General features: G+C 41.3%; 9 protein-coding genes and 2 long non-coding RNA genes across 27 annotated transcripts; 7 read left to right on the top strand and 4 right to left on the bottom strand.

The window, feature by feature from the left end:
* Positions 1–26,281: 26,281 nt before the first annotated feature.
* Positions 26,282–29,343, bottom strand: LOC117547084. 2 transcript variants are annotated; one of them, XR_004569117.1, is made up of 7 exons: positions 28,625–29,343; positions 28,249–28,278; positions 28,042–28,176; positions 27,782–27,939; positions 27,611–27,690; positions 26,879–27,035; positions 26,282–26,777 (listed from the first exon to the last, which is right to left on the bottom strand). It is a non-coding gene; the product is annotated as an uncharacterized LOC117547084 (long non-coding RNA). The 2 variants fall into 2 exon arrangements; XR_004569116.1 differs by having other exon boundaries at positions 28,249–29,343.
* Positions 29,344–54,709: 25,366 nt separating this feature from the next.
* On the top strand, positions 54,710–147,918 carry LOC117547086 (corticotropin-releasing factor receptor 1). Of its 3 annotated transcripts, XM_034217553.1 has the most exons (14): positions 54,710–55,373; positions 63,925–64,012; positions 68,905–68,964; positions 69,303–69,428; positions 115,082–115,167; positions 120,335–120,441; positions 128,516–128,636; positions 129,813–129,966; positions 131,560–131,620; positions 132,369–132,441; positions 137,129–137,214; positions 137,407–137,542; positions 137,762–137,803; positions 144,215–147,918. In XM_034217553.1, exons 1-14 carry the CDS (start codon positions 55,344–55,346, stop codon positions 144,353–144,355), a joined length of 1,311 nt encoding a protein of 436 aa, XP_034073444.1. In that variant the 5' UTR covers positions 54,710–55,343; the 3' UTR covers positions 144,356–147,918. The 3 variants fall into 3 exon arrangements, with proteins under 3 accessions (XP_034073444.1, XP_034073446.1, XP_034073447.1); XM_034217555.1 differs by lacking the exons at positions 54,710–55,373; positions 63,925–64,012; positions 68,905–68,964; positions 69,303–69,428 and adding an exon at positions 109,077–109,115; XM_034217556.1 differs by lacking the exons at positions 54,710–55,373; positions 63,925–64,012; positions 68,905–68,964; positions 69,303–69,428; positions 115,082–115,167 and adding an exon at positions 117,159–117,282.
* A 24,101-nt stretch (positions 147,919–172,019) lies between these two features.
* Positions 172,020–213,193, top strand: LOC117547044 (KAT8 regulatory NSL complex subunit 1-like). 5 transcript variants are annotated; one of them, XM_034217493.1, is made up of 16 exons: positions 172,020–172,048; positions 172,663–172,745; positions 180,619–182,089; positions 196,064–196,205; positions 196,317–196,400; positions 197,645–197,754; positions 198,165–198,300; positions 200,981–201,149; positions 201,590–201,745; positions 202,341–202,532; positions 203,498–203,637; positions 205,672–205,796; positions 205,916–205,973; positions 207,611–207,723; positions 210,814–211,066; positions 211,564–213,193. In XM_034217493.1, the coding sequence occupies exons 3-16, from the start codon at positions 180,687–180,689 to the stop codon at positions 211,765–211,767; spliced, it is 3,285 nt and encodes a 1,094-aa protein (XP_034073384.1). In that variant the 5' UTR covers positions 172,020–172,048; positions 172,663–172,745; positions 180,619–180,686; the 3' UTR covers positions 211,768–213,193. The 5 variants fall into 5 exon arrangements, with proteins under 5 accessions (XP_034073384.1, XP_034073387.1, XP_034073383.1 ...); XM_034217496.1 differs by lacking the exons at positions 172,020–172,048; positions 172,663–172,745 and adding an exon at positions 175,367–175,860 and having other exon boundaries at positions 202,350–202,532; XM_034217492.1 differs by lacking the exons at positions 172,020–172,048; positions 172,663–172,745 and adding an exon at positions 175,367–175,860.
* Positions 213,194–213,436: 243 nt separating this feature from the next.
* Positions 213,437–274,213, bottom strand: LOC117547045 (microtubule-associated protein tau-like). Of its 7 annotated transcripts, XM_034217499.1 has the most exons (17): positions 274,070–274,211; positions 251,625–251,662; positions 250,816–250,962; positions 235,827–235,959; positions 232,945–233,016; positions 231,866–231,955; positions 229,908–229,943; positions 227,751–227,785; positions 226,539–226,679; positions 226,231–226,285; positions 226,084–226,122; positions 225,646–225,887; positions 222,986–223,078; positions 219,448–219,529; positions 218,526–218,632; positions 217,472–217,613; positions 215,553–215,734 (listed from the first exon to the last, which is right to left on the bottom strand). In XM_034217499.1, the coding sequence occupies exons 4-17, from the start codon at positions 235,939–235,941 to the stop codon at positions 215,730–215,732; spliced, it is 1,254 nt and encodes a 417-aa protein (XP_034073390.1). In that variant the 5' UTR covers positions 235,942–235,959; positions 250,816–250,962; positions 251,625–251,662; positions 274,070–274,211; the 3' UTR covers positions 215,553–215,729. The 7 variants fall into 7 exon arrangements, with proteins under 7 accessions (XP_034073388.1, XP_034073395.1, XP_034073392.1 ...); XM_034217497.1 differs by lacking the exon at positions 217,472–217,613 and having other exon boundaries at positions 213,437–215,734; positions 274,070–274,209; XM_034217504.1 differs by lacking the exons at positions 217,472–217,613; positions 251,625–251,662; positions 274,070–274,211 and adding exons at positions 220,960–221,070; positions 223,623–223,715 and having other exon boundaries at positions 213,437–215,734; positions 250,816–250,824.
* On the top strand, positions 268,842–289,672 carry ghrhr2 (growth hormone releasing hormone receptor 2). The gene is made up of 11 exons (XM_034217530.1): positions 268,842–268,895; positions 269,153–269,267; positions 269,354–269,461; positions 269,819–269,928; positions 278,204–278,357; positions 278,436–278,496; positions 278,574–278,640; positions 287,172–287,263; positions 288,958–289,087; positions 289,400–289,441; positions 289,539–289,672. Exons 1-11 carry the CDS (start codon positions 268,842–268,844, stop codon positions 289,629–289,631), a joined length of 1,026 nt encoding a protein of 341 aa, XP_034073421.1. The 3' UTR covers positions 289,632–289,672.
* A 12,190-nt stretch (positions 289,673–301,862) lies between these two features.
* On the top strand, positions 301,863–310,196 carry LOC117547048 (S-adenosylmethionine synthase-like). Its single transcript, XM_034217506.1, has 9 exons — positions 301,863–302,132; positions 304,594–304,671; positions 305,044–305,166; positions 305,313–305,425; positions 306,360–306,503; positions 307,941–308,155; positions 308,500–308,686; positions 308,979–309,112; positions 309,565–310,196. Exons 1-9 carry the CDS (start codon positions 302,039–302,041, stop codon positions 309,665–309,667), a joined length of 1,191 nt encoding a protein of 396 aa, XP_034073397.1. The 5' UTR covers positions 301,863–302,038; the 3' UTR covers positions 309,668–310,196.
* Positions 310,197–312,626: 2,430 nt separating this feature from the next.
* LOC117547047 (transmembrane protein 150A-like) lies at positions 312,627–355,481 on the bottom strand. Its single transcript, XM_034217505.1, has 8 exons — positions 354,785–355,481; positions 352,728–352,801; positions 345,173–345,220; positions 342,724–342,810; positions 332,126–332,193; positions 320,833–320,960; positions 315,128–315,305; positions 312,627–313,879 (listed from the first exon to the last, which is right to left on the bottom strand). The coding sequence occupies exons 2-8, from the start codon at positions 352,790–352,792 to the stop codon at positions 313,626–313,628; spliced, it is 828 nt and encodes a 275-aa protein (XP_034073396.1). The 5' UTR covers positions 352,793–352,801; positions 354,785–355,481; the 3' UTR covers positions 312,627–313,625.
* Positions 355,482–357,443: 1,962 nt separating this feature from the next.
* Positions 357,444–375,057, bottom strand: LOC117547057 (elongation of very long chain fatty acids protein 6-like). 2 transcript variants are annotated; one of them, XR_004569113.1, is made up of 5 exons: positions 374,739–375,057; positions 369,967–370,098; positions 364,458–364,609; positions 363,269–363,758; positions 357,444–358,477 (listed from the first exon to the last, which is right to left on the bottom strand). XR_004569113.1 is itself a non-coding variant. In XM_034217521.1 (4 exons), exons 1-4 carry the CDS (start codon positions 374,828–374,830, stop codon positions 363,328–363,330), a joined length of 807 nt encoding a protein of 268 aa, XP_034073412.1. In that variant the 5' UTR covers positions 374,831–375,057; the 3' UTR covers positions 360,269–363,327. The 2 variants fall into 2 exon arrangements, 1 of the variants encoding a protein (XP_034073412.1); XM_034217521.1 differs by lacking the exon at positions 357,444–358,477 and having other exon boundaries at positions 360,269–363,758.
* Positions 375,058–397,296: 22,239 nt separating this feature from the next.
* LOC117547054 lies at positions 397,297–398,221 on the top strand. Its single transcript, XR_004569112.1, has 3 exons — positions 397,297–397,352; positions 397,715–397,812; positions 398,094–398,221. It is a non-coding gene; the product is annotated as an uncharacterized LOC117547054 (long non-coding RNA).
* A 24,106-nt stretch (positions 398,222–422,327) lies between these two features.
* Positions 422,328–454,848, top strand: LOC117547065 (the record flags this gene model as incomplete). The annotated part of the gene is given in 5 exon segments (XM_034217529.1): positions 422,328–422,450; positions 450,168–452,622; positions 453,425–453,542; positions 454,426–454,625; positions 454,627–454,848. Coding segments are annotated over 4 exon segments (2,346 nt in total), but the record flags the coding sequence as incomplete, so codon positions are not given.
* Positions 454,849–454,932: 84 nt separating this feature from the next.
* Positions 454,933–528,108, top strand: LOC117547049 (PH and SEC7 domain-containing protein 1-like). Of its 3 annotated transcripts, XM_034217507.1 has the most exons (14): positions 454,933–455,063; positions 455,895–456,362; positions 467,723–467,917; positions 470,006–470,086; positions 470,998–471,110; positions 476,237–476,295; positions 477,893–477,982; positions 497,628–497,671; positions 513,703–513,896; positions 517,011–517,081; positions 517,949–518,106; positions 519,885–520,029; positions 522,747–522,890; positions 523,815–528,108. In XM_034217507.1, the coding sequence occupies exons 1-14, from the start codon at positions 454,966–454,968 to the stop codon at positions 524,103–524,105; spliced, it is 2,151 nt and encodes a 716-aa protein (XP_034073398.1). In that variant the 5' UTR covers positions 454,933–454,965; the 3' UTR covers positions 524,106–528,108. The 3 variants fall into 3 exon arrangements, with proteins under 3 accessions (XP_034073398.1, XP_034073400.1, XP_034073399.1); XM_034217509.1 differs by lacking the exons at positions 454,933–455,063; positions 455,895–456,362 and adding an exon at positions 458,207–458,270; XM_034217508.1 differs by lacking the exons at positions 454,933–455,063; positions 455,895–456,362 and adding an exon at positions 465,125–465,499.
* The last annotated feature ends 722 nt before the right edge of the window (positions 528,109–528,830 follow it).

Here is a 528,830-nt window from a genome sequence, read left to right as displayed (position 1 = left end):
CGATAGTAAAAGTGCTTATGCTATATTTGATCAATCAATCAATGATATTTGATGAGGGATCAAATTATTTTTAGCCATAAGTTCTTAATAAAATTGGTACTGTTGGACTCAGTACATGTTAGACTACTACCATACAATCAAGTACTTTTACTGTGTACTTTTTGAGTAATACTCTGTCAAACTCCCCTCCAGAGTACAATAATGCATGTTTTCTGCCCTCTTTGATGAGAGATACAATCATTTTTTGCAATGAGTTCTTAATAAAATCGGTTATGCTGAATTCTGTACTACTTGGACCACGACTACAATCAAGCACTTTTACTGTGTACTTTTAAAGTAATACTTGTTTAAACTCCTGTCCTGAGTACACAAAAGAATGTATTCTGCTATCTTTGATGAGAGATCAAATGATTTTTTGCAATAAGTTCTTAGTGAAATTGGTACTGTTGGATTCAGTACTACTTGGATTAGTAGCACAAGTACAATCAAGTATTTTTACTGTGTACTTTTTGAGTAATCCTTTGTCAAACTCCACCCGAGTACAATAATGCATGTTTTCTGCCATCTTTGATGAGAGATAAAAGGATTTTGTGCAATAAGTTCTTAATGAAATTGGTACTGTTGGATTCAGTACTACTTGGACTACTACTAAAAGTACAATCAAGTACTTTTACTGTGTACTTTTTGAGTAATCCCCTGTCAAACTCCCCTCCAGAGTACAATAATGCATGTTTTCTGCCATCTTTGATGAGAGATAAAATGATTTTGTGCAATAAGTTCTTAATGAAATTGGTACTGTTGGATTCAGTACTACTTGGACTACTACTAAAAGTACAATCAAGTACTTTACTGTGTACTTTTTGAGTAATCCCCTGTCAAACTCCCCTCCAGAGTACAATAATGCATGTTTTCTGCCATCTTTGATGAGAGATGAAATTATTTTGTGCAATAAGTTCTTAATGAAATTGGTACTGTTGGATTCAGTACTACTTGGACTACTACTAAAAGTACAATCAAGTACTTTTTACTGTGTACTTTTTGAGTAATCCCCTGTCAAACTCCCCTCCAGAGTACAATAATGCATGTTTTCTGCCATCTTTGATGAGAGATAAAATGATTTTGTGCAATAAGTTCTTAATGAAATTGATACTGTTGGATTCAGTACTACTTGGACTAGTAGCACAAGTACAGTCAAGTACTTTTACTGTGTACTTTTTGAGTAATCCTTTGTCAAACTCCACCCCTGAGTACAATAATGCATGTTTTCTGCCATCTTTGATGAGAGATAAAAGGATTTTGTGCAATAAGTTCTTAATGAAATTGGTACTGTTGGATTTAGTACTACTTGGACTACTACTAAAAGTACAATCATGCTTTGCCTGTCCAGATACGATGCTGTAGTACATGGAGAGAAGTTCCTGGAGGCTGACTCCACAGAAATTATAGGCCATGGACTCCATGAGGACTGTAGAGCCATCACAGATCAGCATGACAGGTCTTTTTTTGGCTCCCCTTCCATAGAGTCTTATTACATCAGTCAGAAATGACCCAAGGAAAAAGGATATGGAGGCTATTGTGTGGTCGTTTGTGATGTAGGTGGCCACAGGGACAGGGGAGGATCCTTTGAACGGATTTCGGACCACCATCTCATACACATAAAAAGGTGAGGTTTTCCCTATTGCCTTTTTAACAATGCTCCCTGTCGCATCCACATATACAATGTCTTCCCTGCACCTGTCATGGAAGAGGTCAATTGTTTTGTTGGACCATAGCATGACTCCTTTGGGGTGTGCTATAATTTTTTTAATGACTGCTTCCTCAGTCTCAAGCTCTTCCTCCATAATTTTTCTGAGGCTGATCATTTCATTGCTGTGTTTTCTCAGCTTCTTTCTTGCCTGCCAGGACAATGTTTTCATCACACCAGTTGATGGTACCTGGTCTCTGTTTCCAGAAGCCAACACAGTGTCATCCAGTTTATTGAGCTTATCAAGGTACACACTTCTGGGAAGTTTGCTGGTGAGGGCATTAGCAAGTGCATCCCTTTCATCTGCACGCACAGGCCGATGTTTGAGTTCTTCACAGTTGTGCCATGCTTTTTCACCTCTGAAGGTCACAACTGCCTTAAGGGATGACTCATCCTCAATGTCAACTTCGACCTCCACAGGACAGTCATCAAATCGACAGTAGCCAACACATGAAAAAAGTGACCCTTTCCTTTTTGACCCAACTGTTCGCACACTGTGAGATTTGAAGACAAAGCAACAGTGTGGGTGGACACTCCGGATGCCAGTGGCCATGACTGAAGTCCAGTTTAAAGATTTGAATCGACGCTTATGTTGTCTCATCCTCAGTTTCTTCCAGTCACTTTTAGTGACAAAAAAAAATGAAGGATTTGAAGGCAATTTAAATGAGTGTAAGAGTTGCCCATCTTTTGAGTGTGATGAGGAGTCATATGTCCCTGATGAATTACACTGTAAAACACAATGAAAACATATTAGCGAAAGTGACCAAAGTTGGAATGACTCTTTACTGATGTGAATCAATATATCTGAAATTGTTTATTTGGGAATAACTATAATTTCACTCCACACAGTAGTGTGCATGTTTCATAACACACTAACACTAACTACGTGCTAATATGCGATATTTACCTCTGAAACGTCTTCTGGTTCACTCGTCTCTGTGAATGCCTGTCTAACCGACGATGGGGTAGCAGGCACTGTGCGGTCAATGTCAGTGGAACTGTGGTCACTGTCTGTCGATGGGCTGGCAGGTGCTGCGGTCACCATCTGTGTCTTGTGTCTCATCTGCACATGACAAGGAGCAAATGAAATCCAAAGATGTAATTATTAATCAAATAATATAAAATATTATAGCACATCCAAATTAAAGTTGTTCACACAGGCAGACTGATGATGAAGATAAAAGCAAAGCAGAAATAAAAATCAATATTAGTGCAATATTTATAAAAAATGTACCTTTTTATGATGATTATAGGCATGATGAAGCCGTGTCCTATTGGTCTTGGAATCGGATATTCCAAGCTCCTGACACACCTCGCCCCAGAAAGTGTCTTTCTCGTCACCTTCATCGTTGTCTTTTGTTTTGGTTGTGGCTCGAAGCTTGTCAGTGACAGCCAAAAGGACTTCTTTTGTTATTGTTATTTTTCTTGTCTGAAATTGAAATGTCAAAGTTCCGTCATTTCTTTGTAAAAAAATATGACATTTGAGAAATCATTGAATTTTTTAATGCAATTACAATTGTGTGACAAATAAGAAACACTTGCCTTCCCAAACGTTGAGAAAACCAAGACTCTGAAAAGACATAACAAGTTCAAATCAATTATTTATAGTTAGACTTTTCACTCAGTTTAGACTTTTTTAATTAATTAGCTTGATTCCCTGACTTCTGATTTGTTGCCTATGCTATGTCGATTTGCACTGAAAGGACAGAGGGATATATTCATAGGTGTCATTTAAGCTGGGGATGCTGGGTACATGTCCCCAGCACTTTTTAAAATGTTGTCCATACATTTTATAAAAGTATAACTTTATAACCTGTAATAAACAAGAACACTGTTTTTTTCTTATTTAAAAATAATAATAATACATGTACATCTTGAGAAAACAGTTTGTCCGTTGACAATTTCTATGGGGATTCTTAAATTTGGACATGTTCATACAATTTTAAAAGATAATGTATCACCCAGTCCCCCAGCAGGGTTTTTGTTTACAAACGTGTCATCTGTTAAACAACATGTGAGTTCAGTGTGTCGGGTGCCGCAGGAAGTAGGGGTGCTGGAGGAGCTGAATGGTGTACATTTGAAAAACTGAGCGACCACCTAAATAAAAATGATTAAACTACATATAATAGTTATGATTTGACTTAAAATAAAGTCAAATCAGAACTATAAACAATTAATATAAACATTTGTGTTTTATTTTCGAACACAATTATGTATATAACTACTTTTCTGTTGAAATACAAATATACGTACCCTCGACGAGCTTCCATTACAGATGAGGTCCATGGAAGCACTAATTGACAGGTATAGAGAACCGCAGTGACGCGTGGTAAAACCCGGAAGTAAACTTCTTCCGGTTCCTTCGTGAAAAACCAATGCAAATTCTCCATAGGATTTTGGAAAATAGCTCGAAATAAGGTCTGTGGTTGACACACATTTAAGAGAGGGATCACGTTTTGTTCAGCCGGATAATCTCCACATGTCTACCCTACTTTTATCATTTTTGAATCATAAATCTAGTCGCCAAAAGCGAAATGCTAACGTTATGCTATAAACGAACTACAAGCCAGTACAGCAGCAGGGTCGCACGACTTCAACGTCACGCCAACTTAAGATCGTTTCAACTGACTTGCACTGAAACTTCACTTTGAACACTTTAAATATATTAACATTTTAAACGGTATACCCCGGTTATCTAGGCCCTTTTTGTTTTATGTATACATGTCACACTGTGGGAAACGATATTTCGATATTTCTGGATGTATAACACATGTATAATTTTTGCAACCATGTCTCCTAAAAATTACGTTCCCACAGAACTAAACTGCATTCTCAATTACGTTTAGCTAGAAACGTATTTTCTCCCACGTTACGTTCCTTATGAACGTATCTTAAATACGTTTATTTTCTACATATCTTTGCCTTTTATTGTCTTGCTTATAATAATGATAATAGTCATTTATAAATATCATTTTAGAGCACACCTTTGAAATCGACAATCGGGCTCGATATATGGTTACATTAAAATCAGTAGGCGAGGCTGTAATTTCGCCAGCTGTTAATCTCATGAGCGAGGCAGAAAATAATAGTTTTAACATGACAAAAAGCTGCTGTGTCATTTATTGCACCTCAAACATTAAAACAAATCCAGAGTTACGTGTTTCTGTGCTTCCTCGAAGAAGAAAGGACAGTAACAGAAGATCTCTGTGGCTTCAGGCTTGATCGCTGTTCAAATGACAGCGTTGGTTTCCCCAAAAGTGGGCGGGGCTGTAAAGTGACGTAGATTTTACTATCATCTATTATTCAAAACCATTCTATTTATTCTAACGTAAATTGCATGCCAGTCTTTTATCTTTTTATTTATTTGTTTTTATTTTAAATCGTATAATGTCGGACTTTTTTTGTCGTCTGTGAGGAAAATAAATGGGGCTTAGAGCCTCAAAATACTGAAATCTGTATTTTTTTAATCTTTTCCTTCTAATTTGTTATTCTTTTCTAAATAACACACTGTTATTTACTTAACAATAACACACAATTATCCTTGTTTTTATTTATTCGTTTAATTCTATAATCTTGGGCATTTTAGCATGCTTTTTAGCCGTAAATAAAGTCACCAGAAACAGACGGGACATTTCGAGATTTAGGATGGCCAAAGATACTACACTACCCATAATCCCCAGCTATCGTTTGGGACTACAGTCCCGTTGACAAACCCTGTGATGTTGGAGTGGCAGTGCGCCAAGGTTACGCCGAGCGTCAAGCTCTTTGAAATGGAACGAAACCACGGCAGACTATTCAAAACTGGACTCGAACGCCCCCCGAGAAATACACATGCTGGCTATTGTGTTTCGCAACATGTTCTCTATGGCACGTATCTACTGGGAATTGTAGTTTTAAAAGACGTTTTTCCAAAAATTAGAAGTTGCCAGTATTAAACTGTGTACAGCCCTGGAGGTTTAGGCGATAGGAAACACATTGGTGTGTACACATTTAAAACATGTAATTACTAAATGGGTGAAAATCGCTTGTATCCATAATGTGCAGCATTAATATATACCCACATGACAGCTCATTGTTACTTTGTAATTCTCCACTACAAATCAGAGGTTAACCTGGTATTTTTACTCCACTACATTTAGTTTAGTTACTTTGCAGATTCTGATTAATGATGTGAAATATAAACAACCCTTAAAGCAGACTTTAGTTACACCTGAGTGAAATTCAGGGAAGGTGATTGTCAAGTGCCAACAATCAGGAGAGATATTTGATAGTTGGTGCTTGAGAAGACGAAACATTTATCTGCAGATCTCTATAAAGTATTCATTACTCGTTATTCTCTACTAATAGTTAATTAAAAACTGTATAATGGCTCTTTTGCACATCCCTTTCAAGATTTCAAGATGTTCTAAGGTGTATTGATCATATACACAACTTGGGTCGCAGGTTCCTCAACAGCGCATTACAAGACTCAAAAAGTACACAGTAAAAGTACTTGATTGTAGTTTTGGTAGTAGTCCAAGTAGTACTGAATCCAACAGTACCAATTACATTAAGAACTTATTGCACAAAATCATTTTATCTCTCATCAAAGATGGCAGAAAACATGCATTATTGTACTCAGGGGTGGAGTTTGACAAAGGATTACTCAAAAAGTACACAGTAAAAATACTTGATTGTAGTTTTGGTAGTAGTCCAAGTAGTACTGAATCCAAAAGTACCAATTACATTAAGAACTTATTGCACAAAATCATTTTATCTCTCATCAAAGAGGGCAGAAAACATGCATTATTGAACTCTGGAGGGGAGTTTGACAGGGGATTACTCAAAAAGTACATAGTAAAAGTACTTGATTGTACTTGTGCTACTAGTCCAAGTAGTACTGAGTTCAACAGTATCAATTTCACTAAGAACTTATTTTTTAAAATCCTTTTATCTCTCATCAAAGAGGGCAGAAAACATGCATTATTGTACTCTGGAGGGGAGTTTGACAGAGTATTACTCAAAAAGTACAAAGTAAAAATACTTGATTGTAGTTTTGGTAGTAGTCCAAGTAGTACTGAATCCAACAGTACCAATTACATTAAGAACTTATTGCACAAAATCATTTTATCTCTCATCAAAGATGGCAGAAAACATGCATTATTGTACTCAGGGGTGGATTTTGACAAAGGATTACTCAAAAAGTACACAGTAAAAATACTTGATTGTAGTTTTGGTAGTAGTCCAAGTAGTACTGAATCCAACAGTACCAATTACATTAAGAACTTATTGCACAAAATCATTTTATCTCTCATCAAAGATGGCAGAAAACATGCATTATTGTACTCAGGGGTGGAGTTTGACAAAGGATTACTCAAAAAGTACACAGTAAAAGTACTTGATTGTACTTTTGGTAGTAGTCCAAGTAGTACTGAATCCAACAGTTCCAATTACATTAAGAACTTATTGCACAAAATCATTTTATCTCTCATCAAAGATGGCAGAAAACATGCATTATTGTACTCAGGGGTGGAGTTTGACAAAGGATTACTCAAATAGTACACAGTAAAAGTACTTGATTGTATTTGTGGTAGTAGTCTAACATGTAATGAGTCCAACAGTACCAATTTTATTAAGAACTTATGGCTAAAAATAATTTGATCCCTCATCAAAGATGGCAGAAAACATGCATTATTGTACTCAGGCGTGGAGTTTGACAAAGGATTACTCAAAAAGTACACAGTAAAAGTACTTGATTGTACTTTTGGTAGTAGTCCAAATAGTACTGAATCCAACAGTACCAATTACATTAAGAACTTATTGCACAAAATCATTTTATCTCTCATCAAAGATGGCAGAAAACATGCATTATTGTACTCAGGGGTGGAGTTTGACAAAGGATTACTCAAAAAGTACACAGTAAAAATACTTGATTGTAGTTTTGGTAGTAGTCCAAGTAGTACTGAATCCAACAGTACCAATTACATTAAGAACTTATTGCACAAAATCATTTTATCTCTCATCAAAGATGGCAGAAAACATGCATTATTGTACTCAGGGGTGGAGTTTGACAAAGGATTACTCAAAAAGTACACAGTAAAAATACTTGATTGTAGTTTTGGTAGTAGTCCAAGTAGTACTGAATCCAACAGTATCAATTACATTAAGAACTTATTGCACAAAATCATTTTATCTGTCATCAAAGATGGCAGAAAACATGCATTATTGTACTCAGGGGTGGAATTTGACAAAGGATTACTCAAAAAGTACACAGTAAAAATACTTGATTGTAGTGTTGGTAGTAGTCCAAGTAGTACTGAATCCAACAGTACCAATTACATTAAGAACTTATTGCACAAAATCATTTTATCTCTCATCAAAGAGGGCAGAAAACATGCATTATTGTACTCTGGAGGGGAGTTTGACAGGGGATTACTCAAAAAGTACACAGTAAAAGTACTTGATTGTACTTGTGCTACTAGTCCAAGTAGTACTGAGTTCAACAGTATCAATTTCACTAAGAACTTATTTTTAAAAATCCTTTTATCTCTCATCAAAGAGGGCAGAAAACATGCATTATTGTACTCTGGAGGGGAGTTTGACAGGGGATTACTCAAAAGTACACAGTAAAAGTACTTGATTGTACTTGTGGTAGTAGTGTAACAAGTACTGAGTCCAACAGTATCACTTTTATTAAGGATGCATCGATAAAAATCATTTTATCTCATCAAATATAGCAGAAGTTGCATGATTTTGTTCTCAGGAGGGGAATTTGAGAGTATGACCCAGAAAAAAGACAGTAAAAGTACTTCATTTTATTGTTGGTAGCAGTCAAACTAGGACTGAGTCAAACAGTGTTAGTTTTTTTAAGAACTCATGGTAAAAATAATTTGTATCGCATGAAGCAGAAAAAACATGCATTATTTTTACTCTTGCGTCAGTGCCGCTTCTCAGCGATTACCGTAAAGGCGCTATAAATCGCGCACTCAGAAATGAAGAACTGCTCATTTGACCAAGCAAATTTGAGAGACGGCTGAGTTGACCGCAGTCCAGGCGCTCCACTGCGGCTGGGTTAAATGCAGAGGACACATTTAGTTTTAATGTATGCGAGTACTGAGACAATAAATAAATATAAATCGTAATAGTATGCTCTTTCTGCGCTTCTGCTTAACAGCGTGTTGTCAGGTGTCTCGGATTCGGAGCGTGTTATGAAACCTTTTTGAAAAAAAGTTTTTATTAAAAAAAAAAAAAATCTCTCCGCACCGAATATTCACTGCTGATTACTACCGAATATCCGGAGCCCGAAAAATGATATTCGGGACAGCCCTACAACACACACACCTACGCACTGTACAACACACACCTACACACTGTACCACACACCAGAGTCCTGCACGGGTCTGATTTTCAAGACCCGCTCCCGCCCCGCACCCGCGACATGCAATACCGAACCCGCCCCACTACCCGCACATATTGCCAATTAGTTCCGCAACCCGACCCGACCCGTCGGCACAAGATCCGCAACCCGACCCGAACCCGCATATATGAGCAGTGAAAACGTGCAATTATTAACACACGCAGTTTCATATTTGTCTCAGAAAGCGTGGGATGTTGGTTATTTTCTCCATCTAGGATGATACCAGAAGCCTCCCAGACGTTGGATTTCACTCTTGAGGAAGTGTTATTGAAAATGCTGTATTCTCCGCTGGAGAGCTTCACCTCAGCCATTTCGAATGTGGCGCGCACAGCAGCAGATTGATGCGCTGCAGAGGTTATGATTATGCGCGGTCCCGCGGGGGAGAGGTCTGAGGATTTTAAACATTAAACTAAATTATTGTTATTTTAATATATTTATTATGCAATACCCGCGACCCGACCCGCATCATCTTTGTTTTACCCAGAACCGAACCCGGAAAAAAGCGTTTGGAAAAATACCACCCGCGAATCACCTTTTTTGCGGGGTACCCGACCCGATGCAGGACTCTGCCACACACACCTACAGCTCCTAAAGCATAATCAGGCTTCAGCCATTGTGTATTTTATTATGTGAAGCACTAAATGGTCTTAGAAAAATGTTGACTCTTTGTTTGTAGTTATCTACTCAACTAAAGCAAATAAAGAGAGTAGGTCTGTTATACTGAGTGATATATATTATACACACTGCTCTGCTTTCTGCACGGACCTCACAACTGTTCTCTCTGGAAACATCGCGACGCGATGAAAGCAGTTTCTAAAATAATATCCAGGGGATGCATGCAGAGCTGTCATTGGCTGAGATAAGTCCGGCCGTGCGTCACGCCTCTACCGTTCCCGGAAATGCATCCGCGGAGGAGCCGTGGAGGAACCATCAGTGTATCCTCGGTTATAGCTCCTCCAGAGAGCCGCCTCAATGCTCGATCCTCGGTGTGCATTTAGAGAAATTAGATGTCCTTCAAAATGGCACGCTGAAATTAATTTCCGGGTCACTACCGGAGGATCGAGGAGTCGAGGAGGGGACATTTGAGTATTGAGAAGCCTCTACTGCTTCTATGGAATAGGAAGTCCAGGGTTGAAGCTCCATTCGAAGCTTCAGTGTCAAACTGCCATCACTAGTAACAATCCCAAAATGTAATTTCAAAAATTGCTAAATGATGATAAGTATGTGTCCCAAACCCCAATTTACTGCTCACTTGAGTAAACCACTGAGCCTCCATTATAGAGAGCAATGAGCGAGTGATTTGGGACTCAGCTAGTTTGTTTTTCTAGGATACAAACAGGCGGTGAGGCAGGAAGAGACAGACAGCAGATGGATGAACGGATGGATATTGATCGGCACAGATAGAAAGAGTAATTGACAGATGATAGATGGATGAAAAAATGGCACAGATCTGTTTGAAAAGGTTCAAGGAGACTGACCTGCTGCACCTTGTCGTCCATTGGTTGGGGGCTTCATTACCGTAATGGATGAATGTAGGACATAAACACTCTTTGGGTGTCCTGATAAATTAATGCCAGAGCCACTTCAATTCCCGTGGGCACATTTGTCATTTTGTGAGTGTGCATATTCTTCTGTTTATGTATTTGTCCACAGATAAAGATAAAGATGAAATGCCAAAATACAGAGAAATACAAGGTGATTGACACAAGTTCATTGTAAATATTGTATTTTCCTTTTTTGCCTGTACCTTAATTTGTATACAATATATGTTGTATCTATTATCTTATTATAGATATTATAAATATTTGTGGTTATTGTAAATGTTTTGATCTTACTTGTATTTAAATGTGTAGATTATGTTTGCATTTTTAATACTGCTGCATACTGTATGTGAACATTTACAGTATTTGCACCTTTATAAATGAATGTATTTACACTTTATTTGTTAATTAATGTAGTTTCTTCATATTCATTTTATTGGTGTTTTTCATTTTCTTTTTATAGTTAATTTGATCTCATTGATATCTGGATTAATTTTTTTATTTACTTATTTATTTAAAAAAATGTCTTCACTGGTACTTTTGTTGAATTCATCCAATTACATCTACTGTTATTAATATTTGTATATGTACGGTATTAATTGGATTTAATTTATACATTTTAAGTGGCTATTTGAATTTTATATTTATCAGATTTGTTCTTCCTTTTTTTGTTGATTCTTGTGTGTACTCCTGCTGTGTTACCCCGCTCCAATCTAATTTCTCTTCTGTTATATGGACAGCTCTGGACAGTTACACAATGACAGCGTTTCCGACAAACAGATTGCAATTTCATCTATGTTGTTATCATCTTACACAACGCTCCCCTACATCCTCATAAATGTCAGGAGTGTGAAGTGATGATGTCAGTCAAATTGATAAAACCAAATGTTCTTTTCCCCCGAAATATGATTGTCAGGAAGTAATCCACTAACGTCACGGAAATGAAATGCTTTACTGAAAAACCACTACACTTTTTTTTGTGTGTGATCAGATAACAATAATCCTGGGCCCTTCACAGTGCAGCGCGTAAATGTCATGGCTGCTTTGCATGTTGATGAGGAATTCAAACAAAGCTACTTATCGCTGTGGAACAAAAGCAGGATGGCTTGGTAAATGTACCTACTTGTGTGTTTCGAAGGTTAGCGGTGGTTAGCACAAGCGCCATGTTAGTCTAGCGACTTTATTAGCATGCAAAGAGTTCTTTCATGTTGTGAAGGTGCTACTACATCCACCCGTGTCATAAAATCAATACACCATTTTCCGAGGGCTTCACCAATAACTCATATTGGCTTTGTCACAAACCCGGTTCAAGGTCTGACTCTTAAAATTGTTTACCAGGTGAAATATCTGTGCGATAGGAGAGGATATGTAGTGGTTAGGAAACATGCACATCATAAATATACACTATGCCGTTCCCCCTTGGTACCTAAGCAGAACCAGTGTTCCTTGTTCTCTGCTGTCTTTGTTTCTCCCTAACATATCCGTCCTGATTACGCCTGCAGATTATTCTGCAGAGACGAGTGTGTTTTAGGCCGCTTTGTGTTTGTTATTGTTGGGAGGGCTCTTCAAGTGCTGCAATGAATCCGCCGGTAAGACACAGAGCACAGATGTGGCGAAAACTCAAAACAAGAATCAGCACGAGGACGCACTCCTCACACACACACACACACACACACACACACACACAAACAACACACGCTGACTCCTTTATTATGGAGCTGATGCATTTTTCTAGGTCACCATCCCACTTGAGAGACTTGACAAGTTTTTCCTATCTCACAAAGTGTTTGAAGTTTGCTACAGTGATTAGATGAATGCATTTATGATAATACAACTTTTCCAAGCTGACAATTTTAAACAGTTAACTCGACCGTAGTTGACCTCAAAACACCCAACAACTTGACGGTAGTTGACCTTAAACCAGTGGTTCTCAAACTTTTTCTGTCATTCCCCACTTTGAACAGGTGGGGCTTGAAAAGCCCCACCTGTTCCTCATCGCTCCAATAAAATGGTAGGCCAAGCTTACAATTGTCAAATGTATCGTTCTATAACGGGGGTCTCCAACCTTTTTTAGGATGAGAGCTACTTTCAAAAAATAAAACAAGTCGTGAGCTACTTTTACTCCTCTTTTTTTTCTTTTTTTTGCAGTTTATATATTTAGCACATTTTAACATTATGATATGCTGACCTTTAACCTTTGTGTGCTCTTTGGGTCTGTGGGACCCGTTTGCAGTGTTTACTAAAAGAAAATGTATGATTTTGTTTTAAATGTTGAAGTGAAATGCATCAATCTGGTGCACTTTGAGCACAAAATGAATGTATGGATACATCTCTCAACACAAAGGGAGCTGTATACGTTTCAATAATCCAAACATCTTTAGAATATGATCACAACCAATAACAAATCATTTAAACTTGTTTATTCTTATCTTATGTTACCTAGTTAGCATTCTTTCTTTTTATTTATGCATATTTTACTAATCACTCCCCTTTTAAACAGTGTACTGTCCTATAGTACACATTGGAATGATTTATTACTTTATTTTGTACAACTATATTAAATAGATAAAGGTGTGCTCTCTCTAGCTCTCTCGCTCGCTCACAGAGGCTGTGTGCTCCTCTGTGGCGATGATGGCTTGCGTTAAAAGATAATAAACATAGGCCTATTTGTAAAGTGGGGGGACACAAACGTGATTTCGAAAAGTGTCACGGTTAAACTCCTTACGAAGTGGTGAGGTGCCGCTCCACATTGCTTTTCTTCCCAACTGTAACGCTGTTGTGTGTGAGTGTGAGAGCGATTTTTACATAATCTGTAAATTATTTTGGTTTCAGTTGTGTCTGTGTGAGCAGGCTCGGATTGGCCATCGGGAGATTCGGGACTTTTCCCGGTGGGCCGCTGCCATTGGTGGGCTGCTGCCTTCGGTGGGCCGCTGGCTCTGGCATAGGTGGGCCGTGGACTTTCACAGCGCTGCTGCGCCGGTACAGCATCTGCCGCCGCATCCGCCACCGCAAACACCTGCCGTTGCGAGGCTCTGGCAGGTCCGGCGCAGCGGTGCTGTGAAAGTCCACCGCCGTTGCGAGTCTCCGGCTGTAACAACAATCCACTACCGCCCGCGAGGACCCAGGTTCGATTCCGGCCTGAGGTCCAAAACATTTAAAAAAAATAATTAAAAAAAATAATCTCCCTGTTCATCGCGTCCATTCGCGACCCACCTATCACATCTCTGCGCCCCACCAGTGGGGCGTGCCCCACACTTTGAGAAACGCTGCCTTAAACACACCAAAAATATTCAAATGCCACTTACTAGCTTCTTCTGGAACTTTTAACTTTAACAAACATTAGCATGTTTTGTTTTTTTAATCATGGAAATATAGACATTCAAACTTCCCAACGTTCTTAGTATCTCGAGGGTTCTTGTTATTGATTTTAGGAATAGTATTTGGTCCACTTATTTTCTTTCTGCAGCTCTACCATATCAAACTGTTTTAATCATCAGATTAAAGAGACTTTGGCTTAAAAGTTGATATCTCGTAGGTCATTGACCTTACAAACAGCCGTTGACAAATCTTTAAGGTCAACTTCAGTCTGGAATTCTCATATTTCTTGATTTTGTGCCTCCTTGTGTCCTCCCTCCTTCAGCATGTGACACAGAACTGTATCTTGTTTAAGATGATCAAAGGTGCGCTCAAACTGCCTTACCATCACCGCTTGTTTAGTCCATTTTTTAATTGCAAAAAAGCCACTTGCGATGTTCTTAACGACATTTCACTTTAAAATGACTTGATTTTTTATCGACACCCACTTCCACTGCTATAATCTTTACATGAGGTTGAGGGATAAAAACAGCAGATTTTAAATTATAATATCAATAAGACTAATCTCTTGTAACCTTATGTTGTCATATAGATAGACGGAAGTGTGTTGCGTCTCATGCAATCATAAACATAATATAGTAAAAGTACATTTAATAATAAAGAAAGTAGGCCTTTCTTATCTGTGCACCCTTGTCACATGTCGTGTTGTGACTTGAATTTAAAGTAAATATATAAATTGTCATGAACAGTGTTATGCTGATGTGACAGAGATCGTAAAAATTTAGCGATAACCAAACAATGACACTGCAGTTGTGCCATGTGTCATACTTAATTGATTTGTTTTTTAAATTACTGCTCCGAGGCAAGAATGTCTCATTTTGTTAAATGCCTATTGCTTTCATTCCTCTCTCCTTAAATCTCTTTCTCCCCCTGCTCCGCTCGGTTCTCACATTGGCGATACTAAAATAATATGGGATTAGTTTTGTATCATAAAGATAAAGCAACACTTTCTTAGAATAAAGCAAAACTATGAGTTTAAAAGAAGAAAGAGTCAAGCAAAATAAAATACATTTCAAAAATAAAACTATAAGTTGCAAACAAATCATTTGTGTAATCATGTAAACTATAAGTCTTTTTTCTTTGTTTTAACATGTCTTTTTGTTTGCAGTTCTCTTTGCTTCTTTCTCAATGATCAGACTTTTGCTCTCGCTGCAGCTCTTCTCTTTTGCGCTCCCTCATTTTTTGTTTTCGATTTTGACACAAACGTCCCAGGTGGGCGGGACTTTCGGGGGTGTGTCCCCATTGGCTACTCAGTTTTTGAGTGACAGCCCACTACACCACAGATCATACAGTGCAACTCATGCAGCAAACTCCGGAGTCCACTCGGCCACGTTAGTGTCGGTGTCTCCTGAGGAGTTTTCATGAACATATCGGACTTATTTTATGGATTGCAGTGCATTATACTTGTGTTGTGTAGTTTATACTTTATTCCAACTTTAAATATTTTAATACCTGAAGTTCACACACTGCTGCTTTAAAATAATTTCCCAATTTGGGATTGATAAAGTGTCTGTCTGTCTATTTATTTATTTTTTACGCTATCAAAATAAATCTATTATTATCAATATAAACTGTATACTATTATTTTTTCAAAGACATGTTACATTTCAAAAGCATATATTGCTATGTTTAGGAGAAACAACTAAAGACTGCTTTAATTGAACAAATTCTACAATATAAAAGTGGTAGATTTGCTTTATTAAACAGAGCAGACCTAGGCTGCATACCAACACAATTAGGAACATGCTCACATCTTACTATGTTGGTCTGAAGAGCTGAAGCATTCATACACAATGGATACAAACTGTGTTGTCTCATTCTATATCCTGTGAGAAAATGATATACATTTAGCATTACAAATTCAACATACTATTCCTAGCCTGAGGAAGATCTGAATAATCAACAGATTTGAATGGAATCTCTAACATTTTCATGTAGAATAAAGACAAAAGAGTGATTATACAAATTACATTCATTGAAATTTGAACCAGAAGATGAAGTCTAAAAGAATGTTTTAAATAAAAGGACATAAAACAAAAAGGTGGATAATAATAAAATCTATTAAATGTATATGTAAAGACATTTGGTCAAATGAAATGACACTGAGCCAGTGATAACAGCAACTATCAGATCAGCACGGGGTCCGTTACGCTTACTAATGACGTCACACATTGGCTGTACGGCAAGCCAAGAGGACATTTTACACAGTCAAATTCCGCAAAGAATATAAAAAAATAACAATCGACAGTTAATGTATGTTAGTGGAACAGTGTCAGGAAAGTGAAGTGTTAATTAAGTAATGTTATTGAAGAACTGAAATGCATAAAATTGAAAGTTAATATGTAGCATATCCCTCCGAAATATGGTCGTAGAATAATATGGTAATGGTAATATGGTAGAATAATATAAGAAATATGGTCGTTTAGAATTGATTGAACTCCAGACTCAACGTAAGAGCTTGTGCCTCTTCAGGGGGTGCTAACATTTAAACATAAACTTTATTCTTTACTTTCTCCGTCTTTATATGTAGAAGATATCAGATACCGTCATGTTGTTTCCATAGCAACAACTACAACTTCCTGTCAACAGCGTAAACTCTCACAGACAGTACACACGTTCATCCTCTGAACGTGTGTACTACTGTCTGTTCAAAAAATTGCAAGAACCCAGAACACAGACAAAAAGATAACCCCCTTCACATCTCACCTATTGTAAATGTTACGGGTCCCCGATGTGACCACAGTAGCAGTGATGATAACGGTATTAAGCAGGTGAAACAGGAGCTGTTGACAGGAAGTTGTTGTTGCTATGGAAACAACATGACGGTATCTGATATCTAAAGACGGAGAAAGTAAAGAATACAGTTTATGTTTAAATGTTAGCACCCCCCGAAGAGGCACAAGCTCTTACGTTGAGTCTGGAGTTTCAATACATTCTAAATCATCAGTAAAGTCACCATATTTCGGAGGGATATGCTACATATTAACTTTAAATGTTATGCATTTCAGTTCTTCAATAACATTACTTAATTAACACTTCAGTTTCCTGATACAGTTCCACTAACATACAGTACATTCACTGTCGATTGTTATTTTTTAATATTCTTTGCGGAATTTGGCCGTGTAAAATGTCCTCTTGGGTGGCCGTACTGCCGATGTGTGACGTCATTAGTAAGCGTAACGGACCCCGTGCTAATCTGGTAGGCCGTGCAGATATGGTACTGACACCGGTGTCTGAACGCTCACTCACTGCTAGCTATGTAGCTAACTGTTAGGCTACTTAGCTTGCATTGTTATAGATCTAAAGGTAGCAAAAGCTAACTTTCATAGCACAGCTTTACTTCTCACTTAACACAATAAAGAAACAGACCGTATAGTACAGTACAAACAATGCACATGATCAATACTTACATATATTTTCACTTGTAGTATTATAATAATACTAGCTGTAGCTGGTTCTTCTGGAGGTGTTCTGTCCACGCTCAGCTACCGAACCGCAGCTGCCTGCACTGTACAATCGCTGGAGGACTGGGCTGTGACTCAAAAACTGAGTAGCCAATGGGGACGCACCCCTGAAAGTTCCGCCCACCTGGGAGGTTTGTGTCAGTAGGCTTGTTTGAGACAAGCGAGACCTGCGCAGACCTGCGCAATTGCGATCAACGTCTTGCTAGTGCGTTGCATGATGGTTAGTCATTTTGTCCGACTTGCTCTGGAGGCTCGCCTACATGAGACGTTGAAATCTCGGGGGACCAAGACGCCCGCAGACTTGAGAGCGAGGCGAGGCGAGGCGGCGCAGTTCCTCTCCACGGGCTGCGGAAGCGAAATGCTTGATGGGAAACGATTCGCTGGTATCTCGAGCTGAGCGCTCATTGGTGGTTTTTACACCGTGCTGCTGATTAAACTCTCCAATTGGCTCGGCAAAAGTTTGTTGTTGTTTTGTGTCAGTTTTACGTCGCCACTTCCATTCACATTTTTCATCATTGTTCCACAATGTTTATCATCATGAAATTAATATCTATATGTTATACTATAGACTAGACCAGTGGTTCCCAAACGGTGTGCCGCGGCACACTGGTGTGCCGTGAGGCAAGTCCGGGTGTGCCGTGGGATTTTGTGACAACCATACGTTATTATTGCAATATACAACTACACAAAAATAATTATTTTTTTATTTACTATATCAGTACTTTGTAGGTTTATATGTACGTAATCTGCGCGATTTGCGCGTCCACATCTCCACGTGCAGTGCTGCATAAACATGGCTGAGTCAGCGATAACTTTCGATGGGTGGAGGTATGCCCATTATTTTGAGTTCGTCCGAAGAATAGACAGGAATGTGACGGTGAGGTGCAAACTGTGTCCAGGCCAGAAGCTGTTATCCACTGCTGTAAACACCACGTCAAACCTCAACAAACACCTGCAAAGAACACATGCTAAGGTGAAGCTAACGCACACGCTATTTGTTTTTTGTTTATATAATCACGTAGTCTGTTCTTCTTCTCTGTCTTCCGGTTGTTGCCTGTTTTGAATGACAAATACACACTACCGCCGCCTGCTGGTAAGGAAAGTTATTGCCACTCAGGCATGCGCAAGTTCGTACGTGCTCGGCGAGTAAAGTAACGAGTTACTATATGTAGATAGTAACGAAGTATTGTAATATATTACTTTTTTAAAAGTAATATATAATATATTTTTAAAAAATAGTAACGACCCCATCTCTGGAGTTGGCGTTCTCTACTCTGATTTACATGAAGAACAACAGGAGGTCACGGGACTCACGGCTCTCTGTTGAACAGGACTTGCGAGTGGCCCTCTCCTCAGTGCCACCAAGGATTACAAAATTCTGCGCGCCCCGACAGGCACATGTATCTCACTAATTTGTAAATCGGCAAAATATTTACAATAGCACATGTTTCAATGCTGATTGCTGAAATGTTCATTTTGTGACCTGTCTGGTTTAAATGACTGTGTTGCTGCTTTGATGAAACCTAATTTGATAAAGTTTCAAATTAATTTCTGAAATATTTCGTTAATAAATATTTCATGAGTAATATAGTTGTCTTTGTCACATTTTATTTGGCATTAGTAAATAATTATGCACATTTACAGATATTTTACATGATATGAGTGATAACACGTGTTATAAGGGCTATTTTGCACAATAGGTGTGCCTTGAGATTTTTACTTGTCCTTTGGTGTGCCTTGGGCACAAAAAGTTTGGGAACCACTGGACTAGAGTATAGAGTTGCAAATTAAGTTTGCTCTGTCATGGAAATGTAGATGTTCAATGGTTCCATGCTTAAAAGTGATTGACTTTGGAAAAAGACGCTTAACAAAACAATGTCAACTCCAGGTCTACTTTGCTAACTCTTAGGCTTTGATCCATATTACATGACCTTCTTTAAATGTAATGTATTAGTTAACCCTTGTATGGTGTTCGGGTCTGTGGGACCTGTTTTCATTATTTAGCTAAAGAAAAATGATATGATAAATAATTTTTTCACACTCTTACGCCTTGGCTCATTTTCTGTGACAAACATATATCAGAACACATTTTCAATGACCACCCACTGTACACCCCCCCTACACAATTATATTACATACAGGATGTTCCGGTCCACTGGACCCGGGGCTAACAAAGGTGTGGAAATTGTGTGTGTCATTCCCGCACAAGGTTGCAACATTGTTGATGAATTCAAGCACTGAAACCTGTCTGCTCTCATATTCCCGCATTATGTTTGAAGATGATGATGATGATGATGATGATGTGACGACCCCTGCCTCACTATCTCTGGTGGTGGGTATGCGTGTGTGTGGCCCTTTAATGACTCTCCCTCTGTGTGTGCTCACGGGAATTGAGGACACCTGGCGGTTGGAGCTAGCCGGATAAAGGACTGGACCGGATCTCGCTCTCTCTCTCTCTGGCAGGAGGACGCAACGTGAACAGCAGTCACGACCAGCTGACCTTTTGTTTCGCCTGTTTGTGTACTTCAGCAGCAGCCAAATAAACTCTTTTTTTTCTATTCACGCTCTCGTTTCTGTCGCGCGTTTGTTGTGGCTGAGAGCCAAGCCATGACAGCTGGGGGCTCGTCCATTCCGGTAAGGTAAGCTGGTGTTGGGAGTTAGTTCATTATTTGTGCGGAGTTTCCCCTGGTAGGTTATAGCGACGGTTCCCTTGGGATCGTTGGGCAGGGTGTTTAATGTTGTGGTGAAAGTGGCTGAAGCCTCGGCTTGGGGGCATGGCCGTGGTCGCAGTATTGTTGCTAGCTTGCTAGTCGCTTTGCTGGGCCAGCGGTCTCCAGTGCATAAGTACCCGCCGCAAGTAACTACATGAAGACTAGGGAGGAGATTAGTTAGTGGGTGCCGCAGTTAGTGGGGGAACTCCAATCATTTATTTTTTTGCTTTTCGTCTCAGTGTAAGCTCCGGTGTTCTGTGATAGTATGGCAGATGTAGACGCATTTATCAGGGCTCCATCTCAGGAAGCCCTTGACAATTTTTCAATGGAGCAGCTACTCGTAATTGCTGAACATTTCTCGGTTGAAATCGTCGGCGATAAGAGGCTAAAAAGCACTATAAAAGACTCTATTGTGACGGCATTAGGTGAAACGGGAGTGTTTCCGGCAGAGAAAATAGGTGTGTTGTTAAAACCACTGTTTCAGGCTAGTTCACTGTCCTTTGAGCAGCAGAAGGAGATGTTATTGTTGCAGCTGAATCATGACAAAATGAAGCATGAGATGGAGGTTGAAAAGGAAATTGCAGTGGAGCGGATACGGCAGGAGACTGAGAGAGCCAAACTCGATATGGAAGGACAACGTCTTTCTATGGTCAGAGATGGTGCGGCGTTGGGTGAGCGGCATGGTGAACAGGTGCCCAGGTCCCATAATCGGTTCGATGCTAACAACTTGCGCTTGTTACCGCAATTTAATGAAAGTGATCCTGACACTTTTTTTTTGCTTTTTGAACGGGTAGCTAAGGCTAGGGATTGGCTGGATGCAGACTGTGCCCTGATGCTTCAGTGTGTGCTCACAGGAAGAGCACAGTCTGCATATTCCGCGTTATGTCTGGAGGATAGCTCTAGCTATGTTAAAATAAAATTGGCGGTGCTTAGAGCATATGAACTCGTTCCTGAGGCTTATCGACAGCGTTTTAGGTCCTTGGAGAAAAAACAGGGTCAAACATATGTGGAAATGGCGAGGGATTTGTCGGTTCATTTTAAACGTTGGTTAGCTGCTCTGGACATCACTTGTTTTGACAATTTGGGTGAACTCATGATTTTGGAACAGTTCAAAAACATTCTTCCTGACAACATTGCTACTTATATAATAGAACACAGGGTTACTTCGGTGTCCGAAGCTGCGGTGGCAGCGGATGAGTTTGTGTTACTTCATAAGGGCAGGTTCGGAGGGCGCGCTGGAGCTCTACCCGTTTTTGAAGGAAGTAGAAGGGCTGTTGATGTTGGTTCATTGGGGATGGATCCAAAGAAAGTGGCTTGGGAAAAATCTGAGGATACTTGTAACTATTGTCGTGAGAAAGGCCATTGGAAACCAGAATGTCCGGCGCTTAGAGCAAAATCCAAAGGAGGAAGATTTGTGGTTAAACCAGTTGCATTAGCTGTTCCTGGGAAAAGCTGCTGTGTTAACGAGGTGCTTACGGACCACTTATGGGGATCAGAGGTTTTGGCGTCCTATGATCCTTTTATAAGAGAGGGCTTGGTGTCATTGGTAGGTAGCAATGTCAGAGTTCCAATTACAATTTTGAGGGATACCGGTGCATTTGACTCCTTTATCGTTGACTCTGTTCTGCCTTTGTCTGAGGAAAGTGACACTGGTGACACGGTTTGGAGTCGGGGGATGGGATTAACGGTTTTCCCTGTTCCTGTTCATAAGATGTATCTTGACTGTGACCTTGTTAAAGGGGAGGTAGCTATTGGTGTACGCCCAGCTTTTCCAATCAAGGGGATACATTTCATTCTGGGTAACGGTTTGGCAGGTGGTAGAGTCTGGGCTGATGTTCCCTCTGTGTTAGTCACTGGTGGTCTGATTGAGTCAGGATCTGAGAAGTGCTCTACAGTTATGCCAGACGTAACGGCCTCGTGTGTGATCACACGTGCTAGGGCGAAAAGGGATCATGACTTGCTACCAGATGGAAAGTCAACTGACACAGTGGAGGTTCCATCTTTGTCTGACTTTTCGGTATTACTTACACACCATGAGGTGAGAGAGGAGCAACGTCAGGATTCTTCGTTGAAAGACCTTTTGACTGTGTTGCGCCAGTTGCACAGGGGGAAAACACTTCAAGTGGATACATGTTGCATAATGACTTGTTGTTTAGAAGATGGGTTCCTGTGGCTGTTGATGGTGGGGGAACTGAGGTTTTCCAGCTGGTGGTGCCAACTAAGTTTCGTCCTCTGGTCCTGAAAGTCGCACATGATGAGTGTGGACACTTTGGGGTTCGGAAAACATATTTGAACATCCTGAGACACTACTTTTGGCCACGTCTAAAGAGAGAGGTGTCGCAGTATATTAGAACATGTCATGTGTGTCAGCTAACAGGGAAACCAAACCAGAAGATCAAACCAGCACCACTACAGCCGATACAAGTGGTAAGTGAACCGTTTACACATCTCATTGTGGATTGTGTGGGCCCTTTACCGTGTTCAAAGTCTGGTTGCAAATATCTGCTGACTGTGATGTGTCAAACCACTAGGTATCCAGCGGCTTATCCTTTGAGGTCGATTACAACTAAGGCTGTGGTTAAGGCTTTGTCACAGTTTATTTCAATATTTGGTATTCCTAAGGTCGTCCAGAGTGATCAAGGCTCCAATTTTTCATCTCACATGTTTGCTCAGGTGTTGAAGCTTTTGAAGATTAAGAAGAACCAGTCAACAGCTTACCACGCTCAAAGCCAGGGTGCCTTGGAAAGGTTTCACCAGACATTGAAATCCTTGTTGCGTGCTTACTGTACTGAGCTAGATGGAGACTGGGAGGAAGGTCTTCCTTGGTTGATGTTGGCTGCAAGGGAGGCGGTACATGAAGGTACGGGGTTTAGCCCTAATGAGTTGGTTTTCGGACATGCTGTACGGGGTCCCTTGGCAGTGCTGAAAGAGGGTTGTGTTGACACTGAGCCACCACGGAGCTTGGTGGATTATGTGAATGGATTCAGACGTCGTTTGGGTGTTGCTTTGAGTATGGCACGGGAAAAGCTGTCAGTGTCTCAAAGTAACATGAAGAAGTTCTATGACCGTTGTTCGGCACGACAGGAGTTTAATCCAGGTGACCAGGTTCTATCACTTATGCCTATTGTTGGTTCCCCATTTCAGGCTAAGTATTCAGGTCCGTACACTATCATTGAGAAAACTTCTGACCTAAATTATGTTGTGGCAACACCAGAACGAAGGAAGACCAAACGCCTCTGTCATGTAAATCTTCTGAAACCCTACCACAAGCGGGAGGTTAACACAGACACAGAGGTGGAGAAGGATAAAGTGCAGCCGGCTGTGGTGGTGACACATGGTTTGACGCATGAGGGAGATATAGTGCCCGAACCTGATGATAGTTTGCTCTGTGGTCGTTTGAGAAATTCGGAATCGCTAGATAATTTAGACGGGTTGTTGTCTCATTTGACGGCATCAAGACGTGAGGAATTATCAGCATTGGTACACAAATATCTGTGTCTGTTTGGAGACACTCCTTCGCAAACTGACTGGGCTGAGCATGATATTGATGTTGGGGACGCTCAGCCGATTAAGCAACATTTTTATCGCATGCCACCAGTTAAGCGCAGTCGGTTGGATGCAGAGATTAATTACATGGTGGAGAATAAAATTGCTGTCCCATCAGCATCTAGTTGGGCGTCTCCATGTATTTTGGTGCCAAAGCAGGATGGGACACCTAGATTCTGTACTGATCTAAGAAAAGTGAATGCGGTGACAAAATCGGACTCTTTTCCTTTGCCACGGATGGATGACTGTATAGATCAGGTGGGGTCTGCAAAGTATGTTAGCAAATTCGATTTGCTTAAAGGGTATTGGCAGGTCCCCTTGTCTAAGCGGGCACAGGAAATAGCAGCATTTATCACACCATCTGGACTTTATTCATATAAGGTAATGCCGTTTGGGTTAAAAAATGCTCCTGCTACATTCCAACGTTTGATGAATCGCGTGGTGTCGGGTTTAGAGGGCTGTACGGTGTATCTAGACGATTTGGTAATTTGCAGTGATACTTGGACGGCTCATGTTCAGCGCATCGAGAGGTTGTTTGAACGGTTGACAGAGGCACATCTGACTATTAATTTAGCCAAATGTGCCTTTGCAAAGGCCACAGTGACATACCTTGGTCATGTGGTGGGTCAGGGTTGTGTGGCTCCAGTTCTGGCCAAGGTCAGGGCAATATCTGAATACCCACAGCCCACAACCAAAAAGGAACTCCAGAGATTTTTGGGTATGGTGGGTTACTACAGGAGGTTCTATGAACATTTTTCCACTACAGTGTTTCCTCTGACGGAACTTCTTAGGGCTAAGGTAAAATATACTTGGTCGGTCGACTGTCAGAGAGCGTTTGATAGTGTTAAGTCTTTATTGTGCTCCTCTCAGGCGTTAGCGGCTCCATGTTTTGATCGTCCTTTTAGTCTCCAAGTAGATGCAAGCCAGGTGGGAGTCGGTGCGGTTCTGCTCCAGGTTGACAAGGGGGTGGTGGAGAGACCCGTCAGTTTCTTTTCAAAGAAACTTAACAGTTACCAAAGGAATTATTCGGTGATTGAGAAGGAAGCGTTGGCACTCATTTGGGCGTTGCAGCATTTCACTGTATATGTGGGAGCAGGAGGACCAATTTTGGTTTACACAGATCACAATCCCCTGACCTTTTTGCATTCAATGAAGTGTCCCAACCAAAGGCTGACGAGGTGGTCTTTGTTTCTTCAGGCTTACAACCTTGATGTTAGGCACATTAGGGGATCCGACAATGTTATTGCTGACGCGCTGTCACGTGCTCCATGGCACTAAGCAGTTATTAGTTTGACCTTGATGTGTATATATATATGGACTGTCATACTGTGATAAATCTTTCTCGCTCTGCCCATGTTTTTTAAAGTGCTTCTCAGATACTGGTGTTGCTAAAGGTGTGGCAGGGTGCTGAAGGCAAGGATTGCTGTGTGAAGGTGGTGTATTTCATGGGGGTTCTGGGGGAGTGCCATATGTGTGGTTTTGTTTTCCATGACTTTTTCCTTTGGGATGGGGTGGGTGTGTGGTGCCGGTGGCCCTGGGGACACCGACTTTAAGGGGGGGGGTGTGACGACCCCTGCCTCACTATCTCTGGTGGTGGGTATGCGTGTGTGTGGCCCTTTAATGACTCTCCCTCTGTGTGTGCTCACGGGAATTGAGGACACCTGGCGGTTGGAGCTAGCCGGATAAAGGACTGGACCGGATCTCGCTCTCTCTCTCTCTGGCAGGAGGACGCAACGTGAACAGCAGTCACGACCAGCTGACCTTTTGTTTCGCCTGTTTGTGTACTTCAGCAGCAGCCAAATAAACTCTTTTTTTTCTATTCACGCTCTCGTTTCTGTCGCGCGTTTGTTGTGGCTGAGAGCCAAGCCATGACAGCGATGCATGGATTTATAGAGAAACAGCACCGCAGCCGTAGGCTGGACCCCGGGCCGAGCGGTCTACAAACTGAGACGGTCTGGTCTATCGAGGTTTTCTTGTTTACATGACCTGGCGCAGCTCGTGAGTTGGCCTAGCAAGTAACCTGCTAGCAACATGCACAGCTGCAATAAGCTAACAAGCTAATTGAGCCAGAACGTTTCCTTTTTTTGTTTGAACATTTATTGAAGTAATTGATATTTCAGGCTGAGAGGACAATGGCCTGTTAAATATGGTTGATTAAGCTGTGTACTTCTAGCCGACAGATATGTTAGCATTAGTTAGTTAACAGTAAGTAAATATAAGACTAACCTATGTACTCCAGCTAGCCGGCTAACCTACACCCAGGGCTGCCAAGTTTCAGTAACAAGTAGGAGTGAGACTTTCGGGGGAAGATGCGTTTCGATTTTTTTTTTGCCTTTTTTAACGTCGATTTAGAGGAATATCTCAATTTAAATTAACATTAAGACTGTTGTGATGTCTTCACCCCCATGCCAGCTGCCCTCCCTGCACTGTAGGCCTCCTCATGCTTATATAGTGTTAATAATTGACCAGCACAAGTAAAAATGAAAACAATTGTAACAAGAAAAGATTTGACAAATAAAATACATTTATTTATAAAATGTCAATATAAAGAAAACATAGCAGCCTTTTAAGAAATAATAGCAGCCTTTTAAGAACCAATAGCAGCCTTTTCCTTTAGTGCATTTTTTTTTTAAGAGTAACAAAATTAGAACCAGAATAATATATATATATATATCATATATATTATAAATAAATAAAGTGCATGTCTTTGTTTGTGTGTTTTGGTTTACATGACATGTCTCATGTTGTAGGTGTTTGTGGCAGATTTTGATGCCTTGATGACAGAGGGAGGGGGCTCCCATTTGAAACACTGTGGCTCAAGGTTTGCCATCTTCACAGTCATGATGGATGATAGAGTTCCATCAAGAGCCAAACAGTTTTTCGGGTTTTGTTCAGTCCCACCACAGAGAACACTCGTTCAGCATCAGCATTTGAATGTGGAAGTACCAACACCAACTTGGCAATACGAGAGAGCCTCCAAAATCTGCTCATACCGGTCACCTTTGAAAAATGTAGGAAGCCTAATTACTCTCAAATATTTTTGTATAGAATTAAGTTGATTACGTCAATGGGTATTTCAAAGGGTGCAGAATAATTCTTACCTTTTTCTTCATTGATGCCATGTTCCCCCAAAAGCTCTCAATGTCGAACGTGGCTGGGTCTTCGGGCATGGCAATGTCCATGGACTGGTAGTCCAGAAACTCCTCACTCAGTTTGTCACGCTCGTCAGGTCCGTTGTATGGGAGAAGTTCAGGAAACCTAAAAAGAACACAATGTGCACTGATCTGGTAAAGTAATGTAGCTGAAACGGGTTGTTTTTCAGATGTGGTCATTAAACTTTACAATCTATTAAGAAAATGTTAAGAAAATGTGACAAGAGCCAAGAGTCTTTAACCTGCTCTACTTAAGCATATTGAGATAACTTGTGTTATGATTTGGCACTATAGATAAATGTACTTGACTTGATACCCCAACTAACCTGTCGACAAAGTAGTCAAAGTAGTCACTTTAGCAATCATCAACAACCACAATAGCTAACTTGAAAGCACCCCTTTAAGTATCTTCATCACATCAGTGATTGATTGATTGAATACTTTATTAGACAGAAATGCAAACAGCACAAGGTTCAGTCACACATTTGGGCTAAAAGGATAACGTAAAAAAGTCCTGTGGACTTGTTTCCATTGTGGTCCTATGTGTGTGATGAGATGACATTATCAAACTCATAACTTGTCTGCACAAGCAGCCCTCTAACAAACACAAACAGTATTATGTGAGTGAGATCAGTGAGTGGATAGTGCGTGCATCTGCTGATGTGAAACTTGGAGGATTACCTGGCAATTGGTTTGATGGGTCCTTATAGAGGATTTCATGCAATTCCCGGTGCTGCGGGCTTCAGAAACTTCGAGAGAAACTTGCGGATGATGAAAAAAGGAACAAACATAGTACATTATTACTAGCATACTGTATTACTAGCATACTGTATCCCAACCTTCCCAATTTACCTCATCATGTAGAAGGAAGATGGAGGACTTCTCTCTCTGGAGGAGGAGGTTGAAGGTGGAGAAGACTGGCAACGTTGCTTGATAGAAGAGCAGGTACACCTCTGTCATTGGGTTAGAGAATGCTTCCAACAGCCTCCTGAACCTTGGTTGTTTCTCATCTGTGAATAAAAAAACACAGGTTGTGCATACTACATACATTTACTTTTCAGTCTGTTATAATAATCGTTCGTTCATTTGGATCATTGAAATATGATGCCTACCTGATGACTTGAAGTAGCTGGACTGTGGTTCATACTGCTGCAGGGTACGAGTCAAACACCTCTCCAGGCTCAACCATCGAATGGAAACGTGCATAAGTATTTCCAAATACTCGCTTCCATGGAGCTCACAGAATTCTATGACAAGAATGGAACATCTTAATTTCAATTTAATTTAACTCTTCTGAATTTCATTTGGACTGCACATACCTGTCAGGTAACCTTTACGATTGGTGCTTCCTTTAAATCAGTATCCCACATCCACAGTCAGATCCTCTGGATCAAAAGATAGCTGCATGTTACTGTTTGATTGATTGAATATTTTATTAGACAGAAATGCAAACAGCACAGGTACAGTACAGTACTGTAAATTTCCTTAGCTCATAGTAAGCATCCATTAGATCACACAAGCAAATACGTGATGATTTAGCTAACACTGCTATTAGTCACGGTTGTTGTTAAACCCACCGCAGCAACCTGCCACACTGCTCACCAGCAGCCTGTGTAACGTTAAGTCTCACGTAGTCAGACCCACCGTTGACTTCATAAAAATAAAAATATTTGTACAAATAATGTGGTTACCTACCGTTTGACCTCCCGCTTCAGATGAAAATGTCAGTCACGGCATTATTGAGGCGCTGACACAGACGTTTCACGTTTACTTTTCGATTTCTCCGCCATAGAGTTATGTTGTTCTTCATAGGATAGAGACGCAATGACCCGCCCTAAGCTGCCTCTGATTGGTTTGTATACGTGGTGCCTTTCGTTGGGTTGGTTGGATTTAGCCTCGAGGGCTGATGATTGGTTATCACATATCTCGGTCAGCCAATCGGGGGCAGAATAGGGCGGGTTCACCCTGTCCCTGACTCGAACTACAACAAGCCTCAAGCAACAAGTTATGGAAATATATCATTAAATAAAAAAATAATTATAAAGTAGTGAGAGGGGGGGAAAAGCGTGTGAAATGGCAAGTGTGGCGTGAGGCGTGTGAAGAGGTTACATTGCGTGACTCTCACTCTCAAAGGGTGAGACTTGGCAGCTCTGCTACATCTGTTGCTCCCGGTCTGCACGTTTTACGTTGCATAAGGTAAGTGAACATGAAACTATTCAGCAAAACTTTCAATAATAATCTAAGGTATTGAATTTTGGGATATTACTTGTATACAAATCTATAAATGCCTTCAGGTTTCTAAAATATACAATATGTGGTAAATTCAACAGTGGATCCAGCAAAGATTCACATTTTTGCATGATTTTAGTTATTGATTTGTTGCTGTTACTTAATTATACTTTTAATAAATTCAAGTCAAGCTCAGTTACATGTGATGGTAGCTAGTTAATGCTCTTACCTGTGTGCCTCCTCCACAACCAGACTGAGATTCTATTGGCTCTAACGGTCAGAAAGAGATGTCACATGTCAAAATCGAACAAGGGGGGCCAGAGATAAGGAAATCACCCAAATGGACTCAGAAGAGGTTTTTTTTGTGCTAAATCTGTCTTAAAAAGATCAAATATCACTTGTTTTGCATCAATCTTGATACAGGGTACTTATTATATGTTGTACTTTGGATTCCTAAAGCTTTTAGTCTACTAACCCATCATCCGGTTAGGGTTAGTTTTCACTATAAGTTAGGGATGCACGATATTGGTTTTTTGAAACCGATACCGATAACTTCCTGCTTCTCAAGACCGATACCGATACCGATAACCGATAATAATATAATACATATATATATTAAATGTACCTGTAGTTTTTGCACACCTGGTGGTAAAAAAAAGACTAGTAGTGAGCAAATGACATGAGCATTACTACTATGAACAAAACAAAGCCAAGAACAGTTTTGACTCTCGTCAAGCGCCATCATTTCTATGATGAAGTTAGAGATCGTCTTAGCCCTGGGGTCGTCTCTGGCAAACTTCTTGCCTTTTTTAAAAGCCTCGTCGATAGGTAAAAGCCCCGGTGCCTTTGCAGCTGGCTTTGGATTCGCCGCTAGTTTAGCAGCACAGGCGTCTTTGTATGCTTTTAACACACCATCGTAGCGATGGCGATGTTTCAGGTGACTAATCAGGTTGGAAGTATTATAGCTCGTTGCCTTTTTCCCTCCTCGTGGAACTTCTGCATTGCATTTGTTAATACAAATAGCAAGCGAACTATCTAACTCTGAAACTTTGAAATAGTCCCATACTACCGACGACATGTTTGTTTACTGTCCTGGCTTCACGGCCGCACACCATTTACGTCACAGCCAGGCATGAGTTAGGGAGCGCTGGATTTGTGAAAAACTCCCCTCTTCCAAAACCACTAATACCACAGTACTGGCAAAACGGGAGGAGCCGAGTGAAAAACAAGCGCCCCTCATCCCAATCCACCCACACCGCAGTATTTTTTTCTTTTTTTTTTACCCAAAAAATATGTTGTATATTATCGGGACTATTAATACTGTTATCGGGTTTATCGGGATGACGTCATAATTCCTAATATCGGACCGATAATTATCGGGCCGATAATTATCGTGCTACTATAAGTACAAAATATTTTTTGGGCGGACACTATAATTTACAGTTTTTTTACCATGTTCAATCTGAATTTTCTTTAAAATAATCTATATTGATTCTGACTTTTCTACATCCAACTCACAGGTTTATCATTACTTTGAGATAAAAGATTATTAATTTAACCCTTTTAGAAGGGAAGATATGGTCATTTGTTCTGGGAATGTCATTTTCGAGCCTGAGACCTGAAAAACAGGCTTAGGGCTAAACTGGTTAAAGAATACTTTAGGTTAAGGTCTTATTTTGAATAAGGAAAAAGCTTTGGGGGTATAAATATTAAGCCTGACTAATATATTGCTTTCCTGCAATGTTAACTACTGTATGTTTAAGCACTTATTTTAACTTATATTATACATCTGTATTATACTCTTATAAGATGTATGTAGATAGTATAATAAATGTGCAGAATACGACAGTTTAATGGTGGAGGTACACACATATTGATAGATGTCTTGTAATGCACTGTTGAGGAACCTGCGACCAAAGTTGTTCATCTCCGGCCTTGTCAGGTATTGAACAATCAATAAATAAAGAACACAGAATTATTAAATATAAAACACAAAATGTGTGTGATTATACTAAATGATTTACAAATAAACACCACTGCATATTTACAACTGTTACACATGCTGATGTAACGCAAATGTTTCCAACTTGGGATCAATAAAGTATATCTTATCTTAAGATGATCGATGGCTACTGCCATATTTGCAAAATGTGCCTCTGAACCTTGACAAGTGCATGTTTCAGGCTCATCAATTAACAACAGGAGGGGTCACACACATAAGACCAGCTGTTAAATAAAGCTCTTCTGACCTTAGCTGGCATGTGGGTAATGCTACCCATTATGGGCACAAGCAATTTTCACCAATGTATTAATTATATGTTTTACATTTGAGTGTTTCCTATCCCCTAAACCTCCAGGGATGTAAACAGTTTAATACTGGCCACTTCTTATTATGGGAAATACGAAAACGTCTTTTAAAACTACACTCCTAGTAGAAACGGGTCATAGATAGAGAACATGTTGCGAAACACAATAGCCAGCATGTGTAGTTCTGGGGACGGGGTGGGGGAGGGGGGGACGCGGTGGACCCGTTCAAATCCAGTTTTGGACATTCTGCTGTGGTTCCATCCCATTTCAAGTGCTGTTCGACGCTCGGCACACTCTCCAATCACAGAGCTTGAGGACTATCACAGGGTTTGTCAAGCGAAGCGGAGAGAATACTTACTTCCGGGTATAATATTCTGTAAAGCAAATGAGCTGCTCCGACCCTCGGTCCTGACGGACTCCAACTTGTGTTTATTAATTAATCAAACAAATAAATAAACACAAGGATAATTATGTGTTATTGTTGAGTAAATGGAGAATTGCACAGGGGAACATAACGTAGGCTATCTATGCCACAATTTTAGATGCAGATTTTGTTAAACTAATATGTTTGCGCTGTGGACCAACACTATACATTGACGGGGAAGGGGGTAGCAATAAAGATAACACCATTAAACAGTTACACAACATAACAGAAATAATATCGATAGCAGCATCCCTAGCAACCACCTTGGTGACAATGAAAACGTTGTGTAGACACAATTTCCTGAAGTAATCTTCGTAATAACTAGCAAACTAAAGATCATGTGCATCCACTGCACACATAATCTGAAATAACAACTCATATTTCTCGCATCAAATGACATCAAAAGGCATTTTAATGGCCAAACTAACTTTAAAATAGGCATTTTACACCGAGAATAAAACGAAGTTCGGCCATGTTTTTTTTTTTCTGCAGGGAGAAATTTGAAGATCACGTGACATAGACGCCAGTCATTGGAATGAATGGTGAAAAAAAACGTAGGTATTTTACAATTTCAGAGGCGTTTTTGTAGAAATACTAGCCTACCTCCTATGTTGTGGACCAACGTAGTTATTACACGTTTTTTTTTATGAGACTGGGTTGGTATTTCAGTAGTGTGTGTGCAAGGCCAGATGTTTTCAGTAGTGTGTGTGTGAGGTGAGTTTGAATTTTGGCCTACACAGCCCTTCATAGTGCAGTGCTGCCCACATGACGCGTTATAACGGCGCTCATGGGTTTATTAAGGCCGTGTGTACGAGGCGTATCTCGGACAGAGGAATGCCGCGAGCTCTGTAGTTTATTAACCAACAGGTTAAAAACAATGGCTTCTGCAGCGAGCCCTGCTGTCTACTAATCAACAGATTAGTGGCAGCCGGCTTAATTAGTGCGCTCTGAAATGTATTAACCGACAGGTTAAAGCCAGGCTTTAGCAACGAGCCCTGCTGGCTATTAACCGACAGGTTATAGACAGCTGGTTTACACAGGGCGTGAGGCAACCCAAGGTGGGCTTGGACCGAAAGGGCTGCGCAGGGGGCTCCACACGCTGCGTCTCACTCCGACTCTCATCATGAGGCGCGTACACGCTCAGGGGATGGATGGAGGTGTGTGCAGTGATGTCCACATGAGGCGTTATAACGGCGTTCATGGGTTTATTATGACTGTCTGTCTGTAGGAGGTGTATCTTGGACAGAGGAATGCTGCAAGCTCTGCAGGTTATTAACCGAGGTTAAAACCGGCAGGCTTCTGCAGCGAGCCCTGCACTTAATCAACAGATTAGTGCCAGCCGGCTTAATTAGCGAGCTTTGCAGTTAATTAACTGATGGGTTAAAACCAGCAGGCTTCTGCAGCCAGCCCTGGCGCCGTGGCGCTGCGGGCGCTGCCGCTGGGGGCACTAAGCCTGGAATACTGCTCCTTCCCCCGTTCTGGCTTCTCTGTGATGCTGTAATGGTCGTCATGGTGACGAGCCACGCCATTGCCCTCGCCGCCGCTGCCCGTGAGGCGAAAGGGCTGCGAGGAAGCCTCCACACGCTGCGTTTCACTCCAGCTGTCATCATGAGGCGTGTACACGCTCAGGGGATGGATGGAGGTGTGTGCAGTGCTGTCCACATGAGGCGTTATAACGGCGTTCATGGGTTATTATGACCGTGTGTAGGAGGCGTATCTCGGACAGAAGAATGCCGCGAGCTCTGCAGGTTATTAACCGATAGGTTAAAACCAGCAGGCTTCTGCAGGGAGCCCTGCTGTACTTAATCAACAGATTAGTGGCAGCCGGCTTAATTACCGGCTCTGCTTCCTCGGAGGCTCTCGCGGAGCAGACCAGGAGCGGGGGAGCCTCACTCCCCTTTGACTCACCGCCGGGAGACCCTGTCTCTGAGGTGGCGGGGGAGCGGAGACGTGGGACGGAGCCCCTGCAGCCGCCGAAGGGCGAGTCTGACGCCGAGGCGGTTGCTGTGGGCGTCTCTCCGCTTGCAGCCTCCTGTGGCCGGCGTGGCCGCCGCGGCTGCTGCGGGCGTTGGTGCCGCTGTGGGCGCTCAGCAGGCTGGAGCCAGCTGTACATGCTGGCGAATGCCGTCCGCCTGTTCCGCGGCCGTCTTCATGGACTCCACTATGGCGTGGAACTGGGGTCCGAACAGCCCGACCGGGCTGATTGGAGCGTCCAGTAGCACTTTTCTGGCCGTCTCCGTAACAGACGCCTGCTTCAGCCAGAGGTGGCGCTGGATCTGTGTCACCCACGCGGAAATCCTCGCCTGGGAGACAGCGCCGTGCTGGCCGCCTTGCTGAGTTCCTCTGCCTCGGTGGTGGACCGCTCTACCAGTGTCACCACCGAGTTGGAGAGCAGCGCGATGTTATTCGCCACCGCGCTGTGGTGACAGAGAGGGGAAAGCATGTTCGGCCGCCAAGCTGGCACCCTGCTCCGACTCTGTCTCCCCAGTCCGGGGGAGAGGAGGGAGGGGAGAACCGAACGGTGAACCGTGGAGGGAGACGGGGCAGGAGTTGTCGGACTCCTGCCTGGCACTCGGCCCCAGGGACACGAGGCCCCGTCCGCGGGCTAGTAAGCCTGGACGGCCCAATCGTCCTCCTCGGCCACAGCAGCAAGAGCGTCCACTCTCCGCTTCCTGTCGCCCGAGGGGAGACGGGCGCAGTGTGTGCATGCTACCTGCTGGTTTAGAGCCGCGTACGCGTGCTCTGACCCCAGGCAGGATTCGCATACTGCTTTTATTTGTGCTGGTCATAACTCATTATAAACCCAGAGCCACAGGAGGGACAATCTCTCACACAATTGTTACTCATGTTTGAGTAATTGTTACTGTTTATTGAAGTGTCTCTTGTGCTTCAGTAACGGTGTGCTGAAGAAAAGAGGGAGCAGATTGTCAGGCCTCCTTCCTATTTATACCGGAAGGAAGCCCGAGGGTGGGGCCCACCTTGCGAGTAGCATGAAGCTGCAGCGTCGGAGACAGCAGTTACAGGACTGCACTTGTAGAACCGCACACACAGGTCCGACGGAGCACGTCACGGCGGCACGTGACGGAGCACGTTCACATGAACGCCTGAAGCCCCTCAATGCAGTGCGCAATCTAACCCTTCCCTTCCCCCCATCCTAACGCTAACCACTCCCTACCTTTTTACCTAATCCTAATCTTCCTTCCTCCCTCCCAAACCTCAATGTTTCAATGTTGATATGACGTAATTTAAATTAAATACAGGGTTTTAATTTAAAGCAGTTTTATTCTGAAAAACCCGGAAGTTCACACTAACTATTAACTTAACACTTTTATTCTGAAGATTCTTCATTTCCGGTTAGCATTAGCATGTGGCTAACGTTTTGAAAACCGTGAATTGAAGGTGAAATGACATGTGATGTTGTACACTAAACACACTGGGATTAACACTCATTTATTGACGCTGGAATAACATTTTATCAGAATTATTTATATATATATTAATAATATAAGATATAATATGTTACTTTATATATAAAGTCTATGGTAAGTACACAACACAATACGCAAAACAACTAGGGTCGTGTGAGTACGGTCCTGAGAGTACGGTCCTGAGAGTGCGGTCCTGAGAGTGCGGTCCTGAGAGTGCAGCCTCCGACGCTGCAGCTTCATACTATTGCACCTTGCGGGTGGAAGTGGACTACAAGTGTTTCAGTGCTGCCCGGGTGCGCAGGGGATTACCCAATAGCGATAAATTTAGAGGGCGAAGCCATATACGAAATAGAATGGTCATTTCCTTTCAGGCGGGCATGCATAACATGGCATAACACCGGAGCATCGCTGCAGGGAAACTTTGGCTCTGTTCCGAGTTTGTTCTAATCTGTCAAAATTACGGACTGCTTTCAGATTTTTCCGTCATTGTCACCATAAAAAAACATGATTTTCGAAGTTATATCAGGGTTTTGCAGAACTGTTTTATGGACTCTAGTCTGGGCATACAGATTGCTCAGCTGCAGAGATTTTAAAAAAGATGTTTCAAATCATTAACACACATCAATAACACACATAAAAAAGTATGTGAAAAATAAGTGTTGAAACCTGTCATTCAACTAACAGAGCGCATTCAATCTGCTGATGAACACTGAAGTCCCACTTGCATTAGCTGATTGGTGTAGGCTGTTTCATTCATGCTTCACAATCACTTAATCAGCTGTAGCTACCAGCTGACAAGCACCGTGAACTCATAATCATGCAGACATAATAAATTATCATTACACCTGGGTAAAACAGAGTCCATTCTCTTCGGTTCAAAACATAATCTCAGCAAATCCGACGACTTCTCAGTTGCAGTGGGCGACATTATTGTCACAAGTAAGAAGGAAATTACATACCTAGGATCTATTCTTGAGGCAAACCTCTCCTGTGACAAAATGGCATCCAATGTAATAAAAAAAGTCAATCAAAGAACTAGATTCTACCGGATCTCCTCTCTGGTAAACAAGAACACCCTGAAAACTCTGGCAGGAGCACTCATTCAAGGGTACTATGACTATGCTTGCACGTCATGGTACCATAGCACCTCCAAGGCGCTAAAAATAAAACTTCAAACATCGCAAAATAAACTGGTCAGACTACTGCTTGACCTTTCATCTAGAACCCACCTCACCTCTGCCCACTTTGACAACCTAGGATGGCTTAGAGTAGACGACAGAGTACAGCTACTTGCAATGGGCCTGGTCTACAAGATCCACTACACCTCTATGGTACCCATGTACATGTCAAAATTCTTCCCAAAGGTCAAGGAATACCATGATCATAACACCAGAGGGAGCTCCACAAATCATGTGAAACCCAGATTTGGCACAAAAAAGGGGGAATACACGTTTCGCAATTATGCCACATCAAGGTGGAACGCTCTTCCCACAACTGTAAAGGAAAGTAAAACTATACTTACCTTCAAAACCTCTCTTAAAGAGCACCTTCGGGGGAGAGCATTGCAAACTGGCCCCGGTAATGGTACAAATCTCAACCTGTCGTTCAATGGACAGCTTCCCCCCCCCATCTATGTATATACTCGCATTTTAGACTCTGTTACTAACTGTATATCTGTAGACTTGGGAATGTCTTAAATGTCCGGTTAGGATGTATTAGAACGAAATCTAAAATGAAAATTGTAAATAAGCAATCTGTATGTAAAAAACCACCTGTATGTAAATTGTAAATAAGCCATCTGTATGTCAAATATGTCTTATATGTCTTAAATGATATGATGAATTGGAAATGGGGGACCCTGATGTAAACAAGACGAAAGTCTTTCTCTGGTCTGCATCCCCTTAACAATTGTATGTTTTGAGCTGTACTGTACTGTACCCAATATACAAGCTGTTAATAAACTTTTCAATCAATCAATCAACGTAGAGCACGTAGGCCTACATCAAGACCTGACACCTCTCAGTGTTACTCCGCAGCTCCCGCCACCCCCCCAACCTCCTCCTTGTGTGATTTATTTTTTGTATCCCACACAAGATTTATATGTTCCTGCATGTGTGTTTCTTTAAGGGGATTACACTGTGTCGCTTCTCTAAATTCTATGAGAATGAGTTTCGCCTTTTCAAGCCAAACTCATTGTACCATTATAGCTACAAGTATAAACTCCATGCCTTAGGTAGAGATTTGTCTAACTGCGGTGTCCAAGACAAAAATGAACATGGTTTAAAGTATTTAAGGGTAATGTTTCAATGTTGATTTATCCCTGTATACTTTTCTTGATTAATTGACTTGTCTATAAAATGTCAGAAAATAGCAAAAAGAAATGTCCCATCACCAGTTCCCAGACCTTGCCTGTTTGGTTTGAGCAACAGCCCAAAATTCCAGAGTATTCATTAAAATATAAAGCAAAATAAAGCAGAAAAACCGCACATTAAGAAACTGGAATCTGCAAATGTTTTTCTCCCTTTATAAATGACTCAAATTATTAATTATTTTTTTTGTAAAGGTCCCATGTCATGGCCATTTCCACTGATCATAATAATTCCATTGTTGAGGTCTACTAGAATAGATTTATACTGTGCAATTTTCCAAACTCACATTGGTTTCTCATACAGCATCTCTGTAAACTACGTGTATTCACTGCATTTCACTCTCTAGGCTTGTTTGAGACGCGTTGCGGCTCGCCTCGAAAGTAGACAAGAATAGCCGATCGCAGCCGGGGGAGGTCTCAAAAAGCTCGCCTGAAGTCGGACAGCTCCGAGTCGGCTTCTTCTTCTTCTTCACCTTCTCTCAGTTTTTTGGCGGATTGCAAACAACTTTAAGGTGCATACCGCCACCTCCGGAGTCGGCTTGACTCGGTTTGCATTTATAAAGATGCACACGTGTTTTAATCGTTAATGTCAGATATGTACTAAGTAAAATACATTTGTTCCTGCTCACAGATTAGATTCAACTTTATTGTTATTGCACATAATTACAGGTACTGAAGACAACAAAATGCAGTTTAGCTTCTAACCAGGTGCAACAAGCAGTAACGTGAAAGTAATGTACACAATAAACAGAATAAAATATAGAATGAATTGAATGATGAATAAACAGTGAGGGGGTATGAATACCACTAGATATCAGCCTGTGAGCAGTATGAACAGTGTGTATGAATATGCTAAGATATATACAAGTATGAAAACGGTAAGCAAGTGCAAGTATAGTATACAAATATATATATATTAAATTTCATGATGATAAACATTGTGGAACAATGATGAAAAATGTGAATGGAAGGGCGACGTAAAACTGACACAAAAACAACAACAAAACTATCTGTTTTGGTGGTCGTGTCACAATCGTGCATGTATGCACACATTGCACAGGTCATAGGTGCGACTATAAATAGCACTACACACCCTGCTGGTTGATCCGATCCTGCATGACGACGATGTCTTGCTGTATCTCTGGATCTGCAGGCTATTAGCTGTTACGGCTTCTGAGTCCGCTGTGTTTTGCACAGTGAAGTCAGGATTTGGGCGGAATCCTAGAGTCTGTGAAGTTTCCGCTCGATTTTGATTAAGTCCTTATGTTTTCCGGCTCTAAATGAAGTTTTTCCCAGTTAGACTTCTAACAAAATTGTCATGTTGTGCAACAGTCTCCTGCGTGTATAGTTGCATTTCATATACGGATCTTACTGGCAAAACGTTTATTTTGAACATAGCACACAAAAAGAAACAACAATGACAATGATAGAAAATTGCACAGTGAGTCAGGATTTGGCGATCTCTGAATCTGCTGTTGACTCTGCATAATATACCCGCGGGAGCCGGGAGCTGGAGAGGGCTTGCAACTTTTACTGATAATAGGCTTGTTTGAGACAAGCGAGAACCTGCGCACTTGCGATCAACGTCTTGCTAGTGCGTTTTGCATGATGGTTAGTTTTTGTCCGACTTGCTCTGAGGCTCGCCTACATGAGACGTTTTAAATCTCGCGGACAAAGACGCCCGCCAGCCTTGAGAGAGATGCTCGGCGAGGCGGCCGCAGTTCCTCTCCACGGGCTGTGGACGGAAGCGAAAATGCTTTGATGGGGAAACGACTCGCTGGTATCTCCCAGCTGAGCGGCTCATTGGTGGTTTTTACCACGTGCTGCTGATTAACTCTCCATGGCTCGGCAAAAGTGTTGTTGTGTTTGTGTGTCAGTTTTACGTCGCCACTTCCATTCACATTTTTCATCATTGTTCCACAATGTTTATCATCATGAAATTAATATCTATATATTGTATACTATACTTGCACTGCTTACCGTTTTCATACTTTATATATCTTAGCATATTCATACACACTGTTCATACTGCTCACAGGCTGATATCTAGTGTATTCATACCCCTCACTGTTTATTCATCATTCAATTCATTCTATATTTTATTCTGTCTATTGTGTACATTACTTTTCACTTTACTGCTTGTTGCACCTGGTTAGAAGCTAAACTGCATTTTGTTGTCTCAGTACCTATAATCTGTGCAATAACAATAAAGTTGAATCTAATCTTGAGCAGGAACAAATGTATTTACTTAGTACATATCTGACATTAACGATTAAACACACATGTGTGCATTCTTTATAAATGCAAACCGAGTCAAGCCGACTCCGGAGGTGGCAGTATGCACCTTAAAGTTGTTTGCAATCCGCCAAATAACCGAGAGAAGAAGAAGAAGAAGACGAAGCCGACTCCGAGCTGTCCGACTTCAGGCGAGCTTTTTGAGACCTCCCCCGGCTGCGATCGGCTATTCTCGTCTACTTTCGAGGCGAGCCGCAACGCGTCTCAAACAAGCATACTGCCTCGCCGCGTCTCGCTCTCAAGGCTGCGGGCGTCTTTGTCCCGCGAGATTTCAACGTCTCATGTAGGCGAGCCTCCAGAGCAAGTCGGACAAAATGACTAACCATCATGCAACGCACTCGCAAGACGTTGATCGCAACTGCGCAAGTCTCGCTTGTCTCAAACAAGCCTTCTGCCTTTAACGGCTCGTTGTAGCTCCAATAGCTCCAGCCCCCACCCTCCCTGTGAACACAGTGTGCTCTGATTGGTCGGGACGTTGTGAATCGCGCTGAGCTCCGTGAAGGTGTGGTTTCCTTGTTTAGCGATACACATCGAAACACAGCCAAACTCACCCTGAGCACACACAAAGTCACAGCCGAAGTAAAAACAATAAGTGTGGCTTGATATTGAGTAAGAAAAAGGTTGATAAACGCTAATAACGTTATTCTGAGAGTTATTTCCCTCTGCATTATGAACGCGCATCAAACCCACGGGACCGCGCCGCCCGGCACGTTCAAGTTACGTGTTCAGCACTACATGCGTTTGGCTTATCTACCCATGGATGCACAATAAGAACGGACCCATATCGCCTTACTGCCAGCCCACGGAGCTGTAATAATGGATATATTGCACATGTTTGCTGTAATTCATCATTTGTAAAATATTATACTACATGGGCTGTATGATGTAAATATTGTACCGTAAATGTTGTATTAAATAAAGTTAATATTACCGACGTTAGATTAACGTCCCTGTAGCTTATTATTGCACTAAGAAGCTTATTGCACTGTGTATATATATATATATATATATATATATATATATATATATATTATATATTATATATATATTAGGGCTGTCAGTCGATTAAAATATTTAATCGCGATTAATCGCATGATTGTCCATAGTTAATCGCGATTAATTGCAAATTAATCGCACATTTTTTGATCTGTTCTAAATGTACCTTAGAGGAATATTTTTCAAGTTTTTAATACTCCTATCAACATATGAGTGGACAAATATGCTTTATGCTAATGTTTATTATCATTTGAACAATGACAAATATTCTCATGAATATTAAACACAACAACCTGTTGTGTGTGTGTGTGTGTGTGTGTGTGTGTGTTTTTGTGTGTGTGTGTGTGTGTGTGTGTGTGTGTGTGTGTGTGTGTGTTGTGTGTGTGTGTGTGTGTGTGTGTGTGTGTGTGTGATGGATGGATGGATGGAGCTATGTGCAACTCAAGGCATATGCTCGAACGGGAGCTGCTTGGCGCAGTTGTGGCGAAATGTCGCTCCTCTGTTTTCATTTAAACAGCTCCATATCCGTTAGCACAGCTAGCTAGCACCAGATGCTAACAACAACAATGCACGTAAGGTCTCTCTCTCGCTCGCTCGAGCCACACATACACACACCCTCCCGGTCCTCCCAACAGCCAGTCGGTGCCTGCCGGTGAGCGTGGAAGTGTGGTCTGCCACAAGCGGGCGGCAGGAGCGGGGCTGTCAGCACCAGCTTGTAGATGGTATTTTAAACTCGATGCGCTCTGAAACTACGGGGCGACCGAGGACAAAAAATACACATGCGTTAATCGCGTTAAAATAATTAGTGGCGTTAATCTTTTTTTTGCGTTAACGCGTTATTAACGTGTTATTGACAGCCCTAATATATATATAAGGTGCAATAACTCTTTCATGCTAAATGAAGCTCTGTTGGATATCACTAGATCCTGTTACAGCGTAATATAAGTACATAACGATTGATGTGTATATTAGCATAATTACTAGCTAGCCGCTAGCTGCTAACTGCCGCCTCGTAAATATCAAATCCATCATAATAACAATCCATTACCATGCTGTCATGAACGCACGGTGCTGTTACGTGTACGCAAATTGACGTGATTGATGTGAACGAGCATTTTGGTTAAAGTTGCACATGCGCTATGAGCGCACATACGGGTACTTCTCAGGCATGGGGTAATCTGTGACGTTTCACTCTCTCAAAAGTTGGGCCATTTTATCATCATGCGCCAATGAGCAACTCTCATAGAGGCCCCGCCTCCCACGCTGTATCCAGCTCTTATTATACATCCATGCGGGTAACGCATGACCGTATCGCGTCATAGCTCTGGGCGCGGCTACTGGCCATTCCTACGTCACAATACCCAGGAAGTAAACAATGGACAATGACGTATCTTCAACGAGGCGTTTTGGGGAAGTATTTTCTGTGTTAGAGTTGTACTCGCTACAGGGTGTACTTTGAGGGTTTTGACTCTGCACACCGTTTACATGCATAAAAACCTTCATAACACACAAGGGGACGGTAATAACCGGAAAAGCATGACATGGGACCTTTAAATTGTTGAAGATTAAATTATTTGTCAGTGGATTGATCATATTATTGACTTATGGTTTCAGTTATTGTCTCCTTAAATGTGTTAACGCAAAGTGAGAACAGGTCCTTTTTTCCTCCCCTCCCACCCAAGTATATGAGCTCCTCCTGCACGTAGGTTACCCATTTTCCTCCCAGAATGCAGTCATGTGAAGAGAATAGCGACTTTATCTGGACCTTTGCAGGGGTCGAGTGCATGTTCATCACATAAATGTGTGACACCCCGACATGCAGCGAACGCCTGCTTTGTCATCGACCATGCATCTGGAATGACCCTTGGCACTAAAGAAAACAAAACAACACAGAGCCAGCATTCGATGCCATGGAGAGTATATATAGAGTCTCTAGTCCCGGGGATGTGACATGTCTAGATTGAAGATAAATTGTGTATCAGATTAGATGGAGGAGGATGTGGGGGGAGGAGGAGGGAGGGAAACTCCAGCCGCTCCAGGAAAAAGGGATTAGAAAGACTGTCTTACACAAGCCCAGGTGGCCTCTTAGAAAATCCTCATCAATACCAAAACAAATTCCACTACAGCATCCATGACAGGTCGATTAAAATGTACTGTATCTCTGCGCCTGAATGTTAGTCCCACACAGGCAGGGCCGGACTGGGACAATAAGTCAGGCCGGGAATTATACACCCAGCCAGGCCACTACCAGTTTTTTGTGGCATTTTGCTGGATTTATTTGTCAATATTTACAGCGTTGCTGCCCGTAGTGATAGCCCTCTAAATCTACTACCAAAAAATAAACATATGGAGATGGGTTACTATTTAAAAAAAATTGCAAATCTATTTAGGAACCTATGTGAACATATTTTAAGTGGTGGTGGACCTCAAATCCTATAGAGGGGTCCGGGGGCATTCTCCCCCGGTAAGATTTATTTTTAAATGTTGGACTTAAATGCATTAATCTGGTGCATTTTGAGGGGGAAATAAAGAGAGAGACTACACCTATATGAAACAGAACTGTATACATTTAAATAATCATAAAATCATAAGAACATGGCCATAACCAATAACATACCACATCCAATATGAAAAAACATAGAAACTTGTTTATTTATTTGTTTTTGGTTCATTTATAGTCGTGAGTGTGTCTGTGCTCCTGAACCAGCCTCTCCCGTCTCCCTCCTGCTCCTCTTTGAGGCAGCAGCAAAGACTAGTTTTAGCTCTCAACAAGTTTTTAAAGTTTATCTTACATTTTTTCACCTAGTTAACGTTTTTTTATTATTATTCATCTATATTTTACTAATCACTCCCCCCCTCAAATGGAAATATGTGTTTACATGAATGGTGACCAAACCGTGAGACCCACTGAGAACTAAGTTAACTATCTAAACACTCAGCAGAGTCCTTTACCTCACCTGATCTGTAGTTATCAGTCTCTCAGTCTGACAGGAGAGGACTCTCCTCCACCTTGTTGTTGAAACAGCTCCTTATATCAGTTAGCGCAGCTAGCTAGCACCAGATGCTAACAACAACAATAGCCTACACGTAACCGGTGCGCGCGCTTTCTCTCTCTCGCTCGCGCCACACATACACACACCCTCCCGAGCTTGAATGACACACAGAGACCAATCGAGGGCATTAGTGTATGGTCTGTATGAAAGTGGCCATGTCGGCAGGCCACATCATGTACAGCCAGTCACCCTCTGTGAGGCAGAGTCAGACCCACATTTGTGCAGCGTTGCGTTCACAATACATACATAAAAAAAATCCTCAGGCCACATAGCAGGCCAGGCCATCGGGAAACCTCCCGGTGCTCCCGATGGCCAGTCCGGGCCTGCACACAGGTGCGTATAGTTTAGGTACAGACTGTCCTACACTGAGCACACTAATAGGTCCAATCCTTACCACAACACACGGTTTGCCATGGTCTCCGTGTTGCCAGACTTGACACTTCCCGAGATGGCACTCTCAGGGGAGGGCACTGTCACCTTGGATTAAAGCATCTTCTGAATAATGCCTCTTTGCACGTCACTGGGTCTAAAGAAAGCTTTAGCGCAGTGTGCATAAAGCATTTTGCGTACTCAAAGCATCAGTGGTATGGATATTAGACGCCAGCCATCAGTCATCCAGCAGAATATCACGTCTGATAATATGATGTCAAATGTAAATTTAGGGAGGAAATAACGAAGAATGGGAATACCTTGACGATGGAAATCCCCTGATGCTACTAATCACAACTAGGATGGCAATACACAACCTCCAAGAGACCAAGGAGACGTCTTCAAACTCGTTTTAACCAGTTGTGCCCCAAGCCTGTTTTTCAGGCCTCAGGCTCGAAAATGACAGGCCCTCCCATTTGACATTCCTGCCCTCCCCCAATAAACACGTTTTTTTGTTATTTATAAACATTTTTAAAAAGACTTAATTTTTTTAAATGATAAATAAACTGTGAACTTTAATGCTACAATGTATGTGATGTCAGATAGTAATATATATAAGAGTAATACATGAAAAACAGGTATGAAATACTATGTGACAGTAAAACAAGAATGCAGTTTAAAAGGGGAGTGATTTGTAAAATATCCATAAAGAAATAGAAAATCTGTTAACAGTTCTCTTTCATATGGGTGTTGAGAGATGTATCCATAGATGTCTTCATTCTGCTCTCAAAGTGCACCAGAATGATGCTTTTAACTTCAATATTTAAAAAAACTTCTTCCCGAGGGAGCATGCCCCCGGACCCCACTAGAGCAGGTGAGGACCCCCTAGGCCTACATGTTTGAGCACCCTCTATGAAACGTCAAGCTACCCCACAGCACCCTCAAAAGAAAATCTCGGGCCACGGCACATGACGGTTTTGTGTGCCCTCCCATGACAATCATATGCCCTCTGTAGATTTGTTCTGGCGCCGGGTCTGGATGAACTGTTCAAAATGTAAAGATATTCACAGTCAAAGATGCCAAATCTGGAAAAATATGAATACGAGAATATTAGCATTTCACCCGGTACGTGATTTATAATTTGTTTCCCAACCTTTATGGTTCAAATGAATCTTGAAATGAGTGGGCATGAAAATGACAAAAACATATTTGTAGAGACTTGTGTTTCTTTAAATCAGATCAATAGATCAAAGTCCAACAAGAAAGGTCTTGGTCCTAATGATTAACCATAACTTAAATATGTAGTTCCTCTCAGCTCTATTAGGCTCTTTGCTGTCTTTCAACAAATGTACTGTTTCTATTTATTCTTATAGCTCTCGTTATGTAGTTATCACAGATACGCTTTCGAATCAGTCATCATAGAGTGAAGGAAGGGCCGGATGGTAAATTAAATGGACTGTTTTCGGGTGGTTGGGAGTTTTCCATGGCTATCATTGGTTGTAAAAAAGTTAACGTTGACTTTTGTAATTTAAAAAAACAATAGAAAATGTACTTTTTTTAAAGCTAAACCATGAACTTTTTGTCTAAACCTAACAGTTTTTCTTGCATTATGTTGTTTTGGTTTCTTGTAATTTACAACGTTATACTCTCAATTTGAAATCTGTAAACGTAATTGAGAACACATTTAAATGTATCGGAATGTTGTTTTGTTGGAGACAGGGTTGATAAGACGTGATATCAGAGAAAAAGCTCAGATAAACCCTAATAAAATACTGTGACACCAAACAGCTGACAGATAGAGATAGAGTATCCTGTTGCTCAGTATCAGCTTAATGTATAAAAAAAGAATTGTTTGATCAAAGTTCATCACATCAATTTAAAAAGGGATGATATATTAAAGTGCACATCATGCCATTTTAAGGCATATATTATGGATCTCAGATATATACAAATATATAAAAACATGTCTATGATGTGTTTTGCTCAAAAATACAAACAGATCATGCATTTTAGACATCCCTCATATCCCTCTATTCCAGCCCTGTTTAGAGAAACGCAGATTTTGGGTCCTTAGCTTAAAAAGAAAAGAAAAGAGGAGGCGTAAAGTTAGGGTGCGTTCACACCTGCCTTGTATAGTCCGGCGGTTGAATCGAACCCTGGTGCGTTTAGCCGCTTGGTGCGGTTCATTTGGGTCGGTGTGAACACAATCTGAGACCTCTTAAGTGAACTAAACAACCGGACTCTGGTCCGCTAAAATAGGTGGTCTCTGAGCGCTTGCTAGTGAACTCTGGAGCGGTTCATTGTTGGTGTGAACGCAATCCGCACCAAAACATAGGAAGCGTAGTATTTACGTGTCACAAGAACGCGGATATCTTCAAAATCTTTAGCGAAAGACTCTTTCAAGACGTCCGTGGTTGTTTGGTTAAGTAAAAATTCTCCGTCAACTAGGCCTACATAAAAGTAATGAATGAATGTTTATTTATATAGCCCAATATCACAAATGTTACACTTGTCTCAGTGGACTTTACAGTTTGTACAGAATATCAGTATGACAATACGACACCCTCTGTCCTTAGACCCTCACATCGTACAAGGAAAAACTTCCGAAGAAAACCCACAGTTTAAAGGGAAAAATGGGAGAAACCTCAGGGAGAGCAACAGAGGAGGGATCCCTCTCACAGGACGGACAGACGTGCAATAGATGCCGTGTGTAAATTGAAAAGAGAATACATTTGCAACATAGGTAGGTAGTCCAAATGTTTGGAAATGCATGTGTCAGTAAGAACACCTGTCGTCGGTGAAACGCCCCTCCTTACTGCAGAACGTCTCATTATATGTGCTATGATCAGTGGCGTTTCTATATGTACAAAAGTGGTGGGGCACAAAAAACGTGGATGTCTATATAAGCTTCTGCAGTGAGGTTCATGGCTGGCGAGGCACTGGCTCTGACTCTTCAGGTTTACAAATATTATATTTTGACCTAAATCAAAAGCCTCTTTAGTCTGATGCTTCAATTAATTATAAACAGACAGTTCAACAGAAGGATACCCAAAAAAAATTAATTTTATAATTTAAATATTGAATTGTTCTCTCTTAGTAAGATCCCATTTTCAATAAAATGGTGGTCTTACCTTGACTTGAAGATTAAGTCCATTTGCCTATCCTTCTAGACAAATATCTCTATTACTTTTTTGTAAAAGTCCTCCTTATCTTCTTGTAGTTTCAAAAGTCTATCATAAATCTAAATGATGGATTTATGATTCGAAAATGATAAAAGTAGGGTAGACATGTGAATATTATCCGGCTGAACAAAACGTACAGTTATCTCTACGTTTCCCACAGATCTTATTTGGAGCTATTTTCTAAAATCCTATGGAGAAATCTCATTGCTTTTTTGTGGAGGGAAGCCATGCGCAGCTTACTTCCTGGTTTTAGGACGCGTCTCTATCCTCCTCTTCACCTGCTCTTCACACACCACACTTTTCGCGGCACACGTACTTACAGCCAATCAGCTCTGAATTATGTGAGATGACGTATGGTGGGGATGGCAGCTCTATGCCCCTATGGTCATTATTTTTTGCCACACACATTAAATAGGAAAATACTCTGAGCATGCGCAGTGTAGTTTTTACAGTCACCGTTCACTTAGACCAGGGGTGGGGAACCTCCGGCCCCCGGGCCGCATACGGCCCGCGAGACAATTTGATACGGCCCTCGAGGTAATTTATAAACACACGCAAAAAAGAAAACAATTAGAGAAATCTAGACTGCAAAAAAATTAAACAAGCGAGTGCCTGTCTTTCCTGGCCAAGGTCAGGGTCCTTGAACACAACACGAGCCTAACGTGTCATCACGTGGTATATGTCTCGTCTGACAGGGGTGCAGTTCTGACGGAGCACCGGAACGCCGCTCCGGCACTTCAGATAAGGAGCCGTACACATGCTGCAGTTCCTGCGTGTCTGTGTCTTTAGTTGAAAGCCCAGTGGTCTGCTCATCTGTCATACTGATCATACAGTCAATAACTTTGTTGTTATTAGCATCTGGTTAGCTAGCTATGCTAACGAATATAAGAAGCTTTTTCTCCAACCAGTGAGGTAAAGGCACATCTTTATATGATCATTATAGTTATAAAAAAACAAGAGAATAAAGTAAACGGGTATAAAATACTATATGACAGTAAATAACAGTTGTTATTAATAAACAAGAATACAGTTTGAAAGGAGAGTGATTTGTAAAATATCCATAAAGAAAAATAAATCTGCTTCCATTTGTGTTTCATCTGGTGTTGAGATGTTTCCATAGAGCTCCTAATGTTGCTCTCAAAGTGCACCAGATTGATGCTTTTAACTTCAACATTTAAAATAAAATCTTCTCGTGGGAGCTTGCCCCCAGGGGTTAGGTTCCCCCCCCCCCCACTTAAATCATGTCCACATGGATAGGAAACTAAATACTTTTGCACACATCTTGTGTCCATATCTTTCTGTTTTGGTGGTCATGCCACAACCGTGCACGTGCATGCGTGCGCGAGTCATGGTGAGATATCTGGACTAAGAGGAGCGTTTTCTTTGCACAGAATGAAAGAAAGGCAAAATGAATCTGTGATTTTAGTATTTTTAAGCAGAGGTCAATAACTTGTGTACGGCCCTCGGAGGATATTGTAAAAATTGAAATGGCCCTTGAGAGGAAAAAGGTTCCCCACCCCTGACTTAGACAGTGAGAGGGAGGGGCAGGATCGGGTTTTGTCCCACATGGCTCTAAACAGCTCAATAGGCACACACTGTAGACACTAATTAGAAGAACACATACTAGAACAGCAATGTACAGACGAATCAGATGATTAAACATGATCTTAAAATATATTTAATATATATTTTAATTTATTTTTTGCATTTTGTTGTAATCATTATTTTAATACTTTCTGCTGACACTAGGTGTACCTGCCCCTAATGACCAGTCGCCACTGGCTATAATGTTTTTTAACGGACGTTGTCTGATTTATATAATCATATGCGCGGGCCGCTAGTGTCTGTTGATCTCCAGATTAACAGCAGCATGAGAATAACTAGTGATGTTACGTATTGCGCCGAGGCTTCGGAGCGTGTGTCGAGTAATCCCCGAAGCTTTTTGTGAAGCATGTATCGAGGCTTGTATCGTTTTGGGCCAGTGACGTCATCGATGACAAACGAAGCCTCGCTGCCTGTCGATACCACGTGACTGCTTCAGGAAGCGATTCAGATCGGTTGAACCGTTGAACGACAATGCTCATACCCATGGATGTATAATAAGAACCATATTACCCCTCATGTACCCGGGCCCGGTGACACGATGGAATTAAGAGAGCTCAGACCCTCACTTATATAGAGGTCGGAACATGTCATAAGTATAAATAGATACACGCATAAATAAATGTAGGAATAAAAACATGAATAAATACAGGAATAAATATGGTCCAGTGTTTTCAGTGAGATTTAGTGTGTGTGCTGTGGCTCAGCTGGAAAGCAGTTGACTCACGACCGCAGGGTCCCTGGTTCAACAACTGGTCAATACGTCTTTTTTGTTGTTTATAAAAGCTACAGCTAAATGAAATAATGTAGTTAATAAATGTATTCTTTGATATGGTTTAGCCTTTCTCAGGCTACAACATGGTTAAATTTACGAAGGAATGCAAATTCCTCTTTGCAATGTTTACCAGCCTCCTTAGGCTTTTCTATCACAATCATTCAACTGGAATAAAAACAATATTGTTAACATGAAGATATGATTTAATGTTCGTTGTTTAGATGTATTCTAAGGCTTTACTCATTGGGAACTCGGTATGAGATAGAGCACACTGTTGAGATGTCCAATCTGCCTGTTTTACACACTTTGACCAACAGGGGGTTTGTGTTCAAATGAAGCCTCATGAGATGAACCCTTTTGCGAACCAATTGGCTGGAAAGCTTCAAAGCTTCATAAGGCTTCATCTCGCCATCACTAAGAATAACCTGCCGAAAGTGCCGATGCTCCATTGCGGAGGCTCCGGTAGAAATGGCCGGGATTTGCGTTTTTACCCCCTTAATGTCTGACCAATGGTTGAACAGCATTTCCGTGCACATGACTTGTGTTTAAAGTTTATAGTCCGTTTGAGTTTTGCCCGTGTGAACGCAAACCGAACCTTCTGAAAAATGAAACAATGTAACAAACTGTGGTCTGGTGCGCACCAGAGAGCGGACTATTACGTGTGAATGCACCCTTAAATTCTGCTGTGATAAAATGCCATCCTGTTCTAAACCACATCAAGGATTATTTCTGAAACAGTATGGAGCTCAAATGCTTTTTCTCTTGCGGGTTTATCACAAAGTGAGTTCCTTTTTTTATTTCCTGCTTTTTAAACACATGTGCTCTACAGCAGAGGTTCTCAATTGTTTTTCAGCCAAGGACCCCTTACAAGATAGAGAATACACCAAGGACCCCCTCATTCTGATTTGTGATTTTGGGCTATATAAATAAAAATGTACTTGATTTGACTTGTATGTCCCTTGGAATAATCTGACGTAGCCTATTTTTTACACTTCTATAGTCTTAGTTATGTGAAAGAACAACACAAGAGAAATGTATTAGAAAGATATTGGATATGTATTAAAAATATTTGCACCATCTCAACACAGAATACCCATAAAACAATCAATCAATTAGCTGCAAGTAACACTACCTAAAGAAAATATCAAAGGGAAATCAAGAGAAAAGTGATCATTTGAAGTGCATTTCAGAACATACACACACACACACACACACACACACATACACACACACACAGGGGTTAAAGTGGGCCGGAACGATCCAGAACAGTGTTCCGGCACCTTCGATTAATAAGTAAATAAATCTGATTGGCAGTTTCATACATAATAATGTCAAGCGAGTTCACAGGGCTGCCAACTCTCACACAATTGACATTTTTCACACGCTCTCAGCCACAAGTCCGTTTTCTCAAGCAGTGAAAAACAAATTCATAACTGATAATGTCATGGTGCGAAAAGAAGACACTTTTGCACATTGCGCAACAGCAGCACCATGACCATCTGAATAGCGAGAAATATACACAAATGTATTATATTGTAACTTATTCCCATGCATGTTGCTCAAAGTAATCAGTCTCACTTCTGCGTCTCTCCCTCTCCTCTCGCGCCATGTGCACCAGGCAGGAGTGAGAGTGAGTTACCATGGTTACGGGGACGCTCTGTGTCTCTGTCGCTCTGAAACTTCTCGCGATTCCCAATAATACGTTTTTAGTAATATAACATAATTTGACAGTTTTGGTTAACATTATACAGGGTTAATGTTTCTTGATTAAATCCAAAGAGGGCAAGGTGGTGTAGACTAGTGGTTCCCAAACTTTTTGTGCCCAAGGCACACCAAAGGACAAGTAAAAATCTCAAGGCACACCTATTGTGCAAAATAGCCCTTATAACACGTGTTATCACTCATATCATGTAAAATATCTGTAAATGTGCATAATTTACTAATGCCAAATAAAATGATGACTATATTACTCATGAAATATTTATTAATGAAATATTTCAGAAATTAATTTGAAACTTTATCAAATTGGCTTCATCAAAGCAGCAACACACTCATTTAAACCAGACAGGTCACAACATTAAAAATGAGGCAAAGGAGTCTCAGCAGAAATTCAGCACAGAGAACTGTCAATGCAAGGAAGCTGCATTGTCCATGGTCCTGAACTACAAATTATAAATGTAACATTTCAGCAATCAGCATTGAAACATGTGCTATTGTAAATATTTTGCCGACTTACAAATTAGTGAGATACATGTGCCTGTCGGGGCGCGCAGAATTTTGTAATCCTTGGTGGCACTGAGGAGAGGGGCACTCGCAAGTCCTGTTCAACAGAGAGCCGTGACCTCCTGTTGTTCTTCATGTAAATCAGAGTAGAGAACGCCAACTCCAGAGATGGGGTCGTTACTAAAATAATGTAATATATTACATATTACTTTTTTTTTAAAAAGAAGTAATATATTACACTACTTCGTTACTATCTACATAAAGTAACTCGTTACTTTACTCGCCGAGCACGTACGAACTGCAGATGCGTGAGTGGCAATAACTTTCCTTACCAGCAGGCGGCGGTAGTGTGTATTTGTCATTCAAAACAGGCAACAAACTGGAAGACAGAGAAGAAGAACAGACATAAACAATGATATAAACAAACAACAAATAGCGTGTGCGTTAGCTTCACCTTAGCATGTGTTCTTTGCAGGTGTTTGTTGAGGTTTGACGTGGTGTTTCCAGCAGTGGATAACAGCTTCTGGCCTGGACACAGTTTGCACCTCACCGTCACATTCCTGTCTATTCTTCGGACGAACTCAAAATAATGGGCATACCTCCACCCCTCGAAAGTTATCGCTGACTCAGCCATGTTTATGCAGCACTGCACGTGGAGATGTGAACGCGCAAGTCGCGCAGATTGCGTACATATAAAGCTACAAAGTACTGATATAGTAAATTAAAAAATAATTATTTTTGTGTAGTTGTATATTGCAATAATAACGTATGGAACTCCGGTTCAAGCTCCGTGCTAGAGCTTTTTAGGTTCAGAACCAGTTCTTCGGTTTAGCTGTGGCTCTTTTCACACCGCCCAGAGTCCGACTGGTAATGCGTCGTTGCTTCATCGTTTGCGTCATGACGTAACCGTTTGCGTGCCTGCTTCATAAAGCCAAACCGCGCGGATGAAATCAGTTGCATTCATTTCTTATGGCTCTATCTGCAGCTTTTCCGGAGTCATTTATGTGGTTTAGTTATATTCTCTGTACTCGTGTCAATAAAGGTTTTTTTAAAACACAACTGCTTCCGAGGTCGGTCTTATTTCTTAAGGTGGACTGAACCATGAGTGTGGAGTAACGTTGTATCTTTAATTTAAATGAACTGTAACCTTCACCCAGGTATGTAACAGCTGTTCTCAAATGAACACGTGAAGTAAAGTTGATAAAGGTGATCAACGTGAATGCTCAGGTTCCACCTTAACACGCAGACACGTTGCTTCACCATGAGCAGAAACCTTTATATATACAGTCTATGGCAGAAACACTGAAACTCTGAAACTCTGGTTAAGTTTCTCCATCGTTGTACAAACTGGATAAAACGCGGGCTTTTTGTTGTTGTTCAGGAGTTGATCTGTCTCTGCCCCTGCCCCCGCCTCGGCGTCAGCGTGACGTATGTGTATGCGTAAGCGGCGCTCTTTGACTGACGTAACAGTTATTGTTGTTTCCACGGTAACGCGCTTGATTTTTAAATGTATCTATTTGTTAGATTTGAACGTAATCTATGAAATATTTTAGATTTAAAAAAAAAAAGATTATTTGTTGAAAAAAAAAAAAAAATGATATGATAATTTAAATTAATGAATCTGAAAACTTTTCACGGACCCCCTGGCAGAGTGCCACGGACCCCCGGGGGGTCGCGGACCCCACTTTGAGAACCACTGCTCTACAGTACAGATTAGCTCTGAGTGTTAGCGATGCTTGCTAATGTAAACAAAAACGAGATTACGTCCAAAACACGTCAGGCATTGTTTCTGATAGCAACTTTCTGTGGGTCCGCCACCAATTTCACGTCATATCGGCAGCAAATCTGTATCCGCTCGTTGTACACCCGTTTTTTAAAGATTTGGCTGGAAAAGAGAAAGAGTTTTATTTTCTGACGCTACTTGAGTTCCCCGACACACCGGGGACACATATTTATGTATAAAATACATCAAAAAGTGCATTTTGCATGATAGGTCCCCTTTAATGTTATGCTTACAGGTTTTTTTTGCTGCCCCCTAGTGGCCAAACAAATCTAAATGTATTTCTCTTTAAAGAGTCCAAAATGTGAAAATGTATTTTTCATGCCTTTAATGAGTTTATAAACCAGCAGGTCTAAAGTGGGACCACACAGAGCTTCTTAACTGTCATTAACTAAGTGATTGACTGACTGATTGATTTATTGATCGGTTGATTCAGCACTAATCTGAAAGCATTTCATTTCGAAGTCTATTTTTAACAAGCATGTTTGTTGAAATATATATATAAATATATATATGCATTGGATTTTTTATTTAAAATGGCCTCCTCTGGGGAGACATTCTGAACTGTGTTGACCATCAGAACCATTGCCACTGTGTGACCATCTGTCCATCTTGCTCACGGCCAAATCAGTCAACTCTGATCTTGGCACTAATTCAGCTGGAGAACAGGGGTCCCTTTCCTGTGTAAGCCTCTCTTATTTTTCTGTAATGCGCGTGGATCCTTTCCTCTTTCCAAAAATCTATTTACTCCCGTCGTCTAACTTTCACAGCAGTGACGTCTAGATCGCAAAGGGATTATGGATTAGGATGTGCAACCGCGTAGCGACATTGCATAATTAACTCCGGGATGAGGAATTTAGTTATTTCTCAGTCGCGTAGCACACCCCGGTTTAAATGGCACAACGTGGGCGGTGCGTCGACGACATGATCTGGAGCACGGAGCGCAGCCGGCACTCACACACCGGATAGGAAGCGGTGGGACACGATGGCTGTGTAGCCGGCGGAACAGAAAAACGCATGCAAAGGGAGTTTTTGGTCCGGGGCCAGCTGTGAAGGGCACCGTGGTTTCTGTGTGATGGTGCGCTTCTCTCTACAAAGGTGGATTTGGTGACTTAATTTCAAGAGAAACCAAAGGAAAAGAGAGGGAAGCTGCTCACCTGAAGAAGAATCGTCTTAATGGATCATCTGTGCTGCTCATTCACCACGCGTCTCTCTCTGTTGACAGAAGTGACATTTCCCACAGCAGCAGCATCACATTCTCTGCACACATCGTGCTACTTTCACAAGTGATTCAGGGGATAGTGAAGAAACATTGTTTTTTAAAGTGACAAGAAGACATTTAACGTCCCACATGAACATTATGTGAAAAATACAGGATTGGAAATGCGTCGCAAATGCTTCGGTCTGCTTGAGGTAAGTTATTTTTGGCTTTATATCCTAAAACCCTAGTCTGTAGTTTAATTAAAATAGCTTAATAAAAACAACTGGATCTTTATTCTTCGCAGGATTTCAGCAGAGTGTAATCTTGATGCGAAGGGATTTATCAGCATCACATCCAGATGTTAGTTTTGGGATATTTTCTCCATCTCGGAACTATTTAAAAATCATAATACCCATTACATGTGCTGAACTAAAAGCTTTTGGAGCAGGAAGGCTGAGTTTCAGCGTAAACACACAGACATGGAGCTGTATGGGTTTTACAGTGCATGAGAAAAACATCCCAAGTGGCACGATGCCTCCTCTTCATGGGACGCGGGGCTCAAATGCTGATGCTAAAAAACCTGGATTTGGGACACTGGAGATTAGAAGTGTTAGTGCAGCAAGTGCATTGCTCCACTTCCTGTTCTCATGTTTGATCCCTCAAAGCAAAGTCTAATTAACATTGTTAAGTTGTTGAGAAAGGCTTCTCTGACAGTCATTATAGTGTTCTGGACTTGTGGTGCAGATGCTGATGTTGCTATGAATGGCAGCCTGAGGTGAATCACTTAATTCCTCCTACCTCTTGTGTGTGAGGAGCCGCACTAAGAATAGTCAATAATCCTCTGAAGCCTTCTCAGATCCCTCCTGCATTCTATTCGTGTGTGTGTGTCCCCCCCCCCCCCCATTGTTTGTTTATCACCTGTCTGCTGGGATGCTGTCAAAAGGTAAAATGACGATGTCACTGAGGTTCATTGTTTAAGGGCTCTTGTCCCTCAGTATTTCTTAAATACTCAGATGTGTGTGATTTTAAAGATAACAAAAATGCTATTGCCATGCATTTTTTCCATGTAGCAAACACAATGTGAAAAGACACAGAATCAGAAAGCACAATCCTCCCTTTTTGTAAAAAAATATAAACAATTCTTATGATGATAATGAATAAAATAATTAAAATATTGCTTATCTATTACTCTGTAGCCCCAGCGTAGACATGTACTCTGTGCAATTAAATATTTTCTCGAGTGCAAGAGTAATAAATACTTAGACAAAAAGTACTTGTCATGGATCCCGGGGATGAATAAAGTCTTATCTTAACCTCATAGATCAGCAGAAGAACTGTCACATGTGTGCTACAGTAGTCAGTAGAGTAAAATGTAGTGAAGTGGGAGTTTTAGGTAATATGACATAGAAATTCTCATACCTCAAAACAGTGCAGAAGTACTCCTACTTTATGGAAATATTGTACCTTTTATTCCACTATAAGTCAGATGTATTTAGATTTGGAATGATTTCTTTCTTTATTTTCGTGTCGTGCCCAACGCTTTACATGACACCAAAAAAGTGATCAACATTTATTTTCATTACAAAATGACAAGCTGTTTTACTACCCCATCTTGAATTTGATTAAATTAGATATACTTTGCGTATCCTAATTTGGGAAATTGTTTTGTCTCAGCAGCAATTAAAAGAAATAAGATAAAAAAACGATTGATTCCTCTACTGGTTATTTGTCATTTGTTTTGGTCTATGAAATGTCAGAAGATAGTGAAATATGTACACCTTGATTGTTCAAAGTCCAAGGTGGCTTCTTTTAATGTCAGAGAAAAGACAGAAATCTAAATGTTCTGCCATTTTGTATTAAAGTCAACTAATCGATTTAAAGACTTATGGTTGCAGCTCTAGTTCACTACATTTATTAAAAGTGTCTAAGAAAGAATACACAATGTTGAAAATACAGAATAAATTACAATAGTAATAGACCAATCTACAAAAATAAAGACATAGTGTAGGATACTACTTGCAAATATTCTACCTTCTACCCCAAGATTTGCAGGTAAATTCTGCTACAAAAACAATGTAGAAGAAGTTTATCATCTGTCCTCCACTCTCAGAAAACAAACATAAATGGAGGTCATTTCACTTACATATAATTCATCCTCACAGACAGGACAGTACATCAGAAATGTAACCCTATTCTCGATTTCTCCTAGCTCATCTTCATATTCAGATTATTGTCCCAGAGAGATATTTCTTTTCACAGCCAGTGCACAGAAACACAGATGGATGTACACATAGGAGTACAAGGCCAGCATACCAATATAGTACAGTGCATAGCATCTTCATGTATGCATTCATTAAATGATGCCGGCTGTGTCAGCGAGGCAGATTGTTAAAGGCCGCCCATGCAGGAGAAAATAACTCCTTCTGGAGCGCCTCTCCATTTAGAAGTCCTGTATCCCCCACGGATGGGAGTGATGCGAGGTGTTGGGCTTTTTCATTATTGATTCAACTGTCTGTTATATTCTAGTTTGATAGGGTCTATGAAATGTCAGAAAACAGTGAAACTGTCAGGGTGAGTGAAGCAAGCAGGACCCAAATGCAGATTTCACAGAATAGATAATACCTTCATTTCAAGGCTAAACTAGAACAAACAGAACACTACCCCGTGAACACAGTCATAGACATACAATGAACCAACAATGACAGACAGAAAAACCAGAACTTAAATACATACAAGACTAATCACACAAACAAGACACAGGTGAGGAGGGAGGAGAAAACAGGGGCACCAGGTGAACACAATCGGGTAATTAGGTAGGAGGGAAAACAGACAGACAGCAACAGGCAAGACAGGGGGTGAAGACTTTTCAAAATAAAACATGAAACCAAAGACAGTACAAGACAAGACAAAACAACACAGACAGATCGTGACAGAAATATGTCGACTCTGGTTTCTCAAAGTCCAAGGTTTATGTCAGGGTAAAGCCAGAAATGTATCAAATCAGATGTAGTTAGATTTCAATGAGTGATTTCTTCATTTTCTTGTCATGCACACCAGCGCCCTAAGCTTTACAAGACACCAAAAAAGTGATCAAATATTTAATTCAATTATAATATGACTAATCATTCCCCGTCTGAGATAAGTTTAGATATACTTTACTCATCCCAGTTTGGGAAGTGACTGTGTCACAGCTGCAAAAAGTTAACAGGTGCTAATACATGGAATACAAATAAAGAAATATTGATACATCTGCCGGTTATATTCGTTTAATATGGTATCGATTAGTTGTCTTGTCTTTGTTACGGATGTGATGAGAATCATTTGATATTGCGCGTGAGATATGTGACGCTCGAATCAGAGCTCTATGTCTGTTTTAGACTGGGTGGGGAATCTAGATATTCTGCGGACAGTGCGTGAGACGCTAGGTTTGTTTTTGTTGGAGATGGCGAACACAACGGCAACTGGACAGCAGTATCAGTGAAATTAGCCTTTTGTTTAGATACAGCAGGATGTGTTGAATAAAACTTGAGTTTAAATACAGCATATGTGTTAGATTAGACTTCACCTTAGCTAAGGGGGCTCTCGGTTTAGTCTTTCTGGGATTCGATGCGTTGATCGAAATGGAGGTTATTGTCTGTTGTGACATGAATGGAAGAGGTCCAGTGCGTGGTGTCTTAATGATGAGGCCTTTTTTCCATCTACCTGCAGCTGTAGCCAATTATCAGTGCAACGTTCTGCACTTGAGTTGCATCTTTTTTGCATCCAAAACATATGATCAACTTCAAAACATGACTCATCGTTTTATCTCCCTCTTATCGAAGCATTGTCTGACAGTCTGGTGTGAATATTTTAACCTGCTTTCAATGCAAATCCACTTGTTTCAAGATTTTTCCTCCGATCATCCTTTTTATTATTTAAGTGCTGCTTTGTTCTTTGGTGTTTCAAAGCATTGCATTTGTTTTCATGGCCTTTCACAGAGGAACCACTCTTGACACTATGGATATCATAGAAAACAGGTGCAGACATATCCAAACTGCTTCACTGATTTGAAATGAGCTCTGTAAACTGTCAAATAAAGAAAATAATTGACAAAAATAGAATTAAAACCATTACTAAGTAATTAACCGTGCAGGACATCCACAAGGGTAAGTGTCATATTACCAATAATGCATCAACACTTCCACCTGATCATACATTAATCATACAGCAATATATTTTAACTGGCTTGTGTTCTATTACACCCATACACCCAACATATTGAAACCAGGGAACAGGGAGTACTTTATATACATAGATGTGAATGTAGATCTGAAATAATAAGATATCATCTAAATCTACTGATTCTAATTGAATATTATAAAGAAAGGTATACTCCCCTCGGGATGGGCACGTGGATGTCTCCTCCAGAATGAAAAATGTTAAGGAACAGCAATGATAGATATAATATATTTTGATTTTTTTCCAAACAAGTTGATGTTAATTTATTTATAGAAGAAAAAGCATATTGAAGAATAAAGTCATGTCTTGATTGTTGACTTAAAGTAATAATGAGCATGTGGCTCACACACACTGAGACAAATATCTGTGCATCCTCACATCAATACATTTAACTTTCAATGAATCTGCAATTGCTCAAAGCACATTATGCATTGGTTTCTGACCACCATGCATTTACGTAATCCAAGCAAATCTTACACTAACCATGGATCGTGCTTTCTTGACTCTTTTCCAGTATAATCATGAACCGCAGGTTTGGGAAGCTTGCCTGTGGCTGGTTTCACTGCACCAAAAAACCCTGGTCCTTTCATGAAGTTGCAAAAGCCAAAGACCGCGGAATTTAATTTCCACGGCTCAAAGCTAAACTGTTAAACCAGAAAGTAGGGTTTGAGCGGGGAAAGATTTCTCGATTCATGAACAAGAAACCTTTGTATCAAGTAAATATTAAAAGCTTTGGCAATGTGTTAATAGCAATTGAAAGTGTAATCAATTACTAAATACACTTTTAGTCGTTTGAATCTTTCCAAGAAACCACACTTTAATAGTGGCAAAAATCATTGCAAAAATAGTAGGGATGCACGATATTGGTTTTTTGAAACCGATACCGATAACTTCCTGCTTCTCAAGACCGATACCGATAACCGATAATAATATAATATATATATATATTAAATGTACCTGTAGTTTTTGCACACCTGGTGGTAAAAAAAAGACTAGTAGTGAGCAAATGACATGAGCATTACTACTATGAACAAAACAAAGCCAAGAACAGTTTTGACTCTCGTCAAGCGCCATCATTTCTATGATGAAGTTAGAGATCGTTTTAGCTCTGGGGTCGTCTCTGGCAAACTTCTTGCCTTTTTCAAAAGCCTCGTCGATAGGTAAAAGCCCCGGTGCCTTTGCAGCTGGCTTTGGATTCACCGCTAGTTTAGCAGCGCAGGCGTCTTCGTATGCTTTTAACACACCATCGTAGCGATGGCGATGTTTCAGTTAACTAATCAGGTTGGAAGTATTATAGCTCGTTGCCTTTTTCGCTCCTCGTGGAACTTCTGCATTGCATTTGTTAATACTAATAGCAAGCGAACTATCTAACTCTGAAACTTTGAAATAGTCCCATACTACCGGCGACATGTTTGTTTACTGTCCTGGCTTCACGGCCGCACACCATTTACGTCACAGCCAGGCATGAGTTAGGGAGCGCTGGATTTGTGAAAAACTCCCCTCTTCCTAAACCACTAATACCACAGTACTGGCAAAACGGGAGGAGCCGAGTGAAAAACAAGCGCCCCTCATCCCAATCCACCCACACCGCAGTATTTTTTTCTTTTTTTTACCCAAAAAATGTATTGTATATTCGGGGCTATTAATACTGGTATCGGGTTTATCGGGATGACGTCATAATTCCTAATATCGGGCCGATAATTATCGTGCACCACTAAAAAATAGTCTTGCTTGATCTACATAATACGATTACGTTGCATGACCTGCATGTATCTCTTTCACGAAACAAAATATTCAAAGAGGCCCTATTATGCTTTTATGGGTTTACTCTGTCCAGTAGTGTGTTATATAGGTCTTTGTGCATGTAAATGGTCTGCAAAGGCTATATCCCTTTGTTTCCTCTCCAACTACTTTTGCGTTAATCCTATGCGTTTAGCCGTTTTCGTCCTCGTGTGGCCGGGGCCTTAGTTTACTTATGTAACATAGTGACATCACTGTGGAACACTGCCAATTCGATTGGTAAGCGCCCCAACACATTGTACGTGATAGCCTAAAGGGCGGGACATCTCTAATTGGTTGACTAAGCTGCCAGCTAACCAATCAGAGCAGACTTGGCTCTGGTTTCAGACAGAGGGTGAAAAGAGGTGCTGCAGCACAGGCAGTATGAGACAAGTAAAGAGCTTTTTGAACATTAAACCATGGAGACATGTCCCAGTAGAGACACTACATACAAATACGAACCTGAAATTGAGCAAAAAAAGGCCCCTTTGAAAAGTCTTGCTTGATCTAGTAGCAACATGATTCAAAAAGTAATTTCATGATGCATTATTAATGATAATACTTTAGCACATACAGTATATCAAACTATTACTATTTAACTATTTATTATATGGTTACATTTGGCTTTTTCTGTTGACAATACTCCATTTAACCTCATGATAATTTTGAAGCCATGATTTATGTCATTTAAATTCCTTCATCATGGTTTTATTCATTTTTCTATGATGTGCGTGTTCTTCAACCGCAGAAAATACCGCCCGCTGATTGAATAGTAGTTTGTGTGATCCTCGTTTACATCCTGCCTGTCGATCAGCTGCTGAGCTTTAATAACCGCAGCACAGTGTGTCAGTGTGCCCTGATACCTGCGCAGGACTCACTGAGCGTGTAACAGACGCAGCGAGCCATCAGGAGCTCCTCTTTACCTGGGCCAGTGTAGCTTTCTGCTCAATGTGACCAGACCACGCTGCTTGTATTTCACATGTCATGCTGCCGTGGCCATGAGCTATGAATGCCTTTTTCTTTTTTACACTCCAGAGCGACACTTTTAATAACAACACAAAAGACAGAAGCAGCGATCAGGGTTTCCACGCAGTACAATGCACACATTCAAGGGATGTTTTTACTTTTTCCCAGAGCAGTCACGAGAAATCAAGTGAAGGTCAAAGTGTGGATGAAAAATGGATCTGTTGTGCTGTCCTCTAAAATAGAGGTTATTCATCTCTGGTGTGTAAATGTATGATTTGCTTACATTGTTATTGTGCAGGGAACAAGCACAAACACACTGGAGACGCAGCAGATACATGAACCCTCCCCTGTAATGTAGTTTTATAATGATGTACATTATTTAAATGTGTTTCCCTCTCTGCACACACGATAAGTAGGCCGACTGCAACCAAACTGAAATATTTTTTATTCAGCAGAAGAAGGCAAAGTAAGGAACTTCTGAGCCTACGTTTTATTAAATCTTTGTATCTGTAAACATGAAAGAGTGTTGAGATTACACACTACAAAGTCCTCCATATTAGGCGATGAGGGGTTGTTAATGCATGCATCCTCTGCTCAAGGGCACAGAGACCTTCAACTGGATTCAGCCGTCTTCATTGGCTGCACGTGAGGGAATACAAGTATATGCAACTTTTCTGCAGTAAAATGTCTTAAAACAACTATGTTTTATATTTAGATGATTTGTGTGTTTACAGTATCCAAGATGTTTTCCATCAGACCTAGATAAATAGGTAATTTGAGTCAAGATAACGGTACATACTGTATGGTTGCCTCTAATGGCATGTGCATCCCTCTTGTGTATGTGTTAGAGTTTTGGTTTTTATAATTTAACTTTTACATTTTAAGCCACAAGTTACTTTTACATCTAGGATGAATTTTAATTTCAAAATGCTTTATTCTGTGTTTCTTCTAGTTTGTTCACCTTATCCATCGCAAGCAATGCAAGGAACCTCATTGGAGAAAGACATGTATCCCCTTTATTCTGTGTTTTTAAAGTTTTTCATCAATTGGTCTACTTGTTTTGTTAAAAGGAGATTCTTCTGTGGATAATTTGTCTCCCAGTGAATTCAGAGAAACAAGCTGAGCAAACATTCGTTGCCAGTCATGTCCCAGCCTCTCCGGGACACCTGCCTTCTGTCGAGCGGTGTCGGAAAAACGCTGATTTGTTATGTAAAACTGCTTTACTCAGGATTTTTTACCGCTTTTAATCAGTGGGTCCGTTTGTTTTGGAGAGGAGACATCTGCGGATAATTCGGCTCCCGGTAAAAACCTCCTGAACAATGAACACTGGGGATATCTGACTGCGATGATGTCGATGATGGTGAAGAAATCATTCATCCCTTCTGCACTCAAACTTTTAAATTCTTGAAAAGGCTTTTAACTTGATTATTTATTTATTTATTTATTTATTTATTATTGTGATGCTTTGAACTATTTAAAGTGTAAATTGGAATTATCCACATCTGTGCTCCCGGGTGTATCTGTGTGTTTTCTTCTTGTATGTTCCTTCCTGTGTACATGACATAAGCTGCTGCTCATAACCAATTGCCCCTTCCGGGATTAATAAAGTTGTTGATTGATTGAAGACAACAACTCCCATGAACCCACGATTCCTCACGAGACAAACTCCGTCTTTGGTTCTTTTTTAGGCAGCCCTAGCAGTCGAAATGTACATATTGTATGTTTAAGAGGCTATAAAACCTGTATTTGACATGATGTTGTGGATTTTGTGACTCATTGATGTGTGTTGTGTCTCTGCAGGTGTGTGCCATCATGAGCCTGCTGCCTTCAGGCTCTTTGGAGAATCTGACATGTGAAGCCCTGCTCATGCTGTCCGGGAATGTCTCATGTAAGTCGACGTTTACAACGACAGCAACTATAACAAGCTTTTAAAACGGCCGGCAGTTACACCCTGCGTGTTTCAAGTTGCTCTACTTGTACTACTGGTGCTTCAATTGATTTTCAGTCTCTTCAGTTATACGACCACTAAATGCCAACTCTCCTTATGTTTATTGACAACATGTATTTTATATTATTCAGTAGTACAGTATGAGTTGTAACACTGAACCACAGTAAACACCCAGAGAGATATGCAAATCCAGTAATGATCTTCCTGTTTTTATTTGGCTCCTGGTTTCATACTCACAATGTTGGTATTATGCTGTCACATTGCTGTGTCATGACACAGCTAGGTGCCAATCTTCTGTCCTTTTAATGTCTCTGTTAAAGTGAGAAATATCCAACACAGACCACATGTCTGCGTTCATAGCTTTGTTTTCAGTTCAATAACCCCTAAATATTTTGTTTACAATATTAAAAATACAGAAAACCCTCTCATTGGAGAAGCTTCAACCACAGTTTGCCATTTTTGATTTATGAAATGACTCAAAAGATGATTTAAATACCTATCATAGTAGTTGAATAGTTTTTCTTGGAGTCAGTTGTTACAGTTGTAATTAAGTATCATAAGTTGGCACTGAAATAGAATCCGATTCTGCCGCTTGATCAATCAATCAATGTTTATTTATATAGCCCAATATCACAAATGTTACATTTGTCTCAGTGGACTTCACAGTTTGTACAGAATATCAGTATGACAATACGACACCCTCTGTCCTTAGCTTGATAACATCTTCCTTGATCAGGTATTTCCTGATTTAAATAAGGAGACTATCAATCTTTAGGTTCTGTTTCATTTAGACAAAGGTCTTTATTAAACTCTACATTGAGCACATTTTTAGATGAAAGAAAAACAAGCTTCGGTGTCGATTGGCACTGGAATTGAGTGTAAAAAAAGAAAAGTAATAAAACAAAAAAAACGTCCTTCTGGTAAAGGCCAAAATATTTGAAACTTAAAGGGGACCTATCATGCGAAATGGACTCTTGTACATCTTTTATACATGAATATGTGTCCCCGGTGTGTCAGTGAACTCACCAAGTGTCAGAAAATACAACCCTCTCTCTTTTCCTCTATACCCAAATCTCTAAAAAAGGGGGCTGTAACGGATCTGATACAGACTGATCCAGATTTGAATTATTTACTACGTCACAAAAGGGGTGCTCCGCTTAATGGTCAATTCTCCACCTATCAGGGGAATGAGAGGTTGGGCCACGGCCGGCCATTGCCGCTTGAAAGCGCTGGAGATGCTGTAGTACATATGCCAGGCCTGTAAGTGGCGCTGTAGTCTGCCACAAAAGCAGCGAAGAAGACTTCCCTTGCATGGTTGCTATGGTTGCCCTTCTGTTTAGTCTCCGCTGTGGCTCTTTTTCTCCCTCCCCGAGGCAAGCGTTTGCGCCTCCTGCTTTAAAACAAAGGAACAATGACTCTATATAATCATATGTACCCTACCACCTGTCCTCTGGACCCTATCCCTTCAAACCTCCTTCAGACTATCGCTCCTGATATTCTACCGTTTCTCACCCATTTCATCAACACTTCTCTAACTTCTGGTCACTTTCCAAACAGTCTCAAGGAGGCAAGAGTAAACCCTCTCCTAAAGAAACCCACTCTCAACCCGTCTGATGTTATAAACTACAGGCCTGTCTCTCTCCTCCCGTTCCTGTCTAAATCACTTGAACGCGCTGTCTTTAAACAACTCTCCTGTTATCTCAATCAGAACAACCTTCTGGATCCGCACCGTCTGGTTTCAAGGCAGGTCACTCCACAGAAACTGCTCTCATTGCTGTCACGGAGGAACTGCACACTGCCAAAACTGCATCCCTCTCCTCTGTCATCATCCTGTTGGACCTGTCTGCTGCATTCGACACGGTGAATCATCAGATCCTCCTTCGCACTCTCCAAAAACTTGGAGTTTCAGGCTCTGCACTTTCCCTCCTCACCTCATACCTGAAAGACCGTACCTACAGGGTGACTTGGAGAGGGTCTGAGTCCGACCCTTGTCAATTAACTACGGGGGTCCCTCAGGGCTCTGTTCTTGGTCCCCTCCTCTTCTCCTTGTACACAAACTCGCTCGGATCAGTCATTAGCCCGCATGGTTTTTCTTACCACTGCTACGCTGACGACACCCAATTAATTCTGTCCTTTCCCCGCTCAGAGACCCAGGTCGTCGCACGCATCTCTGCTTGTCTAGCTGACATCTCTCAGTGGATGTCTGCTCACCACCTCAAGCTCAACCTTGACAAGACTGAGCTGCTCTTCCTCCCAGGAAAAGATTGTCCAACTCTTGACCTGACAATCAACATCGGCACCTCAGTTGTTTCCCCGACTCAGACTGCAAGGAATCTGGGTGTGACCCTAGATAACAACCTGTCCTTCACTGCAAACATCGCTGCTACAACCCGTTGCTGCAGATACACGCTTTACAACATCAGGAAGATACGTCCCCAGCTGACTCAGAAAGCGACTCAGGTTCTGGTCCAGGCTCTCGTCATCTCACGCCTAGACTACTGCAACTCCCTCCTGGCTGGTCTACCTGCATGTGCCATCCGACCTCTGCAGCTCATCCAGAATGCAGCGGCTCGTCTGGTTTTCAATCTTCCTAAATTCTCCCACACCACTCCGCTCCTCCGCTCCCTTCACTGGCTTCCGGTAACTGCTAGAATCCACTTCAAGACACTGGTACTTGCTTACCGTTCTGCGAATGGATCTGGCCCTTCCTACATCCAGGACATGGTTAAACCGTACACCCCAGCGCGTGCACTACGCTCTGCATCAGCCAAACGACTCGTTGCGCCCTCGCTGCGAGGGGGACCCAAGTTCCCATCGGCGAAAACACGTGGGTTTGCTGTCCTGGCTCCAAGATGGTGGAATGAGCTCCCCATTGACATCAGGACGGCAGATAGCTTGCACATCTTCCGGCGCAAACTGAAAACTCATCTCTTTCGACTCCACTTCGAGCGTTAGAACGATTAACGAAGCACTTTTATACTAATAAAGGACTGGATTACCTAAAGCCAGTTGAGTAGCACTTGAAATGTTTGGCTCTATGAAACCTGATATACTTATATGATTCTGTTTTCTTCAAGGTTGTGTCTTCCTGGTCGAATGTACTTATTGTAAGTCGCTTTGGATAAAAGCATCAGCTAAATGCAATGTAATGTAATGTAATGTAATATGTAAGGGATAATGTGCAGCGACGCGGTCATTATGGGGAAAAGAACACCGACAGGCTGATCAGGAGCCCGACACGAAGCGGAGGGATCTAGATTGGCATGAAGGTGTTATTTGAAGGCTTATTACATGGCCACATTCTCAACAAAGTAACGATATGACTCCCAATATTAATTGAAATGCTTTTATGGATTAAGAAAATGATTTTATTGATTTAAAAAATAGTTGTATTGATTTCAATTGACATGCATCCACTAAGAAAAATAGTCCGTTGTTACTGTTTGAACTAACGTAGCAACGGCAGGAACTGCTTCGATAGTGTTTTTGAGGAGCTTTTTGATTACAGATTTGAAAACATCGTTGCTTGCTTTAACAGTAGCACAATTCATTATGTCAAACCTTGGAAAGTATCTAGATATCCCTGCCCTAACGCCAAAGTAACTGGCAACTGAATATGTGTCGCCGTTTGATGTCTATGTCTGGACCGCTGCGTAAAAAGGAGGGTTTCTGCCCCATTACTTCTCTTCTTACTTCTATAAGAATAAAACACGGTGGACGGAGATCTCTTTTTCTCCCCCTCTTCTCCCCGCTGCAGCCTAGCTGCTGATATCAGAGCACGCTCCCCTCTCCTGCAGGGGGGCGTGGTCAGCTGCAGCTCACAGAATCAGCCCCCTGCAAAAACAGCGCTGGAAAGAGCAAATAGAGCGAAATGAGGCATGGCTAAAATGCAGAATCTGTTTGGTATTTTGAAAAAAAAACTATATTTATAAATTTTATATACTTTATATAGGTATGGCCCTACAATATATTGTTCAAATATAGCATGATATGTCCCCTTTAAGCGTAAGCCAAGAGCTATTTTCTCAGTGACGAAAGCTCCTCCAAAACTATAGAAGATATAATTAAACCATTTTCACAGGCTGAGTCATAGTTATAAGATATAAAACTCCCATTAAGACGGCCAACAAGTCAAATATAAAACTGTGAAAGTATCCTGACTGGGATTATTGAAACGGAATTTTAATGTAATGGCATTTATTACCCAACACTGGTCATAAACGTCTTATTTATTTTGCAAATTCTCCTTTTAAAGCTCATTATTAAAAGAATAACAACTTGATTAATAGAAACATAATTGCTTGGCTTAAATAACAAGCAAAATCACAATCAGTTGGAGAAAAGTAATTCAGTAATAATTAGTCTTTGTCAAAAAAACATAAAACATGTCCTTTTAGGCATTCAAGCAAACCAATGTTGTGGTTTTGCTTGTGGGGGTGTTTCTAAAATCAAAATTTTGCTTTTGATTTATTTCTCACCACAAGCAGGTGTGAAAACATGCCTTTGCAAAATAATGTGAAAGCATGAGACTGAGGCGTCAACTTTGCCCCCAAGAACAATCCTTATTTCTGGATCTTTTTTTATCTAAGTCCTCTTGAGTTATTGCAGAATTAATAGCCTTCCCCCCAGGGGCATGTCTTCATGCATATATGCTGCTACCGCCTTGATATTGCCCAGGGAAAGGTCTGTCACCAGTGTTTACCGTTGCCCTTTAATGCTCACCCTTTTGTAGCTGTTAAGCTGCATCTAATGAGACTTTCATAGCCCTCCTTTCAGTGTGCAAACAGAGATTGAGGTTATTGATGATTCTCTTCTTCCATCTTGGGTTGCAGTCCAGTCGCTGGCCGCCTCCTGGAACCAGACCTTGAGCAACGCCACAAGCCAGTGGAGCGGTGAGTGTGTGAAACTGATTACCTACGCAGTTACTACAGTACAAAGCACAATTGTTGTGTTCTACCCCACGAGGGAAACAAGTTTGATCTGAACTCGTATTATAAGTACTTACATCAAAGAGCTGAACAGGGCTTGAAATAGATTTGGCGACTCTCAGTAGGAGACCACCCTCAGGAGTAATCATTAAAATGTGTGCACACAAACGGCTTAATCAGCTCCAGGATTTATTGCCAAGATCATTGGAGCATTGTTAGGATTTCACCATGGGCTGTATGTAGTCCCGAGCCATCTTAGGAATGCGTGTTTGTGTCTTTACATTTCTGTCCTCACGCTTCAGGCCCGGGGCCCTCCTGTGACACCTCCATCGATGGCATCGGCACCTGCTGGCCCCGAAGCAGCGCGGGCCAGATGGTATCACGACCCTGTCCCGAGTGGTTCTACGGTGTCAGATACAACACCACCAGTAAGTCTTCATTGTCATCTCCTGCCAGAAAAACAGAAAAACAATAGATTTAAAGTCAGATTTACAGTAATTAGACTTCACCACCTTCCCCCCTTTACTCGGCTTCCCCTTGGGCAAATCCTGTTTACACAATTGTTTATACAGAAATTAGCATGAGCATACAAATTAGCAGGAGACACAGAATAAAAACAACATGTGTAAAGTAGGACTGCTGCGGATAATTCACGGTGAAGAGCGAGAAGAAAGAGTGTTGATGCACCGAAGACAAGACAAGCGGTACACCCGCTGTGAGAGATGTGTGTGTCAGGGTCTAATAGAAAGCTGGTATTATGTTACAAAATAAAAGCGTAAACCGCTGCCAACTGAGAAGCTTAAGCCTGTTAAAACGATCGGAACAGGAGAAAAACCTCTTTACTGGTGTTTATTCCTAACGTGAGCAGCACTAACATTCAAAATGACTTGTTGAAACATGATCTGATTCAAATAATACAATTATCGGACACATTTATGCATGCAGTTTGTCTGTAAATATTTAATAAACCTTTTTAGACTGTGAAAGTACAAAGTGTTTCAGATTTTTTTTTTTAGCCATTCTTGCACTAGGGCTCCAGGGATTGCAGTTAGTCCTTTCTCCACTTTCTCCGGACTATACCAACAACAAAATCATGGTTTGTCACGACATTTTATACAGATATTTATAGTCCACAGAGGATGAATCCTACTTTTCAGCTAGTCAAACCATAAGGTCAATATTTGTTGTTTAGAGTGAAATATCTCATTTTTAAATTTGGTAAAAACGTTGTCTTCACTTACCACGAGGTAGGGCGCAGACCTTGTGGTGAAAACAACTAGTTAGTTAAGTTTCTATTGTTACCCCTGCTGAAAAAACCAGCTTGAACCAACTCCAGCCTAATATCTACTGGCTGGTCAGGCTGGCCAGTAGATATTAGGCTGGAGTGGTTGGCTGGTTTAGAGGCGTTTTGGACACTTTAGCTGGCCAGGATGGCTGGTTTAGCCACCAGCTGAACCAGCCATCCTGGCCAGCTAAAGAAAATAGCACACCAGCATAGTATACCTGCATAGCATACTGGTATGTTGGGCTGGTCACCAGCATTATTAAATATACCATGCTGGAAGCTTACCAGGATTCCAGGTGACCAGCATACATTGTTTAAATACTGGTATGATTATTTAAACTAGAGAAAATACATATATTACAAAGATTCATTGAGTCATGTATTCTTGTATCTACCAAAATACATACAGTATAGTGTTCATAACACTATTTCAATTCAATAAATAGCAATAAATAGCTATAAAATACACAGTAACAATACAATAATTATACAAATAACAACCAACCTGCAAATCAACCTATACATAAAAATAAATATATTATCTAAAACGGGTGCATTTGATTTAAAAATAAAAGTAATAAATAGAATTCAATATGTAAATGGTAACAAAAACAGTAACACTATGTATGATAAGAATAAGGCAACAAAGAAAGTGTTTTTATTGTTCATGTCCATAGAGTGGCGAAGTGCCTCCCATTCCGGGGGAGCTCCATGGGACCTTATTTCGAAAAAAAAAATGTATTGAAGTCAATGGAGAGAGAAAGATTAGCTTTCGATCCCGTTTGAATTGTGCCACGAATTATACATATTCAATTTAAAAGATAATTTTGCAAGTCAAAAAAAAAAAAGTGTCATAAAACTGTGAAGTAACACATTTGTTTGTGTGAAACGCTCAATGAACTACATCTCTGGTCTCGCAGAACAACACACGCCACCAAGATGGCCGTCACTACTGTCTTGTCAACAAAACGATTGTCTACCCTCACTATCACCACAATGAAACACGTCCAGAAGAATGTCATGCAAAGCTGCCTGCCTGCCTTCCTTTGATTCTCTCTGAACTGCCTGGTCTTTTTAATGTTTAATGTCAACCATTTGTGCAGATAGCATGAAGTAGAAAAGATCAGCGATCGCCGATGCTAGCGTTAGCATTTCTCCCCCGGGCTTAAATTGTGTATTATAGAATGATCACACCGGTGACAGTACTCTTCAAAGGGTTCACGAAATATGACTACTACTCTTACTGTTTAACATTTTGGGTTACTTAATGTTACTTCATGTTAAGGCTAATAAAAATGACAAGGCTGTAATGCTAACTAACGTGCTAGCTACTAGCTAGGTAGCTAACTTGATCCAGCCACTTCTGGTCCTTTCATCAGACAGGAAGCGAAAGACCGAGCAAGACCCATTGCTGGTATGATAACAACCTGGTACTAAGCACACAGGCATCTTGTTAAAGTTATCTTATCTTAGCCAGGGCCATATAGATAGATTATATCTATATGGCGCTGATCTTGGCTATCTCTTAGTGGAGGAAAACAATTGTGACATCACTTACGCGACTGGGATTTGTAGTCTTTCTAGTTGCGTATTTTTCATAGTCTTATATTTCAACAGTTTTACGACAAACTGTGACTTTTTTGACATGGAAATTATTTTTTAAGATTGACAAACATCATATGTGTAATTCGTCGCACAATTCAAACGGGATCGAAAGATAAGTTTTCTCTCTCCATTGACTCTCTTCATTGACATTATTTTTCCAAAATAAGGTCCCATGGACCGGAAGTAGATGGGCGGGACTTCACCACTCTATAATGTTTCCCGTTGTGTAGCGTCCAGCCTTTCCCAATCTGGCCTGCATTTCTGTCTGTTGAAGCCACTTCTTGAAGCAAACTGAAAATAAATGGACAGATATAAGTACACTAGCTGTAAAAAGAAAACTTGACATCTACGTTAACATTTGGGCTGCTGTGGTGGCCAGAACTTGACCATTAAAGTATGTAAAATACATTACAAATGACAGTTGGTTGGCATAGACGTTACAGTCAACAATTGCTTAAGGTGAATTACAATGGCAAAAACAAATAGCGCTAGTGTACACAGTGCAGCTGTATTATCTGGGAAATAGAAGAATCGGATCAGGATTCATTATTGGCAGACAATCAATATCAAATGAATCGGATCATTATTAGCATCAGTATTTGATCACCTTTGTCGACTTGTCGCAGCCTAAATACAAAGAGAACTCCTACCACTCTTACTTCTAATAAGCCTTGGTAGAACTAGTGTCTGAGTCATAATAGGGTCCAGAACTGACTGAAGACATGTGGAACAGAGTCCCATACAGGCATGGTTCGATGTACAGGAAACTGGAACTTTGAACACGTGTTTTCATCTTTCCTGCCTGAAGATTCACAAGTTCTTGATCAGGTGTTTGATGTGGGCTGGCATGATCCTTCCTGCAGTGATGAATAAAGAAAACAAAGAAGACATTATTAATAATAGTAATGATGGTAACAGCAATAATATTAGTATAACTATTTATATAGCACTTACACAATTGCAAAGTGATTCTCACAACAACAATAAAGAACAGAACAATATCAACAATAAAAAACAAATTATTATAGGAATGTTAAGAGACAAAGAAATTATAAACATTCTGAGAGGCCGACTACAAAAGCTAGACTCAATGGCTCTTGATGACATCAATGAGCAGTCCCAATAGATGCTGTTGTATACAAATAAATAGAATAGGTCCAGATTTCTTCTATTTTGTGTTGGATGATTTGTTTTATTGATTGCTGATGGATGTTAAGATGTGTTTTACAATTATAACAAAAAGATTATTGTAATTGGAATAAAAAAGATTGCAAATCATAGTTTTAATAAAATCACTATGAGTTTATTCAACAGCAGTAAAGCATTAAATTGCTAAATTAACGTACACTGAACTGTAAAACCACTTACCACTATTTAGGAAAGGCTCTGATCAGAAGGGTTGACTAGTAGGACAGCAAAGAGGTCTATGTCATGCCATTGGTAGATGTTACACCTGAAAGTCAAACGGCTCCGTGTGTACGCCCTATACACCATAGCCCCGCCTCTCCCCACCTCTCCCCGTTCCGAGTGTTTCGAGCCAGGTCCCGGTATCTCGCAGGACAGTGCACCCGGCAGGAGCCTCCAGCAGACCCCCCTGCATGGCAGAGTTTTCGTTAGCCGGTAATTACCAGACTATGACCGGTAAAATATGCTGAAGACCGGCAAATCTAAATCTCTCCAGTCAAAATGTCGCTTATTGTTTAGGTGTCCTTTGACACGCAGGCAGTCATATCATTAGCTAGAACTAGCTAGATCTGATCGATATGGACATAAACGCGAGTAAAGTCTAATCCGACAGGAGAGAGAGATCAGAGATCAGCTGCTGCTGACGGAGACACGCAGCTCTGCATGATCACCTGCAGCTCCGAGTGCACACTTGAACACACTTCAAGTTAGATCATCACACTTAGCTATTTTAATTACCTCTCAAACTACCTAAACTAGCTATAAATATGTTTATTTTGACTGTCGGGTCACTCATTACTACATACATTTGACCGGCACTTTTCTAATTTTGTCCGGAAGATTTCAACTTTAACGGACATGTTGACCTAACGGAAACTCTGCCGCACTGTTCCCTCGTCCCATGGAAGAGGCGGAGAGGTGGGTCTTTTTCATCTGCTGGTGGACTACCGGGGAGAACGTCCTGCTCGGGAGCCAGGCTCAGAGTTAGTGGCAGTGGGTGCGGTGCACCTGCCTTTTACAGCAGGAGCACACGCTCGCCTCGGGGAGGGATAAAAAGAGAAACAGAGGCCGCCGAAACAGCCAGAGCCCTGCCTCTCCCCACCTCTGCTGCTCACCCAAATCTACAGCTCCTCTAACACAACCATCAGCAACAAGTGGACATGGAGAACTACATGAACTACATGTTGCTAAATCTACCGCACAGAATAAACAGAAGGGCAACCAGGCAACCATGGCAACCATGCTCGGGAGGTCTTATTCGCTGCTTTTGGTGTATTTCGTGGTGGAAGTACAGCGCCACTTACAGGCCCGGCATATGTACTACAGCCAACCTGGTCTCACCAGAATGCGTGACTCCACCACAACTCCTTAACACCGCATTGCGTGGTGGAGTCACAAACTTTGCTACATTTACGTGTCTGCACCACGCAAACAACGCCAATGTAAAGTGAATGAGGCTCCTTTGTCGTGGTGCACACACGCATTTCTACAACGTCCAGCAGTGAGCTTTTATTCTATAAAACATTTTAAAAATCTACTTTATAGCTCGTAGTAACTCACGGGAGCCTCCTTTTATTGTATTTGTATTCATAATCATTTTAATTTTTCGTCAGAATGTATTATGGTGCATTAGTTACAAATTTTTGTTCTCGAAAAACAGTCCATTGTATGTAATACAACTGTGATTTGTATTAAATTAGTTAGTTTGTAAGGAAGGCCAGAGCTTCAGCTGTGTCAAATAGATTGTTCCCTTTAGTTAACGTTTTTTAAAAGAACATTATATTCCGATTTGATCATGTCCCCTTTATTGTATTACGGAGAGCAATGTGAGCGTCCATTCCCATTGGATAACGCAGGATTTTACACCCGGAATTAAGTATTCTCTTTACTGTCGATTGATTTTACAGTGATATCTGCACTACTCATCAACTCAAAAACACCAGATTATCCTTGTTGATTACACAACATTGATTGGTTTAAATTGTGTACAATGCTTTTGTAATTTTCCCATGGGCGTCGCAGCCATTATATGAGGGTGGGACAAGTCCCCCCCACTTTTGAAATGATTAGTTTAGACCCCCCCACTTTCACCATGTGGAAAGTCCGTGAATCGGTCTATCCACTCGCCACACTTTGTAGAGCGCTGTGTCAGTGCTTCACTATTAAATCCATTCCACTTGCTTATTGAGAGAATGCCCAAATCAATGAAACTCCGTACCATGTTTTCACTGCTACTTTGTACCAAGGCAGATTCTCACATAGCCCGCGCATGTTCAAGGAGTGTTGCCATAGTTGGACAGCTCAGATCTGTTGTATGAAGCGATGCCCGTAGCCGAGTAAGGCACACACACCAAATGTTCAGGAAATGGTTAATACAGCGAAAATTAAAGCTGACGATCTCTTGGTTTGATATGTTTTCTCCTCCAAACAACATGGACATAAGAACATTGTTTTCAAAGAAGAGGAAAGTAAGTCTTCAGCTGGTAGCAGTTAATCAGTTAACAGTGATGGCGGCGGCGGCAAAAGCGTCTCACTTCTGGAGAGGAGTTTCGTCTTTATGTCATGATAGAGAGATACAAATACTGAATAGTTTAGATGAGAAAAGGCATCGAAATGCCAGGTTACTAGTATTTATCATGTAAACAGGGAACATGAATAACCCGATCTCTCTGTGCTCATGTAAACATCATGATGTCCATGTAGAGACGCAGTCAGTGTGTTTTACTGGAGCCTCAGTTCGATAAGAGATTATTTTCTGAGTTCTTTAACTTCGGTACTCTCTCTCAAAATGGTAATGTGCATTATATTTGAATTATACTTATTATCATTCAGAAGCTTTTTGTGTGTGTTTATGTTTTACTGAGTGCTTATAGGCCATTTCCATCCCAGTATTCAGTTAACTATTTATTTTATGTGCACATTACATAGACTAGCTAATATTCTACCTACTGCTTGGGACTTTGAGTCTTCAAAATGTCCAATGTCACAGACTGGGACTTACTTTAGAGTCAGTTGTATTTACATTCAGTATGACTTGTTATGATTCAATGTGAAAGAGTATACTGCTCAATAAATAATGATCACTTCACCACCTCTCTTGACATCTAGGCGCTTGAGAGTGAGTCAGAGGCAGAACACAGGGACAGTGGAGAGAAGTTCGTTGCTGAGGTGAGTGATGAAAGGGAAATAACAGTTTAGAGTAAATTGTGATGTGGACTCTCATCCCAGAATGTTAAGGAAATCAGTGGGGATATTGAACAGGAAACATTTCAGTCAAGGGGCATCATATGACCAATATAGACGGAAGAGCAACATTTATTTGAACATTTAAGTCAATGATACCATTCCTAGGTGAACTTAACATCTGTATGGAGTCAGATCAGTCTCAATATTAATAAATGCTCACAGAAGGATTCACAAATGTATTTTGCGATTTATATATAAATGACTCTCCATAACAATATCTCTCAATGCACTCACAAATATGTATTGTTGTATATAAATGTACCAAATGGGCATTTAAACTGCTTTTTATTAATTCAAAGACGGCTCTGAATTAATAATCAAATATGTTTCCTTTCTTTACGACAGGATGAAATTACAAAATGTACCAATCATTTTCCTCATGCTAGTATAGCCACATAAAAGTATCAAACCACCTGATAAAATACACCAGAATACAGGAAATATATTTTTTTTTTCGTGGGGGGCGACCCACACACCCCCCGTTAAAAATGTCCCCCCCACATTCAGGATGCTTCCTACGCCCATGAATTTTCCCCTTCGATTCGGAGAAACAAATATTTGTTCAGTTTAGGATGGCCGAAGACACTACACTACCCAGAATCCTCAGCTATTGTTCCGCTTTGCCTCAAGCTCTGTGATTGGTTGACCTCCAACTGCATTCCCATATGAAAAAAACGTTTCGTAAAAGATAAAATCATACTTTATTCAGCAGTGCTTGCTTTACTTTTTGAAAGTCATCACATGAATGCATTGTAATAAATGGTTTGGCTGCATTAAATATTACACATCTGTCGTAGTTCTTTATTTATCTACAGAGATATGACCTCAGAATAGACCGGAAACTATTTCAACAATAAAGTTAGTAGTAATAATTTGTTTTGATATTATTGTTTTTTATTAACTACTAGACCGCTGGGTCATGTTAAGACCATCTTTTCTGTGTTGCTGTGGGTTTTTTCCATCGCTTTTGTGTTACAAATATCAAAACAGTAACAGAATATATCCGTCGTAAACCAGAAACAGTATGGAGTCAGATTTGGGTCAATATTCTAGCGCGTAAAACAAGCTACTCACGAGCGGAAAATGTGCTTTTACACGCGCATGAAATGACCCTCACGCGCAGATTAAACCCCCGCGAGCGGCTATGCGCTCGCGAGACAGCCCTCTTGCTCGCTCGCGGGAGTGTCAGCCTCACTCACTCGCGGAGTCTGTCTACGCGCGCGTGAAAAGTTTCTGACACTTTGGGGCGGAGCAACTGGACTTTGATTGACAGCGGCCAGGAAGCCCGGAGTTGCCATGTTTGATAAATGCCTGAACTACCAAGAGCCGAGGAGTGACAGCTGCAAGATCAGTTGGACGAGATTGAATGGTAAAGTTGTCCATAAAAAACTATTATATTCGTAAAGTGTACAGCTTATATATATATATATATATAAATTAATTTGATCAAAGTCCAGTGGCTCCGCCCCAAAGTGCCACAAACTTTTCACGCTCGCGTAGACAGACTCCGCGAGTGAGTGAGGCTGACACTCCCGCGAGCGAGCAAGAGGGCTGTCTCTCTCGCGAGCGAGCACATAGCCGCTCGTGGGGGTTTAATCTGCACGCGAGGGTCATTTTATGCGCGTGTAAAAGCACATTTTCCGCTCGTGAGTAGCTTGTTTTGCGCGCTAGAATATTGACCCAAATCTGACTCCATAAACAGCATCCATCCATCCATCCATCTTCTCCCGCTTATCCGTGGTCGGGTAGCAGTTCCAGCAGAGAGCCCCAAACTTTCTTTTCCCTGGCGACATCAACCAGCTCTGACTGGGGGATCCCAAGGCGCTCCCAGGCCAGCGAAGAGATATAATCCCTCCACCTGGTCCTAGGTCTACCCCTTGGTCTCTTCCCAGCTGGACATGCCTGGAACACCTCCCTAGGGAGGCGCCCAGGTGGCATCCTAACCAGGTGCCCGAACCACCTCAACTGGCTCCTTTCGACGCGAAGGAGGAGCGGCTCAACTCCGAGTCCCTCCCTGATGACCGAACTTCTCACCTTATCCCTAAGGGAGACACCAGCCACCCTGCGGAGAAAACCCATCTCGGCCGCTTGTATCCGCGATCTCGTTCTTTCGGTCATGACCCATTCTTCATGACCATAGGTGAGGGTAGGAACGAAAATGGCCCGGAAGACCGAGAGCTTTGCCTTCTGGCTCAGCTCCCTTTTCGTCACAACGGTGCGGTAAAGCGACTGCAGTACCGCTCCCGCTGCTCCGATTCTCCGGCCCATCTCACGCTCCATTGTTCCATAAACAGCAGTATATTTTATTTTGTTAACACTGTAAACTTGACAGCTTTTTAACCCGCACCTCCTACTGGTTAAAGCACATTATTACACGTTTAGAGTAATTGCAATGCAGGTAGATTGTGTTGCTTTTTAATGACTGTTGACTAAAACAGTCAACAATGACTAAAATGCCTTTTTCTTAATGTCTTTCATTTTTGTGAAGCACTTTTGCATGTGTTATATTTGATGAAAACATTTAAATAATAAGAGTACATACAAAATAGTGGGAAAGTAGAAGGTCAATGATATAAATATAGAATAGAAAATATCAAGAAGATACTGTAAGTGATCTCTACAATAAAGTGGAGTTGAAAGAGATGAGTTTTCAGTCTGAGCCGGAAGGTGTGTAAGCTTTCTGCTGTCCTGATGTCAATGGGGAGCTCATTCCACCATTTTGGAGCCAGGATAGCAAACCCACGTGTTTTTGCTGATGGGAACTTGGGTCCCCCTCGCAGTGAGGGTGCAGCGAGCTGTTTGGCTGATGCAGAGCGGAGTGCACGTGCTGGGGTGTACGGTTTAACCATGTCCTGGATGTAGGATGGGCCAGATCCATTCGCAGCATGGTACGCAAGTACCATTGTCTTGAAGTGGATTCTAGCAGTTACTGGAAGCCAGTGAAGGGAGCGGAGGAGCGGCGTGGTGTGGGAGAATTTAGGAAGGTTGAAGACCAGACAAGCCGCTGCATTCTGGATGAACTGCAGAGGTCGGATGGCACATGCAGGTAGACCAGCCAGGAGGGAGTTGCAGTAGTCTAGGCATGAGATGACAAGAGTCTGGACTAGAACCTGCGTCGCTTTCTGGGTCAGCTGGGGACGTATCCTCCTGATGTTGTAAAGCATGTATCTGCAGCAGCGGGTTGTAGCAGCTATGTTTGCAGTGAAGGACAATTTGTTATCTAGGGTCACACCCAGATTCCTTGCAGTCTGAGTCGGGGAAACAATAGAGGTGCCGATGTTGATTGTTAGGTCAAGAGTGGGACAATCTTTTCCCGGTAAATGTGTTACCAATTTGTGTTATTTGTTGTGCATGACCGGAACCCAATAGCGTAACAGGTTAAAGGTCATGATGGGTATAAATAAAGCCACGCCTCCAATGGGAGAGTCCGTTGAATGAAATGCCACTGTCTCTGATGTTTCGTTATTCCTCCGCTTATTTGGATGCTAAACAGCAATGAAGTTATGCTTACTCTGCTAACAGGTTATGGGCCCAGAGACACCCAAATAAGTATTTCCGGCGTTTGTCCACCGATGGAAAGTCGCAACGTAGCACGTGTGGTGGATTAGCAAGCTAAGCTAATGCCATGAGCAGGTTGGGCGCAGGTTCCAGTAGCCGCTGGTCTCGGCTAGTGTTTGACGGGGATGAAAAGAACTATGAACTGTGGGAGACGAAATTCTTGGGCCATCTTCGCTTACAGGGACTGAAGAATACTATTTTAAGGAGTCCTACGGACATAATTGAGGAAGACGAAGAGGCGGACGATGAAGGGAAAAATGAAGAGGCTTATGCAGAGCTTATCCAATTTCTTGATGACAAAAGTTTGTCCCTTGTAATGAGGGAGGCGGCAGATAATGGTCGGCAGGCATTGAAGATTTTAAGAGATTATTATGCTGGTACAGGTAAACCACGTATTATCAGCCTATATACTGAACTGACATCACTCCTAAAGTCAAGCAGTGAAAGTGTGACGGAGTATATAATACGTGCAGAGACCGCCATCACCGCTTTGAGAAACGCGGAGGAGAAATTAAGTGATGGGCTTCTTGTAGCAATGGTTTTGAAGGGACTGCCAGAATCATTTAAACCATTCGCCATACACATCACGCAAATTGACCAGACAATAAGTTTTGCTGAGTTTAAGACTAAGCTCCGCAGCTATGAGGATACTGAGCGAATGCGCACACCGCCACCAGAGGACAACGTCATGAGGGCGCGGGAGCAGTTGAGAGCGAGACGGCCCTCTGTACCAAGAGCATGGGATAAAGGAACCAAGTGTGCAGACATTGTTTGTTACAGATGCGGCCTGAGTGGACACAAGGCCGGAACGTGCCAACGTAATCTGTGGTGCAGTCATTGTAAAAGCAACACACATCGGGATGCGGCCTGCAGGCGGAAGCAGCGACGGGAGGACGACGCGCTGAAAGCTTCGGATGAAACGACTGACGAGGAGTATGCTTTCCGAGTCAACGACGTGGACAACAAGGTCCAGCCAAGGCACAGCATCACCGAGAGAGAACTGATGGTGGACACAGGGGCAACTTCACATATCGTCACGGATGTAACAAAGTTCAAGAGGTTTGATGATGACTTCCAGGCTGAATCCCACTGTGTGGAATTAGCTGATGGTACCAGGTGCAATGGTGTAGCAGAAGGAAGAGGGGACGCTGTTCTTATTATGGTGGACAGCATGGGGAAAAGACACAAAACAACTCTGAATAAGGCGTTGTACATCCCATCGTACCCCCAAGATATTTTTTCTGTGAAAGCAGCTACAACCAAAGGAGCAACGGTAACCTTCAAGCAGGGCAAAGACGTCCTGCAACACAAAGACGGTACACATTTTCACATTTATGAATTGAACACAGTAAATGATGAATGTGATGACCAATGCAACAGGTGTTATGATTTACAGACATGGCATGAGATCCTAGGACACTGTAATTATGATGATATTCAGAAGTTACAGAATGTTGTTAATGGCATGTCAGTTAAGGGTAAGGTAAACAAACCTCCACATTGTGATGTATGCACTAAAGGGAAGTTTACCCAAACCAGGAACAGGGAGCCTGATGTAAGAGCCAGAGCAGCTCTAGAGTTGGTGCACACAGATATAGCAGGACCAGTAGATCCGCAATCCAGAGAAGGCTTTAAGTATGCTTTATCATTCACAGATGATTACTCCAGTGCAGTGTTTGTGTATTTCCTTAAAAACAAAAGTGACACAGTGCAAGCAACAGAGAGATTTCTGGCCGATACTGACCCATACGGGAAAGTAAAATGTATCAGGTCAGACAATGGCACAGAGTTCACAGGGAAACATTACCAAGCATTACTATGCAGTAATAAGATTAGACATGAAAAGTCAGCACCATATTCCACACATCAAAATGGCACTGCTGAGAGGAATTGGCGCACACTTTTTGACATGGCCAGGTGCATGCTTATAGAAAATGAGATGCCAAAAAGTATGTGGACCTATGCAGTACAGACAGTAGCTGTAGTAAGGAATAGATGCTTTAACAACCGCACAAAACAGACACCTTTATGCTGACAGGTAGACGGCCTAACCTGTCCAGAATGCACAAGTTTGGGTCAGTGTGCTATGCCTATAAGCAAGACAAAAAGAAACTGGACTCAAGGTGTGAAGAGGGAATTTTTGTTGCATATGACAAAAATAGTCCAGCCTACATGGTCTATTTCCCTGACAGTGGAAAAGTGCAAAAATCTAGACTTGTGAAGTTTGTGACCAAGACCAATTCAGAAAGAGAAACACAAACAGAAACCGTCTCTGATGATGACTTTGAGGTACAGAACAAATATGGCAAAATCAAGCGTGATACTAACGTTAGTCCAGTATCTATACCTGTGGTAACAGAGACAGAAGACGACAAGAGTGAGCTTGGGCGTTATCCTTCAAGAGTGAGGAAGAAGCCAGCTTACTTATGTGCCAGTGTATGTGGTAAGGAAAGTGAGGATCAGCTACAGACAAATATTGACTAGGAATAGGGGAAGCTGGAACTTCATCTGAGTCAAAACAATGGGTTATTGCAATGGATGAGGAAATGTAATCACTAAAAGAAAATGACACATTTATCCTGACCAACTTACCTCAGGGTGAGAAAGCAGTGAGGGGTAAATGGGTGTATGATATCAAGACCAATGTTGATGGGTCCGAAAGATACAAGGCACGATATGTAGCCAAGGGATACAGTCAGAAGAGGGGTGAAAACTATGATGAGACATTTTCACCTATCGCTAACATCACCAGTATCAGAGTGTTAAAAGCAGCACAGGAAAATCTGATTTTACACCAAATGGATGTTAAAACTGCTTATCTACATGCACCAATAAACTGTGAGATATACATGGAAGAACCAGAAGGTTTTGAGGTCAAATCCAGTAAAGGTGAAAAGTTGGTGTATAAGCTAGAAAAGTCACTATATGGGTTTAAACAGTCAGGCAGAAATTGGAACAAAATGCTGCATGAGTATCTGAGTGAAAAATAGTTCCTACAGAACCCGGCTGACCATAGTGTTTACACAAAATAAACTGGAAAGTGATAATGATAATATGGGTTAGCTGTTAGCAGTTAGCACACAGAGCTCACAGCTACTCATATCTGTTCAGAAACTGGACAAAAGTTAAACAAGTACAAACCACAGACTGTCTGTGTCATGGGGAATACAGTCACTGGTTTATTTATGTCTGTAGGCCGTTGTTGTGAGTGTGGACGGAGTATATACAATGTTACGTAGCCTGGTCGACCCGATCTTCATTCAGAAAACAAGCATTTTAAAAGGTTTTTCGCCTGCCGTCTTGTCTGCAGAATTGTCAAGCATTAATTCATGGTTTTTACTAACCGGTATCAGTATGTTGTTACTTCGGCATCATTTGGAAACGTGTCTTACAATTTAATCACGGTCAAATATGTTGTAGTTGTAGCTCCCGAGCCAGTGCGTCTTGATTGAATGACGCGAGTAAACACAGCTGGCAGCCGCGGTGAAACTCGAGCGTTTAGAGCGATGCGATAGGAGCGATTAGAGCGAAGCAAATATTCACAGCTGCCGTACCAGGCCGTGATTCAGCCAGTCAGGATACTCTCTTTGGTGCACCTGTAGAAGTTGCAGAGTATCCTGGAGTCCATATTGAACCTCCTCAGCCTGCGGAGGAAGCAGAGTCGCTGTCGTGCTTTTTTGGTGATGGTGGTAGTGTGAAGAGTCCATGTCAGGTCCTCAGTGATGTGGGCACCGAGGAACCTGAAGCTGCTGATTCTCTCCACAGTAGTCCCATTGATGGCGATGGGGGCGTGTCCCTCTCTCTGCTGCTTCCTGTAATCCCCAATCAGCTCCTTGGTTTTGCTGACGTTGAGATGGAGGTTGTTATCCTGGCACCAAGATGTCAGGTTTCCGACCTCCTCTCTGTACGCCGTCTCGTCGCCGTCGGTGATCTGGCCGATGACGGTCGTGTCGTCAGCAAACTTCACGATGGTGTTGGAGCTGTGTGTGGCCACGCAGTCGTGAGTGAACAGGGAGTAGAGGAGAGGGCTGAGCACGCAGCCTTGAGGGGCTCCGGTGTTGAGGATCAGGGTGGAGGATGTGATGTTTCCCACCTGCACTGCCTGGGGTCTGCCCGTCAGGAAGTTCAGGATCCAGTCAGAGAGGGCGCTGTTGAGCCTGAGGTCTCTGAGCTTGATGACCAGCTTGGAGGGCACAATGGTGTTGAAGGCTGAACTGTAATCAATGAACAGCATTCTCACATATGTGTATCTCTGGTCCAGGTGTGAGAGGACAGTGTGGATGGTGAGGGCTATGGCGTCGTCTGTGGACCTGTTTGCTATGGAGGCAAACTGCAGGGGGTCCAGAGAGTCAGGGAGGGAGGAGGTGATGAAGGTTTTGACTAACCGCTCAAAGCACTTCATGATGATGGAGGTGAGGGCTACTGGGCGGTAGTCATTGAGGCTGGTGATTTTTATCTTTTTGGGGATAGGAACGATGATGGAGTGTTTAAAACATGTGGGGACTACAGACTGCAGCAGGGACCTGTTGAAGATGTCTGTGAACACCTCTGCCAGCTGAACTGCACACACCCTGAGAACACGGCCAGGGATCAGGTCCAGGAACCTTTTAAAGGATTTACACACATCTGCCCTGTTTAAAACAAAAGGGCAGGGCTCCTGATCCTTCTCTGCACCCCCAGCCTGGCTGCTCTCAAAGCGAGCAAAACAACTGATCTGGGAGAAATGTGCACGCACATAGATATATATAAAGGCTAGATGGCTCAAGGGGGAGTCGCCAGCGTAGCTCACCGGCGGCCATCTTGCCACAGTCAACAACTACTGCAACAGCTGTTGTAAGGTGAGTGATCTGCACAAAAATACTCTTAACTCGCTGAAATCTTGACTGATTTACAAATGGTTTGGTTTATTATAAACGTTATTATCATGGCTATGATACAGGAGACAACAAGACATGTTAAAAAAAAAAGTTAATGATTATAATTATAAGTAGCCTATGCAATATCATAACTACATATTTGATGTTTATAACCAGGGGTGCACATAACTTTTTTGCCCTGGTTCTCAAAGGAGCACCTGGAGATGTTGCTTGGTGCTCATCCTTAAAATGAAATAAACCGTACCTTTTGAGGGGGTCTTTATTTTCCAGACACACGGCACTGAACACACAGAGGTGAACACACATGCAGAGGTGAACACAAGACAACATTAGCACGACCAGCAATCCTACAAGCTGTCATCACTACCCTCCTGACTGTTCTCCTCACTGTCTTCCTCTCTGTCAGACATGGTAGCTGATGATGTAGGCCTACTACTTTCTCTCTGGTTGAGTCTGCGATTAGCTGCTTGCATCCACAAGTCAACAGCTGGTTTTGGGTAGAAAGTCTCTGTAGCCAATAACAAATGAATGTAACTTATTTGATTTGTGTTGTTCATTCATATCTTATTTTACCTTAACATTTATTTATGCATTTGTTTTTATCTCCAGCTTTAAATTATATTTTTTGGTTACTGTCATATTGAAATGATTTCAAACCTGTTTATCCCAATAATTATAAAGGAGTGCCTTGGAAATATGTGTTTACATAAATTGTGACCAAACCGTTTGAGACCCACTGAGTCAACAAGCGGACTGTTGCTATCTGTATACTATGCCGCCGAAACATAATTTCAGCCAATCAGCGTCGTCAGATCTGATGCTCAAAGGGCGCCCTGTCAGCGCCCTGGCCTGTGTGTCTGTGAGTTGTTTGGACTCGTATCCAAGGTGACGCTACAGTAGTTGTCTGCACGTGGAGACTCCGGTGCTAGTGGATCGCCGGAGCTGTAGATTAACATTTACATGCTTATTGTAGTTGTAAGGGCAATGCCTGTAGCACCATGGAGCAGATGTGTGGGCTGGACCTGTATTTTACAGGAAAGGAGTGAGCAGAGGGTGGAGTTGTCGATTCTTGTTCAGTTTTCATCTTCCTCACCCTCTCAAACTTTGAGTTGCGCGCGCTGCTAAAGAGACGCGCTACCATGGAAACCAAACAATGGTGTAGCTGTATTAAAGTCAGAGTGGAAACAGTCGTGAGTAAATCTGATTTAGTCAGAAATCGGGAGAAATATGACCCCGGGAGGAAACCGGGGAGAGGGCAATGAAATCGGGAGTCTCCCGCGAAAATCGGGAGGGTTGGCAAGTATGACCAGGGTTGGGAGGGTTACTTTGTAAATGTAATCAGTTACTAATTACTGAATGCATGGCTCTGAAAGTAATCCGAATACAGTTACAGTTACGTGTCTTAATAAAGTAACGTATTCAGATTACTTTTGGATTACTTTCTTTTTCCATCACAGATGGGTATGTTTTGGTGTACAGGTGTATGTTTTGTTTTAATGGCTTATCAAGAGCACAACTGAAACATAACATCTGAAACGATGTAACAACATAATACACTTTTTGGGGATGCAGCTTGGGATGTGAGGAGTGAGGGACACGGCTTAGAACGAGCGTGTCGCCTTCTGTCCTGCCAGTGTTGGCAGGACATGAATTAAAATGTCGAACTCGGACTTCATTTTAAGGACATTTCGGCCAGGGGTGTAGAGCTATATTTGTTCAAGCACCGGATTGGCAAAACAGGAGAGTGTGTGCACCAGTCTGCCTTTATCTATGAATTCATGTCCGTGACCCTCACAGTATCTGCTGCCCACAGCTGTTTTATAGAAGGAAAACCTCATTCACTTCATGAAATCTCTGCAGCACCAGGAGGCAGCGGGAGGGTTAACTCAGCCTCTGAAGAAGAAGAGGCTGACGATCGCGCAGTGCCTTTCACGCACCGCCTTCACTGTGTTTACCTTCAGAATTAGAAAGGCTAAAGAGCGACCGCAGGCTGATGTGTTTTAACCACACACACCTCTACACACACACACACGCACACACACCCACAGACACACACACACACAGTTCGTATTTAGTCTCCTGATTTTAAATGGGAATTAAATCATTTGAGTGTTCCCAAAGCACCAGTGTTCTGCAGTTTGTGTGGGCCTACTGTACTGTTGCACAGTTTTGGAAGATTCATAGCTAATCCCCCCCCCCCCTCTAACATCACCAGATAATTTAAGGGGTCAATTCTCAAAAATGTCTTCCGGGGGAGGATCCCCCCGGACCGCCTTAGTATGGTTTGGTCCCTATTTCCATAGCCCCACCAAAAATATTTTCCACCAGCCGCCACTGGTCCTTTACCTCACTGAGCTGTAGTTATCAGCCTCTCAGTCTGACTGGAGAGGACTCTCCCTCCACATTATTGTAGAAACATCTTCTTCTTATATCCGTTAGAGCAGCTAGCACCAGATTCTAATAACAACAGCGCCGGTACCGGTGCACCCTCCCTCTCTCACTCTCTCCCTCGCTCACTTGCATTTTGGCTGTGAGCTGCGGGCGCCAGATAAGCCAACATCCCCCATTTTCATCACTTACAGCGCCCATCGTACAGGGCAAATGAAACGTGTAACCGGGGTGAAAAGGGTGTTACATTTACTTAATTATGAATGTTGTTACATCAAGGTCGAAAATTAGGATGAGCGCCAATGGTCAAAAAAAAAATGTTCCCTCCCAGAACTGCCAGCGACTCCCCAGATCTGGCGCCCTAGGCGAACATCTAGCCAGTGCTACAGGCCGGCCCTGAGTTAATATGCAACTCGCAAATATCTTTCTCTCTCTCTCTCCTCTCTTCTCTCTCCTCTCTTTTCTCTTCTCCCTTATCTCTCTCTCTCTCAATGTTGGTACGCAAATGCGTCTTTTTTCAAATGACCAGGTGCTCTTTTTTTGGCGGAGGTGCGCATGCGCACCAGTTATGTGCAGTCCTGTTTATAACGAACCAAACCATTTGAAAATTGGTTGAAAATGGAGCAATCTACGGTTATTTCAATAGTGCACCATAGACATAATGTTATGAATGAGCGAGCTGCCTGTGGCAAGATGGCCGCCATGTGGCAATGTCGGTCTCCATTGGCCAGCAGCGCGGGTGAGTCATCTAGTGTTTATATATATCTATGTGCACGCAGACACTCCCGCAGCACCCCCTGCTGCTCCTTTGTAGTCTGTCATTGTTCTTAGTTCCACCCACATGTTCTGGGTGTTACAGCCTTTGAAGTCAGATTCCACCTTGTCTTTGTACTGTCTTTTTGCACTACTGATAGCTCTCCGGAGTTCATACCTAGAATTCATGAATCTCCAGCTCTGTGCGCGATAGTGTGCACTTCCAGCTTGGTACGCACCTCGCTGTTTATCCAGGGCTTTTGATTTGAGAATGTTCGGACAGAAACCTTCGGTACCACACCATCGATGCATTTCCCAATGTAGCAGATGACCGTATCCATGTGTGTGTTGATGTCATTGTCCTCAAACAGACTCCAATACGTAGATGCAAAGCATTCCTGCCGAGCTGAATCCGACTCCTCACTCCATCGCTGTACTGTCCTTGTTACCGGTCTGTCCCGTTTAAGTTTCTGCCTGTAAGCAGGCAGCAGTGAGATGTGGTCTGATTTGCCGAAGGGAGGGCGAGGGAGAGCCTTATATCCATGTCGAAAAGGGGAATAAACATGGTCCAGAATGTTTCCCCTGCGCGTCGTGGAGCTGATGTGTTGGAAGTATTTCGGCAGGACCTTCTTCATGTTAGCGGTGTTAAAATCCCCGCACAACGAACGCCGCCTCTGGCCGTGAAGTCTCGGGTTGCGTTCCGATAATCCAAAAATCAGCTCCTAAATTCTAACCCTATCTCCTATTCCTTGACCTCTGAGTGAAATGTCACGGGGTTAAGGGATAGTGGATAGGAGAATTCAAAAGGATTTAGGAGAAGAGACTGCGGTGCTTAGAGAATCCGAATGCACTTTCACTATCCAACGTGTTTATGATGCGCCAGCGGACGTCATGAATGTGCGTCGGCTGCTGTGGGGAAACTATGGAAACTACAGTTTTCTACAGCGGACTACAACATGGATGTATAATAAGAAGGAGGGACTACTGTAAACTCATCTAGAGACTCTGTACCGTGCTCTGATGCTGTTGCTTTATGCTTTATGAACGTGGACAACAGAGAAACATATTCTTCATGACCAAAGTTGGAATTGAAATAAAAAAGGAAAGTGAAACTTATGCTCGTCACCCTCTCCCTCCGGTCCACATTAATACAAATGATCCCAATACGTATGATTGTATGAACTATTAAAAGATCTTAAAATCAATACAAATGTATTTATTATAAACGTTAGTCCTTACCATCTATCACTGTGTATATCACCATTCAAACATCTTTTAAAAGTTGAACAAACCCCACACAGCTCAGTAAACACTGTGAGATGTTGACTTTATTTGATCATTTCAGTAAAAACGAACGTTCATATTTCTCTTTTTGATTATAATACTGATGAACGTTCAAAACAAAGCACTTTGGCAACTTACCACATACGTTTTAAAAAGCTTAATAAGCACCGTAACTTTCATGATATAATTTCTCCCATTATCGTTTGTGTCCGTGAACGGCCGACTGTTGTGTGACGTCAAATGCTGCGGCTGCAATGCATTGTGGGGCAGCATTTTCTCCTCTCCTTTCGGTTAGGGAGGTCCAGTGGTTCCTAAGCTAAAGGAGTTTATAAAGGAAGTTTGAAACCTCCTTTCCTTTCATTTGGAGAATTGGAACGGCACTTATCATGGCTGCCAGTGACGTACTTCCGGGTCATTTCACTCCGTTAGGAAGGTTCCTAAACTAAATGGACTATTGGACTTCAGCCTCGGTCTTGTCGATAATCCCAAACAGTTGATTGAGTGCCGTGTTGTTGTCGGCGAGCGGCGGAATATACACTGCTGTTATCACAACATATGTGAATTGTCTCGGCAGGTGAAAAGCCCGGCATGAGATCATGAGGTGCTCTAGATGAGCGGAATTGTCCGAAGAAATAATCCTCACATCTGTGCACCAGTTGTTATTAGTCATTACACACACACCGCCACCTTTACTTTCCCTCGAGTTAACTGTCCGGTCCTGGCGAAAAATAGTGAATCCGTCAGGAACAATGGCGGAGTCCGGGATAGCGGGGTTGAGCCAAGTCTCAGTGAGAATTAACACGTTACAGTTCTTAATGTCCCGTTGAAAAGCAATCCGACTTCTGAGTTCATCTAGTTTATTTTCAATCGATTGAACATTAGCCAGAAGAATACTCGGAAGAGGGGGTCGGTTTTCTCGTTTCCTCAGTCTGACCAGCAGCCCGGCGTGGGACCCCCGCTTTGTCTTCTTCTTGCGTCTCTCAGGTAGGACGGCAGGAGGCAGCCATGGCGAATCTCCATTGTCTGTCGGTGGGTTATTGTACACAAAGTTTCTGATGTGAAGAAGTTCCTCTCTGCTATATTGTATAGCAGAGTTGGTGCGGTCGGCTTGCATGTTGCGAACCATATTAAAAGCAAACGGCAAAAAGTTAATGTACACAAACAAAATACGAAAAAGGGCAAAGTTGGAGAGGAGCCAAAAGACAATCTTTCACCGGCGCATTATTATATTAGATGATGTAATGTAGCACATTATTATATTAGATGATGTAATCAGTGGCGACTGGTCATTAGGGGCAGGTAGGGCACATTTTAACTATTAAAAATAATGATTACAAAAAAATGCAATAAAATGTATTTTAAGATCATGTTTAATCATCTGATTCGTCTGTACATTGCTGTTTTAGTCTGTGTTCTTCTGATTAGTGTCTACAGTGTGTGCCTATTGAGCTGTTTAGAGCCATGTGGGACAAAACCTGAACACGCCCCTCCCTCTCACTGTCTAAGTGAACGGTGACTGTAAAAACTACACTGCGCATGCTCAGAGTATTGTCCTATTTAGGCCCATTCCCAAACCGCCCCCTACACCCTACCCCTCCGTTCGCGCGTTCACGCGGAGGGTCCACCATATTGAGGGCTGTTCCAAACCAACGAGTGTGGAGCGGTGTGGAGGGGGAGTGGGCTATCAAGCCCTCAAACAGCGAGTCTGCATCTGTGCTGACTTGAGACCGGTCTCTACCTGACCGGTCTCAACACTGTGTGTGTCCGTCAGGAAACAAGCTGTTAACAAGTAGTTCCAGCATACATCCACTGATAAACTGCGATGTTAACAACCTCATGATAACCTCACACTGTTTTAACTTAGGATCATACCTGTGTTTAGTCTAGAAAAAGGTAAATGTGTGCATTTTATTATAAAGTTGTGTATATTTACAGATTGTTGCAAAAACTAAGAAGCTTATAAACATCAGGTTTAAAACGCAATTAAATATGTTTGGAGTTTTATTTGAGTTATTAATTTGATTTTTTTGTCTAAGAGATGCTGATTTGAAACCGTTGTCACATAGCCTACAGTTACGGGATTTCCTGTTTCTGCCGGAGAGAGGGGAGGCCGTCCCAAAGCTTGCCGCTGTATTTACTCCCTCCATCTGACAGGAGGGAGCCTCGTTGAGCTGCAAGTGTCACTCCACGGAGTTCACTCCGTCACGGAGGGGGAGTGTATAGGGGTAGGGTGTGGTTTGGGATTGGGCCTTAATGTGTGTGGCAAACATTAATGACCATAGGGGCACTGAGCTGCCATCCCCACCATACGTCATCTCACATAATTCAGAGCTGATTGGCTGTAAGTACATGTGCCGCGAAAAGTGGTGTGTGAAGAGCAGACGAGAGACGCGTCCTAAAACCAGGAAGTAAGCTGCGCATGGGTTCCCTCCACAAAAAACCAATGAGATTTCTCCATAGGATTTTAGAAAATAGCTCAAAATAAGATCTGTGGGAAACTTACCTGTTAGATAAATGCACGTTTTGTTCAGCCGGATAATATCCACATGTTTACCCTACTTTTATAATTTTCAGATAGACTTTTGAAACTACAAGAAGATAAGGAGGACTTTTACAAAAAAGTAATAGAGATTTTTGTCCAGAAGGATAGGCAAATGGACTTCATCTTCAAGTCAAGGTAAGACCGCAATTGTATTGAAAATGTGATCTTACTAAGAGAGAACAATTCAATATTTAAATGATAAAATTACATTTTTTGGGTATCCTTTTGTTGAACTGTCTGTTTAAAATTAATCGAAGCATCAGACAAAAAAAGCTTTTGAAAATAATATTATATTTTGATTTAGGTCAAAATATAATATTTGTAAACCTGAAGAGTCAGTGCTAGTGCCTCACCAGCCATGAACCTCACTGCAGAAGCTTATATATATAGACATCTATGTTTTTTGTGCCCCACTACTTTTGTACATATAAAAACGACACTGGATGTAATGTTTACTTAATGAGGATTAAACTCCAAATCACTTGCTGTTATATAAATTACTTACTTTAAGGTGTATTTTCAGAATGATTTCATAATGAATCATTATGAAACATTTAGTATTGTTCACCGATGAGGCAGGACAGGCAAAAACGTACTGCACAAAGGACTATCCATGCCAAAGGTATTGAATAACACTGTGACTTCAGAGAGTTCTCTTCAAGGTTTTGTATTCATCACTGAGCTGAAAGCACAAGTTGCTTGTGGTGAGGACACCTAATATGGGCTCAGAACAGTCTCATAATACACACATGCATACAGAAGGATTCACACTTGTATTTCATGATCCGCAAAAGGATCCACACTTGTGTTTTTCAATGCACACACAAATGTGTTCCGTTTCATATACATGTAAATAAAATCCAAATACAGAAAAAAGTTTTACATATATATTTTTGATCCACACATATTTGTTTTCCGTTTAAATCCCCTGAACCTGCAAACACAAACCGCTTTCTGTGCACGGATCGCTGTGCATTCGTGTGTGGGTTTTTTGAGACTCCCCTGATGGTCAGCCGATTCGTACTTGTAATTTTTTCTATCTATAACCAATCAGATGTCTCCTCAATTCTAAGCCAATCACATGAGTGCGCCCCCACGAGGGTAGATTTCTTGCGTTCATGACGTAGCGCTTCATGTACGCATTTTGCGCAGTCCGGAGCTGACAGGTCCATGGAGCCTGCCTGCAGGCGCTAATGTCAAGACACCTCCACTCTCAGTACAGCGCCACTTTCCGAACAGGAAATGCACGCAAATACAAGCCTTTATATTATTAAGGTACAGCGCTACTTCCCGAACCATTGATGAATGCTTGTGTACACAAACACGGCAGGCAAAACCGTTTTAAATGTGTGTTTCCTGTGTGGCGAATACAGCTGCTTTATTTATGTCTGTATGAAGTTGTTGTGAGTGTGGAGGGAGCAGCTACAGGTTAGCTTAGCCTAATCGATCAGTGCACTACGAAGCCAGTGCTAGACAGTGAACTGTCAACGGGGGGAGCCCCGCCGGTCATTATCGGCTCTTAATAGTTTGATCGGTGCTCTCTATAAAGGCCGATCAGGAGAGCTGGATCTGATCGATATGGACATAAAGGCGAGTGAAGTATAACCGGACGCGAGAGAGAGATCAGATCAGCTGCTGAGTCTGATGGAGACAGCAGCTCTGCATAATCACCTGATGCTCCGCCCTCTGTTTAGCGAGCTGACCGGACAGCGCAAAATGCGTACATGAAGCGCTATGTCATGAACGCAAGAAATCATACCCTCGTGGGAGCGCGCTCATGTGATTGGCTTAGAATGAAGGAGACATCTGATTGGCTATAGATAGAAACAATTACTCAAAAAACCCACACACGAATGCACAGCGATCCGTGCACAGAAAGCGGTTTGTGTTTGCAGGTGCAGAGGTTTTAAACGGAAAACAAATATGTGTGGATCAAAAATACATATGTAAAACTTTTTTCTGTATTTGGATTTTATTTACATGTATATGAAACGGAACACATTTGTGTGTGCATTGAAAAACACAAGTGTGGATCCTTTTGCGGATCATGAAATACAAGTGTGAATCCTTCTGTGTGCATGTGTGTATTATGAGACTGTTCTGAGCCCATAACCTAATGTGAAAACAACATAAGGTTGTGTGAGTGTCCCTATTCACAAAAATGCTATACAGCAAACTCTTAACAGCACAAATTGTTCTGATGAAGCTCAGTGAGCAGCCAACGGAGGGGCGCTTACAGAAAAACACATTCTCAATCAGTTTGTTATTATTATTAGTTTTCACTTTTAGCCATTCGAACAGCGTAGCTCCGTGGGTCGTTTATCTCACCGTATGCGGAATGGATTACTAAATGTGATTTAGACTAAATTGACTTTGCATGGGACTAATACATTATCATTAGAGGTGATTCTCTTTTTTTACATGTAAAATCTTAACATTTTAATTTGTAAAGTTATAAAATATATGTAATGGAATATAATATATATATATAATATTTTCCTTTGAAATGTAGTGGAGAAATATAAGGCAGCATACATTGAAATACTTACTATTCTTGGTTTTCTTTTTACTTATTGTTAAAGATTGCAAAACACATTGACAAGCTTCTTAAACATATAAATAAAAATAATTTCGAAATAAATTAAAATAATAATAATAATTTCATAAATAAATACATAAGTAAGGACATAAATAAATATAATATTAATCAACAATAAATAAATAGACATAATAGTCATAATGTTTATACTATACTTATATTATTAAGTATTATTAAGACTTAAGGTCGTGCATATAATGATTAATTGTGTATTCACCCCAAATTACTCGCAACTGCAAGTACCTACCACGTCTGCTTCTCTGCTCATTTTGACACATTCTAGCTACAAAAATGTTTTCAACCAGACGCACATGTTAAATATTATCAATTTTTATAGGAAACATTCCAGTTTGTTTTACAGTTATAAATCAGAGGTTTTGTTGAGGTGTTGAAAGCCTTTGAATTAAAGAATTGCTTGACAGGCCAGAGTCTTCTCCACAAAGAATGTGAGGGCTGAAAAAGCGATGACCAACTCGTTTCCACTCCATTTAATTTCTAACTGATTCACTGCCACCAGGAGAAAAGGTTACCATTAATCCCTGTGTTTCTATTGTACTGAGCTTATCCATTTGAAAGCTTTCTTAATTATTAGATGACACAGCTCCAAAAACTGGAGTTTGGGTGTAACTCTTCATGAATTAAAGTGTTTTTGACGCATCATGCAGACAGAATTATGGAGGAATATCTGCTCTCAAAGCATCTTTCTATCTGAAAGAGCATGACAGCAACTTGTAAGGTTGAGTGCAGCTAGATAGAATCATCTGAAAATATAATACATGTATATCCTGTGTAAAAAGCATCTGTATATATAGAAATGTTTATTGATTGGGATAAACCCCTTGAGATGCACCATCTCGTTTTCAAGGGGGTCCCGCTAAAGACATTTCAGAAACCAATCCATATCTGGGAGGCTGATGTGTATAACTACTGTATATCCTTGGTATTTGTGCCTGCTTCTACTGCTACCACTACTACTAATGCTACATCTCAAAATCAAACTTTTGTGTATGGCACCGTTCATACACAAAAGGTAACACAAAGTGATTCACAAACCCATAAAAACAAAACCCATAAAGAAATACAACAATAAAACACCACATTCATATAAGATCAACTTTTGGAGTTAAACACAAACCAGATGAATCAATAACACAGGACTGAATAAAACAAGAATACTGTAAATAAAGCACAATTAAAAGCTAAATAAAAATAGTATGTTTTGAGTAGTCTCTTAAAAGTATGGACAGGGCCGCCGTTTAGCTCCCATAAACTAGGGCTCAATTATCTGGGGGACCCTGGTTCGAATCCGGCCTGAGACCAAGTGTTATCTCCTCTGTCTCCCCCTTTCAAAACTGTCGCTTAAATAAAGTCACTGGTGACCCAAAATAACTAAAAAGTATGCACATTCTCTGCCGCCCTCAGGTCTTCTGGTAAGCTGTTCCACAGTCATGGGCCGTAATAATAATACAAAATACGCCTCACCATGGGTCTTTGTCTTCGCTTTAGGCATAAGGCCATTGCCAGCAGACCTGAGGGTTCCATAGGTCATAGGTTGAAAGCAATGTGTTGAATGCTAGGACCAAGACCATTAGGAGCTTTAAGAACCAACCAGAGTATTTTCAAATCACTACTACTCCTTTTAATAATAGTCTTGCATAACTTGACCCATGTCCAGAGCACTTTGTCTTAGCTAGCTCCACATATAATCCCTCTGGCATAGTGGAGAAACTCACCTCGGCTCTTTTTATTTGAACCAATCAAAATGATTGTGGGCAGAGCTAAACAGTGCAAATTAGATAGCAGAGATTGCGTAAATGGAGGAGAATGGCTGCCAAAATGTACGCAGCAAATGGCAGGCTTACAGAATAACCATCTGCAGGGAATACTTCAAGAGTAATATGGGTGCAAGTTGGGTAAAGCGCCAACTGCCTCCAGCGAGAAAAAATGTGTGGTTTTATTGGGACTGACTTTTTTAGAAAAAAATAATAATTTTGGATTTATGCATGACATAAACCATCCCGGTTCCTGCTGTTATTTATAGGCTATTTAGTTGTAAACTGGTCTTTCAAATCTGCATGGCTCGCAATGTCAAGTGCCCCGAGTGTGGGAAAACAGAGCATGCACCAAGCCGCATGGGAGAAATGATCCCCCGGGGATTTGTTTCAGAATATTAATCTGAATCTTATTTACACAACAACTAGAACTACAATTATAACACTTGCATACACATTGACATATAGAAAGTTACATGTTTGTTGGATATTCTACATTCTACATATGTGATGAAACAAGTATTTTTCTATTTGAATGATTCTAGGGAATAGAAGAAGAACAAGTTCTATATTTTACTAATGAAAAGAAACAATAAAAAGAAGTCACACAGTTGTTTTATCCCCAGACTAACAAGGTGTCAGTGCTGATCTCAGTAAAGTAAAGGGGACTAGTAGTAGTTGTACTCGTAGTGTTATATACGGACAATACTAAGTGGCTTTAGAGGAAGATAGGGGAGCACGGTGAGAACAGAGTGGGCACTTAAAGGCTGAGTGGATGCTGCTGTCTTCTGATCCAGAGGGAGATTACTGCAGAGTTCAAGTGCCCGAGAGCAAAAGTCAGCTCCCCTTATTATTCCGAGCTGTCGGTACGGAAATAAGCCCGAGATCTGAGATGTATCTCAGCGGCGGATCAATTTCAATGCAAAGAAAAAATCTATGAAAAGATTTCCGAGTGAAAAAGGATCTTAAATTGGATTCTGAAAAGAAGAAGGAGACTGATGTAAATTCCTTGTTTCTGCTCCAGTTACAGATGGCAGGGGTCATAAACTGAACTGAAAACCAGAAATATCAATCTGCTAAGAAACAGACCTAGCCTCATTGAGAACTGCAAAAATAAATGTATGTATGTTAACGCAGGATTTTGGTTTAGGTGAAGCTTATACGCTATTAAATAATGCACTGATAATTTCCTCCATTCATCAATGAATTGTTCTTATTATAAAAATAGAGGAAACAGGGATAAAGCTGACAAAAATACCCAAAGCACAATGTGACTCCTTCACAATGTTTTGTTTTTTCAAACCTCATAATTATAGCAAATGTCACAATTATAAAAAAATATTAAAAAGAATAGAAGTTGAACCATGAAAATGTTAACAGCATATTTTATAAAGTCGCGTATGTTATCAAGGGATTCAATCTGTGAATGCAAACACTAGAAAAAGCTAGCTTTAGGCTACAAATGAAATACATCATTTCATTCAGGAGGGATTTACTCATTTTGATTAAAGAAAATGTTTTGACACAAGATGATAGAAATGTGTATCGTTTTCAGCCACTCCCTCATGATATCACTTATCTTCAGGGGGAGTTGCAGCTGTAGGTAGAAAGGGATGGACCACCCTGGGGTCTAGACACTGGTTGTGATGTTGATGGGGTGGAGAGGAAAGCGATAACGCCTGAAAAGACAGCTGACAGCAGCAGAGAGGAAAATAGATTTAAAGTTTGACAGCAGCACAATGACTGTTGGAGATTGTGGCAGCTGGGGGAGTAAGAGAAACACAATGAATAAACGTAAAGCTTTTTTTTCTGTTTGAACTAACATTGAGCTTCATTTCAGCCCCTAACTGAAAACCCATTCAAGAAACCTATTGACTTTAAAACGAGGGAACCGGAAGTGCAGAAGTGCCTGGTTTTACGACTCAGTCCTGCAGCACTCTATTGTGTCCGAGGATTGAAAGATTCCCTGCCCTGCAGTAGCAGTACTGTGAAGCAGCTCTTCCATGAAGTAGGTGCCAGGCCAGCCTTCTAAAATTAGATTGTGACAAATCCTCGACTTAAAGGGATATTTTGGACGTTTTAAAGCGGGGTTGTGTGAGGTACCTTTATAGTCAATGTTTTACCTAAAGTAGATGCTTTGGACATGCTCCCAGTTGAGAGAAGCAGAGAGGAAAAATGGCATGGAAGAAATGTACTGCTGTGGATAGGGGCAGTAGCAAAACAAATGTCCCCAATAATGATTAATTTAAGTTAATGTTATGTTTAATGAACAAGGTATTATCTCTTGGGAACAAAGATAATAATTTCTGCACACAAAATAATAAATATCACCTTACAGGACTTATGTGGCTCCGTAGGAAACCTTAATTAAATCTCATAAGTGAAAAAACGAATCTTATAGAGGACATATTGCTAATCTTCAGGTTAATATCTGTATTTTGTGCCCCTTCTCTGATGTTTTAATGTTCAAAAAGCTCTTTATTGTTCTCATAATGGCTGTGCTGCAGCACCTCTTTTCACCCTCTGTCTGAAACCAGAGCCCAGTCTGCTCTGATTGGTTAGCTAGCCGGCTCTGTTGGGATTGGTCAACCACTTAGAGATGTCCCGCCCCGTAGCCTATCACAGACAATGTTTTGGTGCACTAGTCAATAGAAGCGGGAGTGTTACATAGTGATGTCACCATGTTACAGAAGTAAACAAAGGACTACAATGGAGGGGAGGGGAGGAGAGAAACTCCCTCTGGAGGGCAGTTTGGGATTGTTGCCTTTGCAGACCATTTACATGCACAACAACATATATAACACACTACAGGAAAGGGAAACCCCAAAAAGCAGAATAGGGCCTCTTTAGTTGGAGCGATCAACATGTGCTCATCATCCAAAGCTCCTCGATATATGTCTTACAGCATGTTGTCAAACATATGCACGGGGGGATGACGTGCGTCCAGGGGGCATTGTCCAGACCGCTCAGCGACTGTTTGGTGACTGGCTCAGCGCTGCACGCCCTCCTCTGGTTTTTGTGACTGCCTGGCATAATGCTCTTTATTGTTGCTCGTCTCTTGCCCCACCCGGAAAGCCCTTTCGCCGTTTGTTCACCAAGCTTGACTTTCCTTTAATGGTCCCCAGAGGGAGGCCGGCAGACTTTCATATGCATGTTTATGCGTGTGTGTGTGTGTGTGTGTGTGTGTTTACGTGGATGCAAATTTCACCGACTGGCTGTGAATTGTCGAATCTTGTGCCAGTCAAAGTGGATAGGGGGAGGGGGGTTAGTGTTATTTAGAGTAGTGCTCACGGTCAGTGTGGTGGCAAAATCCTCACCCTGCCTCACTCTCGTGTGAGCTCATGAGGAATGCAATCCATCGTTTTGTTGAATGAGCTTGAAAGCCACACAGAATTTGATTCATGAGTGGTGGAAAGTACCAATACCAAATTGTAAAAATACTTAGTTTTAATTAAATGTCCTGCTGTCAAAATCTTAAAAGTATTGGCATCAAAATATACTTAAGTACCAAAAGAAAAAGTAGTTATTGTGTGCAATAGCCCATTTCAGAATAAAATATTTCAGAGTCCCTATTATCTCATGAGAGTTCAGGTGAGCATTGGCTTGGATTGGACTCCTTTGTTTACATCCTTGACATAGTGACATCATTTTGTAACGCTCGTGCTTCTATTGACTAGCGCTCCAACACATTGTACGTGATAGGGTAAGGGGCGGGATATTCTGACGCATCCCTTAGCAGTTGACCAATCACAACAGAGCCAGCTAACCGATCAGAGCAGCCTGGGCTCTGGTTTCAGACAGAGGGTGAAAAGAGGTGCTGCAGCACAGGCAGTATGAGAAAAATAAAGAGCTTTTTGAACATTAAAGCATGGAGACATGTCACAGAGTAGAGGCACAAAATACAATAATAAACTTAAAATTCTTATGTGTTTTCTTCAAGTAAAAGTAAAAAAGAATTTGCATCAAAACCAAAGTAGTCATTATGCGTAACAACTAGGGCTGTCAAATTAACGCGTTAATAAAAAAAATTAACGCCACTAATTATTTTAACGCATGTGTATTTTTTTTCCTCGGCCGCCCCGTAGTTTCAGAGCGCATCGAGTTTAAAATACCATCTACAAGCTGATGCTGACATCACTTGCGGTTGCGGCAGACCACACTTCCACGCTCACCGGCAGGCACCGACTGGCCATCGGGAGGACCGGGAGGCGTTTATCGTTTTTCCAACCCAGTTTAGATCCCACTTCTGCATTACGCAAGCATCAACGCGGCGTTACGTCACAGCATCAACCTGGCGTTACATCCCTATGGTTACATCACTGCCTCACGCGGCACACCCGCGAAATCTGAATCTGACAAGCGAAATACCGTCCTTTTAAACGCTGCATAATATACAATATAATAGTGCTTCTTTGTCAATATGACTGACGACCACACTTATGCAGTACTGAGGAATGATAATTCATCATTTAATATTAATTCCTGATGGATATAAGAGGGTACATTAGCAAACATCTGTATATATAGCCTATATTATACAGATATATTTTTTGTTTGTCATGTAACATATTAACATTTTGACATGAATGAAGTACACAGTAATAGTCAAGGTTATATTCAATATTCTGCACTTACACCAGCTGATAAGATATAAAACATTTTAAACGACATTTGAGGATACACATGGCTATTCTGATAAGATATTTAAAACGTCTTTTGTTTGTCCTGAAAACAACATTTGAGGATACACACAGGCTATTTATAGATGATAAAACACCAGTAATACAATCTCAGGACTCATCGATATGGCTTTGATTATAGGATCGTTTACTTTCAGTCAACAAATCCTTTGGAAAGACAAAAACCAACTATTCAATATCCTGCTTTACCGCGACCGCTAAACTGCCGAAGATGAAGTCTATGACGCTATCGCGTAGAGCTACGTCGATCCTTGCGTAATGCGGAAGTGGGCGTGGTTCAATCTAAACTGGGTTGGAAAAACGATAGACGCGACCGGGAGGGTGTGTGTAATGGCCCGTCCACACAGCGGCATGCGTTGAAGCTTCCAACGCTTCTGCCCATTCATTTTGAATGGGGTGACGTCACTTTTAGCCGAACTGCATTTTGGGAAGCGACGTGGAGCGTTGCTGGCGTCAAAAGTTGAGCAATGTTCAACTTTGGACGCCTCGACGGAGGCATCAGCCAATGAAATCCCGTTTATGCAAATCTGCCAGTACAAGCGCTAGCCAATCAAACCGTGTGTATGCTGGGAGAGACTACGCAGGTCATTTCCTCATATTCCAAAAAATGGAGGGAAAATTCATTATAGCGGTAGTGAATCACCCGGTGCTGTATGATCAGTCTCTGTTCATCTACCGGGATACAAACCGGAGGAGCGAGGCATGGAGGGAGGTGGCAGAGACAGTGGGTGAAACTGGTAGGTTTTCGCCTGTTTGGGGATTTTATATCCAGTTTACTTCGTTTTAACATTGCTATTACTTTGTATGTCGGGGGCGGGAGATTCATGTGATTGGTTGTTGGTCGCGTTGCTCGCAAAAAATCCCCAAGCTTCAGATATGCCCACCTCCAAGCGTCAACGCACGCCGCTGTGTGGACGGGCCGTATGTGTGGCACGAGCGAGCGAGAGACCTTACGTGTATTGTTGTTGTTAGCATCTGGTGCTAGCTAGCTGCGCTAACGGATATAAGGAGCTGTTTAAATGAAAACAGAGGAGCGACATTTCGCTGACAACTGCGCCGAGCACTTGACTTTATGCAGGTAGCCAGACAGTGGGACATTGTACGAAAAGTCAGCACACTCAGCACGGATAGTGCGCAACATGATTGCAGCGTCCAGGCAGCTCCCGTTCGAGCATATGCCTTGAGTTGCACATAGCTCCAACGATCACACACACACACACACACACACACACACACACACACACACACACACACACACACACACACACACACACTTTGTATTGTATTATTGTATGAGAGAGGTTCCAGGTTGAATTGAGGCGAATATTTTTAATGTTCAGAGGTTGTTGTGTTTAATATTCATGAGAATATTTGTCATTGTTCAAATGATAATAAACATTTGCATAAAGCATATTTGTCCACTCATATGTTGATAAGAGCATTAAAAACTTGAAAAATATTCCTCTAAGGTACATTTAGAACAGATACAAAATGTGCGATTAATTTGCGATTAATCGCGATTAAATATTTTAATCGACTGACAGCCCTAGTAACAACATATTGAAATACTGAATATTGATGGATTTATGTCTTAATCATAGCGGGTAAAGGTGGAACTAGATTCCTTTGTACGCTGCTGCTGGATATTTTAACCTATAATTATATGTTAATGTTTATTTATTAGTGAATGTTTGTTTTGTATTAGCTATGAATCTGATGTGTGATTTTAATATGAAGTCACATACTGTAAAGTAAAATTACTTATTAATTATAAGCACTTTAAAATGGAACTTGAGTAGATGTTGTTTACTACATTCCACCACTGCTCATGAATGCATGAGGGCGTGTAGACGGGAAACATCAGAGACAGAAAAGACAAAAAAGGAGGATCTAAAAGTGATGTGATGGGCAGGTTTTTCAGTTCTTTCCCAGCAGTAAGTCGGACAAAAAAGTAGATTATTCTCCTCTCTTTAAAGCTGGTTCCAGACACACTGTGCAGGCCTCTGGAAACCTTCGAGGTGTCTCCTGCTGCAGAAGAAAACTGAAGTTAGCCAGAACACACACCCAGCGTGAAAACTGGCAGCGGCCCCCCCTCAGTGTGGACTGCCTGCAATGTCTCAGGAGTTGCTCCAATTTCTACTTTGGTTCATTTAATAAGTTTTTCTTTCAAATGAAAATGAGGTGGCAGAAACTTTCCCAATGTTTTCCAGAGTGCAGGTACTGCTCACCTGAACTCAGATGATTATTGGTGTGGAAGTGTGGGGGTAGATGTGGAAAGTTGCAGTAATATGTCAGGTGTCATAAACGCTCAGCATTTACGAGGTGTTAGTGAAACATTTGCTTGTGGAAGAGACAGAATTCAGCAGGATGTGTTCCCCTTTACCTAGATGGTACAGTATTATTGTAGGCTCACAGTAGGGGAAGAAGTGGAGAAGGAAGTATTGAAGCCCTTAACTTAAGAAAAATACTAATGCCACATGCTATAAAAACATGTATAAGCCAGGATATTAGAACATAACTCATGTCATGTAAGTCAAATCAGAACAATTTACTTAAAGTATTTTTTAAGATGGATTAATCTGCTGATTATTTCATTACATCCACATGAATCCATTGATTGATTAAACACATTGAAATGCTGACACAACTACCCAGAGCCCAAGTTATACCTTTACAATCTTTGTTTTGTCCAACCAAAACTCCAAACCTTAAAAGACGTCCTATCATGCTTTTTGGGGTTTTCCCCTTTCCCCTTTCCTGTATCAGAATCTGAATCTGAAGAAAGTAGGTTAACACATGCCAGGAATTAGACTTTGTATCCCTGCATACAAAGACACAGAAAGAGAAATAGAAGAATTCTATAACAATAGGACTGTTGTGACAGCTATTAAAAAAAACTATTTTAATACTATTATAACAAATTAACAATATTTATATTGTATTTAAAGTGGAGAGCGCTGCACACTGAAATAGTGTGTGGGTTTGTGTGCATGTAAATGGTCTGCAAAGGCTAAAATCCTACAGTTCCCACCAGAGGGAGTTTCTCTCTCTGGTTTCAGACGAAAAGATGCCAATAGAAGCGCCAGTGTTACAAAGTGATGTCACAATGTTACTAAAGTACAAAATAGCCCAATCACGACAGGAAAAGGAAAACCCACAAATATTAATAATCTGTATGTAACTGTAACAGATAAATGTCCCAGAGCAGACGTGTTAAACTGGCATTAAATAAAGTATTCAAGTAATTGTACCTCATATTTGTACTAAAGGACAGTATTTGAGTAAATGTACTCGACTTTGCATATTTCTTTCCATTTTCAATCCTGCTGATGAACCGCACAATGTTTTGTGCTGAGGTTAAATAGTTTGCGTCTTGATTTTGTCCAGGCTTTACTGCAAACACATGGACACTCTATGGACCTTATAGAAAAGAAAATGAACAAGCACTGGCAAGAACATTCAGTGTAAACATATCTAAACTGCTTCACCCCTTTTAAAACAGACCATAAATAGAATTTAAACAAGTATCACATCGTAAAACATGTATTACATCTGCAACAGTACAGAACTTTTAATGTAGCTTTTTACTGCATAAAAAAGTGAACATGTCACGTTACAGCTCAGTCTGTTTTTCTTTACAGTGGTGCATAAAAACCCAAGCACCTAATTTAGTTCGAATAATATCTGTTTTGTTCCCTGCTGGTCCTGGTTTTAATTGCTTTCAGAATAGGAGGAAGATGGTTCTTAGCTGCAGCAATTGATCCGATGTGTCGAGTCGCTAAGTAGGTGTGACTACATTTTGGTCAGCGTATTTGCTTGTTGGGCCCGAAAAGACTGCAGCGTTTCCGCTCCGCTGTGCGATTTCTTTCCACAGAGAGGACCCTCTGAGGACGGACCTTTGTTACTAAGTGGCGCATTTGCAAGGCCGGTATTGTTTGGATATGAAAATAGGATCATTTTAGCTCCAGGGCTATGAGGGGTGCCCCAATTCCATCCGTGTGTACCTAGAGAGCTCCTGTTTCCAGGGGGAGGATCAAGCACCTGGCACAGTTCAGAAGCAACAATGGCTGGTCACTAAGCAGAAATTAAACCTGATATGTTATGTAACCTGCAACATTGAAACCACCAGGGGACGGTTACATTAAGAAATATATTCCGTTACAAATAGTAGTTACCTGTAAAAATGTGTTTAATGTATTTTATTTTAGTGTATTATGTACCTAAGAAAAGATTAAACAATATATTTAGTATTATGTGTCCTCTTCTCTAGATTTTATGTATAGGTAAACCTGCCTTTAATTAAGCATATTCAGGAAGTAGCCTATACACCAACGATGAAACACATGAGCACATACTACAGTTTAAAAAATATATTATTAAACCCATATTACACACATATTAAATCAACAATACACCATTATTACCCCATTAGTGCACCAATATGACACTCATAACATCAATATTACACCCATATTACACCTTAATTCACCATTATTACAAGCAAATAACACCAATATTACACCATTTGTACACCCATTAAACACACACATAAAATCAATATTAAACCTATATCACATCTTTTTTATACCCATAAAAGAACAAAATAAAATCTGATCTATTTATACATAATACAATAAATTAAGCTCAGGCACTATTTTATAAACAAATAAGTTCAACTACTGAATTAAAAAAGGAACAAATGTACCAAAGAAAGTGAAAACCATAAAGCAGATTCCGGCAGTAGGCATATAGATTCACATTTATATTAGCCTACATAACAAGAAGAAATACAATCAGATTATTTTACAAAATATGCTCTATTTAGTAACATTGTAATCCTGCTGGCAATCGCCAATCGTCAGAAATGTTACAGTAATCTCATTATGTCTTTCTTTTATGCAGCTGTAGTTACCTTTGTTTGGTATCCTGATTACGTAATCCAAGTACATGTAATCAGTTACTCGCCAAGCCTGAAAAACCACCTTCTAAGGATGCTCTCTGTCCTCTGCTTTTATAGACTCCTGGCAAATCAAAAGTTTGGTAGCAGAGAGTAAATGAATTCAGGACGTATTTTAGGGACCTTGAGCTCGTCACCAATGCAAATGTTACGATTCTTTCAGAAGCTTATTCCCCTATACCTGCAAGAAGACTGCAGGAGAATGCTAATATCTGCCACTGCAGTCTGAGTGAGGTGTCCTGCAACACTTTCTGGGAATGTTTATGTATGAACATTACCGGGACATGAGCACTTTGAAGTGAGAGAGAAAGAAACCCAAGAAACCTTTAGAAACTGGCGCCCGTCCCAAATAAACCAAACGAGCGCTGAACTCATCTCGTTCATTTAGTGAAAGTCACGTTTTTGTGTCAGCTCAGGTCAATCATTAAAGGAAGGTTATTTGCTTCGTTAAAAACAGAGCTGGAGCCGAGACGCAGTTAGTTTAGATTCAAGACTGGAGGCAGGGGGAAAACATGTTTCTTCAAAGGGAACAACTTACCTGCACCTCTATGGCTCACTAATCATTGTGCTCTAAACCGTGTGTAAACATTCATGTTAAAGGTCCCATGTCATGGCCATTTCTACTGATCAGAATTCCATTGTTGAGGTCTACTAGAATAGATTTACACTGTGCAATTTTCCAAAATGACATTGGTTTATCAAACAGCATCTCTGTATAGCATGTGTATTCACTCTCTGTCCTACACGGCTTGTTGGAGCTCCTGCCCCCCCCCCCCCTCTCCCTGTGAGCCCACTGTGCTCTGATTGGTCAGCTCGCCCACTCTGTTCTGATGAGTCCACCACGTTACAGCGGAACATCAGTGATTACGTGTTACAATGGCGTTTGTTAGCAACCAGAAAATGACACCAGTAATGACAAACAGATGAGAATGCTGCGTGGGGTCTGGGTGCCGTGTTGGCGGGACGTTGCGCGGCTCGCTGCTGTGAGGAGCGGACAGTGTGAGCTGGGTTCATTTCCTGCTTGCTGCGTGGGGTCTGCGAGACAGCGAGACATCGCTAATGGACGTGGGAAGGGCTCCACTAGCACCCGCAACCCCAAACAAAACAAAAACCGCGGCGCACCTATGCGCGCCACAGTGTGTGTGTGTGTGTGTGTGTGTGTGTGTGTGTGTGTGTGTGTGTGTGTGTGTGTGTGTGTGTGTGTGTGTGTGTGTGTGTGTGTGTGTGTGTGTGTGTGTGTGTGTGTGTGTGTGTGTGTGTGTGTGTGTGTGTGTGTGTGTGTGTGTGTCAAAATGTCCCGGAGACACATACTGTAGCAAGAACTGCCACCGAGGAGGTTTTCAGTACAAATATTGATATGTGTCACCGCAATGGCATCCGTCCATGACGCAGTCACGAAACTTTACAGGTGTGTCGAGATGAAAATGTTTCCAGTTGATGGTCAGGTTAAACGAAGCAGCCACAGTGTGTTAATATGTATTGAGCTTCAGAAGGTGTGATTATCCGCTTTGGAGCCAGGCGATCTGCTTTCAATTGTCAAACATTTTGCCTCTCACATGTTATAACCACAAAGGTCACAGGCTTTGCTTGATGACGCAGCTGGAAACAACTAACAGCAAATATAATACTGCCAATATATGTTCTCTGGGCGTTAAATCCACTTTAACGTGCTTCAGCTGTAAAACACCCTCATGCATACTGACAGCAAACACGATCAGAAGAAACGACAGAGACATTCATGACATTTACTCTAAGTCATAAAGTGGCAAAGTATACCGTCTATTTGTATACGGTAGTTCAGCAGTATATCACCATTCTTCTGTCAAAGTGTAAGGTCGATGTGTCGATTTCAATGTAATTAAAGGGCTGTCAAACGATTACAAATTTTAATCAGATTAATCACAGCTTAAAAATTAATTAATCATGATTAATCACCATTCGAACTATGTCCAAAATATGCCATTTCTTTATGTATATTGTTGTGGGAATGGAAAGATAAATGAAAGAAGGCGGATATATCCATTTAACATACAGTATCTATGTTTATTATAAAAAAATGCTGTGTGTCAAAATGAAAGACAGCCCACACACCTATCAGTCATCAAACCGTGGGGTCTTAATTCATTACGTGTTTTTTTTTATCAACGGGGGAGTAGCCTACTTCAGGAAAGTCGACGGGGGGGGCGGCGGCGGCGGCCAGTGGAGTAGGCTTCTTCGTGACCACAGAGTGTGAACGTTGTGATCAGCTGTTTTAGCGCAGTTCTCCAGTGAAGGGGGGGAGTCTCCCTCCGCAGCCGGTTGGCGTAGTTTTGGCACAATTCCGTTGTACAGAGACCGACGTTAAAACCAGTTAAGCCCGAAGGTCCCCCCAGTGGACCCCTCCCACAGTTTTTTTTTTCTCACATGTCTCAGGGCTTCTTAACATTTATGAAACTATTAATGTTTCATACCCTTTTAAAGGTAAGAAACTCCGCTAACTGACAATAAGAACAATTGTTAGCTAAAAAAAACACAAGAGTAATACCAAGCCTTTGAATTAGCATTGAGCGAAAAAATGCTAACTAATGCTAACGCTTTTTTACACACAACACACGGTAGAAATGCCCTTATTGCTATCTTAACTGCACAAACAAGATATACGATTTAAAGCTGAGACTCCACAGATTCCACACATGTAATGTCATCACTGTCCGACCTCGAATTCCTGGAGCTATCAGCCAGAAAAGAGAAAGTAAACAACATCCGGTTCCAAAAATATTACAATAATTGCGTCTTACCTTTTTTGATTTGTGATCAAAAGTTGTGTTCAACGGAATAAAAACGCATCTCAAGATTAATCCAATGTCTTTGTGTCACGTATAATTTTTTACTGATAATCAATCATCATATTTATGGCAATATACTCGGTATAAAGTATTGCCGTCCAGGCTTGCACTATCAGATATGCTTCGTTTGCTTCTCTATTACGTCCGCTATGGTAATGTTTACGTAGATTTGGGAACTGCCCATCGATTCTATTGGTTCTGATGGTTAAGAAAAAGGTGTAAATCACACGAATCGACCAATGGGTTCCAGAGAAATGGTCCTGCGTAAATTATAAAGAATGGCAGACAACTTAAGTACATTACGCAGCCGACTTCATTTATTGTTTACAACGTAACGAAGCAGGAAATGCAGCAGGACCCATAGCGCACGGAGCACAGAGCGGACAGCAGATAACGGAATTGCAGTTTTATTGCTTATAGATTATCAGAACATTTCAAAGGGGACAGCCCCATTGGATATTAATCTATGGATTAACTACATCATCGTTTTTATCGTTTTAATGCTATTGAAGACCAGTTTAGACCAGACAACGAGGAAGGTAAGTCATTGTTAGCCTAGCGCATTAGCGCTAGCGCCATTTGTTTTGATGTACGTTTTTGTTGATAACGTCGCGAGTTTGTATCTTTCAGTGTTGGGCTGTTCAGGTGGGCACCGTTAGATTCTGTGTCTCCTTGCGATCATAAACAATGTGTTGGATGTGCAGCTAGGATAAGTAATAAGAGAGCGAGGAGTGATTTTCGGTGCTGTAATAGGTTAGCATTTTTCGCTCGGGGCTAATTCAGAGGCTAAGAAGTAAGAGTAGGCCTATGTTTTATTTATTTTTTATTTTTATTTTTTCCACAACAGTTGTATTTGGATGGAATGAATACCTATAGTGATAATTCAAAGTAATAAAATGATTTTTACAGTGAAAAAGTTCAAATGGAACCGATGGTTCCCAAATTACCCAGAGGTGAGTCCGCTTAGACTTTATTTTTCTAAATCTCTCTAAAAAGGTCAAATTTCACTTGTTTTGCATCAATCTTGATACAGGGTACTTATTATATGTTATAGTTTGGATTCCTAAAGCTTTTAGTCTACTAACCCATCATGCAAGGGTGGTTTTCACTATAAGTAAAGGTTTTTTTTTAGGTGGACATTAGAATTTACATGTTTTTACTATGTTCCATCTGAATTTACTTTAAAATAAAAACATCTATATTGATTCTGACACTTCTACATCCAACTCACAGATGTAACCTTGCTTTGAGAAAAATAATTATTAATTTACCCCTTTTAGAAGTGAAGATATATCATTTGTTGTGTTAGTCGCATTTTCGAGCCTGAAACCTGAAAAACAGGCTCAGGGCTTAATTGGACAGCAGCCCTGTCTGTGCAGACGGAGACCGACTCTGTCGTACGCAAATGCGCTTTGTGACACAAGTGACGGTACGCATTTTAGATTACGCACATAACCTGCGTACCAGTTATGTGCACCCCTGTACTACAGCAAAAGTATTCTCCGTCGGGACTTCCTGCAACAACACCACGCCGTTATCTTGATTCTGATTGGCCAGAAGACATTATCAAAGATGTTCTATTGAGAAGACGATCACTACGTAACAAAAGTTTTCAAAACCGTTTCTGGTCTTCGGTATTTCCAGACAAGTGGCTACTGAAATCAATCTTACTAACTGCTGTCTGTGCAATTTACTCCGCGCGAATTGGCAGACTTTATTTTGCTTACTTTAACATCATTTTTCATGGTGGGGCTAAGCCATTTCTTGGTATGGGTGTTGCCTACCCCAGCCATACCCTGGCGCTGCCACTGGTGGGATGTATGGGGCGGGCCATTCTGCTGTATGCGTTAAATGCGTTAAATATTTGAACGCAATTAATTAAAAAAATTAATTACCGCCGTTAACGCGATAATTTTGACAGCATTAAATTAAACATGTCGTGCTGCAACTTCGGAAAGTTATTGGAGCCATTTTCACGTTTGATTTATGTTGGGAATATCTATTATTATATATTATGCAAATGTTCAGGATTCATATTTGTATTTTTCTCATACTGCCTGTGCTGCAGCACTTATTTTCACCCTCTGTCTGAAACCAGAGCCCAGTCTGCTCTGATTGGTTAGCTGGCCGGTTCTGTTGTGATTGATCAACCGCTCAGAGATTCCCCGTCCCTTCCTGTACAATGTGTGGGAGCGCGAGCCAATAGAAGCACAAGTGTTACTAGGTGATGTTACTATACTATGGTTGTACAGGAGAGAAACTCCCTTTGGAGGGAACTTTGGTATTTTAGCCTTTGCAGACTATTGACATGCACAACAACCTATATAACACACTACAGGGCAGGGAAAACCCCCAAAAGCATAATGCTTTATATAGACAATACAATTGTGGGGTTGGTTTTCTCACCACATAGTTTTTTCACCTTATTTAACATGGTACACCACATTATTAGGCGCATTCTTTTTGACAACTTATTCTGACCGTCAATTGCCTGATCACAAAAGTAATATTTGGATTAACTTGTTTCCGGGAAAGTCAATTGATTATTGTTTAATTTTTATATATATTTGTTTATCTTATAGGCTTCATAGAAGTTAAAGCCCAATATTAGTTGGAAAACTACTGACAAAGAACATATTGTATATAAGTAGGACTCAACTGTTGCCTAGCCTTATGCATTTATGAAAAGTAAATTAATTTGCTGACTTCAAAGTTATGCTTTAAAGTAACAACTAACAGGGGGCTTCATATAAATGTAGTGAAGCCAAAAATATAATCTGTCTTTCAGTTGAGTAAAAGTAATAAATTACCCATAATTTGCAAGTAAACTGCAGATACTGAGGAAGAATGTACTTATGTGCAGTACTCAAGTCAATATACTTTGTTACCGTCCACCACTGATAGCGAGTTATGCAGGACATCCACCTTATTTTGCTTCAGCTGTAAAACTTGTAAAATAAATTAATCAATTGCTTCTTACTGAACTTATAACATAAAGATGAAGATTTAAATGACTTTCAGTCTTTGGTGCGATATGTTTGACATATATGGTCTATTTCTATGAAGCGGTTTAGCGGCCATAAATCACTGTGTGGTCCAGTGCCAGAAAGAATTTATTACAAGGTCACACCGCTTGATTTGAAGGCGCTACCGTTCACACAACACCTCGACTGTGATGTCTGTTTTTACACAATTCTGTTTGCTTTCTGAAGCCACTCATGCATTGTTGTGTCAATTTGATTTAAATAAAAGCAGCGAATTATGGGAACTCTCTGATTTGTACTAGTACACTAAGATTTTCTCAAGTAAACAAAGCAAAATAGTGGAATGTACTATTGAATCTTCTCCATTAGGAACTAAATACAAATGTTTATTCTTGGATTATAGATGTCCGTGCAGAGAGAAATGTTGACTTTGACATAATTCTCCATGGACAGATTTCAGGCTCTCTAGGATATTGCGTTTGGGGTTAAGGGAATATCACAGACGAGGTAATCTTGATTGGGCATGACAGTCCCCTTCCAGTGTCAACATGCTATTTTTACCCCACTCATTTCACATTATTGCCCTCAGGCAACCCAATCCCATCTCAAAATCTCTCATTATTTAAACATGCAAAAAAAGAAATTAGCCTCCATCGCAGGCCACCTCCACACTGATGTGGTCGCATTTCATATACTCTTTTACGATAGTGCAGAGCTCATCTCTCGAGGACTTTGAAAATGTCCCTCTTGTGTTATAATAAGAAATGAGTTCATCAGTAAACCAGAAGGAAGAATACATATTATTTTGTAATGTGAGTCTTATTACTTTTGAGACTTATTATATGCTATTTTGACTAGAATGAGCTGTTGGTTAAGTATGGAGGGAATACTGTCGTTTTTTGGTCATCAAATATTGTTCCAACAATGGGCGGCAAGAGCTGTAGATTCATGCTTCACCTTTTTGATCTGTAGAAATGATTTATGAGATGATATAATGTTAAAGTCCACGGTGTTGTTGGGAGTTATCTCCATTTTGCTTGCTGGTGGTGAAAGCTGAATGTGTTAAAACGTCATACAACCTTCAAAAGGTTTATCTCATATGACAGTCTGGATATTATTCATACATTTTTCTGAACTTTCAGACATTTTCTACCTTTGCATTAAAACAAATGGCTTATCTGTTCATATTAGTGTGTAATGTAAAGTTTTCTCACTTTTTCATTCACGTTTTATTTTTATCCACTCATTTATGCTGTGAGCTAGAAACTCCATTCAAACTTTTAAACAGTTGACAAATCGTTCTGGGTATTATTCAACTTTCAATTTGTTTTCGTTATTTTGGACATATTCAACTTTCTTCTAAGCTTAATTAGACTCCTATGTTTTATTCTGTGATATAATGACATCACCATGTAACACTTGTGCTTCTATTGGATAGCGCTCCAACACATTGTACGTGATAGGTTAAGGGGCGGGATATCTCTAAGAGGTTGACCAATCACAACAGAGCCGGCCAGCTAACCAATCAGAGCAGACTGGGCTCTGGTTTCAGACAGAGGGTGAAAAGAGGTGCTGCAGCACAGGCAGTATGAGAGAAATAAAGAGCTTTTTGAACATTAGAGCATGGAGACATGTCAGTAGACACTAAATACAAATATGAATCTGAAATGTGAATTTGATGTCCTCTTTAAATAATTTCCGCTTCAAAATGTATAAAATGTTTGCTCTTACAATAAAATAATATCCGATTTCACCAAAACAAATCAAAGCAATTAGCTGAAAAATGATATAACGCGCCCTTAAGCTAAGGGGAACTGCAGAAGCGGGTTGAAATTATATAGTCATATAAACCATATTGATTATAAAAATGCTGTATATAACCGTTTTAACATTGGTGAGTTCTCCTTCCGAAGAGCCTTTAATACTGCTCCTACTACTAGGATGGGTTAAATGCAGAGGCCAAAATTCACTGTGTGTGCTGTGTGCTCTGCATGTGTGACCATTCAATATATAGAATCGGAGGGTTTCATCCCTCCGATTCTATATTCTATATCTATAATAAGCACTAATATGTGGACCGTAATTCAGGGATATGGACCAAGGTTATTAAAGTGTAGACGGTATAGATATTTACTATTCGTCCAAACGTTTGGTTGATGTAACCTGAGAGCAAAAACCTTCCCCCAAAATAGAAGCAAACAAGCACTTCATTTTATTGATGTTATGTCTCATTATTTATGGATGTTGACAGCTTTCCTATTGCCGAGTAAACCAATGTAGCTTTAACCGTGTCGGTGACTGCTCAGCAAACTTCACTTTCTGCACCCAGTTCTTAAATCTGTCACTGGGAAAGGTTTCTAATGACCTGAGTCGCCCCCGTTTTGAGATCAGGGTCAGATCTGTCCATATTATTGAGGGAAAAATGCTTTGTTACGGTAGGAGGGTTTAACTGTCTGACACATTGGTACGTGCTCCTGCTGCTGACGGTCTCGAAAATGACAGAAAGCATTTCCTGGAGAAGTAAAAACAATCCTCCATTTATTTTTTTATATTTCAACTTGTTTACATCAATTTATGGTGAGCACCACAACTTCAATCATTTTTAAATTAATGCAACCTCAAGCTTTCAGGCTGTACCATCCAGCAGCCTCACCTGCAGACATCTGCTGATGTCAAAATAAATATCGAATGTAAAATATGTATCTCCCCTTTCAACTTGAAATTGCCTCACTGCAGTATTTCAACTCCACAGGGTCCCACTTGACGATTCCATTTCCTTCATCTTCAGAAGATAATAAATGTAACATTTGCTAGAGATTACTTTATTTTTGGCTCGAGATTGCAGCCAGAAATGTTTGCTGTGATGGAGCAAGCCGGCCGACCCCCTACTACTTGGGTTCATTACCCAGCAATATGCAGAAATTGTGTTTTTTCTATAGAAAGTAATCACTCTGTCTCCAGTCTGAGTCTTTCTTTTGATTTAACAGATTGAAATTGTGAAAAATATGCCTTCTAATTTCGTCACAGCTTGCAGTAAAATTGTATTTGCTCATTGCATATGAACAGCAGGACTGAAGGAAAACCAGTGTTATGTAAAACAGTAAAAAATGCAGATTGTATGCAGGTCATTTGCATTACAAAAGCGGGGGTCAAAATGTAAGGAAAGATAACTATGCTTTGGCAGAGGGTGGTAGACTGTGTTGACAGAGAACGTGTGAAAACTCACAGCTTGTGAGATACCTCTAATGATATCTCTACCTATTAGTCTCAAAATGAAAGAAAAGGTCACGGTGCCACTAATAATCGTGCAATAATTCACATTCTGTCCATTTCCAGGAATACAACACCAAAACACAAGAAGTATTCACTTAGAAATAAAATCAAACTAATCATGTTTCCCATGAGGGGGAGTGATAATGTCTGTAATACAGTATGTTGATAATGTTTGCACAATATAGACAATTATTATTCAAAATAATTCTATAACCATAGTTTTTTTTCTTCTCTTGCTCTCTGAACAGATAACGTCTACAAGAAATGTCTTGCAAACGGGACATGGGCGCTGAAGGGGAACTATTCCATGTGTAAGGCCATACTTCACGAGGAGGTAAGAGGTCCCAGCGTGTGTTGTTTGTGTGCACGTGTTCTGATTAATGAAGCTTTTCATGCAGCATGAAACATAATCAAAAACCAACAACAAAGGCGAGGTTAGCAGGGGAAGATGAATGCTGCAGGTTTGCTCGGAGCTTATTTATAGTAAATATAGATTCTAGGTTAGGTTCCTCAGAGCCTGCAGCCTTTAACTGACTACAACTACCATGGCGGTACTATGAAATGCCCAAAAGCATCCCCTGCAGGCTTCAGGAGCACAAAGAATGTTTTGCATTTAACAAGCGCTGCAGCTTTAATGTCATCTTGTCGGGTTTTATAAATATATAATCTGCTAATCAACCTGCAGCTATTTCTCTTTTGAAAGCACCCAAACAAAAAACTGCTTCTTTTAGTAAATTCCTCAAAATAAATGGCAGACGGAAATGTGATTTTTCTAAACAGCATTGTCCTCTGGCAATGAGAGCAAGAAAACACAATCGGTTGGCTTTGGTTGAAAGCAACAGCATGCTGCATTTGAGGACCTGCTGTGCTCCAGTTTGTTATCCATTCACAAGGGTTTGCTGCATGCTCTTAGCCTCCACCTGCATGGTGTTTTGTGATGTGCAGATGTGGTGATTAGATTTGTTTTTAATAACCCTAACCCAAAGCCCTCAGACAAAACACGCTAACCCAAATTAGGCTGTGACAAATAGACATTTGAGTTGATGGAAGTGAAATATAAAATGACATGATGGAAAGAAGTGACACAACATGTTTGTTTTGCCTGACCTGACCATCTGCTGAGACTGAGCTGCAGATGCAACAGTTGAGTTTCCATCAACATTGTTACCCTGGTTCAATAGGCTCTGTTGTGTTTTCCTTTCCCCGATTTCAATCCAATTTATATCTCCTTGAGCTGCACTTAAAAGGTTAAGCCGGCAATATGCGATATGCTCATCTCTTATAAACATGATAAGATCCAAACCAGTATCAGTTAGTCCGTAATTCAATACTTTTCTAAATCCTCTTGCCATGTTTGTTACATTGAAAACATAAATCAAAAAAACAAATAGAAATGTAAAAAGTGCTGAGTTGTTTCCTAAAGCAGCTGGCCGCTTAGATTTCTATCAAACGTAACTCAACACAAGTAAATAATGCTTTTAAAAGGGAACATTTTTTGACTAATAATTCACATCTAGTACTGTAGCATTTCCAACAACTGGACGTACAATTATTTAGCTTGACATACAGTCTCTTTTGTCAATGTCTGTCTGGCAGGTCAGAATATTTGTTTTATTTGTCCTTAACCAATTTGTAACACGTCACAAGTCTTCTGAAGTTAAGGTCATTTTAAGTAGACTCAGTAGCTAGCTGTTTTACCGCTTGCTAAATTGTTCACAGCATTCAAATGAAAAGATAGAGATGATTGATAACACTCTGATGTCTGTATGCTAAGTAGCCTAGCCTATAGAACTGCAGCTAGGAAGTGATTAGCTTAGTTTAGCTTAACTAAGCTGTGGACTGTAAGCAGTGCGAAAGTAAATAAAATACCCCTAAAAACACCTCTAAAGCTCACTATTAACACACTGTACCATATGTCACGTGTTTATTCTGTAACTTCAACCTGATTCTATTCTTTATGCTAATGTTTCTAATTGCCTTTTAGCTCACACTCATTTAAACAGATTTGAGAATGATTGATTTTCTCATTTATCTCTTAACACAAAAGCATATAGGCTTTTGTTCCAAAATGTTGATTTCTCTTGTAAGAGTTATTTCTGTATTGTGTCTTGAATAGCATCCTTTTTGACGCTCGATTTTCTCAATCAGGTCCCAAGATGCAGTACGGTTGTTTCAGTTTCAGACATTTAAACATGTTGTGGAACGCGGCTCTTCATTTTGTGTTTTCCAAGAGAGACTCTAGGCCTGATGTCCAATCGATCTGCGGAAGATGGATATGGACAGTCTGACCTTTTTAAATATGTGTTTTTCTTTTTTTTTCGCTGGCGTGATTGACATCAGTAGGAGAACAGGAGGGGAGGCGTTGAGGACGCCTCTCTTTAAAGTTCAGCCTGTATTGAACCGGTCCCGCTGGGAAGAGAAACTCTATGGATCAAAGGCTTAATGGAAAGTTAGTTTGAGGAAAAGGAGAAATACCATCTTTTCCTTTTAGGCCTGTCTCAAGGTTATTTTCTCAAATAGACGATAAGTGTCTTTGTTGTATCTCATGGAAATAGAGGGGTTTAGTTTTGACTCTTGTAGCCCACACACTTTCTCAGAGACCTGAGGCGAGTGGTAGGTTGGGTCTTATATTATCCTGTTGTCATCCACCCCCTCCTCTCTGAGCCCTGCTATCCATTTTAAACCCTCCTGTTGGCTTGATTTATGTCCTGATGTGTTAGCCAGTCTTGCAGTGTCTCTTAAAGGACTGACTCACATTTTCTCTTTTCTGGTCTATATTACAACAGCCTCGCTCATATACAGTATACATTGAATTCATTCAAAGTGTAGTCACTAATCATTGTAATCACCCTCCTGTCATACTACCCTTGAAAGGATCCTTTTATAGCGTGATTCAGCTGTAAGACAAAATCTACATTCCTTGTTTGGTAAAAAAATGCATTATGCTGCAGCAGAGGGACATGTCAGTAGTTTTATTTAGTTTGAACTACTGGGACAATACACAATGTGGATCTCCCAGGACAGGAATACCCACGTGATTTGTCGAATTCCAACTATAGCCTCATTTTAAAAATGTGGACTGTGGATCGCAATGCTATAAACAAGCAACTCTATTTGGTTGGATTGGGTTAGTCAGATTCCTCGGAAATTTCACTCAAATCACATTGTCCACTTCCAAAATAAAACACAACAACTACCCAGAACTCATGTGTGTGGGAAAGAAACTCCCTCTGGTGGGAACTTAGGGATTTTGGCCTTTGCAGCCCATTAACATGCACAATAACCTATAACACGCTACAGGAAAGGGAAAACTCAAAAAGCATAAAAGGACCTCTTTAAGATATATACAGTAACATGTGACAACCTGAAAAGCGATGTACTGTAAAGCTTGAGAATCCAGACCCAGACACTAGACCGAATGGATTTGATTTCCTACTAGAGTTGGTGAGACGTCATGTACTACAGAAACATTTATAAACTGAGGATGTGTAACTTACCAAATACCCTAAAAACTCAATTGATCTAATCCCAAAACATTTATACAAATAAATAATGGTTTGGATTAAATTCATTTTAGGGAGTATCTTATTTTGAAATCCCAAGCCGCTTAGTGTATTCCAGCTCTGACATATTTAAATAACAACTGCCGCCTTAATCTCTTTATGAACACCGACACAGATAAAGACATTTTTGTTTCGTTATTAATTCCATTCCTTACCTCTGGACATCTACAAAACACACTAAAGCACACGGCACTAATAATATATACAGTTTGTTACACCCAAGGGGGGGAGATTTCCTGTTTAGTGTCACAAACTTCAGTACTATTCAGTTTACTTTCATTTAAGATAAGGAATCGCAGCAATTTGTCACACATAAAAGGCTGAAACCATGACATTGAACCAACATCTTAGAAAAAGTGGCTGAATTGTTTTTTCAAATTCACAAATCAACACAATTATAACGTAGCTAATACACACTGTTTGCTAGACAGATTTTTTCACAGTTAATCATATTTTAAAAGTTATTTGTTGGTGAAATCTTGATTTCTAGTGTAACTTAAGCTGTCCGATAAATATAGTGGATTCAAAATGAAACAAATATTCTGAATTGTGTCGAAGTGGATGCATAAACTGTCATGAAATAGGACTTCTAAAATAAAAGACTTCTAAGAATCATTCCTCAGTTCCTTGTATCTTGCCAATCACTTTTTGAAGTTGTTATAGTTACAGCCTCATATGACAAGTGAGAAGTGTATTGAAACAGACTTGAACAAAATCCGTACAAATCCTTTAATTTATTTCGCATTCGGAGAGATTGCAGGATTATTCTGTCGAAAAGCATTAAGCATGACCGCAATATTTCTGTAACCACAACCCAGTGTTTTGCCAAAATCAGTCAAACCCTATCCACAGAGGTGGCAGATGGGAAATATGACTGATTTTGTAACAGTCATGTGATTCTTTTTAAAAGGAATAAATAACCTATTTTCTTGTTTTAGTATGAAGACTTGTTTTTCAATTCCACAAATATCTAAGGTTCAGAGATGGATGTGCAATAATGATATCCAATGGAACAATTAATGATACAGTGTTAATACCAAGCCATTTTTCTACTAAATATCAGTGAAAGGGTGAAAGATGTACAAAATAAAGTGAATGGGAGAATTTGTTGCAGGGTGGGGGGGCAGGGATTAAACATGTCCGAATGTAATCTGGGTGTAGACACTACTAGGTTATGTAAATCCACTTACATCACAGATTACTGTTGGTAGTGTGGGGGAAATCGGATCACAATGGCTATCTGAGTCGCAGGGAGATTTCTTTAGCTCCAATTCCTAGGAAGTTGTGTTCTATGTAAAACCTTCAGAGATAGCAGCAGTGCCAGAAATGTGGATAATGTATGTGAGCGTGTGCTCTTATCTTTTCTAATAGGAAAATCAACAAAGAGATTAAAAAAACGACCATAAAGAGACACAAAACAAGCCCCAAGAGACACAGAGCGACCATAGAGATGTACAAACCAACCATAAAACACGAAAGAAACAACCAAAAAAAGACAAAATAGATATTAAAGAGACGAAAAACAACCACAAAGACTTTTAAGAGATACACAACGACAACAAAGACACAAGTTGAATACACACTTCAGGTGGGGGGTCTCTGAACATGTCAGTCTAGGGGGCAATTTTCTAGCTACTATTTCACATTAGTTTATTTGAGTGGCCTATTTATATAATCTATTACACAATATAGACAGTGAAGTTATTAATAATGTAATGGAAATCGAGCTCGGAGCTTCAAATGTAACACATTTCTAATCCTAAAAGTTTCTAAATCCGCCTGTGTTTAAAACCACAGCAGGGTCCACTCTTTAAGAACAGAAATAGATGAAAAAGTAATTTTCAGTCTTTGAAGTCTCTTCTCTTATCCTGAGAATATTGTTTCTGTAAAACAGAAATACCCCAAAAGACTCAAGCTGTGTTTCTTCTCTCCCCGCAGAAAAAAGGCAAGATGCACTACCAGATAGCTGTGATTATCAACTTCCTGGGTCACTGCATCTCCATGGTGGCTCTGCTGGTTGCCTTCTTCCTCTTCTTGGGTCTGAGGTAAGTGTTGGTCCCACTGCCACCAGTCCGCTGATAATCCTAAAGACATCTTTGATGTGACAGAAACGTCAGTATTCCCGAGATCCCTCATTTTAAAGCGCTTCTCGTTCTTATTGAAAAACCGTTTGGTCATGGGATGAAACCTTCCCTATCTCAATTCCGCAGATGTAAAGGGGTTTAGAGGCCCGCAAGAACTAGGGCACATTTCCCCGGCAAATGGGAATAATAGACCAGGGAGAAAACCAAAACACTCTTGCCTGCTGGGACAATTGGTGGAGGTGGAGTGGGTTTCTCTGACAAACCGAAATAAGCCGAGCGTAAACGACAGAAAAGGTCTTAGCACCCTCCACAGCCGGGGCTGTTATTGATCCCCGAGACACCGCCGGGGGGTGCGAAAAGCATGAAAGGCCACAGAGAGACACAATAAATAGAAGCTCGACAGGACAGCGTTTATGCACAACCCACGTTGCCTGGCTCGGACAGGGAGGGGGAGGGGGGACAAGTGCCAGCCGACTAAAAATGGCATCAAGGTAGTGAGGGAGTTTGGCATTTATTACTCACCTTCTACTCTTTTTAATGAGATTGAGAGCCATTTAAGGGAAGGTTGCCCCTGACAGTGTGATGGAGCGAAGGTTGACACTTCTGCTCAGTGTTGTGGAACTGGAACCAGACAGTGGAAAAGATTACAGCAGAGAGAAGAGATTTTTCGAGGAAAAAAAACAAAACTGAAATTGCAGTTTAAACAGTGAGACAGAATAGAAATCGTACTGTGAGTTACAATTTCAGGGTTTGCTTTTTAACACGATCCTCCTCACAGAAACGTATACGCTCTCCTGGATAATCCTATACATATACTGTAGATCTGTTATTTCCAATTTACTTCAAATTAAATAATGTGGAAATGAACTAGTTTTATATCTGCTCTCAACTGCTTTGAAGTTAAAAAATATATATATCATGGACAACAAATCCCAGTTATATCTAGAATGAAGACTTCCTCATGGCCAGTGGTGCATTCATGTGCTTATCGGATAGTCCCATTTCCAGAGACTTTAATTCATTCATGCGCTTTAAATGTTAATGTGGACACAAAGTGGACACTAAAACAGAATGTATGTTATCACTCAGAGCATTGGAACAACACTGTCATGAGCAGCTTCTCCTGAGTTGATTTTCCAACATGAGGAGATAATCACATAAATGTACCCAGTTTTTTCCGATGCCACATGAATGCAGCACAAATGCTTGCAATTCTATGTGAAACACAGTTTGGCATTTGCCTTGGGATTTGGATCTGCTCTGATAAGTAAAGGATTCTTCTTTGGCCCTTTTACCAAGTTTCATGAAAATCTAGCCAGTGTTTTTTTCGTAATCTTGCCGACAAAAGACAAAACCAAATGGAAAACATTAGCTCTTGGTGGTGATCAAAATTGACAAAAGAATATCATTCCTCAATCTGTTTTTAAAATGAAAGAACTACAGTTTTGTGAAGGAAAGTGCAAAAGCAAAGACACTTTGACACGAAGATTCAGGGATGGAACCACCAACCATGAACATAGTGGAAAAAAACCTTTACCGGTCTACTGATGGCATAAAATACTACGATACGTGTGAGCTGTCTTCATATTTTATTTAATCTCATCCAAAACTGATCCAGAATCTGAAAGTGAATAATTCAAACTCTTTATTTATGTATCACCTAATGGTATTTTAAGCTCTTTGGTTGGATGTTTCCGACAGTGTTCAGTGTGTGTAAGAACAAATCTTTAACACAGAATCCTCAAGGTCAACTGGGTATACTTGGACACTAGTGTCTCTGAGCAGTGGAACTGAAAGTGTTTTTTTCCCAGTAAATAGATCTTTGGAAAGGTTAGATCATCTTCTTCATGAGTTGTGTGGTTGATTATGACTACATCGCTACATTTGTTGCCAACTTCGATGGTAGCTTTGATGAGAAAAAATGTCTTTGTTTTCCCCCATTCATCAACTGCAATATCTTTTATGACCTATTCCTTTTTTCAAACTATTAGTTCATAGAAATACAACATAATTATCTATTTAGCTCTATTGCAGATACACTTAACAGGACGTTTTAGCCACATTTTAAAATGTTGTTCTGCTTGGTCCACCCAAATTTAGAAATGTATGAAATTGTTTCAAGACATATATGGGCACTTTCAAGCCAACATTCAGTCAATTTTACTCGTAATTTGTTGCGGTCCAACCACTGGCGCGTTTTGTTTAGTCTGTTGTGAATGCAGTTATCAAACTCTTCTGCAGAACAAAACAACAGGTCTAAGACAGCTCCTGGGAGGTGGTCTTGGACAATTTTCATGTGAACCCAGTATGGTTCATTTGCAGTGAAAACATAATCGCAAGTAATTATAGGAAGTGAACCAAAATGCAGGATTATGAGCGGCCTGTGTGTTGTTGAGATGGACCAAGTTAAAGACATGAACTATGAGTGGAAGAGGCCCGATGTTTGGTTGAGATGTTTTTGTTTATCAGGTCATTTAGAAGGGCTTTTCTGTTCTTCTACATGTTGTTCTGTTAGTGTTTTTCCGCTCATGTTGATTTCTGTGTTTAAATTTGTTCCCACCAAATTCCTGACTGTGCGTTTTACTACACTTCCCTCAGGAAATACATACTTTTTTCGTGTGTCTGCTTTAATTTGTGCATTGCAAACAAAAACAAAGGTATTAATTTCACCCTAGTTCTGATTGGCTAAACGGACTAGGGCTTTTGAAAGCCTACCTGGCTGTCATCCCTGTCACAAAGAATCTTCTCTATTTTTATTTCCTGCCAACCTCGGAACCCTGAACCTTTCCAACCTTCTTTATTTTCCTTGTATGAGAACCACGTATTTTCACAAGACGAATCCTTTCTAGCCAGAACCCTCTAAAAAAGGCAGCAGAAGCCACATTAATGTTCACGTTGCATAAACGGTATGTTCTTATAGGATGAGAAACAGTAAATTACCATAAACAGGGTCTTTGAACATAAGACTGAACCGACTGCACTGAAGACGTTCGAACCATTTGGTGTGGTGAACAGATGATAGCTTAGCTGAGGGAAAACAAGCTAACGACAGTCAGTGACTACCATTCAGATATTTTCTCGCACAGCTTTTTATTCGATGATTCACCCGGCACAGTTAAAGTGTGTCCATCCAAGCCTCGAAGCGCTCCAACTGTCAGTCACCTAACACTTAATGTGCATGAAAATAAATGAGACTTTTATATTTCACGATGCCCTGGAAGATGGAAACAACTCATCTCTCGGTCTGCAATCAGGCCATAACATAGAGAGGAAATTGATCAAATTGTTGAGGGATCTGATTTAGCGAGCAAGAGGACAAGCTGTTCACCATCCCACATCTCCCACGCCCGCGATGTTAGACCAGGAAGATGAAAGCATTAATAAATTAGACCGCAGGCACCCTCTTTTGGAAATGTAAACAAGGTTTTTGCCAACGGATATTCAAACGCGCACCTCTGACCTGTTATATCGCAGCAGCAGCTAGCGCCACACTCACGCTAACGAAGCCAGTTTAATACGATGGGAGGGGGAGTGCAGAATGAGTCATCTAAAATGTTTCGCAGCCGGAGAAAAAAATACTTTAAGTATTCACAAAGTCCTTCTACTGACATGCTTTCAATACTTCATTTAAGAATACTTTGTTATAGCAGCACAATGACAGGCTAAGAGGTGAGAAAACAAATGAAGAGCTATTTGAACGAAGTCAAATAAAAAAGAAATTGGTGTAACCCAGTGATTCTCAAACTTTCTTCAATAATGTACCCCCTTTGAAAATAAAATTCAACCATGTACCCCCTGATCAGCACAAAAACAATTTGTTAGGGAAGAAATGCCTATATAAAGAGGTACAGTACAGCGCTGCACCATCGGTGTCTGATTTATTAAAACAACAACCTTGTAACTGAGAAACACTTAAATGCTACATTTCAAATGTTTACAATCCATCACTAAATTCATGGCAAACCAATTTTAATATCATGCAATAACACTAAGACGACATTAGCTGCATTGAACTGATCTTTTTAATAAGTTGTACTTACAATATAGTGAGAAACATGGGCTTGTGCTTTACTGAGGATCTTTGTTATTCTCAGTGACAGGAAGGCCACTGCAGTTATTACACTTCGCGTTTTGAAATATGTGTAACTCTGTTAAGTGCTTTGACAAAAAATCCATAAAAAAATGTCATCTGTGGAACTCGTAATACTGTAAAAAGTACAACCAATCCGTTTAGCCGGGCCGGCTAAACGGATTGGAATGCCGCTCTGTCTGTCAGCCTTCCATTTCGTGCACGCACAAATATATCTCGTGCCCTCATTGGGCGTGCCCTCATTGGGCGTGCATTGCAGCAGTACTTCAATGACTCGCCAGCAACAGGCGGCCACTTTCACCAGTCTGCTGACGTCATGTGTGCGTTCATGTGTGTTGGAGGAGGTGCTCTGTAAGGAAGTCTGAAGGAAGGGGCGGATTCTTTTCGGCTGTGTACTTTCAAATTTTAGTGCACTCGAGCCGGTTTCTGAAACTTACCTACCCCACCTTTAATATAAAACCCACACTGCTCAAACTTCGTTACATTTCCTAAAATTGTTTTTTTTTTCTTTTCATTAACATAAAAATACATCTCACGTACCCCCTGCAGTACTCCAACGTACCCCTAGGGGTCCGCGTACCCCAATTTGAGAACCACTGGTGTAACCAATGAATCTGGATTAATGTACGGATTCAATGTTCCAATACCATCAATGCAAAATGAAAACATCATAAAGATACTCTTCTGTTTTATAATACCCATGGCACAGTTGTTCCATTTCTAGCCAAGTGCACCTCCAAGTGCACCTCCAAGTGCACCTCCAAGTGCACCTCAGAGCCCAGTAATGCAGTTTTCCAGTTATAATGATTACTGATTATATTCATAAAGTTGATCTAACGTAACTGATAGTGTGGCAGTTTGATACTCCTCATATCGATCATAGGCCTCTGAATTGAATTTAAAATCATATTGTTGTCCCAAGAATTGGTATGATATGTTATCATAATGAAACTTCTAATTTAAAACTCTGGAAAATATATACTATAAACATTACAATACGTTAGACTATATCGGTAAATTATTCTTAAGCTGTAATGTGGTAACTTAATGTAATTTATAGGTATACAGTATAGCTATACGTTTTAATGACAATAAACAATTGTGCTTTTACATTGTATTATTTATATATATATATATATTTTCAACTTTGTTTATACTATTGTGTCATTCATTTGTAGTATTTCTATAATTTGCATATATGTCTAACATTGTCTATAATTTTTTATATTTTTATTCATATTGTTTTTGAAACTTTAATTCAGACATGATGTCTGCCAGAGATTCACTAGGATTTATTTTTGCACAAACTACTAATATAATCTAAGGAATTTAATGTATTTTTTTATCGTCCTTTATCTGCCTTCTTACTTTTCAGCCCGCAAGTAAAGGGTTCCCTAAGGGATGAATATATTCTCATCTTATCTTATCTCATTTTATGTAACTATAAATAAATAATAATCGGTTAAATTGAAAGAGTACGCAAAATTGTATTGTAATACATAACTATTTATCAGTGAAATGAAAGAGGATAGCAAGATATAGCATACAATCTAATATATAAAGTGGGAATAAAATAAAGCTGTGATTTATTTCTTAAATGTTATTATTACTTTTTTCTTTCTTAATAGAATGATATAAATGATATAATGGTAAAAAGGGGGTTTGATGCACGAATTAACTAACAAATTCCACTAATTAACAGTGCAGCAGGGGATGATTCACACACAGAGTAAAGTATGGATTTTAAATGTTTGTTTTTGATCCATTACAAGGCTGCACAGACAGGAAGAAAAAAAGAAACGTCCTTATTGAACTCTCCTCGGTGTGTGATGAGTCACCCTGTGTGTGGGTTACTCTCTGGGCGCACCGAGCCAATCATCTTGGGCTTGATTAAACACAAATGAAGCCAATTGTCAGCAGGTCATGTCATTACAAACACACCACAAGAGGCACATAACAATGAGGAAGTTATATAAAAATCACCCCCCTGCTCATTCAAATATGCAATCATTAGGATTGAATGTATTTGATGGGAAATAATGTGCCAGAAGTTACCATAAATTAATATTGTTCATAGCGCCAGATCAATACAAATCCATAGCATTGACACATTGTCCTACGCATACTTATTTAAAGTGTAAGGTTATACACTGGGGATGGGATCCACTGGTACTGAAAGACAGGATGAGATAAATTGACAGGTTGTGTTTTCAGACGTAAGACCTGCATTAGTCGGTAATTAATACCCATCAGGCCGAGCTGATTCACTGACAGGATGCCAAAGGGAGTGAGATCACACTGGGTAATGAATCAGTTGTTGAAAGAAAAAATCTTCTTTGATGACAGTCACTGCCATTAGTACTCATTGTCAAAAGGATGCAGATTAGCTGCTTATTTTGGGGGGAAAAACATTGATAATACTTATTTTTGTACCGATTAGGTTGCTTCTGTTTTACTTCTTTGTAATATTGTACTAATTCCAAACTGCACCAGCATTTCTCTGCATGTTGTGGCGTTACGAAGGTCGTTATTTCCTTTAAAAGCTCCATGATTAATACAAATCGGAGTAAAAGGGCACAGTAATGTAGTGTCAATGGAACAATCTTGCTCCTGCGCGGCTGCTCAGTCAGCACAAAGCCAGTGCAAGTGGCACTTATTAATAATTGATGCATGCTTAAAAAACAAGTCATGTGATTCATGGTTGCTGGCTGATGATGCCGTCAGCTGGTGACAACAAGCGTGCTGTCAGTGCTGTGACCGGGGTCATTTTGTTACATCCGTTATGTGTGCTTCTATTTTCGACCTCTAACTCTGAGGCAGATTTTTAATTGTATCCTAAGGTCGATTAATTTGCATAATTTATAAAGACATGTTCAGGGCATGACACAAACAGGAGTACAGTGGAAATGTTACTTTATGTTATGTTAGGGGTAAGGGGACATGTTGAGGCTGCATATCTTCATTATTTCCAAGATTACTTAAAGGGTTATAGCATTTGTTTAATGTCTTGGATTCAAAATCAGTGCAACGTTTTTTTGTATTAACATATTTTCTACCAGTTTGCTCTTTCATGTCTGTAAATATGAAATTACACCCAGCGCCTCTGTCCAAAGTTCAAAAATACATCTACCAACACCTCTAATTAACAGGCCTGTAACAACACAGTATGTGATAAACGTTCTCTTCATTTTGTTATAACACCCACATTTTATAATTATCATCTGCACTTTGTTATAAACAGCTTGAATGCAAAATCAAATGTATTTGCAACAAATGATTACATCTTAATTCTTACATAATGTGGGAGTTGCAATTTTCCCAAAAATATATATAATTATATTACAATAATATTACCAACCAAAATAGAGGCTTTCATCTGTACATGTTAATTTATTAAAGAAAGTGAAGGCATAATTTGACACTTAATGTAGTTTAGGTCAATGAGTCAAGATAATCTAACTAAATGTGTCTTTATAAGCGAGCCAGTATGCATAGAATTCGCATATTTGAAGACATTCAGTTTGGTTGGTTATACCATAAATAATGTATTATTACATTTTCATGCATTACTGCAATATTTAATATTTCAAAATGCAGAGAAATGTATTACATATTGCATGTAGGCTATTTGTTTCAGATGTGTGGGGCTAGCTGTTTCCAACCACATCCAGTCTCTTTATGCTAAGCTAGGCTAATCATCCTCTGGCTCTACCTGCATTTTTGCCACTCAATTTTTATCTTGAACTTTCAGAAAGAAAGCCAGTAGTTGTACTTGCCAAAATGTTGAACAATTTCTTTCACCAGTCAGTTTGGGGTATATTTCATTCCGATGTTAGTGTACTGTCTCGGTTAAGAATACGCTACAAAATAGAAAAATTCCCCAGATTTGGTCTCATTTACATGAATTATTTCATCTGATTTTGTTCTTCTCTGTTTGCCTCGCAGGAGCATCCGCTGCCTGAGAAACATCATCCACTGGAACCTCATCACCGCCTTCATCCTGAGGAACGCCACATGGTTTATCGTCCAAATGACCATGAGTCCCGCAGTGCACGAAAGTAACGTGGTACGTACCACTTCATCTCTAGATCTTTGACAAGAAACAGTTTTCTTTCGGAACTAAAGGAACTCTCTTACTTGGAACAATATTTTGTATCCAAATATATAGTATACAATCTCTGAGCCACTATCTTTTGTGTATTTTGGCAAGCTTTGATGTTGATTGCTATTTTTTGTGTTGCGTTAAAGCATATGGTGAAAGAAGTTCTATAAAAAGATTCCGAAATAAATAAGAGAGCGGTAAAATAACTTGTGATTTTGGATTGGAATGAAATGTTTGCCCGCTATGACTTCCTTTTGGGGTTTTTATTAACCGTTGAGGGTCAATCATTATCAACACAAACACTGCAGTTCATACTGGAGTTAATCCTACATACACCATGCTGCACCATGCACATAATACTATCAAGAGCACCAATTGTGGATTAATCCACCATTGGAAATAGTCCCCAACAAATGTCCTCTGTTTGCAATGTTTGATAAAAACTGCAATGACCTGCTGTTTTATAAACACATATAAAGCCTTTTTGTATGGTTTATATCTGCAGTAGGATTGATGAGTGTCATGGTTACAGAAACTCTTAGGAGTTACACCTTGTTGGTTAAGGGTTAGGGTTGTGACTTTGTGCTAAAAATGATCATCCTTCAATTATTAAGCTGTTCCTCTTTACATAAAATGTTTTTGAATTGTATTATTTTTTGAATATTTTCTTGTTAGTGTCTTCAAGGACGGCCCAGCAACTGAGTTTCAAGAAACAGCTGCTGTATTCATGAACTTCACATAATAATGTGTCTTTATAGTGAGGTTTTGGGTTGCCTTTAACCACCAGAGGAGTTTGAATACTCCTGGTCATTGATTCTTTAAGCCTGTTAACTCAATTGGACGGATCCAAAATCCCCCATATGTGTTCAGTTCACTCAAGTTATCCCCTGTGTGTTTCTGGGAAATAAAACTTGTATTACAAATGACTGGCGGACAAGGAAGTCATAAAGAAGAGCGTGTTTCTTGTATTAAAAACCGTTGAGTCTCAAACAGAGCTTCCATTGACAGATCATTTAGCAACAGTTTCCTGATGATATGATTATAATGTAACCCACAGAACATGTGGTGTGCTATGCAGTGTTTTGCAGTAGGACAAAATTAGAGACTGTAAAATGTTTAACTGAATAATTTGTCTCGTAGATTTGGTGCCGCCTCGTCACAGCCTCCTTCAACTATTTCCACTCCACCAACTTCTTCTGGATGTTTGGCGAAGGCTGCTACCTCCACACCGCCATCGTCCTCACCTACTCCACCGACAAGCTGCGCAAGTGGATGTTCATCTGCATCGGCTGGTGTACGTACAATAAAACTCAAATCCCTACAGCTGAATAAAAAACCTTCAGGGCATTGAATTTGACTAACGATTATTTTCTGGAATAAACGTTCGGTTTATAAAATTACAGAAATAAGTGAACAATTGTCCATCCTTGTTTCTCAAATCCAAGTTGGTATTTAAATGTATTTTTTTGTTATACCAAAGATATTAACTTTAATAAGAAACTAAAAAAATCTGCATTTCTCCTTACTTAAGAGGCTGAAAACAACATTTTCTGCCGTTTTGGCATGAAAATGATTTAATGGATTAATCATTATAGTTGGTAACTAACTGATCAGTAGATTAAACATTGCGGCTTGAAAAAGCTTTAGTTAGCATTGTTTACGTTTTTGGGGAAATACACTTATTTACTTTCTTTCAAATGGAGGATTGATATCACTCACTTGTTAAGTGATATCAATCGTGTTAAGTATAGATCGAGAGCCAGAAACAGTTAGCTTAGCTTAGCATAAAGACTAGTAGCATGGGAGAAAGGCTATCTTTGCTCTTACCAATATCAAAAATACACTTACTAACACCTCAATCTACCATATTTAATGTTCACGAAGATAATTGTTTAAGGGACAAATTGTTTTTTATAAGGGAGTATTTTCCAAGCTAGCTTCTAGTGGTATTGCTAAGCTAAGCTAATTGGCTCCCGGCTGTTAATTAGTATCAATTTGAATAGCGTAGAAAGCGAGTAATTGTATTTCTCAAATGTTAAACTACTTGTTTAACTCCAGTCAGTTTAGATATTTCGCTTTAACAGACCACACTGAGGGTCAGACACACATTAAGCTAACAATGGGAGCAGATTACTTGATGGAGATACCAGGATTTGCTGTGGCAGCTTGGAAACGTCTTGGTGTGGAGTTCACTAACACCCCGTTTCACACTGTCAAACTCAACTATGTGCTGCTGAGTGTATTGTGCCATCTGTATTACATTTCCCCCGGGGCCGTGTGAAGCCTCCGTGTGAAGGAAGATATGGCAGCACATTTCAGGACGGCCATGCAAACATTTATAAGATCAAATTGTATTTGCTTCGCTTAGCTTCAACTCGGGCTTCAAGAGCAGACATTATTATTAAAGCAGATGGGAATAGGCACGAGATTAAATCAAGACAAATTACATTTTTCAAGTAATCTGGGCATGTGGGAGTATATTTGTATAGAGATTTACCATTACACTAATGGCAGTATATTTCTAAGTGGAACATTTCCTGATTTACATGTGACGAGGCATCTGGCACATTCCTCATGGTCAAGGAATGGCTGTTTGTCTGCTCTATTATACTCCCTTAAATCAGTAAATCAGATGATCACTCTGCATTATCGTCAAGCAGAGTCCAGCTACTCATTCATTCACAAAAAGTTCACATGGTGACATGTCTCGGCTTGAATCTGTGGATCACAGCACACCAGGAACAATAGCTTCTGACAGAGCTTGGCAGGCGCTGGTGAAAAAGAGAATCTAGGACTTCTTATTGCAGCGTGAAATCCCTGAAGGCACATTTTGTGATCTGAATAGCAGAGAAAGATGAAAGAATGTGTCCTTTCTTTTCCTTCACAGGTATACCCTTCCCTATAATTGTGGCATGGGCGATTGGGAAGCTGTACTACGACAATGAAAAGTAAGCCCTTTGTTGTGCCTCCTCTTTTCAGAGAAACCAAACCCGCTAATAAAAGGACAAGGGCAAAGTCAAACTGTATTGCATTAAGGAGACTAATGTCTATTATTAACCTGCGGTAATCACATTTTCACTGTACAATATTCTTAATTACATATTATCCCCCTGGCCATTTCCACTTTGAGAGGGAGTGCTTGGCTCTTGATTGATATAAAGTGTCTCTTTTTGCACTTGGTACACAGGTGAAAATGGATTCTGCATTTTATATATATGAATAGAAATATAGAACACCAGCCTTATCCTCTTATCAACTAGAAATGTTTGATTTTTATTTTCAATCTCAAATAAATAATGTTTCTTTTAAAAAAAATCAGTGCAGCAATGTTCTTCTTCTTTCAGGATATTTCTTTCTTTGGTAGAAGAAAGCAAATTCAGTCAGGCATTTGTTGTTCATCATTTGATCCATGATGTTTAAGAGAAAGTTTTAGTAGAATAAGTAAGTTAAGATTACGTTTTTCTATTTCAAATATATACATTTTATATTTTACCTCAAAGAAAGTGCTGTGACGTTCCTCTTGTTTCAAGATATTTATTTATTTCAAAGAAAATGTGTTTTCTCTGACTGGAACATGTATAAACATCCTGAGCAGCTCAACAAAATAAATTAATATTCTAAATACTTTATAAAGAGTGACAATATAATTACACCTGCCTAGAAGTAAGCATTTGTGATTTCTCTGTGTAATTGCAGGTGCTGGTTTGGAAAGCGAGCTGGCGTCTACACGGACTACATCTACCAAGGTCCCATGATCCTTGTCTTAGTGGTAAGAGTCTTTTGTTTTTATCCTGAGGCAGCAGCACTTTACATAACTCGCTGATACAATTAGTCTTTATTATGTCTGGCAGGCATGAAATGTTAAAAACCGCAACACATTCTTCACGTTACAAAATGATGAATGTGAGGTTCTAACTCTTTACCTGTCGAGCGTGACATTTAAATCTCTGCAGCTTGGCACATTATTAGAAATATGGGAATCCTGATGGAAAACGAGAATGATATCCAAAGGTATGTTCATTTTTGTCTGTACTTAGGAATTATCTTGTTATTTCCTTGTCTGAGGGAACATTTTCCAGGCTTTTATTTCATTATTTCATTAGGTGTTGACTATCCCTGCTGTCTCTCTCAGGCTCCCGATTCTGCAGCAACACAAAGACAAACTCTTAAGCAATAGTTCAGATCCTTTGAAGTGGGGTAGTAGAGGTACTTTACCCATATTTAGTGTGTTACATATAGTAGATGGTGTCGACACACCCCCACTCAGGAGAAAAGGCAGAATACCAGCACAGAAGCTGAGAAATGTATTGCTGTGGACATCAGCAAAACGTATACAAGATGCCTAAAAGAAAGGCCCACCAAAAATAAATCAATATCAGTTTAAGTGCAGTGCACGCTATATTTAGAATCTTTTCACCGCTTAACCTTGCTGTCAGTCAACCCTTTCCTACGGGGAACTGAAGCCGCTATCTATCCCTCTTCAGAGCCACCACTCCCCTTTGACAAAAACAGTAATTTTACCTCGCAGAACGCGGGACTTTCTGCTCTACTACTGCCTCCATCGATTAGTTCTTAGGTGTTATTGTGTGACTTTGGTGAATCCGTGCTAACTCTTTAAACAGGACATTAAGCCCCCGCAGGACCTCTCCTTTAAATTCAGAGCAAAGCTGTGTGTTATTGTGACTCTTCCTCACTCTATGTGAAGCAGACACTCAGGCCTCCAGCAGGGCTCATGTTGAACGATCCTGCAGATTTGGCAGATTGTCAGGGGACTCAGCGCGGCAACTTACAAGATTTAGTCATCTCTCGTCTGGACTGCAGTAACTCCCTCCTGGCTGCGCTCCCAAAATCCTGGCCTCGGTCCAGGGCTGGAAAGTACATTTACTCAAGTCCTGTACTCAAGTACATTTATGAGATGCTTGTATTTCTGTGCTTAATTCCGATTATAATCAAAAAGAGGATGTATAAGTCTCCTAGCGGTATATGAAGTAGTTAAAATTAGCTCCACCATTAAATATTAATAAATAAATGCTCATAATCCATTACATTTGACAACTATATTCAATTGAGTTAGATAGATAGATAGATAGATAGATAGATCGAAATACTATATATAGAGTATCTAATAGTACACATTTTATTTATAATATAAAATCCACTATTTTAGACCAAACTACCACAACGAAAGGACTTTTACTTTGTAACAGAGTATCTCCTTTTTTTTAAAACACACATGAGACTGCATAAAATCCATTATGAAATAATAAAATAAAGAATTGAATCATAACAAATGTGACAGGAGAGGTTGAGAAGCCACGGGCTTATACAAAGGTCCTCCCCTCAACCTGAGAAGAAAACAAACGACATAGAAAAAAAGGGAAAATTACAAAAAAAGAAGACTAAGATAACTTAATCGTAATGACAGATGTGTTTGTGTGTGTATCTTGGGTTCGAGTATCTCGCCGACCCTCTGACCGACCTGCTCTTGGCATGTGTGCTGTCGAGGACCCGGTGATGGACAGTTCTGCGAATGAAGTTATTTGGATCAGTGGTTCTGCAGAATAATGCGAAAGCCTGATTCTCTATGGACATCGATTAGCACCTGCGCTAAACCCGTCTGGAATTCTACTTTCTTCCAAAGCCCCCTTCAAACCCGGTGCACACACATTGACTCTGTCTTTGACTTTAACGGGGCACAGATATTTGATGGGAGTTTCTGCACTCGTGGCCCCCGTAAACGCATGAAAAAACTCATTTTGAAACCCAAGAAGCAGTGGCACCACCACATCCAGAACGGGCAATACACTGGTGAAGGGAAATACAAAAAACACATCAACAAATTGAGTGACATCATCAAATAAATGTCATGACAGCCACTTTTAACCCTTTCTAAGGATAACAAGCTCTTGCACTTTGGTGTTTTACATCACATGGTACCTTGTGGTATTGCTTAAAAGTTCAGAGTCCTTGTTCCACCTTCCGTCCCGATCCACATGCACACCCTGACTCTTTGAACCCTACTTCCCCTCGCTGTTGCAGATTGACCGTTTCTCTGCTCAGTTTGATCTATTTTCTCTCTGCCAGGTCTCCAGTGGAGGACTGACCTTCCCATCCCTGCTTGAACAGAACGTTCCCTGATCTTCTCTCACTAGTTGAAAATGGCATCTCACCAAGAGGCTCTTTATGTTTCTGTCTCTCCTGCCTTACTCTCCCCCTAAAGCACACATCTGCCTCCTTCAATATCCCTCTGCTACTTTCACCGAATATTGTCTTGCTTACAATAGCATATTTGCCTCTCAGGCTTTTATCTCTTTTACTGAGCACTTGATCCTCCAGGATCACCTCCAGGACACCAGAATATTTTAGGTAACTGTCAAGTTTCTGCGGTGGTGAACCATCAGTGCCTTTTACCATTGGCGGCAGTTAATGTCAGGCATTAGGTGATGTACTGGGATAAGGTATTAAATAAGTATTTTATTAACATGCTAACATAATGCATGAGGTTATTGAGCTGGTTAAATGGATGCTTCTTGAGAGATTGCCATCCATCTGTTCAGGCCAAGGTCAGGTCATCTGGTCCTGGGTAGTGTTCCTGCAGCTATTTGTCGTTGTTACATAATCCACACCTATTGCGCAAGCTATTGATTTTGTCATTCATCACATTGTGGGGAATATTAATCTCAAGGTGCACTTTAGATAACAGTTACAGGTTTAAGTATCATTAAAGGATAATGCTGGTGTTATTTAATATTTGTCTTCCTAGTCAATCACAAAAAATGAAATCTGACCAACATACACCATCCTGCTGCCATCCACAGTGATGGAGGAAGCTCTGTAATTATAGGTTGATCCACAGGAAAACAATTACCAACTCAATCAATCAATCAATGTTTATTTATATAGCCCAATATCACAAATGTTACATTTGTCTCAGTGGACTTCACAGTTTGTACAGAATATCAGTATGACAATACGACACCCTGTGTCCTTAGACCCTCACATCGTACAAGGAAAAACTTCCGGATAAAACCCACAGTTTAAAGGGAAAAATGGGAGAAACCTCAGGGAGAGCAACAGAGGAGGGATCCCTCTCCCAGGACGGACAGACGTGCAATAGATGCCGTATGTAAATTGAAAAGATAATACATTTGCAACATAGGTAGTCCAAATGTTTGGAAATGCATGTGTGTATAATAGGAAGATGAATCCACGAGGATATCCATCCAGGACCTATGATCCAGGACCACAGCCACGACTCAAGATCCAGGGCTCGCGATGCAGGACAGAGGAGCGCAGGATCATCCATGACTCCGGATCCCGGCGTATATAGACACCAAAAAGAAAGACATTTGGGGAAGCTGGGTTAATCGGAACATGAGAGTACACAGGTATAGACAGAGAGAAGGAAGAAGTAAGATGTCCCCCGACAAACTAAGCCTATATCAGCAAAACTAGGGGCTGAATCTAATCAGCCCTAACTATAAGCTTTATCAAAAAGGAAGGTCTTAAGCGCACTCTTAAAAACGGATAGGGTGTCTGCCGCCCGAACACAAACTGGAAGCTGATTCCACAAATGTGGAGCTTGATAAGAAAAGGCTCTGGCTCCCATTGTACTTTTAGAGACTCTAGGAACAACCAACAACCCTGCATTCTTGGAACGCAATGCCCTAGTAGGACAGTAGGGTATAATGAGTTCTTCTTTTCAACTGTTGGAATAATTTATAAATTGTTAAAGTATTTTTAATTACCTGGGAGTGTGAGGAACTTAAATAAACATTTTTCGCTTTTCTCTGCAATGTACTAATCAATTAATCTAGAAAAAAATTATCCAATTAAAAATGCAATAACAACCATCAATTGTTATTTAATATAGTAATATTATCATGTAAAATAATATATTGCAATCTGATTCCTTTGAAATCATACTTTGGTAAAAAAAAAAATTGTTAACTTTAAATATACTTAACCTTGATTTTGAAATAAATATTGTTGACTTAGTAAACATACAGTTTGACCCTAAATCTGAATTTAAGTACCTCAATCAATTATTTCCTTTTTCTGGCACAAATAGGCTTCCATATTTCTTTCAAAATAAATGAAAGGCCATTAAAGAAAGCAAAGCTGTTTTGTTTTTTTGTAGTTACTGGGAAGGTGTTTTTTAAAACCTGATGATAGTTTAGACCCGTGATGCGTATACGAACGTCATCTGTGTGGTTCACAACACGAGAGTTCCTCAGGGCCTTCCTGTTTTGGAGAGAGTTGAATCCGCAGGTGAGAGACCCTCACTCCGGGCTTTGTTGTCCGTACACTCTGATGAGTTTTGTATCCCACTGCTGCCAGGCAACCCTCCTCCATTGTTTGCTTTAAACAGTGACCTCTGAACAGCCTCTTTCTAGACACTATAAGCCCTTTATATAAGGTCTCAAATTCATCGCTGTGTTTGCTTTTCCCAACAGATCAACTTCATCTTCCTCTTCAACATCGTGAGAATCCTGATGACCAAACTGCGGGCCTCCACCACGTCAGAGACAATCCAATACAGGTACATTTACTGTCATGTGCATTATTCAGGTGAACATGCATGAGACAAAACTTTTGAGCTTCTCCTGAATGTGCACACATAAATAATTCATGTTGTATACTTGGATCTGTCGAGTGTGGTGAAGGGATACAGACGTACAGTGAGTAAAAGTTTTAAAACAGCCTTCCTGTCTGTTTTTTATATCGTCTGCAGGAAAGCTGTGAAGGCTACACTGGTACTTCTTCCTCTCCTGGGACTCACCTATATGCTGTTCTTTGTCAACCCGGGGGAAGATGAGATCTCTCAAATTGTCTTTATATATTTCAACTCTTTTTTGGAGTCCTTCCAGGTACGTGTAGACGTCCTAAATGCTCTCAGGGTCTAATATCATCTGCATGGGTGTATTTTTGTGTAAAAAGTGTTGAACGGATGAATTGTTCATCCTTAGAGATGACTGAATGAGTGTAACGTTTGATAAGCTGCTGTGCATGCGATGGAAACTGGATCAGGGCGTTGATGTTTCGATTGCCCTCCTTTTTATATGATGTTTTGTTTCCTCTCCACACAGGGCTTCTTTGTGTCTGTGTTTTACTGCTTCCTAAACAGCGAGGTAAGCACATTCACATCCGCTTATTGATTTAACATTTAACATTCCCCCTTGCTTCCAACATGTATTTATATTACCCATCTTCAGGCGCTTCCACTCTCCCTTTTGGTGGCTGTTGTTGTTGAGTGATAACGCTGGAAGCATTTTTATTTAGGGCATAATTAAGACTTACCATATGTAAGTGACATCAATTTCTACTCCTTATGACAATGTCAGCCTTAATTTGGTCTCACTGAGAGATCGGGGTGAAGCCCTCTCAAAATAGTGCAGAAATATGAATATGCATGCAGAGATGCATCATTTAATGTGTTATGAAATTATTATTAATATTACCAGTACTTATAGTAGAAGTGATGTAATTACCATGTATGAAAATAGACATCAGATATTTGTTCCAGAGTATACTGGAGCACTATTATTAAAGGCATGTTTTGACACAGAATAAGAACCAGAAATCTGGTTTGTCCCACTGCAGGAACATTTACATTTTTACACAAGGAGACAGTAAATAAAAACACACATTAATTAAATGTAAATGTAAATGCTCTAATCTTCAAAAAGGCCTTTATTTTTCTCATACTGCCAGTGCTGCATCACCTCTTTTCACCCTCTGTCTGAAACCAGAGCCCAGTGGAGGGAACTTTGGGATTTTAGTCTTTGCAGACCATTGACATGAACAAAAACCTATGTAACACACTACAGGAAAGGGAAAAAAGCATAATAGGGCCCCTTTAAATAATCGCAAGGAACAACAGAAGAATTCGCCCCAAAAAGACATAAGGCGACAGAGAAAATAAAGTCTTTGTTTTGTCCTTTTGAAGAGATAATCAACATGGGTTTTCCATGGCAGCAGCTGTTCAATCAATGCACCCAAGTATCTGTATGAAAGGACCTGCTAGATTTGTTCAGTATGGATTACTATGGGGACTATACAAGAGTCAGATTGTTAGCCAAAAACTACTACTACGTGGTTTCCCGTAGATATTGCAAACACTATCAAGTGGTTAGATTGACAATCCAACAGCTGTTGTCACATTTTTACTGGAATATTGCTGAATTTCACCTTTTTTTAATGAACCTTGGCCAATTCAAACTCATTTTGTTTTGATTCAGAAGTCAAAACTGTTCATAAAGGCCTTCATCATTTATAGTATGGGAAGCAGAGTGAGAACATCCATTTTAGAGCCTTTAAAGTTTTAGTTTTTTGAAGTGCAGTTTTGCACCTACAGTAAAAGTGTAAATTACCTTCCACATCGTGCTCTCCAAAGTTACGATCAATACCCTTTTGGCTTTGGCTAGGACCTGCCAGTTGTAAATGAAATAAGCGTAGTTGGTATTGCAAACACCAGGTGTGTATTTATCAGTGTTCCAGTGCAGAGATCACATTCTCTTGAAAAAAAACAACTCCCATAATCAGGAAGTAACTCTGCACTGGCTGAAAAACCGGACGGGGAAATTATGCTGCAAGTGGGAAGGGTTCACCACTATACAATAACAGAGAGAAAAGCAAATGTATAAATAACTCAACATTGGGACACCAAATCTCAACCCTCCTCTCCTCCACCTTATCTGTCCCTCCTCCCATCTTTGCACAATCTCTGCAGATGTTTCCAAGCAATAACAAGCACACAAATGATTATTTAGTTGAACTTTTACACTTCACAAGCAGCAAAATAACAAAAGTGAAGCAGAAGAGGTTGCACGGCAATCCATCCAAGAACTATCGACATATTTGGGAGAAAGACCGACTGACTGAATTTCAAAATAAAGCACCAGGCAGTACTGACGGATCACTCGGTATAAGAAACAATAGCTCTGTTGTTTCAGTTAGTTCATCGTAACTCTTTGTCTCTGTTGCTTAGCTTTCCCTTTCTTGCTACATATTTGAAAAGGTGTTGAAAGCCACTGAAAGCATGTTTTTTCGTACAAAGTTATTTGCTATATTTATAGAACACAGCAGAGAATTAGTTTTGGGCTCCCTTCAACTATGCTCATTAAATATGAATCAGAAGAAAATCATGCAAGTTTAAAAAAAGACAACAAAAAAGGCATATCTGACACATTTTTTACAGAATATAGAAATACAATTTTACATGTATAAAATATATCATAAAGAGGTCCTTCTATACTTGTGGGGGGTTTCCCTCTCCTGTAGTGTGTTATAATGTGTTTGTGCATGTAAATGGTCTGCAAAGGCTCAAATCCCATGTTCCCTCCAGAGGGAGTTTCTCTCCCATACGTAACATGTAAGTTCAGCTGGTGATTTGATTGACAACCAAACAGCTTTTTTCACATCATAATCAATATATTTCTAAATTTCCTGTTTTTCCAATGAAACCTGGCCACTTCAATGTCAGTTTTTTTTTTTTTAAATCTTCCTAAATTAAATAGTGACCTGTAAACCCTGTTGGTTCTAATTGTTCGCTAATGTTTTTCATCAATACATACTATTTTTTTATCGAAAAAAGGCCAAACCGGTTCATGAAAGACCTCATCATGTTATAGTAGAAGCTGACAGAGAAAATCCATTTTTAGAGCCTTTAAAGGTTTTATCTGAAAAAGGACAGCTTTCTACTTAAAAGGGTAAATTAACTTCCACATCGTGCTCTCCCAAGTAGCGATCAATACCCTTTTGGCTTCAGCTAAAACCTGCGTGATGAAGATGAAATAAGCATTAAGATATAGTATCACCTGACCTTTTTGTGTGGTAATGAGGATTATGTCAGATCTTGAGTTTAATCAGGACAGCCTGCTGGTTCGTCTGCGGAATCTTAATCTGGTGATTCAGTCCACTGCAGAATAATCATCACTTTACAAGGTGTTCCTCGAGGAGCGGCACATGGATGTGATATCAGCTGACTGCTGGCCTTTGGTCAACGTCCCACTCTGTGAGAGCCGGCTAGATGATGAATGGATATCTCATCACTGACCAACAAGGAGCTTAACCAGCGTGTGTAGCTTACAGAGGATATTGATTTAGGGTTTTGTTTCAGGCTGAGAATAGCAGAAAAATAAATGAGACAGATGAACAAAGGATAGCCGTGGTCACTTGAGAGAAGGGGAACACATTTCGTTCCATAACATTACATCTTGTTCACAGATGACAGAAGCCAACACAACACTGGTTAACACGCTGATGAAATGAGATGTGAAATATCATGTGTTAGAGTGATTGTGGGGATCAGCTTTTTTTAGATTAAAGCTCTTTTTTGGATAGTGATTACTAAAGGCAGGGATGTAGAAAAGTGGGACACATGGGACGATTGATTTTGGTTTGGACGTGAGAGAGGAGAAGAGGAGGAACCCTTTTTAATCATCATTAAACTGATTTACTGCAAGATGTAGCAATAGATCCTGGTTACAAACTAAATGGAATTGAGTGGAATTGCAGGTGCAAATTTGATTTTAAATAGCAGAGATTGAGAAGTATGGAAGCCCATTCATGCCAAGAAGATATATTAATTTTGGATTTCTTTTTGGTAAAGTATTTGTCTTGATAAAATAAATTCTTATTAGCTTTAGTCCTATTTTAGTCAGTTTAATTTAATTTATATATATTTAGTCAAAAACAACATTTTTATTCCAGTTTATGTCAAAATGTTATCATTTATTCAGCCATCACTAGGCAAAATGTTTTCGTTTGTCAAATGTCCTTTTTTGGGTCATTATTAGATTGTATATATAAAATCTAATAAATCAGTCAAGCCAAAAACAAATATATTTTCATTTGGATTCAAACTTATTTCACGATTTTACCTCATCATGATCAATTGAAAAACCCAGATTGAGTGACTATGCAGCTCTGCTACTCCGAGTCCTCCAGACTGAACTCATTAGTAGTGTGTAGGTCAGCCCCATCCACTCAACCCACATTATTAGAGAATCTGCTCCACCCAACTATGCCATTATCAATCAACATAAACCTGACCTAACCCAAGGAAGTGCAAAATGTATTATTATACATATATTATATAGTAGCTAAAAGAGACAAGAACACAGACGAAGGTAGACTGTGACAGAAATTAAAAGAGATGTTGGGATCGTTTTAATTTTCACAACATTTTAGTCTCATCTTTTTTGTTAGCTTATGAATGTTGACAGAGTCACAGTAAGTGTTTAATGAAATCGTTGCCTTCTTATCATTTTAAGTCATGGAACAAATGGTAAGTGCTAAACCTATTTTGTCATAGTTTACGAAATTAACACTGAAGGAAAGTCTTCCATGGAGACTTTTAAAAGGTTTTGGATTTCCCCCTGTGGATCAATAATGTCTTACTCATATAATATCATCTTACATTTGATTTAGCTGACGCTTTTATCCAAAGCGACTTACAAAGCACCTCTGGGGATCAGTGTCTTCCCCAAGGACACTTCAACATGTTGACCGCTGACTGTAGGGACTGAACCACTGAACCTCCAATTGGTTGACAGTCATTTCCCCCCTGATGCACATCTCCCAATATAATAATGTATACTGATTACATGTTATACTATTAATCTAGATCTGCAAAGTCTTAATAACTAAAGGTTCTAGGAATTCTAACATGAGATGTTAAGTAGCAGAAAATAAAAAGTAAAATACAAGTACCTCAAAATTCCACTTAAGTACAGTACCTGAAATGTACTTTTGTCTGCTGTTTTCATACATATTAAAATATCATTAAATGGCAAAGACAAAGAAATGTAAAGAGGACATATGCTCATTTTCAGGTTCATATTTGTATTTTGTGCCAAAAGAAGTGCAAGTGTTACACAGTGATGTCATTATGCCACAGAGCCCACTCTGCTCTGATTGGTTAAATGGCGGCTTCTGTTGTGATTGGTGAACCGCTAAATTGTCCCGCGTCTTAGCCTGGCACGTACAATGTGTTGGCGTGAGTGTTACATAGTGATGTCATTATGTGCCAGAAGTAACCAAAGGAGTCGAATGGAGGAGTTTCAGGCAGGGGAGATTGTTTGGGAGAGAAACTCCCTCTGGAGAGAACACAAGGATTGTATCCTTTGCAGACCATTTACATGCACTAGATTAGAACATACATGTAAAACTCAAGGCCCGCAGGATAATTTCTAATTACTATTAGATCTGGCACGCCGGTATATTGCACGCACACCTTCACTCAATCCTGAGGATTTCCTCAGCTCAGAGCCTAACCCCAAACATTGATGAACTTGCATCCAAGATGAGATGCCAAGTATCTGGCTTAAACTATTATTTAAAACTGATTATTTAATGTTTAATGATGTTTTTATTGGCAATAATTTAAAGGGGACCTATCATGCAAAATGCACTTTTGTATGTCTTTTATACATGAATATGTGTCCCCGACTCCCCAGTGTGTCAGGGAACTCACCAAGTGTCAGAAAACACAACCCTCTCTCTTTTCCTCCATACCCAAATTCTAAAAACGGGGCTGCAACGGAGCCGATTATTATTTGAATTTTTCTGATGTCAGAAAAGGGGTGCTCCGCCTATAGGGGCAACTCTCCACCTATCAGGAGGAGACAGCCACGGCCATTGCCGTTCGAAAGCGCTGGAGACGCTGTAGTACATATGCCAGGCCTGTAGGTGTCGCTGTAGTCTGCCACAAAAGCAGCGAAGAAGACTTCTCAGATTCAGCCCTTGCAAAAACAGGGCTAAAAAAGAGCAAATAGAGCAAAATGAGGCATGGCTAAAATGCATGATCTGTTTGGTATTTTGAAAAAACAACTTTGCAGACATGTTTTATATAGGTATGGCCCTACAATATAGTATTCAAATATAGCATGATAGGTCCACTTTAAAGGTGGGGTAGGTAAGTTTGAGAAACCGGCTCGAGATACACTTTTTGTTATATTCCATGGAATGCTCTTAACATCCCGATAGCAATGAATATCTTAAGTGCTTTGACAAAAAATCCATAAAAAAATGTCATCTGTGGAAGCCGTAATACTGTAAAAAGTACAACCAATCATTTGAGCCGGCCCGGCTAAAGTAACTGGATGGCCTACCTGCCTGTCAGCCTTCCATCTGTGCACAAACTTATCTCATGCCCTCATTGGTCATGTGCGCGTTTGTGTGTGTAGGAGGAGGAGCTCTATAAGGAAGTGGCAGATTTTCTCCGGTTGTGTATTTTCAAATTCTAGCGATCTCGAGCCGGTTTCTCAAACTTACCTACCCCACCTTTAAGCTTTGTTAGTTCCAGGTTTAATATGTGCAATACGTTCATTTCAATACGTTTTGTAATATACATTGAACCAGTCCGGCCCTCGACTAGTACCGATTTTTTTATTTTGGCCCACTGTGTATTTGAGTTTGAAACCCCTGCACTAGAACCTATATAACACACTACAGGAAAATGAAAGCCCCAAAATGCATAGGTAACACAAAGACCATCAGCTGACCTTTTATGATTCTTCCTGTTTTGTTGTCACCAGGTGCGGTCGGCTGTGAGAAAGCGGTTCCACCGGTGGCAGGAGCAGCACTCCATCCGGGCCCGGATGACCCAGGCCATGTCCATCCCCACCTCCCCTTCACGGGTCAGCTTTCACAGCATTAAGCAGTCCTCGTCGCTATGAGACAGAAGGCCGGCGCCGACCTGGATACAGTTTTTTGAGCTGTCGTCATCATTTTCTGCCACATCACTGGAGTACACTGAACCACTTTGTGAGCTGGGGCAGGGCCACAGAGAGGGACTGCATCAGTCTCCTAAACCTCCGGAGGGACATTACACAGACGTGAAAATAGATGAGGATGGAGAAAAAGGACACTGCAGACTTTAGAGGTTAGTGGATCAAGTGATGCACGTGACCAAGCTGGGTGACTTTGAATCAGGGTGTGAATGTACAGCACTCCATATTCGTTAATGTTTGCCTGCCATAGAAAGTCTCTGTTGTATTCCTGCTTGCATACTTTTATTTATTTGTTTCGCTATCTGTGAAAACTCAGAGCTTTGGCCGCTTGGACTGCACTGAACTGGATTCCAGGCCTGCGGACACTGGACTTAAACTAAGTTATTCAAATGAATTTATTTTCAGTTTTATTTATTTTGTATTCTGTTGTCACAAACAATTGTCTGGTCATGGTGTTTGTTAATTTGGTGTTGTGTTATCTTCCTCTGTTTAGTGCAGTCATGCTACTTTTATAATTTTTCCAGAACGATGAACGCATTCCATCATTTTATACCTGAAGAGTTTTGTTCTAAAATAATACATTGACTATGAAGAAAAATCAGAGGCAGGAAGTAATTAGCCTAGCTTAGCATAAAGACTGGAAGCAGGGGGAATAGTTAGCCTGTCTTACTCTGATGTACAAAAATCATGGTGGATTCTTGACAATTACTCAAGTACTGAATTTCAGGTACTTTTTTATGAGATTATGAAGAGTCTATAAAGTATGATGTTATATTATGTTAAACAGTTTATAATATATTTTATATTTATATATTAAGTACAAATAAATACTTGATTGTTAGAAAATGTATCGGCAAGTATTTTATTTATTGTATTTAAAGGTTTTATGGTTCAATAATGATAATAAACTAAGTTCAACATTAACTTAACCTCCATCAATACAACAGTAATTCTGCATTCGCATTTGCATGAACGCATAAATCATAATAATCTAACGATTTAATAGTATTCCATTCACAGGGGAAATTGTTATACTTGTATTGCTTTAAGTACATGTTCATGATTTAAATAGCGGATTAAAAAAAATGTCACTGTTTTTTTATTATTTCCTATAAGATCAAGAATGGACTTCGAATGATGTTTTTGGAACAAAACTCTTCAGCTGAATAAAGAGACTTATTATTGTTTCCTCTCTACCAGCAAACCAGTGATATACAGCTTATTTGACCAGGAAGAAGTTCATTCTTGTATTCTTGTATCTCATCAAATGACGTTCCGTGGTGTTGGGTTGGGTTGACTTGAAGCATGATGGGAACAAGCTACACAGTATCTCTGTTTACCGATTGATTGTACATATATAAATATAATATAAACAGGGGGTTAAAGACACATATAAACCAAAAAAACACAAACCACACACTGTGAATCATATGGGCACATTTATCCATGTGATCAGCAAGTCACAGTCCACATTCCTACTATACCAGTATGCCTAGCACCTGTGCATTTTTGTCAACTGCTGTTTGTGTCAAATTGTATATGAACATCATCATTTTGCTCTAAAATCAATTTTTGTTTTCCTTTTCAAGTTAAGTGCATGGTATATATTAGGACCATTGTTCATTTTTATAATTGTAGAGCCATTGGATTGGGGTAATGCTAAAATAAAACAATGTAACATTTCTGTTAAATTCTCTGGGAATGAAGATTTTCAAAAACAATAAGAATTTAAATTTGGAAAAATCTGGCTTTTTACCCTGAATATTACATTCCGTTTCCAAGAAAATAGTCAAGCTAAGTTGTTAATTTTTTTATTTCATAGCCCAAAATTGTACACATCTTTCTTTAAGGGATTACCTTTATATTGACGTTTTTGTGTTGTCTTCTTCTGTATTATCGCAATTCTCATGATACCCCCCTCTCAAGGCTCCATAATAAAACATGTTTACCTACAATGGCACTAATACCCAATAGGATTGTGAGCTCTGGTTCTGATGAAGTGTCAACAAATGTTTAAGGTAACAGGAACTCACATGCTGCTGTGATGTGTCTTTTTCTAGTGTTGATCAGCTGAGTAGTGAGTAATTGTATGTACAGTATATGGGGGTAATATAACGCCAAATTACACTACGGATGAAATGTTTTTAATTAAGCTGTCATATTTTCTTTCCATAATGTCTATTTTAATAACAGTATAATGTGGATGCCAAATGTGTTACTTACATTTTAAATTGTTTTTGCTCAGAAAGAAGAAGAATTAACTTTTTCAAACTTATATTTTAATCAATTTCCCGACAGTGTGGCATGATGGGGGAATAATTACATTTTTTTGTCCAAAGTTATCTCATGGGAAGGTGTTTAATTATCACGCTGCTTCAAAGGACATTTTGGTGTCATTTCACGTATTTTAAGCTTTTAGCATGTCATGTAAAGCCCCAGTCCCAGCTCATCTCATATCACCAGTTTGAAACACATTAATGCTGTTAATTCAAAGAAAACTACATGGTTATGTTGAGGCAACCAAACTAATTGTTCAGGTTTAGGAAAAAAAATCATGGTTTGTGTCAAAATGTTTGTATGTTACTTAAATTAAGTTATGCATAAGTAAGTAGTCAACGGTATTAACTCTGATTGATTTGGGGATTTGCATAAGAAATGTCTCCTGAGAAAGTCCTGCAGTTTGACCCGTCCATCCTCTCTATGCAGACTTTCATGCTCTTTGTGTCACTTTACTCGTAAAGAAGTTGCCTCTAAAAAGGCTTCTCCAACAAATGGCACGCGAAAGTCAGAAATGCACAGGAATAACAGGCAAAATCACTCAAGAAATTGACATGTGTTAGAGGACCAATTATCATTACCCAACCACTACGTTTCAAATTGGCTCAAAAGACGCACGTAGAGGTATTTTTCTTTGGGCCCTCTATAGTCCATTGAGTAGTTAGATTGAAAAGGATAAACTGGGGTTTGTGATAAAAGTATCCCCAGAGGATGTTTCCTGATCCAGTTCCAATTGTGTTAACGCTAACCTTTTATTTCTGCTGCAGAGTTTTACAAAGAGCTTGCTTAAGCGGCACAGTTTCTGTTTATTCCAGTTCTTATTGAACTAATGCCCAGAGGGATTCTTTTGCCCTTTCAATTGTCTATCTGGTTCAATCCTCTACAGTTCTCTATCTACAGAGCAAACCTTTCACACAAAATCACAGCTATTTGTAAAGAGAACTTTCTAAAAACATGAAGGTTCAAACACATAGAGCAGTCCTCTCAGACATAACTGGAGACAATCAAGCTTTGGTGGCAGGAGATTACACACTTTTTAACGGTGTTGTGTTTTAAGTAAGAAGTGGAGTTACTATGATGTTAGTGAATTTTACCAAAAAGAACATTTAAAATGTCAGAAATGAGCAGCAGTGGATGTTGGTGACACGGTAAAAAGCATCCGAAGATATTTAATGACGTCTTCATAGTGATGTGGTACATTAAGTGGTAAAAACAGAATTACAATGAAGTTCACATTCTTATTTATTGTTATTTATTTTCATACTGGAAAAGATGTGAAGAGATAATAAACTGTGTCGCGTTTGACTGAATGAAATATTCAACAATGTGAAGTCAAGTTTATTTATATAGCACAAGACACATATACACATTCAGCTAGTGTTATGGGGTACCGCTTTTTTTAACACACTTAAAAGGCTCAGATTCACTGTGGCATTTGTCTCCACGGTCCCCTGAGACAAAAGCAAACAAGGAATGCATCTTGAGCATCGTGTGATCCTTTTAAGCCCTTTGTGTGTGTGTGTGTGTGTGTGTGTGTGTGTGTGTGTGTGTGTGTGGTTGTGTGTGTGTGGTTGTGTGTGTGTGGTTGTGTGTGTGTGTGTGTGTGTGTGTGTGTGTGTGTGTGTGTGTGTGTGTGTGTGTGTGTGGTGTGTGTGGTGTGTGTGTGTGTGTGTGTGTGTGTGTGTGTGTGTGTGTGTGTGTGTGTGTGTGTGTGTGTGTGTGTGTGTGTGTGTGTGTGTGTGTGTGTGTGTAAACACAAGGGTGTCTCAGAGGGTATTTGAGTGCAATTTTGAGTTATTTGCACTTTCAGTATTTCCATTTTCTACTTCACTACAAAGGTAATTAAAGTTAGCTCCACCTCTTTCAGCATAAACTGATGAACGCATTAATGATAATAATAATAATAATAATAGCAATCCAGCGATACTATATTCATTTGTTTGAAAGGGATTATTTTGTATAGTATTTTTACTTTTATTGGTAAGTATACGTTAAAACTTTTGTACTTTTATTTAAAGATCCCAAATTGTTAAAAGATGTTCATGTTTATATAAAGCCGGTCTAAGTGTGATGTAAATACTTGGTATAAGTATATCGAAATATTATACTGTTTTTCATCAATATATTATAGTTCTCAGATATATACAAAGCATGTCTCTGAAGTGTTTGGCTCCAAACACCAAACAGATCATTGCAGCATCCCATAATCCCCTCTGTTTCAGCCCTGTTTCAAAAGTGCTGATTCTCTGTTACTTTAGATGAAAATAAGGAGCCCCTCCCCACGCCCCTCTGAGAGAGATTTGGTTTCAAAGAACACAATGGTGCTCTAGGAGGAGATTCAGGTGATAAGGTGGTGGGGGGGGGGGGGGGTACCTTGGTTGGTTATTGGCTAATGGTTACACAAGCCAAACATTTGTTATGACATCATAAAGTGGCCAAAATCTGATCAGCTCGTTTTCAGACAGGTTTTTATATAAATGGATCAGGGAAAAAAATGGTGAATATTTTTTCCTGAAACTTTCAGAATCTCCAGAGGGGACACATGTTGATGTAAAAAAGACTTGAAAACGTGGATTTTGCATAATAGGTAGGTCCCCTTTAAATTAACAAAGACACCAAATGCAAGCGGCATATTAAAGGTGGGGTAGGTAAGTTTGAGAAACCGGCTCGAGATACACTTTTTGTTATATTCCATGGAATGCTCTTAACATCCCGATAGCAATGAATATCTTAAGTGCTTTGACAAAAAATCCATAAAAAAATGTCATCTGTGGAAGCCGTAGTACTGTAAAAAGTACAACCAATCAGTTTGGCCGACCCGGCTAAACGGATTGGAATGCCGCTCTGTCTGTCAGCCTTCCATCTCGTGCACGCACAAATGTATCTCGTGCCCTCATTGGGCGTGCCGTCATTGGGCGTGCATTGCAGCAGTACTTCAATGACTCGCCAGCAACAGGCGGCCACTTTCACCAGTCTGCTGACGTCATGTGCGCGTTCATGTGTGTTGGAAGAGGTGCTCTGTAAGGAAGTCTGAAGGAAGGGGCGGATTCTTTTCGGCTGTGTACTTTCAAATTGTAGTGCACTCGAGCCGGTTTCTGAAACTTACCTAACCCACCTTTAAGGAACCATGTCTTTTAACAATCCGTCAGGACTTCAATACGACGGAGTATTAGGGCCACACTTAGAAAAAAAAAACAGAGATTTCGAGAATAAAGTCGTAATAATACGAGAATAAAGTGATAGTTACGAGAATAAAGTCGTAACATTACGAGAATAAAGTCGTAACATTACGAGAATAAAGTCATAATTACGAGAATAAAGTCGTAACATTACGAAAATAAAGTCGTAATGTTACGAGAATAAAGTAATAATTACGAGATTAAAGTCGTAGTTTCATAAGTGACTTGAGAAGCGGACTTGGAGGAGATTGTCTCCTTTCTGCAGGAGGAAATGCCTGCTTCTGGCCGACTACATTACATCAGTGGCGTAGCACGTCTGGCCCACCCACAGCCAATCAGCGCTTCATAGCGCAGAGCCGGGAAGCCCAGAAGGAAGTGCCACAAACTGCAGTTCCTCTAGTGGCCGACAGGGGATGGATGCAAAAAGGAGCAATTCCCATAGACCCCCATGTTAAAATGCCCAACTTTACAGCAGAAATAAACATGTTTCTAGCCTGGATCCAATAAAACTTATTCTGGATATAGTTAGATTCCACCTTCATGACAATGGAATAGGGAGTGCATTTTTTTACCGTGAGTTTTTATAGTAAGTAAAGTAACTTTTGCCGTGAGTGAATGAAAGTATTATTTCTTCTTCAGGTCTGCAGTTTAGCATGCACACATTTGCTGAATATGAAAACACTCAGTGTGTGCCCACTGTGCGACTGTCAAGGATAAACAACCTGTGGCCCCCGATATATGTCGTATGTATTATTGCTATACAAACATTACATTGAAGATTAAGTGTCGCCAACTCCGTTTCTAATATGCAAAAAGACAGCAAAATGCGTCTGATTATTTTTAGTATTTTAGATCTTTCCAATCCAGACGAGAGATCTCTCTCCCCCGTCTGTGTGCGAGGGGGCGGGGCAGTTTACACACACGCAGCTGCTACATGCAGCAACACACACACACGGAGATGGCGGAGAGAACGCGCTCCGAGGTGTGGTTAAACTTTACCCGTCTCGATGTGGACAATGCTCGATACCAAAAGTGGAATAAGAGTTTAGCATGTAAGGGCGGTAACACGAGCAATTTGTCAAAACATCTTGCAAAAGTGCTCCACATTCAGACGGAGAAATGCACCGGGTTCGACTGTCTTTCTAGTAGCTCTGTAGCCCCATCCACGAGTAACGTTTCCACGTCAGGTATGTTATGTATGCTAGCAGCAACACACAGAGTTACCTACATTATACAAACATGGGTTAATGATTAGAGGTAACTGAGTTATTTATTTTGTTAAAGTTTCAGCTATTCTGTTTACAATTCTGTCATCAGATTATTTAATACGATTTGTTAAAACATTGTTGTTTCTTTTAATGTGAAATATTATGTATTTAATTTAAATAAAAAGCAATGTTAGTTTTGTTCACAATTTGTTTAGTTAGTTTACCTTTTTTTTCTCTCCAAAAGAACCGATAAAAGTACTGTTAAAGGACCGGATTGATAAGCGCTATCGATAAAAGTAGTAGTTGTGGTGACACGTTATTGGACATAATTCACCTTGCTTATTGTGTTGCCACACGGACCCTTTAGTGGGGAACACCTGTAGCTTTAGCTGCCATTCCTGCTAGCTCATCAGGCAGAGCAGTGCATGTGTTAACCTCTCTGAATGTAATGGATAATAAAGATTGGAACTCCATTCTTAATACACTGCCTCCGACTCTCTTTTCACGGCACTACACTGGTGACCCCGACTTTTCCGAGAAAGTTTCCGGAAAATTAACGAACATGGCTGAGCGCGATGTTTTCATAAAGCTGCCGGAATTCTGGGAGCACGCCGCGGAGGCATGGTTCGCACACGTGGAGGCACATTTCGCCTGCCGACAGGTCCGTGACGGGGACCTAAAATACTACCATGTGGTAGCAGCGCTGGGGAGCTCCGCGTCGTCCAGGTTGGTGGGATTCATCGCAGCCCCCCCACATCATGGCAAATATGAGGCGATTAAGGCCCTTCTCCTTAAGACATTTAGCTTATCTGCTAAGGAGAGGGCCCGCCAGATACTTGACATTCAAGGCCTAGGAGACAGCAAGCCATCCCAGCTAATGGAGAAAATGCTAAATCTGCTAGGGGGGGAAGATCCCCGGATTTTATCCACGGAGATTTTCCTGCGTCACTTGCCTCCCCGGGTACAGACGGCGCTGGCCAACACGCCTGTCACGGAGCCCCGTGCTTTGGCTGAGGAAGCGGATCGTTTTTTCCTGGCTACGCAACAGCCCGGGGCAGAGACGTTAGACGCGACGCTCAGCGGCCCACCGGCAGTCAAGAAAGCGTGGCGGAGGCCGGACACGGCTGTGGCTAGCCGGCGTGGAGACGCCGGAGAGTGCGTTTACCACGCACGTTTCGGGACAAGGGCGAAGAGATGCATCGCTCCGTGCAGATACAAACCCCCGGGAAACGGAGGGGCCGGCGCTCAGTAGTGGCTCTGAGCGTCGGCGGCACGTGCAGGCTCCTCTTCGTCAGCGACAGCGTTTCGGGGAGCTTGTTTCTGTGTGATACGGGCGCTCAACGGAGCGTAGTTCCAGCGTCGAGTGAAGACGTCGCCCGTGGGGGGCACAGACCGCGATTGACGACGGCTAACGGCAGTCCCATTCGCACGTACGGCGTGAGGCCTATGTGTTTGTGCATCGGAGGACAGCGTTTCAGCTGGGATTTTGTGACAGCGGACATTTCTTTTCCCCTCCTCGGAGCGGATTTTTTGTGTGCTCATGGACTCTTAGTGGACGTTAAGAATAGGCGTTTGGTTGATGCCTTAACGTTTTCTTCCCTCGTGTGCACACTTGGCAGCGCAGCGTACGACGGGCTGTCAGGCTCGCTGTCAGGTGCAGACACGTTTCTCAGACTGTTGGCCGAGTTTCCAGACTTGTCGCTACCCACCTTCTCTGCGCTTACCACTAAGCATGGCGTGGAACACCACGTCACTACCGGGGGGCCTCCTGTCTACGCCAGGGCCCGGCGGTTGAACCCTTCTAAGCTGGCTGTAGCGAGGGCGGAGTTCGCAACCATGGAGCGCCTGGGCATTGTCCGCCGATCCGACAGTCCTTGGGCTTCCCCCCTGCACGTTGTTCCCAAATCGAACGGCGGGTTCCGCCCGTGCGGGGATTACCGCCGACTCAACGACGCCACTACGCCTGACCGCTATCCGGTGCCGCACATTCAGGACTTTTCGGCGCATCTGGCCGGTACGGGGGTGTTTTCCAAGGTGGACCTGGTGCGTGGATACCACCAGGTGCCCATGCACCCCCTGGACATTCCCAAGACAGCAGTGATAACGCCTTTTGGACTTTTTGAGTTCCTGCGGATGCCTTTTGGACTCAAGAATGCCGCTCAGACGTTCCAGCGCCTGATGGATTCGGTGCTGCGGGACCTGCCGTTTGTGTTTGTTTACCTCAACGACATACTCGTCGCCGGCGCTTCAGTGCAGGAGCACCTGTCCCACCTCCGAGCCCTTTTCACACGGCTCAACGAACACGGATTAATCATCAATCCTGCAAAGTGCCAGTTCGGGGTGTCGGACATCGATTTCCTGGGGCACCGCGTCACCAAGGGCGGTGCGACACCTCTGCCAGCGAAGGTGGAGGCTGTTGCGGCGTTTCCTCGCCCGCTCACAGCCCGGTCGCTCCGTGAGTTTCTGGGGATGGTGACTTTCTACCACCGTTTCATCGCCCGGGCCGCACACATCATGCGGCCGCTGTATGAAGCGTTGAAAGGCAAGACCCCCGTCCAGGAGATCGACTGGACAGCAGAGGCGGACGGCGCTTTTGCTGAGGTCAAGACCGCGTTGGCTCAGGCGGCTTTGCTGGCACACCCATCATCTACGGCTCCCATCTCCATCACCACGTACGCGTCAGACTACGCGGTCGGTGCAGTGCACGAGCAGTGGGTGGAGGGCGCTTGGCAGCCGCTCGCCTTTTTCAGCCGCCAGCTGACGCCTAGAGAACGCAAATACAGCGCCTTTGACCGGGAGCTCCTCGGACTTTATTTGGCCGTGCGGCACTTCCGTTTCATGCTGGAAGGCCGTGAATTTACGGCGTTTGTCGACCACAAGCCGCTCACCTTCGCCATGTCAAAAGTGGCGGAGCCTTGGTCGGCACGTCAGCAGCGGCAGCTGTCCTACATATCGGAGTTCACTACGGACAATAAGCACGTGGCTGGCAAGTCGAACCTGGTTGCTGATTGCCTCTCCAGGGTCGTCATCGGTGCCGTCCAGTTGGGCCTGGACTATACTCGCATGGCGGCAGACCAGGTCACAGATCCCGGCGTCCAGGCCCTGAAGGTGGAGAGCGCGGGGCTGCGCTTGGAGGACGTGGTGTTCGGCGACGCGGGCATTACTCTCCTGTGTGACGTCTCTACGGGCCTGGCGCGGCCTGTCGTCCCTGCCAGCTGGAGGCGTCCTGTGTTCGAGGCTGTGCACGGCCTGTCACACCCCGGCGTTAAACCTTCGGTGCGTTTGGTAGCGGCGAAGTTCGTTTGGCAAGGACTGAAAAGGGACGTGAGGACTTGGGCCAGGGAGTGCGTGGCTTGTCAACGCGCTAAGGTGCACCGCCACACGAAGGCCCCGTTGGAGCGTTTCCTGGTGCCTGAGAGGAGGTTTGATCACGTCAACATTGACCTGGTTGGTCCGTTGCCTTCCTCTCAGGGGTTTTCCTACCTCCTCACCATGGTGGACAGAACGACCCGTTGGCCGGAGGCGGTTCCGCTCGTTTCGACATCAGCCGCAGACGTTGCCCGGGCCTTCATTGCAACGTGGGTGTGTCGTTTTGGCACCCCGTCAGACATTTCCTCAGACAGGGGCTCTCAGTTCACGTCCGAGCTCTGGAATGCTGTGGCAGGCGGTTTGGGGGTTAAGCTGCACAGAGCTACCGCTTACCACCCTCAGGCTAACGGCCTCTGCGAGCGCTTTCATCGCTCCATGAAGGCGGCCCTCAAGGCCGGCCTTACGGACAGTAACTGGGTCGACAAGCTGCCCTGGGTGATGCTGGGCCTGAGGACCGCACCTAAGGAAGATCTGCAGTGTTCTACAGCGGAGATTGTCTACGGTCAGCCGCTGAGAGTTCCGGGGGATTTCCTCCCAAATGCATCGGCTCCCTGGTCGGCGTCGACCCAGCGGGCTTTCCTGCGTGACGCCGCTGAGGCCTTTGCTCCGATCCCTCCTACTCAGCACGGTACTCAGGTGTCCCAGGTTCCCGCAGAGCTCCGCTCGGCGGAGCACGTGTTCATCCGGCACGATGCGCACAGAGGCCCCCTGCAGCCGCCTTATGATGGGCCTTTCCGGGTCTTGGAGCACGGGGACAAGCACCTGGTGGTCGACCTGGGTGGCAAGGCCGAGCACGTCTCGGTGGACCGGGTGAAGGCTGCTCACCTGGACTTGGACCAGCCTGTGGTGCTGGCTCGACCTCCGCGACGGGGCCGCCCCCCGGCCTCGTCCCCTGTCACGGATTTAAGACCTGTTGTTCCGGTCCCTCCCCTTCCGGGGGCCGCACAGGCGGGAGTCACTTTTCTGACTCCCGTGCTCAGGAGTCGTGGGGGTCGGCATGTCGTTCCTCCCCGCCATGCTGATTTTGTTTATGTGTGAATTCTGGGGGGGCTTGTGTGGTGACACGTTATTGGACATAATTCACCTTGCTTATTGTGTTGCCACACGGACCCTTTAGTGGGGAACACCTGTAGCTTTAGCTGCCATTCCTGCTAGCTCATCAGGCAGAGCAGTGCATGTGTTAACCTCTCTGAATGTAATGGATAATAAAGATTGGAACTCCATTCTTAATACACCGCCTCCGACTCTCTTTTCACGGCACTACATAGTACCGTTAAAACCTTAACGATACCCATCAGACATCAGGATGTCAGTTTTACACACATTCTGAGGCCGCCGTGCCTATGTTTTTGTTTTCACTGCTAATGTATGCTTATGTTCTATTAGTGCATTAAACAATCATTAATGAAGTCTCAGCTCAGACCCCACGCTTAATATGTCTCCCCCTGGCCCACCTACATTTCTCCAGGCCCACCCACACAATAATTCCTGGCTACGCCACATTACATTTAGCTGACGCTTTTCTCCAAAGCGACTTACAATAAGTGCATTCGACCAACAAAATACAAACTTGAAGAAAACAGAATCATATAAGTAGCCTACATCAGGTTTCATAGAGCTAAAACATTTCAAGTGCTACTCAACTGGCTTTAGATAAGCCAGTCCTTTGTTAGTATACGTGCTTTGTTAGCAGTTCTTTGTTAGTTTCTATCGCTCGAAGTGGAGTCGAAAGAGATGAGTTTTCAGTCTGCGCCGGAAGATGTGTAAGCTTTCTGCTGTCCTGATTTCAATGGGGTGCTCATTCCGATTCCACTACAAGGCTATGGTTCGACTCCTTCTGGATCCAAAGCCTTGATTACAAATCTCGTTGTTTCTTGTGAAACAACAAATCCCCTTTGAACAGCTCGTAGATGTAACCAACGCCTTGTAGTCGGCCAGAACCAGCATCATCCTGCAGAAAGGAGACAATCTCCTCCAAGTTCGTTTGGTTCTTTCTTCGAAATAATAGACAGTTTATTGCACAACCTTTTCAAAGTTCTAATTATTATTATATACTTATGATAATCTGATGCTGATGTGCCAAGAGATTAAGTATTTCGTTATTTGAGAAACCTAAACTAAAGCACTGCTTCACAAGATGCTCCGCATTCCTCATTTTATTGCAGGACGCTGCTGTTGTCTCTTTCTCAAGTCACTTATGAAACTACGACTTTAATCTCGTAATTATGACTTTATTCTCGTAACATTACGACTTTATCCTCGTAATATTACGACTTTATTCTCGTAACATTACGACTTTATCCTCGTAATATTACGACTTTATTCTCGTAATATTAGGACTTTATTCTCGAAATCTCTCTCTTTTTTTTCTAAGTGTGGCCCTAATACTCCGTCGTACTATAATAATGTTGGAACATGACGTTTGTTTTTTTAGAGCTAGCTAGTTAGCCAGCTTGTGAGCTACTAGCTAGCTCTGAATAACGAACTGCATGTTTCAAAAGCGCTCCAAGATTACGAACGGATTACAAGTAGGCCTACGTTTATAAAATAGCTAGCTAGCTAGCTAGCTACATTTTCAAAAAAATGTACTCAGGCATAGGCTACTGTTACAGACTATCCAACCCAGTCTCATGGCATTTCGTGTTCACCAACACGATTTTTAATCTATTGATTCGTGTTCACCAACACGATTTTCCCCTTTTTTTCGTGTTGCACAGCACGATTTTAAAAGCAATGTATTTCTACTGATAATGTGTTTCGTGCCTGCAGCACGTCTTTTTCTCCGGTCGGGTCGTGGAAGACCGGAAGCTGTGTGGTTCATAAAAACATGTTCTTACTCAATATCAAGCCACAATTATTGCTTTTATTTTAAATCGTATAATTTCGGACTTTTGTTTCCGTCTGTGAGGAAAATAAATGGGGCTCAGAGCCTCAGAATACTGAAATCTGTATTTTTTAAATCTTTTTTTCCTTCTAATTTGTTATTCTTTTCAAAATAACACACTGTTATTTACTCACCAATAACACACAATTATCCTTGCTTTTATTTATTGGTTTAATTCCATAATCTCGGGCTTTTTTGGCGTCCGTCAGGAACTGAATTTCAAAATAAAAATAACCGGAAACAGACGTAGGCATTTCGAGCGATTACCCAAGATCCTCAGCTATGGTTTAAGCTCGCTTATTGGATGTTTTAGCCGCAATGCATGCTGGGATTTGGTGTTTAAATGATATGAAATCCGGAAAACATTTTAAAATAATACTTAATTCCGAGTGTTCTTGCTTTTCTCTTTGAAAGTCATCACATAACGGCATTGTAATACACGGTTCGGCTGCATTACATATTACAGATCTGCCGTAGTTCTTTATTTATAGAGCCCTGATGAGAAGACCTTTGGAAAAACTGGAAGAAATGCCGCCGAAACTGAATACTTGACGTGGATCATAAATATATCAACAATTAAACATCTTCAATTTCTCTTCACACAATACGTCTCCTTGCAGTATCAACACTAATTCGGCTGACTTTTACATTTGATCTAATTCATAGATAGGTTATATTTACACCATAACGGTGCACAGCTGATATAAAAGGACTTGTAGTTTTTAACGATATTACTGATTTTCTTTGAATATAAGAATGTAAATACTGAGTCTGAAATAGTATAGCAATATGCTGTAAAATGATGTGAAAGCATGAATAAAACTACACATCTTCAGATGTTGTACATACATAAGTGTCCTACACTAAATAATACAAAGTTATTATGGCTGTGTGTACCTTGTGTGCACCGCCTAGTGGTTAAAGCAGGTTATTGAATTATTGTTTTTATGTGTTATATTTGATAAAAATATTATGAAGAGTACATACTTTCATAGGGGGAAAGTAGAAGGTCTGTGATAGAAATATAGAATATAAAAAATCAAGAAGATACTATAAGTGATCTCTACAATAAAACAGTTTAGTGCAGGATGTACAAAGGTATTAATAAAAAAAAACGAAATACATATTGATAGATGTCTTGTAATGCACTGTTGAGGAACCTGTGACCTAAGATTTTCATTCATTGCATAATTACACCGTAGTTGTGTATATGATTATGTCAATAAACCTTTGAAAATCTTGAAAGGGATGTGCAAAATAGCCATAATATACAGTCTTTAATTAACTATTAGTAGAGAATAACGAGTAATGAATATACTTTATTACTCGTTTCCATTCATGTCAATTAAAGATAAATGTTTAGTCTTCTCAAGCACCAACTATCAAATATCTCTCCTGATTGTTGGCACTTGACAATCACCTTACCTGAATTTTACTGTAACTAAAGTCTGATTTAAGGGTTGTTTATATTTCACATCATTAATCAGAATCTGCAAAGTAACTCAAATAAGTGTAGTGGAGTAAAAATACCAGGTTAACCTCTGAATTGTAGTGGAGTCGAATTACAAAGTAACAATGAGCTGTCATTTGGGTATTAATGCTGCGCATTATGGACACAAGCGATTTTCACCCATTTATTAATAATATGTTTTACATTTGATAACACCAATGTGTTTAATACTGGCAACTTCTAATTGTGGGAAAAACGAAAACGTTCAGTTGAGATGTCCCATAGAACATTTTGCGAAACACAATAGCCAGCGTGTAGTTCTGGGGGGGAGTTCGATTCCAGTTTTGGATAGTCTGGCGTGGTTTCGTTCCATTTCAAACAGCTGTTTGACGCTCGTTGTAACCTTGGCGCACTGCCACTCCAACATCCAATCCCAGAGTTTGAAGATTAATCACGGGGACTGTAGTCCTAAACGATAGCTGGGGATTATGGGTAGTGTAGTGTCTTCGGCCATCCTAAACTCAGAAATGTTGACATTCGCAATGATGCTCGAAATGTCCCTTATTTTGAAATTCAGTTCCTGACGGACGCCAAAAAAGCCCGAGATTATGGAATTAAACCAATAAATAAAAGCAAGGATAATTGTGTGTTATTGGTGAGTAAATAACAGTGTGTTATTTTGAAAAGAATAACAAATTAGAAGGAAAAAAAGATTTAAAAAATACAGATTTCAGTATTCTGAGGCTCTGAGCCCCATTTATTTTCCTCACAACAAAAGTCCGAAATTATACGATTTAAAATAAAAGCAATAACTGTGGCTTGATATTGAGTAAGAACATGTTTTTATGAACCACACAGCTTCCGGTCTTCCACGACCCGACCGGAGAAAAAGACGTGCTGCAGGCACGAAACACATTACCAGTAGAAATACATTGCTTTTAAAATCGTGCTGTGCAACACGAAAAAAAGGGGAAAATCGTGTTGGTGAACACGAATCAATAGATTAAAAATCGTGTTGGTGAACACGAAATGCCATGAGACTGGGTTGGAATATCACATATCATAATCATCTGTTACATTGTCATCCTCACTGACTAGCAGAGGCACTTTATTTTGTATTCTACATATCAATATGAAAGTTTTCCTTTAATGGGTTTGAATTAGCCCTTTGGTTAATTCATGTAGAAATAGAACACGATGTTTCTTAACACAACAACGCTTTCATTTTAGCAGAGCGCGCAGATTGAAAATACAAACGCACCCATAAATACCTGTCAGTTACATTTAAAGATTCCAAATCTTTCTAGTTTAGTCCTGTTACGACGTATGTGAATGACAGCTTCTGACACGAAGTAAACATTGACCCAAACTTTCACCAAGCAACCCAAACGGAGCGTTTCAGACAATGCTGTATAGATACTATGAGAAAATGTATACTTTACTGCTTGTAACAACCGTAAATACAAGTATGAATCTGAAAATTAGCATGATTTCACTCCTATGCAAGATTCTGAATAAACCACGTTCAATCGTATATATCATCAATCATATACTGTGGTATTCCTACTTTTACTGAAGTAAAAGAGCTGCGTATTTCTTCCAAAAGTGGACTTTTACTTGTAACCGAGTAAAAATACTACTTTTACATAAATAAAACACGAGTAGCATAATTTTCCATCTCTGGATGATTTGTAGGCAAACATCGCTCACAGAACTTTATTTTTAATCCTGATCTCCGAAAATACCATATGTGTTTGGTTACAATTTGGGTAAATGTTTACAGAATACAAAAGGCATCTGCAACATTTCCATCTGATTGAAAAATGCAGTCATGAATCACACTGAGCCATCATGTGGCTTCGATGAAGATCTGGAGGAAGCCGACATGATGTCAGCCTGCATAGAATATGATGAGTTTATGAACTTTAAAGCTAGAGTAATCTGTAAATGATCAAGTAAACATTCACCATTTCCTCTCGTGAACAAGAGGAAAGCCTCTCCTGCTTTTAATCATAGTTGTTGTGCAAATGCACAACAGTGAGCGGAAGGGAGGGTATGTGAGTTGCAGATATTGACTGTGACAGTATTCATGTTGATTCTCAAAGGATCACAACATACGAACATTAAATTGGATGTGAAATCCCATGCAAACACTTAAAGTGACCAACAAGGTTAGTGGCTGCATGCAGAGCAGCTCGAGGCGGACTGTTACTGCAATCAGCTTTTAGCTCTGGGACTGGAGCTCTGATTCACGTTTAGTCAGCATGACTCAATTCTTATGTCATTAACTTAACAGTCGGAGCTGTTGGAGATGATTTCATAATGACTGTAGGTTTGTCTGGAACAGTACGAGTATTGTGTCAGTGATGCACTCTGTAGTAGAGAGGCTGCATCATGTTCCATTTTCACAACCATTCAACAAAGGAGTTGGAAGAAAATCAATGCATCTTAAGTGGTAGAATTTTCATTTAAAATAGTATGTAAGTACATTTGGTTAACTTACAGTAAGTACTATACTGGGTTTGTGTTTTTGTCATGTTTTAAACCTTTTATAGTATTTTTTGTAAGTTGTCTTTGGGTGTTGTGAAAGACGCCTCCAAATAATGTAATCAATTATTTATGGCCCACAGATAAGAGTATTGCAATATTTATATTTTTGGCAAAATCACAAACTGTGTGTCTGTGGCAAAGAACTTCATTAAAGTTATTCTGAATTGCATGCACACAAAAACTTGAACTATGCACACAATTCAGAAAACTTGAAGGTCATGCATCAACAAGGAGACTCTAGACAGCCAGCTCCATTGTTTTCACTCAAAAGGAATTAATAAATAAACCTGGACTAAATCTTAAGGAGAGCTACTTGAATATGATTTCAAAGTCTTTTTTTAGTTTAAGTAAGAAGTTTAATCGTCTGCTTCGTTTAACTTCTACTCCTTTACATTTCAGAGACAAATACGTTACATTTAATTGATAACTTAAGTTACTTTGAAGATTCAGATAATAAAACTAAATGTACCAAAAGATAAATTATGACGTACTTTTATAGTTGAAGTTAAAACATTTACAAGCTACCAAGCGGCATAGTAATGACTTAAAATGGTGTCTATGTTTACCAGCTGTAAAAGGTAAGTTGATAAAACATTAATGCACCATTATAATCCTTAATTTCATATACAATTCTGAAATAGACCAATCTACATAATGAGTGTTTTTTGGGGAGGGTACTTATAAGTATATTAGGATGGCAATACGTTGGTACTTTCTAAAGAGTATTTGACTATTACTTAATGGACCAAGACAATCTGTATATTTCTTCCACCATTTGTTTCTAGTTTCTTACAGATAAAATAAATGATGAATGTTTAAATATCACACAGTGCTGTAGATGTAACTCTCCTGCATAAAATGTGCTCCACCTCCACCAGCTGTGCAATTCAAATGATGCTTATGTGTGAAAGCATTAGTCACTTTCAATAATATACAATACGGTATAAGGTGAGAGAAGACAAACATGTAAAAATCTCAAAGGAAATGTTTGCGATTGCGCAAAATGAATAAGAAGAAGCAACTAAAAAATACAAAAAGGGTAATAAATATAATGTATTTGAAAATATGTTTAAATATAAAAATAATAAACATACAAGTAATATCGCTCATGTATGGCCTGGGTTCATTCCACCCTGTAAATAATAATGTAAATAATTTAGCTTCTAATACTTTTTTAGTGTAACATGCAATAGAGTATTTTTGACAGGACGATTCATTTCAAACCTTTATTTATGCAGGTGAATCCCATTGAGATCATTGGTCTCTTTTTCAAGGGTGACCTGCAAAACGATATTGCTATCTTCACTTAAAGGATAGGAATTCTCCCACTACCACATCCTGTTCTGCTGTCAAACATTGTTCAAATGCACAGTACTTTATTTTCAATTCCATTCTGCAAAAACATTCAATCTAATGTGAATAAAATGATGCACGACATTTCCATTTGACTGAATGGTGCAGCCATAAATGAAAAAAGGGTATTGGCCATTATTTCTTCAAGGGAAATCTGAGAGAAGCTAATACAGCATATAAACGATCTGACTGTGTTATACAATGAGTGTAATAACAGTAAAGCTAAAGGGCCATCTGTATGTGAGGAGCTTTAATAATGAAAGGCCGTGCTGAGGATGTGGAGGTCTCAAGAGGGAGCTGTCACACTAACTGACTCACAACGGTGCGTTTAAATGCATGAGAGCTCAGGTCATAACATGGTTACTCAAGTAACCTCCCCACATGTAAACAATACAACTCTGTTAGAAATAACTCAGTTAAGCTTGTGCTTCTCCAGTGTGGGTGAGTCTGGCTTTGAAGGATATTAAAGGACTTACTGATGCACGAAAATATATTACCTTCGCCCACTAACAAGCCACATTTCTGGGCTGTGATGTGGTGGGCAGACACAACCGATAGACATTCTTTTTCATTAGTTTTTTAGTTTTAGCGAGAAATCAGTTGTGGAGGAAGTATTCAGACCTCTAAGTACGACAAATATTTATACCACATTTGGCTACAAGTGAAAATCTTGCATTAAAAAGGTTGCTGGAGTATTTCAGTGTAATTTGAAAAATAAACAAAGTGGTTGAAGTAGAAAAAGTTCCCTGTGACTGTTATACAATTGTATACAATTAGATTATACTAACTCATGCCTTAATATCAGGATGATATTGTTTTATTAGTTTGACGTGAAGTTCACGTATTATAATTTATAAGGATTTTCATTATCGATTAATCTGCTGATTATTTTCTACATTAAATGTTTTAATGTTTGTAAGAAATAGTGAAAAAGGATACACAGCAAGTTTGTTTTAATCCAAACCTCAAAGTAAAGGTTATTCAATTATTTCAAAGGAAAAACAGAAGAGTTTGAAAAATGACTGAAGCCTTCAAAAATAGTAATGAATTAGTGTTTGGCTAATCCACTACTAGTTTCAGCTCTATTTATACATGTCGTATATGCATTTTGAGCAAAACTCTTAACTTGTTAAACTGTCAGAAAAGTACTGGTATAGAAAAAAAAGGAAATATGTAATAAAAGAACAAGTGCTCTAAATGTGTATCAAAGTGGGCAGCAGTGACGTGCACTGGTACAGGCTAATGTTGCCAGGGCAACGGCCCGTTTGGCCTTTTTGGCTGACCTGCCCCTCTGGAGAGAACGAGAGTTTATTTTTATTTTTTCTGTTGTGGCCGAATCAACATGATAAGCCCACAATTAGTAGCGTCTCGCTGCGGGAAACACACTTTGTCAGCGCTGTCATCTGCCGGTGCGTTAAGACCACCTCAGTGTCGGATTTTGGAAACTTGATTTTGAGTTGTCTCATGGGCCATGACAGTTAGGGTATAAGGGACAAACCAGGGGACTTTACTTCCTCTTGATGGTTATTTACAAAAAAAGGATCTCATTATTTGACCTTAAGGGATATAGGCCTACACTGTGGCCCTAAAGCAACTGCTCCATTATCTGTATCAAATGCAGACATTGATGCCACCAAATGTCACAATAAAAATAGAAAGTACTACAAATAAACTGGAATTCATTTACATCTTAAATTATGAATATATATACACAAAAAAAGGTTTACAAATATCCAACCTTCAAATTGCTTTTTTAAATCAACACTGCTCTGCACACTTGCTAAAGAACATTTGTGTGGAAATCTCAATTCATTTGTAGGGCTGCGTGAGTATGGCCAAAAAGTATGGGAGTAAATCTCACTGTAAACTATTTAATCATCACCAAATTCTGTGTTATTATGACCGATCATAACTCAGCTTTATGCAGACATATTTAGCATGGTGTACAGGGCCGCTTCTTGGCATAGGCGACATAGGTGGTCGCCTAGGGCGCCAGATCTGGGGGGGGGCGCTGCGCTGGCAGCTCTGGGAGGGAAAAAACATTTTGACTGTTTGCGATCATCCTAATTTTCGGCCTTGATGTAACAGCGTTCATAATTAAGTCAAGGTAACACCCTTTTCACCCCGGGTTACACTTTTCATTTGCCCTGTACAATGGGCGCTGTAAGTGATGAAAGGGGGGGGTGTTGGCTTATCAGGCGTCCGCAGCTCACAGCCAAAGTGGGTGTGGGATCGAGCTAGAGAGATAAATGCAATTTATGTAAACAAATATTTCCAAGGCACTGTTTTATAATGATTGGGGTAAACAGGTTTGAAATCATTTCAATGTATACTATAGGACAGTAAACCAAAAATATTGTTTAAAACTTGAGAGATACAAAAATATGCATAAATAAATGTTAACTAGGTAAAATAAGATATGAATGAACAACAAAAATAAAATAAGTTGCATTTATTTGCTATTGGCTATGGTAGGTTATTGGTTATGTTCACATACTTATTTGATTATTAAAATGTAAACCAATCTTTTTCATATGGGTGTTTTACGGCCCGTCCACACAGCAGCGTGCGTTGAAAGCTTCACCATTCACTTTGAATGGGGTGACGTCACTTTGCTGGCGTGGCTCGCTGCAAAAGTTGAGCAATGTTCAAGTTTTGAAGCCACGGCAGAAGCGTCAGCCAATCGAATCATATGCCAGTACAAGCTCTAGCCAATCAAACCGCTGCTTGTATGTCAGGGGCGGGAGATTCATGTGATTGGTTGTTGGTCGAGTTTCAGACACGCCCACCGGCAAGCTTCAACGCACGCCGCTGTGTGGACGGGCCGTTAGAGTTGTACCCCCTAGATCAGGTCTCTAGAAATGTGTGCTCTAAGTGCACCAGATTGAAGCATTTTACTTTAAATGTTCAAACATTTCTTCCCGGGGGGGCATACCCCCGGACCCCCCTAGAGGATGTGATGTCCTCACCCCAATTAAAACATGTTCATATAATACTGAATACATTTGAAGCCTTTTTGATGTATATGACCAGGGTTGGGAGGGTTACTTTGTAAATGTAATCAGTTACTGATTACTGATTACATGGCTCTGAAAGTAATCCGAATACAGTTACAGTTACGTGTCTTAAAAAAGTAACGTAATCAGATTACTTTTAGATTACTTTTGGATTACTTTCTTTTTCCATCACAGATGGGTATGTTTTGGTGAACAGGAGACACAAAAAGCAAAAGGAATGTGTTTTTACTGTTTTAATGGCTTATCAAGAGCACAACTGAAACACAACATCTGAAACGATGTAACAACATAATTAACTTTTTGGGGATGCAGTTTGGGATGTGAGGAGTGAGGGACACGGCTTAGAACGAGCGTGTCGCCTTCTGTCCTGCCAGTGTTGGCAGGACATGAATTAAAATGTCAAACTCGAACTTCATTTTAAGGACATTACGGCCAGGGGTGTAGAGCTATATTTGTTCAAGCACCGGATTGGCAAAACAGGAGAGTGTGTGCACCAGTCTGCCTTGATCTATGAATTAATGTCCGTGACTCTCACAGTATCTGCTGCCCGCAGCTGTTTTATAGAAGGAACACCTCCTTCACTTCATGAAATCTCTGCAGCACCAGGAGGCAGCGGGAGGGTTAACTCAGCCTCTGAGAAGACGAGCACGCAGTGCCTTTCACACACCGCCTTCACCGTGTTTACCTTCAGAAATAATCATTAGTAAGGCTAAAGAAAGAGCGACCGCAGGCTGATGTGTTTTAACCACACACACGCGATTTAAACGCAGACTTGTGTTCCTCCATGTTTCGTTGTTATTGTTTCACTGAGCGGACCCGCGATTTTTTTTCAAACGCTTTTTTGGTCCATCTGCGGCGGTAATAGGTTTTGTGGGCTGTGATGATTCGGCTGTATACCTTTAGTAATGAATATTAAATGTTGTGAGGAAATCTTTCCACCAATAATTCCAATAAGTAATCCAAAATGTATTCACTTCAGGTTTACGAAAGTAACTGTAATCAGATTACTCGTTTTTCAAATGTAACGCGAGCTGAATACAGTTACTTGATTTTTGTATTCTGATTACGTAACACCGTTACATGTATTCCGTTACAACCCAACCCTGTATATGACCTATGTCAATACGTTTCTGTTTTTGTAGTGCATTGGTCTTTTGTAGAGATTTTTCATTTATTTTTTATATATTCTATTGTGTATTCCTTGGATACTTTTATTTGTTCTACTGAACGATTTTCTGGCAGGGGGGGGGCGCCAGCTAAAATCTCGCCTAGGGCAGCAAATTGGTTAGAACCGGCCCTGATGGTGTAGGAAACGGGCTCCGTGTTACAAGACGGGTCGGGGGTTTGGCGGTACCACTGCAGACTCTCTGCACACACACACACACACCGCTGCAGACTCTCTGCACGAAGGAGCCACTGTGCTGATCGGAGCAGATACACACGTTCACTAAGCGGAAAAACGATATCCTGTCACAGAGATCTGCTATTTTAAATTTTAAAGTCAACACATATCGACCCTAAATAAAGTCTATATTAAGAACGAGAGATGTTTTGACATTATGGCTTAAACAAATGACAAATGAGCGAGGGCGATGACGTCAGAGCATCGTCCTATGTGCCGGGGCTGAGCCCCCGGACAGTTTCAATTTAGTTGATCATTTGGTTTCTTTTACATTAAAAAAAGGTCTTGTGTTTTTTTTCGGGGGGAGGCCCTTTTTCCAGTTTAGAGCAATAGCCCCTCCAGATGTCTGTGCACGTCCCTGGTGGGCAGTATACTTAGTAAACACTCATCCACTGGTGACAAAAGGAAACTGATGTTGACAGCTCATTCCAAATAACAAGGTAATAACCCCCACCCCCCATCCTGGGCTCGTAGGCACATCAATCACTACAAACTCCTGATGTGCAAATATAAATAAAATATATTTTAAATTCTTTACATGGCAAGGAATAACAATGAAATGTAGGACCAGAAAACATTTCAAAATAAAAGGTGGAAAATTAAAACAACATAGGCCTACATCCAAAACCATGACACTTTTTAAGTAGTGCAACTGCTGATAGTCAGTAACATTCACTTTCTGGTTATGAACGAGTGTTTGCACAGTGCTGAACCGGACTGAAAGTCAATATTAGAAGAGGTACATATTATAAGTCAAATAATAACTCAATTTCTCCACACAGTAAGCAAAGTGAGAGCTGCGTTTTATGAGGCTTGTGTGATGTTCAGAGTGAGGTCTCAGTGCCATCTAGTGTTGATTTATTACAACTACATTTAAATGTTTCCTCAGTGTTTTTAGCTTTTGCATTATGAAGCAAAACAAACAAAAATGTACAGGGTGAGGAGGAGGTGTGAAGCCTGGGGAAAAGGTAAGATTTGAACCCTTTAAGGGCGTTGGAAGCTCAAGGAAGCCGGTTCAAGACCCCGAACAGACCCAGTAATGATACCTGGGCGCTGTATTTAAAATATCGGCACACTGCTCCTAATACTACTTACAGGGGTTACATTTACTGAGTGTGCAATGCTGTGATCATGTGTGAACAATACCATTTTGATTTGAATCCTCTTAACACAACCCTCATACAACGGCACATACTGTATGATAAAGTGCTTATACCTCATGGCAAGAAAGTATGGATGTTAAAAAAGGTGCATTTGTAAACTAAGTTTTAAAAAAAAGAGGCATAAATAAGAGGCCACAGGGAGAGAAATATGTGTATAAAAGCCTCAGATGTGGTATATATATAAGCCAGATAATCGGTTGATCATATGTTGTTTCTGTCAATAAATGTACTGGAGAAAAAAGTAAAATATTTATCAGTGAAACACAAGGCATGGGACAAGTTTGAAAAAAGTACCAACCAATTGTGAATTAATATTGTGGATAAACAAATACACTTTAGTAAATAATATATTGTCTATATGGAAGGATTTGCATGGATTCAACAGACAATACATCGGATGAACAGAGAAGAAATCCTCTGCTTCTGCATGTGGCCAAGACCAGGTCATTGATTTCAGGAGGACGTCTCCTCAGCCCCTGTGCATTCTGGGAGAGGATGTGGCTGTTGTGGAGGACTACAAGTACCTGGGAGTGCACTTAGACAATGGGCTGAACTGGAGGATCGACACTGACGCTGTATACAAGAAGGGGATGAGCAGACTCTATTTTCTGAGGAAGCTGAGATCCTTCCACGTGTGCAGCAAGATGCTGGAGATCTTATACCAGTCTGTTGTGGCCAGTGCACTCTTCTTTGCTGCGGTCTGCTGGGGGGGGCAGCATCAGAGCCGGTGACACCAGCAGGATCAATAAACTGATCAGGAAAGCTGGGTCTGTCATCGCCATCAAGCTGGACCCCTTTGAAGCTGTGGTGGAGAGGAGGACACTGAACAGGCTGTTGTCCATCATGGATAACCCCACCCATCCTCTCCACCTGCAGCTGGACAGTCAACGGAGCTCCTTCTCCAACAGACTGCTGCAGCTCCGCTGTCACAAGGACCGATACAGGAACACATTCCTGCCCACTGCAATAACTCTGTACAATAAATCACCTCTGGCTGGAAGAGAACTCTCTGCTCCAGTTTCTCTTGGAATAAAACCACATTGTACATTTTACACATATATAATCTGTTCAATATTTAATATTCATATTCCATATGTCATATATGTATGTGTATATATATATTTGTATATATAATATCTTGTCAAATTCAACATGTATATTTTCTACTTTCTTGTATATCTCTAGTTTTTTTATTGTAAAATGCCTTGTCTTTTATGCTGCTGCAACACAAACATTTCCCAAATTGGGATCAATAAAGTACCATCTTATCTTAATGGTATTTGGAAGTCAACACCATAATTGAAGAGGACTAATGGAAGAGGTCCTGGATCTCCTGACATACGTAGCTCAATTTAAAGGCCATAATTATTAATGTGTCTTTAATCACATATTTGTATTGTCGCGAGAATTGATTGGGGAAAGGAATGTGAAAAATTCTGAACCTAAACGGACCATTTAGACCACATCAATTGATTTTTAGACTGTGTGTCTAATGGGGTTGGAGAAAACCAATTATATATTGGAGCTTGTGGGTAAGAGCCACATATACAACAAACTAGCTTTAGCCTGACCAACCTATTAGAGCAATGGATCCAAAGACATAAGACTGTGAACTTAGGAGTAACCAAACCACAAGACTGCAACTTATTCAGGAAGATGGTCATCTGTTATATTGTACCTATAGTACCTATAAAAAATATGTGTAATGTGTATTTGTAAAGCGCTTTGAGCATCTGGAAAAGCGCTATAATAAATGTAAGGAATTATTATTATTATTATAGTAAACATACTGGATATTTGGGTGGAAACTGAAAGTATGTATAATCTTTAGTGTCTTTTTGTGTGTGATTATTTTGTCATTGTCAAGAGAAAATACAATATTTCCCTTCCCTGAAGTGTAGTTGGGTAGAAGTGTGGTAAAAATTGATAGTTTAAAGTACAAATGACCTCTAAATTATAAGTGCAGTACTCGATTACATGTAGTAAATACACTATATTTAAGACGACCCCACTCATCTTTATTTGATCTATCCTCTTTGTGTCTTAGTTGCTTCAACTCTGGTAAATAAAATGCATCTTTATGTCAAAGGCAAAGAGACAGGTGGTTTGGTTTGTAGCAGCAAAGTATATGTCATGTAATATGATAGACCAACTATGCAGTTTACACAAATAGTAAATGCAAGTATAATAAAATGTAAGATATGAATACAATTTGATGTCAAATTAAATATATTGAACATGTAGAGTAGTCAAGCATTTTATATCTAAATGTCATACTTATATTTTAACTGCTACAGTTTTGTATATCCAAATACAAATATTAATGATGTAACTTATATGTCTATGCCCATTTCTAGAGGCCGCCTAAGATCTAAGAATTTCATTGTTGACTGTTTGCCGTATTTGTTGTTCATAAGTAATAAAGAACCTAACTTGTGTGTGTGTGTGTGTGTGGTGGTTGTTTTGGGTCTTCGATTTATGCACCTCACACATGGAAGTGTATTCAAAAATGATCGCAGGTTAAATACAAATCTATGGACTCATCAACTTTATTGTTTTGATAGAGAATTGGTTTTGCAACCAGGTAACACACAGAGAAATATGACCACATTCTCATACGAAAAACCCAATAAATGACATCAATACATCGAGTAATAACAGGAAATCTAGCCATTGCTAGTAATAACCAAAATCAGCCTAAAAGAGCTAAACTGAAAACTAATTATCAGCTGGGTAATCTAACAACTTGGTTGCCTGAGAAATAAAGTAATTATTCATTATTATAAAGGAATCATTCATCATAATAAAGGAATGATTGGCCTTTGGAAGTCTTAATCTTTGTCCGGAGGGTAGTAGTTTAAATTCTCCAAACAGAAGATGAAGATAACTGTGTAAAAATATCTCAAGCCTAGAGATGATCTTACATAACAAGGGATCTAACAAGCTGACTGTGAAATGATGGATCCATGTTATGATCTAAATTATTCATAAAACGTAGGCTATTAACTGCATTTAGATTTGTAAATGTGAAAAGTGTCAAAATGAAGATGTATAAAACATTAAATGCACTTACTACTCACATTCCACCTCTTGCAAATGCTACACATGTATTCAAACCACCCACAATTGCCTCACTCATCTATATTTGTATCCATCCTCTGTGCCTTGTCTCCTGTCTTATCACTCTTTAAAAAGGTATTGTCTTCTCTTTAAGTCTCATGTCTTATTTTGGGGTAGAGAATTGATAGACTAAAATCATTCAAATATCATCCAACCACCAGCAGCACCAGCAGCACAGTCTGTTTAGCATTTGATGCAAGATATTAAATAAAACAAAACAGATTGAAGTTACTCATTTCCAGCCATCTACCTGATCTGCATGTTGTTTGTTTTGTGCTGTGAAAACCAGTGGTTCATTTGTAAGTAAAGACCAAAAGACAAGAGCAGGAGAAATATTAGATGTTGGAGTTACAATGAGTGAAAACAGACAATGAGCAGCTAGCATGGGAGGTGGTGTAAACAACACTCGTGTTATGGCGCATTTATGTGAGCCATTAGAAAGTAGTGTACAGGTTGCAAATACATTTTTTAAATGAAAACAATATTTTTTGGATATTGAAGTTTCGTGCTATGAACTTTCCGTCCCACATTTCCGCTGTACGGGCATTTGCCCTGATTGACACCCGTGGGGAGCCAATAGGGAGCCACGAATGCGAGCTTTGACCAATAGGAACACAGGGGGGACGGTTGTTATCAAGTCGTAAACGGTTAGTAACAGGACAAGCAGGTAAGTAAGATTCTTGTTATTTTTCTCAAAATTAACGAACGCACCGCTTGTCAGGAAAAAACACTAATTTGGTTAAACTATTAGCTGTTCGATTTGAGCAGGTTGGAATTTTTACTTGCACTTTCATGCCAAACGTGCAATAAAACGGTAGTCATTGAGAAGTCAGTATGGGGATTGGGAAGCAAACAAGCTAGCTAGCTGAGTCTGCTAGCTAAGTTGGCTGTTATTGGCCGTTAGCTCACTACGTCAACATTAGCATGGCTAACATTAGCTTATCATCTAGCGCTGGGAGAAAGTACAGTTAATTCTGTCACTATATCGTTGGCATTGAATTAATTGACACGATAAGCCAGTAAAGAACCCAACTCATAAGTTGCTTTTACATTCCCGATACCAGTGTTAATATTATTCAACATGTAAAACTTTTTCATTATAAATGTGCAATGATAACGTTCCCGTAGGTTAACATTAGCCCGGCTAGCGCTAGCTTGCCAGCTGGACGTAAAAAAAAAAGAACACCCTTCAGAGTCTGTTAATAACTTGGTTTAGTGGGTGTTGCTCTGACCTGAAATACGAATAAACTAATGTTTGTTTATGTATTCTTATTCTTTTAGGAGTCATGTTATTTCCATGTGCGGAAACTGGAGTTATGGCTTCATGGATTATTGAATGGAGCGAACCAACAATGGAGTTAAAGGTATTTCTAAATATATATAATATATATATAATTTTTATTTTTGTATGGGTTCTGACGGAGACCTTCGGATCCTCTCAACCAGTCCTCACATGTGTTCATGGATTTAGTGCGGACAACAACTAGGATGAAATTGTGGATACTATTTCCCGAAATAATTGTCTTTTTTGGTGGGCCTGCCTGTCCTTTCGCCTGGGAAGGAGCACCATATGGCGCATCTTATCAGGACAACCAAGCATCCCTGTGGAAGTATTTCTGACAGCTGGGAAGAGACATAAAACCTGCTGGATGGATCACACATCACAGCAAAGTGTGGGAGACCGCCTCTTATCCCTTGAGGAGGTTTAGGATGCATATTGAGAGGCAGGAAGTGTAAGCAACTTCTTTTAGGCTGTTGACTTTGTGACCTGGAACATAATTTGAGCAGAAAAGGACACATTTAGGATAACTATCCAAGTTATCACATATTTAATTGTGACATTTGTAGTTTTGCTCCTGAGACTTGTATGTAGATATCAATTTGAAATAGTATTCAGAACAGGCGGATATGGACAGTTTCTAATTTACACATAGGATTGGTAATGACTTGCTTATTATTCATGGTTGTCTGATAATACTCAGAGACCATGCAAGACCTGTAGAAAACAAGTGGTATGCAATAATTAGCATTACTTAAGCAAGGATGCAACATAGCACTGAGTACATCTAATGTGGATGATTTCCTTGGAAAAACATCTAGTGCGCAGGAAGTGACAATTATAGTAGTTTATTTAGAGTCATAGAAGATCAACCAGATAAGTGTTAGCAACAGTAAATTGAAAAAGTAGAGATAGGCAAGTAACCACATAAATGGGAAAAAAAGACAAGAAATATCAGTACTGTACACACTTAAACAGCAACAGTTTATATATATATATATACTCTAGATACTGTACAATGTTATTCAATCCAAAATAATATAATATATTATGTTTTAAAAGCTGGGGCTGGTTTTTGAAACAGCTTTTTTGTATGAAGTTCAAGCTTGAAAAAAATTGCACGTCCGCTTGTGTTTAGGCATTATTTAACCTTACCTTCTTTTCAATATTATAAAAGCGGTCTTAAGTAAAAGTGAAAGATACAAAAATAATGCCCAGCCCTATTTAATGCTTGTATGAACAGTTTTTAGATTTTCAGATTTGTATTTTTGTACTATATCTTCTTAGTCCACTACTACACAACCAACAAGCAATAGCCTACAATGACCGTTTACCAACCTATAAAACTAAATCTTAAGTGCTTATGTGATAAATTGCAGACCTTACTTTACTATCAATGCACATGTTCAAATACTAAGACCACAAAATGCAGTTAGGCATCTAACAGGAAGTGCAGTGCAACATGCATGTACAATGCGTTACATATAGAATAGGAATGCAATGTGATCGGCTATATCTTTGCTTTTTAATACCCCTACGTTTTTCAGTAATCATTAAGTATGTCTTTTTCTATTCCGTTTGAGACTGTTAAACATCTGTTAACATAACGCAAACATTTCCCAAATTGGGATCAATAAAGTACATCTTATCTTTATCTTATTTGATCATAACTGAGGCTGCAGCTTGTGGTGGTAGTGTACTTCACTATGAAATATTTGTATATCATTTTTAATCCACTTCAATACAATCAACTAGCTTCACATTACCAATTAAACAACTCTGACACAGACAAAACAAAAACAATCTTAATGGCCATTTTGTTACATTGCATTATAGTTAAATATATGAGATTAAGTATAATATTATTGCATTTTTATATGTTCTAGATAACCGAATAATTGTTTGGGGAAAATAGTGAAAAATGTGCATCCTAGTTTCATAATCCAAAATTATGCTAGAGAGGCTTCAGAATTTCCAGGGATGTTGTATTAAACATTACTTTAATGATTAATCCATAGTGGGGACATGTCTGTTAAAGTTTAGTTTTCAGTGATTTGTGTAGTGTAGGTGTCATGGTTTTGTTTAGTGCAATTTGTACACATTTCCTCTTTCCTGATGTTCTTACCAACTGTCCTATATATGTTGTGTGGTATTATATTTTGGCCTATGGCTGTATTTAACAGTTCTGTGCTGTAGAGCTCCTTCGTGTGGCCACTGGCTGTACATTCAGAGAGGTGTTGGTGTAGTGGTGGGCGATCTAGTTCCTGTTAAAAGTGACATGAGAGCCAGGCAGTCTGGACTGGGTTTAGTTTCCCTATTGTAAATATGTAGGTTTAAGGAAATCTTTAGCTATTTAGAAGAGTAAATAAAACCCTTAATGTATCAATAAATGGTTAATTGTGTGCCATATGTGGATAAAATACAGGTGGTTAAACTGAAAGCATAATGATTTATTTACTAGTGGGAGAAGAGTCGCACATAGCTGTAGTACTATTTGCAGTTTCACCAGCAGCTTTTTATTGTGGCCTTTATGTCTTAAATGCTAAAATGACATTGCACTATGTTTTTGGAAGACAATGCCCTCCTGTGGTATCTTCTTTTGAGCTTTTATGTCGTTTCTTATCTGCCCTTTACTCTAGTGGTGAGTATGAGAAATGTCTCCCGCCTACCAGCAAGCAATACACACACGCATACGCACACACACACAGCCCTCCTATGTTTGTCAGACTCAAATCCGAGGGAGAGTAGCTAGCCGCCATTTTCTAAGCGTCTCTCCCTAAAACGAGAGAAAAGGGCTCGCGACAAAACTGCCATCTGGATTACCTTTCGCTTACTGAGAATCGGATTTTTCGGTAAAATATTGAGGCAAATTCACCTACATATGAAGTAAATTGGAGTGGAAAGGAGTGTTTCACGGCCTTGTCTTTATATTCGCTGAGTGTTAGCGGCGAGGCGAGCTAGCTGGTCGAGCAAGGTGTAGATCGTTGATTCGCCCATTCGCCTGAATCCGGAACGAGATCCGAGCGGCTCTGTGAACTGGGCCTTTTTGGGGCAATCTGGTTGCATTTTTGTTGGATTTATTAATGGCAGTCTGATCGATTCAGGCCGCGTTTTTTGTGGTAGCACCCTTGGTTTTTTTCCACTAAAACTGCAGGGGATTGTTGCCGAAATTCCCTCGGATAGTGCAACCTCGTCACGTGGTAGGTTCCTCCTTTTTCTTTGTTAGCGAGCTAGCTAGACTGGCAGGGTCTACTCCCAACTTCTCAGCTTTTGACATATGTGCATTAACGTTTCATACAAATAGATGTATCTACAGCGAGTGTATCAAAGGAAGGCCGCCGTTGATGTACAACAACAGGCCTGTCTGTATTTATTTCCATAGTCTAATTGCAATGCAAACCATGTCTCCACTCTGCAATAGGTCCTAAAGATAAGTTGTGATCGACAACGAGTGGGGTTGTCTTGTTATTATGACAACATTTGCGATGTTGCAGCAACCAGATATAACCCTGATGTTAGTGCATGTGCTACCATGGCTTGTTTAATGTTACATTGGGCGTTATTGGCTCAAAACTATCAGTAATGTGAGCGTATGTTGTGTAGTCTGTGACTAAAACTGTTTACTTGCCATAACGACTTTTGCGTAACGTTAAAGCCCAGTGGCTTTGGCCGACAAACTAGAACCCGCAGGGATGTGCTAATAAAACATAAGCCTCAGAAATGATCTATAATTTGATGAACGTAGGTTACGTTAACGTTTCACTGCAGTTGGCTTATGGATCCGCACGCTAGCTTTGCGAGGAGGTTGTGTTTCTTGCATCAGCAGCTTTCCCGAGCTAACGTTAGCCAGACGCGAAGCGCATTATTGTGCACGCAGTGGATAAAGTGACATGGGTTTTAATAGCGAGATATTTATCTTTTGGTTCTCGGGAGATCAGGTGGTGATTTTTTGTAATGGCATGGCTCGATGATACAAACACACTGACTGGTCTTATTTTCAGCGGAAGCTATTGTAGACATCAAGATTACCACATAACGTTATTACACTCGTATGCATCTAGAAGCGTGGCGGAACGTTCCATTTTTAAACGTAAAAATATTTTTGTAAACATCAGGAAGACATTTTGGTGATTACGTTATGGTTGGCTAACGTTTGATGTGGGGATTTTTTGTCGCATCTCTAACCTGACACTCTACAGATATACTGGTGTTATGGTGCATGTAAATTGAACCGATTCGTTGACTAATGATATATGATTAATCTCCCGCCTGTAGCATTAACAAGTTCGGTCTGTTTTGAGTGGAATGGGCGGTTTTAGGTAGATGAGATGCATTGCATAATCTGCTTCGGAAATACCAACATGGCGTAGTGCGCGCTGACTAGAAACTGCGGTGAAATACTGAGCCCCCATTCATCTCACCCTGCAGACGATACGCGGGGATGCAGCTCGCTTTTATCTCTTGTTTTATACGAATGGAGGATCTTCCCTTTAAAGTTTGATCTGGATATGCAGCCAGTCTGTGTGAATGATATGTTAAACACTAAACCAATTCACCACCATGATCAGAATATTGTGGTTCTCTTTAAATATACATTTTTTAGAAAAATGTTGCTGACATTTTTGTAAATCAGTAAATAACTTATTCTGAAATTGACACAGGAACCTAGTCAGGATGACATCATGTGGTTTGGACTAATACTGGGGCCTAAATCCACCTACTTACACTGCTTGTGTGCTGCACAGGGCACATGTAGGGCAGTGGGGTTTGGACAATTTGCATTGGCTTTGCCTGTTTCTTCCCTCTCCAGAATTGAATTCCTTAGCTTATTCTTTAAAGAGCAGCCTTGTAAGTAAATGACAATGAAGGCCTGTTCACACGAGCATGGGTGTAGTGGGAATTATTTATTGGCCTTGGAAGAAGTAGCTCAGATGTCTCCTGTTATTCTACCTGTATTGTTAGTATCCCTTTTGCCAAGGTCAGTGCATATCATTAATTGTTTGATATGTATTTAAGTATTTGAAGAATTCTGTAGATTAATCTATAGATTAAGTTTACATCGTACATTTTTACTATTGACATGAATTACTGCTTTTTTAAAGGTCCCATGTCATGCTTTTCCGGTTATTACCCGTCCCCTTGTGTGTTATGAAGGTTTGTCTGCATGTAAACGGTCTGCAAAGTCACAAACCCTCAAAGTACACCCTGTAGCGAGTAAAACTATAACTCAGAAAATACCTGTCTATGCTGCCCCAGAACGCCTCATTGGAGATTTCTCTTTTTCTTCCTGGGTACAGTGATGTGCCCATACCCAAATGGACCAATCCGTGAAGCCGTTGCGTTACGTCCGCGGAGCCGTTGCGTTACGTCCGCGGAGCCGTTGCGTTACGTCCGCGGAGCCGTTACGTCCGCGGAGCCGTTAGGTTAAGTCCGCGGATTGGTCCAAATGGACCAATCCGCGGACTTCCTCACACACACACACTCAATCTTTTCTCAGCTGCAGCTCCGCCGATTTCTCCTCCCTGGGACGGTGGGACGCGGCGAGGCTGTGAGTCGGTGTGTGAGCACACACACAAACTCCCAGCCAGGCTGCGGGTGTGTGTATGTGTTCGGGCTGGGTTCGGGCTGGGTTTCGCTGTGTCTCGCAGACGGCCACTGGGCTCATAGGGAGGGGGGAGCAGGAGCTCCAACAAGTCGTTTAGGACAGAGTGAATACACATACTATACAGAGATGCTGTATGAGAATTTGAGAAACCAATGTGAGTTTGGAAAATTGCACAATTTAAATCTATTTTAGTATAACTCAACAATGGAATTATGATCAGTAGAAATGGCCGTGACATGGGACCTTTAATATATGAAATTGCTGCTCTTTCTTTAAGCACAAATGTTGTATGCGTATTGAACTTGAGGCTAGGCCTGTCACGATAATTAATGTTGTTGGATGATACATTTTCCTGGAAATTATTGCGATAAACGATAATATTGTCGGCACTGTTGTAGGACCATTTTAGACCACTGAGAATAATAATATATAATAGTAATTCAAGTACATATAAAATATATAAATGATATATAATAAATAAAACAAATGAATGAAATTATAATAAATGAATTAAATCACACACAACCAAAACAATAAATTAAATAGACTCAGGCTGGAAAACTGAGCTCTCTCTCTCTCTATCTATCTATCCCAGATGCCTCAACAGGCCATTATCCAAATCTGTTTTTCAAAGTTTTCGAGCAAGGAACACCAACATTCATTTCATTTCAAGCCTTTATTTATCCAGGTGTATCCCTTGAGATCATTGATCTCTTTTTCAAGGGAGACCTGCTCAAGTAGACATGTTTGCATTGTCAGGCAAATGCATCTTTGATTGTAAACTGTCAGGAAGGTGGGGGCTCTCCATCTCCAGCTGCTGTGTTTGCTACCAGCTGGGAAAACAGAATGGGGTGGTTGTGTTTTAGGTGTAGTTTAAAATGCGTGGTATTGCCTGCTTTTGTCGCTACCTTTTTTAAACGAATGCGACACACCGCCCGGCTCATTGAAGTCCGTAGGTTCGCCTCGTTGATTTGGCTTGAATCCAAAATACTGCCACACCGGAGAATCGAGATGTGTAGTTAGGTTTTGTAACCAATTCCATTTAACTTTAAATTCCCCGCAAGTAAGTCACACGTTGTCTCTCGCTTGTCGCTATATTATTAATTTGGCTGCTGCACGTGCACGCGGAGTGTCCTGACCTGGCTGTGTGCCAGCCCCGCCCCTCACAGCGCGCATGGTCAGCGGCCACAGTGCGCCTGGCAGCCACAGCGCGCCTGGCAGCCACAGCGCTCCTAGCAAAAATGCTGGTCACATCCTTATGTAAACGGCAATTTATCGAGCTCAGAAAAGTTATCGAGTCCATTTTTATTAATTGTACGATAAGTCAATTCGATCGATTATCGCGACAGGCCTACTTGAGGCACTGTATTTTGTCCCTTTTCGCCTGTAGGGAGTAGTAAATAATGATATTAAGGAACTTCAACATTATTTTGATAACAAATGGAATTATTTTCTGGGATTTTGTGAGAGCCAAGTGGCAAGGAAGACGAGAATGAATCTGATCATCTCATATGTCTCTCCTCCTCGTCTGTAATGCTTTTTGAGGTTCAGCAGTTGAACCATATTTTTAGCAACACTTCCCACCAGTAGGATGACAAAATGTCAATGAGTCACTGGTTGATTTGATTGGCCCCCTTTTAACTTGATTGGTGGCAAACATTTACTGTAGGTTTGTTTTTAAGTTATGCTTGAGGTTGAAGCTGGTTTTATACATTTTAAAATGCATCATTGTTTTGGGGTGGTGGTTTGGTTTGTCTTTTTCCACTCTAAAGTCTCACAGAACCTGTATTGCAGGTATTTCAGTGTTATATTTCATTATATATATATATATGAACAGCTTGCCTTTTTATGTTGCTTTTTAGTGAACAAAATAATGTCAAATGAAAATATATCCTTATATATTATTTAGATATATTCTTTTGTTTTCATTTATTTAAATCAAAGTATGTTTTTGACTCCACCTCTCCATAGCACTCTCATTATCTATCTAAAATATATTGTTACGGGTATTAAATGAAGCATTCTTCCTTACTTGATGGCCTTCTGAATAATTATATTATGCATTAAGCACTGTTACAAATACATTTTTTGTAGAGTGGCCGGTTCAAGTATTAAATGTACATTTAAAGACAACGTCTGTATATGTTTGTATTCCTCATGTGGTTGTGGGCCCATAACTGTACAAGGCTGTGAATGTTATAATTGTTAATCCACACAACGTCCTTTTATGCCTACTAAGATCAGAATTTGGTGTAGTGTGTAAGGTTTTTATGTGTGCTTGGGATAATGAGACTACTTTGTTTAACGTTATTTCTTGTCTCCCCTCCCCTCTTGTCTTTATTTTGTCATACAGGCTGTCCTCAGGTGGGGCAGTAAGTGGGTGGTGTGGAGCAGGCCGCGGTGCCCGTCCCTCTGCACTGTATGGCTGCGATGGCGCCCGCTCTCACCGACGCCCCAGCCGAAGCTCACCACATCCGCTTCAAACTGGCTGCCCCATCCTCAAGTCTCTCACCAGCCAGTGCAGAGAACAACGGTAACGCCAGCAACATCCTCATCCATAGCAGTGGCCCCGCTAAGTGCAAGGTGGTTTCTGAAGATTGCCCCCTCGACTTTTGTGGCGGCGACCAGGAGCAGCAGCAACAGCAGCCCCAAGTCGATTCTGTGGCCCAGGCCTCGGCCCTGGGAAAGCTCCAGCCGCTGGTGGCTTCTTACCTATGCTCTGATGTGACAACTGTCCCTTCAACTAAGGAGTCAATCACACTGCAAGGAGTCCTCATTAAACAGTCTGTGTTGAAAGGTCACAGAATACTGCCCAGCTCCCTGCTCAACGGCGGAGGAGACTTCCTGTCGAGGAAGAGGCAGCAGATTGAATTATCTGGTGGCCAACTCAAGAGCCTCATGAGTGGCAGCACTAACGGAGGTGGTCAGCCAATGGCACCTGTCAATGGCCTGGCCAAAAAGCTGGCCACCATCACTGGCCCTGGCTGCGTGGTGGCAGTGAACGGTGACAAGCCGCCTGCCACAGACTCTCAGTCCCAGAACCTGCCCTCGGACTCTGAGACCTTGACAGCTACTCTATCGGGTCATATCCAGATGAAAGGAACCCTCAAACAGAAGCATTCCTCTGGGGTTTCTAAAAATACAGACGAAAAAAACTGTGAACCACCCGTGCTCCAGTCTGCTGCCCTTTCCCCTTACACCCTTAACAACCCTAAGCCCACTGAACAAATGAATTTGGAGGAGGCTGATTCACACACGCCTATCGGTCAGCCACAGGGTTCTGATAGGGAGAGACCAGGTAGCAGCCAGCAGGGCTCCCCGTCTTGCACATCTGCGCCACAGCCTCCTCTACCCTGCACGTCTTTCTCTGACAGCCTTGATGCTCATGTTAAGGAGCGTACACTTCTCAACAGCAGCCGGCAATCTGAGATTGAAAATCGGCTGCGTCGCCTGCGCAAACGTCTTCAGGTTGTACAGGCCAAGCAGGTGGAGCGGCACATTCAGCAGCAGCTGGGTGGCTTTTTGGACTCGGCTCTCAACCGGCTTTTGGCCGGTAACCGCAAAGCAGAAACAGCAACCCCTACAGCTACATGGAAGACTGGACGCCACTCTTCGTCAAACAGCAAAGACGGCCTCGGTCGCTTCCTTAAAAGCGGCTCCATGCCCTTGGAACTGGAGAGGCTGTATTTGAGCGGAACGGCTAACCTTCATTCAGCAGAAAGCGCCTTTGACTCAGATGTAACAGAAAGTAGTTCTGGAGGGGACTCTGACCTGGAGGAGGAAGAGCTGACAAGAGTGGACATTGAGCAGCGACATGTCAAAATGTAAGTAAAGGGATCCACACCCACTAAAATAAATAATAAATAAATGATTCTGCATTAACAGAAAATTCATTACTGAGGTGAAGTTGACCTTTTAAAGGCAGCATTTATGTTAGAAATGACAAAAAAACCGTTTTATAGTAGTTACACATCCCCCGTGCACTTTACCTGATTTGCATTCAGATTTCTATGGTGCTTGTAGCCCTTCAACAGTGCTGTGAGAGTCCATATTTTCTGGGCCCTGCAATATGCTACTAAGTCCTAGCAGGTGCTAATGACAATTATAACTGCCTCAGTAGTGGTTGGGTAAAACTCCAGGGAGGGGTAGAGATACCATTCGCTATTCGAGTGAGTGTAGTTGTGTGGGTGGTATCATCTTGTGGAGAATGCACAGGCTGGATTGGGCTCAAAGTAAAAAGCTCTCTCGTCACACAATGTTTCCTCCTGAGTGGGGCAGAGGCTGAAACTGAACGTTCTGTTTAGCTGCAGAGTGAACAAGCGAGCCCCCACAGAGCTGATAATGTTTTGCTTTAAACTGAAACCAAAGAGGAAACTGAAGTTGGGTCGTTTCAACAGAAGGTGTGGTGTTGTGATCTTAGGTTTTCCTCAGCAGGAGCTTGCAAATATATTCCATGGGAAGTTCACATAGTCATTTCTGTGTCATTAGTGCGTGGAAGGGGGAAAATAAAGCAGGAGGGTCAGCAGCGCTAATGGACTTACTGACCTGTGTAGGATCGGGTAGATTATTAACAATGTCTCTGAGAACACTTGATTTTTATGGTCCTTTCATGTGCTGACTTTAGACCTTTGACCTAAATAGCTTCATAACCTTCATAACAGGAAGCTTGTGCGTGTTGCAAGAATGATCCGAAAGTAGAACAACAGCGTGTAATTTATTCATACCGTGTCTGTGTCCCATCGAGGGTCAAAGGAGGTGTTGTAGCCGTTAATAGAAAAAATATATAGCACGTCATGTTCAAGGAGAGTGAACATTGAGGCACTACTATGTGGCTTGAGATTGTAGGAGTGAGAGTGATTATGTCATCATGAATATGAAAGGTCATATAAATAAGGAAGCAAACTGAATTAGTTTGAGCTGTTAAATTCCCTGTCTGCTTGTTGTTACAGATCTTCAATTCTCAAAACCCCACCAATACTTCGATAGATAATGGACAGACCTAGTCAAAAAAGACAAATGTAAGGCATCAAATTCTATCAGGCATATAGTAAAGGCAAATGTTATTGAGATATACTTTGTTTTACCCAAAAACGGCATCTTGTATACAAAACCTTGACTTGAGATACAGTTATTATGCAAATTCATCTTCTGTCTTTTGTTCTTTAGTCATAAAATTACACCTTGAGGCAATAAGTCTTTCTGTTGATAACAACATAGCATGGCTGCATTTTGAATATGGCCAGCTGTAGCATTTTTACCATACAGACTGAATAAGATGTACAAAATATATCAAAGATGAGTATATTTATTATTCAGATCCATTTTAATCAGTCATAAATTATCAAATTAGATTCTTGTATTTTGGCAGTCAGTCAGATCCATTCTTTTTTTTAATTATGGCTTGATTATTTACTTCTTTGTAACTGAATGATCCTCCGTATTATATGTTATGTGCATAGAAATTAGGTTAAATGCTGCATTCGTAATAGGCCATCAGTAATGCTTGTCCCTCTTAGTTGAGTCATTTGTTGTTGAGTCAAATAAGATTTCTTTAGTTGATAAGTACAATTTTTAAAATGCAATTTCATCCTGAATTACTTGTTTCTAAAAATACAAGATTCAGAGCGGTGCTTTTGCGTGATACTTCGTGGAGGAATTCAGTTTTAAATATTTGTTGAGTAAATCAAAACTATTGGATGAGACTCTTTAGTCCACAGCCTTAGCCATCAAAGTGGGACCATTTAGAGTTAGACATAGGATGTATTCCTTTTATTGCACTGCAGCAGACTGTATTGTACATTATCATGGTTGTTATTTTTTCCTTTTACAAAGCAATTATAATTGTGTTTCCATTCTCTCATCTAATCATCTCCCTGCTCTGATGAAAAGCAGCAGTCTCTTGTTGTTTGCTGAGCTCAAGCATGAACCATATTTATTGTAGCCTTTAAACAGCACGTTGAGTACTACCTACATGTAGTCCATACATGAGAAAGCATCTGAAAGATGCTGAGGTGTTATTCAGATGTACCAGCAGGGATAAGGCAGCTACCACAGTAAAATGGTAATGTGACTCCTGCCCAACTCATTACAGTCTTCACTGTGTTTTCCTTCATCTGGACCGAGCTCGCTCTTATGTCCTTAAACAACCAAGGAAAATGTAACACAAAATGCTCAGCTGCAGTTTATCTGTTGTTACAGAAACATGACATATCTTGTTTCCTGCTTTACCGTGAAAGCCAACCGTATGGGTGTTATTGTGAAGCAGCTTCTTGCAACCTTAGTCACTGTTGTTGACGACTGCTTAGTCCTTTGCGCATAAAAAAAAGGTCTCTGTACCTTTTAAAAACATTTTAAGTGCTTTTGCTTTGTCAGTGGATCCAAATGTAATATTACAGGGTGGACTTTTATTACATTTTGGCAACATGAAACCTTCTGACACATGCATGCTTTATTAATAAAGCTGTTAATGTATAAACTGCACCCTTGCAAACACGTTCAATCACTACATGATCTCTTTGTTTCTATCCATACCCTGTGAAAGAACTGAGACAGACCAACTGCACCACAGTATTTCGCTCTGTATGGCTTAATGTTATACAGATGTAGTTACTGCTAACTGTACTACATTAAGTGTTTGTTTACTGCTTTGGTTAAAACACAAACAGGGTTTCTACACATCCTTGAACATTTTGTATGTTTTTTAATTTAAGAGTAAGCTTGAAATTGAATATGCTTTCAACATATTTTCAAAGTAGTTTTATTTACAGAATCACTTGTGCTTACTAGTCACTCATTGCTAGATAATTCCTCTGTTGATCCTTTACTAGCAAGCATTACATAATCATGATCGGCACATACAATCAAAGTTAATAAACAGCCATTTTACACAATACTATTTAGAGTAACTGTTCCAATTAGATTATTTAGAGACTTTTAGAGTCTGCACATTTTTGGCTAGTTTTGTCCAAATGTTTAAAAAGTTATTTAAAGGCAGTATGAAGCCAATGTCCCAGTTGGCCTTAAATCGTTTTATAATAAAACATTACAGGTGTTATGAGTTAAATTAATCAGTTACTATAATCCTTAGACGATGACCTATATAACAGCCCGCTGAAGTAAAAACTGAGACGTTGCCCTCCCTGCAGGAGACAGGCACCCAATGTCATCTTACACTCAGGAAAATAACACTGACCTGAGCACACTTGACATTTTGTACATGTTTTATTAGAGCACAAAAGCTTTTTGGCATGTATTCTTTGCTACACAATACAGCAGATTTATGCAATTTGAGTATAATACATTACGTGTTACTTGTTAGACGCTTTTATCCAAAGCGACTTACTCAATACTGTGGGCAATCCCCACAGGAGCAATTTGGGGTGAAGTGTCTCAGGGACACAACGACATGCTGACTGCAGTGGGGTTTGAACCTGTGCTCCCCTGATCCAAACACCTACGCACTAGTCCACTACGCCACACACCACCCTGGCTCAATAAACCAGGCGTAGAGAGCTCACTTAATTTGCACAGATGTTCTACAAAAAGCCACATTTAAAGGTTTTGTTTTGCTGTCACAGAAGCACCCATCACTTAACAGGTTTGCTAATGTTTGCTAAGCGGTAGCACATGTAAGCCTAATAATTTCTGTGTACACTGAGTGAAAGCTGCCTTGGAAATCTAAATCTGCTCATCTGTTATGCCTTCATAAGCAGACGTCTCATACACATTGTATAATCATTCATATCGCGCAAACAGGTTCTCAGCTCGCAACACAGCATAAGAGATTCTTGCCTTTTTGTGAACACCATAGTCGTCCAGGAAGTAGGGTGTGTGTGTATAACCATAAAGCCACATTTTCCCAGCTAACATTTTGTCTCTGTTACCAATAGAGATGATCCGATCACGTGATCGGGGATCGGAGCCAATCACGTGATTTTCAAAAGATCGGAATCGGGAGAAAAAAAATCGGGGATCAGTATTTTTTTATTTAATGTTACAAAACAAAAATGACCATGTTCACGTCTTAAATTCATCCTGAGGCCTTAGTTTTGGTTTCAAATTACACAACATCATGTATGTGTTGCTTCTTTTGGGCTTGTTTTCAGACCTGGTTGCTTATTTCTCTCAAAGCTGGCAACAGAGTGGGCGCAGTGTCTAATAGTAGCAGTAAGCTAACGAGAGGCTACGGTCAGCTGGTGAATCGGGAGTCGGGACAGAGAAAATGTCAGGAGTTTGGAAGTATTATAAAATTGAAAGCGAAGGCAGTGTAACAGCCAGATGCAATGTTTGCAAGGCGGAGGTTCCGCGTGGTGGAAAGTAGGGATGCTCCGATCGCCAATTTCGGGGCCGGAATCAGTATCGGCCGATGTCGATTCCGATCGAGTGGGCGGGGCCTAAATGGAAGATTTAAACATCACTTTAAATCTTCCATTTAAAGTGATGTTTAAACTCAGTTAATGGGGCTCATTCACTGGAGCTTCTACAAACAACAATCAACTTAATTATTACATTCAAATGATGTACATTATTCAAGTTTACATTCACTTTGGATAATAACACGGGAGAAATGAGCGGAAGCGCTCTCTTTTCCTCTCTCCCTCCCCCTCTCTCCTGACAGCCTGTCAGTATCTCATGCAGCTCACTGATCCAGTAATGAGTGACCCGACAGTGAAGAATACATATATTTATAATAACTAGTTTAGCTTGTTCCATAGATAAAATAGCTAAGTGTGTTAGGTCTAACTCTTGTGTGTTTCGTTCCGCTCACCGGTCCGGCGGGTGGAGCTGCAGGATTTCTGCTTCACACGTTGCATACCGCTATTTTACTGTCTTTTTCGGACACCTTAAAATAATGCCAGACCGGTGAAGCCATTTTGGCGAGCTTGTTTTGCCGCACACAGAGAAAAGTGTCATGTATTTTACGTCATGCGATCGGCTCTCGCGATCGGCATGTTTAGAGAGCACCGATCGATCGGTAGAGAGTGAGTATCGGCCGATCTCGATCGGTGACCGATCGATCGGAGCATCCCTAGTGGAAAGAACAGAGCTACGTTCAACACGACCAATCTAATACGCCACCTGAGAAACAAACACAGACAACAACACGACGAGTACACAGCGGCCACTCAGGTAACGGCACTGAAACAACCGACACTTTCAGAGACTTTTAAAAGGAAAGAGAAACGGCCCCAGAACAGTGAAAAGGCCAAAACAATAACAGCCAAGATAGCTGAATTCATCGCGTTGGATGACCAGCCGCTATCTGTTACCTTTTTTTTCTCTTAATGCTTTGCATTAAGATCGGATCGGGAAAAATCGGTATCGGCAGATTGTCAAAATCAAATGATCGGAATCGGATCGGGAGCAAAACAAGGTGATCGGGACATCCCTAGTTACCAATTCATGGCTTACAGCACTACCACCAGTCAACAATACAGGCAATGTAATGTCTTCTTTAGGCGGCAGCACCTCAATTATTTACCGTCAGCTGAGTCGACAGCAGTGTGGAAAATAACCTATTTGCACAGCTTGTTTGGATGTAGTGTGTTGCTTACATCTAATCCTGTCATCCCTGTCCCTGCTGTAGACGTGGTTTCCCGTATCTTAGAGAGGATTGCGGGGCAAGCCAACATCTGTTGTCGTGCTTATGCTGCAGGGCTCTTCTGCCCTAGCCAGTGTCGGTCTGTGAATGTGACGTCCACAATGGTCCTTTAACAGGGTGTGGGTGCTGCTAGCTTTAAAAATGCTTTTCTACTCACTGCAACATGACAAGGACAGGTGATGCAATAGAGCTACACCTGCATATCATTTGTTTATTTAGGCATGTTACGTGGAGCACGGGTTGTTCTGTGTTAAACAAGTGGGCACAGTTTCTTGTTTCTGAGGCAACAAAACGCTCATCAGGAAATCTCAGAGCTTACATAATCGCTCATAGACAGAACATGGAAAATGTTGTGAGTTTTGTTATCTCTCCTGCAACGTACCAATGTTAGCATGCTTTTTGCCTGTCTGATGATAAAAGGAGACCTGGATGATGATCTTTATGCAGTTCGGCAGTAAAAGTGTCTGTCTGAGACTACAACGTGCCTTTCATGCTTATGGCTCAGCATTACTCTGCAGTCTGAGTAGCTTAGCTATGTTTCCCCTAGTTTCATTCCTGTGTGTGTATATTTATGTATGTATGTGAACGCCTGTATAGGTTTCTGTCCCGTTCCACACATCTGGATGTGTTTTAGCTCGGCCCAAGTTCCTCAACACAAACCCACAGGCGTTACATAACCCCCCTCTTTTATGTAATGACTGCTGCAGCTCTCTAGCTCAATTTGCCCTCACTAGTTTTTCCTGCCCCACACCCTGTTGGCCCGCCTCGATCAGTCCTGGATCCAGAGCTGTTTCTTCCTGTAACAGATTAGTTTAACCTGCTGCCCTGACAGCCATCCCTGCACAAAAGAATAAACCTGAACAATATTGTTGTGCATTTTAAATGTCTGGATCCTTTTCAACCCTTTCAGTTTGCTTTGAAAATCTTTGACTCTGGAGAACGAAGAAGTTATAATGACAGCTGCTGCTTTGATTTCCCTCATTCTTGTTACTAAGTATGATTGATAACTGAACGGCTAGTGAAGCATGCTTGCAAATGGATTTGATTGTTTTGTTCCATATGGAAAAGTAAAACGTGTGTAGGCCTTTTATTATACTTGACCTCTCTTCATCACCATGTTTCTATGGAAGATTATTGTACAAGGAGCTCAGGTTTCCTAATGTGAATATGGATGTGTTAAAGTGGAAATTAGGGACTGATTAGTTGTCACCTAATGCACAGAAAAAAGGGCATAACTACCTTGTGTAATTCAAACTGCCTTAAAGTCAGTAATTTTCCCCCCCACAATTGAAGTTTATATTGAGTGTTGTTATTCACAATACATAAGTTCCCAAAGATCCCCCCAAATTAAGCCAAAATGAGTTTAGATCAGATATGATTGATGGTTGTATTAGGGCTGCTCAATTAATCGTATTTTAATTGCAATTTACGATTATGGCTTGCAACGATTATGCAAACAACGTAAACAAAAATAAAACGATTATTTTTGTATTATTACCTCTTTTTTTTCACCTTTTTTTTTCAGTTGAATTATACTTAAAGTTCAGGGTAATCAACTGTTAAAAACATACTGTTCACATCTCCAATAAATTGATGTTTTCAAAGTAAATGGATAATCGTTTTTAATAAACGTGATATCAATTATTGACCCAAATAATCGAGATTATGATTTTTGCCATAATCGAGCAGCCCTAGCTTGTATCAAAGTGCTGCGTTTTATGAGGTTTGCAAAGAAAGTTTTATAGGGGGCAGTTTAGGGATTGGTTGATGAACAATGTCATCATGTAAAATCCATGGCTGACTGTCATCAACGACTACTGGCGTTAAACAATGCTGACAGGATGATTTGGAGAGCTAGCATGCCACGTTTGGAGACACTTATCCTTGCACGCCTGAGAACATGTTGAACTTTTAAACCTTGTTTTCAATTAATATCAGTTATAATTGTGGTACATTTACAAAACCTTGCTGAAACAACAAAAGTGGGACTGAGGCAAGCAGCACTCCAAAATAAACTGTCAGTATTATATTTGTGTTTATAAAACTGGGCAATATTTGAATACATTACCAATATCAGGGCTCAACGCTAACTTTTAGCTTTTGGTTTCCAAAACTGAAAATACGGTTGCCATTTTTAGTCACCTTATATATTAAATAATTAAGATAGTATACATCAACTTAATAATGAACATGTGACACAAAAGAATGTTCAAATGCTTTACAATAAGTAATTAACACAATTATTTGAAACTTAAGTGGTAGGAAACTTGTCCACCCTCAATTGCTGGTATACTAAATACCAGCAGTGCAGCTGTTGTCATGTTCTTCACAGATCCCTCAAAAATGAATGGAGCAAGTCACTAGTTTCTTGGTCATCCGTTGTCTCCCTTTCAAATGTGGGTTTTCTTGACCTTTGTGCTGACCCCCACCATAGACCCACTGGCCCTTCAGCATTGAAGTCTTGATTGTGGTTCTGTCATTGGCCAGACTAATACATTTCTAATGTTAAATAAATAAATGAAAACCATTCACAGTTAAGAATTAGATATGAATTATTAATGCTGTAAATTACCTTTAATATGTCGAACTATATTTAAAATGTGTTACCTTTTCATAGAAGTGATTATATTTGTATGCCAATATTTTCCTATGGTAAAGTTTCGTTTTGCACTTTTATTTTGGTAGTAATAAGATCAGGACTCTTATTTTGAAGGAACTTTTACCGGAAGTGAATGCACAACGGGGCAGAATGTACATATATATTTCGCCTCCCAAGACTTTACACATGTAAGCTTTGCTTTTCGTTCGGGTTCATCGTGCACTTTATCAGTTGAGTGTGCTCAGATGAAGGCTGACAGGCAGGTCGGCCATCCAGCTACTTTAGCCGGGCCGGCTCAGATGATTGGTCGTGCTTTTTACAGCGCCACGGCTTCCACTGAGGACATTTTTTTTATGGATTTTTTGTCAAAGCACTTCAGATATTCATTGCTATCGGGATGTTAAGAGCATTCCATGGAATATAACAAAAAGTGTATCTCGAGCCGGTTTCTCAAACTTACCGACCCCACCTTTAAGTACAACAAATATTTAACATGTATCTATTTTGGGGTGCACATTCAGCTGTCCTTATTTCTTTATGTTAAAAACTGGTTGCCACTGATTGCAACCAAAGGCCAAGAAGTGGTCTGAATGGTTACCAATGGCAACCGTTACTGTCGAGGCCTGCCAATATTGTGATATGAGAATAGACATTTTATCAGTATTATTAAGTCAAGCAGTAATTGTATTTCCTGAACCAGACTGGTGTGGTAATCGCCCTTACCTACAGAATTGCTAGCCTGCGTGTCTGAGTTGTGGAATCCTTTTGCTTTTATATGACGGTGCCGATGTTAACAGGTTGGAGTAGCCACACAGCATTGATTTGTTCCCGCTGTGTTCTTTTTAGATTTGTGGTCTTCCCTATTTCTTCCAGCGTGTTGTGCTTGGGTCACAACACAAGTAAAAGCCAACAGTAAAAATCTGTTTATAGTTTATAGACATCATACTAGTAACATGACCCGGTCTGATAGGTCTGTGTCTGTAGAATATGTCACAGGCATGAAAAAAACACTTCCTGTTTCTGTTTTAAGATAAAAGCCGGATGCAGGAACTGGCCCCATACATTGAGAACCTTTTTAGTTCAATTGTGGATAATAATTTACAGATGAGCACTCATTTCCTAACCTATATTCTGCCTAACATCAATATAAATGCCGTTCAGAATGACATTAATAACACACTCTTAACAATCTCCATTGAGAAAAATGGGTCACTGTTATTTATTGTGGTCTATGCTTTATATGTACTGCGTGTGTATGCGTTAATCTCATATACTTGTAGATTGATATGACATCACTAAAACAGAACAATCTTATTTTTTGAATGATGATGATGCTGCATGCTTTGGGAGATGTGACCCCTGCAGTAGGGTTGGGTCCCGAAATCCGGTTCCGTGGCCGGGTTGGGAGCAAAACTCGGTTCAGAGTAAGAACAAATAACAATTGTCCGTTACCCGGATTTCTAAGAGTTGTGAGGACAGGAGGACCGCAGCTCTCTCTCTGCTCCGTATCAGCTGATCGCTGCACGGTGCAGCTCAGCGTCTCTCTCTCTCTTTCTACACACAGCAGATCCGCTGCCCGTTTAACAGCCTCACCTTTGTCAAACTTTCTTATGTTCTTTCTCGAACACGTAATGAAGGTTATTAAGCGTTTTAGCTCCTATGTTAATATTGACCATCATTTCCTTTATGAAGTGAAGCAGCCTCCCTGTCTGTGTCCTCGCGCTGTCCTCACATCCCCGGACCCCCAGACTCGAAGGAGCACAGGGATGTCAGTATTGTTTATGAAGCAGGGTATAGAAAGTACATTATTGAAATGAAAATACTATTTATTTACTTTTACAAACAGTGAGCAGCTGCAGCATGTGTGTTGCAGGACATGTGTGGTTGGACTGTCTCACAGGCAGGTTGCAGTGTAACATCAGAGGAGACTCTGTACATTCTCAAACTGCACCACTTAGAACTAACTAAACAATGCAGAGATTATTTTTAATACAATTGTATTCAATAACCCCAACAAAATTAAACAGTATGAATGAAGTGATTTGTAAATAGGAATACAGATATGACTTAATGTTTTCATAAATATATTTTTCTCCCAGTGAAATTGGCATGGGACTTATTTTTACCCTCTCAAAGAACCGGAACCGAGAACCGAAAAGCAGAACCGGAATCGTTAAAATCCAAACGATACCCAACCCTACCCTGTAGTGTGATATCTGTGGAGGCAGTACATTGTGATAAAGCTGTTAAAATAGAGCAGCAAAAAGGGGGTGGCCGTTGGTCACGAGGCAGAGATAGGTAGGTCCTTTAATCATAGGACTTTCACTTTGATTCCATGTTAAATTATGTTTGAGCAAGACACTGAACCCCAAGTTGCTCTGATGTGCCGGCCAGCGCCTTGCATGGCTGCATTGCCTCCATTGGAGTGTAAATGTGTGTGTGTGATCGGGTGAAAGAGACAGAATGTGTAAAGATTGAATTGTGCTATATAACTGTAGTCCATCTACCATAAGCTCAGAGCCCTTGTTTCCAAGTTATACATCTTTCATACAAAAGACTGCATGTTTTCACCCCACTGTGTGCTCATAGTGTTAAGTGATGAAGTGATGAGATAAAAGATAGAGACCATATTAGGTGTACAGCATAATACAAGCATCAAGCAAATAGAAAGTGAATCTCCTTCCACCAGCCACTTGTGTAACCATATGGAGAGGAAGTGCAACCCCCCCCTCCAGTATTAACAAAGGCACACAATGAAGTAGAGGAGAGAAAAGTGTTACAATGGTTGACATAAACGGCGATAGAAATAGTTTCTGTGTTCATCACTTCTTGCACAATATCAAAAGGTCTTTGAAATGGCTTCCCTTAGCCTGAAGGAACCGCATGTGTCTTCCCCAGTGATGGTACTTTTCCACTGGAAAGGTGCATCAGGTGTAAATGAGTCTGCTGCCTCAGTGACCCCCGCTCTCCGGCCTTTTGTGCGCCACGTGTTTGAGCATGGTGTTGGTTATGGTAGGGACGTTATGGCACAGGGGTGCACCACGCAACATACGTGCTGCATCCGGAGAAACACCACAAAGGAGAATGTGCTGACAGACACAAAACAACGGCTGTACAGATTGCCGCCGGTGCTTTTGTGTTTGGGAGTAGAGGGGGAGGAAAATATGTCCTGGGGAGAAGGGGGGATGGAGCTTCTCGTGTAGAGGGGGGGATTTCTCCACGCTGCATACCGACCCATCCTCCTTCGTCACACTAACGATTAAGGTCATTGCTCTTGTAATGGCCCCTGTGTGTTTATGTTTGACTAAAGTACAGTTTTAGCTCTTCCTGCTTCCTTTTCATGATTATCCACACGAGTGGGGCCCAGCTCTTGTCTATTGGACCCTAAGAACTGATTTCATTATTTTCTATTCTTTATTCCTTTGAATGAATTCACTTGGTATATAGAGTCAGCTTTGAATGTGTGGCCAGTCTACTAATCTTAATGTATTTATTTTCTTTATATTACTTTACAAACAGCTGGGTTGCAGGTGAATTTCCAGCTCAGGACCAGTAAAGCTTTATTCATAGAATATCATTATTTATTTGTTGACTGTATTTAGTATTTTTAATCTTAATCCGAATAGTTAAAAGCAGCTGTTATCAAAATGTGTGGTCTAAATATAACAAGAAAATGCTAATGCTGGAATGTCATAGAGCATGAATCTTCTCAAGATCATCCTTCATGTCCCCCTTAGGGCCACATCTCACCTGGCCTTTTGGTAGATCAGCTGTCCACCCCCACATCCTGGCGAATCACGGCATACTAATTAGTGCAGTATATTCTGTGACACTCTTAGTGCCACCACCTCCAGTGTTGTTTTGAGACGAGTCTCCACGGGGACTCCCAGATGCAAATGACTTGCCAGAGCATTGATCTTATGCACCAGCAAAAGGGCGTGTTCAACAGTGTTGCAGTGTTTAGAGAACATTTACCAGTGCATGTTTGTTTATTGTGCAGAACAGGGTTGAGAGTGTAGAATAGCAACAGGAAATGTTATGAGCCGGTAACACTGCAGCTGTATTTGCAGTAGTGTCCTTGCTTATTGCAGTGACCAAGCTTGTTGTGGATAAGTAAAGCAAGAGCCAAGATGTCTTTCATGGCACTGATTGGTGGTTGATATCTGCGTCAAAGCCATTGTGACTCTCCTTCCGCTCAGCTCCACAATAATACAGGATGCTTGCTTGGATTATTGGTTATCCCAGTGTCTGCCGCACTGTTCCCTGACCCAGCCCCACCCCCTCCAGCACCTTGTGGCCTGTAGATTGCACTTTAAAGCCCGTCTGTTCCTCCCCAGGCTGCCAGAGCTTTCCCTGTCCTTGTTGTACTCCTCCCCCGATCTAGGCCGTAGCCCTTTCCCAACTTCCTCCATCCTGTAGTAGATCTGAACATTGAAAACAGAGACTGGTGTGGAGAGGAGAAAGCGCAGAGGAGTGCAAGGTCTATCTTTGTCTGCCATCTGACTCTGTTTTTTCTTCATTGTTCAGCCATGGTCAATGCAGCCTGTATTTTGATGAAACAGCGCCCTCTGTGGTGGCTGCCGCACGGTGCAAGAGCAGACATTTTCCTCTCATGTCTGCCTTTGAAATGCCCATTCTGTGTGTCATACTGGTAAAATGGAGTACTCTGCTCTCAGCTGGCACTCATGGTTTGCCATTAAGCAACTCAGGGCGAGGAAAATCCCAATTTTTATGTTTCTCCCTCGCTTCTGAAGAATCCCTCGTCATGTTGTTTTTTGATTAGGAGGATTTTCCAGGGTGCCTGCAGTTGCCATTGCTGGGAGCTTAGTGTAATGCTGATTCACTGACCTCTGCAGTCTGACTGGGGAAATGCTCTGAGGCTCACTGAATAACATGCTCTCAATGATCTATTTATGACTCATTGATATTTCAATGTATTATGTTGTAGGATGATTCATGACAGAACAGACGTTTACCATACATGCCCTTACTCTACCAACAACCTAGAAATGGAAAATAAATAGATTTTAATGACTGAATTTGAGGCTGCGACTTGGGCTGGGCAGTATTGCCATAATCTTGTATTCTGATATTCATATCTTCATTATATCTCCATTATAATATACTATCTGGTAATTCAATAAAGTAGTCTTTATGATAATCACATGGTTAAGCCAATCTTTCTATACTAGTATGAATGAAATACTTGACAAACAAAAAATAAAGAGTATTTTTCATTCATTGAGAACTGAAGTGCACAATTACATTACATTCATTATAATACTGAATTATCACCCAGCCCAAAATTCAACTAATGGTTCTTGTCATTACAAATTCATTTGATTATTTTTTTCTAAACTTGTCCATCCCATATCCAAGGTGACGTCTTCAAATATCTTGTTTTATCAGACCAACCGTTTATAACACAATGATAGTTCTTCCGCTGTTGTGTTTTTAAGCATTTCAATCAATTTACCAATCTGTTTGTCTCTGCAGCGTTTTTAAGGAGGATAGGCTTTTTGTCGCAAACGTTAATCCAAAATCTCATCTGTTTGCGTTTTATATAATAAGCGCTCACACCCTCTTCTTGTCCCTCAGATGGAAGCGGGCGGAGAGCCGCTACACGGTGGAGAGAGCGGCCATCATCAGCCACTGGAACTGGCTCCAGGCCCACATCTCAGACCTGGAGTATCGCATCCGACAGCAGACCGACATCTACAGACAGATCCGCGCCAGCAAAGTCAGTACAGCTTTCTCTTTTGGCGGCTAATAAATAATAGAATATGCAATGGTTTGTGTGCGGAAAAACACTGTTACTATAAATATGCTCCACATGTACATCCTTCTACAGGGCTCAGTGGAGCTGGGAGGACTTTCCTCCAGTGCAGTACCTGCGGGGGGGACAGAAGTGAAGACAGAGCCTGTAAACACTCCGGTGAGTGTCATGGGGGAACCTTAACAGGAGGTTGTGTTCCTCTACAGCGCTGTGCTAGCCATATTCTCTCTCTGGGGCTACACCAAATGATTAGTCTCTTAGCATACTTGTCATTTAAGATAAATCTGGCTCGAATATGCATTTTCTCTTGTTGATTATTAAGCGTTTTGTTCTACACCCTGGAAAACAGTTTAATCAGGATCTAGTGGGGTTTATTAGGAGTATTCAGGCAAACTACCTTACAAACTTGTCTCTTTTTAAATTGCAACGCCATAGAGAAAACACTGTTAAAGGTAATGTGCAATGAATGATATCTTTCTTGGAACAAAAGTAAAAAAACAAACCTTTTTAAATATTCTTCAAAATGCTGTTTGAATACAATTCAAGTGAACCATTGAAGTGTGAACTGTAATAATGATGCTTGTTGCCACTGAAATGACATTAATCAGTTTTCAATTTGTGAAGGTTCTCAGCAAGTATTTAATTAAACCACCATTCATTCAGCACTTTCCAATTCTAAGCACTGGATGTTTTATTAGAAGTTGAAAGGGGCTGTTTTTTATTTATTTAAAGACACATAATAATCGTTAAAGCATTCAACATGTTTTGGTCAATCAAAGCACCTGCAGGAAATGAAGTGTGAAATGCTCACAGGAAATGATTTCTTTTTGTTTGTCTCTGGCAGGAAATAAAAGGCAGCTTTTGTATAATAAGCACCTTCGACCCTAACGCCATTTAGAGCAAAACAATTGAGAAATGTTGTATTACAGGATGAGCCCGTTTCTCTGGATATGTGAATGCTGTTTATTCAAATGTGTGTTAAGCTACTGCGGGTGTGGCCTCTGATCTTTGTAGACAACTGTTTTGATTAAACATAGTCTGTTTTCACTTTAACCTTCAAGGATGGTCTGTTTTTGCTTACTGTCAAATCATCTGCTTTAACAACAATATGTCATTTGGAAAAATGAGAAACAATCAGGTGTGGAATGTTTTGGAAAAGTTTGATTGAAAGAAGGAATTAGTGTGAATTAGTAGCTCTGGGCCGTTCATGTTGATGACGGTGCAGAAAAGGGTTTGAAGTTGTGTGAGAGCCCTTTTCACAAATCCAGAATAAATCATTCAAGGCTACATGACTGGGATGATTCATTCGTTTCCTTAAATATCCCGGCTGCGCTTAAGTGCTGCTGGTCTGCCTGTGCTGCTGAGGTGTCGTCTCACTGCCTCTGTCTTATCTGTCCTCGCAGGATGTTGGTTCAGAACGGCTGGAGCACACAGGCGCCGCCCACATCCCCAACACAGAGGCCGGCCCGTGGAAAGGTCAAAGCTCGCAGCCCGTTAACGGCGTCCTCAGCAGGTACAGCTGATGATAATACTGAACTCCTTTCTGCTTCAAAGGAAATCTGCTCTCCAAGAAACACTTCTGAGAAATCTCTAATTAAGGATTTTAGGAGTTTCTAATGATGAGATGCTGATGTCTTTTCTTCACATATGGAAGTCAAATGAATGTATTTGACTGGTTGTTGAAAAGAATGAACAAAGATGTTGGAAATGTTATACTATTTTTTTTTACATTTCACAAACAAAACAATTATAAATAAACAAAAACATAAGAAAATATTGGCGTCTGCAATTTAATGAACGTTTATGCTTTAGCATAAATCCATTTTTGTGTTTTTCAAATGTGTGAATGAACTCAGTTGTCACTTCAGATCAAATGTGTAAGATCTTTGGCCTAATTCCCCTCCGTGTGTTGTCTTGGTTCAGGATGGCAGAGAGTGCGGACACCAAGCCGCCGTCAGCCTACGACAGCTCGTGTGTGGCTGCGCGTACACGACCGCTCGTCAGCTGCCGGAGACGGAGGCTCATTCAGCCCAACACGGTGCCCAACCTCAACGGCAAGGTGAGCCCACCGTCTGTTTGTACATGCTTACATACAAGGATTACTAAATGGGATTCATTCGACTCGTATTGCAATCGTGACGTGATTTGCAATATCAGAGGGAATTCATTTTGGAACCATGACTCACTTAATCATTGAAAAACATCATGATGTGATTAAGAGAATATTTACCAAACAAGGAGATTCTAGGCTCGAGACTTAATACCTCATTCAAAATGGTATTTTCAATTACTTTACCAAATATTGCGCTTACTGCAATTGGGTTTTCAACATTGCCATTTTGAACATTTTCAGATCAATTGTGCCTAAAGGCCTGCGTAACATTGGGATAGATTCAGTGCTTGAAGCAAGTTCCTCGCCCTTAGATTGCGCAATGCTTTCACCCTAAAGAAACTGAGGAGATGTGTTTTTATAAATAGGATTGTTACTAAAATTGAAGGGAAGACGTTAAATATTTAGTTTTCTGAGAGGAATGAAGTGGGCTTTTATTCTCGTGCGTTATGCACTCACTGATTAGTTCCTTGGTTTGTAACCCAATAGCTGCGTAAACTAGAGCCGGCTGGCTGACTTGTGAAAAAACTAGGCCAAACAACAAAGAAGGGAAATAACCCTTGTGACGACTCACAAGTTTTAGATGATGAAAAAAGAAACATGGGCCGATTGTTCATAGTTTTCCCCGGAACAAAAAGGTGTCCTGGGGTTCTGTGGGACATTAAGTCAGGAAATGTGTTAATGTACAAATGTCTTGTGTGTGCTGATTGCTTACATCTTCCATTGCTGCAGTAAGAAGTGCAATCACATTGTTCCAGTTATAGTCATTCATAGTTCTAGGACAGGACATCTTAAACTAGTCTGCGTGTTAGTACCAAGTAGAAAACTCAAATTAGAACCATTTCTTGTAAATACAACTACTGTCACCATGACGCTAATGGCTCCTGTAGTGTTTTATATTTTTGGATGCGTTTGTTTATTCAATTTGCCCTCTAAATACCAAAAAGAGTGTTGTTGTTCGAGTGTCCTATTTCTAAATTGACTATTGAACAAGTTAGTTTAAAAGCATAACTCCTACTTAGATGTATATTACAAAAAATGTGGTGCCTTGCTTATCATTGAGGACGATGATGTAAGAGACAACTATGATGAGACCCTACAGCTCGTAGACTACAACCAAATCCCTACTTCTTTTAGGATTTAGAAAAATGTAAGCTAGTCAGCCAGCTACATGTTTTATTAAAAAGTCATTTTGCTGCTCTTCATATCCAAACTGTATATTCCAACAGTGCTCCTAGTTTAGGAACGGTCCAAATTGTGCACTCCAGAGCTTGGAGTGACTATTTATGAAAGAATACTTAAATACGTATCTCACTGAAAAATAAGTACTTAAAAAGATGTGTTTAAGGTACAATGAGTAGGATTTCCTTACAATACATATAATCTCTCAACCATCACTTATGACCGAACAGAAGTGTGTATCGATGTGTGTATCTGCATAGACCAGGGGTGGGGAACCTCCGGCCCCCGGGCCGTATACGGCCCGCGAGACCATTTGGTACGGCCCTCGAGGTAATTTATAAAATCACGCAAAAAAGAAAAAAATGTAAGAAATCTAGACCGTAAAAGAATGAAACAAGCGAGTGCCTGTTTTTCCTGGCCAAGGCCAGGGTCCTTGAACACAACACGAGCCTAACGTGTCATCACGTGGTATATGTCTCGTCTGACAGGGGTGCAGTTCTGACGGAGAGCACCAGAACGTCGCTCCGGCACTTCAAAAATGTCAGAACCCATAAGGAGCCGTACACATGCTGCAGTTTCTGCGTGTCTGTGTCTTTAGTTGAAAGCCCAGTGGTGATCTGTTCATCTGTCATACTGATCATACAGTCAATGTTGTTATTAGCATCTGGTTAGCTAGCTATGCTAACGAATATAAGAAGCTTTTTCTACAACCAGTGAGGTAAAGGCACATCTTTATATGATCATTATAGTTATCAAAAAATAAGAGAATAAAGTAAACTACTATATAAAATGCTATATGACAGTAAAATAAAAATAATACAGTTTAAAAGGGGAGTGATTTGTAAAATATCCATAAAGAAAAAGAAATCTGCTTGCAGTTCTATTTCATCTGGGTGTGGAGCTGTATCCATAGATCTCTTAATGTTGCTCTCAAAGTGCACCAGATTGATGCTTTTAACTTCAACATTTAGTTAGGTTAGGTCCCCCTCCACTTAAATCATGTCCACATGGATAGGAAACTAAATACATTTGCACACATCTTGTGTCCATATCTTTCTGTTTGGGTGGTCATGCCACAACCGTGCACGTGCATGCATGCGCGAGTCATGGTAAGATATCTGGATTAAGAGGTTGCTTTTTCTTTGCACAGCATGAAAGAAAGAAGAAATTAATGGGCTGTGATTTTAGTATTTTTAAGCAGAGGTCAATAATTTGTACGGCCCTCGGAGGATGTTGAAAAAATTGAAATGGCCCTTTAGAGGAAAAAGGTTCCCCACCCCTGGCATAGACCATTGCCAGCTTTCAGTGTTGTGTATTACATTACATTGCATTTAGCTTACAATAAGTGCGACACAAACTGTAAATCTCAAATCCTACTCGTCGTACCTAAAGTTGAATCATGAGTGTTTACAGTTGAGCGTGACATGGTTTGCGACATGGTTTCCAGGCGCAGAAAAGCAGCTGTGTCCAGTGTAGCTGCAGGGTGAACCCCAGCAGCTGTGCGATGTGTGGTGGCTGGCCCACCCCCAGAGAGGACCCTCAGTACGAGCAGCCCACCCTGGAGCGCCTGTCGAGACTGGATCTTGGCGTCCACCCCATCCTCTCCTTCCCTGACGGTCAGTGCCGGGCTCCTCGCCTCGAAAGAGTTTACGCTGTCATTTCCTTCTTTACATCTCGAGGGGAAGACAAACAAGGAGTGGCCGTAGAGAGACTTCTCCTCAGGAAGTGCCTAGAAAAGACTACATTTCCTAAAAAATGCCATATGCCCCCGTATAATTGTTGTATTCTCAGAACTGGATCTTAACTACCAGAAGAAACTCGTCTTCCCTACATCAATCTGAATTTATACAAATCAAAGCGTCCATGTCATTATTAAGGAATTTGCTTTGTTGATAAATAATTGAGACAAAGTTGATTTGCAACCATCACACAATAGTGTATTTGGCATTAGCTCATGCCTGTGGTTAAAATATAAATGTTGCACGCCTTTTGTGAACTGCTAATCCACTGAAAACTCAGTGTATACTTAAATCTCTTCTGTTTACCTGTCCCTCAGACGTGTGTATAGGCCTACGTCTGCAGCAGGTGATGAAGAGCCAGTGGCAGACCAAGTCGCTGGAGAGGAGCAAACCACTGAAGAAGCTCTCCCTCAAACACAAGCTGTCCTCGTCCAAAGAGAAGCACAAGTTCACCAACTCACTCATGGCAGTCAGTAAGTACAAATAATGAAGAGGCCTAAGGTTCTCTCATATCCCTTTTGAAATTAAACGACCTAAATATAAGAGCCAGAATTGTTTAAGATTTAATGATAAAATAATAACAGGATTTTTTATTTCTTAAAGAAACCGACACATATTTAACCACAATAAGAACTTTAGGGATCCTTTAAAAACCCCTAACATCTAACATGTACTTGCTTTAAGAGCCAGACATGTTTTATTTAAATAAAGTGTTGTATTAAAATAAATGATTTAAAAAATCAGTTAAGTAGAAAATATCTATCGCCATAAAATAGAAATTCTCCAAACTCGAATCATTATGATGAAATGTTCTTTCTTCCACAATAACAGTCAATTGCAGCTTGTTTATCTTTTATTCCAGCTGTTTTATTCCCAGTAACAATTTCACAATACCACATGGCAGAGGCAGCTATGTGATTGGCTGCTGCTTTTTTAGCCCAGCTCCAGTAGTAGCAACCTATGTTGTTACAGGTCTGCTGTAGCTTTATTTGCATTTTCTTTTGTAGTATCTCATTAATCTGGGGTCTCAGGTCTGCTCTGTCTAACGATGGTGTGTGCTGTCTGCTGGTGTTGCAGGACTCGGCCACTATAAGAACCGTGCTGAGAAGCTGAGGCCGGTGGACAGCAGTGGGGGGGGCAGCAGCTCACAGGTGTACAAGGCGGAGCGTCTGCAGGGCCTCTCCAGCCCACACTTGGTGCCCTACGACAAGAACTACAGCCGGAAGAGATTAAGAGAGCACTCTCTGGACCGGACCGACAGTGAGTCTCTAACAGATGAACTGTCTAACACTATTATATCAGTGGCACTAATCAATTGAAGTAGGGCTGTACCAAATGACTTTTTTACATCCTAAGCTTCTATTCAGGGTTCGTATGAAGCTCTACTCTCTGACGTCATATTTGATCAGGTTTAAACCCTAAACCAAATTCAAAAGTTGAGTCCTTAATTTTAACAAAGTGATACATCGAATTAAATGAATTTGTCTTTTTTGTAACTTTCTTTAATGAATATGACTCACCGGGTCATTAATAAGTACATCAATGACCTTTCCCAAATAGAAATGCAGTTACATAATGAGACTTTTACAAGTGCTCAAAGCGCTTTACATTACATATTACACATAGGGTGAAGTGCCTTGCCCAAGGACACAACGGCATGTTGTCTGCAGCGGGGGTCCGGCTCCCCTGATCTGATGATCAGCGCACTATCCCACTGAGCCACAGCCCTAAACAATAATTCACCATAATATGTTTAGAGCCAAATTATATTGTTGCTATTGTGGTTAAATAACCATCAGGAGGGCATACATAGCACAAATGAATGACAGGCTGAACGCCAACAAATGCAGCTTGAAGCTGAATATTTTATTTTGTTAATAATTTTGAAGTGATTCCAACCATCTTTTGGCATTTCGATTCGGAATTTAATTCTTTAAATTGTTCATTCTAATAATATCAGTCTAGCTTAAACGTGAACTACAACTGTGTATAATTACCGGCTTTGTACACGATGGAAAGATGTGCCATTAAGAATTAATCTACACATTAGCGTTACAAAAAATGTTTTCGGTACAGCCCTAATCTTCTCTCTTTGAATGTGATATTGATGTTATCTTATTACAGGGAATTGTAGTTGCTTAAGGACACTGAGCACTGATCTAACCTCTCTCTCTCTCTCTCTCTCTCTCTCTGTCTCTCTCTCTCTCTCTCTCTCTGTCCCGCAGCCTCCCCTAAACTCTTCCTGGACTCGAGCAGCCCCTGCCCGACCCTGGCCACCATGCACTCGTCCCTCCACAGCCCCCTCATCCGGCAGCTGTCCACGTCCTCAGAGAACTCCACGCCGCTGGGCGTCCAGAGCACGCCTGTAAGGAACACTTATTTTCCTGTTATCTGATATGAACTGGGACATCATGAAGTTTCAGTCTTTCAGTTTCAAAATGAGCGAAACTATCAGAGCGCCATGACACAGCCTTTTGGGAATTCTCTGCTTGTGAAAATGTGGAGTCTTCAAATGACAGAATATGATCAAGTTAAAGAATGCAGCCTAGTATCATGAACACATTGTCGACATGCAATATTATGAGGAAGTGAGTAAGTTTGCAAAACAAATGAAACTGAAAGTACTGGTGGTTACTGTAGCAGAACAACTGTCAGACACTCAGAGGGTACTGAGAGGTTGACATCCGTTAGAACAGACCTGCCTAGTGACAACAACATGTAGACCTGTCTAACTGAAACAGTAACACTGTAGGGATGGCTGATCTGGACAATAATGTACAGGTTAAGCAAAGTTATTCCCTTTGCTTTTTGTTTCACGTTATATCTACACAGTTGTTTCGGCTCTTAACCTGTTAAGCCCGAAGGTCCCCGCCGGCGGGGACCCTGGGTCTTTTTTTTCACGATACTGTGTCTCAGGGGATCTTAATATTTAAGAACCTATTAATGTGTTATACCAGATTAACGGAAATAATCTCAGCTAACTGCCGATACAAACCATGTTTACCAAAACAAAACACAAGTCTCACAAGAAGCATCTAAATTACCCCTGAGCGAAAAATGCTAACGGACATTGGCACAGAACTCAAGATAAAAGTACCCTTATTACTTATCATAGCTGCACATACAATATATCCGATTAAAGCTGAGACTCCATAGATTATGTAGGTATATAGTATCATCACTGAGTGATCCGGACTCGCGACAGGGGAAGCAAATACAGTCATCACAACACGTACCTTTACGAAGCTTCTAGGGAGATCGTCTCACAAGTAGCCGTCAATCTGATCAAAGTACGTGTTCAATGGCATTAAAATGAGAAAAAACGCGGCTGAATCTGTTAATCCATAGGTTCTTAACGTCCATGTATAAAAAACTGATTGAATTTATAATCCATAATTCCATTTTAATGTAAAAATCGGAGAGTAAATGCTAGCTGCTAATGGTAGCCACCACAGCTAGCTGCTGCTTCCGGTCTCGGCAATGCAGCAGTCTCACACATACACATGACCAAATAAGGACTATGTGGGAGTTCCCCTCGATTCCATTGGCTCTGACTGTCAGAAAGAGATGTCACATGTCAAAATCGAGCAAGGGGGGCCAGAGATATGGAAAATCCACCCAAATGGCCCCAGAAGAGGGTTTTTTTTGCTAAATCTGTCTAAAAAGGTCAAATATCACTTGTTTTGCATCAATCTTGATACAGGGTACTTATTATATGTTGTACTTTGGATTCCTAAAGCTTTTAGTCTACTAACCCATCATCCAAGGTTAGTTTTCACTATAAGTACAAAATATTTTTTGGACGGACACTATAATTTACAGTTTTTTACCATGTTCAATCTGAATTTTCTTTAAAATAAAAAACATCTATATTGAATCTGACTTTTCTACATCCAACTCACAGGTTTATCATTACTTTGAGAAAAAAGGTTATTAATTTAACCCTTTTAGAAGGGAAGATATGGTCATTTGTTCTGGGAATGTCATTTTCGAGCCTGAAACCTGAAAAACAGGCTCGGGGTTTAACATGTTAATTACCGTGTTTCTAATTCTGGACTTTTTAGTTTTTAGAACCTAGGAGTCAATACCGTGTGCCCATATTAAAAGTTACACTATTATGTTTTTGTTGGGGTTTTTCCATTTCCTGTAGTGTGTTATATAGGTTTTAGTGCATGTTATTGGTCTGCAGAGGCTACAATCCCAAAGTTCCCTCCAGAGGGAGTTTCTTCTTTCAACAAAATGTCTGCAAACGGCCTCCTCTTACACTCTTAAAGCTGTAACAGGTGAACCAATTATCTAAAAAGTGAATATTGTCACAGATATCCTGATTTGGCCCTGTGTTCATATAAGTCATATTTGTATTTGTATTCCTCATACTATATGTGCTCCTTTGTTCCAGCAGCAGCCAATCAAGAGGAGGCGAGGTGAAAGCTCTTTTGACATCAACAACATCGTAATCCCCATGTCAGTGGCTGCCACCACCAGGGTGGAGAAGCTGCAGTACAAAGAGATCCTCACCCCCAGGTAACTGCCTGCAGGAGGGCTGACCTGGGGTCTGTTTGCTCTGACACAACCCTTCCTCCTCCAGTGCTTTGTATACTGCTGGTTTCTCTGCACTCACATGTATTCCTCTGTGTGCTCAGGTGGCGATCAGTGGACATCTTCTCTCAGTCCATCACTGAGGAGGAGGATGAACGGGAGGTAAGGGTCCACTGCTGTGTTCCATGTGATGTTTATTTAGCAGATCCTTCATTAGACATCTGTTTACCTGTGCCATATGACTCACCCTTGGAAAACACAGCTCCCACGGGAGGCCATGGGTGCTAGTTTGCACAATCCTCTTTAAATCAATCTAAAAATAAGAGCTAGAGCATTAATTATGTTTAAATCATGAAGCTAAGGCTACTGTCTTTCGCAGCAGTGCTTTTGTTGATTTCATTTTGCTATGTTACATGCAGTTGTGTCAAAAATGTAAAATGGTAATTATTTCAGAGTAAAAAATGGTTTAATACTCATCCATTATTTGTGGCTTTAAATCTGCCAATACCTATTAGCCTATGTTGTACATTCATTTCAGTGATATAAAGTATTTTAAGATACATACAAATAGTAAATGGTAGGTATTTTCTATCCCAGAGATCAAAGGGTTAAAAATCTGCAGATGCTTTCTGAGAAATAATGTTGTGTTCCCTGTTTAATACACAATAGCACATGTGCTTTTACTCAGATACACTGTGTGGCAGAGACCAAACAGTGACACCTGGTGGTCAAAGCAGCTATTAGACCAGGGGTGTCAAACTCAAATACACAGTGGGCCAAAATAAAAAAATGGGTACTAGTAGTAGTAGGAACTGCTACCCCCGCGACCCGACCACGGATAAGCGGGAGAAGATGGATGGATGGGTACTAGTCGAGGACCGGACTGGTTCAATATTTATTGTAAAAACGTATTGAAATGAACTTATTGCACATATTAAACCTGGAACTAACAAAGCTTAAATTATTGCCTATAAAAACAACATTAAACATTAAATAATCAGTTGCATTCATTTCTTATGGCTCTATCTGCAGAGTCATTTCTTATGGCTCTATCTGCAGAGTCATTTCTTATGGCTCTATCTGCAGAGTCATTTCTTATGGCTCTATCTGCAGAGTCATTTCTTATGGCTCTATCTGCAGAGTCATTTCTTATGGCTCTATCTGCAGATTTTCCGGAGTCATTTCTTATGATTACATTTTTCCACAGGCCAACAACAGCTTAAAAAAAAACTATTTCCCTCAAAAAAAAAAAAAAACATGCCCTGTTGCAACAAAGTGTAAAAGGAGACATGTATTAGACCAATAGTTTTCAATAAAAATATGTTTTTCTTGAAAATGTGTAAAAAGTTAAAATACCAATTGGCCTTCCACAATAATCAAAATCTAAAAATGAGCCAAGACAACTAGTCAGGATTGACTTCAATTATTTATCAGTTCCCTCAAAAGATGAACAAAGGTCTGAAATATTTTTTCCATTTTGCTGCGGGGTCTAACCTTCACATTTTAATTAAAATTGAAATTATTGCTAATATTTCCTAGGAATGACTGAGGGAATAAAGTGCTAGTTTTAATTAAAAATAATTACTCATTATCCCTGCTGGTTTTCTTTATTTTATACTTTCACAACATGCCTTCAATTTTGTATCAACAGGACTCTTAAAGTCTTGAATTGAACTCGGTGATCCTTGCAGGAACATGGCAAGGTCAAACCAGAGGGTGTTTACATTATTGATCAGTTATCAAAGTAGTGGTTGGCACATGTCTCTGTCCTGATGGTGTGTTTCTGTGTGTGTCTGCAGGTGGAGGACCTGACGGACGCCGCCTTCACCGTGCACCACCAGCCCCACGAGGACCAGGAGCGATCCCGCTGGACATGGATGGCCCTGGCCCCGGCCAAGAGGAGAGGCAGCAGGTCAGTAACACACACCAGGGTTCCCACGGGTGCTGGAAATCCTTGAAAATGCTTGAAATTGTACGAGGTGTTTTCAAGGTTTGAAAAGTGCTTGAATTTTGGGAATGGTGTTTAAATTTGGGATAAAGTGCTTGAAATTGTGATTTAGATTCAAAGAAAATAAAGAAGTCAGAGCGAGCTTAATTGCTTCGCTTCTACATAAAACAGCTCCGCTGCACCTTCCCGCGCTATGGGCGTGACCTGCAAGTGTTTGTGTTGCGTGTGACCTGGGCATTCTGATGAGAGTGATAGATGACAGTGTGCCAGGAGGTTGCAGTTTCAAACGAGCGTTGGCTAGCAGAAGACAAATACAAGCCATGGCTAAAACGAGGGTCAAGCCCATGAGTAGCCTCCTGCAAAGTTTGCAAAAATAACGATGGGAGAGTCTGCGCTGACGAGCCACATGAAAGGTACGCCGCAGAAGAGCATTTTAGATTAGGCTAACGTTGCATGTTACGTTTGTTTAAGCTAATGTTAGCTAGCTGAATAGCGAACTCGATGAGGGATAATAATAATAATTGCAGGGGACAATCATTTCAGAGGAGCATACCTATGTTAATATGTGCGTTACAGTCGCCATCCTGTGGTGTTCAGAGGATGAAGCACTCATTGTTGTAATTCAACCCAGTCTCACGGCATTTCGTGTTATAGTCACGAAATATAATCTATTGATTCGACACAGAACGATTTTAAAAGCAATGTATTTCTACTGGTAGTATGTTTCGTGCCTAAACCAAATGTAACTTGCTCTCTCGAAATCAGTCACATTGACCCGAAGACACAGTTTCGTTTGTATTACTGGTCTGGGGGAAGCTCGCGAGTGTGTGTGTGTGTGTGTGTTTGTGTATTTTTGCATTTGTGTGTATTGTGTTTGTGTACCGGGGAAATACTCACAAGAAACACCGGCTGTTATGCCTGTACGTCAAGTTACTCCATTCTTCGCTCGTAATTATGCCGAAGCTTCAAAGTTATATTTATCATCTGAATTTGCCGAAACAAGTTTAATATTCTGAAAGCCAAGACTTTGTTTATTTAAAAACAGATGAAAACAAACTGCTCTGAGCTCCATTTCTTTTCCTCACAGATGGCAAAAAAAGCCCGACATTATACGATTTAAAATAAAAACAATAATCGTGGCTTGATATTGAGTAAGAACATGTTTTTATGAACCACACAGCTTCCGGTCTTCCAAGACCCGAACGGACAAAAAGACGCAGGCACGAAACATACTACCAATAGAAATATTTTTTTTTTAAATCGTTGTGTGTGTCACGAAAAAAAGGGGAAAATCGTGTTGGTGAACACGAATCAATAGATTACATTTATTTTGTGACTATATTTGAGTATGTTGTTATAAATTATAAACTGAGGATTTGACCGGGTCACTATGGTTGATACTTTTAGAAACAGGCTTTTATATGAAATTGAAGTATTATACAAGTAAAACTACATTTTGCTTTAACCCCATGTAATTGTAGAATGAACACAGTCTTCCTTTGAAGATGTATAAGTCAGGTGTCTTGAGTGGTCAGCATTACCTACAAATCATTGTACACATTTGTAAATATTATTTTCCACTTGTTACCATTGTGAGTCTATTTTTATGCAGCTCTGCGTGATTTTGTGGCTACAATTCAGGCTAATACGCTACCAGAGGTGGAATAAGTACTCAGATATTGTACTTGAGTAAAAGTACAAGTACTCAGATATTGTACTTGAGTAAAAGTAGAAGTACCAGAGTGTAGGAATACTCTGTTACAGTAAAAGTCCTGCATTCAAAATGTTCCTCAAGTGAAAGTAGAAAAGTATTCTCATCAAAATATAGTGAAAGTAGCGACAGTAAAAGTAGTCATTGTGCAGATTGGTTTATTTCAGAATAATATATATGATATGTTTTATAATGATTGATCATGAAAGTGTTCTCAAAGCTGGTAAAGGTGCAGCTAGTTTGAATGACTTTACTGCAGGGTAGCTGGTGGATTTACTCCAGGTGGAACTAAAGATTTAACACTTGATTAGATTTCACATCATTCATCCAGATCTGTGAAGTAACTGAAGGTATTAAATACATGTAGTGGAATAAAAGTACACCATGTACCTCTGACTTATGTTCACTGCCAACCTAAAAGTACCTCAAAAATAGTAATCAATAATGTATTGAAAAGTTATTTGGCTGATTGTTGTATATCGGCTCAGCCAGGTTAGATGGGAGGCCCAGTCTACGTACAGGTCACTCCTTTTGAAATATTAAACTTAGTTTTCTTTTCTTTAATTGTTCATCCTCGTGTAGAAGGCTATCACGAAACACACATTTGGTTGTTTATAGCATAAAGAACATCTGATTTAATGTGAGGTAGGGAAATAATCATTTGAGTATGTGTATATAAATATGTAATTTACAACAGCTGTAAGATGCTTGAAAAGCTGGAAAATGCACCTTGAAAAGTGCTTGAATTTGACTTTGGAAAAAGTGTAAGAACCCTGACACACACACACACACACACACACACACACACACACACACACACACACACGATAGTCCTGAGCTTCATTCAGGATTTGTTGTATGTTAATGTAACAGAACAAAAAAAACCGACATGTATATAACCACAATAGCTACAAATGTCTCCAACACTATTACAGTGAATGACTGAAGTCGTACAGAAAAGGTCATTTTTAAAAAGGTCATTATCAAAAATGGTGATGACTGTAGAAGGATGGTAGAGTAACTCAGTTTGGGAGTGTACAAAAATAATTGAATGCGATGAATCACTTCCTTGAAACGGAGGATTTGTTCATGGAATCTTCTTATTTTAAGGCGATGATGACAGACAACAGAGGCTTTATTCAAACGCCTCAAAAGAAGCTTCAAAAGTAAAACACAGAATGTACAGCCCTTCTTCAGTGGCTCATCTTCCTGTTGTGAATAATAATACTACTACATGGGAATGTTGTAGCGCTCTCCCTAATGCTCAAAGACGCTTTACATAATATCAGACGGGAAACAATACAAAGAAGACTGAATGTGTGACCTCACCTCTCCCCCCTCAGGTCGTATAAGTCTGTTGACGGGCGCACCACCCCTCTGCTGTGCGGGACCAACCCTCCCACCCCCCAGCCGGCCTCTCCGGACCCCGGCCACTGCCCCATGCTCCACGACTACAGCTACATGCCCTCCCCCATGAGCCCCCCCAGTCCCGACACGGCCTCCAACCCCCACACACCCTGCTCCAGGGACTCCCACCGGCTACTGTCCAGCGAGGACACGCGCTGCTCCACGCCCGACTTCACCTTCGAGGAGAGGGTACGTACCCCCCCCCTCCAGCAGGGGGCAGACATCTGCTTCCTGTTAGAAGCGCTTCAAAATGATCCAATCCCTAAATAGTTAGTTTATAAGGTTTTTACACCAAGAATATTGTTTATCATGTGAGATTCAAGTCACCGGTTCAATTAACATTTTGAAATGATGATAGGACAAAACAAACCTGCAGTGGATTGAAATGAGGGTGTGGTAGTTCTCCATGCTGAACATGAACATGAGATGAATGGACATAAAGGGCTGTTGGATATGGAGAGAATCAGGATATCACGCTATTTCGACCCAATACCATGATATCTATAACGTGCTAACATTGTAAGGTTGACTATTGATGATTTAAAATATTGAAACAATGTGGTTTTAAATCATCAGTTATCTGGCTATAATGACTTAGTAAGTGTAAGCCAGTTCATAATAATAATTGTAGGGAAAAAAAGTATAGATTTGACTCTATGTTTAATGTTCGATGTTGATGTTTCCAGACGGTGGCGCCGTGGGAGCGCCGCGGCTTCCCCATGCCGGCGGACCCCGAGCTGGAGCCAGAGAGCGACATCAGGCCGCGGATCCGCACCATCTCAGGTTGCCGGGCAACAGCCTACGGGCGGCTGGATTCGGACGACATGGAACCGCCCTGCGACGAGGACGGCGGCTCCAAACTCAAGGCGGCCTCCGCCGCCCACCGATGAATGACTGACAGGCTGCGGCCCCGCCCCCTCCCGCCCCACAGCTCCTCTCTGGCATTAACAAGCAGAACCTCAAACCAGAATAAAAGATATTAAATGGGTTCCTGTTGTTTGATATTCAAACATCAGTCTAATACTTTTCACAGTTTTTAGTGAACATTATGGAGATAGAAGCCTTTCCCTACACTTGTTTTTGTCACAGGAAAAAAAAGGATAAATGTAAAAAAAAAAAAGTATAAAACAACACGTTACAAAAAATGTTTTCTGTAGTAGGCTGAACAATGTACATGGGGGCTTAGTGGTGTTTCATATGTCGCGTGTACACTTGTAGCGCACTATGTAGCGGACTCCTCAAAATATGGCCAAAGGGTGTTTTCTATTGACTAGTTTGCTTGTATTTCCCATGTACATTTTTAGTGGAGTGACAAATTACAAAACAAGAAAAAATCCCCTTCTCCTTTCTCCTCCTCATCCAAATAAACAGGTACATTTGAGATGTGGTTCCCCTCTTCTCCCACTAGAGGTCGCCTGAAATCACCAGAGCACTTCTCCAACTGCCAAGTCTAGTTTTGTTGGTTTTTGCTTTTTTTTCTTTGTTTGTTTTTTCATTCCTGACATGTTTTATTTGTACGTGTTCTGTCTGTTCCTGCGTAACAGTAAATCATTCCTTTCTACGGTCTCTTTTTGGAGAGAGTCCGGCTCCTCGTCTCGCCCCGCTGTCTCTGTTCTTTTTTTCTTCTTTTGTTAAAGAGGGTGGTGGCATAGACAGGCCGGGGGTGTCTTTTGAGCACTCGCCCGTACAGAAATAAAGCGCTGCTGCATGCTAAAAGTAAACATGCTCATGTTAGTCTTATCACAGTAAGATGTCCTTAAAGAAACAAGCGGCGGGGGGTGATTGTTCCATCTGCTGGTTTCACTCTTCGTACAGTCGTTGCTGTATTAGAAAAATGTGGCAAAATAAAGAAATAACACAACCCCCCCCCCCTTCCTCTTTTTTCCCTCTTGCAATCATTTCAAATGTAGCAGCTAAAAGCCCCCCCCCACCACCCCGAGCTCAGGTTTTTCAATTTAAGGGAATATTTTTCTGCTGTGTAATAGATTCACTCTGATTAGACTACTCCATTGCCAGATGGGTCATTGTTTTTTGCCACCCCCCCACCACCATCACAACCACACTATTCTTGCCCCCCCCCTTCTCCTCCCCCCACCTTAAGTAACTAATTGCTATGCAAAAAAAAACTATGGTTGTTTTTTCATTTTACACCTCCTTTTAATGCCACAGCCATTCAATCACTGTTTTTTTCTTTTGTAGTTTAAGCAAGATGTCAATGTACCTGTTTGATTGTTGCAGCAGTTAACCTAATCAAAAAGCAGAATTGTTTTTTCTTTTTTGTAAATAGTACCATTAAAACATTTATGTTTAACTTGGCGTTATTGGTCTGGCCTCAAGTCCTTTAAGTGTGACAATTGTCAGAAATCACTCCCACTTTCACTCAGTCACTGTTAATCTTTTAACATTTAATAGTTACAAATGTGTATCATTAGAAACATCTGCTAACGTGCCATCGTGAACACATTTGGGTATATTTACGTTAAACAAATGGCAGACGGTGCACTACGTGAAAAATAGGGAGCGATTTCCGTACTTGTGATATAATCCTCCACAACGACGGTGACTTCGTAGCATTTATTTTCAAATACACATATACAGCAACAAGAATCATCATAAACCAGTTATTGATCAAATGCACAATAACGAGAACAATCACATTTCCACAACTGTACAGCGTCAGAAGCAACCAAACGGAAAAAAGGGTGATGAGTTTTGTTACTGCAGAAAACCGACCCACCGAAGCACATTACCTCTCGTCGTCCTCCTCCTCTCACCCACACATGATGTGGTCTAAAGAACTCAGCATGCAGATAAAGGTGCAAGCACTCTTGAGTCCTATCTTTGCGATCATAGAGATAAAACACCTTTAAATCTATGTCGGCAACATGTTAAATACACACAGTTGGGAGTGTGGACTCTTTATAACCACCTTTTCTTTCTAGATCATGTCTTTCCAGGAAGTGTTCATTAAACAGGAAGTACAAAGAGACCACTTTGTGAAAGGGGGGGCAACAGGCAGACTCCTACATGAGGTGCATGCAAGAAGTTGTTTCACTTGTTTTCATGAATGCGGGTAATAGTGATGAGTCACTGGAGTACCGATCAACATTAGGACGGGTTTGAGCACATGAACGGAGTGTTATATTGTTAAGGATCTCATTACAAATTGAGGAAAACGGCTGGTTGCATCTTTACAAAACACTAAACACTCATTACTCTCTTTGAATCTGTGGATCAAGATAATATTGAGGTGTCATGAGAGCGATTAACTGTAATATTTGCTTTTAAACTTGGGAATTAGCTGAGGAAGCTAAGTATGTTAGTCAGAAGTATTACAGACACATTGCTGCTTCTAATTTCGTGAGATATAGGCCGAGAATTCGGGTGTCCACATACTTTTGGCCGAGTAGCTTTTCTTAGCCGTGATCTCTAGTATTTTATTAGGGAAGCTAAAAGCAACCAGCTAATTTAGTGTCATGTAGAACCGTCCAGAGACAAACATCAACTGCTGTACAGCTTTCCCTCAACTTAACTTGGCCCAGTCAACCTATCTTCATCCATCATCATCATCATCATCATCCACCAACCTGCTAATCATTATGGTTGAGAACAAATGTACACATTTTTTCCACCTTTAAAGTGAGATTATGTAACGTTTAAGAGAGGAGCTAACACAATCTTAAAAGTCAAATTTACAACTAGCGTCTTTACTTTAACACTGTTAGCTTAGCATCATTTTATCAGAAGTTGCGTTGTCTCGCTTTAAGAATAACTTCCAGTAATTGTGATGATTATTCTACCTACCTTAAATGTGCATAATACTGTTATCAATGACTAGCTTCGAGTCTCTATTCCTCTTAATAATTTGGCCATGACAGTTTAAAATGCCTTAAGGTTAATTGATCTTCTTAAGCGCATTTACAATAGAGCAGTAACACAAAATAAAATAACACTGACAGTAGCAGGCACGATACAAATGTTTCTTCATATCAAATACATGTCATATATCCACAGAGAACGATTATAAAACTGTGCCCAACACAAACCAAAGTTTCTACGCTAGCAGTTCTGTTTTTTCTTTTCTTTTTTTTATCCAGGTTACACCCCCGTCATGTCGGGACTACACCAAGCAAAATACAGCACTGAGGTCTGAAAGCATTTTCTCTGCCTTGCACAATTAATTTGCTACTTTTCTTTTTAGCAGTTTTCCTCCGACACCCCTCACCGTACCCTGTTAGCTGCTCCTTCTGCGTTAGCACAACCCGGACCCCAGCAGGAAAGGAAAGGGGACACGTTAGATACAGACCTATCTAGGGCCACAGTCGATGGGACAGGGAACCAAGTGTTAAATGATTACCAGGATATGTATGAAGATCTGTGGATTCACAGGGACAATCTTGCTCTGCTGGGGTGCTTAAACTCTTAAAAGGGAGACTTACAAAAGGTAAAAATAGCAAATGAAGAGACCACAGAGAGAAATTAAACACATACTTGTTAATCATTTTTCTCTCTCTCTACGTAATGCCAGTTTAGTGAAGGATAAACAGTGATGGGTAGCTAAAAAAGTCCTGTGAAAATAACGAGGGAGGCATCACAACTCCTCTACGTGGTCGTGTGGTTGAGTGGAGCCAGGTGGAGGTTTGGGGGGGGGGGGGGTGTTCACAAGCCCTGTTTGGCCAGGGAGGCGGACACCTGGTCGGCCAGTGTGGAGAGCTGCGGGGAGTCGGCAATGTTGAGGCTGCCGGAGGAGGACACGGTGCTGAGGGGGTGGGGGGAGTCCTCCAGGGAGACGATCTCTGCGCCGTGGTCCGTGCGCGCCTTGGCGGACTCACGGAAGCTCAGCTTGTGGCTCTCAATCTGCGGGGGGGGGGGTCAAAGCAGGGGGTCAGACATGCAGCTTGGAGCACCCCCTGCTGGGGAATAACGTGTTGCAGCAGACTTGTAAGACTAATGTAATTACATACACGCCCCCCTTGACAGTGAAACGCCACGCGTGAGGTTTAGATTATTTCCCTGTCTCAATCCAAATAGAACTGTATGAAATAAAAAGGCACATTTGTCTTGTAGTAAATAAAAAGGGCGACCTGGAGCCAATCCTGCAATTTCTCCACAGGTGAAAGAGTTGACATGCTGAAAACCCAACCCCTGCAGGGGGGTCTGGGGGGATTCTCCCCCAGGAGATTTTTTGAAATACTAACATAAAATACACATTCTGGTACTCTCTTGAGAAGAAAACTAAATAAATCTATTACTACACGACATATTTTAAAAAATGAATGCCATTTTAGTTTTGTTACTTTGTTCTGAAAGCTGAACCTGCTGCTCCTCAGAGAGAGAAGAGGAAGAGGCTGTGAATGACTTTACATTGTGGATAAGGGTGGATAGCCCCCATTGTTCTGTGTGTCAAAATGAAAGACAGCCCACACACCTATCAATCATCAAACCGTGGGGTCTTATTTCATTACGTGTTGATTTCTATCAACACGTAATGTTGTATCGATGTATATAGAGATGTACTACAGAAAAAGTATTCTCCGTCGGGACTTCCTGCAACAACACCACGTCGTTATCTTGATTCTGATTGGCCAGAAGACATTATCAAAGATGTTCCATTGACAAGATGGTCACTACGTGACAAAAGTTTTCAAAACCGTTTCTAGTCTCATTTTTCATGAGGGCTAGGGCTAAGGTGGGGCTAAGCCATTTCTTGGTATGGCTGTAGCCTACCATACCCTGGCGCCGCCACTGACCTTCACACAGACACAGCTGTCAGTGCGTTACTATGGAGATCTTCTCCAATGGTTTGGAGGTTTAGCTGTGTTAATAAATGACGCACATGTTGTGTAGTAAAAGATTGACCTACCTTACTTTGAGTTTTTGACAATGTTTGACACCGTTTTTGTTATTTTTCTGAAATGAATAATTTGTCCTTTCTTTTGCATATTTTCGACATACTATACATGTTATTTTTATGATATATATATAATATATATACACATAAACCGTATAATATGTAATAAAATATATATAGGCCTATATTTGATTACATACTATACATTTTTTTTACCTTACTGTACTATCAGTTTTTAACAATGTTTTCGACATATGACCGTTTCTGATATTTTAGACTATGTTGGTTTTCTGATATTTCACATGTACTATACTTTCTTCTTGCACATTTTCAACATACTATGCCATGATGTTTGTTCTTATATTTTTAACAAACTATTAGGATTGTTTTTGTTTTGTATTATATACTATTTAGTTTCGTCTGATATTCCTACTTAGTATACTATGTTGTTGTCAGTGACTTTTGCAAGATACTATGACCTTGTTTTCCCATGTTTTGTCCGAAATGTCCACATATGTCCACTTTGACTACTGTACTCTGATTTGTGTACGAATCTTATGTGACCTGCTACATCATGACTTTCCTCATTTTGTATGGCATAGTAGATTTTCAGTGTTGATGACTCAGTGCTAATTTAGCAGTCAGCTTTTATGGCAGCATATTTCTGGCAGTTCATCACACAGCGCTGTAATGCTCAGCTGTGCACAAGGTTTCAGCCTGACACACAGCTGGTGAGTACTTACGGGAGTCCTCAATCTTTATGAGGGGGTTCGTCAGGATGGGTGCTGAAGGGACAGTCTGAGGTGACTGGGGGGGGGTGACAGCGGGGGAGGGGATTGAGGGGCTGCCTGAGGAACTCCCCTCTGCTTCCTTCCCTTTCTCCCGCTACAGAGGAACCCCACACAGGGAATGATAAGGCATGCGACAAAAATAAATGCGATGGCATCAACAGAAATCAAAACACAACGGAACAAAATGAAGAAACTAAATATAATGATGACAAATCAATAATCTATGATGACAACAACTGGATGCAAAAGATGGAAGCTTGAACAAAACAAGGATAAAAGCAGCAAGCTCAGGGAAGGATGGGGTGAGAGATGGACGACTTACCGGTTTGTTTTGAGCTCTTAAAATGGTTTCTTTTAAACCAAAGTTTTAAAATCTGAAATCATGTGCTGCATTGTGGGTTAGAAAAAGTCTGCTCAGCATTTAAAGCACGACTTAGACTCCTGAAAAGTTTACATTTTGGAGTGCAATCCTCTTTTCTCAACCAACTAATTCAAACAGTTAATTATATTTCCTGCACTTCGATACGTCTACATCAAGTATTACATTTTACATACTGTAAACATTTGAAGACTCCATCTTATATTTTAAACAGCTGTATAGCTATTTTTTATTTAAGTGAAATGTTTTGTATATATTCATTTTTAAATGTACTTTATTTTGAATGTCAAGCCACAAAATAGGAAGGCAAATCCCTCGTATGTGAACACCTATATTTATCAATAAAGCTGATTCCATCTTGCTTTTCATAATAAAGACAATGAGAAATGCTTATTAATTGCTGCATTTCTAATGATATATTTAGTTTCCTGATCTGAAACGAGTTTCTTTTATGATAAATAATGATCACTATAAAGATCACAGTTCTCTCGACTTCTCTTCTTTTAGGATATAGTGCTGCTGAGTTCAGGTGCTGTTGTTAGGTCATTAGCATGCAGATGTGATGAAACTCTCCAGCTGTGCAGGCTAAGACTGAAGAAGATCTAGTTTCAACATGAGTGTGTTTACCCTCCTCTGCCCCCCTCCAGGGACGTGGCCGATGTTTCCCAGAGAGCCGACCTTAGACTGACCTTTGAACTCCACCTTCTCATTTTTGATCTCGATATTCCCACCACCTGATGAACACAGAATGCATAGTACCATAAATAACCACATAAAGACGTATTTATCAACATAAATATAAATATATGAATAAGAGAAAGTTAACGTGAAATCAATTCCTATAAAAGCACAAGACTAGCAGCGGAAGACATCCTAGATATTTTACTGAAGTACAAATACAACAATGTGAAAGTCCTGATAAAAAAAAAGTAAAAGTACAGAATGATTACAAACTAAATGTACTTAAAAATGTCGGTGAAAGTACTTCTGCAGTAAAATGTCCCTGTGGCTGTTATTTTATAATATATTGCCGTATTAGATCAAGTGGTTCCAAACTAGGGGTCGGGCCCCTCCAGAGATAGGTCTCCAGATAGGTCTCAGGGGAAACACTTCTGATATACACATGTGTGTTAATCTGTTGGACCTGTCTCAAATTGTAGCTTTTTTTGCGAAATATTTGATATTTCCCCCTCCCTTTTTGCTGTAGCAACAAATGAATGAAATTGAGATGTGACAAGGAGCCGCAACTAGACACTGACTTTTGTCACAAGATTTAGGCTGGAATCACTGGTTTAATCGTTTATTATTTAATATATATATTTGATGTAAAATCTGGAAGGTAACTATATTAACTTTAGCTGTAGAATTAATGTGGCGGTGAAGTAGAAAGTATAACATTCCCTATGAAATGTGTAGAGTTACATCAAAGCACTACCAAAACCAAGCCTGCTGCATAAAGACTAAGTTTAAAGAAGCTCTAAAAAATAGAAAGTATTTTATTACATAGATTGAAAGATTTTGAAAGAGGATACTACGAACACAAATGTACCTGGCTTATGGTGGAGGTTGGATTTAGATCCACATTTGGCCTGAACGTTGGTCAGATCGACCTTTTTGTGCACAATCTGAACCTGTGAAGGGGAAACACAGAGAGCACAAACAAGTCAATTCAAAGTCAAACAAATATATATGAACCCGGTAACATGCAACTACAGAGGAACTGCTGCTAAAAGCAAACATCATATACGTCAAGACACACAGGGTTAGAGTTTCAGGTCATGTTCTACAGTCTGTGACAGTGTTAATGAAAGAAATGCAGAAAATGATCCAGTTTTAGTTAAGACGTTACGTGTAACGGATCATATTCTGCATTCTTTCACATGCACTGCTCATGATGTAGCCATATTTCTGCGTGTGCATCAGAGTCTCATCCCTCCTGTCATGGCCGATTGTCTGGATCCACAAAGCGCTCAGCCTCTGCTCTGAGGTCATCAGAGCACACCACAGCAGGCACAGAGAGGACAGGGACTCTTTGTTACAACTGCTTCTCCTCTGTGTCACAATTAGTGCGCTTCACCACAAGGGAATTAAGATCACCATCACTTTTCTGTGCTAAACACACATCGGATTGAGGTGGAGAACAACAGAAACACACGGGTTCATGCATGTTCGTCGAGGGGCCGGTTTGGGTTGGTGAAACGTTCTGATCACAGTCAAAGCGACAAGCACAGGTTCAACAGTGATCAGCTTACAGAGGAGCATGAGCATTACATAACGCTGAGAGCTGCCACAGAGCACTCGACCAAAGAACCTCACATTTATCAGAACTAGTTCTGAGATTCAGAGCAGACTCACTACTGGTGATTAAATACATCTATGGTGGAGGAAGTCCAAGTACTAATCCCATACTGTAAAAAAAACATCTCATTAAAGTAAAATAATGTAAGTATCAAACATTTAAATAAGTAAAATTGTAAATTAAATTATAATAAAAATGTAAATTAATATAAGTGTTAAATAAAATGATATTATTACTCATGTACATTGATTTTCACTGTTTTAATTGAGGTGCATTTTTATATAAAACAAATGCCGTAGCCTGACCTTTTTATATTCAATTGTCATTAAAAATAACAATAGATAAAGGTCTCTTTTAAAAGGCTGGAACAATGAAAAAGGAGTTTCAAGTAATTTAATCAGTAATTCAAATATTACATTTTTTATTTCAATTGACAAATCATTTTTTCTTTAATTGTAAAAACTGTTGCATCATATTTGAAAAAACTCTCGTATGTTTTATATGTAAACAACATTGTGTAACTAGAGCTGGTTTATGAATGCAGGAAAGTGTAAAACATAAGTAACTATTGTTACCCCACTGATCTAGGGTCAGGTCCACTCTAATGCTCATGCCTGTGTATTAATGATAACGCTGTTAATAGGAGGAGGTTAGCCGTGTTGGATCATATGGAGGTCAGAGGGAACACACAGGAGGCTTCGTCATGCGGACATCCTCCTCAGTGAAGGAAGGGGGTGGCCCCTGCAGTCTGCCAGGGGCCACCCCCCCCGATCTACTCACATTGCCTCCACCCGCTACATGTTTCATATTATCTTTGGAGCCGCACCGGGACTGCACACTGCTTAAGTCCAGCTTCTTTTCAACAATTTGAACCTGGAAAGTTGATATGAAAGACGGTTATCCTGGAGGAAGAGACAGCGGCAGATCTAGAGAGAGGGGGAACCAGGGCTCAGTGAAGAGGGGGGGTCACTTTAGTGCAGAGGTGACTGTCTTACTGAGCACAGTGTGACTTTACACATCTCATTCAGAGGTCCATCTTCTTTTCATGTGCTTTAAATGGAAATCTTTACCCAAAGTTAGGTGTGATAACAAATGATTAAGAAATCAAAAGATAAACCTTGCAGTGCTTCAAAGGGGCATGTCCAAAAATGTAAAATAATCAAAGAATGCACACAATACTATCATACTGCATTTGGTGTCTTCACGGGCAGGCACATTCATACGCTTTACTGTGCACATGCCGACACGGGTCAATAACATTTATGAAATGGGAATTTCACCCTAAACCAACTGATCCTTGTTACTTAAACCTTCGGACCTATCAGTATATCTCATGTCAAATTGTCGAATTTTTCCCCGAAAACTTCTTATAAGTGCAGAACGTGCCTGAGAATCTTCATATTTTAAGAGTTCCTCGGGATCAAAGTAGTCCGGTGATAGTTGTTACCTGTCCTCAATTTATTTTGTCAAATTACAATTTAAGTGACTAATAATCTCTACTGAGAACCACGAAAAAGGCATTAGAAATGTCTGCCAACAGACAGAATATTTGCAAATCTAATTGTATAAACTGTTGGTTGATTTAATCTATAACTATTCATCATGTATTTTGTAAATATAGCTATTAATATAAATATAATTGTAGGAAAGTAAAAAGTACAATATAAAAATGGATTGTGTACTATAGCACTGCACTTAGGGACATGTACCAGGTGTTCAGGTCTCCTGTAGTCACCACTGCTCATGGCTGTGTACTAATGATACAACTGTTAATAGGGGTTAGCAGTGTTGGATCACATGGAGGTCAGAGGGGACACACATGAGGCTCTGTGCACGCTGAGACCCTCCTCAGCGAAGATGCAGTCTTCCAGCAAGGGTTTTGGGCCCCTGCAATCTGCCAGGGGCCACCCCCCCGATCTACTCACATTGCCTCCACCCGCTACATGTTTCATATTATCTTTGGAGCCGCACCGAGACTGCACACTAATTAAGTCCAGCTTCTTTTCAACAATTTGAACCTGGAAAGTTGATATGAAAGACGGTTATCCTGGAGGAGAGAACAGGTGGAGAGCTGAAAGTCCATCTTCTTTCTCATGTATTTGAAAAATAGAGAGCCCTTTCTTTTTCTTCCTATAGTATTGTAGTGCTTTCAATGCTAACCCAGACTGAGAGCCAGAGTGGAGAGGGGAGAAATGAGAGATGCAAGTTGGCCTTTAAAGGGGCAAAACCAAAACAATCCACGCTGTGCTGATCCTTCTTCACTGGGTGTCTTCATGGGCAAACATGTCCACACATGTTTTTTTTTTGGCATGTGCACGGGTAAAAGATTAAATGTTTTACATTTGAATAAACACTCTATTAGGAGAACCCTTAGTACTTGATTGAGTAAACGTCCTTCAATCAGCTTGAAAACAGTAGAGAAATAGACACTACTTATGACTGCAGAACTTGCATGAGTATTATAACAAGTCATACCACATCACCCAAAACCCCAAATGATTGAAACAATATATGTGATTGCAAATGATTACAATAAAAACTACAAAGTCCCATTTAATTAAAGTTGTATTATCAATGTTTTCTTTTACTTCATCAAAGGGTCAGAACTCAGAAACATCATGTATCTGTTTAGCATATATGTGCTGTACCAAAACTACGCTATGCTTTTCAAAGAGACTGACTTGTTGTATTTTTGAATTGTGAACGTTTCCTCAATGTGTGGTATTATCTATTTCAGCTCAGAAACAAATAAGGAAATGCTTTCCAAGTGAAACCCAGGCTTCCTCACCTTGCCTCCTCCAGGGGTGTGCTTTATGTTGTCCTTAGATCCACAACGAGATGAAACATTAGGTAACTCCAGCTTCTTGTCAAGGATTTGGACCTGCGAAGGTGTGAGAAGAAGAAATACAAGTCCTTAATTCCATTGAGAATAACTGCAGGAGGGGATCAGCCCAACATGGAAGAAATAAGATGTTGAAGAGATGGAGATTAAAGCAGGTTTTTGATCATTTCATTAAAGCTGCCATCCATAACTTAGTATGTCACACATCACATTTACTGCAGAAACTACTGGGGGGATTCTCATATACTAAGTGCATGTTATTAAATAGGGATAGATAAACATCAAAGTAACATGTGAGTCTACAAAATGACCATATTGTTACAGATGCCAACTTTAACACATTAAAGCAGTGGACCTTTGGTTAAATGCACCTTGATCTTTTAATGAACTAATAGTTAAAACACATATTTCAGTGTCTAATTGAGCAGATTCAGAAGATTCAGAAGTCCATCTTCTATTACAAAATGGAGAGCACAAAGAAAAGAGAGAGCACTTCCTTCTTTTACCAAAAGCTGTTTTTTGATGATCATAACTGCAGAGATACTCAAGAGTCAGGTGTTGAGTTCATCCCTCAGTTACTCACATTGCCGCCACCGGGTACATGTTTCATATTGCCTTTGGAGCCACACTTAGACTGGACACTACTAAAATCCAACTTCTGTTCAAGGATTTGTACCTGGAAGAATGAAAATGTCAGCTTTTAGATTTGTGGGTTTGAAACATGTGCTGTGAGAGTAGGACTGAGAGAGCTGTTGACCATGCTGTTAACCGTCGTGTTGCTTTGTGTAACATGTGTAACATGCAGCTGTGTAACATGCAGCTTCAGGTGATACTACTTCAGAGAGAGGCTTCGGAAAATCTTCCTCTCATTCCTTCAGTAAACAATAAGTGACATCCTCTCTTCTGTTTATTTGATCTACCATTTAAATGTCAGTGAGATAAGACTTTTTAACTATTTCATTTTGGTTCCTAAATATACATCACAGAATCCTTTCAATTTTAGCAGATAGATTACATTGATAGATAGATAGAATATTAGACATGTGACCATAGCCTACACTGAAATAGAACAAAGACTTTGCAGTGCTAAAACGGACCACACACACACACACACACACACACACACACACACACACACACACACACACACACACACACACACACACACACACACACACACACACACACACACACACACCCACACACACACACACACACACACACACACACACACACACACACACACACACACACACACACACACACACACACACACACACACACACACACACACACACACACACACACACACACACACACACACACATTCAACAAGTACATTGTGTTGACAGGACATCAAATTGGAGTTTTGATTCCAAACATATTTATCAGAGACTCTGGAAGCAGAAGAATGCTGATTGGCTGATTCAAATCTTAGTGGGTGGAGCCAGATTTTACGCCTTTACGGCCCGTCCACACACAGGCATGAAAAAAATCTTTCAAAGCTTCGCCCATTCACTTGAATGGGGTGACGTAGAAGATTTTTAATCTTCGCCGAACTGCATTGTGGGGAGCGGAGCATGGCTTTGCAAGCATCGTGAGCATCAAAAGTTGAGCAATGTTCAACTTTTGATGCTCCCGATGCTTTCGAAGCTGGCATCAGCCAATCAAATCCCGTTTATGCAAATCCCGCCAGTACAAGCGCTAGCCAATCAAACCGCGTGCAAGCTGGGAGAGCCAGACCGCAGTTCATTTCCTCATATTCCAAACGAGAAATTACGGTAGCAAATCACCCGGTTCTTTACGACCAGAACTATCTACCGGGATACAAACCGGAGGAACCAGGCATGGAGGGAGGTGGCAGAGACAGTGGCTGAAACTGGTAGGTTTTCGCCTGTTTGGGGATTTTATATCCAGTTTACTTCGTTTTAACATTGCTATTGCTTTGTATGTCGGGGGCGGGAGATTCATGTGATTGGTTGTTGGTCGCCTTGGGCGCGTGAAATCGCCAAGCTTCAGACACGCCCAGCATCAAGATTTTTCAAGATTTTTTTCATGCCTGTGTGTGGACGGGCCGTTAGTATTTATAAAGATTTTTTTTTTAAAAACAAGGTATTTTCTTGTTCTACCCCAACAGGTCAGGATGCAAGCCACATCGACCTCACATTTGAATCTTTAACAGTTCAATTGGAATTATTTTTGCCAAATTTGAAGAAATTCCCACCCTGCGTTCCTGACATATCGTGTTTATAGGTATTAGACGTACAACCGGAAAATGTAATTCCTCGGATGTTTTAAAGGAAAATAAATAAATAAATGCATTGTCAATGTTTTAAAAGATGGAATTACACTATAAAAGAATGTTGGACCTCAAACAGTACCTTTACATTTCAGCTTAATATATAGGTATTTCTTTCTTTTATCAAGAAAACTTCAGGAACGAGTCAGTGCACATCTCCCTGGATGTCCTCATGAGGTTTGAACCTTCCAAACAGTTCTACCTTCAAAGCGTTATCTAAACCTCCGATCTGCAGATCACAGTGGAGTCTTAAATCGGCATGCACTATGATGTGCACTCAGTGTAACATCAATGTAAGTTCAGTTACCTTTCCCCCCCCAGGCTGGTGCTTCAGGTTGTCTGTGGAGCCGACCTTGGACCTGACATTCTTCAGGTCGGGCATTGGAGCCGCTGCAGCCAGAGGGACGGGGGGGCGGCTCTTCAGCGAGCCCGGGGATTTGGGCGTAGAACGCACCACCGCCACTTTCTTCACTTTGTTGGCCTCCGCCGCCTTCGCAGAGAGTTGGCTAGAGGGAGATTTAGTGCCGGGGCTGCTATGGCCACTCCCATCTTGAGCAATCAGAGAAGCAATGAGTCAGAGGTTTCGAAAAAGTCCTCAGTAGAGGATGGAAGTGAAAGAATAAATAAAAATATAATCAGACTAGGAGCTCTGGGGACTAAAAGCTGACCAAGTTTGATCCAGGACCGGATCAGACTGTGGCAGTGTGCCTAAGGGACGCTAAAAGTGATTGCTATTGATTTTTACCTTTTTGATTTTTTGGAGTGGGAGGTTTCTTGGCACTAGCTGTATCACAACAAATATAACAAATCAAAAGTAATTCTTAAATCTTACACCTTATAAAATGACAAATGATAATGAAAAGAATACAAATGAGAAGTGCTGGTTCTGTACCTGCTTGAGCTGCTGATTTTACTCCTTGGGTTTGAGACTTTGCAAGACCGGGACCCTGAAAAACAGAGAAGAGACGCTGCTTTAACATCAAGAAAGCTGCTTTTATTCAAGTACAAGTAATCAAAACATGTTTGGAGACAATAATCATAAAAAATGAATGTCAAAATTGGTGTAAAGGATGATTCACTATCAAACAAATGAATGTTAGGGTGCCTTCTCAAACCAGACAAGGATATTGAGCAGCCATCTTTGACCACCTGACCCCCGCTCAGCTCCAAACTCTCAGCAGCATTCAGAGGTGTACTTACTCCGGGCTGCCGGGGCCCCGGGCTGCTGGTTTTAATGGGGATGGAGCTGGGGCCGTTTCCGGAGGGAGAGTTTGTTTTGTTGCCCCCGGTGACTGGGGATGGTCTTTTAGGGGAAGAGGTTGGTTTGATAGCAGTTGGGGTCTTTGTGACGGGGAGGAAAGGAAAAAGGAATAAAATCTAAATCTAAAGTTCTAATGACAATGAACATAAAAGAGGAATGAGTGAACAAATGAAAAATGACAGAAAGGAATGAATGTATTTCACAAACAAAATGGCAAAGGATTGTTCTGGTTTTATGCAACATGGGTCTTATTTTTAACGTCTTCTATCAGTTGTAAACATGGTATAGATCTGGGGGCACGCTCAGTGTACCGACAAATTAAAGTCGGACAGTGAAACAAATGCTCCAAACTATATGATACAAATAAATGCTATTCTTTAATCCAATGCTTCCAACACATTCAAATCACAGTTAAAAACATATATAATACTTTAACAGCTAATTGTTGTAAGCATTTTAAGGTACTTTTGTATTTGGTTTTGGGGACAACAACTTCAGCATAGTTGCAATGAGGCAGCTGAATTAAATACAACAAATATATATACGGTACTCCGCTGGAAATAGCAAACACAAACATTTAATGGTGAACAAACGTTGTTGGTGGAGACCAAAAAGAGGTGAAAACAAACTTGACTGAAAATGTGTGATAATATTGTTCTGTAACTGATGGATGTTTAATCAAAAAGCTAACAAGTGCAATATATTATATTTTAAAGCCAATACCATGTCAGTGGTCCAAATTGGTTTTGGTCAAGTTTTTTGTAGTCATGGTTAAAATAAACTTTGACTGAAATAAACACCAGGGTAGGACTTTTGTAGAAGCATCCATCCTACCCTCTAAGAGCCTTTGTTATTATGATACAGTCTTTTCCAGATTGTAACCCTCGATTTGTGGAACTCTCGCAAGATGGTTGATGTAAGGCATTGACCTTGTGTAGGAAAGGTCGTCAGGCAAGAGTTCTCGCAAGATTTTCTCACCTGGAGATCCATTTACAATCTAACCGAATGATTCTTTCTCCAGTGTTGCCATGTTTCTGAATAAATGGTACAGTAACAGAGAAAAGATGGACAGAGCTGCAAAATATGATCCAATTTGTAAGAAACCAGAATATTCCCCTAAATAAAATAAATGATGATTCTTGGTCACATACCTTATCTGCAGAGCCGTTATCGATCTTTGCTTGAGCTATAGACAGAAGAGAGAGTGGCAGACTTTAGATAACACGTTTATTATCTTTTATGTCTTCCTTATTTCCACCCAGATGAACTAAATTAAGAAAAGTGCGTAAACACATTCAAATTAGGCAGAAAACTAAACCAAATGTTGGTGATATGCAGCATGCATGGTGACACAAAGTGCTTGTGGAAACCAAAAAAGTGGATTTTATTGGGGAACGCATAACCAGCAGAGTGAGCAAAGATGGAGCCATGAAAGAAAAAGTGGGGAGGGAGGACAACAAGCTTCCTCTGGTAAAATAGTTTATGTTCCAATAGAAAAAGTCTTAGGGAGAGTGCAGCATGGCATACGGTAGAAGCTGCGTTGTAAAAGAAAGAAGTGGAAGGAGTTAACTGAGGAGGGCTCTGGTGAGTATGACAGCAAACAGACCTTTGAAGATAGGGACCGGCACCATAGACTTTCTGCCCAGAGAGCTTTGGGGGGGAGTTTGGCGGAGCTCAGCGGTACCAGTGGTCAGAGCCGCACTCATGCTCATTATGTCTGAGTCATTAGAAATGTCAGGCTTTGAATAGCCGGCTCTGTGTAACCATGAGTCACTGCTGCTGTTTTCAATCGCCGTATCGGATGGCATTTTGGTTAAAAAGCTGTCCGTGTCAGAAATGTTCCTGCTGCCATTAAGATCTTCTGAAGGAGAGTCAGAGTGTGACAGACTTTGAGCTTGTTGTGTTTCTGCTGGCATGCTTTCGAACGTTAAAACGGCTTCATCTTTTTCAGAGCTGTCTGTCTCTCCTTGATTGACCAACAACTCTTTGTCCCCAATGGACGTCAGGTCTTCCAAAGCAGCGCTCCGAATCAAAGACATCCCGGGCAGATTGCTGGTTTCACTCAGGCACTCGGAGGCGTCCAGGCTAATCGCCCTTTGAGAGTCCACGGCTGCAGGGCTCGCCATGTCGTCCCGTCTTATCTCCGACCCGTGGCTGAGGTCTTCAGAGGCCCATAAAGACTCACTTAGCCTCTTCCCACACTCCTCCACCGCCTCATTTCCTGGGTCCATGGGGCAGGAAGCTCCCATGGAGTCAATGCCCTCCCTAGTGGCTCCATCGCCCGCAAACACAAAGTCACTGCAGTCTCCAGAAGCAGGCTTTGCTAATTTGTTAGGAAAGGAGATTAATGATGACATTCACAGCACTTGTTTTCCATCTCCCCATTGAAACTAAATATATAATTAAAGATGGGACAGAACTGGACAAATGCCGTCCATGACCAAAAGTCTATTTGGATATTTCCATAAATAGAAGAACAGAGAGCTATAAAAAGGTGAGATGTGATCAATGGTGGAAAAAAAACCTTCACATGAAATTAAAATGAGATGGAAATGGACATGAATGCATCACATCAGGCTGACAGACAACACATGATGCATTCAAGTGAACAGAATGAACAACAGACTACTAACATATTCCTTTCCATAATAATAATTAAATACAACAATTATAGAGCTATATAAAGTGTATGCAGTCTGGATTGTGGCACTGCAACAAATATAGACGTTTACAGTGTAAAATAAGAATTATTATAAAAATAAAATAGTATAAAATAATACAAATGTATAAGTAATAAATTAATACATTAATTTATAAGGAATGTGCATGCATTAAAAATACAATTACATTTGCAAATCATTTATTATGTTTAATCATTTTGCCTTTGACTTATACTTTACATTTTAAATCACAATATTATCTAAAACATGTTGAAGATGCTTTTTGCTATGTGACAGATGTCTTTTTTTAAAGCTTAAATATTTAATTGAATTCATGTTATGTAAAATGTTGCTTTGCTTTTGCGTTTTTATACAAATAATAGATCAGACATATAAAGTCAAATAGTGCAGTTTGAGTAAATTGTACAATTAATTTTGGGAAGTGTAATGATAATGCTTTTACTTGAATAACTACGCATAAAATGCATCTGAAATGACCCTTCTCTATGGTTTATTGTATTAGTAAGTACCAATTAAACCCCGTCAGGTATCACATAAAACAGTCCTGGAGTCCTAACTGTCCATATCCATCAGCTGCAGTCATTAAATACAGCCCAAGTGCGATCAATCAAATACTTAACAGCCTACCTGTTGAAGCTGCTCCTCCTCCTGCTGCTGCTGCTGCTGAACATGATGAGACAAATGGAAACATATATGAGTAATGACTTTCTGTCATTTTAAGTCATCAATACACTCCCTCACTGCAAAGAAATCAATACAAAGCCCACACACAGCATGTCTTCAGTTAATGCAGAAAGCCCAGAGCAAATCAAGGTTACATTTATCATTGAAAAACAAAGAGATGAATATGCAAACAGTGTTTATGTGAGTGTGACGTTGTGCAGCAGAACCGCACCAAAGGCTCCATGTGGTGCTTCAGCTGTTTCTAACATCATTCTGTTGCATCGGTTTAACACAGGACGCTTAAATCTGCCTTGAGGTTTGGCGCATTCCCACCATTCTGAAATAGCCAGCATGTAACCATCTTTTATGTCCGTTTATGATCATGTGTAGTTCTAAAAAGGAGCAAATCATCAACCATTACAGCAAGCATGAAGCCAAGCCAAAGGATCAACCAAAAATACAAAAACAGCACTCTTTTCCATTCATGATGCTGAAAGAAAAAGATAGTAAGCCACATTTAAATCAGTACAGACACAAGAGCAGCTTCGGGTCATACAAATTGAAGAAATTGTTCCACATTTTGGGAAATTCCCAAACTTGCTTAGAGTTAGATGAGAAAATTGATACCACTCTCACTTCTGCATGTTCAACATGAAGCTACAGCAGCGGGTTAGCTTAGCACAATGACTGGAAGCACGGGTAAAAAGCTAGCCTAAATAAAGCTTTCTAATAATAAACCCTGCATGATAGGTTACATTTTAGGTACAGTTTGTTGGTTTGTTTAAAGTACACAGATAAAACAAGATATTTAAAGAATTTACTTTTCGCCATTGACACTTCAGTGTTTTCTGATTCATTGAAAACATATCTTAAAGGTGGGGTAGGTAAGTTTGAGAAACCGGCTCGAGATACACTTTTTGTTATATTCCATGGAATGCTCTTAACATCCCGATAGCAATGAATATCTTAAGTGCTTTGACAAAAAATCCATAAAAAAATGTCATCTGTGGAAGCCGTAATACTGTAAAAAGTACAACCAATCCGTTTAGCCGGGCCGGCTAAACGGATTGGAATGCCGCTCTGTCTGTCAGCCTTCCATCTCGTGCACGCACAAATGTATCTCGTGCCCTCATTGGGCGTGCCCTCATTGGGCGTGCATTGCAGCAGTACTTCAATGACTCGCCAGCAACAGGCGGCCACTTTCACCAGTCTGCTGACGTCATGTGCGCGTTCATGTGTGTTGGAGGAGGTGCTCTGTAAGGAAGTCTGAAGGAAGGGGCGGATTCTTTTCGGCTGTGTACTTTTCTGAAACTTACCTACCCCACCTTTAAGTTGCCAAACAATGTTAGCCAGTGAGCTTTAGTGTCGGAGCAATCATCTGCTCCTTAAAACCCACTGTCTGTGTTTTAACATGCTCTTTTGTTTTATTGTTCTGTCTTTTAAATTGTTTTATTTAAGTATTCCAGTAATGTGTGTTGCATGTTTTAAATTGATTGTATTTACTTGTTTAAAATGAAATGTGTTTTAGGTTGACTTTTAAAATCTGTCCAGGGACTACAGATGAAAAATAGCCTCTTGGCTAACTCTGGCACATTTACAGAAATGTTAATTAATGTGCATTGTCCCTGTTAAATAAATGAATAAATCAAATAAAAGTGGTGCTAGAAGAAGGATTTTGTTACTTTTGGACAGATTTGTGCAAGCAGTTCCCCCGTTTCCTGTCTTCAAGCTAAGCTAGGCTAAGCGACGTTAAGCTAACCGGCTGCTGGCTGTAGCTTCCTTTGTTGAATCATACAGACTCGATAGTGGTATCAATCTTCTCATGCAAGAATGAGAATATATTTCCCAAAATGTCAAACTAGGAAAACAACTAAAAGCGCAAGCGGCTGAAAGAGGCAGGAGCTGAAAGACCGGAGGCGTACCAAGCTGCCCCTCGCCTCCACATGAAGTGCTCTCTGTTTCTGAGAGCTCAGGCCCTGCCGCTTCAACACCGGCCTTCTCTGACGTCTCCACTGCAGGATAAATGGATGTCAGTCAGTCAGAAAAATAGGAATAGCTCATCCCTAAACATCTCTCTAATTTGACTTACTTTCCTCTGGTTTATTAAAGCTAAATTAGCTCTGAAACGACACCTCCTGACCTCATGCTGTGGTATTTATCACGTTCACAGCCAGGAGCTGTTCAACAGATCAAGGAGTATTTCCACCCGATGACCCTGCTTTCCACTACATCTTAGGACTCGCTGTCACTCTCACTATTTATGATCAAAGCATGCTTCACCCAGGCTGAAGTGGAGCTACTGTGGCTAATTCTCACAGGCATAGAGACATGACTTCCCATGTTAGTCACCATGTTAGTGTGTGGCTAGGGAAGAGATGTTGTTCCCTGTGTAGTTTGTCGCACTGTGTTTGTACTGAGAACACAGCTACTGTACATGCAGCAGTATGAATGTAACGTGAAGTGCATTTACTTAAGTACTGTCCTTAAGTACACACTTGAGGTACCACTTTCTACTTTTATTCCACTACAATTCAGAGGGAAATTGGGGGTATTTGTACTTCACTTACTTCAGCTTTACAAGTTACTTATTTTTCACAGAAAACACAAGAAATGTATACATTATGTTTTGTTAGAAATTAAATGACCAAAAGTGCGAACATGTACAGCTGAGAAGCTTCATTGATAAATCAATTAGCCTATTAACAGAAAACTATTTGAATACATGGGCAATACATATAAGGCACAATAAATGAGAAAACAAGCAGAAATATGTAGATTCAAACCAAGAGGAGCTGAAAAAATGAAAAGTGTAAAGGTGGGAGAAAACCAAGAAACTGAGATTAACATTTCTCGAATTATATCTCTGACAAAAGGAAAAGTTATTGATAAAAAAAGAGAAATGAAGTGGAAAAACTGCATACAAACTGAAACGTGCTTAATGAAGGTTAAGTTGAGTCAATAAAGTCCGAGCGTCAGACATGAGGCGCGCAGGCGGTCGTACCAGGGTGCACCTTGTCGTCACAGAGCACAGACAGAGGTGTAGCCCCGTTTTCACTGACAGCTGCTTCAGGCTCTGAGGAATAAAGGTTAACTGAAGGTCAGGCTGGAGGTTCAGCATGAAAGACATTAACTTGAGACACTTGTTTTGAGCTGTTAAATTGAATTAAAATGGTTAAAACCTTTGCAACAGTCACTGTAATTTAGCTGTTAAATCCTGACTCCCCGTAAATGAGGAAATAAGACAAGAACAAACCATAAAAACACAATGAAACAGGTCTTACATCCTAAATAATAAAATGGTATGTTGGGGAAGATTCAATCTGTTAGTACATTATAAACATGCACAAGAAACTCTGAAAAAACCCACTTTCTTTCTTAATTTCCCTCAGCCATATTCACAGAAGCACATAGAAATAAAAAAATTCAAATTTTTAACCCATTAGACAATATTCAAAGGCAGAAATCCTGACATTTATTTAAACTAGTGTATCCACACGGTCTTTAAAGTAACTTAAATCAATTTATAATGAGCTTGGACGATCAATTTGTCATGAATGTATCATACTATTGGACTTCAAGACTGCATAAGAGTTAGAAAATAACATTTGTAGTAATTGTATTTTTTGTGTAACACATCTAGATTATTTCTATATTTGAATGGCCACAATTATAGGAAAAAAAGCTATATGTTAAAATGTATGCTCTGAAAGCATGGAGAGTAAACCAACTAATACAATTGTGGGCTGGACAGAAAAATAATACATTGAAAGTCATGAGAATGCTCCATGAGGGGGAGTTGCAGATTAAGCTGATCGTTGGCTGAACATCGATAATTATTTCAAATACAAATGGCACCTTCTACTTTTTTATATATCTATTCTTAAGATATCAATCATAGCCACTTTAACTTTGGAGAAAATCAACTTTTCAAACTAACAACATCCCATTTTAAGTTGATTACTTATTAAAGGAAAAACATTTTGAAACCATCATTATTACAATGTACCGCTCTACACATCATGTACCAACTATAACCACTCAACTACCTTTATCCTACAAGCACCACACTTTCTAACTACGTTTCCGCTCTAACAGATTGATGACACTCACTCTGTGTTTCACCATTGACAGACTGTGTGTGCTGCTGCTGCTTCCTGTTTGCATGTGAGAAGATGGAAAGTGGAAACAGGGAGAACGTCTGCACTCATGAGGGCTGTAAACTGGGGAAAGCTAGGCTACGCACTAATTGGCCATACGGTGGATATAAGGGATGAGAAAGAGGAAACGGAAACTGATTATTAGCTACTGAACAATGTGCCAGGACAGTTATTACTTATTCTATAACTGTGCAACTGAAACATTTGACATTATTTACCCTTTCATAACATGTGCCTTTTTCTGTGCAGCATTAAAGGCCTGATTGTTTATGGACTGAATTGGTAGCGTACAGTGCCACAGGAGCTCCTTCTGACCCAGATGCCTGGATTACAGAGCACAGTGAAGCTGCAGTCGGCACTCTAGCATGTCTTGTATCCATTATGTAAAAGTGGGATTAAACAAAGCACAGTTGAAACTGCGGGGCTCGGCTTCGGCCCCATGATCGGTACCGATCACAGAGACTTTAAGAAACAGCTCGGAGATTTCAATCTTTTTAAATCCCTCTCTTTGGGAACTTTTAAGAATATGCTCTGGGATTAAAGCGCCAAAAGGTTGAGTTAAACTCCAATTTGTGGGCCACAAAGATTACCCACAAGTCAGCTTGTTCTCAAGATTAGAAACATGGAACTATCGGCAGATACTAAACATGTCATTATTGGTTTATAACACACTGTAATGTAGCTATAAGCACATATGAAGACAGTTTGAAGTGATTTTTCGTAATATGTTTATGGTGTTAATAAAAACTACATGGCTTAATTTTATGTAGGCAGAGTAGATTATTTAACATGCTATTTTATATATGTGCTTAAAAACAATCCAGAACATCTCTTTAATTCATACAATGACATATTTACTTAGACAGCTAGTTATTATTATTTGTTAAGAACAGTGCATTATTCATTGGTGTCAATACACATAAATAAACTATATTGAAGCAGTTATTATAATCTTTGTAGAGCTTGTTCTTTTAAGCTAATATATGCTAAAGCGCACATGTTCAATATTAGTAAATGTGTTTCAACTGCAACTGAACTGAACAGCTCACTGACGGAGTGAAGCTGGTGTGTTAGATGCCAGAACATCGGAGCTGACCCATGACTTAATGATGAGAAGATAATATGAATGCTGTCATCCGGATTAGTCATTATGGTCAGACAGACAACAACAGTGTGTGAAATAGCTCAGCTGCTAATTCATTTGAATGGGGGTAATGATTTGATGAGGCTCCTGCAGAATAACACAATGTGACGTCATTTGGCGAGCTGCAGCACTGGCTAATCAAATGGGTGCAAACCTTAAATTAGGAAGTATTTCATTGTTGACTGTGCAGGTGTATTCTACTATGTACAAGTGACATTTATTGCCGATCTGAGTATCCCTCTTAATCATCTTCATGATTCAAATATATATTATAAATATATATTATGGAAGGTTGTCAAGTGGACTAAGTATATATTAGACATTTTAGCTGACTTGATAAAACATATGAGTGTGTATATAATAACATTTATATTATTTCATCCCAATTAAAAGCCTGCTCCTTGTTATTTTTTTATTTTTTGTGATATCCGAGGTAAAAACGTACCATGTGCAATTGTAAATAAAAAACCTGTGGAAGAGCCACACTTAAAAGCAAGCCTGTAAGAACACAGGGTTGTTGCGGCACAGACTGTAAACCCTTGCGATATTGAGACATATAAATACATTTGACTTATGTCTGACCTTTCATGATGCCGTTCTCCTGGTGGTGCTGGTCGCTGATGGTAATGTTGGCTAAGGAGGAGCTCATGGTGTCTCCGGAGGTGTTGCTGTTGGAGGAGTTGTTCGTGTAGTCCATTGCCAGTCGCAGGTCAGGCTGCAGAAGAGCAACAAACGCAGAGGAGGACACAGTTAGTCCGGGATGTGGCACATAACATATGTCAAGTCATACACTTCAAAGAGCAGCTGACCCGGATGCCCACCTGGTTTAAGGATTAAAAATGATGAGGACGCACTTCATGGACACTTTGTCTTCCGGCGTGCAACACCAATAAATGTAAACAGACACTGAGTCGGTGAAAAATCGGTTATTTATACATCTGACGTGGGGTCGGCGCTTCATGTTACAGCCTGACAGACACAAATAGTCCCTTCTAACCATGTGCACGCCGTCCTCGCTGTAATGAGCTGCACTTCCTAAACAACCTCCTCTGGACAAGTGCAGCATGTGTTTCATGTAATGTTTCAGCATTATCATCACCGTCATTAAGATGCTAACACTCAGGGCTGGGGAAGAATTCAGATCATTGGCCCAACGATAAGGACTAACTGTAAAAAGGCTCAGATACAAATAATAGCCATGCACTGAGAATGTTACTTCAGTTCAATTACAGAAGTATTATCATGAAAATGTACCTAAATATAAAGAACTCAAAGTAAAACAATCGCATTATTTTATTCTTTTAGGATTATTTATCAAATGTTCATAACAAGCGTATGAAGTTTTGAGTTTCGCCAAAAGTTTGTTTTATGACTCAAATTATTATGGATTAATCTGATGATTATTATCTCCATATATACTAGACTAGATCATATTATTGGATTATTAAGAAAATAATACAAATGTGTTTTGCAATTACCCAGGGCCCAAAGTGACAGCTTTAGTATGAACAATACATAGAAATTACTAAAATAATTTAAAAAAGGATCACATCTTCAGATTTGAGAATCTTGATCAAAGGCTCAATAAAAAAACGTTTTTAATATAAAATGATTATTTAAATTAATCATACTATCAATCGTCTATTTGATTAATCTATAATAAAACATTTTTATAAACTCTTAATATATATTATGTAATGTGGTAAGTACGGAGCCCTGGAGGGTTCATAGAGAGAAAAATAAATAAAACGTGGCCATGTTTTACTTTCTCGTGCGCACGCTTTAGTAACTTGTGCGCACGAGTTACTAAAGCGTGCGCACGAGTTACTAAAGCGTGCGCACGAGTTAATAAAGCGTGGCCTCGTTTTATTTAAATTGAGGGATTCCTGTCCGTGACTCACAGTATCTGCTGCCCACAGCTGTTTTATAGAAGGAAAACCTCCTTCACTTTATGAAATCTCAGCGGCACCAGTGGCCTGTACTACGAAGCAGGATTTGCTATACACTATTCATTCATGAAGTATGACGCTGCGCTGTCAGCACGCGTCTCCATGTTTGTGATTGGTCAAATGTTGCTAACCCCGTCCCTTTCACGTGAACGCCCTCTCAGCCGGACAGAGAAACCCTGGTTGATTTACTGAGTTGATAACCAGCTTCGTAGGACCGCTTATATACATCGCGTTTGTTAGGGTCAGTTAAGCCGGGTAAATCGAACATATCCAGGTCCAGGGTCTGTTGAACTGGCTTTGTCGTACAGGGCACTGGAGGCAGTAACGTGTAACTCAGCAGAATCTGAGAAGAGCAGCACCAGCTGCAAAGAGCTGTGCCTTTTACTGTTTACTTCACTGCGTTTCCCTTCATTAGAACCGCTAAATAGAGATCGAGGCTGCTACGTTTAACCACACACACCTATACACACATCGAACTACCAGAGTATTCTCCCTCGTTTTATGAAGGAGATGTCCTGTCACCGGGGCGCATGATGTGTGTGTGTGTGTGTGCTCAGCTCCGCTCTGTGTGCGTGTTCGTGTGTATCCGACACCACCGGCATTTGTTTTCAAATTACCATGAACAGTACTTTACACAAATCTGGTTCCTCATAGTTAAATGTATTCCCAAGTGAAAGAAATTAGTTTAATCTTAATCTCGATGTGCTATAGTCCTGCCGGAGTGCACCGCAACGAACGATACTATCATAAATAAATGACCCACACACACACACACAAAACGAGGCCACGCTTTATTAACTTGTGCGTACGCTTTAGTAACTTGTGCGCACGCTTTATTAACTCGTGCGCACGCTTTAGTAACTTGTGCGCACGAGTTACTAAAGCGTGCGCACGAGAAAGTAAAACGTGGCCACGTTTTATTTATTTTTCTCTCTATGAACCCTCCAGGGCTCCGTAGGTAAGTAACTAAAGCTATCAAATAATTGTAGTGGAGATTTATCACTAGAACCGCCAGAGATTTGTTATACCTAAAACCGCCACCGGGGTCAAATTGACCCAGAATTAGAATGCATTGATTTTCAAAGTAAAAGTATTGCTTTAAAAAGAAAAATGGTCCTGGTATTGGTATTTTGACAAGCAATTTTGTAAAATTGTTTCGTTTATTAACGGTACAACATAGGGTTTCGTGAGGCGGTTGTCGTTGTTGGGTGAAAAGCAAACAGCTGTTTGCTGCGGAGTGCAGCGCAAGCAGTCTCCCGTGAGCGGGAGCGCGCTCCTTCACTACAGACTGTCGCTATCAATCTATCTCTCTCTCTCTCTCTCTCTCTCTCTCAATCTATCTCTCAATCTATAAGGAACTGCAGTAGACAAAAGGCGTTGAATAGCAACACGTCATGTTTGTTTACACGCAAAATCAATAGCGCGAAAAGGGGTGGGGTCAATATGACCCGCTTGGCGGAAATAGGTATAAATGGCAATTCTTTTGCCGATTTCTTCAATCTGACTTCATATTGACCATTTTTAACAACATAGGGTGCTACATAACACCCTTTCAGGAAAAGTCACGGACTGGGAGACTTTAATATGTTATTGAAAAAAAGTTACATACAATAAAAAACAGCTCTGGGTCAAATTACAAAATGTGTTAAATACAAAAATACACATTTGAGGTACTTAAGTAGGGCTGTGCAATTAATCGTATGTTAATCGCAATTACGATTTTGGCCTGCCACAATTACGAAAACAACATCATCGAAAAAAAGGACAGGTTGTGACAGTGCACTGCAACATATTTGATCTCATTTATTTTTGTCTAATTTATTTTTTATTTATCATATTTATATATGTTTAGTAGCTTGTGGAAGTGCGCTCCAAAATATTTGTTGAACTTGTTTATTGGTATTTATTATTTTGATATTATTTATTAAATGTAAATATATTTATTTTTGTATTGGTTTTTCAGTTGAATTATACGTTCAGGGTAATCAACAAAAATATACTGTTCAAATTATTATTTGCATTTGTTTTAAAGTTCAATAAATGGATGTTTTCAAAGTCAATGAATAATCGTATTTAATAATCGTGATATCAATTATTGACCAAAATAATCGTGATTATGATTTTTGCCATAATCGAGCAGCCCTATACTTAAGTACAGTACTTTAGATACACTCCACCTCCAATACTGTGTACTGTACATCAGGAAGTAAACCTAATATTCCAGATGTGAATTGCATCAAATCTCATCAAAAGAGGATTACATATCAGATGAAACACAAGCCTCTGGTTACATCAACAGTTTTCACTTTGAATTATACTTTCTTTTTTTTTCACACTGCCTTGTTACACACACACACACACACACACACACACACACTAATACACATAAACAGAGGCTGTGCAGAGAGCTTATGGCGTAATCAGTGTCGACATCCAAACTGCTCTTTCAGTGCATGATGATCTGATTTGCTGGCTTCTGATCAATATTCCCTCTCAAATGATCACTTTGGTCATGAACGTCACTTTGTGTAAGCTCCTAGCAGTGCTGCTGAAAAACAAGACACTTATGTTCTGGTTTACTATGCGTTTCGGAATAATCCTGATTAACATTATGGCAATGATTCATCATTGATTAAATGCACGTTTTTTGATAATGTTTTCAAAGATTGTCACAAGATAGATTTACATTTCAGAGAGTTGTGTATCCATTCAATGTGCTTTGTTTTGTTTATTAAACAGAATAAGAGTTTATAAAACAAAACGTATTGCTAAAACCTAGGCGTACAACATTTGTTTACCTTTGTTGCAGGTTACAAAACCAGAGCTCATTAGAGTTCTCTGCTCCTCATCTGACTAATTTCCCTAATGGCTTGTGAACTACAGCAAATGTGCACCATATTTTCTCGCAAGCCAATCAGAGCAGACTGGGTTGTTTCAGGAGGGGCTTAAGAGCCAGGCGCTAAAGCGGAGAAAAGAGTCTTACAGAAATGAGTTATCCCTTTACCACTTCCCTTTCATCAGCTCATTTTTGACGGTGTTTCTGGTAGAGAATGCATGAAGTAAGGTCAGTTCAGCGTAAGAGATTTTCAAGTTTGTTTTCTACGACAAAATGTGTCAGAAAATACCCCACTTGTCTGATGTCTATGTGTCATGGAAACGCAGTTGCTAACAAGTGACTAAATGAGACTACTAAAACATCATCATGTCGAACATTAGCCGCCTTTAGCTTAGCGGTGATTATGCGGTGATGTTGTTAGTTTATAGCCTAACCATAGCTTTTTACTTCTGGCGATTGCAAATACACTTCAAAAATCATAACAATTGGTGTTAATATGCAAATCACAGCAGAAATATTCCTGCACTTTTTATACTTTGAAAGTACATTAAGTACATTATGGGATAATACTTCTGAACTTTTACATTTGAGTCGGATATGATTTTGAATGCAGGATTTCTAACTTGTACGAGTATTTTAACAGGGTTGAATTGGTCCTTTCCTTTATGTAAAGGAGTATATTTTCCCACCATTGGCCTTCTTTAGGCTCACCACCAGTGATGCAACTGCCTTTTTACAGGCAGCAATGCCTCAACTGTTGCCGTGGTTACTCCTCCCAATAAGAGCTATGCCAAAAGGCACACTTGGCTCAGCTATGTGACCTTCCCTCTGTGTACATTCATATCTCCTGACCTTGGATGTCTAAACAATGTCCCACATGCAGCACAAACAGCACGAATGGGAGAAAGTGACAACCAAACAACCAGAGTAGAAAAACTGAATTGACAACAAAAAGGGAATAATCCACCCATGAAAATAGTCCCCACAAATGCACTATTTCCTCTCTTTGATAATAACTCCAGTGACTATTGTCTTGTTTAAATACAAAAACACGAAAGAAGAATGATATATTTGTGACATTTTTAAAGTGTTACATCTCCAAACAAGTCCATCTTTCTGAAAATGTAAAACCTGACAATCATACTGAATTGTGGATTTCTGTTTGACAATGGTCATCATTTTTGCTCTATCCAATCAGAAGCAAGCCACATGTCCGTCCCGCTAACGTCATTTTCAGTCGACACAGAAGCAGTGCTTGTTAGTAGCATGACAATAAATCTGCCACTTCAACAGTTATTGTTTCTGTTAGTTCACTTATAATGACCTGTACAGCTGTATCGATCTCTTCCATGCTTGCCCCCCTTTTCTTGGCCGTGCCCTTCCTAATTTGTCTGGCACTGGCGCAGGAACACAACGTCCCCATTCTTAATCCTGCGCACAAAGCTCTGATAGGCTCTGCTGGTTTTTCTAAATGGTTGAAACACCAGATCTACAGTTACTTGATTCACTGAAATAATCGGAGATCTAGGCAGCCATTCATCGGTCTGGAACAAGGCTTAGCTTGGAGCTGAGTGACATAAGAAGCTGATAAATTGTTGGTTTTCGTCTTTTATTGGGATTTATTGACAATAAGAAAAACATATAAAAACGCAAAAATTATACTTAAATAAATGCATTAAAATAGCTTACAATATCTTATAAACGCTAGAGCGATGTTTGTGTGTCTCTTAGACATCCTAATGAATAGTGTACTCTCAGTGCTCTGGGACAAATCTGCCATTGTAGCATTACACATGACAGCATCCAAACAACAAGAAGGCTGCACACTTGCCAACAAAGACAATCCACTCTGAGGAGCGCTCACTCTGCATCCGGGAGCTCGGACGGTTAGAGAGCAAACAAACTCAAGGCTGATAAGAACTCGAGCCTTTAGATACATATACTGTATGTACACAGGGAATGTAGGTCCATTTGCAGAGTGGTTGTATAACAGGAGACAGGTGGGAAACACTAGGCTAAGTTGCCCTTTTTACTGTATGGGTATATCTGGGATATACACTGACTGTAAAGATAAGAGCTATTATTTTCATCAACACACCAATCTGTCTCTCGTTGTGTCATGATTTGCTCTAGGTTAATACAAGCACATAAATGTCACCTGCTGCAGAAAGGGAACATGACAGCGCTCTTGTCGCAGCTTCATGAGGGGGAAAAGGCTTGAAGGTCTGCTGATGCAGCTTGTTCCTCTCAGGGGCGTGTGAAAATGTAATCTTGGCACAGGCCTACGGCTCCCGAGCGAACCCGCTAAGAAGGCTCTGCAAGGAGCACGGTCAACAGGGATGTTGACACAGCTCCAGGAGCAGCGAGCATGCAGGGGGACATGCAGTCTGAAACTGTGTGTGCTGTTATGCAGCAAACTGGGGCATAATGTTGATGTATCTCAAAGGGCATATCTTTTTAGATTAGAAAGTAGGCTTACTCGCTATACAAAAGCTGTGAAAGTATCAGAACGCTCAATCCACAAGAATATGCACACACTGTGCCTTTAAATGATCCATCAGAACTTTTGCAAGGTTGTAATGTCACAACTCTACTATTTATAGGTAGAGTGCAAATACAGCGCCTTTACAGTCATTTACTGGTCGAATGACAGTGCAGAAACGCAGAGAACACTGGCCAATCAGAGCAGACTTGTTTATACTCGGGGGAAGCAATGACACAGATAGCGCCATGCTAAGAGCACGCACAGAGGTGCTTAATGTGCTCAATGCATTATTCCCTAAACACTAAGGTGTGTATATTCAGGGGGAAAGCAAGGGGAGTCATTTCATGTAAAAACCATACACCAAATATTCACCCTCAAGAGTAATCTCGTATCAAACATTCACAGATGCGTAATGCCCTTATACAATCCCTGTAGAGAATGAAGTCAAGTATTTTAAATTGCAAATGTATTCAAAGGAAACAATGTTGAAAAACCTGTACAATTTCATTCTGCTGGGAAAGTATTTACTTAAATGTATGTTTTTAAGACCTCCTGTTTCTAAAGCATTCCAATGAATTGACCATCTTTGTAAAATCCTCAGTAAGTCAAGTTAAAAAGATGTTTAGTTAGACACATTCTAAAGGTGCTCTGTTTGTTGTGTCTGGGTCTTTAAAGAGACAGCGCTTAACCCTCCTATTGTCTTTGTGTTCCCCCCCTTACTTTGGTGTTCGCGGTCAAATTTGACCGGTCCTGTTTTAACTGCTATTACATTAACACAAAACCATTAATCATCACCACATTTCATTTAACACCCTTTCAAACTGTACATATTGTATCAGACTACTGTTATACATGAGAAACTGCAGTAAATATACAAAGAACAGACACTGAACATGTATTGCGTGTGATCCATGTGGGGGGAGGGGCACATAAGAGCGGGAAATTTGACAAATTGTTCTGTGTGTGTGTGTGTGTGTGTGTGTGTGTGTGTGTGTGTTTGTGTGAGTGCCAGGTTTGATTCACATGGGGGGATTGGGCACATAAGGGGGGGAACACATCTAGAGAGTGTGTGTGTGTGTGTGTGTGTGTGTATGTGTATGTGTATGTGTATATGTATATGTGTGTGTGTGTGTGTGTGTGTGTGTGTGTGTGTGTGTGTGTGTGTGTGTGTGTGTGTGTGTGTGTGTGTGTGTGTGTGTGTGTGTGTGTGTGTGTGTGTGTGTGTGTGTGTGTGTGTGTGTGCAGGGCTCGACATTATAAATGGCCCGCTGGCCCGGAAGCACTATTTAGACACCCCGGGCCAGCATAACGTACTTTCCACTTGCCCGCTCGGGCCACTACAAATATTTATTTTAAAAAATGGTCCTGTGGTATTGGTATTTTGACTTGGAATTTAGTTAAATTGTTTCGTTTATTAACGCTACAACATAGCGTTTCGTGAGTCGCTTGTCGTTGTTGGGTGAAAAGCAAACAGCTGTTTGCTGCGGAGCGCAGCGCGAGCAGGCTCCCGTGAGCGGGAGCGCGCTCCTTCACTACAGACTATCGCGCCACCTAACCATTCGCCAAAATGTTTTTAATACCAGCGGTAACCGGCCAAGCGCCGTGCAAAAAACAATCTTCAAATAAAAGAAAGTCACCGGAGGAGTTAAAGGAGAGTGACAGGGAGCATGAGAAGAAGAGGGAGAGAAAGTTTCAGCCAGCTTGATCGATGGAGTTGGCTTCTAGTGGTGCAGTGACACGTCCTAAAACCCTTTTATAATCTATCGATTAGATTTATGATTTGAAAATTATAAAAGTAGGGTAGATATGTGGAGTTTATCCGGCTGAACAAAACGTGCATTTATCAAACAGGTTTGTTTTCCACAGACCTTATTTCCAGCTATTTTCCAAAACCATGTGGAGAAATCCCATTGCTTTTTGTGGAGGGAACCAGCAGCTTACTTCCTGGTTTTAGGACACGTCACTGCACCTCTCAATATGATGCAATATAAACAAGGTCTTCTGTCTGCTCTGTACATCAATGCCGACCTATGCTGACAAGTAAGTGAAGAGTAGACAATATAAAGGTATTGGCGAAATGTCCCAGCAGTTTAGGATAATGAAGGATCTAATCTATTACATAGCCATTACATTTCTAACTCCTAATGACAGGAAGGCAGAAAGCGCATTATACAAATAATAATACTCATAACAGACATTTTTTAACAATGACCACAATATCATTATTTTAATAAACCAAATATGAACAATTGAGGAAAATGAGGAAGAACTGATGATTCAAATGTTGTAGTACAAGTAGTAATGTAGTTAGTGCATAAATTAGGCTACTATTGCAACAAATGTGTTAATTTTCTTCATTATTAGTCGATTTTTTTTTTGGTGGACGAATGCTCCGGGCCAGTGGTTACAATGGTGGGGCCAGTGATAATATAATTCCACCGGCCCGGAGGGATTTTACCCTTAATGTCTACCCCTGGTGTGTGTGTGTGTGTGTGTGTGTGTGTGTGTGTGTGTGTGTGTGTGTGTGTGTGTGTGTGTGTGTGTGTGTGTGTGTGTGTGTGTGTGTGTGTGTGTGTGTGTGCCTGCGTGCGTGCGTGCAGGCCCGCCCCTCCCTACACGCAGAGCATGCAGACTGTGTGTGTGTGTGTGTGTGTGTGTGTGCGTGTGTGTGTGTGCGTGCAGGCCCGCCCCTCCCTACACGCAGAGCACGCAGACTGTGTGTGTGTGTGTGTGTGTGTGTGTGTGTGTGTGTGTGTGTTCTATCTGATCCGGTTACTAATTCCTTTTCTTTATGGCGGTCATGTTTGACTGGGAACACCATGGGTGTTACAAAGTTGACTAAATCAAGTGGTGATCAGCAATTTTACATGTTCAAATGTCTACTGTGAAGGATATCATAAAGCCTTAATGCAATCGAATGTAAAACAAAAAGTTACGATTGATGTTATGATTGAAGTAGTAAATCGGTCAGATTTGACCCGAAGACAACAGGAGGGTTAAATTAAGCATTTCAGACAGAGGGTGAATACAGGCAGTATGTGTTTAAATTACATTAAAGCAGGTAATAAGTGCTAGTAGAATCGCCAAAGTAAATGAGCATGTTCATTTTAATTTAACACATTTTAGTTTTGCTCGTTATCATTTGTGAGGGAAATGCTGTATAATGTCTTCTGACAAACCAGCAGTGTTTTTGTAGCCTGACCCTAATTAGGGACCAAAAAAAGGAAAGATCCTGGCCTTTGGTGCTTACATTCTGAAAAACCTTCTCTTTTTTTTTATCTGTCTTTTGCAATTCCCTAGAGCAACACTAACCCAATTACCAAGGTGGCTTCTGCAAAATTGCTTGTTTTGTTAAACAAAAAGTCCAAAACCCAAAGATACTCGGTTTACTATCATACTACAAAAAAGGAAAAGGGAATCTTACATTTCAGAGACTAAAGACATCTTTTGGAGGTAGTTTTGCTTGAAAAATGATTGAAATGATTAGTCTATTGTCTAAATGCATTATTCTGAACTGACAATAGTTGACAAATTGATTCGACAGTTTGCATTAAACTTATTGACATTTCGATAATTGATTGTTACTTCTATCAAACCAAGTAAAAATGGTTAGGGTTAGGGTCACCTTCTGAAATGTGAGAACTTTCTGCATTTTCCCTGTATTTTACATGATTAGAAACTGAAAATATCTTTGGGTTTTAGACAGATCAAACCAGACATCTTAAAATGTCATCTATAATTGTGAGTTTCATGTATGGCAGAACAGAAACCTAATATTGTTTTCTTCAGAGGAAGAGGGGGGTTGATGTCAATGGGTTTATTTACAAAATGTCAAAAACATTGCAAGTTTAGGTCTTTGAAATCTATTCTGTCTGACCAGCAGTCAAAAGAATAACGATGATCCATTTACATCGACATTACACAGAGAAAGCAGCACAAGCTAGGAGCAGGGAATATTTAACATTTTGTCGATTCATTTCATGGCAATTTATTCATCATGTAATTATTTCCGTGCTAAAACAGATCTAACCCAGAAACAAAGGCGTTTGTCAGCGTGCAGCGCTGTGTGTAGCTCAGCTGAGACGAGGATGCTGCTCTCATGCTTGGCTGCTTCTGTATCTCTGACCTACTTTCCTCCATCATTCCCTCTCTCTGTGTTCTCAGCCTCCAGCAGCCTCAGACTGACTCCACCTTCCTATGATGTGGAGGGGCTGAAGGTGGGGCCCGTTTCCATTTTACCCTCCATCTCTTAACACCGGAGGGAAACATCTTGCAGGGCCGGCATGCACATGGCCGCTGCTAACTTGCTGATTCTCTTTATTAACCAATAGGATGTTTTTGGCTTGGTTTGTCGATGTTATTGCTAAAATAATTTAAAGTAAAATTGTCTGATTTTCATGACATTTGCTGGAAGGGTGCAGCATGGACAAAAGAATAATCCATTGGAATTTGGAGAGGATTCAAATCTTTAAACCTGCCGTGTACATGCATAATATGTAACCTATGTTAACTTGCCAGATAGGACATATTTGCTGCATTCATGCGGTTTCGGAATAATACAACAATTTAACAAACACATCCGTGACTACACCAATCTGTCCATAACCAAATCTCACCTTGTCAGAGCTGCTTTCAATGCTTTATTAATAATGTGGGTTTTATCATTTCAAAAGGTGCTGTTTTTCATTGATTTCTTTTTTTACTGAAATTGACCATGTATGTCTTTGAGTACACTATGTATCAACATGTTGAACGCTCCAAATAAAAAATGATACTACATATATTCTTTGTGGCATCCAGGTTGTTTTCACATTACGAGCTCATAAAGAAACTAAAGAGAGAAGAACGACTTTACAACTCAGGAAATAAGACAGTCTGAGGAGCATTTGAATGCACCATTGGCCTTGACAGAGGCGTGTGCTTACCAAATGCCTTTCTAGTTCCTACCTTAGTTTTCATACCTCCAGGATGTTAACCACACCCTGCTACCTTTCCACACATCCTCCTGTCACACTCTTAAGACACGACACGTGGAGCAAAATCCAAACTTTTTGTTCGAGTTTGTAAAAGACTAACCACAACATTAAAAGTTGGAATTCAGAATATGCGCAATTATTCCTGGGTTGTCATGGTGCAGGGCGTTAAGTCATCTCCAGCTGCTGCATGCTTCAATATGTACACAAGACACACACACACACACACACACACACACACACACACACACACACACACACACACACACACACACACACTCGTCTACTGGGGAAATGAGCCATCCTCCATCAGCATGGTGCCAATTAACTGAGAAGAAGAATGCGGTTTCGATCCAGCTGTAGCTTAACGAGACATTGCGATCGGAAAGACGTCAGAGCAGCTTCTTTCAGCAGACTTTTAGAACCCTGTCATACTTTTCTTCGAACACCTGACTGAATGAACATGTGCAAAAGGAGAAGTGTTTTGTTTTGCTGGGTGAGGATCTTATGAGTCCCAAAAAAGACCCCAGAAGAAGCACATTTGAGATTCGACTAATGATTATTCTCCTTATCAGGTATTGTTTTGGCAATAGAAATTCTGAAAATAGCGTCAACATTTCCAAAGATTCGAAATTGTTTGTTCAAAATTAAATATATATTTGGATTACATTAATTAAAAAATTTAAAAAGCAGAAAATCTTAAAATTTGCGAACACCGTTTGGTAGTTTGTAAAAAAAATAATGATTATGTTCTGAAGCAGATGTTTGAATCTAAATATCTTATATAATATCTCGACTGTAGAGAAGTTGCTTGAGTGATGTGGTTGGTTTTGCCAGCCTAAGCTCCTCAGGCCGAGGGTCCTCAGGCGGGGTGAGGTCACCTCTGGTCTCAGGCCAACATGAGGCGGCAGCTAAATAGAGCCTTCAGTGTCGACTCATTTCATAACGCATGACGCTCAGGGACACGTCTCTGAAGCTGATGACTCGATCAAGTCAGCAGCCAAAATCAGAGGAGGGATTGTTTTAATTAAAAGGCCTGGAATACTACAACGCACCTGCATCTTTCATATATACTAAACCAATAAAGAGACATCGTTTTCAGAATGCTCCAACATTTATCAGAGACAGGTGATAGGGGTGGCTTGTGGGGTGAATGGGCATGTATCAATCAGAGGTCAGTGGTTTAATCCCCAGACCCTGCAGTAAACATGTCATAGTGCCCTTGGGCAAGACACTTAACACAAAATTGATCCTGTCGGTATGTCTATGAAATGTAAGTGTATATAACTTGCTCTGGATAAAAGCATCAGCTAAATGACATGTTATAGTACTAAGTGTTCAACTTTCCAACCAAAAGGGGTTGGGTGTTCCCGTGTGTTATACAGCTCTTTGTGCATGTCAATGGTCTGCAAAGGCTCAAATCCCTGTGTTCCCTTTAGAGGGGGTTTCTCTCCCACACTCTGCCCCCCTGCCTGAAACGCCTCCATTGGACTCCTTTGTTTACTTCCGTAACATAGTGACATCACTATGCAACTCTGACGCCTATATTGGCTAGCGCTCCAACACATTGTTTGTGACGGGCTAAGGGTTGGGAAATCTCTAAGTGGTTGACCAATCACAATAGAGCCTGCCAGCTAACCAATCAGAGCAGACTGGGCTCTGGTTTCAGACAGAGGGTGAAAAGAGGTGCTGCAGCACAGGCAGTAAGAGAATAATAAGGAGCTTTTTGAACATTAAAGCATGGAGACATGTCACAGTAGAGACACTACATACACATATGAACCTGAAAATGAGCATTCCCGGGCACATTTAATATAGATATTTTGACACCCTGCATGGTCATAATGTATTAATTCCCTCAAGTGCATTCTGTACCGGCATTGGCAAGCGACACATTTGAGAGACTCTGAACCCATCCTTTCATTTAAACTACAACTTCAGCAGGGAGGGAGGGGTCCATGTAGATGACCAGCACATATTTCCAGTAACAACTGATTCCAAAGTGCTGCAGAAACTTGCAGAAAGCATTGTAGCCTCTATCCACACATTAACAAAATGACACTGAGATGTCTTTCATTCCTCATCTGGCCTGTCGGAATAGCTTTCAGCTGTGGTTACACACTACAACCAACTACAACATGCCCGCCTACCCCTCCCTTCCTTGTAGCACAAATCAATGTAACAAGAAACTGGCTCTTCCCATGAGGATGGACAGAGGTGTGTCTGAGGCGAAGAAAGAGATCACTATTATCATTGACGTGCAAAAACAGAGCATTAAGCCTCATAGTCTTTCATGGTGAAAAGCTTCCCATGCACCTTACTCTGCCATCAGATCCTGTCCATTGACCCCGTGCAGATGAACGCAGAGCCCATATGTGGCACATAAGCATTCATTGCGCTGCTGTGCGCACTCTCCACTGTTGATCAAATGAAAAATGGGCTTGGCATTTGCGCAGGCGGTGCATCATTGCCAATTCCCAACATAATTGACTCTATTAAAAATGTTGGGATATGAACATAGGCTACGTGTAAATGATTGCAAAACACCATGGGGGGGTTGTTTGTCTATTGCTTTAGACGCAGGATTATAGCATAAAAATGGATGTCTGGTGCATGTACAGCGATTCCAGACACCGTTTAGGCCCTCAGATGCAAGAAAGAGGAGAAAGATGCAGAATAACGGGAGCGAAAAAAAGCAAGCCACAATCACATCAAATCAGGCGACACAAAGAAACGAAGCAGCTGAATTTGACTACATATTCAAGGAAAACATTGCATTATTGTGCCCCTGGGATCCGTAAATAATGAGATAATAAATATTCTGACGGATTAGTCTTGTAACCGCGCGCAAAGGCGATCTCCGTGAAGCTGGGGCGAGAGGAGGACCTGAGAGAGGAGGAGGATGGAGACATTTTTGTTTTTGCACGGAATGAGGAGGAAAAACACGCCGTGTCGGTGAAGGGAGGCTCCTGGGGAAATTATGGCTGCAACAAAAACACGTTTCTGTGTTTATTGTAGGTGGAGGATCGATGGAGATGTAGATCGCACATGATTTAAATGTAATAAAAACCACCCAAATATGACGGTGCTGGAGGGTGTCTGCTTCCTTTTGATGTTAGAAAAATGCATTTCACTCATGTGCATGATATTTCTATAAACGCTCAGAGGCCCAACCTCTCCCACCTCATGCAAAAAATATTAAGTGAGAAGACGAATGCCGATGGAGAATTACGAAGCAGCGTTGGTCCGCGACTTGCTGCGATGTTACGGTGTGATTCCCTGGCATTGTGTCGGTGAAATAAAGGAAATATGTCGGGTTTCTTCTTACCTGAGTGCAGACAACAGTGTTGTGTCTTCAGCAGCAGTCGCTCAGCGGGCTCTCAGCTTGTCCTCGCGGTGCAGCGGCTGGCCAGAGGGGGCGCTGTGGAGCGGAGGGCTGGCTGTGGTGAAATGCAACCTGCTGCTGCACAAAGAGCTGCGACACACGATGATAAACAAAAACACTGTTTATTATATATCCACTTAATATTATATCCAAATCTTTCATTTCTGGTTTATAGTTTCTTTGTTTAAAAAATTCATTCAGGTTCATTATATGTTTATCAAACAACGTCCATGCACACAAATACATTCATCTAAAAAAGGAACATGTTATAGTTAGCTGTTAGCTCATTTTCAAACAGTCCCTGTGCAGGTACACACATAACAATATACAAACACTAATAACACTACATAGTCTCTATTGCACTAAGAGTAATAGAGATATTAATATTAATTAAATTAAATCAGAAATACTTTATCCTGGAGAAACATGGGTTGTGTAGCATTTTGGAATAAGAAAATTAAAAGATAAATCATCAAATATATGTATAAACATAAGAAGAAAGACTTTGCAATAACATAAAAACATTGCATTATTATAATGCATACTAAAAAAATTAAATGTATTCATGTTGTCTCCTTTTGATATCTGTACATATATTGTGGTGGATTGAGATATATTAATATTAATACTATTTGTATTGATATTAATGTTCTCTATGTATGATCATTAATATTATCATCATTATATTACACTTACATTATGATATGTTATAATTATTATTATTAGTGTTCAATGTGTATTTGTTATCTTACCTTACTGTTTGTAATTTTGTTTTCACTGGAGCACATGTCTGAAATAAAAAGAGTTTTGATATCAGTTGACAGCAAATGTGTGAGATGTTATTTATAGATTTTAACAGCACATGGGAGGAAATGCGCCTAAAATAGCCTGAGAGAAAGATAAACACAGGTTTTTGGGATTTCAAAATAAGAGTTTGTTTTTATGTATCCCCAAAATGAAGATAGATAAAGCAAAGCTGGGCCCAGCACAGAGATTATGTTATTGAACAGCAACCAACAGAAGTGAGTGACTTAAATAAATCAAAACGCCGACCTAATCCACACATAAGAGGAACATACTAACAGATTAAACCATTTAACAGACAGGATGGACAAACGCAATAACTGGATTAACCACAAATAAACACTAAACACACTTTGCTACTAACACAATATTGACCCTTCAAAAATGAAACTTGCAAATAAACAAATAAAAAGTTCTCCTTGGCATTTAACGCGGCTAATTATAACAATTAATCTGTTATGATTTAATGCACAAAAATAGCTGAATATATATATATATATTCAATAGTACTGTAGGTCATTTTCTTTTTTTTCCTTTAACCTTTATTTAACCAGATAAAAAGCATTGAGATAACATCTCATTTACAATGCTGACCTGGCCAAGAAGGCAGCAACATTATGTGGTGGTTGTATTCTCCAGCCACCTCCCTTGTGTGTGTTTTCCCTTCCCCTGTCTGTGTGGGCGTGGTGGCTGTCACTCCTGGCTCCCGGCTCAACCTCCACCTGCTGCAATCAGTTGGGCACCCTCCTCTGCTACACACCTGATTTCCATCAGCCATTACTAATGGAATATCAGCGGAGGCTCCACAACCTGTCAGCGCCAGATCGTTGTTTAAACCCCAGTGGTAAAACGCTCAGCCTTCTCAGCCTTCTTAGAATTAGTTAGCTATTTCCGCTACACCTGAATGTTCTTCTTACCTGTTCTTCTTGTGCTCCAGGATTACTCTCCAGCCGGATTACTCTCCACGCTCCTCCACCTCAACAGCCGCTAGCAACCGGATTACTCTCCGCGCTCCTCCACCTCAACAGCCGCCAGCAACCGGATTACTCTCCACGCTCCTTCTCCTCAAAATAAAACCTTTGTAACACTCTGCCGTGTCCTGCGTTTGGGTCCTCTCAGATAACCGTAACAGAACGATCTGGCCAGTATGGACCCAGCGGACACCGGCTACCAGCCCAAGACTGCGGACGAACTCTGCCAAGCCCTGGCCAATCAAGGCGCTCTCGTGGGGCATCACGATACAGTTCTCCGTGAGGCAGTGGAGACTCTCCGGAACCTCTCCACTAATGTGCAAAGGATCGGCACGCAGGTAGAACTGCTCACCTCACAGGCTTTTCCCCCGCAGCCCGCTGCACAGCCGACAGCCCCTCCCCCCCTCCTGCCGCACCCCTCCATCAGCTACGAGAGGCTGTCATTCCCACCGGAGCGATACGCTGGAGATTTGGGTATTTGTAGAGCCTTTTTGTTTGTTTGCAGCAGCCTAGTACTTATCACACAGATGGGGCTAGGGTAGCATATGTAATGAGTCTGTTGAGGGGGAGGGCTTTAGATTGGGCTACAGCTGTTAGGGAGAGCCAGCCACAAATTTGCTGGTCATATGATACTTTCATTTCCGAAATGAAAAAAGTTTTTGATCACCCGGTACGGGGGAGGGACGCTTCCAGACGCCTTCTTTCTCTCCGGCAGGGCTCCCGTAGTGTAGCCAAATTTTCAGTTGAGTTTAGAACAGTTGCTTCCGACTCACGCTGGAATAACGAGTCATTGCAGGATGCTTTTCTTCAGGGGCTGAACGAAGCAATTAAAGACGAGCTAGCGGCTAGGGATGATCCAGGTAGCTTGGATAATTGAATTGCCACAGCCATTAAGATTGATAATCGCCTCAGAGAGAGACGTAGGGATAGGACTAGCCGTCACTCCAATCCCAGCGACTCCTCACTTGATCCCCAAATTGGCACTGCCACTACCCCAATCCCCAGATCTTTCCCGACTCCTTACTCAGTCTCATCCCCTGGAGATGAGCCCATGCAAGTGGGAAGGGCCCGCCTCTCACCATCTGAGCGTGCTAGAAGGATCCAGGCTGGGGAATGTGTTTATTGCAGCCAAACCAGTCATCTCGTTTCCTCCTGTCCTAATCTGCCAAAAGGTCAGGCTCGTCAGTAGCTGTGGGGATTCTGGCGAGCCTTTCCTCTTCTCTCAACCCCCGACCCAGAACGCAGCTAGAAGCCATGCTTTGCTGCGGATGAGAACTTTTTGGACATTGACATTGCAGCTCAGGCAGGAATTTCCTGCGAAGTGTTAGATTCACCTCTTAGTGCTAATGCTCTAAATGGAAAATTCCTGGCCCAAATCACTCACCGCACCAAGCCAGTAAACCTCATTCTGTCTGGAAACCATCGTGAGTTTATTCAGTTTCACCTAATTTCCTCACCTCATGCCCCCATAGTGTTGGGCCATCCCTGGTTAAGAACACACAACCCCCAGATTGATTTGGTAACTGGCAAAATCATTAGTTGGAGTTCTTTTTGCTTATCCTCATGCCTGCAGTCTGCCCTACCGCCAGCAGAGGCCGCCTCTCCACCACCCAAGATCGAGCCGCCTGACCTGTCATCTGTTCCCACTGAATATCATAACCTAGGAGAGGTGTTCAGTAAACAGCGAGCTCTTTCTCTTCCTCCTCATCAACCCTACGACTGTCCCATTGACCTCCTTCCTGGGGCCCCTCTGCCTTCCTCACGTCTGTTCAACCTGTCTCGCCCTGAGAGAAAATCCATGGAGAATTACATCCATGACTCCCTGGCTGCCGGTGTCATTCGGCCATCCTCCTCCCCGGTCGGTGCTGGTTTTTTCTTCGTCTCCAAGAAGGACCGCTCACTGCGGCCCTGCATTGATTACAGGGGTCTCATTGCCATTACTGTAAAGAACAAATACCCACTACCCCTCATTAACTCCGCCTTTGAACCCCTCCAGGAAGCCACCATTTTTTCCAAACTGGACCTCCGCAATGCCTACCACCTCGTCAGAATCCGAGAAGGGGACGAGTGGAAGACGGCCTTTAACACACCACTCGGTCACTTCGAGTATCTGGTGATGCCGTTTGGACTGACGAATGCCCCAGCAGTCTTTCAGTCGATGGTGAACGATGTGCTCCGTGACCTCCTCAACCGGTCAGTCTTTGTCTACCTGGATGACATCCTCATATTCTCTCGTAACAAGGAGGAGCACATTATCCATGTCAGGCAGGTGCTGCAGAGACTCCTGGAAAACAGACTCTTTGTGAAGGCGGAGAAATGCGAATTCCATGTCAACACAATCTCATTCCTGGGCTACATCATTGAGGAAGGAAAGCTTAGGACCGACCCTGAGAAGATCCAAGCAGTGGCGGGGTGGCCCAAACCAACCTCAGTTAAACAGCTTCAACAGTTTCTTGGTTTCGCCAATTTCTATCGGCGCTTCATCAGGGACTACAGCAGAGTGGCGGGTCCTTTAACCAGACTCACTTCCCCTACAACAGTTTTTTCCTGGACCCCAGAGTGCGATGCAGCCTTCTCAGAGCTAAAGAGACTCTTCACTACTGCCCCTGTGCTCATCCACACTGATTCCTCTCGCCAGTTCGTTGTGGAGGTCGATGCCTCCAACACCGGGGTAGGGGCAGTTATTTCCCAGCGCTCGGAACGAGACCAAAAATTGCATCCTTGTGCATTTTTCTCTCGCCGCCTACCCCCAGCTGAGAAGAACTATGACGTGGGTAACAGAGAGCTGCTGGCTGTCAAACTTGCCCTAGAGGAGTGGAGGCACTGGCTGGAGGGAGCTGAACTCCCTTTTATTGTATGGACGGACCACAAGAACCTGGCGTACATCCAATCTGCCAAGCGCCTTAACTGCCGTCAGGCTCGATGGGCCCTGTATTTCGGGCCGCTTCTCATTCACCCTCACCTACTGTCCAGGGTCACGGAACCTCAAGCCTGACGCTCTCTCTCGCCAGTTTGCTTCCGAAGGACCAGCTGCCAGTCCAGACACTATCCTACCTCCCTCCTGCGTGGTGGGGGCTGTTACCTGGGAGATGGAGTCATTGGTCAGGGAGGCTCAGCGAACGCAGCCTAACCCAGGTAACTGCCTAGCTAATAGTCTTTTTGTGCCTACTCCTGTTCGCTCCAAGGTCCTGCAGTGGGCACACGCCTCTCGTCTCTCATGTCATCCTGGTGTCCATCGCACACTGTTTATTCTCAGACAACGGTTCTGGTGGCCTTCCATGGCTCAAGACACCAGGGCCTTTGTTGCTGCCTGTACAGTATGTGCCCGCGCCAAGTCCTCCCACCAGTCTCCCTCTGGCCTGCTTCGCCCGCTGCCGGTACCTAGTCGCCCTTGGTCGCATGTGGCATTGGATTTTGTTACTGGACTTCCACTTTCACAAGGAAATACCATCATCCTAACTATTGTGGACAGATTTTCAAAGATGGTACACTTTGTGGCTCTTTCCAAGCTTCCCACTGCCCGAGAGACTGCAGATCTTCTGGTCAACCATGTAGTTCGACTTCATGGGATCCCCACCGACATCGTCTCTGACCAGGGTCCCCAGTTCATTTCCCACGTTTGGAAGGCCTTCTGTCAGGCTCTGGGAGCATCGGTGAGCCTGTCATCTGGCTATCATCCTCAGACGAACGGGCAAACGGAATGGGCCAACCAGGATCTGGGGGCGGCCCTTCGTTGTGTGGCTTTCAGGAACCCTTCGTCATGGTGCCCACATCTGCCATGGATCGAATATGCCCACAACTCCCTGTCAAGTGCAGCCACAGGTATTTCACCCTTTCATTGTGCCATGGGTTTCCAACCACCTCTGTTTCCAGCCCAGGAAGAGGAAGTTGCTGTTCCCTCCATTCAGGCCCACCTTCGTCGCAGCCCTGCTCCGCTCCGCTGCCCGCAACCGCCTCATCGCAGACCGCCACAGGACCCCGGCCCCCAACTACTTACCGGGTCAGAGTGTTTGGCTTTCTTCCAAAGATCTCCCACTCAAGACAGAGTCGAAGAAACTTACTCCACGGTATGTCGGTCCCTTCATCATCGACTCTATTATCAATCCATCTGCAGTCAAGCTCAGTTCAGTTGTACCACGGTTAACGTGAGGTTTTGTTTTCCCCTTTAAATAGTAGGCCTACCCTGTATAATCTCTTAAACTCTCTTTTGGAGTCTCTTTATTTTTGTTGCTGTTAATGAGCCTCTGGCCCTTTGTTGGTGCCAGGCCTGCCTTGTTATTTTGTTTTACCACGAAGAGGTATAATAAAACCACTTATAATTCATACCAATTCTACTCTGGTCGTGTTTCTTCCCTTTGGATCCCCTAGACCAGAGGTCTGCAACCTTTTTGACCAAAAGAGCCATTTTGCTCCTTTTTCCAAAACATTTTTTTGTCTGGAGCCGCAAAACATATTTTATAGTTTTTTATTGTTATATCAGACAAAAACTACAGTTTCTTTGCATTTATTAGGCTATTTATTACATGATATAAAACTGTTAACCTCTAATAAGAAACAAAGAACTCTTATAAGGAGAATTAAAAATAATACACAGGCCTACTTTAAAATAAATTAAACACAGCACTTGGGGAGTCCTCTGCACATTTGAAGGAAAAAAAATATTATTAAAATGGGCCCACTTTGAAATAAATAAAACATATAGCTGCACCCTAAAAAGAGTTAAAGGTAGGGTAGGTAAGAATGGAGAAACCAGCTCGAGTGCGCTAGAATTTGAAAGCACACAACCGGAAAAAATATGCCTCTTCCTTCAGACTTTCTTACAGAGTCCCTCCTCCAACACACACGAACGCGCACATGACCAATGAGGGCACGAGATAAGTTTGTGCACAGATGGAAGGCTGACAGGCAGGTAGGCCATCCAGTTACTTTAGCCGGACCGGCTCAGATGATTGGTCGTGCTTTTTACAGTACCACGGCTTCCAGAGATTAGTTTTTGTATGTATTTATTGTCAAAGCATTTAATATATTCATTGCTATCGGGACGTTAAGAGCATTCCATGGAATATAACAAAAAGTGTTTTCTGAAATAAATTACATACCCCATTGAATTATGACTGAAGATCGTCAGCTGTCTTCCTCTCCCTTGTTGTTCCTCGATACGTAAAGGCTGCAGCACCGTTGACAACTTCTCTCTACATATCAAACATACCGGTAAACCAGCATCGTTTGCTGTGAAAACATATAACTCTGTCCACACAGAATTAAATCCTGTGTTCCTCCGGTACTTTTCTTTGATTTATCCATAGTTCGCTCATCGAGCCGGGGGTCAGGTTATTCGCCTCCAAGAAAAGGCGCTCGCGCGGGACCGTAGCAGGATGTGACGCATATTTTAGTTGACCTAATTAAAACCGTTTTGTTTTTTATTTATGTGTCACCTCAAAATACAAGATACGAAACATTTTCAACCATGCAACAAAATATAAATAGTCCTACAAATACTTTTATTTTATTTCCTTCTTATTTTTGTCTAAACTCAAGGGAGCCAGAGCAGAGGGCTTAAAGGGCCGCGGGTTGCCGACCCCTGCCCTAGACCCAAAAAGGGAACGTAATACGTGGGGACTCGTCCGGGATCTTAATTAATTCCTGGGGTTATAAGTGGGTTTCTTATAGCTAAAAACAAATTGGTAAAAAGTGCAGATTTAGCTGAGTATGGCATCTTTCAACCTCGAGTCGTTCCTAGTCTGGCCGTCCTATGAGGAGCTGGACCGGTGTCGTAAGGATGATTTGATGGAAATAGCGCGGCACTTCAGTCTTGTGGTGAGTCGGCAATTATTAAAGAAGGAGTTGAAGGCATTGGTGGTGGATGAGATGGTGAGAAGAGAGGTACTTGTACTGGCTGTACCAGCTGAGCTCACAGTGTCCAATGTTCTCACTGAAGGCCTGTTACGTCCGGGGTCTGATGTGGAGTTTATATTTACTGAAGGAAGGGGTAGTGACAGCGAGGGGGGCGAGCCGTGTGAGGCACCGCTCACGCCGCCTCGCAGATGTCCACCCTCTCCTGTTGGTAGTACAGATTCCCGGGAGGGGGCTAAACTCAAGGTCTGTCTCTCCCGGCTCCAGTTGGAAGCCAAGGACAGGCAGCTTCAGTGGGAAGCTAACGACAGGGAGAAAGCCAGGCAGTTACAGTTGGAGCTACGAAAGTTGGAAATGGACAAAGAAGTCCGAAAGTTGGAAATTGACAAGGAAGTCCGGATATGTCAGCTGGAGCTAGACTCCGAGCTGCGCGCCTCCGGTGCTTCTGGCCATGTCAGAGGAAGTTCCTCCCTTCATTCTCCCCCACCTGCTTTCAATGTAGGAAAGAATATATCATTAGTGCCAGTTTTTCGTGAGACTGAAGTGGACGCGTATTTTGGGGCATTCGAACGCATTGCAGCGGCATTACAGTGGCCGGCTGAGGCCTGGGCTCTGTTAATCCAGTGTAAAATTCACGGGAGAGCTCAGGAGGCGGTTGCTGCTCTTTCGCTGGAGGACAGTATGGATTACGACTTGGTGAAGGGGGCCATACTTAGGGTGTACGAGTTAGTCCCCGAAGCTTATCGGCAGAAGTTTAGGAATCACAGGAAGGGTTCTAACCAAACACATGTCGAGTTTGCCAGGGAGATGTTATTTACTAAGTGGATTGATTCGTGTAATGCCGCAGAGTATTCTGCTTTGAAGGAATTAATCCTTATGGAGGAATTTAAGAGGGGTTTACCTGATCGTATTGTGGGGTACATAAACGAACAGAAAGTAACTTCTCTCTCTGCTGCTGCGGTGCTGGCTGACGAATACGTGTTAACCAATAAATCGGTGTTTTCTCCGGCTGTTGCTGAGAACTCTCGCCGCATGCCGGGTGCACCTGTTGGTCAGCCAGCGAAAGTATTTACGAGGAACAAAGAGGAGAGAGAATGTCACTATTGTCATCAGCATGGACATGTTATTGCTGACTGCATGATTCTTAAGCGTAAGGAGCCACCACAAAACATGACCCAGCCAAAAGGCATTGGCTTAATTAACACCGAGTCACTCAGTATTTCCGCATCTGACAATGATGAGGAAATAGATCCCTGTTTTAAGCCCTTTGTGTTTGAGGGGTTGATATCATTAACAGGTGAGTCAGACGATCAGAGACCCGTCCGCATTCTACGAGACACTGGAGGCTCACAGTCAGTGATTGTTGCATCTGCCCTGCCATTTTCCGAACAATCAGCGTGTGGCTATGGATCGATATTATGTGGCATTGAAATGGGTTATGTTCTCCGTCCCGTACACAATGTACACATACAATCCAAGCTAATTACTGGATTTTTCCCTGTTGCTGTGTGCCCAGCATTACCCATACGGGGTATAGTTCTCTTAATGGGAAATGACATCGCAGGAGGTAAGGTAACTCCTGCACTTGAAATATTGGATTCTCCTCAGACTGTACTGCCTGAGGTAACAAATGCCAACATTTTCCCCATTTGTGCTGTCACTCGCGCGCAGGTGCGTAAGAGTGACTCCGATGTGGCGTTAAATGATACTATGTTTGGGACAGTGTTTACAGAGGACAAGATACCGGAGGAAAAGTCAGAAGTGGCGGTTTCCGCTTGCCCTGCCGTGACCGCTGCGCCAGCGCAACCTGCCAGCCTAGCTGTTGACGGTTCCACACTCCCGGTAACCCGAGAGCGTTTACTCGCTGCGCAGAGGGTGGATCCGACGCTGGCGGGGTGTTTCGAGCAGGTGGTGAGTAACAACAAAGCGAGGGGTGAGAAGGTAGCTTATGTGTTGGATAAGGAGATATTAGTGCTCACTGCTACTGCTGAAGCTGACTGGAGTGTAGTGCATCAGGTAGTCGTGCCGGCGCCATTCCGTCAACATGTACTATCCGTAGCGCATGAGAGCCAATGGTCGGGACACTTGGGCGTGACTAAAACTTACCAAATCATTCTCAAACATTTCTTTTGGCCAGGTTTAAAGAAGGACGTCTCTAGCTTTTGCCGTTGCTGTCATGTGTGTCAGGTTGTCGGTAAGCCTAATCAGAAAATTCCTCAGGCTCCGTTACATCCTATACCTGCTATAGGTGAGCCATTCGATAGGGTGTTAATAGATTGTGTTGGACCTCTACCTCGTACAAAAACGGGTCAACAGTATTTGCTCACCATTATGTGTACGTCTACTCGTTTCCCTGAAGCTATTCCGCTGCGTAGCATTACTTCCGCCGCTGTAGTTAAGGCCTTGACGAAGTTCTTTTCCACCTTTGGAATCCCGCGTGTAATCCAGAGTGATCAAGGGACAAATTTTAAATCCAAGTTGTTCAAACAGGTCCTACAAACACTACAGGTGAAACATGTCCTATCTAGTGCGTACCACCCGGAGTCGCAGGGTGCGTTGGAACGATGGCATCAGACACTAAAAAGTATGCTGCGAAAGTATTGTATGGAGACGGAGAAAAACTGGGATGAGGGAATCCCCGTATTGTTCGCAGCCCGTGAAGCTATCCAGGAATCGTTAGGATTCAGTCCCGTAGAGCTTGTTTTCGGCCACACGCCCCGCGGTCCCCTCAAAATCTTACACGATGAGTTTCTCTCGGCTGGCTCTTCTCCAGATAAGAACGTATTAGATTACGTTAGTCCGTTTCGTGAGCGTTTGCACCGAGCAAATTCAGTCGCTCTCCGCTTCACAAGCTGTCATGAAGCGGAACTCTGACCGTGCCGCTGTCCCTAGGCACTTTGAGATAGGTGACAAGGTCCTCGCACTCTTGCCTATCCCCGGTGCTACGCTCTCCGCTAAATTCCTCGGCCCGTATGAAATCCGTGATTGTCTCAGTGACACAGATTATGTGATTGGTACTCAAGAGAGACGACGTAAAACGCGCGTCTGTCATGTAAACATGTTGAAGCGTTATTATTCCCGCATTGCCGCTGATAGCCGGCCGGCCGGCTTGGCTAATCAAAGAGTAGCTGCTTCCGCATTAATAGTTACAGATAGTTCCGGGCCTTCTGATGATGGTTTGGTGATGCGTGCACATCACCAGCCGGGTGCCCGGTTATGTAACTCGGAAATGGTAGAGACACTGCCGACTACGTTAGGTCATCTGCAAGAGAGGCAGCAGCATGACATAACTCAGTTAGTGGCCCGTTTCCCGTGCCTTTTCCATGATGTCCCGACACAAACTAATGTGATAACGCATGACATCGATGTAAAAGGCGCGATGCCGATTAAACAACATCCGTACCGTGCCAATCTGACCAAGCGCGCGCTTATGAAACAGGAGGCTGAATACCTTGTATCTAATGGATTAGCTACACAGAGCTCTAGCCCATGGTGCTCTCCGTGTCTTGTAAAAGCTAAATCTGATGGTTCTCCGCACTTTATCACGGACTACCGTAAAGTGAATGCTGTTACGGTGACAGATTGCTACCCATTGCCGAGAATGGAGGATTGCCAAGTCCGACCAGTGGAAGCTAAGGTTACTGCGGTGGCTGAATGTGCGGTGCCCGTCACCAGGAGTGACCTCCGCCGTTTTCTCGGTATGGCAGGCTATTACCGCAGTTTCTGTCGCAATTTTTCCACTGTAGCCCAACCCCTAACCAATTTGATAAGTCCCAAGGTGGACTACGTTTGGACCCCTGAGTGCCAACATGCATTTGAGTGTGTAAAGACACTCTTAAGTCACGCTCCTGTGCTTGTTGCTCCCGATCTTGCTAAACCCTTTACACTTGAGGTGGATGCCAGTGCAGTGGGGGCCGGTGCTGTTTTACTGCAGGAGGATGCGAACGGAGTTGACCATCCTGTCTGTTATTTCTCCCGCAAGTTCAACAAACACCAGGTCCGCTATTCTACCATTGAAAAGGAGACTCTTGCTTTGTTGTTAGCTCTCCAGCATTTCGAGGTTTATGTCGGGTCCAGTTCCTTGCCAGTTGCAGTGTTTACTGATCATAACCCCATCGTCTTCTTGTCCCGCATGTATAATCACAACCAGCGTCTCATGCGGTGGGTTCTGATCGTCCAAGACTACAACCTGCAAATCCGACACAAAAAGGGTTCAGAGAACGTGTTTGCAGATGCGCTGTCCCCACTGTAGTGATGTGTTCGTGGTGTATTGTGTGTTATGGGTCACAAAAACCCTGTGGGGTTTGTGTCTTAAGGGGGGGGGGGGGGGGGGGGGGGTGTTACAGCCGCTGTTACCTTGTGCCCTTAACTCTGTTTTGTGTGTATATGTGAATGAGCTGTGCAGTCCGTCAGCTGTCATTGGCCGTCCCGCCTTCGCAACATCCCCGCCCGCTTCTGCCACGTCATCCGGGGGAGGAGTATAAAGGCCGGGCAAGGACATCATTCCGGAGGCTCTGTGTGGATAGACAGACGCCTCTAGCCTCCTACTGCAATATTTGTTGTGTCCGTAAACGCTGTAATTCTGTGCTTAGTTAGACTGCTTAGCAGAGTGCTAAGTAGTGTGTTGTGTGTGATATTGTGTAAGCTTAGACCCAGGTTGCTTAGCTCCTGTTGAACAGCCTTTAGAAGTAGTGTGTTGTGTGTGATATTGTGTAAGCTTAGACCCAGGTTGCGTAGCTCCTGTTGAACAGCCTTTAGAATTAGGGACAGTGTAAAACAGCTTAGACCCAGGTAACTAGCACCTGTTGATCAGCTACAGCTGTGCCTTCCTCAGTTCAGTTGTACCACGGTTAACGTGAGGTTTTGTTTTCCCCTTTAAATAGTAGGCCTACCTTGTATAATCTCTTAAACTCTCTTTTGGAGTCTCTTTATTTTTGTTGCTGTTAATGAGCCTCTGGCCCTTTGTTGGTGCCAGGCCTGCCTTGTTATTTTGTTTTACCACGAAGAGGTATAATAAAACCACTTATAATTCATACCAATTCTACTCTAGTTGTGTTTCTTCCCTTTGGATCCCCTAGACCCAAAAAGGGAACGTAATAGCTATGAAGTGCCATTTAACCTCCGCCAGATCGTGTAGGAAAGCCTGCTCAGAGAAGTGTTTGAAGCAGCGCCTGAGCACAATAAGGCCCTTGGCTTTGGGCAACTTAGTGCTCCTAATGCAAGCAATAGTGCAATGGTCGCTGATATCATTAGGAAAAACACCAACAGACACATACTTATGAGCTGCATTTGTTAGAATGACATCTATAAGGGTATCGTTATTGGGTTTGGCAGGGTTGATTCTAGTGGGACTATCAATAAGCTGAGTTAAGTTCAAAGAATCACAAACCTGCTTAAACTGTGAAGATGTATCACTCAGCCAGTCCCAATTTAAATCACCCAATAATATGATTTCAGAAGAAAACGTAGACAACAATTCAGTAAGGCTAGTAGTTGCATCCATGATGGCCGATGGAGGCCTATAACAGCCAATAACCGTGAGAGGAGCATTTGCTATAGTTATTTGGACTGCTAGCAACTCAAATTGCCTTGGAATTGAAATTGAATGAAGGACAGAGCACTGTAGTTTCTCAGCAGTGTATAACATAGCAGTTGCAACACCACCAGCTCTGCCCTTACGATCCGTTCTGAATACATTATATCCATCAATGTGAATAACAGTGTCAGTGACAGATGGTTTATGTGCTAGTTATTAAGATATTTCTACATTTATTTTTACATTTTATACATGTAATTTCTTTATTTAAATAAGGTCACTATCTTTCCATATATAGCAGCGGCCTGACGAAGATTTGCTTAAAATTCAAAGATAGTGAACATAGTTTCTGATGTAAAATTATGCACAAGGACACATTTTTTATGTCCGGAAGTTTTTCCTTGTACGATGTGAGGGTCTAAGGACAGAGGGTGTCGTATTGTCATACTGATATTCTGTACAAACTGTGAAGTCCACTAAGACAAATGTAACATTTGTGATATTGGGCTATATAAATAAACATTGATTGATTGACAAGACATACAGTAGTATTTGTAGATACAGCTATAAATACACAGAGTCATAAAGATTCAATATAGTGTGACATAGATGATTTGGCAATCTCAAAGCCACTTAAAGGAATAAATGATGTAATTTTTCCTAAACATGGCCCCCCATTTACTTCAATTAATTAAAAAAATGTCATTCTTAGTTAACTGTCAAAGCATGCGAGGAAAAAGAAAAATGTTTCCTTCAGCAATTGGAAGTAACACAGGGTGAGTAATTTCGTTAAAGGACACCTATCATGCTATATTTGAACAATATATTGTAGGGCCATACTTAAATAAAGTATATAAATATAGTTTTTTTTCAAAATACCAAACAGATCCTGCATTTTAGCCATGCCTCATTTCGCTCTATTTGCTCTTTCCAGCCCAGGCTGATTCTGTGACCTAGCTTTAATGCAAATGAGCTGCAGCTGAACACGCCCCCCTGCAGGAGAGGGGAGCGTGCTCTGATCAGCTGCTGGGCTGTCAGAAGAGGGGGAGAAAAAGAGATCTCCATCCTCCGTGTTTTATTCTTATATGATTATATAGAGTCATTATTCATTTGTTTTAAAGCATAAGTAACAAAGAAGACCTTTGACCGGCACTTTTCTCATTTTGTCCAGAGGATTTAAACTTTAACGGACATGTTGACGGGTGAAAACTGAAACTGAAACTCTGCGCACGGTCCCCTTGTTCCTTGGAAGAGGCGGAGAGGTGGGTGTTTGTCATCTGCTGGTAGACTACCGGAGATAATTACAGTGCTTGCCTCGACGGGGAGGGATTGCATTGAATTACAGCAGCAGGAGGCGCAAACGCTTGCCTCGGGGAGGGAGAAAAAGAGCCACAGCGGAGAATAAACAGAAGGGCAACCATGGCAACCATGCGCGGGAAGTCTTCTTCTCTGCTTTTGTGGCAGACTACAGCGCCACTTACAGGCCTGGCATATGTACTACAGCGTCTCCAGCGCTTTCGAACGGCAATGGACGGCCGTGGCCCAACCCCCCATTCCCCTGATAGGTGGAGAGTTGGCCATATAGGCGGAGCTCCTCGTTCCTGAGGTCAGAGAATTTTCAAATCGGTATCAGTCTGTATCAGATCCGTTGCAGACCCGTTTTTAGAGATTTGGGTATGGAGGAAAAGAGAGGGTTGTGTTTTCTGACACTTGGTGAGTTCCCTAACACACCGGGGACACATATTCATGTATAAAAGATGTACAAGAGTGCATTTTGCATGATTGGTCCCCTATTCCATTAAGCGGAAAATAAAAATGATTATAAATGGCTTTATTTTATAAAATAAAAACAATGATTTTGTGTGAGAGCTCTGGATTGAACAGTAGCTACAGTAACAGATTGGTGTAGTCAGCACACAAAGGTCGAGTCTTGGCATATACAACATGGTAGCGCGGGGGACTAAACAGTGCACCCTTGTGTCGCTGCTCTTTCACTGCCCTTGCTGTGGCCACACACACACACACACACACACACACACACACACACACACACACACACACACACACACACACACACACACACACACACACACACACACACACACACACACACACACACACACACACACACACACACACACACACACACACACTACACGACACACACAACAACACACCAACACACACACACACACACACACACACACACACACACACACACACACACACACACACCAAGTTGAGAAACCGTCCGGCACAGTGGAATAAGTGACGCTCAGAAGTGTTTGGGAATGTTGAAGCTATAATCAGGACAAGGTTCTTTGTTCCTTCTTTGTTTCTTTCTTTTTCCTCCCTCCCTCCCTTTCTCCTCTTTGGAGAGTTGCCTAATGCAACAGCTGCCACGAGCTGTGTGGCTGAAGATGATTGGATTTATCCTGGAGAGAGTTCACTGTGGGCCAGGTGCTGCCATGGGAATCCTTCTCATGAGGAACATCTCCCTTTCACAAATCCTCATGTGGTCATCAGTCTGTGAACTGCAGGAGCCACTTCACTGCAGGACATGTCTTTCCTTCCAGGCACATTCAAAAGTGATACAAATGTTGTTTCTTTCTTCTGAGCGTTAGACTAAAATATCAATATCTCACATAATGTACCTATACAATGAATATGAAGCTATTGCTAGCAGCCACCTAACTTAGCTTATAGCACACAGACTGGAAACAGCAGAGCAGGCGGCCGGTTAGCATAGCCTAGCAACTCATACTACAAAACAATCCGTTTTTCAGATATTTATGTACAATGCTTTGGTTTATCACTTACATTTAAATTCAATACATGTGCAGAAACGTAGAAATATAAAAATGTTACACTAATAAATTAGTAACTGGAGCTGTCAACCAAATGAAGTGGAGCAGAAGTAAATTGCTAACAAAATACTCAAGTAAAGTAAGTAGGCTACTAGTACTTGTGGACAGCAAAAGTGCCTCAACAAGTCTGGAATCAAACACTAGAGGGAGATATTGCAGCAGGAGTTTCAGTCTCACTGATGCGTGAATTCATCCTATCATTCTGTAAAGACGGTTTAATGTACTGTGTCATGAATATTATAACAAATTACAATTGTTCACTAATGCTTGACATTGACCAATTGATAAATCAAGAAAATATTCGGTAGATTAATTGATAATAAAAGTAATTGGTAGCTGCTTCCCAAAGGGAAATGTTGAACTATAAGTGTTTCAATGTTATATGACAGATTAAAGAATCACTTTATGTCTTCCATAATGGACTCGCAGTAAAACCATCAGTAAGGCAAGTTTATTAATATAGCACCTTTCAACACAAGGCCATTCAAAGTGCTTTACAACAATGAAAGACATTAAGAAAATGGCATTTAAAAACAGTCATTCAAAAAAAGTCTTCAGCCTGGATTTAAAAGTAGTCAGAGTTGCAGTACAGCTTGCTACCCTTTTCCCTCAACCTATCCTAAGGGAGTCCATTTACGTAGACACGTTTAGCTGCTATAGGCTTAGACTGTCGGGGGACACCTTACTTCTTCCTTCTGTCTGTCTGTACCTGTGTACTCTCATGTTCCGAATAACCCAGCTTCCCCCAAATTTCTTTTTGGTGTCTATCTACGCCGGGATCCTGAGTCGTGGCTGATCCTGTTGCTGTGGTCCTGAGTCCTGAGTCCTGGATCCTGAGTCCTGCATCCTGAGTCCTGGATTTTGAGTCGTGGCTGAACCTATCAATGTGGTCCTGCCTGAACCTATCACTGTGGTCCTGCCTGACTCTCGTCATACTACTTCCCTGATGGCTCCCACAGGATTGCTGACATCCTCGTGGATTCATCTTCTTATTATAGCCACATGCATTTCCAAACATTTGGTCTACCTATGTTGTAAATGTATTATCTCTTCGATTTACACACGGCATCTATTGCACGTCTGTCCGTCCTGGGAGAGGGATCCTTCCTCTGTTGCTCTCCCTGAGGTTTCTCCCATTTTTCCCTTTAAACTGTGGGTTTTCTCTGGAAGTTTTTCCTTGTACGATGTGAGGGTCTAAGGACAGAGGGTGTCGTATTGTCATACTGATATTCTGTACAAACTGTGAAGTCCACTGAGACAAATGTAACATTTGTGATATTGGGCTATATAAATAAACATTGATTGATTGATTGATTGATTGATCCAGGGAAGTACTGCAGGGTTTCACAGCAGGTGTTGTTTTTCTATTAAATATTGCATTATATAAACTACAAATCATGGCATGTGGAATAAATACAATAATTAAACTTAATGCAGATTTTAAACCTTTGACCGACATGTTTTGATCATACAATGGTACATTTTAAGAATTGGGGAAGGAAAACGTTGCAATACACTTTAAAACGTTTATTTTACTTACTTTGTCTCATGTGTCGATTCATTTCTCCTTCATTTACTAATAGTTAACATTAGATAAAATAAAAAATATTTGTCTTAGTAATCTGGGGAAATGTCATGGTAATATTTATACCCGATTCATCTAAAGGAGTCTGTTATAATGTGTACAGTGTGCTGCATTAATATTGCAGTGAATTGAAGTCGCCTTGTTTTCAGCTTTTCCTCCTGCTGTTCAGTTAGTGTCGTGCTGCTCAGGTGATGTCATCCTCTTAACAGAGAGGTTTGTTTTACAATGCTTCACATCACTGCAGCTGCACCGAGGAAGCAGTTTACCAATCCTTCATTTGACCAAAACCTTAAATATGATGGACGATGGAGAGCCATAGTTTGTTTTTCACTTGACTTTTGAATGATTGAAAGATGGACTTCAGTCTGACTGCTGCCATTTACCTCCTGGTCATCACACGCTACATGGTAAGTTTTCAACTATCAAAAGGAAATATTGTACAAAATCTGCAACAGTTACTATAAACCGTTATTTATGTATTTGGGAAATGTCCCTAAATGATAGTTAGAACAACCGTGGGTTACAATGATGCAGGGGGATGAAAACATGTATACCATGAGATACTGTGCATAACGTTTTGTAGAATGTAATGAAAACTAAGGTGAGCATCAATTCAATTAACCCGCTTTTTTTTTGTGCCCATTTTTTTTCTTTTTTCTATCAGGCGATGTCAACTCATCCAGAGTGTTTAATTGTTCTTTATATACAAAATAAAGAAAATGAGTGTAAACTACAGATGAACACGGATGCTTCACTTCAGCCGAGTAATACAAGTGCAGGTAACTGATCCAGGGACACAAATAAATCAAGTTCAAAGCATAATAGAAAGATTTTCTCAGTGATTCTTTTGTATTTGAATGTTAAGGTTGTGTGACGGAGTGGGACGGAGTGAGTTGTTGGCCGTCTGCCTCTGAGGGACAGATGATCTCTGTCCACTGTCCTCTGCCCTTACTGAAGCCTGACACTCCTCCAGGTAAACGTTCTATATCACACACAGACACCATCAAGTCTGCAGAGTAACCTTTAAAAAGGGATTCTAACAAGAAAACATTTAAAAGACTGCGTCAATACTAGATGCAATAAAAAAAGTCAGTTAAAATGATGTTAAATGAATGAAACGTACATTTAAAGACACATTTTCGGCATAAATGCTACTATAATTAAAATAACAATTATTCACAATTTCTCTCTTATGTAGTCATTTGATTCAGTTACCTACATCTAATAGCATAACAACAATGCTTCATTTCTTTCCAAGGATTGTTTAGAAACTTTTTTTTCTATTTAAGACTTTAACATCCTAAAGTATCCTGAAACGTTTCCCTCACAGTTCTCATCACGAGGCAGTGTACAGACCGAGGATGGAGTGAGCCCAGCGTGCCGTATTATACAGCCTGTTACTATGAAGGTGAAGAGGAAGATGGAGACATGGGCAAAGAGGTACAGTGGAGAGAGGTCAGCATGCCTTATCAGACAAGCAGTCAGTGCCTCTGCATCACGTACAGCAAATGGGTTGTCTCTGTGTCCACTTAAAATCAATTCAAACACCATGACACAATTCCATCAGATTAATGATAAAAACCTAGAGGACATTATACAACATCTGAAATCCTTCTCCTGCTGCCTTGATATTATTCCAACAGGATTTTTCAAAGATATTTTGCCTTGCATGGCCTCAGATCTACTTCATATAGTAAACACATCTCTTCACTCAGGTATTTTTCCACAGGCCCTGAAAACTGCAGTCATTAAACCGCTCTTAAAAAAGAATAATCTAGATGCTTCAGTAATGAACAATTACAGGCCCATATCAAACCTCCCATTTCTAGGTAAAATCATTGAAAAAGTTGTTTTTCAACAGTTGAGTAATTTCTTGCATTTAAATAACTGTTTCGATGTGTTCCAGTCAGGCTTTCGTCCAAACCACAGCACTGAGACTGCTCTTGTAAAGGTCTTTAATGACATCCACTTAAACACAGACAGTGGCAGAACTTCAGTGTTAGTATTATTAGATCTCAGTGCTGCGTTTGACACTGTTGACCACAGCATATTACTAGACCGAATAGAAAACTGGGTGGGACTTTCGGAAACAGTTCTAAATTGGTTTGAATCCTACTTAAAGGACAGAAACAACTTTGTTTCTATAGGTAAATACACATCTGAGTTGACAAATATGACATGTGGGGTACCTCAAGGCTCCATCTTGGGGCCTCTTCTCTTTAACGTCTACATGCTACCACTGGCTCAGATAATGAAGAACAACAAAATAAGTTACCATAGCTATGCAGATGACACACAAATTTACGTAACAATTTCACCAGGAGACTATGCTCCAATTCAAACACTGAGTAAGTGCATTGAATAAATCAATGACTGGATGTGTCAGAACTTTCTCCAATTAAACAAAGATAAAACTGAGGTAATGGTTTTTGGAGACTAGGCAGAACATTTAAAAGTTAGCGCTGAGCTTCAGTCTGCAATGTTCAAAACAACAGATAAAGCCAGAAATCTAGGTGTAGTCATGGACTCTGACCTGAGTTTCAACAGTCACATTAAAACAGTTACTAAATCAGCCTACTATCACCTAAAGAATATATCTAGGATTAAAAGACTAATCTCACAGCAGGATTTGGAAAAACTTGTCCATGCTTTTATCTTCAGTAGACTCGACTACTGCAATGGTGTCTTTTCAGGTCTCACAAAAAAATCTATTAGAAAGCTGCAGCTAATTCAGAACGCCGCTGCTCGAGTCCTCACTAACACTAAGAAAGTGGATCACATCACTCCTGTTCTGAAGTCTTTACACTGGCTTCCTGTGTGTCAAAGAATAGATTTCAAAATACTGCTGCTGGTTTATAAAGCACTGAATGGTTTAGGCCCAAAATACATTTCTGACCTACTGCTAAATTATGAACCATCCAGATCTCTCAGGTCTTCTGAGGCGTGTCAGCTTTCTGTCCCCAGAGTCAGAACTAAACATGGTAAAGCAGCGTTCAGTTATTCATTTTTATGCTCCAAATATCTGGAACAAACTCCCAGAAACCTGCAGGTCCGCTGCAACTCTTACTACTTTTAAATCCAGGCTGAAGACTTTTCTTTTTGTCGCTGCTTTTAATTGAAATATTCATATCTTAGACTGCACTGTAACTTTTATCCATGTATTTTTTCTTTTAATGTTTATTTTATTAGCTTTTCTTTTTAATGACTGTTTTTAAATGCCATTTTCTTAATGTCTTTCATTTTTTGTAAAGCACTTTGAATTGCCTTGTGTTGAAAAGTGCTATATAAATAAACTTGCCTTGCCTTATGATCTGATTCAAATCCCTTTTGCCAGCAGGGAACCAGAGATTCAGTTCTTTAAGTCTCTGATTAATCAATATTTCATATTTCCCTCCAGAAAAACTACTTTGATACCCTGAGGTTGATCTACAGTGTCGGATACGGAGCGTCTCTGGCTGCTTGAATGAGGGTGTTTTATTTATGAAGAGTATTTTTTTCGTTATCGGCAAATTTGTCTTTGTGTCCTACATTTTGTAGTCATCTATAGAAGATGATTATTGGTCAATCTGCCAATTGTTGTGTTTTTTGAGAAATTCCAAATGTCCATGAGCCATGTGCAATGCCAAATTATTTTGTATGGCGCAAAAAACCCCTCCTATTTCAAAAGTTTTAATCTGAAAATGTTTTGCATGTTTGCCCTTTTTTTAATAATAATAATAATGGGTTCCATTTATAAAGCACTTCATATTTGATTTCAAATCCCAAAGTGCTACAAGTAGTGAGCATGAACAGTATAAATAAACATTACACAACACGGTAGAATTAATAAAAAGCAATAAAAAAATAAAAATAAATAAAAGGGTGATAAAAAGGTCTAGGCAAAGGCTCTTTTGAAGAGATGGGTTTTGAGGCCTTTTTTAAAAGCCTCCACGGTCTGTGGTGCTCTCATTTGGTCGGGGAGAGTATTCCACAGACTGGGAGCAGCCGAGCAGAAGGCCCGGTCTCCCATAGTACGGAGCTTAGTCCTGGGGGGTTTGAGGAAGTTGGAGTTGCTGGAGCGGGTGGTCCGCAAGGAGGTATGGGGGGTGAGGAGTTCCTTGAGGTAGGGAGGGGCAGTTCCATGGACACATTGGTGGGTGAGGACGGAGACCTTGAATTCGATCCTCAGTTCCACGGGTAGCCAGTGTAGTGCTTTAAGGATGGGGGTGATGTGATCATATTTGCGCACCCTCATCAGGATCCTAGCAGCACTGTTCTGAATGTATTGGAGCTTCTGGATGCTTTTGTTAGGGATCCCGATGAGGAGTGCATTGCAGTAGTCCAGCCTGGAGGAGACAAAGGCATGGACCAGCTTTTCGGTGTCAGACAGATTGAGTGTGGGGCGGAGTTTGGCGATGTTCCTGAGGTGATAAAAGGAGTTCTTGCACAGCTGTTTAATGTGGGCCTCAAAGGTCAGATGGGCGTCCATTTTAACACCCAGGTTGGTGACTATTTATTCAGTAAATGACTGAAACAATAAGAATCATACAATTTGCCAAGTAGGTTTTTAAATAAAAAACAGTTGACAAATAACAAAGTAAGAGAGCAAGTACTGCAAACGCCTCCAAACATTCATATAAAATAGAGTACTTGACAATAGAAATATTATAAGGGTGCTAGAAATGAAAATGTGCAAAAGCTCACAGTGTAAAGTACGTAATGTATAAAGTATAATTTGCAATGTAAAGAGATCATTGTGAAAAAGATATGCATTAGTAACCAATTGAGATTTGAAGTGTATGTCACATTTTGTGAACGGGAGAAAAGTCTATCTCGTAATAGATTCTAATCCTTTTTTTGTCGATTGACTGATTGAAGTTGAGTTTGCATTTAAACGGGCCTACTCTAAAACAATTAGATCATTGTTCATTACCATATTGCACTTAAAACCGACCTTGATGTACAAAATATAAAAAAATACTTTCGTGCTTTAAAAGGTCTCATGCTAAATGCAAAATACACTTTTTGATGTCCTTTATATATGTGTTCCTGAAAATACAACCCTCTCTCTTTTCCCCCACACAACCCGTGAGAGAGAAAGCATTTGAGCTCATACTGTTTCAGAAAAAATCCTTGATGTGCTTTGGAACATAATATGGCGTTTAATCATGACAGCATTTGGCTGAGTATCTGGGTAGAATTCTCCTGCATGAGCTCTCGTCTCGGCTTTCCTTTATTTATTTTATTAATCTACGGACCCAGAATCAGCATTTCTTTAAGAGGGCTGAAATAGAGGGGTATGAGATATGGCTAGAATGGGTGATCTGTTTGGTATTTTGAGCAAAACACTTTATAGACATGTTTTTTTATATATCTGAGACCTATGGTATATGCCTACAAATAGTATAATAGGAGACCTTTAACACTTTTATGCTACAACAGAAGATTTATACGATACAATAATACTTTATTGTTCAGATCAAGTCTGAAATTTGACTTGCATCACAGCAGCTCCATGTGTAACATCAACATAGACAAATGTCAAGACACAATACATGAAAAACAAACAACAAACATTTAACATAACAGCACTATCACTTACCTCATTCACACCAACGGTGTTTCGAGGCCGGTTCGGAGGTGGAGTTTGAAAAGAACCGGGTTTTCCTCTTCACACCGCAGCCTCTTAGCTCCGGAATCCGGTTCGTTTCAAGCACCAAAAAATTGTCCGGCCAGAGCAAAAGCACCACATACGTCACGCTTACGTCGAGGCGGGGGCAGGGGCAGGGGCAGGGGCAGGGGCGGGATCAACTCCTGAACAACAACAAGAAGCCCGCGTTTTATCCAGCTTGTACACAACGATGGAGAAACTTAACAAGCAGCAGTGGTCCACTGAAGAGACCAGCGACCTACTGGGAATCTGGTCTTCCGAAGAGGTACAGAGGAAGCTGGAGCACAATCGGCCATTGTTGTTGTTGTCGGTGTCAGCTGTGAGGGGTTTCCGCGCGGTTTGGCTTTATGAAGCAGGCACGCAAACGGTTACGTCATGACGCAAACGATGACCGGGTATATTGGGTACAGTACAGTACAGCTCAAAACATACAATTATTAAGGGGATGCAGACCAGAGAAATACTTTCGTCTTGTTTACATCAGGGTCCTCCATTTCCAATTCATCATGTCATTTAAGACATATAAGACATATTTGACATACAGATGGCTTATTTACAATTTACATACAGGTTTTTTTACATACAGATTACTTGTTTACAATTTTCATTTTAGATTTCGTTCTAATACATCCTAACCGGACATTTAAGACATACCAAGTCTACAGATATACAGTTAGTAACAGAGTCTAAAATGCGAGTATATACATAGATGGGGGGGGGGGAAGCTGTCCATTGAACGACAGGTTGAGATTTGTACCATTACCGGGGCCAGTTTTGCAATGCTCTCCCCCGAAGGTGCTCTTTAAGAGAGGTTTTGAAGGTAAGTATAGTTTTACTTTCCTTTACAGTTGTGGGAAGAGCGTTCCACCTTGATGTGGCATAATTGCGAAACGTGTATTCCCCCTTTTTTGTGCCAAATCTGGGTTTCACATGATTTGTGGAGCTCCCTCTGGTGTTATGATGATCATGGTATTCCTTGACCTTTGGGAAGAATTTTGACATGTACATGGGTACCATAGAGGTGTAGTGGATCTTGTAGACCAAGCCCATTGCAAGTAGCTGTACTCTGTCGTCTACTCTAAGCCATCCTAGGTTGTCAAAGTGGGCAGAGGTGAGGTGGGTTCTAGATGAAAGGTCAAGCAGTAGTCTGACCAGTTTATTTTGCGATGTTTGAAGTTTTATTTTTAGCGCCTTGGAGGTGCTATGGTACCATGACGTGCAAGCATAGTCATAGTACCCTTTAATGAGTGCTCCTGCCAGAGTTTTCAGGGTGTTTTTGTTTACCAGAGAGGAGATCCGGTATAGGAATCTAGTTCTTTGATTGACTTTTTTTATTACATTGGATGCCATTTTGTCACAGGAGAGGTTTGCCTCAAGAATAGATCCTAGGTATGTAATTTCCTTCTTACTTGTGACAATAATGTCGCCCACTGCAACTGAGAAGTCGTCGGATTTGCTGAGATTATGTTTCGAACCGAAGAGAATGGACTCTGTTTTACCCAGGTGTAATGATAATTTATTATCGGCGAGCCAGGTGCAGATTCTGCCGAGCTCGGAGCTGAGGGTTTTTTCAACCTGCAACCTGTTCCTGTCAGAGACCAGCAGGGCTGAGTCGTCCGCGAACAGGAACAAGTTGCAGTCACATGCTGATGACATGTCATTTACATAAATTAGGAACAGTAACGGACCTAATATGCTTCCTTGTGGAACACCACAGCTCACTGGGAGGGGGGGGGGACAGAGTACCGTTTACCTCCACCATCTGTTCTCTCCCCTCCAGGTAGGATTGCATCCAGCTCACCGATAGTTTATCAAAACCAATGGCTTTTAGCTTGTCAATCAGAATGGCGTGATTGACAGTGTCGAAAGCCTTTTGTAGGTCCAGCATCACCATGCCGCAGTACTTGCCCTCGTCCACCTCTTGTTTGATGTGGTCGCTCAAATAAAGAAGGCATGTGTCAGTGGAGTGGGATGTTCTAAAGCCAGATTGAAATTCATAGATTAGTTTCTTTTCCGCGAGGTACTTTTCGACCTGTTCATATACTATTTTTTCCATGACTTTCGAGATGGAGGTAAGTATAGAAACAGGGCGGTAGTTGCCTGGGTCCAATTTGCTGCCCTTTTTGTGCAGGGGGGTTACTCTTGCAATTTTGAAGTCTTTGGGTACTTTTCCCTGTTTTATGGAGAGGTTAATTATGTGAGCTATGACTGGTGAGATGGCGGTTGCTGAGTCTCTGAGGAATTTGGAGGGGATATTGTCGTGGCCAGTGGCCTTGTTAGGTTGGAAGGCGCTCAGTTTAATGAGTACCTCTGCTGTTGTTACCCTTGCTAGACTGAAATCATCTTTGCGTACCCCTAGGTTTTTGTAGTAGGTCATGATGTGATCTACTCCAAAAAGCCCCGAGTGGGAGGGTAATTTATTTACAAGAGTTGTGGCTATGTTTGTGAAAAAAATGTTCAAGTACTTGGCCACATCCAGTTTGTCTGTGATGAGCCTGTTATCTGTCTTTATGTTTAAGTTAGAAAATCTCGTTTTGAGTTTTTTACTGCAGCCAAGCTGGTTATTGAGTAATTTCCAAAGTTCACGGGGTTTATTTTTGTTTTCCTCAGTTTTGACATTGATGAAATTCTTTTTGGCAGTTTTGATCATGGAGCTTACGTCATTTCTTAGTCTGTTTCTTTCAATTTTGAGTTCAGTCACGTGGGCCTGGAGTTCACTGCTCGTGCTTTTGGAAAGCATTGACTGACTTTTATGAAACTCAGAGCATTTTTTTGTCTCTGGTTTTCATGGCGGTCAGTATGCCGGAGTGCATCCACGGCTCAGCGCGATTTTTTACCCTGGTTGTTCTTAGGGGGGCCAAATCATTGAGTATTGCAGAGAATTTGTTTTTGAAACCAAGCCATGTTTCTTCAACTTGTGTACCACTGAGCTCTGGTGGGGTGGTGGGAGGGAGGCTCCGTTGTAGCTTTAGCCGTTGATATGCTAGCAGGGTGGCTAACAACATGGCGGATATTTGTTCCCTCGGATCTCGGTTCTCTTCCTCTCGTCACTGCCTCATGCGTGTTTGTCTGCCGAGGCGTCCCCGGGGGAATCTCGAAGTCTCCGTTTATTCCTTGGTCTCCGCTGTCTCCACGGTCTCTGTTGTCGTCGCGTAGTTGTTGTTGCAGCGGAAGAGATGCTAGTTCTGATGCTAATTGAGATGCTAGCTCATCGAGCCTGCAGGACTGGCTTCTTGTCTGCACCGGGCCCGGATTCAGATGGATGTCTCCCGCTAACAATAAGACCAAGACGATCATACTTCTTCGGTCTAGTTTGCCTGACGGGGGTAAGTACTTTCGCGTCGGGTTTGCAGTTAATAATGCATGAATGCTTGCACTTCCAAAAGCGAGGTGTTTCCTTTCCCAGCCGTTGAGAAGGTAAAAATCATTGTGGTTCATTTTATCCCCGCTTTCATTACTCTCCTTCTCTAAGTGGTGTTGCCTCATTGATGAGTTGAGGTAGGAGTCCATAATCCATATTGTCAGGAGGATGAAATATGTAAAAAATCGTGAGGAATAACCGCCAAAGCGGGAGCTCTCGAAAATGCGACCACTCATAGTGAAACCGGATGTTGAACCGGTTCTGAACCTGAAAAGCTCTAGCACGGTTCTTGAACCGGAGTTGCGTTGGTGTGAATGAGGTAACTGAGAGAAAACATGCTCAAAGTGCCTTCAACGTGCATTTGATCTGGGATCAGCTCTGTATTTACTGTGAGGATTGACTAATGCACAAAGGAGTGCTTCAGTGTGACTTTATTGCATCGTGGGACCCTGTATCTCCCATAGCAGTAGCAGTTCATATTCGCTGTTCAGAACATGGTTTGGGTCCGAGATGATGTTGTTGGACAGCCTCACTAGGTTATTATGGTATGCTGAAACATAAAGTCTCTGACAGGGTTGAGCAACAATCTTTGAGAAGATTTTTAACAGATACATTACATTAATGTAAGGCACAACTTTTGGAAGAATGATAAATGCTTTGTTTTTAAACTGTTCTGTAATGTTAAACCCTTTATCTCTCCTCAGCTCTGGTGCAAAGCGGCTGTGACGTTCTTCCATTTCTGTGTTCTGTGTAACTTCTGCTGGCTGCTGGTAGAGGGTCTGTACCTGCAGAGCCTGCTGCTCTTCACCTTCTCTCACACCACCAAGCTCTTCAGGGTCTACGCTGTCATCGGCTGGGGTTTGCAGTATTTAGATTTATACTGACTGTATTAATGTTTATCCACCTGTATTGCTGTTTAAGGATCTGATTTTATAGGTACTCCCTCGGTGACTCTTGTAATCTGGGCCCTGCTGAAGAATCAGCTTGATGATGAGGGGTCAGTATTGTGCAAATATCTCTCAGATTTTCATATCATTATTTGATGTTAATGGAGGGTCATTTCTGTATGTGCAGGTGTTGGGATAACCTGGAGAGCCGCTTGTGGTGGATTATCAAGATTCCAATCCTGCTCTCCATCTTTGTAAGCACATGTTCAGCACATATATCTCCAGCAAGAACTACATTCTGGGATTGATTTTGAACATTTCCGCTTTTAACGGTTTCATTTTCGCTCCGTTAAAAGCGGAAATGTTCAAAATCCCCAGAGGAAGCTTTCTTGCTTTCTTTTTTAAAGGGATAGCTCAATATTTTGGGGAAATAAGGCTATATACTTTAATCCCAAGAGTTACACGAAAAGATTGATACCACCTGTGGTGAAAGAAGCACTCTCTTTTATTTTGCAGAATAAGTAGCAATACTATAACGGCCCCTACACACGGCGGCGTGCGTTGCCGCTTCAACGCTTCTGCCCATTCACTTTGAATGGGGTGACGTCACGCCTCGCCGAACTGCATTGTGGGAGCAAAGCGTAGCTTTTCTCGCGGTGCTCGCTGTAACGGCCCGTCCACACTACAGCGTCGACAGCTTCAATCTGCCCATTCACTTTGAATGGGGTGACGTCACGTTGCCTCGCTTTTTCGCCGAACTGAATTGTGGGTAGCATAGCGGTCCGTCTCCGGCGTCTCCGGCGTCAGAAGTTGAATGTTCAACTTCTGACGCCGGAGACGCCGGAGTTAGGGTTGCCAACTTCCAGAAATGAAAAAACGGGACACAGGCATGTGTCCCCCGCTCGCGTGCCCGGGAAGATTTTCGGGTTTCTGGCGGATTTAGTTACTTTTTTTTTGTTACTTTATTTCGGTTTTAGGGTTAGGGCTATGTTATTTAATTCTTTTGGGGGAGCCAGCCCCCTAGGGTTCGAGGGGTCAAACCCCCCCAAAACCCTCAAAATGCATAGAAAACTATGCATACCTATAACACAATACAAACACAATGGTCTTACACCTGCATTAGGCTACTACATCACATTGTACATCAGCATGTTCAAATCGGATAGGTGGGCACTAGGGACATCTGGGCACCTCGATGTACAATTGGCTATTTTGTCCAAAATGTTAAAAAATAAATATTTGAAAAATGGTATTAAGTAATGCAAAGTTTACATGATGTGAACATGCACGGTACATCATTATTAGACTTAATGTTATCCTTCAACCAACCATTTTCCCAGCATTTTCCCATCAATCAGCTGCTGACTCTCTCACTCACACACACACACACACACACACACACACACACACACACACACACACACACACACACACACACACACACACACACACACACACACACACACACACACACACACACACACACACACACACACACACACACACACACACACACACACACACAGAAGACCCGAGACAGATCTCCACTCACGGGGGCTTTACCCAACTGTGTTTTTCTTCCACTGTTTGCTGTAAGACACAAGTCTTTTCTTTTTAGAAGGGCCCATAACCACATCCTCTCTCTCTTCTCCTCTTTCATCATCACCTCCTCCACCAGCAGCGCTCATTTTCCCACACGACTGAACAGGCTGACATGCCACACAAACAATGATGCCGCGCCCGCGGCCCACCGGAGAAAATCTCACACACACACGTGCCAGCATTGTGCCTGCCCTGTCAACTGAGCGGTCCTAGTGCCCTTCGCATACAGCACACAAACACACAGGCACGCAGCCAGACACACTGCATTGCGCGCAAACAGAAACATATTTTTTATTTTTCCCTTTACACGGGAATCCGGGACAAACAAAGTCTGTTAGAAATTAAAATCAACGTTTTGATGGCATAATGTACCTTAAATGTACCTTCAGTTTAAATGCTGTTTTATACTGAAAAACCAGAAAATTATTGTGCACAACCAGTTAAGCTTTTATTCTGAAAATCCTTCATCTCCGGTTAGCATGTGGCTAGTTTACCATTTCTTATAGAGGTTTATTTAGTAGCGAAATGACATGGAGTGATGCACACCGAAACCTACTGATTTTAACACTGCAACTATAGACGTATTATTATTGCTGAATATTAAATGAAGGTATAGTTTATTTGAATAAAGTTATTGTTTACAGACGTGGGTAAGATGTGACAACATCCGGAATGACCAGAAACCAAACCAGCCGTGAAGTATTTTCTGTATTTTTTAGAATATTAACTACAACGTTTAGAATGTGTTAAAGGAAAAGTGATGAAAGACAATATGAGGAGAAGAGGCGTGTTTAAGTATGTATTGAATGTACAATGCCTGAATCCTCTGTTTAAACGTAACAACGGACATTAAGATGTGGAGGGCCGGCCCGCAGGGAGGAGCCTGCAGAAGCTATATAACAGCAGCACCTGAGCGGTTCGGCCTCTTTTCTCTGCTAGAGAGGGCCAGAGACAGCTGCTTTTCTGTCGGACAATATCCTGTTTGTGACTTTACCACGCTTTTTATTAATTAAAGTACCAATTTGAAAACATCTCAGAGACTCCATTTAGTCTCCTTTTTAAGCTTCTCTTTCCTGGACGCGAGAATAACCATCACAGTTAACAAGTCCCGTACGGGACACGCCCCTTTTGGCTCAAATACGGGACGTCCCGGCTAATACGGGACGGTTGGCAACCCTAGCCGGAGTTGCCAGCGCCAGCCAATCAAATCCCGTTTCGGAAAATCTGACACCTCAAGCCGTAGCCAATCTTAGTGTATGAATATGCTAAGATATATAAAGTATGAAAACGGTAAGCAGTGCAAATATAGTATAAAATATATAGATATTAATTTCATGATGATAAACATTGTGGAACAATGATGAAAAATGGGAATGGATGTGGCGACGTAAAACTGACACAAAACAACAACAAACTTTTGCCGAGCCAATTGGAGAGTTTCATCAGCAGCACGTGGTAAAAACCACCAATGAGCGCTCAGCTCGAGATACCAGCGAGTCGTTTCCCATCAAGCATTTCGCTTCCGCAGCCCGTGGAGAGGAACTGCGCCGCTTCGCCGCGCCGCGCCTCGCTCTCGGCTGCGGGCGTCTAAGCTGGGAGAGATATCCCGCCGTTCATTTCTATATTTCAAAAAAAGATGGAGGAGAAACTAATTATCGCCGTAGCGAATCACCCGGTTTTGTATGACCAGACCTTCTTCACCTACCCGGATACAAACCGGAGGAACCAGGCATGGAGGGAGGTGGCAGAGACAGTGGGTGAAACTGGTAGGTTTTCGCCTGTTTGGGGAGTTTATATATATATTGCTCCCATAAAATCCCCGGGGGTTTTTGCTTTGTATGTCGGGGGCGGGAGATTCATGTGATTGGTTGTTGGTCGCGGTGCTTGAATAAAATCCCCAAGCTGCAGACACGCCCAGCTCCAAGCTTTTTTTGAAGCTGTAGTGTGGACGCTCCGTAAAACGTTCTACTTTTGACGCTTCGACGGAAGCGTCAGCCAATCGAATCATATGCCAGTACAAGCTCTAGCCAATCAAACCGCTGCTTGTGTGTCCGGGGCGGGAGATTCAGGTGATTGGTTGTTGGTCTAGCTTCAGACATGCCCACCGGCAAGCGACAATGCACACCGCCGTGTGTAGGGGCCGTAAGGTAAACATATTAGGCTTGTTTGAGACAAGCGAGACCTGCGCAGTTGGGATCAACGTCTTGCTAGTGCGTTGCATGATGGTTAGTCATTTTGTCCGACTTGCTCTGGAGGCTCGCCTACATGAGACGTTGAAATCTCGCGGGACAAAGACGCCCGCAGCCTTGAGAGCGAGGCGCGGCGCGGCGAGGCTGCGCAGTTCCTCTCCACGGGCTGCGGAAGCGAAATGCTTGATGGGAAACGACTCGCTGGTATCTCGAGCTGAGCGCTCATTGGTGGTTTTTACCACGTGCTGCTGATGAAACTCTCCAATTGGCTCGGCAAAAGTTTGTTGTTGTTTTGTGTCAGTTTTACGTCGCCACATCCATTCCCATTTTTCATCATTGTTCCACAATGTTTATCATCATGAAATTAATATCTATATATTTTATACTATATTTGCACTGCTTACCGTTTTCATACTTTATATATCTTAGCATATTCATACACACTGTTCATACTGCTCTCAGGCTGATATCTAGTGTATTCATATCCCTCACTGTTTATTCATCATTCAATTCATTCTATATTTTATTCTGTCTATTGTGTACATTACTTTTCACTTTACTGCTTGTTGCACCTGGTTAGAAGCTAAACTGTATTTCGTTGTCTCAGTACCTGTAATATGTGCAATAACAATAAAGTTGAATCTAATCTTGAGCAGGAACAAATGTATTTACTTAGTACATATCTGACATTAACGATTAAACTCATGTGTGCATTCTTTATAAATGCAAACCGAGTCAAGCCGACTCCGGAGGTGGCGGTATGCACCTTAAAGTTGTTTGCAATCCGCCAAAAAACAGAGAGAAGAAGATGAAGATGCCGACTCGGAGCTGTCCGACTTCAGGCGAGCTTTTTGAGACCACGATCGGCTATTCTCGTTTACTTTCGAGGTGAGCCGCAACGCGTCTCAAACAAGCCTATTCTGTCCTTACTTAGGAATACATTCAAACATCTGAGCATTAAGGAAACTCAAAGTACCAAAAGTATTAATTATGCAGAATTATCAAAACTAATATGCCCATTCCAGAATAATATAGACTAAAATGTTATGAATGAGTTGATGTGTTCATTCACTTTCACACTGCTGGAACATTTTCTTAATATGCTGCCCAGTTACTTAACCTATAAACACATCATATCAATTAGTTTGTAGATTGTATAATTCATCGCAATCTGCAAGATTCTAAAGCTAAATGAAGTGAAGAAAAAGTCTAATATTTCCCTCTAAAATGTACAGTTATTTTTTGTTACAATCGACCCATGCATACCACATTTATATAGCAGTGTTTCCCCTACATACAAATAGCGGCGGTGCAGCTGTTATTTGTATATAGGTAGGGATGTAACGATATACCGAATATCGCGATAACTAAACGTCCCAATACTGTCGTGAGATTGACAAAATCTTCCGCGATTTAAAAAAAAAAAATCATCCCAGCTTCTACCTGGAAATGTGGACATGCTCATATTCCTAAAAACCTGTCTGATAATGCTGAGTGAGTGACTTAGTGAGTTTGAGTTGAGTTACTTGGAAAACTAAAGTGAAACTAGATTTATTTTATTGCGGGGTCTGATTATTAAATGTCCTTGTTTATTTGTGAGGTGCAGTGGCACAAAGAAAATGCCTACTTTGTTTGGAAGTACTAGTAGGTACAAAAACACTGGTTTTCTTGTTCCAGTCTGTTACGGAGGTGATCTTTGGGGCCATAGATCTCGGCCTCCGTTACGAATTGTGTAGTTTTGTTGGTGACGAAGTGTAGGTAGTTGTGCATCTGTATGTGTTTTAGTTTGTCTGTCTCTGTTTGCTGGTTTTATGTTGAAAAGTGTTCCCCTTCCCCCATGTCTGTTGCTGTTGATTGTGTGCACCTGCGCCCTGTGTTGTCTCCTCCCCCCCCCCCCCCACCTGTGTCTAATTGCTGATTAGTGTGTGTGTGTGTGTATTTAGGCTCTGTTGCCCTGTCTGTTTTCGGGCAGGTGGTGTGGTGTGAGATCCCTGTGGTTGGTGACGGTGTGAGATCCCTGTGGTTGGTGACGGTGTGAGATCCCTGTGGTTGGAGACGGTGTGAGATCCCTGTGGTTGGAGACGCTGTGCACATATTCGGCAGGATTGAGGCTGTGAATCATTGTGTCTGATTTAATAAATGCCCACACCATCAATTGTCAGCTTCACAATTGGTGTAGGAAGTGGGATTGACCAAGTGAGGAGGGAAAAATGCAGAGAGGAAAGAAGAGCGACCAAAGAGAGGAGCCAGATGACGGTGTGGCTATGCCTGGAGCTGACCAGGGGGCCACGGCTGGTAAACCAGGGGACAGGATTGACCAACTGAAGGAGATGATGAAGTCAGTCATGCAATATCAGAAGTAGGAGGAGTGCCGTTTGAGAAACATGGAGGAGCAGGTATCCATGATAAAAGAGGAACAGAGACTCCGGAGGCAAGACGGCAGAGCAGTGCAGTGCAGTGCAGCGCAGTGCAGCACGGAGGAGAAGGAGGAGCGCGATAGGGAGCTCATCCATATGAAGCAGCAGATAGCCTTTCTGATGCAACTGCAGCGGTCCCGGGCGGATCCCGCTCAGCTAGAGGCCGCAGTCCCGGCTCTCTAAGAAGAAACTGGCAGAGGAGAAGGAAATTAAAGACAAGGAAGATGCTCTTCTGGCTGAGGAGGAGCGGGTGCAAATGGCCGAGAAGGTCCGTCAGGAGAGAGAGCGCGTCAGACAGCAGGAGCACATGGAGAGGAAGAATCAGATCCCGAAGAGAAAGAAAGGGAAGCTTCTTTCTGACTTCACGCCCCCCCCTGAGGAAACAATGCTGCACAAGGGGAAGCAGAAACCTTGTAGGGAAGCCAGGATTTCCAGGACACTGTGCTTCCAGGGGAGAGGGGTGAGGAAATGTAACGCTACGAATTGTGTATTGTTGGTGGCGAAATGTAGCCTATGTAGTGTGTGCATCTGTATGTGTTTTAGTTTGTCTGTCTCTGTTTGCTGGTTTTATGTTGAAAAGTGTTCCCCTTCCCCCATGTCTGTTTGTGTGCACCTGGTGTGCACCTGGTGCCCTGTGTTGTCCCCCCCACCTGTGTCTAATTGCTGATTAGTGTGTGTCTTTAGGCTCTGTTTCCCTGTCTGTTTTGGGGGCTGGTAGTGTGGTGTGAGATCCCTGTGGTTGGTGACGGTGTGCACATATTCATTCATTCATTTTTTATTGTTTGTTATGTGGAGTTGTAGTCTTTGTGTTACTGTGTGTTCAATAAAGGTGTATTTTTGCTAAATCTTGAGACATTGTCACTGTATGTTCTAGGCAGGGCCGATTTTTGGCATAGATCTGGGGGGGGGCTGCGCTGGTAGCTCTGGGAGGGGAGAACATTTTTTTGACTGTTGGCGCTCATCCTAATTTTCAGCCTTGATGTAACAATATTCTTAATTAAGTAAATGTAGCCTAACACCCTTTTTACCCCGGTTACACTTCATTTGCCCTGTACGATGTTGGCTTATCAGGCGCTCACAGCCAAAGTGCGAGGGAGAGAGGGCACACCGGTACCGGCGCTGTTGTTATTAGAATCTGGTGCTAGCTGCGCTAACGGATATAAGAAGTAGATGTTTCTACAACCAGGGTGGAGGAGAGCTCTCCTGTCAGACTGAGAGGCTCAGTGAGGTAAAGGACTCTTTGAGTGTTTAGATAGTTAATTTTTAAATTATCTCAGTGGGTCTAAAACGTTTTGACAAATTATGTAAACACATATTTCCAAGGCACTCCTTTATAATTATTAGGATAAATAAAAACAGGTTTGAAATCATTCCAATGTATAGGACAGTAAACCAAAAATATCGTTTAAAGTTGGAGATACAAAAATATGCATAAAAATAAATGTTAACTGGTAAAATAAACAAAAATAAGCTACATTTATTTGTCATTGGCTATGGTATATTGGTCATGTTCACACTTATTTGATTATTAAAATGTAAACCGATCTTTTTCATATGGGTGTTTTAGAGTTGTACCCCCTAGATCAGGTCTCTAGTAATTGTGTGCTCAAAGTGTACCAGATTGAAGCATTTTCAAATTCAAACATGTTCGTATAATACTGAATACATTTGAAGCCATTTTGACGTATATTAACCATGTCAATAAGTTTCTGTTTTTGTAGTGATTTTTCATTTATTCTTTATAAAATCTCGCCTAGGGCAGCAAATTGGCTAGAACCGGCCCTGGTACTAGGCCTCAAGAGCCTTTCTTGTGCTGGCAGACACATAGAAACAAATTGGCGGGGCACACTTCGCACGTGCACACACTAAAAAATGATATGCGCTTCATTATGCTGGGCCCACGTGCCTTAGCACCGCTGCTATGACTCCATCCTAGGGAAACACTGTATACAGTATGTCTAATAAGTATGTTACAAAATTAAACAGACAACAAACATGTACAGTTAAAAAAAAAAACTAAATTAATAACGAGTGAGCTTTTGAGATTGATTGTTATATTTGGACATGATGCTAGCTGTTTCCCCCTTTTTCCTGTCTTTATGCTAAGCTAAGTGACTGGCTGCTAGCTGTAGCTTCATATTTATAGTAGGTTACCTGAAAGTGGGAACAATAATCTCATCAAACTCTCGGCCAAAAGTTTCACCCATACCTTTAATCAAATGTGTTGATTTGTCAGACTGATTTTTTTTAATGGACATATTGTTTTTCATGGATAAATTATTCCTACAGAAGACATTCAATATTAAACAAATGCCCATCAAATTGGTACATGTCTCATCATTTTAAAGAATGTAATCCAAAACAAATTGTACATTAAATGGTGTTCAAGATGTTGTCTTCAGTAATTGTAATGTTATTTAAATGCCTGTTTCCTTGTTTCTTGTCTAACATTGTAATTCATGGTCAACAATGCGCTTTAGCTGCTGTAATGAAGAATCATCTCAGACTTGAAATGAGGAAAGAGCAATATTGCATTGTGTATTGAGTCTGCAGTAACTGTGATAAAATACTCAACAGGTAAACCTTGGGATCTTCCTGAACATCAGCAGGATCATCGTTCAGAAGACAAAGGCCACACATGTGAACCAAAGTGACACCCGGCTGTACAGGTAACTCTCATCTCTCCTCTGTCAGTGTGTAAAGTGTCCTCTGATGTCCTCAGTCAGTGTGTAAAGTGTCCTCTGCTGTCCTCAGTCAGTGTGTAAACTGTCCTCTGTCAGTGTGTAAAGTGTCCTCTGCTGTCCTCAGTCAGTGTGTAAACTGTCCTCAGTCAGTGTGTAAACTGTCCTCTGTCAGTGTGTAAAGTGTCCTCTGCTGTCCTCTGTCAGTGTGTAAACTGTCCTCTGTCAGTGTGTAAAGTGTCCTCTGATGTCCTCAGTCATTGTGTAAAGTGTCCTCTGCTGTTCTCTGTCAGTGTGTAAAGTGTCCTCTGCTGTCCTCAGTCATTGTGTAAAGTGTCCTCTGTTGTCCTCTGTCAGTGTGTAAAGTGTCCTCTGCTGTCCTCAGTCAGTGTGTAAAGTGTCCTCTGCTGTCCTCAGTCAGTGTGTAAAGTGTCCTCTGTCAGTGTGTAAAGTGTCCTCTGCTGTCCTCTGTCAGTGTGTAAAGTGTCCTCTGCTGTCCTCAGTCATTGTGTAAAGTGTCCTCTGTTGTCCTCAGTCAGTGTGTAAAGTGTCCTCTGCTGTCCTCTGTCATTGTGTAAAGTGTCCTCTGTTGTCCTCAGTCAGTGTGTAAAGTGTCCTCTGCTGTCCTCAGTCATTGTGTAAAGTGTCCTCTGTTGTCCTCTGTCATTGTGTAAAGTGTCCTCTGCTGTCCTCAGTCATTGTGTAAAGTGTCCTCTGTTGTCCTCTGTCAGTGTGTAAAGTGTCCTCTGTCAGTGTGTAAAGTGTCCTCTGCTGTCCTCTGTCAGTGTGTAAAGTGTCCTCTGCTGTCCTCAGTCATTGTGTAAAGTGTCCTCTGTTGTCCTCTGTCATTGTGTAAAGTGTCCTCTGTTGTCCTCTGTCAGTGTGTAAAGTGTCCTCTGTCAGTGTGTAAAGTGTCCTCTGCTGTCCTCTGTCAGTGTGTAAAGTGTCCTCTGCTGTCCTCTGTCAGTGTGTAAAGTGTCCTCTGCTGTCCTCAGTCATTGTGTAAAGTGTCCTCTGCTGTCCTCTGTCATTGTGTAAAGTGTCCTCTGTTGTCCTCTGTCAGTGTGTAAAGTGTCCTCTGCTGTCCTCAGTCATTGTGTAAAGTGTCCTCTGTTGTCCTCTGTCAGTGTGTAAAGTGTCCTCTGCTGTCCTCTGTCATTGTGTAAAGTGTCCTCTGCTGTCCTCAGTCATTGTGTAAAGTGTCCTCTGTTGTCCTCTGTCAGTGTGTAAAGTGTCCTCTGCTGTCCTCAGTCAGTGTGTAAAGTGTCCTCTGTCAGTGTGTAAAGTGTCCTCTGCTGTCCTCAGTCAGTGTGTAAAGTGTCCTCTGCTGTCCTCAGTCAGTGTGTAAAGTGTCCTCAGTCAGTGTGTAAAGTGTCCTCTGCTGTCCTCAGTCAGTGTGTAAAGTGTCCTCTGCTGTCCTCTGTCAGTGTGTAAAGTGTCCTCTGCTGTCCTCTGTCAGTGTGTAAAGTGTCCTCTGCTGTCCTCAGTCAGTGTGTAAAGTGTCCTCTGCTGTCCTCTGTCAGTGTGTAAAGTGTCCTCTGCTGTCCTCTGTCAGTGTGTAAAGTGTCCTCTGCTGTCCTCTGTCAGTGTGTAAAGTGTCCTCTGCTGTCCTCAGTCAGTGTGTAAAGTGTCCTCTGCTGTCCTCTGTCAGTGTATAAAGTGTCCTCTGCTGTCCTCAGCAGGACGCTGCTGCGCTCCACCCTGCTGCTCATCCCTCTGTTCGGGGTTCACTACGTGGTGTTTGCTCTGATCCCAGAACATCTGGGCGTGGGGCCTCGACTCTACTTTGAGTTACTTTTAGGCTCCTTCCAGGTAACAGATCTATTATATAAATCTATTCAACAATACTGTATATGTGGACTATTGGTAAAAGACATTTGGGCTGCAACTAATGATCCTTTTTGTTGCCTGAATTTTTTTTCTGATTATTGTTTTGATTAAAGTTTGGTCTAAAAAAGACAATGTATTTGGTAATCTTTTTCTGAAAAAAAAAGTCATTGTTTTGTCCAACTAGAGGCCCCTATTAGCTGTCATATCAACAGCAACTAACACATGTTAACATTTGGTATGAATTCATACATGCAATTACATCACTTTCCTCACTTTTGTTTCCTGTTACTCCAGGGTTTTATTGTTGCTCTGCTGTACTGCTATCTAAATGGAGAGGTAAGATACGTTTGTATACAACTAAAATCTCAACTACTGTACAACTCAATCAGTGTCAGAATGAACAGCATTAACAACATCCTTTTTTATCTTTCAGGTCCAAAAAGAAATCCAGAGGACACTGAGAAGATGGTGGCCTAAGACAGAAACTAACGCCATCAATCTTCCAACACAAGAATATGTCCCCTGAAGTAAAAATATATTGTACGTTGTTTGGTGCTTATTAGTTCTCCATTTTTGAAAAAGTCTCTTTGCTATCCAACCACATAAACCATTTCATGGGCGTCGCAGCCATTACATGAGGGTGGGACAAGTCCCCCCACCTTTTAAAATGATTAGTTTAGACGCCTCCATTTTTACCATGTGGAAAGTCCGTGAATCGGTCTATCCATTCTCTGGAGAGCGCTGTGTCAGTGCTTCATTATCAAACCCATTCCACTTGCTTATTGTGAGAATGCCCAAATCAATGAAATCCCGTACCATGTTTTCACTGCTACTTTGTACCAAGGCAGATTCTCAGAGCTGTACACATGAGCTGTACACATGCTGCGTTTTTTGCGTAGCTGCAGGGGCGGCGGGTGCTGATTAGTCAAATATGCATGAATAACAAATAAAAAAGTTAACTAGGTGAAAAAAGGTAAGATACACTTTTAAAACTTGTTGAGAGAAAACTAGTCTTTGCTGCTGCCTCAAAGAGGAGCAGGGAGGAGAGGAGGGAGACAGGAGAGGCTGATTCAGGAGCCCAGACACACACAACTATAAATGAACCAAAAATAAATAAATAAACAAGTTTCAGTGTTTTTTCATATTGGATATGGGATGTTATTGGTTATGGCCATGATTTTATGATTATTGAAATGTATACAGTTCTGTTTCATATAGGTGTTCCCATAGATCTAATCTCTTTATTTTCCCCTCAAAATGCACCAGATTGATGCATTTAACTCCAAAATTAAAAAATAAATCTTACCAGGGGAGCATGCCCCCGGACCCCCCTAGACAATTTGAGGCCCACCCCCACTTCGAATCACATGGATAGGTTCCTAAATACATTTACAAATACATTTACCATATAGTAAATAGTAACCCATGTCCATATGTTTATTTGTGGGTAGTAGATTTAAACTATAGGGCTATCACTATGGGCCCTGCCTGGAGCTGTTCTGCCATTGTGTGAAGGGTCTGCTAACAAGCGACCAACAGAAAGGTTAATGTTAATGTTGTTGCATTACCCGCTACCACCACCCCCAAGTATATTTCAGATCTGTGGGAAACACTGTCCTCTTAAAATAATCAGGGCATTTGCATCAGGCTGACATCTAGTGGTCAACAGGCACATTACAGCGGAGCCCTCACAGCACAAGCGCACCTCACAAACTTGAACAGCGCCAGAGCATGATTAGCTCAAAGTGTATATTTAATAAAAAGAGTGTGCACAATTTAATAAAATGACTGCCACTATTTATGAAACCCAACTGTAACAGTTTTCGAAATGTCGAAGTTTATCAAAATGTAGAAACGCATAAACATCATTGATGGAATGTAACTATATTTACTGAACTTAACTCGAGTATTTGCATTTTTGCTACGCTCTACTTCAAATCAACTACAACTCATACTCAAATAGTGTAATAGTGTACTAAACTACATATATTTGACAGTTATAATTATGCTTATGTTACTTTACTTTGTTCAGTCAGATGATCAATACGAAATACAAAAAAACGTGTAAATGCTGATGCATCAAAGGAGTATAAGTAGTTTAAAAGGGACTTGCCCTTTGCCGCAACATTATAGTGATGAATACATTAATGCATCAATAATTATAATCCAGTAATATGATGTATTTCATTCTAAAATAGGCTACTCTGCATGAGGATTATTTGTGGTACTTTGTATTGGATACTTTCGTACTTTTATACTCTAAACATGTTTGAATGGCTATTTGTACCCTGTGCTATTACTTGGTGTCAACAGAACAGAAAGAGGTCATGCAGTCGTAACGAAGCACTTGGAATGTTTCAATGTCTTGGGAAATGTTTGTTTCGGTTCTGATTAGATTTTAGTTTTCAAAGCAGAAGACAAAAACAGGGGTAAACTAGATTGATCTTACTACAAGAAACTGGCCAATGTTGGCAACTATCTTCCAATGAAAGTAGCTGGACAGCCTTTCCCTTCAGGACACTCAACAATTATCATTATGAATGTAAACATATCATCATTGTAAGGGAAACTTCTGTGTTTATCTAATGTTGAATATAGAATATCAATTTCTTTAAATTATACTTCTCTAATTTGAGGATCAAATATGCTACATAATTGTTATATGAAATATTATAAATATTTGTTTTGGGCCAAAACTGAAATGAATCCAGTACTTGAAACATCATTGTAGGTCTTTCTGTGCATGGATAATACATTAAAGAGTAGTGTTGTTAAGCCTGATTGCTGGACGATTAAGGATATTAACATTATCTGTGGTAATAGTAGAAATATCTTATTATTCAATACTTTATAATCTGAAAATATTAATTAATTAATTTTGTTTAGTGCGAAAGTGTAATCTGATCCGGCAAAAATATATGAATCACCACTATTCAACACATGTCTGGTCATTGGAAATATAAAAACAGTCATTAATTGTACATCTGTAAACATCCAAGATATAAAATCAATTCAAAGTTCATCTTCGTACGAGAGCTGGAAGAACGTGTCCTTCAGTCTTTCTGACTCGTTCTCCTCCTCTCTTTATGACAAAGAGTGTCTGGTGTGTGTAAAGGCATCCTGATACTGTAGATTAGCACTGAGGTGCTGATTGGCTCAAAACTCTTCTTCGTCGGAGCGCCATATTTCAACCCCCCAATTGCTCTGCTTTTGTTCGCTCGTTCAGTGAGCACTGTATGATCCCCCCCCCAGTGAAATGGAGGCTCATCTGCCTGCATTCCTTCTGCTATCTGCTTGACAGCAGTGCCACTGCGTATTCCAAGTGGCGCATCCAGGTGTCCCCCCGTGATGGGAGAGGTAAGGAAGACATCTGCTCCTCCAAGAAACATGGAACCTTGTAGCCTCTGAAACCCTGGCTCGTCCTGCAGGGTTGTCTGCCTGAGCCCATCAAGCAGAAAGGTGAAGAAGCATCCCATCTCCTCAGATAGTTGAAGATTAGAATCCTCTCATCTCGAACGACCTCGTGCCTCCTTGCCCGTGGATGGGGGTGCCCTCTGCAGCCGGAGAGTGTGACCCTCTCTCTCTGACCCTTGGCTTTCAGAGCTGTCCTAGTTATTGGGTTAACACTTGATAGGGATGTTTTCCTGAGTGAAGACAACTCAAGGTAATGGATTAGCACATTATCATTTAATTACAAAAATAGGATAGGCCCCTCAGAATTATTTGGGAGCCTTCCTAACACATGCACATGTAAGGTTTGTGTTAGTCATTTAACATGCAAGAATCATATACTCATCAGTCCAAAGCAGAGAAATGTTATTGTAATTTAAAGGCGAGCTAGTCCCTGTGGATATCACCCCTTCTCAATGATTCTAAATGTTATATTAATTCACCATTTGATAAAATATTAGTTTATCAGAAATATATATTTGTCCTCTTCCATAAAACAGGTTTGAGTAATAAATTACCCAATATAAAATCAATTACTCAATATAATTGACTCTTCCCTGCCGACAACGCCAATTTGTAAGGGAAACTTCTGTGTAGCAATGCAGTGGGAGTCACCGACTCAGGAAAGAGACACGGTAGAGCAGGAACTTCGATGTCAAACACTGATGATTTATTTGGAGTTACGGCCGGAGAGATTCACATCACAAGTCACAGCAGTCACGGTGAGACTGCACGGGTGGGTTGCCACGTCAATTCTGGAGCGCCTCTCTCTTGTTAGCCCATTTAAATGAAGCTTAGCGCAAGTTCAATGAGGAAGACCAATACCCCCTGGTGTTACACGTCACTTCAATCTCCTCTTCCATTAAGTAATCAGGGGCGTTACTCCCCAGCTAGCCAATCCTCGCACCTGCTAACCCCTTTAAATCTGCTCTTCCCTCTCTGTCAGTTGTCATTTCAGGTGTCAACGCACAACCCTCCTCCACCTCCTGTCTCCTAATTCAGGGCCAAGCTAATCCTTCTTCCTTCAGACCAGACCGAACCACTTATCACCACCACCAGTGTCTAGACCCCGGGGGGGTTCATCGGAGCGGTTTTCCCCTCCCGAATGATCATCCTACAAACCGGGACCTAATCTCCAAACATCAGTTAATTCATTGTTGTAATCTGTCAATCATCATTTTCTTATACCATGTGTCCCGGTAATAAACATGTATTTCATACATCACGTCTCTCCTGATTGAACTGGTTTCACAGAGAGTAATCAACATATTTCGATAAGATAGCTTAAACAGTTGGGCACACTGAGTCACTTGCGTCCGTCACTTATGGCCTCGAAGATGTCATACCTTGGAGTCCACAAACAACATAGAAGGAAGTGTCCCAGTGCCCCCACAACAACAGACCATCTGTGACCTAGTGTTGCCCGGTCACAGAATGGGAACAATAACATTATGGCTGAAGCAGCCTATGTCCTTAAAGGAGATAAACAGACGTCAGGGTTGGTCCTGTACGTCATATCTAGGAGTCTAGGTCAATAATTTCCCTAACAATCATGAAAGTAAACACAACAATAATGGATTTTGTAAGTACTATTATACTATACTAAGTACTACTATACAATTATTTAAAAAAGATATATGACATGCCCTAGCTTTAAAAAGTCCTTCAAAGTTACACAACAGAGTGTTTTTGTATTTATCAAAAACCCACATTACGATCCATTTGTTTCCAGATATAAGTGCATAATGTATGAATATATGCTTTGCATTATTTCAATAATTCAGTTGGAAAAGAGTAAAAATACTAAATTACAAGTAAAATTCCAGTGTTTATTGTGTATCTTGATGTAAGTAAGTTGTATCAGAAGTACTCCCTATATGCAGATTGGTAACTGTAAGTGCTATCATTTATAATATTGGCAGCAAATATCAAAACAATAACTAAATATATCCGTCGTAAACTAAACCAGAAACAGCAGTATATTTTATTTTGTTAACACTGTAAATTTGACAGCTTTTGAACCCAAACCACCTACTGGTTAAAGCACGTTATTACACGTTTAGAGCAGCGCTGGTTTAGAGTAATGCAATGCAGGTAGATTGTGTTGCTTTTTAATGACTGTTTAAAATGCTTTTTTCTTAATGTCTTTTATTATTATTAACTACTTGTTACTTGTTGCTAGGGACGCTGCTATCGATATTATTTCTGTTATGTTGTGTAACTGTTTAATGGTGTTATCTTTATTGCTACCCCCTTCCCCGTCAATGTATAGTGTTGGTCCACAACGCAAACGTATTAGTTTAACAAAATCTGCATCTAAAATTGTGGCATACGTTATTTTCCCCTGTGCAATTCTCCATTTACTCAACAATAACACATTATTATCCTTGTGTTTATTTATTTGTTTGATTAATAAACACAAGTTGGAGTCCGTCAGGACCGAGGGTCGGAGCAGCTAATTTACTTTAGAGAATATTACACCGGGAAGTAAGTCTTCTCTCCGCTTCGCTTGACAAACCCCGTGATAGTCCTCAAGCTCTGTGATTGGAGAGTGTGCTCCAAGGGTTACGCCGAGCGTCGAACAGCACTTAAAATGGGATGGAACCACGGCAGACTGTCCAAAACTGGATTTGAACGGGTCCACCGCGTCCCCCCCTCCCCCACCCCGTCCCCAGAACTACACATGCTGGCTATTGTGTTTCGCAACATGTTCTCTATCTATGGCACGTCTCTACTGGGAGTTGTAGTTTTAAAAGACGTTTTCGTATTTCCCATAATAAGAAGTTGCCAGTATTAAACTGTGTACATCCCTGGAGGTTTAGGGGATAGGAACACTCACATTTAAAACAAATAATTAATAAATGGCTGAAAATTGCTTGTGCCCATAATGGGCAGTATTAATATATATATACACACATGCCAGCTAAGGTCAGAAGAGCTTTATTTAACAGCTGGTCTTATGTTTGTGACCCCTCCTGTTGTTAATTGATTACATTACATTAATTGATAAGCCTGAAACATGCACTTGTCAAGGTTCAGAGGCAAATTTTGCAAATATGGCAGTAGCCATCGATCAGCTTAAGATAAGATATACTTTATTGATCCCAAGTTGGAAACATTTGCGTTACATCAGCATGTGTAACAGTTGTAAATATGCAGTGGTGTTTATTTACATAATTTAGTATAATCACACAAATTCTGTGTTTTATATTTAACAATTCTGTGTACTTTATTTATTGATTGTTCAATACCTGACAAGGTCAGAGATTAAATATCTACATACATCTTATAAGAGTATAATACATATGTATAATATCAGTTCAAATAAGTGCTTCAACATAGTTAACATTGCTGGAGGTATGCACAAATATTGATAGATGTCTTGTAATGCACTGTTGAGGAACCTGTGACCCAAGTTTTTCATTCAATGCATAACTACACCGTTTATGAATATGATATGTCAATAAATCTTAGAAAATCTTGAAATCTTGAAAGGGATGTGCAAAATAGTCATTATATACAGTCTTTAATTAACTATTAGTAGAGAATAACGAGTAATGAATATCTTTATAGGGATCCTATACATCAAATGATCTGAACTGGAGTGGTGGTTTGTTACTGGACTTCTGTGCTAGTCATGGATTGGCCATAACAAACACCATGTTCGAACATAAGGATGCTCATAAGTGTACGTGGTACCAGAGGACCCTAGGCAGAAGGTCCATGATCGATTTTGTTATCGTATCATCGGACCTGAGGCCGTATGTTTTGGACACTCGGGTAAAGAGAGGGGCGGAGTTGTCAACTGATCACCATCTGGTGGTGAGTTGGGTCGAGTGGCGGGGGAAGCCTCTGGATAGACCTGGTAAGCCCAAACGTGTAGTTCGGGTGAACTGGGAACGTCTGGAGGAGGCCCAAGTTCAGGAGGCCTTCAACTCACACCTCCGGCAGAGCTTTTCGGGCATTCCTGTGGAGGTTGGGGACATTGAACCAGAGTGGTCGGTGTTCAAAGCCTCTATTGCCGAAGCCGCGGCGGGGAGCTGTGGTCTCAAGGTCCTAGGTGCCTCAAGGGGCGGTAACCCTCGAAACTCCTGGTGGACACCGGTGGTCAGGGAAGCCGTCCGACTGAAGAAGTAGGCCTTCAGGGATTTGTTATCCCGGGGGACTCCCGAGGCAGTTGCAAGGTACCGACAGGCCCGAAGGGCAGCAGCCTCATCCGTGGCCGAGGCAAAGCAGCGGGTGTGGGAGAAGTTCGGAGAAGACATGGAGAAGGACTTTCGGGCGGCACCAAAGTTGTTCTGGAAAACTGTCCGACACCTCAGGAGGGGGAAGCAGGGAACCATCCAAGCTGTGTACAGTAAGGATGGGACGTTGTTGACCTCAACTGATGGAGTGTTAGGGCGTTGGAAGGAACCCTTTGAGGAACTCCTGAACCCGACAACTCCGCCCTCTATGTTAGAGGCAGAGCTGGTGTATGACGGGGGATCAACACCAATCTCCCGGGGGGAGGTCACTGAGGTCGTCAAACAACTCCACAGTGGCAAAGCCCCGGGGGTGGATGAGATCCGCCCAGAAATGCTGAAGGCTCTGGGTGTTGAGGGACTGTCATGGTTGACACGTCTCATCAACATTGCGTGGAAGTCGGAAACAGTACCGAAGGAGTGGCAGACCGGGATGGTGGTTCCCCTTTTTAAAAAGGGGGATCAGAGGGTGTGTGCCAATTACAGAGGCATCACACTACTCAGCCTCCCCGGGAAAGTTTACTCTAAGGTACTCGAAAGGAGGGTCAGGCCGATTGTCGAACCTCAGATTGAGGAGGAACAATGCGGATTCCGTCCTGGTCGTGGAACGACGGATCAGCTTTTTACTCTCGCAAGGATCCTGGAGGGGGCCTGGGAGTACGCTTATCCGGTCTACATGTGTTTTGTAGACTTGGAGAAGGCGTATGACTGAGTTCCCAGGGAGTTACTGTGGGAGGTGCTGCGGGAGCATGGGGTGAGGGGGTCTCTACTCAGGGCCATCCAATCTCTGTACTCCCAAAGCGAGAGCTGTGTCCGGGTCCTCGGCAGTAAGTCGGACCCATTTCCGGTGAGGGTTGGCCTCCGCCAGGGCTGCGCTTTGTCACCAATCCTGTTTGTAAAATACATGGATCGGATTTCGAGGCATAGTCATGGGGGAGGGGGTCTGCAGTTCGGTGGACTAAGGATTGCACCACTGCTTTTTGCAGATGATGTGGTTCTAATGGCTTCATCGGTCTGCGACCTTCAGCACTCACTGGATCGGTTCGCAACCGAGTGTGAAGCGGCTGGGATGAGGATCAGCACCTCCAAATCTGAGGCCATGGTTCTCAGCAGGAAACCGATGGACTGTCCACTCCAAGTAGGGAATGTGTCCTTACCCCAAGTGAAGGAGTTCAAGTATCTCGGGGTCTTGTTCTCGAGTGAGGGAACAATGGAGCGTGAGATGGGCCGGAGAATCGGAGCAGCGGGAGCGGTACTGCAGTCGCTTTACCGCACCGTTGTGACGAAAAGGGAGCTGAGCCAGAAGGCAAAGCTCTCTGTCTGCCGGGCCATTTTTGTTCCTACCCTCACCTATGGTCATGAAGGATGGGTCATGACCGAAAGAACGAGATTCCGGATACAAGCGGCCGAGATGGGTTTTCTCCGCAGGGTGGCTGGTGTCTCCCTTAGGGATAAGGTGAGAAGTTCGGTCATCCGGGAGGGACTCGGAGTTGAGCCGCTCCTCCTTCGCGTCGAAAGGAGCCAGTTGAGGTGGTTTGGGCACCTAGTTAGGATGCCACCTGGGCGCCTCCCTAGGGAGGTGTTCCAGGCACGTCCAGCTGGGAAGAGACCAAGGGGTAGACCTAGGACCAGGTGGAGGGATTATATCTCTTCGCTGGCCTGGGAGCGCCTTGGGATCCCCCAGTCAGAGCTGGTTGATGTCGCCAGGGAAAAGAAAGTTTGGGGCTCTCTGCTGGAACTGCTACCCCCGCGACCCGACCACGGATAAGCGGGAGAAGATGGATGGATGGATAGATCCTATTAATATCTAATAATAAAAATAATGAATAACATGCTTTAACCACTAGGTGTCCCTTTATATCAGCTGTGCACCTTTATGGTGTAAATACAGCCTATCTACCAATTGGATCAAATATAAAAGTCAGCCGAATTAGTGTTGATACTGCAAGGAGACGTATTGTGTGAAAAGAAATGCAAGATGTTGTTTAACTACTGATATATTTATGATCCACGTCACGTATTCAGTGTTGGCGGCAGTTCCTCATGTTTGTCTAGAAGTCTTCTCATCAGGGCTCTATAAATAGAGAACTACGGCGGATATGTAATATTTAATGCAGCCGAACCGTGTATTACAATGCCGTTATGTGATGACTTTCAAAGAGAAAAGCAAGCACACTCGGAATCAAGTATTATTATTTTTTTTTTTAAATGTTTTCGGTCTGTTGACGATGTGCTGTGAGATGTGAGACTGGAATTGCACAGGGGAAAATAACGTATCTTTAGATGCGGATTTTGTTAAACTAATACGTTTGCGCTGTGGATCAACACTATACATTGACGGGGAAGGGGGTAGCAATAAAGATAACACCATTAAACAGTTACACAATATAACAGAAATAATATCGATAGCAGCGTCCCTAGCAACCACCTTGGTAACAATGAAAACGTTCTATGGACGTAATTTCCTGAAGTAATCTTCGTAATAACTAGCAAACTAAAGATCATGTACATCCACTGCACACATAATCTGAAATAACAACTCATATGTCTCGCATCAAATGACATCAAAACGCATTTTAATGGCCAAACTAACTTTAAAATAGGCATTTTCCACCGAGAATAAAACGAAGTTCGGCCATGTTTTTTTTTCTTTTTTGCAGGGCGAAATTTGAAGATCACGTGACATAGATGCCAGCCATTGGAATGAATGGTGAAAAAAAACGGGGTTTGTCAAACAGAGCACATGGTGTAGTCCTAAACGATAGCTGTGGATTCTGGTTAGTGTAGTGTCTTCTGCCATCCTTTACTCCGAAAAAATATTTGTTTCTCCGAATCGAAGGTGAAAAATACAAAAGCATTGCACACAATTTAAACCAATCAATGTTGTGTAATTAACAAGGATAATCTGGTGTTTTTTAGTCGATGAGTAGTGCAGATATCACTGTAAAATCAATCGACAGTAAGGGGAATACTTACTTCCGGGTGTACAATTCTCCGTTATCCAATGGGAATGGACGCTCACATTGCCTTTAAGGGCAGCCGACACAAACGAATGCCGTGCTTCCATGAGCGTCAAATCCCGCCGCAGATGGGAATACATTGTAATCAGTTGAAAGCTATTTGCGTCCCTTTATGAAGCTGAAGGAGCCTAGGAGCGTCACAACTGCACGCCACGGACACTGACCAAACGTCGCTCCTGGACGATTATGGAGTGAGAGTGTGTTGGATGATCACCACTTGCATTTTGAGAGATTTATTCAACAGTGAAACACCCATGACGTTTTCGGTCAGATTTAACCGCCATAGAAAATGAATGGGTATGAGTGTATTATGTTCATCCTGCAGATGGAAAACATCTATATACGCACACACACGTTACGGGAACTTCTTCCTTTCTCTCACTGTATGATACAATGTATCATACCTTCTCACAGGTGCGAGCTCTGTGCCCCTCGAGAAACACAAACCTCTCACTTTCTCGTGCTAAATGCGCCTTCCTTACTGGCTAGTTAGTTATATTTGTGCCTTGCTCACCTTTGACTCATTGACACAATGAGCAGGCGACCGACCGATTAGGCGGTTTTCTGTACGAGGGGCTCTGGACACATTTTTGAACCAGATGAAGAGGAGATTGAACCAGATGAAGAGGAGATAGAGGAAGATGTCTCAGAAATGGAAGACAACAGCGATCCAGACTATGAGCCTACAACAGACCAGGAAGAGGCACCTGAGGGAGAGGCCCCTGAGATAGAGGCCCCTGAGGGAGAGGCCCCTGAGATAGAGGCCCCTAAGGGAGAGGCCCCTGAGATAGAGGCCCCTGAGATAGAGGCCCCTGAGGGAGAGGAGGGAGAGGCCCCTGAGATAGAGGCCCCCGAGGGAGAGGAGCCTGAGGTGACATTCCACAATTTTGCATTGCCAACTATGTGCGTGAACACACGTGAACACACACACACATGTTCTGTTATGGTATATTTCTCTTTCAATAAATGTTCATTGAGGAAAACAGTATCAGTGTCTTATTTTTATATTCATCACAGTGAATGCGGAACTTGATGGGCCCACCGGTGGGTCTGGACCATGACATGAAACACTGGCTTGCTTGTATCAAATCAATACATCCCATACATCATTGGAACGGGAAGAATCTCTGCTACAACACTAACTAAATCATTTCCATCTCCAGTAAACACAGCCTACATGGCAAGCATCTTTATAATATACAGTAATGTAAAATAAGCACTATCTTTGAACTTACTGCCAAAAAGAATATGAAATTCACCCCTGGTGTCATTCTGTCTGTCATCCCTTGATTCTACTTGCTTTGACTGTTCAAATGAGATGTCAACCATCAAAATTGGATAAGGGGTTCTAGAGATATCACTGTTCAAAACACACCGGTCAATTTTGACCGAAAATAGCATGGGAAGGGGGGTATGACCTTACGCAAGAGAAGGGTTAAACAGTGTTACTAGTAAAAGTCCTGCAATCAAACTCATAAAAGTATAGAGTTTCAGCATCAAATATACTTTCAACTACCAAAAGTAAAAGTACTCATTATGCTAAATGGCTTATTTCATAAAAAGGTGTGTTATATTATTGGAATGATGGGTGGAGCTCAGTTTAATGATTGTTAATACTGTTGGGAAGCTTAATCTATAATAGTACATATAATTCGACTTAGTTACTTGATCCTGTATGAGTTCACCATCGAGTTATCCCATTGGCAGATAGCTGCATGTGTACTCAGCTACAGATCCCCATCGGTGACCTCAGGGGCCCCCAGGTACAAAGAAACAAAGCATAGGCATGGATGAATCCGCCGAAGAGCTAGAAAGTAAAACTCAAATGATATAATGTCAGATTGAGGAGTTTGATATGAGACAAATCTGAGTTTGATGAATCCACTTAATGACAAAGTGGGAACTCTTAGCACGGGAGGAGTTAAAAAAAGTCTGTTAAAGAAGAAGACAAAAAAAAGGAATCCCACCTCCCCTTCCTCGCCTCTGAATGGACTAACCCACTGGTTCACATGGCACCCTCCCCCCATGTGTGTGTGTGTTGTTTTTGCCTTATATAGTGCAGAGTTATCCAGCTGCTCTGCCTTGGGACCGAGAGATTAGAGTGCAGCCACACTATCTGCCCGTCTTTATTCCCCTGTTTGAATAAGAAGCCCAAGAAGAGCTTCTCTGCTCCACAGATCTCTGTCTCTACTTCTATCCAGTCAGGCAGCACAAGAGTCAAAATGAACGGCACGACTGATGAGAACTACGAGCACGCTGCCTTTAATGACGGCTCCTTCATGTTTACCTCGGAGTCTGTGGGAGAGGGGCACCCTGGTGAGTAGAGGACCCCCTCTCTGTGCTGATGCTGCAGGATGTGAATGAGGAGTAGTGGTGTTCGACACTTTTATGTTTCACTGATCATTGATGACTCGGAGGAATGTGAAAAAAGCCTGACTGGTGCATGGAGGCACTGTACCAGAAACAAGTAGTTTGAAGAGCCAGACAACTCTGATTTAGATCATGGATCCTGGACTTTATGGCTACTAAATTAGATTTTCGAACATCCTGCAGTTTTTCAACGAAGATAAATCTTGCATGGAAGCTACACATTATATTAAGAATTCACAAGTGCAAACTATGGGTAACTTTAAACGTTGCTTTGCTTCAATTAAAACTTAGTTAACTGAACTTGTAACTTGAATAGTTCGTTTGAAGTCATCAAGGTCACTAAACTAAGTATATTAATACTCAACAACTCCTGCTGTTCACATTATGCTGAGTGTCAAGAGTCAGTTGGTCATTTAACACGATGAACTTACAACCGCAGCTGCTAATGTAGGAGTCACGTTTTAACAGTTATTACAAAACACTGATCCTAAATCATTCAGGGACTCGGTAGTATCATAACATCGTTTTATTGACCCACAGGAAGCCAGTGCAAAGACCAGAGAACTAGAGCTGTTTGGTTGAATGGTTTAAAAACAACCAAATGCAATACATTCTGCTGAAATCACATTTAGCTTAAATCACAAGTCTCACTGGACTTTGATGCAATACATGCATTGAGTGATCTAAATTTGACCCACTATCTTTTTAGCACTTTGGACATGCATATGGCACTGTTGCACATTCCTAGGTCATCACATTCCCATCCTATAGGGGAAACTAAAACAGGGAACTGTAGTATTAGAATATGACAAGCCAAAGTGTAATTATTAGGCCGAAAAGCAGACAGAGAAAAGTAAACTGTATGGCAGTAAAATGTACCCCTACTGCTATAGGATGGTAGAACACCTTTCTCACGGTTACAAAATATAGTGCATTAACATGACTACTGGTGATGACACATGGCACAGCATTAGCCCTGATGTCCAAAGCAAAATATATATGTATTTTCTATGAAAATGTGCAGCTTATGCACAACTGATTTTCTAATTATTATTACTAACAATAAAAAAGGATACAATGACACCACAGTATTATTAGGCAACAGCAAGTTAATAAACCTGTCACTTTAACAGCAGAATAACATCAACAAGGCAACAGCACAGACATGTATAGATAACTCGACAGCGGCTGTAGCCACAACAGCACACATTCAATCAAAAATGATATGCTGCACAGTTTGCACATACCTATAGTATAGTACAACAAACACACATCTTTGTTGTTAGAATTACCTGTCTCATGTTGTTCTCTTGTCCATCATAAATTCCTCCTCACTCTGCTCCAGGTTCAGCTTCTCAGCTCGTTCATCCTCAGTCCGGCTCACTGCGCTCCTTAAAGTTTCATACATTGTATCTTAATCTTAATGACATTAATGTCACAAAACATAAATGATGTCTCTCACCGAAAGTAAACTTCAAAAGAAAACATAGCGAGTGGGTACTGGAGCATCCGTCCGGAACAAATTAGCATGTTAGCAAGCTAGCGCTAGCTTGCACCTGTTGCTTACGCATTATTTTGGTGCGTTTGATTTGCGTCACTGCTTTCCCGCCAGGTGACGCTCCTCAGGTGATAACCAAGGACTGTAGACAGACAGACAGACAGACTGACATTATTTTGTTGGCCTAATTTAAATGTGTACAGTAATTTAATTACAACTTTGTTACAGGTGTACTGTAGGCCCACTTCATATTTGTTACTTCCAACCTTGGTTTATATGTAGGCCTATAGTGTATGGTTGGAACTTTATGCACTTTCTTCTACAGTGGTGCCAGAGGTTATTTGCTCAAGTAGATTTAGTAATAGCCTACCACCAACCACCCTTGTTGTTAAATACAAAAAAAGATGTCTGTAACTTAGTTCTGAAGACCTGTAAATCCAAAACCGAAAGCAAAAGATCATTGTTTAATAGATATTTAATTATTAAATGAAATGTACATGTTCAAAAATATGTATTCATATTTAGAAATATATTTAGAAATATATTTCATAAATTAAACTATATTTTCCAAAAATTTTAATTCTTATAAACTGGAAAACTCCAATAGCTGTTAAAAAAAAGTTGTCAGATGTGATGCAAGGAAAGTACAATACGCAATATGCTGAAGTGGAAGTAACAGAAGGGAAAAGAGTTTCAGTACAGTTACAGTGTTGCATATCACCAAGCCAGGCTATTCCTGGGGCTGTAGCTCCTAACAGGAGTGATGTGTAGTCCTCTGGATAGGTGAAATATGATACTTCAGGCTCTGCCCAGATGAGAAATGTGTGACATGTGCAGCAGAAGGTCACACGAGGAAAACGACCTAGAATAGTAACAATTAACCATGTAATGAAACCAATTGTTTTCCAGATAAGATATGTGACCAGATCAGTGATGCTGTGCTGGATGCTCACCTGAAGCAGGACCCGGATGCCAAAGTGGCCTGTGGTGAGTAACAATGTGTTCCTCTCCAGCAGAGAGAAGAAGAGTACAAATAAAAAAGGATTGTATTTCCTCATATCACTACATGAGTGTATCTTATCCTCCAAATGTTTGTTAGTTAACATGACAAAAACGTATATTTAAATTATGATTTTACTTTTCTGTTGCTGACGAAAATGGTTGTTGCAACTAAAAGGAACAGATAAATAGACAAAAGTAAAAAAATAATAACAAAGACTGCTTTTTAAAACTGAACAGGATCACTATATCACATGTCAACAGAAGGAGTTTCCAAACTGTAATGTTGCTGGAAAATGCACAAAGTTCTATCTTATCAGGATGAAAATGCACTGTAACATACTCTGTGCTTTGGAACAGAGACGGTGTGTAAGACCGGCATGGTGCTGCTTTGTGGTGAGATCACGTCCCGAGCCAACGTGGACTACCAGAAGGTGGTGAGGGAAACCATCCGGAACATCGGGTATGACAACTCAGACAAAGGTGAGTGGAACCAAATGTTTAATCTCTGCACATGTCCCTAAACCACTTACTTTGATGCATCGCTGCATGCATAAACATGAACCAAACAATAAGTCAGTAGGTTTTTTTATATAAAAGCGAGTTAACTCTGGATGTCCGCCTCCCAGGCTTTGATTATAAGACCTGCAACGTGCTGGTGGCCCTGGAGCAGCAGTCCCCTGACATCGCCCAGGGAGTTCATATTGATCGTCTGGAGAATGACATTGGAGCTGGAGACCAGGTCAAAAAAACACTACACTTTTTTTGCACACACACTCTTATCTCAATTTGGGAAACTTAAAATATGCAAAATGCTTCTCACAGTAATACACAAAGAGACAAAAAAACACTGAATCATAGTTCATGTACAGCTTTTTTAGTTAAAGTAAAGTACAATCTTTATTCAAATTAAAAATACAATACTACACTACAAAATAACTCATATACAAGTTCTGCATTCAAGTAAAAGTACTAACATCAAAATATCTAAGTAAACAAAAGTTAAACTACTTATGCAGAATTATATCACTGTTTTGTTAGCTATTAAGGATGTATCGTAAGTAACATTAATATTTCAGCTGGTAAGATGGGGCTATTTAAACTACTTTATCTACTGCTGGGTGATGATTAATACTCTAAATCTGCAAAGTGTTACGACTGGAGCACACAAAAACTTGATAGGACCCAAATGCACGACTCCAGACAAAAGACGATTTCAAAAAAGGTTTTTACTGTGGTGATAAGCAAGGTAATCCATTCTCAAGGTTCAAAAACGATCTGGCACTGAGCACAGGGAACACACAGAATATATACACAAACAAGGAACTCTACAGGTGCAAAGAATAAGGGTGGGGCAGGTAATCAGGTCTGTGAGTATGGTGACAAGGTAGGAGACGAACTACCTGAAAATGAGACTTAAACTAAACAGAGAAATAATATTAACAGATCTACCGAGACACAACACAAATTAACTACCAATCAAAGCTGTCAAATACATCTATTGAAGTGAATATACAATATTTACCACCAAATTGTAATGAAGTAGAAGGATAAAGAACCTCCATGTTGTAAAAGATCAATACTTGAGTAAATGTACCTGGTTACACTTTGCCACTGTGGATACAACAAAGGTATTGATGACGACATAACTTATTATTTGTATTCTCTGGGGACAGGGTCTGATGTTTGGGTACGCTACAGATGAGACAGAGGAGTGCATGCCCCTCACCGTCGTCCTCGCACACAAACTCAACTCCAAGATGGCCGAACTGAGACGTAACGGGACCGTCCCCTGGCTCCGCCCGGATTCCAAGACACAGGTAGGATCTAAATACATACTGAAAAAAGGAACATGAACACACTGTTACAGTGGTGAAGCAATTATCAGTCAATAAGTAAAATGTCATACATTCCATGTAAAACAAAAAACTGTCCTTCTAACTCTATACAAATAATCTGCCACAGTAAAGATTCTCTTCCCAAAAATAATGCAAGATTATTCAAACACAGATGCTATTTGCACCTGAGTGTCTATAGTCAACAATGCCATTTGCTAAGCAGGGGCAAATAGAAACAGTTTTGTCCTTAAGGAGAAAATTACAAAATAAAGATTTCACCTTACTTATTCATGCTTTTCCCACAATTCAAAGTATAATCTGGACAAGACAAGACTTCTAAAGTGTTTACAGCGTAGACATTATGAACCTAAAAACATTGACTGATATGACAGTTAACCTGTTTATATTTAGGTTTTGCACCTTTTGACATTTACATTTGTATTCTTTCCTACTGAAACTACTGCACAAGTTATATCTCTCTCATCATTTTTGACAATGCTGAGTACTTATTTCCACTAACTACCCTTCTTAAAAGTCAGACGCTCATCCAAAAAACAAGCTAAGCATTCAGAGCTAAATTTGGACATCTCATCCAGAGATATCCAGGTTCGAGAGTAAGTCGAGCCGCTGGTTTTCACTATGTTTATCTCACTAGTAGGTGGGGCTAGTAGGTGGGGCAGTGGTCTCCAGAAAGTGCAACCAGAGCACGCTGGTATGCAACATCTGAGCTGTCTTTCCAATAACCCCTCCACCGCTTTCAGCTTGTGCGTGTATCAAATTGGTTCTTTGAAACGCTCGGCACACACTCTTAAGATTTACAGTCCTCCATTTGGAAAGGCTCAAATAAAAAAAGAGCAATGTTATCAATAGATAAAAAAACAGAATTCAAATGAGTTAACATGTCTTAACACTGTTAATTGTATCCCAATTTGAACATGACACAATAGTTTAAGAGTAAATTAATTATTTAAAGATGAACTTTTTTACTCATGCAAAGAAAGCAGCACAAATTGCTTTAAAATTCAGCATAACACATCCTAAAATAAAGCATAAAAAACATACATATACACAAGAAGGAAGGAAGAATAGTGTTGCTTTTCTAAAAAAAAATTCTAAAGAAAAGTTGAAAGATTAATAACAAACAGCCAGTATTTGAAGGCCATAGGGTTTCTGATCACAATTCAAAGAATGTTCCATATTTTGGATCCTAATGGCTAAAAATAGCATTCTCAAAAAGCAGCTGTGGAGGATCATATATAGTTCAGGATCATAAAAAGATTGTGTCATATAACAGGGTGCAAGGCCAAGAAAATAGCTTAAACCAACTCAAAGAAAAACAGGTAGCTGGTGTTGGTTTTATATCTTCTCTCTTATATCTGCAGTAAACATACTAAAGCCTCTCCACTCCGATCCCCCCAGGTGACGGTGCACTACACCCAAGAGAACGGCGCTGTGATCCCCAGGAGGGTTCACACTGTGGTGATCTCAGTGCAGCACGACGACGAAGTGTGCCTGGAGGAGCAGAAGGAGGTCTTGAAGGAAAAGGTCATCAAAGCTGTGGTCCCCTCCAAGTACCTGGACGAGAACACCGTCTACCACCTGCAGCCCAGCGGACGCTTTGTGATCGGGGGGCCCCCAGGTAAAAGTCTTGAAAAAGACCACAAGCCAAAACGTGTTCCTGTTTATACTGTTAGCGCTGCTGGAGGTGAATTTAGACACTTGTTCTGCTTTTAAATCTTGGAAGTAGGCGAAGTTGGGAAAAAATTTCTTACTCGAATATAACAACAGACAAAAATGTTGTAGGTTTTTTATTACCTACCAGATCTATACATAACTTTACACAGCACAAGGATTGAATGATCTTATCTTACAGTATAATACATTCATATAACTCAGTTTTACATTGAGATAGAAGAATAGTAACACGATTTTTGCATTTGTGTGCCATAGAAATGTGAATTGTGAGTGATTTCATTTGTCAGGGCGATGCTGGAGTGACGGGCAGGAAAATCATCGTGGACACATACGGTGGTTGGGGGGCTCACGGTGGGGGAGCTTTCTCTGGGAAGGACTGCACCAAAGTGGACCGCTCCGCTGCCTACGCTGCTCGCTGGGTGGCTAAATCTCTGGTGAAGGCCAAACTGTGCAGGAGGGTGCTGGTGCAGGTGAGAACTACAAATAAGTACACATTCACAGAAATATATTTAATGTGCTTTGCTGGAATAAATCCCATCAATACTGTATTGTATGTGGACTACCAGTCTTCAAAGTCTTACATTTGGTTGAATGATTGTGTCTTAATTGTTATGAGGGTTCGGATGTCCACATCATTTTGGCCATATATATTGTGGTCCATTCAGGTGTTCAAGTCAAGATCTATAAAACAGATCACTGGCACTCTCTGGCAGATGAAAATCTATGTATCACGTATATTTTCTTCCCTGTCTGTATTTTCAGGTGGCGTATGCGATCGGAGTGGCCCACCCTCTCTCCATCTCCCTCTTCACCTATGGCTCCTCTCAGCGGAGCGAGAAGGAGCTGCTGCAGGTTGTCAACAAAAACTTTGACCTCAGACCCGGCGTCATCGTCAGGTCAGCATTACAACTGATAACATCTTATTTGTTGTAATATGCAGAGTGATAGTTGTTTAAAATGTAACTATACTCAGTGGTGATAGAAGTTAAAATAGCAATACCAAAGTGTAGAAGTATTTTATTAGAAGGATTCAAAGGGTCACATATAAACCTGAGAGGTAATGAGATCTTTAAAGGCAGAGGAAAGATGTTGTATGTTGCATGTTGTATTGAAGAAGACGTACAAATAGTATTCAAGTTAACTTGTCAGGAAATGTTTACTAAACTAATAAATCAAGAGAGAAGTGGGGTCATTTTTTCCTAGACTCCTTTTTACAGCCAGTGCATTATTCCCCTGTTCCACACCGTACTTATATGATTGTACTTTGTTACTTTCCTCCTCTGACTGTTATTCAGATGGGTCATGTTTAACCTGTTAACATCTGATTTGATCTTTTATTGTCGTGCAGAGATCTGGACCTGAAGAGACCCATCTACCAGAAGACGGCCTGCTACGGACATTTTGGCAGGAAGGAGTTCCCCTGGGAGGTCCCAAAGACCCTCAACTTCTAGAGTATATGTGTGTATGTGTGTGTGAGTGTGTCAGTGGTGTATAGATAGCTGTCCATGTGACCCTGTAACCCAGTAAGAGAAAATCAGAGGGATGGGTCAGGGTGGGTGCAGACGATCTCCCGTGATTGGCCGAGCTGAAGAGGTTTCATCATCTGTACTTTATGACCCTTCAATAGTAACCTGAAATAAGAGCAGGCTATTTGGTATTTTTGTCTCATAGGTTCAGTGTCAGTCACATGCCTGCAGTTTGTTTCACACATAAAGTGGTTGCTTGCAACTGTTTCTGCCCTAGAATAAGTGAATGACCAAATTTGAAGGGAGAGCAGCCATGCAAAGGTTTTTAAAACACTTCTAATGTCTTAAGAAAAATAACATTTGTTATTTTTTCAGTATTGATGTATACTGTACGATGCTGGTTTCCTTCTGGAAGATCTTAAAGTCATTACATACATTTCAGCCTGAAATCAAATCTGTACCCTGAACATACTGTGTTGGCCCATGTTCAAGATAAAAAAATATGTGACTTTAATGTTATATTAATTTATTTTAAATCAAGAACGTAGTCACGCAGACAAATGTATGGAACCCCTCAGAGGCAAGTGAGAAAAAAAAAATTCTGGTGACCCAATTTTAAAATCTGATCTAAATAGTTTTATTTTCTATGAATATAACATAAAAACAAGGTGACAAGAAGATTTGCTGAAATAATATTATTATTGTTTTATTTTTATCTGGGTCATTCTTTAAGTGTTTGTTACTGTAATACATATTCCGGCCCTCAGGAGGCGGAAGTGCACCCCCATGTTTTAAAAAGGACTGTAAGAATGAATGTTTTCTTCCAGCTGAGTTTTATTTCTCCATGCTCTTTTGCAACACAGATAAATATAGTGTGTGTTAGCAAGTTATGTAAAACGTATCCTAGGAAAACTATTTGTTTTCCTGTGATGTTTTGTCATAAACACAGGAGAGAAAATGTTTGAGGTAAAAAAAAAATGGATCAACAGAATTGTTTTCTCTCACTTGCATCTCAGGGCTTCCGTACAATCCCTACCAAACAAATACGAGATCAAAGAGGTCATACAGCAATGTCCCAAAGAACTTAAAAATGTTAGTCTGTTAAAAGTTGTAAATCAGAGCGATTTATTTGCTGCATCTTAACATTTACTTTAGATATTTTGATTATAGTTGTCAGCAGTTTTAAGTGTGTTTGCTGGCTTTAAGCAGAGTGTCTGCAGGTGTTAGTTGGATAGGCTAAAGCAGGGGTGTCCAAACACATGGGCCGCTCATTAAAGGTGAGGAATATTGCCTGATAAGTTAAGTTAAATTATTCTTGATTATTGAATATGCTTTAAGAAAATGTACCTCTTACATTTTACATATTTAAGAAGTACAATATAAGACAACCAGAAATTGTGTGTGTGGGCTATATTCTACTTTTAGAATTTGCTGCATTCCAATTTAAAATGGAACACGGGCCGCAGTTGGCCCCCGCGCCGTGGTTTGGACACCTCTGTTCTAAAGCCTTAAACGCTACAGTCTTTAGAGCTTTAAGAAGTGAATTCACAAACTTCAACTCTTCTGAATAGATAATTACATTTTCTTTATATCTATTTCTAAGTTGTACATTATTGGTAATAAACCAAATGACATGCAGACACTGAATCTAATCAAAATGACAACAATACATGTCCCAAAGACAAAATGTTGGAGATATTAGATATTTTTGTTGCTTATTATTCCTTTTCGGTAAGAAGCTTGCTGGTACATTTCTGCAGGTTGTATTGCCATACTGGATGAACTTAAGCCTCTAAAGGTCTTCATTTATAGTTTTCATTGCTTGTTTTTTTTCTATTTAGGAATCAACGCACAAACCTATATCCCTAACATGCTATTATATTTATTTTCCAAGGTATGTATGGTTTCATGTATTTTGGTACTAAGCCATCATGAAGTCAGACACTGTAAAAGATCCCGAGATTAATTAGATGAAGATTCAAATGTCAGAGATGTATCACTTTACAGTTTTACAAATCCTGACTGCTTCCTATACATTTTTAAAGAAAGCTGCAATTTTAAGTTGATAATCAGAATAACAACATTCAGTCTAAAGTCTTAATCGTTTTTTTGGTAACACTTTACAATAAGACTAGCCTTATAAAGGGTTTTCATAAAGGGTTTCTAATTAGGTTATTAATTAGGTTGTAACACTAAGAACCATCATCATCCTCATCATCATTAAGAACCATTTATAAACCAGTTCTAACATAGACACAGGCTCACTATTTGGCAAGATGACTAAGCCTTATATTGGCACTAGCTTACTTCGTCATCAGCCAGCATCCTTGGTATCTGTTGTTCACTGAGTTGATTCCCCCCCCTTCCATCTTGATGTTTTTTGGCATCTCTTTATGACCATTTATTTACGAGTTACTACCATTTCTAATAAGGCTTAGCCGTACAAATAAATGTGGGCTCACTATTTGGCAAGCAACCGGTCACAGTTGCCCTGTTTATCTCATGTCTCATAAATGCTTATTAAGTGTTCACAACCTAATTAATAAATGAATTACAAACTATTCGTAAATAAGGGTAGTCTTATTGTAAAGTGGTACCGTTTTTTTGTAGTGTTAGTAGGAAATAAATGCACAAACCTGCATTCTGAACACAATACCATATTTCCTTTAAACTCATTGTTTGAAATGAACAGCTGATTCTTTAGTTTTATATGAATTGACAATCCAAACTGTGAATTTCAATAATGCCTGCAAACATCTGCAAAGATTAGATTAGATGTTATCTATACTTGTTTTAAAAAGTTATAAAATCAGAGGAAATGCTGTGAATCTGCCACCTTGTGCGGCACGTCTCCAATTCAAAATCTCACTCCTATAACAAATGCTGTGTCATTTGTCCTGGAAAATGCTGTAAATATGATTTTTGAACAATAAAACATTTGAACAAGAGGCATTACATCTTTCTTGCTTTAATTATTTTGTTCTCTGCATACATTATTCTTGTAAAAGTATGTCTGCGTATTATCACAATACGGATAGTTTGGTCCCATTCAAACTGTACAACTCTCATTGTTACTGAGAGCAATGATACATATCTTTGGAAAAGAGCTGATACAACAAAATATACAAAAGAGCTTTAATATGAGACAGATACTCTGGCAATATCCCCATAAAAAGTCGCACAAAATGTTTCTTTGGATATCATAAAAAACTATAAAATAAACTGTTCAACATAGGGCAGATAAACCTGCTATAAAAATGATTATTTTTGGCACATGGTTACCTTTAGTCCATCCATTGTCTTTTGGAAAACTTTCCCTTACATTAGGCAAAAGCAGTTTATGTAACAAAAACTTCCTGAGTAAAAAACACGGAGCTTGGTGTTCTGAACGTCTAAACATTCAAACAAACTGACGGCGCTACATCTGAGGCGAGTTCAGGAGGTTCGGTCTGATGAAAGGCGACTTTGGCCAAGAATGCAGAGAGGCATTGTTACATTGAGAGAATTAAAACAAACACACGAGTGTGTCTGTGTGTGTGTGTGTCGTCAGAGGTCTGCGCAATTCGAGGCCCTCTCAGATTCCCCCCTGCACACGTCTGGGCCCCTCTAATTACGTTCTGGGGCGCACACATCACAGTTCCACCTGTGTGTGTGTGTGTGTGTGTGTGTGTGTGTGTGTGTGTGTGTGTGTGTGTGTGTGTGTATGTGTGTGTGTATGTGTGTGTGTGTGTGTGTGTGTGTGTGGATCTCTGTCAGGGTTCAAAAGGCACTTGCATTATTGTGCAATGTTCTGCAGCTGTGACCTGCAGTGCACATACATTAAGCAAAGCAGGATAAAAGTATTTGGTCACTGCTGTGTGCAAGAGCATCCATAATCAGGTCCTCCATACAGTATGTGTCGCCCTTTGACCTCCAGGGATCCTGAAGCTTGTTCACACTGTGGTTACAGCATCGATAAACTCTCAGGCTGATGGTGGTTGGAGCCGCTGCTCACCTCTGCCTTGTGTCCAGATGTGGAGAAGCCGTTTAGCCCCCCTCCTCCTCCTCCGGTCAGCACCATCAGTGTGTCTCCCGACATGTCCCCGAACTCAAAGGCAAAAGTCCCGTAGAAGAGCATGATGAGCATGCAGTAGATCCACTCAAAGATGGCGGAGGCATGTTGCAGGGCGAAGCTCTCCTGGCAAAAGAAAACTCCACCTGGAGAGTCAAGGGTTAAGGAGAACAATGGCTGAACAGCAGGAGGGAGACCATCTGTACATCTCTCTCTCACAGGAATATAAACATCCTCACACGGGATTTATGGATGTGTTCATTTAAGGCATCTATTTTCATATATTACACTGAGGGTTGACAGTTTGATTTAGGGAAGGGGTGTAAGTGTTGTTTTCTCCAGCAGGGGGCCACGTCACACAATGTACCTATCCACCATACTGAAGTACAATTTTGAGGTGAGTATTAACGCTTTGTTACTTTATATTTCTACGTCAATATGTTTTGCAGGAAATGTTGTAGTTTTTCATTCTTTTTTTGTATTTCTTTGTATTTCTTTTATTGACATTTATTGAAATTTCCTATTTTAACATTAGATTTTAATCAGAATTCGTTTTTCTCTCTACTTTTTCTATGCTTCCTTTGTCTTGTTTTAATTTCACTTTAAATTTCATTAATGCTTTAGTTGAGTGGTTGACTTTAGTTTTTTTTAAAGATGTCTTCACTAGTGCATTTATTGAAGTGCCAGTGAGCAAATAGTCCCAGGACGGATTCGAACATTCTTCTCCGCATAGTGATTTAACCCCTGTAGATTTTGTGTTCTTTTATTAAATGTCCTGTATTCTGTGTCCTGCTTTTGTTTTAAAAGCACTGTGTGATTGCTATATCTGTATCTAGAGACATTTTCCTATTATACACACATGCATTTCCAAACATTTGGACTACCTATGTTGCAAATGTATTATCTTTTCAATTTACACACGGCATCTATTGCACGTCTGTCCGTCCTGGGAGAGGGATCCCTCCTCTGTTGCTCTCCCTGAGGTTTCTCCCATTTTTCCCTTTAAACTGTGGGTTTTCTTCGGAAGTTTTTCCTTGTACGATGTGAGGGTCTAAGGACAGAGGGTCTAAGGACAGAGGGTGTCGTATTGTCATACTGATATTTTGTACAAACTGTAAAGTCCACTGAGACAAATGTAACATTTGTGATATTGGGCTATATAAATAAACATTGATTGATTGATTGATTGATTTTGAAGAAACAACAGGGGGGAAATTATCTCTGAAACTCGTCTTTCGATAATCTTGTCTTCTTTTTGTTAGGGGATAGTTTAACTGATGTCACACCTCAAAACTCACCAAGCAAGAGAAGAAAAATACCTAATCTACATTTAACAATACCTAAAAAGACAAAGTTAGTGGACACACAGAATGAGCTTCATGTTGGCAGGATACTGAGCACCAGAGCGACGAGGGCCAGCAGGGCCATCCCCACCCGCAGGTGACCTATCCGATACTCCTCCTGGGTCTTAGCCAGTCTGTAGGTCAGAGCCGACTGCAGACACACAAACAGCATGCTGGAGGGGAAGGTCACTCCAGCACCAATGTAATGGAGGACTTTGGCAAAATCCACCTGAGAGATAGACACAAAGAAACAGTTAAATTCCTTCACAGATACTTATTAACCTCCAGGGAACTGTTTTAGTATTAGAAGTCTTAATATGGGGAAGAATGATGAGATTTTGTGTTATAATTTAGGTCTTATCATTCAACTTTACTTCATATTCTTTAGGGAAATGAGAGAAAAAACTCAACATACAAACATTACCCGGCCTTTCATCAGTCAGCATCATTATACATATTTATTTTGGTTTCTGTCCCTTACTTTTGATTTCTCTCGTCAGCTGAGCTACACCATTGGTAATTTCTAACTTTTTTGACATTCTATCTATAGTTTTTTTAAGTAATTGCATTGCCATGTAATTCTGTTCAGACATTCATGATCCCCATGATGAATCTAAATGAGCGTATTAATCCACTGGTTTCCCCTAGCGCCATGTGTTTGAAATGTTTGTTTTTTGTGAAATATCACTACAACTTTAAAATGTTTCAATTCCATTCTTATGTCATTAACACAAATGCATGGTGCCCAGAGGCTGAATCTTAATCTCCTGTAAATGGCACCAAAAAAAAGTATAGTTCTTTGCTTCACATCCAATCACAGTGATGGCAGGACATTGATGATCGGACGTTGGTATCTCTACAGTAGCTGAATGACTTTTGAATCATTCAGCTACTGTATTTAAAACAACCATTTCCGTTTGTTCTTTTGCAATCTGAACTGACAAGATATCCATTAGCAATCTTTTACAATGAGAACATAGGGATGACAACGTTAGCTTTGAGCTGAAAGTACCACTGTACTCTTGGTCTTGTTCTCTTTTTGATATAAAGTAATGTATTTCTTCTTTATTCGACATAAACGCCTTACGTGCGTTGTATCATAATACATGTCTGTTATGAGCTTATCTCTTTCACAAAACATTTGTGTTACTTATTTTAAAAAATTACACTTGTTTTCTAACCTTACAAATCTGTAAAAGGTTAACCCTCAACCTTAAAATGTAAACATGATCTGAACAGTTTTTCTTGTGGCTTTCTCATGGGAAAATACAAAAACAAATTACAAAAACACACACAAAGGGTCACTGTGACCCAAGAACGGCACTCTGGGTAATCAATGCTACAATATCATCTGACAAAGAAAGTCACAGAGCAAGACGGGTCAATTTTCTCCATAAGATAAGGAACAACTGTAATGATAGCCATTTACAAAGCCAACAGGATTATCTTCCTTGTCATCCATGACACAAATAGACAATTAGAGAGTTAATTTGAGCTGATAAGAAACTTGTGACTTTGATGTTCACAGAGACGGAGTAATCTCTACTCCTCTCATCCTTTTTTAAATAATTCTTGAGTGCACACATTTCTTTTTATATGCAGCAGCTGGTAGGATGATGACACGGAATGAACTGCAGGTTTAGTGGACGATAGAGGTGGATTGTGGGAGGAATCACAGCTGTTGAAGCTGTGTAATTACAGGGAAGAGCAGGAACATGTACCTTCTGCTAGTTACACATGCTGCTTCCAGGAACATCTGACTGGAAACGCTCAGGACTCAAAGCAGCAGGCGTAGGATTGGTTCAGAATAAAAAATGTAATTGTGTGGATGATGTATGCCATTTCCTATAACATATCTGTTTACAAATTCATAAAAAACAAGTTGTACTATTATGTATTATTTACATCATACTATAAAATTGAGAGGTATAGTCTAATAAAAATATATAACAATCGCTGCTTCATTAAAGGGTCCCTGTGTTCAGGTTTATGTCTGTATTTAGTGCCTCTACTGTGACATGTCTCCATGCTATAATGTTCAAGAAGCTCTTTATTTTTCTCATACATTCACCCTCTGTCTGAAACCAGAGCCCAGTCTGCTCTGATTGGATGGATGGCCGGCTCTGTAGTGATTGGTTAACTGTCCCACCCTTTAGCCTTATCAGGTACAATGTGACGGAGCGCTCGCCAATAGAAGTGTCTTGTAGTGATGCCATCATGTAATGGAAGTAAACAAAGAAGTCCAATGGAGGTGTCTTTACAGACCATTTACATTCACAAAAACCTATTCAACACACAGGAAAGAGAAAACCCCCAAAAGCATTATGTGGTCCCTTTAATATAAGATACATTAAAATGCCAAAACCATAATATTTGTTGTAAGAGACCTTATACTTTTCACAAAAATGGGCACTGTCCATTGTGAAGGGCAAAACTAGGCCTCTGGTAGTTTTTAAATACATTGGGTCTTGGCTGGACTTAAGATGGAATTCTAGGTCGATGAATAGATCCAAAGAAACCAGAACTGGTTTCTGGGAATTCTGACTCATTTTAAAAACATATTTGACAAACAAATATAACTAGATTGCACTTGGAGAGCCCAGACCTCAACCAATCGTTTATCGAAAATGTGTGCGTTTGAACTCGTTTCCGCTGTTTTTCTGCCTAATATGACAAAAATCTTCCACCAAAATGTCCAATCAATATTTTTTCCAATTATTTTGAAACCACATGAATGCATTACAAACACTCCGTCTCTTAACGAACTGGATGTATCCCCCCTTGATTTGTATCCGCTCTAAAATAAATGGGTTCAAAAACATGGCCTCCTTGGGGTAGGTAATAATAAACTACAGAGGATGATCCAGAATGTAGGCAGTGATAAAAGACAGTTTATCTAGCCTTAAAACTACCAAGGGAAATAAAAAGGATGTTAAAGAGGTTAAAAATGTGGACAAAGGACAACTTAACAAAAGCTAATGCTTCTCTTCTCTTCAGCCTCTCTTAGGCAAATCTCATTCAAGATATCATAAGACTTCAATTCAACATCAACACTTCATCCTGATGTAAACATCGGCCCTCGTGTGTTTGTTTGTTTGTGTTTATGGCTCTGCAGATGGATGGAGAGCATACAGTAAATAACTCCTCAAGGATTCCTGCCATGTTTACTTTGTAGTGAAACAGGAAGAAGGTTTATTATGTAAGATAGAGCAGGGGGCCGGGAGGAGGGCCCTTGCAGCCAATCAGAGAAGAAGAAGAGGAAGAGGAGGAGGAGGACCACCTTTTACCACAAGAGGGTGAACTGGATGTTGGACCTGTAGGTGGAACTGTGATGTGTGCGCCCCAGAACGTAATTAGAGGGGCCCAGACGTGTGCAGGGGGGAATCTGAGAGGGCCTCGAATTGCGCAGACCTCTGACGACACACACACAAACACACGGACACACTGATTCACATGTCTGAGTATTACCATATCCATATACTTAGCTTACTGGTTTGGTAAGCCCTTGACTTTATACATACAGTGTTTCCCTAAGGAGACGGTGGATACCAAAAACCTGGCTAAAATAGGAGCGAATTTTGAGAGGGCAGATTTCTGATGGAGCGTCTGCTGTAAGCAAAGAATAATGCAGGTATCCATTGATTGAGACCTGATAAGTTCTTCCTTTGCAAGAAAAAAGAAAGAAATCCCCATAGTTAAGAGTCTTAAAAGAACATTTTCTATCATTCCTCCACAAAAAGTTAAACTAAAAACGAGTAAATTGATAATAGTTGCCAATTTATTTTTTGTCGATCGACAAATATATACATTAAACAAAATGTTCAACTCTGAGTCTGCATTATAACAAACAACACCTGTAAAGCTGTCAAATCAATGTAGTGGAAAGACAATACACTACTACAAGACAAGTATTAATTACATTACTTGAGTAAATGTACTTTGTTTCTCCCCACCACTGGACGTACACATAATTCCTATGTGATCAAATACTAAACACATGCATGCCTTCCTGGCAGAAACCCCACAGTTGTCACATGTTGAGCAGCAGATTTAACACAAAGTACACCTGAGGCTAGGAAATCTCTCATGATGGGAAGATATGTGTGCAGGTGTGTTGCAGCATGTACATGTGCTCTAGTTCTCCTCTACAGTAAATCTCTCTTTCTTATCTTAACAGTTTTTAAAACCAGCAGAAACAAGTCAGCACAAAAGGCGACGCTGACACTGAGCTTCTTCCTAAACAAATGCAGAACAAAGAACATCAAAAGAGATGTGTTGGAAGGTCTACAACTTGCTGAGAAACTGCAGGAGGAGAAACACATCAGAGGAGCCTTTAAAACCAACAGAAACACAACATACACTGTTCACTCAACAGCCTGCTAGTTACTGGATCCATAACTTAGGAAACGCTTTTATTCAAATACTAAGACTTGTTTTCAGTATTGATACTGGCATCAATAGGATTGATTTCATCATACATTATGTTTTATGCAAATTAAAAGCTTTTTTAGTGCACTTTCTGCTTCTTTGCTGCCATTGTTTGCATGCACTGACAGCTCAAAGAATTCATATAAATATTCAATAAAGTGTTATTGCTTTGATCATGTATTTAACATGCATGGAATAAAGATATTAACAGAAATCGGTAAAAGAATAAATGCCTAATGTGAGCGTTGGGGAACATTTTTCAGTGGCAATATAAGAAACATCTTAATTATGCATTTAAGTCATGAAATGGTACATCTGCATTACATAATCATATTCATCATATCAAATATTTATATTAAATCAATTATCCCTAGTGTTTCTTGGTATCAAATCATAATTAAATGTTCTGAATCCTCTACTTTGTTGGGATAAATCCTGTTCAAACCATTTTTAACCAGTTATCTGTAATCTGTTGAAAAGCATTTAGGCCTATATCTGTAAATTACCGGTTGGTGCCACAGAGAGTTCACACAGCAGCAGGTTGTCCACCTGCTGCTGTGTGATAGGTGCCGAGAGATATTTCATGTGTGAGTTCTTTTAATAAGGAGCCAGGATTTGCTCAGCCCTGCACCACAGGGTCTGTCCATTAGCTCAGAGTACCTGTGTGTTTGCTAAAGAGACTGTTATTAACTCCACAATGTTTGTTACACAGAGGCCACTGAGTCCCTCTGCTCTCAGTTGCCATGGCACTGACCCATACATCATGTCAAGACTTATCTCAGCAGCAAGGTCATATCAAAGTAAGTCTCAATATAAGCATTGCATGGAGAATAAATAAGTACCCAAGTATTTTCACAGTATAAAGACCATTAATACTATTTCAGAATGCCCCGCTGACTGTAATTAGACAACTCCTAGTCTACTCTAAATTATCAAGGAACCAACTCGATTTTTCCCATTTGTTTGAAAAAACACTATCGAAATTCTGAAAGAAACTCATTTTGGAAAATGCAGCACTGCAGAAAGGAGATTTAATTATACGTTCACCTGATTGTCTTTATAATATTGATTCTTAATCTTTCTCATTTAGCTCTTCTATTGCATGCTTTTACTTATGTTGCTATAACTTTGGAAAATGTAGACCATAATCATATTCTTCTTTTTCTATATCTTCTATCTAGCTACGTCGCTAATGAGGCTTAAAACAATCAAGAACCTGCCTTTAAAACCTTCATTTTTTATAATTTATTTGGTGAACCACCTGGAGCCATTGTGCACCAGAGGGGTGGGGGGCTAAGACACATTGGTTATCTACATTGGTATCTTACCTGGAAGTTTCCCACCATGATGAGCCCTGCAGCACAGATCCAGGCGCTGGAGAGGCCGGCCGTGTTGAGGATGCAGTTCTGGTGCTTCTCGATCACATGAGCGTAACGCAGCAGAGCAATCAGCATCACTGCAGGGGCAGGTGGAGAGAGGAAGAAATAAGAAAGAGACATCTCATCATGCCGTCTGGTGACCACATCTGGCTTAAATCTTCCAGCAACTTTGCCAATCTACAAACTGGATTTCAGATGTTTACACTGTCCACCATGCATTGTCTTTGCCTACTAATTTTATATTTTTCCTCAGCGTAGAAATGTAGTTCAACTGAATGTTTAGTGTCTTATTAGTGACTATTAGGTCTACATTAAAAAATATATATATATTTTTAAAAAGCTGGTTGAAACTCAACCTGATTCAAGCCCATGGGAATTTTGATAATTGCAGTCTGATCCGACCTAGTGTGGTATACTGTATGTGTGTAGGATCTATCTCTACAATTGCTTTACTGTAAACGTAAAATAAAAAGAAATAAATGACAAATTTGCTAACAGCATCAGGATGCAGCACAAAAAGGAACAAGGTCAGTGTTGCATCTGTTACTTTAAGTATCAATGCTACAGATCTCGGTGTGAGCAGATTCCTGGTCAGTGTTTATTAATCTGCTCCATCAAAGCTTCACAGCAGCTTCACTGTACCACATGACCACCTGATGCTCATACCGATCACATCTGGTACACATCACGCAGCACAGTACAGACAGCGACTGTTATGATGTCCATATTGCTACTCCAGCAAGCAGGGAACCAAGCGGCAGGCAGATAGAAAGATCTGCTTTCTGATCTTCTCATGAACGCTCACACCACACCTCAGAGTTAAAATAAGCTGCCTCACTAACATAAACTCAGTATTGTTTATGAAACACAATAAAAAAATGGAGGGAAGCTTTTGATGTTAGGTACATTTCCAGAGTGAAAACGAGGGGTTATGTATTGTAACCCTAGTTATATAAGCACATACGGAGTCCTCTACTGGACTCTATGGGTACTACCTGAAGACTTTTCTTTTTGTCGCTGCTTTTAATTGAACTATTCATATCTTAGACTGCACTGTAACTTTTATCCATTTTTTTTTTCTTTTAATGTTTATTTTATTAGCTTTTCTTTTTAATGACTGTTTTTAAATGCCATTTTCTTAATGTCTTTCATTTTTTGTAAAGCACTTTGAATTGCCTTGTGTTGAAAAGTGCTATATAAATAAACTTGCCTTGCCTTACCTCTCTCTCCACCATACCATGCAAGCATTCACCTACTGAGATATCTATAAACGTAGCCGCCCCCCGGGGCGGGCCTACCTGAATGCGCCTGCAAGCACACCGTATAAAAGGCGGCCTCGCCTCCTGACTGTTATCCTACACCCTCTTCAGCGAGCGGCATAGGACAGACAGGGCCCCGAGTAGAGGGCTCTGCCTGTGCTTATATAACTAGGGTTACAATACGTAACCCCTCGTTATATTTTACACAGGCTCCCCCCTCTACTGGACTCTATGGGTACAGTGGGCGGAACCCTAATGCATAAACGCGCTGTCTTCCAACAACATCGGCCCATCATACTGCCCCTGACCGGCTTTTGGTTAACAGCCACTGCACCGCAACTCCTTCTCCTCCGGTTGTGACCGTGGAGAAGATGGGGCCGCAGTTTACTTGGCTGGTAGGGCACACTCAGACACACTTACCTCGTAAATAGTGTGTATGAAAAATAGTGAGGAAGGCTCAGGCGGGGAGAGTCTTCCAGCCCTGCCTGGGGCATACTGCGCACCATGTTCCCCGGGTCCCTAAGGAGCATGGGAAAACACACAAGTGCATTATGTCCAGGGGGGGGGGGTCAGATATCTACTGACCCACAGCCCCCCCCCCCCCCCCCCCCATCACCAGTCCTGTGTTGCCCCAGCAAGCACAGACGATGAGCCAGACATGTCCAAGAGATAACACTTTAAGAAGGGGCCTGACGTGGACCATCTTGATTCAAATTATTTCTTTCTTTTCTCTGTTTACGTCTCAGTTGTTATCCTGCTCGCTGAAGAGAAAAGGATGACAGTCAGGAGGCGAGACCGCCTTTTATACGGTGAGCTTGCGCGCTCATTCAGGTAGGCCCGACCCGGGGGCCGAATACGTTTATAGATATCTCAGTAGGTGAATGCTTGCATGGTATGGTTGAGAGGTAGTACCCATAGAGTCCAGTAGAGGGCGGAGCCTGTGTAAAATATAACTGGGCAGACCCCAGCTTGGAATGCTAATGCTAGCGTTGCAACATGTCACATGGAAACATTTTGATGTTAGCAGGTGTAATGTTTCAACCCAGTCTCACGGCATTTCGTGTTCACCAACACGATTTTTAATCTATTGATTCGTGTTCACCAACACGATTTGCCCCTTTTTTTTCGTGTTGCACAGCACGATTTTAAAAGCAATGTATTTATACTGCCTGCAGCACGTCTTTTTCTCCGGTCGGGTCGAGGAAGACCGGAAGCTGTGTGGTTCATAAAAACATGTTCTTACTCAATATCAAGCCACAGTTATTGCTTTTATTTGAAATCGTATAATTTCGGACTTTTGTTGCCGTCTGTGAGGAAAATAAATGGGGCTCAGAGCCTCAGGATACTGAAATCTGTATTTTTTAAATCTTTTTTTCCTTCTAATTTGTTATTCTTTTCAAAATAACACACTGTTATTTACTCACCAATAACACACAATTATCCTTGCTTTTATTTATTGGTTTAATTCCATAATCTCGGGCTTTTTTGGCGTCCGTCAGGAACTGAATTTCAAAATAAAAATAACCGGAAACAGACGTAGGCATTTCAAGCGATTACCCAAGATCCTCAGCTATGGTTTTAAGCTCGTTTATTGGATGTTTTAGCCGCAATGCCTGCTGGGATTTGGTGTTTATATGATATGAAATCCGGAAAACATTTTAAAAGAATAAAATAATACTTAATTCCGAGCGCTCTTGCTTTTCTCTTTGAAAGTCATCACATAACGGCATTGTAATACACGGTTCGGCTGCATTGTATATTACAGATCTGCCGTAGTTCTTTATTTATAGAGATGAGAAGACCTTTGGAAAAACTGAGAAAATGCCACCGAAACTGAATACTTGACGTGGATCATAAATATATTCAACAATTAAACAACATCTTCAATTTCTCTTCACACAATACGTCTCCTTGCAGTATCAACACTAATTCGGCTGACTTTTACATTTGATCTAATTCACAGATTAGTGAAAAAAGTGTCCTACACTAATAATACAAAGTTATTATGGCTGTGTGTACCTTGTGTGCACCGCCTAGTGGTTAAAGCACGTTATTGAATTATTGTGTTTTATTTGATTAAAAAAATATTAAGAGTACATACTTTCATAGGGGGAAAGTATAAATATAGAATATAAAAAATCAAGAAGATACTATAAGTGATCTCTACAATAAAACAGTTTAGTGCAGAATGTACAAAGATATTAATAGGAGGAGGTGCAAAACAGAAAAACGAATTAACCTTTATTTAAACATTAAATAACAGATTAAGGTCTTCTTTTAAATAAGAAAAAAACTTTGGGGGTATCTATCTACAGATAAATATTAAGCCTGACAAAGTACTTAACGTCTAATATATTGCTTTCCTGCAATGTTAACTATGTTGAAGCACTTATTTTAACTGATATTATACATATGAATTATACTCTTATGTATGTAGATAGAATAAGAAATGTGCAGAATATGACAGTTTAATGGTGGAGGTACACACATATTGATAGATGTCTTGTAATGCACTGTTGAGGCATTCATCCTACTTTGGAAGGTGCCGATCTCATTTCGGCAAACATTTCAGGGCTTTGTGGACTTAATCCATGACAAACTGGAGTTGAGACCAGGAGGCGGAGTCGCAGTCTTACACGCTTCTCTGCGCTCTCTCCTAGGCAGTCATCCATAGGAATCCCGAACCCAATAAAATACCCAATATTAGCGGTGTGTGTGTCTGCCCAAGGACAAGTTAAGGTAAAACCTAATAGAGGTGTCATACATAATAACCTAATCAAAGTAAATGTAACAACTACTACAGTGCAACAAAACAGGAATATTAAATGTGGTCTCTTAAACATAAGATCTCTAGCATCTAAAGCAATATTGGTAAATGATTTAATATCAGATTATAATATTGATATATGCTGTCTCACTGAAACTTTGTTGAGACATGAAGAATATGTCAGCATAAATGAGGCCACTCCACCCAGCCATATCAATACTCATATTGCCCGAGGCACGGGCCGAGGAGGTGGAGTTGCAGCCATCTTTGACTCAAGTTTACTTATCAATACTAAACCAAAATTAAATTATACCTCCTTTGAAAGTCTCGTTTTTAGTCTTACGCATCCGACCTGGAAAACTTTGCAGCCAATCTTATTTGTTACAGTGTACCGTGCACCAGGTCCTTATTCAGAATTCTTATCTGAATTCTCTGAGTTTTTATCAACTTTGGTTCTTAAAACAGATAAAGTAATTATCGTAGGTGACTTTAATATTCATGTTGACGATGATAAAAATAGCCTTACTGTTGCATTTAACTCTATATTAGATTCTGTTGGTTTTTGTCAGAGTGTAAATAAACCAACCCACTGCTATAATCACACTCTCGACCTTGTTCTGACTTATGGTATTGAAATTGAGCAACTATTAGTCGAACCGCATAATCGTGCTTTATCCGACCATTTCTTAGTAACTTTTGAAGTACTGTTACTAGACTACAAAGCATTAGTCAAAAGCTCCTGCAGCAGAAACCTATCTGTTAGTGCTATAGCCAAATTTAAGGAAGAGATTCCACCAATACTTAACTCGATAGCATGTCTGCATGTAAGGGAGGAAACTTATACAAAATGTACACCACCCCAAATTGATCATGTTGTTGATAGTGCTACAGATGCGCTGCGAATAAAATTAGACTCTGTTGCTCCTTTGAAAAAGAAGAAAATAAAACAACATAGATTAGCTCCATGGCATAATGCCGAAACCCGCAAAATAAAGCAAAAGTCGAGACAACTTGAAAGGATATGGCGTTCTACTAAACTTGAAGAATCTCATTTAATTTGGCATATTACTCTCAATGAATATAAGAAAGCATTGCGTAAAGCGAGAGCAGCTTACTACTCTTCATTAATAGATGAGAATAAGAATAATGCAAGATTTCTTTTCAGCACTGTAGCCAGGCTGACAGAAAGCCACAGCTCGATTGAGCCTTCTATTCCCATAGCACTCAGTAGTAATGATTTTATGTGCTTTTTTAACGATAAAATTGTTACTCTTAGAAACAAAATTAATGACCTCTTGCCTTTGACCAGTATAGTGTTATCAACAGCTCCCGGAAACGTAAGTTCTAATATTACACTAGATAGTAAACTAGAATGCTTTTCAGCCATAAACCTTGAACAATTAAATTCAATGATTCTCTCTTCTAAATCATCAACGTGCATGTTAGACCCAATTCCAACTAAGCTGTTGAAGGAAGTTTTTCCATTAATTAGCACTTATTTATTAAATATTATGAATATGTCTTTATTATCAGGCTATGTTCCACAATCATTCAAAGTAGCAGTGATAAAACCGCTTCTTAAAAAGCACAACCTCGATCCAGAGGTTTTAGCCAACTATAGACCTATTTCTAATCTTCCGTTCCTCTCAAAAATTCTTGAGAAAGCGGTCGCAAAACAGTTGTGTGATTACTTAAAAAACAATGATTTATTTGAAGCTTTTCAGTCTGGCTTTAGAACACATCATAGCACAGAGACAGCTCTGGTTAAAGTCACAAATGACATTCTAATAGCCTCTGACAAGGGACGTGTCTCTATTCTTGTTTTGCTCGATCTCAGTGCTGCATTTGATACTATCGACCATGATATCTTATTGCAAAGACTAGAGCACTTAGTTGGCATACAGGGAACTGCTTTAGACTGGTTTAGGTCCTATCTATCTGAACGCTCTCAGTTTGTACGTGTCAATGATGAATCTTCCACGCAAACCAAAGTTAGCCATGGAGTGCCACAGGGCTCAGTGCTCGGACCTATTTTGTTCACATTATATATGCTTCCGTTAGGCAATATTATAAGGAATCATTCTGTAAACTTTCATTGTTATGCGGATGATACTCAACTATATTTATCAATCAAGCCTGATGAAATTAATCATCTAAATAAAATTCAAGACTGCCTTAAGGACTTAAAACGTGGATGACCTTAAACTTTTTGATGTTAAACACGACCAAAACTGAAGTTATTGTACTTGGCCCGAAGAATCTACGAAACAAATTATCTAAGGATATACTAACTATGGATGGCATTAATTTGGCCTCCAGTGAGACTGTAAGGAATCTTGGTGTTATATTTGATCAGGATTTATCCTTTAACGCCCACATAAAATCAATTTCAAGGACCGCCTACTTCCATCTACGTAACATTGCAAAAATCAGGCATATCTTGCCTCAAAACGATGCAGAGAAACTAGTCCATGCATTTGTTACTTCAAGGCTGGATTATTGTAACTCTTTATTATCAGGGTGTACCAAGAAGTCAGTCAAGTCGCTTCAGCTGATTCAAAATGCTGCGGCTCGTGTACTAACCAGAGTTAGGAAAAGGGACCACATTACTCCTGTTCTGGCTGCCTTACACTGGCTCCCTATAGAACACAGGATAGAATTTAAAATTCTTCTTCTCGCCTACAAAGCCCTTAATGGGCAGGCGCCATCTTACCTTAAAGAACTCATTATACCCTACTGTCCTACTAGGGCATTGCGTTCCAAGAATGCAGGGTTGTTGGTTGTTCCTAGAGTCTCTAAAAGTACAATGGGAGCCAGAGCCTTTTCTTATCAAGCTCCACATTTGTGGAATCAGCTTCCAGTTTGTGTTCGGGCGGCAGACACCCCTATCCGTTTTTAAGAGTGCGCTTAAGACCTTCCTTTTTGATAAAGCTTATAGTTAGGGCTGATTAGATTCAGCCCCTAGTTTCGCTGATATAGGCTTAGTTTGTCGGGGGACATCTTACTTCTTCCTTCTCTCTGTCTATACCTGTGTACTCTCATGTTCCGATTAACCCAGCTTCCCCAAATGTCTTTCTTTTTGGTGTCTATATACGCCGGGATCCGGAGTCATGGATGATCCTGCGCTCCTCTGTCCTGGATCGCGAGCCCTGGATCTTGAGTCGTGGCTGTGGTCCTGGATCATAGGTCCTGGATGGATATCCTCGTGGATTCATCTTCCTATTATACACACATGCATTTCCAAACATTTGGACTACCTATGTTGCAAATGTATTATCTTTTCAATTTACACACGGCATCTATTGCACGTCTGTCCGTCCTGGGAGAGGGATCCCTCCTCTGTTGCTCTCCCTGAGGTTTCTCCCATTTTTCCCTTTAAACTGGGTTTTCTCCGGAAGTTTTTCCTTGTACGATGTGAGGGTCTAAGGACAGAGGGTGTCGTATTGTCATACTGATATTTTGTACAAACTGTAAAGTCCACTGAGACAAATGTAACATTTGTGATATTGGGCTATATAAATAAACATTGATTGATTGATTGATTGAGGAACCTGTGACCCAAGTATTTCATTCATTGCATAACTACACCCTAGTTGTGTATATGATATGTCAATACACCTTTGAAAATCTTGAAAGGGATGTGCAAAATAGCCATAATATACAGTCTTTAATTAACTATTAGTAGAGAATAACGAGTAATGAATATACTTTATTACTCGTTTCCATTCATGTCAATTGCAGATACATGTTTAGTCTTCTCAAGCACCAACTATCAAATATCTCTCCTGATTGTTGGCACTTGACAATCACCTTACCTGAATTTTACTCAGGTGTAACTAAAGTCTGATTTAAGGGTTGTTTATATTTCACATAATTAATCAGAATCTGCAAAGTAACTCAAATAAATGCAGTGGAGTAAAAATACCAGGTTAACCTCTGAATTGTAGTGGAGTAGAATTACAAAGTAACAATGAGCTGTCATGTGGGTATTAATGCTGCGCATTATGGACACAAGCGATTTTCACCCATTTATTAATAATATGTTTTACATTTGATAACACGAATGTGTTTAATACTGGCAACTTCTAATTGTGGGAAAAACGAAAACGTTCAGTAGAGACGTCCCATAGAACATTTTGCGAAACACAATAGCCAGCATGTGTAGTTCTGGGGGGCGTTCGATTCCAGTTTTGGATAGTCTGGCGTGGTTTCGTTCCATTTCACACAGCTGTTTGACGCTCTGCGTAACCTTACAGGGACTGTAGTCCTAAACGATAGCTGGGGATTATGGGTAGTGTAGTGTCTTCGGCCATCCTAAACTCAGAAATGTTGACAATCGCAATGATGCTCGAAATGTCCCTTATAGGCCTACGTCTGTTTCCGGTTATTTTTATTTTGAAATTCAGTTCCTGACGGACGCCAAAAAAGCCCGAGATTATGGAATTAAACCAATAAATAAAAGCAAGGATAATTGTGTGTTATTGGTGAGTAAATAACAGTGTGTTATTTTGAAAAGAATATCGAATTAGAAGGAAAAAAAGATTTTAAAATACAGATTTCCGTATTCTGAGGCTCTGAGCCCCATTTATTTTCCTCACAGACGGCAACAAAAGTCCGAAATTATGGAATTAAACCAATAAATAAAAGCAAGGATAATTGTGTGTTATTGGTGAGTAAATAACAGTGTGTTATTTTGAAAAGAATATCAAATTAGAAGGAAAAAAAGATTTAAAAATACAGATTTCCGTATTCTGAGGCTCTGAGCCCCATTTATTTTCCTCACAGACGGCAACAAAAGTCCGAAATTATACGATTTCAAATAAAAGCAATAACTGTGGCTTGATATTGAGTAAGAACATGTTTTTATGAACCACACAGCTTCCGGTCTTCCTCGACCCGACCGGAGAAAAAGACGTGCTGCAGGCAGTAGAAATACATTGCTTTTAAAATCGTGCTGTGCAACACGAAAAAAAGGGGCAAATCGTGTTGGTGAACACGAATCAATAGATTAAAAATCGTGTTGGTGAACACGAAATGCCGTGAGACTGGGTTGAATGTTTACCATGTTCACCATTTTAGTTTAGAGTGTTAAGTTAACATGCTAAGTTAACAGTCTTAAGAGAAACACCCACCAAAGTTAATGGGGTTCATCCTCTGGGGATCATGATTATCTAATTTTAAAGTAATCTATCCAATAGTTTTCCTGTTTTCACTCATGCTTCTAATATGGCTAAAGACAAGCACACAGCTTTTACTGATATATTTAAGACAAAGCTCATAACTTTTTTGTAAATTGTAATTTTTTTTCTCAGGTTTATTATGCGGTGTTTCCCTTGTGTTGTATTGATGGAAGTTTACAGAGCGGTGTATTGTGCTGTAACAAGCCTACGTGATCAGCAGCACCCCACACAACATTCATCCACCAAACAGTTCCTCTGTAATACAAAATCAAAAAGCAAGGCCAGCACTTTTAAAACAAACACTGAGTAAGACAAAAACGTGTTATCTAATGATCACTTAAACGTCTTCCTTTTCTAGGAAAAGCAATGCCTGTCCATTATCTGATACATTTAACTACATGTCAAGGTTCAAATACAAGACCTTAAAAGTAATTTAAGGGTCTAGGTATATTAAACTGAGTGCAAACACCCCATAATGGCTCCTCAACAAATTGTGTGAGCAGAGATCAGGCTCAAGACTTACAAGTATTAAACTGTATTTTTTATGTAACAAAATCAAGACAATCAAATGTATTATATGGACCGAGTGTGTCACCCTAATACTGTGAGTACAGGCTTGTGAAAGTTTGTGCTATCAAACCTTGGTTGAGAAATGTTTGTATATACTACTGCGGCACCATTTGTATTAGGCTTTGTTATCAGCATTAAGTATAACAACAACAGTCACGGCCCGTGCACACTACAGCTTCGACAGCTTCAAAAACGGTTTCCAACGCGTCTGCCCATTCACTTTGAATGGGGTGACGTCACTTTTCGCCGAACTGCATTGTGGGAAGCAGAGCGGAGCTTTCCTGGCGTTTCAGGCTGCAAAAGTTGAGCAATGTTCAACTTTTGAAGCTTCTGAAGCTTTCGGTGGAAGCGTCAACCAATCAAATCATATGCCAGTACAAGCTCTAGCCAATCAAACCGCTGCTTGTGTGTCAGGGGCGGGAGATTCATGTGATTGGTTGTTGGTCGAGTTTCAGACAAGCCCAGCTCCAAGCTTTTTTTGAAGCTGTAGTGTGGATGGGCCGTCACCGTTTTATTAGAGCTGACAGTCCTATTCAGGTGACAGAAGAGCATAGTTTAAAGAATGTGTGCATCATCATGCCATGAGCATGTTTACAGGGATTCTACTGTACAGACAACACCAAATAACCAAAATAAGTTATTCACTTTGTAACTAGGTATAAACACCCACTAATATATGTTCTCTTTTATTTCGGCTCCCAGTTGTTTCAGATAGCAGAATGGCATACACTGTACAAAATGTTGTAACTTCTGCTTACGACAAATGCCAGAATTGGAAGCTTTGTTTAAAGGTGCAGAAGTGCATTTGGAGTTTCAAACTCCAATATGCTTCTTCAGAAGTGTTTTTCTATTGGTCGTATATCTCAGACAGGGTTTGAACTTCTCTCAGCCATCTTTTTTAAAACTATTTCCTAAACAACTGAGTGAAACACTATGAATGTTTTCAGGTTCTGTCTGATCTGTGGCTATACAAAACTTGGCAGAAAATCCGAGTCATGGCCGAGAGAAGCCCCTCGCTCCATTGAAAACAACATTCTTGCTCTGTGTAATGTAAAATTCCATGTTGTCAACCTCAATGTTATAAAATCTCAGTGGAACAAAGTTCACAGAGGGTATATTGTCAGAAAATGTAGGAAAGCATATCAAAAAAGAAACTGCATGCACCACCCTGAATGTAAATGACCCAAATAAATGCTTTAAAGTAGTTTTGGAACAAAGCAGAGCAGTTGCCCTCATAGTCAGTGGGTGAATGCTTGTAGCTCATAAAAATCATGGGGGGGGGGGTGAGGCGGGACCTGGCAGTGGATTGTGGGGAACAGAGACTTAGCTGGAGCCGTCGCAGCTGAGAAAACAAGCCCGAGCGCACAGAGCCCCGTTTAACCGAGAGTGCAAGTTGGGTAAACGTGTGTGTTGAGGCAAAAAAATAAACTACATTTCTCTGAGCACAAACGTGTGTTGATACTTACCCATAAAGGATCCAGTGCTGCATATGAGGCTGAAAAAGCAGCTTTCAGGTGGCAGGGTTCCACATTTACTGCAATGAAAACAGAAAGGAGAAGGGGGGGTTGTTAGTGTGGGCTAGCTTGCACACTCAGTAGGCTAAAGTTCAATCAAGTTCCTGCTGAGTTCAAATTATAGCTGTGACCTCCATGTTCCTCCAATTATTTTTTGGACTTGTGTTTTTTTACAGTGCTGCAGGAATGCCTTAGAAATACTCCTAAAAAAGCAACGTGGCCTTATGTGTTCGTCCGTAGCGTGTTTTCTTGTGAATTTGTTCTTGTGAGATTAAACATGGAAAATATGTCTATACATGGAAAACATGCTGGGAGGTTCAGGAAAGAATGACACTGAGATCTCTACAGATAAAAAGCACCATTAAACTATTGGAGACATGCTGAACATGTGTAACAGTGGGAATCTTAAACCTGCTGTTCATTAATCTGGGAGTCGCTGTCGACAGGGAGGGAGCAAAACTATCTCTTGTTTACATTTTGTGTCTCAGTGTGGCGACATTTCAAAGAGCGGTGCAGGATCAACTACACACAACAAAAAGCTCTTCTTCCTGTCAAGGTGAGGAGGTTAAAGACTGCAGGCCTCAGGCGGGCAAGTGTGGGCTTATCTCCCAAACTCTGCCCTGCAGCTGCTCCAAGACTACCAGAGCACCAAACACAGCTCTGTTAGAGGGAAAACACTGCACTACCTACTGGTTATCTTTTCTTTTAACATGAGTACAAACTTCACTGTATTCTGTGTGATATGAATTTAACCAGTAGGATAATGATCGCTTGCATAGCGTTATATGTATAATCAGCCATGCTACGGTGGCCGACAGGTGCAAACGTGCTACAACGTTTCAAAATGTTTCCATTCGGAGAAAAGTGCTGCAGCTTCAGAAGCAAAGCAAATATTAAAACACAAATGTTCCAAAACACATGCAAATGAAGAAACATCTTCACCAACTTGACAACACATGAACAGCAATAGGAAAACATTTACATATTTGATGAACCATGCACATGGTTTACTAAAAGCACTGCATAAACATAACGCTACAAACACATATTAAAAACGCTGCAAATTAAAAACGCTGTAAGAGGCTCAAATCACACCGGAAACGGGGACAGGAGCGCTTGTTGTCGTTCAGGATTCTAAAGTTGGCCAACTGTCCCTGTTTGCAGTCAGGCTGTGTTTTGTCAGTATCTTTGAAATGACATGGTTAGCTACATGTAGCTAGCTTACAGCAGACCTGCAATAATATCAGAAGTAAGTGATAACATTGTTAAAATGAGCCAATAAAACTTTAGAAACATTAGAAGTACATTTCCACTGGACGTCAACAAGCGCTCCGGTCCCAGCTGTGTCCCCTACTGGCCTACCATGCTATGAATGGATAAGGCCCTTCCTGATCCAGGAAATGGTTAAACCCTACACTCCAGCATGTGCTCGAGTAGGACCAAGGTGCCCTTTAACAGAAACACACCTGTTTGCTTTACTGTCTCCAAAACAGTGGAACAAGCTCCCCATTAATATTAGGACCGCAGAAAGTCTTAACATTTTCCGTCACAGACTGAAAACCTTGCTATTTTAACTGCACCTTGGCCTAAAAAGTGATAATTCTGTACTGAGCAATTACAATGGTTTGGCTAATTTAAAGCTAATGCACTTGCAGGATGCTTTTTTAAGCATTTGAGTCTTTTTGGTTGAATGCAATTATTGCAAGTCTTTGGATAAAAGGGTCAGCTTAATCTGAAGTAATATAACTTGGCTAGCTTTACCGAGTTTACTGACATAGTGACATGATTGTGGGAATTTGTCATTTTAGTTGCCTTCATATGGTAATTATTCCTTCAGAGTGTATCATGAAAGAGGATTTTACTAGAAAGAATTATCCTCAAAGTCTTCTCTTCAAAACAAACCTGAAAAAGGCTGGTAGAAACACTCAATAAAGCAGTTTCATGTTTAAAATACATGTTTTACTGGCAGATGTAGGGGCTACAAGCTAAATGCTAACGTTGCTTAGCTTGTTTATCTGATAACATTAGGTCCAGATATCCTGTTGCAGTGCATGCAAATCTTTTTCCTGGACATTGACACAATCATTTATGCAGTTAAAGTGAAGCATCAAGATAAAGGGAAATACTGTTGCTTAGATTAACACTTTGGTGTACAGTTTTAACTTTGTATGCCCAAGTCAAAGCTCGAAGGGGAAAAAACGGGGGGTTACGTATTGTAACCCTAGTTATATAAGCACAGGCGGAGCCCTCTACTTCCCAACCTTTATTGTGCCAAGGACCGGCAGATACATTAAAAAAAAATCGCGGACCGGTTGTCAATTTTAACTGATTTTAATATTTACTCACCAGCAGGTAGCAACAGAGGCTAATTGTATGTAACAGCCTGAACAAATAATAGAACAATATGCATCCAAAACATATTAACAACGTTTAAAAAAGAACCGGTGTCGTTTTTTGGTTTTTCGGAAAAACAGATAAATCAACGTTTTGGTTTTGTTTGTATGATTTACGGATAATCCAGTGATGGGAAAACGAGGTGAAGGCGCATTATGAAGGAGCGCGCGCACGCACGCGCGCGCACACACACACACACACACACACACACACACACACACACACACACACACACACACACACACACACACACACACACACACACACACACACACACACACACACACACACCACACACACACACACACACACACACACACACACACACACACACACACACACACACACACACCACACACACAACACACACACACACACACACACACACACACACACACACACACACACACACACACACACACACACACACACACACACACACACACACACACACATCATGCGCCTTGGTGACTGGACATCTCCTTCATAAAATTAATAAAAGGGGGAGTAATCGGGCAGTTCGATGGGTGTAGAGATGTGTGTAGAGCTGTGTGTGGTTAACACGTAGCAGCCTGCAGTCACTCGCTGTTCTGATGAAGGTAAACACAGCGAAGGCGGTGCGTAAAAAGGCACAGCTCTCGGCGCGCTGGTGCTGCACTTCTCAGAAGCGGAGTTACACGTCCCGCTGCCTCCTGATGCTTCCTGCAGCCATTTCATGAAGTGAAGGAGGTTTTCCTTCTATAAAACAGCTGCGGGCAGCAGATACCGTGAGAGTCCCGGACATGAATTCATAGATCAAGGCAGACTGGTTTACTCTCCTGTTTTGCCAATCCGGTGCTTAAACAAAGGCAAGGCAAGTTTATTTATATAGCACTTTTCAACACAAGGCAATTCAAAGTGCTTTACAAAAAAATGAAAGACATTAAGAAAATAGCATTTAAAATCAGTCATTAAAAAGAAAAGCTAATAAAATAAACATATAGCTCTACACCCCTGGCCGACATGTCCTTAAAATGAAGTCCGAGTTTGAAATATATCTCAAATAATGTATGCACTGCCATTTCCCCACATAAACATAACAGTCTGCAATTAAACGGTTGTCTCCTGTGCGCTCCTCTTCCTACTTGGCGCACCGGTAACTTTCTCGTGCGCACAAGAGGCTGAGACCTTGAGCCGCCGAATCCCTCGGAACATCATAAAAGCCATTTTCAACGGTTATCTGGTGAAAGATTAACTAGGCTACTGGAAGAAATAATATGACTGGTATAGGTGCGAACATTAAACACTTTTTGAAAAAAATATTATGATAAAATATTTTTATATATTTATAATTCTGCAAATATTACGATAAACTCACAGCTATTTCGCGGCCCGGCAGTAACACCTCCACGGCCCGGTACCGGTCCGCGGACCGGGGGTTGGGAACCCCTGCTCTACTGGACTCTATGGGTACTACTCTCAACCATGCTATGCGAGCATTCATACACTGAGTTCGTATAAATGTAGCCGGCCAATCAGGGCGAGCCTACCTGAATGCGCGCGCCACTCTCACGGGGCCGCGCGCCTTCGTATTAACGCTGTGTTTCACATTCAATGGTGAAATACATTAAATCGGAGCTATTATACCAGGCAAGGTGTGTTTTCTGACAACAGCACGCTGGCAATAGTGTCTTTGAACCGGCATAGTGCTTTGACAGCACTTTCTGCGGTTTATTCCACTCACGTGTGCGCACCCACCTGCTGCTTCCTTTACTGGAGTTACAGCGGGGCGGCCAGTGTGGGACAGTGTTCTGTCCTCTGAGGATGAGCAAGAAGCAGCATACGGCAAGCGGCGACTACTCCTCATCCACGACCACGTGACCAATGAAATCGATCCAAAGAGACTTCCGTAGACACGGGGGCTCCCAGGAGATCATCACGGTCTTTTTTAGAAAGTGCCATGCGGCGTGATCCCCCCACGGCAAGCAGCGGCGGCCACACCGCAGACCAGGCTATTAATTTGGCCAAGGCTGCGGCCAAATAATCACTCTGATCCGGTGAGGTGGGGGCATCTTGCGGAAGAGCAATCAGCGAGACGCCCCACACACCCGTGTTTATTTGCAGTCGGTGTAGCGATGGATGAGTTCTGCTAAATAAGCCGGAGCCAGCCCATTTAGGGCTTTAAAAACAAATAAAAGGAGTATAAAATCAATTCGGAACTGAATCTTCCACTGAAGAGAAAAGGATGACAGGATCAGGAGGCGTGGCCGCCTTATATACTGTGTGCCTGCGCGCCCATTCAGGTAGGCTCGCCCTGATTGGCCGGCTACGTTTATACAAACTCAGTGTATGAATGCTCGCATAGCATGGTTGAGAGTAGTACCCATAGAGTCCAGTAGAGGGTCGGAGCCTGTGTGTGATATAACCAGGGGTGCCCATAACTTTCTCAGTGAGGTACTCAGATGAGTACCTGGAGTCAGTGTTTGGTACTCCAACTTCTGGCTCCACTCAAAGTTATTTGATGAAGCCCTCTGTATCGCGAACGTCAACGGTGGGGGGGGGAGTGCTAGTGGAGCTAGTGGAGTACTTTGTGACCACAGAGCGTGAACGTTGTGATCAGCTGTTTTAGCGCAGTTCTCCAGTGAAGGGGGGGAGTCTCCCTCCGCAGCAGGTTGGCGTAGTTTTGGCACAATTCCGTTGTACAGACCGACATTAACAGCAGCCCTGTCTGTGCACATAGAAAATAGAGATGGGCGAGTCCTGATTCATCCGGATCATTAACCCGGATCCTAGAAATGAGCTGGTCGTGACGAGTCTCCCCTCTCCATTAACCCGAGTCCTTTGAGTCCTACACCTGGTGTGACGTACAAATTAAAACTATAAATTGCGTCACTCGCTACTCTCCTTATAACATGTAAAATAACATTACAACGTAGCCCAGTCCATCTGCCTACCCTTTAGCAAGTAGGATAGCTTCCAGAAGTTATCGTTTGGCTCAGGGGAGGGGACGCGGATCAGTGAAACTTCCTGCAGACTCGTGGGGACTCAGAGGAGCCGTAAATTACGACTCCTAACCGTGCATAGCAGATCCAGAGATCCATACTCGTCATGTGCACGAGCATAGCCGCGGCCAGGAAGACATTTTACTTAGGGGGTGTGGCCAAAAGTGGGGAGAGATTAACAGTAACATGTTGCAGCCCCTCCTCCAGCTCCCGGCTCCGCGGCTATATCATGCACGAGTCAACAGGGCCCAAGAGTTCAAAACTTTTAATCCCTATCTGATCAGATCAGATTTATCTTTTGGGGAGTTCAAAACCAAAAAACAGGATTAGGATCACTTTGATATCCGATCAGATCAGGAAATCCAATCCAAGCTTTAATCTGGATCAAATCTTCAAAATGGGTAGTTCAAACCGACAACACAGGATTGGGATCAATTTGATCCCAAAAAACTGGATTATCCTGATCCCACCAGAGGGGTGGATTTCCAGTGGATTACCAGAGGAAAATGTACTGTACCATTTATTTTAAAATATGTTTCAATTTAAATTAGATGGCAAAGTTTGTTAACTGAAATAATACACAATGTTTAGCCTTCATGGGAAATACATTTTATTTTTCCATTTTTTGCTCACGTTTGTGGTGGCCTATTTTGTTTTCAACCAAATGTTGATGACATAAATGTTTATGCTCATAAAAGTATCACAACAAAGATTGTCAATCACAAATGTAATTTAGATTAAATTAAAAATATCTTCAACAAAAAAAGTCCATCTGTCATCACCTTTCAAAAGTAATTGCAAACAATAGCATCTCGCATTGCACCACCACTCAGTCTCTCATTTAGAGGGAAATCCATAGGTGGGCCTGATCATCAGCAGGTGCGAGGGGCTCTGGGGGATCATCGATGTCAGAGAGGGGGACTCTGCGATGGACAGCGATATTGTGTAGCACAATACAAGCCAGTGTTATTTGGCATACTCCTTGGGGTTCCACTCTCAGATAGTTGAGGCATGCAAAACGCCTCTTCAGTACTCCATTCAAGCGCTCAATGGCACACCTTGTTCTTCCATGGGCATTGTTGTAGCGCATCTGTGAGGGAGTGTTGGCCGTGGGAAAAGGTGTCATCACCCATGGTAGGAGTGGGTAGGCACTGCCGGCTAATATAACTCCATCCGGCCTGTTGGTTTGGAATTCAGTGAACAACCGGCTCTCTCTGAAGATACGTGCATCGTGGACTGACCCAGGCCATCTCACAACTCAGTTGGTGATGGCAAGGTCAGCATCTCCCACAAGTTGCACATTGATGCTGTGCCTCCCTTTCCTGTTGACATATTCCCACTCCCTCTGACGAGGTGCTTGAATATGTACATGGGTGCAGTCGATCACCCCAATGGTGTTGGGCATGTCTCCTAGAAGAAAAAACTTCTGCTTCACTTTGGCAATCTGACCATCAGTGGGAAAAGTCACAAAGTGATCCAGCAGGCGAGCCAGTGCATCAGACACAGCTGTCACCACTTCACCCACTGTTGTCCTGTGGACTCCCATGCTGTCAGCTATGACCTCATAGAATGTTCCACATGCGTAAAAGCGCAGGGCAATGAGGACCTGTTCCTCTACAGTCAGAGCATGACTCCGCAAGGTTCTGCACTGCAGTTGTGGCCTGACCAGATCAGCAATGTAGTTGATGTCATCAAGTCCAAATCGAAAACGATTGTACAGTTCTTCTGTTGTGTACTGTTGGAGAGGTTTGGGGCGCTCGGTGTGGACCCTTTGGCGGTAACCTCTCCTCCCAGCATGGAAGATGTGAACAATCCCTGCCATGACTGTGTTCTTACTGTTGTTTCAGTCAGTAGGCCTACATCAGTCTCTGAATAACAACTAATTGCAAATACACACCTGGAATGAATGTCCAGATTGGTTAGGGCCTGTGGTTAATTATGTAATTAATAGCAAGGCCAGACCTATAAAACTAATTGCTGACCTGACCAAACCATTGAGTTGGAAAGATGGACAAAAAGGGGCCTAATTTTACATCTGCTGAGACCCATGCACTGCTGCTGGGTGTAAGGAACAATTATGACTCCATAGTTGATAGCTTTAACAGAGAGGGTGGAGCGACTAAAGTAAAGAGCGGAATATGGATGGAAGTTACAGACAATGTGAATGCCACAGGATCTGGACACAAGAGGACGGTGGACCAAGTGAGGTTGAGGTGGAAGAATTGGAAGCAGCAAGCTACCAAAGAGCACAGCCAGGCTAAAAACCCACAGACGGGTAACAAACCACATAAAAGGGGACAATACACAGATGTGGTACTTGATATCATTGGTGGTCAGCAGTCACAATCTTTACATGGAATACCAAACGTTGTACTGGATGGTGAGTCGCAGGTATGTGTGATTTTATCCTTGTCCCTATAGAACTACAATTATTATCTTGTATAATTGTTATTTTCATAGAACTACAATGGCTATATGTCTTACATAGCATCCTAGTACTACAATTGTACAGGTTGCATGCTTGTGATCATCTTATTAAGGGGTATAAAGTATATTGATAAACTTTCATTTCAGGTCGTCAATGCACCTGATGTGACACACACCATTGAAGACGAGGTCCTCCTGACCCATGTGGATCCAGAAGCTGGACCTTCAGCCAGGCCTGATGACACACTGCAAGAGCCACCTCTAAAGAGAAAATGCAAGCGCACCAGAAAACCAAAGCAGAGGGATGATGCCTACGAGACTCTGCTGAGCCGTGAAACGGAGAGGGCAGAGATTCAGATCCGTCTGGCCGAAGAACAAATAAAGCTGTGCCGGCTTCAGCAAACTGAAACCTCACTGAGAATTCAGCTCCTCAAAGCACGCCTGGATGATCCAGCTGCCTTTGAATGAATGCTTTATTGTTGTTACCCTAGTGGGAGTATTTTTTTAAATTACAATTTCATTATGATTTGATGTCCTTTATGTATTTAAAAATATAATTAAACATTATAGATGTCTCTGCAATGTGGTCTCTTGTCTTCCTTGTATTATTTTGCATATCCACTAGATGGCGATCGGTAGGATTAAAGCACTGATATTCAGGATCTAGTCATCTTGAAAAATCGTAATCTGGATCAGACTGATCCTATCCTGCATTGCTTTGAACTCCAGGGACAAAATGTGGCCGACTTGTCTGATCCTGGATCACAAAAAATGGGATTTCAAAATCTGATCGGATCTGATTGAGATTAAAAGCTTTGAACTCTTGGGCTCAGCAGACTCAGAGATTCGCAAATCCTGACTCACTGTGCAAAACACAGCAGACTCGTGCGGACTCAGAGGCGTAACCGTATAGCAACAGATCCAGAGATCCAGCAGACTCTTCGTCATGCACGAGTCAACAGCAGACTGAGATTCGCAAAATCGCAAAATGACCCTTTTTTTTGTGATCAACATGTTTTATTAAAGCAAAAGACACGACTTTACACACATTTAACACATACAAACACCAGTATTGCAATGATTACGCAGTCCATGAGAAAATAGGAGGGGGGGGGGCATATGATTAGATCTACACACTGTTTTCATGACCCAAATATGTATATATGTTCATTTTAATTAATTTCTTATTTTTCATAGTTATTTTATCATGGGTGGAGATAATGGGTGAAGATATGCTTGATTTTTTTGTTTGCATTTAAAAAAATAAGTGTTTTGCATTATATGTATATAGTTATTTTAATATGTTCCTGTATAAGCACATTTTGCACAATTGTGTTTTAATAATTGTATAATTAAGACATTTTATATATTCTAACTGTTTTGCAATTTTCTGTTTTCTGACTGTTGCACAACATGACAATTTTGTTAGAAGTCTACACTGAAACTTCATTTAGAGCCGGAAACATAATGGACTTAATCAAAATCGCGGGATCCGTGAATCCAGGACAATGATCGAGAGAGACCAGTAGCCTACGAGTTAGTTAGCGGAACTTCACAGACTCGCAAATCCTGACTCACTGTGCAAAACACAGCAGACTCGTGTGGACTCAGAGCCGTAACCGTATAGCAGCAGATCCAGAGATCCAGCAGACTCGTCGTCATGCACGAGTCAACAGCAGACTCAGATTCGCAAATCCTGACTCACTGTGCAAAACACAGCGGACTCAGAGCCGTAACCATAGCAGCAGATCCAGAGATCCAGCAGACTCGTCGCAAAATGACCCTTTTTTTGTGATCAACATTTTTTATCAAAGCAAAAGACACTGTGTAGCGGAGGTTAATATAACGTCAGTTTAATATGCTCGTGAAATGCAACAAGTTTTCGGTTTCACCGATAGGATTTCTACGGTCTTGGTGATGCTGACTCATATGACTCAAATGACTCGTATGATCCGGATCTCTTCAATGACTGACTCAGAATACCCTGAGTCCGTAAAAGGATCCGGATTTGCCATCTCTAAGCTTCACAAGTACGTCGGTACGAAAATGCGCTTTGTGACACAAGTGACGCATTTCAGATTGTTGCCGTGCATGCGTACCTGCGTAACAGTTATGTGCACCCCTGGATATAACCTCCTTCACTTTAAAGACTTCACCTGAGCGTAACCATGGTGCTTACTGTATTAATTCTGGAAAAATAGCATTACATCAGTGCACAATATTCAACAGATTAAGATTGATGAATGTTCTGTTGCAACCACTTAAATGTCTTTTATTTCACATGCTGTCCATGACTCATACTAGTTTTTTTCATAATCACAGGCCTGTGTGCCAAGTAGAACACAATGTTCTTGATTTCCTATTTGGGTTTCAACAAAAAAAAGAGTAAAAACAAATGCAAAAGTTAAGCACCTAAGCATGGTTAGAATAAAGAAGCCCAGACCATATAAATATAACTGGTTGAAAACCACAGACCAGAGTGAGGCAAGCTGCTATTTCACCATCAGTGGATACCCGCCACCACATGTGTATTGTTGTATTATTATTGTTATGCTGAGAGAGGAAAAAGGATCATCCTCGGTTCGTTTCGTCATTGTGGCTTCAAGAAACCGCCGTCTCGATGTCAACACTGTTCTATTGTTTGGTTCATTGAGGATCACATACAGGAAACTGACATATGTACTATATAATAGGAATTGTACAAAAACAGAATGACTAACATACGTATGCAGAGGTGGGTTCACTGACCTGATGAGTGGTATGTTGTCCAGGGTGCAGCACAGGACTGGACCCCTCTGTAGTGGGAGCTGCTCCTCACATGACTCATTGTAAAGCCTGCAAACACACACGGGGACATGCAAATACTTTTAATCTGTAGATATTGACAGATAACGAGATTTAAAAGTAAAATATTAAAGGATCAAAGCCAGAACGTCGCATGCATTTTCAAAAACTCATGATGAGCCAAGCTAGAATCTTTTTAGTTCACTCAAGTAAAAACAAATCCCGATTTCAAGTTTCAAAGGTGCATAATGTATCTAATGTAAGCAAATGTGTGTAAAGTCTGTTAATGTTTGAGCCTTAAGACGCACTTTTGGAGCTTCATGACTCAGGATCTACGCAAACAACTGTAGAAAATTAACCCAAAATATGTTAGGTGAAAGGTATCTTGAATAACAGGGAAATGCTTAGCTGTCCGTGTTGTTTTGCCTTCACACACGCTTACCGATGTATCAGAGCACATTTGTGCTTTTATATTTGACTCACTTTTGAAGCTGCAGCGCTTTTCTCCTAATGGAAGTTTTAGCGCGTTTGCACTTGTCGGCTACCGTATATATCAATATATGAAAGTCAATGTTTTGGTAGCTGCACTGCAAACAGGCTGGCAGATATTGACTTAAACATCTTTGCTGATAAGGTTTTTGAAAAGATCTTGACATGTGATAACTAATTAGATTCCTTACATATTTTCATTTGGAATATTTATGTGTTTTCTGTACCAGCAGGGAAGGTACTTTTATTACACACAGGTACATTTAATCCATGTTTAAGTTTCACATTCCACAGATTATTAGGAGTTAAATTCATCTGTCTTGACTCGAGTTTGGATTCCTCCCATTTTGATGTGTTTGCATTCTGAAACTTCAGTTTACTGTAACTCCCCTCATACATCCACACAGTCTGTCTCTCCCCTCATGTCAACCTTTGCCCCTGCAGCACTTTATCTTCTTCATTATCACCCCAAAGTCCTCACATCTCCATCTCATGCCTCAGTATGTTCAAATTAAGACTGACAGGAAGTGGGGAGTGAGGCCTCACGGATGTAAATATAGAAAAAGTTGCATTGCGCAAATACAAGCCCGCCATAAATGACCTTATTCCTGAATGCTGCGCACACTCGCCAGCTGAGAAAGATTTTCCTTCCACCGTTTTCACAGTTTTCCCAGTGGGCATCTGCAAGTATTTATTCACAATCAGTGACTGCTTTTTGTGTGTTTTGTGGCGCATTAACAGGAAATGAGAATAAGTCCTCACTACTCTATAAAAAGCATTTTTTTCCTCTTGGTTTTGGCCCTTCACCCAAACTGAGCTGATGTGTTTCAGACCTTTCTCCAACTTCAATGAACACAAAACGCTAGCATCTCGTTTTTGTGTAGATGAGGGGGGAAAAGTGTTAGAAACAAGGATGTGAATCAGTGTTTTATGATTGATCTGACCACAGAAACAGAAAGATACGTAAAGTGAGTTATTTGCCTACCAAAATAGATCAAAGATGTGGAAAACGCTGGTGTGGACACCATGTTTTCACATCTAGTTGGCAGCTTCAACACTGACATATTGTCATCTTTAAAGTTGATATTGAACTTGTCAGCAAACATGTCCACATTTAGCAGTTAAAGGGCAACATGATCATTCATTTTCAGTTATGTTTCTGGTTAGCTGATGATTGTAAGTCCGATATTCTCCCTCTTTCAGCCCTGTTTTGGTCTCAACCAACTCCTTGGAAAAATATCTGTCAGAACTTTACCTGTTTAGGAATTGTTGGGGCAAAAATAAAAGTGTTTTATGCAAAAAAAATTAACAACAACACTGCATCAGTTTGTTTATGAAAGGACTGCAACTAAATACTTTAATTATTGATATCTATTAACTGTTTAGTTTAAAAAATGTTGAAAAATAGTAAATCATGTCAATCCAGTTCCTCCAAGGGTATCCAATGTGATGTCTTTAAATGTTTGTTTGTCAGTCAATAACCTAAAGATATAGACTTTAATGTGATTTTAAAAAATAGAGAAAAAAGGAAATCTCCAAATATGAGAAGTTGAAAACAGCATTTTTGAAAATGTTTCGATAAAAGAAAATGACTTTGAAAATCAATCGAATATCAAAACAGTTGTGTAATACTTTTTCTCTCAAGATCGAATTGTTCTCTATCTTCTCCAAGCATTACATCTGATTCTTGGCTTTGTCTGGCTCTCTGCTTGAATGTCCTATTACAACTGAATTCCTAAAAACTTACAGTACACATTAGTGAGTAATAATGTCCATGACACTAAGTGCACTACTGCCAGTACTGACATCATGAAGCAGTGTGCGTGCATGCGCGCGCGTGTGTGTGTGTGTGTGTGTGTGTGTGTGTGTGTGTGTGTGTGTGTGTGTGTGTGTGTGTGTGTGTGTGTGTGTGTGCCTTACGTACCAGTTATGGACAGGACAGACATGCTGGTTGTACAGGGACATTGCATATCTGTAAAAATAAAAGAAGATAAGAATCTTTGGTCAAAGAACTGAACAGGAAGACACAAAATGAAGAATTTTGATATAGATACAATTGATCAAACAAGATCTCCAGTCCTAAAACATCACTGTCAGTACTTTATTAATTTTTAGAAAATAATAAATATCTTCCACTTGGGAAAAAGTTCTGTTTCACTCACGTAAATGAACACCTAAAATATAGAGCAGTATTCATGCTTTTCAGGGCATTTAAGTAACATACTTTTGTACTACTCAAAACATATGTCACATGAATTACCATGATTTAGCATTTACAGAATGAGGCCACTTGTGTTCGTCATACGTGTGTATGCAGAAGCAGCTGGCTGTTTTTTTTTCAAGGCCTCTAGCATGGCTGTGGACTTGTTTCACGGATGTCATCAATGTTATCTGAGGCTTAAATATATCAAGACAAACTGTAAGAGATCAAGTCATGAAACAATCACATTGTGCCACAGATAAGACACACACTGAGTGAACACACAGAGAACAAAACAGGCTCCTGAAGAATTGATTTGCCTTGACCTAAGAGTGATGAACTTTGTTGAAAGGAGATCACAGCTTTTGGTCTGAAATAATTTACTTGGTTTTGGTTCAAATGTAGAAACAGTGATTTTCCTTGATGGTTTCCTGTTATGAAAATCTCACTAGTTGCAGTTCATGCTTCATTTGTGTTTCTGGATCATCAGAGCTTTCAAAGGCACCAGCAGACAGGTGTCAACATGTGGGGGATTACAGACTCCTCTCCTACAGGGGAAAGCTTTGGAGACCTGGTGTGAAAAATTCTCGCCCCCACTTTGTCAAGGTGTGATGGCTTCTCACAAAAGGAGACTGTGTCAATGAATTCACACCGAGGAGAGAAAGGAAGAAGAAGAGGAGAGACAAAGGACATATTCACATAGAGCAGAAAATATACTTAACGTCTCAACATCCTTAAATCTGCAGTAGTAGTGTGTATGATGGTGTAACTGCTATGTACCGTGCAGCCTGTCAGTGTGTCTTTAACAAGAACAGCTGCAGGGCAAAACTATTTACCAAAGATTTGTGGTGTCTAGGTCTTCTGTGGAATAGCATTATATCACAATATGTCATTTTCTGCCACTAGAAGTTTATTCATCAAAAACATTGGCAAAGACGAATTCTGGTGGCATTGTAAAGTAGTGGTTGATCACCGGAGTATGTTATTGCAATCAGCTGAATTAGAGGTCTCCTTCACTCCAAAGCGAACATACTCAGTGATTAAAGTGGGTAAAAAACAGTCAATAATGCACTTAAAAGTAAAAAATCAGTGTTTTTGAAAATGTCCTGGCTTGTTTCTCAGATAACTTAAGCTCAAGACATTCATGGACTGAAATATAGGGTACTGCCAAGATGGTCATGAAACCCACAATCCCCCTGGATAATATTCTCATTCTGATTCTGACCTTAAGCAAGGCACAAAACCCCCAAGTGCTGAGCGGCCTAACCATTGGCTGCTCCTTCTCTCTGACATCTGAGTATTTATTTCGGATTTATGTGTAATTCAAATAAATGTGAATCTTCTTGATGTGGCTGAAAGCTGGATACAATATCAATGTATGACAGCTTCTGGCAGACAACCATAACCTTTATATTCATAAAAATATACAGATTGTTCAAAGGTATCTACAATTCTTGGAAAGCTTTGAGGTAATGTAAGCATTTATTCAGTTTTATGATTCAATTATTATTCTGGGCACAAAGTAACACTAAACAATAATAAGGTGTAAGAGATAGGAGACAAACATTTCACTGCAATTTAAGATCATTTTTCATTAAAAAGATTGCTTTAAATTGTATAAATCTGAAGGACTAAAAAAGGATAGCTTTGAAAAACATATATTATTTGATACAGAAGAGACAACAAATCTTTAATCCCAAGGCTGAGTTAAGAATAATAGTGCAATATTTTACAAATCCACTTGTTTGCTTTACTGCAGAGAGTAAGAAGAAAGATGAACACCACTCTCATACAGTAAAAATGAACCTGCAGTTTAGCCTAGTTTAACATTAATACTAAAAACAGCAAGCATGGCTGTGTGTTGTCGTCACTGAGAGGCTGCCAGGCAACCAGCAGAGACTGTTAAACCACAAATTGTTTTTATTACACTTTGGTATGTGTACAGATTAAACAAACCAGTGTTAATGTGTGAGCTTTTCAAAGGCTGGTAAACTCCCTTAAATCTCCATTTAACACCTTCAATGTTAAACACACAGATCACTCTGAACTCTCACTCTGTATCCCATGATGCCTCAGTGTTCTGCATACTTCCAAATATAAAGATGAAACTGGATGTATTTACAATGGTTTTAACTTCCATGGCATGCATCTTAAGCCTCCTGAGGCCCTGACACACCTACCCCATTTTGGGAGTCAGAGGCCGTCAGAGGCAGTCGGGCATTCGCGGCGCCCTACTCAGGTTGGTGTGTCCCGCACCGTTGTTGCTTTACGGCACATTTTCACACCTCCCGCGGCCGATTCAACATGTCAACATGTTGAATCGGCCAAAGAAAGTTGGCCAAAGAAATCACTCTGATTGGCTGTTGCCTCTTTTGAATGACGAATACACACTACCGCTGCCTGCTGGTAAGGAGTTATTGCCACTCGTCGGCTGAAGTCTTTGCGGTGTGTTCGTGCGTAAAGGCGACGTAGCGGACGTAAAAGTCGGGACGCCTTCGGTACGCGTTCTTTGGTCTCAGGTTGGTGTGTAGCGGCCTTTACACTACACACCAAACTGACACCAAAGAACACGTCCCGACGGAACGTCGCTTCACCTCACGTCTCCTGCGTCTTTGCCATGTTTCGCACTGGAACACACCGCAAAGACTTCAGCCGATGGCCAAGTTGCACGTACGAACTGCGCATGCGTGAGTGGCAATAGCTCTCCTTACCAGCAAGCGGCGGTAGTGTGTATTCGTCATTCAAAAGAGGCAACAACCGGAAGACAGACTGCGTGATAACTGAGAGAAGAAGAACAGACTGCATGATATAAACAAACAACAAATAGCGTGTGCATTCCATTTTCACTCTACAGCGAGAAGCTCACGGGGCTTTCCCGAACCTGTGTCGAGAGCTGGAGTTAAATTAAATCTCAGATTTGCCTTCTTAATAGTTTGTTTGGGTCCCTCACTTCCGTTTCGCTTCTCATGCACTGATTCGCTAAGCTTCCAAAAAATTATGTATTGAAGTCAATGGAGAGAGAAAACGTATCTTTCGATCCCGTTTGAATTGTGCCACGAATTACACATATGATGTTTGTCAATCTTAAAAAATAATTTCCATGTCAAAAAAGTCACAGTTGTTGTTAAAACTGTTGAAATATAAGACTATGAAAAATAGGCAACTAGAAAGACTACAAATCCCAGAGTTGCGTAAGTGATGTCATAACTGATGTCACAATTATTTTCCTCCGCTAAATATAAGAGATAGATCAGGGTTGCCAACTCACGCATCTGGCGTGTGACACACGCTTTCACTCTCAGTCTCACGCTCTCACGCTCTCACGCTGCCCAAACTATTCTCACGCCAAAAAGAAGATGAACCGGCGATCGTTTTTGGTTGGTTATTTACAATGTTGAGTTGACAGCTGCTCAAGCTGTCGATCCCCTCCCTCCCCGCCCCCACCAATCTTAACAACGTCAACAGACAGCAGAGCAGTGGGAGCCGACACGTATTGCGCATGCGCAGATCTAAGATCCAGTAGAAATGATAAAAAAGTGTGCTGCTTATTGTTCTACTAGGCCAAAAGAGAGTCAAAGAGTATATGAGAGTGAGAGTGTGTTAATTAATATATTTGGCGGTTTGGAGTAAGTCTGTAGATTTGTTTGTGTGTGTGTTTCATGTATAGGCCTCTCACGATAATTAATTTTGTTGGATACATTTTCCCGGAAATGATTGCGATAAACGATAATATTGTCAGCACCGTTGTATGACCATTTTAGACCACTGACATAATGATAATATATAATAATAATTCAAGTATATCCTTTCAAACGGCTAGTCACATCCTCATGTAAATGGCAATTTATCGAGGTCAGAAAAGTTATCGAGTTCATTTTTATTTATCGTACGATAATTGAATTAATTGCTTATCGCGACAGGCCTATGCACACAATAAAACAGTGGAAACAAACATGTGTTTGACTTTCATTACTGAATGAAACGTTGTGCCCTTTATAGTCTGTGTCCAATATTGTTAGTGAGTGAACAGGTAAAGGTGTTTTTATGTACAAATGACATCCTGTCTAAACATCAGTCAGGCTTCAGAAAGCAACACAGCACCATCACTGCCACAATGAAAGTGGTGAATGATGTGGCGAGTATTTTAGATAATAAGCAGAGTTGTGCAGCTCTATTTATTGACCTTTCAAAAGCGTTTGACACCGTCGATCATCGCATTTTAAAGCAGAGGTTAGCCAGTATAGGCATGTCCAGCCATGCAGTAGGGTGGTTTGTGAACTACCTCTGAAAGGTCCCAATGTGTTCACTTTGATGGGCTGTCTTCTGAGTGGTTAAACATTGCTAATGGTGTTCCCCAAGGTTCTGTTTTAGGTTCACTTTTATTCTCCATATATATCAATAGTTTAGGTGAAAATGTGGATGAAGCTACTTTACATTCATTTGTATGCGGATGATACCGTGATGTACTGTGCAGGTCCCTCCATTAAGGAGGCTGGTGTTAAATTACAGGCTGTTTTTAACATTATTCAGACTCAGCTCTCTGAATTAAAGCTTCTTTTAAATGTTGAGAAAACCAAGGTAATGCTCTTTTCTAAAGCTAAAAAGACACCAGAGCCTGTTTTAGATATTGTAACTACGCAAGGAATACAACTTGAAGTGGTTACCTGTTACAAATACCTTGGTATCTGGCTTGATGATTGTCTCACTTTTAAACTTCATGTCAATAACCTGCTTAAAAAGCTGAGGGTTAGGCTAGGTTTCTTCTACAGGAACAAGTCCTGTTTCTCGCTTGAGGCCAGGAACAGGCTAGTCACTGTGACCTTTTTACCTGTGCTGGACTATGGTGATCTGATTTATATGAATGCACCTGCCAATTGCCTGGTCAAGTTAGATGCTGCGTATCACAGTGCACTAAGATTTGTGACAAACTGTAAAGCATTAACCCATCACTGTACCCTGTATGCAAGGGCTGGTTTGCTTTCACTAATTGTACGGAGGCTCAGTCACTGGTACATTTTTATATACAAAGCCATGTTAGGGAAACTTCCATCTTATATCTGCTCCCTGATCTCACGGAAAATTGTAAGTGGCTACTGCCTGAGATCGAATGCTGTGGTTTTATTAAATGTGCCAACTGCTAGGACTGTCTTAGGGAAGACAGCTTTTAGATGCGCAGCTCCTCTGTCTTGGAATAGTCTGCAAATTAAATGGAAACTGAACAATCTGGTGCCACTAAATGTTTTTAAAGCTCGGTTGGATGCTACTCAATCGGAAGCTATAGGTACCTGTTTATGTGGATAATTATGTAAATGATGCTGTATGATGTCCTTTTGTTGTTCTATTTATGTTTTTATGTTTCATGTGGAACTACTTGAGCAGGTCTCCCTTGAAAAAGAGATCAATGATCTCAATGGGATTTATCAGTATAAATAAAGGTTTGAAATGAAATGATTGTGTATTTGTATATATTGTATATATATATCCTATATATATGCTAAGGTCCCGCTACTGACACGATAGCAGTCATTTAGTGCGCATATGTGTAATTAAACCCATGATATCAAAATCTCACTCCAGCCAGGTACCCAAAGTTGGCCACCCTGTACTAGACCAAAATAGAGTCAAAGAGTATATGAGCGTGAGAGTATGTTAATTAATATATTTGGCAGTTTGGAGTAAGTCTGTAGATTTGTTTGTGTGTGTGTTTCATGTATAGGCCTCTCACGATAATTAATTTTGTTGGATACATTTTCCCGGAAATGATTGCGATAAACGATAATATTGTCGGCACCGTTGTATGACCATTTTAGACCACTGACATAATGATAATATATAATAATAATTCAAGTACATCCTTTCAAACTGCTAGTCACATCCTCATGTAAATGAAAATTTATCGAGTTCATTTTTATTTCATTTTATTTAAGTCAATGAATTGCTTATCGCGACAGGCACACAATAAAACAATGGAAACAAACATGTGTTTGACTTTCATTAGTGAATGAAAATGTGTGCCCTTTATAGTCTGTGTCCAATATTGTGTATTTGTATATATTGTATATGTATCCTATATATATGCTAAGGTCCCGCTGCTGACACGATAGCAGTCATTTAGTGCGCATATGTGTAATTAAACCCATGATATCAAAATCTCACTCCAGCCAGGTACCCAAAGTTGGCAACCCTGGTATAGTGAGGGTAGTCAATCGTTTTGTTGACAAGACAGTAGTGACGGCCATCTTTGTGGCGTGTGTTGTTCTGCGAGACCAGAGATGTAGTTCATTGAGCGTTTCACACAAACAAATGTGTTACTTCACAGTTTTACGACACTTTTTTTTTTTTTTTACTTGCAAAATTATCTTTTAAATTGACAAACATCATATGTGTAATTCGTGGCACAATTCAAACGGGATCGAAAAATAATCTTTCTCTCCCCATTGACTTCAATACATAATTTTTCCGAAATAAGGTCCCATGGCTCGGAAGTAGATGGGCGGGACTTCGCCTCTCTATAGAAATACATTGCTTTTAAAATCGTTCTGTGTGACCATGTGTGTGACACGAAAAAAATGGGAAAATCGTGTTGGTGAACACGAATCAATAGATTAAATGTCGTGACTATAACACGAAATGCAGTGAGACTGGGTTGACCTGTTTCAAGTCAATCTGCTAAACTAAGCTAACGCCAGCAAGCTTTAGCTACACACTGTATTTAGCATACGGTAAGAGCTGTAACCTTCTCCTCATCTTAACAACAGTGCAACTAAATGTGTTTTTTTAAATTGTCATTCTTATCTTTAGAGGTGTTTAAAACTATACTCTATTAAATCTTTGACCATAGTTGATTATGTGCTGTCAAAAACACATTTGTGGTACGCACTCACAAGAGCAGTTTATTGGCAGCATGGAAAGCAGCCCTAATGTATGCTGCTGTCGTGCAGAGCTACAGATGTGACTGCTGTGGGAGTAAAGCAGATGCAGATGACAGGACATGCAGACCAGAACACCGAGGCTGAGAGGAATTTCAAGGGTGACTCTTCTCAGGCACAATCGTAGTATAAACAGAAGGACGTTATACTGTCTCTTTCCAAAGAAGCGACTGTTTTAAATGCATGAACTTTGTACAGACAGTTTAGGTCATCATGACCGCAGCAGGGATAATAGGTAGCCTCTCTAACAAGGCTTATGTAAAGATAACCGAGGTTGAAGTTTGTCTACAGAAAGACTTTTTAGGAGCAACTGTTGATGTTTATTTTCACCAATTCTGAGGTATACTCACACGACCCATATCCCAGTGATGGTGAAGACAGGCAGGCTGACGGGAAGGATCATCCACAGAGACATGATGACCACCTGCAGAGAGCAACAAACAACATTAAAACCAAATTAATCAGTTTAAAAAACATTAATAATCTGGTTATGCACTTTTAGGACATCATATTATTAGACTACTTGATCCATTGATTCATATGCACACATTTGGACAGCCAACAATCATTTACTCATTAAATAAGATATAAGGTAAAATGTTGCTGTGTTTCTGTGTTTTTTATCGCTTTCTGTTGTTGGATAGTGTAAAAATAGCCTACTCTGTTACAAGTACAAGTCCTGCACTCTAAAATATAATTCAAAAGCAGCCGGTGAATTGGAGCAAATTGTATTACTACTTTATATAATAGTTTAACTATATTAAAAACATCATAATTTGTCAAATTAAACTCAATCCTGTGGAGGAGTGGAGTAGAGGTACAAAGTAGAATGAATTTGTGAAGAACCAGAACCTCAGAATTGTAAATAGGAACAGTACTTGAGTAATGTACTATGTTATATTTAGCACCACTCATCACTGTAATTTAAATGTCTTTGAGTTATATACTGTTGGTTGGAATTCCAACCATTTCTGACATGTAATACACTGATTGAATAATGAAAATAAGGTTACAAAAGGTTGATTGACAGTGATAATAACAGTCAGTTGCAGACCTTAAGCAGGTTAAAACAAATGTGGTTGAGTACTGTATGAACCAGATAAATACACTGACAATGGGCTGCAGCAGGCTCACTGTTTACTATTACTGATTGATCTACTCAGAGTAAATTAACCTGCAGACAATGCAGCCATGGAAACGCCTAAACATGTTGTTCCCCATGACCGGATTAATCTGCCCGGAGACCCAGGGGAGCTGTTGGGCCCCTCTCAGTCCCCTGTTTCTGTCCCTCTTTTACAAGCTATTCCCTGGGCTCAGGTTAGCTGTGTAGCAGTCATTAAAAAACAAATCATTTGAGGTTTGACTTATAAACGGCATCTTGGACTCTCATGTCGCCTTAATGTCTATAGGAGTAACCTGAATGTTGAAAAGTCTATGCTAAATACCCAGACATTACAATTAACACCAAGGGGTCTTGGCCAACTGACATATGTGATGTTGTGATAGTGACAGCACAGAACTGAAGCTATAGAGCTCTTAAGAGGGTTTTGAGATTGAAGAAGAGGTAAGAAGCACTGCCACAACCAATGATTATTTTCATTATGGAGTTATCAATAATTGTCTTGATTAATCAATAAATAGTTTGATTTAAGACCTCATAAAGAAAAAAAAAACAAGTCATCAAACCGACCATAAGAAACTGAGCACAGTTTAGTACAATTAATAGGGTTTATGTTCAGTGTTGAGACAAAGTTACTACTAATCTACTCTTAACTTATTTATCTTCAAGATGGAACTTTTATCAACATTTAAAAAATGAGACATACCTTTTTTAAATCACAGTAAGAAACACTTTGATTTGAGAAGCTGTCACTGTCTAATTTAATAATTTAATTGTTTGTGGATTCAGTTATTGATCCATAAAAGCCTGGACATAAAAGTGCTGCTTGCAAATCCATTCATCTGTCAGTTTTAGAAGATATATTAATACAAATAATATTTATAAAACAAAGCATCCAAGAACGACTGCATATTCCACTTGAAGAAAGGTTGGGAAATGATTTAAATTGATCATCTAAATGTACTCATATAATGAAGTTTAAGCACTTTTTTGATCTTTCTTACAAAAACGCACTCAGTAAATAGAAAATCATAACTCAAGAGGTTGCCTGTTCCTTCCTGTGAGTTTATTTAAACACACAAGAAATGTTGACCACCATTCATTCAACTTGCTTGAAACTATTATCACAACTAACAACAAAAAACAGGGAAGTATATTTTTCCATGACTTTTGTCTCCTCTGGTTTTACTGTACAGAAGCTGCTTGTTTCTCCAAGTACTTCCCAATTACTGTCATTACTTCAGGAACATCTGCATACAGAGGTGTAGTGAAGGGGGCTTTTCCTACCTTCGGTTTGTTCCGTGGAAAAAGTCTTCAGGCTCTCCTCTTCATCTCAAATTGTACTGCTAGTCTGAGCTCCTCTGCATCAGCTGATCCAACTGGTTTCATTGTAAAAGGTGTGACAGATCTGATGCCGATTGATCCCCTTCATCTCACTCTGAGGCTGCTCGGAGATCAGCCTGATGGCAGTGATCCTCCAAACACACAGCAGCTGGATACAGGAACTCCAGACTCCTCCCAGTAACACACACTCACATGTTCTACCATTTTAAATCCAGATCTGACAGTATAAACTCCTTTTAAGAATTTTTTTATTTCAGGGTTGGAAAATAAACATGTTTTTGTCTTTTAGTACAACTTTATCTGAGTTTATTTACGTGTCTGTGGAGAGATGTTTGGCTTTTGTATACTTTACTGAGTGCTTGGAAGTGTGCGTTCAGCTGCAGGTGTGTTGTGGTGTTTCTTTTCTTGTTTTGGATTATTTTGTTCCTTTTATAGTTCTTGGAATCACATTTCACGCCCGTTTCGCAGATTAATCACACTTTTGGATGTGCTCGTGTTTTTCTATTCCAAAGAAGCTCCAAATGTTTTCCAGGAAAGCGGAATATGGTGCATTCAAGTGCCCCTTAAAAAGCTCGTGTTTTTGAGCTGACAGATGGAAATGTTGAGGATGTTTGACTGGAGGTTTAATGTAGTATGGGAACGTTTTTGAAATGGTCAGATTTTTTTATTATTATTATTTCTGAAACGTAAATGGTTTATTTGCAATTAAATGTCTATACTTTATATTTTTGCACTCATATTTATTAATTGCTTGTTTAATGCCATCCTTTTTTCTATTATTGTTACCAGTTCCATCCTTATTAAGTGTATTCTGCTGCACTTTTCTATGACTTAATGTTTGTCTTTCACACTTTTGCTTTTATTTCTGTATACACAAGGCCATGGAGGAATAGGCTACAACCTTTAAAAAAACTCCCTTTCAAGTTAAAGTCCACCATCCAAAGTAAGCGCAACCTATAAGTATCACAAGTAAAAATAAGGATCCTACAAAAACAAACGGTCTGTGTGAGTGATAATAATATATATGTCATCATCAAATTGATATCAGTTGGATAAACGTGTTCTAAGAGCTGTAAGATGAGTAATGGGGCATACACTAAGAGTTCTGCTAGACATTTCTTTATTATTATGTGGAATTTTCTCCAAAATGTTGTTGTGAAATATTAAATATGTTTTCCTCACAGGAAATGGGAACTATGTGTACTGTACTACTACTCTGTTACAGGTTCAGTACAGCCTAGGTCCTCACCAAAATACTTACAACTGTAAAATAACACAACAACGTAGGCCTATCATTGATTGGAGTCACCGTTGTTATTTACTTGTTATTTATATTCCGTTCAAATATAATTTCTTCCTACAGGATTTGAAGGCAACTTCACGTGGCTCCTCGCGTGCGTCACAGTGCAGAGATTCACACAGCTGCTTTCAATTAACGTGATTTTAAGTCGGAAACAAATGGCGCTACTTTACAGAGCCAGAGTTACTCATGAAGCAACAGAGGAAACCATGGCAACTGACTCGTGCCGCGCGAGGGCGCCACAGGCTTTCCATTATAGGCCCAACACCTGGGAGCAGTACTACAGGGTAGGAAAAAAACATGTAAAAGTCCTGCATTTAAATCTTAGCTAAGTGAATGTACAAGAGTATAAACATTACAATTGACCTACAATACCAAAGTAAAAGTATTTATCTCTACAATGGCCAATTTCAAAACGATGTATATTATAGGGTAGTTTTTGATGCCTTAATGTGCAGATCACTTTAATGTTGCAGATGGTAAAGGTGGGGCTAATGTCAAATGCTTTGTATACTGATGTTAATTATAGCAGTAGGCCTACACAGTATAATGTATAAGTAGTTTTATATTCCGTTTCTACAAAATTGCTTGTCAATGTTATCAATTACATCTACATGCGTAAAATCAACAATATTCCTCAGATTTCCTGTTACTCTTCTTCCTTAGGAAACTTTGACTTGTAATGTAGTTTTATATACTTTTACTTAAGTGAAGGATCAGATAACTTCTTCAATCAATAATGCAACAGTGGGCTATAAATAAATAGTAAATAAATAAAGTAAATAGGCTATTCAGATTTACTTAGGTAGAAGTATCGATACTACCTAGAGATGTAGAAAGTAGAAATGCTTTGTACCAAGTAAAAGTCCTGCATTTGGATTAGTATTATTCTTACGTACATACAAGTATTATGATCAAAATATGCTTAAAGGACCAGAAGTAAAATGACTCATAGAGAATGGCTAAATTCAGAATTGTTGGATTATAATTATTGCTTTAATAAAAGTAGATATACTGCTAGTAGCTTAACCTCCAAAAATGTTTATATTTTGGATGAAAAATCTAAATCTGCAAAGCAATTTAAAATGTCCCAAAAGTGTAGTGGTATAGAGTATAAAGTACAAGTACTTCAAAAATTGTTCTTGAGTTGTAGTTTAAAAATGTGTTGTAGTTACATTCCATCAGCTGCAGTGGTGACCCTAATCCTTTATGGGATCTATCATCAGAGGCCCCTCACAGTGTGGTGTCCCCACTGCCCCTGCATAGAGGGGTTTCCTTCCCATCTGAAATAACGAACAGATATGTTTTAAAACCATTATTGTAATTTATTTATTGTTACAACATTTCAACACCAAAAGCCCTTGAACTGTTTTTTTTGTATCTCCTTCGTTTGTCAGTAGAATCCACCGGGGTAAAGGTGCACATACTGTACTACATTGTACTCCACTGCACACTGTACTGTAATGCACAGAGCAATTCACTCTGATCCATGATAGAAAAATAACAGAAGCAATGTTTGGCACACAAAATTATTTCAAGTTTAAAAGGGTTACAAGTTGTGAGCAGGAATCATTACTGACGTTACAGAACACCTCAGCCAGTCTTCACCTGGGGCCTTCTCAACATTAACTGAATGATGTTTCATAGTAAACCACATGTTTAGTACTGTAACACTAGGGAAAGGTCATTCAGAGCTCCATTTGTGGCCTCAGCACTCAATCCATTGGGATTCTGTTATAAATGCATAAACATTAGTTTAAAAGTTAGAATATATGTCTTTATCTATGTGCAGGTTTCTTCTTATGAAGTGTTTTTGTGAATACAGGGGTTACACTTTCTGCTCTGAATAATTAAATCCCTCACAGATTTAAACTAGGGCTGCACGATGTTGGAAAAAACTGACAGAAATATGTGTTCTTCTTCTGCGGTATATATATATGTTGCATTATGAACAAATACAGGAATCTCAACCAGAAGAGCTGTTTTCCGTTCAACATCATCCTTTGTCACCAAAGTATTTCCATACTGACAAGCAGGGAATGTTTTTGTTAATAAATTGAAGAATGAATGTGATTGGTGGTTAGCAAGAAACTGCTTATCCATGAAGCCTTCAATAGTGATAAATGCAGACTTTTCTAGTAGATAAGTCACAGATAACAACAACCGTGCAACTTTTCCGGTTACACCATGCAGTAAAAATATGTAGCAGGATGATGCGAAGATCACAATGTCAATAGTTTATCGTGCGTCCCTTATTTACACTTTTCAAACTTTGGATTTCTCCTAGCAGACGGAGCTCATCTGTAAAAATGACATTGAATGATCCAACTTGAACGCTGTTGAAAGAAAAGGTAAAATAAGGCAGATGGACAACAAATTAAGCATTTACGTACAAGGTGCTCAGGTCACAAATGGCTCTGTTGGGACATTTGAGGTGAAAGCGGGAATAGTACAAACAGACTTTTTTAAATCCACTCTTGCATCATGTAAACATCAGCTCCTCCATAACAGAAATACAGTATTAGTGGTTAAACATGATGGCAGAACAATCGTCTTTACTTCATATGTTCCAGCCAAATCCCTCCCTCCAAGTACATTTGTAAACTGCTACTACACACAGATTGGCTTTACCTAAAAGGGCATAAAACACAGGACAGAGAAAAGAGAACAGCCTGAAATTACACAAATCACAAATGTAACCTTCCATGTGTACTGGCCTTTAGTCTACTTTACATTAAAGAGGCAGAAAGGGCGTCATGATGTTTGTCAGCCGAAGTAAGGAATGAGGAAAACACACATTTGGATGGAAGAGGAAGCTGCACATCCTGATACAAATACACACTTCAGATCTGATGGAGAGGAATATATATTAAAGGTCTCATGTCATGGCCATGTCTACTGATCAGAATTCCATTGTGAGGTCTACTAGAATAGATTTATATTGTTCAATGTTCCAAACTCACATTGGTTTCTCATACAGCATCTCTGTATAGCATGTGTATTCACTCTGTCCTAAACGGCTTGTTGGAGCTCCTGCCCCCCCCCTCCCTGTTAGCCCAGTGGCCGTCTGCGAGACAGCGAGACACAACGAAACCCAGCCCGAAACACACACACACACCCGCAGCCTGGCTGGGAGTTTGTGTGTGTGCCCAGGCTGAGTTCCGCGGTGTCTCGCTGACCCCACACCAGTGAGCCAGCCCACTGTCCCGCTCCTCCCAGCAGCGAGCCTCGCAACGTCCCGCCGAGTGTGTGTGTGTGAGGAAGTCCGCGGATTGGTCCAAACCTAACGGCTCCGCGGACGTAACGTAACGGCTCCGCAGATTGGTCCATTTGGAGCGGAGCCGTTACGTTACGTCACTATACCCGAAATACGTCACTATACCCAAGAAGTAAACGATGGAAAAAGAGAAATCTCCAACGAGGCGTTCTGGGGCAGCACAGACAGGTCTTTTCTGTGTTAGAGTTTTACTCGCTACAGGGTGTACTTTGAGTGTTCTTGACTCTGCAGACCGTTTACAGGCAGAAAAAGCTACATAACACACAAGGGGACGGGTAATAACCAGAAAAGCATGACATGGGACCTTTAAGAATAAATAAATAGGTTGTTATTCACAATGGACACGTCGTTCTGTATGGCCTTTCTTAGCAGCTCATTGAGCACAAGAGTGTTAATGCAGAAGCTTCACTTTGTTTACAATTTGAGTACAATTTAAATGTAATAACCGTTCAGTAGTGATCAAGTCACGTGCTGCACCCCATGGGGATCTACAGTAGGTGGGGTTGGGTGGATTCTAATAATCTGGATTGCAATACACAAGCAGAATTAGAAAGAGGACCAACACCGTGTACAAGTAGGAGAAATCCCAGAGGCCAGATGTACGACAATGTGTTTGCTTGAATTCCAAAACATGAACATATCATTGCAAAATAATCATAATTCTTAATATCAGTGGTTTCCAACTGGCCGTTTTATTTTCCTGGTAAACTCTGGATATTTGAACCTCTTTAAAGCCTCTAAATAACGTTGTCTTGTAGTTTGGGAGAGTGGAAACTAAGGCAACATCAGATTAGGCAGTGGTTTTTTTTAAGTGTTAAACTACCGACACAATGAGCGTTATAGACTGGGACCAGAAACAACACATTTATAAGTAAAACATGAGTTATTTTACATGAAGTTTAGCCTAAGTAGCTCTTTAATTGCGGGTGTACAACAATTTCCTTTTTCAAATGTTTAATGTCCATTGTGTTTTTATTTTATCCATATTTATTACCTCAATGTCCATTTCAATGTAAGTGCTGTAAGCAAAATCTCTGGCTAAATTTGAGATGTTTGACAAAGGCTAAGACATGATTGCAGGGGACGGTTTACATGTCCATGAGATAAGTCTGAATGAGGAAGTTAGAGAACCTATACGCCTTCTTTTTTTCAACAGACGGGTCTAAAGTCTTGTCAAGCAAGCAGAAATACTACAGCAGATGCAGATAAATAGATCTACAACCAAACACTTATGGCCGCCAGTGGGAGTGGAAGTCAGGCTTGTGTGCACGTGCTCCCAGTTTCTCAACAACTGAGATTGAAAAGATCCATGCTTACACACATCTGATATTAACAGTGCAATACATACAGCAGGTGTCCTCTAGCATGAGTTTTATACATCTGATAACACCAACCAAAAACCCATGAAGGGGGAGCAGAATGGGCTTTGTGTAAGATCTCAAGTGAGGTGGAGAAGGCAAGATGTGCAGTGTGTACACAGGATAATAAGAAAGGAACAGAGAGGACGGGGGGACGTTAGCTTTAAATAACATATTACATAACCCACTTCCTGGAAGTTATTTGCTCTGGGACGGCTGTGAGCGGAGGAATGTGTTCAGATCTTATCAGCAGACAAAGTGCTTTGTGAGCACACATCAAGTATGGGCTGTAGATTGATCATGGTGTGTTAGCATGTCACCACACACAAGGGTGTAACTTTGGTTTGAGAAGTGGGGGGGACACACAAAACAGGGGGTCCTCCGCAATGAAACATTGTTCTCGATTTAATTCCATTTCCTGCCTTTTTACAAATATATAGGGACGATTTTTTTTCTTTAAATTTAAGTTAAAGGCATCAATCTGGTACACAAATTAAGAGATTTATGGATACAGCTCTCAACACTCATATGAAACAGAACTGTATATATATATTTCAATACTCCAAAAACCATTAGAAATGCTCACAACCAATAACACATCATTGATAAACTCCTCTCTCCTATCTTTATCTTACCTAGTCTGCATTCTTTCTTTTTATTTATGCATTTGACTAATCACTCCCCTTTTAAACTGTGTTTTTTATTGTTTACTGACATTGGAATGATTTCTTAACTTATTTTGAACAACTATATTAAATAGATGGAAATATTTGTTTACATAAATGACCAAACCGTTTGAGACCCACTGAGATAACTTAGACTAAAGTTTACAATCTCATCACTCAGCGAGTCCTTTTCCTAAACTGACGTTATCTCAGCCTCTCAGTCCGACAGGAGAGGACTCTCCCTCTCCTTATTGTTGAAACAGCTTCTAATCTCTGTTAGCTCCGAGCTAGCACCAGATGCTAACAACAACCCCTGTAACTCTCTGTCTCTCTCTCTCACATAATGCGCTCGTGCCACAGACACACAGACGCTCCTCCGTGACGATGACTGCTTGCGTAAAAAAATAAGAAGAAGAAGAAGATGCTCAATGGTTTATGGGCAGTACTGTGGGAGAGGCGAGATTTTGAACTCAACGTTTCTCAGACCTACACAAAATGGCCATACATTTAAATATATATATATATATATATATTCCACTGAGTTACATTTCACCAACACCAGTACTGAATGTGACAACTAAATATTGATTAATTTTCTGAATTTTAAACCTTTAAATGCCACACGTTTGTTTCGATAAAGCCCTTGTTATGCCTTTTATTTCTTGTGTATGGGTGGCAGTAGCTCAGTCTGTAGGGACTTGGCTCTGGAACTGAATGGTCGCCATTTCAAGTCTCCATCTGACCAAAATATACGTATAATATGTAACTGGAGAGGTGCTAGTTCACCAGCACTGCCAAGGTGCTCTTGATCAAGACACTGCTGTTGGCTCTGACACCTCTCCATCACAGTGCAGATACCAATTATTAGTAACAACATTTACTTAATATAATGACATAAAACGGCCGCAATGCCAAATCAGACAAAAAGCAAGAATTTGCCACAAGTAGTTAAAATTAGATAATGGTTCAATCTGGGGGGAAATAGTTAAACATTGGGGCTTTAATAAGTTTCAATGGGGATATTTTTTACCTTAAGGGTCTCTATTATTTACCCGTGTTGTGAGCTTCAAAATATAATTTTGTATGCCATACGCATTAAAATAGCCTAAATTAATTAAAAGTAAAAGCTAAAAATGTCCCTAGAGAGGCACAAGGGTTAAAATGCTGTGTGTAATGCATGTGTGGTGAGTGCTAAAAATAAGTATGAGAAAAACACCCTTCTTTCATTCAGTGCATTGTGAAGTCTTTGTTCCCTTTTGGTAATCCTAAACTCACTATCACACACAGTTTTGCTAGGGCTAAAACAGAAGTTAAACATTTTGGGTTCTAACATTTATTTGCTTTCTGTCTGAGGCAGTTAGCTTAGCATAAGGACGCTAGGCAGGGGGAAACAGCTAAGCTATCTGACTCTCAGAAATCAAGCATATACCTGTATTTCCCAAAATGTTGAGCTTTTTCTTTAACAATTTAAAAGTTTTTTTTCCACTTCGGAGTTTTTACATATACATCAAGTATGATCACTTCATTACAACATACAAATATTTGGCCCTCATACTGTATGGCTGTTCTGTTTTGATAAGGGTCAAGAGTCTAACCATCAGAGGCAATAACTAATGAAGTAAAAACTATGTTAGTCAAAGACAACATGTTATTCCTTCACCCTTTAAATTAATTTCCATAATGTAAAAGCGGTGCTCAGTCTGAACTGGTCTGCTCTTTCCTACCGCTCTAAATCCATGGATGTTACAAGCAGTGCCTATAAAAAGTCAAGTGAAAACGTTATAAAAAGAGAAGGACCGAGCAACCAGGAAACTAGTTGTGACTCACACATTCATGGCCCCTCGCTGAGGGTCATTTCTGCGCATGGCACGCCCCGCACAGACCTGCTACTCCGCCTTGGATCCCTTGTGCCCGGAGGAGCCTCTGAGGTAGGTGTCGTAGAAGAAAAAGGCGAAGAGGACCAAGTAGCTGAGGTACATGAGGAAGCCCCAGGTGATGTTGTCCATGTTGGAGGGACAGCGCACCTCGTGCTTCCAGTTGTACACCAGGCCCAGCACGGTGAGGCCCATCACCATCTGCAGGATCTGGGTGGTGGTGATGATCATGGCGCAGGGGCGGGGCACCCTCCAGCCGGCGGCCCGGGCAGCGTAGTACGTGTACATGAAGGAGTGGACCACGAAGTTCATGGTCATGAACCAGCCGCCGCCCGCCACCTGGTCCTTGTAGGAGTACCAGGAGTAGAGCAGCACAGTGATGTGGTGGTACCAGTGCAGGAAGATGAGGCGCTGCTTCCGCAGGATGATGAACATCGTGTCCCCTGGGAGAGGAAGACATCAAATGCATTCATAAAGGAATCTTTCATTTAATCTTTGTCACATGACCAGATAAGTTGTATACATCGATCAAGGTTTCGGGGCTGACTATTAGCTTTAGCTTTGACCTAATGCACTTAGCATAGTTTACCATTCCTATGCAATGAGAACCAACATTGTGTATGCACTAACTTTATCTGCTGTACATAAAGTGCTTAAACTATTGGCTTGTTTATAACCAGTTTTTGGATCTGAATGCTTAATACATATGTATGAGTTGTTGTGGTGATATTGCTGTGTTTTTATAAACCATAATTAGCCTATATCAGATTTATTTGCAAAAATTGTACTGGTCTTGAACAGTTTACACCCTGTATTAAAGATGAAGACTGTCTTCCTGTCTGCGGCTGAGGAAACACTTTCTCTATTTATCATCCACTAATGGGATTTTATTGCCAACTCAGCATATGCCTCCCTTTCCAACAGCACTCAGGTCTCTGGTTCAATAGAGGGCATGAAGAGATCAGTGTGCACACAGGGAGACAGCACTATCTTCTAAAGAAGCAGCTTTTAAGGTTTGCTGGGAAATGTCAGGAAATTACCGTGAGAGCTTTTTTCCAAATGTAGCCTAATTTTACACCACCAGACATTTGAGTGGCTTCTGAAGTTTTGGACTATGAAAAAAGAGATGACAGACGTCTTACCCAGCTCTGGTGCCTTGCTAAGAACAAAGGCGTAGGCCCAGAATTTGCTGACGGGGGCGCTGTAGAAGCTGATGTCACACACAGACTGTCTGAAGCCGTTGGTTGTGAGGACGTGCACCATGTACAGTCCTGTCCTCACCGCTCCTATGATGCTGCAGAGGGAATCCAAAAGAGGCAAAACCATTAAGAAAAACATTATTTTAATGGGGTGATGAGAACAACATATTGTGATACACAGTTACGTCATCTAAATTATCAAGCACAAACTGACTTCAGGGCTCGACATTAAGGACTGCCCGATGGCCCGGGGCCATCTAGTATTTAGCTCGGGCAACGAAGCCTCACCTGCTGGTTGCCCGATCGGGCAATGAAGCCTCACCTGCTGGTTGCTCGATCGGGCAATCTATTATGCCAGTATCATGCAGCTGGCGGATCCAGTAATGAGTGACCCGACAGTAAAACTAAACATATCTATAACTAGTTACGGTAGTTTGAGAGGTAATAAAAATAGCTACGTGTGATATTCTAACCTGAAGTGTGTTTTGTTCCGCTCACCGCTGCATGTGATCATGCAGAGCTGCGTGTCGACTCGTCAGCAGCAGCTGATCTCTCTCTCCTGTCAGATTAGACTTTACTCGCGTTTATGTCCATATCGATCAGATCCAGCTAATTCTAGCTAATGATGTGACTACCTGCTTATTAAAAGACACCTAAACAATGAGTGTCGCTATGCAACCGGGTGAGGCCACAAAGTATAGCGCATGCATTTGTTTACATGCCCACCGGAACCCCGAGTCATTACCAACAGATCAACGCACAATCAACCCATACAGGACATCTCTTTCTCCACATTAAGTGTTTGACACTAGAATTGACTATTCTTGTCTGTCACATACTCTTCTTGTCTGTCACATAAGTGGCGCAACTGAAGCGGTATTGCGCTAAAGGGAAATTATTCTGACCGGAGATATTTAGATTTGCCGGCTAACGGGAACTCTGACGTCGCCATTTGGTGTGCTTCGCGGATGCGCTCGGCTCCTCTCGACTGCTGCTCGGGTCTGCTCGGTCAGCTTCCGGATGAGGAGGCATTCGTTCAACCAACTCACAGTAGATAACATTACAAACATTTTAACAGGGGCCATAATAGTGTAAATAATGTTTGTTTTGGCAGTTATAACTGAATGTAATGTTTTCTACTTTTTTCCATCTGATGAAGGCATTTGCCTTCATCAGATGGAAAGTGTCTTGATCAACAACTTAAGTGTTTCTTATAGCTATGCATGGCATGCAAGCGAGCAAACACAAACAAGAACAAACAAACAAGTGAAATTAAGAATAACTTTGAAATTGGTGGTTCATCTTATAATTCAGTCTAGAGAATGCACCAGACAGCATCTAAGACCTGCAAAAATCTAAATGTTCTATGGGGAGGCCCCCCAAACCCTTCGTGCGTCATTTCGTCCGTGCGCATTTTTCAGGGCAATCTCCATTGGGCTCAGGGCCATCTGTAAATTAGCTTAGATGGCCCACAGGGCCATCTCCCAAAATCCTTAATGTCATGCACTGGACTTACATTTATATCAGATGGTCTTAATCTGATTGTTCTGTATTGGTTTGAATCCATGCTCATAGTGGAATAAGTGTCTATAATTAAATTATAGTAGTTAAACACAACACCGCAAGTAATGACATGTAGTGTGGCGTGCTTTAAGGGTTGTGCTTGAATACAGCATTTGAACATTTTTATAAAAGATTGAAATGCAAAACAAAAAATGTACATATGTAAAAAAAAGGAAACCGCAAATATGAATGTACATGAACATCACCTCTCTAATTGGGTGAATATAAAGCTGTAGGTTTTTTAATTTTTCTTTATTAGAAGTTAAAGCAATTTTTATCTAAAAGAGTGCTTCATATTTATTATCCGTCTGATGCAATCAAATCATCAAGAACTGCATATAATGTGATCAAAACAAATCAAATCTGGCCTTTAATCCAATCAGAAAAGGGACCAGATCAAATATCCACTCCTACAGTATTAGTCAAATCATTTTTCGTACTGCTATTCAACAGCCATTTTCAGGTTACCTTGTTGTATGTACACATAAGGGAGGCTGAGGTAAAGCACACAACAGTATCATTAAGACATCCTGAAACAGTTAATATCATTCTAGTCCTTTCATTGCCCTATAGGAGGGTCTCAGTTTGGAGCCATGATGTGTAAAAGTGTAATCATCAAAAAGCATTTCAAAGTAGAGCTGTTAATCTCGATTATGAAAAAAAAGAAGAATAATCGTTTTATTTTATTTCGATTATGTTGTTTTCATAATCGTTGCGAGCCAAAATCGTAATTGCGATTAAAATATGATTAATTGAGCAGCCCTATTTCAAAGGACCATTTCATTCATCACAAACTTGAACCTTAAAAGCACCATTTTTACAACCCATGGTATTGTTTCCCATAAAAACATCACTGAACCAGAGTTTAATGCACACCTCCATTGTTCCATCAGCGATAAAGACATAACATTACTCATCCCTGTAATGTTCATAAAAACCCTCTTAGAGCCCCATGACTGTAGTACAGTGCATTTAAACATTGATCCAGATATTGCAGGAAGGAATTCCTGTGCCAAACAATAAAGAGAAAACCAACACAACAAGCAGAGATCGCTTTGGGTGGCTTCCTGTTCTGCTTATCGAACCAGTTCTTAACATTTCTAGACCTTGATTCTTTGTGAGGGTCAGAACAGGTCACCTGCTTAAATAACGCAAAGACAACCTTTGGGCGCCATCATTATTGTTTACACTTTATGGAACCTGTAAATTGGTTGATTTAATAAAACAAAAGTACAGCCAGAGAATAGACTGTATAAACTGACTTGTGGGAGACGATAAGCAGAATCAAAATTCAATTCCTTTGTAAATCTGAATTTTGCAACTGGTTCAAATTTGGAGCCGATTCTCCATACAGTACCAAACCCTATAAGCTGTACAATGGGGCGAAGCCTGCGAGCTGGTTCAGGCAGTCAACTCGAGCACCAATGACACATTTACACATGTCACGCCTCGTCCCTCTTACAACCAACCAAACACATTCTGCTAAACTTGCCGCTCTATTTAAGCTGCCAGATCTGCTGTCTCTGCCTCGATAATGCTGCTGCTACTGCTTCCACGATGCTGCTGCTCACCTGCCCCACCACCATCTCATCTTCCACCTGTAGGCTCGGGATAGTTATTTAACCATCACTCAATGTTCTTTGTAAATCTGTGGAGTGATGAGGCCCGAGCCAAGACGCCAAACTCAAACTATATGCTGCTTCTAATAAAACATATCAAAGAAACATGTGAGTTGTCTGACTGAACTGTTCTCAGATGTTCTATTGCACAAGTACAATCATCCTTGTCATAAGAGAAAAATATCACAAGAGAAATCACTCTACTGCTGAATTTGCATAAAACAATAAATGAAATTATTTCCTGATCCAAGTGGTTTGTCTCAGCCATGTTGAATACATATCTTCTAACAGTTGTGGAAATCTTGGCATTCATGAGAATGGGAAAAATGTAAGGTCACTGTGACCCTGACCTTTGACCACCAATGTCTACCCTGTTCATCCAACGAGTCCAAGCGCACATTTGAAGACATTTCCTTCAGACATTCCTGAGATATCACATTCATGAGAGTGGGACGGATGAACACCAGACTTCCATCGGTACAGGTGTGATTATATCAGTGCAAGTGAAAATCATTGTAATAGGAAGGAAATATTTTTGAGCAGAGTACTGGATACCAAAGGACACGACTGCTAAAGGATTATTGGAGCTCGGCCAAGGACAGCAGACGAGGAGCAGTAAAAGTGAATTACAGTGATGTGCATACCATTTATACTGAAGGTCCTGCTTCCTCTCTGGGTATTACTCTGACGCTGGATGCACTAAACCAGATTTACCAAACATGGCCAGTCCCTGCATCCATGCAGCAGTTAGCCGATATTTACTTCAAAAATCAGTTGAAATCCGACAGTGAAAATAATTCCCACTGAGCACAACTTTGAGTGTTTGAAGTTGAAACCAGCATGTTTGTATTTACTTGACAATGCCAGAATCTACCAAAACAATAGAGTGTTTGCTGCTTAACAGTTGGTTTGTAATTCTACACTAAAAACAGATTAGAAGAAGAACAGGTGCATAATGCTAACGTTGTGGGCTTTTAACAGAGTTTCAGTGAAGGACAACCTGCTTGCTCACTAAATCTTAGCCTTTTTTTAAATAAGGTGTGCATAAAATACAGGTTATGAACTTATTTTAATATCGTTAAATGTGAAATGTTCAGGTATCTTATTGTCAAAGGTCATAAAAACCTTTGCCAATTACTAAGCAGTAATTGGCTGAATAAAATCCGTATTGTACACCCGTTATCACTGTATCACTCTGTTGTATGCATAATATACTGTGTAGACACAGAATGGCGGTGTTAGCTTGTGTGGGTGAAGTTCATTTTCCACAGAACAACATAAAGTCCAGGGTTTGGCCTTTTCCTTTAAGTTCACAACCCTCAGATTCAAACCAAGAGAGAAATGTGTTGTAGGTGACAGTTGTGCCATCTAACTGGTTAGACATCAACACATGCCTACTGCAGGTAATGAAGCAATGATGCTGATGTCCTCTTTCTTTGACTTCACACTAGGAATCGGAATCGATACATTTCAAACGATACCCATCCCTATAGCTCGGGCTGCGGGGGTGCTAGAGACGGGAGCCCGTCGATACGACCTTCCTAGCCGAAGATATGGCCGCATTTTACAATAAACCTCCGTTGGGTCGCTTAAAAACAGATATCGCAAATCGAATCGCTATCGCAATATCTGTCAGAAAAATCGCGATTCGATTATTTCCCCGAATCGTGCAGCCCTACTTCACACTCGTATTTAGTTTAGAGTAAATCAGAAGGAAAAAAAAGACTAATATAGGACCCGATAGTGGGAGTATAAAAGAGCATTCTGGCGTTGATCGCTATGGAAAATATGGTACTACACTGGAACATCTTCAGTATATCAAATAGAACTTGAATAACCTGCTTAGAGCGGAACTTGGAAGACAGTTGAACTTGCAGAGAGAACCAAATGATACAATGGGGCACTAAGACATTTTAGACAACATTGTGCTTCCATTTAAAGCAGACTGCACCGATACTGCGGAACAAGAGATTATGTATTTTACCACAATGCATTATTCTTTACCATTCATAACCTGGTTTCTATGTAACCCGCGTGTTGCGTTGTGCTAGTGCAGGAGCTTAATCTATAAAAATAGTTACCTCATCATTTATGAGTCGATTATATTTTGTAATCAGAATCTGTAGAGTTAATGAAGTATTAAATCAAAAGTAGAAGAGTTAAAACCACATTGGTGTAGTAGAACAGATTTAGGTAACTAAAGTACAAGTACAGTACATTTAAATGTCAATCCACTGAAGCAAAAACCAGTATGCAGCATGGTGACTCACCTGAAGATGGCCAGGCTGAGAGACCACAGCACTAACGGCCGTCGCAGGTTCAGCTTCGGCCTTTCCCTCATGAAGTGCTGACCGCCAAATACGAGCGCGGCGTACAGGCCACAGAACATGAAGGCCTTGTTCCTGTGGAGGGCAAAACACAGCATATCGATACAATAATCAACCATACTGAGGAGTAAGAGCAGACATTATTGTATTTATCCTAGTCCCATTGATGCAACCAAAGTGGACAAAATACTAGAGACACCTGTAGTTCTAATGCAATAAAAAATTCTCAATTAAAATATGGTTACATTTGTACCAAAAACTAAACATTATGACATTGAGTGCAGCCAGAATGAGTCCTAAAACCCGGGATTGAGTTGTTAGCACTTCTGCTTCGCTTGTCTCAATGGTCGTCAATGGTTTTTTGAATGTGATTTTGTTTAGAAGGTTAACAAGCTTACTGGACTTTTACAATTTGTTCTACGATGTAAAATACGTCAGTTAATGTCCAAGTTAATGTGTGAAAAAACTAAACACCATCATGCCAGACATCACCCCCTAAAGCTTAGCAGTGGTGACGTGAAGTCATGCAAGTGTTTACAGATAATAAACATCCATCTCTATCTAGAAATTCATAAAACATCTGGTACAGCTGCTACTTCATGGGAATCATACCATTTATTTGTGTAATCCCACATAAAAGTACAGACAATAAACGCAAGAAGCCTTTCCTTCAACATAAATGAACAGAAACCAGTATTTTACAACCATTATTGAAATGGATTACCTGACATAACATACCCTAAATGTACTTTGACCCCTATCATGTTAAAAAAGAGGAAGTAGGATACTTCCTCTGACAAACATCCTTGCTTAACCCTAAATCACCTCAGTCAGACCCTGGACTGGACATGATTACACAGCTGTACTGCTGTTACATAAGGACATTACACAATTAGGGTGAACGCACCAAGGCCATGATTCGAACACATGACTTGTACGTAACGATTTTAAAAGCTATATAAACAAATTAAAAAACAGTCTTATAACCCAATCCTTCAGCCTTATCCTGATTTATAATCACAGCAGAGGATTAAGAGGTTAGTTGCTGACACACTGACTGTTTACACTGCCAGCTCTGAGTGATGAGGCCATTTTAACTGGGCACTGCTCCGCCTGGCTTATCAACAGACACCAATATTATTTCAATTTACCACAGTTGGGCAAAAATGGCGACAGAGCAGAAAAGGTTAACTAATGGAGGCGAAAAAAATAGGTGTAAAGTGTGAGGCTGTACAAAAAAAGAACATACCTGATAATATATGTATTTATTTAATCCAGGAGTAAGTGTGAGTGTGTGTGTGAGTGTGAGTGTGAGTGTGAGTGTGTGTGTGTGTGTGTGTGTGTGTGTGTGTGTGTGTGTGTGGTGTGTGTGTGTGTGTGTGTGTGTGTGTGTGTGTGTGTGTGTGGTGGTTTGGGAATAGACCAGATGACTAATCCAGTTTGGCACAATACATATTAGTCCGAGTGGATGCTGCTTGACCCAGTTAATGCCATGGGGGCTTCCGATAGCCCTTCCAGTGCGTCCATGTTGAGTGCAGAAAAAAAACTTGCATAAGGCCAAAGATTAAGAAAGATTCTCACACATTCTCCACTAATGGCCTCATATTTTCATCAATCTCTTCAATTCACCACAACTAGAACAAAGCGACAGCAACCAGGTTGACACTCACTTAGCCTCAGAGTATTTTCCAGCAGACAGTTTTACATGTGCTTTGAATAGAATACTATGTGTGTACTTTCTGAGAGGGTCAGCCCTAAGGTCAAATCCTAAAAGACGGCCCTGCTAAGGCCACCGAATGATTCGATTTGTATTTGATAAATGAATAAATCACTAATCATCATCAATCAAAGAAGTTGTACAATTGATTTAAACTTTTTTTTATCTATTTTTGTTTGGGATTTTGTCAGATAAGGCACCCGATATAATATCCTACTAATTGAGGGATGTTGTCTGTAAATGTCTGGATTTTTTCACCCCAAATATTGATTTGAATATGATATAAAAGAGGAAAAAGGCTGAAAACAGTTTGTTCTGCCTAAATGTAACTATAACTCATTCATCAATAAAGACGATTTATTTTGTTTTGAATTAATTAATGGATTAGTTGAGTACATTTTGCAGCTCTACTCATCATGTTAAGAAATATGATATGCAGGCCAAGTTTCAATGTAAAGAAACCCATACCCAAAGCCAGGCACTTTTTTGATAAGGTTCATAAAAAAAGAAAATACTGCAACCACGAAATGTGTTGCAGGACGAAAAATCAATAGTGACACTTAATAAAAACATATCTTTGGAATTTCTTCACTGAGAGTTCTTGTCATTGTATTATTCCAGGGTATATGCAGGAATCCTGAAGTCAAATGTAATACCTTTTAAGACCTTTTTTAAGACCCTTTCCATACATTTTAAGACCTCATCGCAACTTCGAGTTCTAACCGGTTACATTGGCGACACACTTTACCTCACATTTACTATATTAATTGTAAGATAGCACAACTAAACAGAGTGCAGACAGACTACTGAAGCCTCCTCTCCACATGAACTTCAACCTCTCTGTGAAGGTCAGGTTTAATGCAGTATGCGGCTTTGTTGCTTCTGTGCTCTTTCATTCCAGTAGAACTCCTCAGAAACCACTGTATATATACTGTCAGCGTCCTCGTGGGGCCGGGGTCTAAGCCAAACTATATCCGGTCACAGAGATCTGCTATTTTAAAGTAAGGTCAACACATATCGACCCTAAATATAGTCTATATTAAGAATGAGAAAAGTCTTAACATATATATCATTTTTTGTAAACATATGACAAATGTGTGAGGGTGATGACGTCAGAGCATCGTCCTATGTGCCGGGCTTAGCCCCGGACAGCCCCAGCCCAATTTCACCCCTGGGTATTTGTGAGGGAGCTCCTATATGGCATTACCCCGCTGAAGCTCACCAAAGTTTAATATATCTCATAGTTCAAAGTTTTGTCAATAGTTTTGTTTATTGGTCAAATACTGGTTTCTAATGGTTTCTGATGAGTTCTACTGGAATGAAAGAGCACAGAGTACAGAAGCAACGATGAGGTCTTAAAATGTATGGAAAGGGTCTTAAAAAGGTATTACATTTGACTTCAGGATTCCTGCATATACCCTGGGTTAGTGATGCTCCATCACATGTTTCTATTACAGGGTGAATCTTAAAGTGAAGCTTGACTTTAAAGCAACCCAACGGAAGTTTCATGTAAGTTTAGTTATTTCACTCGTAGCTCGGGCTGCGGGGGTGCTAGAGACGGGAGTACGTTGATACGACCTTCCTAGCCGGAGTTATGGCCGCATTTTACAACAAACTTCCGTTGGGTCGCTTAAAAACAAATATCGCAATTCGAATCGCAATCGCAATATTTGTCAGAAAAATCGCAATTAGATTTTTCCACAAAATCGTGCAGCCCTAGTCTGTGGTTGACACAAATTGAAGAGACAGATCACGTTTTGTTCAGCCGGACAATATCCATCATAAATCTATCGATCATAAATCTATCGATTAGATTTATGATTAGAAAATTATAAAAGTAGGGTAGACATGTGGATATTATCCGGCTGAACAAAACGTGATATGTCTTCAATTTGTGTCAACCACAGACCTTATTTCGAGCTATTTTCCAAAATCCTATGGAGAAATTGCATTGGTTTTTGTCGAAGGAACCGGAAGTGGTAAAATGCTAACTTACTTCCGGGTTTTAGGATGCGTCACTGTGGTACTCCATTGTAACACATAATCACTGATGTTCCGCTGTAACGGTGGTGGACTCATCAGAACAGAGTGGGCGAGCTGACCAATCAGAGCACAGTGGGCTCATGGGGGGGGGGGGACGACAGAGTGAATACACATACTATACAGAGATGCTGTATGAGAAACCAATGTCATTTTGGAACATTGAACAATGTAAATCTATTCTAGTAGACCTCAACAATGGAATTATGATCAGTAGAAATGGCCATGACATGAGACCTTTAAATGAAATTGATCCAAAAAATAAAAGACAGCTCTCTGGCAGTAGGCCTATAATTGTGTTCCTTAAAAGCAAAGTTACATTATGACTCTGCCAAAGGAATGCTGAAGCACGTCCAAGTATTAAACAAAGCTTCCCTGTTAATGCACTTGCTCCTCTTTAAAAATGAGTCTACAGTCACTCATCATTTGACAGCTCACTTGCCTGTCACAGACACACAGATGCATTTATATTCATTACTGAATAGCCTCATAAGAGTCAAGGAAAACACATGGTCTTCTAGGTTTCCATTTTGCAAATTGTAAACTTCCGTGAAAACAGTGCATAACAGACATAGCAATGTATATTTTTCCTGTATGCAAATAGCTGTAATTGAAACCCGGGCTGTCCTATGGGAGCACGGATGAAGTCATGTCTTGCATCCTCAAGGACATTTGAATTAAAGCGGGTAGAATGTGATTCCCTTGATTCTTAAGCTAAGATTGGCTAATTCTGGTGAATTTTTGTGAAATATGCGACACTTTAACCTAGTAAATCAATCACATTAATGGAGGGACGGGGTATACATGTAAGACACCGGGTCCGCATGGCGACCGTACCCTGTCAGGACATGGGGTAGGCTACTACATACAGACCCCACCACCCACCGCAGAGGAGGGGAAGGGCCTAGCAGACATTTTATCATGTCTTTTTCAAAGCTATTTCCCCCTTTATACATACCAGTTTTCCTGCATCCATTCCAGGGCTCTTATTTCGTCGAAGCGCCGCTCGAAATCGTACTCAGCCAGCGGGGAATGCTCAGTCGCGTTCATGTTTATTATTAGCGTTTTTTCCGCGTAAAATCTCCGTTTGAGCAGGATTTTCGAAGGAGGGAATAATATTGAACCGCGCCGAACCGGCCTTCTGGAGGACTACAGCCTGACTGCTGCTCCTTTATCTTATCCAGCTGATATTAGCTGGATTATCACCGGTTGGAGTCGAAAGGAGGATGCTGTATCACCAGATCCACTTCCCCACCGCCTTTCACTTTCCTCTCAGTTCGTCAAGGCAGCTTGAATGAAACAATGTTTTCCGGTTTGGACTTTCAAAATAAAAGCCAATGAAGAAATGACGCAGCACCTGAGTTTGCAAATGTTTGGCCCTTTATTTTAGCAGCCACAAATGCTTCATGGCAGGCCTTATGATTTTTAGTTTTTTTTGGTACACCTTTTCTACTCAACTGCTCTACAACTATTCCCCTACCTGTAAATGACAGTTAAACGTATATGAAATACATTTGAGCTTTTGAATTGATGTTGGACAATGTGGCTTAAATCATCTCCATATATATCGTCATTTGTAAACCAAAACTAGCTTGTTCATATTAAAATAACCTGTACTGAGAATATACAGAAAACTTATCAAATGCAATGTTGTCGTCTTGTTCGTGGTAATATGTAACAATTTGTTCATGTTGTCTTACAGATATCCTCAAAAACTGTGAAGTGCAATCATTTCACTTTGGAAAATGCAACAAATAATCCTCACCAATTATAATGGGTTATGTTAATCAAATACTAGCTGGAAATTGATTAATGTTGGCTAAAAAACACTAAACATGCGGAAGGACAACAGCTGCTCAAATGAGAATTTATTAGGCCAAATTCAATTCTTGAGTTGTTTGAAGATAACATTTTTGGCTCTATCGAATTTCTTCTATCTATTTTTGGCATATTAACAGATAAAATGATCCATACCTTGCTAAATAAATTCATCAACCAATACAAAAGATCCAAAATTGCAGTCCTAAGTTTTATTGTGCAGGTAAACGAGTTCGTTTCCGGTTGTTCTTGCAGTCACTTAGCGGTTTGACGGGTTTGACGCAGTGAGAGCACGCTCTGTTCCTTGAGCATGCAGTGATGGAGGTGGAGGGGGCGGGGCATTACTGTGACGTAGAGTTCAGTCTGGTCACCAGTTTCACCCAGACAACGAGAACTCCACTCTAACGATTATCCCTACATTCTGCATAATGAGAACATAATGTTGAGTATTTTAAGTATCTTTTGATGCTAGTACATTTTCACTTTTTAATGCAGGACTTTTACTCGCTTGTTGTTACAGAAAAATGTGACACTGACTGTATTGTAACAATTACTTATGTAAAATAATAATAATAATTAATTACATTTTTATTTAGAGCACTTTTCATGGCACTCAAAGCACTTTACAATGACACAAAAGCTTTGAAATACTTTTTCACCACTGCGTATGGATAAACTCAACACAATATTAATCACAAACTATTTTGATATTTGATTATTCCTTAAAAAACAAAATAATATGTCAAACATTCACTGGCTTTTGTTCCGATTCCAAATGTTAATATTGGCTGGTTTTCTTAATCTCCTATCTTTTGGACTTGTTATCAGACAAATACGTGGACGTTGAACTTTGACATTGCAAAACTGCGATGGATATTTGGCAGAGCGAAGGATATAAAGGGATTAAAATGCATTAACAAGGAGTTAAATGTTAGCTTAAGTATTAATATATAAATCCACATACTAATTTCACACACATGTAGGTGAATTGTTTTTATATTTGCCTGCATTCATGCTATATGTAGTTATTACCTAACTGAATGTTCTCAATGATGTTCTCTAAACTTTCTGTGCCAAAGGGGAGAAGGTATGGGCTCAGAACAGTCTCATAATACACACATGCACACAGAATGATTCACACTTGTATTTCATGATCCGCAATAGGATTCACACTTGTGTTTTTCAATGCACACACAAATGTGTTCCGTTTCATATACATGTAAATAAATTCCAAATGCAGAAAAAAGTTTTACATATGTAGGCCTATTTTTGATCCTCATATATTTGTTTTCCGTTTAAAACCGCTGCACCTACAAACACAAACCGCTTTCTGTGCACGGATCGCTGTGCATTCGTGTGTGGGTTTTTGAGACTCCCCTGACGCTCACCCGATTCGTACTTGTAATTTCTCTCATCTATAGCCAATCAGATGTGTCCTCCAGTCTAAGCCAATCACATGAGCGCGCCCCCACGAGGGTAGGATTTCTTGCGTTCGTGACGTAGCGCTTCATTACGCGTTTTGCGCTGTCCGGTATGAGGTGTGATTTGTGCCAATGAACGAACTCACTGAGCTCACTAACGTGTCGATCGTCGCCTACCATGCCGTGAACTATGCCGCGAGAGAAGTAACGTGACACTCTCGTCGTCACCCCTCTCGTCTGAGAAGCTACGTGACGTCTGCGTCTGAAGTTACTTTACTTTGGTAGTTGGGTCATTCTACAGAAAAGGTGGAAGTACTGTCACTTACTTTTGCAGACACCAAAATACATGACGTTGACCTAATACTCACATTCATTATGTTGAATAAATAGAGATTGTCTTTGCAATGGTAGGCTACTAAATAAAACATTTAAAACAAATTGTTTTATACATAAATTGCTATTTATTTAAAATGCCAAGTTCAAGGAACTGCCTTGTCACTTTGATCATACATGGAAGTGGAGCCTATAGTTTTCATTAAAACAAATTGTTTTCAATAAATAAATCTCATTCATAATTACATTACATACATTAAATATAACACTGAAATGCTAACAAAAAAACGCAAATTATTATTAATAATATCCAATAAATGTCAGTCACCCAAAATGACGTCATTGGTTACACAAAACGCTTTTATTTTGAAGTAATGTACTGTCTCTGAAGTGCCTCCTGTAACAAGAGATCATTTGAGGCAGTGCAGTGGACAAAGACATAAGGAAAGTCACTTCTTACTTTGTTTGTTAAAAGGTGTCATTTTATCTTCAAATGTTACGTGCGTCTTTCAAGTCTGTCATTAGTGTTACTCATTGCATAGCCCTAGGTCAGGGGTCGGCAACCCGCGGCCCTTTAAGCCCTCTGCTCTGGCTCCCTTGAGCTTAGACAAAAATAAGAAGGAAATAAAATAAAAGTATTTGTAGGACTATTTATATTTTGTTGCATGGTTGAAAATGTTTCGTATCTTGTATTTTGAGGTGATACTGTGACACATAAATAAAAAACAAAACTAAAATATGCGTAACATGCCGCTACGGTCCCGCGCAAGCGCCTTTTCTTGGAGGCGAATAACCTGACCCCCGGCTCGATGAGCGAACTATGGATAAATCAAAGAAAAGTACCGGAGGAACACAGGATTTAATTCTGTGTGGACAGAGTTATATGTTTTCACAGCAAACGATGCTGGTTTACCGGTATGTTTGATATGTAGAGAGAAGTTGTCAACGGTGGTGCAGCCTTTACGTATCGAGGAACAACAAGGGAGAGGAAGACAGACGATCTTCAGTCATAATTCAATGGGGTATGTAATTTATTTCAGAAAACGCTTGTTATATTCCATGGAATGCTCTTAACGTCCCGATAGCAATGAATATATTAAATGCTTTGACAATAAATACATACAAAAATTAATCTCTGGAAGCCGTAGCGCTGTAAAAAGCACGACCAATCATCTGAGCCTGCCCGGCTAAAATAACTGGATGGCCTAACTGCCTGTCAGCCTTCCATCTGTGCACAAACTTATCTCGTGCCCTCATTGGTCATGTGCGCGTTCGTGTGTGTTGGAGGAGGGACTCTGTAAGAAAGTTTGAAGGAAGAGGCATATTTTTTCCGGTTGTATACTTTCAAATTCTAGCGCACTCGAGCTGCTTTCTCCATTCTTACCTACCCTACCTTTAACTCTTTTTAGGGTGCAGCGATATGTTTTATTTATTTCAAAGTGGGCCCAATTTAATAATATTTGTTTTCCCTTCAAATGTGCAGAGGACTCCCCAAGTGCTGTGTTTAATTTATTTTAAAGTAGGCCTGTGTATTATTTTTAATTCTCCTTATAAGAGTTCTTTGTTTCTTATTAGAGGTTAACAGTTTTATATCATGTAATAAATAGCCTAATAAATCCAAAAAAACTGTAGTTTTTGTCTGATATAACAATAAAAAACGATGAAATATGTTTTGCGGCTCCAGACAAAAAATGTTTTGGAAAAAGGAGCAAAATGGCTCTTTTGGTCAAAAAGGTTGCAGACCCCTGCCCTAGGTGAACATTTGAATGGGAAAATGTATTGTATTGAAGAGTTAAACGATTTTGATATTGACTGAAGCCATATTTGGTCTGACACATTGCAACCATTTTGTTAAAATGGTGGTGTTTTCTCCAAATTGTCACTGGTGTTACTCTTCTTCCTGGTAACACGTAACACCAGTGACATTCCTATGTAAAAGCATTGTATAATGTATACAAATAATAAAAATAATAAAAATACTTTAAGCTCTACTTGTTGTGGATTCATCAAGTTAAGAGTTAGTTATTGCTATTCAACAGGTTTTAGATGTGTTTAGAAGGAATATATTTCAGCAGACTTGTATCACCCAGATTCCACCTTTTCTGTAAAATGACTCAGTTATCACCAAATAACCCAGTAATGTTACAGCTACGCAGTTGCTGTTCAAGTGAGACTATTTCAATATAGTTTTGGTATTAAAATAATGTTACACCCCTTGTATGCCCTGAACGCAAAAACAACCACAGACAAGAATATATATTTGTAATTATCAAAATGATAACAAAGGCTGAAAAAACAGGAGACGCCTGTCTTCCCTTGGTCTCCAGGAGAAAACGCCACTGTATATCACCAAGTTTTCTATAGTTTTGTGTGTGAAATAGATCGCTGCAGTGAACAGGACTTTATGTATTTGTTTATGGTTTATTTGATATGGAGGGATGCAGTACATAGAAGTTCAGAGAAGAAGCAACCCCTATATATTGTTTATTTTATTTCGTTTCATTTTGGCACCATGGTAGAGGCAAATATAGAGTTAATGTGCAGAGATTATAATGTCCCGTTTATTCAAATATGTATTGTTTTATGATGTTTAGTTGAAAAAAATAGTCACTGTGCTACATTTTGCTGCACTCAAGCATACATCTGAAGACAAGAGTTGTGTCCACCTTTGGCCACAAGGGGGAGTATTGTATATTTATACTTTGTATAGATGTTGCAACTATATAGAGCTTTGGCAATACTATATGTAACTGAGGTCATGCTAATAAAGCTATTGAATTGAGTATACCTTTAAGTGAGCGCAACTGTCAGGAGGAAACAAAGGTTCACCAACACATTGCACTCTACTGCTGAGAAAGGCTGTGCAAAGACGTGAAACGATGTGCTGCAATGTCTGTGTATTTTTGAAGAAAGTAATAACTCGCACTGAATCTTAATACATTACTTTATTTTCCCCCTTCATTTGAGAAACACTATCCAATGATTTATTATGTTTGTGTTACACCATTACTGAATTAATTCTAAAACCAAGAATAACATACAACAATAAGGAGCCCTGGATCAAGGACGGACAAAACAAGGACACCACACATGATTATTTTCCAATTACAGTATATTTATTTAAAGAGAGTAACTAAATTGTGATATCAGTTTAATCAGTAATGTGTGTAATATGGGTGTGTGATGTGTCAGCAGGGCCGGACTGGGACCATAGGTCAGGCCGGGATTTATACACCCAGCCAGGCCACTACCAGTTTGTTTTGGGGGCGTTTTGCTGGATGTATCGTCAATATCTACAACGTGGCTGCCCTACTCAGTTGCAATTTCCCTTGTGCTGGACCCTGAATCTTGACTTGTCTTGTCAACCTCCTCAGCATCTGCTGGTACTGAATAAGAACCAGCATTGGGATGGATTCAACTCTGATCAATAACTATAATAACTTATTGAGAGAACAAGAACATAGCTTGCTTATACTGTTGTCATTACATTTCCTTTGGTTTTGTTCATTGTCAGTCATAGCCTATTGAAACAGTTTCCTCTGTACCTGCCAGTTCTGTCCACTGAGCTCTGCCTGCATCTCTCCCTCAGGGCCGTCACCATCAGCATCATCTGATAGTGGAACTGAATAAGGAGAAAATGTAATCTTTATATTAACAACTATTTATGAAATAACATACAAGAACATATATTATGCAATACTTATGTTATCACTAAGTTGATCCTGTATTTGCATGGCCTAATACCATAATGATTGTCTCCCCTTTAGACAACATAACTGTCACGGTTTGTGCAGGAAGCAGGACCCAAATGCAGATTAAAGTGACAAAAACTAGCTCCTTTATTTCAAGGCTCAACTATAACAAATACAGAACAGAACACTCACCGCAGACCAAGTCAAAACACAAGACGAACCGACAAAGACAGACGGAAAAACCAGAACTTAAATACACCCAGGACTAATCAAACAAACACGACAGGTGAGGAGGTAGGAGAAAACACAGAGGCACCAGGCAGGGGCGGACTGGGGGGAAAAAGTGGCCCGGGGATTAATTGACAGACAGGCCCACTTAATGCGCGGCATGTATCGGCCAGCCGGCGAAGAAAGTATGTTACTTAACAAAAAACCCGATGCATTTTATGTTATTTTGGACCATTATTCATATAGTCATCACATTACCTGAGCCCTTGAGTTGAAAAATGTTGAAGTTAAATGCATCAATCTGGTGCATTTTGAGAGCAAAATTAGGGACTAAATCTATGGATACATCTCTCAACACCAATATGAAACAGAACTGTAAACAGATTTACTTTTTCTTTCAATATTTATTTGAACAGCAAGTGGAGGCAAAAGTGACTGCACCCAGAACAATAAACCTGCTAGCCAACTAGCCTAAACTCAGTAACAGAATGTGGGTTCTGAATGAACGTTCTTCTCCACAGCCGTGCGACCTCTGAGTCAGACGTCACTTCCCCCTTTTCTATCCTACGGGTGCAGCCACTCCCCCTGAACCCCGTTTCCCCCCCCCTCCTCTATGCAAGCCCCTCCCTCTGAACCCAGGGCTCGCTACTATACTGTATACACATACACAACAACAAAAAAACACTAGAGGGCAGGGCAACATACTTATAAACAATAAGCCCTGTCAATACTTCCCTCTCTACCCTTTTGGGTCTATAAGTGAGCTAATCCATGTGTTGCTTTTAAAAGGAGGAGGCTGGGTTGAAGTGGTTGATTTTGACATTGGGAGCAAGGTTGTAGAAGTCAGTCCCCTCTGGAAAAAATAGGGTGGCCTATGGGTGAGAGACAAAACATATATGCATGTTATGTACACATTATCGAAGAGATCCACATCCACCTGAAGCCTTCATTAGAACAAATGTCATGTTTTTAATGTTGTTTAATAGTCTGCAATAATCACTAATTTATTAGTGTCAAGATTGGGAAGTCATATAGTAATAAATGTAAATGTATTATTACCTCACTGAATTAGTAGTTTCTGCAGCAGCTCACTTTTCTCTGCAACACCATCTATAATTTGGTCACTATCCAGCATCTTCAAAACATCTGGTTGAGTAGCCATGAGCATAAAGGACTCCAGGTTCTGTTGAGAGAGCGAGCTCCTGAGCCTGTTTTTGATGAATTTTAGTGTTGAAAAGCTTTGCTCGCATGCTACCTGTGTGACAGACAGGGTAAGCAGGAACCTGTATGCAAGGCCAATGATGTGGTATGCATCTGTCAGGAGGTTGTACTGCTTAAGGATACGGTAGCAACACAATGGGCAGTCCTTGCAAGATGAGCACTTTTTATATACCATCTCCGCTTCATCTTCAGCATTCTCTGGCCCAGCCTCTGTTGTCTTGGTTGTGTATTCCTCAAATACAGATGTCTTCAACCTATTCCACTGTCCTGCCAGACTGATGAGCTCACTCTGTAATTTGGCCACCGTTGCTCTGTCATCAAATGGCAGCAAGCACTTGCTTAATTCTTGGAGTGCTGCCTCTGGGAAACCACCGGCATAAGATGTTACCTGGCTGAATCTTTTTGGGTCCAGAAGTGCCAAATCAGCATACAAAGTGCCATTTTTGAGGAAGCGCTGGTGCATGCTTCCTGTGACTGTGTCCATGATTTGATTATGGACATCAATCTTGTATGATGTTTCAGCATCAGTCACAGCCTCATCCTTGGACATCTCTCCAGGCATGGTTTTCTTCTTTCTACCCCGTTTCTGTGGCAGAGCGGCCTCAACCTCCAGCTCAGTCTCCTCACTCTGCTCCTCTGTTTGATTGTTGGCCCACTGGACGAATGTGGCGGCTGCCGTCTTGACTTTCTCGAATTCTCTGGTCATATCTTTCAGCTGTGTTTCTGCAGCCACACTCATCCGATGAGCTGTCAGGTGAGCTGAGGTGACCTGGAAAATTCTCAGGAAGATCTGAGCTGTAAGTATTGTTTCATACCTCAGAAGCTGGGTGATGTATCCACGTGCATTGACCCGTGCAGTGGCGTTGATGGTCTGTCCATGTTGAATGGCGGAGAGGGTATGAAGGACATCAACATACAGGGCATTATCTGGCTTTCCAAAAGAGCCAAATACCTTAGTCACAGCAACGTCTTTGGACCACCAGCGTGTCTCTCCAATCGGGGCGAGACGTCTGTGTCTTGGGTCTTTGCTCTCCTTCTCCCAGATGTTCATCCTCTGGTAGGACTCTCTGATGAAGACAGCGATGTTGTTCAACAGGGAAAAAAGAGACCCACTTGCCAATACACATTGTGTTGTGTCTGCCAGGACGAGGTTCAGGACGTGTGCGTAGCGCCATACATGGACATGGGTGGGGGACATTTTGGCGAGCAGTGCAGAGAAGCCTTTATATTGGCCTTGCATATTGGAGGCCCCATCGGTGGAATTTCCAATACACTGCCTCACATCCAGTTTCATGGTCTCCAGTACTTCATTCACAAAAAGTCGTGCAAAGTACTGCCCAGTGGATGCCTCACATTTAATCACAGCAACAAGTCGCTCATGAACAATGTCTGTCACATATCGTATGACAACAGAGCACTGATCTTGGGCTGTGATGTCCTTTGTGGTGTCAATCTGGACAGAATACATGCCAGATTCCCGGACTTCAGTGTCGATGGTGGCCTTCATTAGGCGTTGGATGGTGGTGATGATGTAGTTGGTGGTTGTTTTGGATAGGAGAGTGACAAGGGAACCTCTACCTTGTCTTAAACCAGACTGGTGTATTAGCTTGCTCTTTTCTATACAGAGAGTGAGGTGTTCCTTGAGACACACATCATATTTTCCCAGCAAAACAATCATCTCTAAAAAGTTACCATGATCAATGGTGTCATCATCTAGTGTATATAATGCCTCCGCCTGCGTGCCCCTGTAGCTCAAACCCCTTTGACCAATGAGCTTCAACACATCTATGATGCGCTCCAACACTTGACGCTTCCTGCGGACTTCCTCTCTGTGACGTGACATCTGAGGTCCCATGAGAAGGTCCTGAATTGTGTTTTTTGAGAATCTGAGGAAATATGCCTCAGCGCAACCTCTGTGAGCATGGCTCTGCTCATGCTCCTCGACTCTCTGATGTATGTGTGTGAAGTTGGTCATGCCAGTGATGAAGGAGTTGCTATCTCTAGGATTAGCAAAAGCCATACAAAGGGAGCAGAAGAGTACTTCTCTGGCTTCACTGTATGATAGCCATTTCCTGTTTGTGCCGTCTTTGCAAAAAAAAGCCCTCTGCACTACAGCCTTGTCTGCCTTCTGCTGGGGGTGAAAACGGAAGAATAGGTCTAATATGCCTGACATCGGCCTGGTGAAATAATCAACTGGGGTGGCACTGACATCCTGGCCTTGACTAACTCTGTCAGTGTCAGCAGCAGGATCATCTTCAGCCTACAAAAATGATTATTATTGATTAGTATGTTACGTTATTATGTTACCACCATGTTATTATTATGTATGTAAACCAAGTAAAGTCTTAAAGACAGTAACAGGCTAATTTCCACCAGACAGTAACTTTAGTTGCAGGTTGACAAATAATGGACCCTTTATTATTTATAGTATTAATAAGGTAACCTAACGTCTAAGCTAATCAAACAAAAGACAGTATAAGCAATCATAGTAGTCTCATTGATTCACCAGCCCAAGTCAAGTGGCTATAATGTTCAAATAGATTACCGTTGTCAATGAGTGAAGCAAATCTACCAGCAGCTTGCATATTTCACCAGAATTTGGTCAGTGAATGGTGTTAATTTTACCCTGTCCCTGTGAACACACAATGTACTGTAGGCAATAGGCTAGCTAGCTAATGCATTAGCTGTCCCTGTGAACACACAATGTACTGTAGGCAATAGCCTAGCTAGCTAGAAATAGGCTAGCTAGCTAATATTACCTCATCTGCTACATTAAAAAGCAAGCTAGCATTAGCCAAATGAGGATTTTCACTTTCAGCATCAATCATAACATTAACTTACCATCATATCAGTACTGGGCTCGAGATGCTGCTGTGCTGTGTCAGTTTCATTGCTGGACTCACTGCCACTGGGAATGGCCGCTGTGTCGGCTAACGTTACATCAGCTTCTCCGGTGGTGGTTGTACTACAACTAGAACCAGCTGCAGGACCAAATGAAAAGTCTGTAATTTTTTTTGATTTAGCTGAACCTTCCTCAAGTGCTTTCATTTTTTTATCCCTAAGTTTTTGTGCACCTCCTTTACGCTTTGGAGCTTGTTTATCCATCAGTAACTCACTCCTGATCTTTCACTGCGCAGTGACAGCTGCTACGGGCCTGATGGGGAGTGGCCGGCCCGGAACACTTACAAATGTGGGCACTTACAAATGTGGGCCGGTAGGATTTAGTTAAGCAAAAAAAAAAGGGAGTGGCCGGTATACTTACAAATGTGGGCCGGTAGGATTTAGGCAAAACATTTTTTATTTTTTTTTTTATTTATTTATTGGTTTGGCCCTCCGGCCCACGCACAGCACCGGCCCACCGGGGAAACTCCCGGTATTCCCGATGGCCAGTCCGCCCCTGGCACCAGGTGAACACAATCGGGTAATCAGGGAGGGAAAACAGACAGAAAGCAACAGGCAGGAAACGGGGGTGAACAATTTACAAAATAAAACCGGAAACCCAAAGACAAGACAAAACAACAACACAGACAGATCGTGACAATAACCATCTCAAGTTATTCACTCACAGTATGAGGGGTTTGTAGCCCCACAGTTAGCTGCAGTCTAACGGTTATATTACATATATTTGCCTTGAGTAACATTAAGGACATGTTTGGGTTTTGTGTTGCCTTATACTTATAGTCTCCAGTCACACAGGGCCTGCCACTAACTTAGCATTGGACTGCGAAACTTTTGTTGACAGTCGATGTGCACATCAGGCTACAATATAGAAAGACAAGTGGCTCATAATAGTGGCACTGACACTAGAAAAGTGGATCACATCACTCCGGTTCTGAGATCATTACACTGGCTTCCAGTCTGCCAAAGAATTTATTTTTAAATACTACTGCTAGTTTTTAAATCACTAAATGGCTTAGGACCGAGGAATATAGACGACCTACTCCATCACTATGAAGCATCCAGGAGTCTCAGGTCTTCTGGGCCGGGTCTGCTCTCTGTTCCAAGAATAACCACTAAACATGGAAAAGCAGCTTTGAGTTATTATGCCCCAACAATTGGGAACAAACTGCCCAAATCGTGCACGTCCGCTGAAACAATTCCTATTTTTAAAACTAAAAACGCACCTATTTGCCACTGCTTTTAATTGAGCTGCCCATACTCACACTACAGTATGCCTTTTTAGTCATGTATTCTGTACCTGCTGTGTTTATTTATTTATTTTATTTCACCTTTGCTTATTATGCCTGTTTTTAAATGCCTTTTTAATAATGTATTTGTTCTTAAATGTATTTTGCTTTTAATCTGTAGAGCACTTTGAATCGCCACGTGCTGAAAAGTGCTAGCCTATATAAATCAAATTGCCTTGCCATAATGTTCGCTCACTTTCTTTCTGCTTCGTCATTCTATACCATACGGGGGTTCTGAATAAATCAGTGATTTTAGCACATTTCGCTGCCTGTGGTATTGGTATTTTGACTAGCAATTTTGTTAAATTGTTTCGTTTATTAACGCTACAACATAGCGTTTCATGAGTCGCTTGTCGTTGTTGGGTGAAAAGCAAACAGCTGTTTGCTGCGGAGCGCAGCGCGAGCAGGCTCCCGTGAGCGGGAGCGCGCTCCTTCACTACAGACTATCGCGCCACCTAACCATTCGCCAAAATGTTTTTAATACCAGCGGTAACCGGCCAAGCGCCGTGCAAAAAACAATCTTCAAATAAAAGAAAGTCACCGGAGGAGTTAAAGGAGAGTGACAGGGAGCATGAGAAGAAGAGGGAGAGAAAGTTTCAGCCAGCTTGATCGATGGAGTTGGCTTCTAGTGGTGCAGTGACGCGTCCTAAAACCCTTTTATAATCTATCGATTAGATTTATGATTCGAAAATTATAAAAGTAGGGTAGACATGTGGAGATTATCCGGCTGAAAAAAACGTGCATTTATCAAACAGGTTTGTTTTCCACAGACCTTATTTCCAGCTATTTTCCAAAACCCTGTGGAGAAATCGATAGTTACGGCTGTAACTATACGGTTCCATGAGTCCCGGATGACCGCCAGAGGCGGTGCTTTAAGCACTGGATATGTCCATCGCGCGCATGCGCAGCTCGAGTACCAATAACAACAAAGTCACCTGTGACCCACGTGACACCGGCTATATCAGCCGGTGTCGTCAGAGGATCTGTTCCCAGAATCTTCTCGCGAGCACACAAGAATTCTGAGTGACAGGAAACTCTGGCGGTCATCCGGGACTCATAGAACCGTAGTTACAGCCGTAACTATCGTTCTATTTCGTCCCTACTGACCGCCAGAGGCGGTGCTTTAAGCACTGGATGACTTATACCAACAATGTCATGAAGAATCCAAGCCCTTGCTCACCACTGGAAGCAGCGGAGCTCGGCAAAAGGACCACACCCAAATAATGGGGAGTGGCGACATTGACCTGATGACAACTGGAAAATGTGCCAGAAGACACCCACGAGGCCACGGCGCAGATGGTCTCCAGGGGCACCACCCTCAGGGCAGCCCAAGATGTTGAGATGCTCCTTGTAGAGTGGCATCTCAGCCCGATGGCAGGGGGCGGCCACTGGCCCCGTAAGCCTGTGAGATGGTATAGACAACCCAGTGGGGCAGCCACTGGTTAGAGGGCATAACCCCAGTCATTGGAGGCAGTCACAATTTCTACAGGCTCGCACTACCTGTTAGCATCTGTTAGCATCTAGCTCTCCTGCTTACAAACTTTTAGCCATCCCTGCTTATACAAGTAGTAGTTTTAGTTATCTGCGAGCTGCTGAGGTGTTTTTCCTCCGGAGACGTCGCGAAGAGACGGAGCGGCTCCACCTGTTGCTGCATGCGATCTGCGATTTACGGAGGCCTGCTCGTCGCGAAGAGACGGAGCGGCTCCACCTGTTGCTGCCTGCGATCTGGGATCTGCGATCTACGGAGGCCTGCTCCCACCTGTTAAGTTCGGCTGTACTGGAGAGGTTTTTACCCCGGAGACGTCGCGGAGAGATGGAGCAGCTCTACCTGTTGCTGCCTGCGATCTGCGATATACGGAGGCCTGCTCGTCGCGAAGAGACGGAGCGGCTCCACCTGTTTGCTGCCTGCGATCTGCGATCTACGGAGGCCTGCTCCCACCTGCACGGCTGCACTGGAGAGGTTTTTACCCCGGAGTCGTCGCGGAGAGACGGAGTGGATCCACGCTTCGGGCTTGGCCTGCTTCCACCGGGCGTGTGCTGCTGTACGGAGGACGATTTTACCACGGCTGGGGCCTGCTTCCCACCTGTCCTGGTTCTGCTGTAGCAGAGGCCTGCTTTCACCCCGGGGATACCACGCTGCTGCTTTCGCCTGTCCTTTGCTGCTGTGCTGATTTTGCTCCAGGAACATCGCAGTTCCCTGGTCTGGGAAAATGGCCCATATCGGGATTCTGCTGTGCCTGTTAACTATTTTGGACTATGAGAAGATCTCTAATCATTCTGAGGAGTCTACTGGATTCAGGTCTGTTCTGCCACCCGCAGTGGGCATCCCCTGCAAAGGTTCGGATGTGTTACACAAACAATTACCTGTTGCCTTGTCACAGTCAATCTGCTCAACAAAATATGTTTGTCTTTTTTGTTTTCCTGCGATGATGGTTCTTCAGGACTGCTTCTTAAGCTCTAATCACACTCTCGCAGACTTTTCCGGTGATTCTAAAGTAGATGACAATGTATGTGTGTCGCTTAAGAGGAAAAGATGCCTGGTTTTTTTGTTGTTATTACTGTCAGGAAATGTACAACCTAACCCTGGTCCGCCCAGTAGTAGTAGTCAGATCGCTACTCCTGCTGATTTTAAAGCTAGATCTGGGTTGGGTTTCATCCACTTGAATGTGCGCAGTCTGTTAGGTAAACTAGATTTTGTCCGTATCTGGGCGAGCTCAACTGACGCTGACATCATTGTCTTATCAGAGACGTGGCTAAATAAATCTATTTTGGCCTCTGACATTGCCTTAAATGGTTTTAATGTGTATCGTACCGACCGGCCTAATAAAGGTGGCGGCGTTGCCATTTATGTTAAGAATAAGTTCAGTGTAACCGCTGTAGATCCAAATCTATCAGTAAGCAATTTGAATTTTTAGCCTTAAATATAGAAGTGGCAAAGGGTCAACAGGTCATGGTCGTGGGCTGTTACAGACCCCCCTCAGCTGTCAAAGACTCCTTGTCTTCACTAGCAAATATTTTATCGCAACTAGACTACAAGGAAATAGTGCTACTTGGAGATTTTAACTGGGACTGGTTAACTGCAGTGTCAGAGGATTTTAAAAACCTTTGTATCTCTTTAAATGTTACTCAGATTGTTGACAGTCCTACTCGCCCTAATATTAAGTCCCCAAATAAATCCTCCCTAATTGATCTCATTTTAACTAATGTTCCCTATAAATACTCAGCTGTGGGAGTATTTGCGAATGATCTGAGTGACCACTGTGTTGTAGCCACAATTAGGGACACTAAGGTCCAAAAGGTTAAACCTCGCATTATTAAGAGAGACAAAAAACATTTTGTGGAGCAGGGTTTTGTGCATGATCTGTTTGGGTTTGATTGGGGAAAAATCGATCTGTGTGCTGATGTAGAAACCGCATGGTCTTATTTTTATCTTGGTTTTATGGAAATTATAGATAGACATGCACCCCTGCGTAAATTTAGAGTGAAGGGACGAGACAATCCTTGGTTTTCTGCTGAATTATCTATTCTCCTACATGAGAGAAACAAGGCCTGGGCAAAGGCTAGGAATTCAGGCTCAGAGGTAGAATGGCAGCGTTTTAGGCAGCTAAGAAATAGCTTCACTTCACATGTCAAAAGTGCTAAATCTAAGTATTATCTGTCAGTTACCACAAAGAACCTGAACAACCCTAGAAAATTCTGGAAAGCCATAAAATCGATATCCACCGGTGATATCCGTAATGAGCTACCTCCGTGCCTTACCACAGTATCTGGCACTATATCGGATAGGACCACCATACTAAATTGTTTTAATGAGCATTTTGTGTCCTGTAGCTCTCTGTTTCATTCTGTTTCTAATTCTGCTTCTGTGAACACCACAGTCGGTGACTCAGAACAATGTGGTCTGGAAAACCCCTTCAGTTTTACTCCTTTTACTGTTGATGTTGTTCGTGAAGTCTTAACCAAGCTAGATCCTAAAAAGCCAGCTGGTCCGGACAACGTAGAACCTTTCTTTTTAAAGATAGCTGCAGATTTTATTGCTCCACCTCTTACTACTCTTTTTAACCTCTCCCTCAGCACGAACAAAATCCCAAAAGTATGGAAGTCAGCTTATGTCCTGCCACTACTAAAAGGAGGGGAGGCCACCTTATTAAACAATTATAGACCCATCTCTAAGTTGTCAGTTCTGGCCAAGGTTCTTGAACGCCTAGTGAGTGAAAAGTAAAGGAGTTTTTATGTAACAATGACATCCTGTCTAAACATCAGTCAGGCTTCAGAAAGCAACACAGCACCATCACTGCCACAATGAAAGTGGTAAATGATATTACGAGTATTTTAGATAATAAGCAGAGTTGTGCAGCTCTATTTGTTGACCTATCCAAAGCTTTTGATACTGTCGATCATTGCATTTTGAAGCAAAGGCTGGTCAGTATAGGCATGTCCAGCCATGCAGTAGGGTGGTTTGTAAACTACCTCTCTGAAAGATCCCAATGTGTTCAGTTTGATGGGCTGTCTTCTGAGTGGTTAAACATCACTAATGGTGTACCACAAGGTTCAGTTTTAGGTCCGCTATTATTCTCTATCTATATTAATAGTTTAGGTGAAAATGTCGAAGGAGCAACCTTACATTTTTATGCGGACGATACCGTTATGTACAGTGCAGGTCCCTCGATTAACGAGGCTGTTGTTAAATTACAGGCTGTTTTTAACATTATTCAGGCTCAGCTCTCTGAGCTTAAGCTTCTTTTAAATGTGGATAAAACCAAGGTAATGCTCTTTTCTAAAGCTAAAGCTAAAAATACACCAGAGACTGCTTTGGATATTGTAACTACGCAAGAAATACAACTTGAAGTGGTTACCTGTTACAAATACTTGGGTATCTGGCTTGATGACTGTCTCACTTTTAAACTTCATGTCAATAACCTGCTTAAAAAGCTGAGGGTTAGGCTAGGTTTCTTTTACAGAAATAAGTCCTGTTTCTCGCTTGAGGCCAGGAAAAGGCTAGTCACTGTGACCTTTTTACCTGTGCTGGATTATGGTGATTTGTTATATATGAATGCACCTGCCAATTACCTGAGCAAGTTAGATGCTGCGTATCACAGTGCACTGAGATTTTTGACAAATTGTAAAGCACTTACGCATCACTGTACCCTGTATACCAAGGCGGTTATGCCATCACTTACTGTACGGAGGCTCAGTCACTGGTACTTTTTCATTTACAAAGCCATGTTGGATAAACTACCATCTTATATCTGCTCCCTGATCTCTGCGAATTGAGCAACACAGCCTTCACCAGCTACCTGCTTAACGGAAAAACAAGGCAGTTCAGCGCCTACCAGGAGCGGGGGCGTGAACACTGCCTTCACTGGTTGAGTTAGAGACGAATGCCAGGTGCAGCGTAACCGGGAGCGGGTGCGGGAACACAGCCTTCACCAGCTACCTGCTTAACGGAAAAACAAGGCAGTTCCGCGTCTACCAGGAGCGGGGGCGAGAACACTGCCTTCACTGGTTGAGTTAGAGACGAATGCCAGATGCAGCGTAACCGGGAGCGGGTGCGGGAACACAGCCTTCACCGGCTACCCGCTTAACGGAAAAACGAGGCAGTTCAGCGTCTACCAGGAGCGGGGGCGAGAACACTGCCTTCACTGGTTGAGTTAGAGACGAATGCCAGATGCAGCGTAACCGGGAGCGGGTGCGGGAACACAGCCTTCACCAGCTACCTGCTGAACGGGAAGAGTAGAGCGGTGCTGCTACTCGCCGAACAGAAAAAGGGATGTAGCTACATCCGCATTACCGGCAGAGGGAGCGGGAGCGAGAGCACTGCCTTCACCTAGCTGGGTAAAATAAAGTAGCTTAACAGTACACGCAAGACGTTAGCCGAGCGGCTGCTGCTAACGATCAAGCGAGATCAAGTCAAATAACACACATGTTTAAGACCAGATAACTAGCTTCTAAAGAAGAGAACAGCACAGAGCCGTAGTTACAGCAGTAACCATGGCCAGTACTCACACGGCATATAACCGTAGTTACAGTAGTAACTATGGCCAGTACTTACACGGCTTAGAACCGTAGTTACAGTCGTAACTATGGCCAGAACTTACACAGCATAGAGCCATAGTTACAGTAGTAACTCTGGCCAGTACTTGCACGGCTTGGAACCGTAGTTACAGTAGTAACTATGGCCAGTACTTACATGGCTTAGAACCGTAGTTACAGTAGTAACTATGGCCAGTACTTACACAGCATAGAGCCGTAGTTACGGTATTGACTATGGCCAGTACTTGCACGGCTTGGAACCGTAGTTACAGTAGTAACTATGGCCAGTACTTACGGCTTAGAACCGTAGTTACAGTAGTAACTATGGCCAGTACTTACACAGCATAGAGCCGTAGTTACGGTATTGACTATGGCCAGTACTTACACGGCTTGGAAACCGTAGTTACAGTAGTAACTATGGCCAGTACTTACGGCTTAGAACCTTAGTTACAGTAGTAACTATGGCCAGTACTTACACCACCTAGAGCCGTAGATATGGTATTGACTATGGCCAATACTTACGCGGCTTGGAACCGTAGTTACAGTAGTAACTGTGGCCGGTGCCTAAAAGTGTCCGCCAAACGGCTGTTCACTACTAGATAATATAATATTGGGAGGATGAAATCCTCTTTAATGGCCACACATGCAGAGCACACAGTACACACAGTGAAGATTGTTCTCTGCATATCGTCCTAATGCTAGGAGTCTAGTACTAGGAGCAGTAAATACAACGATATTGCGCTACTGCAACCATACCATGCGTTTACCGGGAGCGGGAGTGAGAGCACTGCCTTCACCGGCTGAGTTAAATAATGAAGCTTAACGGCACATGCAAGGTGTTAGCCAAGCGGCTGCTGCTAACAATCAAGCAACCAAGTCAGAACACAATGTTAAGACCAGATAATTAGCTTCTAAGAAAGAGAACAGCCCGCATAGAACCGTAGGCCATGGTTACAGTAGTAACCGCACATGCAGAGCACACAGCACCCGCAGTGAAGATGTTCTCTGCATATCATCCTAGTGCTAGGAGTCTAGTACTAGGAGCAGTAATACAACGATCTAGCGCTACTGCAATCAAACCCTATGTTACCGGGAGCGGGAGCCCTGCCCTCACCGGCTGAGTTAAATAATTAAGCTTAACAGCAAGGTGTTAGCCAAGCGGCTGCTGCTAACAATCAAGCGACCAAGTCAGAACACAAATGTTAAGACCAGATAATTAGCTTCTATGAAATATGAAGTACTTACCTTACTCTCTGCATCTAAACGAAAAACGGGTTTAAAATATGACACTGGGCTTTCCATACTAAATTGAATGAGGGACGCAGCCAAAGCTGGGACTCAAATGCTAATGATAGCTCGGGCACAACGCCACAAGCAGAACTAAAGAGCATAAGGGCAACTTTATGGGAGAGGAAGCGGAACACTGTCGTCACCAGAAAGCCAAACAAAAAATAAGACGGCAATCAGGACAACTTGGCTGGGAGAGGGTGCGGGGACACAGCCATCACCAGCAACAAGCTGACACAAACCTGTCTGTCGAGGCTCTGCACAGCGCACAGCCGGCCACAGCTCCTGGAGGACGCGTTAACGACCCGTAGCTCCGACTGTCAGTCACGAAGCTGCACACGGCCAGCTGCTTGCAGAGAACTCCCTCAGATCAAACGTTCAAACCTGAACGCTGTTGGCTACAAAAATGTAGCCACGGTACTCTCGCGCAGCGAGAAGATGAAAGGAACAGATCCTCTGACGACACCGGCTGATATAGCCGGTGTCACGTGGGTCACAGGTGACTTTGTTGTTATTGGTACTCGAGCTGCGCATGCGCGCGATGGACATATCCAGTGCTTAAAGCACCGCCTCTGGCGGTCAGTAGGGATGAAATAGAAGAACCCATTGCTTTTTGCCGAGGGAACCAGCAGCTTACTTCCTGGTTTTAGGACGCATCACTGGCTGCACCTCTCAATATGATGCCAATATAAACAAGGTCTTCTGTCGGCTCTGTACATCAATGCCGACCTATGCTGACAAGTAAGTGAAGAGTAGACAATATAAAGGGAAATGTCCCAGCAGTTTAGGATAATGAAGGTTCTAATCTAATCAATTACATTCTTTCACACACACATACGGGTTTTGGGCCGAGGGCGACACCGTACTTCCGGTATCCGCCATTTCACACGAGGTGCAACCAGAATATCATAGTCTATTGCCTTAATCAATATAGTCAACTCTAACATACCACATATATGCATTGGCATGATAATATTATTGTGACAAGTGGGGTATTCACCTGACGTAGATGCTGCCAAAATCGACCGAAGGCTACTTTCGAGAGTCGTTTTTCCATACATCTGCAGGCAGTCTGTAAGGGCAATCGGACAACCCACACAGCTCTAGTTTACGCTGGTAACGACCTAGAGCACACCCCTCAAGTCCAGAGATGTAATCCGAAGACATGCAGCGATTTCTTCGGTCGTTAATTCAGAAAAAAAAACTAGTGCGCTCTGCCTGGCTACGTTAGCTAGCTGTTTATATTAGCACCTCCAGGATATTAGCACCTCCAGGAAAATGGCGTATTTATATATATATATATATATGGCGCGTGTTGCATTGTGGGTAGCTCGTGACGTCACTGTGTGTGAAAGAATAGCCATTACATTTCTAACTCCTAATGACAGGAAGGCAGAAAGTGCATTATACAAATAATAATACTCATAATAATAGCAGACATTTTTTAACAATGACCACAATATCATTATTTTAATAAACCAAATATGAACAATTGAGGAAAATGAGGAAGAACTGATCATTCAAATGTTGTAGTACAAGTAGTAATGTAGTAAGTGCATAAATTACTATTGCAACAAATGTGTTTATTTTCTTCATTATTAGTCGATTTTTTTTGGACGAATGCTCCGGGCCAGTGGTTACAATGGTGGGGCCAGTGATAATACAATTCCACCGGCCCGGAGGACCAGTGGCATTTTACCCTTAATGTCTACCCCTGAAAATTGTATGAATAAAAAGCGAAATCATAGTTAATATTCTATTAACTATGATTTCGCTTTTTATTCATACAATTTGTTCAAACTATGTTAACAAAACCATCAACGCAAGCCAAGGATTTGGAAATGATATAACAATCTTAATATACATTTAATAGAATGTCTAGTCTCACAGATCCTTTTGTCATTCCCACATCAGGCAATTCCCAAGTATGTTCAGTACTGATCAGCCAAGAGGCAAAAGACGATTTCCCACCCCGGCTCCTTGCATCGTCAAACGGACGGACTTTCATATATATGTCCTTTCGGACCCAGTCAGTTTACACCTAAGGGCTCGGAAGAGCTACCACTTGCCCATGCTGGCCTTGGAAAGAGGATGCTAAATCTACCGGACAACTTATTGCACAGTGAGGTAATCATATACACGTAAACAGTATTGAAGATTTCTCAAAGATTTAAAATGTGTATCACTTGCTGAATATTGTATGTTATTTCACTTTGTTTTAAAGACTATGGCTACGGTTGAGGAAGAATTTCCAAAACTGAAAACATTAAAAGGAGGCTGGATGTTTTTCAAGTCAGCAGGTAATATTGTTCTCATCTCCATTGGTGAAAATGCTGTTTTGTGTTTTTCACACTCAGAAGCCCCACATGTGTTTTCTCACGCCCTACTTTGAATTACCATTCATATCACTTCTTCAAGTTATATAAAACAGTACTAAGGTTTGCCTGACAAAGTGTAACGTATATCCCTAATATTAATGTATGTACTGTCAGGTGGTTTTAAAGCACACTTGTGTTGTTCCTATTTTGATTTTAAAATAGGTGGTAGTGGACGTCGAAAGCTGTCCATAATTCCTACTGACTCCGAGGGGTACTCCACAAGGCTCCTCAAAACAGCGTCCAACAACAGAAAAAACATTGTGTTTGTAATTCCACTACAGGAGCAACTTTCTACCGAACCACTACCCTATGACTCGGCAGAGTTTGCAAAGATGCCACAATCAACCTGCATAACATGTGGCAGTCAAATGCCTTTGCAGCTGTTGCCTTTACATGTGTAGTAATGTAATGACATATTGACTGTAAGCTGTTATTAAAACATTTCTCTCATTTCTCAAATAAATATGTAATATTTTAGTTTGCTCAAATGACTGTTTCAAAGTCTATAGAACCAATTCTCTGTACCTTTTTTGTTTTTTAGGAGAGTGAATCTGGGACTTCTCTTGATGAAGTGATTGAGCAGCCAAATCCACCTAACACAGGGATGGGAGAATCGTCAGAGGTAGTTGATGCTGTCTTCTCCTGTTAAAGTTACTTTGCAATTTAGTATAAAAGCCTTATTGTTTTCAGTAAATAATGACAGTATGATTGCAGGTGTGTATATAGGTTGGGTATAACACATTTCACCAAACTGACTTTTTGCACACTGTCTATGTACTCATTTTTTATCATAGAATAATGTTTCCTGTATCACTTATCTGAGAGAGAATTATTAAACATAAAACCTTTCTTATAATAATGTGATGTTTTAAAGGTATTGACATTTGTTTATGTTTTTTACAGGTTTGCCCTATATGGCTTGAATCTTACCCGATTGATGTCCTCTCATTTCATGCAAGCACATGTGGTGAAGGGTAAGAAGTTTTGACTTGTTCAAGCAAAAGATAGAAGATAGACATGTTTTGAGAGAGGTGAACAACATATACAAAGTGTCAAACCTAATAACGATATCGTTTGGTGAATGTGCTTGTTCCTTTTTTGTGCTTTAAAATGCTGTAATGTTACAGCTATAGCAGCTGCATCAGAGCATGTGATGCATTTTTAAGAAATGTAGATGTAGAAATCATAACAGAGCCGAAATACTTATTAGGGATCTGATTTAAATTACTTTGTTTGATGGAGCCTATATGCAAGAAATATGTAAAAAAAGAATGGGCACTCACTTGTCTCTATTTTCCATTCCTGTGAGTATGTTATTTGTTTTGTCTTTTCCAAGAATGGACCCTGCTCATCATAGCGATGCAGCCAGTATGACAAGGACAGAGGAAATGCCAGGACCTTCAGTTCAACGATTGCCAGCAACAGTTTCAGCAGGTTATTTATTCAGAATAATTACTGCTGTGGTGTAGTTTGAAACAGTGACTACTCAGATACACTTAAATAGCAATGATCACCAAAATGAATGTTGTTACATGTTTGATCCAGTAATATGGAAAGGATAATTGATTTCAAGTTACTACCTTTTAATATATTGCTTTAAAATACAGGGCTTACTAAATGAGACAATAAATGAAGTACTATTTTAGAATTGAAGCTGACATATTATGAAGTTTATTGTACCAACCACTTTTTTTTCCTTCAAATTACGTTTTCAGCATGGGCCAATGAAGTGGACCCCCGGAAGGCATGTCAGTTGTTCAGAGAGGAACTGCTGGAACGTAACTATGAATGTCCACGCCTCTTTCTATCAATCGACATGTTTGACGCAGAAGAAGAAACGGACAGTTCATTGATTTCATTCTTTAAAATGAACAATGTTAACTGGGCAGCTCCATTGAAGTGCAGGCTGAGAGGTATTAATAAATAGTGTAACTTCTCATGTTTCATTATAGGTTGTCATCTGGGTCGAATTTTGCCTTTTTGTTTGTTTTTACTTGCATGTTGAGGATTAAGTTCATGTCCCTTGGACCCGGGAAGAAAGAACTAGTTACATTTATTGTATTGAAAGCTTGAAGGATGATTCATGTTGTCTCTTGGTAAGTGTATGTTGAATATCATCTTGTTGGTTGTACTTTTCTAAATGAGGTCGTCTTTTCAAGGGGATGCAGCAGTCGACCAAGGTGTCAACCGACACGTTTTGTCAATGGCCATGCAGAAACTGAAGACCGGCTTCAGTATACATTTAGGTGGGGTGTTCCCATTTGTCTTTCAATTGAAATAACCACTTGCAGCTAAATCTTAATAAACCAACAAAGATTACAACATGCATATTCACAGTTGAACCAACACTCAATAAAGCTTGACCTAAAAATTACGTTATAGCAATACATGATGTCTAAACTATTTCTCCTTTTTTCTTAAGGATGTGCAGCTCTTACAAGCCTTTTTGAAGGGGAAATGGAACATCGGGTTCCCTCCGCAGCCGCGCTTCGGGAAAGCAACCTGTTTGAGATGGCAGGTGCTGCTAGCTTCTTTCTTCTTGTGAATTATATTCTTTTTAGAAAATAAGTCAAGTAAAAAATGTTTGCCTGCCTTTTCGTCAGCGTTCTTGAGGGAAAGAGCTGCCGCAAAATCGCCGTGGGTGTGTTACTGACACACCCCCAGCTCGCCGCGGGGTCACGAGCGTGATGAAGAATCATAATTCTTTAAGGAAATCGTTTTTATTTTGTATTATAATTACTGTGAAATGTATTTCAGTTTTTGTCATTATTACAAGAAATACACACTTGCAACTGATAACACTGGCAATGATTTTATATTTATTAGACTATTAAAAAAAAGATCATGCTCCAAATAAGTGGGGGTACGGCGTACCCCCGCGTCCAACGCCCACTACACCACTGCACCCGTTCCCATTGCACTCTGTGTCCCTTCGCAAGTAGAGCACCTCGGACTACACTGTAGCCAGCATCTGGCATTGCACTTTTTATTGTGGTGATCAATTAATCCAATTCGTCATCAGTGCAGCCACTAAATGAAGCAGATATAGAAATGTATAGACATTTTCGGTCATCCGCCTAAATAGCGTTGCTCTAGTCTAGACACACCCAGGAGTCTGGCGATGCAACTCGATGGCAGTCCCAGTTCAACCAGATTTGTCAGAGCCTCTACTGACATATTCAATCGTGGACGCCCACGTCCACAACATTTTTGCAACTCAAGGGTCACAAATATCTGTTAATTATCTCTCTCTTGCTGGATAAGGCTATTCAGGTCTGCAAGTGCAGACTGTATATTATTCCCTAAATCAACAATGTCACCCAGTGCACTCAATACAGACCCGGCGTCATGGGCGGGCCCCATGGGGCCGGGCCCGCCCATCCAGGATTTGGGCCCGCTGTTTTAATAAAGGCTGAATACCACATTTTTATTGTTTTATTATTATGTTTATTGTTGTTATTTGTAGGGCTTTGTCCTAATATTTATTTTTGTATTAGTTTAATATAATTTTTTTATTTTGCTAGGAAATTCTGAATGAAAGGCTGCGCGCAAGACTGGTTTTTCGCTGGGTTGAGTCGTGTGGGTTTTTGAGTGAGATGCGGCACAGCAGCCTGTCAGTTAGTTTACTCTAGCTAGTGGTTCACGAAAGGAATATGGCAACTCAGCGCCAGATGCAGGCACATTAGAATAAATCAGTTAGGCCTACGTTACCAACGAGCAAGCAAGTCAGCTGGCAATCAATTATATTTTGAAGAGAAATGTACTCTCAAGCCGGCTCTCTCACAAACTCCTGCTCTGTGCACAGGCTCTCTGCCTCGCTCAATCTCTCTCTCTCTCCCTTTCTCTCCATTGCTCAACCTTACTCCACCTCTCCACCCTGTGTGCGCTCAAGTTTGCCTGCGTGCTTGCCCAAGTTGGCACAGCGTTACAAATGTGCCACAAAACCAACCAATGGATACATAAGACCGTCAACAGCCTTATGGCAACCTAAAACCCCTCTCTTTCAACAATTCACGAGCGCCTCCCTCCCCCCCGTTGACAAATCGCGAGCATCTAACAGCCCCCCCCCCCCCCCCCGTTGACAATTCAGATTTCCCGGGAAATGTAAGTGTCGTGGTGGGCCCGCCCTGGTAAATCAAATGCCCGCCCAGAGATGTATGTCTGCCGCCGGGTCTGACTCAATATAACAAAAGCCTGACGGCACGCAAACTGTAGCCCTTCAAGATCAACAGGTGTCCTATCCAAGATGTATGTCAGTCGATCTTGAATTCTCTGAAGGATTTCACGCTTTACTGATTCCTGGGGGGAAAAGAATAGAAAAGATAGATAAAATATGACCAACAGTGCTCAACGTTCGACCGTTTGTTTACCAACACCGGTTAATCCTATTTAACGTCAGCTCTTAATGTTCAATTCCACCCCATCATTAAACACAATGGAATATATTTTGAATAATAATTTGAGCAGCAAACTTTGGATTCATTCCATCTAAGCTGTCCCTAAAAAAGAAAGCAAGAGAATTAAAGAAGTTAAAGAAATGTTTGGCTAATGTTAGCTATGTAAGGTTATTCTTTCACACACACATACGGGTATTGGGCCGTGCGCGACACCGTACTTCCGGTATCCACCGTTTTACGCGAGGTGCAAGCAGCCGTACACCGTCTAGGTATTGCTATGCTTCCTGTACTGAATATCATAGTCTATTGCCTTAATCAATATCTAGTCAACTCTAAAATACTACATATATGCAATGGCATGATAATATTATTGTGACAAGTGGGGTATTCACCTGGTGTTTCCAGAAATTAGACGTAGATGCAGCCAAAATCGACGCAGGCCACTGTCGTTTTTCCATACATCTGCAGGCAGTCTGTAAGGGCAATCCGACAACCCACACAGCTCTAGTTTACGCTGGTAACGACCTAGAGCACACCCCTCAAGTCAAGAGATGTAATCCGAAGACATGCAGCGATTTCTTCTGTCGTTAATTCAGAAAAAAAACCTAGTGCGCTCTGCCTGGCTACGTAAACTAGCTGTTTATATTTGCACTTCCAGGATAGTTGCACCTCCATGAAAATGGCGTATTTATATATGGCGCGTGTTGCATTGTGGGTAGCTCGTGACGTCACTGTGTATGAAAGAATAATCCTAGGTAGTCTATTAGCATTATATAGCTAACTTGCCAGCAAACGCTAGCCTTAGGCTACATGCCACCCATATTACTTCCATGCTAACACATCACTAACATAACAATAATTCATACCTAAAACATATTTAATCATTCACGCCGAGACACGTATCACTTACACTTGTGCTAGACGCCATGTTGAAGTTGACCTGTCAGCTCCATGGATGTATTATATTAAGAACGTCAGCTCCAGAGTCCGGACAGCGCAAAATGCGTAAATGAAGCGATAGTCATGAACGCAAGAAATCCTACCCTCGTGGGGGCGCGATCATGTGATTGGCTTAGACTGGAGGAGACATCTGATTGGATATAGACGAGAGAAGTTACAAGTACGAATCGGGTGAGCGTCAGGGGAGTCTCAAAAACCCACACACGAATGCACAGCGATCCGTGCACAGAAAGCGGTTTGTGTTTGTAGGTGCAGCGGTTTTAAACGGAAAACAAATATGTGAGGATCAAAAATACATATGTACAACTTTTTTCTGTATTTGGAATTTATTTACATGTATATGAAACGGAACACATTTGTGTGTGCATTGAAAAACACAAGTGTGAATCCTATTGCGGATCATGAAATACAAGTGTGAATCATTCTGTGTGCATGTGTGTATTATGAGACTGTTCTGAGCCCATACCTTCTCCCCTTTGGCACAGAAAGTTTAGAGAACATCATTGAGAACATTCAGTTAGGTAATAACTATATATAGCATGAATGCAGGCAAATATAAAAACAATTCACCTACATGTGTGTGAAATTAGTATGTGGATTTATATATTAATACTTAAGCTAATATTTAACTCCTTGTTAATGCATTTTAATCCCTTTATATCCTTCGCTCTGCCAAATATCCATCGCAGTTTTGCAATGTCTTTGCAGGTCACCCTTGAAAAAGAGATCTTTTGATCTCAAGGGGCTTTCACCTGGTTAAATAAAGGCTACAAACAAACAAACAATGTCAAAGTTCAACGTCCACGTATTTGTCTGATAAAAAGTCCAAAAGATAGGAGATTAAGAAAACCAGCCAATGTTAACATTTGGAATCGGAACAAAAGCCAGTGAATGTTTGACATATTATTTTGTTTTTTAAGGAATAATCAAATATCAAAATAGTTTGTGATTAATATTGTGTTGAGTTTATCCATACGCAGTGGTGAAAAAGTATTTCAAAGCTTTTGTGTCATTGTAAAGTGCTTTGAGTGCCATGAAAAGCGCTCTAAATAAAAATGTAATTAATTATTATTATTATTTTACATAAGTAATTGTTACAATACAGTCAGTGTCACATTTTTCTGTAACAACAAGCGAGTAAAAGTCCTGCATTAAAAAGTGAAAATGTACTAGCATCAAAAGATACTTAAAATACTCAACATTATGTTCTCATTATGAGACTGTTCTGAGCCCATAAGAAGGTCACTTACAATATTATCTGCAACAGATACGTGTGCTGTTGCATCAGACTCCTGCTGGCACATCTGTTATTGATTTGCGAAACGTATAACTTCAAAGAGAATTTTGGATTTTGCAAGACTAGAATCAAATATCACCCATGAGGCACATGCTGCTGTATCACCGGATGTCAACGTTTTAAACTCCAGATTTAGGTCAAGTTTATTCATATAGCACATGTCATATGATTGATTAAGACTTAATAAAGCTGTCAAAAAATGTCAAAAAGGCAAATGTCATATAAATATATTGAGATCAATTAAAAAGTATGCTTAGAAGGTGTTGAAATAAAAAGTACCCTGTTCACTTGTAATGTTATACAATGTCTGGATTTTGAACTAATCTATCTCATGGCTTACTTTATGTCTTTTGGTAGTATTTTTTTTTTATGTAGATAAAGAGATTTCCAAAAATGTACTCTAATATGTCAATAAAATGAAACTAGGTTTTTAACCTGATTTCGCTCTGTGTTCAGATTTCTCCTCTGAAAGTATGCAAATAATATGCAAATAAGCACATAGAACACAATGGTTGATTTGCATATTCTAATGTAACATTTACTTAAACCTGTAATGCTAAAATAATGTCTAATAATCATCAGGTATTTCATGGTGATCCCTTCTATAAACGTAGAAGTACTGCGAGAAAAAAAGAATGAAGTATTGTTAGGCTGTACTTTAATGTTGTCACATATTATTTTTGTAATTATAAGTCATATTATTATCATCATTATTATTATAGTTCTACTACTATTTTAATTTGAAAAATAACCATAGCTCTTAAATAAGTGTTAATGTGTAAAAAGTACAATCTGTCACTATGAAATGTAGTGGGACATAAGCATAAAGTAGCAGACCATTTAAATACTCAATTAAAATACAAGAAACCCAAAATCTCTACTCAAGTACAGTTATTGAGTTAATGTACTTAGTTAAATTCCACCACTGTTAATCAACCGAGAACATAAAGTCAAACAGTATAAGTATGAAGAATGGAACTTCACTCCCATCTGCTGGACAAAGCATGAACGACATTCTCAGTTTATTAATGTCACCTATTCTTCAGCGGCTAATTTGCAGCGGCTGAGCAGGAGTTGCACTGTTTGCAAACAAGGCATTTATGTCTTACTACTAAATACAGCAAACATAGTTTGAGTCTATAAGATGAAAAGAAAATAATTGGCAAAAGCTGATAACCTGCCTCAAATTAAAGGTGGGGTATGTAATTTTGGAGGAACCAGCTCGAGTGCGCTAGAATTTGGAACTACGCAGCCGAAAAAAATCTGCTTCTTCCTTCAGACTTCCTTATAACACACACCTCCTCCAACACATACGAACGCGCACATGACCAATGAGGGCACCAGATAAATGTGTGCACGAGATGGAAGGCTGACAGGAGAGATTGGTCGTGCTTTTTACAGGACCACGGCTTCCACAGATGAATTTTTTTAATGTATTTATTGTCAAAGCATTTAATATATTCATTGCTATCGGGATGTTAAGAGCATTCCATGGAATATAACAAAAAGCGTTTTCTAAATAAATTACATACCCTACCTTTAAATGATGAGTATAATACAAAAACTTGTGATGCAAGTTGTAACATTCTAAATTTAGCGGCAACATTTTTAATAGCAAGAAAATAAGAGAAAAAACGAAATCAACATAGATTATAATAACAATCTAATCCAGTCTGTTGCTTAAGTAATACAACAAGATATAAATAAAGAGCATATGTAAGCATAATTAACAGTACCATCAAAACTGTTGTGAAATAAACAAGTGATGTATAGACTAAGTGCTTCAGTTGACTCCTGACAGTTATAAGGACTACTGAAGTGTATAATGACCCGTGTTCCTGTCATTGCAGCACTGGGACTCATCCAAAGGAGATTACAGCAGGAATGATTACTGCTGTGATCTAAATGCATTTCAGACCAGTGTACAGTAAATTGGCACCGATGCCACAGGCAGGAAATGAGGTTGACAGCTTAGACAAGCATAAACATGAGTTTCAGTTCACAGCCATTAGGGTGGTGTAAAGGGAAACAAATTAAAAAGGAATAATACATATTAGAGTAAATTTCTGAAATGCCTTACAACCACAGGCATCACACATTGTAATCACTTTATAGCTGGGTAGTTAATAACACATCAACATATATATAGTGACAGTAGCCTATGTTGTGGGGTAAACATGAATTAGGCTACTTTCCCTATGAAATGCAGTAGGTGTGTATAAGGCTATATCATGGAAATACTCAACTGTAAAAGTACTTCATATACTTAAAGGGGACCTATCATGCCAAATGCACTTTTAGATGTCTTTATTAGGGCTGTCAAGTTAACGCGTTAATAACGCGTTAACGCAAAAAAAAATTAACGCCACTAATTATTTTAACGCGATTAACGCATGTGTATTTTTTGTCCTCGGCCGCCCCGTAGTTTCAGAGCGCATCGAGTTTAAAATACCATCTACAAGCTGATGCTGACAGCCCCGCTCCTGCCGCCCGCTTGTGGCAGACCACACTTCCACGCTCACCGGCAGGCACCGACTGGCTGTTGGGAGGACCGGGAGGGTGTGTGTATGTGTGGCCCGAGCGAGCGAGAGACAGACCTTACGTGCATTGTTGTTGTTAGCATCTGGTGCTAGCTAGCTGCGCTAACGGATATGGAGCTGTTTTAAATGAAACAGAGGAGCGACATTTCGCCACAACTGCGCCGAGCACTTGACTTTATGCAGGAAGCCAGACAGTGGGACATTGTACGAAAAGTCAGCACACTCAGCTCGGATAGTGCGCAACATGATTGCAGCGTCCAGGCAGCTCCCGTTCGAGCATGTGCCTTGAGTTGCACATAGCTCCAACGATCACACACACACACACACACACACACACCACACACAACACACACACACAACACACACACACACACACACACACACACACACACACACACACACACACACACACACACACACACACACACACACACCCACACACACACACACACACACACACACACACACACACACACACACAAACACACACACACACACACACACACACACACACACACACACACACACACACACACACACACACACACACACACACCATTTGTATTGTATTATTGTATGAGAGAGGTTCCAGGTTGAATTGAGGCTAATATTTGTAATGTTCAGAGGTTGTTGTGTTTAATATTCATGAGAATATTTGTCATTGTTCAAATGATAATAAACATTAGCATAAAGCATATTTGTCCACTCATATGTTGATAAGAGTATTCAAAACTTGAAAAATATTCCTCTAAGGTACATTTAGAACAGATAAAAAATGTGCGATTAATTTGCGATTAATCGCGATTAACTATGGACAATCATGCGATTAAATATTTTAATCGACTGACAGCCCTAGTCTTTATACATAAATATGTGTCCCTGGTGTGTCAGGGAACTCACAAAGTGTCAGAAAATAAAACCCTCTCTCTTTTCCTCCATACCCAAATCTCTAAAAACGGGGGTAAAACGGAGCTGATCCAGATTTGCGTCCGACATGACGTTATATCGGAAAAATGTGGACCCGCGGCACTATCAGAAACAATGCTATCATGGGTGTCGCAGCCATTATATGGGACAAGTCCCCCCCCACCTTTTAAAATGATTAGTTTAGACCCCCCGACTTTTACCATGTGGAAAGTCCGTGCATCGGTCTATCCACTCGTCGCTCTTTGTAGAGCGCTGTATCAGTGCTTCATTATCAAATCCATTCCGCTTGCTTATTGAGAGAACGCCCAAATCAATGAAATGTTTTCACTGCTACTTTGTACCAAGGCAGATTCTCACATAGCGTGCGTGTTTGTTCACGGAGTGTTGCCATAGTTGCGTTGGACTGCTAAGATCTGTATGAACCGATGCCGGACCCACACCCCCCGTCAAATTGTCCCACCCACATTGACGATGCTTCCTACGCCCGCATGGTTGCTATCAGAAACCATGCCCGATGTATTTTGGACCCAATATGGTCTTTGTTTACATTAGCAAGCACCGCTAACACTCTGTACTGGAGAGAGTAAAAAAGCAGGAAATAAAAAAAGGAACTCACCTTTGTTAAGATTATGTTTTAAACAGGACCCAGGCGCAGGCAATGACTGAAGATGTTTAAATGGTTTATTGTTTCGGAGACTCAGGCAGGTTTGGTTATTATGGAGGTCCGGAGTGGAGGTAGGCAGTTCAGGCTGGACTGATAACTAGGCAGGCAGGTATGATGCAGGAAGAAGCAGGCAGGTTGGCTGGAAGCTCTGGTGGACGATGGCCGAGGGATTGCACTGGAAACACAAGGAGAAACTAGTACAAAAAGTACAGAATTACACGCAGACAGGATAACTGAATGGGCAGCCAGGAGGATGTAATACCACTGGTGTAGAAAACAATCTGGCGGTGAGTTGCTGGGAGACTGGAGTAGATAAGATGTGTCCTGATTAGATGATGAGGGACAGCTGAGTCGGACGGCCAGATGAGAGCAATCAGGCTGCTGCCTGCAAGGGAACCACACCCTCTCCACACACACACAGGGGAACAAACAGGAACACAGTTTGGACCGTGACAGTACCCCCCCCCCCCCCCTCAACGGGAGCCTCCAGGCGAACCACCAGGCTTATCTGGGTGGTCTCTGTGAAAGTCCCGAATGAGAGAGGGACCTAGAATGAGCTTGCGGGACACCCAGCTCCTCTCCTCAGGACCATAACCCTCCCAATCGACCAGATACTGGTACCCACGGCCCCGGCGGTGAATGTCCAACAGCCGTCGGACCGTGTAGGCCGGGTGGTCATCAATAACAAGGGTGGGTGGAGGGGAGATGGCTGGAGGGCACAAAGGGCTGGAAAACACTGGTTTCAACTGGGACACATGAAAGGTGGGGGTGAATTCTCATGGAGGGAGGCAACTTGAGTCTAACAGCAGATGGATTGATTATGCGCTCGATTACATAGGGGCCAATGAAGCGTGGTTTCAACTTCTTAGACTCAGCTTGTCAAGAAATATTTTTTGAAGAAAGCCAAACTTTCTGACCTGGTTGGAACTGGGGAGCTGCGTTCCGGTAGCGGTTTGCAATATGCCGATTGCGTTCATCGGAGTGGAGAAGGGCAGAGCGGGCATCCTTCCAAATCCTCCGACAACGACGGAGATGGGCTTGGACAGAGGGAACTGCGATCTCGTCCTCTTGGGCTGGGAACAAAGGGGGTTGATATCCAAGAGAACATTCAAATGGGGACATACCGGTGGCAGCACTAGACAGTGAGTTATGAGCGTATTCAATCCAGGGCAGATGTAAGCTCCAGGAGGTGGGATTCCGGGAGGTCACACAGCGAAGTGCAGCTCCAAGGTCCTGATTGGCTCTTTCGGCCAGCCCGTTAGTCTGAGGATGATAGCCTGAGGAGAGACTGACAGATGCTCCAAGTGCTCGACAGAGTGCTTTCCATACCTGAGATATGAACTGTGGCCCTCGGTCGGAAACAATGTCTGTTGGAATGCCATGAAGCCGGACCACATGATTGACTAAGAGGTCAGCAGTTCCAGAGGCTGTGGGGAGTTTAGGAAGAGGCACAAAATGAACCGCTTTGGAAAAGCGATCGACAATAGTGAGAATGGTCGAGTTACCCTGTGAAACCGGGAGGCCGGGTAACAAAATCTAGGCCGATGTGACTCCAGGGACGAGGAGAGGCTGGAGTAGACCGATAGGAGCCTGGTGTGAAGACTTGCTACGGGCGCAAACAGTGCAGGCCAGCACAAAGGCTCGAGAGTCCGCTTCCATAGAAGGCCACCAGAAGTGTCTCAGGAGGGATAGGGTCCGACTCACACCCGGGTGGCAGGCAAAGCGGGAAGCATGGGTCCATAGGAGAACCTGTGAGCGGACAGAGTCAGGTACAAACAAACGGTTATCTGGACCATTTCCTGGATCTGGATAGTCTCTCAGTGCCTTCCTCACTGAGTTCTCAATCTCCCATGTTACAGCGCCCACCACTCTGGTAGCGGGGATTATGGTGTCAGGAGCTATGGGATCCTGATCCATTGCAAACTGCCGGGACAATGAGTCAGGTTTAAGGTTTCTAGAACCAGGTCGGTAGGTAAGGGTGAAGTTGAACCTGCCAAAAAACAATGCGCAGCGTGCCTGACGGGAGTTTAGTCGTTTGGCAGATGAGAGCAATCAGGCTGCTGCCTGCAAGGGAAACCACACCCTCTCCACACACACACACACACACACACACACACACACACACACACACACACACACACACACACACACACACACACACACACACACACACACACACACACACACACACACAGGGGAACAAACAGGAACACAGTTTGGACCATGACAACCTTGTGGTAAACCCACAAGAGAAAGAGCATTTGAGCTCCATACTGTTTCAGAAATAATCCTTGATGTGGTTTGGAATACGATGATGTTTAATCACGGCAAAATGTAACTGTATCTGCCGGGTAATTCTGAGCAGGCATAAGCTCCCCCTCCTCTTTTTTTTTTCAAGCTAAGGACCCCGAACCTGCATTTCTCTAACAGGGCTGGGGTTATGAGGGATGTCTAAAATGCATGATCTGTAAAACACATCATAGACATGTTTTTTTATATATTTGTATATATCTGAGACCCATAATATATGCCTAAAAATAGCATAATATAGGAGACCTTTAAATACTGTTTAGAGTGAGTAGGCCTGGATGTATATAGATGTATTTTTCTACTAACAACCGCTTATCAAAAATATTGTTTTTATTTCTTCTTCAGCTTTGACCATCCGATCAACGCTAACTATTTGCTAAGCTATGCTAGTTAGCTTTTATGCAGACTAACTAATGTCCTTCTTTTTCTCCATGATGATTAGTTTAAGCTAAGACTAGCTGAGGTATATTTGGTATAAGAAAACTACATTTCCAAAATGTTTTACTTTCAATTACAAGAAACCAATCAAAACATTGCGTAAATTAGCTTCAGCTGCTATTCAACCAGTTAGCATCAATTAGCTGGTTGGTTTACCTCTGTATTTGTGGATCTTTAATACTTTAAAATCTTGTTATGGTAAACTGATGCCAAAAGGTTAATTACTGCCGTTAGTCTAGTACATTTTGTGTTTGTAGGGCAGCTCATTTCCTCAGAGTATTTCCTGTATTTATTAACATTCAGGTCACACTGATATGAAGATGAGTTCATTAATCCCACATAAACAACAGCCGGGCTATTACACTCCAGAGGACAATGTGAGGAAACTCATGGACATCTCAAGGTGTCTCAGCATTACTTTAATCACACAGTGAAAGTATTTATTTCCCCGTGGAAATCATAAGTGTCATTATTACCAGGAAACACCTAAATACATTTGTATTCGTGCTTTGCCGCTAGAATAATTTCAGATATCGAACCACCACCTTAATACTACATTTTTGTTGCATATAGACCTTGAACTTTAAATATACTTAAAGGTGAATGGATTTCATAAGATTTTAATACTACATTTTTGTTGCATATAGACCTTGAACTTTAAATATACCTAAAGGTGAATGGATTTCATAAGATTTTGTAACTAAATAAATACCAAATGAGATAAGATGCAAATGTTTGTAAAGGATCTTCTGCAGGTATTCTTTAGTAAACTGTTACTTAGTTTAAAGGGCCCTATTTAGCTTTTTTGGGTTTTCCCTTTCCTGTAGTGTGTTATATAGGTTTCTGTGCATGTATTGGTCTGCAAAGGCTAAAAACCCAAAGTTCCCTCCAGAGGGAGTTTCTCTCACACTCGCCTCAATTTTAGTCCTCTGCCGTAACACAGTGACATCACCATGTAGCACTAGTGCTTCTATTGGCTAGTGCTCCAACACATTGTACGTGATAGGCTAAGGGGCGGAACATCTCTAAGCAGTTGACCAATCACAACAGAGCCGGCCAGCTAACCAATCAGAGCAGACTGGTCTCTGGTTTCAGACAGAGGGTGAAAAGAGGTGCTGCAGCACAGGCAGTACGAGCAAAATAAAGACCGTTTGGAACATTACAGCATGGAAACAGGTCACAATACACAGAATACAAATATGAACCTGGAAATGTTGTTTAATGTCCTTTAACCTGTTAAGCCCCAAGCCTCTTTCTCAGGTCTCAGGCTAGAAAATGACATTTCCACAAGAAATGACAATAATTTCACTTCTAAAAGGGGTAAATTAATAATCTTTTTTCTCAAAGTAATGATAAACCTGTGAGTTGGATGTAGAAAAGTCAGAATCAATATCGAATTGTTTTTATTTTAAAGAAAATTCAGATTTGACAAGTACAACATATACCCTGTATCAAGATTGATGCAAAACAAGTGACATTTGACATTTTTAGAGAGATTTACCACACAAAAAACACCTCTGGGGTCATTTGGGCTGGCCATTGGTCGATGTTGATGATTGACATCTCTTTTGAACCGTTAAAGCCAATAGAATCGAAGGAGAAGTTCCACATACACACACGTTACCATTGAGAAGTGGGGGGCTATGCGCAGGCAGTTTGCCCAAAGTGAAACCTATCTTACGCTCTGAAATCTGAAAATTGAAAGCTAGCTTTATTGCTGATGGATTATCAGAAATAATTTCAAAGTGACACAGACACATTGGATTAACCTATGGATTAACCTTCAGCAGCGTTTTTATCGTTGTAATACCATGGAAGACAACTTTTGATCAGAATAACAGCTAAGGTAAGAAATGTGCCGTTTTTGCTACCTAATGCCACGTGTTGTGATGTCTGTTTTTGTTTCTCATGTCGCGAGTTTTGATCATGGGAGTGATGATACTGATACCTATATAATCTGTGTAATCTCACAATGCTAATCGATGGGTTGGATGTGCAATTACGATAAGTAATAAGGGTGTTTATACCGTGAGTTCTGTGCTAACGGCGTTAGCATTTTTTCGCTCAGGGCTAATTCAGATGCTCAGCGTTAGTCTTGTGTTTTTTTTTGCTGAAAATGGTTCATATCATCAGTTAGCTGAGTTTCTTCCCGTTACATGGATAAGAAACATTCATAGTTTATTAAATCTTAAGAAGCCCTCAGACACTGTTGCTTGCAGATGTTGTGGTTTCGGCCCCTTCGGCGGGTCCGTGGGGCTTTTAACATGTTGTTTTAAGGTGGGTTACGTTTGAGAAACCGGCTCGAGATACACCTTTTGTTATATTCCATGGAATGCTCTTAACATCCCGATAGCAATGAATATCTTAAGTGCTTTGACAAAAAATCCATTAAAAAATGTCATCTGTGGAAGCCGTAGTAGGCTACTGTAAAAAGCACAACCAATCATTTTAGCCGGCCCGGCTAAAATAACTGGATGGCCTACCTGCCTGTCAGCCTTCCATCACAAACTTATCTCGTGCCCTCATTGGTCATGTGGTCGTTCGATGTGTTGGAGGAGGGGCTCTGTAAGGAAGTGGCAGATTTGTTCCGGTTGTGTATTTTCAAATTCTAGCGCATTCGAGGTGGTTTCTCCAAAATTACCTACCCCACCACACAATGTTTATCTTTAAAATGTAATTATATTTAGCAAAAACTATAGTAGAGTATAAATGAGTACACATGTTATTTAAGTAGTAGGGCAGCAGTACTTGAGCAAATGTAACCTTCTTAGTTACTTTGGTGAACCTGAGTAACTTGTAGGCCAGCAAGAAATAAAGTGTTGCTTTGCTGGTGAGGAGGATGCAAGGACTGGGCATGCCCAGCCCGGTGGGGAGGGAGAGGAGAGAGGAGGTACCGAAGGAGAGAGGAGGGTGAGAGGAGACGGAGAGAGGCAGAGTGGAAGAGTTGAGATGTCTGTGAGCTGAGGAAAAACACCGACGAGGATCTCTCCGATTCACACAATCACGTCTGTTTCCACCTGACGTGAAGCAGACCGCCTCCAGCTTTCCATATCTTTGGCTCGACACACACACTCTCTCACACACACACACACACACACACACACACACACACACACACACACACACACACACACACACACACACACACACACACACACACACACACACACACACACACACACACACACACACACACACACGGATCGTTGGGGAAGCGGATAAATGTGGTCCGCAGTGTCTCATTTGCAGCATCTCATCATCTGTGCGAGACAAGCGCTGCTGCAGAGATAACATCACATATTCTGGTGAGTAGACACCTTTCCGTATCCAGCCGCCTTCGTGTTGGAAAATATAAAATTAGGAATGACGTTTTTTCCCAGCAGCTCGTTGCGTTTTCAGCGTGGTTGCTGCCTCAGATGCATGCAGTATAAGTGCACAAGTTGAGCCACGTACAGTACTGCTGAGAGAGAGTGCACTGCATCAGCCGGACCTGTAGGATGCAGAAAAAGGTCATACTCCTCCAAACACCGCTGTCATTGACGCATCTGTGCGTGCCATTCACGGCAGCAGATCCAGCCCCGCAGAGCTCTGCTAAGTTTCGCCCTTGGCAAGAAAAGTTGGCACTAGATCTATATCTTTAAGGTGAGTGTGTACGTGAGGAGGGTTCAGATAAGTGTCCTGCTGTTGAACACGAGGAACACACCGGTGAATGCAGACAGTCTTTATTTTTTTCAATGAGTATCCAAAAATATATAGAAATTGAGATTCTTGTTGTTGAATGAAAGCTGCAAATTGTTTTGTTTTTTAGATAATTGCATTTGGCTTATTGGTCAACCAAACACACACCATTTTCCATCCATTTTTATCATTTTTTCTGAAATAAAAGGTTGATTAAACAAATTGTCAATAGATAAAAAATTGATCTGCAACCAATTTATGTATGCGATTAATCATTTTAGTATTTATTTGAAAGCCAAAATGTACTGGTTCGATCACAAACTTAACAATCCATTCATAGACTTTTCTAGATTTTACAAAAATGTAATGTAAAGATAAAACAATTAGTGGCTTAAATAGTCAGTCGGTGAATACATTGATCTGCAAAAAATAATGCAGTATCCAGTAATTGTTTTTCGAGCACAATGTCCTATAGTTTTAGCTGCTTTAATGGTTATCTAACTCTTCTAGTAAACTTGGTCAAATGTCAAAAGTATCAATATAGTATTCATATCAAATATTAAATCAAGACTAAAATAAAGACAAATACATTTAAAAACAAAACACACAGACTTTGCCAGCTTTTCCTAGACTTTTCTAAATTTGTTATGAAATCCAAAAATGAAACAATTAATAAATTAACCAATTAGTCAACTGACAATTTAGATAATTGATTAAACTGTTGAGGAGTTTTTACTAAGCCAAAATGTTTCCAGCTTCTCAAATCTTATTATGTTGTGGTTATCTTCCTCTAGTAAAGTTGGTTAATCAAACAGGTTTAATTAATTTGACAGAAGGACATTTTCTGACGATTAACAGACGAAACTAATTATTATAGAAAATCTAAACATTTATTATTTTTTTCTCGAGATTAGCAGAATTTGACAGGATCAGTTCAGGCTGTGTGCTAATGCCTGCTCCTGATGATAAATGACACTGCAGGAAAAAGTGTCTTCTCTGCAGCTCAGAGAGGACACGGCTGCAGGACCTGGTAAAGACTCTGTCAAATGTCCCCCCCCCTTACATAGGAGCCAAGCGGATCCATTCCCAGCCGGCTACCAAGGGCAGCTGGAAGCATTTTGTCATCATTTGTTGCAGTTTATGAATCCCCCATCTGGGACTCAGTCTAGACTCTGCTCCTTGCTTTCAATGAATGGACGGTGGGGGGAGAAAAAATACTCTATTCTTCTCACCTTTCCTGGAGAGACGTGAAACATACCCACACACACACGGAAACACACATCTACTCCATTACGTCTGCAGGGTTGTTTGTCAGAGCGTCTCTGAGGAATCAGCTGCACTCAACCTGTTTGTGTTTGTTACACTGCAGATAAAACTAAGTGTTGCTTTCTCTCCTTAATGATGTGACACTCAGATTACATTGCTGCAGCTTGGGTAGTTTATCACAAATTGGTTAATGAGTATGACAAGAGTGGAAAAGTTGAAGGACAAGGTCAAAGACTAACAATGTGTTTGTCCTTCCCTCGATGCTTTATGACGTTTCTACTCTGGCTGAAGCCCATTAGTACTTGAAAACGAGCCTCAAATATATAGTTTTGTATTCAGTATAACAGCAGGTCATTGTAGTTTTGATCGAATGTAACTCACACAGGAGGAAATTGTGTGTTTTTCGGGGACTATTTATCGCTGCGGATGAACACATATTTGTTCATTTAGTAGTCAATATTAACAGCACCATGGTGACTAGTATCCTGATAATCAGACACAAAGGGTATTTTGTTTGACTTGTTTTCCTTAAAACCAGTAGCAAGGGAGGTATTCTAGGCAGTCGCTGAAGGCACTTTCATGACTAGGGATGCACTAATCTGAAATGCAATACCTGCTTTCACTATCATTGGATGACTTGTGCGTGTAACGTGTTTCATTAAGCTGTTTGCTTTACTGTGTTCAAGGGACTGAGGTCATTCTTTTTTGTGCTAGGCCTCACTATATGAAACAAAAGGAAAATGATGTTTAACAGCTTTAAAATATCTTGTAATATGGATAACGGTCCCGTTGTCTATCTGGCTCTGAATCCTGAATGTTATCGCATTATTGGTAGTGAAAGGCTTTACTAAGAAATTATTTAGAAAGGTCAATTTTCAAACATCAGTGTGTTCATGAGCTTTAATTTGTAATGTTGAAACAACATGAAGGCTATAGCGATGTGACTTTTTGATTAAAGTGCTTAAAGAGCACGTTGATATCTGTTTAGGAGTTGTTTTGGGAGTGTTCACATGATATTTGACAAGTAAGAAACTTATTTTCCAATTATCCAGATCCAGATACTAAAACATGATTTCCTATCGCCCCATGATTGCCAGAGCCCCATGATTCGGATCCACTCCAAAATGTTATGAGTTCTTCCATGAACCATTCTACACCTTTCCATCAAGAGCTTAAATCATACCCTTCTTGGCATAGGTAACAATACAAAGCTAAACTGTCAGCATCACTTAGAAAGAGGTTTAAAGGTTGCAGGAAGCACACAGATGCTTGTGTGAGAGCTGTGATAACTAAGTGGTTAGCAGCACTAACACTGTTTGTGCTCCCATCAGTTCTCAATGGAAGACTGAGATGGTCAGCCTTCTTTCTATTCTCTTTTGTTAATGCTGCTGAGAAAACAGCATTAGTGGTCTTGAGTAACTGTGTTCGTCTCCTTCCCACGTCTGTTTCTATTTCTTCCTACACTCACACTCGTTGCACCCTCTCACAAGGTTACTGCCTCTGTCTTTTTGTTATTAACGGCTCACAGTTTTGGCTTTTCTTTTTTCAAAGAACTAGCAGATTTTGTACAACACTACCGTCAGTGTAGCTGTGATGACGAGCTATATGGTCTGCTTATATTATTGAGCGCTGAAAGCCGAGAACACATTTCAGAGGTGTGATAGTGGGAGTATTTAGGAGGTGAGAGCGCTGGCAATGAAAAGGGCCTTTTTGAGCATTTGGATAGGAGCGAGTTGGGTAATGATGGTGAGCATTAGCATTTTACAATCCTGCCGTGTGTCCGTATAATGAGTGGTCGTCTGCTGCTAGCTGCTCCAATCTGTGAGGCTTTTTTCCTGTGTTGGCTGCGGTGCAGATGGAGCGCTTTGCAGTGGCCTGGATCCTGTGTGATTAATGAAACGCAAATCTGTTGTAGAAGCGCTTTCTCCTGGTTACATGCCGAAACGCCTTCTCGTTTTGTCATGCTGGTCATACACAGGCTTTCTTCTTGGCTGTTTGGTAACATTTCAATGCCAGTAATTGATTCTCCCGACGCTTGATGGCCCACAATGCTGTGCTGAGTGTCCAGCAGCAAGTGATATCACAGTTTATCTAGTTCAATAGAGGGGTAGGGTTACATAAACCACAAGCTCTGTAATGCATCTCTGAATGTTTTGACTGTCTTGATATGGGGCACACTATCTCCTGGATGCTTAAAGGAACATTTCAGTCATTTTTAAAGGTCTTAAAGGATATCATATATTTAATTGTTCATCAATTACCTTTTACCTTGGATTCTTGTAGGAAACTTTGTTTTTCTGCAAGCCTCCACATGGAACGAAGAATCCAAAAACCGGAGGTCTTGATACATTTAAGTAAATGCTTTTAAGAACAGTAAAACTATATAGAAACATCTTTAAACTCCGAAACAACACATGCATTAAAATCTAAGTATCATTTATCCAGTCCAGTGCTTCTGAAATGCATGCTTTTTCACAAACACAGAAATATTTAATTACTTCTATTTATGAAGGATTTTCTCCATTACTAGATTCTCTGTTGAGCATATGCACATTTTGTAACGGGTTATGTAAGGACCCAAATGCAGCGAACTGGACACCTAGTAAAAGTTTATAACGAAGTTTAATACTATAATCCAGAGGTACAGAGCAGGGCAGGTCATTTATGTCCAACAAGAGTCTCAGTCAGGGAGCAGGCAGAAGACAAGTTGAAGCCAGACAGTAGATCAAGGAGTCAGTAAATAGCCATGGACACAGGCAAACAGGAACCAGGCTGCAGAAAAAAACCTAGTCGTAGTCAGGACAAATGCGAGTTAGGCAGGATCGGCATTAGAGAATCAGTCAGGGAAAGAGTGCTGGAAAGTCTTGCATGAAGCGTAGAACAATCTGCCAATAAGTGACTAGGCCAGTGGCTTATATACTGGTTCGGTTAGCAATGAGCAGCAGGTGTGCTGACGAGGTGGGAGTGGCTTGGCCGGTGGTGTGAGGCGGAGCGGGGTCAGTGGAAAATGACTGAGGTGCAGCAGGCAGCAAAATAAGCAGAATTGATGCTAACAACTGGGAAATATCAGAACATAAGGCCCATCACAATTCCGCGAGCCCATGAAATGCCTTGCTTTTCTAACCAATAGTCAAAATTCCAAACATATTGATCTTAGAATAATATAAAAGAGAGAAAGGTAGTAAATCCTTACCTTTGAGACTCTTAAACCAGTAATTCTTGATGAGATATAAGTGTAGAAAGACATTTGTGGGTGAAGGAAAGAGGAGACGCAATCTAGGGTTTTAAAACCCCATCGATCAATGAGTGCCGTTGTTTGTCTCCGAAGGACTCAACTTCACCCACAAAGATCGCCATTGACCTACGGAGCCAATCGAAATAATCTTTTAATTTGATTGTCTTTAACGTTATTTGTCAGAAATAGAACAGTGGTCAAGATGTTTTTCACACTGGCTGCTGAAAGCCTCCACACTCTCATCCACATCTGCCTCGGGAGTGCTGACACTGCTGTTTGGTAAATGCTTGCTTGGTTGTGCTTGGTGCAGTCTGCAGAGATTGGATGGAGCCTGTCATATTCACCTGTATCACCTTATACACACTCACACTATGTCACAACTATTGTCCAACTATTATCCTTAGCATAATACATTCTGTAGACATTTTAGACATAAAAACTCTCAAAGTTTTTACTGCCTTGAGTCCAGAAAAATAAATGTCCACTCCCAACAATATAAAATAAGACGGGCAGGATGTAAAAAAAAGACGCTGGCGCGTCCAGGCGCGCATCATTTACTTAATTCATCATATCTTTTCGATTATAAGGAGTAGAAATATGATTCAGATATCCGCGGAATCGCTGGAAGTGTAGCCAATATGGCCGCTCTAAGCGGCTTGACTTTACACTGTGTGGGATTGGTGGATTCATGTGTCCGTCAAGGAAATCTCGGCCGGCAGCCATGATGGTCTGAAATGACCACTGGACATTGAGAAATCACTAAGGACCTCCCCACCAAGAAAAAAAAACATAAACCACGTGTCTCCCATCAGTTTACGTCTGTGAGGAGAGAGAGAGAGACAAACAAACCAAACATTTGACAAATGGGAAAATCATCCAATTGAAAATGCTCACAATGAGTTTTGCAAACCCATCCTACAGGAGAACAACTAACAACGCCTGCAGAGCGGAATTAGGCACATTTCTAAAGGAAGTGACCCCCACTCCTACCACCACAAAGCCCTGCAGCATCAAGAGATGAACAAGGGAAACCTGAAGGGTCCTGACACTCTGTTCACAAACCGGTTCTAACTGTGTTCTGCCTCAGGACCAGTCTGAGCCCACAACTATTAGAGTCAACCAAATTATAACAAAACACACAAAAAACTACCTCACTTATTGGAACACTAAAGAGAGAGAGAGAGAGAGAGAGAGAGAGAGAGAGAGAGAGAGAGAGAGAGAGAGAGAGAGAGAGAGAGAGAGAGAGAGGAGAGAGAGAGAGAGAGAGAGAGAGAGAGAGAGAGAGAGAGAGAGAGGGAGAGAGAGAGAGAGAGAGACTGGCCATAGAAACAGGCAGGTACAAGAAACATGGCTGCCAAAAGAGGAGCGATCATGCCAACAGTGTGGAGGAACTGCTGTGGAGACAGAGCAGCACTTCCTCACACAATGCCCAACTTTTGAAGCTATACGGAAACAATTCTTCCCAAAACTCAATCATAAGCATCCTCAAATATTTAAAAATGAAAAACTAAAAATACTTCTCGGGGAATATAAATCGGATGTCAAATGTTAAGCTTTAGAGCTACTTATCTCATCACACAGTGCTCGGTGAGTCATTTGCATTTATAGCAATACCAGAGATTGTCCTGAACATTTTGATATGTAACACATGGGGTGCCATGTATAACAAGTACATTTAAAAGATGATTTAAGGAAACATCTAAAAATCGAGAAAATACCCTTAGACTCCAGGGGTTAAATGTGCAACATGGAATCATTCGTTATAACAAATTATTATAACAAAACCTGGGTCCCTCAAGGTTTTAAGCTCAGTTAATAAGTGTGTAAAAAATAAAATAAAAGCAGAAACTGTAGATAAAAATAACTTTGCTTAGAAACTCAGCGTTATTTGTAAGGCTGAGGAGCACATCATTGATTAACTACATCATTTTGTGAGGTTACATGCGTTAAAAAGCCCATTAATCCACTGTGTTGTATATCAGTGTAGTCACAATCAGATTTTAAGCTAACGTTAGCGCCTCACTCCTGTTATTTGGGGACGTTTTAGCTAACGTTACCTGAGGTACTGTCACGTTTATCTCAGTGACTAGTCAAAACACTTTTTTCTTCTGACAGAAAAAGTAAAAAGACATAGTTTGAAACTACCACCCAGTAAATAAGCTAAGCTGCTAAACAAAGTTTTTATTTTACAGTTTTTCCTAGCTTACTGAAAATGCTACGGCTACATTGCAATACAAGAACGGTGTTTATTTGTTTCCATGATGTCTACATGGATGAAGAATTGAAGATGCTAAGTTTAACATGCAACGTTGAGGCCCACAAATGGTTTTAAACCAACTCATGGTGGTAACGTTAGCTTAATTAACTAGCGACAATAGATCAAATCTTTCAGTGCATTTGGGATTCCAGCCAGAAGAATCTGTGTTAGCAAAAACATGTTGCTTTGGTTTCATTCTGTCTCAATTCAAGGGCAGGTTTCAAAACCTATATCAATTTCTTCTTTGTTGTAATATTACAGTTTGCCAATCAATGATAGAAAAATGGTCTTGGTTTTTATAAATGACAAAACCGGCTACTGGAGAAAATCCATGCAAATCAATTTTTGGTATCACAATCAATCTTCCAGCCAAGAAGCCCTAGATCTTAACTGACAGAAACTAATTATGGTTTATTTTGTTGAGTGTTTGGAAGAATTTACCGGGCAGATAGGACAAGATGTAACAAAATGTTATTTTTAACTTGTACCTGTTAGAGTGGAGGTGGTGACAAAAACGACATTAAACCACGTCAGTGTGTCAGTTTCTGCTAAACTGGGAAACTTCATTTTAGTCTCTGTATAATCTCTACATTTTGTGATTTAATCCATAACACAGGCAACTGACCACCCAGGACAGATTAGTGTCTCCTCAAACAATAAGGGGTTGGGGGAGTCTTATTTCTATGAAACAGCTCTTATAACTGTTTGAGTAGCTGAATGTGTGTATTGGGTTAACATGTACATTCATACTGTATGAAGGAAAGTGTTTGTTATATTTTGCTTCCATGCTTCTCTTTAATATTTTAGTGGTATGAGAGCAGGCTGCTTCCTTCTCCCTGACGTTTTCAGACTCTATAAGAGGCATCGCTATATGTATTAAATAAAGATATTACATAACATGACCAAAAGTTTGTGGACAGCTTAACGTTGCTGACCCATGAAATACAGCCCAAGAATACAATTACACAAAGTACTGTTACTGTATGTGTCCACATTTTTTTTATCCACATGCTTTATTTCAGTAACATTTTGTAGAAATGGTAGAATGGGATTTTGTTTTGAAGAAGTTGTTAAGTTTCGTTTTAAATATAGTTTATAGTATAAGAATGCACTAAAAGCCATAAGTTCCTGTTTAGGAACTTATGACACATACTGTAGAATACAGTTGCACATGAAGTACATAAAAAAAGTATATTTTCACGTGTGATTTCCTGTATTTAACATAACGAAAATCAGAAAAAGACATGAATCTCTAGCATGTAACATTTCCCAAAAACTAATGTTTATATCTTAATATGTGTCACATGAAATCGGTACCTGAGATAATCGGGGGAAAGTGTAAATATGTCCCCTAAATTTCAAGGTATTTGCCCTTTAAAACACAACGAAGTGGGCAAAAATGCCTTCAAATTTAAAACATATCAAATAATTACATGTATGTAGCACCATTCTCACACAATTTCATTTAAAAAACCCTTTAAACAAAAGATTTTAAGATGACAAAAATCGCCCAAAATGTACCCGTTAAAAATATTTATTTTGAAATTGTGTTTTACATGTGATACATTCACATGTTTTGAGAGGGTGTAACGCTTGGTATTGTTATCTTGTCATTTACTACTGAAGTGTTTGGGTGGAGGAGTTCACACAGGCTTGAGGTTTTGCCTCCCTACAGATCAGACCACATGCCAACTTTTTATCTACTCACATCTTCGGTTTTTCTTTTGATATTTTTAAATATGTAGAAAAAGGCCAGTTCTTGCCTTTAAACATTTAACATCCCTATTACTTCTTGCATGTTCCCTCCCTGCAGCAGCTCCCCATACCCGCACTAACTGCTCCTCACTGACTCAGCATGTATGTGAAAGGCAGAGGGAAGGGGGCAGGGCTCTGAGATGTGAGCCTGCGAACTGGCTGAGTGTGAGCACTTGCAGGCGGGGAGTCAAAGGAAGGAGGGAGGGAGGCTCTGCTGGCCGGACAGGTCTGCACTGCTCTGCTGGAGATAAGGAGGGAAGATGAGAGGGAAGGAAGAAGGAATAGCAGAAAGGATGAGACAAGACAAACCATGTGGGAGGTGTGAATCCTCTAAACGGCAGTGAGAGGGTGAGTGTGAGATTGAGAGGAAGATTTTATGTGTAAATGTAGCTGTTTGTGTCTCTGGTGTGCTGTTGCCAGATCGGGTCGATCAGGAGACAGATTTACAACACGATACAAATGATCCAGATGTGCATGTCATGTTGTAGGACTCACAAACCCAATGACTAAGGCAGCACAACGTGGGGCACTTCAGTGTGTTTGTGTTTGTGGCTGTAAAGGCATGAATAACAGAACATGTGTGAAATTAGGAACTTCATATTTTTCCATCTAGCCATGTGTCATTACATGCATTTCACCAGTGCTGGGCTTTCAATTATTATCGTCATTGAACCTCAGCAAATATACATGATCATATGATGTAGTCTGAGCATGGTGTTGGAAAACCCTTTTAGTTTTACCCCTTTTACTGTTGATGTTGTTCGTGAAGCTTTAACCAAGTTAGATCCTAACAGCCCGTCTACACTACAGGCGTCAAAAAATGCTTTCAACGCTTCGCCCATTCATTTGAATGGGGTGACATAGGATATTTTCAAACTTCGCCGAACTGCATTGTGGGTAGCATGGCAAGGCGTTGCAAGCATCGCGAGCGTCTATCGGTGTCAAAAGTTGAACAATGTTCAACTTTTGAGGCTCGATGCTTGCTCGAAGCTGGCGTCAGCCAATCAAATCCCATTTATGCAAATCCCGCCAGTACAAGCGCTAGCCAATCAAACCGCGTGCAAGCTGGGAGAGCCAGACCGCAGTTCATTTCCTCATATTCCAAACGAGAAATTACGGTAGCAAATCACCCGGTTCTTTCCGACCAGAACTATTTACCGGGATACAAACCGGAGGAACCAGGCATGGAGGGAGGTGGCAGAGACAGTGGGTGAAACTGGTAGGTTTTCGCCTGTTTGGGGATTTTATATCCAGTTTACTTCGTTTTAACATTGCTATTTCTTTGTATGTCGGGGGCGGGAGATTCATGTGATTGGTTGTTGGTCGCGTTGCTCGCAAAAAATCGCCAAGCTTCAGACACGCCCAGCTTCAAGATTTGTTTATGCCTATAGTGTAGACGGGCCGTTACGGCCCGTCCACACTACAGCGTCTGCAGCGTCGACAGCTTCAATCTGCCCATTCACTTTGAATGGGGTGACGTCACGTTGCCGCTTTTTTTCGCCGAACTGAATTGTGGGTAGCAGAGCGGTCCGTCTCCGGCGTCTCCGGCGTCAGAAGTTGAACACTTCTGATGCCTGAGACGCCGGAGACGGACCGGGTAGCCAGCGCCAGCCAATCAAATCCCGTTTCGGAAAATCTGACAGATCAAGCCGTAGCCAATCAAACCGCGTCTAAGCTGGGAGAGATATCCCGCCGTTCATTTCTATATTTCAAAAAAAGATGGAGGAGAAACTAATTATCGCCGTAGCAAATCACCCGGTTTTGTATGACCAGACCCTCTTCACCTACCGGGATACAAACCGGAGGAACCAGGCATGGAGGGAGGTGGCAGAGACAGTGGGTGAAACTGGTAGGTTTTCGCCTGTTTGGGGAGTTTATATATATATTGCTCCCATAAAATCCCCGGGGGTTTTTGCTTTGTATGTCGGGGGCGGGAGATTCATGTGATTGGTTGTTGGTCGCGATGCTTGAATACAATCCCCAAGCTTCAGACACGCCCAGCTCCAAGCTTTTTTTGAAGCTGTAGTGTGGACGCTCCGTTACAGGCCGTACACACAGCAGCTTTTGGCGATTTGTCCACCGCTTCCAGCGCGTCTCCGCCCATTGACTTTGAATGGGGATGACGTCACTTTCCCTCGCTTGTCGCCGAACTGCATTGTGGGGGGGCGAGGCGAAGATTTCCAGGATTTCCAGGATTTTCAGGATTTCAAAGTTGAGCAATGTTCAACTTTTGAAGCTGAGCTGGAAGCGTCAGCCAATCAAATCCTGTTTATGCTAATCTGACAGTTCAAGCGCTAGCCAATCAAACCGCGTGCAAGCTGGGAGAACCAGACCCGCAGTTCATTCTATATTCCTAACAAAAATGGAGGAGAACTTAGTTATTGCGGTAGCAAATCACCCGGTTCTTTATGACCAGTCCCTATTTACTTACCGGGATACAAACCGGAGGAACCAGGCATGGAGGGAGGTGGCAGAGGCAGTGGGTGAAACTGGTAGGTTTTCGCTTGTTTGGGGATTTTATATCCAGTTTACTTCGTTGCTAGTTTACTTAATTGCTAGCAAGCATAGACAGTATCATTAGCCAGCATGGAATGTAGCATAAAATAGCACCATAGACATTAATCTCATAAATGTTCAAAATGTTAAAAGAAATAGTGGAGAAGAACTGGGGTTTTTTGCTTTGTATGTCGGGGGCGGGAGATTCATGTGATTGGTTGTTGGTCGCGAAATCCCCAAGCTTTCAGACACGCCCAGCTCCAAGATTTTCGAGATTTTTGAAAAGCTGCTGTGTGGACGTACCGTAAGAAACCGGCTGGCCCGGACAACGTAGAACCTTTCTTTTTAAAGATAGCTGCAGATTTGATTGCTCCACCTCTCACTACTCTTTTTAACCTCTCCCTCAGCACTAACACAATTCCAAAATTGTGGAAGTCAGCGTATGTCCTGCCTTTGCTAAAAGGAGGGGAGGCCACCTTATTAAATAACTATAGGCCAATCTCTAAGTTGTCAGTTCTGGCTAAGGTTCTTGAACGCTTAGTGAGTGAACAGGTAAAGGTGTTTTTATGTACAAATGACATCCTTTCTAAACATCAGTCAGGCTTCAGAAAACAACATAGCACCATCACTGCCACAATGAAAGTGGTGAATGATGTGGCGAGTATTTTAGATAATAAGCAGAGTTGTGCAGCTCTATTTATTGACCTTTCAAAAGCGTTTGACACCGTCGATCATCGCATTTTAAAGCAGAGGCTAGCTAGTATAGGCATGTCCAGCCATGCAGTAGGGTGGTTTGTGAACTACCTCTCTGAAAGGTCCCAATGTGTTCACTTTGATGGGCTGTCTTCTGAGTGGTTAAACATTGCTAATGGTGTTCCCCAAGGTTCTGTTTTAGGTCCACTTTTATTCTCCATATATATCAACAGTTTAGGTGAAAATGTGGATGAAGCTACTTTACATTTTTATGCGGATGATACCGTGTTGTACTGTGCAGGTCCCTCCATTAAGGAGGCTGGTGTTAAATTACAGGCTGTTTTTAACATTATTCAGACTCAGCTCTCTGAACTAAAGCTTCTTTTAAATGTTGAGAAAACCAAGGTAATGGTCTTTTCTAAAGCTAAAAATACACCAGAGCCTGTTTTAGATATTGTAACTACGCAAGGAATAAAACTTGAAGTGGTTACCTGTTACAAATACCTTGGTATCTGGCTTGATGATTGTCTCACTTTTAAACTTCATGTCAATAACCTGCTTAAAAAGCTGAGGGTTAGGCTAGGTTTCTTCTACAGGAACAAGTCCTGTTTCTCGCTTGAGGCCAGGAACAGGCTAGTCACTGTGACCTTTTTACCTGTGCTGGACTATGGTGATCTGATTTATATGAATGCACCTGCCAATTGCCTGGTCAAGTTAGATGCTGCATATCACAGCGCACTGAGATTTGTAACAAACTGTAAAGCATTAACCCATCACTGTACCCTGTATGCAAGGGCTGGTTTGCTTTCACTAACTGTACGGAGGCTCAGTCACTGGTACATTTTTATATACAAAGCCATGTTAGGGAAACTTCCATCTTATATCTGCTCCCTGATCTCACGGAAAATTGTAAGTGGCTACTGCCTGAGATCGAATGCTGTGGTTTTATTAAATGTGCCAACTGCTAGGACTGTCTTAGGGAAGACAGCTTTTAGATGCGCAGCTCCTCTGTCTTGGAATAGTCTGCAAATTAAATGGAAACTGAACAATCTGGTGCCACTAAATGTTTTTAAAGCTCGGTTGGATGCTACTCAATCGGAAGCTATAGGTACCTGTTTATGTGGATGATTATGTAAATGATGCTGTATGATGTCCTTTTGTTGTTCTATTTATGTTTTTATGTTTCATGTGGAACTACTTGAGCAGGTCTCCCTTGAAAAAGAGATCAATGATCTCAATGGGATTTATCAGTATAAATAAAGGTTTGAAATGAAATGAAATGGTCCAAATGTAAGATTCTGAGAATACTGCAATATAAAAGTAACAAAATATAAAGTTAGGGGTCTTCTGTAATGCACAACAGTGGACCACACTTCATTCATTTGCATCTTGTATTAGTGATATTGCTTCATTTGGCGTTGTCATTACTGTGTTGATGTCACTGCTTCTTTATTTTGTAGGAAATTATAAAAACCACTCGGCAAAGCAATGCAATTATATTGAAAGAGAGCCATGCCGACACAAGGCAATTCAAAGTGATTTGCAGGGGCATAGAAATATATGAACTATCGGAAATTAACAAAACATTAAAATACCATTTAGAGGAGTTTAAAAACAAAAAATAAACAGACCAATAAGTAGGGGCAGATTAAGAATGAGTTGTGTCTATTACTTTAAAGCTTTAGTAAGAAATAATGTTTTTACAATAAACTGAACTGAGTTTAGGCTTGGAACTAAAATAACATCGTCAACATGAGCAGTACAGCAAGTGTCACTGTATCCACATCCTAAACCATCTTGTTTTGTAGACATCAGAGCGGAAAGCGGATGGTGTTTTTCTTTAACTTAGCTCTGTTTGTTGCACTGAAAGAAACCGCTCATGCTTACGATAAGTCAAAAAACAGCCTATTCAAGAAAATAAATGGTGTTGCCGCCGTAGTTTTCAATACCAATGAGTTTGCAGAAGTTGAAAACTAAAAATACCACCATTCATTTGTACTGTATCCCTCCATCAACTAGTCAAGTTGCAGTCATGTCGGTTGTCACATGATGATTATTTCTTATGAGATAACTGTGGGAAATTGTTAAAATTAGCCAATTAATTCTTGAGTTATGGCCAAAAAAAACTGTTTTGTGATTTTAAAGTGACCTTTGACCCTACACCACCAAATTGTGATTAGTTCATGAGACCAGCTGGACTTGTTTGCCAAATATGAGATATCGAGAAGGAGAATGGGGACGACGAATAATGCGAAACTAATGGCTCCCACCATGTCTGTTAGTGGCAAAAGGCGAAAGAAAGACCCCAATATGTGTTAAATCTTGTCAAATTGTCAATTTGAACCTTAAGCTAGTTATCTTGATTGTTGGTTTGAACATTATATCTGTCTTTATCTAGAAAGGTGTTTTTGGTACAGCCTTAAATGTGAGAAAAAGGCCTTTATTTGTATTTGTTTTGCTTTGGCTGTTGTCCTTCCTGAAGCCTTGTACATTTACCCTGCATCAGAGAAGATAGGAAGAGCAAGGTCATCTCCTGGGGCTTGCTTTGAAATCTGAGACACTTTCTGTTATGTTGAAGATGTTGAAAGTAAGGAATCACAAACTGGAAATACATATTACAAGAACAATTGATTTTCTTAAAGGGTCACATCTCAGAGAGGACTTTTTGTGCACATGGCAGGTCAGAGAGGAGTGCTACATGCAGAGAGATGAAAAACAGCAGAGCAACTTTAACATGATTTGTCTGTCCTTCGAATAAAAAGCATATTTAATCTTGTTAGATTTTCCAAAAGTTGCAAAAAATAGGCGCTGTGTAAAAGAGTGACACGGCACTTAGAGGAGAGGGACTGTGCACGTTATCGGTAGATCTCCTCTTGTACATACTGTACAGCCTGAGGCAAATGAGTAATGTAGGTTATTGGGCTACATAAATACAATTTAATTTGATCTTTAAACAGGCATTACACTTCTACATTGCATGTCAGCCTTTTGCTGTATATCGAAGATCAGTTCCCACGAGCATGCAAGGTAGTGAGCGGAGGAGTTGTATAAGCTGCAAGGTCACGGCACATGTGGTGTCTCTCCCTTATTTGTCTCCAACAATAAGCCTCTTATTATTATTAATTTTCCTCACACACACTCTGTGTATCTGTATGAGTCAGAAGACCTGTCTCTTTTGTGTGAATGTGCAGTGAAGAAGCAAGCATGACAGCCTTTTATCAAACACACACAAATTAATCAAGAAATCTTTGACACTCACTTCTTTAAAGTCAGTTCACCCTCTTTATTCAGCCGCTTGGTTCATTATAATTCAGTACCAGTGGAAGATCAAACAGTATTTTTGTGTTACACTGAGCCCCCCGCCATTTCTTGGGAATTTGCACACTGTGCCAAATACAGTATGATGTAACCTAACGCTATGTAGAGAACTCAATAGTTGTGAATGCATGTTAAGGGGTTTTATTTTGCAATGTGAACGTGCCGCGTCACCCATTCACTTCATAAAAACCCTCTTAATCTCCCCGGCTTTAATGTGTCACTACCTAATAATGCACAACCTGTCATGTTGCTGAAATCAAAGCAGCTTGTGCACAGCGCCAGCAACAAGCAAGCTGGGAGCTAATATTAGCATGAGCACCCACCACCACCACCTGCCCCCCCCTTCGTATCCATGTGGAGCTAATATTAGATCTGCACATGGTGCCTGGGGTTTAATTACCTGTGCGATGGGACTCGTAAATGCACCACCAAAGACCTGATGTAGTTTATTATTGTGTGTGTGTGTGTGTGTGTATGTGTTTTCAAGCATTGTGACCCAGGAGGACAACAACACAAGGATGAGTCATCAGTTGTGTGCAGCTGTGGCCTTTTTTTGTTCGTCCAGGTGTGTTTGGTGGTGCTGAAGTTTTACATCTTGTCCTTCACATATATTGCTCCTATCAGGATTGTGCTTTTAAATTCTAAGCTAAGCTAACTGGCTGCTGGCTGTAGCTTCTAGGGCTGAACTCGATGTCGTTTTCTTTTTTGTTTAGATGGAGCTTTGAATGTATTTTGTCATACAGTATATTAGGACAACATCACCCTAAAAGTATAAAAAGACAATCCCCAAATAAAAGCCAGTCTGTTTCTTATCATGATTACTATTAAATCAACTTTCTTTAATGTATATACATTGGCAGTGTGTGCATCCTTTTGTGTGCAATAAGCACAAGGGCATTACATTTTTCTGACCACATTTTGAAAAGTTAAACGCTAACCAATATGGATTGAAGCAGAATATTTTGTAAGATACGAACATTTTAAAACTACTTGGTTAAGCCTCATTAGCATTCTATTTATTGCAGAGGAGAAAACAAATAATTACAAAATGCTGAACTGTTCCTTTAAGAGACACATTCTGAATGTCTTTTTTGACTCAATTGCCAAAAAAGAGAACACATTTTCAATCGATATCGCAAAAAATCTTGTTATTGGGATTTTTTTAGCATGATAACTATGTAGTAAAATGTTATAATATCGAGAGAAAATTCCTTGTTGATTAGTTAACACGTTTAGCTAATTCTGAATGAAGTGTTATCCTGGAAATCCAGCACAGCGTGGCAGGTGGCAATTGATAATAATCTGTTTCTATTGTAACTCCTGGCACAGCAGTGATGGTGCAACCACACACACAGCCAAACTGGACGGCTGTCAGAAAACTGTGATGGAAACGCAGCATGGGGGTGTTGAGATCAGAGAAGAAAAGAAAAGAACAATACTTAGACCAACAGCTATTTCATCTTAAATGCTTTTTCCTCCCTAATATTTATGCTCAGGTGGATTTAAGTTTGACAGAGCCACTTTATTCCAGTAAATATTCAGTATACAAACCTCTGAATTGTTTGTGCACTGATCCTAGATCATTGACAGTTTGCTGACATACCTTACTGAAGGATTATGTTGTAATAGCATCGTCATCACAAAGAGCTCTGGGCTTTACTGTCCTAATAAAAGAAATGATAACACATTTTGTTGCTAAAGCACTCACAACAAATTTATAAAATCATGACTGCAATGAAAATTAAAGTGGACCTATTATGCTATATTGGAAAAATATATTGTTGGGCCATACATGTACCTATACAAAACATGTCTGTGAAGTTTTTTGCTTAAAATACCAAACAGTTCACCCATTGTAGCCATGCCTCATACTGCTCATACCCCTCTTTTGCAGTCCTGTTTTAGAGAAACGCGGATTTTGGGTCCTTTGCTTGAAGAGAAAAATAAGAGGAGGCGGAGCTAATGCCTGATGAGAATTCTACTGGAGATAAAGTTAAATTCTGCTGTGATAAAACGCCGTCCTGTTCTAAACCACATCAAGGATTATTTCTGAAACAGTATGGAGCTCAAATGCTTTTTCGCTGCTTGAGTTCCCCGACGCACCGGGGACACATATTTATGTATAAAAGACATCACAAAGTGCATTTTGCATGATAGGTCCCCTTTAAATAAAACAAAACCAAGTTAAATGTAAATAAAATACCCAAACATTAAGATATATATCACATCAGAAATTATTTTAAAAGTGTCTTTGACGGATGTTCAGTTCTATTTATTGTTTTTTATAGTTTATTTGATTATTCTAGAATATAACCGTATTCAATTTTACTAAAGATATTTTATTTTATTTTATTTAGCCATCAGCAGGTTATAATCTTCAGGCTGTGTACGACCCCAGAAACCTCCACCTGTGAAAACCACATTATAAATCTATTAATCCATGTCTGATCGTTCGTATCTTTGTAAACATTGTTACTTTCTCCATTAGAATTGTAATCTTCACAGGTAGATACATCTAGAGTCAAATAGGAGAATGTGTCTGTGATTGAGGTGATCCTTTACACAGTTTGCTGGCTGCAGAGGAAGGGGGGGGGGGGGGGGGGGGTTTGTTTCTAACATGGTCCTTCCTGTAACTCTACACTCCCTCACACTTGCCCCTTTCACACCAACGCGTTTTCAGCTCCGGCTCGGAGCTGGAGCCTGAAAAATGCCGGGTTTTCCTGTTCACACCGCAGTGGCGCCGCCTCTTAGCTCCGGAATCCGGTTCACTTCCAGCTCCAAAAAATTGTCGGTCTAGAGGCAAGAGCTTCGGAGCTAAGAGGTGGCGTCGCTTACGTCTCTCTTACGTCGAGGCGTGCAGGAAACTAAACCCACCTCCCCTGAACATGGGTCGACTGTCATGCCTGCCAGTGCCTACAAGCAGTAGTGCTTATAAACACACTTTATAAAGTCAGGCAACACTAACCAGGCTTCGTGTGATTCTGTTTATTTGTACCTTACTTTGACCATCCGTTCACTGTTATTGATCATTGTGGAGAGAGGCAGACGTTTTGTTTTGTATTATAGCAGCTATCGGATGGAATCAATACATTGTTACAGGGTGGTTTAGGCTAGGTTGCAGCTCCACCCTGTGGACGTATTGTGCCTGTTGTGGTGACACGTTATTGGACATAATTCACCTTGCTTATTGTGTTGCCACACAGACCCTTTAGTGGGGAACACCTGTTGCTTTAGCTGCCATTCCTGCTAGCTCATCAGGCAGAGCAGTGCATGTGTTAACCTCTCTGATAGTAATGGATAATAAAGATTGGAACTCCATTCTTAATACACCGCCTCCGACTCTCTTTTCACGGCATTTTTCAGTCAGGTGACCCTGACTTTTCCGAGAAAGTTTCCGGAAAATTAACGAACATGGCTGAGCGCGATGTTTTCATAAAGCTGCCGGAATTCTGGGAGCACGCCGCGGAGGCATGGTTCACACACGTGGAGGCACATTTCGCCTGCCGACAGGTCCGTGACGGGGACTTGAAATACTACCATGTGGTAGCAGCGCCGGGGAGCTCCACGTCGTCCAGGTTGGTGGGATTTATCACAGACCCCCCCACACCATGGCAAATATGAGGCGATTAAGGCCCTTCTCCTTAAGACATTTAGCTTATCTGCTAAGGAGAGGGCCCGCCAGATACTTGACATTCAAGGCCTAGGAGACAGCAAGCCTTCTCAGCTAATGGAGAAAATGCTAAATCTGCTAGGGGTGGAAGATCCCCGGATATTATTCACGGAGATTTTCCTGCGTCACTTGCCTCCCCGGGTCCAGACGGCGCTGGCCAACACGCCTGTCACGGAGCCCCGTGCCTTGGCTGAGGAAGCAGATCGTTTTTTCCTGGCTACACAACAGCCCGGTGCAGAGACGTTAAAGGCGACGCTCAGCGGCCCATCTGCAGTCAAGAAAGCGTGGCGGAGGCAGGACACGGCTGTATCGAGCCGGCGTGGAGACACCGGAGAGTGCTTTTACCACGCACGTTTCGGGACAATGGCGAAGAAATGCATCGCCCCGTGCAGCTACAAACCCCCGGGAAACGGAGGGGCCGGCGCTCAGTAGTGGCCCTGAGCGTCGGCGGCACGTGCAGGCTCCTCTTCGTCAGCGACAGCGTTTCGGGGAGCCTGTTTCTGTGTGACACGGGCGCTCAACGGAGCGTAGTTCCAGCGTCGAGTGAAGACGTCACCCGGGGTGGGCACGGACCGCGATTGACGACGGCTAACGGTGGTCCCATTCGCACGTACGGCGTGAGGCCTATGTGTTTGTGCATCGGAGGACAGCGTTTCAGCTGGGATTTTGTGACAGCGGACATTTCTTTTCCCCTCCTCGGAGCGGATTTTTTGTGTGCTCATGGACTCTTAGTGGACGTTAAGAATAGGCGTTTGGTTGATGCCTTAACGTTTTCTTCCCTCGTGTGCACACTTGGCAGCGCAGCTGTCGGGCTCGCTGTCGGGGGCAGACACGTTTCTCAGACTGTTGGCCGAGTTTCCAGACCTGTCGCTGCCCACCTTCTCTGCGCTTACCACTAAGCATGGCGTGGAGCACCACGTCACTACCGAGGGGCCTCCTGTCTACGCCAGGGCCCGGCGGTTGAACCCTTCTAAGCTGGCTGTAGCGAAGGCGGAGTTCGCAACCATGGAGCGCCTGGGCATTGTCCGCCGCTCCGACAGTCCTTGGGCTTCTCCCCTGCACGTCGTCCCCAAACCGAAAGGCGGGTTCCGCCCGTGCGGGGATTACCGCAGACTCAACGACGCCACTACGCCTGACCGCTATCCGGTGCCGCACATTCAGGACTTTTCGGCGCATCTGGCCGGTACGGGGGTGTTTTCCAAGGTGGACCTGGTGCGTGGATACCACCAGGTGCCCATGCACCCTCTGGACATTCCCAAGACAGCAGTGATAACGCCTTTTGGACTTTTTGAGTTCCTGCGGATGGCTTTTGGACTCAAGAATGCTGCTCAGACGTTCCAGCGCCTGATGGATTCGGTGCTGCGGGACCTGCCGTTTGTGTTTGTCTACCTCGACGACATACTCGTCGCCAGCGCTTCAGTGCAGGAGCACCTGTCCCACCTCCGAGCCCTTTTCACGCGGCTCAACGAACACGGATTAATCATCAATCCTGCAAAGTGCCAGTTCGGGGTGTCTGACATTGATTTTCTGGGGCACCGCGTCACCATGGGCGGTGCGGCACCTCTGCCGGCGAAGGTGGAGGCTGTTGTGGCTTTTCCTCGCCCGCTCACAGCCCGGTCGCTCCGTGAGTTTCTGGGGATGGTGACCTTCTACCACCGTTTCATCACCCGGGCCGCACACATCATGCGGCCGCTGTATGAAGCATTGAAGGGCAAGACCCCCGTCCAGGCGATCGACTGGACGGCAGAGGCGGACGTCGCTTTTGCTGAGGTCAAGACCGCGTTGGCTCAGGCGGCTTTGCTGGCACACCCATCATCTACGGCTCCCATCTCCATCACCACGGACGCGTCGGACTACGCGGTCGGCGCGGTGCACGAGCAGTGGGTGGAGGGCGCTTGGCAGCCGCTCGCCTTTTTCAGCCGCCAGCTGACGCCCAGAGAACGCAGGTACAGCGCTTTTGACCGTGAGCTCCTGGGTCTTTATTTGGCCGTGCGGCACTTCCGTTTCATGCTGGAAGGCCGGGAGTTTACGGCGTTTGTCGACCACAAGCCACTCACTTTCGCCATGTCTAAAGTGGCGGAGCCTTGGTTGGCACGTCAGCAGCGGCAGCTTTCCTACATCTCTGAGTTCACCACAGACATTAAGCACGTGGCTGGCAAGTCGAACCTGGTTGCAGATTGCCTCTCCAGAGTCGTCATCGGAGCCGTCCAGTTGGGCCTGGACTATACCCGCATGGCGGCGGACCAGGTCACAGACCCCGGCGTCCAGGCTCTGAAGGTGGAGGGCGCGGGGCTGCGCTTGGAGGACGTGGTGTTCGGCGACGCGGGCGTTACCCTCCTGTGTGACGTCTCCACAGGCCTGTCGCGGCCAGTCGTTCCCGCCAGCTGGAGGCGCTCTGTGTTCGAAGCAGTGCACGGACTGTCACACCCCGGCGTTAAGCCTTCGGTGCGCTTGGTGGCCGCGAAGTTCGTCTGGCATGGGCTGAAAAAGGACGTGAGGACTTGGGCTGGTGAGTGCGTGGCTTGTCAGTGCGCCAAGGTGCACCGCCACACGATGGCCCCTTTGGAGCGTTCCCTGGTGCCTGAGAGGAGGTTTGACCACGTCAAATTGGTTGGTCCATTGCCCTCCTCTCAGTGCTTTTCCTACCTCCTCACCATGGTGGACAGGACGACCCGTTGGCCGGAGGCGGTCCCGCTCGTTTCGACGTCGGCCACGGACGTTGCCCAGGCCTTCATTGCAACGTGGGTGTGTCGTTTTGGCACCCCGTCGGACATTTCCTCAGACAGGGGCTCTCAGTTCACGTCCGAACTCTGGAACGCCGTGGCAGGCGGTTTGGGGGTTAAGCTGCACAGGACTACCGCTTACCACCAAAATTACGCACAGATTGAAAAGGAGAGCCTGAGCATCGTATTCGCCTGCCAACGCTTCCAATACTACCTATATGGGAGGGGTGATGTGACTGCAGAGACCGACCACCGCCCGCTGGTGTCCATCTTCACCAAGCCCCTCCTCAGTGCGCCAAAGCGCCTTCAGAGCATGCTCCTCACACTTCAGAACTACTGCCTTGCGGTGGTATACAAGCCAGGCCCTGAGATGTACATAAGTGACACGCTCAGCAGAGCCACCACCCCGCCACAGAGAACAGACACACTGTACCAATGTGAAATGGTCTGCAGCATGCAGCAGGAGCAGGGTGATACGGCGGCCATTCAGCAGGCAGACTATTTAAATGTCAGCAGTCAACGCCTGGCACAGATTCGGACACACACTGAGGAGGATGTGTGTCTTCAAACACTTAAGTCTGTCGTGCTGGAGGGATGGCCAGGACACAAAGAGGAGACCCCTGTAGCCGTCAGGGACTACTGGGCCATCAGAGATGAGATAAGTGCACAGGATGGCGTGCTCTTCAGGAGTCAGCGGGTCATCATTCCAAAAGCTATGCGCCCGGAAATGCTGAGACGGATCCACTACAACCACGTGGGGGGCGAGGCGGGCTACAGGCAGGCCCGTGATACACTTTACTGGCCCGGTATGCAAGGGGAAGTCAAGGATTATGTGCAAAAGTGCTCTGTGTGCAATGAGTATGCACACGAACAACAGAAAGAGACTATGATGTCACACCCGCTCCCCACACGTCCCTGGCAGCTAGTAAGCATGGATCTGTACAGCTACGCAGCACAGAACTTCTTGCTCGTGGTGGACCATTATTCTGACTTTTGGGAGATCGACCTGCTCCCTGACTTATCAGCGGACACCACGATCCGTAGATGCAAGGCACAGTTTGCACGCTACGGTGTCCCAGACAGGGCCATTTCTGATGGTGGAAGCCAGTTTGCCGGTGGAGAGTTCCGGGCGTTTGCGAGAGAGTGGGGTTTTGAGCATGTCATGTCCTCACCGAGGCACCCAAAGGCTAACGGCAAAGCAGAGTCAGCAGTGAAAATTGTAAAGAGCCTGTGCAGAAGGGCAGACCGTGCCAAAGAGGACCCCTGGAGGGCCATATTGCATTGGAGAAATACGCCCACTGAGGGTATGCATTGCAGCCCAGCACAGCGGCTTATGTCGCGGAGACAGAGAACCCTTCTCCCTGTGGCCGACCAGCCACTGGTGCCTCAGGTCGTCATGGGTGTTCCTGACAAGCTGAAAATGAAACATCAAGCAGCAAAGCTGACATATGACAGATCTGCCAAGGATCTGCCGGAGCTGAACGTCGGCCAGCCCATACGGATGAAGCCACTCCCAGGAGACAGGACGGGCCGATGGAGGAGAGGTGTGTGCCTTCAGCAGTTGGGACTCCGGTCCTATCTGGTCGGTGTGGAGGGGACCACGTATTGGCGCAACAGGGTTGATCTTCGACCAGCAGAGGCGGCTCTTCTCCAGCCGTCAGTTCTCCCAGAATCGGCCCCGGAGCAGCCTGCGAGTGGGGGGAGCGCCAGAGAGGTCGTCGGCGTCTCCAAGGCCATCACCCCCGGGGTTGTCGCGGTCTTCCCCGCAGACTGGGGATACACCATGCCTTGAGTTACAGGGCCGGGCTTTCTCCCGGAGCGGACGGCTGATTAGACCTCCTGACAGACTTGACCTCTAGGTCACACACACACACACACACACACACACACACACACACACACACACACACACACACACACACACACACACACACACTTGGACTGTGCGCACTCAAACACACATGGACGATAAAGATTGAAAAAAAAAAAAAAGGAAGTGGAGAGATTGTAAAACAAATGTGATTGATTGTTCTGAGTTTATTGCTGATGTGTTCGGATCCGGCTATTATTGAAGTGTCTCTGCTATGTGCACTATTTGTTGTTGAAATCATTTGATTAATGTTCTGATTGAAGGTCAACAGTTTAATGGCAGTATTGATCATGTGTTGTTACTTAACAAAAGGAAGGGAGATGTTACAGGGTGGTTTAGGCTAGGTTGCAGCTCCACCCTGTGGACGTATTGTGCCTGTGTAACTTATATATATATCTGCCTCATGTAATATACTTCATTTGTATGATTGCCTGCTCAATGTGAATACACGGCGTTGAGACACAGCCTGAGTTGCCTTGTTTATTAATGCACATACATCTACATCTACATGGGCTGCACAGGTTGTGGTGTCCGACTATCACAAGTAGAATCATAATAAAAATACGCCGGTAAAATGTGCCTGTAGAAAACGGTTTATGCCACAATAGGATAGCAATAGCAAGCAGTCAGTTTAGCTTCGGTTGCTATGCTAACATCACCCATTTTATACCAGAGAAACTTTCATAACAGCGTTGTGATGCCAAACAGCGTCAATTCAGACTGACACACATTCACTTAGGCTAAAGGGAACTGGGGATATGTATCAGCTGCTTGTGTGAGTCGGACAGTGAATAGCCTACTTTAGAGCGGCCGCTGCGGTGTGAGCTAACCGGGAGCTAACGGGAGAATAAACTCCCGTGGAAGAGCAGCCAGCACTGCATCGGTCGGTAAATGCCGCAGAAACACATTAATAAACAATGAACCATGGCACTCTGGAGAAAAGTATAAGGTTGGAGAAGTCGTTATTTAATTTAATCTGGCTTCGTGTGATTAAAAGCAACACGATCATCGACCCGACGCAGTTCCCCGTTGTTGTTGTTGTTGTTGTTGTTGTTGTGAGCGCCGTAACGCCGTTGGGGAGCAAATCAGCGATGTAAACGGTGACGTCATGACGCAGCAGCGGCAGCACCAGTCGGGCTCTGGGCGGTGTGAACAGAGCGGGAGCAGAAAAGGGAAACCGGAGCTGAACCAGAAAAGCTCTAGCTCGGAGCTAGAAAGGGAAAAGCGCTGGTGTGAAAGCCGCAAGCCTGCAACTGTGGCAGTCTGACAGCACAGCTCTCTCCTTCATACATGACTCTCTCATCCTGATTTCCTCTCATTGACTCTCCTGCTCTACATCCATCTCTCATGCTCCTTCTCACACCCGTCCTTATCTGTCTCTCTCCCATCAACATCTGCCTCAGATGATAAATGAATGGATCTAATGAAGTTCAGGCCCATCAACTGCTTCCCAGAATCGATACCAGCTGATGTAATCCGACAGACTTCCTCTCTGGACAAAGATGACAAATCATATGTAATAATATGATATGGATCTGTTCCTCCACCAGCACATTTATGAAGAAACCAAGAGGATGAAACCCCCATTTACTGTATGTGCATGTTCTTTTCTTATTGATTCTAAACTAAAACAACAGAGAAACAGGTTAAACCATCTCGTTTGCAAACAACAAAACTGTGCATGTGAGCCAATATCAGTCAGGACACACTGCTGGGTCTCAGCTGGTACACCTACGCTGTTTTTTATTATCACTAACACAACTCAGGATTCTCATTTACATATGATGTTTTACTGTCAGAGAATGTGAAAGTAATCGAATCACTATTTTATGATCCGACAAACTAATAGATCTCCTACATTTCATTTGTAATCGTAATGTGCCTTAGGAGACTTAGGATACATTATTATCTCATGGATCCTGACCTTAATTTGACACAATAAAATATGAGGACAGTGTTGTTCGATTAATTCACTAAATATTGTTTTAGCAAAGCTACACATAAACACACCAGCTAACCGAGGACGGAGAGAGAAGTGAAGAAAAACTAAAGTTGATTGAGTGTAGCATCTTATTAGTAATTATAATAATAATAATAATATATCTCTGAAGAACCAGCACCTTACCGTGGTAGAGAGGTTTGTGTGCCCTGATGAACCTGGGGGCTGTGTTGTCTGGAACCTTGTGTTCCTGGTAGGGTTTCCCATGGCAAATTGGTCTCAGGCAAGGGGCCAGACTAAGATTGGTTCAAAAGACCTCATGAAAGACGACACAAGAAGTGAGGATACCCGGCCCGGAGGAAGCCCGGGGTCCCCTTCTGGAGCCAGGCCCAGAAGGAGGACTCGTCGGCGAGCGTCTGGTGGCCGGGCTTGCCACGGAGCCCGGCCGGGCCCAGCCCGAAAAGGCAACGTGGGCAACACCTCCGCTTCTCCGTCCCGCGGGCCCACCACCTATGGGAAACATCGATGGGGTCGGGTGCGCTGCCAGAAGGGTGGCAGTGAAAGCGGAGGGTCTCGACGGACCAGACCCGGGCGACAGAAGCTGGCTTTGGGGACGTGGAACGTCACCTCTCTGGGGGGGAAGGAGCCGGAGCTTGTGCGGGAGGTGGAGCGTTACCAGTTGGATCTGGTTGGGCTCACCTCTACGCACAGCGTCGGCTCTGGAACCTTACTTCTGGATAGGGGTTGGACTCTATTCTTCTCCGGAGTTGCTCAAGGTGTGAGGTGCCGGGCGGGTGTGGGGATACTCACAAGTCCCCGGTTAGGTGCTTCGTTGTTGGAGTTTACCCCAGTGGACGAGAGGGTCGCCTCCCTACGCCTGCGGGTTATGGGGGGGAAAACTCTGACTGTTGTGTGTGCTTATGCACCCAACAGCAGTTCAGAGTATACGGCCTTCTTGGAGACCCTGGAAAGAGTCCTGTATGGGGCTCCTGAAGGGGACTCTTTAATCTTGCTGGGAGACTTCAACGCACATGTGGGCAATGATGGAGACACTTGGAGGGGCGTGATTGGGAGGAACGGCCCCCCTGATCTGAACCGGAGTGGTGGTTTGTTACTGGACTTCTGTGCTAGTCATGGATTGGCCATAACAAACACCATGTTCGAACATAAGGATGCTCATAAGTGTACGTGGTACCAGAGCACCCTAGGCAGAAGGTCCATGATCGATTTCGTTATCGTATCATCGGACCTGAGGCCGTATGTTTTGGACACTCGGGTAAAGAGAGGGGCGGAGTTGTCAACTGATCACCATCTGGTGGTGAGTTGGGTCGAGTGGCGGGGGAAGCCTCTGGATAGACCTGGTAAGCCCAAACGTGTAGTTCGGGTGAACTGGGAACGTCTGGAGGAGGCCCAAGTTCAGGAGGCCTTCAACTCACACCTCCGGCGGAGCTTTTCGGGCATTCCTGTGGAGGTTGGGGACATTGAACCAGAGTGGTCGGTGTTCAAAGCCTCTATTGCCGAAGCCGCGGCGGGGAGCTGTGGTCTCAAGGTCCTAGGTGCCTCAAGGGGCGGTAACCCTCGAACCTCCTGGTGGACACCGGTGGTCAGGGAAGCCGTTCGACTGAAGAAGGAGGCCTTCAGGGATTTGTTATCCCGGGGGACTCCCGAGGCAGTTGCAAGGTACCGACAGGCCCGAAGGGCCGCAGCCTCATCCGTGGCCGAGGCAAAGCAGCGGGTGTGGGAGAAGTTCGGAGAAGACATGGAGAAGGACTTTCGGGCGGCACCAAAGTTGTTCTGGAAAACTGTCCGACACCTCAGGAGGGGGAAGCAGGGAACCATCCAAGCTGTGTACAGTAAGGATGGGACGTTGTTGACCTCAACTGATGGAGTGTTAGGGCGTTGGAAGGAACACTTTGAGGAACTCCTGAACCCGACAACTCCGCCCTCTATGTTAGAGGCAGAGCTGGAGTATGACGGGGGATCAACACCAATCTCCCGGGGGGAGGTCACTGAGGTCGTCAAACAACTCCACAGTGGCAAAGCCCCGGGGGTGGATGAGATCCGCCCGGAAATGCTGAAGGCTCTGGGTGTTGAGGGACTGTCATGGTTGACACGTCTCATCAACGTTGCGTGGAAGTCGGAAACAGTACCGAAGGAGTGGCAGACCGGGGTGGTGGTTCCCCTTTTTAAAAAGGGGGATCAGAGGGTGTGTGCCAATTACAGAGGCATCACACTACTCAGCCTCCCCGGGAAAGTTTACTCTAAGGTACTCGAAAGGAGGGTCAGGCCGATTGTCGAACCTCAGATTGAGGAGGAACAATGCGGATTCCGTCCTGGTCGTGGAACGACGGATCAGCTTTTTACTTTCGCAAGGATCCTGGAGGGGGCCTGGGAGTACGCTTATCCGGTCTACATGTGTTTTGTAGACTTGGAGAAGGCGTATGACCGAGTTCCCAGGGAGTTACTGTGGGAGGTGCTGCGGGAGTATGGGGTGAGGGGGTCTCTACTCAGGGCCATCCAATCTCTGTACTCCCAAAGCGAGAGCTGTGTCCGGGTCCTCGGCAGTAAGTCGGACCCATTTCCGGTGAGGGTTGGCCTCCGCCAGGGCTGCGCTTTGTCACCAATCCTGTTTGTAATATACATGGATCGGATTTCGAGGCGTAGTCATGGGGGAGGGGGTCTGCAGTTCGGTGGACTAAGGATTGCACCACTGCTTTTTGCAGATGATGTGGTTCTAATGGCTTCATCGGTCTGCGACCTTCAGCACTCACTGGATCGGTTCGCAACCGAGTGTGAAGCGGCTGGGATGAGGATCAGCACCTCCAAATCTGAGGCCATGGTTCTCAGCAGGAAACCGATGGACTGTCCACTCCAAGTAGGGAATGAGTCCTTACCCCAAGTGAAGGAGTTCAAGTATCTCGGGGTCTTGTTCTCGAGTGAGGGAACAATGGAGCGTGAGATGGGCCGGAGAATCGGAGCAGCGGGAGCGGTACTGCAGTCGCTTTACCGCACCGTTGTGACGAAAAGGGAGCTGAGCCAGAAGGCAAAGCTCTCTGTCTTCCGGGCCATTTTCGTTCCTACCCTCACCTATGGTCATGAAGGATGGGTCATGACCGAAAGAACGAGATCGCGGATACAAGCGGCCGAGATGGGTTTTCTCCGCAGGGTGGCTGGTGTCTCCCTTAGGGATAAGGTGAGAAGTTCGGTCATCAGGGAGGGACTCGGAGTTGAGCCGCTCCTCCTTCGCGTCGAAAGGAGCCAGTTGAGGTGGTTCGGGCACCTAGTTAGGATGCCACCTGGGCGCCTCCCTAGGGAGGTGTTCCAGGCACGTCCAGCTGGGAAGAGACCAAGGGGTAGACCTAGGACCAGGTGGATGGATTATATCTCTTCGCTGGCCTGGGAGCGCCTTGGGATCCCCCAGTCAGAGCTGGTTGATGTCGCCAGGGAAAAGAAAGTTTGGGGCTCTCTGCTGGAACTGCTACCCCCGCGACCCGACCACGGATAAGCGGGAGAAGATGGATGGATGGATAATAATATATCAAATTGATATTTTTATTTATAAAGCACCATTCAAAAAAAGTTCAACAGGCCTTACGATCAAAACAAATAAATGATACATTTATAATCCAAAACACGAGAGGAGATTTTTTTTTTACATGAATGCCTTTTTCTACGATTTGACCTTCATTTCAACTTCTTGATATTATAAACTTCTGTGCAGTTTTAATGTCTGAATCTGAAATGGACAACACATCTACAGCAGTCCCTTCTTTTTGTCTTCACTTTAACTGCATCTTAGCACCAGTGAACTTTATTGTCCACCTACTGTACATCATTGTCGTTAATGTTGAGCATTGTTGTCCTTGTGTGCACTATATATAAAACTAGATATCCCGCTCTATGGACTCTCCATGGTTTTATTACAGGAAATGCTCATCTCAGGCGGGAAAAGTTGTTATAAAGATACATTTTACTGTATTCATCCAAAAGGAATAGAAATAAAGGTTAATCAATAGTGAATGTAAGCATGTAAATGTTGCTGTGAGGTGGCAATTTAATTAAGAATTAGTGAGGCGGTAAAGTTTTTGAGACTCAGTTTGGACTCTTTGAAGCCGCGGGCAGAAACATCAGTTGGGGTCAAGGAGGGAAAGTGTCTCGCCTCCCCTGCCAACTCCCTCACAAGTTCTCTTTGTTCTGTCAACTTCCATTTTCAACACACACGTGCTCTCCCACCGCTACCATAAGGCAGCTCTAATCTGTCGCTGCTGGCATCCTCCTCTCGGTGACTTTAGTTTTTGCACATGAGTTCTGTTGTCTGTGGCTTTGTTGGCGAGGAAAGTCATTCTGCATGAGCGATAAACAGAACGAGGACGATTGGAAAGAAGTCAGCTTGGTATAGTTGAGTAAGTGCCGAGGGATTTAACTCAACAAAATGGAAAAAAGAGGCTCCAGCACAGGATTTAAACACAGAGTTATAGATTTCTGTGATAGGAATTGGGTGTTTGGTGCATTTTGTGTTGGTACAGGATGTAATGTGTGACAGAAGCAGAGTTAGAAGAAAAAGTACTAATACCGTACTGTAAATATTTCTTAGTTTTGTTTTCCTCTTTTATTTTGAATTGCATTTTCTCCTTGTTTTACTTCCTGTCTTTTTCGTTTCCCCGCCTGTGTGATTGTCCCTTGAGGATATATTCCTGTCTTCCCCTGTGGTCTTGTCAGTTTGTCGTCAATGTTTCCCTGGTTCGGTTCAGTCTGTGACAGTTCCTGGTTTCTTGTCTGAATTCTGGATTTCCCCCTCCTGTGAACTCAAAGTCTTCTTGCTTTTTATACCTTCATACCTGCCTCCCCTCTTTGATTCTACATTTGGGTCCTGATTTCCTCAACCTCGTGTCACTCTGTTTCAAGGTTTAGCCATGAATGGAAAATGTTATATAATTGAAAGTATTCAAAAACAATCATGAAAAGTACTCGATGCAGGGAAAGAAAAAGCAGCAATTGACAATAACAGTAATTTACCTGTCAACCGATTATTTGAAAATCGTTTTGAAACTGTTGGGTAGTATGATTTAGTCAAAGTCAGCTTTATTGTCAAAATTACTACATGTGTTATACATCCAGAAATCTCGAGATACCGTTTCCCGCAGTCCCACAGTGTGACATATATACATAAAACAAAACAAAAAGGGCCTAGATAAACGGGGTATACAATTTAAAATTGTATACCCCGTTTATCTAGATATTTATTTAGATATGTTATCTTCTTTTAATATCTTATGTCTGTAGAAATCCTTATTTGTATAACATAATTAAGGATTTCAGATATATGTAGAAAAGTTCAAATCTGAATTTTTGTTTTTTAGATGATTCGGAGGCTTGAACTGTACAAACGTTTCTCAGGACTGGCTCAGGAGAGGCAGAACGTGCTCTGTAGTCCTATCAATAGATAACTGCTTTGCGTCATTCCATCACATTCTGGAAGGTGTAAACTGCCAAAGGCCCAGTTTTTTATTTACAGATCAAACTCTGTGCTGTCCCAAATAAGTAGCTTTCCCCAGGCAACTGACACCGATTCCAATCGATCTGGGGCTTGTCTTCAATGTATCAACCAGAGGATCAGGATATTACTCTCCAAAAACACAAGGGACACCATTTTCAATCATGTGTATTCTCTACGTGCTTGTGACTCTTTCATTTAAAGGCCTATTTGGAGTTAGTGCTCTGGCTTTTGCCATTCTACTTGTTAGATGTGCACTTGTGTGGAGAAGAATGGGAGCCTCCCCACCCACACACTCAGACCAGAATATAATGCCTGTGATAAATTCTGCTTAGCTGTAGGTGTGTTGTTAGAATATTAAAGGTCCTTTATACATATATATATATATATAGCCTTTTCATAACCTCGTGGTATATTAGTACGTAGTTTAGTGTGTTATCACTGTCTTACATTTTAACTCCCAGACTCTTTAAACTATTTACCGTCTTAACAATATTTATATTTAATGTTTTTACTTTCATTATTGACAGAGTTGTCATTTATTTGTTTATTTTGTAATTATTCAATTTAACTATTTTCAATTATAATTTATATATATTTTGTAGGGGTAATTGGTATTGGTATGGGTATTCTTATTGCACTTATTTTTTGTATATTTTGTATTTTATATATTTCCTCCTATCATTTAATTTTTGTTATATATTTACTAACTAAATTATTGTGTTTATGAATGCCAATATTCCATCATAAAAAAGTGACTCTGTTTCTGATTTTTTTTTAAAAACATATTGTGGAAATCCCTTTGTTTCTGTTGTTTGCCAATACATAGAACACTTTATGGTTGAACAGTAACTGATTGTTTTAAGATTATTGGAAATATTCAAGTAATATAAACTTGTACTTAAGTACAGTACTTGAGTACAGTTACTTTCTAATATTTCCCACTGGATATGGGTAAAGAGGGATAGGCGGAGGCTAAATTAGCTGTTACTGATTATGTTTGCACACACAGGAAGTCTTCTGTATCACTGCTGCATTAATGTCACAGCGATTCCTAAAATAAAATCTGATCAGATAATCTGATTTTCCAAGATTGATTTGAGGCCTCTCCCAATCAGACATTCATTCCATTTAATAGATTCATTTATGACTCAATCCAGAGTGTCATCTTGTTTCATTCAGAGTTCAGATAAAGCAGCTGTCACCAGGTGGAGTCAGAGAGCAGAGGAGGAAGTGAATGATAATGTCCTGCTTCCTGTCCCTGCAGGATGAGCTCATGTTCTTACAGTACCTATGTCCCATAGATAGTGATGTACACAAGATATTCAAGGAACAATACACTAAAGGACAGAAGAAGATAAAATACAAACTTAAACAAAGAAATAGGTGACGAAGTATGCCAGCTGGAAAAGGAGCTAAAATAGAGAAAGAGCTTAAAGTAATCATGTATTTATATGTTCCACCATAGACAGATCATACTTGCTGAATGTCATTTAGTTCATGTTAAAAACTGTCAATGTGTTCATATTTAATAGCATCTCAAGTTAGGTTCTCAGATGACCCATATACATTTTAAATTGAGTCCTGGCTTTGAATGAATGTCCAGTAATGTCACAGTTTTGATCTTCACTGCACAACCCAGAAAATGCTCCATGTTGCATTAGAAGTGCAGATTCTTCCCATGATGTTCAGTCCAGAGTTATGTTTGGACATCATTATATGTCCAATATCTGCACGTCAAGCCCAATTTTGAACATCAATTTTCAATTATAAATTCTCGAGACACTTACAAACACACTTAATACATTTGAAAGTTCTGACTTTTAACATAATTATACCACATGTATCTGGACAAATCTGTAATGTCTTCAACTGATGTCAAATGTATTTATGTAATATCAGTCCATCCTGTCTGTGTTTACAGTAGAGCTGTGCCATTAACCCTCCTGTTGTCTTCGGGTCAAATCTGACCGATTTACTACTTTCATCAATCATACATTCGATTGCATTAAGGCTTTATGATATCCTTCACAGTAGACATTTGAACATATACAATTGCTGATCACCACTTTCATTGAATTTTGGATAATTTAGTCAACTTTGTAACACCATGGTGTTCCCGGTCAAAAATGACTGCCATAAAGAAAAGGAATTAGTAACCATCCGGATCAGATAAAACACACACACAAACACCCATCCACCCATCCACCCACACACACACACACACACACACACACACACACACACACACACACACACACACACACACACACACACACACACACACACACACACACACACACAGAACAATTTGACACATTGCCCGCTCTTATGTGCCCATCCCCCCACATGGATCACACCTGGCACACGCAATACATGTTCAGTGTCTGTTCTTTGTATATTTACTGCAGTTTCTCATGTATAACAGTAGTCTGATACAATATTTACAGTTTGAAAGGGTGTTAAATGAAATGTGGTGATGATGAATGGTTTTTGTGTTAATGTAATAGCAGTTAAAACAGAACCGGTCAAATTTGACCGCGAACACCAAAGTATGGGGGGGGAACACCAAGACAATAGGAGGGTTACATTGCAGTAATTTGCTGTAATGAGGCAGAATCAGTTGACCTTGGACAGTATGCACTTTATTGTTTGTGTGTGTAGACGGGTGTAAATTAAATGGAGGGAATGGCTGCATTCATCTGAAGTGAGGCTGTTAACCATCTTTTTGCCTTGTTGCTATTTTAGGCACTCGCTCTCTACCGCTGCTGCACCTTGGCTAGCTGTAGCATTCTGCTTTTTTTCTGGCAGAAAGTGTCCTGTGAGTCTGCCTACAAAGAGAGGATTTACTGTAAAGTATATTTGTTAGTATTTATTATCGTTCAACATGTCAAACAGCCTTAGTTGGTATTTATATTATTTAGGACACAAAAGAACAGGCTGCCAAAAGAAAGAAAAATTACTCTCCATTGACATCTAGTTATAGATTTAAATGGATACCGCTTGAAATAATATATATTTTCACTACTTTCAACAAATCCTCCAAAGCTTCCTGTTGCTCTCTAAACAACTAATATCTTTGCACTTGAACGGATATACTTAAATACAGAGTGAGGTTAATGTACTTTTGGTAACACTTTATAATAAGGTACACAAATTAACCATCAACTAGTTGTTAATTAACATGCATATTAGCAGTATATTGGCTCTTTATTAGTCATTATAAAACACTTATTAATGCCTTATTCTGCATGACCATATTCTACAAGTAATAAGCCATTAGTTGAGAGTTTTTCCTCAATAACCCTTAGTGCTTATTTATTGCAAGTAAGGAAGTTGTTGTAGCCTACATGCGTTTTGGTCTTAATATGCTCTGCTCAATATGGGCCTAATAAGGCAGTAGTACCACAAGAATAGTAATTCTCCCATAATAACACTTATTAACAAGACATTCAACTATAAGTGTTAATTGTGTCTAAATAATTCAAAATGAGGTATTTATATCTAAGAATATGTGTTGTGGTATTGACAGTTCAGCTACCAATAGCAAGGTGATATTGACCTGTATGTTTCATATTTGCACATTTATATATTTGTAAAATTTGTACTGAAGGTTAGTCAAGAAACCGGGTACAGGAAGTAGGAGAAAGTGAACTGAATACAGCATGGCAGTAGACATCAATGAGTAGACTGCTACTAATTTTCCCTTTGCAACCTGAAGAGTAAAAGGGTAAATTCCGTCCGAAAGCAATGACTGTAAGTGTAAGTGTAAGCCTTACACTTACACTGTAAGGATTAGTAACATGTATTGTGTTTATGTGATGACATTTGGAGATGTTTAAACGGTTTAAACACAATGAGAAAATGCGTTAGTCACGCTAGCATTTGCGTTAGCATACACACGGTAGTGTTAGCATACATGCCAGCGTTAGCCATACTAGCCTGTACCGTTCTTATTATACACCCATGGCCTGTACACATGCTTATATTGCAAAGCTAGCATTAGCTATATTTACCTTGTTTACACTTAGTGGTCCTATGTGTTAATATGTGTATGTTACACTTGCATGTATGAGATCATTAAGTGCCTTGTAACTTCTTTTTTTTTATAGTTTCACTGTCAGTGGACTGCAAATAAGTCAATAAAGGAGCATGGCTGCTCATTCCCTGGCTCTCAAAAGAGTTTGGCTGGCTATTTAATCTATGTTCACACTGAGACAGTACAACACATAGAGAGAACAGTACACATATTGTGTAAGTACATACAAGCAGGTCACACAGTATGATCACAAATAAATAAAATCTGTTAAAAAAAATCTGTTTTTATTAAAACGTGTAGGCTGCATATGTGTTCTCAGCCTTGGAGAAACTTGACATGTTTTGGTATGTGTCTGAACCTCTCTTCAGTGGTTCATTAATAAAACATATTTCAACGTGTGCCTACTTTGTTCATGTACTGTTGAGGTTAATTTCAGTAGTTGTGTGCTATAATGTATTTACAAAGTGTGAAGAGGAGGCAACTTTAGAATAGGGAACATGTTCAGGTCAATTGGAGTCAAACTAATAGCTTATTGGTTATGAACAAGACTTCACTTTAAAATAGGGAATATATTCATTGATAGAAATACCTAATTAGAGTCAAACTAATAGCTTATTGGTTATGAACAAGACTTCACTTTAAAATATGGAATATATTCTTAGATATAAATACCTAATTTTGAGTTATTTAGACACAATTAACACTTATAGTTTCATGTCTTGTTACATAAGAAGAGATCATATTTGTTAAGTGTTATTATGGGAGAATAACTATTCTTGTGGTACTACTGCCTTATTAGGCCCATATTGAGCAGAGCATATTAAGACCAAAACTCATGTACAACAACTTCCTTACTTGCAATAAATAAGCACTAATTAGAGGGTTATTGAGGAAAAACTCTCAACTAATGGCTTATTACTTGTAGAATATGGTCATGTAGAATAAGGCATTCATAAGTGTTTTATAATTACTAATAAAGAGCCAATATACTGCTAATATGCATGCTAATTAACAACTAGTTGATGGTTAATTTGTGTACCTTAATATAAAGTGTTACCGTACTTTTTTGTGTATTTTCAATTTTATTATATGGTGTACTTCTATTCCTTTATATCTCAGAGACAACAATGTTTTTTTTTTTTACCCCTCTTTATTTCAGCTTTAGTTACTTCATAGATTACAATTTTCATCCTCCATGTCCATTGAATTTTTTTTTTTGGGTGGAGAAAATTCCCTTACTTACTTAGAAAACCCTGTAAGGTGGAAAATGCACCATCACAAAGCTGATAAAAAGGGAATTTCTTTTAGCTCATAAAAGTTGTCTTTTCAAAGATAGATGTAGACATTGATTCTACATAATATTAATCCATACAATCATATACTCATCATATCATATATAATAGTAAAGCTCTGAAAAATTACTCTAAGGTACATTTAGTTGATAATACTTATATACTGTTACTTGTAGTGGAGTATTTTCACAGTTTGATATCAGTACTTTTACTGAAGTATAGAAACTGAATCCTTCTTCTACCGCTATATTTGTGACCTTTTTGTGTAAGCTGATAGAGACGGGAAACACATTTGTTTGGTCTTTACATTGAAAGTATTGAACATTTGATAAAATTAAGAAATGTAATGGGCAGCAACATGGCTGGTAATGGGTAACCTTATCCTTTAATTGGTATGTTTGAAATTATTGTACAATGAAGAGAACATTGTAGCACGTCTTAAAAGTGAATGAGGGCCTCAGAGATTCTGGAATATTCTGTGTGTATCTGTCATCACTAGTAGTAACAGATCTTCCGTTCTCTCATTCACAGGTATGAAGAATAGGGGACAGTTGGAGGTGTCCCATGGGCATGTTTGTCCTCTGGCCGTTCAGCCTGTGTGTCTCTGCTCTGCACACAGACGCTCTGGGAGGGAGAAGAAAGACCGTCTAAAAATAAACTGACAAGCACCACCAGCAGAAAAACAAACTGACAAATACAACAAGAGGACAAAGAGGAACTTCCCATTGTTTCTGTCTCTTTCACCCTGTCTGAGACTTTCTCTCTCGCCACTCAGTTTCTGTGTCTGTCCTCAATTTGGCTAGAGAGGAGGTCATGTCCCAGTCTGGAAAAGTACTTCATTTGTATGTAGAGGTGAGGTCTGCCCCAGATCAGGCAGGAGGGAAGGAAGGGATTGCTCAGGGGCATTCGGTTCAGGACAGTCCAACTGAGCTCCTGTCTCAGCTAGCAAGCCAGAACTCCGTCACTAAGACCTCCACAGCTCAGCGTCTCCTTCAAGACTGCAAACATAACCAGTCTCCTTATAGAAACGTCCAGCTCCAGCAAGCCAGCAGCTCCCCTACAGTCTCCAAGCGTTGGAGTGCACCGTGTGATGGAGCGTCTGCCTTTCACTCGCCACAAATGATGTCCTCTTCGGGAAAGGTTGACGCCCCTCACACTCCTCCCAACTGCCAGAGGTTCAATGAGGGGAAGGGTCAGTGATGGTACGCGCTCTGTGGTTACCTTTAGTTACATTGAGAAGTCCAACGTGAACAGTCCATGTAAAAGAGGTACTATAGAGGAAAGATCCACCCCTTCTCACTTTCGTAAAAGACTCAGCGACCCAATTTGGTTTGGGAGTCCCAATTCATCGTGCAGCTCCAGTCCCAAGCAGACTTTCCGATCTCCAGGAAGTCACCAGCAGACGTTCTCTCCTGGACTTCGCCAATCAGCTCTGGATCCCATCGGCAGGGCAGCTACCCAGAGGGCTGTGGAGGAGTTCGGCTCCCCTCTGTTGAGGATTAAGCTGGCCCATGCACTTGAGCAGGACGCATCGTCACGCTATAACCAACAGCCGCGCTGTCAGTCCTGGGCTGGGTCTCCTGTCCAGCGTCAGAACATGGGTGTCCTCAAAGACCACTTCACGGAGAGGAGCCAGGCTGTTTGTGGGCTGCCTCGGAGCCCTGCGTCAGACCAGCTATCCTCCAAGTCCAGGCACTCATCTAACGTGAAGCCTGAGTCTTTCGTTGAGTCCCAGAGCCCTCTTCACTGGTCTGCAGAGGACAGAACTGTAGTCCGAAGTCCAGCCACAAAAAGAAATGTCCACCAGTCTTCCAACAGAAGCACTTCGCCGCAGGCAGCAATCCTCCAACTTGGCAATAATGTAGTTGAGGGCTTGAATCAATTAAGTGACAGTAAACCCTCCTCTCCGGCTCATAGCCCTGAGGTAGCCCGGAGGCTAGCAGAGGAGGCCACCAAAGTATCTTCTATTTTCACAGAGGCACGAAGGTCCTCATTGCACAACGCTTTAGGAGAGCCCGCTGGAGAACTTCAACATTCAGCACCAAATGCACAACTCAAACAAACGCTTAAGATGAACATCCCTTTAAATGACCAACAAACGCCAGCAACTGACAACACAGACTCTCACCAGCCGGAAAACTCTCTCTCTCAATCTATCTTGCACTCGCACGAAACCAACTCCAGTACTAATCATCAAACACACCAGGAGGACTTCATTCAGAAGTCCCACCCTCATAGCTCGATTTTAAGTTCCCCCGCCATACCTTCGCGAGTTTTACGTCCTTCTTATCCTCCAACTGAGTTCAGCTCTCCCATAAGGGACCCCAGGCTATTCCAAGCAGAACTCCGAGCACCGGATACCCCCACCCTACATCGCCGGCAGCTCCCGAGGTACACCGGAGACTCCTGGTCCCCTAGTCTCGATAAGAGAGGAGACCTGAGCTGTTTCGAGAGAGGGGACTGCACTGAGCTCGCTAGGAGGCTATTCATCAATCAGAGTGTTGAGGAGGCACCAGTTAGCTGGACGTCCAGGCAGCAGTGGGGGAAAGAGGTGGAGAACAGCCCGATGCCGAGCCCTGTGGCTGGTCTAGGGTGCATCGATGACCAAACTCCTGATTGTCCATCTGGTCACCATCGCAGACCGCTCAGTCCGACAGCACAGCAGAAACGAGCGGAGCAGAGGAGGAGAGAGATCCTGCTTCTGGGCCCCGTAGCGTTAGACTCTCCAGAGGAGGATGAGGGTTGTGATGAGGAGGGACAGGGCAATGAGATGGAGGGATTTGAGGCTGAGCAGCAGGGGGTAGGGGAGGCTCAAGAGGCAGAGCAGAACGGAGCCATGGGAGGTTCCTCCTCGCGGAGCTCCAGCGGGGTGACAGGAAGCCTGGGAGACAGAGACTGTGTGTCCCCTGAGTCCAGTCAGTCCAGTCAGTCCAGTCAGTCCAGTCACCAGAGCAACGAGACCGGGGCCGCCACCTCAGGAATACAGGTGGGCATTGGGTTAACAACAACACTTCAAATAACAACCTTTTCTTAGCCTATAACTGTAAACTTTTAACAACATTTGTACATGCTTGAGTTAAGGAGAGACACTTCAGGAGAATTTCTTTTGACGTATATGTCAATTTTGAAAGTCGTTGAAAAAGACATCGACAGTATATATTTAGGGGCTTTTTTACTACAACATTTGACAACTGTAGATTCCTCACAGATTCACCTAAATGTAGCTTTTAGATAATGCGGTATATGGCTATATACAATATAACAATTCAGACAACTTGTATGCTAAATAAAATAAATGTCTTAACAAGAGTAATCTATAAGGTAAATGTTAAGGTGATATCTATTAATTAGATATTTTTGCCCTATTCAGTTGAAATGCCTTGCAAAATGTATGGAATTTTACCTTTAGTGCCTTTCCCTACAACATTGATACAAATCTCATGTCTGTGCTAAGTATAGAGCTGGAGTGCTGGAGACAGGCAGCTTTTAGCCTAGCTTAGCATTAAGACAGGAAGTACAAGGGACTCTCTCCAAACTTTAAAAATCTATCTATAAACACCTTAACGGCCCCTTATGTAGAATCTTGTATTCTCCTTTGTTCAATACCAACACAATCAGTTTTCCTTCATAACATCAGATTATTCCCCCTGACTGCAGCTTAACTTTTTCCGACATGAGGGGGATACTTTTCATCTAACTGTGCAATAAAGTGATTAACTGTATCTCTGTAACTATCCCTTTAATGCTGCACAGAGCTAGTCTCTCACGTGTCTGTATTTGTCTTTCAGACGGACAGTGGCTGTGCATTGCCTGTGCCCTCGCTCCATTGTCAAAGGATCGCTCGTGCCAAGTGGGAGTTTTTATTTGGGACCCCTGCTGAGGAGGCTGCTAGCAGGGGAGAGAAAAGTGAGAGCATGTCCAACTCAATTTCATCTAGTTACTGCACTTTCATGATGGTTTCACTGCTTAAAATAGTCCCTAACAAATGCACTACTTCCTCCTCTTTTAGCAATATTTGCTAAAAACTTAAAAGACCAGCTGTTTGAGGAAATAGAGAACCTCGTTAAAAAATGAAAGTCCATACTACAGAGGTATTTTTTAAAATTAATTTCTTACATGTAAATCTTAACAGAAATAATGTAAACATGTAAATTAATAGATGAGATCAACAATTAAAACCTCAAAATCTTCTTCTTTTCTATGACCTGCTAAGCTGGTAGAGAAACTGCTCCACAGACTGTCGCTTATCAGTTCAAATTCCCTTCTGCACTCTGTGTCTCGTGTTAGGAGAGATATGATTTTACTGTAAATTAAAGACCACAAGAATAACATACATTTGTATAGGTAAAAACTGCCAGAGATGTCTTATTGAAACACCTATCTTAGCCCATTTATTTGAGCACTAAGTAATTGGCATTTCCCTTCTGCACACTCTCAGAGGGCTGTTTCCCAAAGGTTTCTGGTATTGTAAAAACTCTTGAATGAGCTGATTAAATCCTGCTTGTGAAGTGACTCATATCTCAGCTGAAATGTCTAACAAATGCAGAGGAGTTTTAACCAGTCAGCTGTCACCATGCCAAAACAAATAAAGATACTGAATCCGAAGAGAGATTTAGTCATCCATCTTTCAGTACCTTTGGATACTGTTTGATTTTGGTCTTTACCAAAGACAGTATTGAGGTTTCATTCTCATTTTTAATCATGATAAGATCTAAATATGTTTTGCATGCAGTTAAAACAGGGAGTTATCATTCGAGCATGGTTGATATTTAACTCTATCCATCTGCAGATTCTCTGGAAGCCTCCACAGCTCCTCCCAGTGGTAACTCCAGCGAGTCTCCCACACCAACTCCCCCTTCCTCCCTCCCTCTGCTTTCTGCCAATCACACCGTACAACAGGTCGAGGTAGAGCTGGTGACCCCTCCTCCAGCTGTCATCGGGACTTCCCCCAAAACTGGCATTATTCGCCGGACCTTAAAGTACTCAGAAAACTGACCTTGATGCAGTTCCTCTTCGCTGCTACCGAGAGACGGACATAGACGAGGTGCTGCTGGCGGAGCTGGACGACGCAGACTCTGCGTTTGGGAGTAACCGCAGCGTCCAGGGCACCTCGGGTACAGGCAGCAGCCCACTGGGGGGTCTGGCTTATGGTAGGACAGATGGGGAGGTCACAGAGAAGAGAAGGGGAGAGGGTGAGGAGGAGGAGGAGGAGGAGGAGGAGGAGGAGGAGGAGGAGGAGGAGGAGGAGGAGGAGGAGGAGGAGGAGGAGGAGGAGGAGGAGGAGGAGGAGGAGGAGGAGGAAGAAGAAGAAGAAGATGACGAGGAAGAAATGGTGAGCTGGGCCAGTGTGAGGATGCAAGGAGACAACAGGAAGCAGCAGCATGCAGCTGAGGAGGACCCAGAGGTGTTTGGTCACCTTATGAAGAGGTGAACATGAAACATACTCACAGGCATACACAAAGCTGCAAACACACACATGTTTACAAACACTATAGTGAAGCAGGATCTTCCCCTTAACTGTATTTTTATCTGAATTTGATCTCACTGGTTGGAAACCTATGTTTCAAGTAGATTGTAAACAGATATGTCTAACAATACAGACAGACACATACTGTACTGTAGGTAGTTTTCTGTGATGTGTTGAAGTGGAGATTGAAGGAGGTACTTATCTGTAGTCAATGTATTACATACAGTAGTTAGTGTTTGGAACACCCAGAGTATGGACAAATACATAGGAGTATCAACAAGGAAGCAAAGCAGCTGAAAAACCTATTTTGTTTACATAAAAAAGCCCACCAAACCTATATAAGAGAGCAGGAGTTGCTGATTTACTTCTGCCTTGATCTGTTAGCAGTTGGTGTGTTATTTTGTGACTTTGGTTGGTTTAGATTCACCAAAGTGAATCAATTACACAACCAAAATAACCAATCAAGTAAGCAGCAGACCAGCAACTCAGTGTTCTGGGTAAAATGTGTGTTTTTTCAATGCAGTCTTGTGGCTTTGGGCAAAGCATAGATAACAGCTTCAGCTTCCTGTCGGAAAGTGCTGTCTGAAAGCAAGGTAAAGCAGTAACAATTGTAAAGATAGCAAGGTATATGGATAAGTACCTCATACAACCCTACTTCAAAAACATTTAAACTATTGCTTCAAAAGTTGGAGTTCCTCTTTTTTTTTAGATGTGTCCTTGCACATTTAACCTTTTCTTTATAAACACAGCTGTGTTGTTGCAGCGTTCCTAAAACCTCCCTCTCTATCCAGACCAATGGCAACATTTTTTGACAACCACCACCCGGCCCTGAAATCCCCCATCTTGGTCTCCGGCCCTCGCTGTGCTGCAGAGGACACCTTCAGCCGCCACTTTGAGAGCATCATGGAGTCTCACCGAGCCAAAGGCACCTCGTACAACAGCCTGGACAGCGAGGAGCTGCTTACCTCGAGCACCCAAACCGTCCTGACCTTTGACCTGCCCACATTAACCCCTGCCATCCACGGTCCGGTCTGCCAGAGCACCAGGCAGATCGTCCAGCTCAGCTTCGCCCCACTGGCACACGATGAGAGGCCCAGTATCTCCGATTCAATCTTTACCATGACTGGGGATTCGGACGCCACCAGAGCCCCGTCCAGCGAGAGGCTGAGCAGCGGTTCGGACGACACGCCACCCAAAGGACGAGGGTATTCACAGCTGGGGAGCAGCTGGTACAGCAACCCTTCTTTCTCATTACCAAGGTGAGTTCACAGCAAGTCAATACTAAAGGGATGCAATGATAACTTAATTGGCAGGAAAATCACTGGCAACTATTTTATTTCATGATTGGTTAATCTTTTTTGTTTAGTAATGATTATAGACTAAATCATCAAATGATAAATGGATAATGGAAATATCTGTTTGTTGAAGACCTACGTGTAGTAATAGGCGCTTTTCAGTACTTTTCACCGTACAAGATATATTTTGAAGTCAGACTTAATTTTATGGACATTTCGGCCAGGGGTGTAGAGCTATTGGTTTAAGCACCGGATTGGCAAAACACTGGCGAGTCTGTAAACCAGTCTGCTTTGATCTATGAATTAATGTCCGTGACTCTCCGAGTACCTGCTGCCCGCAGCTGTTTTATAGGGAAACAAACACTCAGAACACACACACACACACACACACACACACACACACACACACACACACACACACACACACACACACACACACACACACACACACACACACACAGAGCCAGTGGCGGACTGGCCATCGGGACGTTCGGGACGAATCCCATTGGGCCGGTACCAAAGTGGGCCGCCCGTCACTAGCCGTCTAAGTACGATATATATCTCAAATAATGTATGCACTGTCATTTCCCCACATAAACATAACAGTCTGCAATGAAATGGTTGTCTCCTGTGCGCTTCACTTCCTCCTTGGCGCACCGGTAACTTTCTCAACAAAAAAAAGTGCGCACGAGTTAGTAAAATAAATGTCAGGATAACGAGTTAGTATCTCGTGCGCACGAGAAACGTTCTCGTGCGCACGAGATACTAACTCGTTATCCTGACTTTTTTTTTTCTCTCTCTGTTTTTTTTTTTTTTTTTTACATGTCCCTTTAGGGGCTCTGTAGGATTAGCATGGTAATTTAGTTATAATTGTTTTATTTCAATGTATTCCTAATTGTAAAACATATTTTTTTATATATGAATACTTACATTTACACCCTAAGTGTATACCTCCTAGCCTACATCGTCGAATTTTAAAAGTAGCATTAGCTTTGACATGTGTTAACTTGCTAGCACCTAACTCACCACGTGTCATATTTCACACATTTCGACAAATTAATGTATTATGTCTCCTTATGACTTTGTATGAAAGGGTGAGCTTTGAGTATGACATGGTAAATACAGCCTGGGCATATAACCCCAATATTTCTATTTTATTTTCGGTAATTCCTATAAATTGTCGATAAATTCCAGTTCATTCCCTAGGTAAAATGTTCACCTTGAATGCTCCTGAGATTGGCAACATGAATGCACATCATAATCAGGTGTTGATGCTAGGGATTGTAACACTGTTTTTACTGCCTTAATTTTGATGTCAGTTCCAGTAGTTGGACTGTTGTCAGTATGCAGATGAATGAACTTGTGTTGCCCCCCTTTTGCAGCAGAGCAGTGCTGCAGTGCTATTTTGGAGCTGAGGAGCTTGAGTAAACATGGCTAGATTCTGCCTGTGGTCCCTCTGCTGTCTGTCAGGCTGGTGTTTATGTGTGTGTGTGTGTGTGTGTGTGTGTGTGTGTGTGTGTGTGTGTGTGTGTGTGTGTGTGTGTGTGCATATGTCATATTTGTGTGCATGCATGTGCATGTGCAGGGGCGGATCTACCGGGGTGGCATGGGGTGGCAAATGCCACCCTAAACAATAGCCTTGCCACCCCAGTTGGCATCTTTGTTTTGAAAGAAAAGTTGTGGCTCATCGGACATTTATGAGAGAAAGTCTCTAATGTCCGAGTGCAAGTGAATGCAGCACAAGATGCACGTCATGTAACCCCTCCCCCGGTCCTGGCGCGAGAGTGGAAATATGATTGGTGGCGAATTCACTTGAACGGGGGGACGGCGCAAAACGAGAAGCCTTTCGGACAAAAGTACTGAAGGAATGAGGTAATTGCGGTCTACAATGACAGAGAAGAGAATGTCAAGTTTGGCTGTACTCAGCATTGAATCAAAACGCACTAAAGCTGTTGATCTTAATAAGTTTGTGAGGCGTTTTGCTGAACAAAATAGTAATCGCCGCATTCAGCTGTAATAGACATGCCAACTTGATGCTCTGCTCACGGATGACTCGATGAGAATAACAAACTGTTAAGATGATGACCTTGTATGCGTGTATATATTTTTTTCTTTGAGGGGGTCTGCCCCCAAAAAACAGTTTTAAGTCCTGAGAAAGTAAAATAAGACTGTAAAACTACACTGCCCAGCCAACAGAAAGTAACCACTTTGATTTAACTAGGCCAGTAGGTAAGGACCTTCCACTGGATAATAACTGCAGCGATGTTTTAGCTGAATACACGTTTGTTTTTTTTAACCCTAACTGATGCAGTTAGTCACTTCTTTAATGTTTGTTCTTTCTGATGTAAAGTCAAGGTTGTAACTGTATATCAATAATGATATAATTACTTGTTTTTCAAATTTGAAGGAGGGTGAGCAAGCATCTTGATGAACATTCATTATTAACTCCTCCAAAAAATATAGTTTATTCAATGATAAATGAATATGTGAATCATAACAGTTCTTCACTATATCTGTAAAGCGTCTTTGAGCACCTGTAAAAACGCTAACAAATTAAATCTATTATTATTATTATTATTATTTATTAACAGTGCAATCACTGTTAATAAATAATAATAATAATAGATTTAATTTGTTCCTAACAGCTGATAGGAACAATATGATTGTTAATAGTATCATATTCATTCAGACAAACATCGATGAGACAGTTAATTAATGTACTTATTGCAGCAGTCTGCATAGATTTGGTACCCCTGCTGGTCTAAGAGTGAAACAAACTCATTCAGTTAATGTTCAGTTAAAATTCATTAAATTACGTCTGCCACCTTGTAAGGCTTTACTGATGTGCCACAATAATATCACCTATGTGATTGAGTTAAAATATTAATATTGTGGCTTTCCAAGTTAACATTGATTGTAGGGGTGTAACGGTTCACAAACATTTCGGTTCGGTACGTACCTCGTTTTTTAGGTCACGGTTCGGTTCGTTACGTTTTCGGTAAAGCAGAAAAAACTATCACAAAACATTAAAAACATTTTTTTAATTTGTGTTAAACTGTGACTACTGGATTCAAATAAATACAACATATAGTAAAATAAACATTAAGGTGCAGCATTTCGATGAACTGAAATAATCTGTATTTGAACTGAACTAGTACCTAAGCAGCCAGCTTGACATTAGGACTTGCTTGTCATTGTATTTTCATGTTGTTTAAAGAAAGATGAACTTGTCCACATTGCTTGCTGAAATGGCAGATCTGCTGGCACTAACAATGTCTCCTGCTGTGGAGAACACCCTCTCTAGGGACAGTGGCAGCAGATACAGCCAGGTAGCGCTTTGCTAACATGGCAACATAAGGATATTTGGCGTTTGTAATAGCTTTGGTTCGGTCTGAACTTTCTGCGAGTGGTGGAGGCTCACATGCTAGCGGGAGTTGGGTTTGCACTTCAGTCTTTTTTCTTTTGGTACCGGTGATATTCACATTCGGGTGATGCCTTTTCAAATGAGTGTGATGTATTGCCAGCCGCGTAACCAATGTTAGTTGAACAATGCCGAAAAAACAGCTTTGGTTCGGTCCACCTGTCTTTGTCCGTCATCCTTGTACGTAACTGCGAAACCAAAATGTTCCCAAACCGGAGACTTCAATGATGCTGGAGGATTTTCAGCTCAACTTTATCTGCGTTCGCCATTTCGACAGTTCCTCAAATTACTGACTACATTTGAACGCATCCCTGTGACCAGCTCTCATAGTATGCCTCTCGTCCAATGAAATGACTTGGTCGCTCTATGATATATACCTGAGATTACTTCCAGAAAGTTGTTCATGTTCTCAATTGTTTACGTTTAACGCTATATTCGTTCGGTACACAAGTGTACCGAACCGAAGGGCCCGTACCGAATAATTTCAGTACTGGTACGTGTACCGTTACACATTACACATTGATTGATATGATTGCGATTTAAATCAGCATATACTTCTGTCAGGGGATGCCACCCCTCAAAATCTCCTGCCACCCTCTTGCCACCCCATCAATATTTGTCTAGATCCGCCCCTGTGCATGTGTATCTGTAGGTGATTTTGGAAGGTTGTTTCCCTACAGCAGGCATCCTCAAACTACGGATTCTGGTCCGGATCCGGACCGAACCACCACTGTCTCCCGACTCTGAACAAATTATACTTTTCATATGTATGATCTCTCTGTATTATATGTGAGACATCGCCACAACGCATTCGCAACGAGTCAAAATTCTCCGCTATGTCCACTGCAAACAGCGCTCTGCATGTCTGACTGTTCCACTGTGTGTGTCAACGCTTTGGTCCAATCACATTCAGCATCCAGTCAGCGTTTTTTCCCCCCAAACAATCTGCGAATCAGAGGCACAGTAGGGCGGGTCTTCGCGGAATGCGGGTGGGAAAAATGTGTGTGTCTCTTTCAACCTGTCTAAGTCAGAGCGAGAATAAAAAATAAAAAATTCAGAGCGAGAGTTAACAGCTCATCTAGTTCCATCTGTACTGTTGCTAGTAGCCTAGTTTCACCTACCGGGGTGGCAACTGACACCCTAAAAATAGGCCTTGCCACCCCAGTTGGCAGCTTTGTTTTGAAAGAAAAGTTGTGGCTCATCGGACATTTATGAGAGAAAGTCTCTAATGTCCGAGTGCAAGTGAATGCAGCACAAGATGCACGTCATGCACGTCCCCCGGTCCTGGCGCGAGCGTGGACATACGATTGGCGGCGATTCATTTTGAACTGGACGGCGCAAAACGAGAAGCATTCGGACCCAAGCACTGAAGGAATGAGGTATTTGCGGTCTACAATGACAGAGAAGAGACTGTCAGTTTGGCTGTACTCAGCATTGAATCAAAACGCACTAAAGCTGTTGATCTTAATACGTTTGTGAGGCGTTTTGCTGAACAAGATGGTAATCGCCGCATTCAGCTGTAATAGACATGTCAACTTGATGCTCTGCTCACGGATGAGCATACACAACTATTAAGATGATGACCTTACGTGTGTAAATATATTTTTTTCTTTGAGGGGGTCTGCCCCCAAAAAACTGTTTTAAGTCCTGAGAAAGTCAAATAAGACGGTGTGTAAAACTACACTGCCCAGCCAACAGAAAGTAACCACTTTGATTGAACTAGGCCAGTAGGTAAGGACCTTCCACTGGATAATAACTGCAGTATAAAAGAATGCATGACTGAAGTGATGGAGACCATGTTGAAGGCAAACAAAAAGAGGAAATAACAGGTCAAATCAAGCAAATCCCCCTCTCAGATTCCACAGCAACCAGAAGAACATAAATACTGGCTGGTGATTTGATTCATCAGCTTTGTGATGGAATAAAAAATGCACAGTGCATTTCCTTAGCTGTGGGTGAGTCCACTGACACCACTGACAATGCTCAGTTGCTGGTGTTTGTGAGTTTTTATGATGAGGCAAAGGGGGAGTTTGTTGAAGATGTGTTGGGCCTGACGAACCTCAGTGGACACACAAGGGGGCAAGACATTTATAAAGCAATAATGGGAATGCTGAATGAAAAAGGGTGCAGCTGTCTTTATTCCTAACTGTGCAGCTCTTACACTGCGACTCTGAGGGATCAAGCACAGACACAATAACAATGAAAACTGCTGCATACAGATTATTTTTGTTTTTGCAACCTCGTGTTAAGAATCTTGTTGCAATTGTTTAAAAGTTTGAATGACCGTAATAAACGGACCTTTGTCTTATTGAAACATTTATTTTGGACCTTTTAAGATTTGTATTTGAGTACCCCTGCCCTACAGCATCCCACTGCCATTCATGACACTTTATCTTGTATCTAGAATCCTTTGTCTTCACGTTGCATACATAATATTCAAGCTCTTTTAAGCATCTGACTTCCTGCAAAATATCAGGGACAACAGTCGGCTATTGTGTTGTGTGAAAGTTAAATGCTAAGGATATTATGTGTGATGGAGAATGTCACCCTAACTGAATGTGAGAGCACTGCAGAGGCAGTCACTGCACCTGGTCACCTCACTGCCTTCACCACTAGATGGCGTTAAAGGACAGGAATCATACTGTCAGGTGCTCTTGATAATGTAATGAAATTAAGGCGTGTAACTGAGCAGCATTAGCAAAGGTATGTCTTGTTTGTTTGTGTGTGTCGATATAAGTCTAAAGATGAATGCAGAAATACTGTATGAAAGCTAAAAACAGTTTGTGTGGCCAAACGTGTTTGATTCTGAGCTATAAGTAGAACAATTAGCTCATGACCAAACAAAAGTAAATGCTTAATTTTCAGCGTTTATAGACCAGAAACCCCAGTGCAAAAGAAAAAACATTTTTTAAATTAAAATAACCACTCAACACTACTAAATAGTTTGGCATTATTTGTTTTTTATTATCGTACAAACATGTTTCAAAAAGTATATCTTTCAGTCTAAAATGGTATATAATAATAATTGCAATATCTAATATATGGTTGAATCACCCACTTCCCACAAAAAATATTCAGGGGCTTATCTTGTCATTTTACAACAGTCTCAAAACAAAGTGTGATGTATTCGATTTATGCTACACAAAAAAACAGGACAAAACCAAACCATTTCTGTAATTTTTTTTCTAAAATCGCATCAGTAGAAATAAACTGAATAATATATATTCAAATATTAGAATATTTTGTGTAAATGAAATGCTAATTTTGTGAGGAATAAAAATGTCTGAATCTAAAATGTGTTCATAAGTTTTCAGGCAGATATATTATAAATGTATACTTTTTTGCTGATGGCAGAATAGAGCTGACTTATATAATCAAACAAGAATGTGCAACGTATACAGATGTATTAGAAATACGCTGAAGCCTTATTCTAGTTATTTCACTGCAGGCCATTCATAAATGGGCCGCAGTTGGATTACAGTCCATAGTCTGGCCACCCGTGGTTTAGCATGTTCATTTTGCTCCCTATTTTCTTGCTATTGAGTGACTAGGGCAGGGGTCTGCAACCTTTTTGACCAAAAGAGCCATTTTGCCCCCTTTGCCCAACAATTTGTTTTGTCTGGAGCCACAAAACATATTTGATAGCTTTTAAAGTTGTATTTACTGTTATATCATAGACAAAAACTAGTTTTTTGCATTTATTATTTATTACATTATACAACTGTTAACCTCTAATAAGAAACAAAGAACTCTTATAAGGAGAATTACAAAAAATACACAGGCCTACTTTAAAATAAATTAAACACAGCACTTGGGGAGTCCTCTGCACATTTGAAGGAAAAAAAATACAATTTAAAATGGACCCACTTTGAAATAAATAAAACATTTAGCTGCACCCTAAAAAGAGTTAACTGATTGAATTATGACTGAAGATCGTCAGCTGTCTTCCTCTTCCGTTTTTCTCCTCCATACGTAAAGGCTGCAGCACCTTTAACAACTTCTCTCTACATATCAAACATACCTGTAAACCTCCGGAACACAGGATTTATTTTCTTTGATTTATCCATAGTTCGCTCATCAAGCTGGGGTCAGGTTATTCGCCTGCAGGAAAAGGCGCTAGCGCGGGACCGTAGCAGGATGTGACGCATATTTTAGTTGACCTAATTAAAACCGTTTAGTTTTTTATTTATGTGTCACAGTATCACCTCAAAATACAAGATACGAAACATTTTCAACCATGCAACAAAATATAAATAGTCCCACAAATACTTTTATTTTATTTCCTTCTTATTTATGTCTAAGCTCAAGGGAGCCAGAGCAGAGGGCTTAAAGAGCCACATGTGGCTCGAGAGCCGCGGGTTGCCGACCCCTGGACTAGGGATATAAACTTGTAAATGTTCTCCCAACTTCCTGATAGAACTATTTATATGAGAACAGAATCACACCGGACTAGCGCAGATAAATATTTGCTTTACCACCAATCTTATCGTGCTTTTCTAACAAGCCTGACTCTGGCAGCCCTGGAGCTGTGGAATCCAGGAGCGAGACAAATATTTATGGAGTCCATACTTTGATAAAAGTTGGATTTTCACTCCCCTCCCGTCCTCCCCCTCCTCCTCCTATTCTCACATCTCCCTTTTCAGATAGTCTGCACCATTAGACAGAGGCTCATTGTGCAGAGCCATCCAGTGGACAGAATTAAGCGGGGGATACCGTTAAAGCAAGAATTCTCTCAGGACCTCTTGGCTCTAAATGAGACAATACAAACAGGTGAGCTGAGCCTAAACTCCATTGCTGGCCTAATCTTATGATGGTGCACACACTCCTCAGGCCTTGATGAAGCGTATGCTGTAAACAGATTAGACAATGGACTCATGCGTTAACAAAAGGCCACCAACTCTCTCCCCTGGGCAGTTATTGTTGTAGGAAACAGTTTAAGGCACACACCCAGTGGATATATCACTTCATACCTGGCACATCATATATCTTTGTTTCCTATGTAGGTGTGCTCAAAGCTCACACCAGAAACAAGGTAAACCAGAATCTGTACAACACACAGAGGATGGATTTACTGATTGTGTGTAATCGGAGATGCAGAGAGCGAGAGAGAGGAATGAATGGAGGGTAGAGAAGAAAAGGGAGTGGGATTTGTAGGCAACAGACAAGCCAAGTTTCATGCCATGCTTAGAATCCAAGGTCAGCAGGGGACAGTGAGAGTTTACACAGTGGAACAGGGAGGGAGAAAGAGAGAGGGAGGAGTGAAAAGTGGGAACAACAGCAAACAGACTCAGAGGGAAAAAGACAGAGAAGGAGAGGCATTGCAGGACAAACAGAACTTTTACTTTGGAGGGGAAGGAATCCTGCCGTGAGGATCAAATGACAGCAAACAGAGGGAGTGAGAAAGTGGAGGAAAACATGAAGTCCCTTTCTGAGTGGAAACCAAGCAGAGGAATGTTAAAGTCTGCAGACCCCAAGGGAGAGACTACAGGTGCTCCTCTGCCACAGTGATGCGTTCAGGTTACAAGGCCGGGAGGCGGCGAGGAGGGGTTGTCCGGGCTAGCAGTCAGAGAAGAGGTGGTGTTCAGGGCACAGCAATGAGGACGCCGTCTGTCTTCTGCTGTCAGGGTTCAGCTGCAGTCGGAGAGGAGAGGTATTTGACGATTAGGCGGTCTTTCCACAGGTAGGTCCCCACCCAGGAACCTGTCTCGCATGTCTTCGCACGTATGTCAGAGGATTTGATTATGAAATTGAGCCTGGGTGTCAGGAGCTGTGTAGTCTCTATTAGCAAGCTGTTCACCTCGGTTTTAAAACAGTATAGATCATCTCCCATAACAATGTTTGCAAAGTTGTAGCAATGGCAATGTTGCTTATTCCTCTAGACTTGATAGAGTATTGGACCTAGTCATTGTGATGTTGGCCATTTGTTTGGTTTGTCACCTTGGTTTTTTGGAACTAGAGGCTATGTGAGAGAGTTGAGCCAAGTACAAATGAATGCTAAAAATACCTTTTTTGTAACCAAATGTTACTATTAACTTTCATGACCTTATTTAAGAAGAAAACATGAATCAATCAATCAATGTTTATTTATATAGCCCAATATCACAAATGTTACATTTGTCTCAGTGGTCTTCACAGTTTGTACAGAATATCAGTATGACAATACGACACCCTCTGTCCTTAGACCCTCACATCGTACAAGGAAAAACTTCCGGAAAAACCCACAGTTTAAAGGGAACATGGGAGAAACCTCAGGGAGAGCAACAGAGAGGACAGACGTGCAATAGATGCCGTGTGTAAATTGAAAAGATAATACATTTACAACATAGGTAGTCCAAATGTTTGGAACAACACCCAAACCAAACAACACTGGGATTGAGACCTGTCATCACAAGGTAGCCTTGCCCCAAAGCATACCCTGCTTTATTATTTATTTCACTCTAAATAGGTCTATCATTTACAAAGCAAACATCATGCTGTATTAAAGAAGACACATGTCCGCAGACCACACACATGTCTCTTTTGAAATAAATTCTAGATTTATTTTGATGATCACCTGACTTTTTATCTTGCTCCATTATAATTTTCACATTTGTATTTAGTCACTAGTGCAACACTTTAAGTGTCACATCAGCCTTAGCTGTAGCTTGTGTTAATTAGCAGCATGCAAACACATTAAACTACAATGATAGCATTGTAAACATTATACATGCTATGCTAAGCATTTAGCTCAATGCCTAAGTACAGCCTTACATTGGCTGTAAATGTAGTTCTTGTTCTTCTGTGTTCTTTGTGAAACCAAAGTTGACCATTGAACCCTTCGAGCTTTCTTCCCTAGTTGGCCTGTGTTATTAATTACTGTTTGCTCTGGTGTGATTTCGTCTGACTCATTTACAGTGTGAGGATGTGTAAGTGTGCGAAGCAAAGCCCTGGGACTGTGGGTTTTGTTGGCTTGTTCCTCACGCTGAGACATCCAAATGAGAGACTCACTTGTTCAGGAAGTGTTCTTTGCTCTTTGGAATACAACTCTCAGCTGTTGAACTGTCACTTTCTTTCTGTCAGCCCAAGAGGCATGACGAGAATTGTCACACTGCATCAATGAAAGTCAGCATCATGTCGATTTTTAAGTAACTGAACTCAGAGGCCTTGTTTCTGTTATCCAGAAGCCAGAAAAGTAGTTCTATTTCAGCTCAGTGTGACATAACATGCTTACATTATTATCACAGGATAATTCAGATGTAAGAAGTGTTGCCCTTCTGAACTGGTTTAAGCTTTGAAGGGGCTTAATTGGGAAGTGATAACAAGCCAGCAAAAGAGATTTGTGAAGTGTATAATCATGCCAAAGCTAGTGTTTGAATATCAAATGATTTGCTTACATTTAATGAATGTACAGTATAGGCTTTGTTTACTACTCTGTATATATTACCTCAGATCTCTCCCTCCATACTGTATGTCTTTGAATCCTCTTTTATATTCCTCTATCCGCTCACCATTCATCTTATATTTTAAAATACAGTTTTACTTATTAGATGTTTATTTTTGTATAATCTACTTTCTCTTGATCGGCTTTGCACTTTTCGTCTCCACTATTCTTTTCTTACACTGCTGGAAACTCACGGTGCTGCACAGATCAGATTTTAGTAATATTACATTATTGATATACCGCAGTTATTAGTTTTATTATTATATCTCCATCATTCTTTTGTCCTCTTTTAATGCCCTTCTGTCTTTCCTTTTCAATTATTTAGACAAATATCATTTTTTCTACTTAACACTCCTCGACCAAAAATGTTCTTAATTTCCCTTTCTTTCCATATCCTGTTCTGTCCAATTTATTTGTGTTTAATCACTACTTCTGCCCTGTGTTCACCCTCTCAACCCCCACCCCCACCTGCTGTCTTCTCAGCAGGGACAAGGCCCGTCTGGCGACAGATTCGGAGCTGGACCAGGACCTCAGTGAGCGACTGGGTCTGGGCAGCAGTGAGACCCTCACCAATGGCAGCCACCGTGCTGACGTGGCAGCCGCCAGACGCCTGGCCAAACGTCTCTTCAACTTGGACGGCTTCAGGAAGTCCGATGTGGCGCGGCACCTCAGCAAGAAGTGAGCTACTTTATGATCTTATTGGGTTGTATCATGAATGCTTATGTAAATGGTTAATCGACTGCTTTTAAATAGCGTTTTATCCAGTCTTACGACCCCATTAACAACATTTACAAGTCGTTAATACAGAGCACTTGCGGAAGCTAACATTCACACATCATTGGCCATTTCATGCCATGTATTTGAATAAAGTATAAAGAAAATCCTAACTTTATACAATTTAGTCTGTCCAGCTTGACACAGCTGGCTCACAAAACTTAAACCAAGCTATCAGACTGGAAGAAGTAGTTCTAGAATGAAACAGGATTCAGCAGTGGCATAGCCTATTTCCTGAATCAAACGTTTTCAGAATTTCTTTGTGGATGGTTTGGATGGAAAGTTTATGAACAGGGCTCTGCCACAATCAGATAACCACGGACCAATCAGGTGTATTTCATGATAGGGTATGTCAACGCTTGAGCGTCCCATCGATTGGAGAAGCTTGTCTTATAGCTTCCTTGTCTGAAGCATAAGTGTCTGAACATCTCTAAAGTGTGCTTGTTTTGTTGTGTACGACCCCTTTTTTTTTCCAATCCTGCATTATGTAATAATAGTGTTTTGCACTCTTAAAAACGGATAGGGTGTCTGCCGCCCCAACACAAACTGGAAGCTGATTCCACAAAAGAGGATCTTGATAGCAAAAGGCTCTGGCTCCCATTGTACTTTACTGATGCCCCTTTCACACCAACGCGTTTTCAGGGCCGGCTCGGAGCTACAGCCTGAAAAGTACCGGTTTTCCCTCTTCACCCCGCAGCGGCGCCACCTCTTAGCTCCGGAATCCGGTTCTTTTCCAGCTCCAAAAAATTGTCGGCCTAGAAGCAAGATTCCGGAACTAAGAGGCGGCGCCACTTACGTCTCTCTTACGTCGAGGCGGGGGCAGGGGCATGGGCGGGATCAACCTCCTGAACAACAACAAAATGCCCGCGTTTTATCCAGTTTGTACACAACGATGGAAAACCTCAAACCTAATAAGCAGCAGTGGTCCACTGAAGAGACCAGCTACCTAGTGGCAATCTGGTCTTCCGAAGAGGTACAGAGGAAGCTGGAGGGGAGCACGCGGTCCAAAGCTATTCTGCAACAATTGCAGCGAGAGATGGCAACCGCTGGTTATGACCGTAGCGTTGAACAGATTGGCAACAAATTGCTTTTATGAAGCAGGCACGTAAACGGTTACATAATGACGCAAACAATGAGGCAATGACGCAGTACCACCCCGGCTCTGTGTGGTGTGAACAAAGCGGGAGCGGAAAAGGGAAACCAGAGCTGAACCGGAAAAGCTCTAGCACGGAGCGAGAACGGGAAAAGCGCTGGGGTGACTCTAGGAATAACCAATCCCCTGCATTATTGGCACGCAATGCCCTAGTGGGACAGTAGGGTATAATGAGCTCTTTAAGATAGGATGGTGCCTGCCCATTAAAGGCTTTGTAGGTGAGGAGAAGAAGAATTTAAATGATATCCTGTGTTGTATAGGGAGCCAGTACAAAGCAGCCAATACAGGAGTAATATGGTCCCTTTGGTCAATACGCGTGCTGCAGCATTTTGAATCAGCTGAAGCTAATGGCACTCTTCTTATTCTAAATGCTAACTCTAGGCTTCTTTCTGCTGCATTCTATGTTTATTTAATGATTGAATACTGTTGCACATTCCTATACATACTGACTGTATGCCACTCTACATTCTGCCAATAAAGATTTGTGTTTCACTGCATCTGCATTCCTGCAGCGATGCTCCGCTCGATCAGCCCGTCAGTCTGCCAGCTGTTTGCTGGCTGATGAGAAAACATGTTGGATTAAAGGGTTTTCCTCACTGACAAATGCACCCTGGGAATCTCCTCCTTATTGTTTCTGTCCGGTCTGCATCTCCGGCTGACTGACCGACAACACAAACTGAGGCCATTCACTGAGCTCAGAAAGATTACCGGTAGAAAGAATTTGGACGTTTCATTGACACTTTGTGCTTTTATAGACACTGGATTTGGTTTTTGTTGTCTTTATTTTGTTATATTTTCTACTAAGTATGTAATATTATCTCTTGTCTGTCTGTCTACAGTAATGACTTCAGCCGAATGGTTGCAGAAGAGTATCTGAGCTTCTTCGACTTTGCGGGCCTCGCTATTGACCAGGCATTGCGGTGAGAACACATTACTGGATATTTAAAAACACTTATAATTACATTACATATCAATACATTTCATGTATTAAGTCAGTGCCAGTCTGTTTTTCATAAAACAGTTGTTAAATCTTAAATTATTGTCTGGCAAATAACCAGCCATTGAAATGTTATTGCACTCCCTCCAAAATAAGATATTCTAATGATTTAATAATTATTTTAGACTATGATGGTGGTCTTGATGTGTGTTATCTTCCTATGAAAAGATCTAATTTTAATTAAAAGTCTTTTTTGTTTGCATGTAGTAAATGCTCTCCACTGTAAAACGCTGCTCTCTAGAGGGCAGCTTTGGTGTTGCATTCAGAGTAAATGACAGTGTGTACAGTACCTACAGCCAGAAGACAGTGTGTATTGTGTAACAGAGGTTTATACTGTAGTCATTTTATTTTATTTACTCAGATATTTGTTATGCTAATCATGCTGCTTCTATTCTTTCTACTCCCCTTTATTTTAAGGCAGTTTAACACATTGAAGTATGGGCTAATTCCACTATCATGTGTTTTAAATCAGTTTTTAAAACGGTAAAGTTATTTTAAATGTTAATGTTGAAGGAGGTTGAGGTGGAGTTTATTGACTTTGTTTTATCTTAGTAGGTAGTTTCTATTCTAAGACTGATCATGTTTTACAAGTTGTAAATAACAAAAAGCAAGGACAGCTGTATGATAAATATAATAAAGTTGAACACGCTATATTTCTCTCTTACATGTAGTAAATACGTTTAAAGTAAATACAAAACATGAGTAAATATACTAAGGTACCTTCTATCTCTGGCAACTTATTACATTTAATTACATACAAGTGATGATCACTCTTTGAAGAGGTATTCACATAGAAACTAAGGAACCTGACTGATGTTGTGTTTGTGTGTGCAGGACTTTCCTCCGGCAGTTTGCCCTGATGGGGGAGACTCAGGAGAGGGAGAGGGTGCTGGCTCACTTTTCTAAGCGTTATTTGGACTGCAACCCAAAAGTCATACCTTCAGAGGGTGAGTCGTACTGCAGAGGAGTGTTTCTAAGTACCAGCAATAAAAAAATAAAAAATCTGGATCCTTAATACACCCAACCAGCCATCGTTAAAGCGGCAATAAGACATATTTTATAATAACAGTTTATCAACTGACAAGTGAAATCTGTGGAAGCCCATTGAGACTTAATACAAATGGTTATGCATAAAAAATAATATTGTAATTTTATAATAGCATTATCATTTTCCATATATGTGTGTTATTTAAGTGGATATGCTAATGTAATGAAGCACACACCAGCACAACCCCTAAGCTGTTCTAAAATCACTGTAAAGCATGGCCCCTAAACTTTGGCATAATGATTTTATCCATTGTACAACGTGGTACGACTTAAACAAATTAAATGAGAAAATAGATTTTTTATTTATTAATGTTTAAAAATTGCATTAATCAACTAAAAACTGTTTTTTTTGTGCAATAACTTGGGCACTGCAATGATTACAATCCTGTATCAGTATCCCATTAATTATCTAGATTGTGACAGCCCCCCACAGTCTAATTCGCCCTTCAAGGACCAATAGCTACTCCAAAAGTAAAAGGCTAGAGGGAAAGCTAACGACTGGGCCTAAACTCTGATTGTGGGTGACTCTGCTGAAAGAGATGTAAAAAGTCTGTGTAGTAAGAACAACACCAAAGTACTCAGTTTTCCCAAAAATATGGTCTCTGACTTGGCTGAGAAGATCCTGCATATTGGGGCTGAACATCCGACTGTGAAAAATGTGGTACTGCATATTGGAACAAATGTGAAACAACAGTCAGAAATGCTGAAAGAAGACTTTAAATGTTTGTTGGAAACTGTGTCAGCTCTCTAATGGCACATTTCCACTACAGCGCGGAGCGCCGTGCCCGGCCAGTTTTTTGTTGCGTTTCCACTAGGGGTAGCTCCGGCTAACGGGTAGTACTGTTTCACAGTTGTTCTGGCTCTCCCAAATCCAGGTTATTTCCGGGCCAACAACTGTGCTGAATATGTTAAACTAGTAAGATAATCGCTGGCAAGGGGGCAAAATGAACATATTTTACCATGATTTAATTGTAATACACGTTTCAAAATGATGCCGAAGTAACAACATACTGATACCGGTTAGTAAAAACCATGAATTAATGCTTTGACAAGTCTGCAGACAAGACGGCAGGCCAAAATCCTTTTAAAATGCGTGTTTTCTGAATGGAGATCGGCTAAGCTAACGTTTTATATGCTCCGACCGTCCACACTCACAACAACGGCCTATACAGACATAAATAAACCAGCGACTGTATTCGCCATGACACAGGCAGTCTGTGGTTTGTACTTGTTTAACTTTTGTCTAGTTTCTGAACAGATATGAGGAGCTGTGAGCTCTGAGTGCTAACAGCTAGTGGCAGATGTTGTTTTTGTGTTTCGCATTGAAGATGACGTCACGGCTCCGCCTAAACTGCGTTACTATAGTTACTACCCCAGTTCCTAAACTGTAATGGAAACGCAGCATAAAGTGAGCCTGGCCTACCAAGGCCTAACTATACCGTACTAAGCTGTGCGAGGCCCTGTAGTGGAAATGAGCCAAAAATGCGGAGGTGTTCATCAGTGGCCCTCTACCGCCAGTCAGAAGAGGAGTGGAGAGATTCAGCAGATTGTTTGCACTGAACACGTGGCTTTCAACTGCCTGTACTGACCATTCTGCCCATTCTATCGACAATTTAAACTTTTTCTGGGATCGCAGACATCATTTTAAGGCAGATGGAGTTTGCCTGAACAAGTCAGGAGTGAAATTGTTTATCTCTAACATATTCAACTGCCTGCATCATCAATCTGTTCCCTCTGCCAAGGACAAGCGAGAAGAGGAATCAAAATATGAGAAAGACACAACACATCACACAGAAAACCTTGAAGTATCACTGTACCCGCCTGAGGAATGTCTTGATTATGGGAGACCTATGAGACAAATGGTGGAGTCTCCACCGCCCCTCACCCCCCCTACCAACACCTTTGAGGATACTCTTCCTTCATCCCCCAGCGCTCTCTTTTCTCCGCTCACCCTTTCACACTTGCCCCCCCTCCTGGAGTTTGATGACCACATGAAGGAAATGCACAGGGTTGCCACCAATTCCTTCCTGGAGTTCACTGAAAATATGAAGGTGATACAAAGGGTTAGCAACATGTCGTTGACCCCCGTCCCTCAACGTCACCCACCAGAATCACCGAAGAAGAGATGCGCACCTTCTCCCCCATCTTCATCACCATGCCTACCACAATCATCCGGACCAAAACGTCCTCCCCCCTTCAGGAAAGCATCTGCAGTCTCCGAAGCCTGATAAGGATGTGTGTGTACAAAACGCAGCAAACTCTAACTGATATGTGCTGGGTCCAGGCTCAAGGGCGTATGGCACTCTCAACTCTTTCCAGGACATGCCGGGGCCCTGCCTGCCAGTAGCTTTGCCAATATCTGTGTTGATAGGTAATAGATTAAGAGTGGTGAATCAGCTTAGAAACAGCAAGTGCTCAACGTTTGTGTGAGTTTATCAAATTGTGACGGAGCCCACGCACAATAAGGGGCACACTCTGGACTTAATTATCTCAAAGGGTGTGAATATCTCTAAGGTTGTGGTGACTGATGTTGCACTCTCTGATCGTTCCTGTGTTTTCTTTGAGAGCTCTATTTCTGTTCACAAAAATGTTCAAAAAGAGGTAACCACAAAGCGATATTTAACTGAAAATATTAGGGAAATGTTTACTCAGAATTTTTCTTCCACACTTGCCCCTGCTAACATCTCAATAAATGAGCTAGTAGATCATTTTAATTCAAAAATTAAAAATGTTATAGATGCCATTGCTCCAACTAAGATAAAGGAAGTGACTGGCGAGAAAATATTTCCATGGAGAAAGGCCATGAAATTAAATGACCGTGAAAACAGAAAAAAATTCCTTTTAAAATCTATAAAGAGAGACTTGGAGTCTTTCTTCTCTGACATCATTGCCAAAAACAACACATGTGCCTTATTTGCTACTGTTGACAGACTAACAAACCCCCCAGTATCAGTAGACTCTGAATTTCTATCCACCAGGGCCTGCAATAGGGCCTCCTTCTTCACTGACAAAATTCAGAAAATCAGACAAGCAGTCAGTGCCTCTGCATCAGGTACAGCAAATGTGTTGTCCCTGTGTCCACTTAATATCAATTCAGACACCATGACACAATTCCATCAGATTAATGATAAAAACCTAGAGGACATTATTCAACTTCTGAAATCCTCCTCCTGCTGCCTTGATATTATTCCAACAGGATTTTTCAAAGATGTTTTGCCTTGCATGGCCTCAGATCTATTTCACATAGTAAACAAATCTCTTCACTCAGGTGTTTTTCCACAGGCCCTGAAAACTGCAGTCATTAAACCGCACTTAAAAAAGATAGACACTTCAGTAATGAACAATTACAGGCCCATATCAAACCTGCCATTTCTAGGTAAAATCATTGAAAAAGTTGTTTTTCAACAGTTGAGTAATTTCTTGCATTTAAATAACTGTTTGGATGTGTTCCAGTCAGGCTTTCGTCCAAACCACAGCACTGAGACTGCTCTTGTAAAGGTCTTTAATGACATCCACTTAAACACAGACAGTGGCAGAACTTCAGTGTTAGTATTATTAGATCTCAGTGCTGCGTTTGACACTGTTGACCACAGCATATTACTAGACCGACTGGAAAACTGGGTGGGACTTTCGGAAACAATTCTGAATTGGTTTGAATCCTACTTAAAGGACAGAAACAACTTTGTTTCTATAGGTAAATACACATCTGAGTTGACAAATATGACATGGGTACCTCAAGGCTCAATCTTGGGGCCTCTTCTCTTTAACATCTACATGCTACCACTGGCTCAGATAATGAAGAACAACAAAATAAGTTACCATAGCTATGTGGATGACACACAAATGTACGTAACCATTTCACCAGGAGACTATGCTCCAATTCAAACACTGAGTAAGTGCATTGAACAAATCAATGACTGGATGTGTCAGAACTTTCTCCAATTAAGATAAAACTGAGGTAATGGTTTTTGGAGCCAAGGCAGAACGTATAAAAGTGAGCGCTGAGCTTCAGTCTGCAATGTTCAAAACAACAGATAAAGCCAGAAATCTAGGTGTAGTCATGGACTCTGACCTGAGTTTCAACAGTCACATGAAAACAGTTACTAAATCAGCCTACTATCACCTAAAGAATATATCTAGGATTAAAAGACTAATGTCACAGAAGGATTTGGAAAAACTTGTCCATGCCTTTATCTTCAGTAGACTGGACTACTGCAATGGTGTCTTTTCAGGTCTCACTAAAAAATCTATTAGGAAGCTGCAGCTGATTCAGAACGCCGCTGCTCGAGTCCTCACTAACACTAAGAAAGTGGATCACATCACTCCAGTTCTGAAGTCTTGACACTGGCTTCCTGTGTGTCAAATAATTGATTTCAAAATACTGCTGCTGGTTTATAAAGCTTTAAATGGTTTAGGCCCAAAATACATTTCTGACCTCCTGCTAAATTATGAACCATCCAGATCTCTCAGGTCTTCAGGGACTGGTCAGCTTTCTGTCCCCAGAGTCAGAACTAAACATGGTAAAGCAGTGTTCAGTTATTATGCTCCAAATATCTGGAACAAACTCCCAGAAACCTGCAGGTCCGCTGCAACTCTGACTACTTTTAAATCCAGGCTGAAGACTTTTCTTTTTGCCGCTGCTTTTAATTGAACTATTCATATCCTAAACTGCACTGTAACTTTTATCCATGTATTTTTTTCTTTTAATGTATATTTTATTACCTTTGCTTTTTAATGACTGTTTTTAAATGCCATTTTCGTAATGCCTTTCATCTTTGTAAAGCACTTTGAATTGCCTTGTGTTGAAAGGTGCTATATAAATAAACTTGCCTTGCCTTCACAGTTTCATAGTGAACCTAAAATATTTGTACACTTCTCAGCGGGTGGGCTTGCCCTTGCAGGCAGGACAAGCTCTAGTTCTGCTTTAAAGCGACCTAGAGGTGAGGGACGGGGCAGACTGTCCTTATCTGATTATTTATAAACGGTGTAATCACAATTAATTAACCATTCTGTATTTATCCTCTAGATGCAGTTCACACTCTCACCTGCGCCGTCATGCTGCTGAACACTGATCTACATGGTCAGGTGAGTAATGACTAGTATGTGATGGAAGCAGTGCTGGATTTAAGACTGTTGCCCCCCGTGCAAAGACACAAAACAACCCAACCACCTTTCCTATAAAGGAGCAAAACACACAGACTTTATAGTTTTTTAGCCTCTTTTTGTATTTTGTGTCTCTGTCATTCTGTTCGTTATTAAGGTAATTTTGTGTCTCTTTGTGTTGTTTATTGTTATTTTGTGGATCTTTAAAGTCAGTGTGAGTGTCTTTGGGGTCATTTTGTGTTTCTCTGTATTAATTTTGTGTATATTTGAAGTCATTTTTATATAATTTCTGGGTCAATCTGTGTCTCTTTGAAGCCATTTTGTGTCTCTTTGTTGTCACTTTGTCTTTTTTCAGTTGCTTCTCATCTCTCTGCAGTCCTTTTGTGGTGAATTTGTGTCTCTTTGTGGTCAATTTATGAAGTTATTTTGTCTATTTTTGTGGTGATTTTGTGTTTTTTGCAGTTGATTTGCATGTGTTTGTAGTTGTTTTATGTTCCTCTGTGGTCATTTTGTGTCTCTTCTTCGTTGGTACATGTGTCTTCAAGTGACATTTTCGGGTCAAGGCCAGTGGGGCCTCTAAAACGTTGTCCCCCTTGGCCTCTGTCAGGTAGGCTTGTCCAATAATCCATCCATGTCTGGCTTACATATGTACACGTGTTGCATTCAGGTAAAGAAAAAACGTATAAAAGGTGATTTTTAAGAGCAGAATTCTTCTCAGATGCCCTTTTGATTAACTCTGGAGTTTGGGGAATATAAGCCTGATCAGCAGCTGATCTGCAGGTCTGCCTGCTGAGCTCCTCTCACCATCATTAATGTGCTACTATTATAGTCAGAGCCTCGCTGTGCAAATCTGGGCCACTCTTCTCAGTGATAGTACAGCTCTGCGGATGAATGATTAATTAAAGTGGCTCAAGAAAATCAGCTTCTTTAGGAAAGTTTAAACTAATTTGAACTGATATACCATAAATGTGATCTCGGTGGTGACTCTGATCATCATCACTTTCATCCTCAATTAATCTAGAAAATATTTCAAAAATTACCTCGTTTTTTTTAATCAGTAATTATCTGATCAAAGAATAAGTAGTTAAGATAAGATGTTGTTTTGTAATCTAAAAAATACTATATACATGATTTCAGTCATTGTTGTAACCCATTTAAATGTGTGTCTGTTATAAAATCACAGTATTTTTCAATTCACTTTTATTCCATTATGATATATTATTATAGCTTATACTGCTTACTACCCTGGCCTGCAGTGTATATCAAATAATAAAAAGTGGGCTCCAGATTTAACAGATGCACATTGTAGTGATGAACACTTGCATGCATCAATAATTCTAATCCAGTGATTACACCATTTGATTTTAAAAGGATAAATCCTGCATCAAGAGTACTTTAGTATTTAGATGCTAATATTGTTGTACTTTGACTAAGATATCAAATTCAGGATTTGTACTTGTTACTGAGTAGTATCACATTGTCGTCTTGATATTTCTACTAAATCTGAGTTCTGAATACCTTTTCCACCACTGTGTGTAAATATTGTATGTAATTAAAGCCAATATTCCATTGTTTTCAGAACATCGGTAAGAGGATGTCGTGCACGCAGTTCATCAGCAACCTGGAGAGACTGAACGACGGCCAAGATTTTCACAAGGATCTGCTTAAAGTAAGTCTAAAATAGCACACACGCGCATGCTGTCATGCACAGACACGAGACGAGAGCAGACTGTGTGTGCCAGCATTGTATTGTCCCTCCGATCTGGCTGTCTGGCCTGCGCTCACTGCCAGCTGGCTTTCACCACATCTCCAGAGGCCTCCAATCGGAAGCCTGCCTGCACCCAACACTTCCTGGTATACTCCAGCTGGAAGACGAATTGTTATGTGATGTGGAGCCGCCCCTCGGGGCATCTGCAGCATTAGATTATGCTTTCAGTTTAACCCAGTTGACTTTGGTTGCAATAGATATAGTGAGCCATCGGACGGGGGTCAGACGGAGGGCTGGGGCCACGTGATGTGGTGAAATAACCCAATCAGTGCAGGCTGCCTGTCCGGCTGTGCGCCTAATGATGATGTCGTTGATTCGTTTTGTCTGCTGAGTGGTCCGTCAACATGCCACAGGACCCCAGAGTGCAAGTCAACAAGTTGTAATGGTGTATTTATAATGCATGAGGGGCAGAGAGCGAGGTCACGTCCGTCTGCCGCAATGAATTGTGAAATGAAAAGCTGTTATTAGGAGCACATAGTTTCCATGCTAAGTGAAAAATAGAGAGAGAAAGAAACAGTTTCACAGACGTGCATTAGATGTTTTATTAATGCTTGTATGGATCCCGGAACAGGCTTTTAATCATGCCTTCCACTTTCCACAAGCTCTTTTATTCTCTTTCATTCTCAATGAGAGTCCGTCTCACCCTCCAGCTACACTCTTTTCTCTCCTTCTCACATTTTAAATGTTCTAGCTTGCCCAATCTTACTTTCTCCTTATCTTGGCTCTGTTAAGCCTCAGTGCAGTATAACTCCATCTCCAGACTGTCTCACTGCCAGCTTTTATCTGCCCATTTTCCCCTCCACCCAGATCTAACTCTCCGTTCCTGATTGTCTTCTGTTCGCCCTCCTCTGCTTTACTTTCGACTTTGTGTTATTTGTCTTCAAAGTTCTTAATAGGTGGTTGAGGGATTTACTAAATTGAAACTGAAACTGAAAAAAAAACTGAAAGGGTCCCTTTTATGCTTTTGGGTGTATCCCTTTCCTGTAGTGTGTAATATAGGTTTTAGTGCATGTAAATGGTCTGCAAAGGCTAACATCCATGTGTTCCCTCCAGAGGGAGTTTCTCTCCTCTCCCCAAATATAAACCTGAAAATGAGCATGATATTACAATATTAAAGGTGGGGTAGGTCATTTTGGAGAAACCAGCTCGAGTGCGCTAGAATTTGAAAATACACAACCGGAAAAAATCTGCCACTTCCTTACAGAGCCCCTCCTCCAACACACACGAACGCGCACATGACCAATGAGGGCACGACATAAGTTTGTGCACAGATGGAAGGCTAACAGGCAGGTAGGCCATCCAGTTATTTTAGCCGGGCCGGCTAAAATGATTGGTTGTACTTTTTACAGTACTACGGCTTCCACAGATGACATTTTTTTATGGATTTTTTGTCAAAGCACTTCAGATATTCATTGCTATCGGGATGTTAAGAGCATTCCATGGAATATAACAAAAAGTGTTTCTCAAGCCGGTTTCTCAAACTTATCTACCCCACCTTTAAAGGATTCTTTGTACTAAAGTAGAACTGACTGCCTAAATGTAAATTTAAAGAGTTATTTGTTGCTGTTTTCATTTTTAATAACGCAACTACATTTTAAGAGATGTGAGAACTGAGTTGGTCCATTCAAGTGAGTAGCTTCCGAATGACATTTTGTTTTAATACAGAATTCCTTCTTTGAAGGAAACTGAGCTGCAGTTTAACAGTTACACTTCCCAGTTAGTTTGACAGCTTTATATAACAACTCAACTTTATCGAAACATTTTGATGTTGCAACTTTTTAAGTATTTTTGTTAGGCATACAGGTTAATAATACAGGGGTAATTTATTACCATTTTTCAACAAAGGCTTGCGCAAAACAATTGCATTTCAATCCCACCAAGCAACACTATTACATACAAATGTATTTCTCTTAGTACTATTTTCTTTCTTCTTTTTGTCCCTCCCTGTTTTCTCTGTTATCTCTTCATCATTTCCTGCAACAAAATAATTGCCATCCCCTCCTCCATCCGTGTATTCCCCATTTCCTATCCTCATTCTCCTGCTTTCCCATTTCCCCTTTCGTGTCTGGTATCTGTGTTTGTATGTGCTTTAAATACATTAGGATTCAGCCTGAGAAATCCCTCACTCTGGGCCATTTTCTCACTGCTGTTTATTCTGCACAACACACATGTACTGTATTTCTCACACATTGCCCCAGACTCACCACTTGTTTACTCTGTTATCTTATTCACAACAATTTTATATCAAACATTGTGCTTGCATCACATGTTTCCTTTATTTCTCTGCCATCCTTCAGTGCCTTTTTCCGTCCCCTATCTTTTAATTTGAAGTGGTTAATACTGCCCTAGTACAGCATTCAATATCTTCCTCTCACTTTGCCATACTTGTATACATGCCATAAAGTAATTAGTTATTAATTTATTCTTTCTACTTTTCCATCTATATCTTAATTGTCATCTCTGTCTTTACATATGTGTCTAGACAACAAAATGCACCGCTAGAAACTCAGTTATCTTTTCTTCAATAATTTGGTTAATGACCAACACAATGCATAAAAATGCAAAAATAATGACAATTATTTGTACATATTTCAAACTCATTTAACTTACTTTTTCATGTCTTCTTATGCAGTAATCACACAGAGCAGAATTGTAGACATTTAATGATGCGTTCAGGCAGTACGGTTAAACATACATATTTTGGAGACAATATCTGCATTTACTCAAAGTTGGATAAAGTCAAAGCTCTGCATCCACGTGGAACGCATCCATCATAATGCACGGTACAATGCGATTATTTAAGAGTGTGCCTTATGTTTAAGCTTCACTCTGAGGGACAGGAAACACTGCTGAGTCCTGTAATTAAAACAGAAATCAGCTGCCTGCTGGACTGGAAAATAATAAGAGAGGCTTTGCATCCCCATGACACCTCCTGCCACCTCTGTCCCTCAGGTACCCTACCTACCTCATCATCAATTAGTTCCATTCGCTTTGCATTTTCTAGATTTGTATGCTTCAATAACTCTCTCAATTGTTGTCTTTTCTTCCTCTTTCGCAATGATTCACTTTGCTTCTCTCTCTCAGCTTATTTTGATGAAACCTTGTGATATTTTTCCCATTGGCACCACAATGGAGCAGTAGATTGTAGCAATCTCCTGAACTGAACGAGTGAAGCTTTGGCTTCAAAACCTTCTCTTATACACATTCCAGAACCCAGATGAAAGACTAAACTTTTAACCCCAATATTTTAATTGCTGGTCAGGGAGTGTACAGAGTATTTTGGTATGTAAACGGCTGCTTTCTGCGGAAACAAAAACTGTAAAACTGGTAGTTTTCTAAACCAAAACAAAGAGCTGAAAGAGGCTAAAATGCACCATAAAGCTTAGGGGAGGTGAAGCATCGGGTGATAATTATCTGTGCAAAGCTAAGACTGACTCCTTTCATGTTGACCTATCTCTTACAAAGGTACAAAAGCCCTAGAGGCAAATTCGAAAAATCACATGTTGTTTTCCCTCTTTTGTGAATAAAAGCAAACAGAAAAGAAATGTATGCAGATAATCTTTCCAAGCTACTTTTTTCGTCATCTTTAAATCAGGTGGAAAAAGTTGAGGAAGTTACACCTGCCAAAACAGATATTGTTTGTCTAAAATAACTGCTGTGTCATTGCTTAAGTTTAAAGGGGACTTATCATGCAAAATGCACTTTTGCACGCCTTTTATACATGAATATGTGTCCCCGGTGTGTCGGGGAACTCACCAAGTGTCAGAATACACAACCCTCTCTCTTTTCCTCCTTACCCAAATCTCTAAAAACGGGGGTACAACGGAGCTGATCCAGATTTGCTGCCGATATGACAGAAACGTTGCTATCAGAAACGATGCACAATGTGTTTTGGACATAATATGGTCTTTGTTTACATTAGCAAGCATTGCTAACAACTTCGCTAACAACTTTTTTAACTTGTGTAAAAAAGCAGGATACAAAAAGGAAATCACCTTGTGGTAAACCCGCAAGAGAAAAGCATTTGAGCTCCATACTGTTTCAGAAATAATCCTTGATGTGGTTTTGAACATGATGCGTTTCATCATGGCAGCATTTAGCTGAGTATGTCGGTAATTATGAGCAGCACAAGCTCCCCCCCCCCCTTATTTTCTTTGTTTTTTAAAGCTAAGGACCCAGAATCTGCCCTTTTCTAACAGGGCTGAAATAGAGGGGTATGAGGGATGGCTAAAATAGGTGATCTGTATTTTGAGCAAAACACTTAATAGACATGTTTTTTATATATTTGTATATATCTGAGACCTATAATATATGCCTAAAAATAACATGATAGAAGATTTTTAAGTCAGAAAAAATGAGGAAAAACACGTTGGATCAGACTTAAAAAAATTATCACCAGATCTTTATTGAGGCCCTAAGAAGAGCGGCATTTAATCATATTTTAGTTTCCAGCTTCAATTGATTGAGATTTGCAATGATTGAGTTTTATATTCATTTAAATTGCAATGGTTGTTCTTAAAATATGAAAAATGACAATATGATTCCACTGAGAATTGAATGTCACTCCCACCAGAACCAGGATGGATGACTTTAGCTGCATACAGTACAGGCCACATGTCTGTTCAACGACTGCGCTTGTTTATCTCAATCATCGTGTTCTTGTTCCAGGATTCATAATGAGGCAATAAAGTATTTTAATGCACTCCAGAGGATATTTCCTCCCACAGTTACCCACACCAGACTATCAGTCAGTGGAGATGTGATAGACTGCTCATAATCCAAGCACAGAGGCCAGTCAACAACTCAGTAAACATTCATTCTCCATCACAAACCTCTAATGTGCAAGTAAATTATTGGAACTCAGTCAATTGTGATTTATAGCAACCCAATTGTATCTTCTAATAACATTATGGGAACCAATCTGTGAACATTAAGCAGAAAAAAAAGGTCAGTCTGGTCAGGGAATCATTCAGGTTATTCAAACATATTTAGAAGAGAAAATAAAATACAAATCTAAAATAATTCCCCAATGGTCTGTTTTAAAGGTCCCATGTCATGGCCATTTCTACTGATCAGAATTCCATTGTTGAGGTATACTAGAATAGATTTACATTGTTCAATGTTCCAAACTCACATTGGTTTCTCATACAGCATCTCTGTGTAGTATGTGTATTCACTCTCTGTCCTACACGGCTTGTTGGAGCTCCTGCCCCCCTCCCCCTCCCTGTGAGCCCAGTGTGCTCTGATTGGTTAGCTCGCCCACTCTGTTCTGATGAGTCCACCACGTTACAGCAGAACATCAGTGATTACGTGTTACAATGGCGTTTGTTAGCAACCAGGAAATGACACCAGTAATGACAAACAGATGAGAATGCTGCGTGGGGTCTGGGTGCCGCGTTGGCGGGACGTTGCGGGGCTCGCTGCTGTGAGGAGCGGACAGTGTGAGCTGTATTACTGGTGTTGTTTCCTGGTTGCTGCGTGGGGTCTGCGAGACAGCGAGACATCGCCGAACTCAGCCTGAACACACACTCACAGCCAAGCTGTTCGCCACACAGTTCGCCACACACTCACAGCCTGAGAAAAGATAAGGCTGAGTGAGTGTGTGTGTGTGTGTGTGAGGAGCTCCACGGATTGGTCCATTTGGACCAATTGGTCCATTTGGTCGTCGTTACGTCACTTAGACCCGGAAGAAACAAATAGAAAAAGAGAAATGTCCACCGAGGCGTTCTGGGGCAGCACAGGCAGATATTTTCTGTGTTAGAGTTTTTCTCGCTACATGGTGCACTTTGAGGGTTTGTGACTGCAGACCGTTTACATGCAGAAAAACCTTCATAACACACAAGGGGACGGGTAATAACCGGAAAAGCATGACATGGGAACTTTAATATCTAGATTTGGATCCGCCATTTAGTAACCTCAGCTAAAGTGTGTCTAGTGCGTCGGTTTTTAACGCCTACGGCTACTGCATGAGTATGCTTGACGCCTAAGAACAACTCAAAACAACCAGCCTGAAGGTAACAAAATATCTTAACCTGACTAGTAGTAACCATTATGTATCCGCTTTGTTTACCCGATTCAAACTAAATGGAGCTAAAAAAGCAATTCTGTATTTTATAGGGTGTTATGTGCCTTACTATTACTTGGCTTTAAGTAGTTGCCAGGCAACCATCCAAAACGCCAAAGAGCCAAAATAATCCGAACACCAAACAGTAGAAAAGTAGAGTAAACAAGATATAACGTGTTGATAATAACACTTTAGAGGTGTTGGTAGGTAGAACGTGTTACATTTGGACAGAGCAAGACGTTTCCAGGCTTTGTTCTTAATTAAGCAAACCAATATTTATATTTAACCAACAGTTATGAAAGTGGTAACGATCTTCTGTAGAACTCGGCGCCAGAAAATAAATAAGTATTTTTCCCAATATTTGTTTAACAATTTGTCTTAAAAATTCTAATACGCCTTCATATCTGAAATAAAGCCCTTAAAGAAATAAGCCAAAGTTTATCTTGTAAGTAACATTTCATAAACCAGAAGACTGTACTGTAATTTGTTTATTTGCTTGCTTACTTGTTTAGACCTAATGTGTCCATAAATGATGACGAGCTCACTATTTGTGCAATTACCAAAAAAAACAAATGATTAAAACAGAAGGTCCCAGAGCCACAATAAGCCTTTAAGCCGTCATAACCCCTTCATGTTCCTCTACCAGCCTGCATGGGAAACGCAGCTTTACTGCAGCTCCCAGCAGAATCTGAACCCCTGGCTTCCGGCCCAAGCTAGCGCTTTAGAGAAAACTTTCCTTCTTTATTGTGAGGATCAGAGACGCATAGGTTTGCACTCCTTCTCACTCTCCCTCTCTCTCTTCAGCACTGCTCAGGGCTTAAAGCTTGAAGTGGGAGCTAATGATGCACTGAAGTAGGTTACCAGTCCGCATTAGAGCAGGAGAACAAATTCTGCTGAAATGAAAATGTTGTACAGCTCAATCAAAGACACCCGTACCGCCCTCTTCAAACAGCAATTAGGTGCACTGATGTTATCGATCGCGTCGCAGCATCGATGGCGGGGGGAAAAGACGGATGTCTTATTTGTTTTGTAAGTGAGGGAGAAGGAATCTTTCTTGAATGTGTCTCTGCTGTCCGCCTGGCTAGCAATGTGTCTGAATCTGCATGCTTTAGTGCCAGTGTTGGAAAGCCTGGGCAAGACAAGAATGTCATGTTGGAGGAGAGAGAGATACCGAAATACAATTGTTGTTTTGACTCATATCAGTACAGATTTACATATTCAGTGTGTATAGAGAGAACACATATCACTCTTAAAACTGTAAAACATGATTTTTTTAGCAATCACATGGCACATTTTCGTCTTGTAATACTTTAAGTACATTTTGCTGATTATACTTGTATACTGTCTAACTTTGTTAACACTTTGAATGCATGTGTTTTACTTGTAGAGTCTTTTTACATGTCTCTTATACTTGTGTAAAAATTCTTCCTCCACCACTGGCCCAAGGGACAGCTTGTCCTCTCCTAGGGGAGCTGCTTGAACACTCAGCAGTAAAATCAATTTTTAACAAAAACATTTCAAAGCTGCACAACTGCTCTTCCTCCTCTCTTCCTTCCTCATACAGCATACAGACCTGCATGTTCAGCAGAGGAATGTTTTCTTTATTCATGGAGAGTAGAACCAGTCACTTTAGACTCCATGAAGAAAACCTGAATTGTCCACTTCTTTTAAAACTGTTGGTGCTCCAGATCAACCTTTTTCTTAGGTGTAGAAACCAACACCAACGATGAATATATTCACCAACAAGTATTGTCTGTATATCAAAGCCTTAGAGCTCAATTGTTATAAAAAAAACAACATGCAAAAACACAGCAATGAGCCACACTGTTGCTTTGGGTGACATGTTCCGTCATAACCATGAACACACACACACACACACACACACACACACACACACACACACACACACACACACACACACACACACACACACACACACACACACACACACACACACACACACACACTGTAGTTTGTTTTGACTCAATCCCACACACAGCGTCCTGCTGTCACAAACACTCACCAGAGCACCAAATGTGGATTAATCCGCTGCTGAATGTAGTCCCCAACATACACCATTTTATCCTGTTTTGAGTAACATTTGATAAAAAAAACTTCAGTGCTAGGCTTCAGCAACCTTTTCTCTTACAATATCTAAAGGTGCTTAACTGAAGAATGAGCAGTGGAAAAAGCAGTTTTTTATTTTTATATTCACAACTTTTGAAGTGAAACAATTGTGAGCAATTAAAATGCTACATCTTAGGCTCCCTCCAACTCTGCAGACACGTATAAAGAAAGTGGAACAACATCTAGTTACTTTCTATGACAACCATCACTTAAATATGATATCAAACAGAGAAAAGCTGGAATTATTTTTGTTGTAAGGGGCTAAAAGCAGCATGCTTTATGCCATGTTTGCCTTGATTTCCTATCCATAAAACCAGTGCTCTATTAAAACCAAGTTACAACCTTCCATTCTGTAAAGTAAGGACAAGTGAAGGACTATACTAGTTGTAAAAAGTAGGCTGACTTTCTAGAAGTCTATGAAAAAAAGACTTCTCACCTAATTGTATAACTTTGGGCCATAGTGCCTTGTTTTTTGTCTTACAGCTTTAACCCTTACACAGTATATTTGTATTTCATGCCTGGACCCCGTTCATTCCAATGAAAGTTGCTCAGTGGCGAATGAAGCCAATATGGCCTGACTTGAGAGCAAAAGTACCCGTATTTGGACCCATAGAGTGTGTGCACTTGAGATGTCCTTAAGCCCCGCCTCAGATCTCCCGCTCTCGACTCAGTCATATAAATGGAGATGGAAAAAAATGATTCTGAATTCCACTTTCAGCGCATTTTACCACTTTTAGATCTTAATGATTTAAATTAGGTGTTACTGTAAGTGGTGTGTTAAGTGTTTGTAGTGGGTAGTCCATTTTATTTAAAAAAAAATATCCGCTGCATTACGTCGCTTTCCCAATGTAAATATTTTGGGCCCAAATGATGTCACAAACTGACACATAAGTTGTCGTATCACCGTTTGGCCACTACAACAATCTGCACCAGCACTTCCTGGGGGCTGATTTAAAATGGCAGTTCACAAACGGCTGATGTCATGGTGACTACGTCCACTCCTCATTTACAATCTGAAACACATACAAAACACATTATGGCGGCAGCAAAGCAGCCATTGACAGAGATACAAATGTCACACATTTTTTGTGCTAGTGAGGAGTAAGGGCAGATAGCGACACAGTGGCAACGAAAGAGAGTGTGAAGAGACAGCTGCTGAGGTCAGCAGAGACGTGAGGCTGTACTCTGAGCTGTCTGGACCCTGCATAAGGGACAGAGGGAGAGATTCAGACAGGATGTGAAGTATTGAGTGGGAGGGAGAACCTGACAGCGGACGGCAAAACTGATAGAGGGCATAAGGTAAAAAAAAACGACTGCCTTGCCTATTGTTGTCGTTTGATTTGTATTTGGCACGTAGGTGTTCTTAGTTGTAAAGTCGGCTGCAGCTTTGAGTAATTTGGTGTTAAGCTCTGAGACACATTTAGGTTTTTTTGGGATTCAAGCTGCTTCTGCCAACAGAGTAAAAGAGAGAAAGTACTAGAAACAGACAGACACTCCAGCTTCTCCCTGCTCCTGTAACAAGCTGTCATCTTGCGGCAGGTTGTTTTTCGGTCTCGCAGTCAAAGGTTAGCTCCATTTCCCCCCGGGCTCGCAGATGTTCCTTTTCCTTTCCCTAGTGATAAAGTCACAGCTCGCCAACATGTCCACCCTGATGGTGAATGTCAAAAGACAGACACCAGTCAGGAGGGATGAACTGTTTCCTTCAGTCACAGCACCCATTCAACTTTTAGTGAAGCACTTCACATTTTGCAAAGAGCATGGAATACAGGACAGTGGCAAGTCGACTAGGAGGAGGCTGCCAATTAAAAACAAACAAATGCACAGATGCAGTTCAACGCACAAAGGTTTTGGTGCATTAATATTGAAAAACAACAACAGATATACATTTCACATTACTTTAACTTTACCTAAGATATCAATTTCATACATTCTTATGCTTCTACTGTACTACATCTCAGAGGCCAATATTGCACTTTGAATGTGTTTATTTGTCCGATAATTTACTGGTCAGATTACAGATTTTCATCTCCTTCCTGTCCAGTGAAAAACATTTATTTTCACATATGTTGATTGTGAAAGTTTGTGATAAAAACCATTGTCTCAGAACTCAAAACAGAGCTGTTTTGGGGAAATGTTACTATTTCAATGATTTACTTTATCCCAAGGGTGAAGTAAGGTTGGAAGGAGATATTTTTGTACATTTTGCAAATGAACCTTTTTGCATTATTTCGCAATTCTAAACGTCTAAAACATTTATCTCGCAAAACAGAAAAAATGTGTTCAAACAATAAGTGGCCTGCAAAGCAGAAAATATTTTATTTATTTACCCAGTTCTTTTTTACTTAATGAAGTTATATTATACACTATAATATAATATATTATAATATAATGTATCATTTAATAATAATACCTTTTTTTATAGAGTGTTTATACTTTTACACTTTACAGATACATATTAAAATTCATATATAGATTATATAAAAACATCTCCATTATAAAATACACTACATTAATTACACATTAAAAGCCGTTTTGAAGAGGTGAGTTTTAATGAGTGTTTTAAATGTGGACAGGTGGGATGTGTATGGGGAGGTTAACTTTGTTAGACTACACTGGTTGGTTTTGATTCTAGACTTAGAAATCAGTCTGAACAATGCTGGCGGTCGATGATTGACACAGTAATTGAATCTCCGGTCACAGCCAGTTTCTCTTGGGGGGCAAAACCTTGTTAATTTATCTTGTAAACAAAGCTTTCTGTTTAATTTTCTCTGTCGCCAACTCTTTCTTTCTTTCCTTCCTCTGCCTCTATTAATATTTTAGTATTTGTTTGTTTTCCAAATAGTTTTAATAATTGAGAATAATTGAAAGATCTGGCACCATCTCACAGCACACAACATATTTTTTTGCTGGATTCATGAGTAATGTAATCGATGTTGGACATGACTTTAATGTTCTCATCTCAATCTCAGAAAGAAATATAATTCTCCCTAAAGATACTGAACTATTCCTTTTGTCCACCGTAGTGCTGAATACACACACCTGGTTATATACTGTCCCTTTGCTGGCAATTCTTTATTGCATTTTTCCTCGCTCCTCTCACCTTAACAGTCCCTCCCACAAGACCACCACTGAATACTAATTTGTCATTGCGAGTATATTTTTAAATAAGCATGCATGTATGCGTAGCCGTGTGTGTGTGTTTGTGTGTGTGTGTGTGTGTGTGTGTGTGTGTGTGTCTGTCTGTCTGTCTGTGAGAGAAAAACTGTGATTTGCTGGCCATGACTGAGGGAATGAGTAAGGGAGGGAGGGACAGAGTGAGAATCGCATTGACGAAGAGAAGGCAGAGGGAGGCAGAGAGAGCCAGAGCGCCGTCCCTATCAGCTTCATTTTCACTCTGCGACTCAGGCAGCCAGCTCTCCTTTCCTCTCCACCTCCTCCTCCTCCTCCTCCGCAGAAGCAGCAGCAGGAGGGAGAAGGGAAGCACACGAGCTCTGGATTGGACGTGGAAGATTGCAACAGATAGATAAAGCAGGCATCGGCACACAAAGACGAGGAAGGCATGAGAGACATCGCAGCAGGAGAGCTGCATTGTTTCCCCTCAGACCCCCACACCGTATGACCGTACGATGGGAAGGGACTAAAACCAAAGAGAGTCTGAAGTGGAATCGCAGAGGAAACTGACAGCAGAAGTCATGGACAGAAGAAAAACTGAGATAATCTGACAATCATCACTGTAAAACTGATGGTATCCATTTTACTGTGGGAGCAACAGGAACGTTCAGCGCTGAATTTCTTATTCTCCTTCATCCGCTTCTTTTTTGAAAGTGTTTAATTTATATTTCTGGGCTTGTGACGAAATCAAGCCTGCTCTTTGGATTCTCTTCTCTGAAGTCCGAAGGCGGCTGTCCTTCCCTCCCACCCCCTCTGTATCTTCCTTTGAATTTTTTAAGGCTAACTGCGTGTTACATGAGCCTAGAGAGCGTATTGTGTGTGTTATTATACCTCTTGATTTCCACATTTTGAACCCATCTGTTTCATGCTGGTTGTCCGTTCACACCTCTGCCAGTGTTTCATACCATCTGTGAAAGTGTCAGCTTTGGTCCCTGTGTGTGTGCATGCGGTGTGTACCTGTTAGTGCAGGTTTAACGATTTATTGCTTTAGCGTGTTGTCATTGGATTTTGCCAGCTGGACAGGTGTCACCTTTAGGTAACTTGGCAGAGGCTCATGTCCCTTCTGAGGCCGTTTAGGGAGAGTGTGTTTGTCTGGAGAGAACTACAGTTTAATTCCCATTAAACCTAATAGGCCAACCCACGCGCTTGCAGTGGAAGAAAGGGGGCTGGATTTATTGTTACCTGCGGAGTTGAGCTGCAGCACAAGAGTCGTTTGTCTCATATAATTCATGGCTGCCTTATCAATAATTCACCGTCATCTGGGCACCCTGTTGTTGCCTGGTGGGCGTTGATCAAGACTCTCCGGGGCGAGACTGTTGAGGCTTGATTCCTGCTGATCACCGCTGACAGCAGCCTGATGATGTGTTGCCTCCCCCTGCGCTCTCTGCTTATCACCGGCTGCTTCCAGTAACAACTGAATTCACTTCCAGTTGTCTGTTGGCACATCTACTGGACCAGAAAAACCTTATTTCACACTTTTTATCTCCTTGGATCAACTTGTTTTCTGCAGGACTTTAATACAAAACTGAATTATTCGAGCAGAGTTTGAATGCATTTTTTTGACCTGGACCACCATCTCGGGACATGATCGGTGTTAACAGCCTGCACTCTGCAGGGCGCCTACGCTCACGCTCTCTTTGCACCGTACGCTACGGAAGGGACTTCCGGATGATGGACCCTTTTCGCTACCCCAGAACCCCTCGCTCACGTTCACTCAAACCCATGGTGTTTCCTGACCTGCTGGGGAAAGCTCAGGACGGACAGAATCACCCGCAGGCCAGAAAGAGGAGAAAGGTACCCTCATCCTTTTACATTTACGTGTCATTCAGAAACAGTTTATTATCCTAAAAGTGCTCTTGATCCACATCTTCGCAAAAAATACCAGAAGATTCAGAGATTAATAATTTTTTCCTACCTCATTTCATGATACATATCAAATATATCTTACCCCACATAACCTTGTACAGAGGTGTGTGTAATAATTTGGACTTTAAAAAAAACATAAAAGGCTTTCAACATGACTTGATCCTTAACAACAATGATTCTTGACTTGGACTTGAGCATTCTGACTTGAAAATACTTTATACCTTCCCCCGAGTTAAAATAATTATGTTATTTGTGCCACAAATTCATTTCCTGAATGAACTAATGTTGATGCTATTCATCCCTAAGATCCACTTTGTTAAAACCATCCAAAAGCATCCAATCATTATGCAAAGGAAACCAGGAAGAAATAACATTACTAGAAGCCAGCGTTATAATTAGGGATACGTTTTTTTGTACCTATTCATTACATGTCACTCGTTAGACGCTTTTATCCAAAGCGACTTACAGTACATACTCAATACTGTGGGCAATCCCCACCGGAGAAATTTGGGGTGAAGTGTCTTGCCCAGGGACACAACGACATGCTGACTGCAGTGGGGTTTGAACCTGTGACCCCCTGATCCGAACACCAACTCACAACCCACTGCATCACACGTCTCCTATTCAAATGTATTCAAATCAGTCTTGAATTGAGTTTTGTGACAATGACTTGCTAGCCCCTTAAATTACAGCTCATAATAGCTGGCCTAGTAGGGTTTGCATTGTGAATAATCTAATGCATCCACTTCTTATTTCAGCTATAGTCCTCCCACATACAAACCATTATCGCATTACATATTCTAAGGATTGTATTTATTATTTATTTAACATCTAAACACTTTGTTTACATCCACATATGGACAGTACGATGTTTGATGAAGTAGATTGGTTGACTGCCAGCTCAGAACAGCAGCTTGTGTAAAGACACCACTCAAGGCTAATGGCTCTCATTTGCTGGCACTCGGTGACGTTTGTAAAGCAAGTTGGATAAGATGAGAAACATCCATCGTTGCCTTAATGACTCCAGACTGAATGAGACTGATTTACACTCTATACCTCATTTTACTTTTAGTTTTTTTAACTTCCCTCCTTCTTTAGTCATCTTTCAATCCACAGAGTCCCTCTGCTGTTGATAGTGTTGTGTTCCCATAGGTTTCCCTTTTGTACAAATGAATAACATTCTTCAGGGACAAACCTTAAATTAAGCAGTTTTTCTTCACTTTTGTAGCCAGAAAATATGCTGCTGTTGTGGCAAATCAGTAAACTTCTTACAGCTTACAAATTCCCCGTTAATATTTGATATCAACCTGATTTGTGCTACATAAGCAGTTTGTCTTTCACTTTAAAAATTGGCCAACTCTTGGAAGCTCAACTGTATTTATGTGATTACTCAAATATATGAACACATTTAGTGTGAATGCCATTATATATACAGTAGAGTATATATGGAAACCAGAACTGAAATATATTATGGTCCAGGCTGGATGGTTGTTAATATTCATTGGATAATTCCGATTCAGTTTTGAAGAAAACTCTGGAAATGAACCCGATTAGGCATGCTGAATCAAACCCTATTGAACATCCAATTTCGTTTGACTAAACGTCACAAGGCAACACAATCATATTCATAATAGGTTGGAAGTGTGAGACAGCAGAATCCAAGTGAAGAGCATTAGCAGGAGCTCTTTAATCAAAGGAATGAAATGGGAAATTATCGATTCTAGCGGGGTGTGATGTTTCTCACACCACGTGGAAATATTGGCCTTGGATGGAAAGAACGTATGGTAACGGTCTATGAGGAATTCAGAGGTGAACAAGGTTGTGATGAAATGTCTTCAGGCGTCCTCTCCATCACCTCTGCTGTCACTGCTGTCTATCAGCTTCATCCTCTGCCTCCGTCTGATGGATTCCTGCTGCGGTGTCAGTAATGTGTCGCAGGTCTTGATTGTCACTGCATATTTTGAGGAAGTGGAAGTGCTGTCCAAATCCTTTCTGTGACGAGAGGTAGCTTCAACATGAGACTCTCTCATATTTTCTCTCCCTGTTGTGTTATTTTTAGATTAAGGTGATAACGAAATTAAAAGAGTATTTTTCTTCTGAGAGGGGAAACAATAAGCTGAAACAAAAAAATGATAAAAATCTGGTGCAAGTGAATTAAACCTCAATTACAGGATTATGAATAACTGGAATACATTTGAATTTGAACAAAAAAACATCGAGAAAAACCTAGTTATTATAGAAATTAAGCATGAATGCAGTTATATATATACGCAGTTATATATATACGCAGTTATATACGTATCTTATTTGGTGGCAATGCCAGATGAATTTGCCGTTTATACAGTCCAGGGAACTATTGATTTACAGTAATACAGTTTGTCTGGTTTAATTAGACCAGCGCTACCAGTCATTTAACTTCTTTATGGCAATATGGATTTTTATACCAGTTAGGCTTTCAATCATTAGGTTTCTACTTTGATTAATTTTCCTAAAAGATGTGTGGGAGACATATAACTGTGTCATGATATATCCGGTACCAATTTAAGGTACTTAACTTAAGTAGTTGCCTTTTATGTCACTTCACCATTCTAATCCACTACTACTACTAATACTACTGCTACTACTGTATACCACTACTACCACTTAAGTATGGAAGCTCTAAAAGCTTTTGTTTGTAAATTGTATTTCCGCTGTTTTCCAGGGAGTGAAGTTAATTTCTTTCTTTCCTCAAGTTGCCAAGTTATTTATCTCATTATCCCAACCTTATTTTTTAGAACTACCGAGATAACGGATCAATATTCTTGAGTATATGAGATCATGAATCTTTCTTGAGACAAGTAGATTTATTATTTTGTGATGTTGATATAAATAAATTGCGAACTTGGGAAAATATATAAAATTAACTTGTTATCAGAGGAAACCGAGGAAATGAAATGTTTGAACCATGGGCATTTAGAGCTTCTGTACTCAAGAAACAGATCTTCCAACATCTGGAGTGTTTTAATTGTTTCATTTTTTATCTGACAAACACTCCCAACAACCTGGAATTGTACAAATGTATTGTCATTTATCAACTGAGAAAAACAGCTTCTTATTTTTCTTGATTACTCAGTCAATCAACGTATTCTGTACTAAAGCATTAAGATGAATGTGTGACCTCTGCTGTGCTTGCGCACGTCTTTGTTGTGTTTTAGTTTTTATCGATTTTTTTTTTTTTGTGTTCATGCTCTTAAGCTGTAACGGTGGGTTACGTATTGTAACCCTAGTTATATAAGCACAGGCGGAGCCCTCTACCGGACTCTATGGGTACTACCTCTCAACCATTCTATGCGAGTATTTACTTACTGAGATATTTATAAGTTATAACCGTAGCCGGCCCACCGTATATAAGGCGGCCACGCCTCCCGTTCCCGTCATCCTACACTTCTCTTCAGCGAGGAGCATAGGACAGACAGGGCCCAGAGTAGAGGGTGCTTATATAACTAGGGTTACAATACGTAACCCACCGTTATATCTCACACAGGCTCCGCCCTCTACTGGACTCTATGGGTACAGTGGGGGGGCCTAAACGCCCTGTCGTCCAACAACATCGAGTCACCACACACTGCCCCTGTCCGGCTTTTGGTTAACAGCCACTGCACCGCAGTCTCCTCTCCTCCGGTTGTGACTGTGGAGAAGTGGGGGCCGCAGTTTACCTGGCTGGTAGGGCACACTCAGACACGCTTACCTCGTGAATAATGTGCCTGGAAAACAGTGAGGAGGGCTGGGGGACTCTCCCTGCCCTCCTCACTATGGGCCGGCAGGGAGAGTCCCCCAGCCCTGTATGGGGCTTACTGCGCACCATGTTTCCCGGGTCCCCAAGGAGCATGGGAAAACACAAGTGCATTAGGTCCAGGGGGGGGGGTCAGATACCTGCTGACCCCAGCCCTGCATGGGACCTACCGTGCACCACGCCTCCCAGGTCCCTAAGGAGCATGGGGAGAACGTAAGTGCACCACGTCCCCCACACTCAGACACGCTTACCCGTGAAGAGTGTGCATGGAAAATAGTGAGGAGAGTCCCCCAGCCCTGTATGGGGCTTACTGCGCACCATGTTTCCCGGGTCCCTAAGGAGCATGGGAAAACACAAGTGCCTGCCTCAGCAAGCACAGATGACGAGAAGGAGCCAGACATGTCCAAGAGATAAAACCTTATGAAGGGGCCTGGCGTGGACCAAGACGCCGCCGTACATTTGTCCTCCACACTCACTCCGTTAAATAAGGCTGTTGACACGCCATACCCCGTGTAGAGTGTGCACGGACCCCCGTGGGGAAGGCTCTCCCGCCTGTCCCTAGGCATGTGAGATGCACTCGCAGAGCCATCCTGCCAGGCGTTTCTTGGACAGAGCTTTACCGGGCACGCCGCCCCCAACACAAACAGTTGTTCAGTGCGCCTAGTGGCAGCCGTGCGCTCCACATAACATGCCAGCACATGCACCGGACAGAGGAGGTGCAATTTAGCCTCCCTGGCCCCAATATGGGGTCGAAGATTAAAGCCCCCTAACTGAATAGCCCTTGACCTGAACAAGCTCCTTAGGCCCTTGGGAACAAAGGAGGGGTTCGGTCTGAGTGTCGCCCCGCTACGGTCACCCCGGCTCAACAAGCAACTTGGGTGCACCGACAGAGCGGTCAGCTCTGACACTCTCCTTGCTGAAGTTAATGCAAGTAGCAACGCTGTCTTCCATGACAGTGCTTTCAGGGAAGAGAGCTCCAGAGGCTCAAATGGTTCTGTGACCAGAGCCTCGAGCACCAACGGCAGGTGAGTTCCCACTGCGGGGTGGAGGCGTGCACTACTGGGAGCTGCCTCCTGACCCCTGCAAAAACCGCGACATAAGCGGCTGACGGCAAAATCCCTCATGGCAGGACGAGATGGCTACTGCATACACTTTAATTGTGGAATGAGCAAGCCCCCTGTCCACCAGTAACTGTAAGTAGGACAGAATAGAGCCCATCATACAAGATAGGGGCTCTAGACTCCCCTCTTCACACCATCGCTGGAATCCCAACCACTTCGGCCTGTAACAGGCTGTGGTGGATCCTGCTCTTGCTGCCTGGACAGTCTGAATAACTTTGTCAGACAGTCCCCCCTGTCTCAGCCTGTCCCTCTCAGGAGCCAAGCCTGGAGAGGTTGGCCCAGAGTGGGTAACTTCACAACCATTACATGGAGTAAGCCCCATTTCTGTTTCCTGAAAGGGCACAACAAACACAGCCTGTTTCCTTGAACGCACCGCGGCCTGCTCTCGGGGGGGGGGGGGGGCAATAGCGTCTCTTGAACCCGCACAGTGCTTTGACAGCACTTCGGTTTATTCCACTCACGTGCACGCGCCCACCTATACTGGCTCCTATACTGGAGTTTACAGCGGGGGCGGGGAGTGTGGGACAGTGTTCTTTCCTCTGGGGATGGGCAAGAATGCAGCTCTCTGCCAAGCCTGCTGCCCGCTGGGAGCAGCTGCGCTCCGCCGCCATAGTCATCACCTAGGGGGATGTACAGCCCTGGGCGGTGGACTTCCATGGACCGACAACGGCAAACGGAGCCATCCGCCCCACTGGAATGGCGAACGTGAATGGCACCGCCTCTGCCATATCCTGGTCCCCCAAACACTCGAAGCAGAGGTGGTGGGGATCGGCGCCCGCTATTTAAGCCAGGGCACAAAGAACAGGCCCGGGTCTCTAGAAGTGGTGACTCCATGGAGGTATGATAACTCTTTCTTCTTCTTTCAAACGTTTTACTTTCTCTGCTTCAGTTGTTGCTCGCTCGCTGAAGAGAAAAGGGTGACGGGAACGGGAGGCGTGGCCGCATTCAGGTAGTCCCGCCCCGGGGGGCGGCTACGGTTATAAATATCTCAGTAAGTGAATGCTCGCATAGTATGGTTGAGAGGTAGTACCCATAGAGTCCAGTAGAGAGTGGAGCCTGTGTGAGATATAACTACATTTTTGCTCTCTGCCACTCGATGCATTTGAGTCAAAGCAGCTTAATTATTTATTGGGGCAGATTGATTTGCTCGTCTATCCGTTGGCAGGCGGGTGCTCGACAGATAATGGCTTTGTAACTGATGTTGTGGTGGTCTGCTGATTGGATGATTGATAGATTGTTCGGCAAAATAAAATGAGTTGGGCTCAGGCAAAGGGCTGTTTGAGAATCGTGAAAGGGGATGACATTTCCCTGAGTACAATTTAGTGAATGAGGCCGGGCTTGCCCACCCTGCTGTAATATTTGATCTAACCACTCAACATTGTTTGTCATATTTGTCTAAAAGATGGTCTTGTTTTCCCTCTGCAGGCTCTCTACAACTCAATCAAGAATCAGAAGCTGCAATGGACACTGTAAGTCTTCTTATGTTCATATTTTTCACCTTAATTTGTTCTACTTCTCTGTAACGATGATTAACTCAACCACACATTTAAGGAGACACTACTGGTGAAATGGGTAAAAATCTAACTTATAAATATCACCATGAAACCAGCCGAGGTGTTTACTTATTTAAGAGATTTATTTTCTGTATTTCAAGTATAAATTATGCAAATGAGTGCTAACTTTTGCTGAATTTAGGACACATTTAACGACACAAATACAAAAAAGTGCAGTTATCCAACATCTAAATGTGTATTTTGTATTTTTTTTATTTATGAATAATGCATGAGAAAAGGATGTGTTTGGCTGTAGTGTCCTGCCTTCAATACACACACACACACACACACACACACACACACACACACACACACACACACACACACACACACACACACACACACACTGTCCTGAATGACAGGACACGACAAGGGATATTGATAAATCCGTTTAGCGTCTTCATTAATGACGTGAGCGTTGTCTGGCATGCGAAGGAAACATTAGTGTGTCAAGGGTTGCTATTCTCGATCACAGTTGCAGAGCGCCTCAGAGATGCCAATTAAGTCACTAGCTTTCCAAGCTTTGTTGCCATAGTTACGGCACCATGGATACGACTCCATAGCTACCGCATTGCTCTTTCCTCCCTGTGTTCTCTCAGTAGCAAACACACACAGGGTACCAGATGGATATGCCCATGTACAAATGTACACAGGAAACGTGTTTGTGCGGCTTCAGTACATGTGAATGTGAAGGGGAAGAAGAAAAACAATGACTAACAGAGAGAGAGGGATGATTTAAATGGCTCTTTACCTGCATCCTGTACAAAGGTGTGACCACAGCCTCCCACTACCTCTCTAAAAATAGCTGCAGCAGGAAAAAAAGTCGAGGAGGAGATCCGCAGAGAGCCAGGCAATCCAGTTTAAACATCTCCACTGACATATAGACAGCTATTTAAACACTGCCACCACATAAGAGGCCATGCGGGGATAGAAAATATGTCATTTGTTTAAGACGCGTAAACACCACCGAGCAAATGGAGAATCCACCTCCAAACAAAAAGTAATTACAGATTAAGAGACTCGGCTCCTAGCAGTGTTTTTTTCCTCTTTGGCAGCAGAGATATGCACATTTTTCTTTTTTCAGCATGCCAGTATCATTGAAATAGAGTAAATCGTGCTCTGAAAACACTTTTTGGAAGCATAGCACAGTGTCACTTTTGCCACCACGTTCACACCCTCCTTGCTTAGTTGATGCATATTTCATCACACAGACAGAGGACATTTTTTCACTTGCTAACTAAGTTGACTGCGAACACAACACCCTGTGACACACTTCTGTTGTGTATCCATTTTGAGGCTGCTTTGGTTTGTCTTGCTAGGAATGTTTGTCCTCATGTTGTGTTCGCAATTTGCAGATTGTAATCACAGCAAAACAAAGTGCGTATTATATTCTGTTATACTTTAACAGTTTTCACACAATGCATTTGCCTCTGTATTCTGGTGCATGATGAAAAACAATTCTGTGAAAGACGATAAACATAATGCATTTTGCTAGTTTATATGAGAATAGTATACTAGAAAAAGAGTGGATTTCAAGGATTTGAAGAGATACGTTTTAAGCCATTAAAGGCCCTGTCACACTGTCCCGAAATTGACACCCGATGGACACACGATAAGGAAATGTTCAAATTCGGCTGTGATCGTAGCAACATCGGGCCATTCGTGAGGGCATCTAAGCCATCGTATGACCGCCGGTGGAGTTTCTCAGGCTCCGGCAGCAACTTCGTGAGCGGCAACTTCGTGAGGCACTCGTGAGGGCATCTTGTCAAATCGTGTCATCTTCGTGTTATCATCGGTGCATTCGCCCTCACTCTGATCGGGGCGAATGCCCGATGGCACCGATGATAACAAGATGCCCTCACGATGGCCTTACGAAGGGCAACATTTACACACAAATTCAACACGAAAATGAACCTTCGCAAGGTCCTTCGGCAATTTTTTGGCATGCCAAAGATTTTGCCACCGCTCACGAAGTTGCTGCCGGAGCCTGAGAAACTCCACCGGCGGTCATACGAAGGCTTAAGATGCCCTCAGTCACGAATGGCCCGATGTTGTTACGATCACAGCCGAATTTGAACATTTCCTTTATCGTGTGTCCATCGGGTTGTTTTATTGCACAACAAAATCATGTAAATATATTATGTAAATAACCCAATTTGTGTTCTGTGAAACTAAAAAGGATATAATATATTATTTTGAAGGACAGTTGACAGGAAGTTGTTGTTATGGAAACAACATTACGGAGAAAACGTAATATTTTCTACATATAACGACGGATAAAGTAAAGAACAAAGTCTGAAAATATCAGTACAGTATCATAGTACTGTAACATAATTGTTTTTGGTACTTTCATTGCAGTTGTATGTCTTAAATGTAATGTAAATGTTGCCTTTGTGTGTGGTTCGGGCCATCTTCGTGCGAAATTCACAATTCCATATTCGTGTGTCCATCGGGTGTCAATTTCGGAACAGTGTGACAGGGCCTTAAAGGGCAGAGTTGGCAGTAAAAATTGAATTTTTGTATCCTTGACTTTAAAGTGGGGCTTGTCTAATATCATCAGGGAGACTATTCCAGGTCTGTGTTGCAAATGAGTATTGGATATAAACAATAAAATAGGCAGTAAAAGAAAGAAAACATTTTAAATACTTCACTAAATGGACAAATTAGAAGAAAAACAACATGATATTTACATGTACATACGTATATATATACAGTACTGTACATATTATTGTAGTATGAGTTTTTTCTAATGCAAATATAAACTTTTTATTCTATATATAGAGCGGTAGTATTGATTTTCTAATTTACTAGCAGATTGAGGCTTAATAAAAACACTTTGATTGAGGTGTGATTTCAGACACTAAGACAAACCATTTGCTGCAATAACATGGATACAACTTGTATGTGAAATCTGAAATATTGTGTTATTACATTACATTACATTACATTGCATTTAGCTGACGCTTTTATCCAAAGCGACTTACAATAAGTACATTCGACCAGGAAGACACAACCTTGAAGAAAACAGAATCATATAAGTACATCAGGTTTCATAGAGCCAAACATTTCAAGTGCTACTCAACTGGCTTTAGGTAAGCCAGTCCTTTATTAGTATAAAAGTGCTTCGTTAATAGTTCTAACGCTCGAAGTGGAGTCAAAAGAGATGAGTTTTCAGTTTGCGCCGGAAGATGTGCAAGCTATCTGCCGTCCTGATGTCAATGGGGAGCTCATTCCACCATCTTGGAGCCAGGACAGCAAACCCACGTGTTTTCGCCGATGGGAACTTGGGTCCCCCTCGCAGCGAGGGCGCAACGAGTCGTTTGGCTGATGCAGAGCATAGTGCACGCGCTGCGGTGTACGGTTTAACCATGTCCTGGATGTAGGAAGGGCCAGATCCATTCACAGTATGGTAAGCAAGTACCAGTGTCTTGAAGTGGATTCTAGCAGTTACCGGAAGCCAGTGAAGGGAGCGGAGGAGCGGAGTGGTGTGGGAGAATTTAGGAAGGTTGAAGACCAGACGAGCCGCTGCATTCTGGATGAGCTGCAGAGGTCGGATGGCACATGCAGGTAGACCAGCCAGGGGGGAGTTGCAGTAGTCTAGGCGTGAGATGACGAGAGCCTGGACCAGAACCTGAGTCGCTTTCTGAGTCAGCTGGGGACGTATCTTCCTGATGTTGTAAAGCGTGTATCTGCAGCAACGGGTTTGTAGCAGCGATGTTTGCAGTGAAGGACAGTTTGTTATCTAGGGTCACACCCAGATTCCTTGCAGTCTGAGTCGGGGAAACAACTGAGGTGCCGATGTTGATTGTTAGGTCAAGAGTGGGACAATCTTTTCCCGGGAGGAAGAGCAGCTCAGTCTTGTCAAGGTTGAGCTTGAGGTGGTGAGCAGACATCCACTGAGAGATGTCAGCTAGACAAGCAGAGATGCGTGCAACGACCTGGGTCTCTGAGCGGGGAAAGGACAGAATTAATTGGGTGTCATCAGCGTAGCAGTGGTAAGAAAAACCATGCGGGCTAATGACTGATCCGAGCGAGTTTGTGTACAGGGAGAAGAGGAGGGGACCAAGAACAGAGCCCTGAGGGACCCCCGTAGTTAATTGACAAGGGTCGGACTCAGACCCTCTCCAAGTCACCCTGTAGGTACGGTCTTTCAGGTATGAGGTGAGGAGGGAAAGTGCAGAGCCTGAAACTCCAAGTTTTTGGAGAGTGCGAAGGAGGATCTGATGATTCACCGTGGTCGAATGCAGCAGACAGGTCCAATAGGATGATGACAGAGGAGAGGGATGCAGTTTTGGCAGTGTGCAGTTCCTCCGTGACAGCAATGAGAGCAGTTTCTGTGGAGTGACCTGCCTTGAAACCAGACTGGTGCGGATCCAGAAGGTTGTTCTGATTGAGATAACAGGAGAGTTGTTTAAAGACAGCGCGTTCAAGTGATTTAGACAGGAACGGGAGGAGAGAGACAGGCCTGTAGTTTATAACATCAGACGGGTTGAGAGTGGGTTTCTTTAGGAGAGGGTTTACTCTTGCCTCCTTGAGACTGTTTGGAAAGTGACCAGAAGTTAGAGAAGTGTTGATGAAATGGGTGAGAAACGGTAGAATATCAGGAGCGATAGTCTGAAGGAGGTTTGAAGGGATAGGGTCCAGAGGACAGGTGGTAGGGCGGGCAGAGGTAATGAGGGTAAGAACCTCACTTGGAGAGAGAGGGGAAAAGGAGGTAAGTGTGTTGGTGGAAGGAGGGTCTGGTGACCCAGCGGTGAGTAAAGGTGAGTCAGAAAAAGAAAAGCGAATATCATCAACCTTTTTTTCAAAGTGGGTAACAAAGTCGCTTGACAGAAGTGAGGAGGGGGGAGGAGCTTTTGGAGGGTCCAAGAGGGTGGAGAAGATGGAAAATAGTTTTTTAGGATTGGAATAGGAAGATTGGATCTTATCTTGAAAGAAAGTGCTTTTTGCCTGAGAGATCGAAGCAGAGAAAGAGGAGAGGAGAGCTTGATAGGTTAGGAGGTCGTCACGGTGTTTGGATTTCCACCATTTCCGCTCTGCTGCCCTAAGGACGGTTCTATTAGCACGCAGTGCATCATTTAGCCAGGGAGCAGGAGGGGACTGACGAGCCTGCCGAGATGTGAGAGGACAGAGCGAGTCCAGAGTGGATGAGAGAGTAGAGAGGAGAGTTTCTGCAGCAGAGTTTGGAGGCAGGAGATGGAACGAATCAGAGGAAGGGAGGGCTGAGAGCACCGACGAGGCAAAGGTAGAGGGGGAGAGGGAGCGAAGGTTACGGCGGACAAGTGCAGGATGGGAAGAGATTAGTTTGTTATGTTTGGAAAGGGATAGAGAGAATGAAATGAAGAAGTGATCGGATGTGTGGAGCGGGTTTACAGAGAGGTTAGAAGTAGCGCAGTTCCTTGAGAATATGAGATCAAGGACATTGCCAGCTTTATGAGTCGGTGGGGACGGAGACAGTGAGAAAGCAAAGGCGGTTAACAGAGATGTTAGTTCGTCTATCTTCCCCGTCTGGAGGTTGAAGTCTCCGAGAAGTACAGCGGGAGGGCCAGTTTCAGGGATGAGTGAGAGGAGATTATCTAATTCCTCCAAGAAGTCCCCCAAGGCGTCTGGTGGACGGTAGAGAACAACAATGGTTAACTGTATAGGATGGGTTACTGTGACGGCATGGAATTCAAAGGTAGAAGGAGTGAAGTTAGGTAGCTTGAAGAGGGAAAAGCTCCATTTGGGAGAGAGCAGGAGACCAGTGCCACCTCCTCTGCCAGTGGGTCTGGGTGTATGGGAGAAGGAATATGCAGTGGAGAGAGCTGCTGGGGTGGATGTGTTGGATGGAGTAATCCAGGTCTCAGTGAGAGCAAGGAAATCCAGAGACTGCAGGGAGGCGTAGCCAGAGATGAAGTCAGCCTTAGGAACAGCTGACTGGCAATTCCACAGGCCACCAGAAACTAGATGTTGGATCTCAGTGGAGCACGTGGGATAGACGAGAGCAGGCCGGTTATATCGATTAGGAGATACACGGGGCCAGTGATAATTGCGAGAAGACACATGAACAGGAATGGAGAAAATACACATGATTATAGCATGAGGGGCTAGAAAACTAAAGAAAAGATAAATAAGACACCAGCTCAATCAGAGTAGGATTTGCCTCCTCTTTGCCTCCCTCGTGACTCCCGCAGGACTCCAATGTCTTTGTCAGTCTTACTCCCGCAGGACTCCAATGTCTTTGTCAGTCTTCGGCTGTCTGACGCTGAAGCTGACGCTCCAGGAAAGAGCTACCCAAAAATGGACGCCTGATTGCTCAGTTCACACAGCTGTAGGGCCACGGCCCTCTAATTAGTTAACTATCTACAGCTGATGGGCGACAATAGACTGGCCGTGCCTATATTAATGCAGGCTTGAGTGCTGAGACCTGTAAAGCAGGTTTCGCCTGAGCAGATCTGAGATTTAAAATCTCTCAAACGCGATTTAGCCGTTTTAAGCTACAATAACAATTTATACAGAGTCGAATAAATGAAACAGAGAAGTCTAATTAAACAAGAATATAACTTACAGTGGTTGCTGCGTCAATAGGTAATGTCGTCACCGGGTCCAGATGCACACTGAGTTGATCAGATTTTAAATGCGGTATTTAAATGCTTTTTAAGGTACAAAATGACTGAGTCACGCGGTTTGTACTTCACGCTATCAATAGACTGGCCGTGCCTATATTAATGCAGGCTTGAGTGCTGAGACCTGTAAAGCAGGTTTCGCCTGAGCAGATCTGAGATTTAAAATCTCTCAAACGCGATTTAGCCGTTTAAGCTACAATAACAATTTATACAGAGTCGAATAAATGAAACAGAGAAGTCTAATTAAACAAGAATATAACTTACAGTGGTTGCTGCGTCAATAGGTAATGTCGTCACCGGGTCCAGATGCACACTGAGTTCATCAGATTTTAAATGCGGTATTTAAATGCTTTTTAAGGTACAAAATGACTGAGTCACGCGGTTGTACTTCACGCTATCAATAGACTGGCCGTGCCTATATTAATGCAGGCTTGAGTGCTGAGACCTGTAAAGCAGGTTTCGCCTGAGCAGATCTGAGATTTAAAATCTCTCAAACGCGATTTAGCCGTTTAAGCTACAATAACAATGTATACAGAGTCGAATAAATGAAACAGAGAAGTCTAATTAAACAAGAATATAACTTACAGTGGTTGCTGCGTCAATAGGTAATGTCGTCACCGGGTCCAGATGCACACTGAGTTCATCAGATTTTAAATGCGGTATTTAAATGCTTTTTAAGGTACAAAATGACTGAGTCACGCGGTTGTACTTCACGCTATCAATAGACTGGCCGTGCCTATATTAATGCAGGCTTGAGTGCTGAGACCTGTAAAGCAGGTTTCGCCTGAGCAGATCTGAGATTTAAAATCTCTCAAACGCGATTTAGCCGTTTTTAAGCTACAATAACAATTTATACAGAGTCGAATAAATGAAACAGAGAAGTCTAATTAAACAAGAATATAACTTACAGTGGTTGCTGCGTCAATAGGTAATGTCGTCACCGGGTCCAGATGCACACTGAGTTCATCAGATTTTAAATGCGGTATTTAAATGCTTTTTAAGGTACAAAATGACTGAGTCACGCGGTTGTACTTCACGCTATCAATAGACTGGCCGTGCCTATATTAATGCAGGCTTGAGTGCTGAGACCTGTAAAGCAGGTTTCGCCTGAGCAGATCTGAGATTTAAAATCTCTCAAGCGCGATTTAGCCGTTTAAGCTACAATAACAATTTGTACAGAGTCGAATAAATGAAACAGAGAAGTCTAATTAAACAAGAATATAACTTACAGTGGTTGCTGCGTCAATAGGTAATGTCGTCACCGGGTCCAGATGCACACTGAGTTCATCAGATTTTAAATGCGGTATTTAAATGCTTTTTAAGGTACAAAATGACTGAGTCACGCGGTTGTACTTCACGCTATCAATAGACTGGCCGTGCCTATATTAATGCAGGCTTGAGTGCTGAGACCTGTAAAGCAGGTTTCGCCTGAGCAGATCTGAGATTTAAAATCTCTCAAACGCGATTTAGCCGTTTAAGCTACAATAACAATTTATACAGAGTCGAATAAATGAAACAGAGAAGTCTAATTAAACAAGAATATAACTTACAGTGGTTGCTGCGTCAATAGGTAATGTCGTCACCGGGTCCAGATGCACACTGAGTTCATCAGATTTTAAATGCGGTATTTAAATGCTTTTTAAGGTACAAAATGACTGAGTCACGCGGTTGTACTTCACGCTATCAATAGACTGGCCGTGCCTATATTAATGCAGGCTTGAGTGCTGAGACCTGTAAAGCAGGTTTCGCCTGAGCAGATCTGAGATTTAAAATCTCTCAACGCGATTTAGCCATTTAAGCTACAATAACAATTTATACAGAGTCGAATAAATGAAACAGAGAAGTCTAATTAAACAAGAATATAACTTACAGTGGTTGCTGCGTCAATAGGTAATGTCGTCACCGGGTCCAGATGCACACTGAGTTCATCATATTTTAAATGCGGTATTTAAATGGTACAAAATGACTGAGTCACGCGGTTGTACTTCACGCTATCAATAGACTGGCCGTGCCTATATTAATGCAGGCTTGAGTGCTTTATTACAGGTAGGTGTGTGTGTGTGTGTGTGTGTGTGTGTGTGTGTGTGTGTGTGTGTGTGTGTGTGTGTGTGTGTGTGTGTGTGTGTGTGTGTGTGGTGTGTGTGGTGTGTGTGTGTGTGTGTGTGTGTGTGTGTGTGTGTGTGTGTGTGTGTGTGTGTGTGTGTGTGTGTGTGTGTGTGTGTGTGTGTGTGTGTGTGTGTGTGTGTGTGTGTGCGTGCGTGCGCATGGAGTATTATAGGACAACGCAAAACACACAGCGATGGATGTTATTTTACACCCCCACAGAGAAAAGACACAGCCACTCTCTTAACCGTGCAGTTGGATGCACCCACATGTTCTCCTCTCTCACACACACACAAACACACACAAACACACACACGCACAAACAGAGATGTATACAGTACACACAAGCTTCCTCATTGAGGAGCGGGGGTGGCGAGGAGCACAGAGAGGAAGAGAGGTGGTTGTGGTGGGCACTAAAAGAGAGACGCAACAAGTCGGAGATACAGGGAGATCTGTTGATAGAAACTTTGTGTACATGGTGGAATTGGAATTGCATTTCGAGATTAAAGTTGAAATGTTGAGAATGAAGTCAAAATGTCTAGAATACAGTAGAATTGAGGGTCCTCTTTTAGTCTGACGCTTATTCTCAATATTTCCACTTTGTTCTTGATACTTCAACCTGAGTCTCGTAAGGGTATTTCAACTGGTGTCCTGATACCTCAACATTATCTTGATCATTTTGACACTGAACATTTTTATTTCACTGTATTGAATGTAATTCTTTATTATTTCAACTTATTCCTAAAGGGCTCTATATTTTCTCTTTGGTGTATCCCTTTCCTGTAGTGTGTTATATAGGTTGTTATGCATGTAAATAGCCTGCAAAGGCTAAAATCTCTATGTTCCCTCCAAAGGGAGCTTCTCCCTGCCGGCCTGAAACGCCTCAATTGTAGTCCATTGTTTACTTCAGTGACATCACTATGTAACACTTGTGTTTCTATTGGCAACACATTATAGGTGATAGGCTAAGGGGAGGGACATCTGTAAGCGGTTGCCCAATCACAACAGAGCCATCCAGCTAACCAATCAGAGCAGACTGGGCTCTGGTTTCAGACAGAGGGTGAAAAGAGGTGCTGCAGCACAGGCAGTTTGAGAAACATAAAGAGCTCTTTGAACATTAAAGCATGGAGACATGTCACAGTTTATCCACCATGGGGTCCAGAGCCTTCAGCCGCTCTGCACCCCGCCTCTTGAACTCCCTCCCAACTGACATTCGGAATATTGACTCTGTCTCCATTTTGTCTCAAAGCATATCACTTCACACTGGCATATCCATCCTGATCACATGACACATCCTCTGTCCTTATTGATTATATTGTCTGGTCTGTCTGCTGGTGTTTTGTCTTTGTTGGGTGATATGACAGTATAACCGTGCAATAGTAGAAATGTGTCAACCAGTCGAGAATCTTTCAAAGCTTTTCACCGAGGTAGCTATTTTCAAATGATCTAGTGATCCTTGCTTGATTTCGCCCCATTGCTATGGAATGGTGAGAAGAAATGTGGTTCTCAAGTAACCAGACATTCCCACTGTATTTTGTCAGCTTATTTATATTGAACAAATTAAAACTTGCAGCATACAGTAAATCAAGTCTTTGTTTACTGTACTCCATAGATCAACATCTTTTTAATTTTTTTTTATTCACCGATTATCCGTAAAGCCTGTTAGACTAAAAATGATTGTCATAAGGATCCTTAAAAAAACACTTATTAATTGAGTTTACAAAACATTTACTGTATAGAGAACCGCAGTGACGCATCCTAAAACCCGGAAGTAAGTTAGCATTTTTACCACGTCCGGTTCCATGCAATTTCTCCATAGGATTTTGGAAAATAGCTCCAAATAAGGTCTGTGTTTGACACAAATTAAAGAGACAGATCACGTTTTGTTCTACGACATTAAATACATCAGCAGTGACCCCGCTGGTGATTTTTGAAGAGTTTACGTGTCTGAAAAACGATGGTTGTTAACAAGTGGCTGAATAGGACTACAGAAGTTGTCCAGGCCGTTTTACGTCATTACACCGAACACGTAAAACACTCCGCTAAGTTTGTTTGCCCTGTTCTGCTTGAAAGCAAGTACCTGCCTCCTGCAAACTGTTCAAACAAAAGCTTCAACAAAATAAAAATAAAAACTTGTACCATTTACAATCTGTATGTTTGAATATGGATCTTAAGTTGGCGACGTTGAAGCAGCGACCCTGCTGTAGTTCCTTTATAGCATAACGTTAGCATTTTGCTTCTTGCGACTAGATTTATGCTTCGAAAATGATAAAAGTAGGATAGACATGTGGATATTATCCGGCTGAACAAAACGTGATCCGTCTCTTAAATGTGTGTCAACCACAGACCTTATTTCGAGCTATTTTCCAAAATCCTATGGAGAAATTGCATTGCGTTTTAACGAAGGAACCGGAAGGAGTTTACATCCGGGTTTTAGGACGCGTCACTGTGGTTCTTTATAGTGATGTAGTCACCAGGATATACATTTACATAAATTGAGATGCAAAAAAGAATATCTGCCTTCTCTTTTTTTTCCCATTATGCGTGACCCTAATACTCCTCTGTAGAATATGACAGTAGGACATGATGAGTGCAGCGTGGAGATTGAAATGAATGATGGGAGAGGGACAGGTGAGACCCCCTCTGCTCCATTATTCCTTTCATTCTGCTAATCCCCTGTCTCACTATTGTCTGCTGCCTCCATCTCTCACCTGCCAGATGTGTGCCATCCGCACATATATATATATATTAGGGCTGTCAGTCGATTAAAATATTTAATCGCGATTAATCGCATGATTGTCCATGTCCATAGTTAATCGCGATTAATCGCAAATTAATCGCACATCTTTGATCTGTTCTAAATGTACCTTAGAGGAATATTTTTACATTTGTTTTACATTTTTAAATAATTAGTGGCGTTATTAACGCGTTAACGCAAAAAAAATGAATGCCACTAATTATTTTAACGCGATTAACGCATGTGTATTTTTTTTTCTCGGCCTCCCCGTAGTTTCAGAGCGCATCGAGTTTAAAATACCATCTACAAGCTGATGCTGACAGCCCCGCTCCTGCCGCCCGCTTGTGGCAGACCACACTTCCACGCTCACAGGCAGGCACCGACTGGCTATTGGGAGGACCGGGAGGGTGTGTGTATGTGTGGCCCGAGCGAGAGAGAGACCTTACGTGCATTGTTGTTGTTAGCATCTGGTGCTAGCTAGCTGCGCTAACGGATATGGAGCTGTTGATTGCAGCGTCCAGGCAACTCCCGTTCGAGCATATGCCTTGAGTTGCACATAGCTCCAACGATCCATCACACACACGCACACACACACTCACACACACACACACACACACACACACACACACACACACACACACACACACACACACACACACACACACACACACACACCAGTTGTATTGTATTATTGAATGAGAGAGGTTCCAGGTTGAATTGAGGCGAATATTTTTAATGTTCAGAGGTTGTTGTGTTTAATATGAGAATATTTTCATTGTTCAAATGATAATAAACATTAGCATAAAGCAAATTTGTCCACTCATATGTTGATAAGAGTATTAAAAACTTGAAAAATATTCCTCTAAGGTACATTTAGAACAGATCAAAAATGTGCGATTAATTTGCGATTAATCGCGATTAACTATGGACAATCATGCGATTAAATATTTTAATCGACTGACAGCCCTAATATATATATATATCAATGTTCATTAATGGACTTTTTATTGTCTTTCTTTTCATTCGTTTTATTTCCATTTTCCTAGAATTTACTTGTTTCCTGCCTGTATTTGTAATCTCTTTCTTTTATGGTCATTCTTTTTTCTTTTCTTTTTTTTTTGTCGGTTTTTTCTATGAATGTCATTATTTCCTTTGTTTCTCTACTGCTCCATGCCCTGCTTCTTTTCCTTTTGTTCTTTTCATTTCATTTTCTTTTTCCTTATGTTTTTTTCCTTTTCCTCTTCTCTCCTCCCCCAATCAATTTCCCTCTTTTGATACATTTCATTTCCACTGTTGTTGTTATCCTTTCTTTTGTTACCTCTGTTTCTTTCTTTTTTTCCTAATCTTTTAAAAAAAAATATTTCCTACCTTTTCCTTTTATCTCCTTTTCTTTAGTCTCTTTTTTGTACTTTCCTTTTTTCCAATGTTCCTAAACCGCCAATCCTCTCTCTTCCTTTGCTATTATTTGTTTGATCAATTTCCTTTTCATTTTGTCACCTTCTTTTCTTTCTTTATTTACTTTTTTCCGCAACTTTTCCTTAGTTCAGTGTTCGTTAGTCTTATCCTGTCCTCTCCTTTCCTTCAAATGTTTCCTCTCGCTATCTTCTGTATTCCTTCCTTTTCTTATCTGTTCCTTTCCCTTCTTTCCTTACCCTTTGTTTTCCTTTGTTATTATTTTCCTCTCCCCTCCTCCTCTCACTCACATCATTGAGGATAATGTTCTGCCATCTAAGAAGGATCAGCTTTGTCTCCCCCCTCTTCGGTCTCTGTCTCCTCACTCCTCTATCTCTCTCCTCCATCCTCCCCCCTCTCTCTATCTCCTTTCCACTTTGCCTCCGTGTATAATGGTATTGAAGCAGGCCAGCAGTTACCAGGCAACAGGCTGCATGCTCATTGGCTCCGTCTCCCTTTTCTCTCCCTGGCTCCTGCACAGGGTTAACTGCTGTTATGTTCTGTTGGTTACTCATAGCGTGGTCTCGGGGGGGTTCGGCATACAGCCATCTTTCTATTTTTGGGCTGAACTTTTACATGGGTGCCGGCTGGTGAGATAACAAGTGGAATTGCCATGTTACCTCACCAGGCAGAGACGTTCAGTGTTGATGCTCAAAGCATTTATCATCTCCTGATGTGACAAATCCCTTTAAAAAAACACTCAAAGAATCCATACAGCGTATTGTGAGCGGTTATTTAGAGCAGAATGGGATTAGCGCTGCTGTAGTAATGTGTACACTTAGTATTGTCTGGCTGTTTCCAGTGCAAAACATACAATACGGTAATATATGTTTATACAAGCAATTCATATACTCAGGAACAGGCATTTCGAGGGAATTTAAAGAACAGATGAAAATAAATGCTGTGATGGACACACAAATAATAATTAATAGAGACAATACTTTAAAGAAAGCAAAAAGTAAAACAGAAGGGAAATGCTTACAATTAAAATAAAAAAAGGGCATAATAGAAGCAACAACAGATACCAAATATTATACCAGTTGGTAAAGAAAAAAGATATAGAATTAAGAATAAATAAAAAATAACAATAATAAAATAAAAAAACATGTACAAAATAAAAAAGGGGCTAGTTACATTACAACAAAACACACATTTTAAAATAAATAAACAGGTGTTTTTGAAACGGTAACAAAAGGGTAATAGAGCCATGATCAAACACATACGAAATAAAGCAAGGGTTAATAAACTGGAATATACATTAAAATAGAAACAAAAAAGGGAATGATAAAAAATTACAATTAAACTGTATATTAAAATGTCTACAAATGAAAATAAAATGGACGACTATTTGGTAAAAGTAATAAAAAAGTAATGAAAACTATTTACAACACACAAATGGTAAAAAGAAAAATGCTACTTTTAACCAAATGAAATCACCGTAACAAAAGTATTTCATCATCCAAACAATGGTTAAATGCACTGTTGGTGGATAGAAGAGAGATGGAAAAGACCAAAATAAGATACATGTTTTTTGGAAAGACACACACACAAGAACACTTACAGTACAGCGCACATCAGAGTAGTTTAATAAAAAAGCTGCAGTCAAGTGAGCAGGAACTCAACAGCTCATGAACACTCCTCATTTACAGAGATGGCTCCTCAAGGAATGTTTCTAATGAGCGATCTGCGCAGAAACTTAAGCAACAACTCTCAGCCTGAAAACTTTCTTTAATAAAAAACAGAAGCTGGTAAATTATCTTTTCAGCAGTTTCTCTAATACTTTTTTAATAATGGAAATGAAACTATGTTACAGTTAACCACAACGTTGGTCATATTTATTTAGCTGTGTCCATCAGATATGGTGCTTTACACTGTGCTGTCTATTTGTATTATTTATTGTATCTTTTACATTTCACCTACACACATTTAAAAAACACTATGATAAAGGTTTGAACATTATGCAGTAGTTAGTAGCCAAAAATGTATTATAAAGATACCATCCCAAATAAAAAACAATAGTCGACTTAAAGAAGTAAAGGATAAAAGAAAACAACGTTTAAATAATTCATAAAAGTTCCAATAATAAGCAGTAACAGTCCCGCCTATCACGTACAATTTGCTGCAGCGCTAGCCAATAGAAGCTTTAGTGTAACATAATGATGTCATCACGTGAGCCACCTTTTTATTCTAGCCTTTGTGGACCATTTACATGCACAACAACCTATATAACACACCACAGGAAGCATAAGGGTGTCTTTAAATACTTTTCAGATGTATTTTTAAAAGGATTGTAGGTAGTAGTGTAGTACTAAAAGTTGATACGGACATACCTCAGGCTAGTATCTAAGAGGTGTTTATTAAATGTCTTCCATATGAACACAATTTCCGTTCACACAAATAAATAAGATTCTCACAACAATTCAGTTGTTGTGAAACCTTCGATTTCACACGGTCTTCCTCTGCAGATCCAGGCTGGCTTATAAAATAAGACTGAGATGTTATGTTGTATCACTATGAAGTATTAAAGTACTCTATGAGGCTTCAAGAGGGTGGAGGAGTAAGAGTGGTGCGCCTGTGTTTCTGAGAGGAGTCGACCGACCCCCCCCAGGGTAAAGATGCCCCTGTTTTTCACCTCAAAGGTGGAGCAAGATAGATGGTGTCACTCTTTAGCTTAGCTGTGGTTCTTTTTTGATCAAGGAGAGTGCTTCCCAGGAGAACCGGAGCAGGAAGACACACAGTTAAAGCTTTGAAGGTAGCTTACAGGATGCTTTGTAAATGTCTTGTGCAACTATACAGCTCTGGCAACACACCAGCCGTAGAGGTTGGATATTACTCATGTGTTCTGTATGAAAATAAAAGTTCCCCGCGTACAGTAAGTGTGTGAAATCTCTGGACCTGTTGTCCTGTAACAAGCACAGAGTGAGAGGCACATGGACAGGATGAATTATGATGTGTTTATTCGCATTGCAAATGAGACATGACACATAAGTGTTGATCACCATGGGATCTGCTTTTTTTTTTTCATTCTCTTTTTTTTCTTGTCTCCATAGCGACGAGGAAGAGCTGCGGAAGTCGTTCTCGGAGCTCGGGGACAGCCTGTGTGACTCCACCGCCTCCAGATCTCTGAAGGCGGAGGGCAGCAGTGGGAAGCCCCCGACAGAGGAGGCGCATCCGTCCGGGTCGCTGCTCTACAAGAACGGCTTCCTCGTCCGCAAAGTGCACGCAGACTCTGACGGCAAGAGAAGTACGAAGGATATTTTTCTTTACGTTTTACCACCTACAGTTTCAAAATAAGCTCACCTCAAGGTCCATTTAGTATCTATTATTGAACCTTTGATCACACATCGTTAGAGCTGCAACATTAAGTCAGTATGTCGAATAGTCGATCGCCAGTCAATATTTTGCCAACTGTTATGCAAAAATGTCACACATGCTGTTTTCAGACTCTGAAATATAAAGATTTTCTTGCATTTTTGTTTTATATCATTGGGAAGTGAATGTTCCAGCTGACTAAACAAGACATTTAAAGACAACTCCTTTGATTTTGAGAGATTGGGATGGATACTTTTCACTATTTTCTGACATCTTATAGACCAATATATTAATCGATTAATCTAAATTATTATAAAATAGTGAACAAATTAAAAGGTAATTATTTGTTTTACCACTACACATGATCTCCACCTAATTTGTTCTGATTTGACATTATTGATAACATTTCTATTGACTCAATCTGAAGTTATAAAGTGCTTTACAAAAATGTAAGGAAAAGTTCATAGCTAAAGTTTGTATCGGGTAAAAAAAAAAAAATTGTGAAGAAGAAGGATGAATCAGCGTGTTCGAGGTTGACTATATACATCTTATTTGACACGAAATGCTTTTCTCCAATCATTTTGAAAGTGTACTGTATGGTTTGTTACCACAGTTCAATATTTGAAGTATTAAGAATATTATAAAAGCTCCAAAAGCTCCAAAAGCTCCTCCCCCCTCCTCACTTCTGTCAAGCGACTTTGTTACCCACTTTGAAAAAAAGGTTAATGATATTCGCTCTTCTTTTTCTGACTCACCTTTACTCACCGCTGGGTCACCAGACCTTCCTTCCACCAACACACTAACCTCCTTTTCCCCTCTCTCTCCAAGTGAGGTTCTTACCCTCATTACCTCTGCCCGCCCTACCACCTGTCCTCTGGACCCTATCCCTTCAAACCTCCTTCAGACTATCGCTCCTGATATTCTACCGTTTCTCACCCATTTCATCAACACTTCTCTAACTTCTGGTCACTTTCCAAACAGTCTCAAGGAGGCAAGAGTAAACCCTCTCCTAAAGAAACCCACTCTCAACCCGTCTGATGTTATAAACTACAGGCCTGTCTCTCTCCTCCCGTTCCTGTCTAAATCACTTGAACGCGCTGTCTTTAAACAACTCTCCTGTTATCTCAATCAGAACAACCTTCTGGATCCGCACCAGTCTGGTTTCAAGGCAGGTCACTCCACAGAAACTGCTCTCATTGCTGTCACGGAGGAACTGCACACTGCCAAAACTGCATCCCTCTCCTCTGTCATCATCCTGTTGGACCTGTCTGCTGCATTCGACACGGTGAATCATCAGATCCTCCTTCGCACTCTCCAAAAACTTGGAGTTTCTGGCTCTGCACTTTCCCTCCTCACCTCATACCTGAAAGACCGTACCTACAGGGTGACTTGGAGAGGGTCTGAGTCCGACCCTTGTCAATTAACTACGGGGGTCCCTCAGGGCTCTGTTCTTGGTCCCCTCCTCTTCTCCTTGTACACAAACTCGCTCGGATCAGTCATTAGCCCGCATGGTTTTTCTTACCACTGCTACGCTGACGACACCCAATTAATTCTGTCCTTTCCCCGCTCAGAGACCCAGGTCGTCGCACGCATCTCTGCTTGTCTAGCTGACATCTCTCAGTGGATGTCTGCTCACCACCTCAAGCTCAACCTTGACAAGACTGAGCTGCTCTTCCTCCCGGGAAAAGATTGTCCAACTCTTGACCTAACAATCAACATCGGCACCTCAGTTGTTTCCCCGACTCAGACTGCAAGGAATCTGGGTGTGACCCTAGATAACAACCTGTCCTTCACTGCAAACATCGCTGCTACAACCCGCTGCTGCAGATACACGCTTTACAACATCAGGAAGATACGTCCCCAGCTGACTCAGAAAGCGACTCAGGTTCTGGTCCAGGCTCTCGTCATCTCACGCCTAGACTACTGCAACTCCCTCCTGGCTGGTCTACCTGCATGTGCCATCCGACCTCTGCAGCTCATCCAGAATGCAGCGGCTCGTCTGGTTTTCAACCTTCCTAAATTCTCCCACACCACTCCGCTCCTCCGCTCCCTTCACTGGCTTCCGGTAACTGCTAGAATCCACTTCAAGACACTGGTACTTGCTTACCGTGCTGCGAATGGATCTGGCCCTTCCTACATCCAGGACATGGTTAAACCGTACACCCCAGCTCGTGCACTACGCTCTGCATCAGCCAAACGACTCGTTGCGCCCTCGCTGCGAGGGGGACCCAAGTTCCCATCGGCGAAAACACGTGGGTTTGCTATCCTGGCTCCAAGATGGTGGAATGAGCTCCCCATTGACATCAGGACGGCAGATAGCTTCCACATCTTCCGGCGCAAACTGAAAACTCATCTCTTTCGACTCCACTTCGAGCGTTAGAACGATTAACGAAGCACTTTTATACCAATAAAGGACTGGATTACCTAAAGCCAGTTGAGTAGCACTTGAAATGTTTGGCTCTATGAAACCTGATATACTTATATGATTCTGTTTTCTTCAAGGTTGTGTCTTCCTGGTCGAATGTACTTATTGTAAGTCGCTTTGGACAAAAGCGTCAGCTAAATGCAATGTAATGTAATAATGTAATTATAGGCAGATCTGGGTTGAAAATATTAGCTTTTAACTGCTTTTTTTCTGCAACAACAAAAAACGCAATCCTCGAAAGACAATCATTGACATACAGTTGAATTACCCACCCCACAATAAGGTTCAGTTATAGTTAAATAAGGTTCAGTTATAGTTAAATAAGGTTCAGTTATAGTTAAATAAGGTTCAGTTATAGTTAAAGCCAAAAGGCAAAAAGGCTCCATCTTTGAATGCAGTATCTAGTTCTCTGCATACTTTCACGATTTATATCTTTGAATAAATCCTAATTGAATGTGTTCCTTGCCTCCTGGACTTGGAGGGTTAATCCACCCAAGCTCATACATGTATTTAATTAATCTAATACATCAAGTGGAAAGTAGGTCAAAACTAAAACAAATGTAACATATAAGGCAATTGTATATATGTGTTTTTGATGTTATCACTTTTTTCTCCTCGCAGCACCAAGAGGGAAGAGAGGTTGGAAGACCTTCTATATCATCCTCAAAGGGCTTATTCTCTATCTGCAAAAAGTAAGTAACTCCCATTATTACAGAGTATATTTTACTTTGGTATTTATTTAGTTATTTATTTGTTTTTTTTAGTCTGCCAGAAAAAGTCTGTATTAGAAACAATTGTATTACTTGTGACTGTTTTTACTTTACTTTCCAGAATGTTCTTTTGTGTCGGGTTACTTTCATACACATTCTACAGAATGCTTTATATCAAGCAGTATGTCCGATGGAGTCACAGCCAATATCCTGTTTACATGTTTAAAAAGGGCTGTGACACATTGTCCTGGCTTCATGTGGGGCAACCTCTGCCAACACAACAGCTACCGTTCTAGGTAAAACCCTTTTTATGTTGGGTTCCGGATAAAACCCTTTGAAAGGGTTCTAGGTATAACACTTTTTATGTTGGGTTCCGGATAAAACCCTTTGAAAGGGTTCTAGGTATAACACTTTTTATGTTGGGTTCCGGATAAAACCCTCTGAAAGGGTTCTAGGTTAGTTCACTTTCATGTTGAGTTCTAGGTAAAAACCCTCTTTTGTTCTTGGTAGAACCCTTTTAGGTTGGGTTTTAGGTTGGAGCCTATATAAAAGGTTCTACCAAGAACCAAAAACAGGTCCCCCCTTGGTAACAAGCTGAAGAACCCCCTTTTGTTCTAGTTAGAACCTTTATATCTAAGAGTGTAGTCCAGCAGAAGGTACGTTTAGATGAGAGAATTAATCAGTTGTTTTCACAAGGGATACTTTCAAAGCACTGCTATGTTCACATGTAACTCTCCTGCTGCTCGTCCAATAAAATCTCTTCTTTGTCAGCACTCCCACTTTAATAAGTGCTGAGACCCCTTGGTGTTAATCATAGCATTCATTTCTTATTCATTACTGCCCTGCCAGGGGGAGTACAGGCCTGACAAACAGCTATCAGAGGAGGACCTGAAGAACGCCGTGTCCATCCACCACTCTCTGGCCATGAAGGCTTCAGACTACAGCAAGAGGCCCAACGTCTTCTACCTGCGCACCGCCGACTGGAGGGTGTATCTCTTCCAGGCCCCGTGAGTCCTGCTCTGTGTTCCTCACTGAGCTGACATAATGTGTAGACACTATTACATACTGTGGAGCGTGTGCACGGTCTGCTGCACAGCATCTGCAGCAGACCATAACATTAAAACCAGAACTAAACCTTAATCATACCCTGCATACCTGTGTCTCATCTTGACTATGCAAGCGTGCATGAGCCATTTACATTTTTCTGTCAAAACTGCAGTGTGTGGTCAAAAGTATGTGGACAAGTTTGTGTACCTTTGGTTCTACAGTTATTTTTCAAGGTTGTTTTTTTGCCGCCTTGGTGCAAATGAGCAAACATTTTAAATCTACAGCATAAAATTAATGGGTTTATATGCACTTAAGTTACATAGGACCTAAGACCTTTTCTTGATTACTCAAAGGTGAAATTTATTTGGTCAAGAAAGCAAATAAAAAATACAAATGAAACAAAATAACAAACAAGAATAAAATACGAATACAAATAATATAAAAACAAGTAAAACACCTGTCACTCTTACAGATATGATCCAAGATGAATACATGCAATAGATGATTGCAACCAAAAAGGAGGTTGATAGATAACATCAAGTAACCACTTTTCTATAAATATGAATATAGATGCAGCTCATAAATAATCAGATTTCTCCCCCATCCCAGAGTAGCACTTTCTCTCTCATTATTTAACAAGTACTCAAATGTTCTGTGGTAAAATATTGAATCATTAAGGTGGAGGAAGATAACTTGCAAAATCAGCCTTTTTGTTGAAGGGAAAAAAGCCCTTATTTAGATGTTTTTGTTTAACACAAAATCAGCTAGCAACCAAATTGTTTTATGCATGCAAACACACTTGAAGACAATAATGATCGTTTAGCTTTGTGGCCGCTATTTGGTATAAGTCTTCATTGCGACAATATCACTATAGACCAAAAATAAGTGGTTATCCCAAGCAGTTTTGACAGGTCTGCACTAATGCACATTGAGTTTTTGACCTTAACCCCATCCACATTTGGAGTTAGATTATTAGGCAGACCTGATGATCAGTGCTGAAGCTTACTAATGCTCTTGTGGCTGAGTGTGAGCGAATCCCTGCAGCAGGTTAAAGCATCCGTTGGAAACCTGAAGATTAAGCTGCAGAGACATACGCTGTCCTTTTAGCTCTGTAGCGTAACTGCGGCTGCCTAATGAAGCTGAGCACCCAACCTCAGCTAACAGCATGCAGAGCCAGCTGTGCACATGGTGTTCAGCAGAACACACCCAGAGAGCTCACGGATCAATGAAACATGCACAGGACGTACTGTACTGTATACATACATGTATATTAAGGGGAAAGGTTGCGGTGTGCATGTGTGTGTTTGATCAGCAAGTGGCACATGACTGGCCACATGTTTCAGCCCCCCTGGAGGCTCTGTGCTCCAGTTGCAGCTTGCATTTGTCCCAGATACTGTACCCCTCTCTGTGTCTCCCTCTCCTCTTTCTGTCTCTCCATCTCTCTCCATCCTCGTCCCTCCCTGGGGAATTAAAGCAAGGCTGTCTAAGCCAATCTGACATTTCTCATGGGCCCCTAATGGGTCTGTTCGTGTAAAACAGGGCCTTTTCTCTCATGCATTAATTGGCTCCAAAATAATTTCTTTGTCAACAGCAAGGCTGCGTTCTCTGATAATTATCCCTTTGATGCTGTAAGCTGGCCATGTGCTGATGTGGGCATGGAGAGGGCTGATAAGTGTGTGTTGTACCTACTGTTTCAGATCTGTTTCTAATTGCATTCTATGTGTGTTATACATCACAGGAACGCGGAGCAGATGCAGTCTTGGATCACAAGGATCAACACGGTGGCCACCATGTTCTCAGCTCCTCCTTTCCCAGCAGCCATCGGCTCCCAGAAGAAGTTCAGCCGGCCGCTGCTGCCTGGGACCATGTCAAAGCTGTCGGAGGTATCCTAAAGGGGCCCTATTGTGCTTTTTCCCTTTCCTGTTGTGTGTTATAAAGGGTTTTTTCATCATGTAAATGGTCTGCAAAGACTAAAATGCCACAGTTCCCTCAAGAGCGAGTTTTCCCCCCAACCCCATCCCCCCTCGAAAAGAGCATTATAGGACCCAGTTCATACAGTGAATGAGAAAGTGTTCAGTTCATTGGCTAGGTTAAAGGATTTACACCAATTTGAAAAGATACCCTTTAACAGATGACAATGAAAGTCCTGCATTGAAAATGGTGGTTTGTTAGTGTAATAAGAAAAATGTACTTTAATTATTTGATGTATATTAAAGGTAGGGTAGGTAATTCACTTCAGAAACACTTGTTGTTATATTCCATGGAATGCTCTTAACATCCCGATAGCAATGAATACATTAAATGCTTTGACAATAAATATATACAAATATTTCATCTGTGGAAGCAGTAGCGCTGTAAAAAGCACGACCAATCATCTGAGCCGGCCCGGCTAAAGTAACTGGATGGTCTACCTGCCTGTCAGCCTTCCATCTGTGCACAAACTTATCTCGTGCCCTCATTGGTCATGTGCGCGTTCGTGTGTGTTGGAGGAGGGGCTCTGTAAGGAAGAGGCAGATTTTTTTCGGTTGTGTATTTTCAAATTCTAGCGCACTCGTGCTGGTTTCTCCATTCTTACCTACCCTACCTTTAAGGTCCCCTGTGAAGGAAATCATATTATAAAACTACATTATTATTCCTCATGCTTTGCTATTAAAGCAATATTTCACCGATGTAGTTGAAAGAGTTGAGCTCAATTTCAACAAATTATCATTTCAATTATGGATTATTCTGCCTATTATTTTCTCCATTAATCGATTACTGCTTAGTTTGTTAGAATTCTGGAAACAGTGAGAATAGAATAATTTGATTTGTATGCAAACAGCTTAATTTTTTAAGTTACTAAAGTTATCAAATAAATATAGTGGAAAAAGTACCTTAAATGGTGCTTCAGTACAGTACTTGAGTAAATGTACTTTTCCACTACTGCAAATGTATGCCTGTAACGGCCCGTCCACACAGCGGCGTGCGTTGAAGCTTCCAACGCTTCTGCCCATTCACTTTGAATGGGGTGACGTCACTTTTAGCCGAACTGCATCGTGGGAAGCGACGTGGAGCGTTGCTGGCGTTGCTCGCGGCAAAAGTTGAGCAATGTTTTGACGCCTCGGCAGAAGCGTCAGCCAATCGAATCATATGCCAGTACAAGTTCTATCCAATCAAACCGCTGCTTGTGTGTCAGGGGCGGGAGATTCATGTGATTGGTTGTTGGTCGAGTGTCAGACACGCCCGCCGGCAAGCGTCAACGCACGCCGCTGTGTGGACAGGCCGTTACGGCCCGTCCACACAGCGTTGAAGCTTCCAACGCTTCTGCCCATTCACTTTGAATGGGGTGACGTCACTTTTAGCCGAACTGCATTTTGGGAAGCGACGTGGAGCGTTGCTGGCGTAGCTAGCGTCAAAAGTTGAGCAATGTTCAACTTTTGACGCCTCGACGGAGGCGTCAGCCAATGAAATCCCGTTTATGCAAATCTGCCAGTACAATCGCTAGCCAATCAAACCGCGTGTATGCTGGGAGAGACGACGCAGGTCATTTCCTCATATTCAAAAAAATGGAGGGAAAATTCATTATAGCGGTAGTGAATCACCCGGTGCTGTATGATCAGTCTCTGTTCATCTACCGGGATACAAACCGGAGGAGCGAGGCATGGAGGGAGGAGGCAGAGACAGTGGGTGAAACTGGTAGGTTTTCGCCTGTTTGGGGATTTTATATCCAGTTTACTTCGTTTTAACATTGCTATTGCTTTGTATGTCGGGGGCGGGAGATTCATGTGATTGGTTGTTGGTCGCGTTGCTCTCAAAAAATCCCCAAGCTTCAGATACGCCCACCTCCAAGCGTCAACGCACACTGCTGTGTGGACGCTCCGTTACACTGAATACTGTAATCTGCAAAGTACAAAGCTGGCATCCCATAAATGTTTACATTTCGAATATTGTTTACCAAAAATGTAATCAGATAGTGAAAGATTTCAAACAAACCTTTACCAATTTCAGACAGTTACAGTTTGGCGTAATTAAAAAAAGGTGGGAAACAAATACGTATCTCTCAAATTACATTTATCACAAACAAAACTATCACAAATGAGTTAATGGCCTTAATTACATTCCACCACTGGCTGTACCTGGTCAGAGGCAAGTCCAGGCTCCTGTGAAATTCATCACAACAAGGCGATACAAATCCTTCAAAAAAGTCCTTTTCAAAAGGAGTGGACACATCATTTTTCATAACTTGACGGCAGAGTAATTAGAATTATATTTTCATGACTAAACGCTCCACCTAACACTGATGTAATAAATCACTGCTGGTCACTGGTGGTTTATGAGTGCAGGCTTTTCACTCCTCAAGTCGATCTGTTGTGACGGGAAAGTGAAAAGCTTCTCGGAAAACACTTTTTGTCATAACAAGACATTTTTCTTTGTCTTGTTATTCTATTCTTCTCATCTTGTTCGAACGGGATATTTGTTTTTAATTTCACAGTTGCACCAATACCCTGACAAACAGGATGGTATTTCAGTTCAGAACATTCAAACACTAACTGAAAGGAGGCAGGTGTGTACTCCTTGCTTCCCCTCTCCTCATGTCTCCGTGTTGACCTTGTTCTTACAGGAGGAGCAGGTCAGATCCCATGAAAACCGCTTCAGAGCCCTGTCCACTGAGCTGACTGAGCTGCGTTCCTACCCCCCCGACCGCAAGGTCAAAGGGCGCGAGCTGGAAGAGTACCGGCAGCGGGATGAGTACCTGGAGTTTGAGGTGAGCTGCACACTGATAAAAGAAAGAAATGGGAAATGCAGTGAAGCGTTAAATCATCATTACATCACTGCAGCCCTCTCAGCTCTCCAATCTTCACTGGTCCATTTTGTTTGACTATTTTGCTTTATAGCAGTGGAAAGAAAACATCCAACCCACAGCTTTGGGTTTATTTGACTGCATATGTCTATTAGTGACTGTAGAATTCCATACCAAAGGTTAGCCTTAGATAATGACTCATTTGCATATTTAAACAATTTAATCAAAGTTGTTATACAATACCCGTAAACAACTGGGGGAGTTTCGTGTATAAATGTATTAGTTACATCTATTACCCATTTCCTTTCTAGAGACTTGCAAAATGTATGAAATACTGTATGTGTCTTCTAAAGATTTTGGAATACTCTGAGACATTAAATCTCTACTTCAGTGGCACTTGCATACGCCAACTTATTATGCATACCTTTATTCTTATGGTGACCAACTTTGTATTAATCTGTATTCTGGATGTTTTAACTGAAAGGTTTCTTCATAATGTTCGTAGTCTGATTCGTATCACTTTCTATTCCTAACAACATGGAGAACATTTATTTTTCCAATAGCTGTTGACAGTATTTTATTGTTACTGTATTTATCAGAGAGAGTGATCCAAAGAGATATTTAATAAACATAACATGTCAGTAACACCTATTATAACCATAATTAATTAATGATAAACTCACAAACTTTAATAAATGTTTATTTTACTGTTAACAAACAAAGACATGTATCATGTAAACTAAATATTAGTAATGCTTTAAATATCAGATACCTATTAATACTAGAATGATGATGTTGCTCTCAGTCTTCAACTGGGGAAGTTTAATGGTGCTATATTTAAGTTTAAATGTTTTACCGTACTCACCAGTTCTGTCTCGCCTTTATCAGAAAACCCGGTACGGGACGTATGTCATGCTGCTGCGAGCTAAGATCCGGAGCGGCGAGAAGGACCTGTCTCTGTTCGAGTCCCAGCTGCTGGAGGACAACAGTCTGCAGAGGGCCCACTCCAGCCCCACGCTGCAGGACAGCAGCCAGGCCAGCCAGGCCAGCCAGGCCAGCCAGGTGAGCAAGGCCAGCAGCGGCCGGGACGGGGGCAACAGCAGCAGGGCCAGCGGCTGCAGCGGCAAGCTGCGGCAGGACGGCCAGAGACACAGCTACCGGCAGGCCGTCAAGAAGTGAGGCGGGGGGGGGCGCCGGGAGCGGCACAGCGTTGCACTGCCAGGCCGTCTCCCTGCATAGGTTTTTATTTGAGATCCAGGAGGGTTTGGAGCTCTGCTTGAAGGGGGAGCAGGAGAGAGGGTCTCTACCCCACTCCCTTCCCCCAAAACCATGACGCCCTACCCGGCACCCCAATCTTCTCATGGGACTGAGGAGGTGCAGATCCTGTGACTGGAAGAGGAGCACTAGCAGGGGTGTGGGTGCAGGAGGTGGGAGGGTCACACATCTGCAGAGACCATGTGTCTGTGGGAGCAGCGCAGACTGAGCGGGAGGAGAAGTGCTCATATGGAACACACAGGGACGTACATCCAGCTTCTTTCCTTTTCTCCTCTTTTCTTCTTTCACCTCTCCAGCCACGTTCTCCCACCTTTTCTCTTGACTTTTCACTCAGTTTTGGGACCAAACTATTAAAACATCACATTTTAAGACGACTTGTTTTCAGTTATACTGCTGCAGCCGCTCTGATCGGAGCGCTGTAACAGTCACTGGACCTGAACACATCACCAGGTCTTATGGAGCCATTTACATTCCAGCTCCTTGTTTTCTGCCACATCACCACGGTGTTTTCACATTCCGCACACAGGCCGGACATTACAGCTTTTAGCTTCTATTTCACTGAAGGTGGATCTACACACTGCACAACACATAGCGATGGAGTGATGAGGGTGATTAGACAGTGCAGCTCCGCTTTCTCTCAGCACTGACGGCTAAATAGATGTCAGTAGAACTTCACTCCTGATATGCAGCAACTGCATCTCATCTAGGTCTATTTTCTTTTGCTCTACTTGAACAGGAGATCTCTTTCCGAGTTGCTTTGGCTTCTGTCCCGTGGTGTGCTTCTGTTCTCTTTCTATTTCTTGGCCGAATGTTGTTTTCCCCAGTGATCCGCATGCCTGCATCCAGCACTGCTTCTTTTAAGCCTTTTACTACTTCAAGGGCAAAAACTGAGAGCAGCAAAAGTTGTTCTCTGGGGTCATTTAAGTCCTTTTTTCTTCATACCCGACATGTGTTATCTCCCTAATAGCCTCTCATTTATAATAGCCTATTTTCACACTCACCAGGCAGACCCTGAATGTTCTTGTTTTTTCAATATTTTTACAGTATTTTACAGTCGTTTGTTGTTGTTGAACCTATTCCTCCTGTGTATGTCAAGTGTATGATGAAATATGATATTGAAAATGTTAAAGGAAAAATATGTTATCCATGCTCTTTGTAAAACATCCAGGATGTGTTGTATATATAGCAGCTTATATTGTAGGATATATGAAGGTATATTTACAATATATTCACACACACTATTGCGAAGATGCGTTCGGTGGGCCGCACTTCATGTTTCTTGTAAGTCCTGAAAGCGCTACACGATAATCATATGTTGTTGTTTTTTTTTCTTACATGGTGGTAATAATTCAGCACAATATGAGTATTTCAGTGACGCCTATGTACCTATCAAAGATTAGTAAATGATCAAAATGGTGTTTGTGACGGGATTACACGAAGAAGAAAAAAAGAGAATTGACGTATGGATTTCAGATGGCAGTAATCCAAAGAAAGCGCATGGTTGGCTATGACTTAATAGCATGATTTTAAAGGGATCAGGGTAAGAAATGCATGAAAAAGGTAGAGAATGTAAAAAAAAGAAAGGAACTCTTCATTTAGTAGGGTGTTGGCAGCCTATGGTGTTTTCGGTAGCCATAAACGCCTCATAGCCATTTTCTACTCAGGCTTCAGAACGACACCTTGAGCAGCTGCAGTGCCGGCATCCGACCAGCAGGGGGAGCTGTTCACGTTTTTTTCAGCCATAAACACACCTGCTGCACCTGCAGTGAATATGCATGATATAATCCCACTCACCTGATGGGTGGGGTTGGGTATTGCAGGGCTAAATGACACAACACCTGTTTGTATTGACTGTAGAGTCAGTGTGTGTTTGAGTGTGTCTCGCTGTGGATGTTAGCGTGAGCATGCTGGAGCCTGTTTGTTGCTTCTTTCATCCGGCATCAGTTCCCATGTTGTTATCTTTGAATGTGAATTTGTTTTTCATGATCTAATATTCTAAGCCTAGCCAAGTGTTTGCCTGCAGTTTGAGCGCTGAAATCATTAGTTACATGACAGGAAGTTAATCGGCAACTCTTTTCATCCATGTCATTTTTCATGAAAAATGCCAAACATTTCTCAGTTATTGCAACTTAAGTATAAGTTTCTTCTTTTTTTCTTCGTCTTATGGGACGACAGTGAGGGTGTTGCGATATAGCAGGATCGACACAAGCCGTAATTTCAGTTCCTTTCGGTTCTCGCTTTGTATTCTCATCTACATTTCGTTCTTTGCTTTTGTTCTCTTTCCTTCGCCTCAATCATCTCACTGATCTCACTTTGTATTCGATGGTTTAAAAAAAGGTGTATGTGCCATAGCTGACATCTTGTACCTTTCACCAGTTATGTAACGCGCCATTACAGATTTGTGTCTATTAATAGCATCTGCTGTTTATAATGTGGCCAATCTGTGGAAGAGCAGTCGGACTCATGTTGATGGTGTTCTGAGGGGAATTGATTCATTCAGTTACATCACATGCATTCCAATATGTCAAGCTTTTAAAGGTACTTCTCACATTTCACTCGAGATCACACCATCTACAGTACATAAGCACATAATGTCAAACATCTTCTGGTTCTGGCTTCTCAATGGTAAAAATTTGCTGTGTGTTGGTTAAAAAATAATGTCAGTTTAGACTGTCCGAAGTTGCATTTTTTTACTTTTATTTTCACAAACTAAACTAATAATTGCAAAAATATCCAGCCGATTAGGGGAGACACTACAGGAGAAAAAGGTACATTCAGTAAAAATAACCAGGATTACTTACATTAAGATAAGACTAGGCCTAAGTCTTTTGAAATGTTTTATTCAAATTTAAAATAAAACATAAATAGCTTAATGTATATTTTGAATTCTTTATTTCCACTACTTTCAAAGGCATCAAATTGTGCCTGTAGTGTCTCTACTTAGTCAACAAGACAAATAAATCACAGAATGAATACTGTTCTTAAAATGTTAAGAATTGATTTTAGATCATTCAACAAAAAAATACCTGAATGTAAACATCTCAAAGGCATACATTGTAGTGAAAATATATTATTTCCCCAATAGGTTTTAAGAGTAACAAGAAGATACAAAAACAGATCTGGTACTGATGGTTCTATTCTGGGATCAGGCTGTAGACTCTATACAGTGAGGATGGATGGAGTATGAAAGGAGCCTCCACCTTGACAACTCTCCAAGGTCCTCCTCCCCCACTCCCCCCCTCTCCTCCTGCCATGTGTTATCATCACTGCTCACTTACATCAAAGGGCAGCTGCAGGATCTCCATGGCGCTGGTTAGCATGGAGATGGCTGGTTCCCCTGGTGACGGCTGTGTGATGCTCTAGTGAAAGTCACCCTGATGAAGTGTGTTCACCGCGGTACAGTACCTCTGTTACAGCAGCAGTGCATGCCTGCAGCTGTCCTTTAAAAAACATTCATTTCTGCCCATGAACGCCTCATCTCTGAATGTAAATAAAGCATGAGATATTATGGATGGCCTGTTTTAATTTATATTATGGTTAGAGTATTAAATGAAGGGTTAATATTTAAGGTATAGGTCAACATGTTTTTTCCTGTCCTTGAGCTCATGGTCGTTTTTTTTTTACATTTCTTTCAATGTGAATGAAGGAAATGTCTATATTTAACGCTGTTGTATGCTGTTGTGTTTTAGAGAGCCAGCTCATACAAATGTTTTTACACGTAGAGGTCTGATCTGATCCATCTCAGTGTTTTTTAGACTGGTGCAGGTTAGGCAATGTTCATTTAATGGTACACATACAGTGAGCTACACGTGTCACTGCCTTGTTTAAACTCACCAAGGAAATGTTGTTTGTGAGCTTCTCATTTTGTGAGACATAGAAGATGAAAATAAAAGTGTTTTGAAAGGTTTACTGTGTCCGAACATCATTGTGTGGAATGTACATTTCAAAGGGTACAGTACTTGTACTTAAAGGGGCCCTATACTTTTTGGAGTTTCCCTTTCCTATAGTGTGTTATATACAGTTGCAAGAAAAAGTATGTGAACCCTTTGGATTCTCCACACATAGCGTTGTGTGTTCCTTCCAAACAACTCAACTTTGGTTTCATCTGTCCACAGAATATGTTGCCAGTAGTGCTGTGGAACATCCAGGTGCTCTTTTGCAAACTTCAAACGTGCAGCAATGTTTTTTCTGGACAGCAGTGGCTTCCTCCGTGGTGTCCTCCCATGAACTCCATTCTTGTTCAATGTTTTACGTATCGTAGATTCGTCAACAGAGATGTTAGCATGTGCCAGAGATTTCTTTAAGTCTCTAGCTGACACTCTAGGATTCTTCTTCACCTCATTGAGCATTCTGCGCTGTGCTCTTGCAGTCATCTTTACAGGACGGCCACTCCTAGGGAGAGTAGCAACAGTGCTGAACTTTCTCCATTCATAGACAATGTGTCTTACCGTGGACTGATGAACATCAAGGCTTTTAGAGATACTTTTGTAACCCTTTCCAGCTTTATGCAAGTCAACAATTCTTAATCGTAGGTCTTCTGAGAGCTCTTTTGTGCGAGGCATGGTTCACATCTGGCAATGCTTCTTAAGAATAGCAAATTCAAAACTGGTGTGTATTTTTTATAGGGCA

Source organism: Gymnodraco acuticeps, unplaced genomic scaffold (assembly GCF_902827175.1).
Source record: "Gymnodraco acuticeps unplaced genomic scaffold, fGymAcu1.1, whole genome shotgun sequence".
Taxonomy (NCBI): domain Eukaryota; kingdom Metazoa; phylum Chordata; class Actinopteri; order Perciformes; family Bathydraconidae; genus Gymnodraco; species Gymnodraco acuticeps.
Note: the sequence above shows the minus strand (reverse complement) of the source record. Positions and strands in the feature narration are given on the sequence as shown.

Excerpts from the sequence above, each read along its gene's own strand:
- ghrhr2 (XM_034217530.1), top strand. The coding sequence starts at position 268,842 with ATGGACTTCAGTCTGACTGCTGCCATTTACCTCCTGGTCATCACACGC. Across the intron at positions 269,462-269,818 it reads GAAGCCTGACACTCCTCCAG|TTCTCATCACGAGGCAGTGT; the intron begins GTAAACGTTCTA and ends TTTCCCTCACAG. Across the intron at positions 278,497-278,573 it reads AATCAGCTTGATGATGAGGG|GTGTTGGGATAACCTGGAGA; the intron begins GTCAGTATTGTG and ends CTGTATGTGCAG.
- LOC117547044 (XM_034217493.1), top strand. The coding sequence starts at position 180,687 with ATGGCTGCGATGGCGCCCGCTCTCACCGACGCCCCAGCCGAAGCTCAC. Across the intron at positions 201,746-202,340 it reads CAACTCACTCATGGCAGTCA|GTGTTGCAGGACTCGGCCAC; the intron begins GTAAGTACAAAT and ends TGCTGTCTGCTG. Across the intron at positions 203,638-205,671 it reads TGGGCGTCCAGAGCACGCCT|CAGCAGCCAATCAAGAGGAG; the intron begins GTAAGGAACACT and ends CCTTTGTTCCAG.
- LOC117547045 (XM_034217504.1), bottom strand. The coding sequence starts at position 235,941 with ATGGACTACACGAACAACTCCTCCAACAGCAACACCTCCGGAGACACC. Across the intron at positions 225,888-226,083 it reads CACTCCAAAAAATCAAAAAG|ATGGGAGTGGCCATAGCAGC; the intron begins GTAAAAATCAAT and ends TGATTGCTCAAG. Across the intron at positions 221,071-222,985 it reads ACACCCCTGGAGGAGGCAAG|GTTCAAATTGTTGAAAAGAA; the intron begins GTGAGGAAGCCT and ends TCAACTTTCCAG.
- LOC117547086 (XM_034217553.1), top strand. The coding sequence starts at position 55,344 with ATGCGTCGCAAATGCTTCGGTCTGCTTGAG. Across the intron at positions 131,621-132,368 it reads CTGTACTACGACAATGAAAA|GTGCTGGTTTGGAAAGCGAG; the intron begins GTAAGCCCTTTG and ends GTGTAATTGCAG. Across the intron at positions 137,804-144,214 it reads ACTGCTTCCTAAACAGCGAG|GTGCGGTCGGCTGTGAGAAA; the intron begins GTAAGCACATTC and ends TGTTGTCACCAG.
- LOC117547048 (XM_034217506.1), top strand. The coding sequence starts at position 302,039 with ATGAACGGCACGACTGATGAGAACTACGAGCACGCTGCCTTTAATGAC. Across the intron at positions 302,133-304,593 it reads TGTGGGAGAGGGGCACCCTG|ATAAGATATGTGACCAGATC; the intron begins GTGAGTAGAGGA and ends ATTGTTTTCCAG. Across the intron at positions 305,167-305,312 it reads GTATGACAACTCAGACAAAG|GCTTTGATTATAAGACCTGC; the intron begins GTGAGTGGAACC and ends TCCGCCTCCCAG.
- LOC117547047 (XM_034217505.1), bottom strand. The coding sequence starts at position 352,792 with ATGTCTCTGTGGATGATCCTTCCCGTCAGCCTGCCTGTCTTCACCATC. Across the intron at positions 345,221-352,727 it reads ATCACTGGGATATGGGTCGT|ATATGCAATGTCCCTGTACA; the intron begins GTGAGTATACCT and ends TTATTTTTACAG. Across the intron at positions 332,194-342,723 it reads GACAACATACCACTCATCAG|TAAATGTGGAACCCTGCCAC; the intron begins GTCAGTGAACCC and ends TTTTCATTGCAG.
- LOC117547049 (XM_034217507.1), top strand. The coding sequence starts at position 454,966 with ATGGTGAGCTGGGCCAGTGTGAGGATGCAAGGAGACAACAGGAAGCAG. Across the intron at positions 455,064-455,894 it reads TTTGGTCACCTTATGAAGAG|ACCAATGGCAACATTTTTTG; the intron begins GTGAACATGAAA and ends CTCTCTATCCAG. Across the intron at positions 476,296-477,892 it reads ACACTGATCTACATGGTCAG|AACATCGGTAAGAGGATGTC; the intron begins GTGAGTAATGAC and ends CATTGTTTTCAG.
- LOC117547057 (XM_034217521.1), bottom strand. The coding sequence starts at position 374,830 with ATGAACGCGACTGAGCATTCCCCGCTGGCTGAGTACGATTTCGAGCGG. Across the intron at positions 364,610-369,966 it reads CTCAGCCTGGCCATCTTCAG|CATCATAGGAGCGGTGAGGA; the intron begins GTGAGTCACCAT and ends TTCCCTCTGCAG. Across the intron at positions 363,759-364,457 it reads TAGCAAGGCACCAGAGCTGG|GGGACACGATGTTCATCATC; the intron begins GTAAGACGTCTG and ends TTCCTCTCCCAG.